We start from the raw sequence: 567,865 nt of genomic DNA, 5'->3' as shown, positions 1-567,865 counted from the left end.
AACCAAAGAACACATTACCACAAAACCTGGTGGATGGGTGCGATACAGGTGAAGGAAGAACCCATTAGAATTGTGATGCTGTTTCGGATCAGGAGGCGGTTCCATTAGTTATAAAGTTTCTTTTACATTGTGAGAGGCATTTTCAACATTACAGGATGAAAAAAAACATCAGGTATGTTTAGGGGACTGATATTTATGAGCGTGAAATTTGGTGCAGATTCAAATAAACTAGTAAATTTTAATATGGCTCCATCACGGGTCTGGTATGTGCTCTATGTGCCAGTCTAGTTAATGTATTGACAAGGACCTCTATGGATTCAGTGGTGGTTGAGGCTAAAGAGTAGATTGACATGATATAAAGCACTGCTAAGTCCCCTGTGGTTGTTCTGGTGATAAAGCAAGAATGAGCTTCAAAAACTCAACAAACATATAAACTTGTGTTTGTTTCTGTTTATTTACAGTAAGTCATATATAGTGTATAAAGCTGTGTATTGTATTGTCTGTGGTATTTACTCTATATAGGACCGTTCATTCTTTATTACCTTGTTGCCAGTAGTCCCCATATACCTCAGAAGATGAAAGACAAAAGATGAAAACCTCAGGTGAGAGTCACCAGTGATGTTTGTACTAAAGTGAACAAATGTTGTTTGTCATTTCCGAGCTGAATCTGTCGGATCATTTCAGCGCGGGTCATTCTTTTAGCAGCTAATGGGTTGTTATTAGCACTGCACCACCCAGTGGCTGAGTGGCCTCGGTCATACAGCATGAAGCAGCCTCGTTATCCAGCTCCGCTCTGTGATCACTGTGTTGTCTGTCTCGTAAACAACTCTCATATCGGTAAAAAAAAATCACTTAAAAAGATTTTTCTGACAATCCAGTAATTTCCTCATTTACATTCAGCTCCGTGTTTAAGCCACTGCAGTGTCTTTTAAACCCTGACATTTCTCCCAGTGAATCACTGATTTTAGGTCCTGTGGTGTTGTTTCCATTAGCTGGGTTCATCTGCATACGGTTAATAAATTGCCTTCCTCGCTGCCCCCTGACTTTTGGAAAAACTTTGCATTCAACAAAGGTTCTTTCTTCTTAAAGTACACTTTTTCCTTTTTTTAAACATTTCATTACCCATATTCAATTTGTCTGTGTTGATGTGTGGGACAAAAACACAAACCCACACATCAACACATGTACCATCGTTTTCAAATCTGCTCTGTGGATTTAGAATTTGGATAATTCATCCCTTTCTCCAAAGCCCTCTCTTTCTTTTCTTCTCTTTCTTTTCACAGACGGAAAATCATCCGGCACAGTAAAGTCGTCTGTAAAGGAGACTGACAGCTAACAATTGATGTGCCAGTCTCATCTAGGCAGCAGCAGTTCGTCCAATTATGTCGGAAATACAAACACGATCGCAACAACAATGGTGGGATTACCAACACCATAAAGAGGAGAGGAAGAAGTGGAGGGAGACAAGTGATGAGGATGAAGCTGACAAAGGAAGATAGATGGAGACGAGCCGGGACTGTGGAAGACATGACGTTATCAACAAATACAAACAAACCTATAGGCTCTTGTGAGATGAAGGCTTCTGACTGAGGTAAAGGAAATGTCATTTCACACACACACACACACACACACACACACACACACACAAACACACACACACTTAATTTGCTGGTGCTGCTCGATGGACTCAGAACCCTGAGCTGCAACTGGAATTAAGTTAGCTCAAGATTAATCCTCGATCAACATTATGACCATCTTTTGACAATTACTACAACACTGCTACAACTACTACTACTACTATTGCAATGATACAACAGCCTGCTATTCTTATGACCCTGCCACAGCTTTATAAGAGACTTCTTATATTTGGACTTTTTGAGGGACTTTTTTGGTTTACATTTGGTGTCATTGTTGGATTTTGCTGCATCTCTGACTGTCTGCACCGGCCCTCATGTGTCACACCTGAGTTCGGTGATCCCTGCCTCTCTGGCTGTGTGTATTGTCTCTGTCCTGCCAACTCTCCTGTCAATTGAACATCTCTAGATTTTAGATTCTCTCTTTTTCCCTGGCTTTCTTCTTTTCCTAGGTTTTGCTGGTTTGACTTTCAGACTCTACATTTACATTGCTGTTCTGCTTGCTTTATTAAATTCCCTTTGTTATTCCTCCCTTGTCGTGTGGCATCTGCATTTGGTTCCTAGCCTGGTTGTGGATGTGACAGCTGAGCGTCCTCAGCCTGGTTTGTATTGTCGCTCTGTAGTGCTTAATTTTTTAACAAAAAACACTTTAATCCAATATTATTTTACAAGTGGAATTGAAGTCCAAGCTATGAGAGCTCTTCCCACCACACCAAAGGGAACCAATGGAAATATCTAAAACATTGCATTAAATCATATCAGATGAACCTGAATTTTGGATTTCCAACAGTCAAAGATACATTGAACCAGCAGACAGGCAGGGAAGAAAATATTATTCCCATCTGATTTTACTCAAAACAAATCGGGAGTAAAAATGAGTAGAAATACCAATATGCACTATTTACAGCTGAAAGCATTTGTTGTTAAAGCTCTAATTCTGATTTGGTTTCTTTATTTCACACATGTTCTCATGAAAGAAACCCACCTGTGCTGAGTTGGCTCACATGTTCGAGATATCTTTCCATTCTGCTGTCTTTTACATTCATTTAATAATCCGTGCCCTTTAGAAATCGCAGAAGAAATAATAAAATATAGATTTTTCATCTGACATTCTGTGATGCAATTAAACTCCACTCTGGACGAAAAATGTAAGAATGCAGCCTGTGACATCCAGTGGTTTTGTGGAGGTTTTATTTGTTGTGGTGGGGGGGAAATAAAAGATTCTGACGCAATGTCTGATGACCAGCTCCACAAACAGACAGGCTGCCAGACAGCTAAAGATGTGGACACATCTACCTCCTAGAGACGGTTCGCTCTGGCTCACTCTAGTGTCCAGTTCTACTGCTCAGATGTGTGACTGTTTGTTATGTCCTCAGTTTCTTCATCCACTGTCTTATTTGCTTTCCCCCTCTGATGTGTTGATTTGAAGCTAATGGGAGACATCTGTCCTCTATTTGTCTTATTGGGCCCAAAATGTAGGTCAACTTGTAAGCATGTCCCCTGAGGTTGTGTTGCCAGGTGTTCATTTCCTTTGTATTGCAGTAATCGGTGGTGGATCCAGGGGTCGGTGAAAAAAATAAGCTACCGACAAACAAAACCAACAATAAATATTTTTTATTTCTAAGCCTTTCTGGAATACACAATGTGATTGAACAAAGAACAGTTATTGCATCAGGGATTGTGCATGACTGTTGGACATATAATTGTCCAACAATTGTGTAAATTGTGGCCCCCTCAAAAAAAAATGTCTACATCAGCTCCTGCCATAAATCTGGTGTTCTTTACTGTACACCACACGATTGACTGACACCTAAAAACCTCCACCTCAGTTCAGTTTGCTGAAGTTTTTGACGAACAAATCTTCGAAACATTTTGTTGACAAGGACCAGGATGTTCTAACTGTTGTGTCTTATATATAACAGCTTTCTCGTCTGAAAAATCAAAGCATCCAATCTTATATTGTTTAACTACACAAAGAGTAGCTCAGCGCCATTGAATCTGTCTTTGGCTCCCTTCTTTTCAGTGGGTAATTTTTACTTTATAAGCACACTTAGTTTAAATTTGCAAAGACTTGGGAAGCTTTTATCCCACTGATGCTAAAACCTTTTTTTGTGTTATGTGCCGGATGAGGTTGGATTCTTTCTGAAGCGATGCCCCTCACAGTCAGAGAGACCTCAACTCTATTTTAGTTTTGTGGTGCTAGTGTTATCACACAGCCAGATATCAGACAGAACTCCCCAGGTTGAAATTACAGAAAAAGGAGAAAAGTTGGCTAAACAATGTATTTACTTTCACAACCAAGTTATAAATGCTGGATGTTGTCAAAGGGAAATCTTGTTATAGCAAACTAATCTTCAATTAAAGTTAACGATATGCTTCAAAAACATTGATCATTATTTCAGAATGTTCTGCTTCAGTGTTCAAATGGGTTCATCTTTCTCTTAATAATTGGCATTAATTTATGATATTAATTAGGTGAAACTGTTGTGAAAGTTGTGTGTCAAATTTTGGAACAAAGTCAAAAGAGCTGATGACAAAGACTCAGTGTTCAGTCACTACATTAATACGATCTGATTTTGATATGCTACTCCTTATTAATTAACTGCAACATATTTTTTACTCAAAAAATGAAGAAGGCTGCAGCACAAGGGTAAAGGCATTAGAATTTTAGAAAGATCTGCATGCCAATAAAGTCTTTCTGCATTTTAATTAGGACGGGATCATTAATGAGTCATCTGAAACTACATGCTCTGAATGAACAACTCTTTTTTAAAATGTGGCACCGGCTGCCTCTGAGGCCAGTGTGCTAATAGAAAAGTTAATTACATCAGAGGCATTCATGTTAATGTATGTACTTTGACAGAAGCAATATAATAAAAGGTTAGAGGAATGTGTTCAAGTCCCCTGAGAGCAGACACACTTAATTGCTTTGTCTTGATTTCCACAGTCAGTCATTTTGACAGTGTTGTAAAATACAGTTGTATATTAATCATTAAGGGCTTGTTTAGCTTTGGTGAGAAATCAAGTAGAGTTTTGATAGACTTCATATGATAATTTGAGCAGAATTTCCCATGTGTATGAATCAAATTGTGTGTGTGTGTGTGTGTGTGTGTGTGTGTGGCCCAGGTATTACTCATGTGTGGGGACAAAAAAGTCCCAAGAAAGTATAATTTAATATTTAAGACAATATTGATTCGGTTTAGTAAGTGTAAATCATGGGGATGTGACTGTGTGGGTGGGCATGTATGTGTGTGAGTGCAAAGTAGAACTGTGGGCTTGAGGCTGCGGTAACTGTGACTGCATATTTAGGAGATATAATTTTAGGAAATCATGATTTATTGTAAAACTAAAAAATGATGTCACCAATTAAAAAATGTGGCCGTTCAGAGGCCATCTAGGTCCAAATTAATTCACAAAGATTTGCAGTCTTGAAACCTTTCGATGTGGGGAAAAAAGTAACTTGATGGAGTATATCATCTGAACTGTCTCACTTATAACTGTGCTTGAATAACACTCCAATGTTCCACTGTAATGTGATGTTTCCCAGTATGTGCAAATTATAATAAAACATATAAAGCAGTGTTAGGCAAAGAAATACAAGAATGCCATCTAACCTCTATCAGGGTTCTAAGTAATTTCCATCAGGACATGAATTGAATATAACTTTGTGTTTGACTCAATATGTACTCGATATGCTTTGTACTTGATTTCTCTCAAATTCTTTCCAGTTCAGTGTATTTTTTAGTCTGTAGCCGAGTAAAATAAAGAATTTAGTTGTTGAATGGGTTGTGGTTTGTTAGTAAAAAGAAACATGTGAAATATGTGTAAACACCATTAAAAAACAAAGATGAAAGAACACCAACTGGAAGATGAGGGATAGTGCAGCTGCAGGCGGAGCAGAGAGAAGTCCCTGACCACGGCACTACCACCCAGAGCTGTTTTTGGATTGGAGGGGCGAGCTTCAAAGAGAGGAGCTTCCCAGATGATGATCCTGCAGCTGGCCTGAAGGCACTTGCGATGCCATCGGTGCGACAAGGAGCAGTGTCAATAGGCTGTGTGTTCTGCTCCGGAGATCCGCATGGCAGATGGTTTAGGCAAAGCACTGTTGTTTATTTTTTTCCCTTGCTTTACTGAAATGAATAAAACAGCCTCCACTGTGAAATTATGTGATGGTAAATGTAGAGACGTGACCCACGCCATCGATAAATCCATGAAAGCAAGGTCAGGAGTGGGTTGGATGACTGCGCTGACCCTTTCACACTCATGGTAAATATGGATTTAGTGAGTGAGAGTAAAGTGATGGCTATCTCTAATAACCCCAAGCTTGAATGCAACCGGTGGTAGATTTGGTGCTCTGTGTGTTTTTGGGGTATTATCAGCTGTTTCCCAATTATATTTGGGTAAGTCACTGTTTCAGTAGTGCGTAGGTTATTATGTATCACATTATTTTAATGTTACACTCCTGTTACTTCTGTTTTGCTTCTGTCTGTCTCCATTTATGCTGCTAAACTCTCCTGTTGCCTTGCTTACCTGAAGGCTACGGTTGTCCTGTTGTTCATATCTGTTTTTAATTATATCTTTTCTTCCATGACATCTGTTTTTGTGAAGCTGTTCTGTAATTTAAATTGTATACAACTGTATATAACTGTTGATTCTTTGTTGAACTTAATATTTGTTTTGCCTATGTCTCTGTTAGGCTTGTTTTTGTAATTAACATGTTTTGCTCAGTGATTACTGATTTAAACTTGTTTTTGATTTTAATTAACATTTGTAGGAAGAAAGGTGGTTTGCCTAATTCTCGTATATTTGCAGTTATGTTATTATTAATGTTCACTGTCCCTGAGAAATAAACAAATACAACTAGAATGCCACTTAGTACCTCCACCAAGGCACCACAGTCCCCTTTTGAAACCACATTTATATTCACTAGATTTATTTGGATCTGCACCACATTGCAAACACTAAATATAAATATCAGTCCCCTAAACATGCCTGATTTCATGTGTGTGGGGGAGAGAGAGTAATCGTCTCAGTGAGGCACAGAGACATACACCAGGTTTGCATTGTTCAGCACCATGGAGAGAGACCACAGTTGGTAAGAGTGATGCAAGCACCAAAGTGAACTGATATAATTTGCATGATTGGTTTTGCAAAATCTCAGCTTTCTCAGCATTTTTCTCCTAATTGTGTGAGTTTTTTAAAACATATATTTACTCTCCACCATAATATATTAGTGAAGTGCTAAATTTGGCATTCACTGCAAGTTTTGATACCTGACCTTAAAGATTGTTGATTTATGAGATCATCTTGCATGGTCTGGAAATGTTATTACTTTTCTCCAATCTTTCTTTGTATCACTGTGTAGTTTTATTGTTGATAATTTTTTTTATCTATTGTTATATATAACTTTCATCAGTGGGTAGAGCTCCAGTCTCGCTTACAACTTTTATGTATTGTTGTGGTGCATCTTGAGATGTCAATTAATACTCATAATATTAATTGAAAACAGTATTTCTCTATAAAATCTCTAGACGATGTCACAGTGTGACAGTATCTCTTGGAGGATAGAAGGAGAGGACAACAGATGGATGGTTACATTGGACAGACAGAGGGACATACACCAGATTAATCATCTCATCATGTGTGATTAATTTGGAACCGAGCACCATTGGCAGGAGAACACAAAGAACGAGACACCCCATTGACAGGTCAATATGTTTACACTGATGGATTTGCTCTCATACATGTGCACATGCAAACACACACACACATACACACAAACACACACACATTATAGACAGGACCTAATTGTTCTAATTTTAAAGTAAAGTCAAACAGCTGACTTAAATAAATGATAGTTTGGCAATAACTAATGATTTTTTGTTTTAATTATTTTTGTTAAAGCAGGACAATGCTCGGTTGGAGGTCAAGCAGCGTCTGATCCGGATGATTTTAACCCCTGTGCTAAGGGAAGTGAAAAAAGTAATGTAATTAACGTAAAATATATATTTTATTCCACATGAGTTTAAAGACTAAACTATCATCTAATGCTCCTGGGCAAGGTCACCCAGCTACATTTTTTTGTGCCTTTGTCTATAAAATTTCATTAAAAAGTAAGAATCAGATAAATCGAAAAAATAATTTTCCCCATTGAATCTAATACATGTGTGTGGTTACAAGTTGATGTTTAAGCTAATGTTATGGTGGACTACTCAGAAATTATATAACATGTATACAAAGTGCAATACAATGAAGGCCACAGGGAGAGTGTGTCCCTGAGTTTTAATCATAGTTAAAAACCTTGTCATGCCAGGATTTCTATTTTGAATACAAACTGCAGCAAATCTCAAGGATGAAAGATAATGACGTTGACATTTTGGGGTGTGCTCACCGTGTTTTATATTTGTTGAAAATGTGCCTGTTGGAGCTCGATGTTGTTGCAAATTGTTTCTATTGCTTTGCAGCATCTGTCACAAAGACCTCATCTAATAATGAGGCTATAATTTTGGCAAAAGAGACAAAATCTAATTCAGCGAGATAATAACCTTTCTTTGCTCCTGGTTCGACCCAAAAATGAATGTAAAATGAAATCAAAAGAATAAAGACAACAAATTTAACAAGATGTAAATGTCTGAACCATAATTCATTCCCCTCCTGGAGTTCAGACAAGATCTCCATAGATACCAAATGCACACACATCACGGAAAAGTTTACTTGTATGAAGGACAGCACATCAGTGCCTTTCACAGTAGAGTGATGACCAGCTCAGTATCTAATGGCCTTTCTCATATCGTACTTCAATGAGCCCAGCCCGACTTTGGCAAGAATCAAAATGCACAGGGGAGGAATACAGGCACAGACAATGGTGTGTCACCTCATGGCTGCAGAATAAAGAAGAGAGATGCTTTGTGTTGCTCTCTTTTTCAAACGCACAGGTGTTCTGGCAAACAACCCAAAGAGGGTGTGTGTGTGTGTGTGTGTGTGTGTGTGTGCACTTACCCATTCACCTTTACTGTCCTCTTCTGAACTGACCTTGATCACTGAATCGTACTGCATCATCAAAAACACAGACACATCAAAACAAGGAGTGTTTGCAAAGTTGTGAGAAACGCTCTCTGGGGATCGGGCGACTTTTGTATTGTTCAGGGTCCTGTGGAAAAAAGGGAGAGAGATGGCATGCGTGCTCCATTGTCAGTCTCAAGGAGATAAAGGGAAGACTCTACCACAGGAATTCACTGAGGCTGCTCACGCATTACAGCAGCCTGCATTCAAGTATTCTTTTCTAAAATCAGTATACAGTATAGATATTGTATGCATGATTTTATCTCCATTAAAAGACTTTTGCAAAAAGGTGAAATTTGAACAGACGTTAATGTTCCCATCAGGATGAATTATAACAACATGGTACATTGGTTTTTGAACCAATTAGGTACAAAAGTAATAACATTCCCACCAGCCTCCAGGCTTCTTTATGCTGATTGTTAGAGGCCAGAAATGCTAACACAATAAACTAAACAAACAGAGCTGTCAAACCTACATCAGGTTAGAGGCCGATGTTTACAATGGTGCAGGCATTTGGGGTAATTCTTTGGTAATTGTTAGATATTAGCAATATTGGATATTAGCAAAGCTAAAACAATACACTGAACAACCATAAAAATACCTGTTTATATATATGTATATATATATTTATTAACCCTTGTCTTAAAAAATGTATTTTAATGTTTTGCAAACAAAAAAGCCCAAGCAAGCAACAATAATTATAAATAATAATACTAGAGAAAGTTGACCCATTGAGAACAAGTATAATAAAGTATATTAATATAAAGTAAGAGAAACTCTTGTGCTGGGAAAACTCTGAAGATCCTGACTCAAGTCATTATTTCCTAAAGGAAACAACCTTTTGATTTCCTCAACAACAGATGCCATCCATCAGGTTAAAGGGATTTTACTTGTTCCATTTCTTGTTCGTATAGTATAGACACTTATACATTGGTTACTTTACTGCATCGGTCAAACTAATGATGCTGCATGTTTGACATTAAATGATGGAGATGAGCCAGGTAACCTCCAGCTGCTAAAGGCAACTGTAGCCTCAAAGCATTACTTGACCTAAACAGCTACCAGGTGAGGTGTCAGCCCACCTGCACAAATACAATACAAATAAACAATAGTAGTTTAAAAACATATCAATAACATTACATTGTTAAATCAAAGTTTTTGATTTATTAAGGCTCTAAATATTATTATTCACAAGTGCAGATCATAACCTTGAACATACGTATACAACACCAGTTACCAGTGATTGTCTTATGATTATAATTATGGTAAACAACTTTAATATCATAAGTACATTCACCTTGTATGTCCTCTCAGTGGTTACCACATGGGTTTGAATATTGATCAATTTACTCCAAATGTTTTCATTGTTCGAAAATGACATAATTACCTCAAAATGTCAGTTTACTGATGAGTTCACTGTGCTATTTTTCAAGCGGTGCAGAGTCCATCATATATTGGTACTCTCGGCACTGAGCTTTAAACTAAAAGCAAACAACAAACGTAGAGTAAAATTCATGAGGCCTTTTCTGTGAATATAAACCTCTTTTTTCAGAGCTTCTGTAATTTCCATGTCAATAGAATGCCTCTTAGCAAGGTGAGCCATCACACAGAGTAAAGAGCTCTGGAGTGTTTCAAGGTTGATGCTGAATTGAAACGTATATTGCATTGCCATAAAAGTCACTTACATAAATGGTGCATCCCCATGGATGCTCTAAAACAGTGTGAGTTCTTTAAAGATAAAACACACTTCAGAAGGATTTGGGACATTTAGCACTGGGTGTATATACATTAGCATACTCTCTCTGACCACATGACATCCATCCAATTTAATGTGAGATGGGATGAATATGAGAAGTGGGAGTTTACTGTGGTACTTCGATCTCTTCTTGAATCATGGCTTGAGTCAGTAACAGTTAAGATCAATAGAAGAAAAAATCTTTTGGTGCACTTTTAGAAAAAAAGTGTCTGTAGAGAGCAATAAAGGCAGATGCTGAGCTAATTAGCAATATAGTTTAAAGCTATGTTGAATGTTGTGTTTCTGATGAGGGATGTATGAAAATTCTAGTCAGTGTAGAATTTTGATTAATTCAAAACCAGCTATGACTCCCTAAGTGGCACAAACAATGTGTTTTCTCTATTTGGAGAAGCCACGGATAGGACACATACACTTGTTTCACTTTTTACACTTTAAATCTTTTACTAAATATGACAGATACATATAAGATACATTTGTATCCTATCTTCTCTCATTTTTGAGAACAAGCTGCATGGTGTCCCCCGACCCTTCATTTCTTACAAGGCATGTCATTAATATCTCACTCTGCTTTCTCCATTATTTCTGTTACAACACTACTCCTGCATGCGTGTTTATCTTGTCAGTGAGTGTAGTACTGCAGGGCACAGCTCACCACCCAGGGAAATAAATAAGCCATTAGTTCAAGTGATGCTAAACCGGTCTCTGTGAATATGATCTGGTCCCAGAGACATTTGCTTCAGTATTGTGCGTGTGTGCGGGCTTGTGACCATGTATATATGTGTTTGTGTGTGGCTGATCTGATGATTTGGAGGGCAACCCAAAAAGACAGGGATGGCATTTGTTGCATAAGAGGGGGGTTGTACTGTTTGTCAGTGTCTCACACACACACACACACAGTATGAAACTACATTGCCTGCAGGTTTTCAGTTGCCCCCCCGGTCCCTTCCTGTCCATCTGTGGTGACAGAATGACCACTCTGCCCCCCACAACTCGAGCGGGGCCTTGTAGAACCACACACATCCAGGAACACCAGAGCAGAAGCTCTACAGAAACCTGCCACTTCCCTGCAGAAAAGCAGCATGAATCATGTTTGTCTAATTGATCACATTCCAGCCAAGCAAACAAACAAGCCTTGTTGCAGTGAACTCAGTTACACATTTGGCCAAACACTTAACACCTATGTCCTTCTGTATTGCTGATGTGGGGACATACAAAGTGAACTTTTTGACAACAAGCTTTGATATTTGATAGTCTCTTGATTTTCACTGAGCTTCCAGCAGCAGATGGACTCATGAAAAACTGTCCAATAAAATCTGCACAATATGGTATTTTAATAGAGATGCAAGATGTTGTGTTAAAACTTTAGATCATGGATGGAAAATCTCCAGCCTCAGGTATATTGCCTGCAAAACAATTTGATCAGGCCCGCGAGACAATCCATGAATAAAAAAGCAGCAACTCAGAGACACACACACACACACCAAAGAAATCTCATGACAGTAATAAAAGAAAATAGCATAAAATAATAGCTAACATACTCTCCAGAGCTTTTCATGTCATGGTCAGGGTGACTGAAACACGTTAGCTGATGGTTATCACAGTGACTGACGAGACCCAAGAGAAATAGAAATGGTGAAGTTAGAGATAAGACAGTTTGCCAACATACACTTAGATAACAACAGTTGCAAAAACAAATGAGCTCAATAATGTTCAAGCTCTTACATGAAGACAGAGAGCACAAAAATTCAGCTTTCACAAAAAAACAAGGTCTGACAGAAACCTGACTTAACATCTTCATCAGTACTATCTGGCATCAGACGCTGAAGAGAAGAGTTTCCAGTCATCACATTAGAGTGGTAAGTACGTAAGCATGTCTAGTGAAGGATGCTATAACAATTTTAATCAAATGAAAATATTATACAATACATACATACAATTATATGCACACAAATTTAATACAATTGAATGTGGATCTGACTTCATACCATCCAAGTTAATATCAGAAATTCAAAAAATGCAGTTCGCTCACTAAAAATACCTGGACATGTATTAAACATCTTACATTTTTAAATCAAATTAGTTTTAATACAAAGTTAATGCCAATGGAACCCAAAGCTTTTATTTTATATCACTTCACCTGAGGCAGAATCGAGGTCGAGCTTCACATTCACCTATTGAGTGGCTCTAATAGGTTTTTTGAGCACAAAGGTTTAATGGAAAGTTTGCATGTGTACGTGACAAAAAAATAGGAAAACATCAAAAATAAATAAGAAATCAGGCTCCATTCAGCACACACACCAAACCAACATAAAAATCATGGCTATCTTCTGGCTTTTACCTACCTGTCTCATGGGTATTTCCATTTTTCTGGAGCATTCAGCCGTCAGTGCCCTGCACATGTACAATCTGCATAATGGTCTCTGCCGACCCTCACTGACACGGGCCGGTGACAACAGTTATCGCAAGCAGACTGAAGCGAATCCCTGTGGATACAAGGACGCAGAAAGTATGAACTGGCCTTTGGTCCTGTCACAAAGCAGTTTGTTATCTGCTCTTTGGAGGCAGATGTTCAGACTGCATTACACAGGGATCAATTTAAAATGAAATGATACTGAGGACAGGCAGCTTGGCAAAGGTGTTCGTTTGCAACAAATTGACTGATCAAACTGAAATCTAAAAACACGTTTCGAAACACTGCAATATACATGAGGATAAATTATTTATGCTGCTGTACAGCTTCAATCAAGGATATGAGATGAGCAAAGCCCTGATCATTACGGGGATGGCTTACATCAAAGCCTCATAATGTGTGAGTGTGTGTGTTTGTGTGTGTCTTTGCAAATTCACACTCACAGTCTTTGTACGTGATTGACCTCGAGATTACTGCAAAGAAAATGATATGCTGAAGCCCAGGATAATAGAGGTGAAAGTATGTGTGTGTGTGTGTGTGTGTGTGTGTGTGTGTGTCTGCCAAGCCAAAGAAGTGTTTGCTTTGTTCTGGAAAATGAAAATCTTTATTAACACCATTGTTAGGGCAGCGTCATTGTGACTCATTTGAGACTGGATGTGATGAAAGCTAATTGTACACCATAACAGAACATTTAAACTGCTGGAAACCCTGACCTGTCTTCTTTATATTTTCTTGTCTCACAGTATATCTGGTGAAACATTTTGCAGATTCACGGTGGTCGATACCACACAGGTCTGATGCCACTCGTAATAAATTGCTGTTCGACTGTAACCTTCAGACAAATGATTCCATTGAATTCAATGGCACTAAAGAGCAGCAGGTTTTAGCACTAACCCTTCACCCTGTGCACAAGCCTGTGGACCTGAATCTCATCACATTCAAAATGTTTTGCTACGTTTCAAATGACACACAAAGCATGTTCTGTTCTGGCATTTGAGTTTAAATCATATGTAAGTTTAAGACGTTTAAACTGTCTTACAAAGATAGGAGCATTTTCTGATCAGACACTATGGTCAAGGTTTGGTGAGAAAATAAATGAGGTTTCTATGTTCTCTTCTGCTGTTAATAGGGTTTTTTGGGTATTTTTTCCTTACTCCTGTTGAGGGTTAAGAACAGAGGATGTCGCACCCAATTGTGATTTACGAATATGGGCCCTACAGATACAATTTTATAGATTCATATCTAAAGTGCATGATTGTGCAGAATAAAGATTTTGGTTTTTGTCCTGTTTGTCTTTAACAGTGTAGTGGTGCCAGGTTGGGATTGATTCAGTCACAGCATGGCATGCGGGCACTACATTGAAAAATCCATACTTATGCTTTAATCAGTTTTCGTTGCAGATGCTTTTCATGTACACCTCATGGATCTAAACTTCCATTTGTATGTGTTTAAACTCCCAGTTACTCACCCAGTATTCCCACCAGTAATAATGACCTGTCTGGCCACAGCCTCTCACCTTCTCCCTGATATCCAAACATGATGGGAGCACTATGTGAAATGCTATAGGCGACTGCTCGAGACCTGTCCCTGCTCCACTGGTGCACACACCAGGTCATTACATGTTGAGAGAGAGAGACTCAACCAAAGAGAGCCACAGGCTTGACTCCTCACAAATATCAGCAGGATTTTCAGAAACATTCGGAGCTGTTGGCACATGAGGAGAATAGATCTGTTATTGGGCCTCAGAGTCAGAGTCAGCTGTTTCCACCTGAGAGCCGCTAAATCTATCCTTTCTGCCACTTTCACTGGAAATAAGGTCATGCTCTTTTTGAATCTCTTCCAGGATTGGTGTTCACTGTTTTCCTGACACCTGATCTAATTGGAGTGCTCTAGAAACATTTCGCTTCTGCTGTGTCGCAGGATGTTTCACAGTGTATCAAAGGGTTGAAACTTAATATCGCACTTTGTTATAGAGGGCAGGAGTATTTTCTCACTTATTTTACAGAAGACATATGCTGACAATATACACATGTATGGACTGATTGCAGAACATTCCCAGAGGCAATAGGTTCAGCTGTTACTTCACTTCTTCTGCTGATGTCTTCATTATCCAACTCTGAGATTAAGATGTAATATTATAATGTTAATTTTTTTCCAGTTATGACTTTTTCTTTTTTTAACTGTGTGAGATTTGAAACCTATGAATAAAAAATATTTTCTGATTCCTCACTGCTCAACCAACTGCCACTGTCGGGCTGTAGCTGGTCAACAATGTGTAATACAGTTTGAAGCTTAGCGTTGCCACATCATAGTCGAGTTTCCCCCCATATCCCAATCTGTCACTCGTAATAACATTTTACAGAAAACGCTCAAACCTGGCAACTCATTTTTCACATGGTCATAAATCCCACCAGTAAAGGAGGTTAAAATGGCAGGATCGATAGAGATCAGTAAAAATATTGATAGGGACATTTCAGCAACACCTTGTCCTTGTTAGGTACATGTCCCTTGTGTCCATTCACACATCTACTATTCTTGTCAAGTATAGAAAAAAGCAGGGAAGGACTTTTCAAGCAAAAGGTATTTATCAGTACTTTATTCTTTTTATCCTTTAGGTTTTATGACCCTTAATGAAATGTGCAGGCAAACCAAATGACACAGTTTCTTTTGTTCTTCTCTTCTCACAAAGTCTTTTAAAGTGCTTTCTACTCTCATCCCTTTTTATTAGATGTCTCGATATCTGTCCTCCTCAGCCGTGTGATGAGTCACATTAAATATAAATAGAGAGGAATGATGGGAAGAGAAATCTAATTGTTTATACACCATATTGAATATCAGAGGTCTCTACTGAATAAATAGGTTGTGATTTCATTGTTAAAAATTCATGATGAGATTGTGAGGATGTTTTTTTTTTTTATTCTGAAGCACAGCGATGCATACGATATTTAACTCTTCAACAAGTGCTCTTAAAAGCTGATTGAAATAATGTAGTGCAGGGGGTAATAAAAAGTAATCCAGACAATCAGCAGAACTTTAAAGCAGTACTTTGATGCTGCCAACACCCAAGCTCTGCACATACATAAAAAATGACTATGTTATCAGTGAACACACATGCCATCTCCGTGCAAGTACACAAACACAAACACACATTCTTACTGACGGAGTCAGGGAGACTTGTACCCTTTCTTCTATCGCTTTAGGAAAGGATTGCAGGCAGCAGTTCCTATTTATCAGACTGCCAGCCATCTGAAATCAAATTTCCCCTGAAGACACCATGAAATTACAGATATTTTCTCTCCCAGTCCACCTTCCTGCCAAAGCCCACAGGATAAATATCACAACTCTAAGCCTTTCAAGCTGCTATAAGCTGGCACGTTGATGACATTTTGACCAGGCCTGTGTTTCTCCCCAAAGCCTCACTCTAAGCCACACATTCACACACATACAGGCACTGTGTCCGGAGTTTCTCCTTCCTCTTTTTCCCTCTAGCCCCTCTCCCAGTGACAGACTTAGCAGTGCAGTGATCCATGCAACTAGCCGCCTGTTTATCCAGGCTAAGTGCTCTTTGCTCTGCTACTCTACTTTTCTCTGTTGTCTCAGACCTATTTGATTGATAAATATTGCAGCCGGCAGGCAGAGCCAGCCTCTGACCTTAAGATAATGGAAATAGTTTGGACAAAAGGCAAACTGCGAAAACCTCCTCACCATCATGCTCAGTGTGTTTAAGAGCAGATATGACAGGTAAGATTGATGGAATTAGGCAAAGTCACAGTTGAGCCTGGTCCATGCTGTGTGCACAATGCCTTAAAGGCTCACAGTAACTTAATGGTCATTTACTGAAAACATTTGTGTACACATTGTTATTTACTTTACACTTTGACATACATGTATATTTGTGTAAAGTAAATCCATCTGAATCATCACCATCAGAATTCCCAGAAAAAAAAATGCATGTTGGAGTTTTAGCTTATCAGTCTTGAGAAATCTGGGGAAAATGGTCGGGACCTCAACTGTCTGCCACATGGCACGAAATACAGGGTTGTTAATGAGACAAAGGAAGTGCATCTGCCATTCTGCAAACAAAAAGGGGAGATTAGCACTTGGACAGACACTGCTGTAATTACCTTCCAAAGATTTGTGACAAACCAGCAGGAATGCTGAGTCATTAGTGGATGATATTAGTTTCCAGTTGGTTTCCTCAGAGATGTCTGTCCTAGAAAATCCACCAAACCCCGGTACACCCTGCCATTCTATAAGAGATGGACACCTGAGATTCATCAGGGTGTAAAGGTGAAAATGTTTTCTGTGGAGAAGTCGTGCAGATCATGACATACAGTACCTAGAGTTCTCCAAGAAAGCAGCATGAAGACCAGGGAGGACAATGTTCTGTCTGGTCTATTGATGCAACAACTTTCAGAACATTGATCATTAGATTGTGCCAGAAACAGAAGGGAAATAGCATTCACTCAATATGTTACTGATAATCAGAGCTGGAGCTGATACCTGTGGCTGCTGCCCAGAGATGAATGCTGATTGTACTCTGTCCCAGTGAAACCAGATGTCAGTGGGAGTGACTGGGTTTGTTGTGTGGTGTGATAAGGGGCTATATTGATGGCCTCTTCAGTCCTAATTCACATCAGCTGTCCTTTTTATCCAAAACATTATGCTAGCATCAAAACAATGTTCTTTAATTGGTAGTAATAGGGAAATTACAGTGTCTTGACTTGAGGCCTTCTTGAGTTAAATCACATTTCTTTCCATTTATTTCTGTTCACTGATATCTGAGCCTGTGCTGTCCTCGCTGCTACTTGATGGCTTTTCTTGTGTTTGGTTGTGTGGTCTCTTGGAGGGACCAGTCTCTGTCTCGTGTTGCGTGTTTGCTGTCAGACATACAAAAAGCCATTCATGTACCCTACATGTACCCTTCATGCTTTGTGTGTGAGACATCCTGAAAGATGCAAAGGAGGATCTAAGTTGATGGAACCTGGAGTGACACAGCAGGAACCTGCAGTTACACACTGAGTGATGGAAAGATGTTGGATGCTTCCCAGCTATCTCTGCAGCTGGAGAACTTCACTCTGCCATCTGAAGAGTCAGGGCTTGTGGAGTTTACTGGAAGTGACAAATCAAGAGAAGTCACAGGGGAAATGTTCACAACAAATGTTGTTAATGTGAAATATCATAAAATGGAATACAAAAAAGCATTATTAGTAAGAGATTACCATGTTTTTGTAACATACAGTGTTCAAAAATATATTGAAGAACATTACTGACAACTGTAAAGTTAAGGTGTACACAAGTGTTATTACCATGCACTTCAACTTCAGGCTAAACAGTACATGTGGAATGAAAAGATGGTAAAGGCAACTATAAGCAGGCACAAATGAAAGAATAAAAGTTATCTCCATCACAGCTTACCAGTAAAGTTTAGCATTCCACTTAACATAAAATCCAGGATGCCTTAAGCTCTTGATAAAACATTTTGCAGTGCAGTGCGTTGATGAACACTTTATTATTGGAAAGTTTAATGATTTGTTCTTCTCAACATAAAAAAAGGTGGTAGTCTTTGGCTTGAGGGGAAGAGCAGGGTGATGGCTTAATCCCTGGCTCCCCAGAACCCAGGTTGCACCAGTAGGGGAAACTGATAAAAAATGAAAAGCCAAATCATTGTGGCAACCCCTCATGGGAGCAGCTGAAACACAATAAAGATACAGATACAAATGTCTTGTAGTTACTTTCTATTATCTTCTATTGAAACTGAATCAGTTCAGATTAAATTAAATTAGTATTTGTTCTACAAAACATTTCAGTCCTCGGGAATGAAGTCCAACCCTTCGTCCAACTGTTTTAAATGAAAGTTTTTTATTATACTCCAGTGATACACTTGGAACTGTGGTACAAGAACATGTGTAAAAGTATTAACTTACAGGATAATGAAAAAAGACAACACAGAGTTAACCTGTGTATGTGACACAACTTGCAGTTGCTGCTGCAGCATTTTGGTGGTGTCATTGGTGCTCACTCCTTTGGTCTGTCATAAACTACCTACTGCGGCACCAATCCACCGCTGGGCTCTGGGTGCCCATGTTTCCCATGGAGAAGTTATTATTGTCACCCCCTAATTGCTGTAGTGCTGAGCTTGGCATATCCCTGTCGGACGTGATAAGGACATTGGTGAAAGTATGTTTTCAACAACCCATTTTTAAAATGTTTTTCAAACTATATAGGAACATTTATTTTACACAGGAACAACTCATATTAAAATAAATATACTTTTCATACACTTGGAAGAAATAATATCACTTTAACTAGATTTCTGCTTTAACAAACTATGTCGGCACAGCCACATAATGTTAAAAATGGAACACTGAACATATCCATCTGTGTATTTCAGTCTCTAGTTCTTCCTGAGTCATCAAAATAACTACTGAAATAAGTTCACAAAGTGAAGGTAGAAAGGTGAACCTGTTCAATCACACTTCCTCCACAGGAGAGATGGGCCTGACTTCCAGTTTCATTGGACACATTTGATCAGCAATCTCATCCCATATTCTGTTATATAATATCTGTGAGACACACACCAAGCGTCAGCTCAGGAACTGCTTCTTCTGCTCTCCAGTCTCTTGTCCATTTATTTCACTGTCTCCTTTCTTCCAGCTGAGCTCACGGGGGGCAGTGACCTCATCTAGACCCAAACTCTGTGACCGCTGGGCTTCCTGTGTGTCTGCGAGGAGATGAGAGTGCCAGACACCTCTCTTATTAAACTTCTGTTTGGCTATCAAGCCAGGGGGCTACGAGACAGAGACGTGTGGGCAGGACCAAACTGAATCTCTTTTGTCATCTTCAACATTACACTCTAATTGGCTCCCACAGGTCCCCAGCCTGCTGAAAAAAAGAATTTGCACACACAGGCACATAAACACGCACATGCACACTAATGATTTCAAGATGTTCAAATCTACAAAAATACTTAATTTGAGTGATAACAGTTTCTGTCTTTGGAGTGTGTTTAATAAGGGTATGTTGAATATTAATACTAGAAGCTCATGAGGTTACGTTTCCACCTCGTTTTCTTGTTAAAATACATAAAAATTAAGTTGAGTGTAACACAATCTACCACTGTTTTACTTTTTTGTTGCCCATGTATCATATATTGTGACAAACTTCCCTGTATTCTCCTGCCAGGTGTCCAGTAAGCAATCTACATGCATTTACACTTCCAGGAACCTTCGGACATTCTCCGGGGGGGCAGCTTGTGAAAACTAAAATGTCCGATCGAGAGCCTACGGACTGTCTGTGGAATTTCTACAGCCAGTTCCTGAGTGAAAATTCTGCAGAATGTCCGAATGAGTCGATGTGAGCACACAGCAGAAGATCCTCCAGAAGATTCATCGTGAGGGAATGGGGTGTTGAGGAAATTTGTAACATGCCCCACACTTAAAGAAACAAAAACCAATGTAATCTTCTGCTGCGTTGTTAGTGTGTGAAAGGTTAACACAGGAGAAAGTCCAGACCCAATTCTGTGGACATACTCTGGAGTTTCTGTCTGAAAACGGCTTTATTATATTTGTGAAATTAAAAAGTGTAGATTTGTAGATTTGTTAGGCAAGTTTTTGTGGTACTAGAAAGAAATTTCATCAAGCTCTAATGTAGGCACTTTTTAAAGAAGGGGGTGCACTGTAGACTTTTATTAGATAGATGTAATAGAAAGAAAGCAGGGGTGAGAGAGACGTCTTCGGTCAGTCTCAACACCAAAGTCATGGGGGTGCACAGCAATGCACATTCCTGCTGATACTTTCACACCGTCCCAGTGATTAACAGCGGCTGGGTCTGAGGAATAAAATGCAACCCAGTTGTTGTACATTTTTGCTGAGATGAACTGAATGTTAATATCACAGTGTTAATTAAACACCATGTTTCCCAGCAGGATCCGGCACTGTGAGGCAATTAGTTAAAATTACCGTGCCACCAGTTACCTGCTGCTAATCTTAATTGAGCTGCTTTATGTAATTTTTCTCAACGTTAAACAGGTTTACATTTTGCAAGTCTGTCTTGAAACATGACTCACATGTCGTCATGTGTGTCGTCTTGTCCATACTTACCAGGAAGGGATCTTTGATTCTGTACCTGGAGATAAAATCCACAGTCCTGAGATCTGTGCACACATGCGTCATAAAGCTAAAGAAATGCTAATGTGAGGCAGTTCACAGTTGATTGACAGGACTTTATTTTTATGATTCGGCCAGAGCCAAACCCCGTTATAAAAAAGAGGCATCTATCGATCTGTGTTCTCACTAAGCATGCAGAGCTTCACATGTTATTTTTGGCAGACACGTAAAAACAGAAGATGAAGTGCACAGTCGTTTCCCAGGTTACCCTGTGTTTGGGATTGACAGGGGGATGCAGAGAGGGATGAAGAAAGGAATGGAGAAAGGGATGGATGGCTCCGAGCTATTGACAGAGAGAAAAGTTTTCGTGGATCAAAATGTTTCATGAGAGCGTGCAAACAGTCTTTAGTGTGACACTATCTACTACGCCTGTTGATTTGCTGTAGAATCTGTAGCGTAATTAATCAAAGTGACAAGTTTGAAGTCTACTGCTGATCATACACAAGTAAACCAGTGGAATTGGTGTACAGCATTGTGGCGTGTGGATCCTGTTGGAGACTTGAGATAGAACAGAAATCTGTACAGATGCCTGATTCTGGTCGACTGTCGAAAAATGTAAAGTAAAAGTGGAGAGCAGCAGCTGTGTAATTTCAGGGAGGTTTAAACAAGCATGATTATACCAAATAAGTGTGATAACAAGTGTGCTGGCACTCGTCCTGCTCTGAGCAGGCAGGCAACAAATAAAAGGTACTCGTTCTTGGCACTCTCCAGTGTGCCGCAGGATTTGTGTTCCCACACTCGCTCTTGCCACTTGAGAATACAACAGTTCACCAGTGCACGACTGTGCTTTGCCCCATGTGCATAGAAGAAAATAGAGCACTGTTTGTGTTTGTGTTGTAGCTCAACAACTAAACACTGGTCTGAGTAAAAAAGTGGAAATTTTGCATTGTAACATTGAAAGATTTCCTCTTTATTACTCACTCACATCACCTTATGTCTGGGCCACACTTGGTATGTGCAGTGTTTCTGGTATGACCACTGTATTTCCTTTAGTAAAAGCAGGCCTGTGTGCTATGTAGCCCTTTCCTTTTAAAACAACATTTGAAAAATGCTTATGGTGTGAAAATGGTGGAGTATAATGTTATGGCTTTCAATTATTTAACAACAAAGTTAAGAAATATATAATTATTATATAATTGTTATAGTGCCGTGCACTATAGTTGACATAACTCCACAGATTTGTCACAGCGTAAATGCAGTGGCTCTGAAATGCCTGCAGCCATGACCGTGTGTTCACTTTCTTCTTTGTGACTTTCCTCATTGCATGAAAGTCACAGTCATCCCTGAAAAATAAATACAGTGGCATCCTTTAGGAGCCTTGCAAATTATACTCTGCTCAACGTCGACAAAGTCACATGGTTTTTATGTGACCATCCTCATCAGCTAAATCATCTTCTCTCAAACACAGCCTGCCGTCAACCACATCCTGATGGCACATTCACAGCCTATAGATGGATTCACTTTCCCATATAACAATGTTTAATTACACAGCCTTCAGACCAGCACCATCAGAGGCAGAGATTTCTATGCGTTTGTCTGCAGATATGAAGTCTATATAACAGTATGCTGTCATATTCATCACCCAAATAGATGAAACAGGGTTTAATTCCTCCCTCTGTTAGGATGTAATTACAGAGGTTTACTGAGATGAAGAAGAATTCTGACACAAAAACACACACTTGCACCCAGAATGACACATTGTACACACACTGTGAAATTACACACATACACACATTTACACTCAGGAGAACTTTGCTCTCTGTTGTGCTGTTTTCATGCACCTTTCTTCAGCCAAAAATACGTGACCAAAATAAGTTCAACTCACTTGCACACACCCATAGGAATAAATTCTTGTAATTGTGATTAGGGAAACAGAGATTTGTATCTTGCTAATCCTATTTACATCCCCGCAAGTCTTTTTCTCTGACTATTTTGAGCACACGTGTCAGATTAGTGCAAATATACATCTCATATAAATGGAAATGGTTCCCCCACAAGCACTCTTAAAGGAAATTATTATTGCCGTCAGTACTTTTCTTGCTGCTGCCAATCTTTAATGACCATCTGAACTCTTGGTTGTGTTTGAGCGCTTTCTTCTGCAGCTCTGGCTTTTTTTTCAGACTTGCTTAATTGGTGTAAGTGTTGCCATTGACTGTAGATGAGAGGCTGCTGCTTATATCAGACACAAAGGAGAAGCCAGGCGACTGCAATTGGTGAGGCCAAAAAAGGGTGTAGAGCCGAGACAGAGCTGATGGAGAGAAACAGGGATGTTCGTTTATTTGTTTTTTGTATTTCTCTCTCTCTCTCTCTCTCTCTCTCTCTCTCTCTCTAGCAAGTTCTCCCTCTGTGTGTGTTTGAGAGTGTGTGTGTGTGTGTGTGTTGCATGGGTCAGCAGGGATGTGAGTGAACAGTCAGTCATGCCATACTTCTGACTTATTGTCAAGTGAGCAGCTACACCCCCTCCCCACCCACTCCACCACCACCAAGCTGTCACAGCTATCAGTTACGTTTTTTATGTCTATCAGTCACCTGCTCTCCTCATGCCAATCACTCCACATCTGTCGACAGATGTCTGTCAATTTCTTTTAAACTCGACCTTTCTGATCGCCTCCTTTTTTCCCTCATGAATCCAGCAGTGGGCCTTCGTCTGGACCCATAATGTCCCATCTCAGTCCCGTGAATGAATCAATGAATGATATGTTTTGTGTTTCTTTCTTCCTGGGTTTTGCAAATATTTATGTTGAGACATATTCAACAGAGAGACATTGAAACTATTAGAACAGCAGTGCTGCAATAACCACTGGCTCCAAAGTTTCCTTCACTTTCTACATCTTCTCAAGCTCCTCTTTCACCCCACGGTATTGTTTGAGCTTGTTGTCACTTGTAGCTACACCACAACTGCCTTCCTCTGCTGAGTGTTGACCACCATGATGTCCGGTTGGTTAGATCAGCTGGGATTTTATAGGTCTTTAATAAAATTATATGTAAATTGTTACAATGTAAATAGATCCTGTTTTTTACAGTAGTTTTCAGTTTTTAAATAAATGTATAGAAATAAATGTAGCTCATTATTTAAAGGTTTATTACCATACCAACAATATCATACTTTCTTCCTAAATTTAAAGGTAAAAGTTTCCTCCTCATTTGCTTAAAGAAATGAAGAAAGAAATTAATATTTATGGAACATGAATTAAGAAATTCAGGAACAAGCTAATTGTTTTACTGGAGTAAAATGATTTGTTCACATCCCTCCTGTGCATCACTGTTCTCCAGCTCATCTGTTTGTTTGAGCTCCTCCTCAAGTGTCCATGTTTCAGCAGGTCAACCTGGTCCTTTAGAGCTTCATTTTCCTCTTTGAGTAACTGCCCCTTTCCGCTTCACATTTCCTCACTGTGCTTCAGTTGCTTCTCAATTTGAAACAGTCGACGCTGGCTTTTGTGTGTGCATTCTCTCTTTTGAGTAGCTCATCTGTTCGTTTGAGCTCCTCCTCGAGCTGGCTCTCTTCCCTTTTTTGGAGGTCAGCCTGCTCATTCAGAGCCCTATTGCCCTGTTTGAGAGACGTAATCTCAGTTTTTGCACAGGTTGTCTCTGAGGTCCTTCACAATGTCCTGGAGCTTCATGTACTGAGAGGCACTAAATAGGATTCTTCCATATGCCTGAAAAATATAAGGCATGATTCAAATTCTACTTCCACATTAACACAACCTTAACATTTACTTTACATTTACATCAGTTTAATCCAATTTAGGGAGAGGACAGGACTCCATGAAACACTCTTCAATAGAGTGTTCCATGTAATCACAGCTTGCAACTCAGATTCATACTAATCCTATGAAAACAAAACCACAGTATAATAAAAGTTTTGGGCTCCACATTTGTTTTCAGATTCAATTTGTTTGATATTAAGATTGGTTAACTGTAAATTATTTTGGTGAAACTAATCATTTCTTACAAACATACTTGGTTATTTATGTGACAATGCAAATTATTGTGACAGAACATTAAATAGATAACAGGGAAAAGCCGGCTGACCAAGAGCATGAAGAAAAGTCAAATGAGGAAATCTTAGAAATTGGATTGTTAACAAAATGGTCCAACTTCATATCTAGCACTTACGTAAGACCCATTTCTGATATGATCAAGGGAGGTTTGTTCCTCACACTAGGTCTGAGAAAGTGCGGCCGCCCCTGAGTTTCCACTGAGCCTGAGGGGCGACCAGCAGTGACTGGTCAGAGGACCTGAGGGACCTTGGTGGATTATAGGGAATTAAAAGATCGGACTATTTATAAGTAAATAGTAAAATTTTTAAAATGAACTTGAGTCAGGGGAGATATGCTCACGTTTTCAGGAGCCAGTCGGGAAACATTGCAGCAGCTTTCTGCACATTGCAGGCGTGACAGGGAAGACGGACTGACTAGTCCAGGCGAGCAGTTATAAAAGCATGTATTACTTTGCTGCAGCAATGCACACAGTGAGGAAAGTGAGCTATTTCCAAACATTGGACATAATGTGTGTCATTTAAAGGCAGGCCCTATAAGGTGGAACAGGCTCACCATGATTATCTAAGTATGTGTATGCAAAATGTTGCCGCACTCATTTTCAAAGATAAGCAGCTGTGCCCATGGAGCCCTGTTGGAGGGTGAAGCCTGTGTGAATGGAACTCTTCTTCTGCCAATTATTTGCAATTTCTGCCAAAAGTGATTGGCTTGTGTAAATGTGTCAGTGTGCACACAGGGAGGTAGAATGAGGGAGCTTTGGCTGAGTCTGGAGTGAGGAAGTGGATTTTCATTTGTTTTCGGAGAGCTTATTCATATGTGAATGTGTATGTGTGGGGGAGGGGGGGCTTATAGGTGATTGGTGGAGAACTGGAAAGTTTAAAGCATTCATCAGTTTTCTAGTGAGGCAGTGCCAGCACAACTACAGGTTTAAGTATCCAAGAAAGAGCAGTGTTGTGTTTCTCTGCTGATGCACCAAACGAGTTCGTTCTAATAGGTTTGTGTGGTTTTTCATAAGAGATAGGTGTCGGAGGAGTTAATTCATTAGTGGATTCTGTGAATATCTAATTTTAAGTGCTTTATTAGAAATAACCCAATGGTGTTAGCTAACCTGTGATCAAACTGCTAGCCGGGCCATTCAATACCATGCACGTAAATAATAAATTAGCCCTTTAAAACAATCCTTGTTAAGTGGTGATGAACCTTTAGCACCCACATACCCCAGAGAGTGCCTTTATATATCGTTTCGGGCTACACAGCAAAATCACTGCCACATCCTTTCCTCATAATCTCCAGTTGGCTGAAACCAGCATAACCCCATAATATCTGGCACAGGATACATGACCTTCCAGTTGAAACTCAAGGAAAAGCCTCCTGTGCCCAGATTCAGTATGTGTCAGGAAGCTGCCTGACAAAGGCAATTTTAAATGTAAAACATTAGAGCGTAAAAATGATTTCAAATCATTCATTTTAATGTTGCATCTTTAGTTTTGACTCCAATCTCAAATAGCTTAATTGGATATATTGTGCAATTTCTGATCAATTCGACATCTGCACCATTCTCTTTATGTAACTTTGAGGCGAGGTTTGGAAAGACTCCCTCTCCACAGAAATAGAAACTTGGCAGAGCTGACAGGGTGCATTGTCTGTGCCTCTCTCTGCCTGGTGGAAAGAGCCACTAACTGCAAATGTCGCAGTTCTCTCACGAGAACCATTTAATTGATTTGTATTGGAAGGCACCTTTGTAGTGTCTGTCGAAAAGGGCAAGAAGAAGTGTGCTGTCTGTTTTTGTTAAATCCAATGCACCAGCAAAAGAATGAGAGAAAAGACAGTTACAAATTTTTAACCATGGCAATTTCTTCTAATTAGTTGGTGCTATTTGAACACTTTTAACCTACCAATGCACATCCACACAATCTGATGCCAATGTGTGGTGTGCACAGTTTTTTTTATTTATTTTGCTTTAAAGGTATACTCTCTAGGATCAATGTTGGTTTGTTCACCTGGTGAATTATTAATTGCTTGCTAGGCGAGTGAGGTATTCTTTGAAGCTGAGCTATCCAACCTTGCAGATTCCCCCTAATGATACAAGTCCCAGTATTTTCCATATGGTTATAAGCCAAACAAGCTAGACTTGTTTGTGATGTGGTCTAATAACATTACACATTTTAAAACTGAGAGGGGTGAACATCTCCTGGAAAAGAAAGTTGCTGCTTTTGTTCTTTCAGACATTGCATCCAGCTAACAGTTCTTATACCTGTGCAATTCACTGATGAGCCGTGCGTTGAATAATAGAAGAACAATCCTTGGATGAATTCTGCTCCATGCATAGTTTTTCTGTAGAAATCAATATTTATCTCTATTGTTTCTCTTAAAGCAAAGATAAGTTACCTCTGCCTCGCATATCTAGCATTGTGCACCAGCATTGAGAGGCAGAAAGAGTGAATATGATTGAAAGCAGGACCAATATTGTATTAGTGAATCTCAGGGGAGAGCGGTTGTGGTGATTGTAATTATACAAAAGACAGGAAAACAACTATACCCTTGTTATTAGCTATTTGAAAACTATTAATGTCCTCAGGTCAGTCTCCAGTTTTGCACATGAATGAAACATGGGGGTGACATCTGATGGTAGACTGAGTATCGGGTTATCCTGTTCAAATTTACACCTTGCATCCATTATAATCTGTGTGTACATAAACACACACATACACAAGTTCAAATGTCCATGTCTGTCATCTTGTCATGGAGTGGAATGGCACAGTTACCCAGAGGAGAGAATTAGTTTTGCCTCAATATTCCTGTTACTGCAGGATAATGGGTTTTAAATTCATCTGAAAATCACCCTGGAATATTTACTCAGACTAGAGAAAATCAGGCATGTGTCTATGTGTGTGAATAGCAGACACAACCTCAAAATTGTAAACATCATTATGCAACACAAGGTTACATGACAAAAACTAAAGTTATAGAAATGAAAGGATAAATAGTCAAGTCATAGAAATGAAACGCTTTTTGTGTTGGAGTGTGAAGGATGAATTCAGTAGAAAATCAAAAAATGCTCTGGAGTCTGGTGGCATCGCAGCGCAAACTTCTCGAGAACTACTATAACTAGTCAGTGTTGAATATTAACTTTAAATAGGCTTTAAACAGTACAAAGTAATGTTCCTGTGGTGTGATGAACTGCTGTGAGTGTCCCGATGGGTTGTTCAAACTAACATACAACAGCAAGATTATTTAGAAACATTAATTGACTCACAAACATATGTGACAGAAAAAACATAGACCCCATTGTGCAACCTTATGGTTATGGTGACACATATGGTATGGGCGTTACCATTAATCATAAAATCATTGCAATACAACATAACTTTGACTTAATTACATACTTTGTATGTGAATATATGTTTTTTTTTATCGTGTTAAGCACTGACTTTGTGTCAGAGCAAAGCTTCTCTAATCTTCAAAAAACTGCACGACGTCATTTTCTCTACAAAACTGACAACCCAGGCTGACATCCAGCATGTTGAACTCATAATGACTATGATGGCTGTGCAGGCATTTTCCTGTGGAAAAACGTATGCAAGTCATGATTTCATAAAAACAAAATACCCCAAAAAATGAGCTGTGAACAGGGAGGAGAAGGTGCCTTGATGGCTTAAATACAATCATTTATGAGCTTCATTCACTCAGATGATACGATTATTTGTGTGGAAATAATGAGCGTAATTATCATTGTCAATGAAAAGGATTTTTATCTGTAATTTATGTTAATGAATCATTTAGTTGTGAAAGAAGCTAAATGGTCTTATCAACAGACCCCCACCGCCTCTGACACTAAATAATTGTTTACTGGCTGTAAGGTTTATTGCAGAATGCAGCAAGACCTATCACTTCATTGCAAAATGGGAGATAATAAGGAAAAAGACTGATGGCGGAATATCCCTTTTGGCATCTGGACAAGTGGCCATTTTGAATTGTTTGAAGTGAGGGGGGGTGTCTGTGTTTTTTTTCACTGTAAACCTTATAAAAATTAATCATCTTCCATGTTTCATTCTGCACATTTGTCTTATTTTCTAGTAAATTATTAGAAAAACTGGGGGGGGGAAATTGCTTTTCACATCTGTCCAGTGGACAGTCACAGACCTCATTAATATCATAAATTATTTTTCTAAAGCCTGTTTTTGCTGCACTTTTGTCATATTTTGATTTTTATCAGCAAAGCTTTTTTGGGGCTTTTTTGTTGTATTTTTGATGTGAAGTGTCTTTGAGCATTGTGTGCTATACAAATGAAATATATCATATTGTCATTATTATCATTATTACATGATCACACTTTTCTTTAAATAAAAGTTAGCCTTATGATGTATGGTCCTCATATCTCAATTCCTTTACTTTATAAAACAACCAATAAAATAAAAACAAACACCAGAGAAACAATATTGAATGCATTTTATTTATAAACTATATTTGCATGTTAGAAATATTGAGGTTTACATATTGAGTATAACATGTATGGATTTTTAAAAGGGCAACACAAATTGCACTTTTGTTTTAAATGTACTTAGTATTTCCTCTATATCCTATTTAAAAATGCAATTCATGAATACTGTATTTACAATCCGCATTTAAATTTAAAGTGCTCCCTGAACCCACCCACCCACACAGCACCACCTACCATGACCTCTGACCTATTGATGGTACAACTGAGCATATGAATAATTATTAGGGCAACTCAGAATAATTCAGAGTAAATCTCTACTTAAGAGACAACATAACTCTCATAGTTATTCATGAGGGAATCTGTCTGGATAAGGAAGATCAGACCACGGCCTGAGCTATTCCCATTATGCCCTCATCTCAAGTTTGGGGGCACATAATTAACCACATGCATCTGCAGAGCTCTCTACTTGGTGTTTTCTACTTCACGAATGTCCTAAAGCTTAACCAACTACGTGTTCCACTGTCTTTGCTGTAACATTAAATCACCAAATAGCTGTTGTTATTACATTTTGGGAGCTGAATCTTCAGAGATGAGCTCCTGAGGATGTTGGCAGAATTGAGTCTTGACTTTTTGTGTAGTCCCCGCTCAGATGCGTTCACAACAACACATGTGACATCGCTTTTTCATAGATATTTGGATTGGTTGGCTCACAAGCCTTTTTACTAGGGAGCTCATCGAGCTGCAGAAAGTCTGCAGAAAGTCCGGAGGCTCTTGCTCACACATTCCCGTTCACCTGTCAGGAGAATATTCAGAGTTAAGTGGATGTCTGAAAGTCGCTTAATTATATGCATCCCTCAAGACACTGCCTCTTTGACCAGTGCATTTTACATGCAATGAAATGTTCTTGCCTCTATAAGCTGAAAAAGGGGTAAATTGAGAAAAAGAGAAAGCTGAGGAGGGTAGCATCTTCTTTGAGGCATGTGAATAAATACTGGTGGGCTAGAAGGGGTTAATTAATATTTATTAGGGCATTTAGGCTCTTCTAACCAGTGGGGTGGCTCCTGTCAGAATTGCTCTCGCTGTGTGCAAATGCATGTCAAGAGTAGTGGGGAGACGTGTGTAGGATGTGTGTGTGATTGTGTTTGCATGTGTGTTTAGTGTACATAAGTTGTAATTATGTGAAAATGCTGCTCTTCACATTGAGCTTAAGAGGCCTGTGAGGTTCTAAATCCCTCTCGGCTCCTGAACAACACTTGAGGGGCCAAGATCATATGATTGTAAACTCTTGTGCAGCTAACCGTTAATCAAGACGCTGTCCTTCCCTTTTAAACCCCTCGTATTTGATCACATAAATATTATTATGTCTCCTTCACCTCTGCCATTTCAGCAAACTCTTGAGTGTGTGTGTGCAACTGTGAAACATTCCTGAATGAAGGATATAAGTTTACTTTGCAACCCAGACCCATTGTAATTCCATATCTGTTACTACAGGGTGGAAAATTACATATCTATCTATCTATCTATCTATCTATCTATCTATCTATCTATCTATCTCATATTTTTGTTGCAATCTACCCACTCTACTTCCAGCGAACCCCTTTCAAAGGCATGCACACACACACATGCACACACATGCATGCACACACCCACGCATACACACTGAAACAAAGTATGGACACAGTCACATTATTTTACTAATTAGATAAATAACCTTCGTGAAATTTAATTAGTGCCGACTTGCAGTACAGTAACAATAATAACTTTGCTGCTTGCAGCTGGGAAAAGGATTGTTGAGAGAAAAAAAAAATCTGGCCTTCAGTAGTGAATATATCACATTTGCACATTCACCACAAAACGCTGAAGTAGGTTTGTCTTGAAACTTGTAAAACACTCGCTGTAACAATTAATACAATGAAACAAAAACAAGGGGGGTGGCAGTCCCAAAAACAAGGGGGGTGGCAGTCCCAAAAACAAACCAATTAATCTTAATAAAACTCCCACTTTTATAATACACCATGTAAAACCCACATTTTGCCCTCTGATTCTGTTCCTCTATCTACGGCAGATGGCCATAGACTGGCCAACAGTCTATATATATAGATATATATATATAGACTGGCCAACAGTCTATATATATATAGATATATATATATAGACTTATATATAGACATATATATAGACTGGCCAACAGTCTATATATATATGGTTACATCTATTTCAATATCTTCTAGTCTTGCACAAATATTTACATCCTTGTGCAATCATCATGTGCCACTGCACTTTACTCAAGAGTATTTTGATGCAAACAATATTTTTATATTGAAAGGTTTGTATTTCAATGTTTTCTCTTTATTCTATTGCCTTTTTTACTGTCTTTGTGAATATCTGCTGCTGTAAATCCCAGTGTGGGATCAGTAAAGTATTATCTTATCTCTTATTGGTCAGAGTGTTCATTTATTCTCATTAATGAGAATCATATTTAACATTTTCACTCACCATTCAACGGTTCTCCCTGCAGAGTCAGAGACCACACAGATGAGTAGCTGTAATCACGTCTTTACTGAGTTGGTGCCACTGACTGTAATTGTCAGACAGCCTGCTCACCACAGTGTAAGACTTGATCCCTGTAACCAGCAGATCTGACTTAGATAGTTAAAACACTGGCATTATACAGCTCCTGCAGAACTGTGGAAATACAAAGGTGACACCATGTTACCTCTTAGATCCACACTGAAACCATTTTAACAGCAGTATCACATTAACATATCATTGTGCTGTTGTAGAAGAAATCGAAAGCTTTTTAAAGCACCCCAACCCAGGAAACTGACTCCATGCTGTGTGTGTCTTATAACTTGCCCTTAACTCCTAATACAAGTTTTGAGGAAAACATTAAGCAACATACTCAGTTAATCTCCCGGCTCCTAATATAATTCTGCTATTATTTCGTTTCAATCATAATGTAACTTGCACCATGTTATAGCATTTATTACCTCTACAGAAGATGTTATATTTTTCAGTATGAATGTTTGTTAGTTTATTTGTTTGTGAGCAAGATTACGCTAAGACTACTGGACGGATTACCGGGGATCAGGGGAGAAACCATTACATTTTATGTGCGGGATTGCAACATGGTGTTTTTGACATTTTATCTTATTTCACAGAGAATAATTCATGGATTTTGATGAATAAAATCTGATATATTTTAAGGGACTGATACTTGGTGCAGCTTGATTGTATTTAGGGGGACATTCCGGCCTTGGTGGAGGTATACACTCTACTGAATGCCATTCTAGTTCAAGCTGAACTGTTGCGCTCTTACAACTTTTAACATCTTTTACAAGTGTGGACAATTTTGAATGTCAACCTGCTCCTCTGCTCTCAGTCTCCGTCAGGTTATTGGGGAACCATTTATGTAAACCTGATATTTACACAGGAAGTTTACTGGCCTGTTAAACATTCTCCAACACCACAGTCTACAAACTGATGCAGCATAACAATTGAGAGACATTTACCAGTTGTGCCCTGCAAGTACCTTATAAATAATTGTGTGATTATTTTGAGTGTATTTTGAGTGCATGTGGAAAACTAAGATAAGGTTTGGTTCCCCCATCAAATTGTTATTAATAACAACTACACTATTTTAATGCAATCCCGAACGTTGTGCACATTTGTCGCCTGCATGCAAAGTTGCACAAATAAGTCTCCTATTTAATATCATTGTTTATCCATGATAAATATGTATGAAAGTTCCTGATCCATTTTTGTAAAGCTGCCTGTCTAAAGCTGCTTCTCTCCCTGCCCCTGGCTTGCTTTTTATGCCTTTGGCGCGCTGAAGAAGATGGCAAGATTAATGCCCCATGTTTCGTTTAATTTCCTACTCTGTAAAAACAAGTTGAAAATATTTGGTAAATGCACTCTTTCACCTCTATGCGTTTCACACAGTGGTTTAAATCTGCTTGGATATTTAACTTTGGATTTCAAGACAAGGCAGAAAGGCCCATTGGAAAACTGCCTCAATGCAGTCAACACCAATGATTATATGGGCTTTGGTGTCAATTTGATCATTTTGTAAACAACAACATGGAAAAATAGGTAAACCAATTTACAGTTACATCTGCCCTAAAGCAGGATGTTATCAATATCTTTACACCAATAATGTATTCCAAACATCACTGACCAAGAGTTGCTCATAGAGATGTATCAACAGGAAGTAATTACTCGTTTGCAACAGGCAGTAGTTTTTATGAAACACCAGAGCCTCAGAGCGGGTACAGTTAGTGACTAGCTGGTTTCAACAGTTAGCAAGATTTCACACTAAAAATTGTCAAATGCTTTATGTGTAACTTTGTGAAGGGGTGGGGCATGATCCCATAAAGAAGCCATTACATTTTGGTGTGGATCCAGGAATTTTCTTGTCTCTATCTTAAAGGTCCAGTGTGTAAGATTTAGGTGAAAGGGATCTATTGGCAAAAATTTAATGTAGAATAATCCTCATGATGTTTTCACTAGTTTGTTTCATCTAAATTGTTTGAATTGTAGTTTTCTTTACCCCAGAAAAGGCCCTTTATATTTAAATACTTTATATTTACATCGAGGGGATCCTCTCTATGGAGGCCGCCATGTTTTTTACAGTAGTCCAGACTGGACAAACTAAACACCTTTTCAGTTTTTATGACAACTGAAGACACTATATATCACTAAATTCTACACACTGTACCTTTAACATCGTGAGATAAAGTGTTTTTCAACGTTTTAATTGATTAAATTCATGGATCTTGATTTCAAAATTTCAGGAATATTGAGGGAACTGATATCAATGAGTGTCTGTGATTTGGTACTGATTCAAATAACAATCGGGATGAAGTGAATTTAAATCTGGTTTCTTAAAGGGACTGTTGGGCTTTGACAGAGGTATGCACTCGATTTAGAGCTGTAATATAAATTCTATTAACTTTGTGATAATATTCCAATTTAATCTATGAACAGAAGTGACAACCACCACTACAAACTCCAAATTTGCAAGTACTGGCAAGTGTTGTTGGTGGGGAAGAGGAGAGAGCTGCCTGCAGGTGGAAAACCAGCTTGGCTCGTTTTATAGTCAGCTGTCATTAGCCCTGGCAAGGACTGAGCCAATCACCAGTTGGTGGCAGGAACCTTCAGACCAATCGCCTCCTTGTTTTTTCTTGCCAATCATTTGCCACATCACAGCCTAAATTCATTCGCTCTTGTACCAAAGGTGCACACAACACAATAAAGCCACAGCCATAACACAGGTTAAATCAAGGACAGCTCATAATCAGTGAGGAGATAAGTAAACAGAAGAAAACAAATCCGGTTTTCAGTCTGACATGACAGAATGTGCTACGTGTGAGTGTGTCCTGTGTGCACGAGCATTCAATGGAAAAGCAGGTATGACCGATTGTGTTTCAAGGCACCTCAACAGTCATGTAATAATCAGTGTAAATAATTTGCAACCTTTTACAGCTGATCATATTTGATCCGTGTGTGGGGGTGCATGTGTGTGGGTGTGTGTGTGTGTGTGTGTGTTCAATTTCAAGGTAAGCTCTCACGCTTCTGCGAATTTAATCCAAAATTGATCTCAACTCATTGGGCTCTATCAGAATGAAATTTGAAAGTGTCACAAGGGGAAAATCATAAATAAAACAATCGGGAAGTGAGAAAAATGAGATGAGAACCACAAGGTGTTAGATGATTATTTTCAAATTATATAAAATTATTCACATTATATGATCATTTACTTTATATTTTATTTATACGTTCCAAACAAGTGTGCTTTTTGCTTGGCAATCCAGCAATTAAATTATGATCAAAAGCAGATCCTCCACAGAGGATACCCAGAGGAAAACCGATGTTCCTCTGGTGTATGTGATTGCGTGCATGTGAATATCCATCTATCCATCCATCCATAATCTATACGTCCCACCTGATATTTGGCGAGAGGCTGTTTTCACCCTGGAAACGTCACCAGTGAATCACAGAGACAAACAACCACCCACACTCACATTCACTCCCACAGCTCATTTAGTGACTGTGGTAGGAAGAGGGAGCTCCTGTAGATAATCCATGCAAATATGGGGAGAACATACAAACTCCACATACGGACCCCGACCAGGAACCTTCTTGCCGTGGGGCCACAGTCACAACACTATTGTGCCATCCTGAGTGAATAGAAATTTGAAGGCAACTGAAAGAGTTGGCGGCATGATGGGGAGGGAGAGTGACAAAATAAAGTGAAGCTGTATTTGATTTATTTCATAGAGGGTTCTTGCAGAAGTAGAGGGATCTACCTTGCTGCACAGGTAACTCTCTTCCAGGTGCTTTAGGTATTGGTCTGATCCTTTTCTATTCCTATTTCCAAGAAAATCAACCCCCTCCTTTGGATTGTAAAGAATTATAATTTTATGTTTTTTACCAAAGCCTGAAAAGGCAATTCGTTTATTGAAATAACCTGTGATTTTGAAGTTGACAAGGGCAACTTGAACTTATGACCCTGTTGTAAAATATTGAAAGTTCTTATATAGATAAACATAGTTGTGCTACTTTCTAGACTCTATCCATACAGCAGAATCAACATGAAACTGAATGGTATGGAAAACAGCCACTGCATGTTCAACTACACATTTTCCCAGGTAAACAAAAGTATTATAAGCCCAGATAATTCATAATAACTGCAATTATTTGATTCAGATGTGACAACTGTCCACTCTAAATTAATTTTAGTCCAAACTACCATATCAAAACATCCACAGAAAATCTTTCCAGTAACATAATCCACCTCTGCACTGTTGATTCAAAAACTCATGAAGACTAATGTCAGGGTGTGGCATCGATAACAGAGCAGCTGCCAGCAAGGATACAGCTAACATTATTTCACCCGTGTGCCAATGAAAGCAACAATCGGCTAAGGAGAAGCCCGTAAACATGACTTTAATGTGAACTGAAATTTGTACCTGATAATGGTGCTTGATGAAAAGTCAGGGAAACACCACAGTCATCATAAATCATTCTGTGGGGAACATGAACAACTGCACCAGATTCAATGGCAGTCCTTCCAGTATTTGTCAGGACATTTCAATCCAGAAATGTCAACCTGCTGCTGGCACTAAATGAAGAGTCATGGGGTCACTAAAATCAGTGGGACACGAGCAGAGATGTCCACATGGATATCTAGAGGCTGCAACCAGGGGGAGGAAACAGCCAGTCAGGGGAACGGCCCTCCTGGAGAAAAAGGTCAAACGTGATGACCTATGGTTGATTATAATACCACTGTGACATCATAAACACTGATCTCAGTTAGTTACTGTATATTTTAATAGGTTTGGCTACATCTTTTTTAACTTGTAGTGACCTAGAGTGGCACTGAGCAGGCTCAAATATATCAGTTCCTTTAACATGCCTGATTTTTTTCATTAATTAACAAAAAATATGGACACACCCCCTGCTTTGCAATGTTGAAGAAAGTGAAGGAGATAAAACCCCGGATCCACCCCCTGATCTGGATTCTCACCTAACTTTAGTGGGTTCTTTCTTTGGTAATGCCTCATCACTCCACATCATTTCATGAACATTGTCTGAGTACCTTTGTGTAATCCTGAAACAAACAAATGCAGATGATAGCGCCTCCTAAAGGAGAATTCAAATGAACAATCACCTTGTGGCACAAAGCAGGATAAACTATGAATGGATAAACTACAGTGTAACCTATGATGTGGAAAAACGTTGCTATTTTGCATTACGCTGGAAGTTCCATTGCGTTGTGTTTGAAATAAGATGTGGAGCATCCGACATTGCAACCAAATATTGTTCCAGAGGATTTTTACAATAGCAAAGTCACTCTTAACTCAATAACCTGCCCCCAGATTTGCTGAAAAATAGATAATATCCATGACATCAAGAATGAAGTCAGTACTTCCTCCTGTCCTCCTCCCTCTGCTGCTGCTGTGATTCACTGTCTGCGGGCAGCTCTGGTAGATACATTTGTACAAATTAGCCAGATTTGTGGCAAAGTGAGGTCAATATTGAGATTACAGACCTGATTTTTGTTTTTGCCTCTCCAAAACAATTCGCTGTTTGCTTAATTAGCATGCTGTGGTTGTGTATCATGCCACCAGGAGACCGCGGACAAAACTGTTGAACATTTTCTCCCTACATGTTTCCTGAAAAGGTTGTTATTGGCCTTTTATCGTTTTATTACGAGGGGGGGGGGGGGGGGGGGGGCTGCTAAATCTGTTTAAGCAGTCACATTATGGGGACTTGTCTTTGTTATGATGACAAAAACAAGTCCTCATAACATAAATCAATTAATTTTACCTTGAAGACTTTAAAGGTGTGTGTGTGTATTATGCACTGCAGCTCCTCCCCTAGCAGAGAGCAGAGGACAAATAGGACTTTGTATTAAATTATGGTCGATTATACTTATCAAACACAGCATTTGAAATGAAGGCCTCTCTCTAATTCAATCCTGACTTGAATAAAGGCCTGTCACCTCCTGCAGTTGAGATAAATAAATGCCTTAGTCACTATTGGAGAAAATATGATGCTAATGGAAAGCTCTTGTACAAAGTTGAAGTATTGTATGTCTGCTAAATCGTTCTTCCACCCCTTGTGGTAGATGTGGCAGTATTTTATGGGATAACTGAAGCACTATTAAACCTCTGGGGACCTTGATTATCTATATCACATTTCACAGCAATCTATCAGAGTTGTCAAGACTTTTCATAAAATAAACTTCAATGTCAGCATCATGGTGGTGTGAGGGGCAATGTGAAGTGATCACCAAAATTGTTAAGGTTTATTTTTAGGGACCATGAATGTCTGTGCAGTTCTTACAGCAATCCATCCAGTATTGATTGAAGTTCGGACCAAAGTGAAGGATGAAAGAAACAATTTTGTAGTTTCCTTGAGCCTCGTTGTCCGACTGGACAAAAGTTCCTACTTCCCTTATCGTCTGTGTTCTATGCTAATTTGTTTTTTCTCATGGAGAAACATGTTTTCATGGTTTGTATTTCATAGTACCATCCAACAATAAAAGTCTGCTGAATACATGCTCACTCTAGTTTGACAAATACAATAAGAATGCTGCAATCAATCAACCTACCAACCAAATAATCTACAACACCAACCAATTGTATTGACAATACCTACTGCAACATATGACTTGAAAGACTGTGATAAGGAGATTCTGACCAATGTATGCAGACAATAAACAAAGTGTTTGGCAAGCCAGTGGAGGACAGTGTGGAGTTGGCTGTTGATTTACAGAAGCAGCTTGCTGTTGACCTTTCCACACTGGATGAGAAGTTGTGTAACACTGACTGAATACTGAGTAGTAGGACTTGTGAAATTAGAATCCATTTTCTAAGAAGTGCTTTCGATATTAGGCTCCAGAAAAATAATTAACATATAATAATTATTTCGGCGATAATCTTTTTGATGAGTTATTTCTGCAGCAGCACAGCAGATACACCCTTGTGCACTTCCACTTTTGTGTTAGAGTAAGGGTAATTTCACCTAAATCATCCAGGTATATATCTTGATAATTCAAACCAGGGTTTCCTTGATCAGCTTTAGTTAAACCAAAGTAAACATATATTAGTAATACTCAACAGTCACTTTTAACCTTTTCACAAGAGAAATTACATCAACTCCTATTGGGTTAGTGTCAGAATCTTAGCAGTTGATTTTGGTAAAACCAAAACGTTGCATGGCTAGATACATTATTCATTTCAATGTGTTTGTTTATTTGTTTCTGTTATTTTTCTTTGCCAGGATTTTAGGTGTTTGTGTAGACGACTAATCAGGCAAACAGTGGAGGATCTACTGCTTCCAGTTTGATTCTGTGCAATCTTAGAATCTCGATCATGTATTTGAACTGTGCAGTTATGACCTTTCAATTCCACCTACAACTGCACCGTCTGTCTTGCAGGACCATGACTTAGAGGAGAGCTGCTGAGATAAAAAATCATGGGACAGCCACCCCATATCCCAGTGCAGACAGATGATGACACACCAAAGGTCACCATGATGAGGTTTCATTGCACATTCAAAGCATGCACGGCTGAAAGTGCTGCTTGGAGCAGGGGCTTTGTGATTTTCCAAGAGGCACCTTTGTCTTAGGGAGGGGATGCAGACGCCTGAGTGCTATTGTTTCATATGGTGAGCAAAAGACTTCCAATTAAAATTACCGTGCTAAAAGAAAATCTGAACAACCCGAAGATGATTAGATGTCCTCTCTCAGCAGCTGCAGTGTGCTCATCAGGTGAAGCAGATAAAACTGTCGACTCTTATTTTCATTGAAATCAGACGTGGACTTGCCCTCATGTTTCTCATGTTTTTCTCCTTTTCATTTCTTCCTCAAACATGTCACCGTTTTTTCACACAGAGGCTTTCAAAGCCGTCCGATTTCTTTCCCATTGACCCTGTCTTTCTGCATGAATAATTACCCCATTAAATCTGCAGTGACAGTTGAACTAAATCACAGCTAGGCTTTAAGGAAGCCATTGAAAAGGAAGCAAGCTAAGACCTGACAATTTTCTGGGGTCAGATGGGGCTGTGAGGGTGTGATGCACTTAAGAAGCTAAACATGGTACCCTTTACCTTTTACAGCATTTAAAGTGGTCTTTTTCAGAACCTTTCAAATGTACTCCGCCAGTCTTTTATTGGTGGTAGGATCTCTATGAAAAAGACAGGATTAAGAGAAACGATACTCAACAAACGCTTCCTCTTTGGCTGAATGTCCTTTTAACATTTCAAGTCAACCGTATTGTAAGGACAACACAATTTTTCTGATGCGTACCCTGACCTTTTTTCACTGACTGCTTGAATAGCAGTTTACAGTCTCAGTTAGCAGTTTACAAACCACACATTGCAAGCTCTCGTAACTTTGAGGTTCTGGATATCTAAACCAAGGTTCACTGAAGAATGGATGGATGGATTTCTGATTGAACTTTTTAATTAAATTACAGATTGTCTTTATTTATAATAATGATCTTATCAGGTAACACCTACTGAACAAAAGAAAAACACTTATCTATATATGAACATGTAGTGAGCAATATTTCACTTGCACTACCACTTTACTGAACTTTGTGTATGATCTACATATTGAAAACATCATTTTGTCGAAATTGAATTTGATATTTTGACTCCAATGACTCCAATTATTGTCCTCAAACACAACACAACAACAACAATGAATGGATATGGGAATTTAGTCCCATTATTTTTGTACTTTAGATAGATGTGTGAGCGTGATCAGTTGGATTATTACTATTATTTATCAGGTAAAGGTATCAAGTCAATTGGATACTGGTCAATGTGATTTTCCAGACTGAATCTACCATGGTCTCTGACTAATCCATTTCTCAGCCTTTAGATCCACTTATGTCATTCTGATCATCTGATCATATACATGCATCACCTAAGGCCACAGATGATAAAATATACTCTGCATATATGACGCACACACATACTGGCCTACATGCCTGAACTGTGATGTAAGTGGGGGAGGTAAATTTTGTGTGTGTGTGTGTATGTGTGTGTGCGCAGTGTTTGTCAAGGCTGCACTCCTACTCCATAACAGCAGGAGGTCCATAGCTTCAACTCCACATTAATAAGGGTCACGGCATGCAGACCTGCTCTGCATGCACAGTTGGTATAGTGGGGTGTTCAAGTTGTGTATGTATGTATGCATTTGTGAGTGTATGGATGTGTGTATGAAATGAATGTTGGTTTGCAAGTTTGAGACACAGCAGTGAAATTGGTATAAGTGGCACCACTGGGCTCTGAGGCTTTTAAGAATAATTAGCTGTGTGAGTGTTCCATGGACTAAACCATATAACAGTGATATAAAGATACAGATACAGTAAAATTTATAGTTTAGTCTTGCTAAGATCCTAATTCTAAAACCATTACAACACTAGTATCTTCTAAAAACATCAAAATGTCTCCCTGACGCCATCAAATTTGGCTTAATGAAGTATATTGTTTATTATGTGACTACGCTGCAGACACTATTATTTGTTCAGTGATGCTATTTGGAGCTTTGCACAGAAACTTTAATCAATCCATCTCATTGAATTTTGTGTCGTGCAAAATGAAATATAAGGTTATGTTTTCAACCCTGTCCGTTTGTTTGTTTGTTGGTTTGTTCATTAAAAGTACTGAACAGATTAATTGATGGAAGGATGTGATACGGGTCAGTGAAGAACCCATTAAATTTTGATTTGGATCCGGATCAAGGAGCAGATCAAAGAATTAATTTCTTCTAAATTGTGAGACAGAGCATTTTTCAACATTTGTGTTGATTTCTCAGAGAATAATTCATAGATCTTTGATTTAAAAAATCAGGCAAGTTGAAGAGACTGACATTTATGAGTATGCATTTATGAGGTGTTTTATAGATAAAATGGCCTCACCCTATTTGATGATGAAATCTGAAAAGCCAGTTATACACTTAAAATCAGCTTTTGGAGTATCTAGTTACATAATATGTACATTCAAATGTCCATTAAACAAAATTTTGCAACATTTACAACTGATGTACCTCCAAGCTTGTAAAGTACAAAATGTAAACCTGAACATCAAGCAACATTACGTAATACAATTGATAAGGAACCTCTAGGATCCAGTTAGAAAGTTGGATATAAGTTCAGACTGTGATGACTCCATAGTGAATTTGCCACTAGAAGACTTTATATAATATGTGTAATCTTGTGTTGTTTCTCTATGTCTGTCCCCTTAATCTTGCTGCACCACTGTGTGATAGTGTCTGAGGGTGATACAGCTGTATAACATCTTTATATACTTTTTCTTTAAAAAGGAATAGGAAGCCACATTATTTTCAAAAAGAGAATACACTGTGTACACTGAGATGCCAAGAACCAAAGGAAGGTGACTGTGTTTCAGATATGATTTCTTTAAAAAACATGATTTGGGGAAAATTGTCACAACCCTAGTTTTAGAAAGATGGTCTTAATCTACAAAAGAAATATGGGAAGGCGTTTGATTGAAGTTAATTAATGATAATGTGGCTTGTAATTGGGGTCAGACGAAGGTTTTGACATAAATGCTCCTGTCACAGCACTAATATCTTCATGTCATGGCTGATAATTAATAGGTGGTGGCAATTTAGGCCAGGCCACATATCACCAGGTTCTATTTCATTGCTTTGATACAGATTATGAGTTGAATCCCTCTTTTCTATTGTGCAGAGTAAATTTGTTTTTCGGGCCATGTTCAAACAAGTAAGGGCATATTTATAAATTCTGATATCAGATATGTGCTAATCAGGCACATGCACAGACATTTTTGATGGCAGGTGCTCAAGCCAAAAAAATCGCCCAAAAAATTAAGAAAAAACACAGTAGGATATATTTAACTTATATATTCATTTTTGATAACACAATCAACACAGTCTAATCAAATAGGGTAACTCAAATTATCAAATTGAATAAATAAATGAATAACAGGCAAAAAATAATCATAAAAATATTCTAACTTAAAAACTAAATGAAATAAAAATAAAGCATTCAATATATTCCATAAAATACAACTACAAAGGAGGTGAAGGGAGCAGGATCACTCAGCTACTTCACAGGAGCATCCTCCTTGGGGCCATCTCTTGGAAGATTTTTATGACGTCACTCACTATTTGTATGTCTTGCTCAATGGCAAGCAGGAGAAGGTCAGAGAGACTTTCTTCTCCACAGAGACTCCTAATTTGTAAAACAGTAAAACTGTCTTTAAATTCTCTGTCTGTCTGTCTGTCTGCTGCAGCTGTCTGTATCCCTCTCCCCCTCTCTCTTCATTAAACATGACAAACGTCAGTAAACAGCCGGACAAGGCTTTGAAATGTGGGATTTCATTGGTACAAAACTAGTAGGCTATGCATGCATGGATGCTCTTTGTATGAAGAGGCAAGTGTTTTCAGCGGGTGCTAATCATAAGTATTGGGACAGTATCACAATTACTGTCAACAGCTGTGGCTGCACAGAGTCAGGAATACTCTCCAGGATGTGTGCGTTCATGTTTCCTTGCCAATGATCAAGAGAAGACTTCATGACCAGAACATCAGCCTCAAAAACAGAAAGGTCAGGCTGCAGTTCGCGAAAACCTCTAAAGAGATAACGGTTGAGTTCAATAACAAAGTTCTGTGGGCTGATGATGAGAAAAATCTGCCTCTTGTGAAAATGATGGCACGAGGAAAGTGTGGAGAAAGGAAGGAGCAGCTCATGACCTAAAGCCACCTGTGAAACCTGGCGGAGGTTCTGTTGTGGCTCAGGCATGTACTTTTGCCAGAAGAACTGGCACCGTGGTATTTACTGATGATTTCACTGCTGACTTAAGAGTGAGTGCAGAGATACACAGGAGCAGTCAGATTCAGCAAGATGCATCAAAAACCTCAAAAGTTCAACAATCATAAACATACAACCAAAGCAATCACAGGGATTTTCTAGGTGATTATGTAGAATAAATACATAATTACAAAATATCCTTCTAAGCAGCAGTCCATGGTGAAGATCAGTTTTTTACGACAGAGGTCCCTGAATGAATAGGAGCTGAACACGGCTGCAGTGAGCATCACAAGGGAAGACGCATCTGGTGATGTTACGGGTCAAAGACTTAAATATTAAATATGATGATTTAGTTTGACTTCTCTGTCTAACTATGTTTTAATCTTTTAAAGCTTTGAACTGTTTCTTTAAGGCGCTGAATAGTTTTCTGAGTATAGCATACATTTTTGGTAGTCCCTGGAAACTGCTGTTGTTTTGTAATTAATTTCCATCATGTTCTGTGAAGGAATGTAACATTTACTGGTTTCGTGTTAACTACACGGTTGTGTGGTGGTTTGCGCTGTCACCTCACAAGACAGTTCCTGGTTTGAGTCCCAGAAAAGGTCATCCTGTGAGAAGTTAGCCAAAACATGCAGATTTAGATTAATTGGAGACTCAAAACGGACCATATGTGTGAATGCTAAGGTGAATGGTGGCTTGTCTCTGTGTTGGTATGTTGGTACCCTGACTTTCACCCAATGTCAGCTGAGATTGGCTCTGGCTCCCCCTGCAACCCTCAAAGGATTAGCGGTATAGATAATTGATGGATGGATGGATGGAGGTTACACAAGGGAAAACTCCTGATGGTTGGTTTTACCAAATTTGAATTATCATTAAACCTTCATTGCATTAAATAAACAATGTCCACCATCAACCAAAGTTTGGACTGTTTCCTGGATGCAGGTGTGCAGCTGCAGTTTGTTTTGGATCAGTGGAAACATGAATACGTTTACATATCCTTCTACAATTATGGTTTATGGATATGGATGTGTGTGTGTGTGTGTGTGTGTGTGTGTGTGTGTGTGTTTGTGTCAGAGAATGAAAGGAGACCAAAAAACAGACCCAGTGAAAATATGACAACATGTGAACATGTGTGTTATTTCAAGCTTCTTAAGAGTCATCATCTCTCACCTCAAGTCATCCTGTGACATGATGGTGAGGGAGTCAGTGTGTGTTTGTGTGTTTTATTTACGCACTGTCAGCACAAGTCTACCCTACCTGCCATCGGGGAGCTGATGCTATGCTTTTCTTCAGCTTCACCTCAACATGGTCCCTCATGAATGTGAAATTTATGTATTTCTAACTTTTAAAGAAAGTTCTCCACAGTCAAATAAGTCACATACAGCTACTCATAAGTCACATAAACTATTTAAAAATAGAAGGGAGTAAAATATTTATGCCTTTAAGCTCATTTAAACCCAATCCTTTGATTGCGCTGTCTAGGATGTCTTCTTCACCGTTTTATTTCCCTTCTTCCACACTCACACACTCGGACACACACACACACATACACAAAATTAAACTGTTCATCTCATTCATGGCTCCTCTCATTTAAAGACATCAGAATCGCCTTCCTCTGAATTTTGACATGTTGACGAATGTGTAAAAAATAAGTAATTATTAGAGGATGAAATGCATGACAGGATTGTCTTCTCCAGCTCATCAAAACACATCTGGATTACAGTAACGTCATCTGATTTATTGATATTGATGAAGACGTTACAGAGAGAAGGACATCCCTGCTCTGACACAATTTTTCACCGTGTCTCATTTGTGTCAGGAATCCATTCCGCTCGGTGTTCTTCCTCTCCCATGCCTTAACAAGCCTGTCAAGGTATGTTAGCAACACGTCAATCCGTACGACAAATAGCGGGTAATTTGTTGGCAGAGACTGAGCATCGGGTGGCCGAACTGATTGTCAGGTTCCCTAAATGCCTTTTAGCGAGGGCTGTGGTTATTTGGAGAATATTTTTAAATAAAAATATGCCTTCCTCCTGTGGAGAAAGGGGTGAATTCAGGTATGGTGAAGTTTGAAGGCTATCCCCATAGCAGACGTGTCTAACAGGAAGATGTGTGCGTCCGACTGCCAAGCAGAGAGCAATGTGGAGGTAAATGGCAGAACAGAGGTGGGCTGGTTTGCCACAGTGTAGGCTGGTGCTGAATGAATGCAGAAGCAGTCACTCCCCAACGCTGTGATCACTCTTCTTCCTCCTCTACCCCACAGTAGTCTTATTAAATTCGGCCTCAACCTATTTCCGGAATCCATTATCAGTTTTACTCCATTCATCTTCCACCTTGCGGGGTGAATCTTCCATTTTTACCATCTTCATAGGCTGATCCTCAAAGTTTTTAATCAGTTGGGCTCCTAATATGAGTAATTGCATGTATATATATATATGTATGGTGATTTTATTCATTTACTTGTTAATGTATGTGAGTTTAAGAACCCACTTTTGTTTTCTGGTGACCATCTGTGGCCACTGTCACCCAGCACATATTGGCAGTAAGTTAAGAAGATGCACACGTCGCCCACAATACATTTCTTTTCTAAAAATGGTATTTTCAGTGTGAGGGCTGGCAGCAGACTTCACACTTCCTTCAGTAGCCTATACTGCCTGAGCCCATGTTGAAAGTCTCTTTTTCATTGTTAGTGTTAGAAATGTTGTGTTGTTTTGTACTTTTTACCATATTGTTACTATAAGAGGCATGACTCTCACTCCGTTTAATCCACCATTAAAGCCTACATATATTTTTTTCAGTTTTCCACAGTTTGTTGTATAGAAAGATTAAAGAAATAATAATATAAATCAAAATCAGTGTATCATTGAAAAATACAAAGTTATGCAAAATACAGTAAACATCGCTCAAGGTGCCTTTACAACAGACTTGCTTCAGCTCACAGGCTCTCTTTAGTATTCCCCTCCTCAGCCTGTGTTTTTGATAAAGCACATTGCCATTCAGGGGTCCTGTCTCAGGGGCTTGTTTCTACACGCAACTTTAATGGGTTGGAAGGGGAAAAAAACAGCATAATGATATTTAGAATGTGAATTTGAATAAGATGGAACAAGCCAATTAAAGATGTGGTTTGTCTTAGTGAGCATACATAAGTGGCTCTGACTGAATGAAAAAGAGTGATGATGAAGAAAAGGATTGCAGGTTTCTCCTGTTCACTTTTCATTAAAGCTTTAAATACAGTTGCTCAGCGGCATGTCTGCAGTGGTGCTGTCTGGTAGAAGTACAGGTAAAGGTCTATTGTATTCATGAGATCTAAGATTTAATTAAAATGCAAAGAAGTTCATCATAAATTATTTAAACCTTGAAATTTATATTGAATGTTTGTTAGGGATAGATGCTTCAACCCTTTAAACAGGATGTGAGCAGTCAGTCTGGGAGAATGGAAGAGCAACAATGACACCAGATGTCCAAGAACGTGGTTCAGAGCTCTGGGTCTACTTTCTCACAAGATAAAGAAACACGGCATCGATACACAACAACTCGCAGACAGATAGAAGAGTCCCCAGCCCACAGACAAATTACCAAATGCCTCACACACTAGCTTTAAATATGTTTAGGTAAAACCATCCCTTAAATAGAAAAGGCAAAAATTAAAAACTATTAAAGCAAACAAGAATATTAATATAGTGTCTTTAAACTAATACATTACAGAGTACAATAACTCTACAACTAATGATAAAGGCAAGAGTTAATATTACTTAAGGCTAGAAGAGAAAGAAAATACAAAAGAAAATCAATTGCTCCCTCCCCCCATTCCTCATCTCTACATGGTTTAGTCCACATTGAAACCACCTGGTGGAGATGTAACATTCAGGTGCGCTTGTTCATGAGAACCCTAACCAGGACGTGAACCTCAAAGAAAACAAGGATTAGAAATCAAGGCAAACCATCAACAATTAAACAAATGCATTGATCCACTAAAGTGGATCCAAATTTAGCTGACAACACACACAGAGAAACAAATATTCTTAACAGAGACCAAATATTCCTCACAATGTTACATTATGTTTTCCCATTTATGTTGTGCTGCCAAAAGCATGGTCAGTGTCATGGTCAGTGGCAACATAGTTTTGAATTAGTTAGATATTTTATTCATGTGCTCACTGAGGTTGTGGAAGTGGATGTAGAACCGTAGGGTTTGGTTATAGGGAGCAAAAGCATTTTGATTGAATATTTTATTAAATCATAGTAAGCACACTGTGTTTTCTATGCGAACTTCCCCTAACCACAAAGAAGTGATGTGAAAGCCTGTTGAACTCCAACAAATTATATTTTGTATGAAAAAGAATAAAATAAAAACATTTTACTGTCAACATTTTCAGTTTAAATCATAATCAAGTGCCTCCAAAAGTATTCATATAAACTTGTAGGAGACAATGTTGTTTATTGTCTTAGTTTTGGCCCTACATCATTCCCATTGGCAATAATCACATTGTGCTCAGTGGGAACATGACAACATGTTTCTCGCCCCTTCAGACTTTGTTTTAATTCTTGTTGCAGTCTTCTCACATCTTCAGATTTAATACATTTGGTGAAATCTAGTGTAAAAATATAAATGTAATAATAAAGTAGAATTACCCTTTAAGTCAGTGATGTGTTGTATCAAGTTAAACTGTAAACCATGTCACAGCGAGTGGTAACCAAACAAGTGGAGTAGGAATACTGTGCAGCCAAAATATTGTACTTGTCAGTTCATGTATTTATTGAGTGTGTGTACAGTGTGTGAGTGTGGGGGGTGGGTCATTTGGGTCCCCTCTGGCTTCTTTAACTAGAAAAGCCTCCAGCTTATTAGTGTCAAACAAGAGAAGTGGGGGAAGATGGGATATGGCTCACCAAAGAGGAACCGGCTGAGAGATAGAGGTGTGGGTGCATGTCATTTTCATTTTCAGCTGTTACATATTCAGGGAGGGCGAGCAGGGCAGGGCAGGAGCAGGGCACTCTACTCGGTGTGGATAATGAAATAAAATGAGGGTGTTGGTTACAAGCTTTAATGCAGAATAGAGGGGCCGCAGGATAATCCACTTATACTCCATGTTAGTCAAATTTGTTTATCATCACAATGATTACACCTCTTGAGCCAGTTGAGGAAGCATGTGGATCGACAGAGCAGTAACACAGAGAGACAGTTGGCGTTTATGGTGAGAAAGTGAGAGCATAGTGATGGCACAGTGACAAACATGCAGGGATGGGCAAGGAGAGAGATAGAGATGAAAGAGAGGTACAATCCTCACACCTGCTATTGGTTTGTCCCTTTTCTCCTGCCCCTCCTGCTCAACTTCAGGCCCATTAAATTCACTTTAACGTGTGCTACATCTGTAATGTGGCATCTCAGTACCCCTTCCACCCTCCCCTGGGACGCCAGGATAATCTCTGCTAAGCCTTCAGGAGAGAGGGATTTTATCCCTCCACTGACAGATAGAGAGAGACAGAAAAAGGGAGAGAGGGGGAAAGAGCCGGCTACCGAAGGATAACGACATACATAATGAGTTAGCTGTCAAAATGTTTTTTTTTTCCTCTTCTTCCTCTCGTCACAGTTTCTCAACTTGCCCAGCTGCTTAATCATTTGAGAGTTGCTTTTGCTCTTGCTCAATATCGCATTAAATGGACTGTACTACAGTATGTGTGCTTGTAAGTGATTTCCTCAGACCAGATATTTACTTTATTACATATGTAAATATTGTAGGGTGGGTCGGGTAAATACACTTTTCTGTATCTATCTAATCAAGGCCTTTTTCCCTATACACTATTCACTATTTTACAGTTTACAATCATCACATAACAAACTGCCAATGAATAAAATGAAATGTGTCTCAAATACTCCAGCACCAACTAACATCATAATCCGATCCATCAGGTCTAATATATCCACCTGAAGGAAATTCACTGATGGTTGCCCACAAAGCAACGTCTGCGTCTGCACCTATCGGCTCTAATTCAAACTCACCATTTGAACATTGTGTCCAGACTGCTTTCGTTTTTTGGTTCCCTGATGGCAGAATGATCAACAAACAAGCAGCTATCAGAACAGGGGCACCCCTTACATCTTCAAGAACCTCTCAAAGACTCATCTCCTCTGAGAGCAACTCCTCTCCTAACATCTGTAACACCACAACAAACCAACACTTTCACTGTGGGCTCATTTGAGCAATCGAAGCCCATGGTCTAAGCCCCATGGAGCAGGTGCATTTAGGGCGTGTTTGGATCCACTTTTGCCAGTTTAACATTTGCACTTTGGTGGATTACTATTATAATGGTTGATTTGCCAGGTAAAATAACAGTTAAATACTATGCCACTGACTTCACATCAGGTTTCTGCTTTCTGCTGCCACAACTGACCAGACTTCATTTTAGGACTAACATGCCTAAGGGTGCTCAGATGAGTTGCCTATGATGAGTACATTTACAATAAAGCTACTCAAGGTGAAGACAAAACATCTTGATCATCTCTTGGTGGCAGTATAGGTCCTAAAAATAATAATAATATATAATAATAACTTTATATCTAAAGCACTTATCTGAACAAGGTTACAAAGTACTTTAAAAAAGTCCATCTCAAAAAAATAAATGAACTAAAATAAAAGGTATTCAATTCAGTTCAATTCAAAGCACCAAAGAATAACATAATAAGGTCAAGACCTTGAAATTTATAGAGAAACCCAACAGTTCCCACAATGAGCAGCACAGCATGGCGACTGTGGAGAGAAAAAACTCCCTCATCAACTAAAAAAGAATTAAGTAACAGCTGAGTGTGGGCGGCCATCTGCCTTGACAGGTTGGGGTGAGCGGAGAAAATGGGGGAGAGGTGGGTGAGAAAGAGGGGAGGGGGGGACAGGGACCAGGCATCACATTTAAGATCTGTCAGACTGGTTGTTATAATGAAAATAATATTAATCTGCCTCCTCCATGTTATCAGATGAGACATCGACCAAACTGAAAGATCAAAGTTTGAAATTTTTCAAAGGTGGTTTGTGTCATTTTAGTTTGGTTTGTGCGATTTGTCAAGCATGTGTATTCACTGAACACTGATACTGCAGCGCCACTGTCAATGTAGACTCTACTGACTTCGACAACGCAAGATGGCAGCGCCCATATCTGGGATATTTTGGCTTTTATTTTGAACAGTAAGTACTCTTGTAAAACAATACAGATGGGTGTGTTGTGTGCATTCACACCTGAACAGCCCTTTTGCCAAATACATATATGAATAAACAATTACACAAGCACATTCTGAATAGGACAACTTTGTGAAAGAGGAGTTATGTTATTGTTCTGTAAAACTATTTTACTGCAACTCTTGAGAGAGCAATTACAGACTGAAGTTGCCTGCTCTGCATATCAGCCCGTTCTGGGCCATTCCAAAGCATTTCCCATAAAGTTCAGAATATGGGTGCACTCTGACTTTATGGGCTGCTGACTTGACAGGGCTTTGTGAGTAATTATATGACATCTTCATTGTTTATCTGTTCTCTTGTGTTTACACAGAGCACTGTGAGTTCTACAGCAACCTACTTTTATGTCAGCTCGCATTTTTTTTCAAAGCGCAATCTCTCCCGTTTGCTCTCGTCTGTACCCCAGAGCTCTGTCGTGTACAATACAGAAAATGTCATGTGCAAAGGCACAGTTCAGAGATCTGTCTGTTCATTTTTGATGTTGTCTTTGTCCCTCAAGGAATTTGCGACACCATCAAGTGTATTCATTTTAAAAAGAGCATGCATGTCTCAACAACACAATGGACCTCAAACTCTTTTAAAGCCAGCATTCATGAACTTATGATTATGACAATAAGAAGTTCAAGACTAAACAAAGAGAAGAATCGAAAAACAAGAACAATTAGTGCATTCGGCAGACTTTAACATGAGTGTGCACGTTTATTTCAAAAGAATAATATAGTCAGGTTAATGTCAGGTCAGCACTGCAGCTGTTTGATGTTGACAAGCCTGACAGAAATGTACCTCTTACTACGACTGAGCGATGTCATAAGAGAAGACCGAGCAAAACCCTTCAGTGCCAAGGAGACAGACATGCTGGGACAAGGGCCCTCTGCAGCCGGACTGACAGGAGAAAGCAGATGATAATACCAGCAGTGGAAGCCAGTGTGACAGGTGGGGGTGTATTTTGACCAATTAAAAGGGTGTGTGCAGGGAGCAACGGGCATGAGGAAGACGCACATTTTGCACATCCCTATCCCCAGCGTTATGGGAATCGTTGTCAAAAATATGAACAGGAAAAAACGTATCTTTGAATTGCAAGGTAGATCCACCAGGGACATTGGTGGTGGAAGATATGCTCCCTAACAATGGATCAGCTGTGTTACAGAGCGTAGAAGTCCCAACTGATGAGATCAGTTATTTTTTCCTTCGCTTACATCCTTGTTTATGTGCTTACACTGCATCGTCTTATCAACTTATCAAGTGACTGGAGACTTTCAGAACACACTGCAGACCAAAAGCAAGTTGGTGAACATAGATAGTGCACATTCATTATTGTTTGGGAAAAACACAACGTTTGAGGACAGCTACTTCTCCCAGGCTGAGACAGAAAACACTGCTGCCCCATCAGATGACATTCATAAAGATGTTTCTGTCTGGCCACTCTATGGACATTTCTAATTCTTGAGCACACTACACAGTGTTGGATACGAAGGCCAGCAGAACAGTTTTATGAATTGGTGACTCGATAGATGAAGGTGACGAGATGGTACTAGCTGTAGCCTCAATAGAACAAAAGAAGTGAAACAAAGCAAAGAGTTAACACTGATGATGATCTCGCTGGAGACAGCACTTCGCCTGTTCCACCAAGCTAAAAGAATTTTGTCTCACTTGGAAAGATTAAAAAATCCACCATAATACAAGAACCTCATAATATTCATCCTTAAAGTAGAAAAAAGACTCAACACCTTCTCACAGATGGCACAAGAATATAATGTCCAGTACAGAAATATAGAATAAATAAATGTTTTAGACTGCTTCTCTTCTTTGGATCGCTCTGAGCTGACAGTTCCCTCCATCAACCTCAACCTGTCTTATACACCCTATTCCACCAATGCTGTTCACGTTTCAATTTATTGTGATGTACCACAGCTTTTTAAAGTAAAACCTTTACACAGGCCATGTCCAGCATTAGAGGTTCGCAGGCATATCCTTGTCGGCCAATAGAGTCAGTATAGCTTATGAGTTCAGCCTACAGGAGATGGAAATGGTGAGATGGTGACTTTATTAGAATTCACAACAACCAGTGTGTGTAAGATAGAATTTCTCTGACCTCATTTAGGAGCAGGGTTTTCCATTAGTCAAGTGTTGTTGCTGCTTGCTTAACCAAGGGGAAAATGGGTTTTTAAAACTGCCACTCCTGAATATGTTCCATGTGTGTGTGTGTGTGTGTGTGTGTGTGTGTACGTGCGTGCTTGCATCTCTGAGATGACTGCAGTGTGAGTTTGTGAGTACAGGTATGGGCTGTATGGCAGCGCACAGTGCAGTGGGGCTTTGTCTATTGGATTTAATGCTGACGGTAGGGTTCAGCGGAAGGATTTGACAGTCATCACATCCTCAGTTCAAGGTATAGAGATGGTTCTGTGTGGGAAAGTTAGAATTATTTTCATAGTCTGAGGTAGTGCCTGTCGTTTGAAGAAAGTCTGAGTCAATGAAATCACTGTCTGGGCGAGTTTTGGATACCCTAAGAATTTCAAGATTCTGATGACAGATGTCAAAGAGGTTTAACTTTGTTGTGTATGACTGTCCGTCACCAGGGTGCATCACAACCTGCACAACTACATTTGCCTCCTTACAGCCCAGGCATCTAAAACATGTGGACATTCTTTAGCAAAGGAGAACATAAGTACTCATTATTCCTTCGCCTGTTAAAAGGACACATTCTCGCAATGGACAACACAAACTAATGAAGAAGAAGTGTACTGTATACACATGGTGGCTGTGGCTGAATGTGCAAACCAGAACAAAGGATTACAGCCAGAATGAGACAAGTGAATGGCTGTCGGAAGGGGGGGGGGGGGGGGGGGGGGCAAGTATCATTTTGAGTCTCAGTCTCACTGGAACAATTAGAGTGTAAGGGAAGGCTGAGCTCCTGTCAGCACGTCATCTCTGAAGATTAATTAATTCTACTTAAGTCTGCGAGGACTGCAGCACCAAAATAAGCAGGGCTGTAAATGAGAGAGAAAATGAATTTGTCAAAACTTTAAAACAACTTTAATCAAATGTTTTTGGGTCAATGCAGTGTGCATGGCACTTTAGTTCAATCACATGAGGTTTCACATTGCCCCACCAATATTTGCATTAATAATTACAAACATTTCTAGAAATCTACAATAAGAGACACAATTTTGTGAACCTCAGTCAAGTTTGGTTTAAATTTAAACAAGTTTTTAAAACATCTCGATATAAAGTCTATAGTTTTATCAATGTTTTTTTTTTGTGTGTACGCATTTATGTTGTTGGTTTGAAATCTTTTTTCCACACATACTTTCAAAACTTGAAATTCAATTGTGTAGTGGGTCTATGTACTGTTGTATGTTTTCGCTGGCGTTAGCTAGTTAACCCTGACACTATGGTAACTGTTTCCCTTCGTTATTATGTATGAAAATAAAAACATTGATATTTTGTTTCAATTTAACACATTTAATGAGGAACAATCTTTTAGTGCAATTCCCCAGCTTGTTGTTATCTGCTTAGAAGATATGGTTCTGTTCATTGTGTTTATAACATTGTCTCACCCTCACACCTTGTAGCTACTAATTCATATTTGTGAGATAGCAGAGTTTGTCATGGTGAACAATGTGTGTTAAGGGGCCAGACTCAGTTAATGCGTGTTTACATTCTGGATTAATGCAAAAGTAGCATACAACAGTGAGTATATGTAATCACCCCCCACCCCCATCACCACCTTGCTTTAATCCCTGTACATGACTTTCAAAGCACATGCACTGTACAAATAAATAGGTATTTCATTTAGTTCTACCACAGCAGGAGAAGTATAATTTCCAATCTATCCGTATGTGAAAAGTTCACTTGCTGAAGCTTATGCAATTCAGTTTTTCTTTTTTTTTTTTCTCTTTTGCCTTAGGCTTTCAGCAAAGTTTGCTCAACTTTTTTCTTCTGCCTCTGTCTTTGTATCTGAAATGAAAGCAAGCATGGACTTGGGTTTTTCTCAGAGTATCCTGGGATCGTCTGTGCAAGTCTTTTGTACTTTTCAAGCACTCCTCATCGTATCCAACTCTCTCCCCTATCAAAACCCCTTGTGCCTTGTGTTCAGACTGTAGTACAGTAGTGCGTGTGTGTGTGTGTGTGTGTGTGTGTGTTTGTGTGTGTGTTTGTGTGTGCCCATGTATAAATACATGGGATTTTCAGTGAGTGCGCACCATGTGAATGAAATCTTGCATTAAATATAAAGAGCACACAGGCTCATAAATGACAAATGAATATTTTCTCTCTGGGATTTCCTCCACATGTCTTTCAGCCCACAACCTACTGTGTAAGGACCTTTAACATATCTCAACATTAAATTGTCACACATTTATTTTTAAACTGACACATCCCAACAATACATGTATTACTGTCTGCTAATGCTTAATTACTGTCACTCACAGTGGACTATACATAGGAACTTCTTCACTGTAACGTTTGCTTCACATTGAGGTTAATATGATTTCATAATCACAATAAGTCCCTGCAGTAATTTTTAGAGCTCAACTCATTAGTATTTTTGGCGGCCAATGCCAGAACCAATAATAGGGAGTAAAAATGTTCTTATACAGATATATTGAATGGTATGACTGGTGGTCTCTGCCATTAAGAAGATGAGTTCAGTTTAAATGATTTATTCCTGTAATAAAAACATATAAATTTCTGCTTATGTAAGACAACTTAATTCCACAGAGTATGTGTTCTCATATTCTCATTTAGTACACACACACACACACACACACACACACACACACAGACATTTGTGAATCCACACAAATAGCCAACACACAATTCCCCACATGATTTAAACTTTACATTTCCTCATCAAGACAAGTATCATCAATCTTGCCATAGAAACACTTTTACTCAAGCTCAACATTCAATTAGATCAGAATTTGGTGTGTGGGTGTATGCTGAGCCCTATGTAGTTATATGTATGTATTAAGCAGGTAGTATACATGTCAGATCCAGGAGAAGTTTAAAGACATTTGAAACTGATTTTGTATGACCACACTAACAACACAAAAGGTAAACGTGAAAAGCAAAAGTATAGGGAATGAAAAGTAAAGGTTTATGATCTCCCCAGAGGTCACATTTACTAAAGTCAGGAGGAAGAGGCTGTTGTCTGGGTTACAGGACAGGGGCTGAATAATGAAGGGAGAACAGAGAGGAGGAACTTGACATTTAACGACAGAGAAAGATTGGACATTGGATGATGAAGTAGTGTGCCAGCAGGTCAACAATGTATAAAGTTGTGCTTTAGAGTCCGTCAGAGTCGCAGGAAATAAATGAGACTTTCAAGCTGTTCGCTGCAGTTGAAGGTGATAACCTGCAACTGGTAAGTCATAATCTAGCATGCATGCTGAATAGCTTTGCTGCGTGGTGGCAGAGTCGTCTGGAGACTACACAGGAATAACATGAAACATCAAGTGACACTATTTGAATGTGGTAAATTTTTTTCATGCATGACCCTAACCCTAACCCTGGTCTGTTAAGCCACCAAGACAAATAGCAAAGATCTGACCGTTCATTGAAAATAAAAATGGTTTGGTAATTTTTAAAGTTTTCAAAATATTAGGTTAGTTGAAGCTTAGTGAAAACCACATGTATTGTTCTGTAAATGCTCAAAGATCTTGGCATAGACAATGATGCTTCAAACTGAAGAAAGCATGGTGTTTGTGAGAAATACTAAGGCTACATTCACAGTAATATGTGTTCAAGCAACTGCTCGCTGTTTCAGTTTGATGAACTTGAGATCGCTGTTTAGCCTTTATGGAGAGAAACTAAGAATTGAGCAACAATGGCGCAGACACCCAACCTAGCTACTGATGGGTTATTGTCAGTCACAATGTATCCTTCCCTAATTCGTCAAATTCCTATCACAGGCACTTACATTGAAAAAAAAGAATTGGAGCCAAGCTTGCAGCAAGTTCAGGCAGCTACCTTGAACTGCTCCAATCACGTGATATGTCTCATTATCACACACCCTCCCAATCCATCCACAAGGTGTATGTATAAAATGTTTGTCTGCACTAAATCCTAACCCATAAATTAAACATTCCTCCTTATTGTATAAGCATTATAAGAGAGTTGCTATGAACACTCTTTGCCAAACAGGACCATAAACCCTGAAATAACTTGAATTCTGTGTCAGGGTGGACCTCTTTCATATTTAATTGTTTTTATCACTGCCAACGCTCTTCTTTGTTTGAACATTTCTGAACTTGTCACTTGAGAACAAAGACATCTATTGCTCAAGACGAGCGGGAGACAGAAGAGAGATACACAAAGACACTGGCGGTCAGCAAAACAGACAGCTTCCCACTCTGTGTCTATATGCACATCTGTGTGTTTAGTACCTAATGTTGTCAGGTTGTTGCCTTGGGCGAATTATTAAGCAGCAATCCTGGTGCCTCAGGCCACAGTAAGACCTTTACTGCCTACCAATGCAGCCAGGGGACTGTGTGAGTGTTTGTGTTTGTGTGTGTGTGTGTGTGTGTGTGTGTGTGTGTGTGTGTGTGTGTGTGTGTGTGTGTGTGTGTGTGTGTGTGTGTGTGTGTGTGTGTCCTTGCCTTTCTATAGTTATGAGGGCCAATTTTGTCTCAAAACCACAAATTCAAAGGGATGTTTGAGGGTTAAGACTTGGTTTGAGGGTCAGGGTTAGAATTAGGTTTAGGGTAGGGTAAGGCATTTAGTTGTGATGGTTAAGATTAGGGTTAGGGGCTGGGGAATGCATTATGTCTATGAGTGTGCTCACAACTAACGAGAGACAACTGTGTGTGTATGTGTGTGTAGATCTTAATAAATATGAAATGTGGCATCTTTTCATTTGTGTAGGTTTGGTATATTGATGAATAGGCACACAATGCCAAAATATTATATATTTTGGGGGTGGGGGGGCATGGATGAAGAAACATGTGGTTGTGGGTACACAGAGTATTTTCTAGAGACAGCCTTAGGGGTTTTTCACACTCACCTTGTTCGGTCTAAACTTTTGGACTTTTCAGGTTAGTCCGAACCAAATAACAGGAATGAAAACCAAATTTTGTTTAACCAAAAGTGCCGATCTTGGTCTGGATGAAACAAACCATGGTTCAAATTGCAAATGAAAACATGTTTTGAGGATAGGTCAGACTTTGGGACCAGTTGCAGGAAGTTGAGACAACAGTAGATGAATAGAAGACAAAAATGATGCAGAAGCAGGTCAAAGGCTGGCTTGCAGGCTTTGCTTCTGATGATATAATGTTTGAACAACGACGATGTTCATTTTGCTGGTAGTTATAATGATATTACAGTAGCAAATGCAATTTATTTTATGCACTTTATTTTTTAAAAGGTATTGAATACAACAGCTTAACTGACGATGCAGCAAAGTCAGATGCACGTCTGTCTGCAAAGTCAATTGATGTCAAGCATCAGTGACAAACAAATGTCTTTGGTCCACTTCCTATGTTACAATATTAAACTAAAACCTATTGGATCAATTGTTTACAATGTAACAACTACAGGAGCCATGGTCCAGATTTTCAGGTTAGAAAACGTCCTTAGCCTTGCTCTCGATGTGGGTGTGTCCTCATGAGGTGGGTAATACATTGTGGTTTTACTCACCTCACTTGAAAGTTTGTTTAAATTTGTACCTGTTTTTTGGAAGTAACTATAAATCTCCTCCACCACAATATCTCAGCAATGTGCACATTGGGTGCCAGTCTGCTGTTGGCACATTCAACCTATTCTAGGGCCCTAAAGCTACGTTAACAAGATTTCAGAGCAACTATGAGTGGATGGGCTTCAGGGTGGATACATGTGTGGTTGAACTGAAGGTGTGGTACATTCATGCCTGTGCAAGTGTGTGTGTGTGTGTGTGTATGTGTGTGTGTGTGTGTGTGTGTGTGTTTTCCACTTGCCTGCAGTAAAGGCTGTGAAATTGTTCAGGTCAGAACTATTTACTAGGCCGCTGTGCATGTGTGTGCGTGTGTGTGCATGTGTGTGTGCCCTCCACAAACCATTTCATACCTAAATGTTATTGCTCAAGCCAGAGATTACACTCTTTATATCCCTATTACCAGCTGCTTCCTCACTTTCTCTGCCTCTGCTTCTGCCTCATATTCATTTTCATCTCTCCATCCTCCGTCTGCTCTCATACGTCTCCCTCTTTCACGATGTATCGCTCCCTTTTAATTCTCTGCTTCTCTTGGGAAGCACTGGAGTCAGGGAAGGGCTCGAACATCAGGGGAAATGGGGTGATATTGCATTTTGACACGCTTCATATTATTTCCCCTTCAATTTCACTGCTTGGCGAGGAATGTGGGACTTTCTTCCCCCTCAGCATCTCCTCTTCTTGCCCTTTCTCCTTATCCTCTTGTCATAATGTGTTGCATGTGTGAAGGCATTGTGGCTGGACAGATTGCACTATGCCTTCCATTTTCCTCATTTTTTTTATTCATTTATAGACTGACCTCTGTACAACAGACCTGAACTACAACTGCATAAAGGCACGGGAGAAAAAAAGGGGGGACCAGGAGTCAGTGAGAGATTATTCATGACTAACTGATGTTGCATTGCTCGGCCAATGAGAAAAGGGTCAATTTTCCGAGTTAAAATTCTGCTCACTTTCACGTTAGCCCGAGCTCTAAATCAATTTACTGGCTATTGATCATTTGGCTTCCCCCAGTCTGGGAAGCACATGTGCACTTATATTCCAGTAAAATAAAGCAGCTTTGACACTGGAGCTTCAGGACCTGGACAGATTAGCTGTTTCTGATTTTAAAAACAGCAGCAGTTACTTTCTTGGAGGATTTAAATGGCAGTTGCTTCTGAGTCTGTTAAACAATGACTTGGAAACCTCGGTGTGATTTTCTTTTGTCTGCATCTATCTAGAATTATCAAGTTAAAAACACACAGCTTCCATTATTACACTGCATAGGAACAGGGCATTTTAACTTTCAAACACCGAGATCACTGAACTATCCTGACAAACTGATGCCTGTTGACAAACCTGTTGTATTGACATTGAACTTGTCACCTGAACTCCACCATGTAGTAAATCATCTGCATATTGCTGCAACCAGACATGTTTCCTGTTCTTAATCAATTTGGAATCTAGGGTTTATTCACCACAGCCCACTTACATACTCTGCAAACACAGTAAACACAAAGTAACATTAGATTCTAGAATGGCACTCAGCAGAGCACATATACCTCCTCCAAGGCCCAACTTTCCCCTTGTGAAATCATATAAATTCACTAGATCTGTATTTTCATTTGAATCTGCACCAAATTGCACACACTTATAAATACCAGTCCACTTAACCATGCCTGATTTTTTTTCATCAAAAAAATGTGTTTCTGTGTTGTTTGTACTTTCAGTTTCCTGGTAGAGGCAGACAACGTGCTGTCAGATTGATGATTACTTTATTTGTTTTCTTAAGTTACAATGTGTTTGCATTTTGTCACATTCAGCCCCTCTGTTCCCCTCGTGCCCTCTCTCCAGTCCCCTCATCTCCTCTGGCCTGTCCCTCTCTAGCTGTCCTTCCCCTCCTCCCCTCATCACCTGTCTGCTGCACCCATCACCCTCTATTTCCACCTCTCCTCAGCCCTGCAGTCACATGAGCTCTCTCCACCTGCACCTCATTCCCCAGTCACCCTTGCTCTACTTAAAGCACATCTCACTTTCTTCCCTCTCAGGTTGTTTGCATTTCCTCCTGCTTGTGCTCCAGCTTCAGGTCCCTCATGTCTTCCTTGTGTTCCTGCTGCAGTTTGTAGTTTTTTTTCTGTTGCCTCTGACTCTCTGTGTTCCCGTCTGTCTGCTTGTCATCTCATCTCCTTGTAAGCCTGATTTTTTTTCATATTTATATTAAAAAACACCATCATCCCATCAGCTGTCTTGTGTTGCTGCATTTGTGTGCCTCCCTGCCTGTGCTGTTACTACTTTTACAAGATTAGAGGAGACATTTTAATGCAAACTAATCTCCTCTAAGGTCCGGTTTAGGCTTGTTGCGCCTGCTGAAGCTTCTGAGGTGTGTGTGCAGATCAGCTCAAAAGCTGTGCCCTTGTGAATAAAATCACTCATGCAATATTATTATCATAGACTGTAAATAAAGAAGGGCGACACATCTCCACCTCCTCCCATTGTAGAAAAACAAAGCTAAAGTATCTTGGGTACCGGCACCGCCATTTGGAGCCAGTGTCTAGTAGGGATTGAGGTGTGGAGCTGTGGTATCAAGGTCCTGCTGATACAATAGCGAGTCTGTCTGAGCTGGTTTTGACATCAGCTCAGGGCATCTCTGTCTTGCTATGTCGGTCATTCACCTGCCATGCTAATAGCACTGTTGGTTAATGAGTGACAGCAACTGCTTTAAAAACAAAATAATTCACATAATTATCAACATGGGATGTGTGAGATTAGGTTTATTCGGTGACACTTGTATTAACCTAGTGTGGAATAATGTTGGCATAAGCAACATATATGCAAATTATTCCTCCTTTCAAACCATCTTCCCCGTTCTTAACCACAGAGACTTAACCGTAAGTTGATTGATGACTAAACATCACATCATTAACAGCAGATTAAATACCTCCCTCTCTCTGCTGCTCTGTGTCTTTGCCTCCCTTGACGCTCTGACAGGCAGATGTTTGGTCTATGAGGTGAGGAGGTGACTCCACTGGGACTCCTCTCCCCAGTAATTGGCTGTCACAGCTTCCCAAAGTTGGAAAATCCGATTTTTGGCATCCGTGACCGTGTGGAGGGTGGGAGGGGAGTTAAGGCCAGGGATAATGTGGCAGGGTGAAGGCTTTAACTGCAGGTGTTAGTGTGTGTGCTTAACCTCTTACAGGCACTCTCTGTGCCTTTCCTCACTTATCCACCTCTTCGCCTGTCTTTCTTTCACTCTTACTGTAACCTTCTCCTGATCTGCTACTCAGTCTCGCTGTGTACAAAGCCTTGTTGTTGCTCAGTCTCCTCCAGTGTTCACTTTGACGTCGTCGACGAGCAGCTCATAAATCCTCTTCCTTGGCTCCTCCGTCATTTTTTCAATGCACTTGTTTTAAGCACTACACTCACTGCAGATCTCTCCCCTGGGATATAATAAATTACTCAAAGGGAAATATTTGATCACGTTAAAATAACATTGATTGTCAAGCCTTAGGTTGTTATTGATAATCTCACATTAAAATGATTCCTAAATTTAAAAAAATAGCAACCAAAGCAGTATGATTGGAAAGTATGAAAGGCACCCAAGTAATAATCTGACCAGTATAAAGGTCCAGATAAAGGATATCTGCATAATGTGATTTGCCTAAACAGCAGGACAACAAATAAAGAAAAGCTACAATAAATAATTTGTGCACAAAACAGATTAAACAATATTAATTAAAAATAACTAACACAGAACTGCCACTTCTGTCCTGTGGAACCAGCTGCAGTGGTCCATAGGGACAAAATACACATAAGATTGGATGCACAAACATTAAGGTTACTGCAGAAATAAATACATAAACACACGACACAAGACTTCCTGCATCGGGGGCACGAGTGGGAGTGATAGGCTTGATTTGGATAAACAGCGACGGTACAGACAGTTATTTCTCAACAGATTGAGGGACTGTGGTAAACAACATCTCCGTTCATCTTATCATCTACTTCTGTTTATTCTTGTTTTATTTTTATCGATATGTGATTATTTATCTGTTAGAACTGCAGAAGCAGCGCTGTCGTTAAACCGTCCAATAAAACATGTTCTCATGAATTCAGCTCTACTTTCAGACAGAATGGTGGTAATAAATAAAAAACAAAAGGAATTACACTTTATCTCAAAGTGAGTCAGAGGTAGATTAACAAAGAGTTTGCTGTTATAACACAATTTTCTCTCTCAATATAGAATGCCATGCACTCATCGTTTACGCTCTTTTCTGTCTTGTATGTGTCTTCAGGGGCCACCACAGCCACCAATGCCAGAATTTATCCTCCACCTCTCTACTGGTAGGATTTACTCAGTCACTGTTGGCACACAACCATCACTGGTGGGACAGGTGGTATCTCAGAATAAGATTTGTGTTTTCTATCATCCAGCAAAAATAACGTCCTGCCTCCTGGACTGCACCCACACACCAACACAGCACAGCACTGTTTTCTCAGATAGTAAATGTGTTCCCGAACATTAAAAAGATGTAAAGATGCAACACACCTTCTCAACCACATTGTTGTGGAAGCGTTCTCTGTAGTTGGAGGTAACTGCAAGAGGTGATCATTTGACAGGACACAGAGGTGGAAGGGTTACAAAAAAAACAGTGTACTCAAGTGAACACTAATCAGGCACAACATCCAGTAACCAGTTTTACAGTTAGCCTGTGGCAGGGTGGTGAATACTGTTTCTTTTGAGGAAGCCTCTCTGACCTGATCATCCAACCCTGCAGCTGACCTTACCACGGGTTAAACTGCTGCTGTGTAGGTCAGTAAGTAGCCTGATCCCTCACCCTTGTTTCTTCTTCCAACATATTTTTATCTCCTCTGAAAGTGGCCTCTCTTGACCTTTCGGATGCCGAGGGGTTATTCGGTAATTTCATCCAAACTGTACGATACTAATCTGCAACAAGCTCAAATCAGCTCTTAGCAGCAACTGGACAGTTCACAGCTGCTGCCTGAAGCCTGTTTGTTGGAACTGAAAAAGAAAAAGAGGAGTGGACGAGAATACTTCTGACCGTTAATTATGACAGCATCTAATGAATACTTTTGTTGATTTTGTGTGCTGAAATGAATGTGGAAGTATATTATTGTATTTATTGGTAGCATCACATGAACAGTATGTTGCATACTTGCAGCATCTGTCTGTCTAATAATTCCAGAAATCTGTCTGTCCAGCTTCACATTTGGCTTGTTTATTGTTAAGGACCAAAGGATGTGCAGCGTTGAACTTATTTTTGACACCCAATATGTTTAATGTTGATAAACTTTGAATAAACTTGCAACTTACACTCTGTAGCAGGGGCAGCTGGGACTTCTCATGACATTGGCAAATATTCTCCAGTCCTGGGTTCTGCGGATTTAGTCAAACTTCACAGAACTTTGAATACACAAGTGAAAAATCTTAAAAAAGCATCACCACAGGCCAACAAACAGCCCATTCCAAACGGGCAGGTTTACAACTGGGCTCTAGTCGGATGTACTGATTCTGAACAATGCATGAAGTACATACAAATACTTGAGAAAAAGCATTACTGACCCAATAAAGGCTCAAGAGATCAGAGCAGTGTTGTCATCTAACCTAAAAGACAAAGTTAATAAAGTCGCTGAGGCTGAGCCATGACTGTGAAAAGCGTCAAGAATCCCTCTTAGGTTCTTGTCCTGTCTTGTGCTCCTTGGAGATAAAGAATCTCAATAATTACATATTGCTTGCCTGAGGCTTCGCTCCAACAGCAAGAATCTGTTTAATTATTAGCGTCCTGTTAGTCATGTTTGTGATTCAGTTAATTAGTGATGACCCAGGGCTATCAGAGAATAAGAATATCTATTGAATATATATATATAAACACATGTCACCAGTTTGTGTGTGGATTCTCTGTTCATCCCTTTATGTATAATGAGGGCACTTTACATTAAATAAACAGGAGAGACAGGAAACAGTAAGGGAGTGACATGCAGTTAGTAATCCGCCTGAAAGGGAGTCAAACCAGGTCGTCCCATCACATCTTTGTTTAGGCAACTAAAACATGTGGGTCAAGGTAACCTGTTGATCATGCATTAAACTACAGCTGGATCACATCATCATATTACTACATAGAATCCGACATTTAAATTCAAATGGTGCCACTTCCTCTGCCAACGTCATCCATCTACCATGACCCCTGGAGAGACAAAGTTGGATCAGAAAATAGCTCCACGAAAAATAAGCCCAATCATCTTGATCGCCCTGTGGTGGCTGGCTGCAGTGTAGGTGATAAACCCTCCCTCCTATGTTGGTGGATCGGGCATGAACCAATTAAAAGGTCAAAGAACATGTTAAATAAATATTTCTCATAGTATTCGGTAAGATAGTATTCAGTAGTTCTTACCACACTAATGTATGTTCAAGTGTTATTTTTTGTTACGCTCTGGATGTGTTTTAGAATCCCAGCGCTGAGACAGAACAGGGGGCATTCAAGGGTGTTTATTCTCTCCAAAACACTGGATCCGAGATGTTGTATCTGAGGGAGAATATATCTCTGGGAGGTCGTCAGTGAGGAGGGAAGGCAGGAGGATCGACAGGTGAATCCTGGAGGAGACGAGGAGAGAACATCGTGAGAACAGTGTATCAACGACAGGAGAAAGTAACTCTGAGGGCCGAGGACGAATCACTACCACGGTAGTGATGAGGACAAACTGGCGATGACTGGGAGCACGATCAGGGTAAATATCCTGTAGCTGATCAGCAGATAAGCTGCAAGTGCGGTGGTGAGCTGTCCCTGGCCATGCCTCCGCCAAGTCATCAGGGGAAGATGGCACACGTCTGCATAGGGGGGGAGACAAGGGAAGGGGGAGAGAAACTGGGGGGCACAGAGGAGCTGTGATATTTTTAACCAGTGAATTTTGTTTAATTATTTATTTGATGCTATAGAAACAGGGAGAAATGTCCTGATTGACAGCTGAGACTGACTTGAGATTGGTTGATACTACATCTCCACCACAGTCACTACTGTGCATACTCAGGCACCAAATTATGTCAAAAGCAGATGATGGCGGGACCAGAATCCAGGATATTTTAGTCGTTTTTGGTAAAACAGGAGGACATGAAGATGTGTCGTACATCTTTGTATACAGTCAATGGTATAACAATATAATTCTTATGTCATTTCAACTTATGATCATTTCTGACTGACATGATAACAAATGGTAAGAGGTTGGTAACTGTTAGCGCTTCAGGTTGCTATAATCCTTTGATTACATATCTGTTAGGAATTGTTAAAAGTCAGCGCTTCCTGAATTTTTATCCGTCTCCTGGTTTCAAATCAAATTTCTGCTCAGATGATAAACATTTATATTTACCATTCTAAAACTAGAGGTTATTGCCGTCTCATTGCAAGCAAACCAGGGTTGCTAAGATCCCTCGTAGATCCACAAGAGTTGTGGGACTTCCATATGCAACGGGAAGCCAGCTGCTGTTGGTTGTGATTGGATTTCATGCATTCTGTTGTGTTGAATTTTCTCAGCAAAAGCCTCTCTCTTCCAAACCTCGGTGTCGAGACAGGATGAGAGTAAAATCTCTTTAGATTTTCACACGGCTCCTGTGTCCAGAGCAGCAGGCTGTCTGCTGCTCCAGGGCTGCAGAAATACAGTTTCATGGATAAAGACTAAAGATGATTAAAGGCTGTGTCAATGGCACGGTGCGACCAAAAAAATCTGAAAAGGTTGTGAAATATGTCTCAGTGGCTTTCAGAAACACATACACTTATCACTTCCCAAGGACAAGAAAGGAAGGACCTTTATTTACTTGGCCTGGTAACACCCATTAAATCCCATTGAGATTTCTTTTTTGTAGTGTCAGGTAGTAATAGAGAGAGACCTGACAGGACTTATTACAATTTAACACATACAGGAACATGGAATTTATTATAGCTGTCATAGTCGGGCTGACCAATTAAACAATATAGCTCATTTTCACAATATAATTTACATCACTATTACAAGAGTCCAATATATCCATATAATGATTATGCATTGTGCAAACAAAGTGAAGGGATATAACACATTACAGATCTACCTCCGATTTGTAAAATGTTTTGCTGTCACACATAAGGACGAGTTTAAAACCACAACCTTATATCAGGAGCAAAAATTATTCTTATTCTCGATAATAAATGACTTTTTTATTTTTTGGCCATATTGCCAAGATCTAGGTCAGAGTGAAATTGTAATACTTACAATTTAACTTTATTATTTAATTGTGAAGGAGATTGTGAGGATGAAAACCTGTCTTGTAAAACCAGAACAAACAATTGTAAAACCTGAGCCGGTAAATAAATCAGAAAGCTCTAGAGAATGAACTGTCAGCTTTTCCAATCTACCCATCTTTTCTCTGTGGAGGAGTTTCAGAGTTTACATTTTGAAAACATCACAAGTTCAGCTGTTAGTTTTTTTTGGTAAAGGTGACGGCACAGGCACCCCTGAGGCCTGTTGATATTTTCTGCTGAGAGCGGAAAACACTGTACATCATTTCAGTGGAGGAAGTCAGACGTTGTATGTCTGCAGAGATCATCTGCCGGAGCCACAGACTTTTAAAATCTGTGTTTCTGGTTTTTAAGATGTTTATTGCTCAGGACTAAATATTAAAAAGCCTCATAATTGGTAAAAATAATTCTTAAGCATCATATGGCCCCATTTCAAATCAAACCAGTCTGCTATTAAAATGTTTTATACAATCAAGTGGAACTAAATACCAGCAAAGTTCTATTTAGAGTTTTGACCAATCTGTTCTGTTTGGCGTCTTTTTTTAATGCAGCATTCTTTCATTTGTATGTGGTGTTGAGCTGCATTCTCTTCTTCTTCTTCCTCTTTGTTCAGTTTATTGGCGGGTGGCAACCAACGTCTTATATGTCGAGATGAAAGGAAGAAAGTTAAACTGGTTTGATACCAAAGGAGCCACTAGAAGACTGTCAATACGGGAAAACTTTACCCTGAGGCTGTTCTGGGAAACTGGCTGCACGGTAGATCAGATAACCTGATGCAACTTAGCCCATTTTGCTCTGTGCTCTGCCTCAGGTGTCCACTTGATTTCACAACCTCGAGATTTAACATTTCACCAGAAATGAGAATCGTGTTTCCCAGTCTCACACCATTTTTAGATGTTTTAATTTTTTTAACTTTTCGTCTGGGTAAAGAGAGTTTTGTATTCGCTTTTTTTTTCTTCAGTTTTACGTCTTTGGAAAAGTCATTAACATGCTAGCTCGCTCGCTGAGAATTTCTTGGACATTTTCCTGCTGTATTCGCACTTGGGCTCACTATGGACCTTTTATGGACATTTACAGGAAAAGTTCTGGAAAACGTCCACAGCATCTGACTGCAGATATTTGCATTTTCACATATACAACCCCTCTGGAAAGGTTTCTGAAAAATGTTCGGACTTGTGTATTTCCAAAAGCAGCTTGAATGAGTGAAACGGTCAGAGGAGAAATAATCAAGGTCAGGTGTGACCAGAGAGTGAGAGGGGGGATGAGGACCACAGGGAAAAGGAAAAGAGGAATTTGAGATAAAGAGATGGAATGAAAGCAATGAGAGAAATGTAACAACATCTTAAGTCCTGGGATGTTTTCTGATGATAACTAGATGTGAACGTATGGATCTTGAATTATGGGTAAATGAATGCATGTGCTCACACAGAAACATTCACCGAGGCATATATTCACTAAAACATTTATTAGCTGAATAAATAAACGACTTTACCTGTGTACCATTTTCCACAGAGTGTACCTGTATGTGTGTGAGCTCACTCAATGATATGTAAATCTGTTCACAGTAGAGATTTGACTTTATATCCCTGCTACTAGACTAAACCTTAAAATGCAATGGATTCACGAGTTAATTATTAATGGGAGTTATGTGAAGGTGATGGTGCTTCTAACTCAAACCGTGGGTGAGCGTGAGGAGAGCCAGGAGAGGGAGACTGCATGCAGCTTCTAACGTGAAACTGTCGAGCACCGAGGCTCCTGGGAATTGTGACTCTGCCTGAGACTGATATAAACCCTTCTTTTTCTATCATCTCTCGGTAAAAGAACATCAACCTCAGCACTTGTTCTGGGTCTGGGGGAGTTGGTCTCAACGTATATTAAATTCTGCGGTCTTCTCTCAGTTGTTGCAAAGGAAAAAAGATAGGGAGAGTGTGGTTTCAGGAGTCAGCTGATGTTGACAGTAGATGTTTATTGTGGGTCCATTGTCTCTGGTTTACAATTGTTATTCATTTTAATCACGTCTCTTCCTTCTATTATCTCTATAAACAGATTCTATTTGTAAATACGTGGAACTTGTAGGTGAGGGACAAAGTTTTGGTTTTGATTTTTGTAGTTTGACCAATCACGTTTGAGGTGCACCTAAAAAAGCTGTTTGTGTTTTGTGTAGAGAAAAGTTTGACTTGTGATTGATTAACCTTTAAATTGACTTTGGGACGAGAAGGTTTGATCAAAAATATATCTCAACAAGCGCCATGGAGAAGAAATGTGAAAAGTGACAAAGTATGAGAGTATGTGCTCGACCTGATTCAGAATATCCATCCATACCTAAGTGGCTGCAGCCAAGTGAGCAATGACTTCCATAATTCATTTCATGAATCATCCATCCAACATGTGCTGCTGTGTTATGCATGTCCTGTCTATGTATTTATTCTTTCTATGTTTAAAATAACAGATACAGGGATGTCTACAGTAAGTAGATGCTCCATGAAATCCTTTTTTGCAAAAATATTGGTGTGGTTGAGCATCATCCTCATGTTTACCAAAAGACAAGCTGGATTTTGAAGGGATGATGCTGCAATGGTCGATTCATTTAAGGTGAAAAATCTATGATAGGGATCAAATAAAAAACAAAAAAAGAAACCAACGTCACACAGCTGAAATGTAAAGCTTCAACCCAGGAGCTGTTGTTTGTTTTTTAGAAAGATTACACAGAAACTACTGGATCACCATGATACTTGGTGGATGGATGCACTATGGTTCAGAGAAGAATTCATTCAATTTTGGTGCCGATGGATCAGAGGGCAGATCCAGGATTTCTTTTAAGCTTGTGATAAGATAACTTGGGATCTCATGAATGGTTGAGCCAGAAGTGTGCACTTTACTGAGTGCCATTCTTGTGTTCAATTAATTTGAATTGGAACCAGTAATTATTATTTGGACTTTATGAAAATTTATATTTTCTCCACATCTTAATCCTAATCATGAGCAAGTTGTTTTTGTGGGAGAAAATAGTTTGTGACTAAAGACGAAAGACAGCTGACAGATGATCTCCTGCTGACACTCAAATTTCCATAAGAGAGATATTTCCCTCCCTTCTTTGTCTGTTGGGAATACCAGCTACCTCCCTGCTTCGATCCACTCTGTCACTTCTGCTTTCCCACGCACAATCCCTCTCATTAATCTCTGGCATCATCATATCTAGCCCATGATATGGTGATATCTGCTCCGCATACCTCCATCCCTCAGGGGCTGTTTTTTTTTTTATCGCCACTGCATTTCTGTCATTCTGTCTTTCAAATCTTCGATTGTGCACCCGCCACCTTCCCATCACCACCTCCCTCAGGATCCAACAGGCTCCATCTTCCACCTGCTGGTTTCACTTCACCACCACCTGCGTCTGGTTCTGTCTGAAGAACGCTGCCTATCTCCTGCCTTCATGGGCCCATGCTTATCAAAAATGCATCACATCAATGGGGTCTCACCAAATAACCATCTCTGTTTGTTGTCTGTATGTTGCCGGGACATGGGTGGAGCAGCAGACCAGAGTCAGCTGCCTCATGATTGATACATTCACCCATAAATTCATTCATTTTTAAGTATATTTACACGGTATTCACTGGCAAGATTCTCTCTAATCAAACCAAAGTGACATCATCCACTCTGACCTTCTTGAAAATACACTGACGCCAAGTGCTCAGTCTGATTCAGTGGGCAGACGTTGAGGGTGTGTGTGAAAATGTTCATCTTCATCATGTAACTCTCAGTAGACTCTCAGCGTTGCACCAGAGGGTAAAATCGCTGTGTTGCATCATCTAAAGAAGCAGCAACAGCTTACTAATTGCCTGTGGGCCAGGTATTGGGCAAGTCTGTGGGGGGAAAGTGAAGTAAATTATTAAGTGTTTTGTGAAAAAAACCAAATTCATCATTCCAAGGTGTTTTTCCGTCACTCCTGCTTTTGGCTAAGGGTTTGTCTGAGAGTGCTGTAAATCAAAGTAAAAAAGGAGTAGAAGTAAAACCTGACGTAGAGCCATCCATCTCAAAAGCTACACACGGATCACTTGTTATTCATCACGTGCCTTATTTCTACTGGGAGATTAAATTGTGTGAACTGTGATCAGTTATAATGGAGAAAATAAGACAGGCGGAACTGGTCTACGTCATTTGTCGGCAGAAGAAGGACCTATTCTTAAAAATATATATAATTGACTTTTGTATTTTTGTTTTTAAAATTTTGCTTATGTTATCTTCAACTTTCGTTTTGTCACGTTTTGTTTTGTGCTGTTTTTTTCCCATGTATTTTACAAAAAACTGTGTAAACTTGTTTAGAGTGCAATACAAAAGGATTCTATGTGATCTCTCAGATTTTTTTTTTATCTTAACTTATACAGCTGTTGACCTTTACTATATGCTATCAGATCCTCAGTGGGAAATGTATTTTTGTCCAAAATCATTGTTTGCACTGTTATCATAACCACTGACATCTTTAAAATTAAAAAAAATCCAATCTCAGTGCATCTCATCTATTTTTTAAATCCTGTGAATCAGAAGATTGCCACCCATCAAGATATTATCAACACACAAAACAGTTTAAAATGAAATCTAACACATCAGTGATAAACATCTGAGTATTGTATCATCGGTCAGGCTTTAACAACTGCTGCTGGAAATCTGAGAAATATTCAAGGACGCAGACTGAGCAGGGGAATCAGAACATCTTTCTACGCTCACCATGTTGCACTGATGTGCGACAATCAGAGAGAACTGTTAAAGACAGACATTTTTATGCTTGTGTGGTAAGCTTTCAAACGCAAGTCTGGGAAATACAAGAAATCAAACAGCAGCTGAAGAATAAACAGGGAAGGCAGGCTGAGGGGAAACTGGAAACATCAGAAACTAATTTCAACACATTTTGTGGAAGGCAGCAAACAAAATAGAGTACAGTATATCTTTATTATATCATTTAATGACACAGGCTGCCAACTATAAATGGAGGAATGTCTTTTTTGATTTTCAAGATTCCAAGGAGGTGCAGAGTTTACTGAAGTATTGTGGATGAGCGGTTTTCAAACATTGCATCTGTGTTACATGTTACATAACGGGAGGAAAATGGCAGAGACAGATAGCAGTCCCCTTAATGTGCTTGGATGGTTAAAATGATAGAAAATCGTTAATGATAAAGAAAGAAAAGAACTTCTGGATCCATCCCTGTAATTTGGATCAACACCAAAATGTACTGGGTTCTTCCCTGACCTCTGCCACATCCTTTCACCAAGTTTCATGGAAATCAGCTCTGTTGATTGTGTGTAATCTTGCTTACACACAAACAATCCACGCAACAAACAAATGGACAAGGGTGAAACCTCCTTGGTGGAGGTAACTATCTATCCACAGCAAAAGCTCAGTATTGTTGCCATGTGACAAATATGATCCTCGCAAAACACTTCACACTAAAAGAGTGATTTGCTAAGACTTCTGCAAGCAGTGTTGCTTAGTAATACAGAGCTTTTTGTTTCCAGGGTGGAATATTTTCATTGGTGTGAGGTTAAATTTCTCAAGCTGTCAATTCAGTTCTGAGTGTTTTGGAAAATCTGATATTTGGATGTTCCCCAAACTTGATGAAAAATCATGTTTTTATGTTTTTTTGAGTGTGTATGATGTAATTGTTGTGATCTGTGTGACTTTAACACGCGAGGAACAAATGGGTGAAGGTACAAATGGGGCTGATGGGTAAGTGTATAGAGAGGTTGATGGATGAAGCGTTAACCTTTATGAATGTCAGCTCCCATAGTCAAAGCCTGTAATCCCAGCTCCCATCGCGGACCTTGATTATGGAGACACTCCTTCTGAGTGTTTTCCTTTCAGGGGTTGTAAAGTATTGACTTTTACGTAGCCCAACTTCAAACTGTGACTCCGTTCTTTTCAATGTAAAGGCTCAGTAAAGGTACTGGATAGTACACCTTCATCTTCTTGATACAGCTATATACACTGTTTATAATGGATATTACTGCTTTTAACAGACGGTAGACATAAAGGCTCATTTTATCTTTAGTCATATGTATATTTAATGTATCTCGGTGTCTACATGTAAACAGGATGCACGCTGAATAATTAAGATGCAGAGTGTGTATAGGCTGTAATATTTAAATCTCCAACGAACACTCTGTTTATTGTATTTTAGGATATACTTTGCCATAGCATTGCACACGTCACATCAACATGTGCTTCCTCACTTCCACTAATGGCCCTGCCACATATTGGTCTCCATTGAGATTAGAGAGGAGAACAGACATGTTTACAGTCTCTACCGTGTGTGAGATAAATGCTTATCTGTTGTGTACAGCGAAACACATGACACTCGCTTAACTGTAATAACTGCCAAATTTGGGATTTCATTGTGCATTTTAGAGAGTGGACCCGCTTCTATACAACAATCCAAAGCCTTTTCATTTTTCGCCTTTTCACTCGAATAATGATTTGCACTACATGCAGGTCAGAGCAACTGCGATGCACATTAAGAGTCACAGATTTGTGTAATATATTTTAAAAAGAGCAGTGTCAGTTTTGCAGACAATTTCAGTTAATAAGCAGCCAATTTGCCCAGTGTCTCCATGTTTCTCACCTGGTGATAAGTCTGTTATCTGTGCCTCCCCTGCTCTGCCACTGGCCCACTCTCCTCAATACTTTGCCCAACCAATCAGACTGGCAGTCACCTCATGCACAGCTAGCCAGGGACTCAGGGAGCTGTGCCGAGGGGACAGAGTGACTGTCACTTCAAATCATTAAGTGAATAGGAACATTCTATATATATTTTTTACTTGGTTGTTTTTTTATTTTTTTATTTTTTGTGGTAGAAGCTTTTGGTAAAAAATAAATAATGCTTTCCATGCTGTGTGCAGAATGAAGGGCAGGTTCAGCCAATTAAATGGTCCACTCTGCACCCACATAGCAGCTATGGTAACATTTAAAATGTGTGAGTGAAGTGAGTCTCGATACCCTCTCATTAAGTTAATTAATGCATCAGAAAGACTAACGAATGGAGACTAATAGAAACAAATGAGACATTACCAAACTAATGAATTCCCCTCCCCTTTTTTCATTCATATATTTATGTATTGGTCATGGCATTGTTGGTTATAGAAAAAGTGTTTTTCTACAGAGAAATGAATGCAACAAGCACCATTTAACACCATTTTTACAGAGAAAAAATTTGTTTTAACAAATTATTCATTTTTCATTTATTTTTTATATTTAATGGCATTATTTTTGTGTTTTCAGCTTTATATGTACTTTTACTTTGGCTGTAAGAATACATAAAGAATACATCCTGAATGTGCATGTAGAACAGCCATTACCTTCAAGCTTTAGTCTGTCACCGGTGTATAATGCTGACACAGCCACAGTTAGTGCTGACCTGAGTGGCTGAGTCTTGTTTCTCCATGTTGACCAATATAATGAGTACACAAACAGCAGATTAGGGTGTTGTATGCTTTACCGCTTCTAAAAGGCAGCGAGGCAGTGAATGATAAAACGCTTTGTCCAGAAATGATTTACTTGGTGTTTCCGTGTTGACAACACTGAGGGAAGACCCGCTCTGTTTCTCTTCCAAGTCCAAATATGTTAACAAGGTACCGGACTCCAAAACTCTGGGACATTTTCCAAACTGTTCTTGGTGTCTATCCAATGCTTGGCTGCATAGGTACTGTATATGATTGCCTGGGCTTGCAGGTGGCAGAGAGGAGACAGATGTCATACTTTTGTTTCCACCTTTTTAAATGTGTCTCCAGAGAACATTTTTCTCCCTTCACTGGGCCATACTAAGTCTCCACTGCCACTCACTTTCACTCACTTCTCTTTCTGTCTAACTTTCTAATCTTCTTGTCTCCCAGTGTTGTCTTCACACAATGGGTCAAGTGTGTGAGCACAGACAGACATGAGTCCTCTAATCAGATCAATAACAAAAAATGACCAATGACACAAGCAGCCTCATTACAATATTCTTCCTTAATGCTTAGTTCAAAAAGTAGTGCAACATTTCCGGATATGTTTGTCCATCCATTGTTCCACTTATCCATGCTCGAGTTAGGGTGTAACCAAGTAATTAAGGTATTCCAAACGACTGTCTCTCCAGCTACGCTTTCCACCTCTTCCTGTGGGATCCAGAGGTGTTCCTAAACCAGATAGGATATGTAGCACCCTTCTGCAAGTTCTGAGTTTACCCTGGCATCTCCTCCGGTTTGGACTTGCTCTGTAATCTTCCAACAGAAAGCGCCCAGGAGGAATCCAGACTAGATGCCTGAAGTATACCTCAACTGCCCTCTCTCTAATTGAAGCTACCTCCAGATGTCTTAAGAGTTTGAAATCAAATATTTGAAGATCTTTGATTTGATATGAGATGTAATTGTGTACAAGAAAACAAAATGCATAGTGTACTTTCCAAGCAATATTTAGGTGAAGCTCAGAGCAGTCATGGTTGACGGCACACACATCTTAGTTTCTCCTGTGTCTCCTTCTATTTTAACCTTAACTTTTTCCCCTCAGGCTCTTCTTTTTTTTATCCTTCAACAAACCTTGCTGTCTCCCTTGCGCCTAATTTTCTCCAAACTCTAACCTAACTTCACGCCTGCTTTACATTCTTTCTCTTGCAGCCACATAATACCGTCTCGTCTTGGTGTTCTCCCTGCAGCCTGACTGATGATGCTGTTCGACTGACTGAAAATTGCTGCAGGGCTGAAACACGTCGTCTTTGGAGCACCAAGGAAGACAAACAAACTCGGATTTTTCCCAGGTATGTCTGTTCCTGTATATCCAGGTTGTCCAGCTATGATGTTTTAATTAGGACAACATCCCGGCTCTCTGCCCTTGCTGTCCATATCTGCTTCTCTGAAAACTCTGAGTCATGAGTTTGGATTGTTTAATAGCCTTTGCACTTCTCCCACAAGAATCTAAAATGTTTTCTTCTCTCCTCCCCACCTCCAACTTTCTTAAAATCGTACATGCTCTCATCCAAACTCTTTGAAATTCTGAAGCCCACGTTGATACAGCCATTTCCTCAAGCAACACAATTGCCACCTACGAGAACGTCACCATCAATCTCTTACCGTAATGCATCACGGATGTGGGTGAGCAGTTGTCAGTGTACATATTGAAGATGGGGAAAACAGAAATTCTTCACACAGCATTTCTACTTTATTGAATATCATTATGTGAGGAGTGAAAGGAAATATACAAACTTATGATAAGTAAAGTGCTACAGGATTTTTTACAGTATTTTGTCACAAAACTCATTTAGCTATAACTGATAGATCAATCAATCAAACTTTATTTGTACAGCGCCTTCCACAGGTTAGTGCAGTTTACAAAAGTGTTTTACGATTGACTGATGAGCCATGCAAGAATAGATAAAACAAATTAAAATGCTGATATTGAGATACCATATAATATATTCTATTTGCTATAGCAACAATAAAAACAAATTTTTATAAAGTACAACAAAGTGAAGAAATAAAAGTCAATAAAATTGGATATAAACCACAGTGACTGACAATTAATATTGAATAATATGGAAAACATAGATGTTAATCTAGATGCTAATCAAAAGCTAGGCTACATCGAACCAAGACTGTGTCACTGCTTGTAAACAGACAGAAGAGAAATTTATTTGAACAAGTTAAATTCTGAACCAGAATTACAACATTGCACCAGATTAGATGGTGTATCACCATGGAAATGGCTCTTCAGTCATTGTCTGGCTGTAGATCTAACTCTATGTTTTAATTGATTTTGCTTGTAAACAGATACTCTACAGAAAACTGCATCTTGCAAAAACAAACCTATTGAGAGCTGCGCAAGCAACTACGGCATCAAAATTGCTGATGCCATATTTTTGCATCTCAGCAAGGCAATAGATTCAAAGGGATTCTCAGGGAAGACACTGCACATGGCCTCTTATGCCTTAAGGGCTCTCGCTAGTCGAGGGCTGTTGGTCCCAAATTGAAGCAACTGATTCATTAATTTTGTCCAGAAGGTAATTTGGATCCATTACTGTAAACTGGATTTATTAGAGTCGAGCTGAATGTCCTATAAAAGGAAGAAGTGTCTTGTTAAATCAGTCAGGGCCGATGCTTTAAAGTGTAAGAATGGCGGCCATTATCGTGCTGAAAGTTGCACAGTAATGACTGCAGTTCCAGAGCCAGGATATATAATAAGAATAAACACATGAAAAATAAATCAAAGGTAAATTTATTTATTTTTAAATTCTTTGCTCAGCACAAAATTAAATTAGAACGATTCTGCTTATGGCAAACTTACAAAGTTGTTCTCCCTTTCTCTCAACAAGGTTATAGTCACATATTGCAAGTCAATATCTGTCACAATACAGGTTTCACATGATTTGGATGAGACTGCACAAGTGTGAAGTTAATACATTATCAAATGTATCAAACACCAGGAGTGTTCAGACAACATTTTTCAATCACCACTAGAGCTCCGAGAGGAAAAAACAGTAGTGTATTGTGTGTATTGGGTTATGGAAAAAGAATTTGAGAGGGGAAAGAGGCTTTTTGAGGCTTCAAACTCAAACTTAAATGTCCAAGTTCACAGTGTGTTGAACTGGTCTTCTGAGTCCATGAAGCTGTGTTTAATGCTTGCAGGACACATCTCAGGATTTGGAGCAACAGCCTGACAGAGCAGGTGAGAGATAGTCCTGCCCTGAATCCCAGCCTCCATTTTATTCATGTGTTCTTTCCAAAGACGTGAAATCCCCTTGAACTTCTCTGTTCTGTGTCCCGCTGCACTCTAGCCACTTTGTGTTCCTCCAAAGGATCAATAAAGCATCACCTTGTTTGCACATTGTTTTGCAGGAGACAGAGGCTACTGGAATATTCTTGATCTGATATAATAGGAGAATAGAGAATTGTGGAAGCCAAAGAAACCATTTCAGTACAGCAGAAAAGAGACGTGGATTTGAACTCAGAGCTGTGTAGAGTGCACTCAAGTCTCTGGTGAGGTTAGCTGGAGGACACAAGTTTCAAAATCTCGCCTGGAGAGACAGAAGTGAGAGGAGAATAATCAGTGAGGTTCGAAAAGTTTGTGGGAGAGTGGAAGAGGATGGTGGTTGGGAATAATTGCTTGGAATGTCATCAACATTCTCTTCAATCTATATATGGACCTGACATGGTTAGGCTGCTGAAATATGATTGCCACTGTTGATTAGAGTAGAGGGGAGGAGACGAGCTCCATCTTGTCTCTTTTTAAACTAACACTATATTCTATCCAGGTTAATTCACATACCCAATTAACTTTGCTCTTACCCAGCACAATGTCTACAACAGCAAGCACCAGGTACGTGTCTAAGTAATACACATTCAGGATTGCTATTTGCAGACTGCCCTGAAACTTCAGAATCTTACAGGAACTCTTAAGCTAACAGTCATTTGATAGGAAAACGCAAAGTAACTCATCTGTAAATTAAACATTTAGAAGATCCATCTTGATACAAGCTTTTCATTTTCTTCTTCCTATAGGCAGACCATACGACACATGAGGGTCATCAAGTTGTACAACATCCCCTCACAGTCACATATTTTAGGATTACCTCAAAGACACTTTGTAAATGATTTTATCAATGAAAATGCCCTCACATTTAAGTGAATTTGAATAGTTTGGTGATGCAAATTAATTGTGTAAAAGGACAGTGATGTTATGATGTGATGTTAAATACTAGGGCATTTTTCTAAATCTTATAGACACATCATAGTGGAGGAGGGACATTTCTCCTTCTCATTACTGTGCACAAATGTTACACCATTTTCTTTAAGGCCCCTAGAGACCTTCTGGTGCAGAGAGATACACAAAAATAAATTATGAAAATAAAAAATATGCAAACATGATGTGAGACTGTAACACACATACCTGCCTCTTCACCAACAACTTGTTCGGCACCATCAATGAGCCGTGAGCTTGTTTTAAAGAAGTGGCTAGGTTTGGCACATTTGACCCATGAGCTTGTGAATCTTTTCTTTTAAATTCCAAGCTTCTCCAGTTCCCTCCTTTCTCTCTCAATTCTCCATCTTGTCTTTTAAATGTGTACAGCTAGTCTCTCATCTAAATAATGAGTAATGCTTTAATTGATCATGCTTGAGCTCAGGGGTCATGCGGCACATGCGGTCAAGCAGAAATTGTCTGGGTAAAGTCCGCCTTCAGCTAAAAAGTTGTTGTGTTATCATACATTCATAGAGTCATTTTTTTGTCAAACCTGTCACTAGCTCTTGAGGCCCAACAGGAATCTCCCCAGACTTCTTGATTAGCCTCTCTAGCCTCAGTCTGCACGGTGAATAGAGAAGTGATTTACAGTTTCCTCACCTGGCAGCTATCTTTTTTTTCTGTTGGTACTTTGGCACATGGCTAAGCTGCAGCCTGTAGTTCGATTCACCAAAACACAGTTCTGAGAGGTTCATGGACTGTCCTGAGGGGCTCTCCAACAAGGAAAGGTGAGAGGGTAGCTAGCTGACTGCATTGACACTATGGGGCTGATGGCAGGACTAAAACCGCTCGCTCACTCCTGACACACACACACACACACAAAAGAGAAGGGGCTGAAAGGAGGACAAAGCCTGAAGCTCTCAGTGGGGAATCCATCCCTGGAAAGATGGATTTCAGAGCGGCGGCACCTCGCTCTCTCTACCTTTCTCTCCCTTATCTCCACGTCTTTCTTCATCCCTCTCTCGGCAATGCAAGGTGAAAGAATGACTGGCTGCAATCAGGAAAAATGTCTTCTATATTCTGGAACACATTCTAAATGCCAAACGTAGATACATTTTCTTTTTTGGTAACTTCTCTACCCAGGGCCCCACTATCCAGTTCATGTCTTTAATCAGGGATAACTGCAAAGCCAGAATCTTTAACAGCATCATCCTGGTAAAACGCATGCAAGAAATGTGAGGAAAAAACTTGCATCCCTCTAGCACAGCATATGAAAGGCGAAGTAGAAAGGTTGTACAAGAGAGAACCAAAAAAACACAAACAGGGTCATTGACACTGACATGGCAGAGGCAAAAACACACATTCCTTACATTTATGTGAGAGAATCCTAATTATAGCCTTTAACAACAATGCTCACAGCTCTCTAATTGCCAATTAACTCAGGGTCACTGCTGTTATGACTCAATCTCCCCAGCATCCCCGCTTTGCCCCCTACTCTTCCTCCAGGAGAAAAGAGAGCTTTTCTGCTTCCTTTTGCTCGTTTCCCCTCGTTTGTGCAGCCCCAAACCGAGGCTGTTTAATTCGTTGTATTTCCTTTTGAAACGCTTGCAATAGCACAGTGACATGACAAAAACTAAATGGTTATCATTTTGTGTCACAACTGCCCAATTGTCTGAGCTCCTGCTTGCCCTGGCCGGTCTGCAATTCTGCCTGACTGCCACTAAATCACCTTAACCCTCTCCCAAGAACAAACACACACTGCAGCTCATTACGTGCAGACACACACACACACACACACACACACACACAAAGTGAGCCACTAAATCACACAGAGCAAATGTGACAGGATAGCTAATCTAACTGTAAACACATTTGCAGTTAATCCTGAAACAGTAAAGGTCCTTAGAAAATACACAACAGTAATGGGAATATAAAAACAAATGAATCTCTGGAGAGACAGAGAGCTTGAGGTAAGAGATAGATGTTCAGTTTAATTTGAAAAAAGCCAAACTCAAACATTTTCGCACAACACATACACACACAAAAAACACTCAGCTGTGTGTTCAGTTTGTAACTCTGTCCCCTTATCACCACCTCACTAATCCAGTTGCTATAGATAGATACAGAGTTGTCAATGAAGGTGCACACAGAGTTATACAGTAGGTACAAAGCTGATAAAATCAAGGTTAACTCCAATCCACATTTTTATTTAGACCATCTAAAATCTTCCATAGGTGTAAATAAGAATTGGACAGATCTATCCTAGAACAAAACACTACAAGGTAACAGTGAGTTTGGTTTTGGATTGGTGCTGATATATGTGTGGTTGTTTATATACTGTATATACAACAGTAACATTTGTTTTCATGCATTCACATGGAAAAATGTTGGGTTATATTTTTATTTTGTCTTTTCAAATGTGGGTTTGAGCCTGTTATTTATTGGGAGTTGCTGGTGGAGCAGTTGGAGAAGTACATCGTCATCATGCTACATCATATACCTCTTTTACACCAACATTAGCAGGAAAATGCAGGTTTTGAAAGTCTGGTACACTCTCTAAAATGGACTCCTTTCCGTTTGCCAGTAGAGGAGTTGCATCATGTTCAACATCTCAAATGCATTAAAAACTGAGACTCTTTCTCACCTCGCTGTCCTGCCAAATTAGCACGTTCACATTTAAATGTCAATTGAATCCATTCCCATTTCAGACTAAAGTCTTAAAGATGTTAGCTTGTATTAGTGGGCCAGTGGAAACAGGGCTTTAGAGAGATGCGCACTTCCTCCTCCAAATTGATGTATCCAACCATCCACCGTGTCCACTCTGCACTCTTCTTATCTGGGTAATTTAACAGACTTTTTGATAAAATTATCTTTTAAAACTTGGAACATGTTTTTTTTGTTTGTTTATTGCATGTATGATTTGCATCACTAAATCTTGTATGTATGTGTGGCTCAGTTTTCCATTAATTAGAGGGACGTTGTTTGATCCCTGTCTCTTTCACTCTGCGTGCAGAAGTGTCATTGGGCAAGACAGCAAACCCCAGATTGTTCTTAGCAGCTGTGGATGATGTGTGATCTGCAAATATTTTTCATTAGAATAAAAAATGAACATAATAATAACCTATTTAGAAATAGAACAAATCTAACATTCAAGTTAATATGGACCAACAATAATCATTAAATGAGAAAATGTTCCAATAGCTACTCAGTAACACAACATTTGTTCTGGTGTTAGCGTTAACATGCCAAGCCTGATTGTGTGTGTGTGTTCAAGAGTAAGAAATAGAATAGCGATAAATCCGTCACTAGTCATCATGCAGGAGTAGAAAACGTCTTAAGGACCCGGTCTAAGGAACAAAAAGGTAACCGTGCCAAAGTATTTCTCTTTTTAAAGAGGCTGCTTAGTATTTCAGAGGAGTTCTTTCAAATGTCTCTCTGAGAAAAGATTGGCTATAGGAACAGGTGGTGGGAGGGATGGGGGAGACAGAGCGAGGAAGGTGGAGGATTGGAGGGGACAGGAAGAAGGAGTTATTATAGGCAGATATAATGAAATCGCATGCTCTCAACCTGTTTCCTTTTAGATGCATAAGCACATGGTCTTTCCCTTTAATCAATATCATTTGCCAGAGATAGGAAAGGTTAAAAGGATCAGTTGTTTTTTGTAGCATGACGTCTCCTTTCCATTACATAGGCTGCATTTACTATTAACCTGACAGGACAAATCAGAGCAAATGCCAAAGCTGTACTGACAAGGTTTATAAACCCTGTATTCACATACTATCAAAGTCATATTTCTAGATCACTATCTGCGACCAGGCTGCCTGACCTTCAAATCAAGTCCAGAGTGAATAAAACAATTCCCACATTTGCATTTTTATTTAACCATACACACAGTAGAAAAACTCTGAGGAAACACTTGAATATTCAGCCGGTAAATACTGACTACAAGTTCTTACATTTAAAATGATTAATAACAAGTAAAAGATATGTGAATTGTGTTATATTGTACGGTAAATAGTATTGTACTTTTATGTCATAGCAAGAAAAAAATCTTATGAGGTAGCTGTTCATTCTCAAATTTATTATGTCGTCAGAAACAATTTTTATTTCTTCTCCAATTGCTGCAGACGAACGACATCTCCTCACAGGGTCCAAGGACAGTCCCCCAGTCCTCTGTGCGATGAGAACTTTCACTGTAATTAACTCAAAGCTCATTTACTATCTCACACTAATTTAGTTGTAGCTTCACTAACAACATGCACACAAACAATATACAGTTACATCATATTGAAGGCTCTATGAAAAAATTGCTTGCGTAAATACGTGGTGATTACATTGAATTGCAACAGTGTTAAAAAATACACAAACCTTCACACACTATTTTGCCGTTGTGTCATGTCCTCAAACTCCATTTCAACTTCAGGACTTATTTACTCTCAGGCAACATCAACCAATTTCACAAGGCTGCATCTGCTTTATGATGTTATGTTTATTACGATGATATTATTTTGTATATCCGATTCCAGTCTTCCTCATCTATACCCAAGTGACCTTGGGCATACTGAATCCCGAATGGCACCTCATAGAAAAAAGTGCTGCCCATAGACGTGTGAATGGGTGAATGGTAAAACTGTACTGTAAAGCTTTGAGTTCTCATCAAGACTAGAACAGCATTATACGGATCATTTACCATTTAATAACACTGACATTTATCTTATGTCTAATGTAACAGATTTACAATAAACTGCTAAATTTCTAAAATGAAATGGGTTATAGACATACAGTATATACACATTTATTTTTTTGCTTTATTTCTTCAAGTACAAATGTAATGTTAGACTCGACCACAACAGTATTTTATTTGTCAGCACCAGCTTCACCAGCTGTCTCCTCGTCCTTCCACCGACATTGTTTCTTAAGATCACTCTGGTGTTTCATCAAGATTTCAGTCATATTTGCACAATGTAGACAAGGATGTATGAGTTATAAGGTTCATGTTTATTTATGGATATTATGAGAAATATAAGAAGATAAGGCATCACTCACAGGAATTGTGATCACAATACTGGAAAATGTATCTTCTTCGTTTCTTCACTTTCAGGTGCTGGCTCAGTAAAAGCTTTTGAAATATATAAAAAAGAAAATAGTACTTATATGTCCTCCTTTTAATGTAGAAATAAGTAATTTATGGAACTGTTTCAAGCCTTTTATGATGCTCTAACACTTACTATCCATTTTTATTTAGATATGTGTAATTGAACAGACCTGAAGCAATTTTACCATTTTGTCTTTCTTCCATGGAAGTAATTCACCTTGATTTAAGCTGATGTGCAGAATGACCATAATGAACACTCGAGGAAATGTGAACCAACTGTGAAAGATGTCTGAATCACACTCACTTTAAGAAATCATTTACATATCACAGTTGTGGGAGGAAAACTGTGTTTATACTTCCATCACTAACACCCTGCACAGCCATTATGTCCAATTTCCGGGAATTAAGTCAAACAACATGTTTGTTGAGAAAGCAAATCTTATCACAAAGTCCATTTAAACACAGCTGATCTTTCATTCGTTCCACATGATCTTAATCAGACACTGGAGTTTGTTGAATTGTAAAGATGTATAAGGTCAATGTGACAAATAAATCATTAAAAACAGACTTTATTAATTTGGCAAACCGTAAATTCATTCATGGGGTCATGAACCTCTCAGTGTACATTTCACAATAAGGAGTCTTCAGTCAATTGTAACCCACATTTACAGTATGATTATGTAGGTGTTTATAAATGAGTATATTTGGTTTGGTGGGCGCGTGTTATGGTAAATCGACACAAGTAAGCTACAGTACAGGTAACATCTATCTTAATGGTTTCACCAGCTCTAACGCACTGAAGTTTAAAGGGATAGTTCTGAAATTTGAATTTGATTGTTCTTACAGACACTTGGATGACACCACAGGAGCAGCATGGGGGCATTTATTTTGTTTTTATTCGTTTGAAGAAGTGGTCACCATTTACTTCCATTGTATTGGATTTGGCTGCAACACTGTTTACCCCTGAAACTCCAAAAATGTTTAGTGCACTCAAACACTTCACCCGCCCCTCCATCTGCATAGTGATAATGAGTGAATTTTCATTGTTTTGGGTGAAATATCCAAATCAGATAAACTCTTGAGAATGTACGAATATGGTTCTAAGACCGAACGAGCTGATTCAGTTTGAATGTCTTTAGGAGAATGAGTCATGTTGCTGTCAGTGTAAGGACGTATCAAAGTATAGCCTTGAGGGCTGCATTGACAATGAGTGAGGCTGTGATTTTGTGAGCACACTCCACATACACTGTCTAAACTTTGCTCCACTGTAGGTCGCACTGGTTCTTTTATTGTCTCTGTGGCTGGTTGTTGAAAGCTGAATAGTTAATCAATGAAACAAACTATCTAACTCAAGCTAATGTTAAGATTATGTTTGCCAATCTCTGCAAGTTTACTATGTTAAATCCAACACTGCACACGTTTTCTGGTTAAACATATTTTAGTGTCCTCACTTTTGTTGAAAGAACTCTCTGTCTTTGAATTGTGCACAGATCTAATCCTGGTTCCACTTATTGTCTCATATGCTCAGGAAAAAGTATAAAATGGCTTCTTACCCTGCTTCTGATTTGGCCTGTGCTTTTAATCTGCATGTTAAGATATTAGAAATGATTTATTTCTAATGTGCAGGTGCATGTTTGTCTTAGTGTATATTTTTTGCAAATTCACCTTATATTTATTGGGGAATCAGTGGGTGTGGTTATACTGTAGGTGTGGGAGAGATAAAGTTTGAATATGTATGACTTCCTGTTTTTTGAAATCCCTCGAAAACAAGATGAGTCCTCCTTAGAGCTTTATCCTAATAAACTGGGAGGGAGGTTGAATTCAGACATGTGAGATAGATTCTTTGCAGTTGAAAGAACTTTAATGGCAGCATTGGTTTGAAACAGTTTCTATATGCAGCGAGAGCGGAGAGACAGAGCAACGCATACACAAAGTATTTAATCCATGCCATGGATGTGGTAAGAATATAACTTGGAACATATAAGGGCATACAGCATCAAGGAGGGATTAAATTCTCCCAGCACAGCTACATGTTATCAGTGACCTTGACCTCTACACTTCAATCATCTTGCATGACGCAAAGGCATATCATGTGATGTATGTGAACCTGAACATGAATGGTTCCAGCAAAATCTTTCTTATAGTCTGAAAGAAAAACACAACAACTTTGAACACATGCCGTCACACACCTTCTCATTTCTTAATTTGGTCATTTTGACAGATCTAAAGCGATTGACTGAGCTCCCCAACCTTTAGATCACTGTGCTGTCGGACTTGCTTCTCAGTAACGCCTCCGGTAACACTACTAACAGACTAAATCAATTAGATGGACCAGATACTTGTTCCCTCCAGCCTGGATCCAGAAGGGCCCAGCGGGGTTTCCATCTCTTCATCTAGGTGACACACGGACATGCACATACAGTGGCCCACATAAGCACTGACGTACTCTGAAGTCAGTGGATGTTACTGTGTACAATGTTTGACTAACAAGAGATCCAGAGGGAGTTAAATCCCATGTTTAAGTCCCACAGTTTTTCATTCGATCACAGTGTAGAGGCCTGACACGAAAGCTAATCCCCAGAATTGTTTATCAACTGTGTTCTAATGAACTACAAACCAGCAGGGGTAAATGAACACCAAATATCTCAAACCCTGCCTGGCATACATGCAGATGTGACGGTCATTCATTTAGATATGCAAATGCTGGAACAAACATAGCAACAATAGGCCGCGGATAATGGAGATGTGTTCAAAGCCCTGTCGATATTTTGTTCATAGATTTAATTTGTTATTCCTGTTTCTGATTTATTAATTGCTGCATTCTGTGCGCGTGAAGCCTTTGTTATTGTTGTTGTCCTTTGACTGTTTGTCTGCACCAATTATGGTTGATCCTCCCGGGAGTAGACTGGACTCTTCAGATGTCTGTTTATAATCTATTGATTCTTTTCATGTCTGCTTGCTGTTGCTGTGTGTAAATGTGTATATGTGTGTGTGTGTGTGCGTGTATGTGTGTGTGTGTGTGTACTAGGGCGACTTTGTCAAAGACAGATGGGGGTGGGTGGTTGTGTCTATGTGTTGGAAATGAGTCGATCTCATTTACACTGGTCTCCTCACCCGGCAGGGTAGGGAGGGCGCCTCGCTTGTGCATTTGTTGCTTCTCTGTTTCCTTCCTCTTTCCTTCTCTCCTTGTTTTTCTCACATATGCTCACTGAATCCTGTCCTTATCGTTCTCCATCTGATTTGTCTCTTTTTCTCCCTATATCTTCCTTCGCTCCCTATACTTGCATTGTAACATGTTTTTCTGAGTCAGTCGATCTTCTGCCATCTACTCATTCACTCTCAATTTCTATCTTTGGCTGTTTTCTATTATTCTGTCTATTTCTATTCCACAATCATTCACTCAGAATCCTTTTCAATCTCTTATTCGTTCACTCTTTCTGCTCCATCTCCATCGTTTCTTGTTTCTCTCACTGTCTTTCAGGTAGTGTTAATTCAAAATTACACTTGCCAAAATAGCACCTTGTGCAATAGGGTAACGGTTGGGTGTTAATGCTCACTATTATTGCCATGTCTAATAAGAAGCAGGTTGACTGTTTTGAGCAACAGCAGTGCTGCTCCAGTACTAATAAAATTACTGGAAATGTGAATTAGCGTCCATGCTCATATACAAACATCATCGTAAAGGCTTTGTTGATTTGTAGCAATAAAGGTCGGCCATAAAATAAGAGGAAAGATGCAGTTTTGTGAGTCTGAACAGATCTGGATACAGCTGAAATGTCATAAGATGTTATATATTCAGTACTGAATATTAACATTTATTTTGTAGCATCCTGCCATATTGACAGATAGTAAAGCTATTGTTCATCACATTGGAATGATACAACGGAACATAAACATTTCCCTTACCTCTTTTTAACAGCAGATACTGATTCCACCTTTACACATAGTATATATCTTTTAAATATGCTGTCCTAAACATGTTATATTGGAAAAGGCATTTTTGAGGACAACGTTTTTTACTGATGGATTTGGGAATTTTCTGTCTTTCTTCTGTGAAGGTTCTCTCGAGCTCTGTCCGGTTGGACATGGACTATCAGTGGACAGATATTTCTGTCTTTCTAGGGATGTTCAAAAAGGTTCAAGTCAAGGCTGTTGCTGGGCCACCAATGGACATTCACAGAGTTGTCCCCTCCAATTGGTTGTGTGCCAGGGTCACTGTCCTTTAGCCTAATCTGAGCTCCTGAGTTTTCTGGATGGGGTTTCATCAAGCAAATCCCTGCAAGATGCTCTTTCTAGCTTTCCCTTAACCCTGAGACTTTCCTTATTTAGACATTAAGCACCATTCCAAATCTTGATTGTGTTCAATCAATGGAATTGATTGACAAATGGACTCTAATAAAGAAGATGTTTCTACAATGGAAGCACCAGAGCTGAATTTAAGGTGTCATATCAGAGAGTCAGAATACTTACGACAATGTTCATTTTCCAATTTCCCTTCTGAATAAATTTGGAGAAAATTCCAAAATTCAGTTTCCAGTCATTATTCGGGATTGAGTGAAGATCAATGAGGGGAAATGAATTCAAATTATGTAACGAAAAATGTGAAAAAGGTGAAAGGGTCTGAATACTTTCTGAATTCACTTACACATACAAACATGGGCAGATGTACTATTGATAATCTCTCTCTTTCTCTTTTTGTCTCGGCCTCTCTCTCTCCCTCCTGTCTCCATCACTGTGGGCAGTTTTGATGAAAGTGGATGTATTTTGCTCCGGCAGTGGATGATATGACTTGAAGCGATAAGCTCCTAGAGCGCTGTCTGGTCTCTTTACCATAATCATGATCCCATCACCTCACACTCATTACACAATTTACAGCAGCCGTTTCGATCAATCACCACCCATTGTAGCTTCACTGTAGCAACCTTGAGGCTTTCTTAGCCCTGGGACCTAAATAACTGCCTCACAGCGAGAGAGAATAGAAGCACAATGATTCTGTCAAACATTTTCCCTCCACTCCCTCACTTTCAGTCCTTGTGTGGCCTGGTTTATTCTTTGGATAAAGGTAAACTGAGCAGAGATCATTTGTATCTGTATGTGTGGTTATATTCATCCATGTGTAGAAGCCTAGACTGAATAGAGAGATATATGATGCGTCTTCACGTTCTCCCACTATCCATAAATAAATATAAATATAATATAAATATCCCAGAATCAGGAGTCAGTCTCATTTGTCAATAGGTTTCACCCTGTTTTTATAGCATCAATTAACCAATCAAAACCAAACAAAACCAGATCCCAATCCCACATACATCAGGGTGATAAGAACTAAAATCACTGAAAAATGTATTGATGTTTACTTTGACTTTTTTGCTTGGTCCATGACCCATCCTGCAACATTAAGGAAGTAACCTTTATGAACTATACTGCAGCCAGCCACCAGGGGAAAATCAAGACTTCTTTGCTTCACTTTTGGTGAGCATTCATGTCCACCATCTTTATATATAGTCTGTGTTTGGAATCGGTTGCATCAGTGTGTGCGTGTGTGTTTTGTATGAATCATGACAGCTAACAGCATCTCTGTGTTTTATATTTTGTGTAACAACCTGGTGAGATACAACATATTGAATTACATGTTTCCTGTACCTTTCCTTTAGTTTTGACCTCAACCTTTTGCGTTCCTACTTCGAATAGAGTTTCTATAAGATGTTGTTTAGATTCCATATAAACTGCATTATCGGTAGTGTTGGTTCACAAAATGTTCCCAGGTGGACCCGAGCTCAGACACACAGGCAGGTGCAATGAGGAAACAATGAAGTGATGAGCACGGAGGCATGAGCAGCACATGGTAAAACACACACAGACACATTGGCAAACGATCTGACAACTGACTGGGGACAAGCCGGCTGTGGTATAAATGAGGAAATGAGTAACGGTTGTAAAGGTGGGCGGAGACGTTTCAGTGATTGGCAATGGAAAATAGGTGAGCAGGTGGATCTGGAAACAAGAGGAAAGTCTGGGGACATCTGGTGGGTGGGTGGAGTATGACAGGAGGCCAAAAAACTGAGGTGAGACACAAATCATGACAAGAGTTGGCTTCAAATCAAGAGGGGGTTTTAATGGAAAGCTTAAAGAGACAGAGAGTCAGACACCTCGGGGCACAACATGCTTCCTCAGCAGTAACAGTAGAAAGGCTTTGTGTCAGAGCAAAGCAACGTTTCAGATGTTAATTATTGAGGCTATATTCACTGAACACTGCTCACACCATGTGTTACTGCATGAGTGGGAATGCTCTCCTCCATCTTAAGAGACACAACAGACACCCTTGATTCTGCCCTTACTCTTGTTTGTTTTGTATGGGCATGAATGTTCATTGTGTACACACAGTTCCTGTGCTTGTCAACATATGGTTTTGTATTTTTCTGAACAATTCATGAAACTAGGATGGCACAATTTCTATTGAGGTGAGTTCGACTGACACCAATAAGGAAAGATGTAGAGCGAAGGTCAATGATGATAATGCTGTTGTAGATAATGACATGGGACTTCAAGCAACATCCAACGTCACATATCAGAAATGTTGCCTCATGAGGCCATAACAGTGAGTACAGAATACAATAACCTCTATCAATAAACCCTCATCTAGATAACCCACAATAGAATAGATGTGAGCAACAACAAAGGTAGTGAAGCCTTCATAACTCAGACAATATAACTCCACACTCAACTTGCTGAGTTCATCTCTTCCTGAATCTTATCTCCAGTTTCTCTGCTGCGTCATCTAATGACAACCAAAACTTTACCCATGAGGAGTAGGAGGTAGGAGAAAAACAGAAGTATGCAATAGAAGAGTTGCAAAGTTTCCAAACACATTGTTGAATATATGTCAAGAGATGGCAGACCTTGAGGGGCAGATGCACCCAGAAAGTCTCTGTTCAATAAGGTCAGGTTCACTGCTAAATACTTTCCTGAACATGCAACAGGGAGAAGCACCATGGTGGCACAAATTTGGATCAGGACAAAGTCAGTTACTTCTATGAATTGACGTATCCTCTGGGTCTTCTTTTGGTACTCACTCGAAGATAACATTTTGAGCAGAGGAAGAAGGAGCATTAGTCCCTCGACAGATAGCGTTACTCTGACACAAGATGTGAAGTCCAAGTAGACCATGGGTGCTCATAAGCCCAAACCCGAAGAGGCTGATCCCATCTGTGAGTCTGGGCTCTCTGCCTGTTAACTGACACCCCATTCAGTCAATTACCATGCCAGTTGGATTGGACGAGAATCCACCCCCAGTAACCAAAAGGTCTCAGCTGCCAGAAGGAATAAACCTCACTACTCCGAGCTCCAGACTGGGGTGTAGAGGGCTGTCTGTTGTCACCAGAGATGCAGCTATAATGCTCAGTACAGGGGGCTAGTCCTATAAAGTGTGGTCTCCAAGGACCCACTCAACTTCTGACACTTCTGCTTCTCCAGCGCAGCCTGCTCGGACAGTATAAGATGGTCACAGACTATAGTTTGAGTGTGTTAAATTTCCCTTAGTAACTCAAACCGAGTGTTTACTCCTTTTTTCCATTCTTCGTTTGCCTAACAAATGTGCCTTTAGCTCATTGTATCCTATTTTTCTTTGCCATGGACTTGCTATGTCATGATCAGTGCAATGAACAGATGCCACATATAAGGGTTTGTGGGAGGGCCAGGCTCATTTAAATTCCAGTTTCCTAACATCAAAAAAAGATTCTGTTGACTTAAACAATGTTGTGGTAGATGTAAAAAATGCCATATGGCACCATGTTGTAGCATATGCCATAACACTTAGCATATTATTCTCAACTAAAATAATTCGGTGACCATAAAACTGAGCTGCACACTCTGATGATAGGCACAGTAAGTGTGACTGCAACTAAAAGCAATTGTATTCAACATTTTCTAAATATCCTGTAAAATCTTCTCAAAAGTGTATATTTAGAATTTTGATTTTGATTCACTGTGTGATATGGTAACATCCTATAAATAACATTAATATTTGCAATAGCAATTTCAACCAAGTGGTTAATGCGATTATGTTATATTATGAATTGGCATATTTGATAAGTTTCAAACAACATTTTGTTTTTCTGTCAATCATAACATCTGAACTTGTTTTCATAGCCCTAGCTGCCAATCAAAAAAGAAGAAACTACATTTGAGAAAATAGATTTGCCCTCTTCTGTGATTTTTTAGTTTGGCTCATACCCCATCTGCTTACATGGAGGAGAGATTTCATGACCTATACTGCAGCCAGCCACCAGGGGGGCAATCAAGATGTTTTGGGCTTCCCTTATGGGAGATGTCATCCATCTTCAAGTCAAATGTAAAAAAAATCTAGTGTATTCTGGACCATGTATGAACATGAATTTGACTGTTAGTTTTTTTTTTTGTCATACTGACAGAAAATTGTCATCTTGTCACAACTTGGCTATGAAAGTCGACGGAGGAGGAGTGTATGAAATTCTACCTAACGGAGGAATGTTTTTCCCGCTGAGCTGCTGACAGCGTTGTCTGTGTGCATTAACTCGGCATAACTTTAGCCGCACGTTTCCACAGTGGGCATGCAGTTCTCTGCAGGCACACAGAACTCTGCAAACACTGTAGACGAGAGTCGGGCATCGGCCAACAGACACAAGTCGCACTCCCTGGAGACATAACAGAATTTGTTCATTTTGAGAGAGCAAAGGCCTACTGGAAATGTTCAACACTGGGCTGAGCAATGACTCTACTCTGTCACTCACTCAGTCATGGACATTAAAATTGTGTAAATGCAAATAATTAAATTTTTAAAAACAGTTGGATTTGTTGAATATGTCACAGGATTCAAGCAGCTCAAGTGTGTGTGTGTGTGTGTGTGTGTGTGTGCGTGTGTGTGTGCGCGTGTTTAAATTCTTGCACATTGTCACATCTCTACTTCCATCAGCGTCTTCTCCCTTATTCCCCCCCAATCCCTTCTACTTTTTTTTTCCAAGGCTTTTCCTCTGATTGTTGTCTTTGATAGTTCCTCCTCTTCTCTGTGATTCGGTCGCTCACTCCATCCCTCCCTCCTCCATCTTAAGACAGCCTGGGCTGAGAACAACTCTGCTGTGGGATAACTTCATTACAAAGCAGCTGAGGGAATCGAGGGAAGGTTGAAAGAGAGGAAGAGGGGGAGGAGGAGGAGAGATGGGAGAGATAAGCAGCAGTGTTGTTATAAGGCTGTCTACCTTTTATGCCTTCATCTCTCCTTGCGGCTCTTGTCCTGCGCTAATAAAGAGATGGTCTGCATTAAATGAACAGACACTCATCTTTACTTCAATAACAGAAATCTCAGCGCACTGCTTTTAAACAATGGTGTTTGCGTTAATGCAGAGAAGCGACGTACAAATGTGATTCATATTTTTGGATGAATCCTTGTAGGTTCAGTTGAATCCTTGTTAGGGTTTATCAGGCTGGAAAGGTATGCTAATGCTGTGGCAGGGACTGTAACAGTATCACTGAGATGATACTTGACGGTACAGTAGTCAGAGCTGTTTAATTGTAGTGTGTATTCACAGGATATGTGTTTGCTTTTGATGTTTTAACTTCAGTAGTTTTATCACAGTGGCAGCCTCAGATGCTCATAATGCAACCAACCAACAATCAGATGCTTACTTCAAGTGTTTGTTTTTATTCATGAGCTTATTATAATCTCTCTCTCACACACACACACACACACATTTTCTGTTCCCTGTCTATCTCCCCCCCCCCCCCCCCCCCCCCCCCTCCACACACACACACACACACCACACTCAAAGCAATGTGTTTTGAATGAAATATAATAAGAAAGAAGAGGGATGTGCATGTGTGAAATGGAGGCCACAAGGCTATGAAGTAGTCCTCCCAGTATGATTTAAGTTTCTAGTTTCTGTAATTAAATCCTTACAGGCAGAAACAAGTCTGTGAATTGTGTGTGTATGTTTTTCTGTGTGTGTGTGTGTGTGTGTGTGTGTGTCCATGCATGTCGCTCTCTGTGCTGTAGCTGTAGTGTAATATCCTCCCTTGATTAAAAGACATTTCTCTGCCCATAAAAACAAGGTTTTGTAAACAACAGGAACTTAAAGACTCTTTGCCCCAAGGCAGCAAGTCTGCCGTGTCACTCACACGCACACTCGTTTTTTGGGGCGGAGGATCACAGCGTTCGGAGTGACAGAGATGGAGTGGTAGAAAGTTAGTGTGATCAGCTCTTCATGCAGAGAGGGTGTATTAGATTCAAATTAATATTCTTGTTAAACCGTCTTCTCCCTGCGCCACATTAAAATGACTTCTCCTGATTTTATCTACATCCAGACAAGTGGTGTAAAACTGTTCATTGTGATTAGTCTCCACATGAATTAGAGGCAGGATGACATAATGAATAGTGCTCCATCACTCTCATATCGCTGGAGCTGATTCAGAGTGTGATTCTTCAATGACAGGATAAAACTAATTGATTTAGTGTCCATGGAAACGATTACAACAACCAGAGAACATATTTTTTTCACTAATGTGGAGCTAAGTCATGTCTGCCAACTTAGGAGGGAGCATAAAGCAGTTGAAAAGGAAATAGTCAGATCATTGAGTGGACTTTGTGTTTGTGTTTTCCAACCATCAACTCAAGTCTTTCTTTAAGGATTACAGACTTTTGGTTAATCCTGTCTTTCTCCCTGGTCTTTGGACGGTTGGTGTGTGTTTTCCCTGTCCCTGCTCGGTTCTCCTCCAACTGATGTGTGTTCTGCTGGCTGGGCGTGACCAACGGTTCCTGCTCCTGCTACCAATTCTCCCACCTACCAGCTGAATTTAAGGACCGGTCTGATCACCACTACTCTGATAGAATGTGTAACAATGCCAGTTATGCAGCAGTATTATGTGTCACAGAATCCAATGAATCCAACGCTGTGATCCTCGTATTTACATTTGTACGAAAGATCGGGCTGTTCCTGCTGTCCTCTCTCCTCTCGACTCTCTGTCTTGCTCACTTAGTGACCATCGGTTGTGCACTATTTTTCATGATGCAGTACGGGAAACAATATATACTATATAGGGTATTTAAACAAAATCAATAAACATTAGCAAAATTGCGAAATCACTATATAGTGGACAATACAGTGATTAATGAGTTTGATTATTGATTTCAGACACAGCCTGTGTCTCCTCCTTCTCATCTTCCCTTTCTATAGTTGTACTTCTTCTGAGAGGGGCTTCTCATGAAGAAACTGGAGGATATTTTTGTCACTTGGTTTACCAATAAACGTAGATTGCGTCCAAAGACCTTCATGGTCTGGTCTTTCCATCAATTAAATCACAACACAGACTTTGTTAGACTCCACCAGTTAAACAAGCAAGTGTCCTCACTCTTGTTTCGTCCTGTTTCTTTCAGGATCAGCAGCTCAGTCAGTCACACTCCAGCTACTCCCTGGATTCCCCTCGGACAAACACTCTAATCTGCACTCTGGCCCCTTCCCTGGACACATTTTCCCCCACATTAGCTCCACACTTATGTTTGGTAGTTTGTTCTGTTGTCAGCTTATCATGTGTTGCACATTTTCTGATTCAGTGTCACTTTTCATATTTATGTTTAAACTTTTTGTGCTCAAACCATCCTGTATCTCAGAATCTGTCTTCTGCAAATTGAGTCCTAAGTTCCTGTGAATGGTAACAATTGTGATGATGTTGTTTTTTTTTGTTCCTTACATCTATAAGATGATGCATATAAAATGCCTCACAGGCTAATTTGTTAGAGTTATATATAGAAGTGATTCCCAAAAGGCACTGAAAGTTCTTTATTTGCATTTGCAGGTGTATAAATGTACTCAACTATTCAATGTCTAATGATGCCTATCTTTGTAACATGGTCACAAGAAAACATTCCACCTTAATCAAATTCCTGATTTTAATTATGATATTTGGCTTCCACAGATTATGATAATCAAGACAATTAAGATAAAACAATTATTCCATTTCACAGTGCCGCTGTGATTTTGTCTCATCATAAATCCAGCTCTGCCCGGCTGTGGCATGTTTAGCTCGAGCCGCTGGTCAATGAGAAAGGTAAAGACAATTCAGCTGTTTGGAGACACTTTGGTTTCAGGGAGTCTGACGAGGAACAACAACAACAAATGCTGTGCAAGATTTATGATGGTGTTGACTGCACCACGAGGCAGTGCAACCAATTTGTTTAATCATCTGAAATCCAATCACAAAGTGGTGTGAGCCAACAACAAGGGAACAAAAAACTGGGAAAAGGAAAGCCCCCTATCTGCTTCACAAGTCATCGACAATGTATAACACAATCACATTTAACCCTCGAAGACATAAAGCAATAACTGATACTATTACAGTCTTCGTAGCAGAAGACATACGCAATCAGCACTGCATGCCACTTTTATGTTAAGACCCAGCTCCAAAGGGGTAAGGGAAGTCAAATAAGGTCAAATACTTACATAAGTAAAATAATCAAAATTATCTTTTGTGATAAAATAAAAAATCAACTAAAAGAGGGGGCGCTGTGCTGAGCTCTTCAGGTATTTCAGTCTCAGGTTCATCTTGATTGGAGAGCCAGGACTGGGAGCCGCTCCAATCAGGATTCAGCAGGAAGCAGGTGGACAGGAAACTGGCTGGAACCAATTACACAAGAGTGTCGGAAAATATGTTGGCAGAATTCCTGTGTTGTTTGTCGTATCAGGTGAGTTGCAAAAAACTTGTGGTTAGTATCTCAAGGGCAGGGGTGTTATGGGATGTTTTCTGTGTTTCCCCCTGTCAAACCTGCTCTGATATGGAAACTTATCACTTCAGTGGCTCAAGACTTGAGAGGGTGACCTTCATGATGCTGTATCACTGGGACGACAAGTAGGTTACACAGGTACAGTGGAGTCTTTCGTTGTAAGACGCATGTGCAACAGAACTGCTGTCATACTACAAGACACAAGGAGACGAAAGGGGAATAGCAGTTAAACACAGAAGACATGAATACAGAGTATGAACATTTCATTAAAGCTTGTGTACTTTTTCAGAATCCTCTATTCCTTGTTGTGTTGTTTCAATCTCCCAGCTGTCACTTTTGTGCTGCACATGCACTCACCAAATGGCACATGGCTGCTCAACAAGTACAAACCAGAATAGCCTCTGTCTCCCTCAGACTTTTCATCAGGTGCAAAAATTCACACGAGCAAGCACAGGCTGTATGAAATGACTTTAACAACTGCAATGCTCACAGCAGATTTCTTTTCCTGCACCTTGCTCCAAGCTCCCTGAGAGTTACTGCGCTAGGAGAAGCAGGATAAGAGCGGTGGTAATCAAATGCGGGTAATAATGGATAATTGAGGTCTTTCAGCAATGAAAAAATCCTTCTTCCTTTCTCATTTAGCCCCAAAATCTTTCTTATTCACACTCTCAACTCCTTCAAGTCCAAAAGAAGGACACATTTGGAGAAAGATCTCAGCCATGACAGCTATTTTCTTTTCTTTCCAAGGCATTATCCAGCATCAGTTCTTCACTTTGTTGGCCTCAGGCGAAAGGTACACATGATACTGGACCATCAAACCAATCTTCAAACAATTATTACTTTTATCATCTATATTTTGAGCAAAGTGCATACTATGCATACAAATGAATAATAGTAAAGTAGTCATAATTAATTGCAGACCCCTGCCACCATCCCAGGCACATCATACACACACATTTATACCTATTTCACACCAACATTAGGTATATGCTTGTTTTTTAAATGCAGATAAAGCTATTTAATATAGGCAATTGACTCTTTCCACTTTGCCAGTTTAGGAGTTTTCCTTCTGTTCATCCTTTTTTCCATGATGCGTCTTGTTCGACATGACCAACGCATCGGAAACTGAGGCGCTCTCTCACCCCGCCGTCTTGGCAAATTAGCCTGTTCACCTGTGTGCCATGTTTCCATCAGAGCCAGAGCCGATTAAAACCTGAGTCTATTGCAGAGTCATTTGACCTGCAATGAATGCTGATTGTATCTATTCCTATTGCAGATAAGAGTCAGATGTTAACAGGGGAAAGTGTTCTTTTTTTAACCAGAAGAAAAAGGGACTTTAGACGTTCTAGTCTTCAACCAAAACTTTTGCATTTGGCAGAAAGCGAGTGGCATAAACATGGTGTTTTTGCCGACTCCTGTACATCATTGATTGTAGAATTTTAGGGAGTTTTCACAAAATAATGTTGCATGGGCTAATGCATTCAGCCATTTTCGGAGAATTGCCTGGTTTGCCTGCAGCCTGTTGCGATGCCCCGTCCTTCGTCGGAGGAAACTGGAAATATACACAAATATTTAAAGACAGAGACAAAAATAGTGGAATTGTTTTTTTTGATTAAGCTTTTTTCCGCCTCTCTGTTTTTTATTGCTGTGCCAGAACCGTGTAAACTCATCAAGGGTAGAGGAATATGGGTTTGACAAGAATGTGTTTGAAGAAACATCAATTTAAAATGAAATGTTCCTTCTTTAGCCAAACAAAGATGTGACTACCAGTAGTACCTTGTTAAAATCAGAATAAGATGCTTCCCATGATTTTTTTCCATAAATCTGTGTCAATGTCCTCCATTTCATCTAATGAAATCTGAAGACATTGTTTTGCATTTACATTTGCATTTCTGAAGCGATAGAAGGTGTTGAAGTGTGATTTCTTTGTTTTGCTTTAAAATCTCTGCCCAGCATGCCTCAGAAGTCCTGGGGTTTAAGTGCTGCTCTCATGTGGTCATACTGAGACTGTTGAAACGTTCTTGCACTTGAAAAACAGACAGGACCGCTAGGTGCTTTCATTGTCTCCACAACTGTTATTTGTGTTACATTTAACCCCCCCTTCTTCTTCATGCCTGCACTTTTTATTTCCAAACAGCACTACGGAGGAACAATTAGGCTGGTGATCCATTGAACAATAGGCTGCATCTGCTCCCGTCCCTGTTCCTTTATTTATGTTAAGTTGCTTTTGAATGTCTGAAGCAAGTATATGAGGTTACCATGGAGATAAAAAAGCAACAAGAGCTGCATCTTCATCATCCATATGTGCTCTAATCATAACGGTGTGTAGCAGCATATGTGGCATTGCTGCCTTGCTTATATAAGAACACCTTGTTAGGGAGGTACTTTGTTTCCCCCACTCATCCATTTCATTCTTCTTTCCTCATCTCATTTTTATCTGGACTAATTCTGCCCCCTACTGGGTCTGGCTTTATTATTTTACTTGTTTTTTTGCGTTATTCAAATTTCTAACTTTACAGCACAATAAGCAGCTGGTAAATATAGCTTTCAATATGCAACCTTGTCTTGAACAAGATTTCATGTCCCCATCCAGGGAAGCGTGGCTGCAGAATGTGCTGCTCATGTTCATCGTGTCCTTCCCTGTGTCATATTCAGCGAGGACGGAGCAGATAGTAGCCATCTGTTGTGACTTCACATGCGATTTCACAGGCTGCTTTTACTGCCTCAAACTATCCCGGCCTCCTCAGCCTGTCTTTATGAGATGCACCAAGGACAACCAGCGAGCAGAGTGTGTTTGTGAATATAAACGTGTGTGTGTGTGTGTGTCAGGGAGAGAGAGTGGCCACCATGCCCTGTAACAAAGGCTGATGTTGTTAAATCGTCCAGCTGAATACTCATCAACACTGAAATGCATCGTTTGCAGAGGTAGGCAGAGACGTGGCACCATTACTCCGTTCCAGCCACTTGACCAGGTTTTTCAAATATTTGTCCTCTAAATAGCCTGATTGGTCTGTTGGTCGTGCTTATTGAGGTACATATGGAAATTGAACTCTTTACAGTGTGTAAAAATGTTTCCCGTTTTCTAATTCAATTGGTTTGAATTTGGTGTGGTAATATTTTCTAGACACATACAATACACTGTAAATAATTTGTTCTCAAACAATTTAAAATGATAAAAGAAATGCAGGGAGCAACTTTATTAATCCCCAGAGACAAAAAAAACTAAAAAGGCACTCTTTACTGAAAGAGGTACGTCAGTGCCCAGGAGTTATGAAGCTGATTACAGCCTAAAAATCCCATTAAGAACTCAACTCAATGGAATTTACGAGACCTGGCACAAGACGGGCTTCTGCGTTGACATCTTCACTCTGGTGTTAATATCGTGTTCACGTCATATTGAATTTGCCATAAATACGAGCAGCCAACTGGGAAAAATGGGCCTGTCAGCCTCCTCGTGCTAATTACAAGGAGGATGTGAGGGAATTGTCGTTGGCTCCGATTTTTCCCACTTGGCGTCACAAAATGCAAAAAGCTTGTCAGCTGGCAAACACTGAAACAAAACCCACTAATGTCAGTAGTCTGAGGTAGTACAAATTAAAATGATCAGTCATAATCACTCTAATATCATCAACTCCACTTTCAAAAAGGCAGTAATGCATGTTTGGGGGAAATTTAGTCAATGCAAAGTGGCCCCACTAGTGGCCCCACTATATGACCAGAAATATCTGATTGCCTGCCAGAATTAAAAATATGAGACAGATGTTCGTTGGGTATTAGCTACTGGTTTGCATTGAATTTACTGCTTGGTGAAATCTCCTGCCAAAGTTGTTCCAATTCCAGAAATGCTACTTGCTTATCAGGTCAAACTAGTGCCCACAAACACAGAGATCTGAATTCGCACACTTGGCCGAAATGACAAGTTGGCTTTACCTGGCTGTCGCTGTTACACTGAGCTCCTTACCTCAAGTAACACTCGCACCTGACACCACATATCTTTTAAACAGCCCCCTGACAAACCTACGCTCTCACTGAGATAGATCGCTCACACCTGTTTTTCTTTTATAACTTGACAAAGATGCACCGAGCGTTATTTCCTTTCCAGCTCTCAGTAAAACAAACATATAACTCCACTACAGTTACTTACCTTCACCCTTCAGATCATGCAGTATATCAGCAGATTGGCTCTGGACACAGTTTCAATGGCCACTTACAGTGCTGCGTCTCTGCAGCAGCTAAACAAAGACAGATCCAGACTCAGCTCCCTGGACATGATGGAGACAGTTGTTCTGAAAGTATCCTATATGGGTTGTTTCCATGAAATTAGACAGTTCTACTATTCTCCCTGTGCTTTCACCCACTAAGGATTTGTTTGTAAGGAGGATTACAGAAAAACAAGTGAACAGATTCCAACAATATTGACTGGACGGATGCGGTATGGGTCAGGCAAGAACCTTTTAAATTCCTCAGGGTCCAATCCAAGAATCTTTTTTTCACATTTTTAAACATTGCAAGTTTTTCAACATTTTCACAGGTTTCCCAGGGAATAATTCATTCGGTCGTGATGAAAAAAATCTGGCACATTTTTAGGGAACTGATATCTTTGGGTTTGTGAAATTTGTTGCAGCAGAATTTAAGAGGACTGGTCGACCATGGCAGAAATTTCTCATAATCTAGTGAGAGGTGTTTGCTACCCCCTAACTTTAACCCTAAAACAACATACTTCACCACCAATGTTTCAGCCCTGGTGACGAACCAACACAACCAAACAGGTAGAGAAGAACTGATTGAGGAAAGAAGCTGCAGAAAATAAATAGAAATGAATATGTCTTTCAATAGCAACATTTTTCTTTCATAATTAAAATATGAGGATTCATTAATCCCACCATGTGTTTTCCACATGTTTTCTATTTAAGCAAGACATGATAAAATACTTTTACTTCATGAATATTTTTGCCATGACATGCAGTGAGAACTAAAGGCGTCAATTAGTAACAAATTGTCCTGCATCCTGGAACACACTCTCTCCCATGCTGTGGTCAGAGACGTTTTCATATCCTTTATTTCATTTTCTGTGTTCTTCATTTATGGATGTGAAGAGTTTTATTTGTTTCCTCACCACAGTCCTGTGGTGTTTTAAAGTCATTATATAGCTCACGGAAGGAGAGGAGTCATGCTGGAGCTGTTGTGACAGGAAGACGTGACGACAATGGAAAGATAACAGTTGACTTTACTTCACCGTGAGTCAACTCGACATATGCTGCAATGGTCAACTGCAGATTCCAGCAAACACTTGAAAACCCGATCAACTAATTCTAGAAAGTGACAAAAATTATTGTGATTGGCCAAATTTTGGGGTTAAGGGAAACCAGCTCCCAACACTGTAAACAAATTGACATGTACTGTGTTGTTTAACTATATTAATTTTATGTATTTTGGAAATATAGTGTTAATTCTTAAATTGTTTATTGGTCTTGAATGTTAAATTAGATTGAATTTAAATCCTATTGCTCTTTGTATTTGTTTTTGTATATTTAAAAAAGATCTCTTTTACACAACCAAATGTTTTAATTCAATGGTATTTGGTAACTTTTGCAGCCAGACTTTTACTGTATTAACAGTGTAGGCAGCTTTTTCAACATCCTATAGGTTCCTTACATCCCTTTGCCATTTCACTAATTGGTAAACAACTGTATCATTTGAATCGTGTGATTGTCAGTGTGGGTAGGTAATTTATAAGCAGGACAATTAAGGTCCACATACACTTTCCTGAGCCTCGTCAGGGGAACTGAAAGTAAACATATTGACTGGCTCTATGTTGGATTCAAACCAGATCCATTTCCCACCCTTGACATCCTGCACCCCACAAGCCTCTTCAAAAAACACTACACACTCTGTTTATATTACTATATACAGAGACTATATTAATTAATTAAATCTATATTACTATATATATTCACACATATTTGAGTAGATATACAGTTGTAGAATTATGTTAAAAAACTATTCAGTAACGTATTTAAGTGAATGCTTTGTTGTCAACTGTGGTTCAAAGTGTTAAGTTCACAAATACATCATTTATTTGTAATGCTCAACTGCTGATATAGATTTAATCAGCACTGAAGAAAATAATGACCCTGATAATAAAATTCCTCATTATATAAATTGGCAGTACTTGTAATGAACTGTAGTGAATTATAGGAAGATTATTAAGAATTTAAGAAGCGTAATCATCATAATTAACTCGCAAAGTTATAAAAAAATATATATATCGTCCAGATAAACATTAGAAATTTTCATTTAATAAGACGTTGGCCTCTAATTAACCATGTAATTGCCTCATATGAACTCCACACATTAATTGTTATTCATGAAACAGGATAGATTGCAAAAGCAAGTTGTGGTGAGGTCATTTCATTGAAATCAGCATTTAAACAGCATCAGCCTTCTGCATCATTTCAACACATCACACATTCGCCAGGAGGGGAAGGCTACCTGGGCTGCGTGTGTGTGTGTGAGACAGAGAGACATGAAAGTATTTATGTTTCTACTTCCACCTTTCATCGCTTACAAAAGCAAAGACTTGTGTCTGCTTCTGCTTTGTATTTGTGTGTCTGATCTGTCTGACTCACTTGAGTGAAAAAGTTTTTCAGGAAGGGTGTCTGCACTGAGGTCTTAAACACACATTACCCAAAAATCTCCCTTTTACACATTCCTTTTGTTGGTCTCTGTAAATATGTGACCTTGATGGTGAACTCTCAAGTGCTGGCGGAGATTTGTAAATGGCTGTGAAAGTAAAAGAGAATCAAAAAGCAGCATATTATGAGCTAAACACAAATTAACATCAACAGGTGAAGAAATCTAGTTCACATAAGACAAAAAGTGTTTGTCAACAGGACATCAACATGAACGCCACAGTATTTTTATTAAATTGTGTCCATTTGTGATTCCGACAACTGCAAGTGATGCTGGCAAGATGTTGCCATAGATACAGTAGCTACTAAAATTATAAAAAGAATCATAAAGGCTAGCACTTAGCCAGCTCTTCTTTAAGAGGCAAAGAGCATTTTTAGATAAAACCAACACAGTGACACAAACATGTACTGATGGCAAAGAAAAATGTGCTTTTTCTATTCCAGTGTGCACCAAGTTTAAGATTGTACAATCTCAGACGGCAATGGCCAACATACATATCCTGGACAGGAAATCACTGTACACTATTTACAATTGGAAAGGTCCACAAGAATTAAAAGTTCCTCAACACGAAACACAAACAGTGATACTTTTTGAAGATTGAGATGACATTTTGGTTAATCCATATTGACAGATATCTGCATATATTAATGCAGATCAATTAAAAAGCAGATGTGTTTTGGTCAATGTTCTCCAGTTCCAAATCTTTAACAGATTCTGCATATTCACAAGATCTGTTTATAGAGATTGATTGATTATTATTTGTTGCTGCTATCATTGCTGCTGTTATTACTAGTAACATTATTACATCTGCCCTATAAGTATTATTGTTATTATTGTCATCAAAGCCAACAGTTCGATGCAAAACGTTTCCTGGTTCTCTCCACTGTCACCAAATGTTACTCAGAGTGGGAACTGTACTTTTCTCTCTATAATACTCGGAGTTCTCAACCTTTAAGCACTTTGAGGTAATCTGTGTTGGGATTTTGTGCCATACAAATAATGCTAAACTGAATTGTTTCTGTTGGGAGGAAAAATGGACTTTGGTTGCAAGAGTGACACCAGCCAACAAAAAAGTTAGCCCCCAAAAGTGTTCCAGACATTGCTGCAGAAAGTTTGAAGCATTTCAAAGACGTTTAAAAGTAAAGAAGATTTTCAGATTTTTATTCAGAGCTCCTGAATCAAAGAGGACAAGAGAAAGAAATGAATCACATTGGCAGTGAGTGTTCTTTTGCTTTATCATTAGCAAGTTAATGAATGTGCTTATTTGTGTGACTTTAGTCTTTTATAGTTGTTTCTCTGCCAATCGTTATTTCGCTCACTCTCTCTGACACACATAAACACACACACACACACACAAACATGCACACACACACACACACTCACAGCTGTCTCTGAATCCCTGGAGACCAATTTGCTCCTGCAGCTGGCATACTGTAGGTGGTACAGGCCATGGGGCATTTACCCATTTACCAAAGTAATGAGGCTTACTACTATTCATGGGTCTCTTACTCCTCTGCTTTAAAAAAGTGGAACACTCCATTTTCTCCCACACACAGCGAAGTAAAGTTTTTTTGTTGACTTTGGGTCAACCTTAGTCAAAAAACTGTAGCACAAAATCAAACTAGACTGAGCTGCAATTTAGCACTCTTCTCAGGAACAATGAGCCCTCCAGGAACAGTTCATCAAACAGTGCTGTTGTGGAGCAAAAGCAACAACATCGGCACACAAAGCACACAAGCCCATCTGTGTGAAGCAAACATCCCCTCAAAGAAGTCGTAGAACAAATACATTACCTGAGGGAAGCAACAGTGTATGCCAAAGAAGATTCCCATGTCGCACAGACGTATTACCTAAAAGAGCAAAGTAATTCTAGATTCATTATTGGACAATGGTTTACCTTCGTGCCAAAACTTCAGCCACATGCTGAAATATCCACAATGCTTTGCAATGTTTTAACCTGGCAGAAACTGATGGTAAACAGAAATCTGTTACTGTTGGGACTGATAACAATAAACGACAACTGTTTGCATCTACTCTGCAGAGGCCGCCTCCTGTGGAACTATTGACATAAGTGGAGGTGGCGACAAACTTCAGCAACACACCGACTTGTAAACTAACTTTTAAACTAATACACTTGACAGAAAAGCTTTGGCACAGAACGCATTAGAAATGGATTCATGCCTTGTCTACATTACTGGAGATATTTCTTTGATCCTAATTGTAGTGATTTAAAAAGTCTTTTTCATTTGGAGGGGAGGCCAAAACACAGGGGGAAATGTTTGTTTTGCTAAATTTCTGCATTATTGTGGACAGGGTGTAAGAGGTGAAGCCCATGCGTCATTAAGGTTATTCCATGTAATGGTTCCCCTCCCTGAACTTTGGCTAAAAGCTTTTCTATCATAGAGAAAGTTGTAGGTTCACAATCATTTTTGCCCAAGAGGGTGATTTGAAACAGAAAATAAAAAAGGAGCACACATGTGGCACATTAAAACCATGATGTAAAAACACAATGCAAAGGAAGATATCATGTAAAAATCCTTTCACAATGACTGTGACCGAGGACATCACATCCATCAACTCGCCTCTTCATGATTGGAGACCAAAAGGCATCAACATTATGGCCATTAGTCAAAATAGGGGACAGTATGAAACAGGAACCGGTGGTTAGACTCAAAACTTGTGCTGAATTCATCATTAGGAAGATGTGTGTTCAGACAGCTGAGGGAGAACAGGGGTGAGAGGATTCAAGCAGACAAATGAAAGCAACTTGCAGTCCCACCAGAGAGTGTCAGCAGGAGTCTGAGGTCTGAATCTGAATTACAGTCCAACAGTCGGACGTCTGTTTACTTGCTAGAACCCACTCTGGTATGAGAGGAATGGCAGATGAAGGCAGAGTATACCCTTTGTGGATTTGAAAGGCACATGCATATCATATTTTGTGTGTGTGATTTCTTCTTTTGATACTTTCCAATATCAATGTGGGCACAGTCTAGATATGCTAAAAATGGATTTTGATGAAAGATCTGGCTTTTGAAACACATTGATGCTCTTCTAGTTATAGCTTCTTTCTATATGGACAGTGAAAGTCATGAAAGTATGTTTGTAGGTGTGTTTTCTCCTTTGGAACTGCCGTATCAAGTTGCAGCTCATGAAAATACCCATTGCCTTAAAAATAATCCAGTATCCTACATAGGCAGTATATGAAGATAGGCGACATGTATCCACTTCCTTCCACTTTCCAGAAAATAAGCCAAAATATCCTTGATACAAACCCTGCCATCTTGAGTATTTTAGCCAAGAGTCTGTGCAGTGGCGATGGGGGATGGAAGTGAGGTATCCCGCTGATACACGTGTTAGAGTCAGTTGTCAATCATGAATTTAAACTCTATTTATAGCATCAAATACCTAATTAAAACTAAATGTACTTGAAAATATGCACTTGAGCTAAAATCAGTGTAATAAGAACTACCTAAGAAAAATGTATGTGACATGTACTTGATAGGTTGGTCCATGTCGCAACCATTAATATAAAGGAGACAAGTTTTATGACCTATCCTGCTTCCAGGCACCAGTTGGCAATTAAGTGCTTTGACGTCACTTTTGAGGAGTTTTCATGTCGTCTTTGTAAAATGGTCTATGGTATCCTAACGCTGTGTTTTACAGTCTGCATCATATGACCATACGCTGTAAGCGATATAAACAAATATTACATGTAATTGCATGCATATGTAAGTTTTCTCCAAATTTTCATCAACTCGTCTCATCCAACTCCCAACCACGCAATGCAGGATTGCTCCTATCCCACGGCAATCTGATTGGTCCTGTGGGAGTCTGATTAATGTCAGCCTCTGCTTTAGATGATTATGAGTCTGATCAGCGTTGATGGCGGGTGTTAAGAAGTGGGGCTCTTGTCTCTTGGAATTTGCGTGGGCTATGCTTGAATAAAAAAGGAAAACAAAAATATTGCAGATTAAAGTGAGAGGAAGGTACAAACTTGATCAGACCAATGACAACACAAAGTCCCAGCTCTCATGTATCAACCCATCTCCACTCATGAAACAAAGTTTGCTCCTTGGTCACTTGTCCTTAATACCATAACAGATGGTTACATCAGATCCTGAGCACTGATAAATTGTCATTGGTATTCTTCTTCTCTACTCTGTGCATGTTGCTCAAATGGCTGGACGTGAAATTTAAGCAGCATAAATTTTTCTCGACCAAGTAAAGTTCAAGGGAGAGCTGTGGGACTCGCACTTGTTTTTTCAGATTTACATTTGTGAGAATTTGTTGGGCTTTTTTTTTTATATTCATGTAATTAATCCGTGAGATTTATCCAAAAGTAAAAATTTCTCATGAGGAATAATTTACAGAAAAAGATAAAAAGGATTGCACATTATTGGCATCGAGAAGTGAGCAGTCTTGCCTTTAATTTGGCTCTTGCCCTCCCCCTGCCCTTGGATAAAATATACTGTGACTTTAATAGAAGCACAGAGGAGTCAAAGTGGGCTGAAAGTGAAGTCATGTGTAGCAACAATGATATATGTATACAGTATATGAACATGTATTAATTATAGATGAAGTCATGTTCTCGTTTTTAATGTCATCTCCCCTGATCAGAGGCGACAGTATGTGAGCTTCAGACAGCATTTTTGTCCACCCTAAGGTACTTACCTGACTGCAGCATGGCATGTTATATTACCCTATTAGAAAAGTACCACACATCTCTGTTACACTTTTATTATCAGTATCAGTAAAAACTTGTGTTATGAGCCGCAGAGCGAGGCCTTGTGTCCAGAGCCTCGTAAGAGGTCCTCGCAGGTTGTGTGTGCATAAATTGTGTTTGTCTGTGAGCAATCAATCAATTTTATGTAATTCTATCACTTTAAGATTATTCTTTGACTCCCTGTAATGAAAGGAAATTACTCTCAAAGAAGGGGAATTATATGTGTGACAGATTTTTTTAAACCATTAGTAGTGCATGGCTTTTAGTATAAAAGGAAACCAACTCCTTTTCCAAACATTCAGCAATGTCCTTGTCTTAACCGTAAGTGTTTCCATACGAGACTCACATGACGCCACATTGTGCCTCCCCTGTTTCATTAACTGAGTTTACTTGTGCATGTACTCACGTTATCTGGTTTTGATCATATTCGGAAGATGTAACATTGAGAAATCTCATTCATATCCCTGCATATTATAAATAAATATCCCAGTTACTTTTCGCTGTTTGTGCAGGCGCTTGGGATGTTGAGCATTACCATTGTTACGACAACACAGCCTACCGGCAATTTAGATTCCTGTATGGTAGCTATTGAAAATGAGGCAGTTTTAGATTATAGTGGCCTTAGCTCTATTACATGCAAATATTGCGTTGTGGATTTGACTTATCCAACTTTTTGCCAGCGATGGGAGACGAGAGCGACAGCAAATATTAAACACTTTGGCTGTTGTGCTGTCACTGCCACAGCACATAACCAAGGCGACTGATGGGATCAGGTTGTTATGATGGAGTTCAGTGACACAGAATGGAGAGAAAAGTTTCATATGAGAAGTGCATCCTTTTATTGGCTGTGGTGAGACTGGAGGAAACAAGATTATGAGCCCCAGTTGCTTTACCGATGGGAGCGGCCATAATGTCGGACAAACTGGGCAGTTGTGGTACTTTAAGCCACGCCCGCATCAGCAATGGTCAGAAACGAAATAGGGTATCCGTGCATCGGTATCCCAGTGACTTACAAAGTACTCCAGCTAGTAAAATTGGCCTCTGTATGTGTATATATTCTGTTCTGTAGTGTTCTTGTTGTCTTCTAATTTATTACAATGATACATTCACGCACATTATTCCTGCTGATCACTGAAGCCATAGTTAGGCAGCTGTCAGTACAACACTCTGGATGTGTGAGTATCATCATCTTCATCGACCTCATGGCCGAGCTAGAAGCTACTCTCCGAGCTGAGCTGGGGACAGAATTTTTTACTTGGCTCCTGCTGCCATCGCCACTAACTCTTGTCTCACCTCACTCTTTGACAGCCTCATTTTTGGTCAGTACTTTTGTAACAACTACAGTATGTAGAAGTTACATCTTTTTATTGTGCTGCAGTTTTTTTGAATTAAAAGCAAACTTTTGAAGCTGTATTAGACATTTGCTTGAGTTGCTTATTGTTGAGAAATTGATGAAAGCAATAAATGAAATTTGTCAAATATGCAATTGATGCGTTGGTGTTACCCTCCACATGGGGGTAAAAACCCTTTGCAACCTCTAAACTTCATGTAAACTGGAATGTAAACTCAATAGCCTATTCCTATGGTATTGTGATGTTATGTTTTTAATCCACATAATGTAATAAACATTAACTCTGTGTAAGTAATACAGCTTCATGCTCCCTGTCAGAATTTTAAAATCTGAATCTACAAAATCTGAATCTACAAGTGAGACTGTTCAATTGTCTATGTTACTACATGGTTTTCAATTTGAATAAATGAATTCCACATTTGTCTGCTTTCACCTCAGTCAAGGACGAGTCTGTCCATCATTATTCAAATGTTTTACCTGCGAGTATATGCAGGTTTTTTAAATACTGGTAAACTCAAAGAGAAGGCGATTGACTCATTTCCCTTTGTCTGAAGAGGAATATTTTCCACTGGTGAGTCAGTCAGCGTTGCACATTGTTCCCAAGATGAAATAAACAATATGTACAGAAACGTTCATAGCTATTTACGCACCAATACCCAGAAGTTTAATGCCCATCATAACATTATGGTGGGAAAATGCAGTGTCAGCATCTCGACCACCAAAACGAAGAAGAAGAAATTAGTGCATGTACACTCATGTTAGTGGGTTTTTGCCCTGTGGAAAAAGGCCTGTACTGAACCGGGTTTCATGAATTTTTGTGCAGGGAATTACCCTAGGAGGAATCCATACAATTTTGGAGCAGATCCAGATACAAAGGGGAACCAGGTTTTGGTTTTTTTTCACTTTATAAGATACGCTCTCTGAATTCTAGTTTCTAGTTTTCAGTAGTGACTGATTGCATCCGTTACAACTATAGAGTAACTGATTTATATAACCATTTTTAATCACTACTGTTCTGGGTATACAGCACTAAACACACTATCTTTGTGCATGCAGGCTGCACTGTATACATGAAGCTCCCACTAAAAATGAGTCAGTCCACAACCCACCTCCCTTCCTCCTCATAGTCCTCATTCTCCATCTCATAGCAGGATGATTATGTATCCTGAATAAAGAGATGGAGAGCGTTGTGTCTTCTCATTATGTGTCTGCTCTCAGATGGAAGAAAGCATGACTGGATGCACATTATTAGTCAAAAATATTTTCCAGTCATCCTTTGATAAATAGGATGATTCTTCCCAGTCCTCACACACCCCCTTCTCTTCATCCTCTCCTCATCTATCTCTTCTCCGGCTCTCAAGCTGCCTGTTGTCCACCACCAGCACCACCAGCACCAGCAGCAGCAGTAACAGCCTCAGCAGCAGCGGCAGATTGTGTTGCCCCAAACAGAGAGCGAGCAGGAGAAACCCACCATGACAGGCAGATAACAATGCTGCAACACCACACTAATTGGCCTGGGGCTTACAGCGAGAGTCTAGTGTTCAGCAGCCTGGTATTTTGGGATGTGAGAGCAGAAGATGGGTAGGTGGGAAGGCGAGGAGGAGGGCAGGCGGAAGGCAAAGAGTGTCAGTTCTGATTATGGATGAGATGTGAGATAAGTTGAGCTAGGATATGTTTTTTTGTGAGGTCGAACGAATGCTCTGAGTGTGTGTGTGTGTGCATATTCATGCGTGTGTTATTGTGTGCACGTCTGCCACACAAAGTCCTAATCAGAGGAGATGGATGATGTTTAAGTTCTGTTTCTTTTGTTATGAGCGATCAAAGAGGGTACTTATAAAGTATGCTTATGCAGCCACATTTTACCACTGCATGCATCCCATCAACAGACACACAGCCGTCTTTGATGCTCTTTCTATAAAACCCTCATGTTAAAACCTGGCTTTTATGTTTTATCAGGATTGTCAACCAAGGAATTTACAAATGTTTTTGTGTTTGATACCTGCAGAAGCCTCAAAAAACAGCCACTACTCTCACCCTCCTACATCACACCCTCAAAACTGCAATATAACAAAACATGTGTATAGTTTTATACCTGCAGTGCTTCACATAATATAATCCAATACTTTCCAGCTTTCTTGATGTTGTTAGCTGCTCAGAAAATAAATGGCAACATTAATCATCGGCTAAAGACAAGGCTGACCTTTTTGACTTAAAGCGCTCGACTCTCCAGCTCAAAAATCAAGCTCTATAAGAACTGCTGCTTTAATAATGTACTGTAGCACAATAATAAACAAGAACTGGGACTTGCGTCTGAGGTCTACATACTGAGAGTACCTCTGTGGTCTGGGACTTGCGTCAAAAGGCTGCTCGGGTCTCTGAAAGATTTCTCACATTTGTCATTCAGAGTCTTTTATATATTGCTCTGTTCTCAAGCCTCTTCTTCTTCTTTTGTGCTTCTTTTCTCACCAGAACCACTGGGACTCCACCTGACAGCATGTCAGGATTCAGAGAGTGTGAGTGGACATGACAGTGGGTACTTAAAGTTGTGCAGCGAGAGGAAAAAGATATAAACACAGCATTAATATTTACTGTCTAGTTATGACAACCTGAGAAGTTGCTATTAAAAAACCACCCTTTTACTTTTAATGGCTTTTCCTTTGGGCTCACTGGTAAAGTGGTTAGCAATGTCCCCTCACAGCAAGAAGGTTCCCAGCTCGAATCCCAAACAGCTGGAATGTTTTCGACCAACTCCATTACCCAATGTGTGCTGGGATTGGCTCCAGTGCCTTAGCAACGCTCAAAAGGATGAGCAGTATATAAATATATATAAGCAGGATGGATATATTTTTCTTTTTCTGCTGATCAGCTTTTCCACTGTTTTCCCTTTACATCATGAAATATCATATACTTTTAAGTAGTGGCAGATCAAGGATTTCTGTAAATCAGGGGTCATGAAGGGCCCACATTTTACACAGAGGGGCCCCTGGATCCCCCCAGCTGCTAGACACAAACTTACATCTTTGAAAACTTCTCACTTCATATTTCTTGTTATTATAATGTTAAACCCACAATTTAAAAAGAGAGTAGATGTTTTTCAGTCTCAGCTTGAAATCTGAGGATAAAAGAGGTCAGAGCTATGATTTTATTAGAGAGTTTGTAGGCTCCTCACAGGCTCCATATATCCATATTTTCTTATTCATCTTCCAAAACCTAGAAATTTTAAATGTTTTCATTTTTTCTAATCTCACAAAAACACAAAGACGAATGGAGACACACACACACACACACACACACACATATCCATAATGACATTGTATTCAGATTAATTGAAAGATGCCAGAAGGAAAATTGATTTGTGAAAACTGAGTGGAAACTGCAGGAAAAGGTAGTAATAGAATTTTAATGGACTCACAGCATGTACGGAGTCAAGTAAAGGTCATTAAATGTTTGAGCTTGTGAAATTATGTTCACAAATAATTTCACACCCTGCAGTTGTGTATCCACTTTTTAGTTTTTTCTCACACATTCAGGCTTGTAAATGTGTGATAAAGTTTTGCAGCTGTAGAAATGTTTTGTGCATATGTGAAAAGGGTTTGTGTACAGTAGCTCTAGGAATGTTTTGTGTAAATGTAATTGAAATTTGTGCAGGAACACACAAATCTCCTATCTGTTCATATGATAAAGTAAAGCATAGTAAGATGGAAAGAACAGTATCACATCGTGAAGCAGGTTTCTAAAGCAGTAAATTAATATTACATAATTCAATAAATGTGCATGAATAATAATTATCTGCTGACAAATATATCTGGTAAATATTTCATATTTTTAATCCTGGATGTCAGTGGAAAGAGTAAATAATCTTTCACCAGAGGATAGAAACCAAATCTGTCTACACATGAACATTGTCAGTTTGTTTGAAATGATGGATGGCAAGTTTGTAAAAGATGGATCTGATGCTGTGTGCAGCGGCAAATGTGTTATATTAGAGCAGTGTTGTAGATAACCTTATCAGCGATGAGTAACCTACACAAAGTATTTTTAATTAATCTAATTAATATTTAATTAAAGTTGAACAATAGAAATTAAGGCCCGAACGATGCTGGAAATGATGAGATTTCATGACAAAGATAATCAAGTAATAACTGGTAATAAGTGAATGGCAATTAGAGGGGAGCGATATCTTAACTTTATTCAATAGCAGTTAAAGGTACAGCATCTATTGGTAAAGTTGCATATTGGAACCAGATGAATACACCTCGCCACACCATGGCTATTAAAATGCAATAGCCATTTTTACAGTCATTGTTTGGTTTGTCTGTTGTGGGATACTGTCAAAACATGGAGGTCTAACATGGCGGACTCAGTGCAAGAGGACTCATCAACATAAATGATGTTATCCATCATGACAACATCAACGACAGCTGATTCTCCAGTTCAGGGTTCTTTGTACTGAGTTGAGCTTCACTGAACTTTGACTAAACAGTAAACAGCTCTGTGTGCAGCAGTGGTGGTGCAGCTTCAGGGTTCTGTAGTCCTGCAGCAGGTCTTCACTTGCTGCAGGTCACTTTTACAAAGCTGCAACCAGCACCACGGGCCAAACAAATAGTCCATCCCAAACAAAGCAGTTTAGGACAGGCACTGCACTAGTTTATCAAAATGGACAAAGTTTCTCTCATCTCCACACAGGATCTCTGGAACAGCGAGTAAGAATCAGAGTTCTCTGCCATCTGATACCGAAGTGTACATACAATGTCAGTTCTTAATTTGTGTTAATTCCATTGATCTACACTTTTCTGTCTCGAATGCTATCAAGTTTTGAAACAATGTCAAGTACTGAGAGGAAAGAGGGAGAAGAGTTGAAGAAGAGTTGCTTGAACGAGTAGCATCCGCTCCTCCCTTTAAAAGTGTGCCAGGGTCCTTTTGGGTTTGAGTCAATCAATAACCTGTCAGGTAGAAAGCCTTTTCACTTTTTTGGTCTGTCCACCCGCTGCCGCTCAACTCAACTCAATCTCTGTTCTTGTTTTCAGTCTATTGAGTGGCTGTGCTGGCTCAAAGAAACATTGTCTCCTCTTGTGCTGCTCAGTCTCTTAATAAAAGAAGGGTCAGAAATGCTCAGGTGGAAAAAAACACATATTACAGAGCATGAAGTCATTCCTGTAAGACCGAACCTTTACTCTGCCTCTTTTAAGTGATGCCACTTGCCAGTGACTTTTACTGCGCTGCTGCCTGCGGATCCTGAGAACTGAAGATGTTTTGTCACTTTAAAATTGATTGTCTGAGCTCTAAAAAGAACTGACAGTGTTCACGGTAATAAAAATGTGTTTAGGTGTACTTTTGAGAAAACTGAAGTAACATCTGAAAATGTAGGAAAAATAATGATGAAATAGATTATTTCTATATTTATACCTGTATAGATCTACCTTTTCTATTATTTTCTGCAAAGTTTTGATTGCCACCAAGGTTCTTCTTTTATAAGCTCTGTATTCATGATAATATTCATTAGTGATTGGATGCAGCCTGTGTTATTAAACTTCAGAGCTGAAATCGGAAGTAGATCTACTGTGAACATTGTGCAGGGCCAGTTGGTTTTGTCCAAATCACATGCACACAGATTTTGAAGTGAATAGAAAGTACCTCATCATGCAGAACTATTGCTGCTCTTATCTCTTCAAATTGCATGTGGATTTTCAGAGTTGGGAACTTTAAAATAATGTAGTTTTGCAATGGTTTAGAATGCTTTTCTAATGTACGCATGGTTAGCTAGAATAGCACTCAGTAGCATGCATACCTCTGCCAAGACCCAGCAGTCCCTTTAAATCCTGATTCTTTTATTTAGATCTGCACCAAATTGCACACACTCATGGATGTCAGTCATCCAGAGCCATGAAATATTCTCTTGAGAAATGTCTCAAATATAGCAATATTTAAGAAAACTTCCTGGATCCACCTCTTTGTCCAGATCTGCATCAAAATGTAATGGGTTCTTGCACATGTCCCCTCCTTCACCAGGTTTGGTGGAAATTCATTCAGTATTTTTGTTTAATCCTGCAGACAAACTAACAAACAGACAAGGGTGAGAACATAATGTCCCTGGCGGAGGTTAATAATGTGATCTGATAAAAGCCTGATATGTTGCTGTTTCCCACTGTACGTCTCATCAAGTGGTCATCACATGATCATTTTGACAGCTGATTTTGATTTATTTAGTGTAAATTTATGTTTTCCTCTCCGTCCCTCTCCAGTCATCCGGTGAACCAAGCAGGTAAAAGCCCCAGAGAGGTTCACCCTCCGGACCAGAAACACCCCTCAGCTCAGATAATCATCACATGTCAATCATCCATCACTCTCAGTCTGTCACTGCACGCTCGTGGTATCACATCATTTAGATGATTGATGACCACTTGGATTTAAAAAAAAATACTAGTCTTACAATATTTTTCTATAAGTACTGCAGATTTCCACATATCCATTAATGCACACTTGCCACATACACATTCATGCATGAATGAAAATAAACTACTGAAGATGTATCATTCAATTACAGACCACTGCAACACAATCAAGGACTATTTAAATGTCCATAACATCATTCACAGGCCATATTCAATTATTGAACATCTATTTCTTCATTTGTTTCTTGTGATTTCATCTGTTTCTTTTTATTGTAACCTTTTCTATTTGATGTAAAATCTCTTCATTATAACATTATGAAGCCTACCAGATGGTGAACATATATTAACACAACTTTTGATATTATTATATTACATTTATACATTTCCATCCCAAATTATCCTGGATATATCACCATGGCATAATGCACTCAGAACCTATTTACTATGGGTAAATGAATCCAATATTATAGAAATATTACTACATTATCATCTACGAATGATAAAATATTTTGTATGAAAAGCTACATTTTTAATGTAACCCAGCATTCTGTATCATATACACATCTGACATTTGTAGCAAACCACACAGTTGAGTTATGAAAATGTTTATTGAGGATAGACCTCCTACCTTACACGTGCTTTAGAAGACGTGGCTGTATGTGGCCGGGATGGATTCAAGATTCAGAGGACCAAACCAACCTTTCAAAAAATAAAAAACGCTGCATATACAATTAGCACGAGGGCTTTCAGTTTCACAATGTAAAACTCTATAGTTATAATGAGGGGGACAATCCCAGGATGGGGGGGGTCCGGACCGCCCTGCCCCCCTCAGTGAAATCAGCCCCTGTCACCGCCCAATGACAAACACTCTGGTGATACAGAGTCAGTTTCACCTCGCACTGCCCAGCCTTTTTATGTATGTCCTGATTTGAAGTTAATTGCTTAACTGTAACATGCACTTCACCTGGATTTATGTCTTTCCACTTGTTTATTCAGGTTTTTCCTTTAATTTGTTGCCCCTTCTTTATTAGACAGAAAACACACTCACATATCCCTATAAAAGGTGAGTGTTAAGCCAGGCACGCTCCTTCATCGACCCACGCAAAATGCCTGAGAGCAAATTGACCGTGGTAGCCTGGTGGGACCGCAGAGTCAATATAAACCAACAGGAGTGATTGATTGATCCCCTGCTACCCAACTCTCCTCCATCTCATCATGCACACCTTCTGGTTCCCTGTCCATGCACTCTCTGTAGATTTGTTCAGACTGAGCATTTATCCCAACTGGATCAAGATCCTGTCGACATTTATTGCAGTTCACACCTCACATTAGAATGCATCTCAGAACACATTCACACTAAGCCGGTTAAACCTGAACACATATTTTTTTTCATGTTTTTTGGTTTTCAAACCACACTACAAGCCTGTATTTCACAAAGGGATCTTTTTAAAAACACAGAATGGAACTAAACGACCTCACACCTTCAGTACGAGTGGTGAAAGATTTCTGAAATGATGTGAGAAAACAAAGTGTTGTGCTGTAATCTGACCTCGAAGAATTTGATTATTGTGTCAGTGCAGCACTGCAAAAACGAAATGTATATTCAATTTAATTTTATTTATAAAATGTAAAATTCCAACGTACATCATCTCAAAGCACCTTACATGGTGAGGCCAAGACCTCGGAGTAGTGGACTGTTGGCCTCAAACATGTAAATTACAATAATGAACTGGTTAGTTCCTTTTGAAACATAATTGCATGTGGTAAGGATTCACTTGTTATATTATATATTTAAAGTTTTCTCACAATATTCAAAGAAGATGTACATTTGGAGTTTTACTTTTTAGATTCTAGGATATTAAAAGTAAACGAATCATAATGGATAGGCATAATATATATCGGTTCTGACTTTAGGTTGTATTTTATGTGTAGAAAAGGTTATTTCATTCAGGGAAATCAGTCACTTTGAAAGAGAGCATCCAGGCACATTTATCTCAGTTAAGCTGTAAAGCAGAACTGCATACGTTTAAGCCTTGACTAGCTAGATCAGATATTTTGCAGCAACAATGGTATACATTTTTATAGAGTGATTGGACAACACACAGGTATCAAAGGGAGTAAAACAGATTTCTGTGGTTAATTGATTCTTCATCTGACACCAACTTCACAAATTATGAGATATTTGAGAGGTTTTTTTCTGCAAAGTTCAGTCCAGCTTTTTTTCTTTGAGGTCAGGGAGGCATTTTCTTTCACACTACATGTCCGTGACCTCCTTGAATATTGATCAATTGGTCTGGTCCCTGTGATTCCACAATAAGCTTTGCTTTTACAGCCACTTGGATGATGTCGAGTGGCTGTAAATGAGAGGTTTTATTGCCAGGTGTCTACAAGGCCAATTTTAAATGCCTGACTCATTGCCGACCAGGGAGCAACAGCAACAGAACGATCCCATCCTTATTTATAGATTATTGATGAAATAGCAAATAAGTGAAGGTGGGGATTATTGAACGTTGAGGACTAATGACTCGTGTGCAGTTCTCAGCCGGTTATTTATTATTTTGTCATTGGGGGAGAAAATTAGATGTACATGTTTGAGTGGGACTGAGGTAGGTATCACGGTGAACCTCCATCTAGACCTTTTTATTTCGGGGTACATAAAACGGCTAATCATGATGAGCCGAACACAGGAAGAGAGACAGGAGGCAAGGTCAACTTTAAATACCGTGATTAACAGTTCAAAGAGAACAACTGGGGTTTCATCTTCCTCTCCTCCTCTCGGCCGTCCCTCCCCTCACACTCAGTTCCTCTCATCTTCAAATAAAGCAGGTGGAGGGTGGAGGGTGGAGGGTGAGGGGCGGCCTCTCCTGGGTATATCCATGGGGAACATCGATGGCAGGGGGATGGAAGGCTGGAGGGCAGCTTTGTTGCCTGCTTGGCCTCTCTCCTTGCTGGGCAGTGATTAAATCAAGGCCCTGGTGTGAGGCCTTCTGCCGGGGCAGCAGTGGGCTCCTGCCCCCGGTGAGCTTGGATGTGTCCCTCAGAGGAGATGTTACAAAGTCAAAGCCTGTTTGTTTTTTTAATTCATTGCAATTGCTCACAGTCCTCTATTTTTTTCCCCTAGCATGGGCCAAATACATCACTCAGAGACGTCCCGTACCTGCCCTGAATCTCAAGTTGTTATTGTTAACGTGCTGGGTATCAAACATAAGATCAGGCTGGATTTTGATGCTCTTCACTGATATACTTCACATAGCCCTTGGCCTTCAAGAACAAAAGGTTCTCTGGAAAGGTGACAGGAATCACAAAAAGGCTACCTCAAGACAAAGGAGTGGCATGAAAACCCCTCGCTTAATATTCAGCTGTTCGCACACAGACCAGATCTGATAAGAAAATGTAACCTCACTTTTCTCCCGTCCTCAGAACTTGCAATTATTATGAGAAAAGTTCAAACTTAGTGTTCGAGACTTGAACACAGGATTGAAACTGAGGAGCAGGTGAGAAAATCTGGGTCAGGTGTAAATGAGCTGTCCCACTATAGCCATTACTGAAGTAACTATTGAGGAATCCCCAGTTGTTCCAGTGAAGTTGCTCAGTGGCAAACAGCTGAATGCGGTTGCCCTTGGCAACTCCCTGGTGGGAATCTATATCAATGTATGAATGTGACACAGTATGGTGCTGAAAAGCAGGCATGCTCAACCAAAGCTGCTCAACCCCTGTATAGGTAAAGATTCAAAAAGTTAAACGCTTAGAAAAAATGGAACATGTAAACTTTTGGAGGATGGTAAATGCCTCTTGCAGAGCAGCAGCAGCAAGTGATTGCTGTGCCCCAGGTCCTGTTCCTGTCAGCCTGACAGAAAGAAGAGGGGAATGCACCCAGGGAGAGTTATTCTTATATAATTACTCTGAAATCAAGGCAGAGGGGGAAGAAAAGTCTTTTTGTCTCTACGTGTAAACTTTTGGGAGATTCAAACTCCCTCCTGCAGAGTAGTAGTGAGTGATTGCTGTGCCTCGGGTCGTGTTCCTGATGGGTTGACAGAAGAGGAGAAGTGCATTCAGGGAGAGTCATCATTTATCCTTATATAATTACTCTGAAATCAAGGTGCTGAAATATCTGGTACTCAGGCGGGCCGAAGAGAGAAGCCCCCGAAGGACTGTCTGAAGCACACACTGCCTAGGAAATGAAGCGATGGAGAGAGGAGGCAAATTGGAGAAAGAGACGAGAAATGAAGAGACGAGGGGAGGAGAGAGAAAAAGTCAATACAAGGTCAAGTAGTTTTAAAAGAGATGGTCTAATGAGCAGTCAGATACAATGATTAATCAGCAGACACTGATGAAGAATGGAGAGGAGACGTATAAAAAATCAGTTGAAGTCGAACAGTTATTCTTAACCGTCAGATTTACTGCACCAGGATGATCTGTGACATTTCATCTACAGTAGATTGTTGAACACAGAACAATGAACTAAACTGAACTTAAATATATTTCAGTGTAATTATCCAGACTGCAGAGCACTATGAGAGCAGGAACATGCTCAGACTGTCTTTGTTTGTGATTGTGTACAATGACGTACTTACTGGTTCAGCTTAAACTAAATGTTATTGAAATTCCTTTCGGAATTAGTTCCCCTTTCATCTTCTAAACACCCGCACTGAAAACTCTCTTCGTTTTTTTCTTTTCCTGCAGTAATTCTCCCAAACAAGTGTCTCCTCACCCTCCCGTTCTGCCAAATGAGAAGTTTAGTTAACACATCCAACACTAATCTCAGTGCCATTATGAGCATTGCTGGGATGAAAGAACAGTAAAGGAGCGGATGAAAAGCAGGGAGGGCTCTCGCGTCTGTTGTCCGCTGATGAGGGAGTTTTTGAGGATTTTTTGAGTCGATCATTAGAAGGAAAATAAATCCTAAACTCTCTTCTTCTCTCGCACTTGAAGACAGCGGCGTCTCTCAGCACACACATTTTCCAAAGTCAATGTGCATCACTTTGAAAACACACGCGCTGACTCTTCTGAGCTCTATACATGCACTCAAGCGTGTGTAACTATGGCAGGAAATGAATATTTAAGCACAGAGCCGCAGGTGTAGGAGCTGCAGCCATTTCTCCCGTTTTCTTGAGCACATCATTTATTTACCAGTTTCAAGCTTCAAAGTGGGTTTAAACATCATCATTTTCTCTGCCTGTTCTCTTTAATCAGGCACATCATCGCCTTCATCCCCTTCCTCAACTTTAGCCTCTGCCTGCTGTGCTCTCAGGTGCTCTCTGAAATGGTGCTTCTGTTCCTCCACTGTGAGGGGCTACAGATCAGGGTGTGCTGCTCTTGAATCCTCAATACGAGTGCAGTGCGTACTTACAAGCCCACCCGGGTGGGAGATGTTGTCAGAGGAGGTACACGCTTTAAACGTGAGCTGAAGTCCTGATGGAGTTCCTGAACATGGACAGGATATATGACACTTTTACAATAGCTCTGGTTCAAGAAGTACATTTCCCATTCATTTTCTCCATTTACGTTTCAGAAAATTCTTATAAATAGAGTTTTATCCCTTGAACGTCTTCCAATATATTCTTTGCCCCAAAAGTTAAAGATACAGGACTGCATAATCAATCAAGAGTGAAGAAGATTCTTTTCCTCATCTCTAAAACACTGCAGCATGTTAGAAAGTGAAATCATGCTTGTTATGTGGTAAGCATGATGTTACAATGAACCATCCAATCGTAGCTGGCATGATTTTCACAGTTGTGGGAAACATTTCCATGGAAACAGCAAGCTCCAGCAATTACAGATGTCACTGTGACACCTGAGGATTGTGGGTAGTGTAATACTTCTCCTACATCGCAAATAAAACAAGTTTTTCATAAAACATATCATACCAACCTCTGGTCTAGAGGAGCATAAACCATTGTTTTCGCAATCTCGTAGCTTTTGGGGAATCTACGTTGGATGGTCTATTCAGAAAATGAATGTTTTTTCTGCCTCCCAAACCACGCTGCTTCGCTCTATAGCCAGGTCTCCCAGCGACCAGGCTTTGTTGTTATCTTGAGCGACAAGAGAGTTGGTTTAGAGTATAGGTGATGCTGCTGACGCAGTAGTTTGGGACAGCTTTCTTCCTCATACTTTTTCTGTCTTAAACAAAAAAAAGTATTTTGTCACTTTTCCCCCTGCGCTCTTGGCAGAGAAAACAACAGCTTTGCTCGGTAGGTGGGACGAGGGGAGGCAGCCTGGGGGAGCAGTGGAGCTGAAAAGGAGGTGTGAGACAGGTAACATCAAATGTGTTTCTAATGCATGACGGAGGCAGATGGAGGTCACTGCTGTGTTCACGAGGATAACGCCGGAGACAAACACATACCTGCTGCACCCATAATCAATTCAGATCGCCACCATGTATCGGGAGCTCTGTGACAGGAGCAGCAGAAGGCAGAGGAGAATAATGCAGAAATTCACTGAAGTTCCTCCAAGATACATTATAACAGAAAGGGTGGCACTGTTCATTGATTAACTCTGTCTCTCTGTGTGAGGATTCAAGAGTCCAAATGTGTCTGTGTTCTTGTTTTTCTAAGCTTTTAGGTCCATTTGTGTTCAAATAGCTTGTGTCCGTGGTAACAGAAGCAGTTACTTACTTGATTTCATCTCAGTGATTGATGGTGAGAATGGCCACTAGGAGGAATAAAGCACCATAGCACAAAGGGCCTAAACAGAAATTACCTTGGTGAATCCCGAGCCCCCGTTAGAGATAAATATAATTAGTTATCCACATTAGTCCGGCTCTGCAGCTTTGTATGTGTGCTTGTATCGCAGGATTATTATTCTGTGTTGAAAGGGTGCTATTACCTGAGAGCACCGGGACATATGAAGAGCTCTAAAATTAGATAGATGTCTTTAAACAAAGCTGACAGTCTGCAATGTGAAACATAACTGTGTTCATTTAGGATTTCTGTGCAATTTCTGTTTTAAATGACAATTAATTTGGGGTCTTAATATACAAAGCCTTGCATTAAGTGGTCAATAAGAGGTGGAGGGTGCAGATCCTCTTGTTGCTTCATTACTGCGCCTCTTGTTTTATTCTCATTTCGTCTTCATTACCTCCCGACGTGCACGCCGTGTATTTAATAAGACGAGTTATTCAACCCTGATGTTTGTTCCATCAGTGCAAATGAAACCTTGGCTTCTATAACTTTTGTTCTATAGTCACTGCAACAGCAGCAGCAATTTAAAATGGCATCACTCCTGTTTCACTACATAAGAAAAAAACAAGACAGACTCCCTTGCTTTCCTTTCACTACAGACCCCTGCACGTAAACAACGAAACAAATAATGACACACAAAACAGATTGATTTGCTTTTACAAATAATCACACACATCAACAGCTTCCTCTGTGTGATGAGAGGAGTGATTTGATGAGCCTTATGAACTTTTGAGTAGCAGTATTGATGTCATCTATATTCATGCTGGCTTGTTCCAGATACATTCACTGGATCAGGAAATGTCATTGTATTTCATTAGCATTCATACACAAGTGAACCCTGAGCAGCACCTTGGCCACACATAAGACGCAGCGTTTCTGTTGCGAGGGTCTGCAGTGCCCCCAAGAGGATTTTTGATTCATCTCCTCCACGGTGGAAGCGCTGAAGAACAATCGATCCACGTTTGTGTGTCTCATTTAAAATCCCCTGTGGTGCAGAGAGTCTCTCGACTCTACAACCTGGTTCCAGCTAATGAGGCTGACCACAACGTTAAACACTATCACATCAAAACAGGTAAGTATGGATTCTGAATATGAGAATTAGGATATGACAGCACTTACAAATTGTTCCCTGGAACAACATATTCATTTCCATGTCAATAACACAATACACATACACACACACACACACACACACACACACACACACACACACACACACACACACACTGATAGGTTGGTTAGTGTGCAGTATAAATATCCAAGGTTCTCCTACTGCACTGAATTGTACTAAAAATTTACAATTTGAAATAAATAACCTGAATTATCAAGAGCCAGCAAGCAAAGTATTTACATTATGCTCACACTTTTTTGTCATTTTGTCCTATTATACAGGTCAGTATACAGTGTATACAGGAAAGCTCACCTCCGCACAATATTAAATATGAGATTGATAGGAATTAATATACTTGATAAATATAAATAATGTAAATATAAATGCTACATTTCCAAAACGTTGCACATTTTACATCCATTGACACTAATACTAGTACTACTACTAATAATAATAATAATAATAATAATCTTTGCTGCATTTAAACATGTTTTTGAGGTAGGAATTCAAAATACTATTAACTTGATTTATGATACATGATTATGTAACTAAGTCAGTCATCCATACAAAATCAGAAAGCCTTTATTGTCGTTGTAAGCTCTGCATGTAATGAAATTAGAAGGGCTGCAAAAAAAACATATAAATAAATTACATAAGACAAACAATATGTTAAAAAATATATATATGACACTGAAGTATGAGCCTAAATACACTGTGATATGGAAATAACCACACTGCTTTGGGGTTCCAGGATAGTTTTCACTGCATCACAATAGGACTAGAATACGTCTTCTGCTCTGTTAACTCTGCTCCTCAGCAAAGTATTGTTATGGGAGGAAAAATGGCTCTGGGACTTTAAAACTGGAATGCTGCCATTAACGGGAAGATATTTATCTCCAATTATCGCTTTAATGGCAAAGGGTCATCTTGACATTAATTAATCACAACATATCACTCTGGCCTCATCAGCGGTGACACTTTAATTTCGGCAGTTATTATCACTACCACAGCGTCGACTACACTGTGTCAAATAATGGCTCTGTAATGACCCTCACTAACTGCAGCTCACATGTCTGGCATTTATTAAGGAGCTGAGTGAGCTGGAAGTGCAGAATACATATTATCTGTTCCTATTGGTGGAGACATATGCTCCGGCTCTCATCGCATGTTTAACACGCAGACACTAGAGCAGGAGGGTGCCGTTTCAGAGGTGTGCATCTGGATCTTTCATGTCTGAACTTTTTACAAAAACCATGTGAAGGACGGAGCCCAGAGATAATGGGGTGAATGAAAGTAAGCTAGAGTGAGATGAGATGGTTTTTGAGAGGAGGGAGAAAAGAGGTGTGAGAGTGTCTGTATGTGTGATTATTTTAAATTGTCTTTCATTCTTTTTGTGCCTGTCTTCAGATGTAATGGGGGGTTTTGAGGACAGAAGAAGGAATATGAGAAATCACAAGGCACAGGGCTGATATAGAATTTAAGGAATTCTGTTAAATATCCTTCGGGATCAATAAAGTATCTATCGATCTAGATATATCTGTCTATCTATCTATCTATTTAGATATCCATCTGTCTATCTATCTAGCCATCTATCTATCTATCTAGATATCTGTCTGTTTATCTATCTATCCAGATATCTATCTATCTAGATATCTATCTATCTATATATCCGTCTGTCCAACTATCTAGCCATCTATCTATCTATCTAGACATCCGTGTGTCTATCTATCTATCCAGATATCTGTCTGTCTAACTATCTAGATATCTAGATATCCGTGTGTCTATCTATCTATCCAGATATCTGTCTGTCTATCTATCTATCTATCTATCTAGATATATGTCTGTCTGTCTATCTATCTAACTATCTATCCAGATATCCGTCTGTCTATCTATCTATCTATCTATCTATCTATCTATCTATCTATCTATCTATCTATCTATCTATCTATCTATCTATCTATCTATCTATCTATCTATCTATCTAAATGACATGATGTTACACACTCTTGTACAGTAGGTGGCGGTATGCACGTTAAATTGTTTGCGATCCGCCAGAAAATCGAGAGAAGAAGAAGAAAAACGTCTAAAGGAAAATGGCTGCCGGTCAGTGTGTGGATGGTTTCTTTTGGCTCCAACTGTAGTTTTTGAGGTGTTCGGGCATGTGCTGTTGCGTTTAACGGGGGAGCACGATGTTTAAAAAGGCGAAACGAGCGAATTTCCGTCGGAGAAATGAGTCGGACGAGGACGAGCAGGAGGAGGGCCAGCAGCCCCCGCTGGCGCCCACATCGTTCGGGCCTTTTGTGGAGGAAATCCCGTTCATGGAGACTTCCAGCAGCAGCAGCAGCTTCACCGCAGCCCCCAGCAGCGCAGACAGCTTCCACAGCAACGGCTTCCTGTCAAACCTCAACAGCGTGAGAGCTGTCAAGAGGGAGAAGAAAGTGAAAGATGTCGTCGCTGTGGTGCCAGGACCCACCAAAGCCAGTTTGCTGAGTTTCCACGATGATGAAGGTAACGTGCTAAAGCAATGCTAAGTCAGCTAGCTAGGTGATCTTAGCTGGAGAAAACGTGTTGTCCTCACCGGGCAGCGTATGTTCCCTCTGTTTCTGCTGATACGGAAATCGTATTAATAATTGCATTAACTGCCTCAGCACTTTTCTTGGGATTCAACCACTTAACCCGGGTTGGGCTGCATGATGCACTGCACTCACTCACACTGTCTCGTATGTAAACAGATGGATCCGAGGTGTTCAGAGTGAAGAAATCCTACCACAGCAAGAAGATCGCGAAACAGCTGAAGAAAGAATACAAGGAGGATTTGGAGAGGTCTGGATGTGTCAAGCAGGAAATCAAATCAGGTGGGAGTAGTAGCTCACTGTTCATGTCATTTATCTCTTGTCATCTCTACTGTCACATTACTGACCAATAAAGAAACCTGCCCAGCTGAACATCCAGCTGCAGCCTGTGTCACCAAATACCAGGCAACAGGATGTTGGTTCTGATTAAAAGTAGTTTAAACTTTGACAATGTGCACATATTAAAATTTAAAAAAAAACATTTGGTGTCATATGAGTCTCTGCAGAGATCGATTCACATTTGGCGAAAGGGATATATCGGCATGAAGTGAATATAAAGTAATCCTAGTGAATTTTGAACAAGTGTGTGATCAATCATTATATTTTAATACTTTATATTTACATCAGGAGCGGGTCCTCTCAACGGAGGCCGCCATGTTTTCTACAGTAGCCCAGACTGGACAAAGTAAACACCCTTTGAGTTTTTATGACAACTGAAGGCTACCATGGGTTCTCTTTCATGTTTGAAAGGGGAGGGTGAGGTGAGGGGTAGTCAGCTGCAACATGCAACTTCACCATTAGATATCACTACATTCTACATGCTGAACCTTTAATAGAAGATTTCATATCCGAAATATTGATTGCCATTTTTATCTGCTACCCTCTTGACTCATGTGTTTTTGTATCCTGTTTTCCTAGATGCAACACTTCAGCTTCCTGTTGCCATCAAAGAAGAGGTTACTAGTGCTGCAGGTAGTGAGCATGGGGAAGAAGAGATGGAGGTGGACAGTACAGAGGAGCAGGAGGAAGAGGCAAAGAGTCAAGGCAGCCAGGCACATAGTCAAGTGGCCAAGAGCAACAACACCGGATCATCTTTCAACACACTTTCCTCCCTCGGCAGCCTAAGACCAGGTATCATACACGTGCTTGTTCGGTGTTTTGACTTTAATCACTGGCACATTTATGAAGGTGAAGGCTGTGTCCATGCTTCTTTATCTGCTTCTACCACATTTTTTTAAAGAAAAAGATGTGAAGCTGCACTTTAGTGTGGTAGTGACTTTAAAAGTGCTGTGGCACCATTTTTGTGAAAGACGGTGTCATGCTTAAGTTTGTCAAGACAGTTTTGCATTTATTTACTCTTATCCTAAGACGATAGAAATATTCTATTCAAGTAGTATTGCTTCTTTTAACCTCATTTTGTTCTGCATATTTTTACTTTTTCTTTGTCCAAGAGATGGAGGGATGATTGTAGTGGGAGCACTGGGGTGTAGGAATAGAAAGTGGTTTGCATGGCTCACAGTTAGAGGGCTCATTAGCAGAATTTTGCACCAGTCCTTAACCCCCCACAAAAGAACTTCAGGATCAAAACCAATTTTTCTTTTATTTTAGGTGAGATCCCTGACGCAGCATTCATCCATGCTGCCAGAAAGCGGCGGCAAATGGCTAGAGAACTGGGGGGTGAAGCTCCACTGGTAGACACAGAGACCCCCAAGAAGCGTCTGGTACGAGAAGACCAAGACGCCAGTGACGATGAAGACGAAGAGGAGAAGAGGATCCGCTTTAGCGGAGTCAAGAACAAAAGCCAGAGACAAAAGATTGCGGAGGAGATAGGTACTGTTATAGTTACAGTCTGCCAACAAGCCATTAATTTGTACCGTACAGTTGTAAATCAGATTGTTTCTAAGACATTAACCACTCCTTACCACATTCAGGTATCGAGGGCAGTGATGATGAGGCGTTAGATACAGGTCAGGATGAGGAGGTGAGCCGCTGGGAGCAGGAGCAGATTAGAAAAGGAATCAGTATACCCCAGGTAAGCTTTACTATGTCTGTTAACAGCTGTAAAATACTTTTCATTTCTCTAAGACTGACAATGAATCATGAAGAATTTTGACAACTGATAAACTAATTATTTGTCAAGCAATAATGTCTGAGGTTTGAAGCAATTTGAAGATGTCACTTTCAGTCCCAACATTTAATGGAATAAATAAGTGTAAATAACTGTTAATTGCAACTCTAATGTATTGTGATTAGAAGCAGCATGGCTGTAAGTTGCAGTGGTAAAATTGTATATGCCTTGTTTCTAGGTCCAGGTCCAGAGCAGCCAGCCAGAGGACAACACAGTCTACTACCAGAACAGCTATGAGAGCCAGCCCTATGGCTCCTCCTACAGCATCCCTTTCACCTACAGCACTGTAGCCCCACAGACTGGCAAGCCAACTGGTCGAGCAGACAACGGCTCTGTTCACTACGGGGCTCCTATTAGTGATCTAACCCCAGTAACCATTGATCTGGTAAAGAAGCGCCTGCAGGATAGGTAGGTTCAGTGGAAGACTGCTGCAACATCTAATATGAGTTGTCAGCTCAGCTGCTGCCAACTCTTTGTGCTGTGGTCCTGAAAACCCAGCAGAGCAGTCCACAGATCTAAGGGCCAGAGACTCGTGTTCAGCCAACATCATTCTAGCACATTGTCGCCTGTTAATTTGTTATCATGATTTGTTTAATTGATGGATGCACTCTGCAAACTGTCACCATTTAAAACTAGATTAGCTCTGTATTTCATCAGCCTGGTCTAAGTCATCCTTTCTTACTGTCTTCCCTGTATGTCATGTGTCTGTAGACTCTGCCAAATGCATGCAGGCCACAATGCAAACTCCAAGCGCTACAAACAGATCGAAGAAGACCTAGCTGCCTCTGAGAGCACCATACAGCAGCTGGAGGGCTCGTCCAGTGATAATGCAGAGCAATATAAATTCTTGCAAGAGATGCGAGGGTATGTTGGAGACTTGCTTGAGTGTTTCAATGAAAAGGTAAGGGAGAATTTGTCTGCTGTCTGATTAGCTGTTTTGTGTCTGTGTGATCTCTGACCACTTGATGTGGATTTTAAAGAGATAGAATGTAATACAAACTGTTGCGGAGAGTGAATTAAGAATCATGAAAAGCCATAGTTATATTTCGTAGCAGTACTAACAAACCAGTGTGACTGAAGATTAGTTGTTTGGAGCACTGTGTGTTTTCCAGTTGCTTCACAACAGCTCATTTTAGTCTGAAATATAACTTTGACCTGTTATCTCATTAACAAACTTTTATAAATAGTTTTTCTGTAGAAGCAAATTTATCTCAGGCTGTTTAATGTTTTCAATGTCTTGAACAGAATTCCTTTATTTTTCATTGTTACTCATACAGTGAGTAAACAAAGTTATAAGATGAGTTGGTGCTTTATGACAACCCATCTTAGTGATATACACACAGGATCTGTAATCTGTGTGTTGGATCTGTTTAAAGAGGAAGAGTCCAATTTGGTAAAACGTGATAAAATAGCGCCTCTGGCACAAACTATGTTTTTACTCCCGTAGCTGCTAAATAAATGCATGTCTAAACACAATAACTAAACCTTGATCCTGCAGCAGCAGGGTCGGAACTAGACGGAATGGCCTGTCAGCTGATGATATTTCCTCATCTTCACTAATGTCTGTTTTAATTCTGTCAGGTGACTCTGAGTGCACAGAACATTGTGACGGAAACGGGACACTAACCATCCATTATCAGCATGACTTAGTATGGAGTCCATTATATCAGCGTAAACATCATGACTGGAACTGTATGTTGTCAGTGTTGGGTAGAAACCTTCTAAGACTAATTTAGTGGTTATAATGCATTCGTTTCACAAGGTATCTATCTAGGCCTATAATTGGGTTTGGCTGTTTGAAAGTTGATAGTTATTTCTGAGGGGAAACGGATATTTTATAGAAACTCAGTTTTCACTCGACACTACAATATTTGGTTTCCAGTATTTTATTGTCCATCATGTTCCAGCAAGACATCCCCATGACTCGGAGTCCCGCTTTTGTTTGGATCAGAGGTCACAGAAGGCAATATATCTTTCAGGTGCCTGCTGTCCTGGAGCTGGAGGCTGCCATGCACCAGTTACTAAGGCAACGGGCCTCACGACTTGTCCAGAGAAGACAGGATGATATTAAAGATGAATCGTCGGAGTTTGCAAGCCTTTCAAGTCAGTCCATCTTGAAGGTTTTTATGATTTATTTGAACGGCCTCGTTAGTTCTCTGTATGTGAGTGTGTATGTATGTATGTGTGTGTGTTATTCACATTCTTGTTTCCCACTACCCCCTTTATGTTTCCCTCATTACTGTGCTTAAGGGTGATTGTGATGTGATTTTGAGTGAGTGAGCTTGCACTTGCAATAGAGATGTTTTACTGGAGGAGTTGCTTTGGCTTCTCATAAGTGGCTGAGTCTCACAGTCAGCTGGGTGCCTGTAACTCAGCGCAAGCAATCAGTCACTAAGTAATGATGAGAAAAACATTAGTGACTTGTCATCTGTCACTTTCGCTGTAACATGTAGGAAGTTGCAGACAGGTAAGTGACTAGAACATGAATGATATCAAAATTATTTGGAACAGATATGATTTTGTATTGCTGGTGGTACATTTAGCAAAATGTTTGAGCTAATTTAAAATGGTTTAAAACAGTCCTTGTGCCTTTCTGATCTCAGAATATCTTAATATTGAGTGTCCATACTAAAACTAGATTGTGGGTTGTCTCTGCTTTTCATAACTGGTTCTAAAATGACTCCTGTCTCTTGCAGATAAAGCTGTCATGGCTCCTAATTTAGACTCATTTGGTCGTGACCGCGCAGCATACCAAGAGCACAGTCGTCAGAGGAGGATAGCAGAAAGAGAAGCTCGACGGTACGAGGTTCATTGGCACTTCAAGAATTTTTCCAAGATTCCATGTTTCAGACTAAGAAATGCCAAAAACTCATATCTGACTATCGCCCTCTGTTCTTTATTCATTTAAAAGGCAGTCTTGATTATTGCTTGGTTTGCCTGGTCACAGGTAATTAAATACAAAACATTCTGACCTTGGTTTTAACATCTTCCTTTGTGCTTGTGGATGAGTGCAGAACTCGACGGCGACAAGCTCGAGAGCAGAATGGAAAGAGGGCCGAACACAATGAAGGCTTATCGTCTGATGATGAGGAAACGTCTACCGACATCACCAGCTTCACCATGGAGAAAGGTTTGTCATGAAGTTGCTGCAGAAATACAGTATCAACCATTGATAGTAGATTAGATGTGATGTAACACAAACACACATCAGACATTATGTTGGTCATCACTTATTGAAGCCTTTTGTCTCATCCAGATCGTATCAGCAGGGAATGTAAGAAAGTATTTGAGGACGTGGTGGACGATTTTCATTCTCTTGACTGCATCAAGTCCCATTTTGAAGTGTGGAGGAGAGAATACGCAGACTGCTACAGGGATGCTTACATTGGCCTCTGTCTGCCCAAACTCTTCAACCCGTTAGTCCGCCTGCAGCTGATTACATGGAGCCCACTCGAGGTGAGATGAGATAACTCTTCATTGATCTCCAGGTTAGAAATATAGCAGCAGCAGAAAGACAAATGAAAAAAAGAAAACTAATATCTCTTAATAATATCTCTTAATAACTAATATCTCCTCCTGACTTCCTCCAGAGGTCATGTCTAAAAACATCTTCCCTGATGGCTCTGCTGTAAAAAGCTGCTCACATAGTTTTGAAGCAGAGGATAGCGGTCATAACATAAGCCCACATTGCCAATCGCTATTTGTTAATGAGTACTATATTATTATATTCAAAAATCAACATAACAAAGCAGCCAGCTGAAGTTTGTAGTCAGCTGTTTGGCTAGCAGCCAGGCACAGAATTCTCTGAGAGGGGCAGCAGCTGGTGTGTTTGTGTGTGGGGGGGGGTTGTCAAGAAATGGGTTTAGTTTATTTGCACACCCCTGCTTCCATCCACAGACGGACCAATTTTTTTTCATGTGCAGGGCCAGAGACCCATCCCACTCCTACATGCCCTCTAGCTTCTCCCCTTAGCCATTCTGGGCCTTCTTTCTCATATTGTTACAGAAACAGGGAACAACAGAACTGAATATATTCTGAGTGGTCTCAAAGACCAGGTTCCAGTCTGTGGTCTCTCCCAGTAATGCAGGACCTTCTCATCTTCTTTAGACCGCACCTTCACTTGCACATTGTGTATCAGGTTGTAGTCTGTACTACCGAGGAGGCAGTGGAGCTGTATGCCTCCTTCATGTTGGCGCACAGCAAGTCCAAATATGTGTGTTTTCAACATTTTCTTTCTCTGAAAGGGTTGTATGAAGTTCTGAAATATATTTTGTGTCTTGTCTTTCTTGCAGGCACAGTGTGCAAACTTCGAGTACATGCTCTGGTTTGAGTCGCTATTGTTTTACGGCTTTGAGGAGAACGGCACGTTGCAGAAAGGAGATGGAGACGCCAGTTTGCTGCCTGCTATCGTAGAGAAGGTCATCCTCTCCAAACTGACAGGTAGGGGAACCAGCGCAGCACCTACTGTAGTATCCTGTGAAAGATTACCCTGGCCTAAAAGTGCAGGCCAGTAAAACAATGTCATATGTGTTCATGTTTGGGTTTTGATGTTTGTGTCAGTGTTGACGGAGCAAGTGTGGGACCCGCTATCCAGCAGTCAAACAGCCAAGCTGGTGGGCTTCATTCACAGACTCATGAAAGGTTACCCCACTGTGCTGCATGGGGACAATCGCTACACTGAGGTACTGTCCACTCTCATACTCTGTACATACACATGTACTTCATCTGTAAAGTAATAGACTACCTTGGCTCATGTGGTAGAAAATATTGTCATCTTGATTTCTTCTTTCTATCAGGAACTTTTGAAATCTATTGTCTTGAGGACCAGACGGACTCTGGATGAAGACGTTTTCCTTCCACTCTATCCCAAAAGGTATGTTACAAAATGTTCATATTACACGTAGTCAAGATGTTTTTTCTGCGTCTGTATGTCATTTGATTACTGAGTGAAAGTGTGTTTTGCTTCTTTTCAGTGTGTTGGAGAACAAGAACTCTGGTCCCTACTTATTCTACCACAGGCAGTTTTGGTCCTGTGTGAAGGTTTGTGGACACACTCATTGTTCTCGTCTGAATCTCAACTGACTGATTTAAAGAGGAGACTTAAGATTGGTCACCGGATGTAATATAGATGTGTTTTATTTCTTGAGTTAGCCCATGTGAGAATACCTCATAGTAGACAGCGAGTGAGTGATTGTGTTGATGATGTTTCTAGAACTTGACAGACACGAGTATGTGAAAGGCAAACTCTGGAAAATGTCTGGACCCAATTTTTCAGACATTTTCCAGAGTTCACGTCTGAAAACTGCTTTCATCTGTGTGCATGCAGGTCATTGATTTGCACAGTAAGCACTGATTGCAACATTTACAGCAAACAACTACTGTGACGATAACATTTTGAGCTGTGATGCTCTTGTTCCAACTTTGTGCAGCTGCTGGGCAACATCCTGCAGTGGGAAGGCATCTTATCCATTTCCTGCCTGAAGGACCTGGCGTTGGATAGCACAGTCAACAGATACATCCTCTCTGCACTGCAGACCACAGAAACAGTGGAAGACAATGTTGAGAAGTGCCAGAAGGTGGGAGATGCATGCCATCTTCTTACCATTTCATGCATGTTTAAACATACTGAATTGTGCATGTAGCCAGATACACGATTTGTTTTGAAGCAATCATTTGAATCAGTTTTTCTGTCAGTGAATAACTTATTTTTAAATTAAGGTGGGGGGGAGGGGAATCTAAGAAGGGGTTGCTTGTTTTATGTTTTAAAATAAATACAATGATTTCATAGATATTAAGGGGAAATTAGTTACTGCTGCTTGTTTCCACACACTTTGAAAAGGTCAACATATACAAGGTTTCATTGGTCTTCATGGATTTGTATACAAGTTAGTTTGGTATATTTCAGTCAGTAGAATGGGATGGGGTGACTTTCCACTCTGTCTATCCTGTTACATACCGTTCTCAACATAAAATATGACCTACTGCATAACTTTTTTACAATGACTGTGACAGCTCCATGGTCATGTCTACATCTCCATTTACATATTTACAATAATATGAATTCCATGCATCTAGTTCAGTGATAATACGCTGATGAAAGAAGTCTCCATTATAACTAGTAGGCTCAGAGGGAACGTGCAACCAGACAGAAGGATCTCCTTTCTCAGATGTTTTGACTTCATGGTCAAGTACAGAACTAGAAAATGATGATATGATTTCCTGCTCTACCACTTAAACAAATTCGCTCCCTTATGTCAGTCCCAAACTTGCAGAGTGAAAATTGATGCTAACTTGTTTTATTAACTATAAATCTGTAATTTGTATAAAAACTTTGCTTTCAGATTTCCATACCCTAATTTTTATATATTCTTAACGGTTTCAAACTGATTTCAGAGACTTACTGTGTTTAATAGACACCATGTCTAAATATAGATACTATCTTCTTAGCCTCTTGAGCAATGGAAACCGATTCCTGTCCTGGAGCCGACAGTTTGAGAAGAGTTAGTCTTTTATAGTCATATTCTCTCAGCCCAGGTCAATGAGAGCGTCTGGTCTTCACGTCTGTACCTTCTTTTTTTTTACTGCCAGCAGCTGACAAATGCACCTGCTCTGCTGCTCGGATTTATGACTCACTAGACAGGGTCCCACAGTTTGCATTTAACTCTTCCTTGTACCTTTCTCAGGTGGTGGAGTGTTTGCCCGTGCATTGGTTCTCTGGGCTGAAGGGCCAGCAGACGTTGCCTCAATTGGAGCCATTCTGTCGGTACCTCACCCACCTGGCAAGCACACTGCACCGCGGCACTGTTGGCTTGTCTGATGTGGAGCGGCGCACTGCCAAGTAAGACCCTCTGCTTGGTTCTGTATATACAGCTTTAGAGTGTTTGTCAGTTCAGGGATGAAGGATTCATTTTTAGCTCTATGTGCTGGAATAATACTATTTTAAGTGCATGAAGTAGGATTAAAATACTCAAAAAGAACAATTTACATAAATGACTCTTTAGATCAGTATCTTAAAGTTGTGTTGTAATTCTTTGGATATGTGCTCACACTTATTCTAATAAAACAGGGATCAAGTCAGAGAGGTTGTGAAGATGTTGGCCCGCATGAACGCCCTGGACCACATCGTCGCTGTGGCAGCAGAGCACGGCATTAAAGACATCAAACCATTTCTGGAGGCCATGTCATAGAAGACGTCTGAACAGCAACCGCTCATTTATCTCCTGGTATTTTCAGCCCATCTTAAGCCATGAGATCGGAACAACGTGTGAGAGACTTGACTGAAAATACTTGTAAATATTGTGAATAATGTACAGAAAGGTGTCCGGGCACACCTATCAGCACATGACTGATGCTGAAATCAGGCCTTTTGTTGTCAGCTCGAAACAGCAGCAATGTTTTAAATGCATAATTTATTAGTAGTAAACATTTGTTGATATGGATTACTGTTCAGAAAAATCACTTCTCACTATATTCAGCCTCCTTCCCTCACATACTTTTCCGTATGTGCCAAAAGAATGTTTGTAGGTGGTAGAACCTACCAGAGAGACAACTTGTCTCTAGAGCAGCTCTCCCCTGCACCCAACAGACTGTCCTCATGACCCTGCCAGAGCTGAAAGCTTTGTGATTACATTTGTAAGACTTTATGTTTTAGTATTCTGTTTGCCTGTGAATAAAATATTCATTTGAAAGATTGATGTAGACTTTTGATTTTGCATTTCAGGTGAGAACTGGGGTTGTTGAGACTGAAGTCCACTTTTACTTCCTCCACCAAGGAGGTTGTTTTTGTCTGTGTCTGTTAGCAAGATTACACAAAAAAGGACGAATTTCCAAGAAACTTGCTGGAAGGATGAAGTATGTGTCGGGAAAGAATCTGTTAAATGCAGGTCTGGATCCAGTTTGAGAGAGTTTTTCAACATTCTCAGAGATTTCTTGGGGAATTATTCATGGATCTTGATGCAAAAAACCTGTGATCTTAAATGTGCTTTCATCAAGGGACTGTATACAGTGCATTTCTAGTGAGCTTCAATTTATGAATGAGCATTTTAATTCTCTTCTCTGCAGACTGAAATAGGATCACTCACTGATTTGAAAGATTTCTTTTATAGAAAGTGAGCTGAGATGTTATTTAAAGTTCTCCCTACTTGACTGATGATCAAACCAGACATCAAGGTGAAATCACAGCCCTGACTTCTCTCCTCCAGTCGCCACTTGGGGTAGTTGTGGTCTCTAGCTACAGCTCATGGCTGCTCGACAACTGTAATAGCAATGAGTAGGCGGGGCTCCCGGTGTACCCTCTCCCTCTCCATTTACACTCGCTAAACACGCCAACCCGAAAACTTAAAATCCTCCAAACCACCTGTAGAGAAACACACAGCAGCTCGTCCACCATCAGCGTCGACACAGTTAGTTTTCCTCCACTTTTTAAAACCTCTGAGGGAAGCTCGCGGTCTTGGATCACTGCTCCATGCTCTCCTGCAAGATCTCCAAGGTAAAGAACTACTTATGCAGCCACATGCGTTTGGTTTAACGGTGTGTGATGACTAACTTCGAGTATCAGTCTGTTGGTCGGATTGTTTTCGGCATGTGGGCATCGCTTGGAAAGCTTTGAGGCAATGCGTGTCCGTGCGTCCACGCTGAAAACCACATGTTCCCTTCGCTCGAAGCGGAATCTGATCGCTTTCTAACGAGCAGCTCATGGATGTGTTTGATTCAGTTGGGTGCACAGTCGATCTCTGCTGAAACACGCTCCTCAGATCCTCACTGCTAAGTTTGGATGCGTCCACGTGAAGGGGCTGCTGGAGTGCATTGTCTGTGAGTGACCACAGTGTAATATGAGAGGGGGTCCTGGGATGCGCTCCCCTCCTGCAGGGTTTGGCATTAAAATAAAACAGCTGGAATAAAGTAGAGCTGGTCTGAGCTGTGGCCAATATCTGAACTGGCAAATCTTCTGGAGTCCTTTCCAAAACTAAATTGAGAAAATGTCAGTTCTTGAAATGTAATTTTCTCTAAATCTGTCATAAAGACTGTGGTTTCTATATTGACCTTTTAGATCCTGGGCACAGTTCAGGTTGGTCTAACTATAGCTGGACTGAAAGTGGGTCACCAGCAGGGAAGTTGCCAAGTGCAGGATTGGATGTAGCCTATACAAATGCACAGGCGTGTGTGTGCGTGTGCGTGTGTGTGCGTGCGTGTGTGTGGGGGGGGGGTTGGTTGGATACATACTCAGTAACTGCTGCACATCCTATGTTTCCAAGAATTCAGACAAACTGCACAATAACACATCCTGTTTTGTGATCTTTATGTTGCACATTTAGAAAAACTGCGGAAGCTCAACAAAGGTACATCTTATCTTAACATCATCACACACCTGTATTTTTGCAGCCTCTGAGGCTTTTGCTTAAACTTACAGTTAATATTAATTTGTAGTGTTGCATGATACTGCCAAAAATTATATATAGATTAAAACATTTATCAGTTTTTCTACAATTAAATACAATAAATGTTAAAAGTTTAACAGCAAATATATATTGTGTTATTCTTCGGCCCTAACTAGTTGCATTCAGTGGTTTTTGACTTTGACATCTCAAAGCAGAGCTCAAACTGGCTCACTGAGTGACTGTGGCTGTAGTAAACAGACACATTGTGTACAAAACATGGCTCAGGGGTAATAGTAGTACACACATTCACACACACAAACACACATAATGCGAATTTCTGGCAACAGAAGGGATTATTCGCTGGAATAGAAATAGATTGAGATTATGAAAATGAACTTTGTACTCAGTGGTGCCCAGAAACAATTACTGAACAGAACAATACAATCCAGAATCTGAATTTACATACATTCTTTATGTTGAAATAAACCATTGCTATTTCACGTAATATTTCTTTGTTAAATAGTATGTCAATATAGTACAGGTTCAAACTGATAAGAACTCAAATATTCTCTTGTAAATATCCTGGATGACCTCGATGACTCAACTGATGCTGACCATCCTCTCACATTATCACTAACTAACCAGCAGAGACACTTCAGTGTCTTCCACATTCTTGTAGATCCTCAAATTTCTTGCCTCCAGTGTTTGGCATCATTGTTTTATCTTTGTCTAAAAACTGTTTAAATGTTTTGGTTCCTGAAAGCGTACAAGCTTTACTTGAACTGAAAGAAGGTAAAGGGTCAATCTTTTGTTTTGTTGATTATCTGGTCAGTGTCCTCCCCAGGTGAAGGGAACTGTCCATTTTCCCCAAGTTAGACTATTAATAGTTATTTTTTATGGTCACAACTTGACCGTAAACTGACAATCAGCTTTCTTGGTTTGTGGACATTATTTAATTTAGAAAGTTGTGTCCTGTCGCGTTTGTTGGTGCCACAACACTACTCCTGTGTGTTGTGGCTTTTGATCCACAGAGGTGGTGAAGAGTCTATGACTCTGCTCCTGACACACTGACCGACCTTTTGTCGCTGACACACATTGAAATTCACAAACAAGGCAAGTTAAAGGTGACCCAGAGGGTTTGCTGGAAACTGCCACTCTAACAGTGCAGGTTGCAGTGCAGTGCAGAGTCGTCAACAAATAACTGAGGTAACTGAGGTTACGTGATCTTCTGAATTTGAAAAAAAGAGTTCTCCTCATCTCAGGGTGAACAAACTTTTAAAGTTTTCCTGAAAAACCACTTTGTGGAACAGGGCCCCAGGGCAATATGGCTGACAGAAATAATCAGGGAGCAGCGATATTGACTGTTCATAGGCCAATCAGGCTTCAATAAAGTTGTGTTTACCGAGCAGAGTTGGATGGCATCCTGTGTACACAAAGTGTGTGGGATAGGAACAGACGGAAAATGTCAACGAGCAGCAGACAACACTCCACTCATTATAGTGAGTGTGTACATGTGGGCAGTTGTATATAGCTGAACTGAACAACCCACAAGTTGACAACTAAAACATAGAACCACATGCGTTTCATTTGTCTGTGGTGTTGCTTGTGTACATTATAATCAGTGGTGTGTAGGGAGTACAGATAGGCAAGCAGAGCTGTAGACTTATCCTGCTGTCACAGTTGTATCTGACAGCAACAGTGTTGATGGTGGAGCATAATATGTGAGAACAATATATATATATATATATATATATATATATGGTATACATTCATAATGTAATAATTTTGCTAAATTTTTTAATGAAACTTTGCAATTATGTTAGCCAGGTAGTCACATTTATTTATTATATTAAGCCGTTTTTGAAATTTGAAATATATATTTGTATTAACTTTAAAGGCTGAAGACAGTGGAGGCACTCAATTTGGCCTTTAAAACTGTGTTGTAGCACTGAAAAGGTCTCTAACTGTAAATGCCAAGCGGTGTCATATTCATAGACCTCATTCATTGGTTCTAAAGGATCACACCCCCTTTCCTGTTCACAGCCCACCACTGATGGGTGCCGCCTCTTCTGTCTTCACATCAAATCTGCTTTTCTCACCAAAGCAGTTTTTAAATCTCTAATAGCCTTTGTATTGGGTCAGTGTGCGTTCACCATGATAAGAAGAGAACACTTTCAAAAGCGTGCATTAACAAATTGATGCAAAGGCACGCCTGGGTGACACCAAACCAAAGGCTTCTCTGGATGCAGCCACCAGTTTGCAGGCACATGTTAGAACATGCTGTGGGTTCTTTAAAACATGGCTACTTTGAGGGTTTGCCTCTGTGCAACTGTAGCTCAGTGACTTCATTAGAATTCAAGCGCATCCAGACGTACTAATGTAAGACTTTAATCATTAAGGCCATCCAGCTACTGCTTCTGTGTGCATTCGTGTGCAAGTGTATGCTGCTTGGAATAGCCAAGCCATGTGATTCCTCCAGATTCTATTTCAGATAGGCGAGGCCTCGTTGAACGCTCTGCACTCTTCACAGCAGCTTGAAAGATACGTAGTACAGTACAGTTTAATCCCCGTATCTGTCCTCATTCTGTAGAGACCAAACCAACAGGTGAAGCGTATCCGTAGGCCACGTGGAAACAAGTCATTTCCATTTCGACATTGATCTGCAGCTCTGACATTTCACACAACATTAACAAAGTTTATATCAAGATGCCTCATGTTTCTGGAAGTTCTTTTGTATAACCTGTGTTCACAGGCCACTGATCTCATATAGGCTTCTTTCTTTTGCGCTTACGTGCATGTTCACGTGCGTCTTCGTGCCTCTAAGTGCTTCATGATTATCGTTGGCAATTCAAATGGTATTTTCCCTCTAAGCTTTTATTTAAGAACTTCCTGGATTTTACAAAAATGTGGCACATGTGACGTTGTGATAATCAGCTACTTCTTTATCTGGGTGGAATAATAGTAAGAATGGGCTCAGCGGTCTTACTGCAGCTGCTTCAGTCCAGTTTTTTAATGGATTATTTAATGCTCCTAATGATGGGCGGTAGCACAATGGTAAATAGTAAGGGAGCTCAACATGTAAGTGGATTTCCTCTTTTCAGTAGTTTTGTCCCTACCAAGTAAATCATTTCAGTTGGATTCAGTTGTTAAAACATCTGTAAACATTGTATTTTCTCCAAAAGAGATGGATGGATGATATCGAAGCTCTGGACTTGGTATCAAATGAAGAATATCATGTGTATGATGACATCTGATGCTTCAAAAGACACTGGTTATTCAGAAGGCCTTCAGTCAGTTTAATAGTTGCAGACGTTTTTTTATATTTAAGTGTTAGAAAACATCTCCACATGGCTTCGTTGCTTCTTGTTCTTGTAGGAGCAAACCGCCTGATAAAATAAGCTTCATTATCGGTTTAATTTTTTTTTAGATGATTTAAAAAATATCTTTTTTTATTCAACAAATTTCAAGGTGACTTCGTGAAATGTCTTCTTTTGCACAGACATTAGTCCAAACACCAAAGACATAACAATTATAGATTCAATATTTATTATCATTTATGTTAAAGAGCCTCAAATATTATCAGTTAAGAAGCTTGAAACAGGAATTATTATTTGCATAATAATTGTGACTAAATCACCCGTATGTCCAATTTGGATTATAAATTTAGTTTTTTGTTGTATTTATTGATTTTATTTTAATCTTCTTTTTCTATTCGTTTTTTCCTGAAGTAAAGAGGCCATCTCAGGAGGTGAGGGGAAGTGAAATGCTATAAACGTTCCTGATGGCTTTTAGGAAAACTGAAACAGGAGATTTTTCCCTCTACAAATGTAAGCTTTTTTATATGAGTATATGTATAACTCCCTTTTCTTATTTGGCCTAATAGTCTGGATCTAGTTTGTAAAGTTGCACTGTATTTGAACCCAGTTGTTTTTTTTGCAAAGGAATAAAAGGCAGTCACCTCAGCTTACCCTTATGTGGAAGTTTCCACAGGGTATGACACAACTGTTGCACTGTCCACACAACCTTTTATAGATTTGTGTCCTCATGTCCATGAGCTCTGGATAATAGCCATTACCTAGAAATGGGTCATGGAGTTATTCTCCTTCATGACAGTCCCTCAAGTCCCAGTGTTTCTTCCATGGAACATACCACAGCACTTCTACCAGACATTTACCTACTTGTTTACGCACACACTACCCTCCCCACTCTTTTCCAGCTGCTCTCCATGTTTTTTTTCTCCCTTCCAATTATCAAGTATTACCTCTCAGTTTATTTGAGCCCAGCACTGAGGAATATGTAGTGATACTGACCCAGAGAAGCGTCTCAGCAGACAGTTATGGAGTCCTACAGCTGCATTGAGCCTCCAGAGACAGTTGCTCATATCTTGTGAGTCTGTGTGTAGTAGTGTCAGATAGTAATACGCCTCCATAAATAAACATGTTGTGTGAGTTGCATCTTGGGAAATGTAGGATCCAGCAGTTTTGGAGCTTGACACATACAAGGGACTAAAAGTCAGATAGTCTCAGCATCTGTTTTTATTCATTTGACTATTCTTTATTAGAATTTGAGAAAAAGAGCGAGTGCTCTTTACATTTCAGATTCTTCTTCCACCAAGTTTCTTCCATGAGGTTTTTTTTATCTGCTTATGCTTTGAAATACTGATTCCAACACAGATATAGTATTTGTCTTGGTACGTTTTGTTTCTTCTGCTATGTGCAGCAGCAACTCAATATAATGAGCCTCCACGGTGTCATTGGAGAAAGTGTTTTTGTGTCATGAGTTATGATTCCCTTTGTGTTGAAACGATCTGTTCACAGCTCTGCCTCTTCTCCCGTGAGTTTTGTTGCATCGCATATTATGTGTCAGAAACATACCCAGCAATGAGATGGATTATCCCTATAGGTCCTCAGTTTTTTGGCTCACGGTCACACATTGTGGATTTGGGTTGTATTATGCAACACTCAAGGAAACCGTGTTCTGCCTACAAGTTTGTCATGCTCGGGTGAACGCCTTTACCTGTTCTTCAACGTTTGGTGTTTTATGGGATTGCAAGTGTCGCTTTTACAGAAATGCATGGCATGCTGCTGTACCAGTGGCTCAAACAGGATTCTATCAGTTACAGACTTAAGCTCTTCTTTTAACTGAGAGTGTGGAAACTTGTTTATATACTGTCCCTCTGTCCTTCGCCTCCCATTAGGGTACGTGACCTCTCCAACGCTCCCCTGTGACCTCTGAATCCCAGCCAACCTTCTACCACTCCCCCATAGGCCGGACTGTCATCCATGGCGCTGGAGAAGCTCCTGCATTTCGGGAAGCAGTTGCTGCGGGTGAAGGTGGTGAACTGTAACACAGAGGACTCCCGCCTGTCGCGATGTCTTAACACTTTTGACCTGGTGGCACTGGGTGTGGGCAGCACGCTGGGCGCCGGCGTCTATGTGCTAGCCGGGGCTGTTGCACGAGAGAATTCAGGTAAGTTAACATCACGGTAAACTAGTAAAAGGTGTCCTCTGAGGAAGATCTTCTAATCCTGTGATCCCCCCTTGAATCCCAGGTCCTGCTATTGTGCTGTCTTTCCTGATAGCAGCCTTGGCCTCAGTGTTGGCCGGTCTATGCTATGCTGAGTTTGGAGCCCGTGTTCCAAAGACAGGTTCAGCTTATCTGTACTCCTATGTGACAGTAGGGGAGCTCTGGGCGTTCATCACGGGATGGAACCTCATCCTCTCCTATATCATCGGTAAACAACACAGCATTTCCTTCTATTTTGTCTCCTTTTTGTCACTTTGTAATAAGAGGTGATTACCTAAATTGGATTTATTGGGGATTTGAAGAACACCAGGTGCTGTAGCTCAGCGACAAATCGAGAAAAGACACTTTCCTAATCTCTCCATCCCAGGTACCTCCAGTGTGGCCCGTGCATGGAGCGCCACCTTCGACGAGTTGGTAGGGAAGCGCATAGAGCAGTTCTGCAGAGAATACATGTCTATGAAGGCTCCGGGTATATTGGCAGAATACCCCGACATGTTTGCTGTTGTCATCATATGCACCCTCACAGGTTGGGAAACCCCTCTTTCTGTATGTCTTTCTCTCGTGTCGTCACTTATGTTTTACACTGAGCCAGTGTCTATGATTTTTTTTTTTAATCAGGGGCAATAAAGGGGCCACAATTTACACACAGGGGCCAATTATATGTCTACTATCTGTGCATAATTCCTGATTTAGTAAAGTGCACATGTAAGTCATTCCTTGTTTATAGCTCTATAGCCTTCGGCAAAGACACAGAATATGATTTTAAAATAGTTTCTTGCTCAAGCACATTAAATAAAAATATTTGACAAATAAACATATTTATTGTTAGCAAGTGACCACTTTATTCAGGTGGGGGCCCTTCTGGGGCATATCAGATTCCAGCTGGGGTCAGTGCCCCCCTGGTCCCACCCCTGGATCTGCCCCTGCATTGAGCATCTTTCATATTTACTTATAAGAAGTGCGTCATCATTGAACACTTGACATCTACTGCTGATATTCATAGAAAAACAAATCTTAAAAAGTTCTTATTCCGTCCTATGTCTTCTCGGTTTCCAAGGTCTTCTGGCATTTGGGGTAAAAGAGTCAGCGATGGTGAACAAAGTTTTTACATGTATCAACGTCCTGGTCCTGTTGTTCATGGTGATCTCTGGGCTGGTCAAGGGTACTATGAAGAATTGGCAGCTCGACCCTGATGAGATCCTTCATGCCAATTCCACCAACTCCAGTCTCAAGTAAGAAAATAGATATGTTTCACATATTGAAGATGTTCTGAGAAACATTCCGTGTCATAATGTAAATCACATTTTTCACTATTAAAGGTCTCATTCACATTCTCCAAAGTTTGTAATTTTGGTGAACTGAACCTTTAAAAGAATACTTTTAAGGTGGTATTTTGCTGGTTTTATTTATTCTGTACTCTTCCTATCAAGTCTGACAGTTGTCCTGCCAACCAAAGAGAGTTTAGGAGTGGGCGGCTTCATGCCATTCGGTTTCACAGGCGTCCTCTCAGGAGCTGCTACCTGTTTCTACGCCTTTGTCGGATTCGACTGCATCGCCACCACAGGTCAGTGCAGCATGAAACCACGAGAAAAAACACACACTCAATTTTGTTGGCCCTGTTCTCTTCTTGTTCCACTTCTCAAATCCTTTCCACTGCCTCATGGGTATGTTTCACTTCTGGGGGGGGGGGGGGTGTAACTGGATCTGAGTTGGGACCATTTCAATCCTCAACTTGTCTAAACATCCAGGGGATTGCATAAGAGGGTGTAAAAGAAAAGATGCAGTTTAGTGAGTTGGGTCCTGCACCGTGACGGAGCTTAGCGACATAAATCAAGATATGAGTTTTGGGGCGAGGACGTTGCTCAAGTGGGTTTTCTGTGCAGATCCACACCGGTGTGTCTTAATGTGTGTAGTTCTTAAACGCTTCAAGGCCCCCGAGTTGTAAAAAAGGGAGTTTCTTTCAGCTTGTCCTCTCTCCAGGCCCTGACTTTACCCACCCCTCTTTTTCCTCAATTCTAATTGGCTGGTGTGAAGTTAACCCTGAATACTGGAGTGTAGCTTATGGGCATGTCAGTCACACTCAGGCACCTTTATGCCATTAGTGTGTGTGTGTGTGTGTGTGTGTGTGTGTGTGTGTGTGTGTGTGTGTGTGTGTGTGTGTGTGTGTGTGTGTGTGTGTGTGTGTGTGTGTGTGTGTGTGTGTGTGTGTGTGTGTGTGTGTGTGTGTGTGTGTGTGTGTGTTACATCCACACAACTGTAACCTCTGTTATCCTTGTGACCCCTGACCTTCCAGCAATCTGGGTTAAATCAGTATCTGTCATTCATCATGAATAGTGGTGCAGGACACGCTCCATCATCGCAATGTGATTTCACTGCAGAACAAGACCTGAGTGTTCGCATTCGGAGCGCTGTTGCATAATCGCCTGCTACGTCCGAATAGTTGTGTGTTTTAGTCTTCTGGGTGCACAGGGAGAAAATAAGCTCCTTGTTCAAATGTGTTGCAAAATACCACACGGAATGTTTCTTGAATATATCTCTGTTTCGACAGTTTTCCGTGTTTTCAAGAATGCTGCCACCACAGCCAAGGAGTGGATACTGTGCATTGTTCTGAGCTGCATCCTTGTATTGAAAATGTAAATAGTTAGTTATTAAAAAAACTATCTGACATAGCAGCTAATGGAGGGATGCTAATTATGTCTCCTCCAAAATAAATGACCTATTCCATTTAAACTAGTTATGGAGTAATTTGACAGCTTAATGTACAATTAAGAAAATGTTATTGCCAATGTAACAAAAGCAATTTTACTAAGCTGGGATGCTGGAAACAGCTTATGGAGGTGATCTAGTTTATTATGATATGGAGTATCTGGAGAAACCCACACAAACACTGGGAGAACATGCAAACTCCACACAGAAAGAACCAGGAACCTTTTTGCACAGCACTGCCACTGCCCTTTTCTTCAAAATAAAATAGTTTTGAAGACAAATGTTTGCACCTGGTGGAATAAAAAGTGAGTAAAAATTGTATTTATTGCCACTTTCATTGTTTTTCCACGTCCTAGGTGAAGAGGTGAAGAACCCGCAGAGAGCCATCCCTATCGGCATCGTGTCCTCGCTGCTCATCTGCTTCGTCGCGTACTTCGGTGTATCCGCTGCCCTCACCCTCATGATGCCGTACTACCTGCTGGACAGCAACAGCCCTCTGCCTGTAGCTTTTAAATATGTGGGCTGGGGAGGAGCTAAATACGCTGTAGCTGTAGGCTCTCTGTGTGCTCTGTCGACCAGGTGAGCAGTTACACACACCCGCACTGCAAAATGCATCTTCTGGTTCTGTCTCTCGTTCAGCTAAACGCGCAGACACACGTTTAGTTGTGTGTGCACGTGTCTGTGTGTGCATGTGACTATGTGAGTGTATATTTAGCTTCATAGGGCATTTGATCCCTTGAACTGAAAATAAAATTCCAGTATGTTATTTTGTAACCGTGCCGCAAGTCACAAGCGCTCATCACAAGCTGCATTTTCACTAATAACCAGCTGTTAAGCGTTTTATTAAAATGGTCTTACCATATGCACATATTTAATTTTGTATGTGTAATTTGCTTCTTTTTTTTAAATAATGCATGATTGAATTATTCTTCGTTTGAAAGAGTGTGTACAGTATATTGAGGTCAGGTTGATAGGTGTGAACAGATGTTTGCTTGGGTATTAAACATTCCATTATTACTCTTACCCTATATGTCATGCACAGTATGAATAAGGTTGTGTAAATTTAATGTGTATATATACTATTTATGTGCTTTGTCTTTGTGAGCTTGTGTCTATGTTGATGTATGTTACACGGCCTTTTCATGTCTGTAAGTGTGGATACTATATATCCTGGTCTTCCCCCCTGGTAGCCTGCTGGGTGCTATGTTCCCTATGCCCCGTGTGATCTGGGCTATGGCCGACGATGGGCTGCTTTTCAAGTTCATGGCCGAGATCAGCCCCCGCACCAAAACCCCGTTAATTGCAACCCTCACCTCGGGCATAGGGGCAGGTGAGATACTAACACGCATGTTTTTAAACTGCATCCAATCACACAGAGACGTCTTTTCACGCTACAGCGCGAACAGTGTGTATTTAGGTTAGTGTGTCTCTGCTTGCATGGTCCAGTGACTTTGTCATGTTTTATTGAATCTTCGGCGACTTAAGGGATATTTTCTACCCATGTCTTAGTGATGTAAGGAGGAATATGAATACAGAACTAAACTGCATGGTGAAGTAACCTAGGGTTTTACATTGGAATGGAGAGTAGCAGCATGTAGAGCACAATATTTGGTTTTTAAGGGAGATACTTTTGGCATGCTGACATCAGAATGCACTTGGACCACCATCATGCCCCTGATGCTCTGCAGTGCACCCACTCGAGTATCCCGTTGCACATCCTCCCACCTTGAATCCCCCTAACCGCTGTCTTACCGACATTACTCACTGTCTTACTGACATTACTCACTGTCTTACCGACATTACTCACTGTCTTACTGACATTACTCACTGTCTTACCGACATTACTCACTGTCTTACTGACATTACTCGCTGTCTTACTGACATTACTCACTGTCTTACCAACAACACCTCCCCTGTTTCTCCTATTGAAACCTTCAATCGTTCCTTCCTTCGTGTTCCTCTGCTCTACACCTACAAATGTCATCCCAATCTGATGTTTTCTTCCCCCACTCCACCCCAGTCTATTGGGTTCCATGTTCCCCCTACCCCGTATCATCTTTGCCATGGCTAGAGATGGCCTGCTCTTCTCCTTCTTGGCCCACGTCAGTGAGAGGAAGTCCCCCATAACGTCCACTATGGTTGCTGGGGTTATGTCTGGTAAGATGAAAACGGGTTTCAGAGATCAGTGTCGATCTAAAGGGGGTAAACAAGGCTGCAGGTGAAACCTTATATACAGCTGGACGGTGCATGGTCAGCAGTCAGTTCGAATCATGTCTGAGAGGTTTGATTAGTCATTGGCCAGTGAGCATGCAGCAAGCTCTCGTGCCCAACTCCATTGCAAACCTGCCTGCCAAGGATGGTAAAAACATGTTTTTTAAAGATCCACCAGTCATCGGGATTTCTCTGTGCTCATCTAGTTGCGTTAAAGATCTCTTATGGAAGACACAATTAAACCGGGCCAGCTGAGTCTAGATAATTAACGGAAAACACTGTCATGGTCACTCAGTCAAAAAAAGTGAATGGATGTGGGTTGTGGCACTGTACAAGCCAGGGGGCGATGTAAAGCCTTCTTATAGAGTTTAGCACCTATCAAGGTAAACAAACACTAAAGGACTCAAACCAAATTGTATTTGTAGCCTTTGGGTTTATAGCTCCACCCTTTATCAGGTGCTTCTGCCTTTTTTACATAAAAACTTTGGGAAGTGATGTTAGAGCTTATTCCTGCTGACAAAAAAGTCTTCCACTAATTTTACTCAGCTACTGTATTAGATTGATAGTAGAGTCATAATTTGTGATTCAGTATGTGTGCACATGTTACAACCACTAGCTTCTACTTTAGATTAAGCAAGCATGATGATAGAGAAATGTGCCCATCTTTTGTATCAGTCCTGCACGTTTGTGATCACACGCTCAGCTGAGAGGTCGTGTCCTGCTGGAGACTCATCTCATGTGTTTGACAAATACCAAACAGTGTAATCACCATGTAATTAAGAGAGGGTTACAGGGTGACATAGTGATGAAGAAGTGGAGGATGCATGAGATGATGTTTATATTTAATTTAAAGTCAGGAGAATAATTTTATGTCATCTTGCGGCTTTCCTGTTGTAATGGCTGGTAGAGACAACGTTTGGCTTTTCAATGACATGCAACACTTTTAAATAGCGGTTTATCACACATCAGTCAGTGGCCTAACTTGAAAATGTTCTCACACTCAAGCAAATATCTTTATCGCTCTCTCTTTCTTCTCTTTCCTGCTCATTTGAAGCTATCATGGCCTTTCTGTTTGACCTGAAGGACCTGGTGGACCTGATGTCAATAGGGACGCTGCTGGCCTACACATTAGTGGCGGCCTGTGTCTTGGTGCTGAGGTCAGTGTTGGGGACATCAGTGTATACAACCTAGTGTGGGACACCAGGAGAATATCTCCCTTGTTGAATGTGCCTTGTTGATCCTATTTTCAGGCGGAAGCACTTGAGGAAACACATTTGAGTTTGAATCAGCTTAATGTGTGTGTTTGATTGCGTCAGGTACCAGCCGGAGCAGCCCAGTATGGCGTATGAGATGACCAACACCCAGGAGGAGGTGGAGCTAAGCGACGGCATCAGCATCCCTAGTATAGGCATCCTGCCTGGTGTGGAGGAACGGTTTAGCTTCAAGGCGCTGCTATTCCCAGACAACCCAGAGCCATCCATGTTGTCGGGCTTCTCCGTCAATGTCTGTGCTTCTCTCATGGGTAGGTGATTCAGACTAACTGTGTTTCAGCAACAAAAGAGAAGTATATCAACTTACTGGTGAGATTTGTGCAGAGTTAAACATTAAATACTATAAAAATGTGTGCCTTTCAGGGACGTTGATCCTGGTGTTCAGTGTACTGGCTGTGCAGGGAGGCTTCGCTGTGTGGAACTTGGTAGCCCTCAGCATCATCTTTATGGTGTGTCTCTTCCTCACTTTCATCATCTGGAGACAACCTGAGAGCAAGACAAAACTATCTTTCAAGGTTTGATTCCAGGAACTCCCTCTGTAGAATAATGACACTTCATCATCACCTCCTGAACCGTATGCTTCACTCAGGTTCATGTTTTCTTTCTCTGAAATTCCCTCCTTAGGTTCCAATGCTGCCCTTCATCCCAGTGATCAGCATGTTTGTGAATGTCTACCTGATGATGCAGCTGGACAGAGGCACTTGGATACGATTTTCAGTCTGGATGGCCATAGGTAGTGATGCTCTGTTGCTATCCATCTTACCCTTGATATTGACACACATGTTGCAGAATTTAAACTGAAATTGACTTTTAATGGGACACGTTTCACTTGAGAGTCTCTAATCAATGGATGGTTGGTTTTTCTCAGACTAAATGCACAAAACTGCCTCTTCCCTTCTTTTCTACCTTGAAACTGCTGTCCAATAAAGTGACCACTCTGTCAGGTTTATTTTCATCATTTTGAAGGTTGCAAATGTACACATTGTGACACATTAAGTAAAGAATCCGAGGTCAGACACAACAACAGACATTAAGTTTCACAAAGCCACTAAAACCATATTTTAATTCAAATGACTATATCACAGACACTGATGATATTTCTTGCTCTGCTTTTACAGGATTCGTGATCTACTTCTGCTATGGCATTCATCACAGCGCTGAGGCCGCAATGGCCCGCTCATCTCCAGACACGGAGATGACCATCTCCAAGCACAGTCACGATTCGGAGACCGTGTCGCAAGAGAAGGAGGCCTTCCTTCACAACGGAATCGGTGGGGAGGAGCTTGACGATGGGGATTTGTAGGAAGCATCGGAACATGCTGCGTATATGTCAACCTGCCCTGACGCCCAGCCTGTCTGTGTAAGAGTATTTCTGAAAGGACAACTCCCAGCCCCTCAGTGGCGGTTCTCCTTGTTGGGGAAAGTAATGATAAAATAAAGGTTTGGCCTAAAATTCCCAGATGTGTAACGTTCCCCCTTCAACTGCCGGGTAGAGCGCAGGCGGCTGGTGATAATCTTATCATCCTAAAACAGAACATTTATAAACATGACTTGTATTATTTCAGTTTTGTGAGACAGGCTTGTCACTCCCTTGTGCTTGGCCTTGAGGTTCAGCTGCTGTCTGAAGGGGGGAGGGCTTCATGTTGGAGACAGGAAACATGTTTCAGGGAGGGTCAGAGATACTGGGAACCATAATATTTTATTGTCTTCATGTTAGGGTTGTAACTTGTTCAGAGAGTGTCTGGGTTACATTTCTGGCAGCAGGACCATGTGCACATGAAATTACAGCTGTGGTCTTGTTGCCAGAAAGTTCTGCGGTGATGCATAAATCAGTGCTGTAATCAATAATAATTATGTACAGCTACTGCACCTTATTTACATGGACCTGAAAATCTGATAACACATCAGTACTGAATACAGATTTATACCAATAACGCTTAAACCCGATAAACTCTTATGTAACTGATGTTGAAATGCTCCCAACGGTCCCCTCTGACGGGCGGCAGCTTGCACAACAGGCCCTGCAGCACACTCTGCTTGTCGGTGATGTAATTACCCTCGTTCAGCAGCAGAACTGGAACTGCAGGAAGCTGTAACTCACACTTTCCATGTGTCCGACTTAAAGTCTGAATGATTACGTTGATATGACCTGAGGCCCGAGGGTTGTGCTTGCAGACACTGGCAGTGTGTCGTGGTTACACACTGTGGTTTTAATTCATGCAAGAAGCAGTCGAGAACATGGACGTCACCGCACATTATGATGCAGGATTTGTGTTTAAAGAAAATATTCTTCTGGTCGGTTTCCCATGCAGATACAGTCAGAGGAAATGATCCGGTCTAAAGCGGAACAGAAATATTTTACATTTTCAACAGATATCTGATTTAAATGCAATTCACAGTGATAGTTTTTTAAATACCCTCTTATTTGTAAAATCGAATACTCTGGGTGAAAGTATGGGATCTGAGTTGTGAATCCTGGAACATGTTGAACATCAGGCGCAGACATTGCTGAATGCCAGTTAATTTCAAGAATCACTAGATCATAGTGGGTTTTCACAGTGCTGGCTGCTGTGTCTTTTAGCATCTGTAGCTTATTGAAAAAAACAGGCTGCCTTTTTGAAAATGTTTTATTTGGATTGATGTGTATTTGTTCTCAATTTTATTTCAAAGCTTTTCTCATGTTTATTAATGTCTTTTTGTTACCCACGTTCTAAAACATATCATTTCCAGTGTTTTTCAAATTATGAATCTGACTCAACTTCATTTTTCAGTAAAAGCCTATGAAGAATTTGATCAGGTAGAATTTCATCACCCATGTTTACGTTTATTTCCATTTTTTTAGTTGCTTTATACAACTTTTTTGTGCTGTACTACTCCCCAAGACCTGTGAACCGATTTTAACATGTAGTTCCCCTTTGAGAAAATATTCATTAATCATTTAAATGCTGTGATATTCATTGATCAACACTTATTATCAACATATCATCAATAGTCATCATTTGTTTCAACCTTTCAGAGCGTTAACTATTTTGTTCTGTGTTTTGGGAGTCCCTCACAAAGTTGTACATGTGTATTCATCATAATCATGTGTATATAGAATGCTGTGTATATTTCTTGCAGTAAATTATTTGTAAATTGGGGAAAGGATGTATTTTGATGACTTATTGTCATTTTTATTTGTCTTTAGGTTATTTTTGGCTTTGTTGCTTTGCTTGTATCAAACACTGTGTTTGCATTATCAGTGCAACTAAAACTGTATCGTCAGAGTTGGTCAAATAAATCACAGTCTTGATTTTCTTATGATCCGTGTCTAACATAAGCAGAATTGTCATTTTAATGAAAGTTATCAAGTCTTCACCGCTGTCTGCGGTATATGGACGGATTATTACATATGACTGTGAAATTTTGGTGCAGCTTGGTGGAGGTATGTTCTCTACTGAGTGTCAAAGAAATTAACTCTTCATAGTACAACTTGTTACAACATGAAACTTCATCACATTTACACTCAACGGACAATAACAGCTTAAAGTGTGTGTGTGTGTGCGTGCGTGCGTGTGTCAGACAGTTCAGAGGGAGTCATGTGCATCTTTGGTGAACTTGTTGGTACATGTCGTGCCAAACCTCAGTGTTTACCTCGGACAGAAATACTCAGTGTACATACATATACTCTATAAATAGATGAAGGGAAGGGACTTCTTTCCGCCTCCTGTGATGCTGCTTTTAAACTCTGACCTTAGCTCTCCCCTTTCGTAACGTGTGTCGGTGACCAGCTGCTTCCTGTTTGTCATGTGGTTATAATGAAATTATTTTCTCTGACTTTTTCTTTTTTGTTGCCTCTTTTGTAGATGTGTTAGAAATTGTTAATATTGTTGAAAAATCACAAAAGCAGTCTGGCTACTGGGGTCACATCGGTGCATTTATCGTTGTTGTTTCTCAGTTATTCATTGTCTGTTCTGTTTTCCTTCTACTCAACTTGGCCTCACTGACGGAGGACGGGATCTTCCTCCTGCTGCATTAATGGCAACATGGTTGACGAGACACGTGCCTTGTGATAAACACGAAAGGTTTGTCATGGCTTTTTGTGGATCCTTCAAGTCATTACACAGCAGTGGAGAAGTGGAAACATAGAAACTTCAATATCAGTATCAACATGTAGCCATTTACTCTTACAAGTTACGTTTTTGTTTTTGCTTGTCACAATGTCTGTTTCTTCTTGTTAAAGTTTGTATGTTTCATGCACATCTCCCTGTAAATAAAACGAGGTGTTAAAAATCCACATGATCTCTTCCCAGGGGCTCGTGTTTTCATCTGCTACAGGACTCAAAGGTTCACTAAACATCAGTAAATATAGTAAAAAGCTCTCAGGTCAAATCTAAAAAACAGCTTGCATGATGAAATAAACTCACACCACTGCAAAAACTGCATTCAAACATTTTATGTTTTGAATGCTATGACCTTACTATAGAACCCTGTTGTGATTTGACGCTTTACAAATACAATTGAACTGAATGGATTTCTCACATGATCCAGCAGAGGACGCAAACGTGTTGCAAGCGCCTGAGCAGAATGATGCTCTGCGAGGTGTCGGCTGCAGCATCAGCACCGCTCGTCCTCCTCCTCCTCCTCCTCCTGTCCGCAGCATGACTCTCTCTCTCTCTCTCTCTCTCTCTCTCTCTCTCTCTCTCTCCCTCTCCCTCTCTCCCTCTCCACTCAGAGAAGTGGGAGAGGAAGAGGAAAGACGTGCTCGTGTTTTGTTTTTGCAACTCCTGCGTCTCGCCGACATTCTTCAATGAGCCAGAGGAAGCCGAAGGTGAGTCGCACATGTGGAAAACACCTTTTGCGGGTTTCATTTTTACGCAGTGACGCCGCTGAGCCCAGCATCGGGTTCGGTGCGTAATTTCGTATAGAATCTGCGTCTTTGCTGCTGACTCGGTTCGGTTCAGCAGCCAAACGTGGATCTGATCGTGTTGTTTTGAATTATATGGTTTCATGAGGGAAGGTGTGAAATTTCTCAGAGAAAATGACTGTAATATGGAAGTTGAGCCAAGCACGCAGGTGGTAAGTGGAGCAGGAGACTGTAGCTGCATGTGAGGGAGAGAGAGAGAGAGAGTGAGGTAAGAACCAGCAGGTTGGTGATGGATGAAGCAGATCAGGTCTCTGTGGATGATGCTATTGATCACCCATAGATTATGTGGGATTTAGACCAATGATCCACTGCACTGAGAGGGGACAGCGAGGAGAATCTGACGGACTTTATATTTATTTTTGTGAGGTTTTTTTTTGTCCCATCAGACCATACGTAAATTTTGACCTTACAATCAAAAATAAAAAATTGGACAAAATAAAGGACCATGCTCCCATCCTTAATAATTTATTACAATAAAATGCCAGAAATAGTTTTACAATTATTCTATTGTTTTGCCATTTTATTTACCCAGATGTAAACCATTGAATGAAGGCAGCACATGTGAGGTTGAAATAAAGATTTACTTTGATCGTTGTCTGATCAAACCCTTGAGGGAACCTTTTTCACATCTAACAGCATGCTTTCATTTTGTGAATGAGACTCTCACGCTCTCTTGCAGCTGACCTCACTTCATCTTTAGTATCTTATTCTGTACAGAGCCTGAGCAGCCTCATGCACATCAAAAGATATTAGGAGGATTTTTTACTTTTGCAACAATTCCCGTGTCCTCGTCGTCACCTTTAGGTTAATGAAAGCTGTGAGAGATCAGAGCGACGACAGGATGGATCAAATAAAGGTGCAGACGGAGGGCATGTCTTTTACACTCAGCTGTCTCTGACCCTGATTGATTGGCGTCTGATCCTTCAGACCTGGGTTGGCTGTATAGTGTGAAACTGTTGTTTTGTTGTCTGATTATATTATTGTATTAATTCCCAGTATTTTCAGCTTTGAAACTCCATCAGAGTTGACTTTGTTCGGCATTTGGCTGCACTGGTTTTAATTGTTTATTGGAAATGTCTTCCAGCTATTTTTGATCCCAAAACCAGGCACGTCCTTCACCTGTGGATCTTCCAGTATATTTTTTCTAAAACCTACCAATCCCTCCCTGTCATTGTTAATGTGCAGGTTGTCAGTGCATGCTGTGCCAGAGCCTGTGGCCTTGGCTTGTAGCGGCACGCTGTCTGTGCTGTAGCTGCTGTTTTAGATGCGGATGCATACGTGATTGATTCATTACATCTGACCTCTGCAATGTCTGAACAGCAGATCAATTCAGCAGATCGCTGACAGGAAAACCACTCGCAGCAGTGCAAGTGCAAGCGAGTATGTGTTTTGTAGAAGTGCTTGCGGCTCAGGTGCCTGTGTACTAGTGTGTGTGTGTGTTTCTGCAGGTAAGACAGTTTGTCACAAGGCCCAGGAGAGTAGCACACCGGTGCGACCTTCAAGGTCATTTTATAGGACAGCAGAGAGGAGGAGGGGGGGAGGAATGAAGGGAGAAAATGGAAGTGGTAAGTAAAGTGAAGGAGAGAGGGAAGGAAAGTGTGCCATCTCTTAATTATATTTTGTGTTTGCAAGGTTTCCTTAATTCTCAAACCGGTTTTTCATTTTTCTTTGGATTAAAGTGTTTTGCAATGGATATGGTTGTTATGTTCAAGAACATTAATACATATGTGAATGTTGAGAAAGATGTTAAATAAAGAGAGAATGACAGAAAGAGGAAACAGTAGTAGCCATGATAATAATGATTGTTGTGATCACCCATCGATACACAATTAGGCTCCGCTCTGTTTGGTGTGAGGATGATGTGCAAGCTTGTGCAAGCTCGCGTGCACACGCGTGTGTTCAGTGTGAATGAAGTGTCAACACACGTGCAAACGCACACTCTCAAATTCACGCTGCCTTTGTCTCGGAAAGGTGGCAATGAGCCTGTCGTAGCTCCTCCCCTGCAGTCACAGGCAGGACATCACAGGGTGAAGGGGAAGGCACGCCTCCACTGATGGCACACAAACACATACACAGACACACATATACACACTGACACAAACACAAACTTCCCTGTCCCGAAATACCTTTTTCCACTTGTGTGTGTGTATCCATTTGATGAATGTGTGTAGTCACCTTAACGGCAATGCTACAGATTTTTCTATGTGTTTTTTTATTTTTGTGTGCAAGGTCATATTAGTTATATCAGCGAGTTACAAACCAAATGAATGCAACTCTATGAATGAGCTCAAACCGTGCGAGTCTTAGCAGCAGTGTTTTTACGAGGGCAGCACTGTGAGAGCCACAGTTAGCTTGACTGTAAAAAGCCACCGAAACATTCAGTCCATGCCATTCATTTTTCATGACACATCTCCAGACTGTAGCCTGTATCCATATTCTCTTAGAGGCTTGTACCAAAAATAAACTTCAAATGTCAGCAGCAGTATGTTTGAATCCCTGAACGGGATCCTTAAAAGTCCTCCTTGATTTCCCAAAGGAGTTCTTCCCCTCATTGTGTCCCTCCTCATCCTCTTTCACCCAGTGTATGAAAACAATCCTTTTTACAGCCACTTCAAATTATTATTTTTTTCATTTGAACATCATCACCACCCAAAACCCTGAGCTCACTATTCTTCGCTCACCTCTCGCTGATCCTCCGCCAGCTCTCCCTCCCCCATGCCCCTGTGGTTCATCACTTGCACATTACACATGCATACACTCACTCACACATTACAATGCAAACTACAATCCCCCCCTCACACATCCCCAATTCCTTTTCACCGCCCCGGCACCCCCACTTTTCTTCTTCTACAGCATCATTAAATCATTATAGTCTCCTAAAATAAACAGTAGTGACTCAGCCACTCTGAGTTGCTTTTCAGCATCTCTTTGTTTGGGCTGTCTCACCTTGCCAGCTTTATGTCTGACTGTGTGTGTGTGTGTGTGTGTGTGTGTGTGTGTGTGTGTGTGTGTGTGTGTGTGTGTGTGTGTGTGTGTGTGTGTGTGTGTGTGTGTCTGTGTGTGTGTGTGTGTGAGCATGTGGCAACTTCCTCTTAGTCCCACCGATTCCCCTCCATCCTTTCCTTCTTTGTCTGCTTTGTATTTGAAGTGAGCAGCTCTCTCTCCTCCTCCTTACCTCTTTGTTCCCCTCATTACATTTCGCCCACCAGCCATGCAAGAGTTAACGTTTTTCTCTGCGACAGGAGTGAGGGTAGTGGGCGGAGGGGCTTTGCTAATAACAATGCGGTGCTACCAGCAACCAGCATGGCCAGACAACCTATTTCTCCCCTCCACCGTGCATGCCAGCACCCCCATCTGGATCTATGTTAGTGTGTGTTTCCAGGGCACGATGAACCAAATAAACACTAGGCTCACGTCTTCTTATTCTCTCCTCCAGACTGTACTTGTCAGTTTATTTCTGATCATGCTAATCTCCCCAAATTGCTCTTTGTTTTCTGCTCCCAACTCATCAGATTTCTGTGCCAATGCTCGCTTCCTTTCCTGTACATTTGTCCCCCCTCCGACCATCTCACCTACGATCCATCCTCACAGGCTGCACAGCAGAGCCGAACCAGACAGTGAAGCAGGACCCTGTCTGATTTAGTGGAGATGCAGTCCCTGTACTAACAATTAACTAAATGGTTAATTGCATCCTTAAGTGTTTTGTGCAACAGACCTCAAGTTTGTTAGCCACATTCCCCTTTCTCTTTGTCTCTGCTCCTGCGATAGTCCCTGTAGTTGTGTGTGTGTGTTTGTGGGTGGTACTTATCTTTCTTTGCATGTAACTTTGCATGTTCATGTGTAAATAGGTGCATGCATGGTCATATAGGATGTTTGTGGATGTTTTAGTGATCTTCCGTTTGCTTATCTTAGCGCAGTATGTCATCATTTCAGCTGCAACAAAGACACAAGGCTTGTGAGTGAACATGTGTTGATGGATGGACAAGTGTGTGTGTGTGTGTGTGTGTGTGTGTGTGTGTGTGTGTGTGTGTGAGTGCATTGGCAATTTTTCATTTTGCTTCGACAGATAAATCCCATTATTGGCATATTGCGATTATCCGGCGATTTCAAACAACGCCTGCCCGTGCGCAAATAAGGAAATAAATCAGCTTTTATTGCAGATGATCTGATTGTCTTATCCCTCTTATTCAGTTTGGTATGACCACACACCCTGACCTGAGATCCTGCAGAAATCCTGTTACAGTTCCCCATGAAATAGAGTATGAGTCCCCCTGAGAGGCATTCGAATGTGTGTATGTGGGAGTGAGAGTAAGAAAGAGGGAGGCAGAGGGGGAGAGAGAAGAAGAGATTATTCGGGCAGATGTAGTCTGCTGTGCTGGTGTGTCTTCTAAGGATGAAAATGGGACTGATCACCTCACTCAGCCCTCATTAACTCCTTATTATTGAGGTGAGAATGGAGGGAGGAAGAGGAGGATGAGACAAAGACAGGCATAAAATGATTTTTATTGCGAGCAGGACCTGGTCTGTTTTGTTTTGTTTTTTGATGCATAAAATCAGTGCAGATCAACAATCGGCAAAGTGAAGGATACTATTTCTGGATTTGTCTCTGTTCTCCTTCATCATTCTGTGAGACAACATGCTCTCTGGTGTGCACAGCGAGTTATTGCTCGGTTCACACATACAAACACTGAGGAACTGTTTCGTGAATCATCACTTGTGAATTCTTGTCTACAGGGTGCTCATTGTGTCTCCTGTGAAAAAATGGAGCATTAAGCTTATTTCACGTTCTGTCTGTGTTGTGTTGCTAACAGAGATGGGAGGAGAAGGCGTGGATGACTGGAGGCTTAGCTTTTTTTCTCTGAAAAGACTTTCTCTCTAAGCTTCATCCTGCTGGATCATTGTATGTGAACAGAATAAAAAAAGTACTTTTTCATTTTTTTCCTGGATGGATGCAGTTTATTTTTGAATATCCAAAAGTCTGAAATGCATTCACATGTCTTCAGAGAGTATAGATGTTCACAAATTCACACATTTCTGCCACAATCCAGCCTTGGGAAAAGTGGACGTGGACGTGCAAGGATGGTGTCATAAGAGATTAATTACATGCATGCTAAGACACAGTATGTCTTGTATTAGAGGAATGGATTTTCATCTTTGAGGATAACTGCTAGGCTTCATTTTCCTGCGCTAAATCTAATTATGTTATATGGCAACACTCAGGAATCATACATTGTTATGCACATGTTGGCGTTCTGTCCATATGCGTTCCCACTGTCGCTTTTGCTTCTACTTCAGTGTGTGGGAATTCACATCTGTGTAGAAATGTGAGGATGAAAGGGAGATGGGGGAACCTGTGTGTGTGTGTGTGTGTGTGTGTGTGTGTGTGTGTGTGTGTGTGTGTGTGTGTGTGTGTGTGTGTGTGTGTGTGTGTGTGTGTTGTTTGGGTTCCCCAGGGACCACGGAGCTATAAAACCTGTCTGCTCTTCTGTGGGGGAGGAGAGGAGCAAAGCCAGAGTGCCAAAGACAAATGGCATCTGTAATAGCCACATGTGCTGCTGGAGCGACAACAAAGACGCTGAAGGACGGCATGTGTTGATGTGTGTGTGTGTGGGTGTGTGTGTGTGTGTGTGTCTGTGCAGGTGAGCGTCTTTGTGCTGTCACATGTGTACATATGTTACTGGAAATGTAAAGCTGTGAGCTCTGTGGCAGTTTCTTTTGAATTAGCATTTCTTTTCACAGCAATAACATTCTGTACAACACCCTCTCCTTTACTTTGTGCCTGAAAATACTATTGGCGGCGATTTCATACAGCTTAGCGTTGAATATTAAATCAAAGCTATCCTTTTTGTGGCATAAACTATTGAACATGTTAAACTTAACCTCTAATGGAAGAAGGAATCTTGAGTGGGAAAAATACAAACCCGCCCGCTGACCCCATCTCCTCCTCATATCTTCACTACGAGCCCTAAGAGGGAAACATGGATACCTCTTATGGAAATATATATGATCCCAGCTTCCTCAATGGGAGCAATTTAGCCCTCATTAGCAGTATATTATGGGAAAAGAGTCTCAATAATTAAAAACCATTCCGCTCTATTAGACTCATATAACAGAGTCACTTCAGAAATCTCCATAGGTCTAACTTGTACCATAGAGTCTGTGTTCCCCAGCATCAAGCTAATTAGAATTCCTGCTGACAATAAGAGGATCTCAGAAGGATGGAGAAGGCCTCTCTCTACTTTCCGGTTCTACTACTCACATTTAAATTTTTCCCCCTCATTTCCGCACCTTGTGAGAAGAGCTTTTATGATCGGTTAGCAGCCCGGTGCAGCCACAAAACCAAGTCCTTGACAGGATTTGATGACTATTCTGATGTCGTCTCATCCTGCTCCATGCTCTCATCATTTCAGCAATGCGTCCATCTACCCACTCGCAGGGATGTGATTGCCTCAGTATGAGTCACATGTGTCTGGTGGGGAGAAGAACCCTTGTCTTTCACTCTGATATTTCATCTCATTGTTGGGGGGGGGCAATAAACACATTTTTTTGGTTCACCTTTTTTTGCACCAGTTGTGCATCATCTTTGAAAACTTCAAAACGCTCAATTTTGAGTCTATAATTAGCACAAGTGCTTTTCACGCCGACTTATTAAAACTATATTAGTTCGATAATGAGGGCGACAACTTTCAGCTATTCCCAAAATGGGGGGGTCCACACCCCCTATCCCCCCAGGTAAAATCTGCCCCTGACTCCACTTTTTTTAGAACTGCGTGTGTGCATTGCGTGTTTTGTTCGGCCACATGTATCTTTAACCATGAGCATCTTTGTGATCTCATATGTGAAATGCACCGCAGAATGTATGCATGAGCTGTCAGAGTAAAAGCATGAAGCTGACCTTCAGACTAGACTCTGTCTTTCTAATGCTGACCTTTTTTCCCTGATGAAAGATGCAGGGGTCAACACGTACTGCATATTCTCCATTTCCCAGTAATATGGCATTGCCATGACAACAGGAACCGGACTGTTGAAAAGTCTTCTCAGGTTTTGCCTCCTGGTGTTTTCCCGGAGGAGTTCAGACTGAGTACTTCAAGTGATGGGTCGCTGAAGCAAAGCCTGCATCATTAGATATTCCTGCATCATCAGATATTCCTGCCATGATAACCTCAACATGAGGAATAATACTGATCTTGTCCTCTCTTGGAAAAGACTAAAAATCAGCACAAACTAACCAATGGGTCGGTGGTTCAATCCTAAATTCCTCCAGTCTGCCTTCCCAAGTGTCCTTGGGCAAGATACTGAGCCCCAAATTGCCCCTGACAGCTGTACTGACAGTATATGAATGGTGTGTGATAGAGAAAGTGCTGCATATAGAAGTTCTGTATGTGCATGAATGAGTAAATGACAATTGTAATGTATAGCACTGAGTGATCAATACGACTGTAAAAGTATAACTTAAATATCTTCTTATTATCATTTGTTGTTCCAAAAAATATAAATGAACTATGGTATTTGCTCCATTCAGCTTTCAATCCCTCTCATGAAAACAAACGTGATCCCTGTGTTTCCTCCCCATCAAATATATTTTTCCACATTTGTTTCCACATTGTACAAAGAGTAACCTCTTTGTACAATTCATACTTCAATCAAAGGAAACATGAACTCAGCTCCTCACCAACACTTCTTCATCCATCCCCTCTCCAGCACGTTCTCCTCTGTACTCTTAACACAAGTCTCCTGAGGATGCACCTCATTTTTTGTATTTGATCTCTCCACATTGAGTCTTTTTACTCAAACAGTTCTTGAGCTTTGTTACGTTCTCACGTCTGGCCTGTGCCAGATTGGTTTTGTCCGCCTCTCACCATGGGGCGATGCTGTGCTCATTCTGGTTCAGCCACTGTGACGGAGCTCAGCGCTCAGCCTCCCCAAGACTGCTGCCATCAGCACAAGCTCTGGCACTACATCAGTGCTGTAATCGATCTGCCACCATGTCCTCTCAGACAATTCTCTCACTCTCTAATATTCACTCTCTGTCTCTTTCCCTCCCGTTCTCATCCCTCCCCTTCCCCCACCTCTCTGAAATGTGTTTTGTAATTAGCTAGTTATCTGATTGTGTGAACCAATTCAGTGTAAATATTAGCAGTGCACACAAAGGCAGAGCGCAGCAGATGATGTGTGGTTTATCCTATGTGTTGTTTGTATACCACAATGAATGGATGAATAAATTAATCTTCCCTTTCTTCTCTACAATCTTGATCCAAAGCACAATTTGACCAGTGCTTGTGCAGTGCATATTCTAGACATGCATGTTAGGAATGGGCCGGTTGCTTGTTCTGTGGGGGTGCTGGTTGCACTATTTTTTCTGAAACTGCAGAAGTGACCAGCAGTAATTGAGCCACTGCAACTGAAAACCTGTTGCAGGATTCAGCCCTGAAGCTGCAGCACCGCTGCTGCACAAAGAGCTGTTCACATGTTTATCCAAAGTTCGGTGAAGCTCGACCCAGTACACAAAACCCTGAACTGGAGAATCAGGTGTCACTAACATTGATGGTCGATGGTCACGGGTTTATTCTAATTTCATTGATATTGAATGTCTCATTTGTAAGTTTGAAGCTGATAAGGTGAATGGTTTTGGAGACATGCGTTCACAGACAGAGAGAAGAAGATTTCTGGAATTAGTAGATACATAGTGAAGAACTTGATATGTTAGTCAGGATCTGAATATATGATCAAAGTATTAATATTTGGATTTGAATTTTATTGTGATTTAATGAAATAACCTTTTTAAATATTCAGCTTAGAGTTCCCCTATTCTTTTCAGGAAACTATGATAATGTCTCCAAAATATGTTTAGGCTGACATTCAGGAATGCTAATCGTATCCTTGAGTGTCTCATCTCCTGGTTCATTTGGACAAACTGTAGCGCTACACTTGCAGCATCAGATGAGACACAGGCAGTGGATGCTGCCGTCTTTGTGCATCTCAGAGTTCACTGGTATCACTGCCAGAGGACACACGGAGCAGGCACCTGCTAATGAGAATAAACTCCCCCGCTGCACGTTTAATTAGAAGGTGGGTTATATTTGAACTGTGGAAACTACTCAAATATTCAGTGTGATGGTTGGAAGACACATATTTGACTACATAATGACCAGTTCATTCTAAACATACAATATTCACTGTGTACATGAACCTGACCACTGTGATAGAAAGTCCAGTTATCAAATAAACAAAAAAAGATTCTCCTTTCTTGGAAAATTGAAAGTTGATTTGGTTTTAAAGTTGTTGAAGACAGAAGAAGTCCTCATAGAGCTTTTGCATATTATGGAGGGATTGAAATTTAAAAAGACACTGGAATTTTTTTGTCTGAGCAAAATCATTAGTCTTAAAACCGCTCTGGGTTGGCAACGTGGCGTGACAAAACCTCTCAGACATTTGCCTGCCCTGTCATCTCCTCAATGTGTGTCAGGGACCAAGCAGCAAGCACAGGATTTCAAGAATGAAAAACAAGCAAATTAAGTAGAAAACTGGGGATCCCATTAAAAGGGATCAGTCAGAACTATACTCTGACAAAGCATTACATTAACTCTCACAAATGATTCATAAATGAGACAAGACGGAGACATATAAGCTGGCTGATCAATTCATTTGGAAATGATGGGGGGGAAACAATGAAAACCCCATTCCCCCAATGCTGATTCAGCACTTGGTCTTGTCCAATTACTGGGTGTGTGTATTTAAACAGGCTCCACCCTCTGCTTCCTCTTGTCCAAACCAGGAAGAGCTGAACTGAAGCTGCAGGTAACTCAAGACAAAGAAAATGAATCAATATGACTTATAAGGACAAAACATTGTAAACCAAATGTGCGTTCCTCATTTAGAAAACAACCAAGTGTCAGAAATGTCACAATCAAACAAAAACATGTTGGAAATTATAACGTGAGTGTGCATAACCTCAGAGTGGATTTTCCATTATCACGTGTCGCTGTGGATATGGCCAACACAGTGTGTTGGTAGCACCACATGCAACCAGTTAAGATAGCCTCATGTACTGAGTACTCAGTGATCTGAGGCTTGGTTTTCTGTGCATCCTGCAGAATGTCGCTTTCAAATGAATCAGCATGTGCTGCTGTGTGCGATCAAATTGTGGCTTTGGCTTAAGCAGCCATATGGCATGTTGGAAAAGGCCTGTTGAGAGAGAGGAGTGTGTACTCCCCTGCAGTGATTAGACATACAGTATGGATTTCTCCCTTCAGAGCTGGTGTTTCTACTCCTCACCTATAAAAACACCCACACATAATTATCAGGTTTTTTTATTTTCGATACATGCACACACTCAAGCACACTGTTTGCTTGTGTTATGCTGTAAAGCTGAAATGGTTGGAACATTGCTGATGTTTTAATCTTATCTTCATCTTGCATTCTACTTTCCAATGTCTCTAGAGGAAAAAAGCTCATTGCAAAACACTTCACACCCTTCCCTCTCTTCCTCCCTGTCATCATCAGCCATTCCCATGGCGATTCCTTCACTTACATCCTGTCTCCTCTCCTATCACTTACCTCTTTTCTTCATGCATCATTTGATCATTTAATTCCTATTGTTGATATTGCACCTCTTTATTAATGTTTTTTTCAATCCAGCAGTTGCTTGTTAAAAAATGCAAATCGAAAAATGCATTTAAAGTGGAAACAAGATCCTGTCATCTTGTGTGTTTTTGTCTCATGGACTGCCTGTTCCATTCAGTTTCAAATGACCATCCATTGATATTGATTTAGTCTCAAAAGACTGTAAGCTATACACTGCTAATGTCCAAAATTGCTGCAACACAAACCAGACTAAATATAAAACAACTAAATTGGCTCTGTGGGGGGAAAACTGAATGGCTTATACTGAAGTGGCTGGAATTCAGGCATAATAGTTGCTCTTGCTTACAGTTTCTTTTGTCATTTTTATTCAGGTCGAACAAACCACCATCTCCCTGAAGAGCTATCGAAGGCGGCTTTGTTTCCACACAGTAAATACAACATAAGCCCGGAGTTGAGGTGGAAAAGATTTCATGAGATGAAATTTTGTCCCTGGAACACACTGAGGGGCCATCATCACGCAGACCCTTTAGAGGAGAGGCCGGTCATAGAAATATTTGTAACTCCATTAATGGCCCCAGCAACCTGCATGTGTCTTTCGTGAATAAGTCAAAATAATCAGTTCGACATGAGTATCCCAACAAGTTTCCAGGGACTGAGGGTCAGTGTGGACAGAGGAGATAAGATCGGAAACAAAACCCAGATCCAGTTCGCCCAGTCTGGGGATGATAATGCCAATCGATTATCTTCCATTGGTGATCTAGAAGGAAGGAGACTGACAAAGGATACAAGATACGGCACAAGTTCAATTCCTCCTTTGGTGTCTCAGAGTGAATCCCCTGACAAGTTGGTGATCTGGGGCGCAGAGCAGCAATGCCTGGAGCCGGAGCTCAGAGAGTTTGAGCTTGTAGAGTGTCAGGAGATACATACGTTTTTGAGAAACAGGGATCAGGATGAGGAGGACAACGAGGAGGAAGACGACGGAGGAAGTATGAGGGATGGACGAGATGAGGGCCCCATGTCCATATCGTCCAGTTCAACTGCCAGTTCCGCTTCAGTCGGCATGAAGCGAAATGACAATGACAGCAACAAAGTGGAGAGGAGAATGCAGAGGGACAAAGGGGGGCAGAAAAGGATTGCCTGTCATAGCACTGAAGAGTTAGACACATGTGTGACAGGCTCAATAGGAAGGGGGAAGGGAGGTATGAAGGAGTCCAAGTCTGAGACAAATGTGTTTGTCTCCAGTTTGTCAGCCATTGCCCTCAGTGGGAGCTTGTCCAGTGCTCTAGACAGTACCGGAGAAGCACCGTCTCCTATCTCTCTTTCCAACCCCAAATCCTACCCTTACCCAAATGCCAACAATGCTACCTCAGCCTACACCAGGAGAAGGGCATTCCCTGCAGATGCCAACCAGAACTCGGCATCATTGCATCCTCAGGAGAAACATGACTATCCTCAATTCTGCAGCCAGGATCAGAGACAGAAGGAGGGAAGCCATCACAGAAATGGAGTGTCCTCTAATGTGGGCCTGGGCCAAAGGAGGAGGGCTGGATTTGATGAGAGGGTTCTGCCACCCCGACAGCAACAGCTTGTCAGACCTCTCTGTCAGACTGAAATGGGGAGAGCGAGGAGCTTTGCAGAGCCCAATTCGCATCGAGATGACACAGTCCAACCCAGTTCTCCCAGCCACAATCCAGATTCATACAGTAATGAGTCAAACACAAAGTTTACAAAAACTTCTCTACGTGAACCATCTGATTTCTCCCATCTCTACAACACAGCTTTATTCTACCAGTCCAGGCAGCCCAGCCAGGCAGCCCAGAGGGAGGCTGCGCCTGTAGAAAAACCGCCAGCTGCAGTAACACGGCTTAGTTCCAGTCCTCCCAACCCTCCCACCTTAGAGAAGAGACCACAGACTCAATTCACATACAGAAGGAATTGCTCCAGTCCCAACAGAACAGGAATTGAATCCAGGTCATCCACTCCTCCTCACTCCCCTCATATGACACCCCAGGGCTCACCACGCAGGCAACCCTCTGTGTACCATGTTTCCAGGAATGTCTCTGGAGTGGTTAGACATATCCCGTCAGGATGCAACCCTGCTGTACCGACGTCAGCTCAGGGCTATGGCAACAGTTGCTTGAGAGCACCAGTCAAAACTAATATAAGCACAAGCGGAATCCCCAAAGCGCCTCTTAACAACCAGCAGAGCTCGCCCCACTCTAACTACAACCCCAGCCCCAAAGAGAGCTCCCCATCACCAAAACTTAAGCCCAAGGGAGTTCGCCCTAAAATCATCACTTATGTCCGAAAAAATCCTCAGATTAAGCCCCAAGCTGCTGACGGACCATATCAGGTATCCTCTCTGCCATCCAGGCTCTCAACTTACTCACACGGCCAAACATCCAATTCTTTCAAAGGCAATGCTAAAGACCCCTCCAAGTCTGGCACAGAACTCAGAGGAGCCCCAGTGCTAATGGCCTCAAATCTGCTTTATGACAAATACCGGCAAGACATGCAGACAAACATCTTCCCATCAAGTGTGCTGAGCAGGAGTATCAGGCCCCCTGGACACGCAAACACTGTCCCCCCTGCACACACACATGCCACTCCGCATGTGCACCCTCACAGCCACACAGCACCACCCAAACTGGGCAGTAAAGCAGACAACTTCTATGGGGCATCATCAGAGGTGAGTATTTTGTACTTTGTACTCGAAGTGCAGTGTATAATTTGAGTAGATTTTGTATTTGATGTCTGTTGTAGTTTGGCTTAGTGCTCATTGTTATTCAGAGGATTTTTTTGTCAATTGAGTCCGACTCATGTTTGGTGGCCGATGCTGTGATCTATATCTGATACCAATAAATCGGCTGACGTGTTCTTAAGAATTGGCAGTGATAAAGCAATGTAATTGAGGCTTAAACATAAACTAATAAGCATAAATATAAGAAAACACAAATACAATTATATATAACTTGAATTAAGAAAATAAACATATATGTTCCTTCATAATTTCATATCAACATGTCTGTAAAAGGAACGTATTGGACAGATTTTATCAGCCAACCAACCATTAATTAGCAGCGGATAATTACTGACTTACAGTATGTCATATACACTAATGCTGCATTCTTGTGTTCTTTGAGGTCCAGTTTCCTGATTATTCTCACACCACACGAATATGAAGTCCAAAGACAAACTTCATATAATTTTTCTTGATTCCACATATCAATGTCCCCAGATATTCCATATTTTCTATCCCACAGTAACTATGTATAATTCATCACAGATATTCTGAATTTTATCCCCACTAAAGCTCTCACAAGAGCTTTATTGCTTTAAAGTCATTCCTTATTGATTCTGATTAAATAGCTTTATAAGGCATTCATATTCCTACAGCATCAAGCACCAACATGTGGAAATAAATAGTTAATGCATGCTCAAGTACAAGGCCCATAGGGACATTTCAATTCTCAAGGCTTCATACAACACTGGATGAGAGTTCCATACATTGAGCAAACTCCATTAAGAAATTACACTCCCAAATTATGCTGGTGATGTTAAACACGCTACTTACAGCAGATAAAACTAGATGTGTAGCACATGATCAGTCATATCATATTTGTTTTGTTCAAACAGAATTTTTGATAACAGATTTGAGTCTATGTCTGTGGATACATTCAAAGCTGTAGAATATAATTGTGGCATCTGCTATTAGATTGCATGGTGCATCAAAGCTTTGTTTCTCTGTGTCCACAGGCAAAATACACAAAAGCAATCATGTGTTGGCAGGAAGATGTAGATCAGTAAACACATTAGCTTATTTCCTTACTGTAAGGAGGATATACAAACATGATGAAAGTCTACAAAATTATGTTTACGCTACAGACCTCTAAATAGGTTATAAGATAATTATTTAATAGTAATTTTGATCAATTGCATTCATTCCCTAGGTGGGAAGATCTGCCAGTTTTAAGGGGAGTTCTGCTGAGGACACGCTGCAGCCCCGGACGGCCGCTCAGGCTGGAGGCAGCAGCAGTCTCCTGCGCTCTGGCCGAGGTCTGCGTCTGGGCCTGGGAGCTGTCAACAGGGCGGCTACAGGTGCAGCCAAGGGCAGAGGACCTGGTCAAGGTCAGAGGTCGGTGTTGGTTTTCAGCCAGCCAGTCCAACCTGTCAGCCCTGCAACCAGTCAGAGAAGCCAAGATAACACAGGTACATAAAACCTTCCCTCACAGCATGTTTTTTTTTGCCTCATGTTTCCTCACAGAAAACAGCTGGATTGCCAGATGGGGACCGTCTCTGTGGAGCTACAGTACGCATCCGAGTATATTCCAGCAATCCAAAATTTGACACACTAGAGAGCTACCTTATCTTTCGTCTACTTTGCAGAAGCGAAGAGTTGTGGGACTTTTTTCTTCTTCCTAAAATTGGCCTGAGATGAAGGCAGCTCATTAAAATGCATTCTCTGAGATTAATTTTGGCTGATGTGATTGGAGGGTTTTTAGAAATACTGAGGGGAGCAATTCTGCTCCAGGAGGATGCCATCTACAAAACAAAATAAATAAATACGCTTGCTCACACTCTTTTTTCATGCAGCAAATTTCTAATACAGATGCCTCCGATAGCACTTCTGACTGCTGAAGTGAGATTTGCATTACAGCTCACGAATGTCGCCGGAATATGAAATTTGTTCATCGCTCGGCACTCTGCTGGAAAGCTGTGGCATTTATCATTCACATGCATATTTGATCTGCTCTTTCCCTGAGTGTCATAACCTGGACACACAGTAAAAATACACATGTACATTCATTCCCACATAACCCAAAGCTGCACGTATAGAATTGATCAGCACAGGGTTATGATGTGCCAGGCATCCTTATCATAATCCCTATTAATACATATGTATGGTGTCCCGGAGCTGCTACTCGGCCCTCTGGGATATAGTCTTTGAAGTGAAAAGCAATTAACGGTTAAATAACGTCAGTATCTTTCTGCCTGAATCATCTCTCATCACTGTTGTACCCTGGCCTACACACACTGCATTTATAAACACCAGTGCAAATATACTGAATATATTGGTCAGCATTATGTGTATCTGTCATTTTGTTGTTTTTTCACCCATGTTCTGGAGAGATTTGAGCTTTAACCTTCTTTTCTTTTCTTCATCACTGTATTTTACAACTTTTTAGCCTTTTGTGAATTATAATCTCTTTTACACAATTTCACTAATGGTACTAAATAGCTGTAGTATACCGTTTTAAATTACTCTACTTGTGTAATTATGCAGCAGGTTTTAAACTCCGATGAGGATCATACCCCAGGACATTTGCGTTGAAGCTGTACTTCTGCATGTAGGGGGCGCTCACCCTCCCTCCCTCACAGCAGCGGAGCGCTTTGAGGGAGGGAGGGTCGATTTGCTTCGGTCGAGCTGCAGAGATTGCGGTGCACCCAAGTATCACATTTAATAACATGCAATTTAACGCTTTGTGGAGGAAATCTGTGCAGGTTGTTGCAACTCACCTTGGGCTCTAATTAAAATCGGTCGGTCATTATAATGCTTATCCCGACTGTCTGTCCCATTGACTTTTCTAAGCCGTATTTACATAATTCACCTCAAGTTTGGGTCCTTCTTTCAGTGAGAGCCTGTGGATGGATGTGTTGCTTTTCTGTTTTGTTGTTGAGAAACTGGAGGTAGTGTTTCAGACCTGAGGGCAAAGTACATTTATTTTATTCAAATCTGTTGCGTGGCTGCAGGGACAAACTGCAAGCCCAGGAAAACACCCTGCAGGCTTTTATGATTTATAGTGTGTGTCCTAAATTCACATTTGCATGAATTTTAGTCCTATTTTTGTTTCTTTGGAGAACCACTTTTTCAGGCCGGGTGTGTTTGCAGGTGGGATTTGTTGCATTAGAAAGAGAGAGAGGGAAGAAAGAAGGAAAGAAGGAAGGAAAGAAAGAAAATGACAATGAAAATGACAGGGAAGGAAGGAAGGAACAAACAAACAAATGAAGGAAAGAAGTCAGAGTAAAAAAAGTTATTCTTCAAGATTTTCCTTTTAGGTATAGATCAGAATAATGTGTGTTCTCATTGAACAGGAACATTGGTCCATCATATCCATCCTAAAGTGGATATTTCTCCCCCTCACTTCTCTTCCTCATCTCCTAAATGGCTTAATTGGAGTGGAGGGGTTGCAGGAGGGAAATCAGGGCATTTATCTTTAATGATCCTGACCTTCTCACTCAAGAGGGGCGTCCTATTTTGTCTCTCTCCTCCACCAACTGTCTCTCTTGTCCTGTAGAGTGCTGTGGAGAGGAGTGGGGGGGGGGGGGGGGGGGGGGGGGGGGGGGCACGTTATCTTTGCAGCCAGCAGAGGATGCTTTTCTTCTGCAGGATCTAGACCCTTTACTGCGAGCTGGGGCAGCCAAAATGGGGCTTCTATTCCAAGGCCTGGGGTTTTTTGCCCAATGTGTGTGTGTACATGTGTGTGTATATGTGTGTGTGCCATGGTCAGTCATGCCTGCACATTTCATCTGTTTTGCTGTTGGAAATCATAGATTACCAAGAGGGAGGATTTCTCCCCATTGCTCACTAACAAAAGCCGCCACCATGGAGCTGTGATTACTTTTTTATCCTCTCTTTGATTCCCTGTCCTTTTACAATGGTGCCCTGCATTTACAGTGGAGTAAAATGTCTTAAAAAAGGGATAAGATATCCACATCAAGAAAAACGAGCATTCTTCAACTGAAACTTTAACAAAAACTTGAACTGTTCTAAGGTCAAAAAACGATCTAGCCTAATTGAGTCCTGAAGTTTATTCCAACTCTGAGGAGAGTGGTATCTGAATGCAACATTCAGAATAATTTCCTGTTTGAACGACAAAGCTTTGCATGCAGCGCATTCCAAACAGGCAGGTCTAGAATGGGTATTGCACTAATAAAAGAAGGATTCCTCACAACTCTTCATTTTGTGTTTTTCTAACAGATGAGGTGTTCACCCAGCATATTCCTCCTGCGGCTCCAGCAATGGCCGCAGCCCAGCCCCAGTCCGCCGCCGCCAGGTCCCTGCTGCCCAAAGCGAGCCAGTCGGGCCTGCGCCCCCCAGGCTTCAGCTCCAGCCGTCTCCCCGCAGGCCGCCTGGCAGCGTTCGGCTTCGTCAGGAGCTCCAGTGTGTCGTCCGTCTCCTCGGCTCACTCCGCTGACAGCACACAGAGTGACCCCTGCAGGACAGCTCACCGTGAGTGCGCTCATTACAAATCTGTTGATGCAGGGGAATTTGAGAGCTGATCCCTGCTGTGCGTTTAGATTTTGCTGCATCGTGTGGTTTGTCGTTTTCACAACATACTGGTATTTATCAGTTAACTTAATGGCTCATTCAAACACACCCACTTTATCATCATCATGAGTACACTATTATTATCACCATACTGCTTTTATTGCCTCCTTCTATGTATTCCCCTCATGAATATAGTTTGCATAAACAGCCCCCCCCCACATTCATTATGGTGTAGTCTGCTTTCTCTTCCTGAGCTCCGCCTCACTAACAATGTGTTCTCTAATCTGTGTGTAATACACAAGCTGCATACAATTAGAAATAAAGCTGCACAATAAAGCACATTTTTTATAACACAAGAAGACACTATATAAAGTATGCAGCTATTTACAGTATAAATGTGTTATTGTTAATAGAGGGGTATTTTGACATCTAACGTATAAAACTATCCCTTTGTTTGTTCATTCGTCTCATATGATTGACCCAATCAGCCGCCCTATTATGAGTCATTTAAAATCATTATCATATTATCATACTAGAGGTCAGAGCATTGTCATATTTTCACTAATTAATTTGCTCCAGGATGATTTTCCGTGCATGTAGCAAAGCTGGTGTGATATCGCAGACAACTAGATGACTTGACTTTAGAGAAGTTAAAAAACATGTACATTTTCCCAGTTTACCACAGCAATAGTGATATTTTGTTTATTCCCATACTAAAAAATAAACTTTGAGTCATTAAATATTCCCATTTGACAGCTTAGCTTTTATGCATCTTGAATGTATGTGAAAATAACAGAGCACAACATGTCAGTCCCAGGATTCATCAGTAATTTAACAGCCACGTAACTGGGTCTGTGCTGCACATTCAGTCAGCATTCTCTGTTGAGAGATCAGTTTGCTGACCGAACTGTGAGGAAATAGTTTTTATTATCACAGTCAGCTGCACGTGGACATGCAAGTTGTGATTTCAGTGCTGCCTCTCTGGCTGGTTGGGTAGTTGTGTGTGTGTGTGTGTGTGTGTGTGTGTGTGTGTGTGTGTGTGTGTGTGTGTGTGTGTGTGTGTGTGTGTGTGTGTGTGTGTGTGTGTGTGTGTGTGTGTGTGTGTGTGTGTGTGTGTGTGTGTGTGTGTGTGTAATGTGACCTACATAGGGAACACTTGCTCTTCCTCTCCCAGTTACAGATGACGTACAGCATCTGCACCCTCACGCACATCAGCTCCCCTCTTATGTCATCACTCCTTTCCCTCATTCCCTCCTTTTGTACTTTATACTTTTTTTATCCTTTTCTCTCTCTCCAATTGGTTGAATATGAGAACAAACTGTGCGAGCAATGTGGGGGAGGCACCTCTTCAGCTGCTGTGAAGCAGGGAGATGAGGAGTCCCTCAGGTATTTGGAGAAGAACCTGATAATTGAAAGAAAGTGTAAATGTGGAGGTTGTCATTTTTTAACAAGCCTGTCAGAAGGCATTGATGTTAAGTTTATCATTCTTTTTAATCTCTGAATGTTTTTTGTTTCATGTTTGGGCAAAACCAGTGTGAGACTGTGTGCGTGCGTGTGCGTCCGTCCTTCCTCATCTTTCTTGTATTCTTATTATTTTTCTATTCTCTCCTTTTTCTTTTTATACTTAAATTTCTATGCATGAATTGAATCCGCTGAACATGGGGACAAGAGTTTCCACCACACTGAAAGCTCCATGTTGGATTTTCTGAAAATGAAATGTTCTTTTAAACCTCCAACTCTCTGTACATCTGTGAAGTTGTGGCAGTTCTGTTATCAGTTACTCAAAGTGATCTTGCCTTTAGCCTCTACATTCTTTTAAGTCCATGTGTAAAAAGATCACTGTGTAACAGAATAGTAATAATTTTATTTTTTTTGGACACCCCCCGCCACTTTCAACTATATCATTTAATTTCATCATATTTTGGTTTGTTGTCTGAGACAAACATGCAACATAAACAACAGTATTGAACCCCCCTCTCTTTCTAGCTAACAGCTTCATTTGTATTGTACTTAATAAATTACCCTGCAAATATCAATATCATGAATCAATGAAATGAGATCCAGGCCTGAGAGAAGCCTGTGCTGCATCATTCTGGCCAAAGATCACAAGTTCATCCCCGGCTACGTAAATCAGACCTAATGTGACTCTTTATGTTACAGGAACAAGTGCTTCCACTAAATCCTAAAGATAAATTACAGACAACATAACAGTGACCTAATCGCTTGCTGGTTAACGTATTGTCTGTTTAAGCAGCTGCTGGTTTAAAATGTGCAGATTTATGCTGCACATTCATCACCTACATGTAGTTCAAAACTGCAAAGACATAGTAGACATGATGGCTTTATAAATATTGTTCATGCACACAGACGTGCACTAACAGCGTAGGAACACCTGCCAGCCGAGCATGAAAGAGCAGAAGTTTTGAAAGGTGTTGCCTACAGCAAACTCTTCCTCTCCCCGCTGCCACTCTGAGCTCAGTGAGACCAAACTGGAATCGAACATGAGAGGCAGAAGATTAATAAGCTTTGATGTTCATTTCCCTGCGTGTGCCCGTTTGCGCGTGTGACACCTCGAGAAAGGCAGGACGGGAACGTTTACTTCCACTTTTGACTCTGCGTGATGCTTGTGACCTTTCGCTGCGAGGCATCTGAACTCCCCGCTCTGTTTGAACCTTCCGGATTAAAATGCGCTCGACTTTAGATCCTATACTCCGTCTATTTCTCTGTGGGTGCACTTGTTGAGCTTTAACCAAAGAGTCGTCTGATGCATCTGTGCGTCTAACCTGTCTTTGGGATGTTGGATATTAGGAGTTGTTCTGTGTCTTGTCTTTTCTGCAGCCTGGATTCAGTTGTCATGTTGATTTTCATCTTTTTTTATCCTTTGGGCATTTTTAAAAGGCAGAAAATAGGGTTGACATTTGTTAAACTCTGATTTGAATTGGAGATTTCACTAAAACACAATTTAAGTTTGAGTCCTTATGAAGCCCAAAGCAGTTTGTGAAAACTTGAGTATGATTTTTAGTGACTGCAAAGATCCAAACAATAAATTGCAGTCACTAGAGTTCATGAGAATCTTTCGTTTCTAATTTCCAGGGGCTCTCACGCTGTTGAACCTGTTTTCATTTGTGCATGTGTGCATGTACAGTAGGTTTGCAAGGACAGGAAATATGTTTGCAGGACTTGTTTTTCCTTTTCCACTCAGGGATCTTTGCCTCCTCTAGCTGCACCCCCAGTTGCAAAGAACAGACAGATTGACAGATGAGTTCTCACACATCTTTCCATCGAGGATACCAAGGGAGCAGAGGCAAGCCGTTACTTCCTTCAGTACCAGAGAAGAAAGGCTCAGTGGCTTGTTTTCCCCATTGATTGGCGAGTAAAGCGGAGTCCATTAGGGCTCTGGGTGATACCAACAGGAGAAATCATTAAGGAATAGAGTGATGGGGAGGGAAGGGATTGCAGCACTCTGATAAAGTGGGTTAGAGGAGGATCCCTGGAGTTTGAATTCCCCACTGTTGTAGCTCAGTCAACCTCTGATCAAATGTGGACATGTGCCTTGACTGTCCGAGAAGAAGCAAAAGACTTGAGGGGATATGTCATATCTTCATCTCTAATTTTCATGATGTTGAAGATATATTGGGTTTATCTTCCCAGATTTTCAAACTAGTTTCAAATCTGGCAGACAAGGACATTTCTTAGGACACAACTGCCTTTTTTTTTCTTCGTCTGACTCAACTGGTCCATAAAACAGGAGATTGTCCCTTTTTGTTTGTTCTTATTTACACCTACCTGGTAGCAAGAGTTGTATTGTAAGTGGCTTCAGTTTGTATGTCACAGCAATAACTTGAGCTGTTTTAACCTTAGTTGAAACATCAGGACCATCGACTGATGAGATGGACGATACAAGATCTTTACATCCTTCTATTGTACAAACATGAAGCTAAAATATCCAGAGTCTGTGCATACATACGATCCAATCACAAGTCAGGGCCAGGGTCTTTATGCCATCACAAATACAACAAGAGACAGTTTAACGTGCGCACACACACTAAGGAAATCAAGGTGACATTGAGCCAAGCTGTTATGGCCTTGATTGATTCTTATGGCCCTTTTGCTTATATGCATATATTCAAGTATTTGACTCACATCGGGGGGGCTTTAGGCTTCTCTATATAACATTGATTAGCCATTAACCTGCCAAGTCTTTGACATTCCCTAAGGGTGTGTGTGTGTGTGTGTGTGTGTGTGTGTGTGTGTGTGTGTGTGTGTGTGTGTGTGTGTGTGTGTGTGTGTGTGTGTGTGTGTGCGTGTGTGTGTGTGTGTGTGTGTGTGTGTGTGTTCATCTTTCTTGTATTCTTATTATTTTTCTTTTTTTCTCCTTTTTCTTTTTATACTTAAATTTCTATGCATGAACTGAATCAGCTGAACATGGGGACAAGAATTTCCACCACACTGAAAGCTCCATGTTGGATTTTCTGAAAATGAAATGTTCTTTTAAACCTCCAACTCTCTGTACATCTGTGAAGTTGTGGCAGTTCTGTTATCAGTTACTCAAAGTGATCTTGCCTTTAGCCTCTACAGTCTTTTAAGTCCATGTGTAAAAAGATCACTGTGTAACAGAATAGTAATAATTTATTTTTGTGTGTGTGTGTTGCCTGGTTTACTCCATGGTGACTGACAGACTCTATTACATAGTTAAATGCCGACTCCAGCAGCAGGACGCTGATGAAGCCAGTGCCTCTGAGCCGCGCTGACTCCTGGATGGAAACTCAATCGCCAAAACAAACCACGATAACAAGGAGTATTATCACCTCGATCCATCTACTCTTTAGGTGGTAATGACATAATGGTGAAAATCAAATAAACGAAAGAGTGAGCTGAGCAGAGACAGCTGAGGGGAGAAAAAAGAGGTGGAGGAAGATGCAGCAATAAAAGAAAATTCAATGAGTCAAAATGAGAAGAGGGGAGAGAGGAAATGGAGCATGTGAAAGAAAGATGAGCGGAAAGAGAAGCATGGAGAGGCTGGTGCAGGGAGGAGAGAGGATGTCATACCCCAGATGCAATGGCTCAGATCTGCTCTGTGAGTCATGCTAGCTCAATGTGAACAGATGGTTTCTATGGTGCACACAGATAGACACAAACGTGTATACACACAGAGAGATGCACACACTGGTACTGCAGCACATTAGATGGGCCAATTAGATATGGCTGCCATTCTGTGGCTGATGAGAGGAAAACCAACATGGCAGCGAGTTTCTGAAGCAGCAGAGCTGTGACGGCGAGGATGGGCTCAATGGGCCTTTTCATTAACTGATAACCTCTCAGCGTTTTACATCCAACTCCATATTAATCATTGTTTATGGCTTTCACTGATGGTCCTGTGCGACAAAAACACAGAGGACATGGAAACAGGAGCATCAGGATCAGCTAAACCTTAATGCGTATGAATGTAATTCTGAAAGCTTTAGTCATCTATTTTTTCCCCAATAATTTAGGGAATCCCTGCTCCTCATCCTCTCCCTCATTACCTCAACTATTTAAAATACCATTTGACAGTAAAGCACTTAGAAAGGAGCGTAACTCTCTTGTTGTCCATCGTTAAAAGAATCCATGTCCTCCTGGTGGGACGGAGCATTTGATTTAATCTCCTGGTGTCTGGGTCCTGGCAGAGGAGAGGAACCCTTTTGGTGCTGCTGTCAGCTCCACAGATATCACCTAATCTATCTGTCAGTCCACAACCCAGATCTTATCTCTGCAGGACCATTAGAGTGTGTGCTATATGTATGCAGCTTTAACCTTGACTGTCACAGATGTCAATGCAGTTGCACAGTTGAGTACTTATAATTGTGCCGATTCGACAAAAAGTCTGTAAATGCAGTGTTTGACAGCTGCTATAAAGTTTAGTTAGTTAAAATGAAATGTAAGGATGTAATATATATATATATATATATATATATATATATAAAAAAATACATCAGCCTGTATTTTATGACTGATCGATGAAGAGCATCAGACATTTTAAACCAGCTTTAAACAAATGACAGGAAGCAACGATTAATGAGCAGAACAAATTATAGACTCTTCAGGCTTAATTACACACACTGTCGTCTGTACTGAAAAGTGTTAAATGAAGCTGACGTCTGTCTGTGAGAACATGTACTCCAATCAAACAGGCTGAATTAAGGTTAGACTTAAAACTAACTCAAATCAGAACTAACCAAAATTCTTCATGTGGTATAAATTATTCATGCAGGCGAGGGTGTCCAATTGTATGTTTAAAAACTGTATCCTTGGTTGCTTTCTCTGTGTTTTGCCGAACTATCCATTTTAATACAATATATGTAAGAATGCATGAATCTTTTTTGTGTGAATGGACTGTAGCTTAAAAGCTTGTGCAAGCACAAGCACGTGCAACTGGATGCTAACTGCAGTTGCACTAAACGTAGAGTCAGCACTATTCTCCTGGCATTAGTTTTGCTTTGAGGGGCGAGCTGCTCCAATAACTCGGCCTCCCACTGAGCTGGGAAAACTGCTCTTTTGTTCTCGCTCTCCTTGTGCTCATTGTCCCTTTTTTAATATCTTTGGTATTTGCCATACATCTTCTTAATATGCGAAGTTTTCTGACGGCTTCTCTGCTGCACCATCCTTTTATTCCCCATCCTGGCTCTCTATGTCCTCATGTCTGCTTCCTCCTGATCTCACGCAGCCACCCTCTTCCTTCCTTGCTCGGATATTCATCATTGGCTGACATTTTGCCAATCAGTGACGCACGTCAGCTTGCTCTCACCGTTAATGAAGTACATCTGTTTTCTTCTCTTTGTCTAAGCCACTGAATTTCCCTCTCTCATATTCTGTCATTATCATTTTCCTTCTTTCTGTCTCTGACTGGCTGACGTCCTCCCTCACTCTTCCTCTCTCTGATTTGCTCTCTTGGAGTTTGATCGTACTTGACCTATGACTAATGAACATGTATCTGTAACCAGTCAATTGCTCTGCATCAATCAGACAACTGAGCAAAGCATTTGAGGTTAATGCCAAATATTTCTATTTCCTCCATTTAAAGGTAAATATGTATGTTGAATCTGTGTAGTTGTTCATTTTAGCAGCAGTAGATTCAGAGCTCAGTCACAGCAGTGCAGTGCTGTGTCCTAGATCACATCTGAAGAGTGGACACTCTGCACATGCCCTTGACTGGTTAATGAGGAGGAGGCAGAGTAAACAGCCTCACTGATCAGCACCTCGAGGTGCTGTGGGACGACTAATGAAGCCTTGAGAATGGTACAGGCATCAAAAGTACGGTGATGTAGCAGCGTGGGCAGAACATGTAGACATGGAGGGAACATAGCCACTGGCATCGTTGTTTATGCTAGAAGGCATTTTTATCTATGTAGATTTTAGTTTGTAACAATGTATGATTTTATATTTAGGATTATCTGGAGTAAATTACGAACCTTCGGATCAAGACCCACACCCTGGGTTGAATAGTGACTAGTACTGTAGATGTAGTACATTGTTGTCGTTGCAGTGTGGTTGTGTGCATTGCCTGAGGTGAAAGAACAAATCATCCACTGGCTGCAGGGTTAGTAGCTCGACACTTGCCTCCCCCTGTTCATATGTTTTCAAGCGACACAATGTTGTTTTTTTACCTTTAATTAACAGCTACAACATTTTGATGGTACATAAACTTGCAATAGGAAGAAGCCGTCATTGCCACAGTCCACCTGAGGCACCTGGTATTGCTATGTAACTCTGGTGCACTAAACATGTCACCCACCAACAGCCAGAGTTAGCAGTTTGCTATAAGAAATAGCTATATTGTTATTCTTAGTATGGACTACATGGCAGCACCAGAGAACAAACTGAGGAAGGCATTGTCTGAGGAACAGAAAAATAATCGAGGAAGGCATTCCATATCGAATAGAGTGTGTATGCATTAATCCGTAGTGTTGGTGGTACTGTGAGGTGGTGAAGGGCAGGCAAACTTTTGTTTCATCACTGCTTGGGGATTGGATAGATAAGCAGGGTTTACTCTGTCTGAGAGAGTACATAAACCATCCATCAGTCAAGTGTTAGAGAACATTACAGGCCAGGGTGAGAGACTGTCATAAATGACTGTAATGTTGCTTATGTGGCTCATACCGTCTCTTCACAGTTTTTGATTTGAATCCTGGTGCAGCCAGAATCTTTCTGTCTGTAGTTTGCATGTCCTCCCTGCTTCTGTGTGGGTTTTCTGCTGGTTCTCCTTTTTCCTCCCACGGTCTAAAGACATGCAGATTGAGGTTAATATGAGACTCTAAATTGTCTATAGGTGTTAATGTGAGAATGAATAGTTTTTTGTCTGTACTGTATATGTCAGCCCTGCAGTACACTGGCAACCTGTCCAGGATGTACCCCGCCTCTTTCCTAATATCAGGTTTGGCTTCAGCTCCCCCTGTGACCCTCAAAGGATAAGTGGTATAGATAATAGATGGATGGATGTGCTCATGTGGAAGCATTGGAATGTTTCTGTAGTGTGTGTGTGTGTGTGTGTATATGTCTGTGTGCGTGTGTGCAGGTTAACAGAAAGAAGATTGGGAGCAGCAGCAGTTAGACCCAGAGGTTACAAACCATTTCTCAGTCCAGTGAACCTAAATTCAGACATAACACACCCTATCAGATCGTACAAAAACCAATATGTGATCAAAAGAGGGAGAAAAGAGATGGCAATTATGTGATCCTAACAACCTGTATCTATGGTAACTGATCATTTCTTAATGAAGGACAGGTAATTAAAATTCTTCATCTTGTTCTGTGTGTTTTAGGTCTGAGTGTGAGTGAGGAGCCTCCTCTTCACAGAGTGACCACCAGCCCTCCGTCAGCAGATCACCAGAGAGGGGCGCCGTGCCGCAGCAACAGTCTCCAGCCACCCTCCACCCCGGCTCTGCCCCGTCGCTACCTGCCTCCCCAGCCTCGAAGCTCCCCTGGAGGTCAGCAGAGATCTTTGCTTTGACAAGGGAAACAATTTGTTTATGAAAAATATAAAAAATATGTTTTTGTTATAATTTTGCTCAGCATCATTGTTATGCGGACAAATTCAAAAAGTCTGAATCAGTATTTTCAGGAACAATATTTACATGCAAATTTGAGTTCTGTGAATGTGGAAGAGAAACTTGAGAGAGATTTCTCTGCAGATTGTGCCACATTGTCACATGCTGGTGTCTGCAGTGCACTTCATTAGGTAAAACTTGAGGATTTCATTAGTATTTCATTAAATCTACTGTGTAAACCTGGAGCCACGCAACAAAGTCATTAACTCCAGCACTTTTACTTTTCCACTATTTTCTTCCTCCTAATGCAGTATAGCATCTAATTAAGCACAACTCTTGCTCTCTGGAGTGGTTCAAAGTCTTTTGGGGAAATGAACACTCCCATAAGTTCTAGTAAGCACTGAACTACTTAAGAGATATCTAATATATTAGAATCTCTCTTTATATAATTTATATTATTCCAGTACACCCCTGTTCATTATGACTGTAACATGATGTTAAAATGCCATTTTAGCTTTTAATGCTACAAGTAAACCATTAAACACAAACACCACACATTTAATATCTGTCCTGCAGCTAAAAAATGCTGATGAAATTGTGAGGTCACACTGTCCGGGGTGACGGTGGTGATACTGTCTTTTCAGAGGAAGATCACTGTCAGTGATGCTTTTCACACACAGTTGTGTTTTCACACATTGAGGTTGACACCAGAAGAAACCCTGTAGTATCACACCTCACTCACTCACACTTAACACCTGTCTTTAAACCTGTACAGTAACTGATAATAAACTAGCTAGGATCTTGTTATTTTTTAAAAATCCTGTTATTTTTAAAAATCCTGTTATTTTTAAAAATCCTGTTATTTTTTAAAATAAGACTTACACAAGTTACACATTTTAAACTGTGTGTGTGTGTGTGTGTGTGTGTGTGTGTGTGTAACATAAACCATCGTTATCAATCAGTATTTATCGTGTACTGATTTTTTTGTGTGGTCCATGTCCCACCCACTAACATAGAGGAGGGTTTATGACCTATACTATAGCCAGCCACCAGGGGACAATTAAGATGATTTGGCTTCACTTGTATAGTGAGCTGTCATGTCGTCCATCTTTACTACGGTTCATGGTTCGTCAGTCAGACCACTGCAAAAGTGTCAAAGGGCTGCTCTGCCGGTACATCCTCACAGAGCTGCTAGCATCCCTGCACACCCACTATCTTGTGCAGCAACACCTGAGCAGCGAACGCACACCCTGAGAAACACACTCGCACACAGTGTTGGTGCAGGCCTGAACTCTCTCTCCAGGGTTATACTGGGATTTGTTCGGGATCAGAGGCTTCGCTCCCAAAACAGGTCTAATTAGTTTCCTTTCAAGGCCTCTCTCCTCCTCTCCTCCCTGCTTCACAACAGATTCCCCTCTAAGCTCCCCAAATCCACTTCTTCATTCACTATCATCTGTTTAGTCCTCCCCACTTCTCATCATTCCTCATGTATAATGTCTCAAACCCAGCTATTTTTCCTCTACGCCCACACACCTCACCACACGTCTGCGGCAGATTAATCGTGACACATGAGAAGACGGGAGAGCTCAGAAATGATATTAAAAAAATACTCAGAGTTTAGGATTCTTGTCTGTCTTTTCTTTAAAGTGTGACACAGGTGGTAAGTAGGAGATGGGCACATTTGCTACAGTATACGCTCGGCTTCTCTTTGACCCATGGGACATAGTTATATTACGCAGCAGGGGGGGAGAGAGCTGGAGATGAAAGCAGGAGGGTATAACAGAAAGATTGAAAAATTTGTGCAAAGAAATGATAAAAGAGAGAGCGAGGGGTGGACGGGGACGGATCGTTGGTTTGATGCGTGTGTGAGCACGCTCCACTGAATGTTATGTTAAGTTCAGACACCTGCATGTGCTTTGTCAGTCAGATGTCACTGTGTGCTTCTCCTGATTTAACAATGTCACATAACACACATTGATTGGTCGTATCTTCACTCTCTGACAGTTGGCAGGAAGGAGTTTCAGCGGAGTTCAGAGGTCACACGTTCTCTCCCGTCCTCCCCAAAGAGGCTCGCAGTGGTTCCTCCCAAACCTCAGTCCCCAGGTGAGTTCATCTTTAGTTTGTATCTTGCTGCTTTCAGACATGCACCGAACCCCAGGCATTCTCCTGAACTTATCCTGAGTGGCTGCACGTGAGAACGCAGACATCTGAGTCTGTTTGTCCCCTCTCTGTGATTCCTACCTCTCCTTTACAATCCCCTCCACCCAAATCTTTCCAAAAACAAATCCTTCATATTTGTGATGAGCTGTTCTCACTCTCAAACACCTAGAAGTGGTTTGCATCCATCTTAGAAATATGTGGTGCTGGGCCGTACAGAGCTTCAAGGAGAAATTTGTGATGCTTAGCACTTTCTTCTATGCTGTGATTTGATCTCTTCAGTCTGAACTTTCCTTCCTTCAGGCCCTGTACTGGTAAAAACCTTTTCTTATACGATTGCAGAGGGTCTCCCATCTTCCCTCGCAGAGTTGACAAACATCTCCTCAGGATACACCTCTTCTTTTGCTTACTTTATACTCGTTACTGTTCAACCCTTCTCCTTACTTTGTCTTTGTGGGTCCTCGTCTCCTCCCACACACAGTCATAAGATAAAAACATGTGTCTCACCATGTAGCTTCTCTCTTGTTTACTGTGATTCACAGTTCACTAGGACCAACCCCCAACAAATGAGATTTAACGTTTCAAATGGAAATTGATGCATTTGATGTTGAGAAAAAATCAATGGCCATTGAGTGAAGAGGTTCAGGTGACGGAGAGAGAGATGGAGGGTGTGGTCTGTCTTAGGCAACATTCCACCCAAACAGTACCTAGAATGAGACATACAAGACATATGCACCCAACTGAATAAAGAGGGATGAGGGAGGAAGGGATGAGAGGATGAAAGAATGATGGTAGGGAAGAGGGAGGAGGATGAAGGGAAGAGGGGAGGAGGGTGTAGAAATGATGGTAGGGATGAGGGAAGGAGGGTGAAAGGATGAGGGAAGGAGGGTGAAGGAATGGAGGGTAGTGATTAAGGAAAAAGGAGGAATGAGGTAGAGGGGTGACAGGATGAAGGAAAAGGGTGGGTTGAAGAGTCGAAGACAAACGATGCGTGATGTGTTGACCGGGTCTGTGTCGGCCTGACGGGTGATTAGAGGTGCGGCCCTGCTCCTGAACCTAATTTAACCAGTTAACTTCAAATGTTGACGTCTAGAAGCTGCTCTGGACAGAGTGTCAGCAAAATGACAGCGTGTTGACATGAAACTAAAATTCACCTCAGCCTAAAAATACACACAGACACACACTAGTCTCTGCACTCCACAGGGTCTGCCATCACCTCTTCTCATTGTTTCTCACATCGTTATTCTGCTCAGGTAGAGTGTACTGATTTCAAAGTGTATGTGTGTGTGCGTGCGTGCATGCGTGCGTGCGTACGTACGCGCCCGCAGAAGAGCTAGACGTCCTTTACTAAAGATTTTCTGGCAGTCGCTTTCAAAGATGGGGAATCCTGATGAAGACATTTGCACTTTCAAGTGTAGTTCTTTCATTTTCTCTCGGCGCAGAGAGGACATCCCCTTGTTTCAGGTTTTATTTACACACACACTTCATAGCATCAGCTCCATCACCATTATCATCATTCAGCACCCCTCAGGTGTCCTCGCCTCCCCCCACACTGGATCTGTCTTCTCCGCACTCTCTTCTCTCATTTACCCCATGACCCCAAACCACTCCCCTCCTCCCATTTTATCCCACCCCCTATCACCGATCTCACTCATTACTTTGGACCCTGCACCCCAAGCCTTGCCTCCCGTTGTCATGGAAACCGCTGCCGCCTGTGCTTCACTAAGCCAGCGAGACGGCGAGGCAGGTGACGCGAGGCTGCAGCGATTTTCTTTATCATGTGCTAAGACAACCACGCTGTCATGTTGTCTCTCTTGTGCGTCTGTGTTTACATAAAAACGATTTAAAGAATTGGGTCTATTCGAATGAAGCAGTGGTGATGTTGTGTGTATCACCACGGGCTCATACGTGTTCAAACTACATGACAAGGTGACTCACATAGAGGTTAATCGGCCTGCCTGTATGTCAACTGCAGCATAATAGTCTTTTCCCCCCCTCCCCTCCAAAGAAATGGCCTCCACGTGTTCATGTGTGCCTGGCCTTTGAATCAAAGCCATCATTAATACATTAAGCATTATTTAAATGTTTTTGCAGAACGCAGTGTAAACAATAAACCCAGACATGCATATGTGCACATGCTGCAGCTCAGTCATTACTTGAGAGATGAGATCGTCCATCATGACAAACAGCAGACTGGGAATTACCCCGAGGCTTCCTCTGAAGAAAGATTCAATTAACTTACTATCGTTTGTCATGTGAACACAGTCATTAGCAATAGGTCAGGTCAAATCTCCTCTGATTTAATAATCATCAATTCCGTTATTATAGATGGATACAGCTTGGCCTAGTTCGATTTCAGAATTAGCACCCAGCTAATTAATGAGATAATTATTAATATTTTTTATATCTATTTACATGGCTTTTCCTTGTAAAACACATGCTCATGCAGGATAATTGTGCTTGTTTATGATGTCCTTTGTTTGTTTTTTCACTCCCTACAGTCCAGTCTGGGCAGCGGCCCGCAGCAGCCGTGCGAGGGTCTGCTCCCCCGGGGTCCCCTCGCAGCGTGGCCCCCCTGAGGCTGCAGCAGGAACAGCAGGAAAGCCTGCAGAGGGAGAAAGAGGAGGCTCAACAGAAAGAGAAGGAAAGACAGACAGAGGAGAGGGACAAAGAGGAGCAGAGGGAGGAGGTGAGTCATTGAGAAAATCTGCAGCTTCGCTTGGGAGCTTTATTTTGTCCTTTTCTGTTTGATTCTTTTCCTATTTTATTTTGATTCTGTGTCACTCAGGTTCAGAGGCTGCAGGGACGCTGCGAACAGCAGGAGAGGCAGCTGAGAGCTCTGAGAGAGGAACTGAAGAAGACTTCCTTAGGTCTAGAAGCCTTCATCATCACCACTCAGCATTACTGCCTCAAGGTAGCTGACTATAATGATCCAGTGTGTAATCGATTACATTGTTATTGTCTTATACTAAAATAGCAGTGACATCTTGATCTAAAGCTCCAGATATACAACTGATTTTATTTTTATTATTTAAATTCTTAAATGATTTTATTAATCTTTATATAAATATATTATTTGTAATAAATGAAGTTTTACCTGAAATGGTATATTGTACAACCTATCATCATCATCATCATCATCATTAAGGGTATATCCTCTACAATGCAACTTCTTGGGATGATGTATAGGGAGGGTTGTCTTGGATCCCATGTGAAGATAAGATAAGATAAGGTAAGATGAGATAGACTCTATCAATGCCAAAGGGAAATACTTGTGTCAGCTTCCTCCAAAATCACAGTAACAATACAATACACAACAGAGTCCAATAGAATAAAACAAAAGAGCGTTAAGTATAAAGAATACAAGTGAAAATAAAAATGTGTAAATGCAGAACCAGTTCCTTATAGAAATAAAATAAGTTGCATGAGACGGTAAACTAATGCTAGTCTAAAGTGGCAGTAGAAAGTAGTAATGACAATGATGATAGGGGTGAGTAATATGTAACAATACAGTGCCTCAACCTTGCCATTTACTGAGCTTGGCTTGTACGACACACACACACACACACACACACACACACACACACACACACACACACACACACACACACACACACACACACACACACACACAGGAACTCATGCAGTTTTTAACACCATGAGGTGAGCATGGTCAGTGAGCAGCACGATGCGTGAGAGTGATTGCAACTGTGAGGGGTTCTCCAGAGTTCAGTGTGTCACAGAGCAGTTCTCTGTGCCCAGTAATTCAGCCCCTGTAATACTGCTCCCAGACTGCTGAGGGACTGTCTGTCTTGTTTATGGTTATTGCCACTGTCTGACCGCTGCAGTCGCTCGACCACAGTGCAGATGGAAGAGATGGTTGTAATGGAGGCCCATGTGAGAAGGTGTGAGCTCCCTCTACTGGCCTCAGTCACAGCAACAGTACAGCCGGTGGACATGATGTGAAGTTAAAAACAATTCAGGATCTGGTCTTCTGAGGACTAGATATAATCTCTACACATAATTATATGCAAACATATAATTATACTCTGGTTTCTAATCTTTCTTTAAATGTGTCCCTTTTTTTAAAGCAACATGTGGTGATTAAATCTGTTGGACTTTGTGTCCAAGCAATTAAGTGATTTTCACGTGGAGATAAAACTAGGCTTGTCATTGTGTTGAATGTTGAACTGAAACACAACTGAATGGTGGATATTACCCATGACCCCCAGCCTCCTGAACCACTGGTTCATGGAGCAAGTACAGATGTTCAGGGTGAGACGTGGGACTGAATGTTGCACCATTCTTCCTGCTCCAAGGGAGTTAACCATTAAAACTAATTTTGAAGCTGCTATAGCTTAAGGCTAAGAGTGTTTATTGTTTTATACAGTTGTAGAGTTTTTAGGGACTGAACAAGAATAGAAACAGGCTTTGTTTGTCCCACTGGCATATCCATGGTCTGTTTTTGGCCACATGGCTCCAAAAGTCAATTTCTTTTTTCAACGAACAAAAAACTATCTTACTGCATTACAAATACCCATTTCACCATTTTCATCTATACTATATGTATATGTACTATATTTATACTGTTTGTATGAGTGGTACTCAGATCCTGCACTATGCACTATACAAAATGCTGTTTTATTCCAAATTTTCAGAATAAAACCACAGAGGAAAATGAAAGGAAACTGTCCATGGAAATTCAAAAGATCAAAGAGGAAATGGGTGAGTCAGAGCCAACATTTCATCAATGAAAACTCAAAATCCTTCAAATCAGGTAACGGCAGACAATTTGATTGTCGTGGTAGAAAAAGCACTGACAACATGAACAGCGGCTCTGTTGTATTTAAGTGTCCCAGTGAACTGTGACAGTTAGGCGGTATGCACAATAAAAGTACTCTGAAATGTAAGCAGCTGAATTTTTTTATGCACGTTTTGAGTTAAAGTGAGTTAGTTAAAACAGATGTGAACTTATCATGACAATATCATATTATCATAAGACTCATTCAACTTCGTCCACAGCATCTAACTCAGTGCGATGGGAGAGGCTCCAGTGGGAGAAGACGTCGTTGGAGGTGGCGTTTGAGCGAGAGCTGCAGGAGCTGCAGCTGCAGCAGGAGGCGGAGCTGGCTGCTGTGGAGGAGGGTCTCCGAAAGGGTCACTCAGCAGAGGCTGAGCACCTGAAGGCCGAGCATCGCTCAGAGATGGAGGAGCTCAGGACTCATCAACAGGAGCAAGTGAGAGAGAGGCATCATGGGAGATGGGTCTGTTTCATGAGATCTGATTTTTTCACATGAAATCTGAGCAGTTATTAAAGGTGCGTGCATGTGTTTGGTGTGTGTCAGGTGGAGGAAATGACAGTCCATCACCAGGCCACTGTTCAGGAACTCAGAGACATGCATAACATCACCATGGCAACACTGCATGAGGAGCACGCTCGTACCATGAGAGGTAAGATTTTAGATGTCATTTAAATAACACAATGTGACACCAGCACTGCTAGAAACAACCTCACCTCTCTTTTATTCTGTTTTTCTGAATCTGTGTTCAGACTTGAGGAAAGCTCACGACCAACAGAAGATGCTTCTCGAGGAGGATTTTGAGAAACTCAGGCTTTCTCTGCAGGTATGATTTAACAAAAAACATAACTTCATTTTTTATTTTTTAACAGTACACACTTATCTTTAGTGTGTGTGTGTGTGTGTGTGTGTGTGTGTGTGTGTGTGTGTGTGTGTGTGTGTGTGTGTGTGTGTGTGTGTGTGTGTGTGTGTGTGTGTGTGTGTTCAGGATCAAGTGGATACTCTCACGTTTCAAAATCAGAGTCTGAGGGACAAAGCCAAACGTTTTGAAGAGGCTTTGAGGAGGAGTACGGATGAACAGATCATTGTGAGTTTATCTATAACACAAACACAATAGAATACATCTAGTAGTATTATAAGGGAGAGATGTAAGAAAAAAATGAGAGGAGGAACAAAACAAAAACAATAAAGTCAAAGGAAGAGGAGCCACTGACTGCTATGTGCATATGAACATACAATCCTGCCCATGTCTTTTAAAACCCCACTCATGCTCAGTTTGCCCTTTCTGTTTCTGTATCAGGATGCTTTAGCTCCATACCAGCACATTGAGAAAGATCTGAAGAGCTTGAAGGAGATTGTAGAAATGAAGAACCAGCAGATACATAAGCAGGAGAAGAAGATCTCTGACCTGGAGAAAGTGGTAAGCTCAAATAAGCCATCTCAACATACAGTAAAACACACATGCATTATACACTGGACTGGATGCATCGTGGTGAATGTGCCTGGTGAAGGAAATATTGCGTTGTGGTTGTGTGTTATATTTGAGCAGGCCCAGAAGAACGTGTTCCTTGAAGAGAAGGTCCAGGTTCTGCAGCAGCAGAATGAAGATATGAAGACTCGTATTGATATGAACCTGGTCCTGTCCAGGTAAGGTGCACGCAGTCATTATCACGATCATTACTAAGGAGGGTGAGTTTTCACCCCTGTCCGTTGGTTGGGTGGGTGTTTGGTTGGTTGGGTGTGTAGGTGATTGGTTTGTTGGTTGGTTGGATCGTTCATTGCGTGGTTGCTTGGTTGTCTGATTGGTTGGTTGATTAGATGGGTGAGTGGGTGATAGGGTGGTTGCTTGGTTGCCTGATTGGTTGGTTGGCTGTGTGGTAAAACTACTAAGTGTCATTCTACTTAACGCTATTATCACCATCATTGATAATTTAATATGCTAACATTAGCTTCCACTTTGCTGTCTTCTCTGCAGGCAACTATCAGAGGACAACGCCAACCTCCAGGAGTCTGTCGAGAAGGAGAGCACTGAGAAGAAGCGTCTGAGCATGAACAACGAGGAGCTCCTGTGGCGCCTCCAGACCAGTCCCCTCATGACCCCTGCCTCCTCCCCACTGCACCGCTCCTTCTCTACTTCCCCTGTCCCCTCATCCCCATTCTTTTCCTCCTCACCTGTAGCAGGGTGCGACTCCCCCACCCACTGTCACGGCTGTCCCCAGCAAGTTCAGTACTCCTCCCCTTCCCACAGATCCGCCACTAATCAAAATCTCTCCCCGGGACCAGCCACACCCACTCACAGGGCAGCAAGCAATCAAAATTACTCCCCTGGCCCAGCCACGCCCACACACAGAGGGTCGGCCAACCGCTGCAACTTAGCTGCAAGATAAGCTCCCGTGTTTCTCCTCTTTCATTTCTTTTATTCTCCTCATTTCTTTCTGAATGTGAATGGAGTTTTAGTACATGTTGGACAAAAAGACAGAATGTGATCCCCATGCTTTACAGGTTAAACTGGACAGATTGTACAGGCAGCGTCAATCTATCAGGCATCAATGTTATACACAGAGAACATGAATAATGCTGTTCATAAGAAAAATGATGCCAATAACAGCAGCTCGGTCCTTTGTCCCAACATGTATTAACACAGAGTCTTGGAGTTTAGACTGTATATACTGTATGATAGTGATGCAAATAGTGTTTAAGGATAGTAATGATTCCCACATAGACAGAAACAGATGGAAAGTAGCACACTCTTAAGACCTTAACACAATTGTCCATGGTGTTAGAAACACGGTCTCATCCTTTGTAAGAGATTTATTCTCTCTTTTTAGGATTAGTTTCTCAGAGTCAGTTCTGTTTTGAATGATGAATTGTAATTCTGCGTCACAAACTTTTTTTCTCATTTGGAAAAATCCCCAACAAAGCGCCTTATACTTGGTCCTGCCGTCTCACCAGCAGAGAACAACCAACATTTTACTTCATGAAGGACTTTAATGTAAAGAATTGGTTTGTAAATCTGAGTGGATAATTTCTCTCAGCCTTCCCGACGTGTACTTAACATTTTGTAATTATTAATTTCAGTGCTGATATTTTACACGTGCGGGACTCACACTCCCTGGAACCGTTTTACCTGCAAAATTCACACAACTTGCATTCAAAGTCTCTTTAAACCTTGTCAGGTCTTCCTTCATGAGCTACTCTTTACTTTTCATGATCCCTCAGGTCAACTTGCAAAAATGATACACCTGCCATTTTATATTTACCTCTAAGGGAATGTGCAGTCTGAACAACAACAACAACACAGGTACTGAAGAGCTCGAAGCAAACGGGGAACCCATAGGAAAGACAAATTTAAAGCTTGTTGTGGATTTCTTTATAATGTGGTGTTTATATCTTATTTATTTTTTACATGTATTTTGCTACTTTAAGCAAGCATGTCCTGTGAAAGTCTTCCAGTCTTAACGTGAACTTTATTATTGCTGTGAGCTGTCTATTTATTAAGCTTGAGGCGTGAAGGAAATGAATGGTGTTTGTACCTCTGAAGATATCACCTATGAGAGATATGACAGATTTTCTACAAGTGATGTTCAGGGGACTATGTTGTGATATGTTATGACTCTATAAGCTATGTAAATTTTTAAAAAACTTCACGTTAACCCTCTGTTTACCTCTGTGACGTACTAGAATAGCGTAGCCCTTTCTGAACCTTTACTAACTTCCTCATAACCCATGGTTAACCTGTCCTGCATTGTTAATTAATCTTGGATTGTTATGTTCTAAACTTTTGCAAACTGCAGTGAATTCTCATAGTGCAAGAATATATCATTCAGGGAATTATTTTCTAAATTTAGATTAGAAATACTTTCAATTATTTTCTTTTGTATAGCTTCCCTACAGAACATTATACTCAAGACGTTTCCTGAGAGGATGTTCCACAACAGAGAAACCAACCTTTGGTGTATAAAAAATGAGAATAATTTTATAGCATACAGTATGTGATAGCTGTCTCCTTGTACTATAATCTATAGACTAACTTACCCTCAGGGTTCTAATCTCTCATCTAGCTTTGAAGAAGTCAACTCTGACAACGACAGTATTATATTATATTGTAACGTGTGAGCTCAGTGATTTACTCACATGTTAGCACGCAAGTCTAAAGCTGTTGGGACGACATGAAAATGAGCTGCTGTAAATAAACACGGCCAATAAGGAGGGAGGAGGGTAAGTCTGTTGAAAAAAATCCTAATGGGAGCATGGGTTACTGTTACTGACTAATGTAATATTGTTAAGTAGATGCATGGGGGGGGGGGGCAATATGAAGGCCTGCCCAAGGGCCTTGAAACTCCTTGCAGCCCCCCTGGTCACTTTTTCTGTTCAGTTACAGGTTGAGTAAATGTAGTTTACTCAACCTGTAACTGACCTGTAAGCTTTACCAGCATGTAAAGGAATTTTTCTGGGTTGACAGAATTTTCAGTTTTTTAAGTTGATCTTGCTTATACCAGCACTTTTGATGGTCATGAAAATGTAAAACTAAAATGTTCTTTTCATCGATCTTCGAGATTTTTTGTACGATACATACGCAGGGTTCAAACGCTCTTAAATAAAAGAATGTCTAGGACAGCGAATGATTTGAGAAACGCATCTCAATTCTCTCTGACTTTGTACCGACACTGACGATTTTGAGAATGTCTTTGTGTAACGAGCAGCTGTAAGAATCTACCAGTCAGAAAGTCACCGTGGTGTCCGATCGTTTGGATTGTAGTTCACCTAAAAGGTCACTTCAGGTCAAAAAACAATAGAAACACAGTCTACAAGGATGCAACAAAACTACTGTTTACAAATGACAGCATTAAAAATATTGATTCATTTCAGATTAATATTTCACCTTTGAATGGACTTAGATTTTCGAACCGTGCACTGGTATTGTAATGACCAATGTCAATGTGTCCTGTGGACATCTGCGTCTCACTCTGAATGTCAGCAATGTAATAACTGCATTTTATACAAGTCACTCGTCTGATTTTGTTTCATGAAGCAGGGCCTCTCGTCTGACCACTATGTAGCATTTAATATGTAGCACTTGGTTGAGCCTCCCCTCAAGAATCATGGGTAATTTATCCAACCTCTCAGCACCCATATTGATATATATATATTTATGCTGTTTTAGCAAATGTTTCGAAGGATTGTCAACTTTCAGCACCAAGTAAACTATATACAATAACCCCCTTCTGGATTACGACAACGTATGCTGAATCTGTTCAGGCACTGATTGTATTGTTTGAATGTAAATACATTTACAACATGATTTGCGTCTTAGTGCACCAACAAAGTAATAGAAGCATGTTTCTTCTGTCTTCACTGTTTCTCGCCCTCCCTCTCTCTTCTTTTACCTCTCTGCATTTGTGATGGTCGACATGTTAAAAATGTAGCGTGCGGTAGGAGGAGCTGCGGACGAGGAATGAGATAGTTTGACATGTAATGTACTCACAGTATGTTGGTGAATTTATTTGTACTTTCTGGGGGAGAACACAGTATTAAAACTATTTAAGAAAATGAATGTGATGTTCATGTATCATTTAAGGACGAGTCCTGCCCTCCATTCTCTTGTTCAGGTGTGTTTGTCTGCAACATGTATTCTTAAGTGTGGGGGCAGCAGTTCATACAGAACACCAGAATGGTGAATTATTCATTTTATTTCCATGATTAAATTTTGCAAGTGATCAACATCACATCATACTGTATAATATAGAGACAGTGTTTATTATAAAATTTAATTACATATAATGCTAATTTCATTTAAAGTAAAGACATACTATGCTGACAGCTTCTTTGTAATCCACATTGGTTAGCAGGCTTGGCCTCGTCACAGCTTGACTATAAAGAACCATCAATGTATTTGTAGGATCAGTTTGAAATAACATTTGACCATTTGATAACAGTTTTATCTCTGCAGTTACTACTCGCAGCTGCAGAAAGCGACTCAATGAATATTGAGGACCAGCAGATTGAATCATCTTGGAGAAATCACTTCCGCATGAAGTGAGAAATGACATCCATGGGCAGAGGGAAGATGATGGTGGAGTTCTTCTCTGCTGCGATGGTGTTGAGAGTCTGCAGGTAGCGAAGCTGCAGCGCTGACGGAGACTCTGCGATCACGAGGGACGCTTCCTTCAGGGCACGTGATGCATTCATCTCACCCTCTGCTGCAATCACCTGTACGTAGAGCAAGGAAGAGACAGTAGGATGAAATGTTTCTTTACATAATTTCAATTAGGAAGGCCCATTGTTTGTTTTGTTGTTATTTTCTGATACAGCACATGTTTGTGAAACTGTGTGGACTGCATGTGTCATGACACATGTCCTGACCTTGGCTCTGGCCTCTCGGGAAGCCTCTGCCTCAGCAGCCATGGCTCTCTGCAGCTGAACTGGCAGCTTCACATCTTTGATCTCCACACGCTCCACCTTGATGCCCCAGGGGTCTGTGGCTTCATCCAGGCTGGACTGGAAAAAGAGAGACAGAGGTTATACCTGGAGATTAACATAGCTTCCTATCTTGAAGCAGGTCTTGTTATCTGTACCTGCATGCTGTGAGCGATGCCTTCCCGGTCTGACAAGAGCTCTGCCAGGTTTTTCGTCCCCAGAACATTTCTGAGGGTGGTCTGTGCCAGCAGACGGGTGGAAAAGTCAGCGTTCGACACGTTGGCCACGGAGGCGATGGGGTCACTGACCCGGAAGTACACAACTCCATCCACGCATACTGTAACTGAGTCCTTGGTCAAGATCTGGAATAGAAAACAGACAGTTTCTTTGTGTGTTAACCCTGAGGTCATACTTTCACCATGGAGGTTATGTTGTCATGTGCATTTGTTTGTTAGTTAGTGTGAAGGTACATTTAGATCATCCTTCTTTATGTTTGAGTTTGGCATTTGTTCCCATTTGATGTAATTGTTGAGCTTTTACTCAAATAGACTGAGAGTTGTTTGCCTTGCTTGATGTGTGAGACCTGTCATGCTGAATTTGCACTGTGTTCATATCCGTTGCATTGAACAGCTTTTGTCGTCTCCCCTCTTAAAGATGTCCTACTGTTTTTATTACGATCAAACAGGGGGGTGAATGAATGAATGAATTTTGCAAGAGGACTGTCGAGGCCTTGGAAGAGGTGTGCACTTCCTTAGAGCTTAAAGTTTCCGTCCCCACACAGTTTTGTGTTGATGTGGATTGCACCAGCCCTACCTCTTGTGGTGGGATGTCAAATGAAATTGTTCGTAGATCCACCTTCACAAAGGAATCAGTGCACGGCAAAACAAAGAAGATACCTGTGGAAAACATGAATTATTATTAATGCTGTTTGCTGCGTATCACTAATCGTATTAACGGTGATAGAAATCACCACTGTTTCTATACCTGGTCCTTTAGCCTTCCTGTCCGTGATGCGTCCCAGCCTGAAGATGACGGAACGTTCATACTCCTGAACGATCTGTGACATGGACCACAACACAACACAAGCTCAGTTAACATTCACATTCAACCACTGATTTGCAGTCTTTGACCAACTGTAGAGATTTACTGAGTTCACTTACCTTCAGACAAAACCAGATGGTGAAGGGGAAGAGAAGCATGGTGAAGATGCCCGAGAGGATGACAATGAACCAACCAATGCATCCCAGGGAGCCAGTCCGCTCAGCTGGAGGAGGAGAGAAAGGGAGAGAGGGAGAGTGACCAGAAATGAGTTTTAATCAACTGGATGTGTAATGTGACGTATGTTATGACAACACCGGAACACACACACACACACACACACACACACACACACACACACACACACACACACACACACAGACAGTGTAAACACAAAGAAGCTCACAGAGACTCACACGCAGAGCAAACAGTCAAATGTTTACTCATGCAGCCTGATCCTTAGAGTCCTTTTTTTCCACTTTGGTAATAAAAGGAGTCATTAGCTGAGGGAAAGGTTTGTGAATTACTGTGAATCAGTTTTTCCTCTTCACACTCACATTTGATTTCACCTGAGTACCCGGCCATATTACACTGCCAGTACAGGCCTCAGCTTCGCATTTGATCTACTGTGGTTATCATTTCCTTTATTGTCATTTCCTTTGCCCTATGTATTCTGTCCTGTCTGTTTCTTTTTTGTCCAAACCACAAGAACCATTTCCTTTTAACAAACTAAATAATTTAACAGTTCCACTGAACTGAAAGGAAACAGTGTTGCACTTTGTTGCCTTGCAAATGCACATCCACTTATCCATTTAGTGGCACAGATTGGGAGAAGAGAATGGGGAGTTAATGAGAATGATTGTTCCGACCTTCATTACATCTGTCTATACCAATCAGGTTTTATGCGCCTTTTTAAAATTTGAAATAACACATTTTAAAAAGGCACCAAAACTTGATTGGTCAGATGGAAAAATTTAATTCATTTTAACAAATAATAATTTTTATAATCTGTTCACCATCTGTATATATTGTGTCACCTGATTGAAAGCACATGCATGTAAATGATGTGTGCACAGCTGTGCAACACGATCCTGTCCGACAGGTTGATCATAACAAAGACGGAAAAACCATTAGATGGGGAAAAAAAACCTCATATGAAAACAAACACTTATCAGCAAACAAATTAAGGGACATTTACACACAAGCCTCAGTCCTCCTTTTTCTTTTGACTTCACAGAGCATAGACCCACACCAATGACGGGAGATACACACACACAGAAATGACAGAAGACAAACACACTCTCAGTGTCACATGCTTATGAGACTCCTTATCTGGGTGACATGTGATTACTGTCTCTATGACGATGCAGGTTTACTCTGCTCCTGTTGCTCTGGCTGCTTTCCAGCTACACAGGTGAGCTTCCACAACCTATGGCGGCTTATGTAAAACATTCAATTTGAATGACTGTGCTTGTTCAACATGGAGCTCAAAGTTGAACAAACAGATGATCTAAGCCTTTAAAAGCCTGGTTTTTGATATTATTTCACTTTTAAACAACATTTTTACCATTCGACACAAAGTTCAATGTAAAGTTAAAGCTCAGGGAAAAAAAAGTATTTTTTCTTACAGATCAAGTCATCTTTGCTAATTCCTCTTCTCTTCTGGCTTTCTATCTGGTCCTCCATTTCCATGAGTTGTTGGGAAACTGAGTGGTGAAGTGTTTATGCAGAGCATTTGCTGAAGTGCCTCTAATGAGGAAGGAGTCACCCTGCCTTTTAAAGCTGCAATGCTGCAATATAATGTCCTTCAGAGAAAAGCAAATGGGTGTGGCTGTCAACTCTGAGTTGATCATCGACAAAGTACAATCATATTGTTGTAAGCAGGTCACTGGTTAACCTTAGAGTTTCCGGTGTGAATCATGGAAAATCTAAATAAAACCTAATCACCTGTTTAAAACACTGTATAACACATATGATAATATAATAATATTAATGAATCCCAATGGCAAGTATGCATAAAGGCCTTTAATGGTTTTAATCCAATTAATTTTCCAATCATGTTAGTTATTGTACTTTCCCTCATTTCACTTCCTGTTAAAATTAGGAACTTTAAATTTAATTAAACTTTCAAATTAAATTTTACAATTTTTGTAACAGTAAAAATGTTATATGTACTACAGTTGTTAATTTCATTGGTTTAGAATTCATTGTATCTCTATCATGGAAAAATTGGAAAATGAGATCTCATGACTCATTGGCACATGACTGATGGCATCACCAGTGCGTTAGTTGTCAAGGACCCTAAAGATAAGCAGCACAAAGAGCACACAGTGCAGTGTAGTTATTTTGTGGAGAGATGTTTTGATTTTTTTATGTTGATCTCCCTCTTAAAAAACACAAAAGGGTATATACATATATATAGATATACACTTCTGTATTATGGTACACAAACATGTATTCATATTGCCATGTTTCATGCACCCTATATTACACCTTCATTTTTTATTATATGCTCTACACAGTCTGGTGCAGTTTTTTGTGAATCATGTTTTGTCTTGTACAAGCTGATTTCACACAACATAAATAAAACAAGTGTTTGTACTCAAGCCAATAACATAGATGTATACTTTCAATGCAAGCTTATGTAAATATCGATATCTTGCATGGCAGCATTTTACGTGGAGGCCAACTGTTCCTTCTGTTATTGGTCGTATGTCTCTTGCTGTGCACCTCCTGACCACTGCTGCAACTGTGTGTCAGTTATTGTTCAGTAGCCTGACTGGTTTCTCTTCATGTTGCGTGAGACACAGATCAAATCTGAGGAAGCTGTGGTTTCACACGTTATTTTCAAACCGTGTTCATGCAGTGAAGTTTCACTGGAAATCAGAGGTGTGGTAAGTTTTGTTGCAGCACAGTTGTCCTTATTTCCATCTAACATGTTTGTGTTAATCATACATGAGATTTAATGTGCTACACTTCAACTATATTTTATCATAGGATGGTACATTTTGAGTCAATCAACCATTTAGTGATGTTGCAGTCTTGTAGTATACTGTACACATATTAACAGTATGGACAAGATGTATGGTGTTGTCGACCTGAAAAGTCTTTTCCATTTCAATGCTGCCTGCTACTATCAAGTTAAATCTCTGACCGCAAACCTGGATGCTTTCTTTGCTTAAGAACCATTATATGTCCATTATGCTATTTGTTTACGATAATGACCCTTTATTACATTGATATGCAGGTTTTATCTGCACGACTCTGACTTTTTAGATGTGTCTAAGTCACATTTAACTTATATGAGCCTGACATCTATGAAGGTTTATGGCATTACATAGAACAGAGAGACAACAACTACAGCAACCAGCAGTTTACTGACAAATTAATAAAAACAGGAAACACAAAGAGAAAACAAAACAACAGAATGTAACAAACAACCAAAAATATCATTTTTTGTTTGAACCTCGGTGAGTTTGAGGTGTACAGTAAATTAAAAAATTACAGTATTCATTTGCACAGCATTACAGTTAATGCAGTCAGTATACTGTATTATCAGTTCCACATATCATTCAACAAATACTTTAAGATGTTTTCAGTAATCTCTGGATACAGCATGTCTGGTCATATCCTGTAACAACAGCACTATTACTGTCGGATCCGTCAAAAGAAAAACTTTGTAAACATATTAAAAAATCATTCACAGTAAACTGCGGAAAGCCACGAGTGAGTGTTCACTGAAAATAGCACATGAGCTGAGCTGCCAATTGCAGGTTTTGTACACAATACTTCAGCTTTGACACAAAACAAGGGTTTCAAATATGTATGGTGTTCCCGATTTCAAATGTGACTGAAGTCAGCAAAACAGTTAATGTCATAATACAATATTCAATTCAGGGTTCTCAATATCAGTATCATATGGTATCTCTACTGAGAATGAACCTAAAATAATACATGTGAAGTCATTGCATATCATGTACAATTTTCATTTATTCCTAGAATTCATTATTCACTAATAAAAGGTGATAATCATCATTAAAAACAGTCAAGCTAACGTTAAAACCAGTCACAGTCTACATGTAAAAACCTAAAAAACAACTTTGGCAACTGATATTTACAACTGTTCACTATGAATAAAGTAACAAATAAACCCTCTCTCCCCTGTCTCCTCACTATTTCAACTGATTTCAAAGTAGTGTTCCTGGTCGTAGTAAATCATTCTGGCTCCGACACACAGTATCGAAACACTCTTTATCTCATCTACTGCTCTGAAGGGTTCAAGGCCAAAACATAAAACATGGTAGGTCAGTATGTAAGTCTAATCAAGAGTTCCAAAGTGAGTGGTGGGTTTCACTTATTGTGATGGGTTTCACTGCCAGCCCAGCTGGTGGTGCAGACCTGGCTGGAGGGGGAAGGGGTTTCCTGGGCCTGGAGGGTAGTTGGGGAAACTGTTGGGCTGAGGAGGATAGCTCTCTAAACCAGATGAAGGATGAGCCTAGAACAAGAACAATGAAGACAAGACCTTTTGTAAGAGTGAAGCTTTATCAAACTGACATTCAAATACTTAATCTGACAGAGTAGGGTTAGGGGGTGCGTGTATGTGTTTGTGCACCCGTATGGCGACACACTGCTACACAGTCTGAGTTTAAACAATTGGAGTGTGAAAATATTGGGAAAGTGACATTTTTGGTGGTTCCTCCTGACATTTTCAGGAGAGGCTGTATGTTCATATTGTATGTGCAAAACAGTTGGTTTCAGACATTGAGCCAAATTGTGTCAAATGTCTTTTCTTTCTAACACTCAAAGATTCACAACTCTCAATCTCCTGCTGCGTTCTTCATATGTGAAAGACAAAATCAAGGTCTATGTAATGTATCTAAAAGTGACCTGTGATGCCATGTGCATGTTTACCTGCAACAGGGCCGACTGCATGGCCTGGTTGTGGAGGCCACCGAGCGTAGCAGGGGAGGCAGAGGGAGAGAAGCCTGGTACACCAGGGAAGGACAACAGGCTAGGGAATCCACTGCTTCCCGGAGGCTGGAGTCCACTGCCTAACCTAGAATGCACACAAAAACTTATTTTATAACGTGTTCACATCTGTTACTAAGATCCGTCTTGAGTCATCTAATCGCAAATGGACATATCTGGGACACACAGACTGGCTATAGTTTACTGATATATATACATATATATATATATAAAATGAACCATGAGTCAATTATTTTGTTATTCCTTTTTGCAAATATGTTTTATCTTTGCTGCCACCACCTCTTTAGTCTCTGCTTATGGTTTAAGTATAACATACAATCTATAATTATCTATGTTTATATACAATATTTACAGTATACAATATAATATCTGTACTATCTGTGTTTATTTAATATAAATTGATTGTCTGAGAGTAGATACCACTTCCTGTATTTTACAACAGAAGCTGCAACATAATAACATTTAGGTGCATTATGTTGGTATGTCAATTATCCTATGTGTGTTTATATGATTTTATATTTTATATTCATTATTATTATTTTTGCTTTACTTTAAGCTTTGGGGCTCCTTACAAATTAACATTAGCACCCGTTAATTGAATAGCTCTTCAGAGGAAGACAGTGCCTGAGTTGATGAAATGGCAACATAATGTGAGTCTTGAGCCTGAAACACTTGATCATTAACAAGAAAACTAGACAAATACATCGCTGACAGTTATCACCTGATCAAATGGACATCAACTCTTCAAGACAACACAAGCCAAAGTCTAACCCTAACATTGCACAACGGGAGAACATGTGGACTTCACACTTCACAGGTGCAGTCTTCCCACTTATCAAATACAACCCAAAGTGGAAAAATCACCTGATTTATGATGCTCTTTGGAAAAATCAGTGTCACATGCTATGATGAGCACAGACCCTATTCTAACTTTGACCTATTGTGATCTAACATTACAAGTGAAGGTATGGCAAAATAGGCTTTAGGTCATGGCTAACTGGCATTAAAGGACACATTTTAAATTCTGCTGGAAGTGAATTGAGTAGAAATTTAATGGAATCATGATTGCTCATTTTAAATTATCCATATGACATGGTTCTGTATAGACAGAACTCTCTGTAACTGCCCATCAAAAGAACTTGACATACCCAGGCTGGAAATTGGAGCTGAAGGCTGATGCGAAACCAGGTAAAACTGGTGATGACGATGGAACCCCAGCTGCTACTGCCGCCGCTGCTGCTGCTGCTGCCTGTAGTGGTGCCACTGATGCTACTGAAGATGGTGTGGCGCCTGGAAGTCCCATGAATGAAGACAATACGGGACTCCCAGCACCATGCCCCCCTGACACACCCAGTCCAGGGTAGGCAGCGGGGCCTGGGAATATAGAAGTGGCAGAGGTGAGGCCTAGACCAAAAGGGGAGGCTACACTGGGGGCAGCGTTGGTAACCAAGCCGGGGAAGATGGAGGTTTGTGGGTGATTAGAAATACTATTGGGGGGCATTGCAGACATAGAGGAAGGGATGGTGGAAGGAGGGAGAGAGGAAGAAAGGGAGGGGAAAGGTGACAGGCCTGGGAAATGAGAGGCAGCTGGACTGGAGGACAGAGCTTGGAGGCCCGTGATAGCAACAGGACTAGGGAGAGAGACTTGAGGGGAACCTGACGGGTGTGACAGACCTAAGGAACGTGCCAGTGCAGCCTGTGCAGAACCTGGGACCACCAAAGAGCTAATAGACGGCGTGCCAGAACGAGAGGTGCCTTTGAAAGCAGAGGGCACAGGGCTGTTACTGCCACTGCTGCTACCCCCAGGGTGTCTGTTCAGGGTTCCAGCCATAGCCATGGCAGCCTGAGCCTGTGCAGAATGAGCTGGAGAGGGTTTGGGGTTGGGGCCTGGAGTGGAACAGCTTGGAATTACAGGAGTGGATGATCCATGAGTAAGAGATTGTGGTCCAGAGGGGGTGTAACTTCTTATCACTGACCCAGATGGGTTACCTGTTTGTGGCTGTATGCCAGAGAAGGTAAGTCCTGACTGGTGATCTGTGGACTGATGAAAAATCTTGTGCTGAGTTGAACCCATCGAGTTCGTCTGAGTCAGGGGGTCTGGGCCGCCACGGGAGTTGGCAGGGGTGCCTGGTCGAGAAAGAGCATGGAAGGGGGAAGAAGAGAAGTGGACAGGAGTTCCACAAGGAGTGCCAGACGGGGTGTGAGCCTTAATGACAGATGAGGGTGTGGGTGTAGTGTGACCACTGGGTGTCTGTGGCCCTGCTCTGATGACGGATGGGGATGGAGAAGGGGAGGGAGAGGGGGCATTGGGGTTGTGAGAGGGAACCATGCCAGGGAAAACTGGTGTGATGGGAGTTGTAGGAGGCTGCTGAGCAGGAGAGGCCTGGGGTGGGACTGGTGTAGAAGGTGTGGACCCATGAGGGATGAGGAGGGGTCCACTGTTGACTCCAGGTGTGGTGTGCTGCGGATTACCAGGTTTGGCATAACCTGGAAGTAGATGGAGGTCAGAGATGGTTACAAAGATAATCTAAAATAGTGACTACGATTATCTGAATATGAGATTCAACTGAGAAAATAGAACACAATTTAAAAAGTTGAATAATAAATTTACTAATACTATATTTCTGATCAGAAGTGGTGTTGTTAAATGAAAAAAAACATTCCAATACAGTGGCAGAAAAAGTTAAAGCCCAACAAACTATTGCAGAAGAAGCATATAAAAAATGAAAGAAGAAACAGAGCAAAGATGAATGGCCAGAGAGCATCCCTGCGTGCAATTTATTACATGTAATTCCAACAGTTTTCAACAATGGAATAGTTCTTCTTTTACCTTTGGGGAAATGTTCAAATACTTTATATATTTAACGTCAAATTATCTTTCATCACATTTCACACTGGACATCTGGCTTTTCTCAGTTTAATGAAACTACAGTCACTGTCGAGCTTATGACCGGACGTCTCCCCAAAGGCCCTAAAAGATGTATTTCAATTGTGAAAACTGACAAAGCGCTGCATTGAAAGTGAGTTATCCAAAGCGATGCATGATTCCAGGAAAGAAAAAAAGATTAATGAAATTAGTTTGAAGCCAATCCCAATCCAGGGAACCAAAGACCCATCCTCACAAATCACCCAAGACATACCTCTACACTGACTGACCAGAAAACAGATAATCTGCAAGATATACAACAGCCTTGTTTTTGTAGTAACTACTATTTTAGACATCTATGTGTTGACTCCATTTTATGACACATTTTGAAGCTGTAATTTGCAGTTGTGTTGTTTTGGATGGTAAATGTCCTATTCTCCAGCTCAACTACAAAAGGAAGGACAAAGTATACAGTGCATATTAAATATAACAGAAATGCAGGTGCATTGGATATACAGTATATAGCGCAATCTAATCCAACATTACCCAACTCAAAAATTACCCTTAGATTAAATCAACATATCTCCAACAGCTCTGAAGCCGATTCACAGGTAGTTGTATTGAACAGCCTAACAATATAGGGGGCTGTATTTTTCTGGTCACTCAATGTAACTCCAACATAAGTGAGAAGCACATTCTTCACCTGGTAAAGGCGGTAAACTGGAGAAGTGCAGGTAAGCAGCATGCCAGGCAGTTAGGCAGCAAGCTTCAGGGGTTGCCTATTTGCAGTCTCACACAGGCGCGCGCACACACTCACTTCCATCAAATCATACCTGCTACTTTGTGGGTGAAGTTGTAGGGGGGAGGGGCCACGTTGGCTGTTATAACCCCTCCCACAGACACAAGGCCTGCGTTGTTGTACACACCTGAGTAGCAATTGTAAATATTAACAGTGTCCACCGCACACACACACTCACACAGACACACATACGCAAATGTGAGGATCAAACACAACTCGCCCAAGTACCTACTACACCTCAACCAATCCCAGACAGCAGTGATAAAACATGCCTGACAATTTAAGGCCACTCAAAGCGGAATTATGAATCCTCTGTTAGCTTAGGGCTTAGTATCTTTTAGGTTTGTATTTTCTATTATTGACCGGTTATAAAGAGAAGAGGAAGGCAAGGCAGTGTGTGGAAGTGGGTTTCTTACTAGGTGCGATGGTAGCATGGGGTCGGCACGGTGGTATAGGGTAGGGCACAGGCCGATGAGGGTTGTAGGTTGAAGGAAACTAAAAAAGGAAAGAGATTAAGATATAAAACAATTCACTCATCAGCAAATTCTGTTTAATCATGATATGTATTGTTTCTCAAAGTATGTCAGTAACTAATGCTATAGTTGCAGTGACTATATTAAAGGCAGTAGTTGAGACATTTCTACCATTTGAAAGAGATTCATAGAAATAAGATATTTAATTCCTGAAAACACAAAATTTGAAAGGATATAAGATCTGTAAATATTCCTTTTTCATGTTTCATACCGAGATGTGAAAGGAGAACATTAATATTAATGTCTTCCTATTCATATCAAATTACTGCTGTACAGAATCTATGTGTTTCCATTATGCTCTTTACACCCACTGATGCACAGCCTTAACTCAAGTCCATTAAGCACTTTAACTGTGGTCTATCAGAAGCTTATATAAGGAGGCTTGATATGTAGTTTAAAGTCTTTATCATTTATAAGTAATGTAGTCATGTGATGTCATGTCACTCAGTCATGAGACTTCTCTAGGGCATCATGACACTATTACATTGTCCCCGTGCATGACTCCCTTTCAAGTACTTACAGGCTTGAAAGGTCCAATTATCCGAGAAGCAATTCCTTTCCCATCTATACTGTTGGAGGAATCATCTTTCTTTTCTCCTTCTTTTTTTGCCGGAGGGATTCCCTGTGACCAAAAACAAAACCAACATTTTTAATCGTCAGGCTGGAACAGTTGCATTAAAAAAACAACAACTTTGCTTTCAACTTAGGGCCGACATACCAAAAACATAATAGAATCTACATCTGTTGTGAGTTGCTGATGCTTAGCTTATATCTAATGTGTATAAAATCCTAATGCTCAGGAGTAGGATGCATTCAGGAAACCTTTGTTAAGCTCTACATATACTTACAGGGAATGTGCCAGTGACCAGGCTGGGTCTGCCTTTAGGGTATGGATTCCCAGGTATCATACCACAGGAGGAGATCATGGCTACAGGAGCCTTACAGCCAACCTTACACACCTAATGAGACAGATGTATTATTTTCTGAATAATGTATAAAGTCACAAGAGGCATCATAACTATTAAAATGTCAAAAATCATTTATAACATAGACACATCATACTAACAAGTTTCATTTTATTTTGTATTATTTTTTAATCGGGTCAATTGGTTACACATACATGAAAACATACACTTGAGATTAGCAAAAAGGCTTTCAGTGCAAACCTTCGTAGAAAACTTTCTGTGAATTACTTTAGAATGGTGAACTTACTTGCTCCAATATCCTGCGAGCTCGTTTCTTCTCAGACAGGTGTATGCGAAACAAATCCTCCACAGGACGATAATTCTGAGCATCTGAAATATTCCTTTAAAGGAACAGAGACCCCAAAATTTTCAATTAATCAATGAATGAACCAAACTGGACGAAATGTGTAAAAAAGGTTATTGTGCATATATCCTCCCAAATCTACTCACAAAGCTATGAGTTCCAGTACAATCAGTCTGTCCTTTGAGAAGGTGAAGCAATTCAGGATATTTGCAACTTTGGTTGTAGGGATTGCAACCATTTTCTAAAAGTAAAAGAAGGAGAAACATGCTCAACTAACACTTTTAGACATTCCAGTAACAGTGAGCGATGACAATTTCACATGTAGAAGGTTTACTTTTTAAATTTCAGCACAATATAAATACAAAGGATTTACTGGTGCAAAAAAACTATAATTTAAATCACATTACTTACATGCTGCAGGGCTTTAACTGCTTTGATCTGAGGTTCGGCCCATGAGAAGTACTTCAGTATCTCCATCACCTGCAATGTTTTAGACAGTGTTGTGACGTACAATAATACCGGAGATGCATTGCTTTTACAACAATATAAAATATGGGAGAGACTTGATATCCATTACAGATGCTCTGACCCAACTTTCCTCTTTAAAGTTGGAACTAGCAGGAAACAAGAACTGCTAATACATGTTTGCCATCAGTTTACATTAAACATTCTAACACAGTTGGAAGATTATAACTGATACACACAGGGTCAAACATCATACCCAGTGGGATCAATTTACTGAGAATTACATTTGAAAATCTACCCATATGCAGCATTGATAATAATTTAAGTCAACAACTAAGTGTTGTATTACCAAAGATTAAGTTTGAAAATATATTTTCATTAGATATTCATACACGACCTGTATGACACAGCTTTTGTGAATGGTTTTAGAAGTTACAGTGGGAACCTTGTCTATCTAGTGTTGAAATAACAGGTGAACGTGACAGTGTCGCTGCAGTTACCTGCTCGCTGGAGAAATACCCGTGCACCTGCTCTATGGCCTTAATGCGCTGATCCGTCAGGACGCACTGAAACACAAGATGGAGATTAATCAAAGCCTGTTGAGTTGAAACCGTTTCAAACCTTAAATCGAGCATATCGTGTAGGATGACTATGTTTTACCTTTTTTATCTCATCCAAGACGATGTCAAACGACTTTTTATCCATGTTTGTTAACTTAAACAAAAACTTGCCTCTTTGACTACGAACACTTATTATACCACGCGCTTGGTAAATATACTTTTTACAACACAATAGATACAGTAATGGAAGATAAAATGTATCCGGGAGACTTCCAGTCTAAACACGTTGTGATCGATCCAGTGATACTGATCAATTCATAATGCATTAAAACAGTAAGTGAACACAATAAATATTCGATCTACACGATTTGCACCATAACAAAGCTGCATGATCTTCCCACTTCCTTTCCGAAGAACTTTTCTGCCAGTGAACAATGACTTCCAAACCAGAGGAGCAGTCTGCAGCGAATCTGGCCGCAGCTAACAACAAGCTAACAACTAGCTGCAGCTACCGCGGTTCCGAACAGCGCTCAACAAAACTACACGAGACACTGTGAATGAATTAAATATCCGCACATCTTTTTACCCGAGCTTATTTTAAACCTAAAGTCGGAAATAGTAACAACAGAGACGGGAAAATGTAAAAAATTCATTCAAATCTAAAGGAGAAATCGCTAGCAAAGATAGCACTGCTGCTAGCTTCACTGACAGCTGGCGCTAGTAACGTCAACACCGAGAAGGACCCACTCTGAGGTAGCTTGTCAGAAAACACGCTGTGTAGCATTTTTTGTAAAAGTAAAATATTTCGGTTACACTGTGTGATATCATTAGAAAGAAAGAGGCGATTCATGGTTTTAAAAATTATTAATTTGTTTGATACTGGCTGACATTATTTTTTAAAGTATATGTCAGTGTTTCTATTCAGGCAGCGTCAGGCCAGCTTTGGACAGGATACCAGAAGTAAACATAAAATGAGTCTCGGCGGCGCAGTGGAATAAGGAAAACATTGTTCAGGGAGATAACATGGACCGCTTTTCTTGGTCAAATGGGCTTTTGGAAATAAACGAAACGTTAGTGATCCAACAACGAGGTGTGAGACTGTATGACGGCGACGATAAGGTACAGGGTTCCTCTCTGTTAGCAAAGTTTGGGGCTTGACACAACGACACGGCAGCTAAAGTAAAAGCTAAAACAGAGAGTTGAATAGTTCAGCAGTAATGACTGGTGAAGTTGGGTGCTTTAATTTGTAGTGTGCGGTGATGATAATACAACACGTGGCTTTAATCAAACTTTATTCAAGCGAATAATCACGTCATGTCTTTTCTCTGTCATTGTTCCAGGCGAAGCTGGACGTTGGAGTTGCCTTGTTGAGCACCCACCGGTTGATCTGGAGGGATGTTAAAAATCATGTAAGGCTGCAGCAAACAGAATAATTCACAATATCTACTGCAGTGATCGTGTGAGATCAAGTGTTCACAGGTTTGTGTTAGGTTGTGTTTGTGACTCTCATGTATTTCTGTATTTCCCTCAGGATTGCTGCATAGCCATGCCCCTTTCACAGATCATCTTCTTCGAGGAGCAGGCTGCAGGAATAGGGAAGAGGTCAGTGTCAGTCATCAAGGTTCACTTAAAGGTTCAGTGTGTAGAATTAAGTGACACCTAGTGGTGATGTTGCATGTTGCAGCTGAATACCCCTCATCTCCCCCTCCCCCTTTCAAACATGAACCTGTGGTAGCCTTTAGTTGTCATAAAAACTCAAAAGATGTTTAATTTGTCCAGTCTGGACTGGACAAAAAAAACATGGCAACGTCCATAGAGAGGACCCACTCCTGATGTAAATATAAAGTGTTTAAATATAAAGGGCCAATTCTAGGGTAAAGAAAAATACAATTTGTGTAATTATATTAAATACACTTGTGTAAAAATATGAAGAAATGCAAAAGTTTGGCTACCCAGTGAAGTCAGTACTTGGAAATCATCACTTAAAAACATTTGTTTGTTTAAGCTGTCTCAAATGCATAGCATGTGAATGTCAGGGAAAGTGAGGGTCTGTCCATAATGTTCAGTGTGTGTTCATGGTGAATTTTGAGTTTGGATCACTGTCTTGTTACAGAAGGCTTTCTCTTTCCTTCCCAGTGTGTTGAGTGGCTGCAGGACGTTTGAATCCATAATCTTATAATATATTTGGTAGAATCAATACTTCCCTCTATCCATGTTTCCTGCGCCATCGTCTGCCACAAAACCCCATAGCTGAATATTTTAACCTGCAATTAACACAAAGATTTCGTTCTATCAAATGCCACTCCTATTTTGCTCTAAACACACATTTGAGAGCTAAGTTGTCACTTCACCTGTCCACAGAACTTCCTGATGAGTATTCTGAGCAGCTGGTTTGCACTTTGATTATTTTTCATGCCTGCCATGTTTTGTAGCCAAAAATTAGCTTCATTTTTCAGTTCCTCAGTCAGTTGCTTGGGAGTCCACGGTTGTTGTGTTACCACAAGGTCTGAAGTGTCAGAGGAATTAACAGCTCTGGGATTGTCATCAGCCAACAATTCTCAGGGGCAGTTGTTCACCTGCCTTACAAGTGCTAACAAGTCAATTAAGGCCTAACAATTTAATGAAGGACTGTGTGTTTACAAGTACCGTTTTCTGCAGGCTTCTGTCTTTACTTTTTTTCACTTCAAAAATAAACAGCATGTGTAAAAGATGCTCAAATATTTGCATACAATTGTATTATTATGTACATGTGGAACTTTGGTTGTGCGTTATGTACGTGATGTGAGGAGCGGAGACGGTGAGATGTGGTCAGATGCTCCAAAAAGATGATATGTGGAGTTTTTTGTTTAAGTTCAGCAGTGTATGTTCACTTGTGATTATAACAATAGCAACAAAAAATTATTCTTCAAGAAGACGATAACTTTACTGTTGGTTTTATTTATTCTGCAGTGCAAAAATAGTTATTCACCTGCATCCAACACCTGCCAACAAGGAGCCAGGTCTCTACCAACACAGCAAGTATTCCTTCATCAAGCTGTCCTTCAAAGAACATGGGCAGATTGAGGTAATCCTGTTCACACAAGTAGCATAAATAGCTTTTTGTTTTCATTTTCTTCTTTTGTATCAATTCTTAAGCATAGACCACGTGATTTGTTATTTTTTTACCTGGAAACGACAATGTGGTGTATTTTGCTTGTAGTTTTACAGGAGGCTAACAGAAGAGATGACTCAGAAGAGATGGGAGAATACCCCAGTGTCACAACCCATCCCCACAGGAACGGGACCTCAGGTTGGAAGCTGAATAGACAAACCTCCTCGTCTGTCAGAAACTTATTTTTCCCACTGGTTTATACTCCAGCTGATTTTTATATTCAGACACCACCAGGTGGTGTGAATAATTTCATACCACAGGAGGACTATAACTCTACCAACCAAACTGCCACTGAACTGACTGAAGTAAATTCAAATGATAATCCACAGGGTGGCAGTGTTGTCCCTTTTTTTTAGGTTTTGCAATGTGATTACATTTTTAGGAATTTTCTAATTGAATGTAAAACGATGTTTAGCATCCCTTATTAGTTGGACTGTGCCTTACAGAATCAAATAAAGCCTTTGTTGAAGATGCTTGCTTGCATTAGGTCCTGAATCTCTAAATGAGATTACATTAATCTTATTTTTTTGATTAAAATGCCACAAAATCAAAGTTACCTAAACTGATTTATTTCCTGCAACAACAGTTGACCACAATATTTTCCCTCCTACCTGTTTGTCTTTGCTTGTCCTTTGTGGCTCGTTTCCAACTTATCAGTTCCCTGTGTGTTTTTCTTTCCTTTGTGGTCATGTAGGCAGGAAAGACACGTGCGGTGGGGATTGTTGGCATCGAGAGGAAGATAGAGGAGAAGAGGAAAGAAACAGACAAAAACATTTCAGAGGTACTATGGACCAAAAATACTGAAATACTAACATTGTCTGCCTTTACAAAATGTCACCATTGGATATTAGCTGAGACACTCATTAGGCAACCATGAAGCTATGTGTTGATACACCCGCTGTGTATGTTAGGTTTATGAACAAATTAAATCAAAATTGCATATATTTATTTTCATAAAATGTATAAACAAATTGGTCTCGTGAACTAGGAAGAATGTTCAGTTTTATCTTCAGTCAGTGTAGGGGTGTGGTTGCTTTGGAATGATATTTACATTTTATCTGCAGCCATGAAGTTTTGTGGTTTATCTAACTGAGGATAATTTGGAGCCATATTACTCATTTGGTCTCTGTTTTCCAGGCCTTTGAGGACCTCAGTAAGCTGATGGTGAAGGTAAAGAGTGCTTTTCTCTGCATGTCCTCATTTCCCTGTAATTTGTGTTTTATGAAATAATTATTAATGTCTTACAATTTTATCCAGTGACACTTTTTCTTTAACCATTGTAACTATGGATATCAAACCAGTGGGATGTGCTGAATGATTGTCTGTTCTTAACTAACAGGCCAAAGAGATGGTGGAGTTGTCCAGGTCTATAGCCAACAAGATTAAAGACAAGCAGGGAGACATAACAGAAGATGAGGTAAGAACTTGACCAGTATGATGAGAAGCAGAAACACGGGGACAGTAGACATCATTCCAAACTACTCTGTATGGTTACTAATCATAATGCTTTTTATTAATAGTCTTGAATTTCAGTGGGTCATCACACACAACTCGTCTAATCAGAGCTCTGACAAACAAATAGTGACAAACCCCCCGTAACCCGCTGGTGAACCGTTTTGAAGCCTTGTTTTTGGAGGAGCGGGGGGGTGGGTCTGACTCGAGGGTTTGAAGACGCTGAATTCCCACCCACACCTGCAAGCTGCACAATGCATATAATCAAAATGTATATGTAAAGCCCATATTTACAAATCACAATTTTATTTCTGGACCCAGAGTCTATGATCCAAAACAGTGCGATCACATCGTGCTGTACCACCATACAGTCTTCACACTTAAATACCCACAGTTTGGTTTCCTTTTTATTAATGGATATGTTTTGCTTTACAGACAATCCGGTTTAAGTCTTACCTTCTCAGCATGGGTATAGCTGACCCTGTCACCAGGGAAACACATGGATCGGGCACACATTACCACCTGCAGCTGGCTAAGCAACTGGGAGATATGCTACAAGCCCCTCTAGAGGTAGGTGTGAATCTTTTTGTGTTGTGCAGTTTACATGAACACAGGCTGAGATCTTACGCTACTTCTGAATAATTTCCTTACTTTCTTCATTTTATCTTGATCTCTTTCTTAATCTCTTTTCTCTCCCTGCTCTGTCAGGAGCGTGGGGGGATGATGGCTCTCACTGAAGTGTACTGTCTGGTTAACCGTGCTAGAGGGATGGAGGTAACACTCACACACACACACACACACAACATCAAATGATTTAATGGATTATGCTTGAGTGTGCGTGTCCCAGCATGTTGGTTATAGCTGAACTGAATGACACAACTGTGGTGTCCATAGATTCATGGTACACAAAAATGTCTGTCAGACACTGAGGTTGTTTTCCACCTTTCCGTAGCTTTTATCTCCAGAGGATTTGGTCAACGCCTGCAAGATGTTTGAGTCGTTGAAGCTCCCTCTGAGGTGAGTTTGAGTTGTGTTTGTCTTTGTACTATATTCCCTTGTGGTTGTATAGACAAGGCTATGTGTTTAACTGTTTAATAAAGGAATATGGGGCAGGGAAGACGCCCACTTTACACAGACCAGGCTCTTCCTGCCTGGCTTCCTGTTGTTGGAAGTGGTGTCCAGCCCTCTGCAGCTGTCATTTCCTGTCACTTCCTAGGGTTTCAAAAAGAAACACTGGACTGTTTCCCTGCTATCTATCTACTAGCGCCCTGGTTGTATTTTAGTTTAATTAAAGATCACATTAAAACAGTTGAACTTCTCTCTACCCTTGCTCTCCCCTTTATCTCTCTCTCTAACACACACACATAACACATTTCCCTTCATCCATCTTCTCTGTTAGGCTGCGTGTGTTTGACAGTGGTGTGATGGTGGTCCAGCTGCAGTCTCACAGCGAAGAGGAGATGATCGCCTCTGCACTGGACAACGTAAGCTTTTACTGTTATAAACATTAAACTGACGACAACCCAGTCACACCTTACATATCCATATGTGTATGAATGTATATATGTGTGTAAGTTTTCTCCTCTCTTGCTCTTCTACAGGTGTCAGATAAAGGTTCGTTGACAGCGGAGGAGTTTGCTAAACTCTTGGGTCTCTCTGTTCTTCTATCTAAGGAACGGTACGTTATCTCCTATTATTGATTTATTTTATTGCTTGAATTGTATTTTAGCGTCTTACTCTTTGTGTCCTCCTCTTTACTCCCTCATCTCCAGGTTGCTGCTGGCTGAGAAGATGGGTCACCTGTGTAGAGACGACTCTGTCGAGGGGTTGAGATTCTACCCAAACCTCTTTTGACCTGTTGACAGTCATTGTTGAGATAGAGGAAAAATAGCTGAAACTGAGCTGCACTGTCTCTACAGACTGACTCTGACCTCTGTATGTTGTACAGCAATAGAGTGCTCCTCTGTCTTATCATGATTATTGAACAGTTGGTGTTCTGGTAGTGGTGAAAATCCAGGTACCACCAGCTATTTTCTACTTAGACTTAAAACAAAGGGTCTCTCTTTTACATTAATTTAAAAACAGCCAATACTGTATATGCAGCAGCAACGTGTCCCCAGATGTCCCCTTAGTGTGTCTTTGGTAATAAATGGGTTTGGGAAAGTTGATTTAATGGAATTGTTTTTTATAAATTTTGTTTTAACATTTCTTGTGTCGCACATCATAAATATTTATAGTGCTCTTGTATTAAAAAGCCATAGTCACAATCACATTTGCCAAAGTTAAACATACATTTATTGAATAAATATTTAATTAACAAAGCTTGTCCTGCTGTCATAGCTTCAGAGGAAGGGGAGAACATGCCCAAATGTCCATGTTTCAAACGATTTATCATATTTTGGTCTCACCATCAAACTGTAACTCTAGTCCCTAAAATTGCATTTGTCAGAGATACGTTCAAGATAAGATCAACAGGAATAAAATACCTGCTCTTCCTTCAGTTTGGTTCTCAGAGTATAGAATAAAGGGCACATTGCCAAATGTCATTCTCCAGGTAATGAATCTCTTCAGTGTAGAGGTCATGTTAAAGAAATTCCAGTTGTGACTCTTTTGAAGCCAAACTGAAAGGTGAGCAGTCTTATTAATTGGCTCAGTGAAGCTTTCAAAGCAAGCACTTTTAAACTCTTATCACTTTAACTTATCTATTAACAGTTTATCATATGAGCTTATTGAGAGCAGCTGGTCTATGTAGCATATCTTATGATTTATTTGTATTTTTCATCCCTGTTGGTCTTTTCATACACAGAATAGAGCACGTCTTTGTTCCTATTGTGAACTGAGCTGAACAGTAAACGGGGTTCTGCACAGCAGCTTCCTGTTTTCTGCTGCCTCGCTCTCGAAGGTCTGCAGAGCTATACAACTGATTAGATTATTATGTCATGTGCTTCACTGATTGTTCTTGAACTCAATTTGTCCAGGAGATCACGAGAGCTGAACTCATGCAGGTATTAGCCTAATAATTGGGGGGTTCATGCACAGTATTAAACTTTTAGGTGAACATGAGCGGTGGTGTTGATTTCAGGTTGTCCATACATACGTCACTTTGTCATGAATGTGATACCTCAGGAAAACCCTGAGGGATTGTTTACATTAAACTAAAATTCACTTGATCTTAAAGATGAACTGAATAGATATTGGTATGGAAAGGTTAAAGTTGACTCACGTCACATCACGTAATAAATTAAATTTTGGCCTCAACTGAAGAATTAATATGCTAAATAATGACACAATTGACAAATTTAAACTTATGAGGAGAGATTGTTACCTTGTATCTCTTCATTTGACTGAATAATAATACAATTCTCACTTTTTTTTGTACTTGTGTCCTGTTCTTGTTTACTTAGATTCTCTGATAACTTAACCATTCTCTGTCAAAATCTTAATAAAGTTTGTTTTCATTGCTGGGGGAAGAATGAAATGTAATTTCTATTGGAGCAAGATTTGATCTGATTATGAGTAGTCGTGCAGTTTACTCATGTGACGTAAAAACATCACTTTAAAATGATTTACGAGTGATTGCCTGTCCAAAGATTGAATTATCGATCTATCTCTTCCATCTCACATATTCCCACGTGCACTCACTCTCCTCAGGCACATGCCTGTGCTCAGTGCCATCTGAGGGCCTGGGTGCCTGTTGTTCAAACTAACCTGCTGAATGGTGCATTTGATGGGATGCATTAACTGAACTGACAGAAGAGTGAAGGGTCCTTCAATATGCTTCAATACTACAGTGCAGTTTAACTTGCAATATAAATGAATATCTTAAATATTAAATATATAGCTGTGTATAGTGTTATAGTATATTATATATATATACATACACATATCTGTATGTCTATCTGTATGTCTGTCTGCCTGTCTGTCTGTCCATCTATCTATCTGTCTATCTTTCCACACTTTCCTTTTTTCTCTATTTTTTTTATTTAATATCGTCAAGCACCACTTTTTTTTATTATTTGTCTGTCTGTCTGTCAATCCATACTTTTATTTATTTATTTCTCTAATATCTCACACACACACACACACACACACACGCTCTTCACTGCGCCCCCTGGTGGTGACCGTGACGTGCCTGTGCAGTGGATCCCTCTCACGCGCTTCCTACACCAGCACGCGCTGTCTCACTAAGCTCGGGCTCCTGTTTCCCGCGCGGACCTTCAGTGGTGACAGCCTGGAGGAGTGTGGCCCCGGAGCACCGAGGGGCCCCCGGTACCTGCCCTCATGCGGTGGGACAGCTCAACGATGCTGAGTGGAGTCAGCGAGAGATGTGAGTAGAAAGTGATTTATGTTAGACTTCTGTCAGAGGACCGAGCTCTGCACTTGCTTCTCTGCTGCTCTTCTGTTAGTTTCAGACTTCAGCTGGACCCTACGACCCGAAACCACAGCTGAACAGGGTCCATGTTGATATTCATCATGTTATTGTTCCTTTTGTTTATTGATGTGATGGGGACGATGCTCGTTATTCAACTGACAAACACTGTGAATGAGCCAGAGATTCTATATAAACTTATTTCCACCTGTTGTCCAAACTGAAGTAAAATAAAATGACCTATATTATATATGATAACAAATATCTATGGATACTTCATGTGCATTATACATACCATCCAAACTATCTGTGCGGAAATCCATGACTGAAAACAAGTGGCTAATGATTCTTTTCTGATTTCTGCTCCTGAAGGTTGTATTTTTAAACTCAGAGAAGGATAAACACTTAATGAACAGCAGAACATTGTACAAATCTGAGGTTTATAGATCGATTATGTGTTATACATCCTCATGGTGTTTATACAATATTTAAGGAACACATTGATATATATTGGACATTTCTTAAATTGCTGAAAATTATACTGCAATAGCACAAACTTAGTTACTGATGCATTACACTCAAATGTCACACACTTTAACTTCTAATAGCTGAGCAGATCGGATTCATCACATAAAAACAAATATGGACTCTTTATTTAAAATATGTCTCGTATCTAAACACAAATTGATTGTGAAGAAACAAAACAGAAACATGAACTCCTCCTTCAGGGAAACAGTCGCAGTGACCAAACAACACACAATGAAATCATTAAACTGTATAGCGTGTTCCAAACAGAAGACAAAACAAATAAAAGGTCAGGAAAAAACTGTAAAAGTTATAATAATATTAATAATGTTAGGTAAAATAGAATAAAATTAAAGTATCTACAAACCATTTTTAATTAAAAGCAATAACATGGCTCTGCCTTATAATTACTTGTTGTGAACAAAGCCCTCCTGTTGCTGCCGCACTTGTGTGATGACGGCAGCTCTACGAACCCATTGTGAAGATGGAAGGAAGAGGAAGACGCCACTGTAAATCCACAAATCTCATGCTCTCAGCTTCACGCTCTTCAGTCTTCCTGTTTTTCTTACCTCGGATGAGTGCATTGCTTCTTCCATTCCTTCTCCTGACTCAAAACCTCTCCAAGTGGTTGCCAGCTGCTTTCTTGAGGATTACTTTTTGTTTATTTTTGTGATTTGCCTCTGATTTGTAGAGGTCAGGGATGGTGGCAGACGCCGGTCATGAGGAGTAGAAGGAAACAGAGGCACAGACTTTCGGAATGCCACGGGCTGTCAATCTTCTGCCTGTCCTGCTGGCGCTCACGGGATACGGTGAGGGTCACTATAACAGTCTTAATAACATAACTAAATATTAGAAAAGCCTGGCAGGATCTTTGACTTTTGATTTTAAACACATTTATTTAAATGGGATGTAATGTGTGTTTTCATTCAAATGGGACAGTGAACTGGAGGAAAATGTAGAGGAGGGAATTGGGCAATGGAGGATCAGCCTTTTCCTCTTCCCACACCCTCTTTGCTTTGTGAGGATGTGAGGTTTGAACAATACACAGCACAATAGAGCTCAAAATAATATGCTGCCAATGCTACTGATTTACTCTTTCCCTCAGCACTGATACACTCAATTAGATCTGAGCAGTTACTATGAGCATAACATCTGTAGTTTACTATGAGTGCATGTCAGTAGAAAACTGAGCTTATTATTTAGTTGTACTGAGCAGATTCCATCATGTGTGGCTGTGTGGTTATTCAAACTGAAGTTGGTGCCACTTGGACAGAGAAAATAAATGAATAGGCCTATATATAAAATATTTCCATATAATTGTGCATGTGATTTATGATGCTCAATTATGTCGTCAACATTACATAGCAATTAAGTCACATTTCTCCCAGACTGACATTTAAAATGTGAGAATGACAACTAAGTGACAGTTCCCATTTGACTTCCACGTTCAGTCCTAAACAACAACTTTACATAAACTTGTCCACACCTTAACGGGTACAAGGATAAATCTGTTCAAGAGGATGTCATGTTTTTGAATTACTGCAGATTGATTCACTCACACCATTGTGTCACAAGCTGCAGATGATCATTCACGCCTTTATTTAATCCCATTTAGACTTCTGCAATTTCCCTTTTACCTTCCTTAAATAATCATCTCTGGACCACCTTCAAGTGGTCACTTATGTCCACTGGTCAGAGATTTTTTCAAAAACATCACCATGATTTCAAAGTTGTGTCCCCAACATTACTTCCAACAGATTTATGTTCTACAGTATTGGCTGAAGCCTAACAACCTAAACCCCATTCATTCACACTGACTCACTGTGTGCATTGATAGCAGATAAACATAAAGAAGGTTTAAAAATACCCAATAAAACAATATCGACAAAATCTTTTCGACCATTTTATATCCATAGTGGACATTTTTTGAGATTTTTGTATATCATTCAAGATCATAGCTAAACGTTCTTTCCGTTTGTCTCTCTTCTCCTCATCCTTTTCTGTAGCGTTCGCAGGGCTGAGTATCTGGCCCTCCCTCCACGTTGCCCTGAGCAACGCCAGTGTATTTGTAGACTTCATCACAAAATCCAACATCAGCACCGTCCGCAACACAAGCCTCTCACTTGTCAACATGGAAACCAACACCACCATTCACACCAGGACTCTCCCCAGCAACCAATGGGCGGGCAGGGTGGAGTTGGACTGCTCCTGCTTCCTGTCTGCAGGAACTTTCAGGTTCCTGCTCAGGCAGACCAGCCACACTGTTGTTTCTCATGGTAACAGCACAGATGTGAGTAGCAAGGAGAGCACCTCCTGGTGGTGGAGTTCAGAGCTGCAGGTGCAGTGGCCTACCTTTCACATTGCAGTGGAGAGGGCTGGAAACCACTCAGGATCTTTTCAGGTAAGAAAAATACTTAACACACTCCGCTGGTTTATTGTGCTGCAGAATGATTTTCATACTTCTCTTCTTCTGTCCCTCACCAGGTTGGAATATCCACTAATGAACATTTTCAGGCTTGTTCCAGTGGCCTCGACTCCGCTCTCTTCCTGGAGGTCAGCTACATGGAATACAACCAGATTGGGCGCAACAGCATTGACAAGGTCCGAGCCCGCACGCGACACCCAATCAAACCTCTCCGTTCCCAGAGCGTTGAGCTGTCCTGCGCCTTCCCGTTCACAGAGAGAGACTTCATACAAGTGGCTTTGAGGTCTCCTCATACAGCGCAGGAAGTGAAGAGCTCTGGGCCGCTTTATCTCTCACGCATCTTCTCCTATAAACTGCTGGTGGAAAACGCCAACGCTTACAAGAGCGGCTGTAAAGGGACAATAACTGTTAGACTCATAAGCCCACCGTGTGTTCACATCAGTGGGAAAGTGTTGCTGTATAATATGATGGGGCTCGGTCCAGAGGAGCCCTCCTCTCCTATACTGGCCTATAACTGGCTGACGCAGGGAGAGAATGAGACAGAGTTCAACTGCTCTGTGTTCGAACCAGGAAGGAATAAATACTGCTTCCGCTTTGTTTTCAACTTCAGCCACTCCCCTAGTCCAGCACAGACCTGCTTGGTGGTGCACAGGACTGCAGGTGAGATCGGACACATTCACATATGGCAGCTGCTAAGAATGAATTTACGCTCCACTTGTTCCTCTGCTTTAGTCATCCAGATTTTCCAAGATTGATAAAGTTCAGTGGTGGAAAACAAAACAAGAGATAATCTAAATGGAAATCCATTAAATAAGGTGTTTTGATGGCCTTGATGTCTGTTATATTCAAACACAGTAGCAGCACAAATATTAATCAAGGCTTGTAAATGGAACTTTTTTTATATGATTATTTCTTCACTGCAGAGTCATGGGGACCCTGGCAGCCATGGAGTGTGTGCAGTGCGAGCTGTGGAGAGGGGGTGAGGGAAAGAGTGCGAGAGTGTTTGCTGCCCTCACGTGTGGGAACGATGCAGTGCACCGGCATGGTGAAGGAACAGTCCCTTTGCTCACTGGAGGACTGTGTTGGTCAGTCATTTGGCATTTTATCTCCCCATCTTGTTCAGACGAGAAGATAAATTCAAAGTTCTAGATGCGCATTCTAACATAATTGTCTCAATTTCCTCCACAGCTTTGCCCGCTCCTTCTCCATCCCTCCCCACTAAACCTGTTGGATTTGCAACCTTTGGTGGTAACATGGTCGTTGTGGCTGGTATCTCCCTCTGCCTGGCTGTGATTATCACTACCATTGTGGTGACGGTCTGGAGAAAGCTTTGCCACACCCCTCAGTGCAGCTCTGTCCGCAGTGGCTCCATGCATTCCCCTGGGGGCCGCAAGCTGTCGGATGAGGCCTCCATCTGTGGACACAGCCTCCAAAGACCCAGCCTCACTGAGGGCCACGGCCCACAAGGGAGAATGGGTGTGGGTGCAGCCCAGAAAGAGAGGCCTTTCTTGGGAAGTGCACCTCTGTCACAGACCCAGGTGATAGCGTTCTCACAGGACCCAGAAAGACTGTCTCCCACAGGTCAAAAGGTGTTGCCACCAGTATTTGGGTATGTCATCACACATACAATGTTATTCTCAAACATATTCTGTCAATGGTTTCAGAATGTAAACATTTTATGAACTCTCAAGGTACCGCTTGGCTCAGCAGCAGCTGAAAGAAATGAAAAAGAAGGGGCTGAAGGAGGCTACCCAGCTGTACCATGTCTCTTCAAGCCCAGTCCATGACACCTTGGTGGAGACATCTGCTTCACCCACCAACTCCCCGATTCCTACACCAACTGAATTAGTTAATTCCGGCCTCCCATCAGGTCTCCAGGACAACGCCAACCACCACGGCTTTAGTATTGCTGCATCCTTCGCTGAGCCTCCGCCGCAGATTCCGAGGGTCACGCCTGACAGAATGAGCCCCAGAGTGGACCTAATCTTAGGTCCTGCTGGGTCTAGAAGTGGGGGCAGCTCAAAATGGCGTGACCGCACTGCCCACTGGGTGGAGATGGTGGAGAGAAGTGGGTTTGCAGGCCACAGAGGAGGAGGTGAAGATGCAGGAATGGGAAACTTCAATCACAAGAATCCAAATTTCCGCCGCACCGCCAGTTTCAATGACCCCAAACCCCAGACTCCGTCCTCGGGACAGTCCAGACACTTCAGAGAACGGAGCATGACCCAGGTAGGTGACCTATCGTGAACATTGTTGGTCAGATTTGCAAAGATCTGTTTAAAAAAGATTATACATTGTTCATTTCAGGTGGGATCTCGCACCCTGCCTGAAGGAAGTTGTTTGACCAAAGGAGGATGGGAGAGGCAGCCATACCACTCTTACCCCATTCCAGAGCATGGGACTCCAGACTGGACTAAACCTGGACCCCAGAGGAATGACCAGAGGAAGCCCTGGTTAGAGACAGCTGCTCCCTCTCGCAACAGTGAATTCAAACACACAGGGACCAACACAAACAGCATTTCAGCATCTGAGAAAGATAGTAGAGGAGGCGTCATTGGCCCTGCTGAGAGGCAAAGAAGTGGTGGGCCTGTAAGTGGAGGGAAAGAGGGATTGTCAGGGTTTGGGGGTCCGGCTGCCGGGCCTGCAGGTTCTAATGGAGTGAACCAGCTGAGTATAGAGCGGGCAGAGCTCAACTGGAACCGTCGTGGCCCATCGCCAATCCAGAGGAACATCCTGGCCCGTAAATTAAAGGAGGCTCAGTCCTGCTCAGGGATCAATGGTCGGCAGCGGAGCTCCACCTTTAGTGCACCGTCGTCCGAGCAGAGGATAGGTCGCTGCCACTCTCTGCAGATGTCTGGAGACTATAGCAGCAGTGGCGGGTCCCCCTACAGGCTGAGCGAAGCGGAGCAGAGGATGCTGGACCTTGATCTGTCATCATCGTTTGTAGGCAAGGAGGAGTAGATCACACTGGTTTATAGTGTGATACCATTTACATTTATTCTGTTACATCATTTCGACTAAGATAATTCCATGTGTTAAGAGATTCATGGCTTTTATCTATGAGAAGCAGAGATAAATATAAGATATTTAAGTTTGTTTATTACTAAAATGTTATTATTTATAATTTTGGTTGGCATTATAGATGAACAAATTTCTTAATTCACAGACTCACTGTTCAGATGTTCTCTCTAGACAAGACACTTGGTATACATTTTTGTTTTGTATCAACTACTGGTACAGGAGTATAGAAGGACCTTGTACCTCCATTAAAAAAAATGGTTTTATTGTTCTATACCACTGAATGTGATGTTTTCATTATGCTGTGAAATCAAGCTTGTTAACTGCTCTGGGACACACTGAAGCTCTTTTCAGTCATGAGTTTCACATATGAAGATCACAGCAGGAGAATGTCAGACATGTTCATAACAACAGGAAAATGTGTGGAACATTCAGGTGAGGGGTGACGTCTGCGTAGAGACATGATGTCTAAATTACGCCGCAGAGTTTATGTTTACAACACATCGACACTGGCGTCGACCCTTATCACCAAACGCGCTTGAATCTCGTTCTCTTTTCAAGTTGACATCTTTGTCTGCATCTTCATCAGTGTTCACCTCATACTGCTCCTCTGGAAAATGTCAGGAAAATGATTGACTTCAGCACATTTCTAAAAGCAGCTTTTAGAAATGTGCTGAAGTTGAAGCAGTGTCAAGCAGTTTTCATGTGTTTTCTGCAAAGTGCACAAGTAAGAGCAATAGTATCCAGTTGTGACAAATCAAATATGAACATCCACTGGGCAGCATGGCTGAAATGCTGTTAGTTTTATTTCTGGAGTAATATCATACACTTTATAGAAAGGGAGTGCCCACTATAAAACAGTCAATAATGTACTATTGACATCGACAAAGGGAGAAATTACAATACATAGAATTTAAACATGAAATCATTCTTTGCTCTTAATTGTTTTCACTTGATTCTCTCTCTTAAATATCCCCTGCTCCGCTGCCGTCGACGTCCAAGAAAACCACAGGCCGCACCTTCATGGTTGTGTGACGAAGGGAATACCAAAGACCTTTCCATGTCCCCCACACCACGCCATTGTCATGCTGGTTCTTGTACTTCCCGGAGCGGTAGAACTTCCCATTTAGGTTGGCTGCATGACATCTGTGGGTGTAATAGTACTACATGTCAACATCTTACAAAAGACAAATTGAAGTGATTCAATCTCTATGTATTTGATTTAAAGCTTCTGCAGTTTCTAGCAGCTTCATCAGTATGATTCCCTACTTCCCTCATCCATAGACAGTATATAAAGATGGACAACTTGACAGCTCCCTAAAAGTGAGGTCATCTTCATTACCCCCTAGTGGCCAGCTACAGTATAGCAGATTGGACTTGGGTCAAATTTGAGAGTCAAACATTGAAGTTTGGTTTTAATTAATTACTTGGTTGTGTGTCAGCGGGACCTCGTTACCACGGCTCCATATCACGATCACTACTGCAAGATTCCGGCTCAAAAGCACAAGGTGGAATTAACTTCACTTTTATACAAAGGTAGGAAGTGGAGCCATGTTGTCCATGTTTATTTATTCATGGATTCAACAGGCAAAAGAGCTTTGTACAAAAACTTCCCAACAGTTTGAGTGTTTGTGCGACAAACAGAAAGGAGAAGGTCTCACCTGTTAAACCACCATCCTGCCTTGTTCTCCTGGGCACAGCTCCCCTGAAGGTAGCGATCATTGTCCTGTCAATCAGCATCACCACAGTCATCATCTCTACATTTTCAGTACCAAGCAGACCAGTCTTACAGCTATTAAAAAGCACCACTGATGGGTAACAGGGAAGTGATAACGAACCTGATCCCTGGTACTGAACTGCATACCACTGAGACAAGCAGACCACTGCTCCACCACCCCACCACCACCAGTCAGAGCGTCTCCAGCTTGGCCACTGTACTGCTCATAATGGAGGCGATACTTATCCTGTAATGGACAATAGAGCAATTAATGTTTGTTGGGTGTTTCATCTGAGATCAACAAACAGAAATGTAAAATAGTTTTTCTTACAGCCTCATCGCTGATCCTGAAGTTCTCGTAAAATGCATAACTTCTCTGTCCTTCCCAGTCCATGAGATCTATCTTCACCAGGTTCTTACCTTCAGCACAAATAGATACAGACAATCATTGAGAAATAAGCTGCTGATGTGACAGAAGATGAGACTATTCATGTGAATCATAAACAGGAAGAGTTGATCGCACTGTATTCGGGTTCTATACTGTCTTTTGGTGGATTTTAATACTTGCTGACCGTCTGAGAGCAGAGAGTACATGTGCTCGTTCCCCAACCAAAACTCATCATTCCACAGTTTGAAGTCACCAAAGCCGTCTTTGTAGTCCACCCAGTCTCTGAAATGACAATTAGGCAGGTGAATCAGATCCAGTCAAACAGTAAAGTTCTATCTGCACATAGTTTAATTTCACATATGGTGCAAGAGACAGTTTCTCTATTAAATACCTGTTGAAGTCAACTCTTCCATGCCGGCGTCTCTGAAACACTGTCCATCCTCCTCCGTCCTCCATGTCACAGTAAACCAGAAAAGGCTCCTGGTGTGACTTGGGTCTGATTCGGTAGAAACCACTGGGGGGTCTCAGTCTGTCAAACAGCTCAGAACAATCTAGGAGGAAAACATTGCCTTCAAGTTTACTCATTACCATCAGTACCGCTTTAACTTTCACTCTGAACGATGACTGATCACATACTTAAAGTTAACACCCAAACACTGGGATGCTGTGATGTGAGGTTTGCTCACCCTTGTCGTGTACGATGATGTTGCCTGCTGGAGGAGGTGGTTTCATCAGTGTCGTATCAGAGCTGTTGAGCGTCGCACTGCCATTGTGGTTTGCACCAGAGGCTGTGTCAGTTTCAGCTCCAGCATCAGGCACCGCAGGTTGAAATGGACGGAAATATTTGTGCATCTGCAAATGCTCAACCTGCCAAGTCCGAATCAAGAGGCTATTCTCCAGCCTTTTTATGCTGCGTTTAAGAGCTGCAGCCTCCGGCCCACATGAGTCTCGAGTCTTAAATGAGAAGGAAAGAGAAATTTCAAGTTATGCATGATGTTTCAAACCATGTTTTCAAAAGGGAGCTGCAAATGCGTAGGTCTGCCCCTGCAGCAGGGTTTATCCATGTCTGCCTTTCTAGGAATGACGGTTCTATAACAGCACAACCTTAAAACCTAGATTCTCAGTTTTCAGTTTCAATGTATAACAAAAAGAGAAACATGCACCTGAAGCCCTTCAAGAGAAGAACAATTTAAATTTACTCACTGTTAAATGGGTAGAAGAGGCCGTGTTCAACACCAGAGCCAACAACAGCAATGCTGACATGACTCCTCAGAAGAAGTAACCTCCAGCAATATCACACTGAAATCATAAATACAAAATATATACTAAATAAGCTGCAGTACTTCAAACTAAATCTCTGCATCACAAGCCGTACCTTTATTTCCCAACGCTTCTGTTTTCTCCAGGTTCACTGTTCTCTTCCTCTAAAGATTTGTCAGTGTTATTTATAGGCTGGGTCAGTTTTTCATGGTCCACATCACAGGATCCAGATTTCGCCAGCATTGCCAAACTCTGAACTCAATCCAGCTTCCCCCTTCTTGAGAAAGTGTAGCTGATCCCAGAGCTGCAAATGGCCTCATGGACAGAACGTGCAAAGAAGACTTCATTCCTCACATACCAGAAGAGGGTTTTTTTTCTTTCTTTTTTTAATATCTTCTTGTTTTGAGGAAAGAATCTGATAAAATATAGAACATCTTGTATTTTCATTTTAAGTTCTGGTCATGCTATTATTTGTTTGGTGTTGAGTCATAAACTGGAATTTCCTCCATATTTTGTTATTGGTTTACAAGTGGCCCACACCAGCAGCCTGGGAGGAAAGTAACAGTCTAAGATGGGAACATTTAAAGTTGTCGGCGTCATAGTACACAGAAGATTGACAATGAAGCAGATTAAAAGAGTTAGGCTCTAAAGCAACATAAATCTTGGGAACTATGTCCCCCAACAAGTTAAAATTGTCATAAGAACAAAAGATAATCAGTAATCACAAGTGTGTAAAACAGAGAAAAGCAGTAGGTTCTTTTTGAAGGAGAAGCCAGGGTGTAGTGTAGAAGAGCTCTCTCTTGTGTTACTTGTTGGCTATTACAATATTGGAACTAAATAAAATGCTACGTAACTATTCTTATTTTTAATTGAATATTTTTATTGCATGCTATAAATAAGACATTTAAAAAGTTGTTTATATTTATTTATTTATTCAACCAATCTATGCTTGTGGCTTTATATTTCAAGCAATTAAATACTTTTTTTGTGAACACAAATACATGAACATGGTACATCTTATATTTTATCCATTCCTGTGCTGCCTGCCTTCTTTATGATTGTAAATCACTTTGGCTCAACTCCTTTTGTTTTTAATTAGCTATTTTTATAAATCTGACTTGAATAATTTAATTTAACAAATATTATATAATGTTCCAATTTCCCAAGAAATGCTTTTGATAACTTTTGACAAACTTTGACTTTTTACACCTTTAGCTGACTAACTAATGTTCTATGACTGTTTTTTTTTTTTACTAATTTTATTTCTAACATTGTACATCTTATCTTTCAGTGATTATTGTGTTGCCGTCAAATCAAGGATTGTAAAGCACTTTAAATATTTAAATAAATAAGTAATTTCCCAATTTCCTAAGAAATTCTTTTGATAATTTTTGACAAACTTTGACTTTTTACACCTTTAGCTGACTAATTAATCTTCTATGACTTTCACTGTTTCTCTTTCTTTTTGTTTTACAAATGTTATCTCCAACATTGTACATCTTATCTGTTATCCATGTTGCCTTCCAAACAATGATTGTAAAACACTTTTCAATAAAAAAAATTAAAAATACATAAATAAGGTCCCAATTTCGGGGAAATGTTTACATTTGATAAAATTCTATCAAATGTGAGATAGTTGTCATAGTTTGGAGTACTTGGAGTATATGGAGTACTTGGAGTATTTGGAGTATTTGGAGTACTTGGAGTACTTGGAGTACTTGGAGTATTTGGAGTACTTGGAGTACTTGGAGTGCTGGGGAATGCACAGTAGTGAATTAAATCCAGATGTTGGAGACAGGAGGGGGGGGGGCAGCAGCAGCCTGATGACTAAGTTATATTTATTATTAGTTCAAGTGAAATATGTGTGTGGACAGGAAGGCTTGTGTTGTGTTCAGGGTCAGTCAGTGTTTCTGTGGAGGAGGAAAGATGAGTGAGAGAGAAACGACGAAGAGGAAACCAGGGCCGAGCCAAGTTTTCTACTGAAGTCCAGGAAGTCTCAAACCGCTACGTCCGCAGAAAAAGACACGATGAGGAGGAACATGTTAGTGGATGGATAGGAGGAGAAAAAAAGTGACCGGTTAACCTTTGAGCCTTCTTCCTTTGTCCTCACGAGAAGTCACAAGACAAACTCTCGTATAATTTCACGACTGACGGAGCTGGACTCACCGTGAGAGGACGCTTTGTTTCTCGGGGACTAGTTTGTTGTGAGCGCACAAACACTCCGAGGACTGAGGGAAGGAGCCTTCACCCAGATGAGCTGAAGAAAAGCAGCTGGTTTGTCTTGTTAAATCCTCCTGTTCATTCACAGTGTTCACTGAGGTAATAACACTCCATGCAAACCTCACTTTCTCCTGTCTTGCTCGCAGGCTTTGCACAAACATCTTGTATTGTACTTGTGTTTATAGGAGGGTTGATAAAAATGTGGCAGGATGTTTGATATGAGCAGAGAAACTATTTCAGGACATGGCAGGAAGCTTTTATCCTCATGTCCTCTCTGTTTTATTGTGATTAAATGTGCAGCAACGTGCAGAACAGAGGAGTTTTAAGTTAGGGCTGGATGATGTGGGCTCAAATCACATCAAGATTTGAAATATGATAAATGTCATATTATTATTTGTTTAAGTTTAAAGACACATTTTTGCTCCAAAATGTGAAGGTTGTGGCTTTAAACTTAAAAAAAGCCAAATATATAACACATCTAATGTAGATCACTGTGCTAACACAATATAATATATTCATGTTTATGGAGCACCTTTTAAAACATATGTTACAAAGTGCTTTACAAAGGCAGCAAGTTAGAAACAGACAGGTCATAAAACACCAGGTTTAGAAGAAAGAAGGTGAAATAAATGATTGTATAAATACCAGTGCTGTGTAAAATGCTCAATAAAATCAATTAAAAGACAGTTAAGACTCAGGTGAAATCAGGAAAGGCTCTCAGATAAAGTATGTTTTAAGAAGAGACTTAAAACAGTACAATGCATAAGCAATTTTGTGATATATCGAACAAATTCATAGTCTGATAATTATTGATATTGTTTTATTATCCTAGTTTTAATCTTTTCACATTTTCTTTTTCTGATTTCAGAGACAACACGATCAGAGCAAAGCCAGAGGGAAGACACACAACAACACAAACACACACACACACACACGCGTCATGACCTCTGTCCATTTCAGTCCAGGCTCAGATTCAGGTGTAAATGGGTGAGAAACGCCGATTTTCCATGACAATATTAACCTTTATTCACTTTCTATGGACCATGCAATGTTTGAGATGTAGCTGTTGCTTTGTATGTGAGTGTAACGATTTGCATGGTTTGTTTGATATTAGTCTTGTCCTTGTTATCTATTAGAAACGTTGCAAAGATGGAGGATGCTAAAGTTGAGATTGACGACGGGAAGGACGAGAGTGCGGTGCCAGACACGATGTACCAGTAAGTTAATGCAGCAGAAAGCTTTACACACAAGCCTTGACTCAAAAGCACATTTCACCTGCACTGACAAGCTTCACAATCTTTCCCTCTGCGCAGCAACATCCGTAAGAAGATTGCACCTTTCGTTATGTCCTTTGGATTTCGGTGAGTGTGTTTCGGGATCTCTCTTGCAGAGATAGTGGGCAATCTAGAGCAGAGGTTTTCAATCCCCCCCTTCAAATAGACAATATTCCTTGAGACATCCTTATGTATCTCACTTTACTTTACATCATATGAAAGAACAACACAAGATAAATGTCTTAGAAAGATGTCCACACAGAATACCCAAATTTCACGATCATTGTAATGGATTAATCTGACCCCCCCTTCCAGAACCACTGTACTACAAGTGAAATTGTTAATGATGGTTTGTAGTGTTTATGACAATAATGGTTATATTATCTTTCCCCTCAGTATATTTGGAGTCATACTGATCATAGTGGACATTGTGCTGGTGATTGTGGATTTTTCCCTGCCGGCTAAGAGCAGAGAGGTTGGAGATGCCTTGGAGGCCGTGTCCCTCACCATCTCCTTCTTCTTTCTCGCTGACGTTCTCCTGCGGGTCTATGTGGAAGGGTGAGTTCAGAATCCCAGGCCTTGTATACTGTAGTATATAGATAATTCAACCACTACATTTACGACCCCTCCAGATATATTTTCTGTTTATTTTAATACACCTACAGCAGGAACATGTGTTATTTACTCCCTGCAGCCTGGCATTAAATCTTACCTCTGTTAAGCTGTTGTAATGTCTCTTGTGTTAGGCGGTGGTTAATTCTTGCACTTGTTTTTGTAAGAGGGACTGAGTGATGAAAACATTCCTGTGTCAGCAGAAACAGAGAGTGATTCGCTGTTAAACAGGAAGTTGCAAAGGGGAAGCTGAACAGGAAATGTAGGGCTTGTATTGGGCTGGTCCTTGGGAAGCATGATGGCTAAGAGAGCTAAATCCAATAAATCGGTTGATTCAACTTGTCGCATGATTCGGTCAGTTCTCTCAGCAGTATGTTCAAGTGTGTCACGCCACCTTTCAGCTTCAAAGTCTACTTCAGCTCCAAGCTGAACATCATAGACGCCTGCGTTGTGGTCATCACGCTGGTGGTCACCATGATCTACACCTTCTCTGACCTGTCAGGAGCCAGTCTCATCCCCAGGTACATGCTTCACCCTTCTGTTAGGGTGGTGCAGTTTATACCACAGTCCTTGGTATTAGACCACAGTTTGGTGATAGCTTGTTATTTCCAGCAGAGCTCTGCCTAGATTCAGTCTGGCTGTAGATCTAATCAGTGATCAACGATTGATCAGGGCTTCAATTTAAAAAAATATATAAAGCCCAGATGAAGAATCCTGCTGTTTGGAATAATAGAAAACACTGCACCCCTTTTCTATGGGAGCTTCATTTACTTTAATTATCCTGCAAGGTCTCTGCAATAATAATGTAGTGCTTAGTATTTTATATTTATTATATAATTTTTATATTTATTACTTTATACTTTTATTCAGTATTGATAAAGTGATACACATTGCCTTTGGCTAAACATTTTATATTACGCAAACCAAAACATTATATTGTAACTGTATTATATTATGTTTATCCTGAGACTGAATAATAATCGGTACAGTGAAAATAAAAATATATGTAACATTTTGCATCTATAAGCCATGTTGAGAATATACTGGTATTTAAACAGTAATATAGATTTCTACCATTCTATCTAATCCTGATATAATATTCTTAAAAAAATAAAATGTTAAGTTTTTTATACTTAACACCATTAATATATTGGCCATTGTTTAATGAATAAAAGGAGTCATTTGTTTTTCCTCAGGGTGGTGACGTTTCTCCGTTTCCTGAGAATAATAATCCTGGTGAGACTTTTCAGACTGGCAGCGCAGAAGAAGGAGCTTGAGAAAGTCACCAGGAGGATGGTGAGGTCACACCACAGAAGCACAGGAAACAAACCATGAATATATGAAGCATTAAAATCTGTTTGAGAGAATCACGGTTGGAAATTAGAGAGAAGATGTCCGCTAATCCCTGATCTTTGACTTGTGTTCGTCATGTCAGGTTTCTGAGAACAAGCGGCGTTATCAGAAGGATGGATTTGACCTTGACCTTACCTACGTGACAGGTGGGAGTTACATGGTGTATGGAACACAAAAATGCATGTCAGACAATGCATCTAAAAGAAATTGCTAAAGGTTAGACCTTTTTAAAAAAAGATTTCTATCTTTTCCCACCTCTCTAGATCGTGTCATCGCCATGTCTTTCCCCTCCTCTGGGAAACAGTCCTTCTACAGGAATCCGATTGGTGTAAGTCTGACTGGATATCGTGCATAAACATGATAAAAATTCCCTCCTCACTTTTTAGATATAATTACACACACTAATATCTAGATGAATTCACACAGCCTTTCCCAGCTGCTTTAAACTGTTCCTCCTCTCTCTCTGCAGGAGGTAGCCAGGTTCCTGGACGCTAAACATGAAGACCACTATAAAGTTTACAACCTGTGCAGTAAGTGTGCACCACCTCTCATCACATGCACTCTATTGCCTTTGGAACTCCACAGACGGTATCATTTTTGTTTCCAGGTGAGAAAGGTTACGACCCCCAGTTCTTCCACTACAAAGTTGAGCGTGTGTTCATCGACGACCACAACGTCCCCTCCCTGGAGTGAGTTAACCGTTTCTGTTGTGATGTGTGTTTTTCTGTTGCACCGCTTCCTTCTGCTTGTGATCATATTGAAGCACTGTAGATTAGAGCTTGTTAAAATAATGCATTGTGATGACACAAAACAGTACAAACCAAATGTCAGTTTCTTTATCACCGTGTGTTTTTACCGTCTGTCTCAGGGACATGCTGAAATACACAGCCAGTGTGAGGGAGTGGATGTCAGCCGATCCCAAAAACATCATCGCAATCCACTGTAAAGGAGGGAAAGGTGAAGCCACAGATCTGCATTTGTTTCATTGTGGTTTAGTGAAGAATTTGAGTTGAATTTTATAGTTTTGCTGTTGAAAAAGTGTAACCTTTGTTCTTGTACCCTGCTCTAGTCTAGCTAAAAGCCACACTTGATCAGATCATGTCTCTGCTCTCTTTGACAGGACGCACAGGTACTCTGGTGTGCACCTGGCTTATCGATAGTGACCAGTTTGAGAGTGCACAAGTACGTCTTTTCTACTCTGAAACCTGTTCAAACAAGGGTTAAAGAAATTGCAGCTGCAGACTTAGATTCATTTCTGTTTGTCCTCCAGGACAGTCTGGAATATTTTGGTGAGAGGAGGACAGATAAGAGTCGCAGCTCCAAGTTTCAGGGAGTGGAGACTCCGTCTCAGGTAAGAATCAGACACTCAGGAGACATACTGATAAATACTTCTGGAGAAAGAAGAAAGCTATTCTGACTGTTTTAGATAACACTGCTGACTAGCACCTTCTTGTGGTTGAAAAACAAATTAGAAAGGTACTTGGAGAGTGCATATCTCTGCCAAGATTAGCACCCTATGTCGCCATATTTAAGAGAAAAAAGAATCCCTGGATCTGGGTTTTTTCCAAATGTGCTCCAAAATGTAATGGGTACTTCTTTGGGTCATGTGCCACAAACTCTTATGGAAATCTGTTGAGTAGTTTTGGAGTAATCCTGCGGACTGACAAACAAACAATAAACAACATAACCTCATAACCCTCAGCAGCGGTAATGATTAGTGGGAGACTACAGGCATCACACAGAGGACACATTTTCTTCAAATTTTTCTTGACTTACAATGTTTATTCCGTCAGAATGACACGATTGTCCAGAGCCTTTTGTCCAGATCTGTGCCCAATCTGTCAGTAATATGTGAATTTCCTCATAAAGCCTTATACACTGATTAAATAATAGTTGTTTTTTTTAATTCTGTACCTGTGTGGTCCACAGAGCCGGTACGTGGGGTACTATGAGATCATGAAAACAAAGTTCAACAGGCAGCTGCCTCCACCCAAACCCCTCCGCATCAAGAGCATCCGCATACACTCTATAGCAGGTGAAACCCTGCAAGCCTGCAGAGCATTCAAACTGTCCACTTCATCATAATAATAAGAGGAAGTTAATATCTGTTGTATGGGCTTTTTCCCAGGTGTGGGTAAAGGGGATGGCAGCGATCTTAAGGTGAAGATAATTGTCAAGAAAGAGCTGGTGTTTCAATGTGTGTGCGCCAAACAGGAGAACTGCACAGTGAGTCTCAAACCTCATTAGGTCACAGTGATTCATTTGTTGATGTGATGGTTAATTTATTTCCTGTGTTTTTGAAGGTGTTTCCTGACGTGGGCAATAACGCAGCAGTCATCAGTCTACATAACGGGCCTGAGGTGGAAGGAGACGTGAAGGTCATGTTTGAATCAAGTGCTGTGAGTTCTTCACTTTACTTTGTCCTATGATCCTGTTTATCTTTTGTTTTTATTCATTCACTTTAAATGAAATTATTATTAAGTGTCTTTAACTAAGCTATTTAAAAAAATTGAATGGCATGTCACCATTTTATTTTTAGTTGATTATTTCACACATCTATTTCATTTGTATTATTTTACTCGTTAACTTTTTTTGTAATATTTATTTCTTTTACCTCTTTTATTCTACTCTTTTTAATTTATTTTAAATTGATTTAATTAAGTCTGTGTTATTTTTAATGTCTCTCACATTTAGGGTCTTCCAAAAGGATACGAAGATGTTCCGTTCTACTTCTGGTTCAATACGTCCTTCACAGAGAACAACAAGTATGTTTCTGTTGCTGTGATAAAATAATTTCCATTGCTCTTGACTCAAGTGTCTGTTTCTGACTTTAAACTTTGAATTCCGACAGATTGTTTCTACCCAGGGATGAACTGGACAACCCCCACAAACCCAAGACCTGGGACCTGTACAAGGAGGATTTTGGTGTCTCCATGTTCTTCTCAGAACCATAATAATAAAGGGATAATGGCTTGTTACAGGACACTGCCGGATGAGACACTAATGAATAAAAACTGAAATTAAAAAAGAGGCATGAAATTCAATTTAATTAATGATATGAGGAAGCACCATGAAATATTATGTAATGTATTCCAGTAAATGAGATGCTATTTGTATGTGTGGTGACTTGAATATTATTAAATAAGAATTAAAAAATGATTGCACTTGAAATAAAATTATAAAGCTTAATTCTTATTACAAAATAAAACTATGCACTTCTTTTGCTTTTGTATTGCTACAAAATAAACTACCTGTGAATTTGTAATCACAAGGTTTCAACAAGTCAATTTAAGATTTAGTGTTAACATTTGATGTAACATTAAATAGTATAATTTGGCAGAAATTCATCACATATTCACAGCATGAGTTCTTAAATTATTTGACTTTATCCATAATTAATCACTTTGTTTTGATTTATCTTATTTATAACATATTATAATAAATGAACTGTAAAACCAGTCAGATATGAAGAAGTATCAGAGACCCAGATTGACAGACACTTCCCCATAATTTAAGATAAGGGGGAGTAGCCGAGTAGAACACAACCCTCGATACAGCCACTCATCATAAACTACAGGCCCAGACAGTAGGCATCCATAATCTCTCACAGCAAAGCAGAGTGCACCAAGATAAACGCTGACTGAGGTATCTGTAGGTTATCAGTTCCATGTTGATCTTGTTTGTAGTTTCATTACAGAATGCACACAGACATTACTCAAACTAATTTTAAAGTGGGACAGAAATAGCATTACGTGAACAAAATTAAGAGAAACCCAAACATATTTAAATTTAAGATGTTTTAAGATGCTTCAGAAACACTAAATCAGAATTTTTCCAACAAAGCAAACAAGTGGGCAAGAATTTAATATTTCATCTTTTATTCATATAATCTTTAAATTATTGCTTTCTATATCCATCGTCATGCTCATGTTACACAACAGGACACATAGATCAAGACCTGACAACCTTCCCAAGCTCACACCGCTGAAAGTCTATCAAACTTGTTCTCCATTACACCTGGAAGTTAAACCAGCAAACAAAAGAACTAAAGTGCAGACACAAGTAAAACTCAGTGAGGAATACTGACGCTTACCTAGACAAGAAGACGTCTTTGCTAAGGCAGATGGTGCTGTGCATTGAGGTAATGTACATTAACAGACCTAAATCTTCATAAATGGTTCAGATAAAGAACTTTAAAAATGAAGATCCTTTACGCAGCTTTATGACTCAGCAAAACTAACCCTACATAATCACTGAGATTCATTAATCTGCCAGATGTGGTGAACTAAAGCATTGTGGGACAGGTCAAAAGTGAGAAGGTGATACATTTAAAGCAAACTTTCCACTTTGTCCCAATTAACAAGGCAGCATTTGAAGAAATTTCATGCATGAGCAATGAAATCTGAGCAAAAACTTGATCAATGTTATCACACAGCAACATTTCAGGATTGCTGTCCAGGATGGATTCAAATTATTTTCCCTGAAAAAAGGCACCCAGTACAGGACTGAAAATCACGATGTCAAACAAACCCCTGTTCTGTACTTTTCAAGTAAATAACATTATGAAAACTTTCAATCAGTCATCACACAACTGCACAAGGCAAACACTGACAAATCCTCACTCTTCACAGTTTATGAAATCCACAAACTGTTAGTGATCTTTGTCGACCCACCAGCATCAAGAAAAAAAAATGTGACTCAATTTCCTTATTTGGTCCAACTCCTCTTTTCTCTATTCAACCATCCAGTCCAAACTTCCTCAGATCAGCAGAGAGTTGTTCTGGCAGCCTTCGCCAAGTTTCCTCCAAAACCATTGAGCAGGTCGCACTGCTCCAGCTCATCGGCGCGCCCACTCCGCAGAGAGCAGAGCACTGAGGTTTTGCATGTCTCCTTGCACGGCACAGATACGTGTCCTTTATGCCTGAAGTACCAGAACCTTTGGAAGACTCTGTCATCCTTGATGAAGGCCTGCATCAGCTCGTTGTAATCAGACGGGAACAGGGTGGAAAGACCGTATGCCTCAGTGGCGCGGTACAGCAGTGTCCACTTCGGGTTTTGTTCTGGGCTGAGTGGAGCCCCCGGACTGTGGTTCACCTCTGTGAGGTTGAGGATGTAGGTTTCATGGTCGAGCACGAGCCAAGAGCTGCCGGTGTAGTTACCATCAACATAGTAGACACGGTATCCTGGAGAGAGTTAAAGAACTGAATCTTTATTGCTTGTTCCTTATGAAATGTTCAATCACTCATCTAGTTTATGAACTCACCTGGGTTCAGATTGATATAGGTAGTGACACTAGGAGCGATGAATGCCACTCCCAGCGGGCGGCTCATGGTGTCCTCATCATAAAACATTTCAAACTCGTCTGTGTGTGTATGACCAAAAAACTGCCCAGTAATTGTACTTTCATATCTGGGAAGAAAAAGCAGGACGTAAGACAGGGAACAGAAAACTTTATAACCTGTCCCATCCTTCAGGTTGTCGACAGTTGCGCTACAACATGCAGCAACTGTAACCACAGTAGAACCCTTATGAGTCTAATGGTATTTTAGCCATTTCAGACATTATTATTGAAGAATTGGACAGTAAAACAAATACAAAGGTCCAGATTCGGTCCAGTCCAGAAAATGGATGATGGGATTATGAGACGTGCAATGTAACCACATTTCCAAGGGTTCCAGAGTATGGATAAAAGATTGCAGATAAAATATACAAGTATCATGTGATGCTGTGAAAATGTGTGTTTCATGTTACATTCTCAACGGTAACTTAGCAGTGACTTCATACTGTATATTCACAAGAAACAACTGCTGAGTGTACGGAACAAAATGTCCTCCTCTCCCTCCCTTACATGATCAGTGTAGCTACCTGTTGACAATGTGATAGTAGTTCCAGCTCCAGCTGCCAAGACACAGGCCAGGTGGGATGTGACCTATGATATGTACCTGAGTAAAGTGGAAGATGACACCATATACAGGAGGATTATAGTACTAATAAAAACAGGTTGTATTGCAATCTCATGCTCAGTTCCAGTTGCTTGAGGGAAAGGGACATGAAAAAGACTGTAAGTCATTACCCAGATCTAACATGAAGTAGGTGGCCAAAGAGGGACATTAAACACCCCCAGTCCTCTTTCAGTTGAACATTTTGTTTTTGTTGCTCCACTCACCTTCTCTCCCTTGTCCTCACTGGTCTGGAGTATATGGACCAGCCACTGCAGCTGGTTAGCCGGGTCAGTGGAGTTCACCATCAGCCAGAAGTTTTCTCGAGCACAGAAGTTCATGTTGAGAGAGACCACCCTGAGACCAGGCCGAACCTTTGCCGTGTAGAATCCTCCATATCTAAAAAATGACATACACAGACAAGAGTTGAAGGGAGTTCCCCACTGGACACAAGTTTTACAGATCAGAAAGTGAGAAAAGACTCTCGAAAGCAGGTCGATGAGCTCCTCTCATGTTCAGACCTTTGTAAAAGGGAATTATGAAATGCGATCACTTCTCTGTACAAACAGTGGGAAGTGAGGCGATGTAAACAGTGACACAACAAGTGACATGTGACATAAAGAAAGTACCTAATAAATGATATAAAACCATTTACTGATAGATCATTTATCTAGGAACTAGAGGGTTATCAGTTGGCCGATAATATAAATGAGCCTTTCACAGGTCACAGGTGCAGTTTGTGACATATTGTGACCACTGAAATCTAATCAGTTCATCTTTGAGTCCCAGTGAACGTTTGTACGAAATTGGAAAGGATTCCTTAAAAATGATCTGGAGATGTTTTGTTCACAAGGCAAAAAATGTGTTTGGTGAGGTCACAGTGACCTTTGACTTCAAAAATGTAATCACTTCAGCCTCGAGTCCATCTGAGCATTTGTACCAAATTTTAAGAAATGTCCTCAAAACGTTCTTGAGATATGTTCACAAGAATGAGACGGAGGGACAACGCAAAAACATAACGCCTCCAGTTACTGGCTGTCTCAGAGGCATAAAAGAAACAGCATCTATATCTTGTTGACCTGCATGTCAATGCCATAGCACAACTTTACTTTCAAATAAAATGAGCAAATGAATAATAAGGACCTAAGAGTCTTCAAAGCTTCCTCTGGTAACCATGCGGACCATTCCTCTGCCATCGTATTGTAGAGCCAGGACGACGATCTGTTACCATGAACAAAGGGCGGAGGGAAGCTGTTCACTGGCGTACTCTCATGATTCCCTACAGCAGGATAAACTGACACGCTAGGTCCCAGGTGTCTGCACAGAAGACAGGAGGGAAGAGGTCAAAGTCAATAGACGTTTGGATCAGTTCCAGGTGACACAAGACAAACAGCCGAAGCAAAAAATATCCTGAAGGATAAACAAACTGAGTATCAAGAGTATAAGGGCATCTAAGGTTTGAGCAAGGACATTATCCAGCAGCTGCGAATCAACAGCAACATGGCTGAAAGGTTTGACATTTCAACACCATGTTTCATCACTTATTCTATTAAAAACTACTCTGACAGCTAAGTGGCTGCTGGTAAATGTATCTTCAGTAGTAGCTTAACTACACATTCCACTAAACGGCAGTTATGTAAATCTTATATCAAAACACTCAAAGCTGATCTTGAAAAAGAAATTACTTTTGGATGAGCCTGGAGATGACAGTAAGCTCTGACAGCTGCTGTTTCCTGGTCTGAGACCAAACATTGTGCGCTGGTATATCTCCGGTCCAGTACACCCAGTCCCAGGGTCCGGCTCTGGCTGCATTTTCCAGGAAGTTCTCCACCGTGTGCAGAGGCAGGTCACACTTACTGTAGGTTCCCCAGTACCCAGCCTCTCGCCGCTTCCAGCTGGGAGAGCCAGAGTCTTCACGGCAGCACAGAGGGTCCTTGCAGTCTGCGGCGCTGCCTGCTTTGTACTCCTGTCAACCATTTTTAAAGATGCACTTGATGTCAAAACAATGTCATGTCACTAAAAAGCATGCCATCAATTTTAGTTTAATTGTTCCAGATTTCTTGGGCAAATCTATATCAAACTGCATTTAATGCCCATGCACTTTCTGACTGACTTTACTCTAAGATGCAACAAAAACCTGCTATGTTACAAAGAGAGGGGTATAACCACATTTTCCAGAATCAAACAATTGTACTTTGGGGAATCTCTCAGCAGCACACGCTCACCTTGTCCCAGTGGATGTCAGTTATAAACAGGACCCTGCTCTGTGGAGAACCAGGTTTAGGAGGAGAGGGTGGTTTCACAGGAGGCTTGGGGACCTTTGGCAAGGTGATGTTCCAGGCTGCGTAGATATCAAACTTGCCGCAGGAGGGGCCGATCAGCATGGCACACGCCTCAGAGGGCCCCAGCAGGGACTGCTGCAGAGCCCGGATGAAGTCGTCCCTGAACAGTTCGGTTATTTGTCGACACACCTGCTCATCGGCCAGATGGAGACGGATACATGCCTCCCCAAATGCACGTGCTATGCGCTCCTCGTTTGAATCAGTCTACGGGAGGTAACAAAAAGCCATAACAAGGTCCAAGAAATGGTGTGAGAAACTATATGCTTCACTGACAATTCAATCAATTATTCATCTTGAACACACAATTTTCAAATGTACAGAAGTTATACAGCATTGCATTTGTATTTTAATGACATTGCTCTTATTGCTGAGCCGATCTGTTCTCATCCATCACATTTCATTTGACCCTGTGTTCATTTAAATACCAAGAATTAAACTTGGAACTGAACTAATGAAAGTACGTGGAATCTAACCACACCAGTCTGTCAAATATTTTCTTTTGTATAAATACTTACTGAATATTGATTCACCTCTGCATCTATGTAAACTGGTTTGTTGCTGTGCTCTATTACGTGTGACATCTATTGCTCTTCTGTCCCTCCTCGGAGACGGATCCCTCACTTCCTATAGTAAAAGGATATTTTGGTAGTTTGTCCTCGCTCTTGTTGAGGGTTAAGAGCAGAGGACGTCAACTTGTGATTTGCAAATATCAACTATATAAATAAAATTCAATTGATTTTTCTTCGATTCTCCCAATGAACATTTGAACTTTTCTGACTTCCTGGACTCAGCTATATTGCGGATTTGCTGCTAATCTACGAGCCGCAGCACAGCCTCAGATCCTCAGACAGGGCTTCACTTGCTGTTCCCAGAGTCTGATCACCTCAGAGACTTGAGGTGATCAGGATTTTACAGGCAGGGCCCATCAGCTCTGGAAATCACTGCCAGAGGATCTGAAACTTGCAGAATCAATGACATCTTTTAAAATCACTATATTGCAGCACAATATTTGAGTGCAAACATGTCTTATTTATGTTACTATTATTTATTTTAATTGCCTGAAATTGTCTGCCTTAGTCCTGAAATGTCCTTATCCTTGTTTACTCATGTGCTGCATATATAAAGTTAATCAGAATGACCTTTTCTCAGTTTAATTCTAAAGTATTTCAGTGATCATTGCTCAGACCCACAGGTGAAGTCAGGCTGTGTAAAGCATCTTAAAATCATCATTAGTAAGAGATCTGATCACATTACCAGCAGGGCGATATCAAGGATGATGAAGACAGCTTTACACATGGGACAGGTGATATTTTTCCAGTTGAATCCGACCCTGAGCTGCTCCACGAACACCAGGTCCTTCCCCGGGGTGTGCGCGGGGTGACCGGACGCCAACAGCGGCAGCAACAGCACGAGGCAGCCGGCGAGGAGCCCGCAGGAGGGGGGCACAGCGGGGCGCCTCATGGTCCTGACGACAGGTCTCCTCCGAGAGGTCCGCAGCCTCTGTGAACAACAAACCAGGAAGTCACATCAAGAACCAGTCATGTAACTCACCACAAACAGAAGAGCAAAGCTAGGAGTGGTAAGACGCTAGCTTAGCTTCTCACTCTCCCTCTGCACCTCTAAAGATGAGTCCCGGGCCGAGGAGGGTGGAAGTCGTCGGCGTGTCTCCTGGCTTTGAAGGCCGGGGAAGCAGTGGACACAAGTCGGTGAGAAAGCAGGTCGGTGAGCTCCTCTCGTGCTCTCTCAGCTGCACGCTCCCGGGTGTGATGATCACAGCCTCTCTGCTCGCTCTTGTGAAAGCCACAGAGTCAGCTGACCCGTCATGTGACCATTCATCAGCTGCTCCCCCCCCTCCTCCCTGCCTCCAACTCTGTTTGTTTTACTCTCCACTTCCACAAACAGAAACTATAAACCCAAGTTCCCTCTGCTGTATTTACATGAACAAGAATAGAAGTGAGAAGAGCACATGCAGTACCTCAATCCAGTCCAAACAACACTTCACATGATTGTCTGGTTCTTGTGGTAGAAATATAAAATAACTAGAATAACCACCCTGCTGCAGCTTCCCTCTGCCAATCCGTAAAGTTTCATTCTTATTACTTAAAGGGATAGTTTACCTAAAGGTGATTGTTATTTATCATATGAAGGTGACTCTTACCCTGCATCATAACAGACTTGTCACATGCCAAAAGCATGAGAACTGAGTTTAGAGGTTCACTGTGACCTTAAAAAGTTGTATTTCTCAAGTAGTTTGAAAATTATCATACCACCATCTTGTGACCTTCTTCACAGGATCACTCAGAAGCAAAAAAAAAGCAAGAAATAATATCTTTCCAGCAGGCTAACATTGTTCGGAGGAGGATGATATCTTCAAATAAAACGACAAGGGTTTGTCATAAATATAAAATATTTATTGCATTGGCATTTGTTGATGTGTATAAAAGCAGTGTTCCTATACACTTTCTTTGGATCAGTCTCTAAGCAATTGTGCCTGACACATCGCTGAATATTTTCCACACTGGACTTAACAGCTTCCAGCATTTCAATTCTTGATATAATAAAAGAGCTCATAGATACGCTAAAGAACATTTATACCTCAATTTTAAATTATACAGAAAAAGCAGATTTGAATTGTGTGGCTGAAGTGGTCACTGACATTATTTACAGCAGCTTAGCGGATACATGGTGATGATAACAGTGGTTTGATGATAAAAAAAAAACATAATAGCAGGAGAGTACATGCTGCAGCTGATGCCTTCACTTGTCTTGCATCTTCTCTAGGATGGGGACGATCATGTCGAACTTGGGTCTCTTGGCTGGGTCTTCGTTCATGCAGAGCCTCATAAGTTTACAGATGTGAGGTGAAATCCCTGGAGGAATAGTGGGCCGAAGACCCTCGAGAGCCACCTGGGAAATGGGAAGAGGGCGGAAGTCAAAATCTTTGGAAACACATGGACAAGGATGTACGTCTGTGGGTGGATAAACACTGCACCCATTTACCTTCATGCCAATCTCCATGTGTGAGAGGTCAGCGAAGGGCACCTCCCTGGTGACCAGCTCCCATAGCAACACCGCAAAGCTCCACATGTCGGCGGATCTCCTGTTGATGTCTTCAGGCCTTTTCTGCAGCGCTGAAGACAAAACAAAGAGGGACGTGGAAAACCAGGAATATAACTGGACAACTCGCAGGGTTTATTTTTATTCTGTAACCCAGGCGACTCCCCATATGGACAGCATGGCTACCACTCAAGAGAGAACAAATTATAGACTTCAGGATTTTTTTACATGAATGACTCAGAATGGGAACAGGAAGAGAGAAAAAAAAAAGAGAATACCTTCAGGGGCCATCCACGCTGGAGAGTACATACGACCCGGACACTGGAAGGAGAACTTTGCATCTGCCATGCTTAACCTGGCTGTCATGTCCTCATCAATCTGCAGGTCAATCACATCAGCTTCACAGTGGGTAGTGGCACTAATAGACTAAACTCTTATAGGCCCTGTTCAGACCTGGTATCAACATCCGTCCTGAGAGATCCGATCACAAGTGGTCAGTAATAATCATTATGTTTTGGTCGGTGTTAATATTGTTGATGGTGACCACACACAAATCAACGTAGGTCACTGGGAGTCATAAAAAGATGGTTCATTAAATTCATTGTGAAACTGCAGCGGGTGGGGGGACACAGCGCAAAGAATGTGGCTACATGGGTCTAACATCACCTCCCAATGTGGTCTGAGTGATCGGATCGCAGGACGGATGTTAAGAGCAGGTCTGAACGAGGTCTGAGTGGTCAAAGACAGTACTCACCATGATATGCTTACTGTTGAGGTAAAGCCGGGAAACCATTGGTTCTAAGGTGTGGAGGAAAGCCATGCCGCTGGCGATGTCCAATGCAAACTTCACTGCTTGGTTCTGGTCGACCACCAGAGCTGAGGAAGAGGAGGAGGATACAATGAAGCCAGAGGACAAAGTAGACAGTATGGTGGGTTTCAGATCCATTTCATGCTGGAATGACTTACTGGTGCCCTGGTGGAGGATGTTGTAGAGGGATCCATATGGCATGTAGTGGGTAATGATGATGGGGTGAGGAGATGGAGGTGACTGACAGGCCCCGAGAACAGGCAGAATGTTCGGATGAGAAAAGATCCTATGGAGACGCGACAGACAGAAAGTGTGTGTGATGTTAAAAAAAGAAGAAACAAGTTGGTATTTATATCTTCTGCCAAAAGGAAAGTCTCTCTCAGCTGATAAGAAAAGAAGAGGAAACCCATTTAAAAAAAAAGACGAGTAATGTCCTAGAAGCTTTTTCTGCATGAAGGAAACTCTCTCTCTCTCCCACCTCTGTATCATCTGCAGGCCTGAAAGACTAATTTAGAATCTTGAATTGAATCTTAACTAACTAAGCAGTAGTTTTTTTATTTATCTGCAGCTCTATGCTGCTGAATTTTTCAGGATGCTCAGAATGCTTTATGACCTAAAGCCAACATCACACTGCCAAGCTCCTACAGTTGCACACTCCTCTGCACTCACTGGGGGAGAATCATTCTTTGACTTGGCCCGTTCTGAAGTGTCTCTCTCCCTTTCCTTTTAAGGTTTTGTTTCAAGGTTTCTTCTCACTTTCTTCTCTTTTTTTCAGGATAGCTCAAAAACTACACACTTAACGGATTTCCAAGAATTTTCCTGGATGGGAAGCTGATCTGGATAAATGGGCAGATTTGGGAATTATTTTTCAACATGGTGAAATAGGCCGTCAGACTGAGCAGAGGAATGCGCCAATATGCACTCATATTAAACCATATATTTAACTAATAATAATGTTGGGAAGATATTTAATTATGTATTTTAGAATAATTTATTTTCTGAATTCAAGTTCTATTTATTTGAACTGTAACATATCAAGCCTCAATTACATTTTTTTGGGGGGGGGGGTTTGAGGGTTAGATAACGACTTCATAAGATTCATTGCCAATTGTTTTTTGTATGTATCTGCCAATATACCTTTTTTAATCCCTAAGTATCAGCAGCAGCCCAGAAAGATTCATATCGGCCTGATTCTACCTTTGGGTGATAATTTCAGGTAAAAGTTGTCACAAGAATATCAACGTGGGTCATTGCAACAATGACAAACATGATTCAAAATAAGATTCCATTTGAACTATGATGAATTTAATTTCATGTCATGCCGGCCCTCATGTTAACTAACAATGAGGATGTTTGTGGGATTTGATTTCCACAGCCAAGCGGAACACATGACACAGCAAAAAGTAATTCTTCACCACTTCACCAACCACAACCAATTCTTTTGACCTTTGACAATTAAAAACTCCTCCGCTCATTGCACAAGATCCCACATTCTCAGACCTCAATCACCACCAATCAGTCAAATCCAACCTCATTAGTACTGTGTTTATACCCGGACATGAAGAGAGAGGAGACTCCTGCTGAGCCAAATGCATTAGCCTCAGTTTCTGCAAGCAAACAGATTGAGAGGTACTTTACCCCCATTATGCCCGTAAAGGAATCCTGACGTGTCTATTCAGGAAATACTGTTAAAGCCAGAAACCTGAGTTTGGGATGCTCCTCATTGAAGTCTCTGCTCTTCCTGGTGGTCCAGTCTCTCACCTGCAGCACCTTCACGACGATCTCGTCCCCCTGCCACCGACCCTGCCATAACTGCAGACACAGCAGGCAGTGTGGTCAACAACACAGGAGCTGAAAGAATTCTAAAAAAGACTGACACACTCACAGCAGAGTGCCACTGACCTCTCCAGACTGGTTTTCATTGATCTTTGCCAGGAGAGAGAGCTGCTTATAATCAATACCAGCCTGCTTGTTGAGGGTGCCATTACCTGAAAGAGCGAAAACACGAATAATTCATGAAATGTCTTGATTGGACACGTTGATTAATTCCTTTTTTATGAAATGCCTGCTACTCACGAGGTCGTGTTCGCATTGTGCCCTTCCAAAACGTCTCCTTATAGGGGACTTTGGTCATACTCTGGCCCATTTTCTCTGCCTTTTCTAAAAAAAAACACAAAAGAAGAAATTTAAAAAAATAAAATGCAACTTTTTCGCCTGTCAATTTGTTAAAATGCAGACAAATGACCTCTGACCTTGAAGCAGCTGTCTGAGGTGAGGCTTGGCCTTATCCAGAGGTGTCTGTCCATACCTGTTACACATACACACCTGGCCACCGCTGGCCACCAAGTCCTAGAATAGAAAGAGGGGTTCAACTACGCTGTGTACAGATTAGATTATATCATAGTGTTTAAAACAAATACACAAGGTGTTTAACAAAAACAACACTGTAATGGACATTTCTGCCCACAAGAGGGCCTTTTTTTAGCCAACAGATTGTGTGTCTGTGTTGGTGTGTGTTTTGCATCGCACCTCTGCAACCTCGTCCTGACCCCAAAAGCAGGCGTAGTGGAGCGGTGTGTTTCCATGTTCGTTGACCGTATTTGGATCTGCTTTGCACTGAATCAGCTGCCACACACAGGTTATAATGTTAGAAACCTGACCAACAAAGTTGACAATGTTTTCTCCACACAGATGTAGGGTGCAGCTGAACCCACACTAAACATCTGACTTGTGCATACCTTAGCCACGATGTCTCTGTGTCCGTGGCTGGAGGCGAGATGCAACGGTGTGTCATCTCCACGGTTCATTACGTTTATGCGAGCGCCTCTCATGATGAGCATGTCAACAACGCCGCTCCTCCCTTCCCTGCATGCCCAGTGCAGGGGGCTGAAGCCGTGGTCGTCACTAAAACACAAGACGCACAGAGAGAAGGGCAAGTAAGGATGGACAAATCCAAAAAATAGTTGCTCACCAATCTAAGCCTGACTTGGATTATAACACTTTAAGGGGATACTTCACCCAAGAATGAAAATTCGCTCATTATCTACTCACAACTATGCCGATGGAGGGGTGGGTGAAGTGTTTGAGTCCACAAAACACTTTAGGAGTTTCAGGGGCAAATAAAATTGCAGACAAATCAATTGAAGTTAATGGTGACCACTAACTTCAATTGAAGTGGTCACCATTTACTTCAATTGTATTGGATTTGTCTGCAACGTTATTTACCCCTGAAAGTCAAAAGTGTTTTATGGACTCAAACACTTCAGCCACCCCCCCATCGGTGAGTAGGTAATGCCTGAATTTTCATTTTTGGTTGAATTATCCCGACGACATGTTGCTTTGAGGCGTAAGTTAGTGAGACCCTAAACAAGTATCAGCTGACAAAATACTATATGTGTGGATCACCCTGACACAGGTTGTCACACCCACTACCTACCAGTCTTTATTTAGACTTTTAGTGCATGCTTCCTCTCCCTGCCTGCAGCCTGTACCCATCTGACGACTGGCTCGGTGATATATATGTCTGTACAAGCTGGAATGCCGGCTAACATATGCAAAGACACCAACACACAGACGGCGTACACTGCTCTGCCGCAGTCCAAATGGAGCCAAACCATCACCTATGTGCGACCGGCCCCTTCACCCAGCTGAGGGCTTTACATGAGATGACCCCCACAAGGCAGCTGCCGTGGCCTCTTGCAACTCCCCGCAAAGCCACAAAGTCTACACTGCATTAACAATAAAACTCAACAGGGCTGTGGGGAAAAGCTGCAGCACCAGCTCACACTGAAGTGAAACAGCGGTTAGTCACATTCTCTGGAGATTCTGGTCCACAGACAATTCACAGTCTGTGTGCTATAAAAAGCAACAAAAAAAAATGCTCAGGAATGACAGAGGAGAAAATACTCTTCAGTTTAATGTTTTTTATGTGTCTTCCTGTGTTGTTTGCTCCTTGAGGGGATCTGGAATTTCAGTTCCTACTCAGCCACATTTATTTTCCTATATAAAACATATAATTGGTTACTCTGAGAGACAGAAAAAAGTGGCCGGTTAACACAGTTGAGCCGCCTCAGTCAAAGCAGGCCTCCCTCCAGCGTAATGACTGGTCTCTCAGATGTTTATGTGGGACTGCAGCTCTGTCAGCGAGGGCCTGGCCCTGTATGGAAGTTGAAGAGAGGAAATGGTCTTGGCTGCTGCGTGGTTGGCCAGCAGCTTCGTAGCCCTCAGAGTCAACGTCAACAAACTGCACATATATGGTCTGGCCCAAGAATGAGATAACCAAGTCATGTGGTCTTCTAGCTCCTCTGCAGTGAGGAAATTGTGGAAACAGGCATGAAAAAAGCTGTATACCCTTAACAATTAAATGAAAATTCATTCTATTTGTCAATTTAGAATAATTAATTGTGTTTGTTGTCACATTCTGAATTTAAAAAAAAATGTTGTTGACAAAAAACAGGCCAACAACATTTAAGTGGTTATTTTTAGTCTGACCAACAGTATAAAACAGTTATTTAATATAAAACAATTATTCTATTATCAAATGTGCTATTGGTTAATTTTCTGCCAACCGAATTAAAGAAGCACTTTAATGTGAAGTCTCTCAGTGGAGTGTAGGACGAGCTTTTGGTTGTATTTTCTCGTCTGTGTCACTTACGTCATCGCACAACCTCCATAAATCACCCACTGCTTTTATACACACACACACACACACACGTTTTTTGGGTATGACATCATATGGAGAGAAATCCAAAAAGAAAGGGGGAAAAAAGTACAAACTGGACTGGAATTACCAAAGCTGGGTGATGTTCAGCAGTAAGTGGAGTGGCTGGGAGAGCACAATATGGAAACTATTTGAAGCAGGGATCAAACACACACACACACACACACACACACACACACACACACCAGCACAGAATCCCTCACCTACCATACCAAATGTGGTACGTCTGCTCCTCCGATCATTAGAAACTTCACTCCAGGCTGTTATTGCTCACACTGACATCACTACACTGCAAGACCCTCACGTCCACGAGGAGACAGAGGCAGCTGCTGCTGCTGCTGCTGCAGTCAAGGCTTTGTATAACATCTGAGTGAGGTGTGTGCAGGTATATATCCTCTTACCCCAAGTTGAGGTCATTCTCTGTGTTGTCCAACCACAGGCGAACAGCCACTGAGTTCCCCTCCCGACACTGCGTGAAGATGTCATCCATGGTTATGCAGCCGGGGCCTGATCTTGACTCTTTGCTCTTTTAATCTCTGTCAGGATCAGGAGATGTCGCCTGCAAAAAAAGAGTTCAAAGAATCTTATTATAGTTTGTTGCAGATACATTTTTTTGTCGTGCACTGTTTATCTTCCAGGGGGCTGATAAAGTTAGGCAAACAGACAAATATTTCTCAGTGTCTCGTGAGCCTTATTGGCTAACTTCATGTCCATGAAGTGAAATGAATGTGTGATAAAAATAAAAGTACATGATAATTATGATAATAAGTAGAAGGAGAAGAAGAAGAAGTATTAACTATTTTAAGCATTAGTTCTCTTGTTGTGCAGCACTTCGTTCTTTGTGTTTAAAGGAATCTATAAATGAAGTTACAAGTTATTAGGAACATTAATAATACTAAGAAGAACAAGAAGGAGAATATTACCCTTTAAACAATATTAACCATTTTAACCACTTGTTTTCTTGTTGTGCAGCACTTTGTTTAAAAGTGCTCTATAAATAAAGTCATTGTTAAAAGTTATTAAGAACATTCATACAATAAGAAGAATAAGAATGATAAGAATAAGAGTAATTAAACAAAAATGAGAGAAAGAAACAACATCAGTTACAACCAGTTAAAACCATTATCAGTCAGGCTGTAGGTTATTGGTTCATTCCCATACATTCATCCTCATCCTATTTTTTTTTTAAAGTTGAACGCTGACTCCAACTTTGAGAAACCATGAAGCCTGAATATCAGCCTGAAGAACTGAAATAGTTTCCCATCCCATGTTTCCTCTCGGACTCGGATGGGCTGGCCTGTTCAAGGATCACTTTGAAATCTATTGTTAGAAAAGTCAAAGTGAAGTTCACCCAGAACCGAACCTGCTGCTCACAGAGAACTCAAATCTCTAGCCTCCAGATAAAAGTGCTCTGAATGATCTTACCAGCTGCAGCACGGTCGACTTCTTCTCCTCACTTTCTTTTTTCCCACCGTCGCTCGTCTCCTCAGATTTAAGGGAATGGTCGCTGAGTCCACGCCCCGATCGTCTCTGTTGATGTGGGCTACTGCTGAGGAGCTACTGTCCCGGGACGCCCACACAACAGCGCCCCCTGCTGGAGACAATGCGGTGACGCTGAACCCATGGGGCATGGGAGAAGATACTGAGCTCAGGTGAGACAAGTAGATTGTCTCCATGGAGATTGGACAGAGAACAGTTTCTTCCGTTTCTTCTTCATCATCATCATCAACTTCTTCCTTTTCTTCTTCTCCTTCAACACCTTCTTCCCTTTCTTCTTCATCATCATCATCTTTAACATCTTCCTTTACTTCTTCAACATCTGCTTGCTTTTCTTCATCCTCTTCTGCATCATCATAATCATCTTCTTCAACTTCTTCCTTTTTTCCTTTTCATCTTCCTCATTTTCTTCTTCTCATTACTGTTATTATTAGTATTATGGAACAATTCCATACATGTAAATTAACTGGCAGGAAACTGGGCTTTGTTGCATTTGCTACATTTCATACTGATGTAATTTGATGCTGATGTTAAAAACTGAGAGTAGACCTTTGTTCATTTGAATAATTACTCCTCTGCATTTCCCACTGACATGTTGAAATGTCTTCTAGACAAAAGACAAACTGAAATGGCACTAACTCCATGTGTCACTGAAAATACCAAATCGTCTTTCTCCTACTAGTTAGCTCCTGAAAGGGGCAATAAATCTCATTGGTTTTTGATTATGGTGCAACTATATTATCAAAACAATGGTTTGAATGAACCACGTTCGTAGTGAACTACCGTCTCCTTTTACATTCCTTTACTGTCAGTTATCATCCTACACATCACCACACTTTGTGGTGGATGAATGGAGCCAGTAGGAATGCTTTAAGATCGCTTATCGTGGTTCTGCTGCTTGATTACAGAGGACATAACGTGCACAGTGCAGAGGCAGGAAATGAGGTTCATGGACTGAATTCACACCCACAGCACAGAGAGTACACGCTGCAGCCCACTGCTGCATTAGGACGCCCAGCAGTGCGAAGCAGCCTTTTATTTTTGCAAACAAATACATGTTGATAGTGGAGCATTTAAATGAAGAAAACATGAATGAAACCTTTTTCTTTTATTATAATCATTCATGCTGTTGTCATCCAACTACACACCAATTGTCTGAGTCTAGGGAATAATTAGACTGTGCTATGCAGGCTTTTGAAAGTCCAGTTTAATTTAACCAGGCCTCCGCAATCCATGACTGCAGACTGGGGACTGATCACTGCCACTGACACAATTGAATGCATTATTGTTATTGCTTTTTATAAAACAACATAGTATTATAATACCTAGGATTTCACCTGTCACACATTGCCAGAGTCTATATTGAGGTTTTTTAAAATAGTTTTGTGAAAAAACACATTTTTAAAATATGATGTGAAAACACAGAAAAGAAGCTAATTGTCGCATCGGAAAGAAAAGAAGAGATTGTATGACATGATTATATGATACAAGTTGTTTTAGAATTTATCTTAATCTATGTATCACTATTCCTTTCAGCAGTACAGAGAACAATGTGACATTTGGGACGATCAGTGATGAGTTGCCTGGCAGATTTGGGTTGTTTGTGGTGGGAGTTGGGACTCCACCCAGACCTGGCATCATCACTGGCCTGACGGAGGAGGAGCCTCTGGCGCTCTCTCTTGGCTTGACACAGTAGGTGCAGAGACTGTTGACACAGGCATGTCTTCTGATAGTGAGGATGTTGTAGATGGCATTAACACAGACACTGAGCTCTTTAAGTCTGTTGGGACACCAGCTATGGGCGGCTGTGGAAAGACTTCTGTAAAAGACGGTCCACTGGCAGCTTCATTAAGTACTGGAAGATTTATAGCTTCATTGGCAGGTGTGAACGCAGTGGCTGCTGAGAAACTGACTTCTGTGGCTGCAGTGGATCTGGATAAAGCAGCATCCAGCTCAACAGGAATCTCTAAACCTGCTGGCTTTAAAACTGAGCCTTGTGCCTCTAGTCCAACATCAGTCGCTAAAGGGGGTAACAGTGCAGGTGTTTGTGGGGGTAGAGATGCATCGACAGGGATTTGAGATGCTGATGAGGCCTCTGCAGCAGGAGGCTCCAGAGATGCAGCAGCAGCTGCCTCTGCGGCTTTGGCGTTCTCCGCAGCCTTGCTTTCCATCTCGTCCATCCGGCGCTGCACCATCCGAGGCATCAGCTGCACGTAGGCGCCCATTATGCGGTGGTTGGAGCGAATCAGCTTCCCTGCACAGCTGTCCACGCAGCGCTCCTGAACAGACAACATCAGGTCATGAGTCCACATCAACAGTGTTTCAAAGGAGCATTTTTGAAAACCTGCACCCACTGAGCTCCCCACCAGACCCAACCTGTTACCATCTATTCATATTAAGGACACCACTCGTTAATCTTGTCTTTTTTAAGTGATCAATTTTTATGTTCCTTCTGTCAGTCATTTCAGGTCATTGCTTTTTTGAGTCCCCTGGAAACATTTCCAGTGTCATTTTAGCAAATTGCAGCACATTTCTGTATCTGCATGTGTTTGCAGCAAGATGTAGTCTGAGTTTGCACGTGTTTTCTTAATCTGCAGTGGGCTGAGCTCTCTCGGCCACTGTAACATAGACTTGAGGTGCTGCTCATGTGTCCATATACTTCTGGCCACGTATTGAATAAGTAGAGAAACAGGAAGTAAACACAGCAAAGCAAAAACAACGAGTCTGACACATATATCTGTGGCGGTGCTGGTACCTCGTCCATGGTGAGGTTCCTGTAGTTGAAGTTGCTGGTGCAACGCTGGAAGCAGATTTCGGTCATCCGGTTGTAAACCATCAGGAAATCCCGCAGCTATAAGAGACAAAGTCGCTCAAACTCAACATTCAACAGGTTCTCGAACAGATAAACTCGATGTATTTACCAGTGTAAGAAAACGCGACTCACGTTTCTCAGCTGCTGATCCAGTTCCATCGCTAGTCCCGTCTGGTTAGCTGGTTAGCTAGAATGCTAATGTGACAGCGGTGCAGCTACAGAGTTGTGTTGTTTCTGGTTCTTACGTGTCTGCGGTGAATGAAGTCACAATCCCGCAACATGAAGTTCACGTGTCAGCCTTCACGCACAGATTATAAACACACATGAAGACATCCAGGCGGTGGATTGACATGGCATGACATTCACATGCTGGTCGCCATGTTTGAAACGAAGATCGTCTACGCTCGGAAAGATGAATGACTACTATGAAAAAAAGAACCCTTTCCGGTTTGTAAAACTACAGTGTTAGCTTGCGTCGGTATTGAGTTGTAACCTAACTGACAATTCTGTAAAAGTGAAAACATATTTGTCATTGAAATTATATATATGTTATACAATTGTAATATAATTTACACATTGCCAACATTTGTATTTAATTCAGACAAACAACAACAACAGTTAGAGTACTTCAGTATATTGATCTCATTTTCAATAAATATTGTCATTCCTTATCTCTTTATACTGCAGTCTCTCTATATAAAAGGCATTGTAATTGTTAAGTGATAACACAAAATGTTGTTTATGTTATTATCTATTATGATTTATTAATATGAGGATGTAAAGTGTAATCAAATACCTCTACAGATACTTGATGGATTACCATGGTGCAGTATAGTATTTGTGGTTTGCACGTGTGCATGTGCTTAATGCATTAGATCCCAGCTTATCATGCACCAAAAAGCAGTAACATGTGAAAGCGAAAGGCAGAAAGAAGGACGCTACTGAGTAAAAATTAATTTTAACAATGCACATTTAAAAAAAATTTAATATAATATTTTTGGCTATATTTTCTTCAATTATACTTAAAAGGTTCAGCTCCATCACTGATAAAACATCATGTTTGATTGAACACACTTCAAACTTGTGTGGTAAAAGACACAGAATCAGCGTATGACTGTGTTTAAACGTTTGTTTTGCTAATGAATCTATCACATAGCCACATGAAACTAAAGAAACAGAAAATAAACATGGAGACACATGCACTTTTGTCCTGTTTCTGCAGCGTCTTTTGAGAACAGCATGTACTCAGTCCCTGCAGAGCCTGAATAACTGACTGTGTCCTCTGTCCTGCTCACAGTCACAGATTATGCTGCTTGTCTGGGAGGAAAACAAAGCTCAGAGACCAAAGATGAAGTCAGAGAAGGAGGCTCCTTCGAAAGCAAAAATAATTTCCAAAATCGTACTGCTTGCGTCTATTGGTCTCTTCAATTCAGGTATGTCGCATTTCCTAATTTAGAATTTGGTACATAGTTGTATTAAAATTTGCTGCTGTTATTCTAAATCGATCTCATTGTTTTCCCTCACAATAGTGTGATGTTTCACTTTTCACTTGCATGTTAATGAAATCACAGTTTATAATGTAACAGAAAAGCAACAACTAAGGATGATGTTTTGAAATGTGGTTGCCATTTCATTTTGTTTATTTTGTTTTTAGCATGAGGAAATCATGAAATTGCAGTTAGTAAATATAACTTTTTAACTACAGATTTTCAGTACCGGGATACCTCATCATATTACTAGCGAGTATTTGAAGAAATTGCAACCAAAAAGACGTAACAGAATTGTGTTTGTTAAAGTTGCATACTTGATATAAATACAAGTTGATTTTTGCAGGGTTTGACACAATAGAGGTTTGTGCTAATATCTTCGTTGTTATGTGTAATATGCAACAATGATTGATAGCATGAGAAAAATAGTTTGATCTGCAACTCTTTGAAAACTGCACATTATAGACATAACAAAGGTAGTATTTGTTACTGGGGTATTTGGTTACATCAGACTATGTGGGCGTTTTTGTATCCAGCCTGTGCAAGTATCACAGTAATCGTGCCTTCATGCTGTTAGACAAGCAGTTTTCAGATGTCCAGTTATTTTCAGCTGTGGCTGTGATTAATCCCTGTGCTGCTATTGTTGTGGCACCAGAGTCACTGAGCTGCTCTGTTTCTGCAAAGCTAGCATGACATCTGGATTGCTCGCAGAGCTCTTTTCATGAACTGCCAGGGAGGAAATTTGAACAAACAATCCTCACTTTTGTTGGCTCATGCTTGCCCATCCCATGGACTGATGGCTGTTACGGCTGTAATGTGGATGTGCCATGAAAACTGGCTCCAGTAAACAGCAGCGATGGGGCGTGATGAACACACAAGATATAACTCCATTACCCGCTGTAATTGAAAAAACAACAACACTGATATGCACATTGATGACCATTACCATCTTGCAACTGTTAATAATGATTGTGCTATTGCAGTTAACAGCCTGCTATATTTACCAGGTTGTTAAATTATATGCTGATAGGTCTTTCTATAATGTTGTCGACCCCATATACAGTATATCAATGAGTCTATAGGACTAAAGAGAGTACACACCTATTTGATTGTGTTTCCAGACTCACTAGTGTTTTTGAAGTATTTTTATTTTTTGCACATGTAAACAACAAATCCCAGTTTCAAAGACCCGATAAGTCCTTATCCATATCTTCCTTTCAATAAACCTGGATATACAACCTGGACTACCCTAATAGAAATCAGAATTTCATTGCCTGTCAACATGTTATCCAGGTTTAAAAAAGATTCAATGGTGGTTAAGATTCGTGAGAAATGAAGGTCCACTTGCGGGAACACAAGTCTACATACTGTTATGATCATGTATACAGGTGTATGGAAAATCAGGAAGCCATATCCTGAATATTATCAAAAACAGGAAAAGGGTCAAAAGCAGGATACTAACACATGTATAGACACTCTTTATATAATGCTATACAATGCTACTGGTACCACAAACTAGATTACCACAATAGTTACAGTTCTGCCTTTGTATGGCAGAGTTCAGTAGACAAGTGATTTGTCATGAGTCATGTGTCAATCTCTATTACATTAGTTGAGCTATATTGAAATTGTGTGGATATGAAAATCTAACACAGGAACCTCTCTTCTCTCCAGGTGAGGTGTTGGCAGTGAACATGACGATCCCCAACTCTCTGATCAGAGGTTCAGTAGGAGGAGAGGCTGTCCTCTCCGTCTGCTACAGTAGTTTCAGCCTTGACCTGCCAGTAATCAAGTGGCAGCTCAAGAGGGAAAAGTCTATCACTGTTGTCCAGTCAATCGGAACCGACATCATCGGAACCCTCAGACCTGAATATCGCGACCGTATCCTTGTATTTGAGAATGGGACTCTGCTTCTCCACAACCTCAGACTCTCTGATGATGGGAAATATGACGTGGAGATCTCTATCACAGATGATACTTTCACAGGAGAAGGTAGCATCACACTCTCTGTGGATGGTAGGAGGACAATTTCTTTGTTCATTTCTGTGAGGGTAATGTCAGGCTACAATCACATCTCCTTGATGTGCACCTGTGTGTTAGCAAACATCTATCTGATTTAGTTTAAAGATTGTTGACTCAACTATATGTGACAATATGTAACTGCGCTCTGGCCGAAGCATTTATAATGAAAATAAAACAAGGCCTAAGATGGAGCCTTGGTGCACATCACATTATTCATGTTCCAGGTTTTAGAGCTAGGTTTAGGTTTTGAAATAAAAGCTTAATGACATCATGCTTGAAGAAAGATAGGACTGTGGATTAGTGGTCATAATTATTTGCATTAGTAAGAAATCAGTTATTAGTGTTGTGTTTCCATCGTATTTCTGCAAAATAGCCCAAATGGTTAGAACTATGAATTCAAAATAACAACAGTATTAGATACAAATATCCACAGTCTTTTTCTGATATTTTTCTGTTTGATGTGATGTATTTTAGATCTTGACATTCATCAAATGGAGAACAGCATGTTTGCTTTTCTTTTTTGTCCATTCACATGTTAAAAACCATTTGTATCTACTGTCACCTGTACTCAGAACCTATATCAAGGCCCTACATCCACATGGAGTCTTCATCAGTCCTGGAGCTCAGTGAAAATGTCGTCCTCAACTGCTCCCATGACAACGGAACCAGGACTACGTACAGGTGGTTCAAAGGCGGAAAGCCACAGACCAATGAGACAAGATTCATCTTGTCACCTGACCAGAAGCTCTTGACCATAACAAGGGTATTGATGGTGGATGACGACATCTATAGCTGCACAGTGGAAAATCCTGTGGGGAATGGAACTAGCCTACCGATCAGACTGACTGTCTACAGTATGTGATACTGTCATGGTTATCAGTTACAGTGTGTTGCATATAGTATATACATTTTATGATCAGAACCCTTATAGAGCCAAACTGCTACTATAGCTGAATCTAGCTTTAACTCCAGATTTGTAAATATACTTCAACAATCATATAATGTAAAACTATTTCTTGCATGTTTCCATGTTGTTGTGTTCATTATTAATATTCAGTAGCTGTGATCTTGAATATGCAAACAGGAAGAAGTTCCCTTTATATCATTCTCTCCACTGGAGGCATCTTCCTGCTCATCACCTTGGTAACAGTATGTGCCTGCTGGACGCCTTCCAAAAAGTAAGAATTGCTACTCAGCACACAAATCACGCCTAAGTAGCGTCACTCTGATTTTAGAAAAACATGTCTGGAGTGCAAATAAACTAAATTATGACTTATGCATTGGTAACATTTTGTCTTTGTTAGGCCAAGACACCCACCTACAAAGCCTCTCAGCTTGTATGACCTCTCTCATCGCCCAACAATCAAAAAGAGAGGTACGGTATTGTTGTAATAGATGAACTTGCCACTGGGCTAAAAATTAATGAAAAAGTGAAATAAAAAAATCTGGCGACGCACGTGAATGACTGCTCAATATTTTGTGCTTTGCCACAGATGATGTGCTTCCAAAATCGACACAGCATAATGGAAATGGAATTCATGCAGTAACGTCACTTTACATCCTGCAGCAAAAGGTAACTGGTTTTTATTAGATTCACTGACTTACAATATCAATAGTGGAAGTTTGGCTTTTTGCCCCCAGGTAATGACCAATGATAGTAGTTGTTAGTAACAACTACTATCATTAACAACTTGTTACAATGCATAGTTTCACAAACGTCTGGGCACAATGTAGAGAACCAAAGGTGAGATGTTTATTGTGAAACTTCCAACAGGATATTGAATGTGGACAGAGAGGGCTCATGAATCTAGAAGCAATAAATACTCTTATACTGAATGAAATCTGCTCAGCTGCATGTGAAGAATTCACCCTGTTTTTTGAAGGATCCCTCGATGGATGACTCATCCAGCAACAGTATTGGCTCTCCTGAACATGACGACCCACCACGTTACATCAGTTACCCCAAGCACACCAGTTCACCTAACCACTAGCCTGGCTCCCCCGCCCGCTCCTCCCCTCTTCAGGTCATAGCAACTCAGAGGTCAGACTGTCTATCAGATACTTCCACCTATGGCGAAGATCTCAAAACCATCAACAAGGGTTTTACAATATCATTCCTGCCTGATGATATGAAATTATGTTGTAACTTAAGTAGCAGTTGCTGGATTAGAAGCACAGCCCATATAGGGGAATGTGGTGTGAAATGACTCAAGGTTTTAAATAGCATCAAAGTCTGTTTTTTGGTTTACCACATTATACCATAATTTACCAGATCTACAAAATCCAAACTTTGGCAAACAGCATGAAGTCTTCATGGAGCTAACATTGGGTTTGTTGTTTGTAAAGATCAAATTTATATGAAAACACCTTGAGAAATACTATTCTGTTATAGTGTCGAGTGTGATATTCTGTGTTCAGTGAAGTTAAGCAGTAGCCTTGTAATATTGTGTGATCACTGTTTGGTTTTACTAGATGACTTAATACCATTGTGAGGAAAGACAAAAGCACATTAAAGCAAGTGAGGTGGTATTCAAATTTTCTATGAATTTTAATAAAATGTGAAATTCTCAAAATAAAGAATGATGAGAATGTTTATTTGCAAAGTCTCCTGTCATCTCTATGTTTATCCTCGGCAGTGCTTTTGTGAATGTGATTTGCATTAGTTCAGGTTGGATAGATGAAGAGAAAAGTGTTCAGTTATGCAATTTGAAAGAACGTTTGAATATTTCACTTGAATCATACAATGTGACCTTCGATAGCTCAGCTGGCAGAGCGGAGGACTGTAGGTTCATAAAAGCAGGAATCCTTAGGTCGCTGGTTCAACTCCGGCTCGAAGGAAATACTTTCTCTTTATGTGTTCAGAATACACACAAGTGACGTCAGACAAAAAAAAAATTGTCCTCACATTGGCAGGTTCATAAATAGTTAATGCCAACGATGTCAGGCAGCAAATGTACCTTCGATAGCTCAGCTGGTAGAGCGGAGGACTGTAGGTTCACAAGAACAGGAATCCTTAGGTCGCTGGTTCAACTCCGGCTCGAAGGAAGGGCTTTTCATTTCTATGAGTCTGCTCATCTTACATGGATGCAAGAACAGGAAACTAAGGCTACAATTTGTACAGCCTCACCAAAATTGGAAAATAGAAGATTGGAAAAAGGTTTCCTGGTCTGATGAGTCTCGATTTCAGCTGCGACATTCAGATGTTAGGGTCGGAATTTAGCGTAAACACATGAAAGCATGGATCCATCCTGACTTGTATCAACGGTTCAGGCTGGTAGTGTAATGGTGTGAGGGATATTTTCTTGGCACACTTTGGGCCCCTTAGTACCAATTGAGCATCGTTTGAATGCCACGGCCTACCTTAGTATTGTTGCTGACCATGTCCATCCCTTTATAACCAGTGTTCCCATCATCTGATGGCTACTTCACTTCATGGAAACGATATCCAGCAATATCTGAACCTTCGATAGCTCAGCTGGTAGAGCGGAGGACTGTAGGTTCACAAGAACAGGAATCCTTAGGTCGCTGGTTCAACTCCGGCTCGAAGGAAGAGCTTTTCATTTCTGAGTCTGCTCAGTTTACATCAATATAATCATTTATTGTATGCCAGGACCAAGAGAGCAAGTTGTCCAACCAGTAACTACTGCTGTGGCCTTTCGATAGCTCAGCTGGTAGAGCAGAGGACTGTAGGTCCATAGAAGCAGAAATCTTAATGTCTCTGGTTCAACTCCGGCTCAAAGGAAGTTTTTTCTCTTTATGTGTTCAGGAAACATATAAGTGACGTCAGACAAAAATAAATTGTCCTCGCATTGGCAGGTTCATCAATAGTTAATACCAACGATGTCAAGCAGTAAATGTACCTTCGATAGCTCAGCTGGTAGAGCGGAGGACTGTAGGTTCACAAGAACAGGAATCCTTAGGTCGCTGGTTCAACTCCGGCTCGAAGGAAGTGCTTTTCATTTCTATGAGTCTGCTCATCTTACATGGATGCAAGAACAGGAAACTAAGGCTACAATTTGTACAGCCTCACCAAAATTGGACAATAGAAGATTGGAAAAAGGTTTCCTGGTCTGATGAGTCTCGATTTCAGCTGCGACATTCAGATGTTAGGGTCAGAATTTAGCGTAAACAACATGAAAGCATGGATCCATCCTGACTTGTATCAACGGTTCAGGCTGGTGGTGTAATGGTGTGGGGGATATTTTCTTGGCACACTTTGGGCCCCTTAGTACCAATTGAGCGTCGTTTGAACACCACGGCCTACCTCAGTATTGTTGCTGACCATGTCCATCCCTTTATAACCACACTGTTCCCATCTTCTGATGGCTACTTCACTTCATGGAAACGATATCCAGCAATATCTGAACCTTCGATAGCTCAGCTGGTAGAGCGGAGGACTGTAGGTACACAAGAACAGGAATCCTTAGGTCGCTGGTTCAACTCCGGCTCGAAGGAAGTTTTTTATCTTTATGTGTTCAGAATACATACAAGTGAAGTTGTCAGATGAAAAAAATTGTCCTCACATTGGCAGGTTCATCCATAGTTAATGCCAACAATGTTATGCAGTAAATGAACCTCTGATAGCTCAGCTGGTAGAGCGGAGGACTGTAGGGTCACAAGAACAGGAATCCTTAGGTCGCTGGTTCAGGGAGGCTGATGAGTTTGTGGGAGTAAAAGCAAGATTTGCCTCCATGCCCCAGTGAATTCACTAAACATGTACACATGCTTCTAACTTTAGTGTAGTGGTTATGATGGTGTGACATGGAGCCTGATGATTTGCTCGTGTCAGGGTAAATACAAAATGATCCATTGAGTTTGACAGTTTATTGACATTAGATGTGGTAATGTGACAATAATCATTTACAACAGGGTTACATCAATGAATGGGAACAATATTCAATTTCATAAGATTCTACAATAACTCTCTCCATACATTCTGTATTGCTGGAAACAGTTTTGGATATAATTCTATTTGTGGGAGTTCTATAGAGACAATAGTGTTGTAATAAAACAAGATCCAAGAGACGTAATCATTTTTTTTTTTTTAAATGAAGCAAACCCACATCCTAAATGAAAAGATAAAATGGACAGTGAGCTCATGCAGGTACATAAACATATTATTTTTATATTATTAGGTATGAAAATAGCGCCACCAACACAACTGATTTTCAGAATAAAAGACTTTCTGTTGAATAGATAGAGGCGAGGCTTAATTTCATTTTCATGGAAATACCAAAACATTAAAATTGATCATCTACATTACCTACACCATCACTGGACTACACTGCACTTGGGCAACTAGGTCTTAGTTTGTATGCACTTTAAGGTTCTATAGCCCACAAACTGCTGATATTCGAAAATTATACTAAGACTAGGGAAGTAAAACATGAACTTGGCATTTTAACTTGCATGAATGCTTGGTCCAGTAAGACTGGTTTGGCCGACTCGCCACAGGTATAGACTGGCTTGACAACAGAAAGATAACAAACAACCCTGGCATCAAAAGAAACAATGAAAACATTTAAAGCACATTACAGATCTGAAGCAACTGCAACATTAACGCAGAGGTAGATGCACAATAAATAGGAATGACAATATAGGTGTATAAAGCCGTGTACAACTATGTGGTTGCAGTAAACAGGGCTCTTACAAAAAAGAAAATATATTTGAACATAATGCGCAAATGTTCTTAAAATGGAGTGGCATTGGTGTGTGATCAAATAATCAATAGCTGATGTGGTTTGCGTAGTGGTTCCTTACTAGTAAGCGAAGACGTACATGATGAAAATAACGGCAATCGAGCAATTTTGTCCAGGAATTTAAACGAACAAATTTAATGTTTGCTACTTTTTAGTCTGTTCTACAGCCTGCAGATACACTCACTATCCTGAATGTATTAAATATTTTCAAACATGACTTCTTCATGCAGTTTAAAACTTGTGTTTTAGAGAGGTTTCAGGATAGATGGAGATGGACAGAGAGCTTTGTGATTAAGACCTCTGTGAACCTGCCTGTGAACCTGCTTCTGTTTTACCACCTGCAACACTACCTGCCCCCACTCTGCCAGATTAACCACAAAACATCACTGTTAATAGATGAATGATACATATTCATGTGAACAACACAGAGTAATTCACAGGTGGGAAGCAGCAGTAAAGTGCTTGGCTAAGTACGTAATCTATGGTCTGAATTAGGGCTGCAGGATATATCGAAAATGTATCATGATATCAACGTGTGCGATATACATATCGCAAAAGACGGCAAAAACGTATAGAAAGATCTCAAATGATCAATGTGTGTGGACTCAGTGGAGCTAAATGTTAAAATGTTTTAATTGAAATGCTGCAAAAACTGCAAGTAATTTCATTACCTACATGTAGCTGTGTTGAGGTGATGACAGGAGAAACTGCAATACAAATGCTGCTCAATGTTAATGTATAATAAGTAATTGATTATTACTGGTCTCAGACCTTGCACATTAAAGGCAAGAGGGAAAGAAATCAACACTGATATTAATATGTGAGCACAACTGAAGCAAAGCCAGTATCAAAAATAAATCAAAAGCAAAAGAAGCTGCAGCAAACAAGGTAAAATCAAAACATTGGCTTTGTGGAAACGGGAGATTTTTTTTTCACCATCAGTCACAACATTAAGACACTAAGTTAAGGATGGAATGGTCGTCAAATTTTCCACTGTGAGGTAAAAACTGAAATGGGGAGTTGATCTAAGAGAATTCATTAATGATTTCAGCTGCCAAAATAAGGGAAACAACAGTATGATTAACCTCAGTTCATTATACAGAACCACAGCATGGGGAAATTTGCCTTGTTGAGTGTCTCAAAGGAAAATATTCCAAATGTACATGTCATTATCTGTTTGGCTTCCCTTGTTTTGGCAGTTAGCTGCAGGTGAGAAAATATGATAAAACACTGCTGTTTACTGTCAGGAGGAAGCAGAGTGGCTAAATGATGGAGCTGGTCAATTCTTCAGCACAGAGTCATACATCTGGTAGACGTACTGAGAAACCTCGGGTGCCCGACACTTGAGAGACAGCTGTGAAAGACAGGGAGATAAAAACAGTGTGATGATGGGAGATTCCCTCATATGTTCTCTTTGAAAGAGGCTGTGGAAAACGAGGATGGGAAACTTCTTTTGATGTTTCATTGCTTTTGAATTAATGATGATAAAAAATAAAGTTGGAGCCTGAAAAGCAATAAATTCTGGTTGTTATTCTGTCTTTTTTTTTTTTACCATGTTGATATTTTATATTTTTTCACAGATCCTGTTTGACAAAGATCAAGACTTTTTTTGTTTATAAATTGAATTAAAAGTAAACTGAATTAACTTTACAATAAAGATATAAACAACTGTATCCAAACAGATGGATTGCATATGCTGAAACATTTATTTTACAGAATAAACAATGCCAAACAGATTTGCATTAGTTTCTATTTTATGTAAAATGTGTTTATTTTATTAATTACAGTTCTTTATATTTTATTGTAATTGTTTTCTTTTTATTTATTGATTTATTTAGAACAAAGTTAATAGTTAAACTCTAAAGTATTAAACCTAATTTAACCTTACATATTTTTGTTACAAGTGTTACAAGCTGCTCCCAAAAATCAAATCCATCAGGCACTACTTATATGTAGTCTTTGATTGATAGTTATTATGTACAAATCCTTGGAAAATGAACATCCATGAAGAAAAGCCTAATGGCAAATAATATAATAATATAATATTTACCGTGTAGTTGGGGTTTCCAGGCTGAATGCGGAGCTCAGCCAGGATCCAGATGCCATTGGTCAGCTTGAGGGACTGGTACAGCATGTCCTGGCCTTCTACGTTTCTCTTGGCAATGGTGTAGATGTTGTTGTTCTGCAGTTTCCCTGACACTGTGTCTACAAGACCAGAATCAAGGTTACATCAGGAAATGAAAACACCTCATTTGGTGCAACAATCTATTTACTGAGCAATCACATGAAACACACTAGAGGCTGTAGTCACTACAGGTGCAAGTACTGATATATAAAATAGCTAGTACAAACTAATACAGGCAAAAGGTTTTAAGGGAATTAAAGGTTAATTAGCTCTAAGAGGATTTTAATAAATTATGACTGGAAACCTTGTGACTTCAGTAAACCTGACCAGGTGTACTACAACACTGGGCCCTGCTAGGAAGAGCCACTATGGGCGTTAGCCATCCTGCTGACAGGTTATAATGGAACAATTATGGGCAGCTCATAAAACAAAAGATGTTGATGGTGTCCTTCAGGTACAGAGAGGAGGAAATGTGGAAGCATCCCAAGACAGGCATGTGGTTGAGGAAAGAACAAAAAGAGAGAAGTGTGAGGTCTTTGGCTAAACTGTAGTAGGCAAAACACTTTGGAGCTTTTAGTCCAGACGTGGGTTTCCAACATTGCACTTGAGGAACGCGGAGAGATCACACGAGGGCAGTTGAGTACAAACGAACCAATGTTAATCCTTTTGTTCTGTGCAACAAAAACGTACATAATTCATGTTCTATGAGCAAGGAACATTGAATCAATTCTTGTTTTCTCCTGTTGTCATTAATATGTAAATTAATTCATCAAGATCATCCAAAGTCTAATCCGATCACCAAGTCCACGTAGAGGACCTGTGGTGTAAGTATGAATTCTCTGACAGAAAATACAAATTGATGTGAAGCTGAAAGCTAATTTCCCTACCTGCATTTAGGTGACAATCCTTTATCTGATATTGTAGCTCATTCTCATTAGGGATGTCTTTCCAGGTAGCAAGGAACACCTGTCGCTCTGAAGAAGAAAAAAATAAAAATAAAAGGAGTGAAGTTGATGAACAAGAATAAACAATTTCACATCTAGTGTGACAATAACACAAATTAACATTTTCAAATAAATGTTTGGTTGTAGATAATATGAACCGCTGGCGTGAGGGTGTGATAGTGGTGTTGTGACCAGAGACGTGATTCTATTTTAGAAAGTGGGGAAAATAAATACCCATTTTTCCATCCTCCACAAAGAACACGTAGAGAGGGATGAGTACACTGAAGTAGAAGACATCTATGTTGTTCTTCACAGCCACCTGTGTACAAGAAAACAAATAGGGAACATGAGTCTAATAACTGGATCAGTTCTAAAGTGAGATGTAAGCCAGTGACACCTGCTTTAAAAATACAACCAAGAACAAAAATACAAGCTGATTAGCAATTGTTACTGTAAAGTATATGGTAGAAACTAGTGCGTCATAGTAATTAAAGAAAAAAACAATGCTCTGGATTTGGTGGACGGTCGGTTCACTGTCTCCCTCAGCTTCAAAGCTTTTTCTCACCATCTATCTCTATTCAGATTCAACAGGGTCAGTTATCTTTAAAACTCCTCATTACAAAAGTACAAGTGTTGCAGTGTTGTTTAAATTAATATGTTGCAGGTGAGTGATTGCTTCTGTACCTGCAGATTATTGAGTGGGTCCATCTTCATGACTGGTCCGATGGTATTAAGAGGCAAAGAGACCTCAATGCTCTGGCTGGGCATCAGAGGAGTGTGGACGGCAAGAGGAGTGGTGGGGATGACGCCAAAACTACATGTAGAAAAGCGGAAAAAAAGGTTTGACTTTCGAAGCATTAATAAAGCTACAGTTTAAACACTCCACTGCTCGTTTCTGAGGTACGCCAACCTGAAACTAAAGTAGCCAACATAAAAGCTCTGATGTTTTAGAGAAGTGTTGATGTTTGAGTAAAAGTGATATTATAGTTCGAGCTTTTTGACTTTGATCCCACTGACCTGTTCTTGTTGAACTGGACAGCGAAGTCGGTCATGTGTTGCAGGGCCTTGTTTGTGAAGGTCATGTCCATGTACATGTGGCCCTGGCGGCGAGAGAAGGTTCCAGAGATCTCCAGTCCCTTGGCTTTCACTGCAGGCAGCCACACCTGGATTAAAAGTACCAATATACCCAATGAGATGTAATGCAGATAAACAACAAAGAGGTTCTGTTTAAGTGGAATTCTTCAGTGAGATACTGCCTCCAATGTTGGCAAAGCATCTGTAATTGTCTGAATGTATATTAGAGTGGAGTTGTGTACACTTACTGCTTTTGCAGCAATGTGGCCACCGGTGGTGTTGGCCATGCCTGTGGAAAGCTCAAACAAGTCATTGAGGCCGCTGCTGACGGCTGGGGGTGCTGGTGTAGGTGAAGGAGCAAAAGTGCTGGGGACAGACGAGGGGATGAAGTTCTGTCCCACCTATAGAAATCACAAAACGCAAACACACACAAACACACAATCTGAATAACCAAAACAACTTAAGACTGTATGACGGGAAACTTGACAATCTACAAAAAGAATTGCACTGAAAATCCTAAGTCACAAGAAAGAAGGAACCAATTAACTGTTGAGTGATTGTGAGGGAAAATGAAAATTTCCACCATGTCAAGATTATATGATTAGCAAAAAACCTTTATGGCAGAGAAACTGTGAGTAAGATCAATTCAATTGTGTGAGTCAAAGAAGCCAGGTTTTAAAACGTGATGAAGCGTTAAATTCAGGAAGCATGCAGCATGCAGACAGGCCGGCTGCCGAACAGAAGGGCTTGACTTACTGCTGGACTTCCCCCAACACCTCCGCCCAGGTCTCCCCCCAGCTACAGGAGAGAAGAGAGGCCCCCAAAGACAGCATCCAAACATCACACAGATAGACCAAACACACAAACAAAGACAGAGACATCCTTAGCAACCGCAACCCATCAAGAGGAGCCCTCAATTTCTGGGAAAATGTCTAACTCCACGTGGTATTTCAAGATATTAAAATAAAACCTAAATCTGCATCAAGATTATCAAGAAATCCAGTTAGTTCAGCATTTTGGAGAAGTGGAAAATGGCTATTAGCAGAGTTTAAATACAACAGGACTTAACGAATAATAATGAACCAAAATTATTCCTTATTTTAAACAATTCAAAACATTTTAGTGTGCTTTTGTGTTTTGTTATATTAAGTATAAAATACAGCAAAAATAGGAAAATGATTAATTAGATATACAGGCATACTTAAGTGAACATTATATCTCAAAGACATGGGGAGACAATGGGCTGTTATTATCTTCAACAGTAAGAATCAGAGGAGGAAGCAGAGACAAACAAAGGGAACCTTAGGGCATATTCCTCTTTATTCCAGAATGAGGAACAACTTTTACCAAAATGCTGATTTACACATTTTCAAAAACCAAATTACAAAATAATGTCTCTTCCTTTATTATTTATTTATTAGGCAGCCTGCAAGTGAAAAAACACAAGAAAAGTGTGTTCCCAAACCATAACGCAATCTTGTCAGCTTGTGAAGTCTCACTATAATCAGCTATAATAAATTATGCCCAGGAGTAAGAGTTTAAAATTTCCAAAAAATAGAAGACAAAGTATTGGTCGATCCATTAGATTTTATAAACAAGACTGTTGTTACTCTATAAGTGTGTTTTAAAATGAAATACCATTCAAATAGTAAACTGTTAAATATGTCTGTCTCTCTTCTAACAACCCCCACTTGTTTGTGGCATTCGATTCCAAAGCACAGGGGTTATATCCGTCCAGCATGATGTCACAGTGACCTTTGACCTATTCGATATTGAATGTCATCACTCAATCCAATTAGTTTTCTGAAATATTTCCATTTATTAGCACATCAATTAACGAGATGGCCAGAAATGTGTGTGTGTTTGTGTGTGTGTTGGAGATCAAGCTCACCAAGCTGTCCAGGCCTCCTCCCAGAAGGTCCACTGCACCCATTTGCATGGAGGACACTTGGGGCACATTGACTGGAGGGCCCAGGTCCAGGTTGAGCAGGTCACCCAGCAGGTCACCCTGGCTGGGGATCACATGTGGCTGGTCCATGGCGGCTGCCGGGCCACCACTCACTGGGCTCTCACCTGTGTCAATGCTGTCATAAGAAAGAACAGTACACTGGTAAAGGACGGTCATTCATTCATTCATTCAATTAAAGTGTGTCCAAGTGCCAGACCTGCTGTGCTGGACAGGAAGGTGTTTCCGGTGGATTCCGTGGCTGCCCTCCACAAAGGCGCTGGGTGGTTTGTGATAGACAGATGCCAGAGAGCCGATGTGGCAGATGAGCTCATCCAGCAGGGTGGGCTCAATCAGGTCTGTCTCCTCAGAGATCAGGGGCTTTTCTGACAATACTACCTCCTTAGCGGTCACGGGATCAGTGGACAGAAGGCGCCAATAAATGTAGCCCCTGTCGCGCAGGTCAGGGTTGTCAGAGTCCTGTAGAAGAGAAACCCACATACTTACATGGCTGTGTAAGATCAGATAATAACAGGTAACATTATCCAGAAGTGAATAAATAAATAAACCTTCTTTAGAATAAAAGATGTAACCTACCTGAGTAGCCAGACTGAGGACCTGCTGCACCAACTCCTGGGTCTCTGACGGCTTCTTAAGGAACAGCTTCACAATGGCAGTCAGCAGAGTGAGCTGGACCTGGCAATTGAATCACCCAGTGTTAGTATTTTGGTCATTTTCAGTGTACAGTGCTTCTCAAACCACAACTCCTGGTCCTTGCTAAATACAATGGCTACAGGAAACACTATTCATGTTCCAATGGGCTCCAGATGAAGACATATTGATTAAATCATTTGTACCTTTAGTTTGACTTCCTGTTGTTTACCATTAAACGTTTAACTTTCTAAAAAACAACTTTCATGTTTAACTTTGACATACCATAATTCCTGTACACCTCGGTTTACTCCCTGTATAATCCTCTCATGTGCTTTTAGGAAGAACCCACCTGAGTGCTCTCGTCATGGAAACCCTCGAGGAAGCTCTCTAGCAACTCGTCAGCGTTGTCGATCCTCTCTGCATACTCGCCAACGATCCAGATCATGGCAGCACGAGCGTCAGGCTCGTCCAGAGAATCCAGGTTCTCACAAAGTGTAGCAATGATGCTTTCATACCTGAAGAGCACCAAAATCTCAGCTGTCAGATGGAAACTTTACAACACCTTAGTGCTTGAATGTATATTAAAAGCTAGTTGGAACATAAAGATGAGAATAACTAATAATGATGAGACAAAATTGAAATACTGACTAGTTATAAGGTGAATAATGACAGGACATGTGCCAGTACTAGTTAGTTAATTGTTTTGTTTTAGATTGAGTTGTCAGGGTTTCAGTGGGAAACTCACTTGTTGGGGTACTTGCGAAAGATGTCTCTGATGACCACAATCGCCTCCTGAACCACGTAGTTGACTTTGGTCTGGATCAGGTCGAGCAGGGTGCTGACACAGCGCTCCGCTGATTGCTGGAGACAAAACAAAACAGAGGCACTGTGTACATCATGATTTTTCTATAACCCCAATGCTCTGGTGACAAGACTGAAGTGAAATATGTTTCTTGTGCTCAAATGCACTTGAGATATCTTCAGTGTACAGATCAGTGATGGTGGCATTTCTTACCTCTACTTTGATGGCACAGCGTCCGATGGCTCTTACAGCCTTGCGCACAAAGTCAACATCCACTTCTGTGGCGTATTCCTTCAGTTCAGCCAGAACCTGAAAGTGACAGGTAACAGCTGTAACACTCAATTCTACTTTTTTTATTCCGGTTTGATACCTTAAAATTCGACATTTTCTATAAACCATTTTTGGCAAAGAGAAAAAAATAACCTGGGTACAAAGTTACTATTTAGTTGTGTTTCATGTATGGTACCTGGGCGATGTTGGCCTGAGAGGCCAAGCGGATCATGATGTCCAGTTTCTCCAGTTTCACATAGATAGGGTCGTTGTATTTGACAAAGAACACCTTTATCTCCTGCTTCAGGATCTCAGGCCTGCACACATTAACACTTTACACGTTAGACTGTGGAAAGACCTGATCCAAAACAAACAAGCCACTGAACAAATTGGGCGTGATTGTGCTCAAGAAGACTTTACTCTGGCTTCTATCTACAATACATTTTCTTTATCAATACAACATTTAAATTAGTTTGAGTCATATTCTATCAAAACCAGCTCTGACTGATGTATTATGGATTATTTACAGCCCTCATACTGCTAGACTTGCACATTTCTACCCGTGCGTGTGATTAGTGTTTACTAAACAAATTCATACTAAAAGAATATCATGGTGGAGGATAGTGAGCCCAAAACAACACTGTCAGATTTTCTAGATTGTAACACTGACATTTTCTTGACTGTACTTTACTTATTTGTGAACAAAGTATTTGAAATATGATTAATTTATTTTTGATGGCAATAGTTTCTGGTGTTTGTAATTACACACCTTTTCTGGACAATGAGGTTGATGTTCCTCAGAGCCACATACTGGACCTCCGGCTCTCCGGAGAGCAAGGTGACCAGTGGTGGGGACAGCTTCTTCAGCAAGGTGTTGTAGTAGTCGGAGTCCTTGGGCAGCAGCTCTAAGAATTTCATCAGCACCTTGACAGCTGACAGCACCACGGCTGAGTTTGCGTGAGACAGTCGGGGAGTTACACGCTCACAGATGCTGTTAGACAGGAAACGGGATGGTGATAGTCATTAAAGAAAAATGTACAACTTGCATTAAAAAGCATCTTGTATATTTGATTAATTGCTACCTTTGGGCCTCACGCTCATCCTTGGGGTTATAGTTGGACAGGCAGTCCAGGATGAAGATCTGTCCCCACTCTGTGCATTCATTGAGGGCCGTCAAGAGCTTGTTGATGTTCTGGGGATTGAGATCCAGCAGGTTGCTGTTGGGGTGAGACTCACTGATCTCTGACAGGGCAGCAACTGCGTTGGCCACAACCTAAAAGACACAGAGGTCTCACTGAACACTGCTCACCACAAAAATCCAAATGAAACTTGGGAAAACACAAACAAGTCAAAACATGTTTTGAAACAAAATGATTCAGCTCGCAGGTGACAATAAAAGGGTGATAAACTGTTAATTATCATTATGCATTGACTTTGCAGTAATAAAACGAGGAGCATGTTGTAAAGTTGAGGAATATAATCTTTTGAAGGATATACAGTTGTTATACATTGTCACAGGTGGAAGGAATAAAACAGAAACTGACAAAATTAGACTTAGGCTGAAAAAGAATTGCCTTTCACCAGCCTGGAACTTACCATGGGATTTGAGTCAGCAATGAGATCTCTCAGAGAGTCGAGGAAGCCCTGGTCCTCCACCATCTGGGCATTGATGTCATGAAGTTTTGCCACACACACAGCTGCCGTCTTCCTCACATAAGGGTCCTCGTCCTTCAAGCATTTCCTCAGAGGCTCACACAGGTACTCAGTGATTTTATCCACCCGGATGCAGCCCATGGTGCGGACGGCCAGAGCTCGGATGAGAGGGTTGGGGTCCTCGCAGTCCTGGAGAACAGGGAAAGCAAGGCATTTCTGTTTTTAAACTGAACAATTTCACTGGGGAAATTTCCTATTGTGAACCAAAAGTGAAATTCCATGTTAGTGACATCTCAAAACTGCATGATAATCTTAACTTCCTGTGGGACTCACAGTCATGCAAACATTACAAACTTAAGTAATGTTTAGACTTGCCTTGACAAAGCTGTTGACAGCCATGATGGCCATGTCAGGTTGACTCTTGGCATAGTTCATTAAGTAGAGGTAAACCAACTTCTTGAGCTCCAGGTTGTCAGTCTGCATGCAGTTCACCACATCTGGAAACAAGGAACTGAAGAAAGCCAAAGAACTTGGTCAAGATTTACAGTTTGAGGTTTATATCAGGAGCAATGTGATAAAGAAGTCATTCTATAGGTCTATTTACACTCTAAGAAGTCTTGTTTCACAATATGTAAGTGGTAATAATCTCAACCTACAATTGAATGTCACAGTTAATGTCAGAGTTTAATTTCATACTTTACCTGACATCCTTGCCAACAGTCATGGCTGCAATGACCTTCTTCACTGCCTCTTTTCTCTTCTCCTTCTTCTCATTGTTCAGCTCTGCCTTCAGTTCAAAGATCTCCCCTGAAAAAGGAAAGATAACACGTCCAACCTTTAAGGCACTTAAAGTGAAAATTATAGGTAACTGAATGCTTAAGGATTAGATGCATCCATGATAAATGACAACTAAGTCTAACGATCTGCCTTCCATACTCACCTTTTTTGTTCGTTGTGAAATATTTGGAGTCCGTCATGGTTGTGGTCCTTTAAGTCTGTACTGAAGATATAATCAGATTTATCTCATCAGCAAAATGTGTATGAATGTTTCCCGTAACCCATCCCAATATGCATTTTGTCATTCACAATTGTATCATTAGAAATGAAGACATAAAATTTCAAAATGGATTTCAGTACTAAATTGAGAGAGGACAGCAATACTTGTATTTTAGATTACATTGGAGATCTGTCTTTTCTAATTAGTCTATAGATCTCTAGATTACTGGCTTCTTCTATGAAAACATAAAAAATACACAAACAACCAATATTTCTGCTGGGTATTCTAGCTTTTCTAGAAACTCCATCATAACTGCGAGGGAAATACAGTATCTAAGAGTAAGTGGACACACATTTTGTGGTGGGTTCGGGTTCCTTTTCTTCTAATTTAAACATACAGCCAAATCATCTGCAGAGGAATAGATGGCATTCAGCGGTTTTCGATGTGCCACTGTCAAAGGATGCCATCTTTCCCATATGCATGCATATGTGTCATTGCTGCACATCACAAAGATCAGCATTGGGATGAAGCTATTCCTGAACTCCAGGGGCCTGCTGTCATCACATCCGTCATTTCTGATAGAAATAGCAGGTTCATATCCTGACAGGAGGGTCAATGCTGCCCTGGCTAATTTAATTAATGCTAACTAGATACACAATCAGAGCCACAGTAGTAGACACCAATCCCTGCTGGGATCACAGACAGCAGCTCAAGCTATAGTCGGTTCCCTCCAAGAGTGTGTGTGTGTGTGTGTGTGTGTGTTTCCAACTTAGAGAACATCTCAGATCCAGATCTTATCATCCAACTTCATGTAGTTTATGTCAATATCAGAAAGTTAATATTCTGCACATCGTCCACACACGTTAACAATGAATACTCCAACACTGTGAAGTAAAATAATAAACAATCATGTTTAATATGGAAGACAAACTCGCTCTCTTACAGTAAGACTATGTTTGCTTCAATATTGAAGATAATGTTTTAGGGTTTAACTTAATTATATACGTTAGCTAGCTTTCTTTACGTAGCTACCGAACCGGTGACGTCTTAAACATGAACTCTTTAACCTTGTGTTAGGTAGATTTCTTCAATCCCCTCGTTCAACCATCGACAGACTTCAATTAGAAGTTGAACCTGCTCTTCAACATCACATCAACCACCACTGTCCACAGCAGTTTGACTCTGCTCACGTTAGCTAGCCTGTTTCATGCTAAGGGAATCAGTTTAAACGATCACTGCTAACGCTGCCCCCACCAAGACTAGCAATGCTAACAAGCTAACAGCGACAAACCACAAACTCTACCGACGGTGAGTTGGCCACAACCAGCAAGCGTCAGTGTTTTCTCTGTTAGTCGGATGCGACTTGTAGCGTTACGACATGAAATCTGACATCAGAACAGAGAAGTGACCAGCGGCCCAGTCTCCATTGCCTCTGACAGGAGCTATGTTAATGAAGGTGCCGAGCCGCCCAGCAAACTGGCCCACATGAAAAACTACACGCGAATGAGGATGAATACACAATACAGAGTGTAGTAAAGTATCTCATGTACCTGGTGGAGTGTATTTGAGCCGGGAATGTGAAGTTGCAGCGGCTGGAAGACGCAGGTTGGTCCCTTTGCCCAGTTGGAGGAAGATGGAGAATCTGGATTGTGGCGCTGCGTTCAAAGACACCGGATATAACACGACTTCTCTCTTGAGCCCCGGCAGTGGTGGTTGTGCACGTCGGTAAATGTTGGGATCACGTAAACATTCGACTAACGCGATGCTTCATAAACGGCTATTGTTGGATTCCATATTATTTTGACCCATGAGTAGTGAAATTGCACTATATGTTTATGCACGCAGAGGACTGGTGAGACAACAAGGCCAGGGATCCCAGACAGAAGGTAGTTGATGTATACAAATTGATTTAGTCCACTGTTATTTAGGTGCACGTGTAATATCAATCAGTTCAAGCATTGTATCTACATTTATATTTACATGTGTAGCCAATTGCAATGGATTTCGGGCGTGACCTGTAACAGTTGTATACTTTCCCATGCGTTTGAATGTAGCACGAGAGGGACGCTTTGACTGACAGTGGAAACCAGAGGAACAAAAAAATCAGGAATATTCATCTCACAATATCAAAAGTAACTGATTTCATAATATCCTGCAACTACAGTATTATATTATAACTAATGCATTAACAAGTAATCAAACATCTATTTGTTGAAGGTCAAATATTGAATATTGAATTTATGTATTCTCAGGCAGTTTTATGCATTTCATTATATAAATTGATTGCACAGTAAGTGTTGTATGTAAAGTCAAAATCTACAAAGCAAACCTGCAGCTTTTCCTTGGTTTCTGCAGGTTTAACTGAAGTGGATGTGTCAGTATGTCATTGCTTTTAGTGGCATACATGTGTGAATCAATTACAGCCACAACATACAATGCATACATTGAAACATTTAATCCCATGGTGCATTTTGTGTCGTGTCTTATGCATCGCAAAAACATGTCTTGGTCCTTTGCAGTTCACACTTTGTATTGTATGTGCTGTGGGAGACATCAAGTCTCAGTGCCTCTCTGTCAAGCTTTTCCGTTTGAATTATAGCTTTTCTGCTGAATAGTATTTTAAACCAAGAACTTCCTGGTAGCTCTGGCAGTATTTTGACTCCAAACATATAGTGTAATGTAAAGTAATGTGTGTATAACCCCCTCTCAAGTAACTGCAACATGTTCCAGTCTACACAAAATCTCTGACCCACAATCAGCCTTATTCACTCAAAATGTCATTCTTACCACACACCCGTTGAGGTAAGGTAGTGTACAAAACATATACGACACTTACCTACATTATACAAAAGATATAGTCTTAGTATAAGTATGTATGAAATATGAATGACAGTGGAAAAAACAGTAGTTACAGTTCATATAAAAAGTTTGTATTAAATCAAATGTGATGCTTGTTCCATGTTCAAAATAAACTATGAAAAAAATACAGATCAAATCTAAAAAATATATTTATTGTCAGTTACATCAATTTCACAGTGTCTGTACAAAGAATAGCATGTGTGATGATTTAATGGCTTTTCTCCTTCACCACAAAATCACCATGTAAATCTATATTATACCCCAATTATTACCCCCTCCCTCCATGTTAGCAGTCTTTACAAAGAATAAATAACTGTTACAATTGTTTTTTCTCTGGCTTGTTACAGTACATCAGTATTTTGTGTTATCGGCAAAAAACTGAAGCTGTGCAACATTTGCATTGCTGATAAATGCTTGCTGCTTATTTCACCACAATACTAAACCTCTGATCGGTATGTTTACACCATTTGGGCACTTTTTGTTATTTATTTGACAGAGTGACAGTGCTACAGTATTTTTCACACCTATGTAGAAGAATCGATTTGGAGCTGGGAAGTGGCGTTGATAAGGTCTCTGGGAAGGCTTTCTCTGGCCTCTTGCATCTTTCTTCTGGCTCTGTGGAAGGCCTCTGACAGAGGCAAATATATACTTAAGAAACAATATATATTTACAACAAGTTGATCTAACAATTCAAACTGATATTTAAAATGTAAAATCTCTAGAACTTGAGCTATATGAAGTATTGAGTAATTATCATGAGTGAATGTCTTTACCCAGGATGGTGCAGACAGCTCCTTGCTGACTAAATCCTCCCAACTGGTCATAAACCTTCTGTCTCCTCTTCTTCAACATGGCCGCATCAACAAATGACCTGAAAAAACACAATATGGATATAATAAACCACACATTCAGCTACAGTACAGAAACTGAAATCATTTAAATGTATGATAAATTATGATAATAAATAGAGCATTTAACTTAAATACTGCACACAAACAAATACTGAGGTTTGTAATGATGTGGCTTCTGAAATTGATATCTTGCACCCGGGGAAAAATTATATAAGTGTATATTGTTTTGGTCATTTCAGATAACCTTAATCAGATGAATCTCTTCTCTAGAAATTCTGTGTAGCTGGAGACTTTGTGATTTTGTAGATTCACTGTTGTGGTGGAATATAGGTGTAAAAATCAGTCACAATAACCCAGGTTCCTTTACCGGGCTTGCTGGATGCAGTGCAGATTAAAGGTGACACTTCCGGTCGTTTCTGTGGAAAAGCCAATGCGACTCAGCCTCTCTCCCTACAGATGCACATGGAGGTATTAAAATCAAAAAGATATGGAGAATGGACAGATTAAGTTCCAAAATATTCACAAAATAATGGAAGTTGCACTCCATCAGGATGCATGTGTAGATCAAAAAAGGGAATATAACCAGAAATGTGTTATTTACAGGAAATTTCCATAAGGAGTTACCTCAAACAATAGAAAATGTTGAATTACATGTATGCTTCCACAGAGAGCTTCCACAGAGGTTAGAACTTACCTTGAAAGTCCCTGGTATTCGGACATAGCTGTGGTCTTCAAGCTCTGGAGAACCTCCAATAAAGAAGCGCCTCAGAGCAGACACTGTCCCCGTCTGAAGGGGTCTCCATGTATGGCATGTTACTTTGTGATTACCTGGCACATAGGAAATTACACACACACAAACATGTTTGAAATAATATAAAAATCCAAATTTTGAAAGAGAGAAAATTATTCTTTTAAATGACAATTTCAGCCAAAATTGTTCCCTGCAGCCCTACATTTAAATCCACAGCTTTTTAATAAACATAACATACCAGGTATGGCTGGAAATAGCACATATCCATAGCCTTCAGTTCGATAGCGCTGCCAGGAGTCCAGAGAAAGAACCTTGAAGTAGAGCACTGGCCACTGTGGAACTGGTTCTAAAAAAGAAAAAGAAAGATTCAGCCTTTGAAATGAAGTTAAAGTAAAATCCATTCAAATCAGTTAGTATCAACAAAATAACTAATAATTTAAACTAACCTTCACTTTCTTTTTCACTCATGTAGAAAGCCTCAAAGCTGAAGGGGTGACTGAAGAAAGCTACATTTTCCTGTGGGCAGACAGAATGTTTGACAAATCTCAGTAATTCACTGTGAGGTTGTTCCCCAGTTTATTTTACAGTATACTCACCTTCCCTTGTGTTTTAGTTCGGCAGGTCTGAGTGACCCCGGAGAGAGAGTGGAAAGGCAAGCTGGACCAGTCTTAAACAAACAAGAGTGGTACAATTTGAACACAATTCAATTCAATTTAATCAAACTACTAAAAAATTTAAAAAGGTGTCCACAACAGCTACAGTAAGTTCCACCATGCACACAGTGCTATATACATACAATGTTACTCACTGTTGGGCAGCTCCATGAAGAAGTGGATGTATAAGTTATCATATTCAAAACCTTGAGCTGAGACTGGGTAGAAATAAGTAGGAGACTTGATTGACAAAGAAAATTCATTGTTTTAAATGTGAGCTATGACCACATTCTTCCTACTCACCTATTTCTCCATTCATAAAGTAACGCAGAATACCTACAGGAGGCTGGAGGAGAGACCAAATATGGACCAGCATTATAAGTGTTAAACAGCTAATTCAAAATTTTGATTTGTGTTAATACTTGATTTTTAATTGCAGCTTCTCAAAGGTGAGGATTTGCAGTGATATATAATGGGCATTTCCATTACTTACCATTTCAAAGTCCTGTCCAACAAGGCTAGTGAGGTAATCCTTGTGCCTTACATACAGCTAGAAACAGAGAAAAGTGGATGTATCCATGTCACAATAATGTTATTTGACCCCACAATCAATAATTCTACTCTGGTCCTGAAGAAAGGGAGATTTAAATGAACTCACATCTTTGTACATGTTCTGCTCCCGGTCCTTTTCCTCTGGTTTCATGGCTGTGGACACATTCTCCACAGTGAGTCGCCAAACTTCTCTTCTTTCCCCCTCTGTTACAATCCTGCTCAAAAGCACACACACCATATTGTTTTTAACCAGAGTAACCATATATTCCTTTATCTTAGTGAAAAAGAGTTTTATTTTCTTTGTTTTAAAACATGTTACTATGACAGTATATCAGTTCATGCTGGACCTCCTATGACATTTTGAACTTGCCTGTATGGCTCTCTGCCTTTGTTGAAGTCAGGTTTTACGACGACTGTTCCACTGCCATCTGTTTTTATTGTACAGAGCAAATATTCATTCTCTTTGCGACCCAGTCTGAAAAAGCAAACACAGAGAAAAATCAGAACAGACCCACATATGAAAAACAGCTAGATTTTCACTTAAGCTATCAGAGAACCCTGCTAACAGTACATTTTCAACATCTCATAATGTATATTGCTTTTGGTTCCCAAATTGTATCGATCTGAATATTTCGTCCACATCTGGAGGTGGTCTTGTTTTTGCACTGTGGTCAGATTTCTGCCTGGTGTTAATTACATCAGTACTGTGCGACAGCATCCAGATTCCCCAAAGTGTCTGCTATCTCATAGTGCTATGGAACTAGTTAATAGAAAATATGTGATGCAAAATGTTATTTTTTTTACAAAAGACAGACATTTTATCATCTACAATACACATCCACATACAGCACATGTTAATACCAGGTGGAAACTGACACTAATGAATAGGTTACTCAGTTTTTGTCATACTGCAAGGCAAACTTTTAGGATCTTACCTTCCAGGGGGGCCCAGGTCTCCCATGACGTGCATGGTCTGCATAGCATTATTCACCACATGACTGTTCTTCACAAACTCCTCTGTGGGCTCCCAGTTGATGATTTTTGACTTGGGGATACTAGAGTCCCTGCAAAATACACCAGACCATCCTATCACATGACTGATTGAGAATAAAAGTTTCATAATGAATTTTGATCCTAATGTCATTGCATTTACACAGTGTAAGGCACTATAGTGTTATCAGTCCATTTAACGTACATGGTGCGTCTGTCCTGCCATCTGTGTCTTATGCTGGCCATCCTTTCTGCCAGGAAAGTGGGGCTGGATTTGGTTGTGGTCAATACGTCACTGGATTGCTGCTTTCAGGATCAAAAACAAAAAGCAATTCAAAAACACAGTTGCAGACAACAATTGTAGAATTTGAGCTTTTAACATTCAAATGCAATACAACAGGAGACAGGCTGTTACCTCTTAAAGTTACGACACTTATGCTGGGGGGTGTGGAAGTCTGGTTCACATATAGTACCAAAGTCTCAAAGAAGATAAACTTATGTGCCATAAACCTGATCATAGTGATCACAAATGACATAACACTCAACAGAATAAATGTAATTACTCTGTTTGGCAGTGCCTTTAGGGAATGTTTCTTATCTTGGGAGTAGCAATTAGGTGGAAAATGTGGTTTTGGATTTAGATACCACGAAAAGATGAGGTTGACAAGAAAAGAATTGTGTTACTTTGTTATAATGCATCGTACTTGGACTTAATTTATTAGAATATAGGATGCAGCATACCAGCTGGTGGAATGGAAGACAGTTGGTGTAGCGGTCATGGTCCGTGTATGTGAAGAGCCTGTGATTTCGTCTGCCCTTAGCCCTCTTCACGGCCTTGACTTCTGTGTGGTACTGCCGGTCCAGAGGAGTCTGACATGCTGCCTCGTTCTGGAACAGTTCCATCTCATACTGGAGCCACAGAGAGACACAATAGAACATTGGCAAGGAAATGGAAAAGGTGGTGAATAAAGTATTTGAAAGGAAAAGTTAATTATAATTGATCAAAATCATTTTAAGATATCTAATCTTAACTCCATAATTTGAATATGCTGGGGGATGAAGATACTAAGTGTTCTACCTCACTGAAGAGTTTCTCCTGCCAGCCCACCTCCAGTTCCTCCTCATTATCACCTGATGACACAGGAAAAGGGTCAAAGATAATCTTTACTGAAGTTCAACTGATGAAGGCAAATTGGTGTGAGTGGTGCAACACACGAGTACAGTACATAACAAAGTAATCTGTGGATTATGTTCAGAGAAAACTAAAGTGGAAGATTGTCCAGCAGTATTTTTGATAATGATACCTGTCTGGCTCTGTGAGGTGAGGGTTTCCAGTTCAATGGCTCCTCTGTCTTGCTGGGACAGAACTTCCTGCTGGAGGTGCTGGGAGAGGGCTGCTGTGGAGGTCACCCTCTCTATACGCACCCTGAGTCAGGGAATTAAACAGCGCGTTGAAATAACGTATCCTGAGCAAAGAGTTGTATGGCTAGGCTAATGCTAACGTCACCTTCAGTCACTTACTTTACTCTCAAGTTTTTGACAGCATCCCGGGATCGATACACAGCTTCTCCGGTATCCGTGTTCCAAAAGTCCGCCATTAACATTTACCACGTAAACATACAAACGCTGTTGGCTTTAGGTGAGCTAGCCTTAGCACACGGCTAGTTTCATACGTTTTGTGTTTGGTGCTTTCACAACGACTTGAAAATTGTTAGCTACCCACTCACGGCGTTTAGAAACGTAACCGGAAAGAATGTCGGCGAAAAGTTAATAATAATGTTGTAGGTTAAAGCTACAATGAGAAGCTAACAAGCTAAGAGCAAAGCTAAAAGGACAGCAAGCGGATAGTTGTCGTTGCCATAGAGATTGGTAGTTCTTCTTCCTTAGTTTTCTTAAGAGCATTACTGGCTCCTACTGGGCTGGAGGGTGCAGTGTTTTTATAAAGTCACTAACCAAATAATACACACACAGTAATGTTACAAATGTAATTTCATTATTTACAACGATCTTAAAGACGTAAACAAATGGAAAAACACACAAAGTGCATGGATACTCGTATTTTAAGGTTGCAACACTACATATTTTATGTGGGTGTTATCTTGTTCAAAAATGCCAGAAAAAACAGGAGATGTTTTTAGGAAAATAAATTTGTTTACAAAAATACTTTGCTGTGATGATTCAGTTATTGACTACCCTCCCTTGTTGCCATGTACTTTCCTATTTATTCACTTTGGATTCTCTTTGGATCACGACCATAGACTGTATATAAAGAGATCACGACGGACCTGTGCCTAAAGCCCTTTGTTATACATTCTCCTAACGTTAGAGGGGGGTAATGATGGAGTCTGGTAGCAACTTGTCCTCTGTTTAAATCAAACGAAGAAGAGGGCCGTGGGAGGCGGGTCCAGTGGATATCTCGGGACCAATCAGAGCAGCTGGCGGGTGTTGGGTTGTTGTGGCACGGAGGGTCTACAGTCTATGGCTGTCACACTTGTTTTAAACGTGTCAAACATTATAACGTTACTTCACCATGGCGTCGTTTGTGACCGAAGTACTCGCCAGCTCCGGCAAACTGGAGAAAGAGGACCTGTCCGGCAAAATAAGCAAAATGTCGCGCAAGGTGGAGGATACGAAGGTAACCCGCTAGCTGACGTAGCATTAGCTTCGCTGGACAAAGTTTGAATTAGCTTTAGCCGTTAGCGCTAACAGCGACAGATGTGAAACTTAACTCATCCTCTGACTAACTTGCGGCAAGATGTTCACTGGAATAACACTTAGCCGCGAATAAACAGTGGGGACATCGTTTACTTATGAAAGTGCACCATTGAGCTAACTTAATACGAGTTTAGTACATTTTCTTTAGCAGTACTGTTAGCTAGCCACAGTGTATGTGATGCCATCCAACGAGCTACGTGGCTCACTAGCAAACTCAACACATTTGAAACCTCAGGACAATGACTCGGATGTGCGTCCTGTAGTATAAACATCAGTCTTTCTACTTAGACGCATGATCGTCAAGGTCAGCTTGACTAAACTTGTTCATCCTTCCAGTCATTAGACAGAGGACACTTCACTCCAAAAACACCTACAACTAATTTAGTACACTAGCCGAACAAACAGGTAAAGAAGCTCTAGATCAGTTAGAGTATTTATCTGACTACTATTTAACTTTGTAAAATTCATTTTGTTATGAGAAAAACGTGTGTAATTTTATTAAGTGTCCAACTCAGTTTTAGATTTAGACTGATCCACTCAATACATTTATTTTAATAATCGATCAAGGAAAAAGGCAACTGTTCTCCAGTCCCTTTAGATGTGAAGAGTTTTTGGATTGAATGCACTTTGTCAGTTGCCATGATACAGCAGTTGTGTTCTCTGTGTAAGCCCGGTTGTTTACTGAATCAAACATAATTTGCTTCTGTCCGGGTCATTGGATGGATGAAAAGATAGGTTCGCCAAAAATGACTGGTTATTGTGGATACCCACTGGGAATTTCGTTATATAACTTGTCATTTGTATAGTGGTTGTGTGTACAAGCTTTTGTAATTAACAGGAACCATTATATATATATATTACTAAGTAGATGAATATAATTAAATACATTTGCAAACAAGCTTTCTATTAATTCCTTTTGCTTCATTTTTTTCTCAGGAAGAAGTATGTGACATGATAAATAAGAGATATGGTGACTTCCTACCCAGTCTCCAAGGATCTGAGGAGCTAATGGTGCAGGTGGAGGAGGTCGCCAAAGAAATGGATGTCCTTAAAAATTGCATTGAGAATGAGGTATGCTTGAAACTGTTTATAAATGTGATGAAAGAGCAGAACAGACTGGGATACATTGTTTAGCACTGCCATTAAACTGTGTGTGTGTGTGTGTAACACAGGTACAACAAAACATCCATGTGGCTGTGGCGGAGTATGCAAAACTGAAGCAGCAGTTGGAGAAAAATACCATCATCATAAAAATGCTAGGATACATCAAAGAGGTAAATCAACCATGTATTTTATTAAGTTAAATGTTTTACGTAGTTGTATTTAAATAGTGTCAAAATGCTCAGAGTGTGAACATATAATTTACAGATTGATTGAGTTTACACATTTCAGTTTTAAAATCACAAGGACAAAAAAATATATTTTTATAATTTTATATTTCTTACTGGAACTAGCTGTTATTAAGAGTTGCTTTCTGCATTGTCCTGAAAAATAGATACAAATGTGTGGATTGGGGTTAGCCGTACATTAAATAAAAATCTAGCAGAGAAAACGATGAATTTTGATGATCTGTAATTTCTGTTGGTGTCATTCCGTCTGTTTGGCTCAGTTTCACAATGCAATGGAGGAGTTTAGCAAAGCTTTACAAGAGAAGAAGTATGTTGATGCAGCCAACCAGCTGGAAAGGGTAAGAGCTATTAACATCATGTCCATACAAACTTACCATTACTCTGAAGTAGACCTGAGCAATTGTTTGAAAACTAATGAAAACATGGCTAATATAAAATATTCTCTATTTAAAGTTCATTTCTTTAGACAGACTTTTAACTGCCCTATAATATACTTGAATAAATGTAACAAGAAAAAAATGGCATAGCGATGTGTTTAAGTTTAGGCTTGATTTGGCTTCAGTGAAGAGAGAACACAGAACAAGCTTAAAGGTTCAGTGTGGAAGATTTAGGTGAAAGGGATCCTCGTGATGTTTTCACTTCTGTGTTTTATCTGCATTGTATGAGTTGTTGTTTTCTTTCTTACCCTTTATATTTAAATACTTTATATTTACTTTAGGAGGGGTTCCTCTCTATGGAGGCAACCATGTTTTTTTTTACAGTAGTCCAGACTGGACAAACTAAACACCTTTTAGTTTTTAAGGCAACTGAAGGCTGCCACAGGTTCTCTTTCATGTTTGGTAGGGGAGGGTGAGGTGAGGGGTATTAATTTGCAACTTGACCACTAGATGTCACTAAACTCTACACACTGAACCTTTAATGTAAATACTGGTCAAGGAAAAGTGAGAAGGTTGCTGCTACATGTAAGCATATTTATAGTATTTACAATAAACTATTTTCTTAAGTGCATCCCAACATTGATTCATGGTTAATATTTTTTTCTAGGCAAGAGCCAGTGTGGATTCATTGAAGGCTTGGAAGACTTCCCAGCTGCCTCTGCTCAGTACTCTCAGCTCGGAGCTGACAGTGCAGAGAGAAAACTTAATTTACCACATGGGAGATGAATGGAAACGCCTCGTCATCTGGAGATTGCCATCCTCAAAGGGTGAGACGTCCTCTGGTAGAACATTCTTACTATGTTAGTCAGATGTAGATCATATACCAGTGACTCACCTTTCACCCAAAAACACTTCCAGAATTCCAGTCATAATTTCAATTTCGTACATTTTGGACAAAATAGATGCATTTATAAGCTGGTCTTAGACTTGTTAGCATTTCATGTTCTTTGTATTTCAAAAACAAAATGATAAATCTACCTGAACACGTTGCATTAACATTGGCTTTGGATTCTTACCATTAGAGCCTGCAGGTCTGAAGTCCTTCCTGAAGGTTGAGCTGAAGCTGAGCCATCCCTGCAGTAAAGAGGTTGAACCCAAACCCCCTGCTTTGTTGTGCTCTGTCCTGCAGGCTCTGGCCATCCAAGGAGACCTTCAGCACAAGATCAAACTCTTCAGTAAGAACAACAGAAACGGATCTCTGAATATGCAGTCCTTTATACAGACATCATGGGTAAAGCACATTTCTGTCCTTTCTGTCGTTCAGGTCAAGTACTGTTGAAGAACATGTTGAAGCCGTTGGTGGTGTACCCGTCACTGTCAGTGAAGGTAACAGAGCAGCAGGGTGAGGGAACTTTCCTGGCTTTAGAGTGTTTGGAGGAGAGCCGAGATGAGCGATCCACACCGTCACAGGTCTACAGGAAACTGCTCCTGGTGCTCAAGACACTGCACTCACACCTGCTAGGTAAAGTATGGCTGGGCCCATGTAGAAATATAACATCATGCTTTAAGATTGCTCAGTGTTGCTGTGTTTAACATCTTTATCACAACTTCATGATTCATAAGGCGCATTTGTAACGAAAAAGTGACCAAATAAACAGCGATGATCTTACGTGTTAGCCATGCTTATCTCAAACTTTCTGTTCTTGATATGTTGTATGATGAGCTTGAGAAAGGCAAGTCACGTGTGTTGTTTTTCAGACGTGTCCATTGGTGCTAAAAAGCTCTCAACTATCTTGGGGGAGCTGATTTGGGAGGAACTTTCCCAGTGCATCATCAACGAGTGTCTGCTCTATTCCATCCCCACCAACAGCAGCCAGCTAGAGAAATATAAAAGTGTATGGACCTAACATATATAATTATATATATGATATATTTATAATATAATTATAAAGTTACACCTACAGAAAATATACAAATGGTATTGTTAACTACATACTGAAAAGAAACATGTCTTTGTCTTGCTATTGTAAGAGGTTATTGTGGTCTGTAACATTTTTTATATATATTTTTTTTTACATACTCAAGGTGATCAAGGAAACAGAGGAGTTTGAAAAGTCCCTGAAAGAGATGGAATTTCTGCAGGGCGACTCCACAGACTTGCTCAAATATGCCAGAGACGTCAACTGTCACTTTGCCAGCAAGAAGTGCAAGGATGTCATTGTAGCCGCCCGCAAACTCATGACCTCCAAGATGCACAACACTGTCAAGGCATGTGGGCATGTGAACTTTTGAATGAATTCACTTTTTGCCACCACGTTGGAGTGAATGTTCAAATTTCAAATGAAAAGTAAACAGCCCTAGCATACATAAGTCAAGCTGGTTTTCAGTAATTATGTTTGACTAACAAACGTTTTCTGGATATGCTGGTTGAGACAATCTTTCACTTTAGGTCTAATGTTAAAGCGGAATGTAAATCCTACCTTTGTGCAGCTAATACTTAAGAATTCAAGTGAATTGAATTGAAGATACTTGCAGCATTAAACCCTCAAACAACCAGTAATGTAGTTTAAAGAGAAAAGTGTGGTTGAGAAAATGTGAATGTCCTGAAGTGTTATACAATCCTCTCTTTTCCAACATACTCTCCTGGAAAAAACATCTCATGCTGGTCTCTCACAGTAAATATTTTATATATAACCATAATCCCTTTTTTAAAATCTCCCTCCATTAGATTACACCAGACTCCAAGCTGCGTCTCCCCAAGCTCCCTGCTCCAAGTTCAGAGCTGAAGGTGAAGCAGGAGGCCACAAAGGAGGAGATCACGATGGAGAACACAAAGCAGCTGTCAGCGTGGAGTCTGTGTCTACCAGCCTGTCGCATCAGTGAGTCAGTGCAGCAGCTGATGGAGCTGACACTCAACACTCTATGTGAGGCTGTCGGAAGCTCCACACAATGGTATGTTACAGTGCTCAAAGACCTACTGTGTGTTGTTATGAGGTACATATGATGTCATTGTGACTGGCAGCACAATGTAATAGTTCCATGGAACAACATTACTTCCTGAAAGTAATCATTTAGGACTATGTACAGTATCATTATTCATTTTTATATTTTTAATTTTGTTGTAGAGAGTCTTTGGCTCACAACACTGGTTTGCTACTGTCATTACAAAACACTGAGGCTAGTCAAGTCAGTACAGCTACAGTCCACAGTGTGGAGGAGATTGACCAAAATGTTTTTTTCTCAGACCACCACACTTCATCAGTAAAAATGTGTTTTCAAAATCTCTGTTCTTTTCAGTGCTTTACAACTCTTCTTCACTGTGAGAAACATTTTCCAGCTGTTCTATGATGTTGTGCCAACATATCACAAGTAAGAATGTTTTCATTACATAACGCACAGCCGACCAGACCAACACATTTCCACTGAAGGTGTAAAAACTTTGCCCTCTGCTCCTTCATCCAGGGAGAACCTGCTCAAGTTCCCTCACCTGGCTGCCATTCAACACAACAACTGCATGTACCTGGCCCACCACCTGCTCACTCTGGGGCACCATTTCAGAGCTCATCTGCCCCAGCCCCTCAGCGAGGGAGTTGCAACATTTGTGGACATGGTGCCCGGTTTCAGGAAACTGGGTAAACATTCATTTCTATGAACTAATATGGTGCCGAAAGGATGATTCCTCATAATTTCAGTCACCAACACTACTGTCAATAATAAGGCATCACTAGAACGACTGGCTTGGTTTCATTAACATTTCATGAGGAGATTTATGGTCTGCACTATTTCCTGTAGGTGCCCAGTGCTTCTTAGCTCAGATGAATGTGCAGAGAGCTGAACTGTTGGAGAGACTTTCCACTGCTCACAACTTCTGCAATCTGGATGACGAAGATAATTACATTGCAGCGAGCAAAGCTGTGAGACAGGTGAGAGGAAAGGCTTTCAAAATAAGAATGTAAATGAGTTGTAACAATGAGTGTGTCAGAAAAATATGATGGAACTGTATATTTTATGTCGTAATGAAATAAAACTGATAATACCACTAACATTAGCCGTGCCATGGTTTTACTATTCATTCTTTCACTTTTCATCTGTTTGTGTGCAGGTGATTCATCAGTTGAAACAGTTGGGTACAGTATGGCAGGACGTCCTGCCCGTTAGCATCTATTGTAAAGCCATGGGCAACCTCCTCAACACTGCCATCACTGAAGTCATTGCCAAAATCATGATGCTAGAGGTTTGTCTTGTTTTCCATCACGCAGGACCATATAAACAATTATACCAACAAGTCTGGAACCAAACTAGGGGCAGAATTGTTGGTGCCAGCTGGTGAAAGAATCATAATGTAAAGTCTACAATAATAGCTGGATTTCAAATAATGGTAGAGTCAATGTACAGCACAAAAAGTAAATGTTGGTTCCTGTTAAATTCCTGTTGTGAAAAAATTGAGTAGAATGGAATTATATCTACTATAATGACCTCAATGATAAGTTCATATCATCAATAAGTGCAGATTCCTACAGCTGGTTTCATTTATGGTGCAGTACTGGGTTGATAAAATGTCCAAATATGTGAAAATGTTATCACTATCATACATCTCTTGAAAAAACCTCAACATAAAAGTGATATTATCTTGATATGGTATGAAGATGATCTTCTGTAAACTCGTGGCTGATGATCAATAAGGATTTTATTTCTCTGTCCATATCTGTTTACAGGATATTTCCTCTGAGGATGGGGAGCACCTGCACACTCTGTGCCAAACCATCATCGAGGAAGGTCCGCTCGTCTTCATCCCTTTGGCTGAGGAAAAGAAGAACAAGAAATATCAGGAGGAAGTGCCGCTCTATGTGAAGAAGTGGAGCACCTTCAAGGAGCTGGTCATCGTGCTGCGGGCCAACCTGCAGGAGATTGTTGACAGGTAAGATGGAAACTGGACCAAACACTAGATGCTTAATTTCAAACTCCATACCTCTAGTTTGAAGCTCCAACATTTATGAATGTGTACTCTCCAAACCTACACTAAGTTATTGGGTTATTTAGCCACAGAAAACCTTAAATTACTGTTTTCAGATATTTATTAGTACTTCTCATGACAAGTCCAATTGATTCACTGAACCTCTGATAACATGATTTTTATTGCCCCTCCACAGGTGGGCTGATGGTAAAGGTCCTTTGGCGTTGGAGTTCTCCAGTTCAGAGGTGAAGAATCTGATCCGAGCCTTGTTTCAGAACACAGAGAGGAGAGCTGTGGCTCTGACCAAAATCAAATGAACACTTGGAGCTAACGACCAACAAGACGATACTGCAGCACTTCTTCCTCTGTGGAAAACAGGATTTGTGTATTAAATCATATCCATTCTTTGCTATGTACATTAAATATATTACTACTCTATTCCTTTAAGTAAACCACATGGTGATATTAATTAATACTGAGACTTACAGCAGCAGCAGATAAAGGATGTGATGCCATTAAACACAACATAACTGTCAAGTACATTTTCTGTCTGCTAACACAGACACGTCCATGTATGGAGTTGGAACTGTTTGATTGTCTCTGGGATTATAAACTGATTGTAATCAATCTGTGGGATATTATTCTTCTGCTCATCAGACTGTAATCAGTCCCACAGAGATTACACAAAGGCGTCTTTACATCCGCCTGCAGACTCAGTCGTATAGCTTTGCTTCAGGGGGGGGTTTAACCATGACAGAGCCAACTGAGGTTGTGTAACCGGCGGCTTGCCATCTGTTGACATGTGATGTGGCATCAAGGGTTCATTTTGTTGGTCAAACTTCATCTGTGTTGCAGTGAGCTTGTGTCGGAGGTCTCTGTTGTTCTGTGCTGGTGTCATTTCAGGAGAAAGAGTTTGCTGAGTTGGTTCAGATCTCAACGCCTCTAAATGAACTTATGGCTCTAACGAAGATTTCCCGAAACTTGCATCTCATAAAAAATCTCCTTGTAAAAGCAGTGAAACTGAACTTGTCTATAATGTATTTATTGTATCTCAAAATAAACCAAAAGATGCAACTTTTTACAACCTTTTGAGAACCGTTTGTTTTTAATGAATATGATGTTGGTGTCAGTACATGATGCTTAATTTTACAAATAAAATGGGGCAGTTGTGATAGCGGGTAGAAAGTGTCATCCACAAATCAGAAGGTCAGTTATTCTTTCCCAATGTCCTCCGGTTCTGATGGATCTAAAGATGCTGAAGCACTGTATGGATGGGAGAATTTGACTTCTACTTAAAGTGCCTTTAAAGGTCAATAAGGCTGGAGAAGTGATATTTATGAATATAGTCAAATTCACAATCCCTGCTACATCTTGGGGTGCAGAGTCACCTTGGCATAATTTTAAATATGTATAATTATGTATATATGTATGTATCGGAGTGGTTTTCTAATTAAACACTTAGAAAGCAGAATGAATTTAAAAACGACCTGACCTGATGTACAGTAGTGACACTGGAGGAGGTGATCTATTCAGTGTTTTGGGCTGATTGTTGTCAGAAGTTGCTGTGTGAGTGATTGGAGGGGAGGAGACAAACAGCTGGACAGCAACAGTCACACAGCAGCTCGTCCGTCACTCATCGTCTTTCTTCATCTGATCAAACCTGATGACTTCAACAAGGAAGTTCAACTCTGGCAGCAGCCGTGTTCTTCTTCAGCTATGCTCCACAGAGGTATGTGACCATTTACCCTTTTTATAATGACCTTTTCAGTAGATGTGTTAGAATCAGATGTGGCAATCAGAAAAGACTGACAGGTTTGAGTATTAATTTTATAAATAAAATGAACCCAAGTTTCATTCAAATGAATTATTTTTCAATTATTTGACTCATTGTTTGGTATATAAAATCACTGTTTCCCAGAGCTCAAAGAGACATCATGTTCTTTGTTATGACTAACTGACTGTACAAAAATTCAAAAATAGCAGTTGACTATAATTCTCTAAACGTGGGAGAAGCAACATTCTCACATAGAAGAAAAACTGAAAGAAAGAACTGACAATACATTGATTATAGAATCTGTTTGTGGACATTCTGTCAATCAACTCATTGATAAACTAACAAATCGTCGCAGCTCAAACTAATTTAATTTGCAAGAAATTTCCTGTAAATAAATTATTTGGTACAAACTATGAGAAGAGACAGGTGGAGCATTTAAATTAAAACCCATTCAGACTCAAAATAGACTCTGTATAAAAAGATGTTTATATTGGAACTGACTGCAGTTCGTTATCACCGGATTCTTTTAGTATCGTTTTTTGTCCATTTAGAAGAAGAGGACCGATTCCCACAGTAAAAATCTGTCCGTCTCATTGGCTCTGCACAGACCGGTCGTGGTCAGGATTCAGAAACGTGTCACATTTTGTGTCACAACACTGTTTAAAAAATAAGACAGAAGTTCATTTGGCCACATCTGGACAATACTATCTCTAAGCCTCTCTGTCCAAACACAGTCGATAATCTTTTCAAATCCATCATGTTCTTTGGTGTTTCTCAGATTAATTTTGAGGATTAGTGATAATCCCTTCATGTGCGCCTGAGACACTGATCAGCCCACTTCAGACAGATGAAACTTCATGTTGGGCAGATGAAGAAGGAAAGCATCATCGTCATCATCATCGTCATCATCATCGTCATCATCATCATCACAGCTGCACAGGCCTACAGACAGATCTCAAAGAAATTGTTCTCCTGGAAGAGCAGCTGAATATAAACAGGACACTGAGTTGTCTACATGATGAAAATGGAAAATTGAAAATGTGTCACTGAGTGAAAACAGGTGCCTCCATCAATGGTTACTAAGTGATGTTTTCACAAACTCTTACTGAAACCAGAATTAGCTCTCAGTAGACAGAGACCTCCACCAAGGCCCAGCAGTTTAGCTGCACCCCATTCCTAACAATCATAGATATCAGTTGCCTAAATATCCCAGATGTTTTAAAATCAAGATCTATGAATTATATCCTGGGAGATAAGTAAAAACAAATGATATATTGCAATGTCAAAGAAAGTGATTAAAAGTAGTTCCTGGATCTGACCCTTGTCCAGATCCATGAAATATTTTACAGGTTCTTTCTTGGCCTATGTCCCATCCCTCCCTGGAGTTTCACTAAAATAAATTCAGTAGCTTTTGTATAAAACAAATAAACGAACAAATGTAGCAGGGTGAAAACATTATCTCCTTGGTGAGGGTAATAAGCTTTGAAGCAGCACTAACAGGGGACATGGTAATGTCCCTCTCTAGCTGCCTTTGTAATTCCAATTTGATGTTGTTGCCCACACAGAGGCCAGACGTGAGGAGAAATCAACATCTTGAAGAAGACCTCAGCGATGAGCTCCACTGTGATGTGCAATAGAGACACTCTGCAGAACGTCAGGATCGAGCCTCGCAGGAACTCCATCCCCCCCACGCAGACCGTCACTGCTAAACATCTGCTGGCTTACCTGCCGCGGCCACAACCAGAATCTATACGTTACACTCCTTACACCTACAAGGTACAGCTGTCTGTATTAATCACTGAGCTGCATCTTAATTTAATACCAAGGAGAAAAAATGCCAAGCTTTATAGTTTGTAGAACAACTCATATTATATATCTTATTATCATTGCATGTATTTAAATGAAAATACACTGGAATCCATGAATCCTTATCTTTTGTCTGTATTATAATTATTACTGTGTTAGTCTGACTTCCCTGCCTTATCTGTGCCCAAACCCCAGCTACTTTTTAATGTTAAAAACATGTTACAAATATGTAGTTTGGTCTTTTGTTCTACTTCTCACAATCTTGTAAAACACAGTTTATGAAGCTACTTGTCAATGATTTCACGATCATGCATTTTATGATTTTATGATCTTTCATTTCAGGGTGCAGCTAAATCCACTGTTGCTTCCATGATGATTGCAAAAAGAGCCTCTCTCATCCACAACAACTTTAACTACACCATCTGCTCATCACTCCCATCGTCCCAGGAGGCCTCTCCCTCCCAAACCCACAGTCCCTGCCCTCCGTCCAGTCAGGCTCTGACTTTAACCAAGCAGGATCCCCTTCAGCAGCAAACCATCCGAGCAGCTCCTCCGCCTCCAGCAGAGGAGACCCCGGTGCCTCAACCTTTGCATCGCAGCAGACACCTCAAGCGCTTCAGCTCCAGGTGGCAGTCGAGAGGCTCCACCAGTAGCAACAACGTCCCAGTGTCTGTACTCGATAAACAGCACAGTGCAAAGAGTCACAAGAAGCGTTGCAAGCTGCTAGGTGATGAGCCCTCTTCGCATGTCACTGCCAGCAATCTGCGCCAGCGTTACATCACCAAGGATGGCAAGTGCAGGGTCAATCTGGGGCCTATCAAAGACAAGAGTCGCTTCATCTCAGATATCTTCACTACAATAGTGGACCTGCAGTATCGCTGGTTCCTTCTCGTCTTCACTATGTGCTACATCCTCACATGGGTGACATTTGGTGGTATCTATTTTCTAGGTGCCTGGTTGCGTGATGACATTGCTCATGTCCATGACCCACAATGGAAGGCGTGCTTCCAGAATGTAGACAGTTTCCTATCAGCCCTGTTGCTGTCATTAGAAAGCCAGAGAACCATTGGGTATGGCTCCAGGATGGTGACAGCTCACTGCTACGAGGGTACGGTGCTCCTGATGGTCCAGTCCATCCTTGGCTCCATCATCGACGCTCTGATGGTGGGCTGCATGTTTGTTAAAATCTCCCGGCCCCAGCAGAGAGCTCAGACGCTGATCTTCAGCAAGCACTGTGTCATATGTGAGCGTGACGAGAAGCTGTGCATGCTCTTCCGCATCGGTGATCTCCGAGAGAGCCACATGGTGGACGCCAAGATCCGGGCCAAGCTGATCAAGTCCCGGCAGACCAAGGAGGGCGAGTTCATCCCGCTGGAGCAGTCGGAGATCAACCTGGGCTACGACACCGGAGGAGACAGGCTGCTCCTGGTGGAGCCCCAGACCATCACCCACGTCATAGGTGAAAGCAGCCCCTTCTGGGAGGTCGGGGCCGAGCGTCTGAAGAGGGAAACCTTTGAGATCATTGTCATCCTTGAGGGCATCGTGGAGACATCAGGTTTGGAGAAGTATTTGTAACTCTGCTGCTGTTCCAAAGCTAAGATCATCTTCATAGTAATGCAGCTGTATTCAAAAACATAACATTTTCAGATGGTGCATGGTTGGAAACACCACTTCTCTTAAAGATCACTTGTTTTGACTGTCAGCAACGCCAAAGACACAACAAAGCTGTTGTCCTTGACACATCTTTGTTTCGGCACAACTTTAAGGTTATGATTTGATTACAGGTTTTCATGGTTTTTTTGACTGTGTCTTGTGCACAGAAGGGGTTATAGCTTTGATGTAATGAGATCTGAACCTCTGTAGCTGTGCCTCTTTTATATGTGTATTCTAACAATCACTGGGAAATCTGCTCTCAAAATGTGTCTCTGCTGCTAAGCAGTAAGTAAACTGTCTAAAACAACTGAGGGGATTCCATAAACTCCACTGTTTCCAATGTATAAATATATTTAAAGTGTGGATCAGTGTAAGCAGGAGCCAGTTTTACGATTACTAGTATTTACTTCAACCTCATCCCATACAGAACACACTACTACTCGCCAGGGTGTAGAGACAGACAACCATTCACACCTATGACCAATCTTAAATCTCCAATTAACCTAACCCCAGTCTGCTTGCCTTGGACTGAAGTCGACGGAAGGCCCGGCCAAGTTGGGATTCAAACCAAGAACCTTGCTGAGATGTAACAGTGTTAGGCTACAACCTGCTGTGGCAAATGGTGCATGTAGTGTGTCAGATGGTAATGTTCAGATGCAGAACACTAATGCTGCTGAGCAACAGACACAAAAAGTACCAGAATGCTAAATGTATTTGTTTGCCCTTTTTTTCCTAAGGAAAGTGCCATTTACCATTTCTCCTTTTGACTTTGTGCTGCAGGTATGACATGCCAGGCGAGGACTTCCTACACAGAGGATGAGGTCCTTTGGGGCCACAGATTTGAGTCCTGTATTTCCTTGGAGAAAGGAGCGTTCCGTGTGGACTACAGTGCATTTGACAAAATCTTTGAGGTTCAAATGTCCCGACTCAGTGCGAAGGACAGTAGCTCAGCAAAAGAACAAGATGCTTTGTTTTAGAAAAACTTTGCTAAACCAACACTCCATTTGTACAATAATACTGCATATAATGAATAAATGTAATATTTCCTGATACCTGATAACTTTAACACTCATACTTAAATATTCATCTCAGGGTGGCTGAAACTGCTGTTTTCGTCTGTATGTTCTAAGGTTTGCTTTATGTTTTTGTTATAATTATCCATTTAATTCATGTTACAGTATGAAAGAGTTTTATGTTCTATTTAAATATTTTTCTAAAATTGTAATAAAAATCCTTCTACACCCAGTTGTCTGTAGTCTTGCCATTGAAAAATAATGATCCAACTCAGTGTCACCAAAGAGTGATTTCCGCTTTATCTTTCTCATGTGGTTTCATTTAAATAACTCTTTGAAGGCCAAACTGGATTTTTTTTCCGATGACGAATCATTTATCTTCTTCTGTTCAGCCTTCATTAATCATCGCCTCAGCTTTAGAGTGTAACCTATTGTTACTCACTGCACTGAACTATTTCACTGAATATAAAGTTGGTGAAACTTGACCCTCATTCTAGGGTCAAGTTTAGATGAAACACACTAGTGAAAACATCACTAGAACTATTTTAGATTAGCTTCACCTGAATCTTACACACTGAGCCTTTAAATGTCATGTGAGAGGGTTGAGATCAGTGTCTCCTCACTGTAACACAGATTCCCGTCCGGCAGGTGGCGCTGATGCAGGAAAGCCCAAACACCAAGAGAAGAAGAAGCCGTGTCAGAAGCGCAGCATGATGGGATATGAGAGTCCTCCGGCGGCGCGTTGCCGCCATGTCACCTAGAGAGAAACGCTTAGTGCTTCTCTCTTTTTTAGGCGTAGTTAGTCTCGCTCTTTATTATTTCCCTACATTTCTTTACGCGACTTTAATTATCGCAGTTTGTTGTATTGTGTGTTACTATCGCAGCGGAGGACCGCTTCCCGCCAGGCTAGGCCTGAATCCGCGGGCTGGACTGAACGTGCCAGGTGTGATCCGGCGCTGGTTGCTGGGTTGGGGGGTGACCGGCGTGTCGGTGGCCGCGCGGGGGAGGACGAGGAGCAGCGGCGACAGAGCCGAGTTCCGGGAACCAGCGGGACATTTCAGACAAAGGACCAGCGAGAGCGGGATTTACCGAGGGGAAGCTTTGGCAAGTGACTCGTTTCTGTTCAGTCCCCGGGATTTCCTCATGGGCAGTTACATCGGAAAACCCGAAAGTCCCACCGCTGAGCCCGGGAGGCCGAGGGCTGGGAGAAACCCCCGAGAGCAGCTGCGGGAGAAGCTCTCCAAACCCAACCATGCCGTCTATACCCCCAACAGGAGGCTGTCATTTGCTGGGTATGTTTATGGTCAAATCTCGTTATAACGTCCTGAGCCATTAGGAGGCAGTAACTGTCTGTGGCGTTCAGACTACGACGCTGTAGCTTGTTGGCGGGTTTTATTTACTAACTGTTAAACAACGGTCAACACCTGCATGTTGATGTGATGACCACAGTTTAGGATCATTCATAATATGCAGCACAAGAAATAACGTGCAGCACATTTGTGATTTGTAAACATCTCACCTTCACATGCTCATGACTTAATGATATAAATGAAGATGCACTATATTGGAACAATGGTCCTCTGAGACTCCTTTGAGTGGGGAATGGAGGCACACCTCATTACTTCAGCATACTTGTAAGACTATATTTCCTGAAGGTGAAGCATCATGTAGCTCCATCATTGACCTCAGTGCTGCTCTGCATGTTACTCTGTGGTATGGTCTTAAATCCTAATCTACACAAACCTAAAGAGTTGGTGTAGTGCTGGAATCACTTAGTAATATATGGATGGCCGAGGTCACAACTTGGCCTCTACGTGGTCTTGGTGTGTTGTTAAAGAACACAGACACCTTGGTTGTATACTTTTTGTGTATCAACCCCTTCATCATACCGTTTTCTTTGTTTCCGCAGGGAGCCACTTGGCAAAGTGGGCAGGTTCAACATTACCCCCCAGCGTCACTACCCACTGCAGCAGCCTGGTGCCTCATCAGTGGGCATCCTACCTCCTGTCGGGTGGGACGGCTTCAGAAAGAAAAACATCCTCAGCCCAAGAAACTCCCCGGCCGCCCTCAGTCCTGTCACTGTGAAGATTGCCAGGCCCAACCACAGCACCCCCAGGTCTGTACATTGATGCAAGCTGTGTTTCTATTGTTTTGTCCATTATCTAATAATAAAACACATGTATGTTTGTATGTGACCTTAATCTGATCCATTGTCAAATGTTGGGTCAGATCAGATAATCCATCATGCCTTGCGGAATTGTTATCAGTTGCATTATTATTTTCTATTATTTTAAATTGACTCTGTGTTTCAAAGTGTTTGTTACACAGACAGAGCAATCTGAGTTTTGATATGCATTGACTAAATTATTCATTTATTCTTCAGCAGTAATGCTATCTGAAAGTTAACATTGATAGAAGCTCAACCATGTCCCGTTTTATTTTTAGTTTGGAGCATCTAAGTTGTGCCAGGCTTCCCATGGCCCCTGCGGACCCTTGCTCCAGAGAAAGTGTCCTCAGGGTGTTGAAGGAAAGTCGCAAGAGAGAAGTGGAGGATGACGACAGGAGCTTCACAACTGAACAGAAAAGCAAAAGAAGGTACCAAGCTGAAACAGTGGACACATTGTGTTTGTTTAAGAAGATTCACTTTGATCACTGTTCTGTGTTCTTACCTCTGACTCAAGTAACAGTTTACATAAAGTATACAGAAGCCAAAATCCATCACTCATTCAGTTTTTGGTCAGTGTTTTTTGGCTTTTGCTATCTCAGCATTATTGTCCATTAGAGCACATAAAGGTCAGTTTGCTCCATTAATTTAAATCTTATTCAAGCGAGAATGCCATCTTTGTCATGGCAGGTTTGGACAGCTTCTTGTCGACCTTATTTCCACCAGTTTTTTGCATGCACAGCTTCTGAATGAGGAAAAGCATTGTTGCATGTGTAAATGTGTATGTAGCAATGTGGGCTAAGCTGGACCAAATCAAGGAATCGGATATAACGAATACCACAGAATTACAGTAAAGAGGGAAAAGCATCAAAAATAGATTGAGGTTGAAACATTCACAGTGGGGCTTATAGAATATTTATAGAGATTCTTAGATGCTGAGATATGTCATTGTTGCTTTCTGCTTTAGGCTTAACATTGTTTAGCACTGTTTTCACAAATCAAGTGTATATAACAAATTATTTTGTATGTTTGTTTTCCATATTTATTTTCGCAGACGTAATGACAGTGGAGGAAGTGCACACTCTGCTTTTGAGCCTCTTTTACCCAATGGGACACTGTCACAGTTGGTCCCTAAGTGAGTTAAAAGTTCTAATATTGTCTTTGATAGTCACTGATAGCAATCCCCAAAGTATAGTGTGGCTGTCTGTGGGCTGATATACTTCTCCTTTGCCTCCTCCAGGCCAGGAAGCCTGAAAAGAGGGATGTCCTCACTGGCGGAGGAGTCCATCATGAAGAGGTCTCGCACCTCCTCCATCAGCTCTGGCAGTGGGGCCCATGCCCCTAGAGGGACCCCAGGCACCAGGAGAAACCCCATTCACAGCTCCTACAGTTCATCGCAAGGCCTTAGCCAGGTAAGACTTGCCTGCAGCATTATAGTGCATGTGGCCCTGCAGAGATTAAGTGGAGTTGTTAAGGCTTTATCTCCATCTTTACATGAACAGTGGAAGAAACCGTCAACACCCAGCTCCCCTCTGTCCAGCCCTGGATCGTCTCGCTGTCAGACTCCAGAGGGAGTCGCCAAAAGAGCAAGGTATGTGTCTGCTGATTTCCTGCTGGGTTCAGTCATTCACATTTAATATTATATTACATTTGCTTAAACTTGTCATTTCATTATCAGAGAGGATGACAGACAGTCCCCCAGTGCAGCATCCTCTGTGAGGTCAGAGCAGACGGCCTCCGACAAGGCTCCTGTTACTTGTAAGTCATGTATGGAAGTCATGTATTGCACAGACATAGACATGAATTTGTTATTTAGTGAGATTAAAGTTCAAAGATTTAAATGTATCATTATGTGATGATGTTGCAGCCAAACGGACCCCAGTCCCCAAGGTCCCCGTCACTACCTCAATAGACTCTACTGGTAGTGGTGGGAAGAGAAAAAGGAAGATCCAGTTGGTGTCCAGCCACCGTGACGATCAGATCTCACTGGTAATAACTGATATATTGCCAAACTACAAGCTTCCTTAAACCCATGCTTATATTGTGATGTACTAGATTGATCCGAATAAACCTATTTCACTCTCTGTGCTCGTTGAATGGCAGCCCCCGCCTCCAGAGCTTGGCTACAGCATCACTGTGAAAGACTTGGATGAAGAGAAAAAGGCTGCCCTCAGCAAGATCCAGAAAGTCCTGGAGACACCTGGTGAGTAAACGCAACCACAGAAATACAAATGCTGGAGGAGTGACAGATTAATTTACTGAACTTTGAAATACTATCGTGCTGCTGACCCAGCCTTGTTAGACCTGACCAGTCTTGTTAGGCTGTTGACTATATACGCCCTGAGTCCCTCCTTTGATTTGTCCTTATTTAGCTCCAGAGCCAGAGAAGTCTGTCTCTCCCCCGACCACCACTTCCAGCCAGATGACCGCCTCCTCTACCAGCTCTACCGCCGCCACCACCCTGAGCAGCCTTCTCGCAACTCCTCTGCCTACAGCCTCCAGCACTGCCATCCCAGTCATCAACCTGGATCCCAGTCCAGGCATCAGTGTCAGTACGGCACCTGCAGCTTCCAGCCCGCTGCTGGAGGCGCTGAAGATGAAGGCCGGCACTCCTGCTAGCTCCACGCCTGCTGCCAGCACAACCCTAGGTACGATCACGTCGCTGAGGGGAAGTTCTAAAGTCATCTTGACAATATTGTTCATTTTTAAAAATCTTCAGTCTCTTTGAGAAGTTTCCCATTGTGATTATAATAATTTATTTTTACTACAAATAATATTTCTTAAAATACAATTTAACCTTTTTTTTTGTAATTAGCATCTCCTGTGAGCTGATATTCACTGTTTAACCCAAATATTAAGCTCAAAAATACACATAGAAGTCTTGTTTTAATATCATACTGAAGTTGGGGGGAAAAAATCCCCAAATATATTGATTGAAAATGGGTCCATTATTAATATAATGTTCCACTTACATTTTTTCTGTTCGTATTTTCAAGTTGTGGTATACTTTCTTACTATCCGATATCCAAAGCATCTCCTATATTTCTTGACCTTTTGATTATTGTCATATGATTGATGGATTCCATCATGTTTTTCCCCTCCCTATTTGTTATCATTGTCTGTAGTGTCCGTGTTAACCACACCAGTGCAACCCAGTGGCTTAAACTTGAAGGTAACAACTGCAGTGGATTCCCCACGGCCTCCCCCGGCATACCCGTCTCAGTCCTCCACTGCTGGTGTGGAGCAGCCCTCTGCCTTCACTCAGGTCCTGAGTCAGGTCATGAAGTCTTCCAGCAGCACCCCACCTGTAGTAGGACCAACACTTTTCGGACTGCCCAGCCAGAGCAGCACGCTCTCTGCTCCTACAGCCTCTAACCCGATCACTGCTGCCCCCGCCCTAGCCAGCAGCTCTGAGTCAGTGAGTAACACAAACCCTCTGCTGGCTTCAGGGTTCAAGCCCATTTTCGCTGTCACTACCACCACATCCTCGTCGTCAGCTACATCAGCTCCAGAGAGCAAACCTCCTGTCCAAAGTTTCAAGCCCATCTTCGGAGGTGCCACTGCAGTCACTGGCTTTGGACAGCCTGCCACCCTCACAACCACCAACCCAGTCTCTGCAGCAACTGGTACATCCTCAATATTTGGTGCATCAACAAGCAGCACCACAGCTGCCTCATCTGTTTTTCCTGGCTTGACCAACCCCCTCACGGGAACAGTTTCCACCAGCGCCATCAACACCACAACACAACCTGCTACCAAACCAAGTGTGAAGTCCCTCTTTGGTAACTGGTCCACACCATCTACAACAAGTAACAGCTCAGCCACAGTGCAGGCCCCTAATACAGGGAGCTCATTTCAGTTTGGAACTGCTACCACCACTACTGCAGCTGCCCCTGCCCCAGCTGCTGCTGCTACCACAACCTCCAGCAATGGAGCCTTCACATTTGGTGTCACACAGGCGGACCCTCAAGCTGCCAAGCAGAAGGCATTTGCCTTTGGTCAGCCAGCGCCCAGCCAAAACTCAACCACTGCTTCATTTGGAGGCTTTGCTATGGCCAATGCTGCAGCCACCACTGCTACTGCCCCCACCCAGTCCACTTTCCCCTTTGGGAAGTCGTCATTTGAACCGCCAGCAATGCAGTCAAACTTTGGCTCCTCAGCAGCACAACCAAAACCGTTCCCCTTTGGAAGCAACCCAGCATCATCCACGCCTGCTCCTAATCCCGCCCAAGCTCCTTTCAATTTCGGGTCTGCTGCTGCCACCACAGGAACTACATTTGGGACCCCAGCTAAACCAGCATTTGGAGCTGGTTCCACTGGTTTTGCTTTTGGTGGAACCACTGCTCCACCGGCTGCACCCACTGCTGCTCCGAGCTTCGGTGCAGCAACCCAGACTCAGAGCTCCTCCTCAGCCACATTCACATTTGGTAGTGCTGCTCCTCAGCCAGCTGCCTCTGGTCCATCTCAGCCGGCACCCAGTGGATTCAACTTTGGTGGTGCTGGTATACCGTGCCCTCAGTTTGGAACACCAGTTGCCAATAATCCTGCACCACAAATGGGAGGCTTCAACTTTGGGGCTGCTGCTACTGACAAATCAGCTTTTGGTAAGGAGTAATGACAATGCACTGTATGTTTTGCTTGTTTAAGTGGGTTCTACAGTGGGATTCAAAAATATTATCTTGTGGTGTGTTTCATAACTAACTGTCATTTGTTTGTATCCAAGCTGAATTGTTTTTTCGGCCCCAGTTATTCATGTTTAATCAAGTTTTGTGGTGCTTTCTCTGCAGGAACATCTACCCCATCATTTGGCCAGAGTGCTGCTGCAGGTCCAATTCCCTTTGGAAGTCCTGGAACTCCTGTCCAAGGCTTCAATGCTGTTCCTTTTGGTACGTCTTTAATGCTGTGACTTCCCTGGTATCATTTGCTGTTTACTATCCAGTTTGATCACTACCTTTTTTTCAGGAGTCTCGCAGTAGAGATGCTCCTCAAAACTTATGACCATTGTGCATTTTTAGAGAACATTCCAAAATATAACTAATGAAAAGACCAAAATTATTAGATGAAAATTCACAAAATTCAGGTGCTAGTTAACGTAGTCAACTAGCAATGAATGTTCATGGTTAGTAGTAGAAAGAATAAGAAATACATTTTATTGTTCCTTAGAAATGACATGCCCCGTGTTTTTTTCATTTTAAAAATTAGGGTCTCCAGCGGCTCCCTCCTTCTCTATTGGAGCTGGATCTAAGACATCTGGAGCACGTCAGAGGCTGCAGGCGCGGAGACAACACAACAGGAAGAAATAGCCTGTTACTTGTGTCGATCACTGCTTTCAGGGGACTTCTGCTGCTGCTGCTATTATGGCTAACCTGGCTAACATTGCTCTGTTCTAAGCTCAACAAACCCCAACCAGGCCGTCATCATCCACTCTGCCTCCTACACCTCCTCCAGTGGGATTGTGCTGGCCCTAAACATTGTTTGCAGAGGAGTTAGAATGAGCACACCAGCTTGCTGAGTTCAGGCTGCCTGAATGACTACATGACCCAGTGAGGGAACGTAGCAGTGAAGAGATAGAACCCAGAACAATGTACATTACTTGAAGAGGAAGAAAAGACAATTGAATAGTTTGATTCTGAACAAAAAGCATATCCAAAGTTATTTTTCCTTTAACAGTATGTGGACACTCCAATTGGTTCGTCTTAAGGAGAAAGTGGAGTCACACAAAGACACAGAGCCTCAGCTCAAACATTTATTTTTTTACGTGAAGCGCTCGCTGGTTTGTATGTCTCTGAATATTTGAGTACATTCTCTGAATGAGTCTGATTTGGATGAAATGCACAGTTGATTCAGATATGGTACACAACGCTGCAGTGTAAATGTAAAGTTATGAGTCGTGTGCATTATAAATTATTTTTTTAATTGGATCTCTGACCCTGTAAATGAGTGATGTGTTTCTGCACTTAAGGGCAACTTAGTTAATGTCTTAATGTAGTTAGTGAAGACCCTTGTGTTTTTGTTTCATACTTTGTCATTACAAGCATTCCCAGAGTCCTCATGTGGGCAGCCTTGTTGTGGTAGCGATGCCAACACGGATGTAATTACGGAGTCAGTATATGATTAGGATGACTACTCTTAATTTGTGCTGTCGAACCAAAGCCAATTCTTCAACTTCATGCCTGTGAAAACAACCTGTGATCTGTATCTCATCTTTACATCCTGAGACGTGTTTGTTTGTGCCAGACTACCTCTTTACCTCCCAGGCTCTAAAGTCTTGTTAGTTCACAAAAAAATAACAAACCATACAGCATTGGCTCGATTCATAAAATTTTACCTTTAACTACTGTTAATACAGATGTACTTTAATAAATATGGTGAAGTTTTTTTTTCCTTTCAAACGTCTGTGGAACAACATTTTCTCCCCACTTCTGAAATATCACAGTTCCAATAAATTACACTACATTGAGGTTTTATCACATCTTTTGAATTGGAGCCCTTATCTACAGGTAATTCTCACTGATGATGCAGGGATCTTTGTCATATCTTATGACTTATTTGCACAATAAGGTGAAGAATTTTGTCAAGCAAACATGGTGGTTAACTGATTGATGTCAACTATTGAATGAGTTATTTATTTTCCCTTCTGAGTAAAATTCTCCCCTTGTAGAAAGTGGATAGTATCTGATGCAGTTTTTGATGGATAGATTTTGAAACAATAAAAACTGAATTTTGAACATGGATGATCCAACAAGAACACACTGGTGGTGGAAACCTTTCAAGGTCCTATATTGTTATCCTCCAATGTGACCAATGGAAAAGGCTCCAGACCAAGGTCTGATGCTTGTGTAGCTGTTTTATTCATATTCAGTCTTTTTAAACAGGCTGACAATCCATCTGAAAACATTAGTACTCCACAATTTTCTGTCATTTTTAGTGTACACATTTTTATTTACATCCACATTTTACTTTAACGGATATTTATGAGTTTGTGCAATTTGGTGCAGATCCAAATACATACAAAAATGATGAGCCATGGAGGTACAAGTGGCATTTTAGTTTTCATTGCATCTAAAAATTAGTTAAGCCAAAGGTTTAACCTCAAAACACCTTTTCATGATCCAGTCCTGTAGGGGGCGGTCATCTCTGTGTTACTGCAGAAGGAAATAAAACGAAGAAGCTGTGTGCGCATGCGCCTTCGTGTGTCACAGGCACTCAGTGGTTGGTAGCAGGGCTGAAGCTACCTTAGCTGATAGCGGTGAGAGGTACGTGGCAGAAGCTCTGGACATGGAGGTGTCTGCTCTGGTCGCCCTGACCTTGTTGCTGGGGGCTCTGGTGGTGCTGGTGGCGCTGGCGGTGGGCAAGCGGAAGGAGGAGATACGAGAGGAAGCGGAGCAGGCGGCGGAGTTTGCCGGTAAGACCCGCGATCGGACGGGCTAACGAAACTGTAGCTAGCCCCCGGAGCGGTGAGTCACTGACCCGCTCACCATCACTGCCCGGCGCTCCCGCACGTTTCTGCGGCTGCAGTCACTCACAAGCACCGTGGACGGACAGTCAGTGATGGGAGTGTGTCTGTGATTCATTCACAAAGCGACACACACCACCAACGAAAAGCAAAAGCAACTTTGGAGACTGTCAAGTGTCGTCCAGTGAACACATGTTGCACCGACTGACCAATGGGGTGACAGCTTTATGGCCATTCATTGTCTACTGATTGTGTTAATAAGGAGAAACCTGAACTAAATACAAAACCAAACTACAGAACAAGACAAGGAGCAAAGAACGAGGAGAAGAAACCAGAGAAAGTTCAACTATTTTTATCGGTGCACATTTTGTCCGCTGTACGTGTTTGGTATCAATTACAGACACACATAAATCAGTGGGTTAATTTTAATGATTAAGATGTCATACTTTATACTTTATATTATATTTTATGAAAAGAAAAAGGTAGAAAGCAAAATTGTGTAATTCTAAATCAGAACTTTGCCCCTTTGACAGATAGCCAGAGGTGTCCGCGAGCTGTGAGATCTCTTGCAGTTGAGATACAAAAATCCTTGCCAAGTGAAGGGTCCAAAGTTTTTACATGCTACAATAACAGTATTTCTTCCTGATTTTTAACTTGGAATATAAATGGTGAAAGGAACACAAGTTTCAACCCATACTTCTGGATTAGCAGTAAAATGTGAAGCTTTGTTTGTTTTCCGTCAGTTTCCATGGTCATCTGGTATCATGAATGACTGTGTTCATCAGTACCTTGTTTGTCTTTCAGCTGAAGCCAGTGTTGTGAAAGGCGCTGCACCCAAGAAACAGAAGCAGGAGAAGCAGCAGCGTAGTCGTAAGGATAAAGCCACACAGCACACTTTCAGCCATCCGCTGTTGGCTTCCTCACTGAAGGTAAACTGCATCTCTCACTGATACACACACTACACACATACACACACACACACTGTAAGAGCCTTTGAGGACAATAACAACACGACAGAGATCCAAAAGGTTCCTGTTTTCTATTGTGTTTTGTCATTGACATAAATGGGGTAGACACAATTTTAGAAATATCAAACACTTTAATCAAAATAGGGCTGCACAGGGCTTCACCAGTGTTATCGAGATGGACTCAATTAACTGGCAACTAAGTGTATGGGTGATGGTGACGGTGACCCATTTTTTTGCATCTTTATCTTTCTTCATCTTTGAGCATATGTGTGTTTGTCCCTTTCTTTTCAGGCCCACAGTGGGAATGTGACGTGCCTTGATTTCAGCAGTAATGGCAAATATCTGGCTTCCTGCGCTGATGACCGAACTGTGCGGATTTGGAGCACCAAAGACTTCCTGGACCGGGAACACAAGTGTCTGAGAGCCAATGTGGAGCTGGATCATGCCACACTGGTCCGCTTCAGCCCGGACTCCAGGTCTCACTCTCTGAATAAACCCGTTGATGTAGATTTCCAGAGTATAATTCTGCCATCGGTTCATCTGGAGGTAATGTTAGGATACAGGCACATGATTAACTCCACTCCCTCTGACAATGTAGAGCGTTCATCACCTGGTTGGCCAATGGAGATGCAATTAGAATCTTCAAAATGATCAAGAAGGATGACGGCACTTTAAGTTTCAAAGCTGCGCCTGAGGACTTCCCACAGAAACACAAGGCCCCCATCCTCAACATTGGCATCGCAGAGACAGGTACAGAACACATCAAATGTCCCGCATGAGTTTGTAGTTTTTCTTTTTGCATATTATTTCTGCTTTAAGCCAGTAATGAACAAAGATACCAAGGGCATTTCTGTTTTGTTTTTAGTGTAGACACTCTTTGCCCAGATGAATCTGCCAGGCGACATGTAAACATTACTCTGTGCAGGCAAGTTCATTATGAGCGCTTCCACTGACACCAGCATCCACATCTGGGACCTGAAAGGAGAGGTACTGGCCTCTATCAACACTAACCAGATAACCAATTCCTATGCTGCCATCTCCCCATGTGGCAGGTAAGTCCCACCCCCCTCCATCACCTCAAACCTTCCACTCAAAGATCCATTAGGGAGCTATAGAGTATGACACTTATTCACCCACAACAAGAGAAAAACCCTGTATGTGACTTTGGCAGAGATGTGATTGTTTGTGTCATTCATCTCTGTGCTCAGGTTTGTTGCATCATGTGGCTTCACCCCTGACGTGAAGGTGTGGGAGGTTTGCTTCGGGAAAGGAGGAGAGTTCAAAGAGGTGGCTCGAGCCTTCGACCTGAAGGGTCACTCTGCCGGAGTTCACGCTTTTGCCTTTTCCAATGACTCACACAGGTAAGAAAAGCTTTTTGATTGAAACTAAGTCACATCCACTACTATGCTGCTGCAATTTGTACACTTGCTGCTTGCTACTTTAGAGTTATCAAGCCCCTGAAATAAAGAGAACTTTGAAAAAGACATTGTTGGACGGGCAGAAACTAAAACTTTGAGAAACAATGACACTGTCACCTGGATTTGTTGCTTAATTGGGTCTCATCACTCTCATTACTCTTGACTGCAAATCATCAGTAACAGTCAACCTTGTCTCAGAAATAATTTCATGGTCTTTTAACTATTGCTGTTTCCAGTTCAACTTAGCAACCAACTGTCTATTCTTTTTAAAATGCAGTGTCACCAATTTTGCCTTTCTTTATCATTTCTTTTAATCAGAATGGTGACTGTCTCTAAAGACGGCACATGGAAGCTGTGGAACACAAATGTGGAGTACAAAAAGCAGCAGGATCCCTACCTCCTGAAGACGGTCTCCTGTGTGTCATCTGAAGGGAGCCTTGCGGCCTTGTCTCCAGACGGCCGGGTTGTGGCTATCAGTGACGGCTGTAACTTGGCATTGTACGACGCTGCCAGCGGCAAGTTGGAGGAGGAAATGCAGGGCGTCCACAGCGTGCCGATCAACGACCTTAGATTTGACATTAACGGACGCTTCTTGGTGTGCAGCGGCGACAAGGCCATCCGAGTGTTTCACAACGCCCCGGGTTACCGGGCGGCCATCAGAGACATGCAGGACATGCTGAAGAAAGCCCAGAATGAAGCCATGAAGCAGAGACTACAGCAACAGATAAAGGAGGCTCAGAGTGCGCTGGACACTGTGCTGGCTGCTCCTGTCGAGTGAAAGATCCTAAACAAACCACACTCTGAAACTTTCTGAATCGGACTGCTGATTTATTTTTGTTGATTATTTTTATTTTGCTGCAGCTCTAATTCCCCCTGATCTGTTCTGGGAATAAAGGAATGTGCATGCAGTTTTGATAAAGAATATCTTTTTAAGGAAAAATAAAATGGTTTGAGTTATTTTTCTTTGCTCTTTAATGTTTTGTGTTATGATTTCTCTTTAGAAAAGTCCCCCTACACTCCAATTTCTTAATATTAAACCTCAATTTGTGACATGCATGTACAAGATGATTCATTTTACTTAACACAGCCTCAACCACACCTCACATATTGTACCAAAAGTTCATGTTCATGGAACATTAGGAAATCCTTTCTGTGAACGAATGTTTACATACCCTTCAGTTAGTTTGCTTGGTATTCACATTTGAGAAGCTGCAACCAGAGATTTTAGACAAAGCTCAACTAAATTAATTAGTCATCATTTAATAATTGTTTAAATTTTAATTTGGTTTCTTCTTCATTGTAAGGAAAATAACATTTATGAATAGTAAAACTATTTATGGATTATTATTATACACCATAAATTATATTATATAATAATTATTATGTTATATCAGCCTTTATATCTAAGTGTAGAACTTATATTTGAATGTTTCATTAAAGTTTTTGATGGCTGTAAAAAAAAAAAACCCGGAAGGGGATGGTGTTGAACCGGAAGCAGTAGCTACCCAGTCAGGCACGTGGTTCCTGCTGCAGCAGCATGAGCTGGTAGTGGTGTTGACTGAGCTGATGTCTGCAGAGATGGTGGAGCTCTCCGTGAAATCCGCGGAGCCGGTCCGAGTTGCCGGGATCCTGCAGCAGAACCGGGTCTTCCTCGACTTCTTCTGGGACCTGGCCAAACCGGATCAGGAGGTGCGGCTGAAGGCGGTGGAAAACCTGATCCAGTACCTGAAGACCAACAACAAGGTGAAGCAGAGCTGATCACTGTCACTGTTCAAAACCCAGCGTGGCTCTGCCGCTGGACCACTGCTGCTGAATCACTGGGAGAGAAGCAGGACTGTTTGTTATCACAGTAATCATGTCAGATAGTATTCGTTATGTGAAAATAACACAATACCTCAAAGACACTCTATCAAGTGAATATCCTGTTTTCAAGCAAACGTGCATAAGAAGTAAAAGTACTCCTCAGTATGAGGCCGTTTGGTCAATACTACATTATTATACTATGATTCATTAAAAGAATGTGGTGTCTGGTTGAGATGGAGCTCATTTTTACAGCCTTATAAGTTGTCACAGCAGTTGATCATGGAGTGGTGCTCTGTGTTTCCTACAGGCTGATGAATTGGAATACACCTTCAAACGGCTGGTGGATGGACTGGGGCACACACGAGAGACTGCAAGACCTGGATTCAGCCTGGCTCTGGGACATGTGAGTGGAGACCAGCACTAGTTTCACCTAACTGTCCATGTGGGACATTATAATACAACTCAAAGGTCAATTTGCAAGTTTTTCAAGAGCTCTCAAATAACGTTTCCGTTTGTCTTGACCACAGCTGAACGAGAGCTGTTCAAAACTGAAGTGGATCTTCAGTTGAGATTACTTTGACTGTCACTCATGCTTTTCTAATACTGATAAATATTAGATATAAATATAGTCAGTGACACAAGTCAACCGTGAGAATGAAACTTCAGCTCCATATTCATCGCATAGACATAAGTGTTATCAGTTTCTGATCATTTATAAGCATTTAACCAAAGATGTTCAACCAACTTTTCTAGTTTCCTTTCAAAAATTGTATTTTTAGATGAGTGCGTTACTTTAGTTTGACATAAGTTTGTGTTTTTCAGGTCTTGAGTGCGTTTGAGGACGTCTCTCTGCAGAGTGTCCTCGACAGAGTCAAAGAAAAGCACAATTTGCAGACAGTGAAGAAGGTGAGTGTTCTGTGTTTTCTCCTTCAGCTGCGGCAGATTCGCAAGTGAGATCTTTGCCTTTCAACGTTTTCTTGTGTTTTTCAGAAACTTGTCAGAAATGCTATGTTTGGAAACTTGTTTGGCGTCCTCGCCCTTCATCAGTCCAGTCGCCTCTCTAAAGTAAGTAGTGTCACCAACACAAATGTGTCTTTATTGTTCAATGGTGAGGTGCGACAGCTAAACTCAGAACATAGTTGATGTTTTAAATTGTAAAAAATGATGATGGCCAATGTGAGCAAGTTGAATTGTGGGTAAAGTAGGCTCAAGTCAAATGTGTGTCTCTGCAGGAGCCGCAGGTGGTGCTGGGTTGTGTTCAGCTCCTCCAGAGCCTCAGTCAGCACAGACAACACTTGAAGGACCTGCCCAATAAAACCATGATGGACATCCTCAATGAGGTGACTCATCCAAGTTACACTCTCATTCATACAGGGGCCATATAACACATATCCACACATAATGCATGAGGAGTTTTAACACTGAGCATCACTTTGAAACATGTGACAGATTGCTTTGTTTCTAAAAGCCTGTGTGATCCTGTCTGTCAGATCCCAGAGGAGGTTTTTGAGGAGGTCCTGTTGAGCACTCTGCAAACTGACCTGGCCTCAGCCTTCAGCACCCCGGAGCAGATGCAGCTGCTGCTGGTGGCGCTGCAGCGCTTCCCACAAACACTCAAACCCAAGAAACTCAAGAAGCTGCTGGGCTCGTCGACCATCATCAACGCTGCCAACATCCCAAAGTAAGAGCACTGTCATCAGCTTAACCTGGTCTCTTTTTAGGTTGCTGTTCCCTGCCCCTCTGTCACACACACCCACCCACAATTATTCTAAACATCTAAGCAGTATGTGATGTTCTCTGGCAGGCTGACAGAGGTGTTAAAGACGGCGGCCCGCTCGGTGAAGAAGGAGTGCATCCTCCCAGGAGTGGTCCTGGACCTCCTGAAGCTCTCACTGAAGGAGGACAGCTTCCAGCTCTTCTGGAGTAAAGCCATCGTCGAGGGCATGTTGAAGGAGCAGCAGCAGGGACCGACTCAGTGAGTCCTCACAGGAAGAAATGCGATCAGAGAGGGAAAGCAACAGGAGGGGAAAAAATCTTAATTTTAACAGAACTAATTCTGTTACCAAAAGAAATCTAGTAATTCAGGTTCAACATGGCAGGATCTTAAAATATCTTACAAGGCACTGACATTAGTTTGATTGTGGTGGTTGAGAAAACTAACGCATCACTCCAAAATCCCCTGTCAGTGTCCTACTGCCTTTAAAGCATCAGTTCCATTTTAATTTGCTTTCTATTTCATCCAGTCCTCATTCCTGTGAACAACGTTCTGCTAACTTGTGTTCCTGGTGTCGTCCTCTTTGTTACCTCCAGTTACCTGAGCTTCCGTCTGCTGGGCAGCGCTCTGCCTCTTCTGTCTATGGACCAGCTGAAGGAAGTGTTGTCCGGAGAGGTGATGATGCACTATGGAGAACACGTGGTGTCTGCTCAGGTCAGTGGACATGTCTCATTGATTTCATTTAACAGGTTACGCTCTTCAAAACTATATCACTTTAGAAAATACTTTGGGTACAACCGATTTATATAAAACACTGGAACATATAGTGATGTCACTCGAAACATGTAAAAATCAATTTTTGTTATTTGAAAATTAAAGCCATGCCTTGCAGGTTATTCATTGATTGAAGTTTCTATCCATGGAATAGATGTGTTGAATATGACACCTTTATTTTATTTAGCATTTTATTTATTTAGGTTTTGTGGTTATTGGACAAATTCACACCCTCAACTCTCAGTCTTGTTATTTTGATTATATTTCAGTACTATATTAACTTGATATGTACTTTTTTAAATTGGTTATTGTCCTGTTGCAGATTGTTCAGTGTTATCTTTGCTCTCTATATAGGCATTAAGAAGTGATTGTTAAGGTACTTAAGCTGGAGTACCTGCACATTAACATTTGACCAATAGAAATCTCTTTTTTTTGTAATTTCTCAGAAACCCGACCGCTTCAAACTGGCTCCAGAGATGGACGCCTACGTGTCGGACTTCTTGCAGGGCTGTCAGGACTCGGACAAACAGCTGGTGGTGATGGTGGCCTTCTCCTCGCTGACCAACCAGGGTTACCCCGTGGTGCCGTCAGTGTGGAAGGTGGTGCAGCACCTCCAGCCTGCAGCTCTGCAGAGTTATGTGGACTGGCTGAAGAACATGTTCATACAGCCTCAGCTTGACAAGCTGCTGGACTTCAGCACTCGCAAGCAGAAAGACAACAAGGAAGCACGGGAACAGTGAGTGTCTATGACAGTTTTAAAATCTGTACATGTCAAGTCTGGTGATGGAGATGGAGGCATAAAACCAGGAAGTAACTGTTCATTTTTCCTCCTCAGGAAAGAGGAGCCCATAGTCCGCCTGAGGAAGTGGATTGTTTCTCGACTCACCTCCATTATTGACAACCACCATGTGAAGAAGCAGGAGGATCTCATCATGGATGTGGCCAGGTGAGACATGCTTCTAATGGAGAAATGTGAACGTTTCTGTGCTTGATGAATAATCATTTTCTTAATGTTGTGGTTATTTTCTTCCAGGTTCGTCTTCTTCCACGCATTCTTCAGCACCAAGAAAGCTACAGCTGACGTCGCAGAGACGAAGATGAAGCTCTCCGTACCAGTTGATGACAAAACCAGAGCGGTGCTCGTCAGTTCTTTCTTTGGGTGAGACAAGAAATCATCTCTGCTGCTCTGAGGAAGCTGTCTCTTTATTCCTCTGTCTTTGTTAAAGAAGAGGTGTGGCAGATATTGGGGGGGGGGGGGTCCAGCTGTCACAAGAGGATACAACACGTAGTTAACGTTTTACTTTATTGAAAGCGCAATGGTTTCAAATTCAGAATGTAGAAAAACAGGAAATAAGTCCATTGTCCAAAGACCACAATGCTGTTCATGTCATGACCTCTCACCTCTGTGCATCACTATTTTTCTGTCCGTCCACCATCCAGTCTTCTCCTGTCCATGCACCACCTGCCACTCGCTGACGACTCAGCCGAAGGCGCGGCCGTCAACCAAAAGCGAGCGCTGGGTGTGACAGCTGATGGCACCATGTGGATCTACCACCTGGTGCAGTACGCCCAAGTCCTGCTTAGCCTGCCAAAATCCATTCAGAGCAGCAAACCTTTCAGCCCTGAGCAGAGACAGGCCTGGGACAGGTAGGATGAGAAAATCTCCTCGGATCCTGTTGTACTCTGTGATCCAACAGCAGCACTTCACCAAGATAATGATACAGTTTAACTCTTCTCTTCTTCTACACGTCTTCTTTCAGCATGCTGGAGTCAGTGGCGACCCTGAAGAAGAAAGCAAAGAAAGGCCAATCAACCGAGAGCCGCGCCTTCCAGCAGCTCTTCCTATTGGTCGGCATGCACCTTTTCAAGGTACAACATCCAGTCACAGCCAGGATACATTCATGATGTTGTTTTTGGGTTATTGCACCTTGTTGTTTCCTTAAAAAATACTGCTGTTTAATTCCATTTTGCTGACACAAAATCTGAGCATTGTTGGTAAATTAGAGGAATAAGGGAAAAATATTCATCTTGACTCTAAACACTAAATATATTTCCTCTGAAGGCGCCTGAGGAGCTGCTGGACATCATGAAGGACCTGCAGAGCTGCGTGGACAAAGCCCAGGAGAAGAAATCCAAGAAGAAAAAGAAGAAACAAGGTGAAGCCTCAACTCATACCATTATTTAATTTCCCACATGGAAGCAATGGTTCAATATTTACATATATACAGTTTATCGCTTTCGTGCAAAGAGTTAAATTAGAAGATGTGACACCACTCATGTGTTTGCATGTTTAACATGATTTTGGTATAAAGACTTAAAACAGCAGGAAACAGAAAGCAGGGATTTGCTAAATATATAGATATACAGTGCAGACTTACGCTGTATCTGCAGGATGTGCAACTGTCAAATACATTTTGCCTCATCAACTGTTTAAGATGTTTATATGTCAGATCTTGTTTTTACGGCTTGTTCTTCTGAACCCAAGTGGTCAAAGAAATCTGTTAATGCTTCTTTAACGTGTTAACCTTCCCTGCTGCAGCCACAGAGGAGGAGCAGGAGCCTGAATGGGTGGAGGTGATGGTGGACATCTTGTTGTCCCTGCTGTCCCAGCCGAGCCGCCACATCAGACAGGTCTGCAAAACCGTCTTCACCTCCATCTGCCCCCACGTTAACGCAGCAGCCCTCACTGCCATCTTAGACGTAAGTAACGCGCACACGGTCTTTCAATGTCAAATGGTGAAGAAAGAAGAAAGTTGTCTATAGATCAGTGACGGCTGACATCTTTGGTTGCCATGGAGATGGTTTTGTTGCTATCGTGTCACTGGCAGCTTTGTGTTTGATTGTATTTTTGGGCTTTGTGTAGGTTTTAGACCCAGAGAAGGAGGAGGAGGACGGTGCTGTGGTTGTCACTGATGACAACACCAAAACCCAGAAGAAGAAACCAGATGAGGAAGATGAGGAGGAAGAGGAGGAAGAAATGGAGGTCAGTTCTACTCTCATGTGATTAATAAAATAATCTTATCATCGCATGTCAACTTTTCTAAAATGCGTTGTTATTACTGTGCCAGGACGAGTCATCAGAAGAAGATGATGATGAATCTGACAAGGATGATGAAGCAATGGAGGAAGAGGAGGAGGAGGAGGAAGAAGAGGAGGAAATGGAAGCAGAGGTGGACCAAAATTTCCGTTTGGAGTTGATGAAGGTGTTGCAGCAGCAGAACGCTCTGGTGGGTTCACAGGCTTTCATCATGATTGTTTTTGAATATATTTTGACTTAAAGGAAATGGGTTTTATGACCGATAGCGCAGCCAACCACCAGGGGGCAAAAAAAGTTTGGCTTAACTATTGGGGAGCTGCCATGTTGTCCATCTTTACATACAGTCTTTGAGCTGGAGACCTTTATTTATTTATGTCCGTGTCTCTAGAGACATTTAAAATGAGGAAAACAGTGATCAAACCACTTCAGACTCGACAGCAGAGCTGGTTTGTAACCTCGTGTCTGTTCAGGCCACAGAGGAGGACGCCAGCAGTGACGAAGACCTGGATGATGACGCCATGATGAAGCTGGATAAAGGCCTGGCAGCGCTGTTCTCAGAGCAGAAGAAGAAGGCCCAGGCCAAGAAGGATGAAAAGACAAAACTGCACAAAGAGAAGATGCTGGTCCGGGACTTTAAGATCAAGGTACGTTATCCTCAGTGTGGGGTCTTTTCAAATATTTTGAAAATCTAATAGTAATCTAATAATCTGAATCTCATAAAATACACTTTCCACCAACCTCAAATCTTTGTCCTTTTGTTTTTATGGTGCAGGTGTTGGACCTCATTGAGGTTTTCGTGGCGCGGCAGGCCGGCAGTCCTCTGGTGTTGGGTTTGGTGGAGCCTCTGCTCACCCTCATCGACAGAGGGATGAGCTCCGACAGCAACCAGCAGGAGCAGGACTTCCTGCGCCGAGCTGCAGACATCTTCAGGTAACGCTCTCTGACGGTGGACACAGCCTTACATTGGGTTTTAAAATAATCATATCTCTCTTTATGATGTATGACCAAAAAAATACAATGGAGAGGGAACATGTGAAGAAATTGTTGTTTTCCAACATGACCAAGCTGTTGCCCCTTTAAAGTGCAGATTTAAAGTTGTTTAGTAATTTTCGTGTTTTAACGTACAAAGCAACAAGATCTGGTTCTGTCGGACTCAGTTACAGGTTGTGTATCATTTATTGATTCTTACTTTTAATGAATGTATTCAGTTGTTGTTGACCTGTTAGTGTGATTGTTTTCTTCTTGCAGGAACCAGCTGTGTAGGTCCAAGGTTTACTGCAGGACTGCTACTGACAGACAGGGGGAGCTCCATGACCTGCTGGACAAACTGATGACAAAATCCCAGAAACTGTCCGACTCCTCAGTTTGTCTCTACTACTTCAGGTACGAGGAACAATTTCATTTCTAATGAGTAGAGAAGAAAAAAAGGCTACGTTGATAGATAAGATATTAATAATGTTCGTACATGTGCCACATTTAAGCCACTACAGAATTGAAATCAACGATCTCAACTCAACCGTTCCACTCCACACACTTTCTCACTGCTGCGTTCTGAGCTTCTGACTCTGTCACACAGTCGTCATGAGCAGATTGAGTTCATTTATTAGTTGTAGACTTGTTGGAGTTCAGACTTTCCTTAATTCTGTGACATTTATTTGGACTCCAAAGTCTGTTTTCAAGGTCAGGAAAGAAATATCAGTCTGTTGTAAATCCTGTGTCATATTGTGTTGGTGAACTGTGTTTGCAGTGCGTCTCTGTACGTGGTGAAGGTGCTGCGAGGAGCTCCTCCTACTGCTGAGACAGAGCAGCAGACGGATGAGAAGTCTGCGGAAAGCGAAGTACGTTCACCACAAACTAATTCATGTGTCAGTGTGTTTTCCTCCGACCTCAGAATCAGACAAAATGTACAACAATTAGTCAGCGACGTGGAAACTACATTTAAAATGTCAACCTTTGCTTTTAGATCACAACTTAGGTTAGTAGACAGATGGTGTTTAAATATTTCCATGGGAGGCAGTTCAGATTGCAGTTTTATCTATTGTATTATATCCAGCTTTGTTGTTCCTTTACCTCACTGGGTCATTAAGTGGGTTGGTCCTGGATAACTTGCTTTGATTTCAGCTCCTTAAACATGAGTATTTTTGGGATTTTCTCCTTCTGTGGTATTATACTGAGGAAATTTAGGTCTGTGACTGTTGGTGAGACAAAATAGGGAATCTGAGGACGTCACATTGGGGGGGTCTGAAAAGTTGTAATGAAAATGTTTTATGTATTTTATTGATTGAAGTAATCAACTGATTACTTGTTATTCTTATTGTTTTTCCATATAATTTACACAGAATAAGCTCTAGTGTGCAGCTGTCTCCATACATTTCTTAAGTTGGTGCACTCCACTATACAGTTCCAGCAGGATGCCGTTTTTTACAATTTGACGTTAGAAGATGAAGTGGTTTCACAAATAGTTCCAGTTACATAAATGGAAAATTCAATTCATGATTTTAAAAAACACATCTACTTTATGTTTTGTTTTGATTTTGACACATTTCTGAGGTTTCAGCTTCCACCCAGATACAATGGAGGTGAATGGAGATTCTATTTTCCAGAAATACTGCTGTTTAAAACCTCTATTGAATGACGGAGGTGTAACTGAAAGTAATACGACTTTTTTTACAGCAGACATTTTGACTTGTCACCACAGGGAAAGCAACAGTGCCATTGATTAATGGCGAGTCACTCACCAGAACACTGTGATTCATTAAAATCTGCTTCCATTGCACTTTGTTGCATTTTGCTTTTGTCAATACTCTGACTTCTCCAACTCAGTCAAACACAAAATCTTATTTGCAACTTTTTTAAGGCGACATGGAATTCAGACATCATTCATTTCATTATTTACACATTTTCTTTTCCCACTGTAACATGTCAAGAAGACTGCTGTTCCTTTTCGGGACGCTCCGTTCTCACATTTATATTGACATTCATTCATTGCAGCTGAGGTTCATGGGTAACTTGGATGTGGATCGTGTCTCAACCGTCTTCAGGGAAGCTCTGACCTCCTTCATGGGCCGGAGGAAGAGCCCTCTGACAGCTCAGATGTTCACAGACTTGTTCAACAGATTCCCCGTGAGTACAGCGACATGCGTCATTCAGAGAGCAGAATTAAGGTCAGGACACCACGGACACGGAGAGTCTCCGCTCACAGTTACTGATGCAGCTTGTGTGTGGTTTTCAGGTTTTGTGTGTGAATCTGTTGGATACAGCTGTGCAGCACATCACATCTGGAGTCAGACAACATCAGCAGGTAAAGATTTCACTCTTTTCTACAGCAGGAACAGTTGTGTTCTAAAACTCTGAATAGGGAAGAAAGAGTAAGAAAAGCATTTGTCTCATGGTTATATAACATATAAAGTTTACTAGTTGATTGTCAGGGATTTCACTGGCTGGTTGGGCAGAAAAGGAAGCAGGAATAAAGTCTTACGATTATCACTGTTTAGCACAAAGACGTCTTATCTGAAACAAATAATTACAGCATGTAGACTCTGCAGCCTGTAGAGAAAAGGGTTTTCAATGTGTTGAGCAGATGTCAGACTGCGCCGTCCAGCTCACTGAACTGAAACACGACTGCACAGTGGATATTACACATGATCCCCAGCTTCCTGACCCAGAAGAGCGGCTGCTATAACAAATACATCAAAAACTGCTCTGAATCCTTTATAATTTATAAGTTTCCTCGCTGGATATTGGAGAAACAAATGGATTTGAATTACTTCAAATCCTTTTAGTCTTATAGTTTAAACTGATCTACAATTCAACGTTACTATTGAACTCGCTGGACCCGATTCTGACAATTACCGCTGCGACTATCAGTCAGTTCCACACTTCTCACAGGAGATCGAACACGCTCACTAGAGTTAAGTAGAGCAAGAACAGACTTTCAGGGTAAGGAGCGGGAATGAAAGTGGTACCATTCTCTCTACTCCAAGTCAGTGAACCAGCAGATTATTTCGGAAGATGCTATTTTAGGATAAAACATTTGCATAGTGTTGCTTTAAAGTGTAATATTGCTGATGGTCTGTATTTATCATATTGTCCTATTGTTTATGTTTTAATTGTTCTACTTTCCAACTTCTCCAACCTCCTGGAGATATTGGTCTTTTTTTAGCCACTTACTTGCAAAGAGGAGAGAAGTGTACATTTGTTAGATTATTTTTGTCTGCAGATTAATACAGATTTGGTGTTGTAGTATTTACAGCATCAGTACGGTGCATGTGTGATTGAGCCAGAATAGAATTCTGACAAACACATAGGACAACCTCCTCCCTCCACCTCAGCTGATAAATGTATATTCTACGGTTAAATCCTCGCGTGTGTTAGACGTTGTGTTTATGGACGTTGTTTTGTGTGTTTGTGTGTTTTAAGGGCCAGGCTTGTGTGCTGGTTTTGCGGGCGTTGCAGAGCAGGGAGGTGCAGAAGCTTCTGAGCGGAGCTTCACGGACAGAGCTCTGTGTGAAGATTACAGGTCAGCTGGCAGCGGTAAGTCAACACAGCTCCACATCACAGTCATAGACGTACATCACAGGGGTAACAGAGCTGCAGCCAAACACAGGAAGTCTGGAAATAGCATCTACTGTTAAAGATTTTCTGAATTTTCCAGAAGGTTTTAGCAACTCATTGAATGAGGTGGTTTTTAGTCCTATTGTAGTGGAAATAACCTGTAAATACCAAACCTCTGTTAAAGAACATGAACATATTACAACAGATTATAAAAGTACATACATTATACAATTGCCACGTTTCACCTGTCACACAATTTGTTCAAATATATTTAAATAGTTCAAGCTGGTAGTGAGCGCCCTCTGCTGAATATCAAGGCAAACTGCTTCAGCCAGTCTGATCCGCTTCTAGACTGTATATTGAATTTGAGCTTTTCATGACAGTGTGAATATGAACTGTTCACCCCACATTCAAATGAAAAGTGAGAGAACATTGTAAGAACATTACAGTCGTGATTGTTGGGGGGGTGCACTGACCTGGTATCATTAGACTCTGGTTCCACATTATGTCTGTCCATATCTGCCTGATTAAATGTATATCTGTGTGAACATGAGGCTGTATATACCCATCTGTTCAGCAGCTCATACACCAACACCCTTTAGGCTTGCGGGGATTTTAATTATATTGTTTTCAGGCTTTATGAGTTTGCCTCATACAGTGATAAACGATGATTAGAGTCAATACTGCACTGAGTGTCCTCTGTGTGTCCTTGGGACAGAGGAGAGTAAAGCTTAGCATAATTACATGCTTTTGCAATCCTTCACTAAACCAATTCTTCTCTGTGTCGCCTGTGTTCTTTTCCTCCTTGACAAAAAAAAACGGAGCCATCAAAACAGCAGCATTATTTTTCTTTCCAGGGGCTTTTTTCTTTTTCTTTATGTGATGAAAAACATTTTAGTTTTGTGTGACAAAAATACTGGGGTTACACAGTGTTTGTTGTTGTATTTATCAACCACACACCTTGTGGGCAACTAAGGTGGATTAATAAACCAATGCTGAATGATACTAAAGCTAAACTAAGATAAGCTGAGATCACATGTATGACTGAAAGCCTGAACAGCTGCAGAAAATGTCTAGATCAGGCTTAGACTCAATACACGTACATCTTTAGTCACGTTTGCCAAAATGAATGTCAAAATCGTTCTGTCTCTCTTTAAAGGCTAAGCACTGCCTTCCAGTTTAAATGCCTTTTTTATTGTTGAGTGTCCTGTTGGCCGAGGGCTCTAAGATGCTGACGATTTAATTACTGCAACCATCCAAGAGTCCAGCTTGGGACCATTGTTGCATATCATCTCCTCTTTTTCCTCTCTCTTCCTGTCAAATCTCCATTATCTTCTAAATATAAAGTCAGCCATAAAATGGATTTAGTTAGAGGAACATGGAGCAAGTGATATTTTAGTATCAGCAGTAATGAAAACAGAAATAAAAGCGCATAGGTAACTCACTTACAAAGTTAATTAAGTCTAAAAATACAACATCTAATAATATTGAGTCAAGCTGTATAATATCTATAAACTCACAGTGACTGTATCAGTAGTAGGTTCAACATGGATATCAGTCTTACACCAGTGTCGTCCTCTTCTCCCAGAGTCTTCAGCAGCTTGGTCAGACTGAGAGCAAAGTGGTGAGGGAGAAGGTGTTGAAAACCCTGGAGCTCTGTCAGTTCCTCGTCAAGAACGTTCACCAGCAGGTAGGTTGGGCTCCGAGTGTATTCATGACATCACAAGAGAGGGACGTGATCATGTGGTCTGAGTTTCTGCCTCTCCTGCCTGCTCTGTGTAGAAGCTGTCCGTGGACCTGGAGCCCCTTCAAACGGTCCTGCAGGGCCTGACCAGCGCCATCACGTTTAACAAGACCGGCAAGATGGAGGACACCTACTGGGCCGTGATGAAACACTTTGGAGTCATGTGAGTTAATGGAGTTTACGATGGGCGAAACAAAACATTGGACAAAGTGAAAAATCAGTTTTCTTTTATTTGTCTGTGTGCATCAGACTGTTTGGACTAATGGTGCAGTGAGAGGCTTCAGCTCCTGTCAGACTTTGAATTGACTCATTTTGAAAACAAGGATGCATCGATGCTTGTATTGAACGTTCCTCCATCATGTCATCGTGCTTCTTGTCTGCTTTGTCCTGCACACGCTCACTTGTAAAAAGCCAATGAGACACACATGGACAAGAAATGAACATTCTCTGAGAAATCTAGCTTTGGAAATCAGGGGCTTGTTCAATCTCAAAATGTTTTGCACAGTTTGAAACCTTGTGCAATGGGCTTGGAGGTATGTTAGTTAATAATGTTTCAGTGTGTTGTAGTTCTTTCTCAACAATCCAGATATCAGCACACTGTGATAAAACTACAAGTGAGACCAACAGGGAACTGTAGTCTAAAATACATGTCAGAATGATCTCTTTGCACTCACTTGGCTTTTCGAGGGTTATTTTCCACTCATCTACTTCACCTTACCTTTAATTATATCAGTCGTACTTAACGTAGGTCTTACATTTTCATTTATGTTCATGTAAACTTTTGCAGGAAACCCAAAGTGGAAAAAACAAAGCCTGATAAGGAGGCCGACCAACAGCCACTTTCCAAGAAGAAGAAGGGCTTTCTACCTGAAAGTAAAAAGCGTAAAAAGCGCACAGTGCCTGTTTTAGAGCCTGCAGCGGCAGCAGCAGCAGACCAATCAACCCCCGCAGACAAACCAGGGGCAAACAAAGGACAAGCCAAAAAGAAACGCGCCAAGAAAACAAAGCAGAAACGACCAGCCGAAGGAGCAGCGGCGTCTGAGTCCAACCCGGCCAAGAAGAGCAAGACACAGTCAGAGAACAAGATGGCGAAGAAGAAGAAGAAGCCCAAACAGAAGAAAGGGGGAGGAGGGCAACAGTGAAGTGGACACTGTTATTTTTATGGACACAAATTCGTTTTTTGAGAATTTCCTTTATGGCCGTGTCTTCTGTAATTTGTCTGCTGTACACACAGTAATGTCAGCTGCCGCTCTTTGTCCGGCAATATGTAGTTATGTTGCTGTAGGAGATACTGAAAAGTTTTGACATGTGGGAAGTGAATTAGGAAAGTATTATTTTTCTAATGTGTGGCTTTTGATTAAAAATATATATACAACATGTAATTCATTTCTCTTCCCAGAAATCATTCTTGTGCCTCTGCACCAACAGCAGCCAGTGACTGGAGGCTTTATGTTTTTGCATTTTCTCTCAGTAGCATTGTTGTGAACTTGATATCTCAAGAACACCTTGAGGGAATTCTTCAAAATTGGTAGGATGTTCATTTGGAGGTCAAAGGTCAAGGTGACCTCACAAAACCTCGTGAATGTGTGTAATCATAAAAATTCCTTGCAAATTATTTTAAATTAGGCACAAATGTTTACTTAGACGCACGGACTGACTGATTAGATTTGGATGGTTAAAGGACCATGTCAGTGTGAGAACATTGGCTGCTTGAACGTGATATCTCAAGTCGGACTTTAGGGAATCGAGCTGGGCAAACAGCCACTTGGTTATAATTCTAGTTTAAGTTGAAAAGACCAATTGAAGTAAATACTGTGAAAATATTATAGGCACCAAAACTTAAGTGAGGATGCTTCCAAAAATACATCCAGGAATAGTTTATCAGTGAAGTTAATACAAAGAGAAGAGAAAAAGAAAAAAATCGAATCAGTATTTGATGTGACCACCCTCTGCCTTGAAAACAGCACCACTTCTCCTTAACCCTGCACTGTTCTCCACAGTAGTTGGAGACTGACTCACTCCATGTTGTTGAGATCAAGGCTCTGTGGGAGCGGTACCGTCTGTTGCAGGACTCAATGTCCTCCTTGTGGCTGAAGATAACTTCTTAATGACTCAGGCTGCAGAATTAATTTGTGACTGTTCAGAATCCAAACCTCTAAAGTCCCTAAAACTTTTACATAGCACTGTATATTTTGTCTACAACTACTAACCCCATGTGGAGTACAAAGCAAACTTTGAAATTGTCTCTTCTTGTTTGCTTTTGTTTGTCCTCTTGTTTCATTTTTTACTGACAAAGCATCTTGAAAATGTGTTTTGAAAGGTGCTATATAAAGTTAAGTTTATCACAAACTGTTTTCAGATGCATATTAATACACATTTGGTCTAATGTGCAGGACAGTTTATGTGAGGGTACAGTCGCCCAGTCTGAAATGAACATGACATCCAGTATGAGACTCATCGATGTGTTTTCAATGATTTGTGGACATGACTCAATGTGATGTACCTTTATTGATCCTCTGTAGGAGGAATTCAAATTTGAAACAGCAGCACAAGATCGTAGCAGCATAAGGATAAAATGTAATGAGAAATAAAATAAGGTAAGAAACACAATAAGATAAACATGAAATACTATCAGTGTGTACAATTAAAAGTAAGCTTTTCTTGTCATGTGAAATATAAATAGTATGTGATTACACAGATTGTCAATTTAATTCTATTGTCGTACAATACGTTCAAAGCAGACTTTCTGTAGATTTATATTTTTAGACCGTGGGTGTCGTGGCATTGTGCTGGCTGATGCCCCCCCCCCCCCCTCCAAGGAAGATGAGTAAGATCTATCAGGTACCGAGACTTGTTTGTAAGTGTTGGGGTGTGGATTGTAACAAAAATATCGAATATAGCCCAACTTCTCCTCTTCGTGGATGAAACTAAAATATCAGTTGTCAGTGAAGCTGGACCCTTGAACCATTTCTGAAAAATTTCAGGCAAGGAAATATGTACATGAACGAACTGACAGAACTGCAGCGCCATTATATGAAAGTGTAAAATGTCCCAGGCCTCTGCAGAGGATGTGAAGTTGCTTTTGTGCTGTAAACCAAGGTGAGCAATCACAACACAACTCTAATACAACTGTCACAAAAATGATGCAGTGTCCCACAAATGGATTACTGTACGGAACATGAAGCCGTGCAGCTATAAATCTACTACAGTGTCAGGCAAGGCAGCAGCCCCATCTATCAGGAATCTCATCCTGAAGCCCCTCTTCACTGCAGGAACCTTCAGTGGTGGGTGTCAACAGGAACCATCTTACAAGCATGACACATGAAATTTGATGATTGGTCTTGTGTTACGACCAAGAAATTGCAACGGGTGTGTATTTGTCCTAATGATCATAGTATATAAATCTTGCTCGACACATTATCATGAAGTAGAAATGACACTTAAAAAATTTTACACTTTAATAACGTTGATTGTGGGTTTGATTTACTGTGATTTAGGGGTTTAGTGGCAGTGTACGGTCTCCTATAGTACCTAAATGAATGAATAAATAAATAAATGAAAATACTATGACTTAAATGAATTACCCACTGGCGACAAATACAGTTGTTTTGAATTTGAATTGAATTAAAGATCCTCAAATGCTCTTAAATGGAAAAACTATGTGGTGAATGAACATAGTGGTGCAATTACTTACCTCAACTTTTCAATTGGGACTTGGTGGAGACTAATGACAGTGCAAAATAAAAGTGAATATTAGCCTTCAATTCACAGGAATGCTGATGACGATTCAGATCTGCTGCTATCATCCTTAAACCTGAGGTCACGGACCCAGAAAGATGAGAACTCTTCCTTGGGCTGAATGAAACGTGTGGAAAGTCTAAATTCAAAAAGTTTGTTTTGCATAATCAAGCTTATCAGCTTTCCTTCCAACATGGGAGAGGAATTGCAAGTGGCATTTAGAAAGGGAGGTCATGTGCAGGTGACAGCAAACATTGTCAAAGTGTTCATGCTCTGAACACCACGAATGCTCGTGCAAAATTCCATCATAATCGATCCAATAGTTGTTGAGATATTTAATCTTGATCTAATTGAAGAAACGCAGACGTAAAGACACGGCTGCTAGAAATGGATAAAATACTGGAAAATGAAGCAATGTTTTATTTCTGTCACATTTGTACTCCCGAAGTTCTGTTTGAGTGACTGTTTGACCTTAATTTAAATCACTAACTTCCCTACAAATAAATTCATTTGTTGGTGATTTATATAATTACTTGTGTCAGTAATGGTTCTGTTCAAAATTATGAATGACAGGAGAATAAGGGCAGAGCAACTGCATGTGTATATCATGTGGTGTAGAACAAAGCACCCAGCTCCAACAAGGAATTTAAAAGTTAAACTTTCACCACAGAAAAATGATGCAGCCTTCAGACAAGTGTGATTTGTTATTCCTTCTTCGGCTGACAGAGCCACGGTGGTACTTGGTAACCTCACAGCCACAGCTTCAACCTGCTGTAATGAAGCATATAAACAGACACTGTTGGTGACAAATCATCCACCTCGAACCGTGACAGCAGGGGTGAGAACAGGAGCAGCGAGATGAGATATAGAGCGTGGAGCCAATCTGCTAATACAGCTCAGTGGAATAATCAGACTGAGCTGTAAAGTCGAGGGCGAAGCCTCATAAATATGTGGAGGCTGTAACCGAACGCAGGCCCGATCCATCCCTTTACCTTATGAAATATTTCACTTCCTATGCAATCACGCTGTAAAATGTACTCTGTGAATTTTTCTAATCTATAATGCAGTGGACTGTGGAGTGTTTATCATTACAGTTTTTTTGTCTTCACCGATTTTGCTTTTGTTAAAAAGCAATGGCCCTTTGTATTCTGATGCTCTACAGAAGGCAGTTTGGCAGGCCTGCTGGCAGGGTGTTAGTTTTATATCGAGTGCAACCAGAAACCCATTAATTAGTGTACCCAGTACTTTCCTTGCCAGGCCTTGTAGGAACAATCAGAGTCGTTCCACCACTACTTGGAGGAGGCCGGAATCCGCACGCATCACAACACACTCTGGTTCTCCTGTTAAATACTGCTCTGCTGAAATCTCTCTGTTCCTGCAGTAATAATTTATAGGACCATACCAATTTTCTTCCATGCTTCTTGTCACTGTCTACAAAACTCATGCTGCATAATTTATAATAATGCCGACCTTCTCCAAAAGCAAGCAAGAGGTAAAACTCTGTGTGTGTGTTCAAACCAAACCAATGACCGCCAACTCGTGCAAGTCCCTGGTGCCTGCAAGTTGATCTTCATACGTTACAGAAATGAAAGAAAATCAATGATTGTCTGGAAACACACACAAAAGAGAGGGGGAAAATGCAATGAATACTGTACGTGGTCAACAGATTAGATTAAAAAATGATTTAGTGAGACAGTCCGAGCCATGTCTCAAAATCCAAGGTTACTCAAACAATTCAATAACAAAACCAAGAAAGCAAGATAAAAACGTAAAGGGTTCTTTTCCAGGCTCGTGACCTTATTCCTCCAGTTTGGTGAAAATCAGGTTGTGTAATCCTATTGACAAATAAACAAACATACCAAAAGACACGGGTGCAAACATAACCTTCTTGGTGGAGGAACTCAAACTTCAGAGCTTTCCTGAAAGCTCTGTTGGTGGATGCACTCTTCTGAGGTTTACCAATAATGGGGCTAAAAATGTAGACCAGGATATGTAATAAATACAATTTTAAGAAAGTAAGTCAAACTTTTACAGCACTTTTCTAAACCAAGAATTTACTCAGCCAGGAGCACGTCTTTTATGATTATATGATCCTACTAAAATGTTTTAAATTGTACTAATCCACACACAACCAACACCCTTGTAAAGTCTTTGTGCAGCTCAGACGAGCCGATCCCCTGAGAAAACAAAACCCTGAAAACTGGCCTCATTACTTCTAAATTAGGCTGAACACAATAACTGGGCTATTCCCTGAGCAAACTTAAGCCACACAAAAATAACTCACCCTGTGTCTCTCTTTAATGCAACTCTGTAACCCTGACAGTAAATAACCACAGTCAATCATTTATTATGAGAATCACTCCTGTCATCTAATTCATTCCCAACCAGTGACCTCTGACCTCTAACCATCAGTTCCTAACCAGTGACCTTCAGCCATCACTTTAACGACTGAAATCAATTTATCCCTAGTCCCTGACCTCCGTCTATTCATGCCCTCTGACCTTCACCCATTCCCAGCCATTGTTCTCCATCCATTCCTGGCTACTGACCCCCACTGACCTCCACTGTTCTCCATCCATTCCTGGCTACTGACCCCCACTGACCTCCACTGTTCTCCATCCATTCCTGGCCACTGACCCCCACTGACCTTCACCCATTCCCAGTCACTGAACTCCATCCATACCTGGCCACTGACCTTCATCTATTCTGATAGTGACTGACATCCACAGACAATCATCAATTCCTATGGTGATCGACCGCAACTGACCATCATCCATTCCTAACCACTTGCCTCAATCTACTATAGCCACCGACCTACACTGTTTCCTATAGACTGACCTTCATAGGCACTTTTTAGCCACTGACCTCCATCCATCTCTGACTGTTATTGACCATCCATTAATTCGCCAATTTTCTTCTTTCCTTGGTCTCACCTCCTCCTGTTTTTTGCCACTAAACAAATAAACAGAATTCAGCCCTGTCTTTAGCAGATGGAAAAGTGTCACACTGTCACATCAAACTGGGAGATGTGCGATGGGTAAAGACATGGAGATTTTATCTGGTCATGACTTCATCAGTACAACATGAAAACATGTTGTGGATCCCATTCTGTAAACTGTCCTGACGGAAACATATGTTTAGATGTAGAAAGCATTAGTCATCTTCAATTGACTTACTTCCAATTTGGCTGCCAAGATAAATGGTTTCATTTTGTTTCACTTATGCCGGTGAGATAAGATAGGCAGACAGTCTATCAGTGCATCTTCCAGATCTGGAGCCTTGCCAAAGACTGCTTCATATCCCCAGTCCTTTTTTGCAGGGGACAATTAGGAACATTGTCTCCTGGTACCCAGCCAACCCACTGACTGATGCTGATTCACTTCCACTGACCTCCAGTGAGACATGCCATGGCGCCATCACAGGCTATGAGGCTGTGGAGATTAAGAGCTGTACTTCTGTGGATAACCTTCATGTCAATAGGTCACTGAAAGATTGATGGTGTATAAACAGAAGACAATATGTTCTATATGCAGTGGATCAGATTCTGTGTCTGACAGACATTGTTCTACACAAGTTCACATGTATAAGAATTGATTATGCAGCGACATGGTCCTTTAGATATAAGACCACAAGTCTACAGATCTGCCCTGGTGAGGTAATTTACATATGTCTAGGGAAATGGGTGCTGGAATTAAATATTCATATTATCTCACATCACCTGTACTGTTTTATATAGGGAAAATGATTGGAATTAGCAGTCAGTTCAATATACTGTGAAGCTGCACATTTAGGTCATAACATTCAGATTTGAAGATGACTGACACATTCAAAGAGTTAACATAATGTAAGTATTTATTTATAAACTTTGAATAGTACATATTTTCCTTGGATAAGGCAGATTATATGAACTCCAGAAAGATGATGTTACTGTAAAACATTCCAGCTCTCGTAATGGCATACATTTACAGTGAATTCATATCATGAATGACACAGAATTTCTATTAGGCCCACTATTATGCAATATGAAGGATCATAAATGAAAGAAAAGATCGGCTTCAACAGAAACCCTCTACTGGAAGGATTCTCAATTTATTACATTTCAGAGAATACATTAAAAATACTCCAAATAAAAAGAGAAAATACTCTATTAGCGCAAAAACTTACTATCTGACACATCAAAGAAAAATATCTTATGTGCATTACTACAGCAAAAAAGTCTTGCATCCTGTCAGGCTAACTAGAGCTACCTACAGATGTCTAACAGACATTGGAGGACAGTACTTTATGCAAATATGCTAAGTCACTTAATTGAAGGAAAAAATACTACGCAAACAAATAAGCTATTTCTATAGCCTATGTGCAGTTTTTTCACTGCCTAACAGCACCACAACATCCACTATAGTCTAACTACATACTGGTAGTGTGTCAGAGGACATGCCAAGGCAGATCAGCGAGCCATTATGCTCCGTGTTGTGTCATCAACTCTTAATAATTCAACACAACAGTGTGTTACATCCCGGGGAGGATTTAAAGTTTAAACATCTTTGAGGTTCAAACAATGTTTTTCGGCTTGGAAGGAGAAGGAGGTCCAAAAGTCAAAGCAGGCAAATACTTTATTACAGTCCCATAAGGAGTTGTCGTTTGGCTAAATATACGAGTGGAAGAGGAAGGAGTGTGGCCACATGTCTAACCAGCAGATGGGTGACAGATTAAAGGGATATCCAATATGAAGTGGCTTCGTCAGGTGTTGGGCAACCATGTGCTCCCAGAAACCCTTTGACGTGTCTTGGCATTTGATTCTACAAATCTCTGGACTCTACCGGAGAGATAAGCACCATTCTTCCAAAACATATTCCCCTCATTTGGTGTTTTGATGGCAGTGGTGTAGAGCTCTATCTAACACAATCAAAATCTCCAAATTGTGTCCCAACTTGTTTTACATCTGGCAACTGCAATGGCCTTAGCATACGACTCACATCATTTTCCTACTCATCAAACTCCTCATTGACCCTGCATCCCCTATGGATGGGGACATTGTCATCTCAGAAGAGACCACTCCTCATCAAGATTGAAATGTTTAACCATAAGATAAAATCATGATCATTCAGAACAACTTGGTATTGATTTCTAGTGACCTTTCCACACCGAGAGGACAAGTGGACCTACACCATACCAGCAAAACGCCCACTCAGCACAACAAAGCCAGTGGTTCCACTCAGTGAAGAGGCCTGCATCATTCTCATGTCTACTCATGACATTTCTTATTTGATCATATCACTTTTCCCCCCACATCTCACATTGCTGACCTCCAGACTCTGAATTCATCTCTGTAATGCAGGGGGTTTTATGCACTGCAACCTAACTACAACCCTCTCTGTGTAATTGTTAGCAGACTGTCCTTGTTGTCACAGTCTGCTCACGTCCCTGCTTTGACATTCTCGGTCACCCGAAGAAGTTGCTCCTCTGTTTTTCGTATTAAACTAATGCGCCAGCGAATGTGCACTGTCAACTACAATTTCCAACCTTAAACACTGACATCTTTCGAATGGATGTAAATGCAGATGTCACTTTAGTCATTGTCCTGCCATCAGTGCCCCCCCCCCAAAAAAATCATTCAAAGTCCCTCAGATCTCTTCTTGTCATCTTAAATCAACAGAAGAATCAAATAGGCCAGATCACTATTTTCAAACTCAGAGCATGATAGGGTGTTAATTGATTAATTGATTATGCAGTTCACTTGTGTGGAAGCATCTGCATTCTTTTGGGTTTCTCTTCTCACTCATTCCGGTTTTCCCTTTAACCTGTCACCCATCTGTATGTGCCACTGTAGTGTAGGCCAACTACTCTGCTCAGTATTCTGCATTTATCTGTTTCCTGCTGATTCTAAGTCATCTACAAGCAGCAGAGGTGGATGTGGGAGTTCTTTGTGCCTTATTGCTTTTCCTGTTAATTCCACAGTCTCGTTCCCTGAAGTTGCGCTGAGTTAACAGTCCAGAGGAACCGTCTCGTGCAGCGCGCGCTCGTCCTCCCCCGGTGCTCCGGTGACGTCCACGCCGCCCTCGCTCCGGCACGCGGGCTGATCCACCCCGCATCGCACCGGCCTCACGATGACGCACGGCCTCGCGGGATCCCCGCTCGCCCCGGCGCGCGCGGGGCTGCGACTGTCGCGCTCGTATTCCTCCTGCGCGCGCTGGATCTTCCTGTTCCGGAGCTTCCTCTTGTGGAAGTGGAACGTTGCCAGGGAAACGAGGACGACCCCCGCGAGCACGGCCACCAGCACGAGGAGCGCGAGGGTGGAGGAGAACGGCGGAAAGAGGCCGAGCTGCTCCGCGCAGGTTCCGTTGTTGTTGATGGCCTGGAGCGCCCCGTGGCAGCGGCGCAGCGGCTCCGGCAGCCGCGGGGCCTCGGAGGTTCTGTCCGTCATCAGGTCCAACTTCCCCCGGCCACTCTCTGTGTCTCTGACCCGAGTCTACCCCCTGCGTGCTCTCCGGGCTCAGCGCGGTGACACCGGCCCGCACATGTGGTTACCTGCACCGAAGAGAAGACACATGAGACCCTCGCTCATCCAGAGGAGGCTGCCCGTCAGAACCATCAGAAACACGCCCACACACCCCCATTAACTGGCCCAGGCCACTTTAATAGGCGCACACCAATCTGGAACAATTAACATGGGAAATACGCACTAAATCACAACCCTGTCGTGGAGCCCATCAGCTTTATGCTGCTGATCAGTTTATAACGGGACCAGATGAGGCTGAGAGGACAATGGGCTTCATCATCTATTGTATCCTGCAGGCCTTACAACATCCTCCTCACAGGAGCATCCTCTCCTGCGCTCCACGCAGCAGCCTCTCAGGACAGGAATGTCATCTTTACGCAGAGGATAATGTCTGTATCTGTTCCACATCAACACAAACAGCCTGTTTAGATTCAAAGAAGAAAATCCTCCATTCTTACCTGATCAAAGAGTCCGGGGGAACAGTCCGTGAGTAGAGAGCCGATTTGTGTAAATGGGGGAAACTGGATGGCGGTGACGTTATTTCACACAATTTGCTGCTGCTGCTGAGCTCCGATCACCCAGGACGCTTAAGACTGCCGCAATCCGCTCGGTCCTGGACTCCGCTAAAACGCTCCGAGCAGGCTGGAAGGAGGGAGGAATAAAACCCCTCAGTGTGCACCGAAGTGGGTTTTAGAAAATGCGATTAGAACAGAGCCGTGATCTGCCTCCTCTCCTCCTCCTCCTCCGGTCATCCGCTGCTCCACTCAGCATCTGTATGAAGAGCTGCAGCTGCATTAAAGGTCCCGTCTATACCAGTCAGCTGCCAGGGCTGGTTTCTTTTTTCCCCTCCTTCTCCAGATATAGTCAGTGCCCACGTTTCCATCTAATGACTGTATATACTCATTAGTTCTCAAACAATGAATAAACACAGAGGGAAATTTGTTTCGATATTATACTCTGATCTATAACCACGGGCATTCCTGAGGGTGTGGTCGGTTAAATGCTGCAAACTTACATGATTTGAAGTATTTCAGCCTGATTATGAGAGTTAGATAATGTCCAGTTGTTATGTATGTGGGTCCAACTAAGAGTAATTATCAGTCTTTTCCCAGAATCAGACAAGTTGCTATTGTAGACATCAAATCTGCACCTCTAGCTTCAGAAGCAAGAATATGTTAACACCAATGTATATTTATCACAAATTTACGGGAAAAAAATGCTTAAACTTTAAACCAAAACATAAAGTAGAGCAATCTGATCATGAGACACCTTAGAAAATTATACTTGCAAGTTTTCAAAATAATTTAAGCGACATCAAGGCTGACTTCTCGGATTCTCAAATCTTTCTAAGAAATTAGGACTTTTGAATGGTGTTCAATATGAAGGTTGAGCTTTGACAAAGGTTGACACAGTGTCAGTTGATCTAAATTTACATCAGTGTGACATAAAACATTGTTATTTTATTGAAAGTTTGTCGACCTTTGTAAAATCTTTATTGAACCCCAGTTCCAAGTCAGAACTTGACTTAAGTCTGAAAGCCTAATGTTTTCTGCATCCTCATACTCGGGCTGCCTTCCACAGCAAACCTGAGTGTTCCGATTCAGTCATGATGAGTGATGAACTGGAAGTTGGAAATATCACAATATTCAGTATCCTCTCTTTTACCTTTGGTGAAGAACATAACTCTTTTGCAAAATGATATGACACTCAGTAGAACTCATACCTCAGCCAAAGCCCAGCAGTCTCCTAAAATTCAATCAAGCTGTATCAAATTTCACACATGCACTTATAGACATCAGTTCCCTGAATGTGTCTGTTTTTTTATTCCCTGGGAAATCAATTGAAATTGTTATGCCATAAGAATGTGAAAAAAAAGAATCTTGGATCCTCCCTCTGATCCGGATCTGTGCCAAAATGTAATAGGCTCTTCTCTGACCCGTACTGCATCCTTACCAAGTTTTGTGGAAATCTGTTTAGCAAACAAACGTACAGGGGAAAAACAACCTTTTTGGAAAGTTTGAATGCCACTGATTTAGATCATCACCAAACTGAGCTCAGCTCCTCTCTGACTATAAGATTACCGCAGGCAGTGTGACACACTCCAAATATAGAAGTTTGGGTGAAGGAGAACACAGTGAGGAGGTGTTTCTAAAATGAGGCCGTACCTTGACCTACTGAGGCTTTCAAACAACTGAAACCACTTTTTAGCAGAGGATCATTTTCCATGTTGTGTTTCAGTGACTAATTTTGCCTGGGGTAGATTCCATGTTACTTGCTTATTCTAAGCAGACTTAATTATGTAGCGTGTTCCAACTTAAAACGTGTGACTTTTTCATGTGCTATTATTGGAATATATGATGCATTGTACAAAGCAACTACAGGGCATGTTCATAACTGTAAAACATGAAAACTAAATGTTGGATTGAGGTGAAGCAGCTTAAGATAAGATGAGGTAGTTAACAAATAATTGTACATCCTCTCAAAACACACAGCCCCCTGAATTGGACCACTTCATCCCCAATATAATTTTAACATACTGCTTAAAGATTGTTTCATAACATCAACACCTTATTTCTGCTCTTTACTGGTCATCACACTGAAAGATAGAATGGTTGTTGCTATGACAATGATATCAGTGCTTTCTTACTGGTATCTGAGGCAACACAGCTCCATCAACACACCTCTTTGTCTTTTTAATGCAGGGCGAGAAGAAAACCAGCAGAAGTCCTCCTCTTGGGATGACTGGGGAAAATCAGTACAAATGTCATGGCTGTCATTCCAAAAAAGGAATCTGTTGAGATATTGTAACAGACTGATGGCCACAGTCAGGAAGGGTCACTTGTGTCTTCCAGAGGTCAGTGGTGTCAGCACCAGAGAATCAAGCTGCACATCGCTCCCTGTGGACAGAGCCAGCTATATATGTCCTGTTGTTGATGGAGGTCACCGTGCTACACATTCAAAGTTACTGCTACCTGTCAGTGTTGATGGAACTTCATAAAGCATTAAACTACAGCAATTTCTAGCATGTTTTCTGTATTTGCAGGTGTTGTGACTTTTTGCAGTGCATGTGTCTTCAAATTTATGAGGATGTTTCCTTAATTTGCACGTGTTTGTCAATTTGCATGTGTTTTTTTAATTTGCAGAGGGTTGAGCTCTCTCGGCCACTGTACATTGCAGCATAGAACAAGACACTGACCACCAACAAATGATCGATCACCTGACAAGAATGTCAATATTCAATTATCCTAAAGAATCCTGCATTAAGCTCAACTTTCATGTTTTTCTTTGTCCAATATCTGCAGCGATGTTAGCTGCGATACCACAAATACACATTTGTCAGCCAATAGAATAATAGATCTGCAGCATGTGAACAATAAGAGCAGGATGTGGTTGGCTCTGAGCCTTATACAGTGCATGATTGTTCTTATGTACCAGCCGCAGGCCTGGTTATTGTCCAAATGGACTTCCATGTTTCAGTTGCCGGCCATCTCTAAATTCTATGACGTCTAATACACTCTGCATATCAATGGAGGTGTGTAGTAAAAACAGATCAAGCAAAGAGGAACATTAAAACAGATAGAGGTCTCTCTGCTACTTTGCATTCGCGCCGCAAAGCGTCTGAGATTCTCACAGTAATTCCCCAGCTCTACTCGTGGACATGCTCCATCACCAGCGGGGCTCCATGAAAAATGAATGGCCTTGGAGGAAGTCAGGGTCCCTGGATGATAAACTCACTGTAGGTGAGTGCATGCTGAAAGATTTATACAACTATTCATGCACAGTTTAAAGTGTGGCATATGTTTGGGGGCTGTTAAATGGAGAGTGATTATAGCACTTATTTTAAAATTCATACAGGTCGTCTCTGCGGTCCAGGTCAAGCTGCCCCACATTAGACTGGGGAGGGAAAAAAACCTAACCCACAGAGAAGCCAATGATAATCATATGCATAGCCCTCAAATAAATGTAGAATTCTCAAGCCAACAACCTTTTAGGGCCCAGAGGGTCAATATAAACTCAAGAAAGATTTAGAAAAACATACCACAGAACACAATAAGAACATGAATTGCACTCAGTAGAGCATATACCTCCACTAAGGCCCAATAATCCCCTTAAATTAAATCAAGATGCACCAAGGTACACATACTTACAGATATTATTCCCTTAAATATACCTTTTCTTAAAGATCCATGAATTACTCATTGGGGGAAATCAATACAAATATTAAACAAACATCCCTACTCCACATTGTTAAAGAAAGGGAAGAAAATTCCAGAATCACTCCTGATCAGGATTTAATGGGAAAGTATCTTGTGTAATCCTGCAAACTATCAAACAAATTTACTGACATTGATGAAAATATAACCTTCTTGGCACAGTTAATAATTCAGAGCATCAGATGCAAGTGATATGTACATTTGTGTTTAAACTGTGCAGTTAAATAATTTGGCTGAATGGAAGCCTGTAAGATGAAAAAGTGGGTTAAACCTAGTATTGAACCCTGTGGGACACCATAGGAAATGTAGCTTTTAAAACCATTATCGAAAATGAGAGGATGTAAGGACAGTATAGAGATGATCGTGCACAATTTAAGACTTGTAAGTCTCTATGTAAAGGCTTTTCACAGTGTTACACCCAAAGAGCGATGGACTAGCTGTGTGACGAATAAAGAAAAAAACAGCTTGAGAATTTTCAACCCCATCCAATTTCACACCTCCACACACTGTACATTACCTGCCCAGCACCAAGCAGCTGTTGGTTTATCAGTGCTTGTTCTCTGCCTGCTGGGGCTGGAAACCAGGTCGATGAAGGAGTGAACCACAGCAGTGCGGTTGTAGACCATAAAACCAAAAACAAATAGTTGAAAACACTCACTAGAGCTGAGAGGAACTGCACAGTCAAGTGGTAACCCTCTGCGAGTTTGCCACAATGAGTGACAATCATTACATTACACAGTCACTTGATTGATTGGTGATAAAAAAATATTGATTATAGCAGCTTTAAACGTCCTTGTGGCTCTCGATGGGATTCCTTGAAAGTTGAAAAGATTTTTTTATAGTTAGGATGATTAACAGCTTCATTATAAACCCAAACTATGACTGAAAGCTGAAAGACCATTTTTCTCTTCCTTAATGACACTTTGCATTGTGTCTGCCCATTACCGAGCCAAGCTGACTGCAGCTTGTGTTAATCAGGATTATTAACTGTAATGAGAAAGGTTTGTGGGCCTAAATGCTAATGGTGGGGAAGGAGAGAAAGCGGGGGGGGGGGGGGGGGGGGGGGGGGGGGGGTCCTAAATGCATCTTCATATGAAGGAGCTGATATCTTTAGAGCTGCAGGCCATCACCGAGCAGGAGCAGTCCTCTTGATATTCCCTCCACGCACACACCACTGCTCTCACCGCAAGTCTCTGTCAGCAGAATTTATAATGAATTGCACAAAAGCTGGTTTGCCATGCATGCACTCATGCATGCACACACACACACACACACACAGACACACACACACACAAACAGACACAGCCTAACTTTCCCTTTGTGCACAGCAGAAATAGCTTTAGGAAAGAATGAATGAGGCTGTTGCGCGCGCAGAGAGAAAATGTCTTCCACAAATTGACTTTTCTCTGTGCTCGACGATTACCCTGTCCCCAAGCATTAGTGTGTGACAAAGCGTGTGCATTTGTAAAAAGGATCTCACATTTCTGCATTCTAAATGAAGATGTACAGGACAGCATATCATGGTTTTGTAAAGGAGAGTTAGCTACTTGAAAGGAAGTGATGATGACTATTTAGTTTTTTAACATTATCATCATTATTTTTGGCTTTATTTGACAGTAGTGACAGTATGAGTAATGACAGAAGAGGAAGGGGTCAGAAACATGTGGAGGACGTGAGGGTTATTCAGGGTGTAGGGCATGATTTTGTCCTTCATTTCTACTCTAAAAATCTCTTCACAGCTAGTGTTGACCGAAGAAGCGATTACAAGTTGAACATACATATGGCCATGAATATCCTTTAAATAGCTGTTGACACTGTTTCTGATGCCTTTTTTCCCCCAGGACGGTGACGGTGCGGAACTAATTCAGGATCGTGTTGAGAATTGGCCCACATTTTGACAGGTTTGGCTCCAGCCCCCCTACAATACTCAAAGGGTAAATTGGTGGCGGTAATGCACCAATTCATTGTTTATCGACTGCCAAAAAAAAAACTCAACAAAAGAACAAGATTATGTCACAAAAGTTGGGGTAAGAAAATCATGGCTGGCAGAATGCAATAGTTTTTCTTGCTTAGTTGTATAGATTTACTCTCAAATCTTTTCTTTTTACATTTACATCTTCAGCTTCAAGTTCTTGTCTACGTCCAATCCTTGACAATCCTCTGAAGATGTGTCCATGTATCTGACAGTCTCTGATAATTATTTTATGAACTCAAAAATAGGATGTAAAAGCACAGGTAACTGTTTCTGCTTCCACACTTTTCAGAACAAAGAATATATATCAGTCAGGTGTTTTGGAGCTAATAAACTATCAAATTGGGACTGTACTTTGAGGGAAAATTATACACTTTTATTCAGTAAGTCCTTTAAAATTGAAATTTTAAAAAAGTATGATCTGTCAGTCTACAAACATCCCTGTTGTAAATGTTTCTCTCTGACATCATATTGATGTCTTCTTCAGCTGGTGGATGGCACATCAGCAGCGTTTCACCTTTTCCACCCACCTCATGTCACTGTGAGCATTATCACAGCCCCATTCCATTTACACAAAAGCTCAAATGAATAAAACCCACACCTTGCTCAGAAACGATCACACCCACAGTTGGGGAACAATTCTGTTCCTAAGCAACTGATCCTCTCCGTGTGGGGTTTGCATGTTCGCTGTGTGTCTGCGTGGGATTCCTCCAGGCACTTCACTTTCCTCCCACAACCCACAATCGTGCAGCCGAGCTGGAGTGCACATTTTAAATTGCCCCTGCGTGTAGATGTGACTGTTTGTAGGTGGTCTGATAAAATGGGTGCATGGTGGAGGTGTTGTGTGAAAAGCTGAAACTATAAATATAGAAACAAATGTGTGGACTGATGAACACTCAGTGGTCTCGTGTAGCATTTTCTTAACAACCCCTGGGCTGCTTTAAACAGGCGTCATGCACCTTTTGAACCCCTACACAAAATCGTATGAAAATAACACCTACTGAAGTGTATTGCAGTATTAATGATTCATTTATGTAATGCTGTATGGTAAAACATATGCTTTCCTTTCATTTTAAGGGAAGCATAAGTTGATGAAAAAATATAAAAATAAATACAACTTCAAAATAATGTTGTAGAGTTATTCAAGAAATGATTATCACAAACGAAATGATTAGAAACCTTCTGAGCTCATCAATAGCAACTGAGTGCTAATAAGCCTAGATTAAAAACAATGTAGAACAAAAAAATGTTTTGTGTATGTTTTTTGTTGTTGTTAGTTCTCTTATCTCTAAGTTCAGTATGTCAAAAAAGATTAAAATCTCATCTATTCTCAAATTTAAAATGCAGGAATCCCCATTTTGTGTCCTTTCATTTTAGATGATTATATATTGAATTATATTATTATAATTTGTGCACATTATTCAACTATAGATTGTGGATGAGATATGGCGGCGAGAAGCCAAAATGTGTTGATCGCTCCGTGTCGCCAACTGCAGTATAAGTCATGAACTCCATGTTAGTGGATGGGAGATGGACCAAACTAAAAAAGTTTAAAAGTCACTGTGGAGGTGAAGGACCTCCACAGTCACATTTTTCTAAAAACTGTTTTCTGTCATTATATGTAATAATGGGGTGAAAAGTCGCGATTGACAGCTGAGACTGACAAACAATAGGTCAAATGCCTCCGTCGGCAGGATCTCGACACTGTGGCTCGATTCCCAAATCACCACTGTGCATACTCGGGCTTGTAATGTGCAGTAGAAGGCGGGATCTGCTGCTCTTGACCAAATTGTCAGACAAACAACTGTCACCATCCTCAGCCAAACAAAGACTTGTCCTGTGACAATCCGGTCCTCTTCCTTTTTTTATGGTCAGTTGCCATTGTGGCATTCCCAGTAGTTTGTCCTGCTGTTGACGCTCCACTCTTGTTGTCTTGAACCTAGAGGCTTTCCCTCCCCACTCTCCCTCCACTCCATCAATTATATTAACAGTGGCCCGAAGCTTCCTCCTAGCATGATTCTCCATTTTGTGACAGGAAACCTTTCTTTTTTTACTTTATGGCCTCCTGCTACATTATTGCACTGTGCTGGTAATAGAGCTTACTCTCTATTCCACTCCAGGCTTTGCGCCGCAATCCAATTTGTCTTTCCAACACCAGGCATTTTCTGGTGACAATGAAGTATGTTTATGGCCGTGCTGATGTCATCACATTTCTGTTTGTCCCTCATCTCCCAGGGCACAGCTTACAGGAAAATGAATTATACAACACAATGGAAAGGATGGATGTTCTGCAGTCAACTTGAAGCCAATTTGCTCTAACATGACTTGGCTTTTGTTTCCAGATAGATATACAGCTGGAGATGATCTGCCAGCGTCCTGTAGAAACCCTGCTTTCCTGCTTCGTTGCAATCTTGTAAATTATGTATCACCAGTAAGACGCTGGTGGAGGTTTATTCTTGATTGGCACACGGCACAAAAATAGCATATCAAACATCCCTACACTAATCGTTAGTCATATTCAAGCCCCTATATATTGTATAACTATGCAACAATGTGGATCCACTGGAGAGTCTTGGCTTTAAATCATTCATAGATTTAAGTGAACAGCTCAGGCAGAAATATGTTGGACAGGCAGTACTCATGCATGCAGCCCTGGCTTTGAGCTTCCCACTGGGACAATGTGAAGCCACTGGTGTTGCATGTATACATTGTATTTGAGCTGATGTGTGTCTGTGCATTTGAAATATTTTGTCACATCTTATCTTTTGAGATAAATATAGTGGTGCTAAAGGACATGTTTGTTTTCAATTCTATCATATGCACGTTGAAATAATTATCATTACTCTCTGAAATAATTATCATTACTCTCTGTAATAATTCTCCCAGGCCCTGAAAAGGTTTTGTCCAAGTAGAATTCAAATACAAATGATGGAGGAGAAAATCTGTGTGAAAATGCATTTTAAGTTTAGCAGCAGATAACGTGAGGTTCCAGCCAATTTAGTTAATCAAATCATGTCGGTATCTTCTAAACTTAGTCCCTTTTTTTGTACAAAATTCTCTGAGTGTTTTTCTAGATGGTGTTTTGTGCTGAGCTGAAGTGCAGCTTGAAACATGAACAGGGAATTTCATGCTGAAGGACCACAGGGATTATAGGAGCACTGTTGACAAGAGGAACATTTGCAATGACTGAAAACTCTTCCCACCAACATGTGGTGATGTGAGTCTTGTTTTCAGACAGGCTTGAACGTATTCTTTTTATATTAAATGATGCATGATGAAGCCATATTGTTTTTTATTTCACTAGAGGATATTTCAAGATGCATCTCTAAAACCTTTGACCAGGTACCTTATTTTAAAATGTATTTTAAAAGATGTGTGAATAAATCAATATCTTTCTCCCAGTGGGGCACATGAATATTTTTCTATACACACATAACTCCTCCATGTTTAATAAAATGTTTTCTTTCTCTGTTTCTATTATCACTCTTTTCCTTTCATTCTTTCTTCCTTACTACCTTCCCTACCTCGTTCTTTCTTCCCCACTTCCTTCCTTCCCTCTTTCTTTCTTTTTTCCTTGGTTCATTTCTTTCTTTTTTTACTCACTTCCTTTCTTCCTTGATTCATTCCTTCCTTTATTTCTCTCTTTTTTTCTGTCTTTCTTTGTTTCCTTCTTCCCTTCCTTAATTCCTTCCTACATTTCTTCCTTTCTTTCTTTCTTTCTTCCTTCTTTCTTTTCTTTCCATCTCCCCAACCCCTTGTCTCATAGGGTTGAGTAAACTATGCTTTTATTCTGAAGTATTCCGGGGTTTTTACTCTGAAGGGGCGTCGCTGCGGGCGGAAGTGGCGCTCGTCTGTCATGGCTGCGAGTGTGCATCTGAATCACTAGGCAAACTTTCGGTTTCTTCTGGGAACGCAGTGAGCATGGCGACGTTTTTCGGCGAGGTGCTGTCGGTGTATTCTCGGGCTGTGGAGGAAGACGAAGAGGAGCTTGAGGAGAACGAGGAGGACGAACAAATCCGCAGAGAGCTGGAGGAAAAGAGGTGGATAACGTTAGCCTGCTAGCACACACACGGGAAGTGACAAGTCAGAAAGCATGGAGATCATTCAGACAGCTACACATGTAAACTATCTATTAGTTTAGTTTATGAGTGGCTCCCATTCTTCTATGCTGATTAGCTAACGTGACAGTATGGTGCTTAGCTGTGATTAGCAGTAATAACACTATCACGGTGGGGGTCTACTTTATGTCTCAGGGTCTGCACTGGAGAGATGAGTCACAGCGATGGTGGTGTTTTGATGATGGAGGTGCAGAGCTCTGTCTAACATTTCAGGACAATAGCAAGTCAAAGCACATGATGATCATTCATACTCGTTAAACTATTCATTGACCTCTTGAGGCCTGTCATCCTGTTGCTTCACTCCTTTTTTAGATTGTTCTCTTAATATGTACCATGTGTGTGTGTTCAGTTGTATATACTGGTCATTTTGTGCCACAGCCCTGCTGCTGAAGTTTTTTCTTAAACTGTCCCTACTTCTCCGACCCCGTCTCTCTTCATCAGGGAGGTTCATCTGCACTGGAGCCCTGAAGTCTCAGATTCACTCAAGTCTGGAAACAAGTTGCCGTGTTCTGAGTTCATCCTCGCTGTGGGACACAACGCTGCCAGTAAGTAGCTCGAGCTGAGTGCTACTTTACCTGTGATGAGTCCTTTTAATACCACATAATAATAATAATACAATAATATCATACAACAGACATGGTTCTGCTTTCGCTTTTAAAGATGATAATTTGTGAACATAGATATGCACATAATTTGTTTATCACAATCTATTGTCTAGAGGGCAACATCTTTTACCTTAAAGGATCAGTGTGTAAGATTTAGGTGAAAGTAATTTTTGGCAGAAATTGTATATAAAATAATCCGAGTGATGTTTTCACTGGTGTGTTTCATCTAAATCGTATGAATTGTTTTTTTCTTGACCATATTTACATGGAGGGGGGTCCTCTTAGTGGAGGCCGCCATGTTATTTACTGTCGTCCAAACTGGACAAACTAAAGCCTTTTGAGTTTTCATGACAACTGAACTTCCCCACAGGTTCTCTTTCATGTTTGGAAGGGGAAGGTGACATGAGGAGTATTCAGCTGCAACATGCATCTTCACCTCTAGATGTCACTGAATTCTACACACTGAACCTTTAAGTTAAACAATACAAACAGAATTAATATGATTAAATGCTAAGATTTTACACCTTTAACATTTATGATTAACTATGGATCATATAAATTGGGTGAAATACTCCATGTGAAAGGTGTCGCTCATAGTGAGAAACCCCCACATATGCGTTTTAGCACCTTTCAGTTTATTTTTCTACTTTATGGCCCGCAGCTTTACTGCTTTGGTTCATGAACCTATTTTGTGCAATGGTTGCTTTTTTAAACATTTCCCATTGTCTGTCCGCTGTGAGAAAAATGTAATGTAGTTCTCTGCGTCTTCATATTATATTTGAGTGCATGTCAGACACAGAAAATAAACTAAGGGTCTAAAACAATCAAACAAATTCCCATGTGAGCCATTGTTAAGTATTGAGAGGCTCTGTCTTCACAGGGTTTCTGTCAGTGTACGTTCTCACCTCTGCAAACTGGGACACAGTGGGTCATGCATCAGTGTGGAACGAGAGGAGCCAAGCTGGACAAACCAGCAAGGATTCAGCATGTGTTTTCTACAGACACAAGGAGAACCCATCAGTGAGTGACAAACTAGCTGAGAACATCACTTCAGAATGTGTCTGTTGTTTCATTATTCCCACAAAAGGCACCAGGCTGCTGCAAACTCAAGGATCATTCAGTTAAATGAGATGGTCCTGATCTCCTGATTAGCCGAACTCGTATATATTTAGAGAATATTACTTTGGCTGTGTCCAGGTAATTGCTAGATATGAGAGAAAAATGAATACATTGGTGGGTAAATGTAAGAATTGCGGAATGACAAATGAAACAAATTAAAAAAACAATATGTTTGTGAAGCCATTTAAATGTTAGCACATACTGCAATCTCCAGTGTACTGTGTCCTATTTTATATATGATCACATCATATGTTACTTATGTGATCCTGTAGCGTTTGCACTGTAACGTATATTGAGAAAAGAAATGGAGCCCCACTTCAGATGTAAAAGTTGGAAAGTAGGCCACGGCACACAGGATTAATGAGCCCTCGCTATCCACAGCTCAGAGTTATAACCAATCGCTCTGATGCGTGCAGCGGTGGATGTAGTTTCTCTCAGCCCGATGTCTTTCGCACACGGTTTAAGCAAGATAAACATAGTCAGCAGCCATGTGTGATAGCACTGTGCTTCTGAGGAGCCTTCAGATTTATCACACATTTCTGCTCCTGCTGCTTTAAATTGCTGCAAAGATTTAATGAGCGGAAGGAAGAGAGCCTTTATACAGTCTGATGCAGCTGTGGACCACAGATATGTGACAGTCTATCATTGATCTGTAGATTTCTCAATAACTTAAATAGTTTTGTGCCTGTTTTTGCATTTATTGACCATGGACAGTAAATAACTGATAAAAAATGAAGGTTAAATGACGTGCAACAAGCAGGATTGCTTGGATAAGAGTATGTTTGTTAAGGAACAAAAATATTTTTTAAATAGAAAAATGATTTGGCAATTATTTTGACAATCTAATCTAATCATCATAATTTGAAATCATTGCCTTGTGCTCTAGGATATTGCTATTGATTTTTCAAAGAGAAACTAGTTAATTGGATCATCAAGAATATAATCTGCTCATTAAATCAATAACGAAAATAATTATTCCGTAATTGTGGTGCAAGTGTTTCGTTTTCTTTTGTTGGCAAACAATCACTAGATTTCCCACTGAGTGAATTTGCTCCAGACGTCTACTTCATCCTCTTTACAGCTTCCACGTGTTTGTGTTTCTCCTCCTGCTTTGGGAGTTGCACTGCGCCACATTAAAATATCACAGAAATGCAAAGTGGAGAAAAACCCAAACCGCCTGTGACCCTGATGAAAATGGCTCTATTAGGGACTTGTTCATTTGTTTTGACATTTATTAGGGTATCAGTATTTCCTGGCTTTGATTCACACCACACAGACACCAGTATGAGTTTGATCCACAAATGTCTCACGTTCTTTTCCTTGAAGGTTTTGATATGCCAAGTGACTTCCTACATCGCAGAAGACCAGCTTTTTCAGTGGACAGAAAAGGTGGGATATGTTTATACAATAATACTCAGAATTATTGTTCTGTAAATTGTAATTGTTATTATCGCTTAGACACACATAAAACTAAATGAGCTACTCTGCTGTAAATAATCAAATTCTTTGTCATTACTTATAAACTCAGTGGCAACTTAATTAGGTTTGCCTTTTTACCCAGTAACTAGACAGTCACATAGCAGCACGTCAGTGTCTAAAAGCGTGGTTACTTATTGTTGAACTACAATAGTCAATAGTCAAACATGCAGGAATTCTTCAGGTTGATTACCACTGTAAAAATGATGTTGTGTTGTACTGACTGTGTTTCTTTGTCTCATCCAGGTTTTTGATTGTCTTGAGCACAGAGAGCTGAACGTGACAGTGTTATCAGATAGCTCTGTGGCTGATTACAAGACAGCAGACTATCTGTGCACCAGCTCCGCTCCCTTCCTGCGCTCTCTCCACACCGGTACATTCAGTGGTCAGCCGGTCTGCCAATCACTGGAGCAGCCCAACATAATAACTGGGCTTCCAGCTGCAGGTACCAACTTCTCTCATTGCCTGGGCTCCAATCTCTTTTCCTCTGTCACACTTGCAAACACTCAGAAAACCGTATTAACACTTTAAAGATGCGCAGCTCATTGGTCATAATGCTCTGCTTGTTTAAAAAAGTAATACTAGAGAATTGCACTCACACCCATGTCCACTTCTCTGGAGTATCTTATTGCTCTAGGTGGGCATTTCTTTCTTTTAGGCTTATAAAAGGACATTGTTGTGTCAGTTGTGTTGTGGTAATAAGTTGTGCGGATTGGCATCACTTTCTTAAATAAAAAATGTAAAGTTGCAATGTGTGTATTTGGGATCTACAAATGAAATGGCTTATATAACAAAGACTGATCCAACATATCTGGTTGAATAGAATAATCAATCAAACTTCCTTTTGAAGTGTCCTTGAGTGAGACACCAAACCCAGATTTGTCTTGTCTTAATGGCCGAAGTATCTTTGAACAAAAAAGTACCTGCCAAGTGAATGAAATGTGGCACCATTAGGCTCCTCTCCACTCACTCAGAACACAGTCTTGCATCCTGATTTGGTGATTTTAGTCTTGGTGCACCCAAGACATTGATAGTTGAAAGAACATGTGTAAAGAGCTCTAGTCTTGGTCACTGAGGACTGAGGAGAGTTTGCCCTCCTCATGTCAAACAGTCTAGTCTTCATCCATTCAGATTTTTAAATTCTTCTGCTTTATGCTGTTTCATCAGTACTGAACCACAGCCAGGTCCACCGCATCGCCACTGTCGTTTACCAGTGTTACAGTGACGTCATCGGCCCTGACTCTGTCACCATGGAGACCTACAAGCCTGCACTAACCAAGCTTGGGAAGTCCATACAGGTGAGCTTCTAATCTTTTTCATCTCTGAGTGATCTGTTGGAAGGCCAGGGGTCAGTCATTTTCAGAGAGAATGAAACCAATGTGGATTGGCTCCTTTTTCTATGCAGAAGTAGCCAGTTTGAGTGGCACTCAGTGCAGTAGCAAATTCAAATTTTGTTTATCTACTGATCCATGGTCATGGAAATGCTCCATGTTCAGGGGTTAGTAGTGCAGCATGCCTCCATCTCATGAAATGAGTTGTACTTGTATCAGTGTACTTCAGTGAACGTCCTTTGGCATGGTGATGTGGACGTGATCATGGCCTCATTAAATCACCATTAAAACATAACAGAGATCTCTTGTTATTCTGACTTCACATTTTAATCCGCTGAATCTCTTTCTCTTCAAAGTTGGACTCGTCTCCGAATACAGATGTCCTCCGCAAGTTTATCAAAACCACTGACATTCAGAGTAATCTCTATATCTGAAAATGTTGCACACTGAGTGGTGCAATTAAAGTATGTTTTCCTCTGATAAAATACTGTCATTTTCTAAAATAAAGAAAAAATAAATACTGGTGTCATTCCATTAATAAGAGATCCCATTAGTTTGTAAAGAGAGGGGAATTATAATTGTCATTCACCATTCTGCTGTTCATGTTTATGATTTATTGAACAGCGCTACCAACAGGTAGTATTTGGTCGTAAGCCAAAGTTTGAGCTTTGGATCAACGACATCCTCAGGCTTTTAGTCTTATTTTGCTAAATATAAAAGTGACATGGGACTGACTCCTCTAACTGTCAACATATTCATGTAAAAACCAAAACTAACAATAAAAGGATCCTGCTAACATCTGTGTCATCGAAGACGTAATGTATCTCATTCCTCTGTGCTTTAGAACTCCATTGTCGCCCGCAAACTTTTAAAAACTCATTAATGAGACACACCATTTCCTTCAGTCACATAAGTTTTAAGTAAATCCCACAAACCATTTTAGCTGCTTCAAAAACTTACTGAAGCATAAAATGTGTCTCATTCTGTAGCTGAAAGTAGTCTCAGAAAAAATCATTATTGAAGCTTCATTTAACACCATCTGCTGCTGTGAGCGATATCTGATCATTGTCAATAGTCAATATGTTTTATTTATTTAAACACAAAGCATACAACAGCAGTGTGCTAGTTCTAGTCGTCCTTGTTGTTGTCCATATGTAGCTCCCAGAACACTGTTATTATGTGCATGTCGACAGGGAGCCACTACAACCCAGAGTTACAATCCAATTCCAAACTTGTCCATAAAAGCTGATCAGAGCATAATGATCCTCACAATGTGTCATCCTGGCCTCACGGGGGCAGCAATGAGCCAGTGAGCAGTTTGAGAAACAACAGAAGGTGAAAGAAGACGAAGTGAGCGAAAGTCAAACCGACCTGTTGATGTTTGCAGAACAAAAACAAACGACAGCTGATTTCTACCTTTTATTTCCCACCTGTCGTTGAACCACTTCACGATCCACCTGCATCAAACAGTCGACCGAGCCGAGAGGCTGTTTTAGCCGTGAATTAGAAGCACTTTACATTAGCCTGGTTAGCAAGGCTAGCTATGAGTGCTAGCCGGGTCATAGCCTCCACCAACGGCCGGAACAAAGCTCCAGTCAACCGCAGAAAGGAGCACCGAGCCCCCAGAGCTAACAGGGTGCTGGCGGAGAGGAACCCGGCTGTGGTGGCGGTGGGAGCCTGGGTGGAAGACGGAGAAGACTTCCAGGAACACCCGTCTGTAAGTGTGGGACTTAACCGCTAATGACCAAATAGTTTCCCCCTGGTTGACACGGACACTTCCCTTCAGAGGCTGAGGAGGAGCAGACAGTCTGCAGACATGTATTAAGTTGTGTTGTTGACAAGGCTTTTCTTTGTGCCACAGCTGTATATATATATATATATATATATATATGTTAAATGTATTGAACTAAAACATACAATATGAAGAAGACATTTAAGTCACATGAATTGAGAGTAGTGGTTGTTGCTTTTGTAGTACAGACAGTTCTCTCCTGTCTTGGTTTAGACTCTTGCTTTGATAACTGAGGAGCTTCAGGCTGAGAAGAGGAGGGAGAACGAAGAGAGCCTTCGACGATTTCAAGATGAAGTGCGCCACCGAGTGGCACAGCAAGCCCAAGTCTTCAGGAAGAGACAGCAGCCTCAAACTGAGCTAATGGTAAAGATGACTGATAATGAAGTGTGATGAAATCACATTAACTCCTAAAAATCAACCAAGGGCTGAGGTGACTGTGACTTTTATTTGGATTACCTTATTAAACATTTGTTCTGTTAAGTGTCAGAAAATAGTGAAAATGCTCATCACTCCAATCTCTTTCAAGTCCTTTATCCAAAAACCACCCAAAACATAAAGGTGTTCAATTCATATTGATTTGAAACAGAGAAATAGAGCAAGCCTTCATATAAAAATCATTGTGCAGTCAGTTTGTCCAGATTCGTGTTGAACCAGATAAACAAGAACCACATTGCATGCAATTTTATGTCCAGGTTAAACCTAATAGGAGAATCCCACAACAACAATATCGAGTGTGGACCCAGCATGTGTCTGCTGGTGAGAAGGTGATGTCTGCAGGAGCTGCTATACGACAGAGGGTAATGGAGAGGAGCTCTCAGGAGGTGAGAGGGTATTGCATAACATTACCACAATAGAGCATGAATGAATAATTGAAGTTTAAGCAAAGTAATCACATTTTTATTTTCCTGTGTGATGTGTGTCTTCCAGAAAACTACTGAAGATATTTGATTTTATCTGGTTGATACTTTTTTTATACAATATATTTTTATTGTAAATTGTGTCCCCCACACATTCATATTATAAAAAAATGTATGGCAAAGACAAATATGGCCTAATTCGATATCATAGAGAAAATGGCCTAAAGCGCATTCCCACATGCCACTTTGTACTTTTACCTTTGAGGCTGTAGCTTTGGGAAGCCCCTTTGTCAATATAACAGTTCCCCTGTTCACAAAGTCAGGCCCTTAAGGAAATGTTTGTCCTAGCTTGATGCGAACAAACTTGACTTGCCAGCTCAAAGCTCTGACCTCAACCTCACCCAGCTCCTCTGGGATGAACTAAAGTGCTGACTGTTGACCAGGCCTTATCACTCAACATAACTCTTTGACCTCACTGCTTTTGTGTCTGACTGAGAGCAAATCTTTACAGCAAGGTTCAAGATTGTATGGCAGACATACGGAGACCAAAAGACTGGAAGCTTTTACATCAGTTTAAGGCCCAAGGTTTTAGAAAGAAATGTTTAACTATCACATACAAGAGTGATTTTTGTCAGAAAAATATTACTCACTATTAAAAATAAAGAAATGAAGAAATTGCAGCTCAGATAATATATATAAATTTGAGACAATTGCAAAAGTTTATGTTGCAAAACATTTTCCATCATAGTACAGTTTCATCAATTTGTTTCTGGTATGATTTTTTTTTTTTAAATAACTAAAACTAGCTTTACTATTATTACACCAACAATTCAAGTATGTTTTCTATCATCCTCTTGTAATGATTCAGTCAGCCGTATGTGTCCTATTTCCTTCACTACAGAGTATCTTGTTGGGAGTGAGAATTATTACACTGTTTCCTTCTGTGAGTAAGAAAATAATGTGACAGTGATTAATTCAGTGGATTATTTATTTCCATGATTTTCCAGTCTTGTGAAGGCATGAGGCAGGTCAGACTCAGACTGGCCTCCTGTCAGATGAGCCCTCATGGAGGAACAAAGTCAGACCTTCCTGGAGGCAAATGGAACATCTCTCCAACCAGACATGTGAGCATCACACTTCTTCCTCTTTTAAAAAACGTATAGTTGCTCATTGCACACACAGGGTATAATGGATACCTTTTCCTCTGTTCCCAAAAGAAAGCTGAATATTCCATGCAAAGACCAGAGCAGGAAGAGGACGAGGAGGAGGAGTATGTTCAGAGAGAGGAAGAGGGAGAGGATCACTTCTTCACCAGTCAACATGATTGTCCCCTTGTTCAGCAGAAGGTTAATGAATTCCAGGGGTGCAGCAGCTTTTCATCATGGCTTACTCTGTATTCCATGTTGATGGCTTTTCTGTTTTTCTGTAGACGTTCTTTAAAAATGATTTTAGATGGATTTAAAGGTAATTTATTCATATTCATTACAAGAATCAATTATTTGAATATATATATAGAAAATGTAGTCGGATGAACAGATTAAAAAAAATGTTAATATTTACATAGTAATACGGATTTTTGTCTTCAGCAGTGAGTAGTCACAGAGACAGTTTGCTTGAAACACACACACACACACACACACACACACACACACACACACACACACACACACACACACACACACACCATCTTCTCAGCGTCTGAGTTCATAGTTTTGTCAAATAGATTTGTCAAAATATAAATAAACATAGACTAAAACACACAGATGTAGGAAATATTACGTTTGATATTCATTTCTTTGATAATGTTCCTAAGTAACTTCTGAAATGACTCAGGTGTTTCATTTTAACGGTACTGAAACTGATGCTTTGAACATTTTTTTTTATGTGATAGTTGATGGGAAACTAATAACGTGAGTTAATGAATGTCTTAAAAGTTTGAAAAGTTGTGTAGGAGTACTGTGTTCCAGTGCTATACTAAACATAGAGTTTAGTAAAGCTTTTGTAAAAACTCTCTCTCTTGTGAACTCAGAAATCCAAATTGCTCAAACTTTATGACTTTGATATCGCCTTTAAACTGCAGAGTATAATTACGTTAAGTGTGAAAATGAGTCAAGTTCAGTTGTATCAAAGTTTACAGCACAAGTTGTAACTGATAATGACATAATGGAACTAAACAAGGTTAATGATAAATATATCCTCATAATTTCCATTTCCCTCTAACATCATGTGATTCACCACAGGTTCAGGCTACTAACAGGGAGCAACAGCAGTCAACAGTGCAGTTTAATCCTGGCCTCTTTTATTCACACTCTAACCCAGACGCAAATGGTTGATGAATGTTGCTGTGGAGATTTTGTGTTGAATAGTCTTACAAATCTATCGTTTGATCAAATAGCAGATGCTGCTGCTCCACCTGTGATATATTGTGCCTCCTTTGCAAGCATTGTCAGATCTCAACCGAACATTAACTTAAAGACGCTGACTGTGTGACTTAGCCCCAAGTCTGTGGGTTTTTATTACAGGTATAAAATCTGAAAACACAAAATATAGTTTCTTCAGCAATAAAGTAATAAGGCATAGTCATTTCTTACATTTAAACAGAGCTAACATTCTTACTGATAAAGTGAGGACGATTAAGATGTAAAAATAATAACTGGATATTGGCAGCCCGGTGCATTCATACTAACTAGAACTGGTCAGCAGTCAAAACCTACTGAACCTGTTTTGACTGTGTGTATGTTTCAGGTCAGTGGACATGTGTTGTGGGACACAGACAAATCACAGCCTGATCCTGGTTCCCAGTCCAGCCTCAGAGAAACACAGGTCCTGTGGCCTCTGACTGAGCAGGAGGAACTGAGAAGACAGGTAGACACCAGACAATGTCATGAACCTTTGACTTAACTTGTGCAAACTCTGTCAAAGCAAATGTCACAGATAGCTTGCTTCTCTGTGTGCAGCGTCAGTCTCAGTTCCTGTTGCAGCGCCGCCACTTCATGAGCACTGAGAGGGAGCAAGTGAAGGAGAACAATCAGTACAGGAAACACCTGAAGAGAACCGCAAGGTGACCACTTCTCTAATTTTGGATATTTAAAGTGATTTAATGCCCAAACTATCAGAATATGAAATAACAACCCTCTGTAGCTCTGAAAGATGGCTGTAGAATGTTTTTATGAAGAACAGCAGCATGAATTCAGCTCAGTTTGAGTCTTTTATCATAGAATACAGTGGTGATGAATATTACTTATTATTATTATTGTATTATTATTATTTTGCTCAAATATGACCCTATACTATGTTTCTGTGTGATGATGACTTTGTTGAAGATCTACCTTAAGTAGTGTATTAAACCATATTTAAGCTACAGAAGTGTTTAGAACATATTTACATTTCCATTCTAAAATACTGGTACATTAATACGAATTGATGAAGTCGTTCAGCCTCAGTAAGACTTTCCTTTCAAATGTGTCTGTCCTCAATGAAGGATCAAAGCAGAGAAAGAACAGATTCGTCTGGAGGAAGAGAGAAAGTTGGAGAGAGCTCGGCAGCTCGTGGAGGCCCGACAGAAGCTGGAGGAGAGAGAGCTGCTGATTGTGGAACGACTGAGGCTTGAGGAGGAAGAGAGAGCTGTGGAGCTGCAGAGGAGAAAAAAGGAAAAACACAAAGTAGCTACAAGGTAATTCATGGAGATTACACTTGTGAGTTACTGCTATTACGTATATGCAAAATATGATCAGACAGAATCTAAACAGGTAGAAGTTTTTATAGTTTTCAAAATAATACGGTTAATATTGAATTTGATTTGTAACATCTCTCTGAAAGATGTGATACAAAGTAAAACCATCCAATGATTTACAGACCTATCAGTCCATTAGTTTTGTTTGTAAAGTCAGTATGAACACAAACCAGGTCAGAACTAAAATGAATGTTTGTTTGTTTTCCATGTCCAGAACCAAACAAACCAAAACTATATGTACAGCCTAAGATTTTAATGGCTTCTTGAAGTTGACGCTGTTCTGAAAAATGGACTGATTGTAACTCTGCAGGTTCATTGACGCCCTGAAAGCTCAGATGAAGGAGAGACTGTCGCAGGAGAAACTGGAGCCCCCTCCTCTCTGCTGCTGTGCCTCCTCTTTCTGGGACTCTCACCCCGACACCTGTGCTAACAACTGTGTCTTCCACAACAATCCCAAAGGTACACACAGCGCACACACCATCACCGGCTTCGCCATTCCCTACATTATAACATTGAGCTTCAGTGGAAATATACATGAAATTTATAAAACACTTGAGTCACATTTGTCTCTTCCACAGCATATGCCCAGGCGTTACATTCAACAATGCTGAGTTTGGATTCACGGTAAAGGAAGCTGCTGAACTGCAGTGGAAAATGCTCTCAAAGAAAACAGGTCCTTGTTGTTTGAGTCTGTCTGTTTGTAAAGACCATTTTGGAAAATGCAGTCAAAGTCAAACTCAGAGTCAGACTAGACGAAGTTGATACATGCGTAAACTTGAAAATGTACTTTTCAGGATTTGCTTTGTTTAAGGAATTTTATAAGAATGTGATATGTGTCATGTTAATTTATAATTCTTTGATAAACTCAAATCTGTTAACTGTTTTATTTATTCTTTATATGACAGTGTTGCAGTGTTTCCTGTATGCAGGCCGCCACCGCTGTAAAATGAATGTAGTGGAAACCCTGGTATTGTCCTGTTAAGACTTACTATATTATAATAAATTGTATGTAGTTGTATCGGCCTGTCCCTGTGTTATACTGTTAAAATAATTTTGATGGAACAATCACAAATTTTAAAATGAATGAATTTCTTTAGCTTTATTAGGCACAAAAAAACATTAAACTCAGTAAAAATATTAATAACCTTAGAGGAGATGCTCTGAATGTTTTTTTCCCTGTGGGTGTTTAACAACAAAGAAATACGCTCTGAATAAACTGGAACTGAATATGAATAACTTAAAGGTTATCTCACGCTCTGACAAGCCAGTATGCCTGAGTACACCAACGTTTATTTTAATCAGGCAGAATTAGTTAGGTGTATATAACTGGCATCATTGCCAATATACATACAAAAAAATAATTTAATTAAACTGAAATGCTGATCATAGAATGTGTGTTTATTTGAAACATGATAAGAAGTTATGGGCTGAAATGGTCTGGGATTCATATCAGTTTGATTAGCCATAGGAAAATTGAAAGATCAATTTTAAATCATAGAAAATTGGACAAGGGTTACACGGACAGTCAACAAAATATTAATTCTGTCTTTTCCATGACTCTGCTCTAACTAGCAAGTGTCCTTCCTTCACAGACACAACCAAGACTTTCGCATTAATTTTTTTCAATCTTTATTACTCAAGGCAGAGATAACCTGTTATAGTTTTTATTCCTGTTTTGTTTTGTAGTCATGTTGAATCGAATCAGTTTGGAGCCAGTGAATTAACATTAATAGGGAGATGTGTGAATGCTCCCTCATAAGGATGACAGTGATGAATCGTGTCATCAGGGTAGGTGTCTCTCTGAGACTCAAACCTCAGGATCACACCAGAAAATAGAGCAACACGTGTTCCTGCTGTGTGAGCGGTGGCTCCGGCTCCAGCGGCTCCTGCGGCTCCTCACCGGGCTTTGCTTTCACCGCTCCGCTCCTCAGCTGTTTCCGGTCCGTGGTCGGGGAAAAGAAGAGGGGGAGGTCACGTGTCTACCGGGGGGCTCCGTGTGGAAAACAGTTTGGATGAAACACGTTTCGGTCTAATAATAATAGAATTTACGTTTCTATTCTTACCGGACGCGTGCTACCGGCGCATGGAGGGAGGCCGGCTGTCTGCTGAGAGGAGGGTATAAAGCAGCCGGACACAATGGAGCCCTGCTGGATGTCCACGGACTGTATCGCCCCGCACGAAGCTAAACGACTGCTGCTCTATTCTTTCAGCACATAGCCTCTGCTTTTTAACCCCAGTGTCGTTTATCCAAATTAAACCTAAAGGTCCGCGTCTGTTTTTAACATATATTTATATGATTCACTGTTATAACCAGTGAATAAGCAGCTGGTTGCCTCCTGTGGTCAGTGTTAGCGACATCTTCACCTCGGGGGACATGTCTGGAATCAAGTTGTGAGTCTTCCTGTTTTTTAAACTACGGACCCCCGCTCTCAGCCAACATGAGATCTCCCCTGGCTCCTGGTATACGCATCATCACGTCGTTTTCTCGGGACAGTTGGTAAGTTTCTATTATCACCGTCCATTCCCACTGTTCTGTCCCCAACAGCCGGTTCACGACACCGTCATTACCCGAGGGCAGCCTGTGTGTGTTATCTCCCTGCGTCAATGTTTAGCCAGAACCACGTCGATAAAGCGTGTGGATCTGTGGTGGGGCTGTCTATTCTTTATTCATTACATCATGTCACTGTCTCGTTATTGCTGCTTGTTTTTTCCCCCGGACCTGCTCCAACTGTGAGGACCAAACTCCAGTGGTTTTTAAAGTCTCATCCAGAGCTTCCTCCCTCATCGACACATTTGATCTCTGCAGAATCAATGTGCTCATCAATACATTAAGTATTTAAGGAATCTACCAAGACACGAGGCACTTTATTTTAATAACATCTCAACCTGTAATATTGGTTTTCACTGTCACCAGGAAAAAGCATGAATAGATAAGAAATTAGATCGTTACGTCAATTTTTTTTTTTTACCAATTTATAATCGTCCAAATGAAAAGTGTTAATATTAAGACAGTGACCTGGGCCACACCTAATAACTCCTAATTATTACCTGCAGGTGGCGATCAATTTTAAAATGAGTTTTGCTTTATAAAGCAGTGGAAAACAGTGAGTCTTCCTTTACATTCATTTGTTTTGTCCAACCAACAATCAGAATCCAATGATTTAATACAACAATGCATCAAATCTACACAGTTGACAATCTGGATAGTTGCAGAAGGAACTTTTTGTCACTAAATTACAGACATTTACTTTTCTTAAAATTAACAGCAGTTTTTTTCTCTCTAACTTAACAGATAACATATTAACATAGACTCTTGTTATTCCTTCCATTGTTGTAAATTCCCTTCAAGTATGCTTGGTACACAAGCTCACTTCAGAATAATAGAATAGCTTGATTGAAATGCTGTCATGAGGCTGCGTGATACAAAAAGCTTGTTTATTACCATTAGTAAAATGTTATTACACACAAGTGCCACCGCCTCACGCTGCAGAGATCAGGCGTGTGATTTAGGGACGTACATTGTACCAGTATTCATTAAGATAAAATTTTTACTTTGATCCATGTATTAGTATTAATATTCAATCGTCCATAATGCCCAGTACACACACAGCAGTTACGTTTATATTGATGTCAATGTTGTCAATTTTATACCAGCAGTCATTTTATATTCACCTAAAGGCTCTTGTTCCATGGCACGTCTTTATTTTGATCTTTCTTTTGCAGGTATCGCACTTTTATTCTTTTCCTCACCTTCCTCTTCTACACCGCCTACCATCTGTCACGGAAACCTATCAGCATTGTTAAGGTGACAATCAATTTTGAAAGGATAACCATAAACTAACCCATAAGAAAATGCACAATAATGTACATTTAACAAAGCATCATCAACCACTGACTATGACAATAACTACATTTGTCACTTTACATTCCACTGTTGTTTTGTTTGCTGTGTTTCACCAGTTTCTTTCAATGTTTTTCTCTCTGATACTCAGAGCGAGTTGCACAGAAATTGTTCCACAGTCATTCGCCCTGCAGACCTTAACATAACCAACAATGCTACCTGGTGTGACTGGGCTCCTTTTGGTGAGTCCTTAAGTTGTTGTCATCTAGTCATCAAATGCTAGATAAAACCTCCAGCACCAGCTAAACCCTTCACTACATATAGATTATCGTATATTTTAATTTCCGTTTATGAGTATCAGTATCAGACCTGAGGATTCTGTCACCATCTATGTAAGGTATCAGACGTGAATGTTGTTTATTCAGGAACCGGCTCCACATCACTGCAGACACCTTGGTTTTAATTCCTGGTTTGATTCCATAGCTTAACACTGCATTTCATTTGCCATAGTTTTTTGTGTTGTTGGATGAGGAGTTAAAGAGAGATAATCTTTTTATCTGTGCCATCTGTCTAGACCAAGACAACTATCAGACACTGTTTGGGGTCTTGGATAATTGTTTCCTGGTTACCTACGCCATCGGCATGTTTTTCAGGTTTGTATGTGATGTTGTTGGAACTCCTGGTTTGTTGTTTTTGTCTGAGAGTGTTGAGTTGTAATCATTGTCTTGTGTTAACAGTGGAATATTTGGAGAGCGGCTGCCTCTGCGGTATTACCTGAGTGTCGGGATGCTGTTGAGTGGATTGTTCACGTGTCTGTTTGGCCTTGGTTTCTACTGGAACATCCACTCATTATGGTACTACGCCTTCATCCAGGTAAACATACAACATCACAGAGACGTACTGTCTTTTATTCCCTTGTTGGTTGTAAACAAAGGGCGCAACTTGTGGATGGGTTGGTCTCATATATTATGTACAGTGTGATAGGCCCAGTTCAGACCTGGTATAAACATCCATCCTGAGAAATCCGATCACAAGTGGTCAGTTGATCTGTTCACACGTGGCATTAAAATACAATGACTGCGTCTCCTGTGTCAACTTGTGATCAGATCGCTCAGGTTGTTAGTTCCAGGTCTGAACAGGGTCGTTGAGTTGTGTATCTGTTTATTGCTATATCATAACCAAATGTTCAGCCACACCCACAAGCACACTAACCAGGTTTCGTTGGCCACTCGATTATATAGTAAATGAAAGTTGCTCCTTGTGTGTATGCACACTCAGTGGCTTAGTACAAATAAATACATTTAGTGCTGCATTCTAATTGATGCAGCGCTGTGCAGCGCTGAGTTTACATGACGCATGCTGGTTAGAATTTAGAGATTGCGGTAGCAAGCCAGCTGCAGTCAAAAACTCTGGGATTTCCTAAACATCCATTTCATCTGAACAAAAAAACAAAACCTGTGACATCAGTCGTGATGCTACGAGAAGTAGAAAGTTTCTGACTTGATGTCATTGTTTTATTGCTCTATCCCTCCACCTGATCAAGACAGACACAGTCAGTCAGACCAAGTCCATCTTGAACGTGCCTATTGTCAGAAGAGTTTTGTTTCACTTAGGTTTTTGTGTATTGTTCTTTGACCAGTAATAACCACACCCATGCACTGAGATTCACAGTTAGCCTCATGGTGGGAAACATGCTCAGACTTGTCACCTTGCACAATCAGATTTTAATTGTATAAGTGCTAGATTACCTCAGACAACAAGGTAAAAGTGAAATAAATGCAATGCTTCTCTATAGCTCTGAAGTGTTAGATGATCTTCACTTGACCCATCCCTGTCCACAAGTGAAACTGCAACCTATGGGAAACTGTTAAGATAAATATCTCTTGTTCCTCATAGAATCATTAATCACACTTACACCCGTCAGAGCCAGAAGGAAAGAAAGAAATCGCTAGTTGACATAAGAGAGATCAAAATCCAATATGTGAAAAGAGTACAGTCCTTATTCATTATCTTTTCCCTTCAAAAAATGTAGAGATCTCATGGTGGCTTAGTCAGGCTTTACTCACATATCACATGACTCACAGCTGCATCATATGACCGCACGTGTCTGGGCTTATAATGTTTTGGCGAGAGAATACTTACACTGGTCCCCCCAGTGTATACCCTCCTACCCCCTCCTGTATAGAGTTAGAGAGTTTGTATTAGCGTTATGATGCTTTGGTTCTGTAAGTTTACACTGGCCTGTCTCTACTTCTGTTTGCTTCCCTTTGCAGGTTATGAACGGGCTGGTGCAGACTACCGGTTGGCCGGCAGTGGTGGCCTGTGTCGGCAACTGGTTTGGAAAGGGGAAGTGAGTACAGGGGGAGCAGACCCGCTGACTAAACAATATTCAATACCTTTTTTTTTTTGCTGCTGACTGACAAACACGTGCTTGTTGGTCACAGTCTCATTTTGAAAACAGAGTGAAACCTTGCTGTGATAAAACTCAGGTCACTCAAACTGGTTTAACTGCTTCTTGACAAAAGTAGAACCTCAAGCATAGTTAAAAAAAAACATCAGCATGAGAACACGTGAGTGTGGATCCCAGCCTTTTCAGTTTCTGGTCTGTAGCTATAGATTGTGTTTACTTGCACAAAATAAACCTTGTTACACAGAGAGAACAGACATGTTTACATGAGCTGTAATAACCTGGTTATTGTGATATCTGTGTTCACATGAAGCTGATCAATACGATATAAAATTCTATGTTCTGAGATTCATTTGACCCAAGTTTGTGGTCATCATTTCTTCAGGCTTAAATAGTCAGTCGGTTGTTGATCATTAAAGAATTGATTTTGAAATCCACTTACCTTGAGTGTAATGAGAAGATTGTTATCAACCTCATATCTGCGTGTGAAGTATGGGCCTGAAGTCGGGAAGCGCTCAGTTTGGATTAGCATTAAGTCTGGAAACAAAGGAACCTCATTGTGTCCTAAGGTCACCGATATCTACACCCACCTAAAAGCTTTGTAACAAACCCATTATATCTTGTCAACAGCTTGCTCTATATGCAAATAAAATTATGAGTTATGTGCTCAAACTTGATGATTAAGGCTGATTTCACACAGACACTTGTTCCTCTGCCTGATAGATTCAGCTTCTTTCCTTTAGAGGATGTTACAGTAGAACACAAACGGGATTAAAAGTCTATTTAAGTTTTTTTTTTTGAGAAAACAAAATCATCGCAACCCCTTTCCAATCGTATACATCTTCTTTGTGTGCTTGTTTTGATCCTGTTTTGTTTTGTGCTCATCAGGCGTGGCTTCATCATGGGTGTTTGGAACTCTCACACCTCAGTGGGAAACATCTTGGGCTCCCTAATCGCTGGAGTCTTCGTCTCGTCAACGTGGGGAATGTCCTTTATTGTCCCAGGGCTCATCATCGCCTCCACTGGGATCCTGTGCTTCTTCTTCCTGGTTGAGAGTCAGTTACACACAAACCCACACACAATCACAGACCCACATCCACTAATTGCAGGCTCATGATAAATGGTGTATATTTCTAATGCCAGCATTTCAAAGCTGCTGTAAAAAGACATTTCTGATCCCCATCTTTACTTCTTCTGTTCAGAACCTGAAGACATTAACTGCACTCCTCCTCAGCACCATGTGAGTTCTATCAGAAACATTAATTTTCAGTTAATGAATGAGTGAATAATAATTAACAATGAAACAGCTTGAACCCGTGCATGCATGTTTATGTGTGCTTTAGAGTGATCAGGACAGCGGTGAAGTGGAACCTCTCTTGCAGAACTCGCCCCGAACCGTCAACGGGTCCATCTCCAACGAGCCTCCAGGGGTTGTCGAGGATCACACCGAGGCTATAAGCTTCTGTGGAGCTCTCAGTATACCTGTGAGTCAAAACAACTATTTTTAACCATGGAAATGTTTGGTTTGTTAGACCTGGTGGGATGAATTTGAAACGGGTGGTTCTGAATAATTTTTTTACTACTATATTCGATACTTAAAACGTTCTAAACTAATAAAGGTCATGAATTCAATATTTTGAATTTGTTTACAGTTTGAAAGATAAAGAGCCTAACAACTATGTGAAGGATTTGAAAATGTTAACTTTATCACCCTCTGATGGTGGTAATGGAAACTACACAGTGACACAGATCTGATCAACTTTTTTACTGATTTAAAAATAAAGATTTATAGAAATTCAGCTTTTGAGACTCATTTTAAAATCATTCACTTAGAATTTTTTGACATTTTATTTCAACATATTGGTAATCATCTGGCAGGATCTGTGGCTCAGCTCCGTATGTAGCAAAACATCACACATCTGCTTTCTTTATGTACTTGGCTCTAGTTAATCAGAGCAGACTCTCTTCCTAACGCATGTTTAGTGTAAGAGACATGGGAAAGATTCCAGAGGTTTTCATTCTGTCATTGTGTCTCACACAGGGAGTGATGGAGTTTTCTCTTTGTCTGTTGTTCGCCAAACTGGTCAGCTACACTTTCCTGTACTGGCTTCCTCTGTACATCTCAAACATTGGTCAGTGTTTACCCACTTTTTTCCAATTATAAAATTTTTTATTTTTCATACGATATACTTTCATCCCCATCATCTTAAAATGAACATAGATTTTGTTTTTCATTCTCAGCACATTTCGAAGCAAAAGAGGCAGGAGACATGTCCACGCTGTTTGATGTTGGAGGAATTGTGGGTAGGTGTTGATCAGACGTATCCAATAATCTGAAAAGTTTTCCAACATGTTTCACGCCAGGAAGATATAATGTGTCTGAATATGTTTTGAATGTCCAGGAGGCATCATGGCAGGTGTTGTGTCTGACTACACCGGTGGAAGAGCTACAACCTGCTGTGTGATGTTGCTTGCTGCCGCCCCCATGGTCGGTGTCACCACAGGAAATAAATAATGACAATAACATTAGTGATTATTCACATCTAGCATGGATCGTAAAAGCGTTGTTTGTTCATGTTTCAGCTTTTCCTCTATAATTACATTGGACAAAGGAACCTCGGTACTACAATTGGTAAGTTTCTATTTTAATACTCCTTCTAGCATCTTATTGTTAATTCAGCTATTTGATAGATTGCTCTTACAATAAAGATTCAGTTCAAAGACAAAGCTGGATATGAGAGATAATTTTTTTATGGTCATGTCGAATCATAGTCAAACAGAATTAAAGCTCCATAAAAACACACTCCAGCATATCGTCTTCATATTTTAACTATTTTTCTAAAGTCTATCCTCACTTTGGTTTAAAATATTCCCCTGAGACAGAAAATATTACACTGTTATGAAATATTCATTTACAGGGAGAAGGAGCGGAGTCATAACAAAAATGAGTTCAAGTACAAGTACATGCGGAAGTTGGTTTATTTTGTCCTGACAAGTTTTTAGCCATTTTATGTGAAGCTGTTTTTCCATATGTAGCTATGCTGCTGGTGTGTGGAGGCCTGGTGAACGGACCGTACGCACTCATCACTACTGCTGTATCTGCAGACCTGGTAAGAACTTATGCATCTAATGCTCTGTTATATAATCCCACTGACATGTAGTGGACATAAGTGAAAACACCGTTTGCATTGACCTGATGTGTTTGTTACAACAGGGAACACATGAGAGTCTGAGAGGGAACTCCAGGGCCTTGTCAACAGTCACAGCTATTATAGACGGAACTGGTTCAGTGGGTACGTGAACATCAGCATCTCACTGTTGATTCTGTATTTTCAAGTAGTTATTGGTAATATAAACAATGGATCAAATCAATATTTTAACATACTGTAGTTCCTCACTGGTGTGTTACATGCTGAGAATCAGACATTGACACAGACACGGTTGAGTTGTCTGAGTGTATGTTTCTTATTGCTGTTCCACAAGTTGAATTCACCTTCATTGTATTTGTTAAATAGAGAGATAGATCAAATGGTGTCTACAAATCTAAATGATGATTTGGGTGAAGGAATTGGAGGGGAAATAAATGAACCTGTGAAGCACTGAAACATATATCACCAAACATATACAGATACTTATTTCATTGATGATAATGATGCATAATGAAATTCATTCCATGCAAAATGATAGACATATATTTTCAATACCCTAACCTCTAATCTACGATGCCTTAGTTTTCCCAAGTCATTCGATATGTAACCTCCATGTCGATCTGGTGATGCCGTTACTGCAAATAAAAATGCATTTAAAGTAAAACAGAAAATTCCACATGATAATCCACTTAACTCTCGGACAACGGTTGTATCCTGAACACAGGCGCTTTGTTCCTAATGATTTCTCTGAAGGCTGTTAACTCCGTTCATACCTGACATATTTTATACTTTTTCACTTTTGTATTTGTCTTTTCAAAGTTGATGTTTTCGAGTCCTTTCTTTTGCATTTAAAAGTCTGAAAGGTTGAAAAAAAGGTTTTGCTGTTGGTGTGTTTTCTGCAGGAGCTGCTCTGGGTCCTCTGTTAGCCGGTCTGATCTCCCCCACTGGCTGGAACAACGTCTTCTACATGCTCATCTCTGCCGATGTCTTGGCCTGCCTGGTCAGAAACCCCTCATCTCCTCTCTCACATTGCTCTTTTATCAGGCTCAGAATTTTCTTATCATTACTGCTTATTCATGTTTTAGATGTTTTAATCGTCTTCAATATATTCCTGTAGCTGTGTAACAACACCCCAAATAAAACGTTGTTTTTTTTCTTCAGTTTTTATCCAGGCTTGTTTATAAAGAAGCTCAGGGCTGGTGTGGACGTGCTCCCAGAGTCAGAGGGTCAGTATCAACAATGGCTCCACAACATAAAGAAACTTGGAAAAACCTGTATTTATATTCATGTCAGAAAGTCCCCTGCGATCATTTTATACCTAATCTTCAACTGCACCCTGGTCAGGTTATGAAAGCTTGACAAAATCATTGAGATCATGTTTAAAAACATCATGTGTAGGAAATCATCGTGTATTTATGTATGTACACAGTGTAACAAAACAGGAATGTTATTTGGGTTATGAAAACATCGTCCGACCATTTTATCATCAGCTGCTTAGAGGGCGTATTATAACCGCTTGTTTTGCAAATACAATGATGATTGGTGATGACTGCCTGCTCACGACAAGAAGCCACATTCAAGAAGCCACATTCAGCAACAGAGAAAACTTACATATAGCACTCAAATAATATATATATATATATATATATAAAATGTCAGATTTCATTTTATCTCTTCATACTCAAAGTAATTGTACATTTGATTATTTCAACCTTTTAATTACAGGTTCAAAGAAATCTGAACTACGTGCACAAACAAACCAGGAACCAAACACACAAAGACGGAAACAAAGCTTCTGCTGATCTGATGCAGTGGACAAACCTCTTTCCATTGAAGAAGTCATCAGTGGAAGATTCGAGGCACTAAACAGACGATTGAGGCCTTCTTCTTATTGTGTCTTTATAGAGACAGGGATTTTTTATGACTAATCTACTCATTCTGACTTGTTTGTTTTCATATTCTTTTATCATTAAAGTGTATATACTGTGCCTTTTCTTAATTTTGTCGTTTTCTGTCTTCTTGGTTACTGCATCCTCACAGTACACATTATTTCACATGACAGATGACGGTATGGAATATTTTGCAGGCTGCTGTCGATAGATTTTATATTTTATACGTTATTCAGTCATTATTAAAGGGTGTTGATCTTCAGTACCGCTCCCCATCTGTGGAGCAATCAGACCAAACCTGGTACCACTTACACCAACGCACTGAAATCAATATCAAGCACAACGAGTCCCAAAGAGCATGTGAGTTAAAACAAGGAAACATCTGTATCTGTATCATCTGTATTTATTAAAAAGGTTGTGAAATCTTTCATGCCTCTTTAAAATCCACAAGGTAACTCTTTACTTTGACCACCTCCTTTTAGTACTAATCAGCTGCATGTTGACATTTAATTTATGTAACACACTTAAGTCTAGTAATAAGAAAATAAAAGTGTTTATTACTGTAGTTTTGATTATTTACAGGTAGAGGCTGGTGTTTAAACATATAATGGATAATAGTATAGTAAAATACAGTTGTAGTGACATTTCATAAGTTTTAGTTATTGACAAGATATCTATGTTCGCAAACACAATGTACTTATAGCAGCCTACAGTGAAAATATGTTGCGTCAATATATGATAATAATATGTTCTTATACAAAATAAGACTGTAAAAATAATACTATTTTATCAAGTTGCAAGAGACCTTTTCTGAACTGTAATGACTTTCACTTTTAATTTTTAAAGTACATTTACCTGAATATATGTACATAATTTATATATTATATATATATTTACTAAAGTAACAACTTCATGACAAAACTTTTTCTGTTAATATGTGGTGTTCAAACTTTTATTGCAGTAAAGGTTTTCTTTTAAAACATAGTTATACAACAAAATCTGGAGCCTGTTCAGAAAGTTCAGAGAAAAGTTTTCAACAAGACTTTTTTGTATTATTTTGTTGAATATAATCTCTCCATGTTGAAGTAAACATGTTTGTCATGTAGCCCTCGGCACAGAAAGCAACAGTTTGATTTTAATTATTTGCATCGTTTCAAAGAAAGAACGTCAAACCCAGGACACACACTAATGAAAGTGAATACAAGTTTACTATGGTCCCTGGAATTAAGAGTCAGACACAGATGATTCCTTGAGACTCAGAGTGAGACACTTACATCAGTAACAACATAACATTATATAACATTAGAATTATAGTGGTTTTATTGGATTAATACATTTCACAAGTCTCTCAGCTCAGCGTTTCATATCACTGCAAAACGTTTCTCTAAAATAAAATGAAATATACAATAGACACACAGAACAAAACATTATTTAACAAACGTAAATAAACAATTAAACAAAAAAGAGCTGTCAAACCTGAACGTACTGTCTGACAAACAGTTGTATGAGTTTCTGTGTTAAACAGATCGAAAGAGAAGCCTCCAACAGAAGCTCTGGGTTGGACCAGCAGAGGTCAACAGGAGACGTCTGTGATCGTAGTCAATGGTTTTCTTATAGTCAATAAATCACATGAAAACAACAAACCCAATAAAATGAACTGATACTACTTGCAAGTATCGTCTGTGTAGAAGAAGCCAGATACCTCTGTTCATTACTATAAAAATGGCCTTAGACCTTTATTTTCTAGCCAGTCCCACATCCAACATACAGCCAGAAATACTCACTAAAATTCTCATCCACAGCTGAAAAGTCCCCAACAAAGGTTTGCTCCTGTTTCAGAGTTGTCTGCTTTGAGCAACAGTGATCGACTGTTATAGGAAATAACAGTTTTTCATGAGATTTCTTGACAATAGTGAAAATATGTAACATTAGAAGCCTTTAACCTGGAGACTTGCAGGTAACGAAGAGCAAAGCTGATGTTTTCTACGCTAAGATGCAGACTCACACTGATGAGGGACCTGAGTGAAATCTACGGAGTACGGAGCCCCCGAAGTCTTTTTTAAAATCTTGTGCACAAGTTATTATCTTGTGGGAACAAGAGACACAATCAGACAAGTTGTAAACAAAATCTTCAGGTTAGACAAATGTATTTGGCAGAAAAAAAAAATAACGATAAAATAAATAAATAAAATTGCGACAGTTGTAAACATCTAGATTCAATGTAGAGACTGACTTCCTGGTTCAGCTGTAACATACTGTGCACACACAGTTTTCTTATCTGATCACGTTTCTTGCCCCCACTGTTATGCAATGCCACCATTTTCTCTGATTGGAACAATTACTTTGGTAAGTACAGTGTTATTACATCTGCTGGAACCTGAGGCTAAAAGACAAAGTTTTAATAAATTAGAGTAATTGGTTTTAGAATTCAATTGTCCAGATCAAAAAAAACAAATACACATTATAACATTGAAGTAATACACCATCAATAAGTATTACATCAATCAAATATCTTTTTACATATATTATAAACAGATGAAAAATCTGTTTAATCCTTTTGTTTTGATATTATTGCATATTTATATTTTTTTTAACAGAGGACGGCAGTACGCAGTAAAGGATTGCATCATATTCGCTAACACACCACTACAACACAAACATAAAAACACCATATAACATTAACAAGAGCAATCATTGTAGGAACCTAAGGAGCATATTGACACAGAGGCTGCTTTCACACATGCCCTGAACTCTGGACTTGAATCCTTCAACATTCAAACAGATTAATTGACAGTTGCAAATTTAAGCCATAAACCTTTAGACCTGAAAGAGATAATTCCCACCGACATTCGCATTCTGTGCTTTTCTGTGTTTTCTTCATCTTTGTGGCTGCTCTGAGCAGAACACAGAGTCACATGAACACACATCAAACAGCTGGAGGCTTTCAGAACAAGCTTAAGTGTGGTGTTGTTGCTGCACTTCTCTTGTCTTACGTGTCCATCCAAAGTTTGAGCCTGTAGCTGTAACCCTGTTCAGAACGGGGATACTGTGCTACTCCGTCAAATCTTCAGCCCCCTCTCTCTTGACAAAACAAAACGAAACAAATACAAATCTTGAAAAGCTTCATGTGATTCAGTTCGTGTTTTTCAGTGATGATACGCAGCATGATTCCAGGAGCGGTACCAGGAGCTGAAAGGCCAGAGGGAGGGTGAGAGGATTATTGACTTAAACAAATAGAAGTGGCACAAAACTTAATTGAGCCATTAAACCTTGAACATTCAAGAGAGTCCAACATGTTAGGAAACAGGCTTACACCAGAGTTTATACAGATATGTTATGCAGATCTTTTTGGAAAGCAGCAGGTTAAAGTTGTTTCCTGTTTCGGTGTCTGTGGGCTAAGATAAGCTAACCAGATAACGACCACAGCACAATATTCAACATTCATGTAAAAAACATAGTTTGTTGTAAAATCTATTTTGAAATGCCAAACAAAAAAACTTGAACAGCAATTCAAGTCTGGTCTGCATTACAGGGTTGAAAGGGAATAATCAGCCATGTTACCTAAAGATTGATACTCTGCTATAAAAGCCAACCCTACCCTGCATAATTACACATTTAAATAAATATTCACACACGTGATGAGGAGAATGAAACGTCTCTCATCTCACTTTTAGAAAGAAAACAACAAAATTAATTTAACAAAATATTGAATTATTTCTTTAAACACTTCAGGACGAAGTTGAAACAAGTTGCAAGTTAAAAGCTTTCATTCTCCAGCGTCTGCTGTGTTCAGGTGACTGTCTCTTACCCTGGTGTGCTGTAGGAAGCCGGGTTCACCTGAGACGATAAAGATCCTGAGACTGTGGACAGGCCGTTGGGAGAAGCTTCACGACTTAAACTGTTTGGAGACGAATTTGATGAAACTGGAAGGAAAAGTTCAAAACGATACTGTCAGTGAACACATACACCTTTTCCCATATATTTTAGAATAATGTGCAAATAAACTCTGGATGAGAGGATAAGAGATAAAAATGTTTCCACGGTCAAGATTAAACTTTCACACGATGATGTTGTGATAGAGGAACATCCATGTATTAGTACACAAGGTAACCCCCCCAGTGTCAGTCACGATGAAGTAATTCATTATCAAGAAACAGAACTTACCACCACCTGAAGTCAGAGGGCTGTAGGATCTGGATGCCGAGGTCTAAAACAGAGTGGAAATGTTTGAGATCAATCCTGCCACACATCAGGACTATAAAATATAATAACCTGTTCATCAACTATTTCCATATTTATATATCACAATATCTAAGAAACAGGATGCCAGTAATTCACAGAGTGAAGGGTGTATAGGATAGGATACTATTATTTCTTTAAATATTTGTAGATTTATTTAGCCCTTATCCATATTTTAATTTAAAAAAAAGATACAATAAACTGTTTTAGAGACTGACTTGAAATTGAACTTTTATTTTGCTTTGTTTTTTTAGAAGAAAAAAATCCATATCAGTATATGAAGCTGGTGACTTCAGCCTATTTACTGGGCTTCTGTGAAAATAGGTCTAATGAATAAACCAGATATTTTAAGATAATATCCAATCTATGTTTTCAACTCATTTTACTGTTAAAGAAGAAAGTGAAAGTGAATTTACCAGATTAAAACTATTATAAAATATGATTCTTATTGTTGAAAGCTTCGAGTCTGTGTCACCAGTTTAAACTTTGCATATGAGCATATTAAAGTAAACACTGAATTATGCTGACTGTTACTAGAGACTGAAGATAGTACAATAAGTCTCAGGTGTGGTGGTCTCATTGGTGTTCTAGTCGACTAACCATTCTGGAGTTGTAGTTGTGTGATTTGACAGGTAAACTGGTCACTGGGCAGTAGATCCTCTTCTCCTTCTGACGACGATTACAGAACCAAACTCGAACCACTTCTTTCTCCATGGCCAGCTGCTCTGAGATCAGGGTTATCTCCTCAGAGTTGGGCTTAGGGTTCTGAAGAACAAAAAGGTTCATTATTTCCTCCTTTAAAATGCGAGAGGTAAAGGTAAGATTAAAATAATAATATTTCATATAATAATAATAATAATTTAGTTATATTAAGATAGTGATATTTTAACATAGTTCTATCATTCTGGTAATGAATGACATAGAAAAACAAATTGTATCAACCCATTCAGACCTGAGGTGCCGAACAAAAACTACACAACTTATTAATTCCGTAAATTAGAAAAAATGAGCAGTAGCACCATAAGATTAATTATTGATTGAACTCACATCAAGGAAACGTTTCTCCAGAGTCAGCTTGATGTTCGTTTCAATGCTTGTCCTCTTTTTCCGTTTGCGGCCGTAGCCCTCCATCAAGGGGGGCAGAGAGGTGGGGCTACTCATCGAGTCAGAGGGGGAGTTCTCTGATGTACAAACAAATATAACGTAGATATTCATAATTTTAACCATCAAGCTAGAATCACCAGAGGTTCTGGATTAAAAACAATGAAAATAAAAATGTTCATCACTGTGTTGTACCTGCGTCACTCAGCCATTTCTCGAGCAGCGGTTTGAGCTTGCACATGTTCTTGAAACTCAGGTTTAGAGCCTCGAAGCGAGAGATTGTGGTTTGGCTGAAATCGTTGCCGTACAGTTTCCCCATAGCAAGGCCCACATCTCCCTGTAATCAAGAACATACACACATTAACTATTATCAGTCAAGTAGTCAAAGTCTACCAGTCATCATCAGTGGAGGGAATTTGACTGAAGTAGAGAAACTAGTGAAACATCTGTTTTCAGGATCAGCACCAGTCTAATGTGAGGGTTGAAAATATAAAACGATTTAATTATTTGCCTTCATGTAACCTAAAATGTCTTTGAGTGCTTGCCCTCATTCACAATGCTGTTAAATATAACTTTAATGACTTAAAAACATTTTAAATAATAAATGATACAAGTGGTACAATGAAGGGAAAGTATAGGTAAACACAAATAATTAAAAATACAAGATAGGGATACAAAATACACATCTGAATGAGACATGAGACACAATCAGAAAGGCTGAAAACAACAGTTCAAGTTAAACACATATGAAATGTTAATATTCCCTCATCCCACTGAAAAAAAAAAACTGTGTACAAGCAAAAATACAGTACGCACAGTCAGTAATGAATATGAAAATAACATTGTGAATTTTGAAAGTAGATTCTTATTGATTTAAGAATTTCTGTCGAAACAATCTTGAATCTTAAAAAGAAAACTAACAGATTGTTGTATCATTAAAGGGTAGTGTACAACTTACTGGACTAAAGTCACCATCTGGGAAGAATTTAAGGACACTTTCATACTTTTACATCTTTTTAAATATAATTATACTATCATTTCATTACCATGTTGTAATTTACTGTAGAGAATTACCCTGAGAACTGAGAAGAGTTACGGTTACAAAATAAATTCTCAGACCAGGTATCAGACTTTATACTCAAACAATACATATGACCTGAGGGAGACATCTGAGACTAAAGACTAAATCTCCATAAAGCTGCTGGGAACTTCTTGTCATGTCTTCTCAGAAACATCACAATTTGTTGGATTAAAAAGCAACTCAAATATATAAAAGTGTCACATGAAACTACCCAAACTGTTCTGAAAATGGTGTGTTGAAGTAGAACCCTAGAGCCCACAGGAAGCTGATAGAGCATCTTTTGGGGGGTTTCTTTCTCTTTCTCACCTGAGTGAAGCCCAGTTTGATGCGTCTTTGCTTGAATGCTTTCGCAAACTGTTCCAGTTCCTCCAGATCACTGGGTTCCTCCTGCAGTGGTACTGACAAGTGTTTAGGCATCTGCAGGTGAGACATGTCCATGTGGTGCTCCATGGACGGTCCTGCCAGACCAGAGCGAGTCATGGCCTGGATCAGACAAACATCACAGGGGGAAAAAACGTTAAGATCCCAGGTGTAACAGAGGCGATGAACAAGGTTACCTGCTGATACTAGTGTGTGACTGCAGTAAAGTAAAGTAAAGTTGTGGGATATGAAACCACATACAAGTCATCATGTGATAGAAATATTGATTACAGCATCTTTGCACAGCACATGTCTCATGGAAGTGGTCTGGATTTACCTGTGGAGTAAGAGCTAGTCCAGGTTGGTGCTGAAGAAGACCACTTTGATTATGGCTGGGAAGTGACAGCAGGTTCGGCTGCAGAACAGCTGCAAAGGAAAACAGGTATTCGATGAATTATATGTTTGCTGCAACAAGACTCCTGCAAACTGTGGTTTTTATTATGAAGAAATTAAGTTTCTGGGTGGATGGATAAACTGCTGTCGGTGGTATTTAAGAGGATAAAACCATCATGTATTTCAGGCTTAAGTCACAGAAAATAATTCATGCAGCTGATTTGCGGAGTTGACTCATTGGAGGTTTTGAAGACTGCACCTTGGTGGTTGGTGGGACCCTGGGAGAGCAGGAAGGAGGAGGGAGATGGCAGGTGGGAAGGCGGCATCAGAACCAGCCCCTGCATTGTGTGGAGAGATGTGAGCTCCTGGAGAAAAACAAGATACAGAAACAGAAGAATTAATCTTAACTCAGCTAAGCTTTGGCATTGAGTGGTTCTGCAGTTCTGCAGGGGTAAAGAATACTTTGAGAAAAGAACTTTATTTGACACCAATTGTGACGTATTTGTATAATATTTGTTTTTATGCTTTATCATTTCTTTATATTTCTGCTCCACTATATTTCAGAAGGAAATTATCGATTACATGTCTGATGCCTTTAGTTAGTTACTACGCTGGTAAAGGTTTTTAGTATGAAACATATAATCACATTAAACATAATGATGAGATATTAAACATCCTCATTTGTGACTCCCTCAAATGTCTTGTTGTCGGACCACCAGTCCAAATATCAGAAATATTCAATTTAAGAAACAAACTACACAAACTGATGCACCAAAGATTGAGATGTATAATTGTTTTATATTATAGTTTCCCATTCAGTAAGATTTAAAATGCACAACTTTTACTTTTAGCAGTGTACTTGTATCTTGTTGTATTGCTACTTTTACTTGATTAAATCAGACCAGTTCTCCCATTACTGCCACCCTGTGAAAACCGATCCCTGATGATACGCTCATATACTGTAAGATGATGTGCTTAGAAGTACTCAGAACGATTGAATGATTCAGGCCCTGTTCAGACCAGGTATAAACATGTTGTGTTTGCAAAGACCAGCATTTTTGGTTTTACCCAGTGTGAAGAAAACAAAATGTCTTTGTCAATGTGTTTGTGTGTGTTTTGTTCTAAGAGATCAGATCTGGAGACATTCAGGGCGTTGGGGTGTGTTCAGACCTGTATTTAACTGACCACTTGTGATGTGAACTGAGTCTCAGTGTCTGTGTCTTACCCCAGGCAGTTGACCTCCAGGCATCGGAGAGCCCTGTGTCAGGTGACATGTCTTCAGTGAGCCTAGATGGTGTGAGTCGTTGATGTTCTCTGTCTTTATCTAAAGTGTTGAAAGCAGAAAAGATCCGTTTGAAACAATATGTTTTTGTACAGTTGAGAGAACTAGACTTTTAGTCTGTCTCCAGGACCAGTTTGGTCACTGAACATTACACAAAGAGTGATGGAGAGTCTTTCCCTCCCCTCCGGCAAGCCAGTATGCAAATACCCCACCACCCAACCACCCCACCCCTGAAAACCATGGCACTTCCTGAAAACATGAGCACTGAGAGAAGCGCTCTGCGCTGCCAAAAAGTCTGTTTGGAGAAGTATCCAAATAGCTTCAAACTATTTGAGGTGCTTGTGAAGAGGTGGCATCCATTATTGACATCTGTGCTGAGAGCAGGTAGTTTATCCTGAGGATGTTAGACATCCAAAAGTCAATTCAACGTTACGTCTCGGATCAAGGTACACTTGGTGCCCTTCACTTGGCTCCGGGCTGTTTATATTCCAACTGAGCTGCGTTGTTGAGTCTGCCAAATAATACTGACCTACATGAAGTTTTTTGATCCTCTATATTTTTCTTACCAACAAACCTCAATAAAAGTTCAAAACTAACATTGAATTGATCCCGTCCATGAGTTAGAAGGTCTGAAGTTTAATGTTCCTTTGTACAACGGCTCCATTGTTGCTCAGAAACTGTTAAAACACATCACTGAGCCACACAGTTGCACTGGGTAACATGTTCCTTCGTTACGATGAACACAGCCCCGGTAGTTTATTTACAATCATTCCCACTGTTGTTGGAAACAGTACCCACCTGTGGCAGGACATTACTGAGCCATTATTTAAAATGAAATCATACCTTTGCTGGACAATTTTAAAACTTTAGACCCTAAAAACTGTTCCAATTTATAAATACAATATTTGTTTAAACTGCGAACAACTTGCTTAAAAAAATCCCTTTCCTTGAGCTGAAAGTAGTTCCCCAACAAATACATTATTTCCCTCTGAATATCATTTGCTAAAAGCCACAGTGCAAGTATCTATGGGTCACTAACAAACTAAATCCTGCTGATTAAAACCCAAGAAGTGATGATGAACTCTGTTACTCACATGTCGATGGAAGTTGATTCCATGTTGGTCTAAATGTAAAAAAGAACGAAAGAGATTATTATAATTGGGCTAAAATCAAATCATATAGACATATAACAGTCTGTTAGCATTCAGTGTTAGCGACGTGTGTGAACACTGTTTTTATTCTCATCTCATCTCATTTTAAATCATCAGTATTTTGAGCATTAACATAACTATTGGATTCATTATAGTTTTAGATACTAATATAAATATATATATGTCAGTGTTGGAACATTTATTTCTAACATGATTTCTAACAAATTGAAATTTTAAAACACAGACATAAAACATGTAACATTAAAATCAGACCTAAATACAACAAAACAGATCAATCTAAATGTAAAAATGTTCACATGAAACGATAATTAATCATGGAGTAGTACTTCTCATTATTTGAGTTAAGTTTTATAAAGCTGACAATCATTTGATTAATCAGAGAAAATATTAACCAGGTGGAGTGAGTGATCTAATATCATCAACGTCACAGAAGTTGTACTTTTGATTTTGATACTTTAAATGAATTCTGCTGAATAAACTTCAGTAGCTTTTTACTTCCACCTGTATGGATTATTTTACAGTAATATGTGGTATTAGTACTTTCACTAAGGTGAATTATTTCTTCCTCCACTCATGCTAAATGTCTCGCAGCATACAAAAGAAAAGCAGATTACTAGGAAGTATTTTTATATACATATATATATATATAAAGAATACACATCGCTCTGTGTAGAGTGTGTGCCCAGCAGACAGGGAGGGAGCGGATGGAGGGTAGAAAGTTCATGAAGCTGGATAAAGCTTCATCATTTGAATGTCAAATAGGGTGCCTGGGACTGTGTGTGTGTGTGTGTGTGTGAGAGAGAGAGCGAGAGAGAGAGAGAGAAAGGTATTGGAGAGAGAGCTACTAGAGACACAATGCAAATACCCCTGACCCCACCTGGAGTCTCTCCCTCTCTCTCTCTCTGTACACCCCCCCACCCCCTCCCCCCCACCCTCCTCCTCTACTAACCCCCCAACACAACCATCTTCATGGACAAAACTCCAGTATGGAAATGACTAAGACATGCAAATCAGCCCTGAGTGCATGAAGGCTTTATCTCTCACACACACGCACACACACACACACACACAAGGTTAGCAGACACCCATTTAAAGGGATTCTTCTGTTAGTCTTCAGGGAAAATATCATATTGAAACGATATACTAACACCACAAACCATATACACACTACAGTGTATCCCGCCCAATGTCGGGTGGGATTGGCTCCACCCCCCTAGTGATCCTCAAAGAGTGGAGTTATTACACAAAACGAAATAACCCTATATTTCTGTTTTGACAGTAAATTAAGGAATATGCTGATGCAGGCCGGAGTTTGTCTGTACTTTTTGTTATTGTTGACAAATTCAATAAAAAGACCAAAACCAACAGTGACTCTGTGGCACTCAGGTCGGTTATTTCCGAATCAACGCAAAACATGAGTCACAAATATGCTTTCATTAAAAGCATGGTCATTTCTTCAAGTAGTTGGGCCTTGTAGTTTTTAGTTTTGTGGTTTTAAACATGACTTTAAACTACACTGTGTGTGTTCAGTATCAAAATTGTTCATATAAACTTTAATTGTTCGCACTTTTATCAGGATTTGCTTTTGATTATTAGGATCATGTCATTGCTGGTTTTGGTCTTTGCAGGGGATTCAATGAAAAGAAGTGTGGAGGTGTAAAGCGAGAGTGATGAGTCTTTTTTAACCATCAGTTCTATTTGGTTTATTTGACGTGAGATCTTTCTCACGTCAAATCTCAAAGATTTTTTTGAAAAGAGAAACTTAACGCTAAACTGATTCATGATTTCTTTTTTCAACAATAAAGCCAGTTCACTTTTTGAATAAAAATATATTTAAAGTCACAAAAATACTGAAACTATCAACAAATGCTTGACGTTGCTTTGCACCACACAGCTCAACAGCCACCTCAACATTTAGTGTAATTGATTTTGTACCTTTTGCAGTCTGAACTCATTACTCAAAGCCTGCACACAGTTAGAATAGCGTATGTGGCAGTCACTGAATTACAGCAGTCCTCCAATACACGATTTATGAAGGTTTAAAAGTTCAGTTGATGTGTTTACATTATTCAAACTGTTTTTACTGTTTTAAACTCTTATGATAACGAATTTGAAAGAAGAGGCTAACTGTTACATTCCACTGTGCTCATATTAATTAATGTGCACTGTCCGTTTGAAAGAGACTTGAATACTGTGTGTACAGGATCAGGTTGTCATCTTGATGTGGAGCAGCATTTGAATTTCAATAATTTTTGTTGAATATTTGTGGAGTTAAATCCTAGAAATTACTTTTAAATCCCATTAATTTTGCAACAGCAACTTTTGAGAGAAACTTAATGCTAAACTGATTCATGATTTCTTTTTTCAGCAATAAAGCCAGTTAACTTTTTGAATAAAAATATATTTAAAGTCACAAAAATACTGAAACTATCAACAAATGCTTGATGTTGCTTTGCACCACACAGCTCCTGACGAGTAAAGGAAATAATTTTGATGCTCAACATCCACATTGAACACAACACTCCTTTTCTCACACTGTTTGTGATATCTCTCCGTGTATGTAGAATGTTTTGCTTTCGTTTGTTTGCGTTTGTCTCTGAGATTTCTGCCTGCACAGATGTTCTGATGGGCTGAATTTAGTCTGTGATCCTCACAGCACTGAAACAAAAATGGACTTTTAGAGAAAAATGTCCTAGTTATTGTGAATAATCAAACACGTGTCAACAGTCTTTAAACAGCATAAGAAGGTCTGTTAACAGTGGACGGACACATTGCGGTTGGCTCTCTGGCTAACATTTGTTTATGCTTTTACCACCTTATACGTCATTCACCTCAACTGTAGAACCTAAAATAAAAATAACATAATAATGCATTGCTGCCTGAAAATGGACCATGACCACTGATAAGAGCTGCAAGTAACTGCAACTGTGGTACTGAGGACACCTAATAACATGCAAGCAAAATGTCCCTCCAAGATCATACACTGACAAAAACAGGGACATTCAGCACAGACCTTCACTTCTGTCACATGACCATTGTTTCAATAAAGGTTCCACATTTTCTTTTGCTTGTTCCTGGTTTTATTTTATGACTTGTTGCTGTCCTCAGCCGCTGGGCAGCAAGAATTTTCAGCAAACAGCCTCAGGTGCATCCTGGTACAGCAACCAACTGCCACCATATCCAACTCTGTCTCTCTCTATCTCTATCTCTGTCTCTCTCTCTCTCTCTCTCTCTCACACACACACACACACACACACACACACACACACACACACACACACACATACACACACACACACACACACATACATATGGCTCCCTGTGGTGAAATCTAAATGCTGCTGTTTTCCTGTAGTTGTACCACACCAGACATCATATGGACCATTATATGAGGAATGATTTGTTAAGTTTTTGTAAAAACGTGTTACTCGAACACAGTGGGAAAGTTTTTTTATAAATCCTTGTGTAAAGTACACTAGTGAACTGACATAAGTGATTAAACCTAGAGACCAAAAAGTCAGTGTTTACTGAAATGCTGTGGACACACTTGAGCTAAAAAAAACATCCACTCAGATAATCCAGACACTGGAATAGTACATAAATAATGACAAATAACATAAATAATTAATAATACATAAATAATAATACAATTAACTGTATAATAAAATACATAATAGTACATCACTCGTCTAATTTTTCCTTTAAAATATTATTCAACACACAAGTAAGAACCTGTTATATACTCTTCATTTAGAAGCAGATACAAAGTTACTCTCTAATGTAAAAAAAAAGTTTAAATTCAGCTTTTTCAAATGTAAAAGACAATAAACCAACTTGTGCATCACTATCAGTGACCGAATAAACACAGCAGAGCACTACCACACTTCTCCTGGGTCCACTCAAGTTATCTGTATGTTCAGAGGATGCAGCGGCGTGAGAACGGTGAAGTATCCTTACCTGCCTGTTCACCTGGAGCCTCCGTCTGTGGCACCGTGTCTGCGCTCATCTTAATATCTGTAATGATAAATACAGCTGATTTTCCTACTGGATAGTAACTTCACCAGGACAATGAAGCACTCAGGCCACCCAGGAAAATGCTCTTGACTTTATTCTAATGCGCCCTCCCCTCCACACCAGCGAACACACGCTGCACACCCTCCTGTGTGATCCCCAATTATAATATTCATAAGCGAGGCAGCACCATAAAGCATTGCCACTCTCATTTAAACTGTCATTAAAGCTCAGCTCATGTGTGTGAGAGACATGAGGCAGTGCGGAGGTTTTAAAAGCCACTGAAGAGTCTGTATTGGAGGAGGGACCCACCTCAGGTAAACAGTTTGTGCTGCTCCGGCTCCTGTCGGTTATTCCTGATGATTCAAAGAGAAGCTTGTGTGAGAATAAAAAGTTTTGGAAATTCACGGGTACTCATCTGCATTTTTCTAAGTGGAGGAACGTTCATCTCTGCAGTGCACCATACACTGGCCGAAGGGCTGATTTGCATATGTGTCTGAGTGTCCTATCCAGCTCCAGACGGTTTGCATAAAGCAACAATGGGGGCTATACGGCAATTTACAGTGTGTGTGTGAGTGTGTGTGTGTGTGTGTGTCTGTCTGTCTGTAATAAAAGGCTGAACAGAGTCCTTTGAATGACATAACAAAAACATGTTGGTTTAAACCTTGATGCACCTTCAGCTCATTGTCTTTAGTGAAGAGGAGAACCAGGTATCAACTGATTTTGAAGTCAAAAGACAAACATTGTACCAATAATCTTAGGACATTAGGTGAAAATGTCGATTTTTGAATAAAGAAAATTAATATTAGGAGGTAAACATATGAACAAATTGTAAAAAAAAAACAACATCTGCACAGAAAATGGGTTCTTCTTCCTGGATCCTTGAAGCTTAATATCAGAAATTTAACCAACTTCCTTATAGAACGACATAGAAACAAAAGCAAAGTGCAGCCTGAAGCCAAAGCAGGGGCAGATAAAGAAGCCTTAGTGCTGTGTTAACTGCTGGATACTGCCCCACACTTAATTCTTCCAGGGAACCTTCAGCACCACCCACCACATGTGAAACCTTATGATGAATATTATATTATTATTATTATTATGATAGTTATAATGCTGTAGCTGGCTGAAGTGGAGCTACTTTTACTACATTGTATTTTATGATAATTATAAGTTTTTAAACTGAATCAAATTAAGTAAAACTAAAGTCAATAAACATGTATGATGGCAAATAAAAGCATGAAAGTCAGTGGTTATTAATTTTCACCTCTGAAATGTAGTTGAGTGAGTACAAGTATTAAAAGTTAATCATTAAAATACAGTTATGGAGTGTGAGTAAAAGTCATATTTACTTTCTAACAGCCTCATAGAAGAATTGCCCAAGGTATGTGTGTATATATTTATACATATATATATATATATACACATCTAACTATGAATAAATGAATATTTTTACATCAGGAAATATTTAACCCTTTGTTCATGCAGCGGCTTCTATTTTTTCTCTCCAAATACCTCAGGCAAGTTAGTCCAGCAGTTATTTTCATTATCAGTACATCTGACAATTATTTGCTTCAATAACCGATGAACTCCTCCCTGAAGTCAAAGTTGGCATATTCTCCATGTTTGAGCTAACAGTCAAAATAAGTGATGTGAGGGAAAGAATAAAAATTCAGCTTTTAGACGATGGGAGCAGTTATTCTAAAGTTGTTCTTTTCTAATTTTTTAATTTTTGCAAATGCCTGATATTGTTAATCGTCTATTAAAGTCGTCCCCGATTAATTTCCTGCTGATGAACTAATCCATCATCGTCAGGTATATATTATATACAGCCTCATACTATACATAGCCTCGCTGGCGGATTGCTCTGCTGCTGCCGCAACACATGGTGGCGCCAAATCCCCTTTATGTGTCTGACAGACGCGGAGGATGAAAGCGAAGAAGAAGAAGCGGCGGCGTGTGATTGGTTATTGCTAGGGGACAGACAGCTTCAGAGCAGCCGCTACATCCTCAGTTCAGTGCGATCTACCTCGATTTGTCCACAGTTAATCACAGCTCTGTCTCCACACAACTTTATTTAAGTGCTTCAATGTAGATAAACCAGCAGAGGAGACGCTGCTGTGCGCTAACATTCTTAGAACATAGAATGTAGCCCCCCTGTTCCTCCTCAGGTGTGGCAGACGAGTCTGAGAAGGTGAGTGAGCCACCTAGCTAATGCCAGTTAGCTAGCTAGCTATTCCATATACATGTTCACTTAATGTCTGTGTCTGTAAATAAGAAGAATACCCGCACACGTGTGAGGCCCTGTGCTGACAGGTTGTGTGTTCGTGTGCCAGCTGATGCTGGGCCTCTTCCTGTTCACTGACCACACAAGCTAGCGCCGATGTTAACATCCTCAGCCCGTGAAATCTGTGTTTCAGTGATATCTGTATTTTACAGCACGGAGCATGTCAATATTGTAGTTTTCAAAGCAACACGTCCACTTCACTTTGCTGTCAGTTCATTTATTTATAATGTATGAACATGTAGAGACTCAGTCTCAATCTGATTTGTGTAGGTTTTTGTATCAACATATAATGATACAAAAGTGAGAATTTCAGAGCTAAAGCAGTTTATCGGTGTATTGTTTAGTTGGTCTGCACCTGTTTTGGTCATTTTTAAGTATTATCAAACCAAGCTAATGCTAAATATAGGTGTGATTTCCATTTTAAAATGCTCACTGCTAAAACACTGAGGGCAGATTCTGTTGTTTTGCCTCTGTATCATCTGTAACCCATGACAGGAGATACAATCTAAATATTAGGTCTGTCAATGAGTGTGCATCCTGGAATAATAAAGATCAATGCACCATTAAAAGTAGTCTCACTAATAATGCCTTTCCTCTTAGACCACTGGCTACAGCTTCTTAGTTTTTTCCCGAGATCAAGAAACTTCAAACTGGCAGAAATGGATGAACAAAGTGTTGAGGTAAGTGTCACACACATCGGGTCCTGCAGCTGCCGCTCCTACATTTGCACTGCTTGAATGTTTAACACTAACGCTTGGCCAGCAGCCCATCTGGTAAAAGTGGGAAGGCTGGACAGTACTGGGCTGGTTGAGCAGGCTATTAGCTGGAACCTGATAGTCCTGCTGCCATTTAATACAAACATACTTTATGACGTATGATAACAAACATACTTTAAACATTGATGTGAAATATTTAGTTCGCCTGATGGCAAAATTAGGAGTGAGAACATTAAATTATGGTGGATTGCCACACTCTAGGTATTGAATGTGAAACACTGCATTTTCTGTCCGTGCGCAGAGCATTGCTGAGGTGTTTCGCTGCTTCATCTGCATGGAGAAACTGAGAGATGCTCGTCTCTGCCCACATTGCTCCAAACTCTGCTGCTTCAGCTGCATACGAGTAAGTCACAATACCACTCAGAGAGTAGATGTTTTCATCACCACCCCACTCTGTGTTCTTCTGTTAGTAGTAAACTCTGGTATTAATATTAATTATTGGTTGAGCTGCATTTCTTGTCTGTTAATAACAGACATACAAGCTTGTAGACAATTTGCAGACTACTTCACTCAAAGGTTCAGTGACTAGAATGTAGTTACATCTAGTGGTGAAGTGTCATGTTGCAGCTGAACACCCCTCACCTAGCCCCCCCCTTCCAAACCTTTAATAGAACCTGTGGCAGCCTTCAGTTGTCATAAAAGTCAAAAGGTGTTTAGCCTCTGTAGGGAAGACCCGCTCCTGATGTAAAATATTAAGTATTTAAATATAAAGGGCTCATTCTAAAGTAAAGAAAACATCAATTTGTACAATTTAGATGAAACACACTAGGATTATTTTTATTCAATTCCTGCCACCAGACTCCTTTCACCTAAATCTTACACACTGCACCTTTAAGAGTAATCCAGTGCTTTGATGTTTCACCTCACTGAATTGGAGGGATTCACAAGAGACAGATTTATAAAAAGATCGAGGAGAAAAAAGAAATGGATTAGCCAGAAATATTCTGACTGTGGCCTACATATCCCACAATGCATTTAAATAGCTTCTTTCCATAAGACCCTCACTGCCTGGTGAATGCCCACCTCTTTTAAACATCACTTGAACACAGTAAATGGTGCATTCATTAGGGGATAGTATTTTTATGACTGAAAATATACTATTTGTGTTGATTGTAACGAAGGAGTGTGTCACACAGTGCATTATTTGGTCATTGGATGACAGTTGAGTTCTGTTGAGGAACAGGATATCTCTCTTTGACTGCACATATAATTATGTTAATAAACTGTTGGTTTTTGTCTCATGGAATGAAGATTAGGATTTTAAGATGATAACATATTGTCAGTTTATCCAAGTGCTAAAAACAGGTCAACTGGACTTGTTTGAGTTTCTTGAAGACGTTACACCTCTCATCCAAGAGGCTTTTTCAGTTCTAACTGACTGCTGGGTTACCTGAGAGGCTGGACCCACCCTGCTGTTTGTTTCATTGGGTGCCGTTTGCTGAAACTGATCCATCCCCACACCCAGACATAAGCATAGCAATGAAGTATATGCAGTTGAATGTAGTAAGGATTTATTGCACAGACCTGTACATTGGGAAAACTAAATAACCCCTTCATAAACTCATGGGAAAGCAGGAGACCCAGCGCCTCAGGTCAAGACAGAGCAGTCCACCTACATCTAAAGGACAAGGTCCATTCAAGACAACAATGTCCATATTTTGGCCAGGGAAGACATGGTTTGAAAGAAGAGTGAAGGAAGCCATCTACGTCAAACTAGAGAAACCATCTCTGAACAGATGAGGAGGTTTAACACACTACCTATCAGCCACATATAATACAGTCCTAATTTCCATCCCCCAGGAAGCAATTCACACCTTGGGACACATGACTCACAGGGTCGGGTGGGTCAACGACAGGTTAAATACCCAGGACTCTCGGCGACAGGTTACGACAGGTTAAATACCCGGGACTCTCGGCAGTCAGTCAGAACTGACTTCACGAAACTCAACAAAGTCCAGTAGACCTGTTTTTAAATTTTTACATTACATATCATTTAGCTGACCCTTTTATCCGAGGTGAGTTACAATAAGTACATTCAACCATGAGGGTACAAACCCAAAACAGCAAGAATCATGTAAGTGACACACTTGGATATACCATGACCGGGATGACAGAATCTCCACAGACAGAATCATGTTCATTTACCATTGTAGCACTTTTGCATTGATTGTATTTTGATAAAAAGTATTTTCTTCTTTCAAAGCGATGGTTGACAGAGCAGAGAGCCCAGTGTCCACACTGTCGGTAAGCCCCTGCTAACACTCATCTGCAACCCTACACACTGTCAATGTTGAACAGAAAATGTTACAGATATGTTTTCACTATTACCAATGTTAACAATATTTATTTAACAACATTTTTTATGGACTTGATGTCTCAGATCAATAGAGAAAATATTAGTAAACTGCACACACACACATCCACCAGCATTAAAATGGAAGATGCAGCCAGTGTTTTGAAAACTAATCATGAGTCTTTTGATAATTGTTCTCCACACAGTGCTCCGCTCCAGCTGAGGGAGCTGGTCAACTGTCGCTGGGCAGAGGAGGTCACCCAGCAGCTAGACACCCTGCAGCTCTGCAGCCTCACCAAGCATGAAGACAACGACAAGGACAAGTGAGCGCCTCCTACTGCTCTTTCACTGCCTGTCCTGCCTCATATTTTTATAAGGATTCAAGGATTACTTTCTATGATTTTTCAATTATTACGTCCTGACCATATATCACCTTTCTAGGGATCTCATTCCATAAAATATTGTTTAATCAAACTAACTTGCGGTAGTTTTTCTTTTGTGTAAATAGTTCTCTGTGTTATTAGAAAAACTTTTACTTTTAATGTCACTCCATTTGAAAAACATCCTCTGTTGAAAATACAGAAATCCCAGCGGCTCTAATGGAGCTCCGGATTCATCTGGGAACGGTCACAGTGAATTAGAACTAGCAGACATTTAGAGTGTTGACAATTTAAGTTTCCAAAACAGCCTTTCTTTCTGTCTGATGATACTGTTGTTGGATTCCTGCAGATGTGAGAACCACCATGAGAAGCTAAGTGTCTTCTGTTGGACCTGTAAGAAATGCATCTGTCACCAGTGTGCTCTGTGGGGAGGCATGGTAACGTTTCACAGATTTGTTTTTGGATTAGAGTTTGGATGAACAAGTCACAAGCACATAATAATCACCATCATTATTTACAATAATCAATTTTCCAGGGAGTAAAAGTAAAGCTGCATTTTCTATAGTCTGCTGAATATTTTTTAATCAATCAATTAATGGTTTGATCAATAAAATGTCAGAAAATAATAATCTTACATAGCTTTCTTCATCTGAGCAGCAGTCAATTTAGAACCATTGAAGACAGAAATTGAAGTAGAAAATCATCACATTAAAACATGAATCCAAAATGAAGTCTTATTTTTGTTTTACCCAGCATGGTGGCCACACCTTCAAGCCTCTGGTGGAGATCTACGAGCAGCATGTGACCAAAGTGAAGGAGGAGGTTGCCAAACTCCGTCGTCGCCTCATGGAGCTTATCAGTCTGGTGCAGGAAGTGGTGAGGACTGCTCTGTTTTCACATGAAATGTCAAAATCTAAAAGATCAATGGCCATGGGATTTAATGGGTATATTAACCCTCCTCTGAGGAAGAAAATCTGTCTCTTCTGGACACAGCTTTTGCTTTCCTGTAGCGCCACCCTCTGACACAATAGAACCCACGCCAGAAAATGTCTCTATTCTTATCCAAGAACTCTTTTACTTTCTACAGTAAGATTTAGTGGTGTGTCATCAGGCTGATGGTCACCAAGGCTGTTATATGAGTAGCGCGACTACCAATTCTTTTAGGGTGGCATCGAAAGACAGTGCATTTTTTAAAATGTGTTATTAATAAGTAACACTTCAGGAATTCAAAGTTGAGAATAGATATCTGTTAAATACAGTTGCACGCATATGTGCGTTTCAGGAGAGGAACGTAGAGGCTGTCAGGGGAGCAAAGGATGAGAGAGTGAGAGAAATCCGAAATGCGGTGGAAATGATGATCGCTCGTCTGGACAACCAGCTGAAGAACAAACTCATCACCCTCATGGGTAAGTCTCCAGGACACACCACTATTGATTCTGGGTTTACAAGATGACAAATGAGGCTTGTAGTTAGATTTAAACCAAGCTACAAATCAGTTTTGTGATGAAACCATAGCAAAAGAGCTAAAAACTAAAATTTGTCCAACCACAGTAATAAAAGCCACCACTTTAACATATAGATGAAACCATGAATGTTTATATCTCATGTCTGAAAGTAGCTCTTGTTGGTGTAAGACACCATAACTGGCAATACAGTGTGTAAAGGTGGAGACCTGACCTAACATAGTATGGAGTCTCCCTGTTGGGCACAGCGCCTTTTATAGCTCTGGGTAATGTCCATATGAAATATTTATCTGTACTGAGTGGATGCAAGCACTCAGTGCTCACACACACAACCTGTACACTCACCCACCCACTCACACTCACCAGCCTCCATCAGGGCCGACATTCAACACAAGTAGACTGAAAATAGAAATGTGCTCCTCCCCACCAGGCCAGAAGACGTCCTTGACCCAGGAGACAGAGCTGCTGGAGTCTTTGCTGCAGGAGGTGGAGCATCAGGTTGGTTGTCTGCAGCAGCTCAAAGACCCTATTCATTTAGCTGCACTGCATGTTGTTACTGTGTGTGTTGTGTGATGATAAACTCATTTTAGCTTTCTTGATGCTGAAAAGATGACAGCTCTGTCACAACATAACCAAATCTTCTTACTGGCCTCTCTGAAGCTAGCTTACACATGTTATCATGTTTGTTTAATCCATGCTAATACTGAAAAGTGTGCCTATTTCTAGAAACACTGTGCCATTAGCTGCGTGTCAGTGGCTACAACATCATATTTGTGCGGTTTTTATTTTTGTGTTGAACAGCTTCACTCCTGCAGCAAAAGTGAACTCATCTCCAAGAGCCCAGAGATCCTGCTCATGTTCCAGCAGGTCCATCGTAAACCCATGCAGTCCTTCGTCACCACACCGGTCCCTCCAGACTTCACCAGGTGATGTGCTCAGCTGTAGGGAAGGGTGTCGCAACTTATCATGACCATGATTGCATTTAATTCATATTATCATCAACAATTTATCTCATGTTTATTTTTCTGTCGTGTGTAATTGTCCGTCCTCTGTGTGCTTTCAGCGAGCTGGTTCCTGCCTATGACTCCAGCACTTTTGTTCTCATCAACTTCAGGTAAATTCTCTCCTAGGCTGTATTTAGACATAGCTGCAACAATAGTATAAATATAAATAAGAGCTGCATTTACACTTTTTTCAGTCATGTATGTAGTAATCAATAATGTAAGAACTTATTCAGACAGCTCCTTTAATCTTCAAACAACATTTTTAGTCTGATTCAGACAGATATTGATGCAGCATCTTTGTCTACACTTGTTCTACATCATTTCACTATAGGAGACCCATTTGTTTCATGTAGTGTATGTCTGGTTTTTGGGTTTAAACTCCTTCTTTGTTAAGGGCTGGTGTATCTGAAATGAATAAAGTTCATGGAAAATGGTTTAAAAATAGCTAAACAAGTCAGTAGTGTGCAGCAGTTTGATTATGAGGATGAGAAGTACTCTGAAGTGGTTCTACCCACCGCTGTATCTGTTAGAAGAACTTGTTAAACATGGAGGACTCCAGCAGAACCCCTGTTGGTCATGAATAAAAAAAGTGGAGGAAAATGTAACTGCCAATACTTAATTTAATTATAACTAATCAACAGCTTAAAAACAGGAATCAGTTTGAATGATTTGTGTGTTTTTGTATGTTTGTAGCACCCTGAGGCAGCGGGCGGACCCAGTGTACAGCCCACCTCTACAGATATCTGGACTCTGCTGGAGACTCAAAGTCTACCCAGTGAGTGTGAAACAGTTTCCTCTGTTCAGTATTTTTCCCTTATAAAGAAATGCAGAAAAGAAAAGTATATTTTCCCAAAGTTGAATCACATTTGTGAAATACAGTTATCCAGCTTCTGGTGGAGAATTTAAATGTGAAGGTCAATACCACCCTTACATCTGTCCATTAAATACAATGCTACAGCCAGCAGCATGTTAGCTAAACATAAAGACTGGGAACAGGGAAACAGCCTGGTTTTCGCAGTAACAAAATTAACCTACCATAACCTAGACAGCTTAATTATTCACTTGTTATAGTTTGTTAGTAACTCCCTGATGTTACTGTAAATCAATGCATGTGTCTCTGTTAGTAACTATTAGTATGTGTTTCCTCAGGATGGTAATGGTGTGGTCCGTGGAAACTACCTGTCAGTATTCTTGGAACTGTCTGCTGGACTCCCTGAAACATCAAAGTATAAATTATTTTTTATAAAATACATTCTCTATTTTCTTTCTCTCTATCCTCATGTTCCTCAGCAAAATTCTCTGTATATTTGTAATCTTTCTTTAAGGTTAAATCTGTGGTTACATTATCATAGTTAGAAAGCATTTACAACAATCAGAGAGGAAATTAGACGCCTAAATTACGAAGTATTAATGCTGCAATATTCATTAGATGTTGGCAACAGAAATAAGGAATTTTTAAGGTTTCTTTTGAATGAAATCACTGTCTGAACACATCTCAGGTCCTGAGGGCATCTAGAGGCTTTAAAACCTAGGTGATATATACCGAATTTTATATGAACTGATCCCTTCTGCATTGTTTTACTTTTCCTTTGTAAGGCAGAAGCTGTGCTGTTTCTTTTCTTATTTTCAAATGGCACAATTGTTGTGCAATTGAGTCTGTCAGTGGCCCAACTGCATCTGAAATCCTGTCTCACGTCTCCTGTTGTGTATTTTTATCTTGGTTCTGTGCAGGTATGAGTACCGGGTGGAGATGGTCCATCAGGCCTCCAACGACCCAACCAAAAACATAATCCGGGAGTTTGCCTCAGACTTTGAGGTTGGTGAATGCTGGGGCTACAACCGCTTCTTCAGACTGGACCTTCTGGCCAGCGAGGGCTACCTGAATATGCAGACGGACACACTGGTCCTCTGGTGCGCTCACACACAAACACTCACATTGTCATCATTCTACAGCTCATGCTCACCTGCACCAACACTCAGATATTACCACAGGATAACAGAATGTGATCATTTTTTATCTGTGTGCTGCCCAGCTACCAGGTCCGATCACCGACCTTCTTCCAGAAGTGCAGAGATCAGTACTGGTACATCAGCCAACTGGAGTCGGCCCAGAATGGCTATATACAGCAGATCAACAACCTCAAAGAGGTACTGTTGTGTTTTGTTGTGTTTGTATTTGTGTTGAAAATCAGTCAAGGTTGTAAATTTCCAAGTAACAGCAGTTTTGAAGTTAGGGCTAAGTTTCCAAATATGTTGCTTTACACTTGAGATGCATATGAAATGATGCACAGACAAACTTTCTGTTTGATGCATGGAGCTGATGAAGTTTCATTCAGTAGAAACATAAGAGAACTTAATTGAAAACCTTTAAAAAGATGCTACCTGATGTAAATGATTTTGTCAGACTCTGTGGAGCATGAGATTTTCCCTCCAAGACAATTAATTTGGTAATTAAAGATAATTGTGTCACTATTTATCACTAATTCTCAGGATTCCAAAGCTAGTTGATTTGGTGCTACGAAAATTGCCATAAACCAAAGTATGAAACTTTTCCATTAGTGCCCAAACTGTGCATGCACCTGTTTGTTTTTGTAAACCAGTATTTCACTACTCTATCACTCATCCAGTCTGATTCATTATCTGATTTCAGAGGCTGGCCATCGAGCTGTTTCGCCGTCAAACATCACGCAGCTCGTCACCCCCTGACATGAGGCTGGCTACAGGTACCACAACCTCTGAAAAAGACCCTCGCTCAGTGAAGAGCGACGATGATATCCAGACCATGTTGTCCAACGCAAAAAAATGTGAAGAGGAGGAGAGGACGCAGCAGGATGATTCTAATGTAAGGATGCAATATAAACTTATTTGACTGAGGGAAAGACTTTGTTTTGCTCACCCACCTCCTGTGTTTTAACTGGGAACATCCCTGTTAAATTAAATTGTTGACATTTAAATTATGTCCATGGTAATTTTGGAAGAAATGAAAAACATAAACATTTGAAAGGAAGTTACTCTTGAACAAATGAGGATAACTCTGTCGCACAAGCCCTGAGCTCGGTGTAATCACGGTGTAACTGTGTTGCTTAGGAGCTGTCGGACGGTGACTTGGAGGTGGACTGTCTGACGGAGGAGGAGGTGAACCCGCTGGATGGCAGCAGCACCTCAGGGAGCTCCACAGCCACCAGCAACACTGAGGAGAATGACATAGATGAGGAGACCATGTGAGTAGAATTTCTTTCACTCCCTTGAACTAACATTTATATTTTGTCGTATGCTTCATTACAGATGGTTACAGCTTTAACAGATTTGTATTGTAGTTTAATGATGCTATTACTTTCCTTAAAATGTAATTTGTGAAGTCATGTGTAGTAAAATTTTTCATATTTGCATAATTACTGAACACGTTTTTATTTTTGTATGTTTGCACAGGTCTGGAGAGAATGATGTGGACTTCATTGGGAACCTGGAAACAGAAGAAGGAGAACTTCCTGATGACTTGGCTGGAGCCACAGGTAAATTCAGTATGTAAATCCCACACTTCAGTTTTACTTTTCTTTTGTAGGAATATGTTTCTTTGTTTAACTCTGCAAAGGAGATCTGAGATCTATCTGTTTGTTAGCAGATATTGTGTCTGACTCACAACATAATTCAATAAAACTTGGTTTAAAGTTTGCTCACCATCTTGTTGCAAAGCTCTAAGCATGTATGACCACATTGTGACTGCACATGTGTAGTAAGCAGATCTTCTTTTGTATCCACTGTCCTTAATTGTCCCTCTTGGAGTACCGTGTTAAAAAAAAAAATAGAAGTGATTTGTTTAGCACCACCACATGTGACTGCAGAATGGTTTTTGAAGCATCCAAAAGACAAAGTTGTCTGTCCACTTACATTTAGTCTCAAATCATCCAGTATAGCAATGAATGGAACTCTCATGTAAATACAGACAATATTGTTTTACATTTATTCTTTATTTTGGTTAAACTTGAAATTTCTAAAATATGAATACAAATAAAACCTTGAAGGAATAATGCATTATTTCTAGTGTGTGTTTTAACAGTGAACAACAGGGATGCTCCTACAAAGACGTTGTTTAGTCTTCAGTTTAGGTAAAAGCCACAGTGACTATTTGTCACTCGAATCTATTTGTGTTGTCTGACAACTGCATAACCAGCAAATAGTGATAGTTGTGCGTCAGAGCAGCTCCTTCACTGTGTTTGACTCTGTTGGTGTTGAAAGACATGAAGAGGATGAGTCATTGTTGGAGCACTGGGCCCCTCGCACTGTGCTGATATAGAAACACTAGGTGTGTGTGTCTGTGTGTTTGAGGGGAGGTTGATGTTTCTGTGAGAAATGAGGCTTGAGCTCAGAAAAATTCTGCTGCACATTCATTGCACAAAGTAATTTATTATTTATATATTTTACTTTTAATTGGAAAACAGCAGAAAGACCAACCTAAATCTGTTAATTCATTCTATGATGCAGAAGTTTCTACATCAGCAAAGATGAATTATGACTTAATTTGGACTCTATTTGGGAGTAATATAGATTACAAGATAATCTATGAATAGTTAGATAGTACTTATGACCTTGATTTTAAGACAAATCAAATGTACCATATATTTAAAGACAGGATGGATGAGTGGATAACAACAGTTTGCTCAATAACTTGTAAGAGACAAGTAAATATTCTCCAGGCTTTGAAGGAGAAAGGACAACAACAGCAAATCATTATCTATGGATACCACGTGTGAGGAAGTTTTTCGTGAAACTTGAATTTTAACTTTCACTAGACATTTACTGACTACTTTTGACTTTCATTACTTCCTTAGTCCTGGATTTTTAAGTTTGTAAATTCAGTTTGTTCAAAGTCAAAGAAAAGCATTTGTCCATATGAACCATGTGAAAAACATAAACTCTTGTCTACAGGTGGATCCAGCTCTAGTGCACCTTCCTTACACCGCAGTGCTGCAGCTGGTCGTAGCGGCAGCGGGGCTGCTGCTTGTGGTGCCGTTGGGCCAGGCAGCAATAGCCTCCTGGAGATTGACCCGGTCATCCTGATCCAGCTGCTGGATCTGAAGGAGCGCAGCAGCGTGGAGTCTCTGTGGGGGCTTCAGCCTCGGCCTCCTGTGTCTCTCCTACACAGCCAAGGTCTGTAAACACAGCTCGCAGCTCACTAACAACAGATCAGACGAGCTAAACAAAGAATCAATACGCACAATCACACACAAGGTCCCTTTGGATATTTCACAGCAATTATAGTTGAATGAGGTTAAGGGACAGGTTGACATTGCTTTTCCTGCTCTACCCAAAACATTTGAGAAAACGCTAATACATTTACATTCGTATTGATTGAGACCATGCCAGGTATTTAGATACCTTGCGGTTTCTCTTATGTCGATGATGCCTTGTTTAAACACCTTGTTTCTCTTTTTATTCAGTGAGAGACAAACTGTTTAAAGTGCCCTAGTTAAGGCCAATTGGGTCAGTTGAAGTTTTGTATTCACATAGGTAAGATCAAGCCAGTGTAACAGATTCAAAGTTGTTTGCTGTGAAGTGATATTTTTGTGGTTTATTGTTTTTAGAATAGTGCTCCAGTGTCTCTCCCTGGTGGATGATTACACTAATTATATCTACTTTTTACTATTTTTAGACTATTTATTTTTGGGCGGATTTTATCTTCCTAATAGCAAACACGGAATAAAGAGCTCAATGTTTCAAGAATGAGTTATGGACCAAATTTGTAATGAGCAATAAACATTGATAAAATGCTGGATAGTATGTGGGTGGTAGAAGATAACGGTGAGGAGCGTTGCCCTGTGCAGCGCCAGCAGCAGCTTGGCTTCTCAAATAGTCTTATACATTATATACTGGTGTGAGTCTTGATTTTATGACATTGGATTTTCTTTATACATATTTTAAAACCCACATTTTAATGAGCAGAAAACTGACATATTATTGTCGTTTCTGTCTCTTCCAGCTCATACTCACTCCAGGAAAGAACGAGAGAGGCGACCTCAGGTGGTGCGACGATCAGCTCCAGACTCGGGGGTCCTGATCCGCCTCAAGGCTCAGATGGCAGAGGTCCGCAGCAAGATGTCAGTCAAGAGTCAAGCACTGGAGGCTCGGGGGGCCACGGAGCCCAGGCCTGGCCCATCAGGGGCCTTCAGTGTGGAGGAGGTTCCCTCTCACCACGCTGACTCAGAGTTGTCAGCTTGTCGTAAGACCAGTGAGCTGGACCTCCTGGGGAGGGCAGCTGCTCGGGCCAGGCCCTGCCGCCCTGGTGAGTACTGCCACGCTGCTAATGGTAATGATGCTAAGCTACTACTACACCAAGAGTGTACAACAATAGCAAGCTGTATTTCTGTGAAGTATTTGCTGGTTTAAACATTCAACACGATGAACCATTGACCTTCAGTCAATATCAAATAATAAATGTACCATGTGACTCCACAGTTAGTGGGTCAGGAGCACTAAGATGACATGTTATTACATGTTTGTGTACACGTGTTTCTTTTTTCTGTGCGCAGCCAGGAAATCTCTCTCTCCTGTCCTGGACAGCAGTGGCTCTCTGGTTGTGAAGAGGAGGAGTCCAGAGGAGCTGGAGAAGGAGCTGAGAGGAGCAGAAGCAGCTACAGAGCATAGCCTGCCTCCTAAAGAGGGACTGGCAGCTGCAGACGGTCAGTCATTTATTAACTTGTCTTATTAAATGTTTTCTTTTTTTGGTTACATATAGACAACTTAGATATAATATGATTTGGTGAGCCACACCACGATTATTAATTGAGGATAATATGATCTTAATCTGTAATAAATATTGTAACCTCCTTGATAATAGACTGAGTTCATTTTGCTGTATTCATTAAGGAGGGAACAAAACTTAATTTGAAACCATTTAAGCTGTTCAAGTTTTCCTTAGAAATATTATAGAGGAAGAAGCAGTGATCGTGTGAATTGACGCGGGTAAAACAATTTGTTTCAGCACATTCCCTGCAGATTACCTCGTAGTGTAAATGCTGTCTTTCTACTGATTTATTACAAAATATTCCCAGCCATAAAAACTTTGTTAGAGCTTAATCTTTCTACCGTGTTGTGTCTTGTTCTCTGTAAGCCTGCACACTCATGGGTCTATGGTATTACTCAAACTAAACTTTTTGACTTGCTCATAACAAATGCCACACCAACACAGCATTCCTTACATTTGTTAAAATGCTCTGTTTTCTAAGACTTTGCTTCTGTCTCTCTTCCAGGAGTGCTGAAGGCTGATGGCACCCAGGGCCCCCTCTTGTCTCAGGGCTGCTCCTCATCAGAGCAGGCCTCCACCTCCAAGCAGCAGTACTCAGTAGAGCCACAGCTGTATGGGAACTCTGGGCCAAAAGATGACATCTTCTCCTTGGGAGGACCAAGCTACTTAACTGCCAGCAAGAGCTGTGGCAGCAGGACCCTGGGGTGCGTCTCAGGGACTCATCATTCACATGAAAAATATCCCTATTTAGCTGCAGCAGATAGTCGTTTTACTAAAACTGCAGCAGAGAATGCCTATTGTATTACAATGCTTCTATTTTCTCCCACCACAGGGCAGCAATGTTGGACTGTGAATCAGAGAGCTCAGGAAATCAGTCTCTGCTGGAGGGACCATCTGCACAGCCACAGTCAAAGGAAGGTCTGTTCACCCTCTACCAACCCCAGGAACTAATATATTTTTATTTGGGGTTTTTTTTAAGCATGTGCCGTAACAAAAGTTTTGGTTAACTTAACTGCTCAATAATGATCACTGAAATAATAATAGACAGGTTTGGTGGTCTCATCCTCTCTCGTCCTGTTTGTAGATCAGTCTCCCTCTGTCCTGGTGGCAGCAACAAGCAGTGACAGTGACAGTGAGGAAGAGGCGCTGCAAAGCAACAACTCAAGCTACGACAACCAGACTCCTCCCTGCACAGGTGACACACACACTCACATGATAATACATTCTGCTTGTTTTTGGGTTGTCTCAGATGATAAATGTGGTAAAATCTTTATTCATATATCAAAGATCACACTGGTGGACACATCCAAAGATGGGCACTTTTGTGTTTTGGTCCCAAAAATGGAGCATCTAGTGCAGCTACAGTGCTGATGCAATCTGTCCACAGACGTATAAACACCTGCCACTGTCCACAAAAGCAAAGTGACAGTTCCTTATACAGTGTCATGATGACTCACTCAAACACAGAGGCTGAAAACAGCCCAGGTGTTGCAGCTGGTAAATATCCAACATTGTATCTGCTGCTCTAACATGTGGTTAAAAACCAGTCTATAAGACTTTAATATCAAAATGTCCTTTTTTTGTGTTCTCCCTGAGCTGTGACCAGCTGACTAGTTTCTCTTCAGTGAATATTAGAAGTTGTTTGTTAAGATAATGGAGCAACTTCTCCAGTGGGTTCATATTAAAACACTGTGGAGGTAGAGGCTTAGACACACATATCTCAAAGGGGATAAAATGATGTGGAATATGTAATGAAAATATTGAATTTAATTCAATACATGAAACAGTTCTCAGTTTCATGTATTGAAAAGGAGACGGTCTCAGATCTGATCTGATGTTTTCATCTGCAGCAGTTTTTCGTCTCTCAAGAAGAACAAAAGCTTCAGTGGATGAGTAATTAACTACGTCTGCTTCCATTTATTTTTGTCACATTTTCTTTTCTAGTTTCACATTTCCACCTTGACCAAGGGCTCAAATCTTTAGTTGATCTTTTAACTTTTTTATGATTTTATACTTCTCAGGTGGGTGAAGTTAAAGCTCTCACTGAGCGAACAGATGTTTCAAAGCTCCACAGAGTGGCTGATACTTCACTGTAGGTTCATTGCTTTGCTATTTCTCCTTCTCCTTCCTCCAGGAGAGCAGCTTATGTCAGATGACATGAGTCTTCCTGCTGACAGGTGATTCCCTCTGAGTCTGTCAGACCTGGCAACCCACTGCTTTATCCTCAGGCCACACAGTCATGCAACAACGGCCGCGGACGACACACATGCTTGTTACACAGATTTGTAGAGTAGAGAAGCTGCTTGTTATGCATGAACTCAAAATTCATGACAATTCAACAATGGTATTGTTTGATCATCTGTTCGTCCAGAAAGAGTGGATTTGGTGGTAAAGACGGACAGTTGATTAACTTCATATGATCGAATAATATCAATGTCACTAATACAGTGTGAATACAATGAAACTACACTTAAACACAAAAATTGAGAGGAACCGAACTTCGCAATTTTGCCACTTAGAATAATTATATTTCTCTCTTCACTGCTCAGCATTTCTTGGTCGTCAACTTTCAAGGACCTACACGCTTTCACTTCTTTCATTGTAACTTCAGTAAGTGCATCTGAGGAAAACATGCCCAGCCAATGACTGAATTTCTTCACTAAAAAAAGTTAGAAGGTACAAAACCTCCTGGTGTATCTTAATACATTTATTTTGCAAACCTGGACTACAGGGCATTTAGACACTTTTATTAACTGTAAGTACAAATCTGTCACTTTTTTTGTGTATAAATGCTTTTGTAAATCTAATTCTATAACATATTTACAAGAATCTGAGGTTTAAGTGTGTTATCTGAAGCCTGTCAATAAGAAATGTAAACTTTTATACCAGTGTGCTGTTGAGTTCAGTCTGCTCTTCAGTCTCAACTTCCTGCACCTCTCTGTGTTGGTGCTTCTCAAACAGTCTTAGTGACGCTGTAGTTTGTTGATGCATAAATACAGAACTTCCCTGACTCATGTAAACCTTTAATTTCCCCTTTCTGGTTATTTATGTAAATGTACTCACTCTGAATAGCAGTTGCAGCAGCACCAGGGACGTCTGTCTCTGTTTGACATTTGAAAAGGCTAAATGATCACAGTGTGGATTTTAAAACACCTGCTGCACTGCTTTCTTTTCTTGCCTGAAATTATGAATTATACTACAGAAGCCATAACCATGTGCTGGCAGATGTTTGGTTCAATCTATATCTGCTCAGACTGTAGATTAACCTAAGCGGTACTGTTCTGTGCAGGTGGAATCTTTGTCACAGTTGTTTGCAAAAGCTGAAACACCTTGAACAGGACTCTTTCACAGCAGGTGTGTGTGTGTCTGGAAATGTTTCTGTGCTGTGAGCAACACAACTCAAATTCTATTTAGTTTTATAGTATAGCTGGAGAGGCGGACATTTCTGATAGACATATTAAAACCTTGGCAAATTAGACAACAACGACCTGCACAATGGGATACCTATAGAGAAAATAATTCTTTTTCAAATTTGGTTATTCATATTTATTTGGAAAATAAATAATCTGCTCTTAAAGATGAATCTACGGTTTTGTAATTCTCTGAACTTGAAAGCAAAGATTTAAAAATGTAAATATTTAACACTTGCTCTACACTGATAACTCCCACTTACACTGGTTTTTCTTAATTGTTAAACACTCAGTAAAAAGAGCAAACAAATTTGAAGTTGAAGGCTACTGCCAACAGTGAACACTATCTGGAGAAAACATGGTGTCAAAGTAGGAGAACGTAACAGAAGTTTAACAGACGTATGTGCACTTTGTTGATTTACTCTGAAGTTCTGAAGTGGACACTTTGATCTTCATTTTTGGATCAAAGAGATGACATTACATATTGTGCAGTCAATCGTTTACATTGTAAATATCTTGCCTGCTGTACAACGTGCATGGCTTTATTGGCTGGGTTGAGAGAAGAAGGTCATAACAGCGAAGCTGATGTTTCAACTTATTCACTTCTACAGTTCGAGTCCAGTGATTTCAGGATGCGATTTCCTCTTTTCCTCCGTCACTGCTGCTGCTCATGAATTTGATGGAGGCGTGGGAAACGGCAGCCACGTTAACATGTTTTGTTTGTTCAGATTTTCTCTTTTATTTGTGCTTGTTGTGTCAAACCCCTGCTCTTGTTTCGAATGTTCACAGGATGTACTGTGCATTATTCAATCTGTACATTTCCCTTTTTGTTTAATAAATAAAATGTTTTACCATCCTGAAAATGACCATTTAGCCTTTTCTTCTGTTTCACAACACTTTGCACGTGGATCACAGATGACGTGAGCTTGTGACAGTGATGTCGAATGTTTAAATTCTGATTTAGAATTGTGCTTAAGCAATTTCTTTGCTTAGTTTGCCCAAGATGAAAGTTAAACTGGTTTATCCTGAGATATTTGGGTCGTCACTTCCATGGTTAAATAATCAATTTGAAGCAGAGTGACTGTGACCTGTCAGTGATGGATGATGGTTGTTTACAGCAGACTGTGGTAATAATGTTTGTCTTTCCTGCGGGTTTGTTTCTGATCATGTGACTGCTCGTGTTTCCTGCAGTGGTGTAAGAAGAACTCAGATCAATACGAACATTAGAAATATAGTTATACTGGAAAAAATGTCCTACATTCAAGTTTTTACTGAGGTAAAATGTGAAAGTATTAGTATAAAAATGTACTTTCAGTACAAGAGTGAAAGTAGTCACTCACACAATCAGCCATTTCAGAATTGTTTTTGTTGTATTATTAGATTATAATTGTTTATGTATTATGAGCGTCTCATGTTGTGCTAATGTGGATCTAAACGTTTCCTCAGGGGACTGGATGTCACTCAGCATCCACAAGAAGTAGGTCATCTTTTTTGTTTTCTTATTCATGTCTAATGGCAAAATGATTATTTTTTTAATAAATGAAAAGACACTGATAATTTTGGAGGAAACTAGAGATTGAGACCTACACTTAAATCAACTAAATCAAATGCAAAGCATCCAAAAGGGACTTGAATCTACTAAAAATAGACACAAAACAACTATAAATAGACACAAAATGATGGGACAGAGATACAAAACAACTAACAAATGATGCAACACGACCAGAGAGAAAAGCAGTGTCATTACCAGGTGTTTTTCTTTAATTTTTTTTTATAGTCAGGCGGCCTGAGACCTGTTGTCTTTTACTCGGTTCATGACTGTATACAAGTGATGCTGATTTACAAACTTAGTAGAACACTATTACAATAAAGTAGAATATTCATTTAGCATCAGTTTATCACACTGATATAATCAATGTAACTATAATTGGAGTCCTGACCCTTTGTTAGTTGTATTACATGCACCCTTGTTTCTATACTTGAAGACAAACCCTCAAGTTTTTTCCTGTGTCTCTGAATTTCATCGCCCTGTTTTCGTCAAAGCCAAAAACCACTGGGATAGAGAGAATAAAGCCAGATTACGAGTGGGGTGAAATGATGGGTCTTTTTATAGAAAGAATGTGGAGGACTGCTCACTTTTGTAAAGCTGTTTATGTAACGTCAGACAGCACTGTTCCACATGAAAAGCCTTGTTACAGCATCACAGTGCTTCTCACAGCTCCTGGCTCTTTACTCTGCTATCAAAACAAAGTGCTCAGGTTTCCCATCATTCACCTGCAGCAAAACCAAACAGATCTTAACTTCCTGTGAATCCTGCTGTGTTATGTCCAGAGACTGTCTGACCCGTCTGCGACTCAGAGGAGTCACAAGATGAATCTTCAGGAAGTTGTGAGATAGTTTAAGACAGATGAAAGAAATAGTTCCACTACACAAACCGGTCATGGGTTTTGATGGAACAGCTGACTTCTCAGTGTTTTTTATGATCCCAAGAATATTCTGAAAATAATCTGGTCAAGTATTTCAGCTACCACCAGTTTCAGTTCCTTCAAGAATGAGTCAGTCATTTAGTGCAGAGATGCCTAAAAACCATAATAGTTGTGTTTTGATGTAAATGAGTGAAAAACAGCATTGTCCATATACATGTCATTACAAGATGACATATAGTACGTTAAGTATTTTGGAAAGTTAATTTTTTTGTTCTTGAGGCGCTGAGCATGAGCACATCAATTTCAATTTAAAGTAATGGATACTGCATAAAAGTACCTCAGCTTTATTTGAGTAGATTCAGGAGTTCCAGTGTGATGCTGCGCCGTTGGATTGTGATCAGGTGACTGACTTGAAATTCCTCCGTTTCACCCTGAAAAACTCTGTGCTTGCTTTGGTCGATGTAGAATCATGATCCTGCTGAATTCTGAAATATTATTCGATGAGGCCTTTTTCAGGATCTGAGCACAAGCAGCTCCTCTCAGGTGTATACACAGACATGCCTGAAACCACAACAGAACCACTGCCATGTTTGACAGGGTTTAGGTCATGAGCTGCTCCTTTGTTTCTTCACTTTCCTCTTCCCATCATTTTGATAGGTTGAGTTTTCTTTCATCAGTCCACAGAACCTTTCAACGGAGCTACACCAGGTTCTCTTTGTATGCTGCAGCCTGACCTTTCTGTTTTTGAGTTTCACCAGTAGTTTGTATCTTTTTGCTGAGTTAATGTTAACCAAGTCTTCTCTTGATCAATTGGCAAGGAAACATTTGCGCCTACATCATGGGGAGCATTTTTGTCTCGCAGATGTAATGCTAATGGTTTTCCGGTCATCCTCGTGACTTGTCCTACTTCATGGGTTGTTTACTATTTCCTTGTTTCCCTGTGTAAACGTATCGATGGATTGATTTTGGCAAAATTACCTTTGATACCTCTGACAGCGCTAACACCACCCCCTCAGGCTCCAGTTGTCCCAATTAACATGAAGTGAAAAAAAAAACTGACAAAGGAAAAAAAGGCATCAGCCGAAGACTTGTTCTAATCTTTATATACATGATAATTAGTCACCAGTTACAATACACATATTTATATACTACAGGAACACAGATAATACAGGTACTCAACGTGGTTTTTACTGTTTTTTTTTTAAACCTATCCTGCATGTTGAATAATAGCCAATCATGGGGTTTGTCTTCACGTCTGGAGGACAAATGGGAGCGGATTGTTGACTTGAATCAATCACAGCCCTCATCGGTCACATCGCCTCTTCAGACCTACATTCGAAACGATTGCACGGGTCCAAAACCTCCAATCAATCGTTTCAAATGTACACAAACGTCCAAACTGTAGAGGAATCTCAATACAACTGAATTTTCCTGCCTTATGCACCACGAAGAAAACTTCATATTCATTTTTTCCCACAAACATGCAGATTAAGTTTATATCTCAGTGACGTCATATTTCACCAGGAGGTGAAATCAGGCTGACTGACAACTTCTTGCAGGAGGTGTAGGAGTGTGTGAAGCAGCAGATTGTGACTCATACTCCTATCCTCTATGGGAAAAATGAATAGGAATTTGACTTCAGGAACTCAGCGTTTATGCTCTGTGACCTTTCGAGTATGGCTGACAGAACTACATCTTACTGCATCCTTCAGCAGAAGACAAACCCTCAGAGAGCCTTTTAATGCAACGTCATTATTGCTTACAGAGAAATAGAAAAAGCTTTTTTGTGTACATAGACACACAGTGCAGATTCATGGAGGGCCCTATACTTAGACAGAGATTACGGGAGGGCAGAGCCGAACTTCTGCTCGCTTTTATCATCAGGGGAAGGAAACATCCGACTCAGAGGATCTTTTAGTGCAGGCAGCAGAGCATGAGTGAGTGAGGGGTTTCTTGAGCTTAGGTAGAGGATTTACCACAAGTAAAGATGGTGAACGTCTTTATTGCTCATACAGTGACGACTTCTAGTAATTTTTAATATGATGAGTAACAGTGCACTATAACTAATTCACAGGGTTTTGGTGACTGCAACCCATGCATTCTTGTCACTGAGCGCTGCTGTGGTACTCATCCTCAGCGCTGCACTTTCTGAGCTCTGGAAGACCAGCTGTGAAACCGTCAGGGATTTGAACAAAGTCAACAGTGAATCACAGGGAATGGAAAACTACTGCTGCACTGCACAGCTGCTCAGAGGCATAGCCACAAGTACAACATGCCCCAACGTATCGGTCCATACAGAGCAGCACAGAAATACCACCAGTTACAAAACTAATACAATTGTAATTTGTTATAATCATAATAATTTTCACATCTCTAAAATCTTGTAATAATGTCAGAAGACCACGTTTCTTGTTAACATGACGAAGTATCTCAAGTGGTCAATCACAACAAAAGAAGCGGCCACCTTAGCATTGTCAATTTTCTAGAAAATGGTGCAGACATTCATATTCTCTTCAGGACATTGATTGTGAAATGCCATCATCAGGTCAACATGTTTATTTGACCATTACTTGGCTTATACCTGATATACCAGTCTCAACTCTACCTTGCACAAGTGCTAATTAGCAAATGTTAGCATCCTAGCACTCCTAACTAAGATGGTAAACACTATACCTGCTTGTTAGCATTGGCACTACGCCCGGTTTATCTTCATTGTGCAACTTTTTTTCTTTTATCTACAGGATTACATGCACGTATTTTCAAGACAAATGTGTTGTGATTTTAATGAATAAAAACAACGTCAAACTACATTAGCCTTTGCTTCTCTGGGACAATAGCCGTTATTCACACGACCACAAGAGGCCGCTAGTCTAGAAAAACAGCAAGATAAGTTGTTTTAAGTGTCTGAATGAAAACTGATATTTTTTTGGTGAGGAAAGAAAGAGAAGGTGGCGAATCTTTGAATTCATCAGCACATATGTGACCTAACTCACATATGTGCAAAACGTGTTTTAACCTATTTCTTTAGATTCCATTCTCAAATTGGACTACAACTGTTAAAGATTTTGGGGGGAATTGAACTCTTCCTCCATTTATTCTTGGAATCATGAGAATAAGGCAAAGGTAACTACTCTTTCTATTTAGAAGAACATGTAGAGACTCCTAATGTCACTTTGAATGGAAATCGTTGTCATTATAACAAGATCCTGAGACAATGTTTTGTCTCCTGGTGGCATCTCTCTTTCTTTGGGGTTTACTGCCCTGTGTGGTCCATGTAAAAGATCCCATCTGTGATGTAGATGACAAGAAAGTGAGGCCCCAACTCCACAGCAGCTCAGTTTTCTTATGTGTTCCTCATCTAATAACTTAATCAACACCTTACTCGTCATCTAACACCTGCAGAGTTGGAATAAAAACCTACAAACTACTGATATAATCTGATTGGCAAGATGCTTTTTTAAGGCTGATACTGATGATAAAAAAAAAAAGAACTCAAAGCTGAAGATTGGAGACACAGTATTTTAAGCCAATAATAAACATCTTTAGATATGTTCTCCCAAGATTTTAGGGTGAAATAGCAGCTAGGCCATTATAGGACACAAAAACTCTCCAGTCAATGCCAGACCAGTCCGACGCCTTTATATACCTTAGTAGCTTTTGAAGGCTGAGTTCAGAGACTGATGCCCCTCAGACTGTTCAACAACATCACATCATCACTTCCACCTCAGTGTGGTGGTTGGAGATTTTTACAGTCCAATGTCCAACTGTTTAAAGTCAATATCTGAGCGACGTGTGGAGCATGGATTAAAACCACTGATTTACAATACATAATTATTATATACACTCTTCCAGCACTTGCTCAACTCATAATTAGTACTCATAATATACATACACATTCATGCCCAAGTGACTTAGTTGAAATTACTGTGATTTCCATTGTTTTCTGGTACTTCTCCCATTTTCTCTGCATGTCAACCAATGCCTCTAGAGACGACTGTATCACTTCCACTAAGGGATCCAGTGGCTTTAGTGTGTTGAGTGTCTTGACAGTACATTCCTCATAGATGCCCCAAAAAGAAGAACCACCCCCCCAAAAAGAATATACCACCTCATGTCGACCCACTTAACAGAGTCTTTGAGAATGTTCTGGGTCATGAGGTACATTCTGCCCCATTGACAGTCCACAGGATGGTTAGAGGAAACTCAGAGGTGAGTCTCCATCTACCAGCAAGACTGATAATGGCAGGTTATAGCCACATTCGTCAGGGATGACGAGCCAGTACCACTTGTTGGATAAATCACTTTTTTTAATGTCACACCTTCTGAGTGTTTCATCAGCCAGTAACATGGGCCAGGAAAGTGGAGGCACAAATTACAGATCCTGTTTATCACTAGCATCCTGACATTTGGAAATTCACTGCATCAATCAAAGAAAATGGGGAATGACAGTGTTAGGTAATGTGTGGGAATAATTAGTAAACCTCACCCCTGAACAGCTATTGTCTAATCACAGCTAAGCAACCGCAACTAGGCACAGCATGGCACGTCACATCATGTTGACCATGTCTTTGTTAGCCTTTCCCAAACCAAATACACAAGCAAAAAGTTAAAGGAAATTATTGAAGTGTGTCTGGCATCTTTAACCATCTGAATCACGTCTTATGGACCGTTAGCAGCTTCAGCAACACCAGCTAAATCTTTACGTGAGATAGCATTTCATTTGCCAAACTGAAATGAGGTGATACTTCATGGGGGACAGCTGAGACTGACTCACTGTTGCTCGAGCCCATGTATCGGCAGGACTTTGTTCCTGCGGCTCTGTGGTGTCACTAGGAAATAACATTCTGATTTTCCATTTTCCTTTGTCATCATTTTGAGTAACGATGGCTTTTGCGCTCTCTGCCCTCAGTTACTGATCCTTCACATCCATGTCCTATACATTGTTTTTCAGCTGCTGTGGACTTGTAGCTTTAGCCTCGGTCTTATAGCATAATTTCATGTATGAGGAATATTTAAGACACTGTAACAGTTGTGAAGACAAGAAGAAGCTAGCTACCTAATATGCTAACGTGGAAGTCTTAGCCAGATGTGAAGCCGTTTTTTTCAAAGATTAGCATGATCTTTGGAACTGTAAATCAGTTAGTCAGCATTAGGGTGAGGTGTGCTATGCAGCAAGGAAAAGCCAGACAGGTGTAGCAATGGTAAGTAAGGGGGGTGGGGCTTAGAGAACATCAGGTGATCCAACAACAAATATCGCAATAAGAGGGAATAAAAGTGTGTTAAGGGTAATGTTCTTTAAAAGTGACTGGCCATCCGAGTTATGTACTTAATGTGGGCACAGGCTTTGTCTGCGATATTGTTAATAGCAGTTTTCATAGTAGATTTGTGGGATAGTTAGTCTAGTTATTCATGGTTAGATACAGTAATACTATATTGTGTATCTGAAGAAAATGTACACGTTTGATGCAAAGTGACAGACATCTTTCCATAGATTAGTCTCACCAAGTTAACTGGATATGGGGCTTAGCTTTAGCAGTAAGGGTTCATATGAAACCTTTTATAATAGTATCATCATATAGATCAAGAGGAGGGTTATTATTTGATGATTACATACGTGTTTGTTAATTATGTTATCATATTATGGATGGACTACCTACCATATCTGGTGTTAGATATATTAAAACCAATGAATATCAGCAGAGACCGGTTTTCTATGTCTCAGTCAGGTGAGAGCAGTCTTAACAATGGTGGCATAAAGACCAAGTTTGCTAGGACTTGCTAACATAGGTGAAGTGCAGGCCTGTCAGCAGCATGTTCGACAGCACAGAGGGGGGCACTCCGTTGTAGGATCTAGATCAGATCTGAGGAAAATCCAATTATAGAGACACTGTGGGGCCATGGGAGCCGGCCTCAGTGGACTACTCTGACAGAGGGATCTATCTTGGAGTTTGTGATGACTGAGATGTTTGCTGCGTGTACTATTGTAACTGTGAAGCTGTTAACACCACAACTATATTTACAGATAGAAAACTCTTGTTCTCTTGTCTCAGGCTAATGAGGACCCCGAAAAGGGGCAGATTCTCTTCATGTTTTCCAGAGGACTATAGCGCTAGAAATAATAATCAACATTTTGGCAAATACACTTATTCACTTGCTTGATGAAAGGATGAATACCGCTCTCATATCTGTACGCTAAATAAGAAGCTTCAGTCTGTATATGATTACTTTCGCTTGGCATTAATCTTCAATAAAGTGATTAAGCATGTTTTCCACAATGTCGAACAATTCCTTTGAATGCACAAGCCAGACTTGTCTTCAACTGTGATATTAATATAAATTCTAATTGATAATAAATAATTAGTGAGCTTATGTGTATGGAGAGTAGGCTTTAGTAACACATATGGAAGGCACGTGTTCTGCAGCTATCCCATTCCAACGTTAAACAGTTGTGCATTCATCAAGCCTGCTGGAAAACGCCTGCTTCTGTTCACCAGGTTTTGTGTGAAGGTCAATACACTTGAAATACTTGCAATAACTATGTGGCCCAACAGCAACTATATAACAAAAATATATTTTTAAATACTCCTTCCACTCCCTCAAAAAAACATTATCCCAGGGTTATATCCCCATCTGGAATACTGCACAACATTAAGCCTTTATTCAGGTAAGTGACTGATAATCTTTTATAATCAGGTGTTAAGTGCTTTTATCTGTAGACAAAATGTGGCTTGATAATGGCTGGGTCAGTGACTTTATGAGAGGGGGCAGAACAGCGTGTGCTTCCAGTCTCAGAAACCAGGAGCAGCAGTTGTTCCGTCCTCCTCCATGAACTTTATTTAACTGTGAGGGAAGAATCGCGGAGAGGACAAAGAGGGAAGCTGGGCAAGTGCCTAATATAATGCTAGGTCGTGGACATTCTCGACAGTTGTCTTAAGACAAATGATGAAAAGACAATGTGCTGCCTCATCCTGCATTTATACCCCACTGACAGAAAATAAAATATTAAAGCTGGGTGATCGTACAATCAACCTATAATACGGCTAAAAGGCTCAGAAAAATGTGTGTGAAAGGGTCAATTAAGTGATAGTAAACAAAAGTATTTTTGTACTTTTTGTTTCAAAGTGTTTTTCAAGGTTTAGTCTCAGCCCTTTGGCTCCACTGGGGGGAAAACTCATTGTTACTGTGCTAATATTAGGCAAGGTCCTTTCAACTATATGGTAACAGTTTAGTAAAGGATCATTACTTTTTCAACTAAACTAGAGCTGAACTAGACAGATTCATCAGCATGGCCAATATCTTTGGCTCATAATAGCTTAGTAATTATAACAGGGCAATGGTGTGTAGTAGTTTGGAGCACTGACAAGTTTTTCAACTGTAAAATTCTGTCATTCAGTAAATATATTTCTTTTATTTCTTTAATAACCAAATTCAAAGGCTCCTTATGAAATTGTGTACTTTAATTTTGTGTAAATTAAGAACCTATCATTGCTTCTGTATAGTAGAATATTAATATCAGTGCTACCTTTGTTAACTGCAGTTAGCGCTACTTTTACCTGACATCACTAAACATGGCTAAATGATCTTGGTTCCAAACTCTGGAAGAAATCCTTTAAAGAAGAGTGGAAGGTCCTATAACACAACAACAATCATGCAGTGACATATTCAGCTATAACACAGATAGGGGTGCAAAGTTCGTGTTCACATAGTGTTGGCCATGTGGTGGATACTCTACCCTCTGCGGGCTAAGTGGTGAGATAATATTTTCTTGTTTTAAACTGACATAATGTCTGTCTTAACACTGTCAAGAGTGGAGCGACCAAGCATTAGAATTTGAACTACTGTTCAGACTGAAAAGAAGTGAACCTTTGCCTAAACTAGCCCTGAGGAGCTCCAGCAAGCTAACAACATGCACTGAAAGTACATTTCCCATGACAACTCAGAGTTCAAGGTTAACCTGTAGCTCAGGTTTGTTCTTGTCATATGAGACTAAACTTTCTCATTCATCACAGTTCAAAAAGAGTCACACAGTTTGCCCAAGTTGAAATGTTTTCAAATCTTAATTGGCACTGCCTACCTTTTACTGTTTGTTCTTATCTGTTACAGTGTTTTGTGCCGCTTCTAAGATTCCTTTCATATTCAGTCTGAACACATCTAATTAACCTGTATTTCCAGCTCAGGCTTCATTTTTGACTGATCAGTGGTCACAATGGAGTGGATGTAGTTTTGCACTTTACCTACAGCATTAAAGAGCAGGGCCTGTGCTCAGTGGGCCAGCTTACATTTGGTAACATTTTGGCTGAGGACACTGAGCACCACTCTTCTGACAGACTCAATAATCACATAATAACTGCAGGAGCCACAACTATCTACTTTCAAAGAAAGATGTGGTGTTGAAGGCAGTGGTGGGTGGGTGGGCTGAGGGGCAGGGAGCAGGACTGAATAAATGAAGGAGATGGTTTGGTTTGGGTCATCTCTTCAGATGATAGCATCATGGGGCAGGTGAGGCACTGCCACTCCAGGCCTCCAGTTGGAGTAGCGCTGCATGTGGGGTGGCAAGTGACCAGATGGTAATAGGCCTAACTGCTCCCTAGATCTGCCTGGCCACCTCCGGCCCCATTGGCGACTACCATAACCTAGCCTGTGGCTTTTCCTCACTGCCTGGCCTAAAAGCATGGCTGTCTGGGGCCAGAGTGGGTCCGTAAAGCTAGAGATGCTAGACCCCTGAAAAGGAATACAAGACCTGCGCCTCACTGGGCGTTCTACTTGGTAGATGTGGGAGGCTGTGAAGAGGTCAGGGCTAAAGCCAGAGCAGGGCTCCCGTGAGCCCCCTGTCAAGGAGATACGGCCCTCAAGTGATGGCCCGAGTAGGCTGAGGCTAGTTCTGTCTGTCAACGAGTCCGTTCGGTCTTCATAGCTGAGGTCAGCAGGTGCCGAGCACTGCTGTAGGGGCCATCCTCCACGACTCTTCCCCCCAATGTCTGCAGTGCTCCCTCCTTCACCGCTGCGCTCTACCCTGGCTGTCTCATCTTCCTCCTCCTCTTCCTGTTCCTCCTCCTCCACCTCCGCTACTTCCTCTTCCTCCACCTGCCCCTCTACAACCCCCTCCTCCTCGTCTTCTGTGCTGGTGGGTGGCAGGGAGCGCGGGTCCCGCAAAAAGACCACTATGACAGTGATATTATCACTTGAGCCCGCATCACGAGCAGAGGCCACTAGCTTGTGGGCTACCATGGTCGTGTCTCCAGAGTTCTCCTGGAGGTGGTCGCTGACCACCCGCACTGCCTCATCTGAATTCACTGTGTCCCAGAATCCATCACAGGCCAGAATCAGGTAGTCTTCAGAACCATCTAGTGGGAAGATACCATGGTCTGCATCACCACAGATGTAGGGTTTGTGCTCTGAGTCCCCTGTCAACATAGGTAACAGGTTAGATCCTTCTCATAACAACATTTATGACAGCAAAATTTACAATTTTAGTGGAATGAGTGGACTGTCAGACAGAGACAGACATCTTAGTTTTTTATGTCAACATCAATTGTCAAAGTGACTACCTTCACATGCTACTGTAAATATTTATAATTCTTTATGATTGAACTTCTGAAATATTTCCATGAAATGTTTGGGAGCAAAAATGTGATAAAAGGCATTAAAAAACAAATATCGCAGTCAAGTGTATTAATATACTACATGTGGTACAGAGTATTTGAATGTAGTAATCCTTTACCTATTGCTCTGGATACAGACAGACTGCCATTAACCCTCCATGTGCCAAACCAGATCACACAGCCTCCCAGAGCCTCGATCCTCTGCTTCTCATCCTGCAGAGAGACACAAAGCACAACTGGCTTTAGTGGTCATAATGGTGATGACTGTCACATGGTGCATCCTTCTATTTCCTGGAGCAAATGAATGGTGCTTTACCTCTTGTAAATGGTGCTTGTGGACTTAAAGTAATAGTCTACCCAATCACACTCTAAAAACAATAAACTACCACATATGGTGATTTTTGACTGAATATGTACAATAAACAAATATTCAAAAAGGCAGAAAGAACCCTGGAACAAAACGATGAATGATGTTCTCAGTTTGCAGTAGAAAAACATATCATACTGTTTTATTGTTTACTGAATAATTCTTGATTCAAGAACTATGGGCTTTGGTTCTTCATCTCAATCAAGTGGAAATTATAGATTTGTGAAGATAAGTGTGCAGGTGTAAATGGCTACCTCTCTGTCTGGTTTATGTGGTTTCATCAGCTCCACGGCCTGTCCTTTCCTGACCAGAATGACCTGGGAGTCTCCCAGCCAGGCCACATACAAGGTCTGACCCCTCAGGAACGTCACTACGCCTGTCGTGCCACAGCGCAAGTTCTGCCAAACAAAGACATGTTTCTTACAGTGTTCAAGTCGAAAGCTGTAAATTTGTGTGATTGCTGGATGAAGGAAAAGATGGAGAGAGGGGATGATTAGGAGGAATGGAATGTCCAATTTGAACCTGAGCGGTGCTTTGTTGTTGAACTACTGCACTAGTAATCGATTGGCCACAACATAAACCATGTTTGTGCAGATGTGGGCGCCTCTCATGCATGTGTGAGAGTGGGGTGGCCATGGAGCAGGACTTTCAGTTGGCCTCAAGGAAGTTCTGGCGAACCATCAAATGACTCAGGAAGGGAAAGCAGGATTTAGCCCCGGCTATGTATAGCAGCAGACTGGGATTAGTGGTTTATTAACTGACTTTGAACAGTTTGAGGGACTTCTGAATCTGACAAACATGCCCTCTAAAGATGAGGCAGGCTTTGATGACTTGGAGCAAGCCTGACTCTAGTCTAGTGGTCAAGAAGCTCATCAGTGGCAAGGCAGTAGGTGTGGATGAGATTCTCTGTAAGATGCTTAAGTGTTGGGCTGTCTTGGCAGACATGCCTTACAATGTCGCATGAAGGTCAGGGACAGTGCCTGTGGAGTGGCAGACTCGGGTGGTAGTTTCCAAAATTAAAACGTGAGGCTGGAAAGTGTGCTCTAATTATCGGGGTATCACACTGCTCAGCCTCCCTGGGAAAGCATTTGCCAAAGTGCTGGAAAGGAGGCTCTGACCGATTTTCAAACTTCAGATCCAGAAGGAGAAATACAGATTTTGACCTGTTCATGGAAAAAACTCTTTATCCTTGCTGTAGGGTAAAGAGTTGCTGTTGGTTACAGTCGGGGTTGTTGGAGTTTACACATTCAGTCTACATGTGAGAGGGAATAAGCTTAAGACCAAGTCCCCCTTTTATGCCCCAAGAGAAGGAGTTTTTAACTATCTCTATCTAATGATTGAGGGTAAAATGTGTGAGTGAGATTGACAAGTGAATTTATGCAGCATCAGTATTAATGCAGATGGTGTACCAGACCATTGTTGGTAAGAGGGAGCTGAACCAGAAGGCAAAGCTTTCAATGAATCAATCAAACCCTGACCTGTGGTCATTGGCGGCTCAGAGATCGGATAAGGAGCTCAGACAGGGACATCTAACTGGCAGGAGACTATAAGGTTGAGTCAGAACAGGCTAAACAGATTATTTATCTCATCTGGCCCGGGTAAACCTCCGGATTCTTAAACCTTGAATAACCTCCTGCCATCAAGACCCAACTCCAAATAAGTGGCAGAAAATGGATGGATGAATGTAATACGGCATAGCACTACTAGAAGTCTCAGTAACAATATCAGTACAAGAGAAAGCAGTTGCAGCAATAGTGGGATTACTAGTTGTAGTTAACTTTTTTGGATCATCAACAGGTTTACACTGGTCACTACTCTGTTGTTTAAAAAAAGTTTTGATTACCTCTCTTGACGCCTTCTTTACAAAGCGTTCGTCAGTGACTTTGAAGGCTTTGCAGAGCGCCTCGATGGGGTCGTGGCTGAAGGATTCCTGATGAACTAAGTTGACATGGAGGTGATTGGCAGCATAAATGGCAGCATCCACACCACCGTGACCGTCAAACACAGCAAAGAAAGCCTGTTCTTCCTGATCCTGAGAGACAATACATGGCAGTCAGTGGGAAGACATAGTGGGATCATGTGTTGTAAGAATAACCAGAGATCCTTGTTAATTGTAAAAAAAAGAAAAAAAAGAATGATCTTCATTTTGCAAAACCGTAAAAACTGTTTATAATTGTTAAGAGATTAATACTAGAAAGTTGAATAAATTACTTTAGAGGTGAGTGTGGTACATGTTCAGAGGAATGTGAACAATTGGTGTTTACCTGAACATTGAAGAGTGTGTTGAAGTCAGGGATGATGACATGCTTGTCCTCCATCTTGCGCCTCATGTTCTTGATGGCGTGAATGGAAGTTTCGTAGTATGGCTGTGGACGGCGGCGGAAGGGCAGCTCCTTCAGCCAGAGGCAGCACATCTCAAACAGTCTATTAAACACCAGCCGGGCCAGCTTCACAGCCTCAATCACTGACGCGCGCGCGCGCGCACACACACACACACACACACACACACACACACACACACACACACACACACACACACACACACACACACACACACACACACATGTTTATTGTACACATGCATCTTATTTGAATATATGAAAACTAATGGGTGTGAATGATCAATAGAGGGCACATGCTCTTTCTGCCAGCATGAGCTGGATTCAGAGTTTAAGTTTTGAGAGTTTGTGAGTTTATAGGGTTAATCCGGCAAGAATCTACCTCAAATTTTAAAACCCCCCTCCTAGATTTACTTATAAGAACAATGCACATTTCTGAGAATGTGCCAATGTTAGCTAGGTGGGTAATTAAATAATTTTTCATCACTGTAGGATACTTTATTTTATGTTATTTTACTACAAGGTAAAAAAATGAAAACGGAACATTTTAAAATACAAATTTCATGCTTGTGCTTTCTTGTTTTTTCTCAAAGTAGAACACAGGCCCTAGTTTACTGGGCAGGTATATGTATGTGTATGTGTAGCAATCCATAACATGCAATAATTTCACTTGCCAAGAGTTGAACAAAAAACTGTTTTTATTTGTTCTGCTGTGTCAGAAATGTAATTGTGAAAAATCTCTTTTCCCAGTGTAAATTGTGCCGTTATGATGCACAAAGCTCAAAGGATGATTAACTTTTTCAGAAAGGCAGATGAAAGAAAACCATAATTGAGATATAGCACAGAGTTATACAGCCATGAGTGGGACAGATATGAGCCCAGAGCTCCTTCAGTAATAACCAAGACACAGACAGAGAGTACCTGGGCTTGACCTACTAATGTTAGCTGCAGGTATAATAGTCTACTCTCTCTGTGCTGTTGTCTGCTATCACAAATTTGATTTCAGTGAGACAGATGGTAAGAAATACACATGGATAAAGTGTCTAGCTTCTTTCACCCCTGCACCTTCTAAAAGTACATATATTTAAAACACATCCCAATACTGAACTTCTCTCTCTTCAGCTTCTCCCCACTCATGCTCCACATGGAGGTGTTTCAGCAATGCATCTGAAATCAAGGACTATCCATAACACCTTGCAAAGAGTCGAGGAAAAGACACAACAACAATAAGACAGAAGAGTGGGATGAGGCAACATCAAACAGGATGTGATCGGCTGTTATGCAACACCAGAAGTTCTTTGAGAAAGCACACACAGCGAGGTGTGGAACAGTTTGAGCTGTGAGTTTGAGGCCATCAAAATTCAAACGTGTCACACAATGAAAGTCTTGATAAGATGGTGAATAAAACAAAGTGTACTGGCAAAGACTTGTTAGATAATATTCATCCAAGAGTTGAGGGTTTTAATTTTGATATGACGAGAGAAAAACAGCAAACATGGCTCTTCACATAAGTATTCAAACTTTTTACTTAGAACTTAGTTGAAGCACCTTTGGTAGTGATTACAGACTCAAGTACTCTTGTGTATGGTATGACGAGAATGTCCTTGTGTTAAAAATTACAGGATGGGTCCTTAGAAGCTTATTATAACTCATAATAATGTAAGTAAACCTCTAGCAGCCATGTTAATTATGCCAGGAGCAAATAAGGAGGAAGTTAGAAGGAGGGTTGTGGTAGACATATGGTTCAACAAACATGATTTTAGGATGACATTGTACACCTTGTTTATGGGATTTTCTAGCATTCAGATCCTAGCAAGCTCTGTCAGGATAGGTACCATCACTGGAAAGCCATTTTAAGCTCTTTCTAGAGATATTCAATTGGGTTCAACTTGTGCATTTACAGATCTGTCTCTATGTCCTCTGTTGTCTTGGCTGTGGGATTTGGGTCGATGTCGTGTTGGACCCAGACTGAGGTCCTGAGTGTTCTGGATGAGGTTTTCATCAAGCATATCTCTGTGCTTTGCATCCTTCTGTTTTTCCTCAACCCTGACTATTCTCCCACTCCCTGCCGCTAAAAAACACCCCCACAGCAAGAGGCTGCCATCACCATGCTTCACAGTTGAGATGGTATTTGGCAGGTGATAAGCAGAGCCTGGTTTTCCTCCAGACATGATGCATAGAATTGAGGCCAAACTTTGAGAAGAAGCTTCTGTCTAGCCACTCAGCCTTAAAGCCTGCATCTGTGAAGTTGTGTATTGACGGTTGTCTACATGGGGGTGTCTCTGTCTCCTCCAGTTGTTCAGTTTGGTTGGGTGAACAGCTGTAGGAGGAGTCACCATTGTTCCAAACAACTGTTTGATTGAGGCATTATGGAGGTCACTGCGCTTGAGAACCTTCAATGCATCAGAAACCTTTTTTGTAGTCTAGACGGACAGTCCCTTCACCCTCATGACTTGTTTTTTCTCTCCAATATCTGAGCTAAATATCAAACGTCATAGTGAAGGATCTGAATACTTATGTTGATGTGATATTTAATTTTTTTCTTTCAAATGAATTGGCTATTAAAGTAAGCAATTCAATGGATGTAGAAAAATTCTACTTCAATGATGTGGATGTTATGGATTACTCATGAAGAGGTGGCGTATGGTGGATGTAGTATATCTGTGACAATACAGTCAATTTCATGCCCTCTAGTGGTCAAATACCACTTATTGCAGTTTTTCTGGGGAGAACTGGGACAAAGCCCTGGAGGTTACATGCCTGTGTACGTGTACAGGATGACGTGAGAGAGTGAGACCTAATTTGTCTGTACCTGTGTGTGTGTGGGTGTGTGTGTGGGTGTGGAACCCCCCGAGGACTCACATGGTAGTGGGTCAGCTCCATCTTCAGCAGTCTTATTGAGGTGGTGGATGGAGAGGTCAGTCTGTAGGAGGCTGTCTGCTGTGGCTCTGGCCAGGGCTGCAGCCAGGGAGCATGGACAGTTACTGTGGAGAGGAGAGACGACACAGTTATGAATGGGGCCAGAATTATCTGATGTGGAGTGCAAAAGTGTCTTCTTATATGTGACCAGTTTAATCGTAGAATAAAAGAAACAAAGAATAACAGCAAATATATTATCAGTTTCTTAAACAGATGCATTTTTCTTGGCACATATTAAATAATAGAACAGTTCTATTTGAGTGCAGCGCTCGATCAACACATCTGGCCAAAGCTGTGTGTGCATCTGTGTCAGAGGAGATCTGTCTCCTCTAAAGGTTAAGGTGCGTCAGGGAGGAAGAGGAGGGGGAGGAGACAGAGGAGGAGGATGAAGAAGGGGTCGTTTGAAGGACTGAAGGCCTGTTGTATGTGAGTCTGTAAGACAACTATGTCACCTTCAGATGCAGGTAACCATGGTAACCCAACTTCTGGATGCTGTTAAATGAAATAAAACCGGAACTGATATAGTTTGATGGCTTTTTTATTCAAGAGACAGGAACAAAGTTTACTTTGGAGCAATGGGAGATATGAATATAATTAGGTATAATCAAAATAAATACCAACATTTTTATTCTGTTATGTCCTGGACAAAATTGATGCCAGGCCAATTGAAAGCCAGGCTCATGTTCAATGCTACAAAATGTGTCCATTAAACCCAATATGATGTTCCTGAAATGTGTTATTGATTATATTATATTATATTATACTATACTATACTATGTAACCCTATACTGAAATGTACAGAGCAACAGTAGCTTGCTAGATAATATCCTGAACACCAGAAACTATCATAACACTGTTTAATTTAGCCAAATTAATGAACTGAAGTACAACACAGGGAAATGTTCTACAATTAAATAGTGTGAAAGCACCACTGTGGCTCCTTTGTTAAATTACATGGGTTTAATCAATGAGCAGTCAAGCAGATTTTAATGTATGACCCAAAGGCTGGTTCATTTTTTAAAATGAAAATAACAAACTTGGATCTAAGGGGTCTACGTCTTTGAGCATTATGTTGTATAATGGACAAGAGCATAAAGGTGAGGTCTTGTGAAACATTGACAGAACCTCTGCTGAATAAAGCCTTAATGTGTTGCCAGAGAAAAATCGTGAACATAAACAAAAGTACAAATTCATAGAATAAAATAGTCACTTCAACAATATAAAAACATGACCATTACTTTTCTTTAGAGAAGCATAGAAAATTATATATATAAACATATTTACTAGACAACATGCACACAACACAGACTAAAAACATGAATTTTCCACACGCATATAACTTTAGTGTTTTTTTTTAATGTTGTTCCCCTTTATACATGAAATCATAATTTGCCTCTCTCCTTTTTCTCTGCTGGCACAATATGTTGTAGTGTTCGAAAAAGTTAATACACAACAGGAAGTACTGCTCTCACCATGGCAACCAAAGCAACTAGAAATAACTTCAGTGACGATAGTTTGACTGAAATAGTTAAATGAAGAACTAATTTCCATCCGGACATGACAGAATATTTACAGACACTGTTAACTACTTGACATTAAAAAAAAAAGGTTTAAACGTATATAACCTTGTATTCTACTAAATGTATACTAATGAAACAATAAGATAAAAGAGAGTACGATTTTGCAAAATTGTAATAAATTATTTACCCCTGAGTTGTTTTGTATTTGAGCAAGATGAAAACAATGGACCATGCAGCTGCACTAATGTCAAGAGATCAACACAGTCTTGGTGGGTGGCACTGGGCTGCTGGTTCGATTAATTATTGACTGGCCTCCTGTCACTTCTCCACCGTTTGAGTCCATATGTGTAATGAGGAGGATAAATAAGCTTCTTCAGCCAATTAGAGTCAAAGTAAAACTGAGGTTCCACCACAGCTTCACAGAAACAACTGCACCTCCCATCTTTCTTCAATGACTACAGACCAGTTCCCCTCAGACCTCACCCAACTCTCTGGACTCCCTGCAGTGCGGTTATTACCCTCAGGTTGGAGTCAACAATCAATCACAAGTCTTTAATTTATCATGTGTATTTGGTACATTTCAGTCCATCCTGCTGTGAGATGAAGGCTTGTTCTTCCAGAACCTCCTGGATTACTGACACGCAGACAGGCCACAGTTTGTGAGGCTGCTGGGATTTGTGTCAGTAATCCAGGAGGTTCTGGAGATATTTAAGCAGCACAGGAAAATAAAAAAGATACCTTTCCTCTTCACACTGTACACCTCTGACTTTGTCCTGTCATCTGCAGAGGTTTTCAGAATCCTGAAGGACCACTATGTGCTGTCATAGAATTATGATGAAGTTTAGTCATTCAGTGGATCAATAACAACCTGCTCTACAATGTGGACAAGACAAAAGAGATTGTTGTGGATCTTTGAAGGACCAGGACTAAATTAAACAAGCAAGAGGAGTGACACAGATAAGCTGAAGTCCACTTTGATGACAGACTTGACTGGAAATGCAACACAGAAGCTGTTTGCTAGAAGGAAAAGAGAAGAATCTGCTCTAAAAAATGGTTGAGAAGCTTGAGAATATACTTTTACGTAAACAAATTTGAAACATCCTGTCAATTTGTTCCATGACTCAATTGTGATATTTCACAAATCAAACACTTAATATTTAAACAATCTGCATCTTCTACGTGTGAATCCTTGTTTAAAGGACCCGTTCACCTTGTGAGATTGTCCCTTCTCTTTCTCTGACTCATTTTGTGGACTTTTTCATGTGATGAAGTGGTTGGAAGAAAAATATCAGTTCGAAAAACAGGAATGGTCCAAATGCTCTCTAGCAGTATATAAAGGCTGCGGCACCTAATCGAAGTACCTTAAATAAATGTACATTTTTTAAAGTACACCCACTGATAACTTTTTGGGTAAGAATCATACTTAAGAGTTACCTGGTCCAGCATTATGTGTATCGATGTTGTAATCCCTCTTCTCTGTCAGGAACGACTTTCTAGTCAGGTCCTTGATTTTATTCTCAAACTGGGTCAAGGGCTAGAAGCATGAGGAGCAGAGTCGTTAAAGCATGGCTCCATATAGCACTAACCATAGCAACCTTCTGGGCAAACCTCTCCTTGAAAACATGGCGGCTGTGATAGTCAAATATCTTGTTCTACTTCTTGAAGGGCTGAAGACAAATTATATAACGGATCTAATTGTGAAGTCATTGTATGAATTGAATCAGCACATTGCAGAACGACCCTGTGACCCCCTGTGTGCCCTCTGTGTGTCAATCATGAGGATTCACCATCAAATAACTAATTAAAACCAAAAATTTAAAATTACAGAAAGCATCTTCGAGTAAAATTAATTTAAGGTGTATTTAGCTTTTTTTAGTTTGGCCTACGTCCCATATGCTGACATGTCAGGTTTGGTGACCTATGACCTATACTGCAGCCAGCCCCCAGGGGACCATTAAGATGATTTGGCTTCACTTAGGGAACTGTCATATCATCCATCTCTCTACAGTTTCAATCAGGACTCCACTGGATACATTTAAGCGCGTTTATTCGTATCTTGGCCTGCACTTTCTGCCCCTGTTTACTACCACTGTTTACTATTATAAAACATGCCATGAACATGACAGAATACTGTATATGGAGCACCTGAGAGTACACGACAGATACAGAAGAAATACCAACGGAAACAGGAGAATGAGGAGAGGAGAGGTGGGCAGGGTCTGTATGTCAGTGTTTGAGTTTGATCATCAGCAGTGTCCTCTCCTCCATGTTTCCATTCATAGAAACTCTCTACATTTCCCCCTCTCTCTCTCTCTCTCTCTCTGTCTCTCCTCTCCTCACTCGTTCCACCACTGGCAGCCCGTTGGGGGTGGATGCTGAGCCGCAGAGCTCTGATTGGCTGCAGGTAACACAGGAGAACGAGCGGCGCACCAATGACAGCTCCCGGTGGCTTGTGCATCACAGCGAGGTCATGTGCAGCAGAGGAGGATTAAAGGAAAGCTTAATCTCGGTTCACACCATCACACTGCAACAACACGACTCACCAGATAAATGACCAGCGCCAGTTTAACTGGTTGGACTGGATGTCAGTCATTGATTCATGATGAAGAGAGTCTTGGCTTGTCTTCTTTTTCTTTCACACAGCATCCAGTCTATATGTGCAGTACATGCATTACTCTTTTATTTCTGTGGCTTTTCTTCTGTCGACGTCTTAATCTTGATGAATACTGCATCATTTCAATGGGGACATTTGAAAGTAGCGTATATGGTACTCACTCACATATAGAGCCCAGATAATCCAGCACAAGAGAAGAGACACTAACATAAAGGGAGGGAGCTCATCTCTGGTAGTGTCAATAACCACTTTCCTATTGACCTTAAGGCCTCTGCTTTGCATTTTGACATTTAGCCTTTCTTTGGTGTTTTAGATTCTGTGAGATTTTACATTCTTGTTTGGTTTCATGGTTTTGTGAGGATCCAAAGAAGATGAGTGATTTAACTGATGAATAAGTTGATTTGTGTTTCCTCTCACCTTAACCTGAGCCTCAACATGTCCCGAACCTCAACCGGTTGCTTCTGTTACGATAACCAAAACTACACCCAGACACCAATAACAAGGTGGACGCAACAGAAACCACAATTTGAATGTAAAGGAACCACCAACAACTGTGGAAGGTCAGTGCAGATAAACAGAAAGCTCATTTTCTACATGTAGGAAGTGACTTTATAGATGATTTATTTATTGGCTCAGATAATAACATTCCGGTTTGATTGACACTGTCAGAGAGGTCCAAGTTAAACTGGCCAACGTTTTTATTATGGCGGTTGTAATTAGTGGAGGTGTTGTACTAGACTGTAGTACTTATGCTTCGAATATTCTCCCACCCTTTTGTGTATAAAAGCAGTAGAAACTGAGTATGACCTGAGTATAAAACGTACTACAGCTGAGACAGTGGATAAAGTTCGGAGTAGAATGTATCTGCATGTTTGAGTCAGTGGTGATTACTGCCTGCTCCCATGGTCCTTATCACAGTCTGGTGGTGCTTTTGTTCTCTGCCGTGCTCTGTGCTGTGGCTGTGTTTAGCTACAATCACGCAGGGAGCTTTGACAGGCTGCTCGCCGGGATAAAACCGGAGAGCTCTGAGTGTATGTGTGAGCAGATGACTCATGCATGCAGCCATGATTTTTTTTTTTTTTTTTTTTTTTTTTTTTTAAACCATTGCTTTTCTACAAGCTCGTTCTTTTCCTACAGAATTAGCCCCGGTGTTGAACAACAAGGTTGTTTCCATAGCAACACAGAAGCAAGTGACTGACAGTCAATAGTGTCAGTCGTCCTGTTGCCAAACCCACAGAACGAGCTCCCACTTCATTATGCTAAATATTGAACCTTTTCCGTGCCAAGCTGAGGTGAGGGTATAGATCCACTGGAACTCAAACAGCTCTTTTGATATGTTCCGCCTCAGGCCCCCGTCCCTTGTACCAGGCATTCCTCAAATTAAACCTGGAACGCAGCTCTGCCTTTTTCTGGGAACAGAGAGAAATTCCTCAGGTGACTCCCAGCCTCACACTGGGTACTTGTTTTATCAAATTTTCCAAAAGAAATTTAGAGTTGGTGCGTTTGAAACACAGACTGTTACATGAACACAGTATTCTCGAGAGGCTGTAACAGGATTACATAATACAAGTAGTGCTAGTAACCCTTACATCCTTAAAACATGGCATCGCGGCTTCTCCCTTGAGATGGCTTTCAAATGACTTTGATGAATTAATTTGTCTCCTCAGTCCACACACACCATGTGGCGCTTTAGTCTGTTGCCGGGCTTTCTGGCAGCCAATTGTGAGTGGCAGGAATTCACTGATGCTGTATCTGAAATGCTGGAAATGAAAGCAAAACTCTGTTACAAATGTATAATTACATTTCACTACAAACTGTCATTCTGTTTAGTTCTCCTTGCTACATAATACATTAATATTGTCCATTTACAATATTATAGATTGAACTGAATTTGTTAACTTATTATTAAAAACCCTTCATCTAAGTCTTTGAAATGCTTCATATTTTTTTTAAAACAGCTGGGCACTAAGGTTTTACTTAAATAGGAGCAAATGCTGTATTTGTCTGGGACTATTTTCAGCTATGGATTAAGAAACATTTGTTTTTCCAGTATTTACAGAGCAGAGACCAGATCTATTTGCGATGCATAAATCATTTCCCACATGTAAACTGGTGTTAAAAAAAAAAAAAGTGTGGTGAGAATGTGTGAGTGTCAGACCAGCTTACACACATTTACACTCAGAGTCACTACTAGCAGTTTGCCTGAGGACCCGAGAACAGCTGAAAATGTTGATATGTTTAAACGGAGCCTTAAATCTTTGGCCTCAATTTTCTGTTATGGCCATAATTTCCACCCATCTCTCCTCTCCTCCCCATTTTTATCTGCTCACCCCAACTGGTCGAGGCAGATGACCGCCCACATTGAGCCTGGTTCTAGAGGTTTCTCCCTGTTAATGAGTTTTTCCTCTCCACAGTCACCAAAGTGCTGCTTATTGTGGAAAGTGTTGGGTTTCTCTATATGAAACAAGATGTTAAGGTCCTGACCTTCTATGTAAAGTGCCTTGAGATTATAATTTGGCGCTATACAAATAAAACTGAATTGAATTGAATTAATTGTATTATTTAGACTTAGTTTATTTTCCCTTACATATATTTTAATTGTTTTTGTGTCGATTGAGTTGGATTTATTTTATTAATCTTAATTATTTACATATTTATTTAAAAATTGTCTTGCTAGTCTTGTTATTACATTCAAAAATAATTATTTATTTTGTGTATTAATCTCCTATTGTTTTACTGTTTACAGGTGCCACCCTATTGTTTATTTTTCTTCAAAAGGTGTCATACAAATGTTTCATTGATTGATGATCAGTGCGATTGATTTTTCTAAAGCGATCATAGGTTCATATGGACTGGGTCCATGTTTTTGGACCTGATTCCCAATCAGCACAGCAATACAATTCAGACTGTGGTATTTTCTTCAGCTCACTGTGTTGGTCAAAGTCACAATGTGCTTGTTACTGCTCCTGAAGTTAATAAAACAACCACTGCAACTACAGGTGTCACAGACTGTCAAGTACCAGTGGATGTTTTTCCTTCAGATGGCTACAGGGGGAAACAAAATTTGACAAGTGACGTGAAGTTGAGTGTTTTTCAGTTTTGATGTTGCAGGACGGTCTCGGATACTGCGAATGAGACATTGCAATCAAAGCTTGTGAATCCAGTGTGACAATGAAACAGATTTATGAAGATGTGTACACAGAGTTTTATGCATCTGGCAATAGCAGGACAGTGTGTATAGGATTGACTCCAAATAAATTACTGTGTGTGTTTGTGGTGAGGAAACATGTTATCCACTGCATCAGTGTATCTCTCTGACGTGTTCTTAGACAACAAAAGATCTCTGTGGCACAGAGGACTCAGGCTTGTTGGCACTTGTTGGTAGCAACCATTCATTGTTGGTTTTGTTCTTCTTTTATTGGATTTGTGGGCCAGGAAAAAAAATTGGATTGTCGACTTTCTCATAGACTTTCTTTTATATCAACACCACCTGAGATGTTTTCATAGAGAATCTACTATAGACTCAGGAGCACTGCAGTTGTTGATACTCACAAAATGACTTTTTTCATGCAAACACAACGTCTGTGTATGTAATGCAAGGTTGCATAATAAGAACAGGCCTGCACAGATGTGTTGTTTCATCCCCAGGACCATCTACAGTGAGAAGGTGAACTATGAAAACCAGCAGAAACATGTGCAGTGTTGTGCCCTCTCAGCGATTCTACCTTAAGTGCACCTCTGGAGGTTTTCTGAGCTCCGCTGATGTAACACTGCACTTCAAACAGTGTGGAAGTGATGGGGCGAACTGCGTTTGCAGACGTCACAGAGTGCTGCTCTATGCATTTGCAATGCCGTGTTCCACTTACGATGAAATGCACAATGTTGGCTGCAGAGAGGCGTGTCTAATCTGTCATAAAATTAGAAAAACCTCCACAGCCACAAAACTCCTGTAACGGCCCACAGTGCCTCTGAGACTGTTGTGTAGGCAGTGGATCTACTATTTCAGCAAGACATGTCGGTAACAGGAGACTTCAAGGTGACACGCTGAAGGGGGAGTGAGCCGTAAACCGCTGCATGTGTCATGTATATGAAAAGGCTGTGGATCTGTTGAAGTGCAGTCAGTTTCCAGATAAGCCTCCAGCCTCTGCTCAGCCTCCACAGATACACTGGGGAACTTGTATGCAATTCCCTCTGAGGTTTTTGAGCAGGCCCAGCGCTGCTCTGCAGAAAGGCTTGAGGCGGTATTATGTAATGTACCAGCTGGATCATTGGTGGACTGGTGAGAGCCTATAGGGGAGCAACATCGTGTCCTGACCCAAACTATCCCTAGAATCACCTCTAATTGAACAAATTTCACAGAAACGACAGTGTTGTCTGTGTGAAGTGAAATGTCAGCGCTGCTACGTCTTAAGCAGAAAGTGTCATCACTGATTCAGCAACACTGCAGTACTGACTGCTTCAAGCTATTGCTCAACACAAAGTCAAATGAACCGATGATAGTCTGTGAATACTCAATTTATAAAATATAGTTTTTCAAGCTTATTACGTTGTCTGCCTTAAGGGCTTATTCAGAGCTTGGAGGCAATGACCTTAGCTTAGCATAATGAATGGGAGAAAGGGAAACAGTTAGCCCATAATATGCAAACCAACTCCTCTGAAGCTCATTGGGTATAACTTTGTTTACCAGCTAACTGGTAGCTTTGTCCAACTGTCTGGTGATGGATGTTGTACACTGGGTTTTACAGTGAAAACTAAAATGGAATGGAGTGCATGTCTCTGCCAACAGTTCCCTTACACTCAATCAAACCACACCAATTTTCTCACACATACTGTTCCCTAAATGTCCCTGTTTTCTAAATTAAGATCCATGAATTATTATTTCCCTCTGTTAATATTTCTGATGTTGTAGCAATTGATAATGTAGCCACTATGGTCACCATGTTTTAATAATTTCAACTTGCGTCATCATTTAATCGTACTGTAGCTTTGAATTCATCCAAAACTGATCCAGAAGGTAGTTGATTTAAGATGGAGATTGTGTTTATACATCTATATCCCAGCCAAATTTCAAGCTTGTTCCAGTTGTGAATTGGCACTAATGGGAAAACGAATGGGACTTTTGTGTCATGTACCAGCTCCGCTACAGCAGTTTTTATCAGGATGAAATTGTGGTTTTGTTGGGGACTATTTGCTGCTGGGGACATGGTGTTCTATTGAGTATTTATGACACCAGAATGGCACAGTATGTACAAAACAGGAATCCATTCATTGTTGGTATTTGTTTTCTTTGTTGTGGGAAATAAAAAGATAGAATATCACCAGCTTTACGTTTTGAAGACTTTTTTCATTCAAGTGAATACCTCTACTTTCCTGCCCCGTCGCTGGAACATCTTCTCTGCAATTGAATCATTTATCATTTATCATATTCTATCACAAAGCCTAGCAAAGCAAGGTCAAATTATTTAAGGCTGTCAAAAGGAAAAGGCCTCAACATGCTGACTTTATCCCGACCATCTGTTTTAACAGAGTATTAAAGTGCTTATAGGATGAAATGCTGGTGATTGCGAACCGCTCCCTGCACACTTAGCGTGGCACTGCGGCGCTGAAAGCAACCTAAACCCTATAATACTTGACAACTTGAATTGAATCTTAAATCCTTACTTTGTAAGTAAAATCAAAGAAATCAGCTCATTTTTACATAATCTTTTCAGTGTTTTCAAATCTGGTGTTAATGCTCGGCACAGCACTGAACCAGCTTGTTATACATTTATTCAAAATACAAATGCATATCAAGACACTGCATTTTACAAATCTTAGTCTTTGACCAGTGTTACGAGCTGGATATTGATGGGTTTCTTGGTCTTACATGACAGCAAATTCAATAATTTTCAGTTTTGGACAAATGGTGGAACCAAACAAGACAAATTAAAAAAACCTCACCGTGTTGTTAGGATATTGTGATGATGTGTGATGATTACCCTGATATGCTTGTCTTTGGACTGTGGGAGGAAGCCAGAGTACAAAACCCAGGCAGACATGGAGATAACATGCAAACCCCACATAGACCTGGTCAGCCGTCAGGTTCAAACCCTTCTTGCGGTGACAATGGCCACAGTGCTGACCACTGTACCACCTTGCCGCAACCTTTATTGTAAAACCAAACAGTTTCACTTGTACTTATAGGGAAATAATCAGTATGTTGTAAATTTTGTCATCAAAAATAAATGTATAACTTTATTTACACAAGATATAATTGTGTTTCAACTGAGCCATTTTATTTTGATAGAACTGTTCACACAGTAATTTAGCTCCACCTTTATTTATGACATCATCATTATTCCTTAGGTAACCTTACATTTACATTCCACTTAACTAATCATCACAAACATGTAATCAGGATGAAAGTACAGTGTAATCACACTTTTTAACGTTGGTGTGTGCTTTTCTCCAGGTGCTCACTCACATTGACATAATTTAATCACTTTATGCGTGGCTCCTCCACAGTCATGTAACCGACAACCTGCCTCACTCTCCTCTGTTCAGTGGCTTTCCAACACATTTTCCAAGGTCACACATGTTGGGATTCTAGACTATGAACTGCTTTGCATTCAGCTCATCTACCACAGACATATGACTCATCATTTGAATTATGGGCACAGAAGACGCCCGCTACAGTGGAGCAGCAGCAGACCAGAAAAAGCTTCTGCAAAGTGTCCATAATGCTGTGAGAGGGAAAGGAGGACACTGCACACTTTTGAAGGTCGCTGCACTTCCAAAAATGGGGCCTCTCCAGAGCTAAAATTAATTAAGGCGCCTGTTTTAGAGACGTCAATGTGAGCCATGCACGGCTGGAAAGACCAGTGATTCTCCATTTTTTTACAGTCTAGTCTGCAACAACAGATTGATTTTACTGTTGGCATCTGATCTACATGCAACGTATTATCTTCACTGTTCTAACTTTTAAGAAAATAAATAAATATAATAACAATTATTTATGCCACATCGAAGGCAACATATTAGCTCAGGAGTCAAATACTTAAACCTGTATCGACGGCTTGATTTTCATGAGAGCTGTAGTTTTATTTGTGCTCACATAGTAATTGTTCAAAGTTTCAATTTCACATCATAATGTAAAGTGAATACTGTGGTAAATCCCTAGAACAGACTAGAAATGTTGAATGACAGTTTGCATAGGAAGATGGCTGTAGTTGTAAGTCCTGGTCCCATCTGTGTGGAGTTTGCATATTATCTCTGTGTTTGCATGGTTTGCCTCGGGGAGCTCAGCTTTCCTCCCATGGCTCTGGTGAACAGGAGAATCAAAAGAACTATTGCCTGGGAGTTTTTCTCAGCACTGTAATGGACTGTCCTCAGTGTTTCCCTAGCCTCAGGTGCATGCTGGGTACAGTCACAACTCCCCAGTCATAGGAGGGTACGACGTATTACTAAACACCTTAACGTTCATCCACACAGTACAATTCCATCTGCTTCTGAGATGAATGAGCAGTGTAACTGATGTGAGCAGCTTTAACAGCCCAGGAAGGTTTACTGTTATGATACAAATGTCTCCCAGTTTATATAGTTAAATTTGCATGTGAGCATATTGACAATGACAAGGATAACATTTAGCTAATATATATATATATATATATATATATATATATAGCTAATATACAGCTAATTTACTATATTAACCATCTTAGTTTAGCATGTTTGCATGCTAATATTTGCTAAATCCAAAGTAAAGACGAAGGTAATTGCAATTTCATTAGTTTCAATGATATTCTGTCAAAGACTTAAAATGTTGATGATGATGATAGCGCTACTTTAAAAACAACAAATGTGCCAAAAAGACAGAATTAGCATTGCACCCCTTTGTCAGGCTCATGACAGAAACTGGCACCTACAATACCCACAATGCAGTTCAAACACCAACAGTTGGGTTATTGGTCATTTATTTATTTTTCCATACCTGCCTCTCCTGCCTCTATTTAGATTGAGGAGAGAGACGATTGGTTAGGGTAAGGCAAGAATGTAGGGTTTACCAATCAGAGGGAGTGGCAGGTCTTCAAGTAAAAAGCGAGTTATAGATATACAAGGTTAATTTTCTGTTGTCTAATTGTTGCAGCTCTACAACTGATATGAAGAAATGAAGAACTGTATTTTTTATATAAAATCTACTGTGGTACAATTAGAGAGAGAGTTAGATTTATGATCTATCAATCAACAACATCATCAAACATCAAGAGACTTTCTTTATAAAAAAAAACTACTAAGTCCTTGCTGGCACAAGGCAAAGTGTTACACTGTGGTAAGGTTACATTAGTATACTGCCGGCTCAATTGCCAGCGGTGGCGGAGGGCAGTGCTGCGGCTGCCCTCTGTGGTAATCCCTGCGAGACACTGTGATTAAAGGATTACTCCTGCAACTAATTTCAAAGGGATAGACCAGACGAGAACGAGGAGGCGTAGAGGAGAGGAAGTCATACGGATTGACAGAGAAATAAAAACTGGCAAACCGAGGATGAGGCTGGATGGATGGAAAACACCCCAGCATGTTGACGATAAGCACTGTCACAGCGTTCCCGACGCTGACTTACATTTATAGGCATTATCAGGCCTGTGTGTTTTTCTAAGACAAGATGCCTGAAAAGTCATAGAAAAAAAAGTTTTAGGAGAAACCAAGCAGACAAATCCCCAAACAGCTTTAGTTTTCAGAGGTGCTCTAGAAAGCCACAAGGCAGTTAGTTCCCAGAAGCCTCAGAGGATGTATATCTCCAGGGGGATCAAATCTCCTGGCTTCATATTGCTCTGATTAAACAGTGAAAAGCCAGTGGACAGACAGATGGTAGCATGAAAAACTAGGAATAAACTAGAAAATTCCATTCAAACGCACTTTCTGTGCTGTTGACTTTCATTTACAGCTCAGCCTGTTCAGCAGTAAAGCTTCCTCGTGGGGAGAGGCAGCTACCACAGGGGCAGCGGAGGCATCAGATGTTGTTTTATATACATTGAATGTGATGAGATCTGTATCCATTTTCTTTTAAACTAGTTCAGCCCAAAAGGAGGTCGCTTCATTCTGAGACAGTGCATGTGGGACTTCAGAGAGATGGTCTGATTAATGGTTTTCCTGTCTTTATTCAAGAGCATGGTCTCTTTCAGTTTGACAGAGGATGTCGATCAATCAATTTATTTTTATTTGGATTGCCCATATTCACAAATCACAGTTTGCCTCATAGGACTTAATGATTTCCCATTTAGATTTTATAAAGCTTGCACTCAAACAACCCTTGCTTGTGCTTACATTTGCTCCGCTTGTCCTCAACTTTACTTCTTTAAAAGTCCTGTATGGGAACTTACTTCAACTGAGTTTATGCAATGCCGCTTATAACGCCGTTTTCCCATCGACAGTAACGCTAACAGATCCATGAGGGTGGGAAATTTTCATTTTCCAACATAATTCCTGCAATCATTGGTTGTTGTTTTTTTACAGACTTGTTGCACAAACAAAATCCAAGTAATTTCCAAAATGCAGAGGGCAGAGGAGAAATTTGAGAACCAGATGTTTCAAGTGCGCACAGAAGCGGTGTTCAAGTTCAAAGTTTAAAGTATATTGTGATCAAGTGCAAGGTTTGAGCACAAGGTTTTCAGTGAAAGCATTACAAAAGTTGAAATCAATAAATCCTGTTCTCAAACTGAAAGACCACGCACTTAAATAAAGACAAGAAAAAAAACAGACTGATTTGTCTACTGTAAAGTGACAAAAAGCTCTTCAACATTTCCTCAGAGATAGAATTCCTTTTGAGCTGCGGATTATTGCTGTAGAAAGACACCCTATGACATAACAGTACCTTGATACTAAAGCGTCTGCTGTGGGTCTGACCTCTGATGTTCTAATTAAAGCAGAGAGAGGAACATATTGTCAGACATGCTCGAGAGGCTGCTCCGTGAATACAGCTTCATCCTGCTCATTGAAGGCTAATGTACCTCTTTAATGAAATGAAAAGCTTGCAGTGCCCTACTACGCACCACAAGGTTACCGCTGTGGCATGTCCCTCCCCATCTGTCTATTCCTTAATTTTCTCTCTCTCTCTCTAATAAAGGCATAAAATGTCTCAGAAAATGTTTAGGAAAAGAAAAGCTTCATAGATTCACCATCATCCAGGTTTACACGATCACTCTCTCAGATTCCCACCCTTCAGGCAAAACTTGACTGAACAGGAATGTTAATATAAATTTCAACAAAATCCACCATTAGTGGAGAGTTAGATGAGAAGATTGATACCACACTCACTCCTCCCATTAATAATGAAGCTACAGTTGGGAACAGCTAGCTTCGCTCTGTTCAAATGTAATAAAACACTTTAAAGCTTTTATCTTAATCAATACAATAGCCCAAGGGTAAAAATGGCAAAATGCAATTTTCAGGGCGTTATGATGTATTTCAGGTCTGCGATCAGTAAATACCTGGTGTCTCCGCTGGGTTTCTGGAAACTGCTCAGGAACAAAGAATACAGTCGCATAACCTCCAAGAAAACAGTAAATTGTCTTTTTCATACCTTGTTCGTACAGAGTCGACAAATGAGATACAATATTGTATATATATGTACATGTTGACTGGTTGGCTACTAGTGCTGGTGAGTCGATTTTGTTTCCCTTACGACTGGGTCACCTAGATGTATTACTGTTATTTGTCTTTGTGCTAAACCATCAGTTTATTGTTGCCTGATATATAACGGACAAAAATGACAGGAATCGTTCCTCTCAACCAACTCGACCACCAGGCAAATTCCCCAACCCGATGTTGGGCTTTGAGTTTGAGATATACTCCTACACTGTCCTACTGGTGTGGACAGCAGGGCGGACAGTGGGTGTCACAGTTCCTCATGCACCTAAATTGATGTCTGCATAAGTAGATGTTTTTCACACGTGTAATTGGTGCCCGTGTCAGCACCACATAGTCCTAAATTGCCGGCTGCGAGCTGATGTCTGTACAGAGCCTCGTGTTAGAAGTCTTCACAGTTCTCACAGTTCTAAGGAACCAAGAGGGGACCTGAGATGGACCAGGTCCATATTATAAACTGTCTAATTTGATTGTGCAATCTTTTGTTTTATGGCCACAAGTCTCAGGTCTGACAATACTTATAATTCTAGAGATCATCGCATTGGAGATATTTCAAAAATTATAATGTATTTCATCATTAATCAGCATTAGCTTTATGTTTTCAATTGTCATCTTCCAAAATAAAATGTATTGCTCAATAAACCTGTCTTATTTCTGTGCAGGTTTCTCTGGTTTACTACCACTGAAGAGGTCACTTGAGATTCGCCAGTTCTGTGTGGAAACAGCCCCTGGAGAGTGGGAGTGATGAGAGTGTGTGGGCAGGTGGACATTACTGCTGCTGTACACTTCAGTATTGGCAGTTCCTCTCTCCTGTGCAGCATCCTACTTCTGCTGGATGGCCTGAGGGGAGCCCTCATTAATAAAGCCAGAGAGGGGCTCGCTTGTTCCAAACAAAGCCAGTTTGTCCTTGAACCAGAGGACATGAATAATAATGGTTAAGGTTTGCCCAGACAGAAAGGGTGTGTCAATCACTGGATGTTGACAGCAGTGAATAGAACAGTATAAAAAGTAGGTGACTGTCAGTGCAGACAGTGTACTGAACAGTTTTTAAGAGAAATCCACTCATTTTGCAGGCACACATCTGTGTCATGGTGATTTTAAAATCTATTGCCATCAACACTTATCTTCTATTGTTAAATTAATTACTAAGAAATGACTTTTTATTAACGGAGGTATTTCTTTAATGGTCACACACACGTCATTCTGTGAGCGGACAGAACAGACTGTTTGAGTGACAGCAAAGCTGGCACAGGAAGGAGTTTGAATGTACACACATTCAAATTTATATCTAAAAGTGGGACTTACAAATCACTTTGTTGATTTAAATCACAAAGACTATGCAACTTGTTCACTTTTATCCTTCGTTGAAAAGGCATTCCAATACATCAAAATTGACAAATCACATAGAATAACGCTCAACGCAAGTTTAAACAGTCTTTATTTTAGTATTATGTTCAGAGTTAGCGGATTATGATCGTTTCTGTGGTCTAACAAGCTTTGAATGAGAAAGTAATGGAGTGTGATTCACAGTAGAGCTGACAATGATGCTGCCTGTCTCCAGCGAGTGCAGCTTCACTTCTAAAAGCTACTGATTCGATCAGTGGTGATGGAGATTCAGAGTCAGTTCTCTCTGACAGTTCCTGCAGCTTACAGGCCGAGCACAGACAAAGGTTTGTCAGCAGTGGCTATGAAAAATGAAGACATGTGTCCATGCGTCTTGATAAGATGGATACGGTGTGCAGAAAGATAATGTGGGTGATATAATTTTAAGGCAAGGCAAGTTTGTTTGTAAAGCACATTTCAACAAGGCAATTCAAAGTGCATTACATAAGTCTAATCATGATTTCAGAGGCAGCGTGACTGCATTAGAAATCAACTGATGCAGGAAAAGAATTTATTCTGTGGTGATATAGTTTGATGCTGGTGTACCAAGAACTACACTTGACACCTGTGTAATATAGTGATAAAAGGGCAGCCTCTAATTATTCTATTCTTAATTACTTTATTAATTACCTTTTAAGATCTTGACCGTCTATGTAAAGTGCCTTGAGATAATGTATATTATGATTTGGCGCTTTACAAATAAAACTGACTTGAATTGAATTAATTCGTTGATTGATTATCATTTGAAATTAATAAAAATTACAAATAAATCTTTGACCACAGCCAAGGTGGTGTCTTCAAAGTCCTTATTTCTCCTTTACATTAGGAAAGACGGCAGCAACACCTCACACACACAAAGCTTAAACTGGAGATTGTTTGGTATTGTTGCCAAAACTGATCAAAAGAGATGCCAATGAATAACCTGGTGATTGACTCATCGATTAAATAACTAGGCCTAGATATTTGTATTCATAATCTACTTATAGTTGGTTGCAGCCCTTGTCACGTAGGTGCAGTCAGTCCAAACAAATGAAGGGGATAAAATAATAATAGAAGACGGTTGTCACACTGCACATGTCCCCAGCAGCTCCAGCAGCTCAACAACACTGATGTCACAAATGATCCTAATGTCCTTTAATAAACCTGTCACCACCAGCTCCTCTAACACCACCTACTCCTACTGTGTGTGTGTGTGTGTGTGTGTGTGTGTGTGTGTGTGTGTGTGTGTGTGTGTGTGTGTGTGTGTGTGTGCGCGCGCGCGGGCGTGTGCATCACGTGTGCTGGAGGAAGCCGGATCTACCCCCTAGTTCTTTACAGCTGTTGGAGACATTTCTGTATAATGAGGTCTAGAAAGGCTCTCCCCTCAATTACAATCTATCAGTTCTTAGTGTGTGTGTGTGTGTGTGTGTGTGTGTGTGTGTGTGTGTGTGTGTTTGTGTGTAGGGTCATTCAACTCCCCCTCGCCCTCCTCTTCAACTCATCATCACTTCCTTGCTAGTCAGTAAGCAGAGGGTATATCACACTTCTGCAGAGTTTTCCTTTTTTCATTTAAAGGGAATCTAATACAGATCGTACCACTGAGACGAGGCTACAGCTGCAGCAATCCATCTGGCTTCATAACCGTAACGCAGCCCCACGCTTGTCATATCAGGAGTCCCAGTGTGCTCTGTTAATTCGCTGATACCTCCACAAATAAAAGGGCTAGAGAGATATATAAAGTTAAATTGATCACAGAATGATTCCTCATCATATGACGTCAAAAGGTGAGTGACATCATGAAGGAGAAACAATGATGACGTCATTAAGACATTACTACAATTACCTGATTGCTGTATATTGGGTATATAAAGTAAATGCAGTGTAACCATAATTCTTAATAAAATAGAAACTACAGGATCGTTGTGACAGGTTTGCTGATTAATAATGAATAATTACTTCTAAATGCCTCCTGAGCATTTGTGGTGTTAAGAAAATCTGAAATGACCTTCATCACTCTTGTATCACTACAAGGCAAACAAGAATATGTTGAAAGGAAAATAAAGATTTCCAGAAAAACTAACATAAAATATCAAATTCCAAAATACTCCTAAACCGCTTTAAAGCTCCATGGCAAAATTCTCCCAGGCTCTGAACTTTATTGGAGGGATGAAATTCATACTGCTGCTTTTTTTTGAGGGTTGCATGGGGCCTGGAGCCCATACCAGCTGACACTGGGTGAGAGGCGGGGTACACCCTTGACACGTCGCCTGCAAACAGAGACAAATTCACACTCACAATCACACCTACGGTCAATCTAGAGTCTCCATTTACCCTAACCTAAACTGCATGCCTTTAGACTGTGGCAGGAAGCCATACTTTCCGACACAAACACAGAAATGCCCGGGCGAGACCTGGATTGGAAAAGAGAACCTTGCTACTGTGAGGTGACCGTGCTCATCACTACCTGGAATGAAGTACTACTCTATGTTGCCAAAGGATGAAAAGAAAATATTCTTACAAAATATGTTTTTCTATTGTGGTTGCTTGATGAAATTTCAGGGCGCTGCTGTCTGATTCCAAAACCTCACATAGGCGTTCAATTTAGTTGACATCCTTTGGCTGTGAAGGTCACATCCTTTCAGCACTCATCACTTGCACAGACACCTCCTCATTCCTCGTGTTCCTCCACTCACTTATAACGACTCTTGCTTTTGTCGCCTGTCAGCGAGGACAAACCTGAGAGATAAAGTGAACACATTTACAGAGCGGAGATGTCTGAGTAAGTCAAGATAAAGTCCCTTATGACAGAGGAAGGTAGTCTGTGTGAATGTGGAAGCACTAGTTTGAAGTTGGGAAAAAAAGAAAATTAACATACTACCTCTGTACAATGTCCAAAGTGTGGATGTGAAAGTCCTGAGTGGAGAAGCGAATTAAACCCAGCAGGAGTTACTGGATTATGATTTAAATGATCAAAACCTACTCGCTTTGAAATCAGAGGAAGGCGGCTCATCTACTTCTCCCTACAACCCAGATGCATGTATGTGTCTGCTTGTTTTATTCACACAGAATCGTCATTTATAATTTATTCTTTATAATAATTTTAAGTCATAGAGTACTTCAGAGTAAACCCTCCGAGGATAAAACTGTACTGTGTTAATGGGGAGTAGATTGCATCCTGTTGTTTTAAGATGTGACTCCCAGCTGCCTGGAGGAAAATGGATTAAAACCCAACTGGCATCATTTTTACGCACACACACTGTCCACACACCCAAACTCGTTCTAAAACACCAAGTGCTTCACCCATCCCCTATTAACATACACTCGCACACAGAGGGGATCTCTCTCCTAGCAGAAGTCTATTATTAGCTGTTCAACCCAGAGACAAACTAATGACACGTTGGGATGAATCACCAGCGCTGCTGCCTCCGACTATCATTAAACTCACGGCTAAAGCTACAGTAGACAACCATGTAGGATTCTGTCCACCATGCACACGCACTCACACACACACTCATACCATCAACCGTCTGTTTCGTCTGTTGCAAGAACTGCAGGAAAAGTTCTCATCCATGAGCCACTAAGACGCTTGTGTCTGCAGGTTTTCACAGCATCATGTTTGGAATCTTAAACTGGTGTCCAGAGATCAATGTTTTAATTGGCACTGGTTATTTATCCCAAACAAATGTCGCCATGGTACCTAGTATCGAAGAACTGTCATGTCTGGTTATATTGATAATCTTGTTAACTCATTATTTTAATTGGTAAGTGATTAAAAGCTATACAAATCCTTATTTTCCAGAGTTTGTCTTTCACATTCAAAGAACGACAAGGAAAGGTTTTTGTCACTGGTGTAGACTAGTTGACGTCTTCCTCTGTGTCTTCTACATGTGTGGCTCCTCTTTTTCATCCTGAGATATTTGGATTCTTCCAGTTTTGCATCTGTCCCATGCAGGATCCTGAATCATTTTTACCAGCACAACATTTCCTAGTCTGCTTACCTTGGATAGCAATTTCCCCAGTGTATCCCAGGCTGTGACGTTTACAGAATTTCCCTTGGGGAAAAACAATGATCACATTAGTTCTCTTTATCGGCAGATACTCCGGGTAGATGTATTGGAACTAGGAAAGAAAAACATAATTTCCAGATACAGCAGGCAGCTTTTCACAGAGACAAAAGCTCTAAAAACCCATTGTACACTAACTGTGAGAAACTAGTGCAGCTTCAACAGCTCAGAGTGTGACGGAGCTAAAAGAGGGTGAATGTTGTACTTACAATAATCATGTGGACAGAAACATGACTCGAATGAATTTTAATATTGCTCTGTATCTCCCTTGCTGGCCTGGGGGTCAGAGCCACGAGCTTTCTAGCCTCATAAATCTCATAGTTTGGGTTTTCCAGCTGGATAAATTAGTTTTGTTCATTCTCACCTCTCGAGGCATCGGTTGCAGTCACAGCCAAACCTTATTTAGGTTTAACTGCACGACATAATCTATTTTTACCTATTAATTCCCTGAGTACTAAAATCAGTGCTGAAATTCTGATAGCACATATGCATCAGTTTGCTAATTTATCAATATGTTGATCGAAATAACAATTTTGATTACAAATTAATGTCAAACCGAAGTTACTTTGGTCTAGGTTCCTATATGTGAGGATGTTTTGCTGGAAGAAATGATGATTTTGATGGAAAATAAGTGAGAATTTTGCCTTTTTTTCTCTTATAATTTAATATTGAATATCATTGTGTATTCAGCAAAACATCTAAAGACATTATTTCATATACCAAACTTTTATTTGCATTAATCAATAATGAAGATAATTTATACTTACAGGTCACATTTGCAAATTCAAAACATATCTTATGACACTCAGCCCTGTGTTTGACAGACCTATTACCATAATGTCCTTTTCATTGATTTTCCAAACAAGATGAAAACATTAAAGAGAGCGGTTTTATTTATTGAGAGTAAGAAAGAAGCAAAATAACAGTGACTGCAAAGCACCCAGTGTTCTGCCTGCATTGGTTCTGGAGTTATCTAAAGCACAGTTATCAACCTGACACATATAAAGGATTCTGTCAGAAACGTGGCTGCTGCTGCTGCTGCTGTGTTCACGCCGACTACAGAACACCATTATTACATAGTGCAAGGACTCCTGGGTTGTTACTATAGCAACTGATGTATACAATGTAAAGATGTGTCAAAAAAGACACAGATCAGACCTCGTCGTGTGCACAGTTTCACACATGAACAGAGAGCACAGCTTTCACTGGCAACAGGCAAAGTTAATGTAAGAATAAATTATACATTAGATCGTGTTTCAGCTCTGAGAGAAAGTTGATACCTGATCTGTGTTCCCACTTTCTCCTCGACCAGAGAAGGAGTCTGCGCGTTTGGCTCCATTCAAATACTGAAGCAGCTCATACACAACAAACCTCACACGCACAGAAATGTGTGAGATCAGCTGCTAAAGGAAAAGCTGATGAGTTGTGTAATAGATGTTGGTCATTGCATTTGTTCATTAAATATTAGTCAAGTTACCAACAGGAAATGTTCCAACAAGTCCTCCATATTAAAAACCAAAAATGTATTATTGGTTCCGACCTTCAGAACTATATATAGTGTTTTCAGATGTGACGTGACAAGGATGCAGAAAGATGCCCGTTCCTATGACGATTCTCTGTAGGTTACAATTAAAAGCACTGGGTGATGTCATCCAGGGCTCACATGATGTGAGCCCAGCGTCGTGATTGCTGCCACCCACACACAAACACACAGTATCTGCTATCATTGATATGACTTTGCACCGACTTCCAATCACTGAGAACAGCCTAACCAAAACGCACAGGACTCAAAAATGTATTAGGACCAGGCTTCAGTCCCCATAAGATCACCTGGTCCCAACAAGGTCAGTGTTTATGCAGTAAAATGTCCTACAGAAGTAACAGAAACAAGTACAGAAACTAACACACATTTGCTTATAACAAACAAGACTCAGGTATACTACAGCTTTGTCATATGAACATAGACCTTTTTGAACATTTTAGTTTTTTGACTCTGGACAACCGACTGAGCTTATTCATGTATGTTTAAACTCTACCAGCCTAAAAACTGAAACAATATTTATGTCGCTGTTGACCTTGTGAGCAGCTGAACGAGTGAGTTACTGGTCGGTACAGTCCAGATGAACTGCCACACAGTGATGAGCCAACAAGTGATACAAGTCAAATAAGTCACTACCTCGGCCAGAAAAGAGAGACAGAGGGATGTGATAGAAAGCAGGCTTAGGCTATTTTAGTAAGTTTGGCCGTTTCACAAAGCCAAACTAGACTGACTCCATTCAACTGACTGGGGTAACTCTGGCTTTCAGCATCATAAGCAGGACATCACACACCAGTTTGGAGAGATGTCCCCTAAAATAACCAGTCGTTATGCAATCAACTGTTCGCAATGTTTGAGGATTGAAGACATGTAGTTGCCCCAAATCCCAGAAGTTGGACTCCACCTCCACACACCGATATAGATCATATCATCTGTGGCTTTGAATCAAAGCCAAGGTTTTTCACAAAATAGTGAACTACTACCTAAACCTTAAAGATTATTTTCTAACACTATTTGAGAACATCCTCACTCAAATGAAAATTTTGACATTTTGGGAAATATTTTCAGTTTCTTTCTGAGAGTCTTTTCAGAGAGTTAGATGAGGCAGTTTAAACTGCTTTGTTATACAAATTACACAAATAGGATTTAAGTTGATAATCAGTGCCTGTAGAACTTGAAGTAAACCCTTCCCTTCAGCTATGAGACTGGCTCAAGTGTCTGGTCCTACCTGCCACCGACACATGCGCTCTCCATCACTGCTGGAGTGCATCCTGACCCTCTATCAAGTGCCATACACTGTACATGTTTGCCTATCAGGTCGGGTAAAGTCCTTTTCATGCAAGCAGCAGTCCCCTTGCCACTTTTCAGTGCCCTAGATGAGTCCTTCCACCCTGTTCTCCCCAGCACAGTTTCTGCACCTATTTTGGATTTAAAACCAGGCCAGGCAGCTGAGCTCAGGGCAGAGCTCTCTTTCTGCAGCAGCAGAATCAGATCTCAGTGCAACTGCGTCTGCAAAGTTTGCCCCTGTCTTAAACGCTGGATTCTAAAGAATGTATTTCAGTGACCTTTCTCTGTCTGATGTATGAACATGGTTGTTAACATGCATCCTGTGTTCAGTCTTTCCTTTGCAGCCCTTTAAAATTAGCACACTGTGTGATCTAGATGTAAAACATGTCATGTGCAGGTTTGAGTCATCCTGTGACATATTTTCAGGTGGCAACACTTTAAAATCTGTGACAATTCATTGTGTGTCTTGGATTTCACGGTGTAACGATCAGTCTAACGATGGAGGCTAATAACGTAACCGGGGATGGTTATTTATAGCCCGCTTGAAGATGCGCTCAGCAGTGATGGCGATGGCTTCCTCCCCCTCCTACACCAAGATGACGTCGAGCTGTTACGCAAAACCAGGGGTTCACCTTTTGTAGATCTACAGCTCCGTCAGCGATGGCGTCAATTTATATAAATAAAACATAAAACAGATGCAATGCACTGGTAGACTTTATATTATAATGCAACATAACACGGCCGTGCTGTTAGTAGCAGAACTGATGCGCTTTTAACTTCTGCTTTATATTTCATTTCCCATTTACAGCAAAGACACTTGTGTAAACCTGGTGTGGGACCATTGACTGTTAATAAAAAGGCTGGACACACCCAGCGGGGCATTTGGCAGGTACCCGGGCGACCAGGCGAGCATCCCGGCATATCTGACCCAGCCGGGCTCGCAGCCCGCTCACCTCCACACACACCTCCATCAAACACAACACGACAACTTCACTGCTCTGTGTCGAGGATTTCACGTTGGAAACACAACAACAACAACTACAACATGCCGTGAGAGAAAGTGCACACTTAACTATTTGTAGAGGTGCTGGAGACACAGGTCGAGACATTCCCCCTCCACCTCGTCCTCAGACACCAGGTCCGACAAAGGGCGCATCGGCACCGGGTCGCTCTCCTGCAGCGGCATCCTCATCTCCCGGAGAAAGAGCTCCAGGAACCGTCGGAAGGTTTTCTCCTCTGCTGAAGAGCCGGCCATCATTTCTCATTCCTGGACAGACAGAGACAGCTCCGTCCGTGAGTATGGATCCACTAACTTACCGGACTGAGAAGACACGAGTCGGTGCACTAACCCAACTACAGGAGAGTCAGTGCCACACTACCACAGTGAACGTGCTCTGTACCGGAGGAGCTGTGCCGTGGACTGCCGGTGTGTCTGGGAGCAGCGGACCGGACTGTACGGGCAGGACCGATGTGTCTGAGGCTTCACCGCCGAGGAGGAGCTGTCACAAGCCGGACCCAGTCCCCATTCACAGCCAAGCGGGGGCGCGCGTCGCGTTATCGGGGATTTCGCACGATCACAGGGCAGTGACGTCAGAGAGAGCTCAACGGCGCGCACGCAGCCTCTAGTCGTCAGACGTCCGAGACCTTCTGGAGAGGGTTTGAAGGTGGTTTCATTAATGAGTCTGTGACAGAAAGCTTTTAGTTTGACTTTCAAGAGTGATTTACACCTTTTATTTGTTATAATATTATTTCTTAACATTGTTAAATGTGTGTAATGCTAGAGTAAGTAAATGTAGAGCATGATGAGCTAAATCAGGATTCACTCTTATATAACTGTGGTGGCTCCGCAGAAAATCACGACATACAACAACACAATAAGAGAACAACAACGAACCACAGCAGCACTGTCTACGTGTTTTGTGATTTGCTGTCATGTTGTTGTTTTTGGGAATTGTGTTTTTGTGTGTTGTGATTTCTCGTGTGTTCTAATTTGCTGTTGTGATAAACATAATATAATATATTAATATGATATGTAAAATTAGCTCAATCAGTTGAAGCTGTTATACATGAAATATTTGTAATAACAGTCATGCCATGTAACAGTCACATGGGTCATTCGGTTGTGAGTACTTTTAATTTTGATACTGTACATATGCTATTATAAAACTTTAAAGATGATAATACTTACCTACTCTATTTGATTTAATCATGTTGTATTTTTAAATACAAAACAAATCGTTCTCCAATGTATCCGATAGAAACTCCACTCAGTGTTTATAATGTTATAATCTATTGTTATAATGCAACCAACAGAGGAGCGGAACACATAAGTTGCATCTACTCGGACATTTTAGCGTCACGAACCCGGAAGTGGCTGCGTCGTTGTTTTTATTCCCCGCGCTGTTTCCCAACATGAGAGAGGCCAACATGGCTGATCCTGTGAGTATCGGGGCTCTGCTCCAGTCTGAGCTCGTCGAGGACGCTTTGTACCGGGAGGAAGGCTTGTGTGTTGTCGGTATTTTCGGCAAAAGCAACATGCAGTCGGGGCCGCTGAAGGAGTCTCTGGTCAACACTCTGGCGGATAAACACCTCTTTGCGCTGTTCGGCGGCCCGGAGGACGGCGGCACCGCGGACAGCCACATCCAGGCTTTCTACAACCAGGAGAACCGGGTTCTGTACCTGATGCTCTCCTCCGTCTGCGACAGCCGCCAGCTGCTGCGGGCCTGTCAGACTCTCAGTGCCGGCGCCGGCCACTCGGACGCCCATGACTTCTGGAAAGGCCTGGACAGACAGCACTGCCTCCACCTGCTCTACATGTTCTCCGTGTGCCACGTCCTCCTGCTCGTCCATCCCAACCAGACCTTCGACGTGACCTACGACCGGTTCTTCCGAGCCCTGGACGCCCTGCGACAGAAGGTGCTGCCTCTGATCAGAGCTGCCATCAAAGACTGTCCGGTGTCCAAGGAGTGGAAGGTGAACTGTCGGCCCTGCCCTCCGCGCCTGCTCTTCGTCTTCCAGATGAACGGCACCCTAAAGGTCTTATAGTTTATTTCTATTATTAGTTTCAATCATCAGTGTATCTTTCTCTTTACTGTTACAGTGACTTACAAAACTTAGAGTCAAGGTGTGGGGCTTCAGTGTTAAAAACTTTTAGAGTGGGGGGGTCTGCAAGTCTTACAAATTGAGTCTCCTAATGTAAGTACCAATGTTTTTAACTGCAGGTTGTTATTGTATGTTATTTAATTTTATACTCTTTATCCAGGCTGAGGTCACTTTAATTTAATCCATTGTATCATTAGGAATTATTGTAATACACTGTAGAGTAAATAGATATTGCACTATAGGAACTCTCGATGGATTCTTGGGCCGTATATTTTCAGTTTGATTATGTTTTTATGTATGTTTGTATTACGGGTTTAATTGACACATCCTTGTTTTTCCAAAGGTTTCTTCCAATGGTTCAGAGTCTGGAGGAAATCCAGACAAACCCAAAAAGCACTCTCCCCGGAGGAGGCTGCAGCATGCTCTGGAGGACCAGATTTATCGCATCTTTCGTAAAAGCAGAGTCCTGACCAACCAAAGTAGCAACTGTTTGTTCACCGTGCCCGCCAACCAAGCATTTGTGTATGTGATACCAGCAACGGATGAGGACCCCGTGGGAGCATTGCTTTCTCAGCTGCGGTCAAACTGCACCTTGTGTGAGCAGGACTCCACCACGCTGGTGTCAGGGCCGAGGCGTTATCAGCAGATGCGACGTTCGGCTCGACAGTCCAGCTGCAGCACAGACTCAGGCATTGCGCCGATGGGCGGTCAGCTGCTGGACTGTAGCTTGAAGGAGTTCCTCTGGCAGCATGTAGAGCTCGTGCTGACTAAGAAAGGCTTTGATGACAGTGTCGGGCGCAACCCACAGCCTTCGCACTTTGAGCTGCCGACCTACTCCAAGTGGGTCCAGGTGGCCTCCAGACTCCACCATGTCCTTATTAGCACCACAGAAGAAGAAATGGCTGAGCTAGCTACAAAAGTGCAAAGCCAGCTGAAGGTTTTGGAGGGTTTTCTTGAAGCTGACACAAAGTTTTCTGAGAACAGGTGTCAGAAAGCTCTGCCACTGGCTCACAGCGCTTACCAGTCCAACCTTCCCCATAATTACACCACTACAGTGCACAAAAACCAGTTGGCACAGGCTCTGCGTGTGTACAGCCAGCATGCTCGTGGCGTGGCCTTTCAGCGCTACGCTCTGCAGCTTCACGAGGACTGCTACAAGTTCTGGAGCAACGGGCACCAGCTGTGTGAGGAGCGAAGCCTGACTGACCAGCACTGTGTTCACAAGTTCCACTTACTGCCTCAGCCAGGTGAACATGCCTCTCTACTTTTCTTGCCTCTGCTACACAGCATTGGAGCTAATGAGGTCAGAAACTGGTAAAGGAAATAGACAGGGCGTATAATAGATGTTATGTATCTGCGCTCTGGGATCTCCCATGTAGTTTATAATAACAGTCAACTGTTTCAGTAAATTTCTTCAAAAAGACAGAGTGTGATCATGGAATCATCCACAAAAATATATGTAAAGTTCTTTATGTGTTAATGTAAAGGCATGTTTTTATATGTCAAACTCTTGATGAGGCTAATATCAGATGCATGAAATCTAACGTTCATTTCTGCAGGAGAGAAGCCGGATATGGATCGCAACCCACCCATACTGAACCACAACAGCAGGGGGCGCTCCACAAGCTCCTGCAACTGTGGTAGGAAGCAGGCTCCTCGTGAGGATCCGTTTGACGTCCAGGCTGCCAATTATGACTTCTACCAGGTTAGGAATCACACTGTGCTCTCTGAGGGTCGGAGGATCGCGGTTGTCACATATCATACACACGGCTCTGATGGTGCTAATACTGTGGTGTTTTTGTCACTGCACTTCCTGGAGAAGTTGTCAGTAAACACATTGACTCGATGGAAGATTTCAGCATCTTAATTTCTGAGTTGATACTTAAATCTGTCGATGCAGAAATCATGTGAATTCCAAAGGGAGTTCTTGTTGAAGAATATAAGATAATTCTTTATTAGTCCTACAATCATTGGAAATCAGCTGTTTTACAGCAGCAGCAAGGGTACTAAAAATAAGAAGCATTTAAAAGAAGTAATAATTTATAAACATGCAATGTTAATGTAAACAGGATTGAGAGATTGAAAGATTGAAAGCTTTTTCATTTTTATCTATTCATCCATCATTGTAATTATTGCTTCTATTTTTGTGGTCACAAAAAGATCCTGTCCTAAACCGATTTCAGTTTGAATGATGGGGCTCTTTGTTCTGTGCAAAAAAATTATTTCCTCAGCTGAGCTTTGGTTAATATTTGGTTTCAGCTGTCTGAGTTTGTCAAATTAGTCAGTGACAGTTCTTCTAGTGTCATTTGCCCTTTTTGTTTCAATATACAGTGGATGTTGCTGAGCCAAATTATAGGGATATTGAAAAAATGTTGTTGGATGAGCGGACTGTACCTTTTAGCGATACCGTCTTTATTTGTGTTACTCAGTCTGACAAAGCCTCATGAGTTCTCTATCAGGAACAGGCCGGTGGATTTGTTTGCCGTCACTTATATTGTAATTGATTTGAGAAGGGATCTCTCTGGGGCCAGTACAGATGGGGAATAACTATAATAATCTATTCTCTAACTCTGATCTTCCTGAATAGATGCTGGAGGAGAAATGCTGTGGGAAGCTGGAGAGGATCGAGTTTCCAGTTTTCCAGCCCAGCACTCCTGACCCAGCCCCCGCCTCAAACCAGGCTCCGCGACCCCAATCTGAGGCCTCGGGGTCTGGTGAGGCTGAGAGGCTGAAGGAGCCGAGCACTGCACAGAGTCACACACCCGGAGACACCAGCCTCAGCCTGGCCCTCAGTCTCGGCCAGTCCACGGACAGTCTGGGCACCTATGGTGACGGAGATGGAACCGAAACCCAAGTTCAGCAGAAGAGGCCGAGCCTGGTAGATCGACAGCCCTCCACTGTGGAGTACCTCCCTGGTATGATGCACTCGGGCTGCTCGAAGGGTCTGCTACCTAAGTTCTCCAGCTGGTCACTGGTCAAACTGGGAACAGCAAAGTCCTACAACTGCCACACTGGTCTGGAACAGCCAGGCTTCCTCCCCGGCTCCTCCTTCCTCTTGCCATGGGACTTGGTCATTCGCTCCCGGTCGGAGGAGGATACAGGACTGACTGAGCCTTTGGATGGAGGCACCTCTTCGTGGCCAGCCCCTAACAAGACCCTGGTGGGAAAGCGAGGGAGCACTGGAGGGCTGGGTAGGAGTCGCAGGAGGGATGACATGGCTCGAGCGTTCGTGGGGTTTGAGTATGAGGACAGCAGGGGAAGACGCTTCATTAGCTCCGGGCCTGATAAAATAGTGAAGGTGCTGGGGCCAGGGGGTGCCAAGGATCCCGCTACCAGGGTGCTTAACACAGACATGCCGTTGTACATCCCTTCACCTTCCCAGGGCCGCGGCCTGAAGCCTCACTACGCCCAGCTGGCTCGCCTTTTTATTGTTGTGCCTGATGCTCCACTGGAGGTTACACTCAACCCACAGGTAAACAACCAAACACAGTTGGTCCACTCCAAGCATCACTTAAAGCCTTTAGCTACAACTCTGGGCCTCAGTTTTACCACACTGATATTGTGCTTTGTGCTTTTGGAGTCTCGCTCTAGGTGGGCGCCCATTTCTATGGAGACTAGCCACAGTAAAACAAATCGTCCCTATTCAAAGATATTTTGTCAAACTGCACATGAATATCTAAACTCTTCGAGATGACTTTGTGACCCTCTCCGGCTTCATGCAAATCCACACATCCTCTGAGATCAGTTTTCATGTTTTGTGCTTCTTGTGAACAGTAAAATCCAAATGTTTCTGTTATGTTGTTTCTATCCCAAACCTCTAATCTGCTTTCATTGATCCAACTCCAGGTTTAACAAACCTGCGACTCAAATTTGCTGTTGTTCGTGTCATTAGCCTCAGGCTTCACATACTTTCTCCATCCTACGCTGTGAATTATTAAATCATGTATTCACTGTGGACAAGAACAAAAGAATGAAAATCCGATTACATTTTTAGACAAAAATAAGACATAATGACATATTTTCATATTTTAAAGGGTTGACTTACTTTTTTATTTATTTTTTTTACCTCTGCCAAGAAGGTTATGTTTTTGTCAATGTTTGTTTGTTAATTAGCAGGAGTTTGCAAAAACTACCAGATGGATCACCACGAAACTTGTTGGAAGGATGCAGCTTTGAGAGATAATGTTTTTTTCAACATTTTCGTTGATTCCTCATAGAATAATTAATGAATCTAGATGGAAAAAATCAGGCATATTCAGGGGACTGATATTCATGTGTGTGCAATTTAGTGCAGATTTAAATAGAAATCTGGATCTAGTGAATTTAAATGTGGTTCATTCACATATCTGGTAGCAAAATACTTATTTATATTTTGTTTTATAAGATTTATTTTAATATCAATGTCACATTAATCCTTTTATTGCTGTGTTTTCAGGTACAGCCTGGTCTCCCTCCCTGCCCAGTTTTCCATCCAGAGCAGACAGAGTTAGTGTTGCCCGCCGATGGTCTTTGGGTGCTGCGCTTCCCTTATTCCTACGCAACCGATCACGGTCCCTGCTACCCACCCAAAGAAAGCCAACCTCTCAACAACTACAAGGTGCTGCGAGGCATCCTAAAGGCCACCACTGCTAACCCGCCACCACAGTAACCTGAAGGACTTCACCTTTCTGGACCCTGTCTTCATGAATTTACAGCTGCTTACACAGGTTAAGACATTTTAATTGTATCGTCTCCCTGCTCATGGCAGGGTCAGTTTGTGACACCACCTAGTGAGATCTTCTGTTTTTCTCCATCATTAGATAAACATCTCCCCAAGGGTCTCGTAAACGAATTCCTGTATTCTCATTAAAGGGGCTGTGGACGTTTACAGCCTCCACAGATTTATATTGATTTTGAGAACCTCATGACCAACAGTTTTACTGAACTCTTGGCACTTATATGACCATGTTATAATTGTGATTCTCTCATTTGGGGCAGCTCAATCCCCAGTGTTTGTAAACCAGCCCGGGTTTGTATCTTGTGTCGCAGAACTTTGCTTATGTCGCAGTTTACAGGGTCAGGTCTGATGAGCAAAGGTCAGCAGCAGAAAACTGAGAAGCCATTAAGGCTGAGGCTGAAGTGCTTTCTGCTTCACGTGCAGTATCTGAATAGTTCCACAACGCATCTCAAAAACTGTTATTGATCAGTATTTAGAGCGCTGGAAACTGGAGTGGAACATGTCGGTTTATTTTTTTGTAAATAAAAATTAACTGGAGGTCAATCTGTGTCAGTTGCTATCATCACCAAGGAGATTGTTTTCATCTGCGTTTGTTTGGTTTAAAGCTAGAAAGATTGCACAAAAACTACAGGAAAGATTTCCACGAAACTTGTTGGAAGGATGCGGTATGGGTCAGGGAAGAATTTAATACATTTTTGTGCGGAACCAGTTAATTTAAACATTTCAAGATATGGAGTTTTATCCAACATTTTATTTTATTTCTCAGAAATTTCAATTCATAGATGTTAATGAAAAACAACAGGAGTGTGTACAATTTGGTGCAGATCCCCCCCAAGAAAATCTGGAACTAGCGAATTTAAATGCGGTTTCATAAGGGGACTTTTGGACCTTAGTGCAGGTACATAGTCTACTAAGTGACATTATTGTTATGTGATATCTTCTCAGTGAAGAAAGTATAAACTCTAGATCTAATTTGTAATACTTTCACTCAATCATCATTTTTATTGACTTGAATCAGCTAATGAAACCAGACACTCAGGTCAGTACTTGAAGTAGATCAAAATCGGCCTAAAAGAGTACGAGGCCTCAGGTATTGGCCTGCATTCAACGTTTTGTACACTAGGTGGGGTTTTGTTCCTTCATCATGGTTAAATCTAGTCATCTTCCCTTGATGGAGACAAAGGGCCCTTTTAAATCTAAGGACCGAGGCTTCACAACAGAGAGATGGGTCATGAGGGACTTCTGTATAATCTTTCAGTCCGCATGAGAAAGTGACACATAACATGTTTGCAGTTCAGTACAATTCATAATTGTTTGTCACATAATCCCAAAGACATATTTCCAGTATTATCCTTGTGCTGGCTTGATGTCAAAATTGAGACTGAATCAAAAAAATCCTTCTTATTAATTATTAAGTTTCATACTAATGCAACATAAGTTATTTGGAATAACTTGGGGAGGCTCACTCCAGAGCCACGTAAGAAATAAAAACTGCTGAAAAGAAATCATTAGAGTTTACATTAGTCTCATCTGTTGTCTTTCTCTCCTTTCAGTATTAGAAGATAATTTATTGATGAAGTAACCACTAAATAAACAAAACTCAGGTTCAATTAGTTAATGTTTTTCATAATGTACCTTTATTTCACCCACCAGGCAGCAAAATTACCACTTACTGTGGAGCTTTTAGCAAATTCACCATAGTCTGTTCTCTGTCAGATATTTTGCAGAGGTTAATATAATAAAGTGGGAAATTCATCCATATTTTTAAAACTCTCCTTCCCTTGTAGTTCCGTCTTTCTGGCATGATGTGAATGTAGAGTGTCACGTTTTCTGTCTGTCTCTCCCTGTTATTAGCTTTTTGCCATCATTGTAAACACTGTTTTGAAGGAACAAGGAAATCAACTGGTAATCTCATACACTACCAACACACGCACACACACGCACACACACGCACACACCTAGCCTTCAGGAATGTGGGTAATAACTTTAAGGTTAATAATAAATCTAAGGTGCGTGATTCAAGGTCATAGAGTCAAACAAGCAGTGGTCAAAACATTGATCGTATGTTGTGTTAGAACAGTTAAACAGTTTGAATCACCACTCTCTTCTCTCACCTTGATTCATGCTGATTTTCTGGTTTGAACTGAATTTTCCACCTTCACATGAATTCACTCTTCAGATGGTTTTAGTGACAGTTAATCTGCTGTCAGCTCTTTGACTTCATCCAACATTTTCAGCTGTAACACCTCACGTGACACTTCAGCTACTTTCAATTGCACTATTTTCACATTTTATTGATGATAATTTATTATTGTCATTTATTTGATCATTTATTGATTTTCATCATGGGTCCAGAAATGAGAAAGCTGCCAAAATCCAGCTCTTATTGTATCATGACAAAATACAAAGTTTTAGTTGTGTAGCAGGATCAGCAAAATGATCTGACATTGATCAGGAGAAACTAATTTCCCCAACAATGATTAATTAATAAAAAACAACTCTTCCAGCTCTTCAGCTTCCTTCAGCTCCTACATATTTATTTAATACATGTTCAGCAAATAGAAATCCAAAAAGCTCCACGTCTATTTATACACACACACAGATTTCTTCTTCAGGCTAGAGTTTAGTCAGACCACCATTTATTTGTAGTGACACCAAAAAAGTGACCCCAGAAATGAAAATGCCCTTTAGAGAAGTGTTGGGCAGCGGCAGCAGTAAATCTGGGTGTGTGTGTCAAACAACAACAACCATAAAAGGAGCAAAACAAAGTTCCAAGTGTTCAGGTTGTTGCTCCTACCTGTGTACAGGAGGAGGAGGCGGAGGAATAAACGCCAGCCCCCATGTGGATTAGAGTTTACAGCTCGGCTTTGTGTCTCATCTCTGTTTTACCACTGTGCCAAAGTTCACTTTCACAACCCGGGACAATAGGAGAAAGAAGACACTGAACTCGATGTTCTGTGGCAGCTTCGTCTTACAGATGAATCGTGTGTGACCCTGAGACAACTGAACGCAAACACCTGTAACTCTACAGACAGCACGACGGGATGTGAGTATGATACACGTCAGATTTATCGGGTGATCAATGATAATTATAAGTTACAGCAGGTGTCCTGCAGGCTCCTGCAGGCTCCTGCAATGGTTTACTACAAGGTTAACTTTCTACTTAACTGTGAGCGTTACCGGAACAATGCTACGCAGACATAATTCCATATATTGAATTTAGTTAAATATTAAATCAGTTTATTTTAAATCATCATATGTTATTTTTTTGTGTTGAGCACAATGCTGAACTTTTTGTCTGCTTCAGAGGACAAATCTTGATCAAGTTTAAAGCAACATACCAGTTTTTCCATGTTTTAAACTTATGGGAACAATTGAGAATGTATTGTAAGACGTATTAATTACAGGTGTTGGTAGGTGGACTTTTTTAGTCAGGACACATATGAGAGTGGTATTGATCTTCTCATCTAACTCTGAGAAGAAGTTTGTTTCCAATAGCGATGAGCACGTCCTTAAAATTTGCCGCTCATGACCTGTTATATTGGTGCAGAACACAGCTGTGGGGTTTTAGATGAGAGCTTCTCAGTGGTTATTAGAATAATGGAGATTATTTTTTCATCTCTGTTGGGGTTAGGGAGGTCAATTTACCATTGACTTACTTGTGGTGGTATGTAGTCACTAGTGATTTAAAATCTACATTTGAAAATCCTTCAGAAAGCGTCTCCATCACATCAAGAAGACGCAGTGAGAACAGTTTACTCTACTGGTACAAGGACGTTTTACAGTAAAGTGCAGACAGTGCGGCCTGTGGTTTATCCAGAGTAACCATGACACCGCAACTAGAAAGACAAGTTGAACGCCAGGGCCACATATTAAATTTCATCCACGTCCATTGTACTGAGGCATAGGCAGAAAGGTAAGGCCTGGTTCTGACTGCCAGTCTAAATCCATGCTTTAGATTTTCCAGATCGATTTCAGAAAGTCTCAGGGTTAAAAAAACGTGATAATGTGATTTTTGCAAATCAGATCTAAGCCACATTCACAGGTGGTTTGAAATACGACTCCAGTCAAATTTCAACAAATTTCATCAAACAGATCTCAAAGTGTCTTCACAGTAACTTGCAAAGCAACACTTTGACAGTAGATGTGTAGTTACTGAGTGATTAGGTTGATCATGTCTGGAAAAGAAATCCAATCTTGCAAGTAACAGTAAAAGGAAACCTGAGATCTGATTTGAGAACCAAACAAAACTATGAACAAAACCTCAGAGACGGATGAATAAAATGACAACAAACTAACTACTAGATAACACCAGAGAAAATATTTTTGGGTTTTGTAACGAGATTACACTTTGAATTACTTATTAAATGTGTAAATAAATATAACTAGGATGTTGTATGTGAAAATAATGAGGCTACAGATGAAATCATATGTTTTCTGGTGTTTTGTCAGTCCTTTCCTTGGCGATGCAACAATAAACCCTCAGAAGACACCATCAGATGGAATCGACCCAGAGCAACATGAACAACAGGAGAGCAGCGGTCCAGCGGAGGATTGTGGACAAGGACGGCCACAATAAAGTGCGGATTGACAATGTGGAGGGCATGGTCAAGCTTTACCTGCACGACATCTGGACCACTGTGGTGGACATGAAGTGGCGCTACAAAATCACCCTGTTTGCTTCCACCTTCGTTATGACTTGGTTCATCTTTGGGGTCATCTTCTACTTCATTGGAATGGGCAACGGAGACCTGGAGGGGAATTTGAATTCCAACCACACGCCCTGCGTGATGAACGTGGAGACGCTGACCGGAGCCTTCCTCTTCTCGCTGGAATCACAGACCACCATCGGCTATGGTTTTCGTTACATCTCGGAGGAATGTCCCCTGGCCATCTTCACTCTGGTTGCTCAGCTCGTCATCACTGGCCTGGCTGAGATCTTCGTCACCGGCGCCTTTCTAGCCAAACTGGCTCGGCCTAAGAAGCGAGCGGAGACCATCAAGTTCAGCCAGTTGGCGGTGATCTGCCAGCACCAAGGAAAGCTGTGTCTGATGGTGAGAGTGGCCAACATGAGGAAGAGCCTCCTGATCCAGTGTCACCTGACAGGAAAGCTCCTCCACTCAAATGTGACAGAGGAGGGTGAGAAGACGCAGGTCTACCAGACCGCTGTTGACTTCCACATGGACTCCAGTGGGGAGTGCCCTTTCCTCATCCTCCCTCTTACTTTCTACCACATTCTGGACGAGCACAGTCCGCTGGCAGGACTGAACGCAGAAAACCTCTACACTCGACCGTTTGAGCTGCTGATCACCCTCAATGCGACAATGGAGTCGACGGCAGCCACGTGTCAGAGTCGCACCTCCTACGTTGCCCAGGAGATCCTCTGGGGCTACGAGTTCAAGCCGGTGCTGTTCGGCACCACAGGCGGACGCTACGTGGCAGATTTCAACTTTTTTGACAAGGTACAAGTGAGCAATGACCCATGCTTCCTCAAAAACAACTCAGAGAAGCTGAAGCTTGAGGAGGACTACAAAAAAGAATAGATGGTGGATGAAAAGGAAAAATGTGTTACAACATATATAAGCTGATTTAAGTCCCTTTTACTTGTAACATGACTATAATACCTGACATTGAAATTATTGGTTTTGTTTTGTAAATAAATGTTTCTTCATTCAATAAAATAAAAGTGTCCTGTTCATTTATAAAAACAGAATTAAATGTCTTTTAGTGCAAGTGATTAAGTACAATTTTCAGGTATTCCACTTTATGCAGCTTCTCCTTGCACTAAATGCAGACACAAGTTTATACTTGTTAATTCATAATCACAGCTAATATAGTTACAAGTACTTCAGGTTTATTAACATAAAACATATATGATTTTGCTCTGAAATATAATTTGTTATAGACTCAAAGGTCCTACAGCATATTGCTCAAAGGACTCACTCATTCTGCTTCGGCTTGATCATCTCACTTGTCAGCTCTTGTTGTGGCAACACTGAAGCTTGAGTTGACTGTTGGTGATTGTATATGGTCAAAACAACGGTCAGAGTCAGAGCAGTGACATTTTAATCAGGTACTATAGGCTAATTTATCCCCCAGAAAATTAGCTTGGCGAGAAATATCTAAAAGCTGCACTCCTGATAGTTAGATCATCTTATATAAATTAATTGAAATGACACGTTTGTAAAATATCAAGAAACAAATGTTATGACAGTAAACACAACAACTTCTCTCCGTCCTGGGAGAGGGATCCCTCACATGCGGCTCTCTCTGAGGTTTCGATGTTTTTTTCTCCTGTTAATAGGTTGGTTTTTTTTGTAGTTTTTTGTGATTTCTGAGTATGGGCTGTTCAAATATAATTTGATGGATTAATTGATTGAACAGCTTCAGGATTTCACCACTACTCTACAATTTCTATCCATTGAGAAGGTTCTGCAGTGGACATCTCATGCTTTCACTGCATTAAAATAAGCTTTTAAAGGTTCCGTGTGTAGAAGTTGGTGACATCTAGTGGTGAAGTTGCATGTTGCAGCTAAATACCCCCTCACCTCACCCTCTCCTTCCAGACATGAACGAGAATCTGTGGAAGACTTCAGTTGTCACACAAACTCAAAAGGTGTTTAGTTTGTCCAGTTTGGACGAATGTAAAAAACATGGCGGCCTTGTAGAGAGGACCCCCTCCCAATGTAAATATAAAGTATTTCAATATAAAGGTCCATTCCAGGGTAAAGAAAACAACAATTTGTACCATTTAGATGAAACACAATATATATTTTAAAAAAAGGTTGGTTTGCCCTCAGCTCCTTAAGATTGGTTTTAATTACGCTTTTACTTTGATGTAGTTGAGCCGGAAGCGTTTTCGAGGAACAAATGATTTCGCTTTTATTCTGAAAGACTCAGACCGGAAGTCATGTTGATACTGCTTCCGGTTATAAACAAACCAGAGTCGTGTGTGAAAACATTTAGCACCGGTTAGTTTGTTGAACATATTAAACATCACATCAAATATAAGCTCGAGCAGGTGTTCTTAAACTGTGAGGTTTGAGCGTCAGACATGAGCGTCACTTTGGACATAAGACTGAAAAGAGCGAACAAAGTTTATCTTGAAGGGGTAAGTACGTAAACACAGCGAGCTAATGCTAACTGCTGCTTCATCCAGCATTAGCTCCAACCTTTCAATCTGGAGTTTAAGTGTCGCCGTCAGAGGAAGATGCTGTTCTTTAAATTCACCAACTATCAGTCTCACTAACTGAATAACTAACTCCGAGGTGTTGTCTGAGCACATGACAAACAGCTGATGAGGATGCAGACCTGAACGCTGCCAGCTTCCTGTTTCTCTCAGTGGAGACAACTCAGAGAATGGGACATATAGAGTGACGTAGAGTAAAACTGCGGTCAAGTGAGCAGACGTTCGTCTTTTCCTGATTTCAAGTGCGCCCGTATTACAGAATGTATGGCTAATGCAGGTAGTCCACGATACGGAGCGAGCCAATCTTTAACTCGACTGTAAAATCCCTTTATTCCATCATTTCTGACAAAGATTGATACACTTGATCTCAGGACCATCCTGTCTGTTCACTCACTCAGTATCAAGCATTTACTGTGTCATTTTGGAGAAATTCAGCCTCAAAGTTCATTATTTTGAATTGAAAAAGGCATTATGTGCAATATTTACTCTACTGTAAAATCTCCAGTCACCATCCCTGACTGTGCTTATCTTTATTTAATTTACATTGTTTATATCTCTTGTTTTAGTTTCTAAGCTTTATTCTTGCTCTGTTTTCACCTTTAAAAAAAAACAAACTTCCCTCTGCTGCACCATTATTTACAGACTATGTTCATGTGTCTAATGCTCTACTTTGTTTAGCATCATGTATTTATATTTGTTATATTTGTACCCAGGCTCAGTTACTTGTTAACGCACTCGACATCTCTAACCTCAAATTTCCATTCATCTATACTTACTCAATTGTCAATATCCCCATCAGCAGATACGTATTCACTGTGACAGCTTTATAGTAGTTGTGGTTGATAACTTTCATCTCACTGCAGATTAAGTTTACTGATTCTTGACTTGTGTTTGACTGTTTTGTGTGACACTGGAAGCCTACGTTTCCCTCGAGATCAGTTATCTATCTATCTATCTATCTATCTACCTTTCTATCTTTCTATCTATCTATCTACCTTTCTATCTTTCTATCTATCTACCTTTCTATCTATCTATCTATCTACCTTTCTATCTATCTATCTATCTATCTATCTATCTATCTATCTATCTATCTACCTATCTACCTACCTATCTACCTTTCTATCTGTCTATCTATCTATCTATACCTGATGAAGGTTGTGCACACTGAAACATTGTAAATTAGTATTATCATCATGGTGAATTGCATCGTCAGTCTTGATCAAAATGAAGCATGGAGAAAGGATTCATCAGTTTAGTCGAATATGGTGTAAGAGTGTAAATCATGACTGATCCTCGGACATGTTCAGAGCTCTTACAGCAGAACCTGAGCTGTGTGTGTGTGTGTGTGTGTGTGTGTGTGTGTGTGTGTGTGTGTGTGTGTGTGTGTGTGTGTGTGTGTGTGTGTGTGTCCAGGAAGCGGTGGCTGGTGTCATCGTGTTGGTGTGTAAGGAGCCGCTGCAGCACCATGGCATCTCTCTGAGCATGGAGGGAGTGGTGAACCTGCAGCTCAGCTCCAAGAGTGTCGGCGTCTTCGAGGCTTTCTACAACTCTGTCAAGGTGAACTACGAGGTTTAACTCGGAGGACGTCTGGAGTCCATAACAGATGGGTCTCTTGTGATTTTACAAACCTCACGATCCTCACAGATATTCATCAGCATTTAAAAGAAATTACGCTAAAATGGTTGATACTCAGGAGGGCTGAAGTAGTTTATCCGTTAGTCTTTCTATTTTTATTTTAATCATTTTGAAATGATTATCATGAGTTTTGATCTTTTTGCATATAGGATAAAAATGCTAACCAACTTAATGTTCCATTTTGATAGTCAAGGCTACAACAGACAACCTGACAACATGCTGTTGAAATCTAAAGTGTCTACACACAATATAGATAATTAAACAATGCTGATATTAATCCGACCTTCCTGTCACATGCTGCAGCCCATCCAGCTGATCAGCAGTAACATCGAGGTGGCCAAGGCAGGAAAGATCCCAGGCGGCAAGACTGAGATCCCCTTTGAGTTTCCTCTGCTCACAAAAGGCAACAAAGTTCTTTACGAGACCTACCACGGTGTCTTCGTCAACATTCAGGTATGATGCATGCCCAACACACCTCAAGTTGAATTCCATTTCACTCCCTGATGTCTTAGGAAATATTCCTGCATGCAACCGAGAGATCAAGTTCTTGACAGTTCGCAATCAACAAATGGATTTGATAGCTCTGCTTTTTAATTCATGCAACATAACACATCACGCATGCTCGTAAAATCCTCTGGTTTTCTCTTTTGCTTTCACATCACATATAAACCTCAGTAGGATTCACTTGAACAAGTTTCCAATCTGGTTGTTAAATCCACTTCAGAATTCAGTTTACAGCTTTCATGCAAACACAAGTTATTAATTAGAAAATTAGAAACATTTCTTTAAGTACTTTGTTTGTATGTTAAAATATACAATTATTATAAGAGATATGAGATGTACACAAAGACACTCACTGATGTTCTGACGCTTTTACCTGCATGTACTCGGATAAATGAACCAGCTTTAGGAGAAAATCTCAATAATTCTCAACTAATTAATTTAAAGTAAAATTTTTTCTGTGTGTGTTGTTTGTGTCTTCTCCTCAGTACACGCTCCGCTGTGACATGAGGCGCCCCCTGCTGGCCAAAGACCTGAGCAGGAACTGTGAGTTCATCGTACACTGTCAGGTGAGTGAAACTGGGATATGGGAATAAGACAGTTTAAAGTCTTGTGACATTTTTTTGTCGTTTTTTCTCTGTTGCGTTGGTGGAGCTTCAGATTAAAAGCTTTGATCAAGGTTCACACCAGACGATCCCAGGATTTTAATGCAGTAATGCAATTCAGATTTATTGTTTTTTATTCTATTTTTCTTTGCTTTATTGTTGGTATTTAATCAACTTTATTTGGATGAGGTCCTTTGATTTCTGTACATTTAACTTTACCTTCTTTACAAATGAGAATCCTCATATCTTGTGTAAACCCCACCTAGTTGTAATTTTTAAAAACTCAGATGAGATGTTGGTCATGTTGAATTCTTCTTTTTCTTTAAAATTTTCAGCCACTGAAAGCTAAAATGGGCCCCAACCCAGTTAACTTCACCATCACTCCCGACACCTTAGAGAACATCAGAGAGGTGAGAAACCCTCGTCACTTCTTCAGTTATTTTTATTGCTTCACTTTGTTTAATTCAAAGATGAGAGAATAAACTTCCCATCTGTCCTCAGAGGAGTTCACTGCCAAAGTTCCTGATCAGAGGCCATCTAGACGCCACCAGCTGTGTGATCAGCCAGCCGCTGACTGGAGAGGTGGTGGTGGAGAACTCAGACGTCCCCATCAAGAGTATTGAGCTGCAACTTGTACGAGTAGAGACCTGCGGTGAGTTCATGATGACATTTTCTTTTTTAAGAAGCTGAGCTGCTGTTTTTTTTTAAATCTTACTGCCTGCTGTGTTCAGGTTGTGCTGAAGGCTACGCCAGAGATGCCACAGAGATTCAGAACATCCAGATAGCTGAAGGTGACGTCTGCCACGGCCTCTCTATTCCCATCTACATGGTGTTTCCCAGGCTGTTCACCTGCCCCACGCTGGAGACCACCAACTTCAAAGTCGGTCAGTAAAGCCTCCCACTCTGCTTCAAGTTCTTCAGTCATGTATCATTCTCTTATTTTACAGTAAATCCCAGCAGCTATTTGTTTAATTTATTGGATGGGATATAAAATCTAAACAGGTCTTAAAAAGTCCAAAATGCAATCATTACATTTGAGGCCTTTCTCATGCCCTTTGTTTCTGTCCTTCAGAGTTTGAAGTGAACGTCGTCATTGTGTTACACGACGATCATCTGATCACTGAGAACTTCCCCCTGAAGCTGTGCAGAGTCTGAAACCGCCGTCAGGTAACTTCCCTGAAACTCTGCTGCTGCCACTCTTCATACAAACAACCAGCACAGACGACAACGAAATCTGAACTGGTGCTCTTCATATAGTAACAGCTCCTCTACAGCTGGAAAAAGAAGTAATGCTAAGTAAGAGTGGCTCAACTGATGAATTCAGAACGTTCCCTCATAAACATAAGTGGGATCAAATCTGTGAGTGATTTTTTATATTCCAATGTTATAAACGTCACATTCATGGAGACAGTGATGATCAGTCAAGTTAAAACTCTGTACAGGCATTTTCCCACGATTTGTTCCTATTTGGTCGATTTGGTCCTAAAAGAGAGCAGCGTAAAAAATCTTAATTTTCAAACTTGACCATTTGAAATATCAGAGATGAACAAACGAAAAAGACGAGATTGAACACAAGACAGTTTTATTTCGCTAAACATACAAAAAAACCTCTAAAGGTGTGTTTATATTTTGATGACTAAAATGTAAAAAAAAACCTCAACATTAAAAGCAGACTTTTAGGAAGTGAAGCGGGTACATGTTATGGAGCTGGGCGTCTCCGGCCCAGCAGCGCAGGGAAATCTTCAGGCAGCAGGCTGTGGTTCCTGCAGGTCGGACATGTGCTATGCTCCTTCAGCCACGACCTAATGCACTGAACACACAGAACAAGTCAAATATTAAACCCAGCAGCAGTCACCGTCCCCACACAGATTTATTATCCAAACCCTTTTGTTAGCAACTGAAACAATGTGAAAAATAGGTTCCATTAATATGTTTTCTGTGTCTGTGTTCGGAGTCTGGGCTTCAGGGCAGTTGTTTTAAAAAGCTGTGCTGTGGAGCTGCTGACCACCAGAGTTATGTTTTTATATCATGCATGTGCTCAGTAACATACATGTGTCTGTGACGGGTCACACATTCCTGCACATACACATTCCACATTTGATTCTTGTTTCATTAACATCACATAAATATTCCAATGCTGCATTAAGCACTTGGAAACATCTTCTATGTTCATCAAATGACCAACAGTAATATTTCCTTTGATATGAAAATGGATAATTGCATAATTTATTAAAATACTTAACACATAAATAAGCCTGGATAAAATTCACACCTGGTACTAAAATAAGTCCTGAATGTTTCTCTAAATTAAGTTGTTGCCCTGTGTGACTTTACAGACTCTTCTGACAATGTTAGTGTGTGTTGCTCTGTGCTCTGAGCGTGACATCATGAACGAACTGATCGATATCAAAGAAAAGCTGACAGAAGATTTTTTAAATAATCTTTACTTCTGTGTCTTTTTTTTGCACTTCAGCTTCATGTCAGCAAAAATAAAATCCCTTAAAATATTCTTTTTGTTGGGTGTTTATTAATTTCTGAAGAAACTGAACATGTGACCTTCAGGTGGAGATGAGGTTTTTCTGCCTGCTCGTTTCACTCAGCTCTAACTTTAATAAAAACTGAAGGGAGGTGAATTAAATCCTCCTCAGCTGCTCATGTTCAAACACTCACCTCTTTATGAAAGCTGTGTCTGCACCCCAGCACGCACGTGCTGTCTGGACTCATGTCATCGTGACAGATGATGCAGGGATCCTCCATGTTGAGCTGTTGTCAAGACACAGACACACACTTCATTAATCACTGTGGGGAGTTTTTAGTCGCAGCACGGCTCCACAGACATCAGTGTGTGGGGAGGGTGAGACCATTGTTGTTAAATCGGGTGCTGACATTCTTGTTCGCCACAGGATGAAATGTAATAACTTGCTGAGTTTTCTACGAGCGCCACCATCAGGTCAAAGCGTATTTGTACATTTCCTTCAAAGATAATGAAATTCCCATCATGCTAATTTGAGACAATCTTTTCTAAATCACTTTTTTGCTTATACTGACTCTAAACTTATATTGAAGATTTGTCTTTTATCTGTATTTCATCTTTCTTTGTCATACATCACTGCTCTCTTAATAAAATGTGACATTAATGAGCTGCGGCTGTGATGAATTATAATGGGAAATGCTTATTGTTGGGAATTTGTTACTGATTTTGGACTTACTGCATTAGAATGTGTGGATCTTTGGGATACAACCGGCTGCCAGACAGGAGCTGGGGTCACCAATGGGGGAGTAGCACTCTGAGCTGGCCTCCCAGGTCCCATAATGTTGGATCTCACTGAATTAAGCTCCTTAGAAACAGACAAAAAGGTAACACAGTTATTTACAGATGACAAATGACTGGACGATCACTACCAAACCCTACTAATGTCAACTTGACATGTTTCTGGAGTTTTTCTATAAATCTGTTTCTGGAAAGGTCCAAATATTTACAAAGGTGAAAATAATGAAAAACAAGACCTACCTGATGGTCCAGGATCAGCTGAGTCACTCCGCTGACCAAATCCTGCAGCGCCATGTTGCTCAGGCTTCCACCGCTGGAGGAACGCAGCTCCTGAACAAACCTCATCAACTCTGACCTGAATGCACACGCAGATCATATGAACAAAACCAATACTGGATGTTTCAGGTCATCTGATATGAATAAGCGGCATTCTAAGCATGACTTAATGACAAGTATTTTATTACATATAAACAATGTTGATAAAGATTGCTTAGATTTTTTTGAAGAATGATACCAATGTTGAAAACTGAGAAGAGCAGTTAAAAAATAAACATTTCATTGCTTTTGGAAGATCAACTGTGATACATGAGCATTTTAGTTTCTTATTTATTGGCTAATATTGACTGATTTATCGTTACATTATGCATCAGTGTGTTACCTTGTGTAGACAGGGAAAATGATGGACAGGCCCTCAATGACTTTGTCAAACTTGGTGTGTGGGGGCTCCAGTGTCCTCGCTGGAGGTTTGTGCTGCGTTGGAGGTGGAGCAGCTGGAGCCTCAGCTGCTGACGGAGCTGCGGGTTGCTGGACGAGCGGTGGAGAGCCGGCTGCTCCAAAAATCTGCAATATATTTTTATACTGTTACACTGTACTTTTACTGTAAATTACTTTCAATAATTGATTTTTCATTCACAGATTTTAAAAAAGGTCTTGATTTAAAATAGAGAAATTAAAGTCTTACTATATGTACTGGGGCGTCCGATGGGTTGTTTATGTTGCTTATGAGCAACTCACTGACTTTTCTCCCACTCTTCACTTGATCAACCTGCTCCTGGTACTGTGTCTGTGGACCACACAGAGACAAGTTGGTTAACTGCTTTAACCCTTTATCCCTGGCATTCAGTTATTGTAGAGAAGGGTCGTATCTCTTAAATCTGATAACTTGAAATTTGTGCAAAATAAAACTGCAGTGTAGCTGGAGCCTCTGATTTAAGCAGCCATCTTCCTACTTTTTTTTTTTTTAGTTATTTTTGATTATTTTAGTGAATTCATTACCTCAGCAATGGAGATTTTCTTTTCAATTTCTTGGACATTGGACCTCCAGGTGTTTCTAATAGTTTCCATGTCTTGGTTTGGGAATCTGGAAAGATAAAGGATATGACTAATAAATGTCAAACCAGTCCATCCTGTTAGCACAGCCGTGATTTCACTCCCCTTACCTGTGAACTGCTTCATCCAATTTGGTAAGAAAAACCTTGGCGTCTGCCTGCTCTTTGTAGAGGCTACACAAAACCTGCTCCCGGCTGCTCTCCACTACTGACAACTGCAGAAGCAAATCAAGCAGTTAAAGGAATGCTTCAATATGTTTAGGTTTGTCTCAAAACCATGAGGGAGGCACTGATTGATTCTACAGCAGGACAACAACCCCAAACAGCCAGAGTCATAAAGAACTTTCCAGGAGAACTGAAGCTTTTAAAGGTGAAGAGTGATAACCCCAAATAATGATTTTATTACCTCTACCAAGGAGGTTATGTTTTCACCCTTGTTTGTTGTAAGCAAGTTTAACACTTGGTGGAAGGTTGTGATCACTAAAACTTTGATATCAGGTGTTTTTCAACATTTTCACTGTTTTCCAAAGAAATAATTTATAGATCTTCATGGAAAATATATCTCTGAGTGTTTGTAATTTACTGCAGCTTGATTGAGTTTAAGAGGACTGATGTGCCTTCATTGTAAGTGAAGGGGAAAATGTCCTCATTATACATTATAAAATATGTTATGTTTAAATGCTAGTGTAGAAAGAAAGAACATTTTCAATGACCGACCAAGAAAATACTGATTCATTAATTGTGCCTGTTCAGGGTCGAGCTGCAGGACCTACCTGAGCTGTGTGAGACCTCTTGGTTGCCAAAGTAACCAAAACTTTGCGGCGTTTGATCTCATCCTCCAGACTCAACTTCTCTGCTTCTGACTGATTGCTGAAGAGACAAAGAAGAAATTGAACAAAAGAAAATCTGGCAGGATTTAAACTTATGCTTCACCATTGACTCTCTCATCTCTTACCCCAGCTCTATGAAATCTCTTAATTTTGTTTCATAGCAGGCGTTCTTTCCTCGGATGTTTCGGGCCAGACTACACGTGAAAAAAAGATCACACAAATAAAACATAGAGTGACCTGCTGACACTGTAACTGATTATGAGCATGATGTTGTTGTATGTTGTATACACTATACAACTGGGAACAATCAACAGTTAAAAAAAAAATGCTGTTTCCCCTAGGACAGAGTTGTAGCGTTGTAAATTAGTTGTAAAGTGGAGTGAGTGTGAGATTTGACATTTTTACCAATTCCCCAAGGAATAATTTATGGATCTTGAAGACAAAACATTTCATATTTAGGGGAGTGATATCTGAGTGTGTGCAATTTGGTACATCATGTTACAATATACAAGTGGTTATTTGATCTATGTTCATGCTGAGGTGCTTGAATAAACAGAAACAGGAAACGAATATAAAAGCTAACCAGGGGATGGACACTCATTGCCCTCTGTCTTACCTTCCCTGTTCCTCCACCAACTCTTCTGTCTCCAGCTTAAGAGACTTCAGTACTTCCTGGTTGGCCTTCTTCTCTTTCTGGTCCTTTCTAATCTCCTCTTCCAGCTTCTGCTGGAACAGTGTCAGCTCCTTATTGGTCACCTTGACAAGAGAAAAGAACGATTTATTACATCATCAGCTATTCGGTTTCATCTTTATACTTGTGCATTGTACCTATAAAAACTGGGTATGGACCTACTTGTATTTTGGCATTGATCTTCTTTATGTCTTCCTCGTGGGCGGTGATGTCGTCTTTGTGCTTTTGGTTGACTCTGTTATTTGCCATTTCCTTGATCTGCTGCTCCAACTTCTTGTTGCTTTTCTCTTTTTTGTTGATGTCGCCCTGGACATGTGAAAAGGGCCAGAAAGGTCAACATCAAAATTGATAAACAGTCAGACCGACATTTGTGGAGCATGAAGCTGCTGCACTCACCTGGCAGCTCTCAAAACGCTCATGAAGCTCTGTATTCACTGCGACACTGCTCATGGTCTCTGGACATGTCTAACAGAACAAAAAAAAGAGAAATTCAAACTGACTAACAATTCAGCATTCAGGTATTTCATCTGGCTTTATTCAAACATCTGAGTAAAATCTTGACATTAACCTGAACTGCTGCATGTTTCCTCCAAAAGTTTTCCTTAGTTGTCAAAGAAGCAACTTGACCTGGAGATGGATCAATATCCAAAACTCCCACATCAGATTCACTGACATGATCCAACTCACTTCTGTCATTTATGGAAAAGTGAGGGGATGGCTGTTGACTGTCCCTGCTACTCCAGCGATAGAAGCTGTCCTCATATGGTGCAACTTCACAAGCTGACTGGGAGGCAAATGCATAAGGATTTGGGAGGACGGGATGTACTTGAGTCTGTGCAGATGAAAAATTGCTCGCATATCTTGGGAAAACAGGTTCATGCAAATCAGTAGATACATTGTTTGTCTCAGGATCCACTATGATGTCCAGGTCATCCAGGATGGCTCCATGTCCGGCCTGCTGCAAGCCAACAGCATGCTTAGCCAGGCCGATACACCTCCCCATTTTTATGAAGCGAAGGGACTCCAGGAGGAAGGACTCGAAGCTGCTCGCTTCTTGGATCTTCTGCTGAGCCACAGAAGGAAAATATTTCAGTTCACCAACCAGCAGGGGGTCCTCAGCCACCAGCGGACCGTGCTCCTCCAAGATCTGGGCAAAGTAGCTGCAGCAACACAAAGAAAACCCAAATAATCCAATCAAAATGAGAAGACAAGAATGGAGACAAAGTATAAAAGGCAGATTGACGATTTAGTGTAAAGACACTGAGAAATACCAACCTGCTGGTCTAGAAATATATGTTATAATGTACAAATTTAATATGTATTTGCTAAAGATATTAAAAGTCAGGCAGAAAGAGAATTGCATTACTACCAGCAATAATGATAATTTATGTCTCTGATTTTTAAAACATTTAAAAAGATGTTATAAAGATCCACTTCGAAACTGTTGCATCTTTTCTAACTTGGCTAAAATGATCAGTAACGCTGCATTCACACCGATGCAAGTTTCTGCGCCATAAATGTGAGTAAACACGATAACTGAAGTGACTACAGTTGCTGCATTGTACATGTTGTGCAAATCACCGGAGGAAGCTAGCGGAAAAGAGAAGCCATTTGCTTCGCCCGGGATGAGAGATGCAGATTTTGGGTCTTTGCATTGACTCTGTACGAAACCTTGATGCAAAACATTTGTGTTGCATTAATTGTGAACCTACCATAACAGATGATGTATGCATCTATGGAAGTGAGGCCCACACTTACTCATACAAACTCTCTTTTGTTGGGTCAGGGTTGTTGTCCAAAATGCTTTTATAGTGACTTCTGTGTGTGGTGCCGTTGTACTGGTCCTCAAAATCAGCCACTTGCTCTCGGAGGTGACTGGGTACAGTGAATGGATCAGCCGGTTGAAGGAATGATCTGTTGACACAAAGCTCCATGTTTTTAAAGTTAAAATGACAGTTACAACACAAGTCCTGTCTGTGAGGAGGATGAAACTTACAAAGAGTCGTCTTCAAATAAGTCTTCCTCCCACTCATCTCTTGGAGTTACACTTCTCATCCCAGACAAAACAATAACACCCTGAGAGAGAAGAGGACACACATCAGTGATGCTACAACAAACATTTTAAGCTTCAAGCAACTACCGATCAAGTTCTGACCTTTGGCTCTCTCTGTTTCTTTTTCCGGCCTCGACTCTTAGTTTTCATAGGGGAATTCTGAAATTAAGATAAAGTGAATGACAATTAACCTTTTCGTTTGTACTGCACTGTTGGCTCCACGCTGTGTCAATTTTACACTTGGGTTTTTGAACAGATAAAAGAGATACAAGAGATACGTTATTTGTTAGCTTTAGAGGTGCTTAATAAATGTAACAAGTAAAAAGACATTTAAACCAAATAAGCAACTTTCTCAAAAGTATTCCATTACATTTAGTTTGAGTGGTACCGTCATTTCACCGAGAAAAACCAAATGCTACAAGGTTTCTAAAAACTTACATTTAGATTTTCATCAGACTTTTTTAAGATCGAAAAATGTCCATCTGTAAAACAAAGAATTGAAAGATAAATCATGAAGTCAGGGCAGAAAATAACCATGTCTTCAAATCAAATATGCATACCCATCATATCAAAATAGTCATCCAGAATAGTGTGGCAGGTCAGGTACTCCTCCCTATGCTCCTCCAGAGTCCAGATAAAGAGTCTCATGTCCTGTGGTGAGGCCTGTTTTAGGTATTCAGTCACAGTCAAGCCACTACTTGAAAAAAGCTCTGGCCTAGTCCCGAGCTTCGCTATAATCATCTCCTGTAATGGGTCAAAGGTGAGCAGAAGAGCGAGGTCCAGCTGCTCCAAGTCTTCTGCGTTGGACTGAATGAAGGATTTGGCAGCGTTCAGGCCTAAAGAGACGAGAAAGAATTTGGTCAAAGTCCCAACCTAAACTCATTCACAATTCCCAACAAATCCATCTAAACAGACTTAACACCTGAGTACTTCCACGTCACACATGTTACACGTGTGATACAAAACATTAAGTCATACCTACAAAAACATGGCGAATGCTGACCTGCGTTGTTGAGCTGACATGCCCAGTTGTTGAGTTTGTGATTTACATCCAGAGAGCTATTGAGCATTTCGATCAGGACACGAGCCCACACCCGATTCTTCCTCTCCAACAGGAGCTCAACAGCCTGACCAAACGTCTCCAGTGGCTCCTGCTGCCAGTTCAGCATCCTCTCAGCAAGCTTGTTCCCCCTCTTCAAGTCCAGCTCCAGCCAGGGCTTCAGGCTGATCATCAGGGCCGACACATGGAGGCTCTTCTCCTCTCTCAGCCACTCCATGTTCTGGCTGATCTGCAGTAGAACCCGATCCCTGTACAGCAACCAGGCTGACAACAACGAGCAAACGTGACATTAAAAAGATTACCAAGATGTTTCTCTAATCTGTTGTAAAATACAATGAAAATTTAATAACTAAGATCATCACAACATATTGTGAATTTAAAAAAACATTAAATTAAATCACGAGAACAATAAAAAGTTGTCAGTTCTCCTGAATGTGAGCACACGTCTCGAGAAAAAGTGCTGTCAGAAAAGTGACAAACAAACTCCAGAACCTTTCTGTTCAGTCTGAGTTGCAGAGTCGTCTTTCTGCTGCAGGATCTCGTCGCTGATTTTTTCTTGAAATGACACTTCACACGGCTTCTTCTTGAGCCGGTGCTCAACCTTTAGTTTTGACTTCTTCAGACTAAAACATACAGAGAGAAATGCAATTCAAAAACAAGTACTGGTTTACAGTAAAAAGGCATATTAATGGGTCAGACATATGATATGATAATTGAGAGTGACCAGACGCAGCATTTCAACTAATTCAAAGTTAAGAAAAGCCTGTGACCTGAACACCCAGGGCAAAAAGATCATCAAGCACTTAAATCTCCTTATGATGCTTATTGCTATGAGCTCATGGTAACACTGATGTTTGACTGCAGCCTCACCTTGTACATTTCTGATTCGCTTTTGGCTTCTTAAGAGTCTGTGGTTTGGGGATGGCAGCTTTAAACTGAAAAAAGAAACAAATCGGTTCAGCACTAATCATGTTGTTCACGAGCACATTGACTCTGAACGTTCACCTCACCTGAAGAGAACTATCTTACCTCGCATTTCACCAGGCCCGTCGGCCCAATGATTTTGATGCTACAGATTTGGCCGAAACAGTCTGGAGTCAAACATACTTCTTGCAAGAAATCCTGCAACATAAGATGAACAGCAGGAGTTAACAGCTACCTGTCTCTGTGCACAGTAAAAAAAATAAACATTGAGATTGGCCCATGATGAAATCTCACTTTACCTTTTCATTCTTTTCAGAGAAGGTTGATGTCTTTAGTGTCTTCCAACAGGCGATGTGGTATTCAACAGTACAGCTCTGACAGCAACATAACTGAATGAAGCCCTTTGGGTAGAGAAGCGTAGAGTTAAAATCATCCATCCTTTCAATGTTTGAATGAAAAACACCACATGGCTGTGTTTCACTGCTGTTTACCTTAAAATCTGGGTCAGTCAGGTAGATTTCAGCTTTCACAGAGCTATGGCAGTTGTCAAGTCGACATACAGCATCAGGGAGGGGAGGAAATTTACACAGCTGTATAGCACTTTCCAGAATGTCCTACAAAGAGAAAATACATGTTATCCAAGGCAAAAATACTGAAGTGTAATGCTAAACATAAAATGCATTTAGTTATTTACTTGTTGAGACAGTGACATTAAGTATTCTTTTCCATAAAAACATTGGAATGAAAGTTCAATTTACTTTTTTGAACCACATTTTATGACACTGATCAATAGAGAAGACAAGTTTTTGATGCACGGCCAAAAAAAGGAAAAACATCTTTAACATGTATTTTTATCATTCATGTTGAGAATACATAATGAGTCTTCCTGAAGTTGAAATACAGACCAAACAGGAACTTAAAGCCCACCTGATAATTCAGCTATCCTGAATATCATGATTCAAGATGACTGAACCAGCTAAAACACTTAAAGTAACAGTTGTTCTGAGTATTATAATACACACGTTCACATTTTGGATGCAGAAATAGGATGTATTGTGCGAGAAAAAATATTTTAATATATTTAATTAATTTGATATCACCCAAAATTCAGTGAATAGACTAACACTACTGGCTGCACTAGTAATGTTTCTGGTGACTTCTTATATTTAGGTCAATTTGTTGAGATTTCTTCACAATCTTCTGGTGATTTTACTGTTAACCAGTTTAAAATAAATATTATTACAAAGGCACTGCATGTTGTTTTAAACAATTTTCAAGTCAGATTTTGTATAGAAATCAACAAGAACTACATTCATAACTTACCTTGAAATAATCTGTTTGTGTCTCTTTGACAATGTCTTTAGTTAGGGGCCAGGTGAGTTTACCAGGAGTGATTTGATTCTTCACCATCTGCTGTGAATCTGAGAACTGCTCCAGGGCAACTGCAAACCTGAAGAGACGCAAATATTTTACATTTTGAAAGCACAACATGTGTAAACGGTGACATTAAACTGTTATGACTACAGACGTCTGTACCTGTTCTCTTTGAGATACACCCTGCCAGTGGCATAGAACACCAGACACTGAAACGTCCGCTCCTCAAACGACTTCATCTTCTCCGTAAGTTTTTGTGCTTTGGTGAGTTCCTGTGTTCCACAAAGCAACCACACGTTATGACATTAGCACAGGATATTCTCATATCGGTACATTTTTAATATTGTATGTAATTAAAATGCTCAAATTATCCTGGCCTTGAAAAACCAAATATGGAACTGGAAAAAACAGAAACCTAGAGACATGAATATAGAGTTTATAGCTCAGTTTCAGCCTGATTCAAAGATTCAATTCAATTTTATTTGTATAGCGCCAAATCATAACATACAAGATTACATAAAAACGCTGCATATACACAGTACTAATGGAACTGGACTGGGTCAAAGACTATTGATTGGGCCATCCCTTGTTTTTGGTTTTACAGCTGCAGTTTTAAAGAGTTAAATGGACCACAAACACAAATAAAGTGACTGAGTTCAGTGCAGCATATATGGAGATGCAGTGTGCCGCTGCTATCAAGGTCTAACAAGCTGAACTATCAGTTACCTCAGGCTGACCGATTTCTGTCAGGGCAGATGCGTGGCCATACAGCAGCAACAGTACATCGACTGAGGAAAGTCCAAGTTCCTGAGAAAGTAAAAGAAAAACAAATAATTTGTGTGTTTTTTGGCTCATTCGGAGGACAACAGCAATAAACTTTAACCTTGTAATTAAAAACTAACTCATTTGAGACGATGCGTGGAAGTGTAGATACACAATTGGACAACTGAAGAGAACAGGATCCTGGCTTTATTGCAAAATTATTCACAGCCAAAATACAGTCAAGTTTTTCACAACGTCTGAGACATCTTTTGCTTGTATTCTATGTCATCTGCACATGTTTCCCTGAATCTGTTCATGTAATGTTAGGAATTTTGGCATTAAGTGCTACAACCTCTGCACTGGTTTACATATAAGTTTGATTAAAATTACCTTGGGTGTGTTAGTTTCCAGTATTTCCAGTGCCTGGCTGAAGGCCTGCTCTGCATTGCGGCTGCGGAGGTCGGCCAGAGCGGTGTGGGCGTCATGCACCACAGACCTCAACTCTTTACACACAGCTGCTTTACTGTCGGACACTTTCTGGTTCTAAACAGAGCACACACATCATATCAGGTCGGCCATTTCATTCAATTTTATAGTTACAACATAAAAGTTCAAGTTCAATCATTATGATTTTAAAAGATATGTGATGCTGTTAAAGGAAAGCTAACAACACATTATATAACCAAGCTGTGGCTACATTAATGTTGCAAGCATGTGAGAGAAACACACCCTGAGATTAACTCTGATGGTATGCAAGACTAACAACAGCCACAGTGAGACAATGCTCCAGGCTTTGTTAAGACATTTTATGGTATGCTGCATTTCTATTTATAAGTCTAAACACTACTTGTGATTCATGATAGATGGGAACATGAATAATTACCTCCACCAAGGAAGTCATGTTTTCGTCAGTGTTTGCTTGCTTGTTAGTTAGCAGGATTATGCAAAATATACTGTAAGTGGTAAAGGTCAGGAAATAGCCCATTAAATCATGGTATGGATCTGATTTGCAGGACTTTTTTCCCTTTCTTTAAATTGTGAAATTTCCCAGAAAATAATTCATGGATCTTGATGAAAATAATCAAACATGTTTAGGGGACTGAAACTGAGTGTGTGTCAATGGCTGTAGTAAAATTAAATACGGTTTCATTAGGGGAGTATTGGCCCCTTCTAGTTTGGGTTCCAGGCTTACCTCAGATTCAGACGGATAACTTTTGTTCTTTGATTTCTTCTTTGCTGTCGTGCTTGACTCCATTTGTTCACTGTTTGAAGTAATCTCACTGGAAGCACAGAGTTTTCAATCAGCGAAACAGTCTGATACATGGCCAACTTGTACTCCAAGCTATTCTCAAAATGAAAAAGTGGCAGTTTCTTTATGTAGTTAAAACCAAAACATCAGTCCTGTAAATACACTCCTGCTGGCCTTGGTTTGACTTGACTGTGTGATCTTATCAATGAAACAAAACTGTTGTAGTTGTAGTAACTGTTGTCAGGCAGGCAGTTTATGCAAAGCTGCACATCACACAGTGGCCAGAAAATGGTGGGTTCCTTTTAGGATCACAATACTTAAATCTTAAAGCAGGGACATGGTTAATATAAACACTGATTATAGCATTGTACTTCCACTAACCTTTTTGTGGGTTTAGGGTCTTTAGTACTGCCATTCTTCTGTGCAATCACCGTTTTTTTCCCTGGGGAGAGAACATGAATAGTTTGAGTGTTACTGTGAGAACAACCTAGTGAACTGATGAAGCTGTGATGAAAGAGGTTTCAGGATAACTAAGGGTCTTAAGCAGAAGCATCTTTTGAAGCACAGTGTACCAACTTACACAGAACTCACCACTACAAGTAAACACTGTGTTACTGCATTCTGAAGATCTTCATCCCCGCTGGGCACATTTAAAGCAAACCACACATATGTAAAGATTCTATTAGGTACTATGAGATAAGCATGGTCCTGCATTAAAACACATTGTATTGTTTATCATCTTCTCATCAAGGAGAGGTTGTGTGCCTTGTGACCCTGAAGTGGCCCCTGCATTGTGCTATTTACTTCTACCCCTTCAGAGACTGAGTTGGAACTGTTGAATGTTTGGTATGTTTTGCGAGATATAGTGACTCAAAGCATTATTCGTTATAGTTCCTTTGCTTTTTTGTTTCCTCCTTTTAATTTTCTATCAATCAACTAATCGGTTAATTGTTTCTGCAACAAAAATATTAAGAGAAAACCAATGAGGAAAGCAATGGATCAGGTTATACATCTTTACTCAGAACTTGCTGTTGCTGTTTCACAAAATGTACAGTTGAAACAGGTTGGAATATGGACTTGTTTGGGATACCAAACTGTTTAAACAGACTCACCTGGTGGTTTGTCCATTTTAACTTTGTCCGTTTTAACCTCGGAGACCTGTTAACACACAGTTATTTATTAATAATGAATTACACTAAACATGCATTAAATGTCCATACAGGTTCAGGGAGGTTAACTGTCCTGGACCAGACATGTGGACCACAGTAATGTTCACCCTATGATTTACATTCCAAAGAAGAGTCTGGTCATTTGGAGAAATAAGGAAAACCTCACTCTGCTCTACCATTTAAAGCATAATACACGTATTCGATGAACTCACTTTTATTGCAGTCCATAACTAATTAAACACACTTAAAATAAACATTTCCTATATTGTGTCAAACATGACTGCTACCTAGAAATAAAGAGTCACTGACCTTGCTCTGTACAGATATGCCTGTTGGCAAACCAAGCTTCGCTGAGTCTACTCTGTTTGTGTTGTCCGGTCTGGAAAAAAAAGAAAATCACAAAAATACAAAAATACAAAAGGAGCTTTCATATGTTTGTCAGGATTTATTAATCATGTCTGCAGTATATTGTGTATGAGGGAGCGCGCACACACACCTTCTGTTCTTATACTTTGGTCGGCCACCTGAAAACGAAGCAAGCAAAGAGGTGTTTCAGTTTTGAGGAAAAACAAACCAGGGGGGATGATTTTATCAGATAAGCAATAAACTAGTTATTCTGCTCTCCATGACAATAACATGCAATAACCTAAAATTATTTTCCCCCCCATCTCAATTTTCCTGTTAGATTTTTGCACTGTGTTTAACTGAGAAGATGTGGACATAGAAACTGCTTACTGACCCCTTTGTTAATCTGTATAATAAACACAGTGCATTACAGGTGGATTTCTAGCTCATCTATATAATCCTTTATAAATTACATTTTTAATTTACATGGAAGTTGATTTTCGGTGCTTCTGTGAACGTACATGCAGGGAAAATACCTTTGAGTTCTGTCATTTCAGTGATGAATTTGATTTGTTGTTGTTCCAACTCTTTGAATCCTTCATGGTCATTCTTACAGAGTCTCTGAGCTGAAGTGTTGGCTTCAATAGCTCGTTTGAATTCTCCCAAAAAGAACAAAGCTTCACAGTAGCGGTAGTGACCCTGCAAGAAAAACACATGCATCAACTTCTAAATTATAACTATCTTATTCTAATCTAAACTTATCAGTGAAGGACATGAATGACATGTGGATTCAAGTACAGTAACAGACAGTACAGTTTACATTTCAAGCACATAAATACTGCTCGAAACATGAATCAGCAGCAAAAAGACCATATTGTAGAAGTTCTGTGCAATAAATGTCAGATCAGTCTATGTTGCACTGTAGCCAGATAATAAAATAGATCAGTACCTTTGCCCAGAGTGGATTTATCAGTGTAGCCCGTTTTCCATCTCCGACGGCCTTTCTGTAAAATCAGAATATCATGTTAGGGACGGTTTACCTTTCTTAAGTCTTGTACTTTTAATGACCGAGAAAATTAAAATCAAATCAAAATTCACGCCTTCTCTGACTCATCTGCTGCCTGTATTTTCAAAGATTTACTAAAAGTCATGTTTTTAGTAACACACCTACTAAAAATATTAAGGTTTACTCACAAGAGTAAGTGTGGTATTTTATGAGGCACAACATAGAAATTGTTATTATGCATTGCAATTTTTTCGTTAGAGTTGCATTTTTTTGTAGTTTTGTGGGTGTACAAATGCAATTGTAAGTAATTTGCAAGCATTGTTATGGTTGCAGAACTATGATGCCAAAGTTACCATGCCTTCTTCTGGAAAAGTGCCGTGCGATATGACACTATATAAAATCACACATATGAATGGTGCTCCAGTATGAGTGGTACTTACAGATACTTCTTACATCGGATATAGCATTGGGCTCTGTTTCCATAAAAAATGTGGTTATCAGGGCTGGATGGAGAGAAAATACATTTCAGTTTTAAAAAGTAAAGATATTTTCCAGTTTATTGCAATTATGAAATCTAAAAACCCTGCAGTGACTCTTTTCATTGTGAATCTTAAATTAAGAACACATTATCAACCAGGCCTTAGATTAGCTCTACTGTCATTTCTGTTTAAGATAGTTTTGTAATATATGAAGAGTTGCAATACAATACATTGAATAAAAAGTGTCAACAAAACTAAAACAACTAACCTTCATAAATACAGGGATTCATTGCAGGAACTTTTTTATATTATACTGTATTATTGTGCATGTATAACAAATAAGAAGAAACATTCCAACCCTTTCTAACATAGTTAGCAATAGTTATCAAGTTTAATGTCTGGGATTCAACATTAACAACAAAAATGCTACTTACTAATACTTGATGGCTTTGGAATAAAACTTCAAAGCATCTTCATAGAGATTTTTCTTATAGTTCTCGTTTCCTTTCTGCTTCATCACTTCGCTTCTCTGAAAAAAACAAAACAGACAAATGATTATGCTTAGAAGAGTTTAGAGCTGCCTTTTTTTTTTATTTGATGAGGAAGTCAGAAAATTATTATTTGTACAATGGCTAATGGGGATCTGCAGTGAATAACACCATATAATTACCAAAGAAGCTCCATGTCTTCATTTTTAGACTACATACAGGTACTATCAATTATTGCTCTTAACACATTAAAGCAAATAAATGTATGTTACAGTCTGTAGTTCATATTGTTGTGTCTTACCTCAACAAAATGGTCAGGTGGTCGAGCCATTAGTGACCTCATTGTCCTCTCCAGGTTGCTACACATGGCCTGAATATAGTTAGCATCTGAATGAAAGCAAAATAGGAGTGTGTTAGTACACTGAAAACGAATCACCTGAAAACAATGCTCCTAGAACTTCTACAGGCTTCGGTTTTCGCACAAATCATTAAATAAGGTTTATTAGATAGTTATTTTTAAAAGCTATAAAATAAATTTGACACTTTGATCTAATAACTGCTCAAATGTTTAGGGTTTTCTCTTTACAAGAATTACCAGAAATTTCTTGTGGTAATGATGTCAGAGGTACGTTACAGAGTGGCTTTGTGTGAACTGTAGCTTAATTGTGTCTTACACTCAGTGAAGATATGGTGCAGGGCCATGTAGCATGTGCGAGCGTGGCCGAGCTCCAAGACGCGTCGGCGAATAGCTGGTTCTCCAGTTCGCTCCAACCAGTGAAGTGCATCCTCCAAAACCTCTGGGGAACTTGGATTCTACAAGGTCAAATACATCAAGATGCGGAACAGAGAGACAATCAAATACCTCTTTCACAAAGGCAACATCAAACCACATAATTCATAATAATTGAGGCAACTATTCAACTGTATATTTTTGATGGCCAAATTCGGATGCATTGGCAAAAGTATTTTCATCATTTTTGCCAAAAATAATTTTACAGATTGTGAAAATTGGAAATTTCTTTGGATGCCCCAATTAGAAGTTTTCATATTCCCCATTGTGTTCCACAGGGTTCAGTACTTGGGTCAGTCCTTTTTTCATCATACATGTTTCCACTCGGCCAAATTATATGGAAACAAAGTGTAAACACATACCACAAACACAGAATAATAAAGATTTAATGTGTAACAACTATTTCAAGTTTCTGTTTTAGTTTCTCTTGATGTGTAACACCTTTCTACTTATTTCTCAAAATGTTTTTATAAACATACAATTTAGTTTGAAGCCCTTCGAGCTGCATTATGTGCATGAAAGGTGATCAACATTAACTACACAAGCTAGAAGTCATGCCTCTGCCACTGTTTGAAGAGCATTAACACTTATTAGGTCATAGTCCCTTACATAATCAATATAAACTATGCCTTTTTTTTTCAGACTTACCAAGTTAAACATGTTGCTTATCATGAAAATGTGCTTTGTTTGGTTCCTTTTCAACTGAAACAGAGAACAAGTCATTGAGATCAAAAGCAAGTTTGAACATCATTAAACACTAATGACAACTGTCAATCAATCTACTCCTTTTCTCTAAAATAATGTGTGTGTTTTAGACCATCTCAAACAACATGTACCTGTAATATTATACCTATTCTATGCTCTGTCTCAAACATAATGTTTAGCAAGTTGGGTTTCATGCTTACTGGTGGGATGATGAACTATAAGTATTGCTAATAGATACAACCGAAACCTTTCATCCAAGTATTAAGCAAAATGGGAAACACAAAAGGAAATCTCTAAATAAAAACAAAGTCTCTGTTGCTAGGGTTTCCAAACCATGCTGCTTTTAACACATGTGACAATGTTAACAAAAAATGCACAAAAATTATTAATTTCTGAAAATCTACAAACACCAACACACGTTATCTGTGCAGTTCCACCAATAAAAAAACCCTATAGCCTGAAACTAACTATTGGGGATAAAGCGTCAACAATCACAGAAGTTACCACACTGCAATTTCATAGTTTGCTCTTAAAAGTGTTTTTAACAATTCTATTGTACTTACACTTCCTTTCTCCAAGGCTCTGAGAACTGCTTCCACTATTTCGATCCTGTGCAGGTGTTTCAAACTTATATCTTCACTTTCCCTATAAGGAGACAATTAAAAATTCTTCAATAGTCCTAACACTGATGATGGTTAGTTTTATTAATTGGCAACTAAAATGTATCCAGATCAAAGTCACAATCATACATACACAGCATCAATTAAGCCTATATGCATAGCCCAGGAAACATTGAAGCCGGATTCTTCACGCTGCAGCAGAATGGGAAGCCAGAGGGTACAAATTTTCATCCGCTGTCCAGCTTCTTGTTTGATATCGACAGTTATACGGTCCCATCGATCATAATCACCCTCTAAAAAAACACAAATGCAGAAAATTGGTTTTACCCAGCTGAGAGCCTCATATAGAAGTTATTCTAAAAGCAATGTCACACGTTGAGCAACAGCAAAGACAGACTCCAGAGAAGGGGCTAAGTACTTTAACACACTTCTATTTATCAATAAGTAAAAGGATGTAGATGAAAGAATTTCCTGGCATTCATCTATGATTTTTGTATTAAAATTGAGGTAAACCCTGATTACTGAAGTCTGATCAAATATTACACAATTAATATTGAATCTGATCAAAACATTCTAGATTTTTCATGAACACAGAAATTGATCAACTTATGTAACTCTATAAATAATAGCAAAATACAAGTTATCGACTGGAACATAGAGGTTTTTTGACATGTGTAAAACCGGAACGAATCCAACAGTGGCCTCAGTGTAATCTGTCAAGTGCATAGACCATTTCCTCTGTGATCATGTGGAGATAGAAGTTATTGTTCACTCACTCATATTCACTTTCTGATTAATTCATTTAATACTCTAGTGTATACCATAGTAACTTTGCAATGGGATGGCATTGAAGCCCTGGATTTTAATTTGAAGAGGGTAATTTAGGACATAAATGTTCATTACCTGATGGACGGAGGGCCATGACTTCATCACTTGTTTGAACCTACAAAAGAGAAAAAGACAGTTTTGGGTGACAAACAAAAAACTCTGAGCTGACTACATACTAATTTTGATTATTAGTTAGTAACTCACCACTTTCCCCCGTTGTCTGAAGTCTTCCCATTCAACAAAATCAGAATCGGATTCTGAATCTGACATGTTCTCCAACTCTGTCAGAAAAATTTATAATTTTATTATTATTTAAATGTGTTGGGTTTTTTTTTTTATCAGCTGCAAAAAGTAAAACCATAATGCATGAAAACATAATTTTGGGTCCAGAATCACTGTAATGGGACACATTTTTACTTTTTAAAAATCTTATACAAACAAAACAATTGGCAAATTAATCAATTATTAAAAGTTATTGACGTATTGATAATACAATAAATGACTACAAAGCAGTTTGCATTACTATGAAGGAGTGATGTTGTAGCATTGAAGAGCAGAAATGCAGCCATCATGTTTCATAGCAGCAATAGACCATGAGCCAATTTCCACTGCTGTGCATCACAATGGTCTCATTGAAACTAACCTGGCTGTGTGTGATTTTATTACACACAGCCATGATTTCTATTTGAACACAGCACAAAGGCAACCAAGTCCATCTCCACTCTCAACCACACTGTTGTATACCACAGGAACTGCGCTCATCAGACCATGGACAAAGTGCATCATGTAGCACATGATGGTGCAGTGGTTTGACTAAAAGACGTACGTACAGCTAAAAGAAACATACTCAATGTCTACCTCAGCATGTACAGTATTATAAAGAAGCTGAATGTGATATGGGAAACTCTCTTCCATCCATCCTTTAAGTTATCTTACGTTACTTCATATTGTTGCTCTCTTGGCCAGGGCTCCCTCCAAACACTGATCTTGTAATCTCAATGGAACTCGTCTGGCTGAATAAAGCTTTAATGATAATAGTATCTCATGTGTCTTGTTTGTTAAGTGATGTATAATACTTCTTCCTCAATATTTGGGAGGTGGGTGGTCGGTGTTGTCGCTCCCTCAATAACTAGAACTGGGTGACATAGCTTAAAATGATACCAAAATAAAAAAGTCAGCTGATATTGAAATTTATCACAACAAATTCAAATAAATTAAATCGTTATTTCCAAAAACATTTTTTGCAACCAAGTGAAGGTTAAGGTTTTAAATCGTCCTTATAAACACGGAATGACGTTTTGTAAATCTGAGGTAGACGTATTATGTGTCATATATCGAACCTTTGTTATATGTAGTTACTGGTAGTATTTTTGTCGAGGCCTACTCATAACTACTCATAACACACCCTGACTGTGTTCCCCACTGCTTCACTTTTAATATGACGTACAGTAACTTGACTGGGACCAGTTCTCGTTCAGTAACTTGACTGGGACCAGTTCTCGTTCAGTAACTTGACTGGGACCAGATCTTGGACTAGTTTCGCTTCATCACAAACATTACTCATGCTTACAGAAGAAGAGGGTGGGGTGAAGGATAACATAACACGTCATGTAGTCGAGACGCATCCTGATACTTTCACATGATACCAAGTGAAACACTGACTGAGCAGCACGTCGACCTCAACATTATTCAGCCGTTGATGCTTATTTCGCTGAACTGTCGCTACTGTTCCGGGCAGTTGTGTTGAACCTACATCCCTCTGTTACTGGCTGTGACTCCTTTACGTTAGCATTTGTAGCATGATAGCAAATATAGCTACTTTTACAAACGCATATTGTGTCAGCCAATTGAGGACTTCATTAACAGGTTAATGAAGGAACTTTATCTTCGCCATTTTCCCCACGATGGTTAAAACCAACGACCCCCACACTTCAGTTATTTTGTTTTGGCGCGACGCAACTGGCGACGGAGCGAAGCTGGAAGACAGCTCAGCTCCTCGACGCTTCCGGGTTTAAACGGTGGTTTTAATAAGTAAATACATGAATAGATACTCACGCTTGGTTCAAGTGAACAGTGGTTACTGACTGACAGTGGCGTCCGCTCGTCCTGCTCATACCAGTGTACGGAAGTGGAGACAAACACACGAAGCAGCAGCACGTCGTCAGTAGAGTCAGGGGGGCGGGTTCTTCTTCGTCATGTTATGTTTGTGCTTTAGCGCCCCCAACTAGTGTGGAGTCACACTGGAAATCTAATACATGTACACTAACATTACTATTACTACTAATATTGATATCAGCAATTTAATTTATTAATATATCTGGTGGGCTCTCTTAATGACGTAACTTGAACTTGCTTGTGATGAATTTGCGTCTGAGCAAACTGCTCTCTGAAGTTCTGATTATCAAATCTATCTTATGTGCTTGTTCTTTGACAGTTTTTTAAGAAAGCGTCTGAGCAGTTGACAGAAATGGTTTGAATTACTCATTTTTTTATATTGGTTTGGACGCTACATGAGTGAGAAAATGTAAAATGTGGGGTAGTAAAACGTCTATGCCTGTTTGCCTGTTTCTTCTCCTGTTTGTGTTGCGTCCTGATTGGTGTTGAAGACTTTACCCCTTCCTGTTTTTATTGCAGACAACCATCTGCTTGAGTCTGGTTCCCCCTTTCTTCTTTCCATTTTCATCATAAACGCCTTCTGCTAACTTTTGAAGTTCTGTGAATGTCAATCACAACGTCTGTACTGTTTCATCATGAGTTTTGCATTACAACAAGACTAATTTGGTAAAATCTCATTTTCAAGGCAGCCTGGGCATGTTTTTTAAGTTAATATAGTTTATTATATTTTACAGTGTCTGGAAAGAATTACAATGAATTATAGCAGTGAAGTAAGAAATGGTGACAACAACATACAAATCTCTGGTAATGTAAATGCAGAACATTTAAGATCTGTCATTAATGTAATTTATTAGTATTACAATTTTTAGTATTAGGATATGTCACATCTCTGCTAAGTTAAAGGGGACTGACAACCACTTTAATGCAGACTAAGAATAAAAATAAAAAAGGTGAGAGATAGTGTCCTAAAGATAAGAGCACAATGTTTAATTTGAGAGACTGTAACTCCACACTATTCAGACCAGTCTAACTTGTCTTTAACTCAAGGTCATTCCTCTGCCTGCACAAGTTGCGGAGAATGTTCTCAGGGAACAGGAAAACATTTCCATTTCGCTCCAGGTCCTGAGCATTTATAACACGAGTCACCAAAGCTTGTTGTATTGCTGGAGACTCACAGGGGTGATGCTGGACATTGTGACTCACATTCCTTCCTGGTTCAATGACTAACAGGCCCAGCATGCCTGCTTCCTCATCCCTGTTATATTCAGTCATATTGTTGAGTGTCTTATTGTCTCCCATACTTACAGGAGTTTCATTGCTTCCTTTTGACACACTGACTCCAAACTCTTCTCTGGATCCATGTGTTTCACAGCTTCTGCTACTGTCAGCAGATGAATTAGGTGCAGTCGTCTCATTGAATCCAGTGGAGATACTTGTACTAACCTGGCTAACATTAAAAAGGTGATTACCAGAGCAGGCCATATTGGTTATGTTCAATGTCTTGGTTTGTCTTGGTCGACCGGTTGTCCCAGTTGAGGGTTTTTGTGAACCAGGAGCTGTTTCCTGGATGTTTCTGCGTAGATAGGCTGTGTAGCCCTGAACCAGGCGACCTATCCCCGACTTATAAGACAGACGCAGTGACTCTGCTGATCCTAATGGCACAGAGCGCAGTCGCACCTGTTGGAATAGAATCAAGGTGAGTACAGGGCTGATATAAACAACATGTAAACACAGACATTACATAAACTTTTAGTTTTGTACGCCAAAGTAATTAGCAAACAGCTTATCTAAATATCGGAAAGTTACAGGGCAAACAATGCCATTCATTTAGAGTTGGGATTGTGACCTCCCAATGAATCCAGGTCCAATATGCACTTTCTTTCTGATCCGTTTTTGGTCTCCACCCATTTCTGAGGGGAATTTGTGGCTCTTTAGCTGCTAGCTGCTAGAATGTCCACCAGCCAGTTGCTTTTTTGTTGAAAATAGCTGGTGCAGCCAAAGCAGTGGCAGTGAACTGAAACAGAGAAGTTGTGCATTGGACAGTAAAGCTCTCTCACCTAAGTTTGCATGGTTTTGCAGAGCACCACTGCACATGTGAAAAAAAGTTGTGCAAATTCCCTTAAGTGATGTCACTTGAGTCAACTTGGGTTGAATCTTGAGACTTCAAGTTTAATAATGAAATAAATCTTGCGGAGTGGAAACAAAACTTTCCAGACCTTTGTAGCATGCACCTTATTTCTGCTTGAGACTAGCAACTTAAGGCTCCACACACCTGATAGTGTTTGAATGGCATTGTGGGTACTGTAAGCACTGAGTTTTGATAAAGGCATTGTGTAAAAGGACACTATCCCTGGTACATGTACAAAGCAGATAATGAGAGTATGCATTTTAGCTTGAGTCTTTCTCAGTCTCCTGACCTGGTGTATTCTCATGTGCAGATGAAATGCAGCTCCTGTCAGCCACTGCTGCATGGACACTGAACTCATCCTCTTTTTAGTGGTCATCCTCTCATAATGGTCGATTAGCTCAAGTTTCAGCCAGCTGTCATAGAGCTCTGTGGTCTCAGCCATCTTCTCCGCATTGTTAGCAAGGCCAGGGATCAGGCGCAGGTAGCTATAGATAATCCTGCCAATTCTTGAAGAGCTGCTGATGCCAAAAATATCCTTTTGGGGTCTCTGAGTTGACAGGTCTCCCTTGGTTGATCCTTGTGTTCGGACCTGGAGAGATATCGGAAAAGAAAGTGGTGATAGAAGAAAAATCATGGGATTACTAAAGACAGTAGAAACTTGATTTCACAAAACTGCATGCTCCGAGACCGGTATTCAATAATGACATACAAGCTAGATAAAACAGAAAAGGTTTCACCAACTTGTTGAGCAATCTGGTCAAAAAGCAGAGACAGAGCTAGAGCAACAACCCCAACTCCTCCATAGGTGACCCCGCTGCTGCCTCCCAGCTCTCTGGTCAGGCTCATGCTGAATTGAGCCTGCTGCTCCCTGCTCATGCTCCGCTGTAGGAAGACATGTTGATGCAGCAGTGCTGCAGGGGAGTCCAGTGACAGGAAGGTGGTGAGGACCGGGTCCAAGGAGATATCAGGAACGATGCTGGCATCTCGAGCCACAGAAAACAGTTCCTGAACAGTGCCTGGAGAAGGAAGACACAAACTGCGACCTGTCAGGATCATGGCTTTCGTCTAACCAGTGTGTGTTGGCATGTGTTATCTGTCGGTGTGTGTTTGGGTGTTTACTTACCACAGTCAGAATGGTGTTATCAGCATGACCAGGCCAGTGAAGAACTCATGCACATGAATATGCACAACTCATTCACTGTGCCAAATTCGTCTGTCTGTGCAATAATATTGCACATTTCCGCATTGCAGGACTAATAAAGGACTTCTTCTTCTTATTATTATTAGCTTAAATGAAAAAATACGTCATTCAAACATTTCTAGTAGTCATGTGAGAATCAACAAAGTTTTTCATGCTGGGACAAAGCCAGTGGCAGTGAGACCATATTGTATTGCAGTGTTCAACAGTAAAGGATTGATTATAATAATGGTTTTGGTTGCCAGGTTGTGGAGAATCCTCCATCATATCACTACTAGGCTACTTAACTTCAAGTCTCAGGGAGATGTATCCAATGGACTTTTGGTTGCAAAGTCTGTTTGTTTACCTCACCTTAAAACATCTGGACCACGATTTGTTAAATAAACATAATCCATTTCTCTTATCTTATCCATTCATCCCTTCTAAGAAAGAGATCGCAGGTGTCCAAGTCTGTTCGAAAACCTCTAGTCTGTCATTGAGGACATGTCCTATTTTTTTCCAAGTAGAGGGTATCAGTCAGCGTTGTTATCCAGTGTTTGAAAGTGTGTACGTCCTTAGTCTTCCAGTGTTGGGGAATAATTTTACAGTTCTCAGAGACACAGTATAATCAAGAGTGGCTCTAATTCTATTGTAGTTTCGAACACCCTGGGGAAAAAGTATTCTGAAACAGAAGTCCTGTATTTTTGAGTATGTGACATAGCTGTGGACTTGATGTAAAATGTTGTATCATTATTGTTACTGTATCAAACAGTATCTGGCATTGATGGAACATTTCCAAATGCCCTTCATTATTTCAAACCCCAATTCTTTTCCCCATTCTTTCTTTATAGTATTTGAATTTACTGTGCATAGATTTTGTAAAATATTATATATATATAGGAGAAATCGCCTGTCTTTCCACTATACAATCTGTCAAACATTGATCTTACTTATCTGACCCCGCTGTTTCAGCACTTTTTGTAATCAAATCGGTATTTTAGACTGAGATACAACCTCTGAACATTAACCTTAATGTCAATAAGCAAGCAGTCAATGCACTGTGAAGGACACACACTCCTTCTTCAGTGAATCTGATATGAGACCAGGAATTAGTCAATAATATGTGGTGTCCAGAAGTAACGCTGAAGACTAGAATGAAGTGAGAATCAATGTGACCATGTTCAAAAGTGTAAATACCCAATTTACTTTTACATTGAAAACAGCACTTTAGACAACACACTTACTTCTTGTACTGAATGTTATATCATAATAGTATTACTTTGATAATAGTAGCAAAACATTTTATGCTAGATTATATAATTATAGATAGATAGATAGATAGATAGATAGATAGATAGATAGAAAGAAAGATAGAGGGAGAGAGAGAGAGAGATAGATAGATAGATAGATAGATAGATAGATAGATTATCTGTTCAACAGCAATGTTGCTCCAAACTCACTCGGTCACATGACCATCGCTCCGCAGGTTGCAGCCATAGACTGTATATAAAGGTATAAGGTTGCAGCCTTGCAGCGTGACGTCATTGACCACTCCTCGAAATGTAGCCCTCGACCCTGAAGTAAATAAATCCTCTCGCGGATATTTTTGATCCCTTTAATCAAAACCCATTGGATGAAACCAAAAACTGTGAGATCGCAAACCGAATAGAAAACAAACAAATGAACAAATGAAACCAACAACAGGTTGTCGCGTTGCCGTCGCCATGACGTCAGTGGCATGACCTCGCCTGATTGGTCGTCACCACGCAGCGGAGGTTCCTGCTTCCTGTTTCAGATCGGATCGGGGACAACAGAGCAGGTGAGCAGAAAAACACAACACATACATGACATGAGACACACAGCGATCAGACCCTGAGCGGGACGATCTGAGTGGATGACCGCTTTGTCATCGCCGCGTAAAACACGACTACATGTTTCTAGCTAGCAGAGCTTACATGCTATGGGAGATGTTGCTGTCACCATCACCACGGTCAAAACACACAGAAGAGAATGAGTGATTATCTGTATCGGTCCCACCAAACATAAAAAGCATAAAAAGCAATCCCTCCATTTTCTATACCACTTATCCTATTTTTGGGGGTAGCAGGGGGAGGAGGAGTCAATCCCAGCTGACAGTGGGTGAGAGGCGGTGTACACCCTGCACAGGTCACCAGCGTTTCATAGGGCAACATATAGAGACCTAAGGACCATTTAAAGTCTCCAATTAATCTAACCCCAATCTCAGTGTGCTTGGACTGTGAGAGGAAGCTGAAGTACAAGGAAAAAAACAATATGCAAAGTTAATATGAAAATATTATTCCGACACAGAGTCTGACTTAAACATTGAAAGATCAACAGAAAGTTTCAAGCTTAGACCTTTCTGCTGAGAAGTATAATTAACAAATAAATGTTATAAGTTTATAATCAATAATGTATGAATGTAACATAGAAGACAAGAATGTAAAATAAAGAGAGCAAGGAAGATGCTCAGATCCGTCTAAATATTAGTGAAGGAAGAACTCGCTCACACTCACCCCATAATGGAAATCCTGCATTACAGGAAATGCAGTTTTTGGAAAGGGACTAAACTGATGATAAACTTGGGTAAACTTTGAGATTTGAGTATCAGGCTCAGAGCATATAAACTGTGTAATAGTCTGAGAGCAGCAGCAGGTAGCAGCATCAAGATCAGTCTGTTCAGCAGCGCATACAAATACACTAATAAATCAGATGCTGATTTTTTAATTCCAGATCGTACGGCATTATGAGTCAGCGGACAGAGCGCCGGGGGATACATGTGGACCAATCAGACCTGCTGTGCAAAAAGGGATGTGGTTACTACGGCAACGCAGCATGGCAGGGTCTGTGCTCCAAGTGCTGGAGGGAGGAGTATCAGCGGGTACGGCAGAAGCAGATCCAGGACGACTGGGCCTTAGCAGAAAAGTAAGGCTCTTACTTGTCAATGACACTGTATTCATTTGACAATATACAATAACATTATTTGCCAGTTTGGCTGTGTAAAATTGATTACTAACATTTTCTCCGTCCTAGGTTGCAACGGGAGGAGGAGGCAGCGTATGCCAGCAGTCAAGGGGTGCAGTCCCAGCCCCACGCCCAGTCCACAGCATCACACCCAGGACACGTCTCCCTAGGTCCCTTTTCCAAGTTTGAGGAGAAGAAAACCAATGAGAAGACTCGAAAAGTGACCACCGTTAAGAAGTTCTTCAGCCCTTCATCACGCACCGCCTCCAAGAAAGGTATAAAGTTACAGAATGGTGTTGTAACAATTAGTTTTACTGAGAATTATTCAGAAGATTCATGACTCACTTTCTGTCCAGGTTATTTGAGTTATTTAAGTAGACATAGACTGTGGTTTTCCTCCTCAGAAGCACAAGAGGGCAAATCACCCAGCCCGTCAATTAGCCGCCAAGCCAGCTTCGATACAGACCAAGTGTCCAAGGACTTTGTGGACTTTTTGAAGAATCTCCAAAAGACCGGCAGGGAGATCCATAAGCAGTGTCGAGCCTTCATAGTCAACATGTCGAGCAAGAAGGTTTGTTGTGTTCAGAAATCAGTCAGTGACTTGAAATCTAGTCGCGTGATAATTAACTGTTAAATGTTTTTCATGACTGAGGCCTCATTTCCCAAAAAGCACCTTTAGTTTAAGTTGATCATAAAAATTGATTTACGAAATTTCCTAAGGTTAATAAGGTTTTTCCCAAAACGTTTTGTCTTGACAGGATCTCGGTGCCGATGAACTTTCAGAGTGCGTTCAGGATTTCTACCAGAACATGGCTGACCGCTTGATGAGTCACTTTAAAGGTTTGACGAGACAATTATGTTTAGAAAACATTGACGAATTTCCCATTTGGCTGTTAGTTCCACAGCATCTTATTGTAGGATTATATTGTAATATGATGTTTATATAATGTTACCCAAAGTGAACCAGACTAAACGTATGTGACCTCTTAAATCAGGCTTTTCCATTTGACTACATGCTGTGTGGACTCAATGTGTCGTGCCCACTAGGTGGCAGCACAGGCAGGATTTTCCACTCTAGTGTTAAAAATGTGACTGGTCCGATTTATGTGTTGTTCACCAGGCTCTTCAGATTCTGTGGAGCAGGTGATGGACCAAGTGGAAAAGTACATAATGACTCGATTGTATAAGAGCGTGTTCTGTCCAGAAACCACTGATGACGAGAAGAAGGATCTGGCCACACAGAACAGGATAAGGTGGGCACCCCTTATTTCCATGATAAAAATACAGTATTAATAAAGGGAAGTGAAAGAACACACAACACACATATTCAGACTGGATACATTTTGTCTGAGAGTTTTAGTGCACAAAGCTTCTCAGTCTTTAAAAACTTCATTCTGAGTGTATTTGTGCACTTGATAGCCAGTTCTTCAGGTTTTTCTTGCATGTGAATGCACAGTAGCAACTGACAATAAATATTGTGTATGGTTACGTCATATTCCCCCAAAACAGCTTTAGGAGCGCTCCAATGTTTATTATGTTGTTCCTTTATGTTGCAGGGCTTTACACTGGGTGACCATACAGATGCTCTGTGTGTCCATGGATGAAGAAATCCCTGAAGTCTCTGAGAATGTGGTCAACGCAATAACAGGTCAAAGAGAATGCCCAAGTTCCAGTGTGACTGCAGTCAGTCAAAGAGATATTTTTTACCACATATACATATCATATGTGGACCAGGATGTATTTGCGTTGACACAGTGAAAAGAATGTGGCCATATGCGTCCCAGACCACCTCTGATTGTGGTCTGAGTGATCGGGTCTCAGGATGTATTTGGGTGTGTTCAGACCTGTACTTACAGCTGTCCACTTGTGATTGGATCACTCAGGATGGAAGTAAATACCAATGTCTGGATGAGGTCTAATAGTTTCAGCTCTAGAAATGAGAAATAAGTATATTTTTAGTCATTTGGGTGAGCTGACCCTTTATTGTTGTTGTTTTTTAGGAAACTGAAGATACATAAATCTCTGACCTATACTGCGTGTATTTATCTCTGACTCTTGCAGATGTCATCGAGATGGACTCGAAGAGGGTTCCTCGGGACAAACTTGCGTGCATTACACGCTGCAGTAAACACATCTTCAGCGCCATTAGGATCACCAAGAATGAGCCGGCCTCCGCTGATGACTTTCTCCCTGCGCTCATTTACATCGTGCTCAAGGCGAACCCTCCGCGACTTCAGTCCAACATCCAGTACATCACTCGCTTCTGTAACCCCAGCAGGCTGATGACCGGAGAGGATGGATATTACTTCACCAACTTGGTCAGTTTTTCTTTTGTCCTCTTCTTCTACTTCAGTTCTTGTCAGAGCCGGTTTGAGCTGGAGGCCTCTTGTTTCACAGTGGTGCTGTTTGTGCAAACCCATGGCTGATGGGACAGGGAAAAGTTCCTATTGTGCTACTATAGTTTAGTATCATCTGTAAAATTTAAATCTATTAAAATCATTCATAGTCCCTGTAGCTGGTGAAAGAAAACCTGAGGCAGAAAACTCACATCATCAGCATAAAATCAATATTTTACCAAAGTTTAAACAATTTTAGTGTTTAAATTTACAAAACTTTGCAGGTTAAAGCTTTTAAATTGTGAGGATTTGCTGTTTTCTTAGTCTTATAGTTGGCTGAATATTTTTGGAGTGATTCAAACAAGCTATTTGAATACATAACATACATAAGGTTTAAGGAAATTATTATTTTTACTAAGACAAGCCGACAAATCAATTACTCCAACAGAGCTTTGCTAGCTGTTTCATTTTGTCATTACCATTATTTTCAGTTGGCATGACTTTTTGTTTTAGTGCTGTGCAGCGGCCTTCATCGAGAAGTTGGACGCTCAGTCTCTCAACCTCTCCCCAGAGGAATTTGAGCGCTACATGTCAGGCCAAACTTCACCACGATTCAGCACCTCAGACGGCGACTGGCCCCACGCTGGCTCAGCACCTAACGTGACCGCCACCAACCCCGCCCTGGCTCAGCTCAATCACAATCTGGAGCTGCTGTCGGGCCTCAGCAGCAAGCAGGAGAAGCTGATGGAGGCCGCTCAGAGCCTGCAGGCCGACCTCCTCGCCTGGCCCGAGAGCGTGCAACGCGAGGTGCACGGCATCCTGGAGAAATACCCTCTGGAGATTCTGTCTTGCACAGTTTCTGCCATCGATGCCAACAACTTGGACAATGAGAACCTGCCACCACCGCTCACACCCCAGGTGTTTGCTGGGTAGTGGAGTCTCCAGAGGGAGGAAGGTACTCTTGCTAAAGTCAGCTAACTACCTGTGTTTTGAGTTTGATGGTAACATCCCACATGCAACCATCTCCAGTGTAGTTTGCAGCTGAGTTGCTTCTGCACCTTAAAGGCCCAGTGTCGTAAATCACTCCTTATATCATTTATGGTACGCTCTTTTTATTTTAATATTTCCACTATATATTGCCCTTATACAATGCAAAGGTAGTATAAGTAGCGTATTCTGCAACTGTAATTGAGTGCCTAATATATATGGAGTAGTGGATGAATGACTGATTTCAGACAGAGCCTCAGTCACACCAGCATTATAAACAGTAACATTTCACACTATATATTTCAATATAATCACAGTGGTCAGTGGATATCCTCAAAAGGAAAAGTTGATTTGCACCGGTGTTACCAGATGTACGCTAATTACCGTATTTGTATGATCACTTTTTCCTTCGTACGATCAATAATGCACAATGTACGATAATTTATATTGGACTTGGACATGCAGTTAAACAAAAGCAGTCTGTGCTAATTAAGCTAAATAGGAAAATCACACTCTACTTCTTTAATTCTCCTGTCGGAGTTTAAAGTCACTCAAGAAATACGTGAGGTTGTTAATTACTTGACTGAGCTATTGTGACAGTTAGCAAGCTAGCTAGCTAAAAGTGATGATAGTTGCTCAGTAAAACTTGGGCTTTCTTGAACTTGTATTTGACTCAAAATCTGTGACGGTAACACTAACAATCCTGTTTGCTTCCACACCTTTGTGTCACCTCACAGTTGGACTGGTTTGAGCATTTATATATTGATATATTTATACATATATTACATAGGTTTGGGCATTAATAGCAACCCAATCCTCTAACAAGCTGCTCCTTTCATCACATCTGCCAAAGGTCACCGTTTTCACTTTTTGTGTTTCTAACGTGTCATTATAGGAACGTTACTCCTTTTCTTGCTGTGTTTAATATTTTTATGTTGCAACTGAAATCCAGCTGTACAAGAAATAGAGGAAACACAGAATAAGTCTGTCAACTTGTTGAAGTGAAATATCAAATGAACCTAAAAAGCTCCTTCAGTTTTATTTTTATGTTTCAACATTGTTCTGAGTTTTTAAAAATGTAGTGCATTTGGTTAGGGTTTCATTACTTTTGTTTCTAAAGTGAGTCTGTGTTATAAGTCAGAAAGCATCTTATACTCTAAGTCCTGCTTTTAAGATATTCATTTTGTTGTTTTGTGATGTTCAGTGTAATATTGAATGTAACAGCATGCTGTTGTTGTCGTCTGACTGCTGCCCTATCACTGTCAAAATGTATAATGTCACTATTAATTCTAGTGAAGGGACAACTGAACTTTCAAGTTAGGTTACAGTTAATCACCATACTCAACTGCAAAGAGAACTAAAGCTCTGTGTGATCACATCATGTGAGTTTTAACAAATCCAGACACTGGCAGGATGATATTTCCTTTAGCTAAGTAGGTTTTTAACGTGGATTTATGTTTTCTCCCTTTTTAAATCTAAAATAAAATATCTGAAAGTGCAGCACACTCTTTATTTATAAAAGGGAAACTGAGTAGAGTAAAAACTATGAGTACCATACCATATATATGAATGTTTTATTTATAAGTTGAGGAGACATAAAGAATGAGGCTGATGATGTTAAAAATGAACAATTAATTGATCCTAATGATGTGTATTTTGTACTTTGTAGCCAGAGCTTGATATATATAATTCCTCTGTGCCATTGATTGACAACTATTTGTCATTTCTGAGGCTGAAAACTGTCCCCAAAGCCCATTTACTCCTGTTTGAGGGACATCTGCTAAAAACTACAATGCCCATCTGTTAAAGAAAAACAATGAGCCTTTCTTTTGAAACTGAATTTATATTTGTGACCTGTTTTTATAGATTTACAACTTCCATAGAAATCATGTGAGCTAATCTGGGCTGGGTTATGGCAAACAGGGGACTAATGGACTAACAAATTCTTGGTTTTGGTCTTTTCATTTGATTTGTTGACAAGAAAATCTAGAATAATGTCAGTCTTATCTTTCAAAAAATATTGTGAAATACAAATCTACCAAAATCTCAAACATTTCATGGATATGATAAAAAAGTTAACACTACCTGAATCCACTGGAAAACTATTGCATTTTCATGACTGAAACAAAGAAGAGAGTGAAATTAAACAAATGACTATAGTCTCTGTGGCAGGTTAACTGTAGAAATACAGTATATACATACAATATACAATACGTTATACTGTGTCTCTTTTGTTTGGTAAATGTAACAGAGACATATTTCCTATAATATGATTAACTGTATAATAATAATAACCTCTTTGGTAAATATGGACCATTTTCTTAACTGTATTTGTCATCAGCTCACATTTGTCTAACAACAGGATACAATTCAGATAAGTTAATTTTACTAATGAAACCACTGTACTTTTACTGAAGTAGGAGTTTGACTTCTGAAGTGTGGCACAAGTAAAGCATCTCAGTGCTTTTTCCGACACTGAAAACCATATACCACATCTGAGAGCCGTGATAATCACATTAACAAGGTTGGTTTATAAAGAAAAAAGCTTCATCATCATAATAAGCAGTTTACTGTTTATTCATGTTTCATACTGCTGGGTGACGTGAGGGATTTCAGGAGACTGGAATAGTGACTAACATTCTCCACTAGAGGCCTCCGATGTGCAAATGTGACTAAATGCAATTTTAAAGGGCCATTGTCTGAAGTCACAATGCTGTAAACAGCGAGTCATGGCTTCCGAGGAATAGTATCATAGTCATGTGGCACTACCTTAAGCTAACACCTATCATTTGGGGAAGAATATTTCATTGGTTTAAACTAGAGTTTGCATCCATTGAGATGTGAGTTTTTCTTACAACATTATCGTCTTACAGTATATATACAATACAAGATAAATTAACTGCAGATAATGTTTATACATGCTTATATATATATATATATATTTGAAAAAAACAAATAATGAAAGCTTTATACATACAGTAAGGCATAGAATATATACAGAACTATCCTAAAGGAATTAGTATCAAACATTTGTCAAATATTCACACCGCAACAAAACAAAGAATTCAAAACATTTGATAGTATATACAAAAATACTTATACAAATGCCCCTAGGAATATTTTAATAGAAAAAATAATAGGAATCTCATCAGGAGGACATCACATTATATTTGAAACATGCACTTGCCGCGAAGGGGTTTCAGTTCAGCGGTGGGCCACATGTCAAGATGTTTAGTTGTTTTTGGGGTAAATGAATCACTGAGATAAAGCGGATCTTGGTGCAGGATACTTGGTCTACTGTGCTCATTGGTCCTCAGATTCTCACCAGTGCTCTACAAGCTTGTGTGGTCATCCCAAACGGGAGGCGTAGAATACAGTCTTATAATCTCATATGGACTTCAAACTTGCCATCTTTCCCTCCTCTGTCACATCGGCTACACTTTGGACTCGCTCTCTATGTTGGCAATGTCCCCGTTTCGCTCAGTCTGCTGGCTCTTACCCTCGCTGTCCGGGCTGGTCTTGGTCTCCTGACCCTCCTGCTCGGACTCCTGCAGCCCCTGCTGACTCAGCTTGCTGGCCAGTGACCAGGTCAGTGGCAGGCGGGTGCGGTTTGTCATGTCAGCAAGCTCTCTGGCACTGCAGGTGGGTGTGTTGGTCTCGTAGATGTCGTGGAAGCTGTTGTAGTCCACCTCGTAGAAGCCGTCCTCTAATGTCAGGACTGGTGTGAAGCGGTAGCCCCACTTGATCTCTCTGCTGACGTATGAGCTCCTCGCCTGGCACGTCATGCCTGGAAACACAGCACAACAATTTATGGGAAAAATCTAGTTTGGGCCAACTCATAGTTTGGGGGTTTTTTTGTCCAGATTTTGTCTCTCAGCTTTCTACCTCTGTCCAAGTACACTGGTTTGCCTGGAATTTAATTTGTTGTGCTCACCCAGTCTGTCAACATGATGAAGTATAATAATGTTCCTAATGGATTCATTGAGCTATGCTGCTACAGTGTTTATGCCTTTATTGATTCATGTCTTGCCCCTTTAGCACCATTACCAGTATGTAGAATCAGCTGTTAGAAGTTTCTCTGTACATTATACTGCACAACTATCAATGAATCACTTTGATACTGAAGAAAACTTAAAATGAAACATATATGGTTAATATTTTTATGTGATGTTCTCTGTAAGTGTAATCCTCACTGAATCTAGGAATATGTGTGACTGAAAGGGAGCAACCTACAAAATGTTTATCACTCATTAATGGTCTGTGTGGGTTCACCAGCAGACCACACTACAATAACTGTACTTCCTGTTATTTCAGAACATCTCTACACACATTCCTTTTCTTCCAGTGTCAAGATTTTAAGCTGCCGGTTTTACAGAAATCACAGCACATTGCTGTTTCAAGCATTTCTCTGCAAAATGGCGACAGTTTTGTTTCCTCAATATCCGGAAATGAAGCCAAAATATCATGGACACGAATGCCACCATCTGTTTGTCGTACAGCTCAGCTTTGAATGTTAACAGTTATTGGACGGATTGAAATCTAAACTAAGCTGTGAATGACTGTGCATTTTGACATAAATGTCCCCCTCAGAATGTAGTACAATATTTTCAAATGATGTAAAGTAGAAGTAGCATGGAATGAAAATAGGGTAGTACAAGTGCCTCAAATATACACTTAAATACATTATTTGAGTAAATATACCTAGTTTCATTTGAGCACTGCTTCATGTTTAGATGTGTATCATTGTGTGCTCTGGCTCAGCTGTCTGCAGGAGTCCTCTATGGTTCTCGAGCATCGGCTTCTAAACACGCCACCCAGGCATTATGTAATTGGTTCATTTTTTTATGGCTGACACAAATGATTACATACCAGTTCCTTGTAGATATGCACCACAATCTTATCTAAAATACCAGCATATATTTTAATTTAGGCTAAATTATTTGGTTAATACAAAGCACACAACTAAAATAAAACACAAAACTAAGTTATTATAGTTAATCAGATAAACCAAATTTCATCACAATCTATTTAATATTTGTCAAAACTCCTAATGCTGTATATTCTGTAATATGGTTAAATAGGCTGCTAAAGTCATTTGATTAAAGTGTAGAAAAAATATCAAAGCTATTAAATTACAATTTAACAATATGAATCTGTAATTATCACAAATAAGTGAATGACTGTACAAATGCCAGTCACCCAGTAGCTTTTGAGATATGTCTCAGGATAAGTGAGGGGGTCAGCACAGTCAATATGATTCATCCTCAGAGAACCATGAATGTCTGTGTAAAATTATACAGCTATCTATCAAATACTTGTTGAGACATTTTTCATTCTGGTCCAAGAGAGTCAGACACTAAAATTATTGCAACTGAAATCATCAGTTAAAACAAGAACACTACGTTATCCTACTTATTGACAGGGATGTAGGTCTGTGCTCACCAAAAATTAGTTAGTAAGGTATAGTAACAATATATATTTCCCTGTCCAAAATTTAATAACATTTGCTGTACCATTGCAATCTATGTATTATAACGCCACAAATATAATACCTAGCCAGAAAGTGTCTGACTATATGAATATGAATTACTCACCTGTGGCCTCTACCATCCCCTCCAGAATCACCACTATCTCCAGGTCCTCTTTGGACAGGTGGGCTTGTGAGATATCCCAGAAGGGGCTGTTCTGGTTTATCTCGTGGCAGATGATGAGCGGTGACACCAGGAAAAGCCTGTCGTCCCCTGTGTTGTAACCCACATTCATGTCCGTCTGGTTCAAAGGGATGAACTCCCCTTCCTTGGTCTGCTTAGACTTGATAAGCTTGGCCCTGATTGACGCCTCCACGATGTGCGAGTTTCGGAGGTCTCCGACTCTGAACATCAGGCACAGTCGTCCATCTCTCATTGAGATGACCGCATTGGTAGAAAACACTAGAGTCTCAGCTCGCTTCTTGGGCTGAGAGATCTTGACAAACATGCAACCCACCATGAAGGCATTCACGATAGATCCCAGCACCGACTGAATTAAAAGCAGAAGTATCCCCTCAGGGCATTTGTCTGTGATGACTCTATACCCATAACCAATGGTGGTCTCTGTCTCAATGGAGAAGAGAAAAGCTGTTACAAACCCGTTGAGGTTATTGACACATGGAGTCCACTGATTGTCTGCTATATGGTCCAGATCACCCCGGAGGTAAGCAATAAGCCACCACATGAAGCCAAAGAAGAGCCATGTCACTGTGTACACCAACACGAAGATGAAGAGGTTGAGCCCCCATTTGAGGTCTACGAGCGTGGTGAAAATGTCCGTCAGATACCGGTATGTCTCTCGAACATTACCCTGGTGGACGTTGCACTTCCCGTCTTTCTGGACGTAGCGCTGAATCTTCTTTGCCCTGTCCATGTCTGCCAGCTGTTTAGGCAGGTTCTCACGGGCCTGCTTTGGCAACTTGGGCTGTTTGATGATGGCTGGGCTCTCCACATCCTGCTCCATGGGGTTTCTCGGTTGATTCAGGCCTGTGAGAGAGGAAACATTTGTATTAGTTAGCAAGTGCTGATGATGGAGAATTACAGAGACTGTAGGCAAGGAAAGAAAGTTACTAGATATATGAAATCAAGTACTACTTAAGAACAAACTTGAACTTTGTCTGAGTATTTTGAGTATGTATATATTTCTATCTTAATGAACTGTTTTCTATTACACAATAAAACCATATTGTTAAAACAATGTTAATTTCAAAGATTCAATAACCAAATCAACTATATAAAAAAAGTCACTTGGCTCAGACTGCTACTCTGGGGGAAAAAAAGTGTTTTTACACCAAAATTGAGTCAACATTATTGCTTCAGATTGTTTTTATAGAAACTTGTCCATAGTGAAACATGTACATGTTCTGTTTCTGTTGTAAGAGAACTGCACAAGTATGAAACAATGATTTCAGAAACACTACATAATAAGCAGCACTCATTCCCAAGCTGCTGCTTGTTCTAATGAAATCGTTATTTCAGAATCCCAACATTGTTTGATAGAGTAATCATAGATTCAGTTGAATGACAACAGCTACATTGACATTTAAAGTGAACAATCACAGAGAAAGTTACAGAAGTTGGGTAATCTTTAAAGCCACACAGCCTCTGATCTGTTACTGAGAGGCTTTCACCATCACCCTGAAAAGCTCAGTTTAGATCATGCACTCTCAAACACCCAAAGTGTTATTATCAGATTTAGACACTATAGAGGCCATTTTGGAAACGCTCCATTTTAGTTTGGCCTGGGAGCTGAAACTGAGAAAAAAAGTTTAACATCTTGATGTGGCTGTACTGTCAGAATGAGTGGCAGCTGCACAAACAAGGCATACAAGCACATAATATCAGAAACAATAGACCTCCTACTCCGCCATTGTTTCCACTATCACCACCACGTCCCGTGTGCAGATACTTTTCCACTAGTAGTACTACATAGCTTCAGCATGAAACTGTGCAGCTACAGTGAAAACATGTCACCATCCACACAGCCAGAGGCAAGCAACACTCATCAGCGCCCACGGGGAAATCATACTGTGAAGTAAGCACATCTGAAGAATACGATAATTGTCCACTAGAGAGAAGTAAGATATCTAAGGTTCCTTACAGTGAAAGAAACACATCATTTTGTGTCACATTGTAATAACGTTCGCCATCTGACCTGACAAACACACAGTAGGTTTGAAAGTGAGGCTGTCACACCCAGTTTAACAAACCCACCCAACAACTGGGCCTTTGTATCCTTTTTTATAAGCTTTCCTGGTACAGTTTCCTGTGATATTTTGAGTGGTATTCATTCATATTCTGTCTCTCTGAACATTGCAGGAGAGAAATTATAACAATAACATTATAAATTGCTTTATGTTGCTCTGAATCAAACAATAACAATAAAAGACCTAGTTAAATGATATTGGATCATGGGAGCTGTCTTCACCACCGAAAATTTATCTGACGATTCTCAGGCGCAAATCTTGTTCATAGATGAGGTAATGTATTAAAGTTTCATTGATGTTAGATTTAGTCAAGTTACTTAATTTAAATGGAATATCGACAGATAACTTTGATTTGCCCTGGAAGTCATAGAAAAGCCTTGTGAGTGACATGCAACAAGGTCCCCGGCTGGAATCAAACTGGGACATTGTGGTTATTTTGTCGGTATGTTTCATTGACAGGGTTTGTCAGATGGTTGCACCATTCACAAGCTGCAATTGTCTCTAACAATTTCAGACAATCTGACATTCACACCCACAACATGCTGTGATTAGCCAGCTGTGTGGAGGTGACAAACTAGGTTTGAACTCTCTCTACAGCTCATTTTCCATTCATTACATTACTTTGAGTTTAAACCCATTTTTGAATCATACTAATTCTCCTCCTTTCTATATCAGAAGACTTTTTAGTCTCCAAGTGTGGACATTCAGAAGAGCTACAAACATCCTGGATTTCTGTTGTGGTCGTCATTTGAAGAACGTCTTTTTGTGCATTAGTCACCACACTGGGAATAGACCCCAAAACATTATTATTATACCTCACATTCAGCAGCAGCTTATTTGAATATTTGTCAGTGTTTTTATAATCCTACAGATTTCCCACAGAAACTGCAGTACAATCTATCTAAATGGAGGAATCTAATCTATCAAAAAAATTGCTTGTCTGATTGAATTTGTGTGTTTCACATCTTTCGTTGTGTAACTTTATATTTGCTGTGTTTTTCACCAACAAATCATTTGAGTATAGATCTGAGGGCATGTACTATGAATCCAAGAGCATGTCTTATAAACACAGCACACAGATTTCTACACACAGCCTACATATTTACACATTGGTATTTTTCCACTTGCTGGCCCCAGGGAGAATAGATCTCCATACATTCAGTATTTTTCTGTAACGGGTAATTTTGCATGCTGAATCTGGACTAGCTTCATTCAGTGGTGGCTATTGGACCGTCACACTATGCAACATTGGTGGTGTGTTGCCCTGAAAGGCTGGACATTCAAAATTAATGAAGGCACATTTCAAACAGGAAATGCACTGGTATTTCTAAAGTCAGTGCTGCTCTGCCCTGGTTTTAGTTCCTGCTGTAAAGTACACTACATCCTACATCCATTACAACTGAAGCAGAGGCTGACACAGTCTGCTGAATTATTGAATATATTGAGTTTAACATTTGAAGTACACTGGTGATTGATGCACCAGTATGGAAGATTTAAAATGTCTAAATTAAATTCACATTGGAACATAATACACAGTATTAATATGTATTTGCTAAATTAATGCAATTAATTGAAAAACATATGCTGAAAGGACCATTATTGAACCTATTGTTTTTTCTTCCTGATAACATTATCACCTTTCTCTTTATATTTTTACAATATTACTTTTACTTAAGGAAGGAATTTGTCGGAAACCAGTAGAATACAAATAAATCCATTCAGTAGTAACGTGAATCCTCTGATGTGGCTGTCAGAGTTTTATTGTTGTGTTTTTTTACTGCTGTGCTGCGTGCACTGTCCTGAGGTCAGGACAGATTTCTCTGAGGACAAGGCCTAAACCACCATCAGTGTTTTTACCACTGGAACAAATGGCTGTGTTGAAGCTACTCTGCTCTCCATTCACAGGGGAATATTATGAGCTACGGCAGCGCTGGTTTCTATGGCAACTCACAGCTCAGTCTACCAAGTGCTCACAATATATCAGAAATGTAGTGGATGAGGCCGTTGGATAGCGTTTGTCTGTTTCATCTGGTTTCAGAAGGCCTGACGACGAACAGGTACAGACACTTAAAAGCTGATACTATCAACAAAAGTTTTTTAATTGTTAATAGTATATTTCAACAACTTTACTGTTTTCATTCCTCATCACTCGAATTTTTTTGTTCAACTGCAACAAGCTGCACTTTTCAGCAATAAATCTGTAAAAGACAACACTTTAAAAAAAGACTTCCTGCAGTTAAGGAATCTGAACACAAACATGACACTTTGATAACTGGGAAAAACAGTCATTTACTACTTCACTTCAGTAACTTTTAAAACAAATAATAAGCCAGCAGTGGGGTTTGACTGGCATAGCTAGCTTGCTTATTAATGCTAATTCAATGAGCTGGTTGCAACTTTCCAGGAACTCAAGTATCCATTTGTCCCTAAACATGAACATGATGGTCAAGTGTAAGATATTGGATGTATTCGTATTTTAAATACTTTTCACTTGGGAATTAGGCCTGGGGTAATTCACTAGAAATGGAGTATAAAATTGTGCAAACCCATTAAAGCGCAGGACGCCACTAATGTTAAAGGTTCAGTGTGTAAGATTTAAGTGAAAGGGATTTTTAGGCAGAAATTGAATATAGAATAATCCTAGTGATGTTATCTAATATATGTGCAGAATGTCATTTTGTCGATAGTATTTTTTTTGTGCTAGAGTTTATTGATTAGGACATGAAGTCTCCAATAATCAGCAAGAAGCACAAGAACACTTGGGTTGTAAACATGGAAATCATTCCCAATCATTCCCTCCCACTTGATGTGAATGTGGCATAGGCTTGTTCATTGGAAGTGATGAAATGTACTTTTATAACTGCAATTAAATCCTAATATCTATGTACACAGACTTGTACCTTCTTCTAATGCAGTTCCTAATCTTCTGCACTCATGATTTAACCAGATGAGTTTCATGTCCCTGCAAACTATAGACTGTCTAAAGGAAATATTAATGGGGCTTTCACTTCCGGATCCCAAAATAGCTCCTTCTGGGAATCAGAAGCCACCATGAATGGCACTAAATTGAATCACTGGAGGTTACTGCAAAGAAGATAATCAGTTTCACTCATGGTTATAGAAGAGCATCAACTCTGTGCTTGGTCAGCAGGCTGTGGTGGATAGTGTGTCGGATTAGCGTCAATCTCTCTACATGGAATTAAAATGTGAAAACATGAGCATTTTATGATTCAGTTTCTAGCTTTCTTATTATCTGCTGTGTGGGGACGATTGTTGAACAGGTAGTAATCCAGATGTGGCCAAAAATTGAGCTGAGGCTGCAGAGGGATCTGCTATTTTTAGCTCAGCTGCTCAGTATAAACATTACATACAAATAATTTTCAGATCTCACCACAGTATTTCTTCATTCTGTAGAGCTCAGGTTAAAAAAGGAGTAAGTGGATGGAAACAAGTCTAATTTAACAACTGATTCTTACAACTGATATTTAAGTGAAACAAATGTGGGGATTAAGTATAAAAAAAGCTGATACTTTAATAACAACAGTGTGGGCACAAATGGAATTAATCAAAATTAATCGATCTCTCAAACATAACATGCCAGGAAGCCAAATGATAAGGGCCTGTTAAACCTAATTTCCCTTTTAAGTGTCAGGTCAGATATTGATCGTGGTTCTATAGTGTTTTTTGGTCAATAAGTTTCCTGTGAAAAAAAATAACCCACAAGTAACTACAGTAAGTGGCTGCCATTATTAACTGTTGGTCAAAGTCTGTAAAAATTAAGTAATGGTGCTTTGTTGCGTAATATTCAGCAGAATATTCTGGCTCCTCCGTTACTAAAGGAAAGGAGATGTCGTCACACAATTCCTTGCAGAGGCAACATTTATAGGGATGCACCTTGTTGTCGCAGATTCATGGAGAAACAGCAGTGCGCCTTTCTAATGCTTATGACATGATTCGATTTAAGAATATCGCGGCTATTTTTATAGTCTACGGGCTATTAGTACAACATGGATCGACTAACAATACAAGCCATGCCAACTAGCTAGCCACCATGCAGGCCCACTGAGAGTGTGCTGCACTCGTGTCTGCAAGAGTGAACACAGCCCTAAAATAAGCTTCACACACGAATGCTCCTACACTGACGGTACCACACAGCGGATCTAGTTTATCAGTCTGCAGATTTAGTTGTGCTTCAGCTTGTGTAATTATCAGCCACTTTCACTTGACTTCACAACATCCAAAGATATATTAAAAGATACATTAAACCTTGCTGAGAACAAAACATGGTGGAATTGTGGCTAAAGGGAAGTCGGTGATTTGGCCGATAAAAGCATTTCTTCTGTCTGAGATGCTGGTGCGACCTCTATAGGCAGTGTGAATTATATGTATGACCTTAAAAAAGGTTCTTCACTGCCATTACAATATGACGGGTAGAAACATAATGCAGTTTATCTGATGGTTCCTCAAAACAGGTCAGTGGTGTTAACAGCCTTGATACTGTGGTACTTCCTGGATCAGCCCTTCAAAGAATGAATAGAATAAACTACAGTGACAGTTTCTGCTTTCCTGTGGTTGAAGAGAAAGTGGCAGACAAAGCATCACCAACTAAAACAGTCAGAGGTGACAATAAATACATGCAACTAACTTCCTCAGTAGAAATTATTATTTGATTAAAAATGAAGGAATTGTTTTGGTAATGAACCAGGAAGCTTTTGTTACACTGGAACACATCTTATTCAAGAAAAGGCTTTACGTTTAGTTAAGATTGGGAATAACTGCCTTTACAAACAAGATTAAAACTAGTTTAAAAAATGACTTATTTCATTGTAATCATCGGTTTCATTAAAGATTAATTACATTCACTTGAGATTGCACGGTTCATATTAGCAATATTGATTTTCCATTATGTGGTTTTATTAGTGGTTACATAAATAATCCATAATTAACAGGATGTCACTAATAACAGCATGCAGAGCACATCAGATCGAGTTATCTCTTCCACATTAATTAGCAAGTATTATAGATGAAATCAAAACTAGCTGTTATCATTATGGGTAATTAATGCTTTCTGATGTGGAATTTTAATACCTCAGGATGTTCATTTATAAAGCTTCTTGACGTTCTTCTTATTACTCTGCATCTCTTCTCTTATTTAAATCTCATACCTGCAGTATACATGATCTTATTAAACTTTAGATATCAGTTATGTAAACAGGACACAAATCTTGCTTTTGGCGTGTTATGAACCGTTAAGTGCTCATATTCTTTCTTAGCTTTATTATCTGCTGTTTATTGTGATTCTTGCTTTTGTTATTTTTCTGTTGATCATGGTTGTTGTTTTGCTTCTGTTTTACAAGTTGTAAATAGGCTACTAATTTATGAATGATCAACCCAGAATAATTTCACATATTCTGGGTTGATATAAGTGGAAAAAACTCTTCAGGGTTAGGGTTGGATGCAGACATCTCCAATGGACAGGCACGCTGGACATCTGGACTTATAAACTGCTTTTATTGAATAATAATAGCTGTGAATATTTTGTATATGGATTGGGGTACAGAGGTCCCCCCTTCAAGCAGGAGACCCCTTAAATCAGTCCATGTAAGGGGTCTCCCTGATGACCTGAAGTGCTTTGCTGGAGGATGAATTAAAAAAATACTAGGACCTTAAAAGTTGCTCTTGTAGTCTAAATGGCTTATAACTTATATACATCACATTAGTAAATAATAGTAGGCTATAATAACCCTTAATAAGTTAATTAATTGGGGCCTACAGCTGAACCTTAGCTAGTGCCGTATCATGAAATTGGAACCACTATAATTTCCATTAAGGTCACATAACAAACAGAAGCTATAGCTAAGATTTATGCACATATTTCAGATTTGGTCAAATCTACTCCTCTTGTCTTTAACTGGCTTTATCTTTTAGAGAGTAAACGTGGTTAGATGATAACTGGTTCCCCTCTTATTATCCTGTGGCCATTTCACTGAGATCACTACTGTTTTTAAAATCCAGAAAACTGCTTAAAGAACAAAAAAAGTCTTGATCAGCACAACAACATGGTTCTATCATGGAGCAGGCGGGGCTAAGTGGTTTTGTTGGGATCAGGTGCATCTGCAGGGACAGACTGGGAGATTCCCCGTTGTCATGGAGATGAAGGTGATCCCGATGATGATGATGATAAAAGCTAAGTTAAGTGTTACTTCATTTTCAGCCTTTAATAGCAGCAGTGTGTCTGTCTGAGTGTGTGTGTGTGTTGTGGAGTGAGGCCCGGGCCTGCAGGCACTCTCCGCCCGGAACATTTTCCTTCCAACACCTTCCAGTTTCTTCCATCTACCAGACTGCCTCGTGTCACAGCAGGAAATCAACTACAACCATTAACGATGCACATCCAGATGCGTCTTTCCCTGGATTCTGATTATTACCAATTAATCTGTGACTCGCACTGTTATGTAACCATCCGCCCCCTCCACCGCCCCCCCATGTAACAAATGATCCAATTTAACAAGCGATGATCGCCGCCAGGAGCGGCCGAGGAGGGGGGGGGGGCTTCTTACCTGCTGCAGCAGATCGACGATCACTCCCCGGCTCATCCTCACCCGCGTTGCTCCCATGAAAAGAAAATCTCCACCGAGGTCGTAGCTTGTGATCATCGAGACGCTGAGTGAGATCTGACCGAGGAACGAGCTTCTAGTTCCCCCTGTTCTCCATCCTGCTCTCCTCAGAAGAGGCATCAGCCGTCAGCCTCCACCCCTCACAATGGTAGAGAGACATGGAGGAACAACGAGGAGAGAGAGAGTGAGAGAGAGCGAGAGAGAGAGCGAGAGAGAGAGAGAGAGAGAGAGAGCGAGAGAGAGAGAGAGCGAGAGAGAGAGAGAGAGAGAACGAGAATGTCTGATGAAAGCTGGATTAGCAATTGGGAGAAGTGGATTATTGCCCAGGGGCCATCAGGGGCCCTTAAAATTTTGGGGGGAGCGAAACATGTTTTTCATCAATATTTCAAAAGTTAAACATCCATCTTTATATTATTATGCATTGTGCACAGTGAGGATGTTTAACACATTGTTATACCTCAGAGTAATGAAATGCTTTGCTGTTTATCAAGGTTGTCACCCTCTGCAATTCAATTCAATTCAATTTTTTTAAATAGCGCCAATTCATAATTTACATTATCTCAAGGCACTTTACATTTAAAGGTCAAGACCTTAAAACAATACTAACATAGAGAAACCCAACAGTTCCCACAATGAGCAAGCACAGGCGACTGTGGAGAGGAAAAACTCCCTCATTAACAGGGAGAAACCTCTGGCAGAACCAGGCTCAATAAGGACAAGTTTTTGACTGATGATATGATTTTTGGCCATATTATCCAGCCCTGAGAGGAACCCTGCAAAATCCAGCTGCAACTACCTAAAGCCTTTATGGGTCTTATTTAAATTAGCTCATTGTTTTTTATCTGCTTCCATTATTGTTACTGTCAACAATTATTTACACAGAGCAAAACTTGAATTAGTTTGTCAAGAGAACTGTTAAAACCATCAATTTGTTTCACTGACAGTTACATCTGATGACTGCTTTCTTTGATAATTGGTTAGTTGATTAATTATTTGGTTTTAAAACATCAGATAATAGTGAGATAATAATGCAGATAAACACAGATATTTGGATAACAGTGAAAACTAAATTATGTTCACTACTATACTGGGACACAAGAAAATATTTACCTGTGAAAAGCTGGTCCCAGGAAATGTTTTCCTAAAAATGACCAATACATTTCCTGTTAACTTGTCATTAATTATGTTTAATTAAGTTTAAATTTGAGCTTGTAACTAATTATATTCTTATGCAAGTATATTATTTTCATTTTTATTTCTACTGCACACAAGAATATTACAAAAATATAATGCTGTGATGGATTAAAATACAGTAACTGCTAATAAAGAGCTGACCATGGTGCTGAAGCTGGGAGCTATCCTCAATACTCACGTCTTATCATGTCACCAGTCAGTCAGTCAGTCAGTCATTCAGTCAGTCAGTCATTCAGTCAATTACAAAGCAGGCAAGAGGCAACACACTCGCAGTGGCAATGCTAACATGCTGAATTTAAGCAGGTTCAAGTTTTACTGTGGTCACCCTCACCAAGTACAGTTTTTTATGCATTTCATCCTAATGCGACGTATTTAATAAATAGTTCAAGTGACTGTATGTTGCTGTGTTCAGAGTTCACACAGACCAATGAGCTGATTATCACCAAACAGCTGCAAACAGTGAAATCTAGATGTTTCAGATTTCATGATTCATGTGCTGGACCTGCATAACAAATCGACTCTTATCCATTCAGTTATTATGTCTACCTGTTCTTGTCAATGCTTTTTTTCAAGCAGTATTTTCATAAATAGATGGGGACACATTCACCTTTTAACAGTAATTTTTAATTTTAGATAAATAAAAATCACACTTTGCTTTTTCACTACAAACTAACTGAACACATAGAGAACAATAGATCTATAGCTTCCTAGAAGCTAACAGAAAATATATGTTAGAACAATATAAAAAACATTCAAACCTAGTGCTCCAAACTGCATGTTCTTTCTTAGTGAAGAATAAATGAACTGATGTCGATGCTGTTCCACTCTACAGTTAATAACTACAGAGCGGTTTGAGGTAAACACAAAAACATCTCGGTGACAAACACAAGGTGCTCAGACTTCATCATCAAGTACGGTAGGAAATACCCATTTAACTTAACTTGTGTATGTAATGTTGCAAGCGGAAGTTGACATTAAATAACTACTTAAGTTGTTTGATTTAAGATTCTCGCTTGTATATTTCAGCTACAACTGCTTATTTTCATTAGTGTGCAACAAATTCAGCTTCCTTAAATTTGTCTTCCTTCAATCTCCAACTCTCTACAACTGAGTGATTCTACATAACCACGTCAAATGTGATGACTGTTCTGAGAAAAACAGACACCACCCAACCTCTTTTAAATCGTAAAAAAAAACACTCCTCAGGAGGTTGCATAAATAAAATATACTGTTTTTCCAAAAGGAACAGGTCCACAGTTACTCATCTGTATACTGAAACAAACATTAGTCCTAAAAATACTATACTTGACTTTATAATATTTACTGGAAATGTGTGATGCGACCACATATCAATCCACATCAGGGCAAAGCAACTGATAAATCAATTATGAATAAATGAAAGTGGGAGATGATAACGATACTAATTTTAACAATGGCAACAAGATAAACACATTTATGATTGGCTTTTAAAATAGGTCAATTATGTTACCTCCTGATGCGACAATCATCTCAGGATTTAGATTGTTTTTGCACATTCAGACTGTTACCTTGTTCACATTTGCTGCAAAGCAAGATGCCAGCGACAGCTTCGATTCTTCATCAGTGTCTACACTTATTTAGCCACAGCACTGCTCGACATTCAGTGTGGAAAACTATGGCACTTACAGTCAAACTTTTATATGATTTTTCTATTGTCAGACATGTGTTAGCACTAAGCCATTCTATGACTGGTTGGAAACATTTGAACTGTTTCTCGTCCCTGCAGTATGCACCAACACGATGGGCTTGATCCCATTTGGCCTTCGTAAAGCAGACATCTGGCACCTTGATACAGGTGCACGATATGTCATAAAACATGGCTTTAGGTGGTTTTAGGCTTATCCATACAGCAGCGTCTCTCTCACTTATGACATCTCTGGAGTAGACAGTTGTATTGATTTCAATAAAAGTAAATCTGGTACGTGAGATGCACAAAAAACTGTCAACATCTACATGTTTCGTGTTTTTTGACAAATTCACTTCAGTTTGAATCAACACAACTGTCTACAGAAGCTGAATAGTGATCCTCCTTTCATTCACACATACAGTAGCTGTGACTTGGGGGCGTATTTTTTGCCATTGGGTCGTCAGCTTGCATGTAACTACTGGGACTGTGCTAGGCTCCCTGCAATGCAAAAACATGTGCCTGAACTCGTCTAGTGCAGACTCGGGTGGAGGAAATCAAAATGCATACGTCAGCAACATCGGGATATTCAGTTTCAAGTAATAGTACTGTTTAGAATTGGCCTGGATCTCAGTGGAAGTGTTGGTATTTACATCCACTTAAATCAGTTTGGTTTTGTTGAAACTGTTTTAGTGAAGTTTTGATTCAATTAAATGAGAATTTTAGCGGCTGAAGGTTTGTGTTGCTCCATAAGTTTCAGCTACATGTTCCAACTTAACTGAACCATGTGTATTTCTTTTTTGCTTCATTGTGATTTAAACTTTGATGAGACAGAAATAAAAAATAAATTGGGGGGAAACTGAATATTTAAAAATTAGAATGTGATTTAAAGGGTCACATTTTAAAGACATCAGCAAAAAATATTGGCGCTTTGATACAAAAACCAATATCGGCCGAGTTATAGAAAGAAATGTAACATCCATTTTGGTTCAATCGGCCACGAGTGCCTCCCTCCTTCACCACCACGTGATCTTGAACTCATAGATGGGCCTCTTGCAGTAGTAGTGATTGATAAGGTGCTTGTCGCAGACACCGATGCACTGCTGCTCGGCAGTGATGCCCCGCTCGGCCAGGTCACTGACGATGCAATGCAGCAGGTCGTAAACGTCCGCCACTGCCTCCCATGGTCCGAAGGAGACATCCACCTCGCAGTGATGCTCAAAGAGCTTGGCCTCGCTGTCCGAGCGCTCAAAGCGCAGAGAGTTAAAAAGAGGACGCTCGTACGGCGTGATGGGCATCTCCTCCTTGTAGACACAGATCTTCAACTTGGCAAATCGTGCCTTTTTTTGCATGGCCCTCAGTTTGGCGATCTCTACAATGCGCTCCAGATTGTCTGAAATGAAAAGAATGACATTTATTAATGCAATTTTAGTTGCAGTTTTTCTCTTTTTATCCTGAATCGTCATGTATCAAAACAAAACAAAACAAAATCCACTGGATCGATTGCATGTGCTGTTAAATCCACGTCCCTGGGAAACTTACAAAGTGAACACTGTACTCAGCAGTAATCCCTTTGCAACGAGTAAGCCTATAATTTATATGAGAAATGTGCTGCAGTGTGGATTTTGAAATAATGCAGAGATTTTTTAAACACACAGGAGAGTTGAAGCGGGCGTCTGAGAGATAAGGAAAATATGCTGTGTGAGGGGAGAAGGATGCTGGTGCTCTAAAAACGACAGGAAGTCAGTTATTGTAAGGTTGACCAGCTGACTTGACCCTGGAATGAAGTTAAAGCAACAAAATGCGACTGCTGCAATTCTTTTATTTCAAGTTTTTTTTAAGAGCATTTTCTCTTTAGAGAATTAAGTATGAAATGGAGAAAGAGTGGGGAAGACATGCAGTAAAGGGTTAGAACCTGTGCAAAGGGTGCCTGCTAAAACAGGGGAGCTATACCTTATTCACATCAAAATTGTTCTTTCTCTGAACCATCAAATAGTAACACGCACACATGAAACACATACTTTAAATTGCGTTTTAAAGATATTAATACCACAGATGTCCATCATAAATGCACATCAATATATGCTCTTAGACAAAGACTCTACTTATAACAGCAGAACGAGCATCATCAGAAGTCAGTTTTCTATTGATCTATTGATGGAGCTGATATGAGCTAATTCTGTGTAGTTTCAATGGTGCCAGTTTGCCAATATGTGAACAAATATCAGCTAAAACAATTGGACTCAAGTTGTAAGCCACGATGTAGGTCACTTAATTTGTAGTTAATAGTGTTTGACTTTGAAAAACCCTAACCCTTAAAATACACAGATGAAGCTTTGATGCTCATTTTGTAATATTTCCCTGGACAACAGACTGAAACAATGACTCTTGTCTCAGTTACCTCTGTAATAGGGCATCAGATCGAGGAACGCTTGTCGAACCTTCTCTCCCGTGAGCGGCTGAATGTCCTCCAGGCTGTCCAGCAGCGGGCCGATGGAGTAGTACTGAGCTTCCCTGTGCACCGGTCGCACTCGGTTCCTGTGGGGAAGCTCGCCTTCTCGCAGGAAGTTCAGGATGTCCCTTTGGGTGGAAAACGGTAGGAGAAGAACATGTCCACACATGACTATAATCCCACCTGATGAATCCTTCTTTAAATAACACAGATGATGACAGTGCAGTGATTAGTTGAACTACACTGATCAATAAAAATAGTCAGGAAACAGATTTTAACAAAACTTACTTTTCAATCATTTCTAGTAATCACATAAACACAGAGGTGCCCTGATGGGGAGAGGAACCAGGTTAACAACACACAAAAACAAAAAATAAATTTAAAGCATCACACTGTCTTGGTTTCTCAGATATTTCATGTGCTGGATATTCGAGCCCCTTTACAGTTTCTAAATTTAGAAATGTATTTAATTCATCTATTTTCATGCCTATTATTTACCTGTACATACAAGCTACATGTCTAGTTCTAACTATCTTTATGTAGCTGTAACTCTATATTAGTCACTGCCTTTACTTCTGTGAGTAAGTTTATTTAGAGCTTCTGAGGATGGTTCTCATTTAACTTGTATGCATCAACATTCTTGGCCGATAAAGTAGATTTCGCTTCTGCTTCTGAGAAGCAGAACCTGCAGGGCTTGTGAACACTGAGGAAAAAATGAATGCAGAAAAATACAGAGAGGTCCTGGAGGAAAAGCTGCTGCAGTGTACACAACAGCAGCACGAAAGAAGATTCATTTTCCAGCAAGACAATAACCCCCCAGAGCACCAGGACTAATATCCCAAATTAAAGGCTCGTTCAGAATATTTGTACACCTGCAGTGGGCTGGCAGCCTCTGAGGGGTCTTAATATTTAGCTTTTTGTAGTTAACTGTGATTCTGTGAACTCCTTGTGTCTTAAATTGTACATCTTCTTATCTCATTCATATTTAAAAGTAATTTGCTTTTCCTTTTTAGCCTTGAAAGCGACGTGGCTCCAGGGATGATGAAGATGTCGGTCCGGTTTATATCTTATAAAAATCAGCACACACATTGTGGTCCCCTGAGGACGAATCCTTCCGCCTGCTTGTAAGGATGAAGTCACTATGGTGATTTCTCAACTTCTCATCCTCTGCCCTTTGGGAGGTGCTACAAATCCTCATCCACCAAAACAACCTGGTTCAAGAAAAGCTTTTATCTTAATCCTGCCTCTTAATTCCTTACATCTGGTATTGTGATACATTAAGGACTAGATTGTTGAGGAATATTGTGATTCATTTCTTTTTTCTGTGTATTTCACATATGGATCTTTACAATTTGTATTTAAGTCACAGCTTTATATTATTTTGTATGTTACTGTCCCTGTTTATGTAAATCAGTTTTTTCACAGATTGTATGTTTGTTATTTTGCACTAAATAAGAAAAAAACATACTCTGTAAAATATTATTAGTTTTGTCTGGACACTGATGGATCTCTATTGAAGAGGATTAGGGCCACATCTTTTTGGGGGGGGGGTTAAAGAAAAAAAAATTTATGAATACTTTTGCTGCTCACCCAAAATACGTTCCATCCCGATCAATGAAGTAGCGTCCCTCAGCATCACGTGGGATGTAGTGACGCCCGCTGAACATGGCAGCCAACATCGTGTCCTCGTATCGCCGTAGCGTGGACAGACGGGTGGTGAAGTACATGCCCCCAACGTTCAGAGAGATGACCTCTGGAAACTTGAGATGAGAATGGAACTAATTTCAGTGAACAAGACTAAAAGTCCACAGACATCAGACATAAACAACTTACTGAACAAAATTTAGAAAAATGAACAAAACGTGCCATCCTATTTAGTGCTGTTTCAGTCCTCAGACCATTATCAGGTAAAATGTACATAACTAAACAGCATCAGTGTAGTGTAGTACTACCGACTACTCTTATGTAACTACATTATAGTGGTTAAATGATATAACTCCCCCTCCCGCTGTACTTTAGCACTATGAACACATTTTCTTACATGAGTAAAGCAGCTAATTACCTCAGGTTATGTTTTCATCAGTGTTTGTTAATTAGCAGGATTATGCAAAAACTGCTGGAGCAATTCCCATGAAATGTTGTGGAGGGGTGGGGCATGACACAAACAAGAACCCATTACATTTTGGAGCGAATCTTGATAAACATGTGGATGCAGGAATACTTTTTCATGTTCTGTTACATTGTGAGACAGAGCATTAGCCTCCGCAGAGCATATGTGCAATCTTTAAGCATTGTGTTGTTGTATGTCACCAAAAGAAACCGAGTAAAAATGCTGCTCTGTTCGTACAGCTGTGTGTTCCTATGTGAGGAAGAACATGCCACTCCAAGCGTCTGGTCAGCTGTTACTTTGCAGTCACACACCAGAGTACCATAAGAGGATTATTCTGCTTTAGCCATGTTTAGGACACATCATATGTTGGCTCATTATCACGAGTCAGGTGACACAACTGTCAGCCAATCCTGACCTGAATCAGGGCCCAGCTGAATCACACCAACCACAAAACAGGTGACATATTTCAGAATCATCTGTGGACAATCTTTGAAGCACTCCTTGTACATATTGTTACCATACATCAGACTATGAAACTATGTGTGCAGCATCAATTAGAGGAGTGACCAGTATCCACATGCAGCAAATATTTTGAATAGAATAATCATTATTTCATCATTTAGGCTAGATATATGAGTTTCTTTCTTAAGCACTTTGTTTCATACAAATAAAGTTTCTTGTAGTTTACAATAAGGAGTGAAATAAAAGAATGGGAAGGTTATAGTTCTCATCAGGGGAAGATTCAGGTGATAGTGATCATATGACAAGCTGTCATAACACTATGTATTGGACACTGTGGTTGTGAGGACTGGTGTAACATGGAGACTGTGGAACTGCGTGTGTAGTACTTTTCTGGTGTCATGGATGACACATGTTATTATTCACTGGTAAATAGTAGGTTTACGTGGATACTTCCTTACTGTGTCGCTTTTCTATCTGCAGCTGGACATGATGTGAGTGTTGTTTTCAGACTGTTAGCTCGTGTGTGCTGTGTTCGCTTGTTCTTTGACGTGGTGCTGGTCCCCGTCCATCGGGTCCGTGGAGCGGCCTACCTCCTGCTCCTGTGCGCTCAGCGCGGGGCGCAGCGGCTTGCTCAGGCTGCGGCTCGGCGAAGGGGAGGCCGGCGGCTTCCGGAGCTCGTCCTCCGCAGAGTCCGAGCCGGACATGGCATCGCTGGGTTTGTCGGTGTCCCCCGCGGCCGAGAACACCACCATCACTCTGGGTAGAGGCAGCGTGCGTCTCTCCTGAATGAAGCGTCTCACCCGAGTCGTGGCGGAGGGCAGCGGGCTGAAGGACGGAGCCTGCTGCCGCTCCCTGCCGCCGCTGCCGCCGCCACCGAGACCGTCAGAGCCGCTGGAGCCGCCGGAGCCATTCTGATGCATGCGCGCGTCCAGGCACGAGACCGGGGCTGACAGCACGAGCCACAGCGCGCGACACTTACAAACAAAAACAACAACAAAAAGAAGATGTCGAGGAGAGGGAGCAGCGCGAGCCGCTGCAGGGACACACCCAGACTTTAACCCGGCACCGCAAACATGGAGGCAGCGCCTTCACCAACACACCGGGACAGTGGGGACACATCCCAGGCTGCGAGCGTGGTGACACGGACAATCCACAGCCGAGAGCACCGAGCCCGTCATGTCTGCTGTCAGACGTGGTGTGACGTGTCAGCGCCGTCATGACGTCAGGCAGCTCAGAGGAGAGGGTTCAGTGGAGAACCTGTGGTCTGGGAATCAAGATGGACGACGTGACAGCCCCCCCCCCAAAAGTGAAGCCAAAGAGCCTCCACCGCCCCCTGGTGGCTAGATGAAGGACCGGTCCCATGCTGTGTTCCAGACAATTCGAAAAAATGAAATGGAACGCCACTCAAATTTCAAATTCCAAACTCGGGGGAATTCATCTTCCAGCAGTTGTCTGATGTCACACAACAATGGCAGCGCTCATGGAGACGTAGACACTGTAGCACTGAGGCCCGTCTACCCTCAGTTGGACTCTTGTTTCCTGTATTGGAATGTGTTTCCAAGTATAAAAACACCATAAATAAACTGTATAATGGCGTCTATTGCCTCATGCATTGTTTTCCCACTGCACTGGTCCCAGTTGAATTGTCTCATCACGAGCCATCACTGTGCATTGGAGCGCTTGGAAGTCGGATCACGGAAATTTCAAGTCAGAATATCCGACAACCTGTAACAGACCCCGCCCACCTCTTCTATGACCCTGTTAAGACTCAGTATTTCTGTTTTACACCTGGGAGGTCAGCCGTTGGGATGACGTCACACCCAAACAACCAGTTCATACTAACGTGGCGTTTCACGTATACTCATACTCTAGTAAAGCATCCACAGACCTTAATTGGACAGCACTACATGTACAACACATTTAATGACAGAAGTGCTATAAACAGTAAAACTACTCTTGATATAAGGAGGGGCCATCTCGGATTTCGAACTCTGGGGTATGAGGTTCCTCCAGCTTGCCATGTCGAAATTCGGACTTGTGGGGGTTTCCCAGTTGCAGCTTCTGACATGGGGGTCAGAAATTACGAGCTCCAAAGTTTAATAGAATGCGGCATAACATTTTCTGGTAACTTTGATAATATTTCAGAGGTTTCTTCCACCTAATGAGGGAGTATTTCATTCCACAGTTCCAAGTGTTTGCTTATTATGGGAACTTTTTAGGATTCTTAATAATTTTGTAAGGTCCAAACCTTACTATGTAAAGTGCTTTAAGATGATGTATGTTGTGATTCGGGGCTATACAATTAAAATTGAGGACTATAGACCAGGTTTTCATTAAACACATCTCTTTACTTTGCTCAGCATTCCCTGAAAAATCTCCCTGTCCCTGCTGCTGAGAAACATCCCACAGCAGCATTCTTCTCCGATGGACTGGTATTGATCGGTTGATAATTATCGGTGCCTGGTTTTCTATGATGCTCGCGGTTCAGGCTAAACTGTTCAATTTTGGTTTCTCAGAGTCTGACTGGTTTTTGTGCAGACACCAGCTCACCTCAAGAGGCAGGACCACGGTAACAACAGTTTAATGCTGTTCTTTTATCTCATATCTCATAAAACGGAACAACAGCTACACAGGAAACTTGATCTCACCACTAAGGCTTTTTCTAAAGATCAGCCTCTGAGAAGTTAGCTGCAAACTAAACTACCGAATGCTAAATGCTGTGTTATAGATGTGTCCAGTTCAAACCACACGGAGATTGTAGATATGTGCTTCGGGGAGGTCTTCTCTCATTTGTCTTGAGAGAGGCGGATGTGGTGAGGTGTTGAAAGAGGAAGTACAGTCTGCTCTGCTTCATATGAAGAATGAAGGCAGCAGGACCACTGAAGGTAGTACGCCAACATTTCACACATCATAATGTTTGATTAATGTCTGTGCCTTTAAAATAGATTCACAATGTATTTAATATGTATGTGTGTTTGACCTGCAAATGATGTTCCTGATGGAGACACTAACATTTCTGTCAGGCCTATAAAAGCATCCACCCATCTGTCATCTATACTGTTTGACCTTCAAGGGTCACAGTGAGACTGGAGCTGAAATTGGACGAGAGGTGGGCTACACCCAGGACAGTTTGCCTTTAAACCCATGTGAAACGACTGCAGTTTGGGGACATGTCTGTGTCCCATCACAGACAAACAACTCACCACTTTCCCTCACATTAACCATACTGTTGTTGCCATTCACAGATATTATAGATTTGACATTTAAAAAATACTGTCAGTGAACAGAATAATTTTCACAGACTCGTTCAAGTGACAAGACGTCTTGTCTGCTGATTGAGTCATCAGGAGACGTATGGCAGCAGTCGATCAGAGACATAGTGTGCATGTATTGTAACATCAGACACCATTAGCTTTACAGCAGAGCGGCAAAGATAAACTAAAAACTAAAGACACGTGGGAGTGGATCAAACTTTCTGACCCTGTTGCATAACATAAATGCAGAGAATTAGGACGGCAATCAAGAATCAAGACTTTTACCAATAGTTTCCTTTAAGCCAGCGACCATTTCTGCTGATGTAGTCTCTCCTTTCTTATTTCTAATGTTTTAATGTTCATTGTTATTTTTACTTTGTTATTTTTTTTTTAGCTGATAAATGCAGAAGTACCTACACTGAAGATATGTAGTATTTTTTTAAAGTGTTTCCTCCGTCACTTTCGAAACAAAGCCCTGGGACTGAAATGGTGTAACAATTGTGTGTGAAGGTGAACATCTAACATTTGACATTTATCAGTCTTTGTACGACTCAATTTAATCCCAACCAAAAGCTTAACCGTACGAGACCTTTTTGAATTCCCTGCCTGTAGATAAAGCTGTATATAATTACTCTAAAGCTGTTTTAATGTTTCTGTACCACATTAATGATTTGAGGACTGGCAAGTAGGCGTTTGTCTTGTATATAAAACCTAAACTGTGTTTCAGTTTCAGTCGACCACTTCCTGTTCACTCGGTTTTATTAACAGTAAACAGCAACTACCTCAACCATGACAGAGAAGAGGAGAGTACACTCATTGACCAGCAGTGTTTTCAGTGATAAACTCTCAATAACCGCCTCACTAAATGAATAACACATCACTCCACTTCTGTGCTGGTTGATAGTTATTGAGCAGTGATGACAGTGGGTGCATGTAGGACAGTCGGTCATGTGTGTCTTTTGTGCGTCTTGTAGGTATGTTTGGAAACTCCAGTGTGTCGGGTGCAGTCCTGACTGGTGCGTCAGTGGTGTCACTGAGTCTCCTGTCTTTTCTGTGTCTGTGCTGTAAAAGGAAGACCAGTAAGTACAGCCGATAGATGAAAACAGCAGCCTCACTCACACATTGAATTTGTGCGTTGTTTTTTTGTTTTTCATCTTAAAAGAGATCCAGCTCATGCTCAGGCTCGCTGTTTTAATTTGAGTTATTACTTGAAAAGGTTTACTTCCTCTGATGTTCAGTAAACACATTATTTCCTCATGTTGCTGCTGCTCCTCCTTTCAGCCTCTGTCCAAGTGATCCTTGGTGGAAGGAAACCTGGGTCAGGAAGAACTCATCAGATTTATGTGCAGATCTGGATCAGGCGGCAGATCCGATTTTTTTTAACTTTGTGAGATAGGGTTTCGACATTTGTATCATTTCCTGGCGAGTAATTTATGGATCTTGATTAAAAAACAGACACATTTAGGGATCTTAGATCTACAAGTGAGTGTGATTTGGTGCAGTTTGATTTGAATTCAAGGAGACTTATCAGCCTTGGAGGTCTGTGCTCTTCTGAATATCATTCTAGTTCACTGTCTGCTTCCATTGCACAGAACATATTCAGTTTTTTAGAAACACACGAGCCTGAGTTCTTGTATGCAACTTAGTTTAAAGTGTTGAATACTGAGTTTTCACTGTGTTTTATTTGTTGCAGAGATCATACAGGAGGAGCATCACACATATGACCTGCAGACATTGTAAGAATCTAATATTCTGTCCACTTTCCTACAGCCACGTTACAGATTACTGTCATTTTTACAAATTTCTGTTGTTCAAGATTATATTAAACACATCAGTTTAATTGTTGTGATATAATTTAGTCAAAGATAAACTGTTCAAATAATTATCAAAACCTTCTATTTTGAAGCTATCACAGTGTAAAATTGATCCCTTTACGACATTACAGTACATTTTTCTATTACTGTATAAAAAGTTGACGTTAAAATACTCTTGTCTCAACAGCCAACGTGGGGGAAGTATTTTTGCGGTGATGCAGTCAAGACCAGGTAAAGTACAGTTCCAGCTTCAGACACCGTATCTGCTGATGACAAGTTATCAAAGATATTTCCCGCAGGGATTCCTATTTATTATTCACTTTTAATTTGCATATTTAACCAACTCTGATATATTTTCCCCCAGTCACCAGAACCAATCAGATAACTTCAACCACAGTGTATGTATATAACAATATATAAACTAATCTCATCTCTGTGTATTGCAGTTTGTATTTGTTTTTATGAACACAAGTTAAAAATAAACTAAACTCAAAGATTGGATGTTATAGTCTATGCAGAAAACCACTAATTCATGTATTTTTTCAGTGAAATTCAAGAGGAACTATCATTTAGTAAGCTTATCTTTTATTTTCGCAAGATTTAGCAGCCCTCATTTTACATAAACCTGCAGTGAGCTGAATTATCTGAAGATTTAATCCTTCACCCTGTTTTACAGACGAAGCTGATGAACAGTCAGATTATGAAAATGTCAAACAAGGTAACTTTCCATACACAACACGCACATAAAACACGGAATTACATTCATTTTCAAGTATTTGTGTTTTTGTTATTGTCTGACTGCATCATTGCTGTTCTGTATTAGTCTGCACTGCTGCACCTCACACAAGGAAACTGGAACATACATACGTGTAAGTACATCAGCTCTGCTCATTCCCTTATTCCAACAGTACTAAATCGAAACATACTTTATTTCAGCATCACGTTTTTTGAATATAGATTTTCCTAAAGATTTAATGGAATTTTTGTCTAAGAATTAAATAAAATTAAATAATTCATCTGAGTATGAAGTCTAGACCTTTTTAAAAATAAAAAAAAGGTTTCTTTAAATGTTATTTTTCATTTAAAACTTTGGTTTTCCAGATGCTTCAGAAGAATAAAAAAAAACATTCACCAAAACTACATAATTGTATTTAATGAGCTTTATTATTTTAGCTCGTATTTACATTGAATAACTCTGTGGAGTCAGTGTGAATCAAACTCCATGAGAAACATTTAAACATTTAGACTGAACTCTGTATGAAGTTCTTGATGTGGCTACGTGGCCATTCAAGTATAAATCTACTTACATACAGAACAGTGGGTTCACAAATGTCAGGTCTGTGTATTGTCTTTAGATCTCCACTCCCGGCCGCAGTGTATGGAAATGAACAGATCACAAAAGTTGAAGCTGGTGAGCATTTTTATTTGCTCCTCTTTTCTTTACCCTTTAAAACTGAAATGTGTTTGTCACCAGTTTCTCCAAATGACATATTTTATTCATTTCAACATTAATTACACATTGTTGTTGTTTGTTGTCTAGGTGCTGATCAACCATTCAGTGTTTATGAAAACTTTTTCCAATCATTGCCAATAAAAGATGGTATGTCCACTGTCCTCTGTATCAACATATCTAGTAGACAGACATTATTGCTCATGGGCTCCAGTGCCTTAAAGCTCTACTCATTCCAACAGATGCTGATGACTACGAAAACTCGGAATTCCTAGAGCAAACTCAGCAACAACAAGAAGATTGTGAGTAGAACAGTCAGTGTTGTTTTTTTAATGGAGTATTAATCTGTAATTTACATTAAATTACAAACTCTTTGTAGCCTGCCTGAGCTGAAGTAAACTCACAGGCAATTATTACAACTGTGATATATATTATAAATCACCTTTTAAGAAGAGAGGTCAAAGGTTTATCTGTATAATGATAGATAGAGATAGTGATAGAGAGAGGGAGAGAGATTCTTTTACATCATAGTTTAACGAATCACTGGTATTTCGTGTTTTCCTTGAATACAGTGTATTGGCCTTAAGGTATTTACTGGAAGTGATTGTGAAACTTTGAAATCAGAGTTGAAAAACAGATCCGAAAATTTTAAAGGTTTAAAAACGAGTTAGTACAGTAATAGTGAAACTGCTGCTTTTTCAAACATATTAAAGCTGTTTCTTCTCCTTCTAAAAATATTCAATATCGTAATGTAAGTACCAACTGGAACGACTGAGGTAGAAAAAGAGAGAACATATAACTGCACCAGTGCCTCAGCAGAGGCCTCATGTACAGTAGTTAATGTAGTTAAACCTGCTGCAGAAAATCGTACCTGAGTGAACTCTACAACAAAACACACATTGAACATTGAAATCATTCACCCGTCCTTAGCAATCACCCTGAATCACCCCGGCAACCACAAAATCAATCCTTTCAACTACCTAGAAACACCATAGAAACGGGGCCATGCACCAACCCTAACAACCAGCCAATCAGATTCCATCGTCCAAACTTTTCTTTAACAGCTTAACGTGAGCCAACAGTCAAACATCCAGCTGCTTATCCAGAGGGTTTTCTTCACAAATCCATTCATTTCTGTCGAGTGTTGCATAACATCTAAGGCCAGTTATAATACGCTTGTTAAAATGCTGATGAATGCCTCTGCTAGTCTTTTACAGTGATGACGACTCTGTCACGGAGTTTGTGCAGAGGTCATCAGCAGCGTTAAAACCTAGAAATCGAATCAAATGTTTTCCTATACTTCACAAAAAGACACACTTCATGACATTAACACTGCTGCCTGTGGAATAATAGAGATAATGTGTATTTGTACTTTTGTTAGATTTTTTTATACCCTAAAAATGTCTAAGAACACTTAACCCTTTTTACGTTGATTTTACATCTGACTCATACACAATGTAACACACAATAACTTTAGCATAAAACCCTTTATACTTTTTAGTGAATATATAGACATTCTGAAAGCTGCTAATTTGCCGTATTCACTTATTACACTGAATGTGAAATGTCTTTATTTCTGGAACAGCTGAGTCAGAGTCCGATTATGTGAATGAAAGCAAGGTCTGCACCTGACGAGGACCCTCATCAGAAACATCAGTGAATGATGCAGACAGCCTCTGTCCGTACCTGAAAGTACAAGTTGCTCAGTTTTATTGTGTCTCTGCTGTATGATGTGCAAATGATGTGGACAGCTGTGTGAATAAATACTCATGAACCCTCATTGTGTATTGTCTGTGAAAACAGAGGGCGCCATCTAGTGGTTAAACATACAATATATATAAAGTAATTAACTGCCATTTCCTATGAAAGACACGTTGTTGTTTATATTTGATGTTCTTGTGCGTTTTTTTTCCTGGGTATGAAAAATTGAGCACTACGTCTTAGAGTAGAGTTTATGAAACTGCAGGAACAGAATAGTGCTTTAAGATGGAGATGACTTTACATTTGATTCAGATATTTATAGACATAGTAAGTGTATTAAAAATGGAGGGAGCTGCGCATGTACTTCACAGACCGTACATAAAGATGGACGACATGACTCCTCCCTGAAAGTGAAACCAAAGTAGTATTGCATTCTAGGTCCTAAACCCTGCCTCCTCTATATTAGTGGATGGAACATGTTTCAAGCTAATAGGCCACGTCATACATTTTTCATTTCAGGTAGTTTCACACTGATTTCTGTCCAGTTTTGTTTCTAATTTGTTGATGCTATGAAAACAGTCATTATTGACATGAGACTCACACTCGATTGGTCCAGCCCCCGACTGCTGCTGTGCAAATTCTGGCTCGACATGACGTGATTGGTTCAAGATGGCAGCGCATATGCCAAGGATATTTTGGCTTCTTTTCTGAAAAGTGGGAGGAAATTCCAACACAACATCCAACTTTATACAGAGACAAGGAATTCTCATTGTACCTTAGCTGGTAGATAACTGTGTTGCAGGTGATAACACATCACAGAATACGCTGCACTGTGACAACATTACATCATGCAAAGCCCTTCAGAATAAAGAAACAGGTCGGACAGGAGTTTTACACAGAGACGGTTTTATTAACCTGAACAGATCAGCTGAGATCAACACATCTCAGTCTGACGCTGCTCAAACCAACAGCCAGAGAAGACGAGAACCGAGCCAACGTTAGTGTGAACAGACAGAAAGTATTACGTCAAGGTACACACACATTAACCATTTCTATATATATATACCGAATGTATACCACGTTGTCAAAGGAGGTGCATTGATGTTCTGGGGCAGCTATGGAAAAGTGACGCAGCAATACACACATTCATACACGCACATATACTCAAGAGCCAGTGTTTAAGTTCCTCAGGGGTGAACTGACGACTCCACTTATACAGCAGTAATCCAGATGAGTCAGAGAAGCTAAGCAGAACTCCGACACCGTGTGACGGTAACACTTTCGATGTTTCAGTCGTAGGTCAACAGGGAAATGTATCACCAGAGCAAAGAAACAACTTCCACCATAACAAGCCATTTGATCAGTTTTAGTCTTAATTCTGAGAAATAAGGCAGAGGGCTCTACTTGTTACAGCCATCATTGAAGGATTAGAGGCAAGGGACATGATTCCTCCGTGAACCACAGCTGACATTACTTTAAACACAAAGCCTGAATACAAGATGAAATGGCAGAGAAAGCAGGTGTTTTTTTGCAGGGTGGGGAAGGTTTCAGGAGTAAACAGGAACCTATCGACCTCTCACACATTCACTCAGCAACACCCACCCACACACACACACACACCAGTGGGCTGATGGAAAGTCTAAGCACTGCTGAGGGCATCCACGCCGGGCAGGACTTTACCTGAGGACACAAAGACAGTGAACACACCGTCAACATCATTGTTATGCTTCAGTACAACTCAGCACTGAAATGACTAAAAGACTAAGCTTTTACTTTTTCTTCATCCTGTGAGGGTTATAACTTTTTATTTGAAACTCAAGCATCCATAGAACCTGGGGGGAAAGTTCGAACTGTAATGATCTGTTTGAATTTAAAATACAGAGTCTAAAGAGACTCAGACTGTCCCAAGTAGTTTGCCTCAAGATCCAGCAGAGGGCGCTCACTATCAACTTGACTGATTTCATACCCTCTTCACTAGTAAAGTCATGTTGCGTTGTTCTGCTAAAAAAATGGAGGATGATATTCAAATATATTCAAACTTCTGAGTTGTAGGAAAAAGCATCTTTTAGTTTTTCTGTCACTCACCCTCCAGCAGCTCCAGGCTGGCTCCGCCTCCTGTGCTGACATGGCTGACCTTGTCCTCGGTGTTCCACTTGGCACAGCAGGTGGCAGTGTCGCCCCCACCTGGACACAAACAAACACACATCGTTCAGACATGATTTAAATGTTTATGTCTAAATTCTATAAGACTCTTGTAGGAAGTTAATTTACCTCAGGTTATATTTACTTTGAACAGCTCCGAAAACATACTTGAATTTGGTAAAATGTTGGCACTCTGACTCACCAACTGAATAACATGGCAACAAACATACAAACAGCATCTTTCGTCCACCTTCTTGTCTTTCTTACCGATTATTGTGACACACCCAGCTTTGGTCACCTCGACCACTTTGTCCATCATGCTCTTCGTCCCTTTGGCGAAGTTTTCCCACTCAAACACACCGACTGGGCCGTTCCACACGATCTGCTTGGCCCGGCCCACCACCTCTGCATTGGCCTTACAGCTCTCTGGTCCACAGTCCAAACCCTGCAGTGGAGAAAAAACAATATTATAACCAAAATAAGAACATATGAATTGAATTTGATAAAGATGAAAATAAATAATGATTTCTCACCATCCAGCCAGCGGGAATGCCTGCAGCAACGGTGGAGGTGCCAACGGTGGCTTTCTCATCAAACTTGTCAGCGGTGACAAAGTCAACGGGCAGCGTGATCTTGACGCCATTCTTCTTAGCTTTGGCCATCAGGTCTTTGACAATGCCAGCCCCCTCCTCATCGAACAAGGAGGTACCAATCTGACAAAGGCAGGAGGAAGTGAGGGAATGGGAGTGAAATATGAACCACAGACTAGTGTCGAGCTGCTGAGCTGGTTTGTGATATGTAGACAAATAAAGGACTGAGTCAGAAATATGTCACAACTGGCAACATATGAAAAGTTGAGTTGTGGATTATATCGTCTCTCTTTTGGAAAAATGAAGCTCAGAAAATTCTCACCTAATGAGTAACTTAGTTTTTGTTGTTACTAGGTAAAAAAAAACATGATTGAGAGGGAGGGCTCTAGTATTGATTCAATCTGTGACGACTTCCACCAGATAGAAGTCCTCAGGTTTAAAGGTCGCAGTTCTCATGGTTCTCCACTGACAGATAAAAGGTTCGATTAGAGAACTGTTAAAGCTGTAATGCAGCAAATCTGAAGTAGTGAACACTGCTGGTGCTCAAACAGACTTTAAAACTTTTCTTTTGTTCATGTCACAGCAGATAATAACATTCATGACAAAAATATGACCCCTGACCAAAACATTTTAAAAAAGCCAGACTTTTGTTTTAATCTGTTTTGGATTTCCAAAACATTGATGTACCCTTGCTGCGGATTTTCCTCACCTCCATGTTGTTGAGGACTTTGAGGAAGGTGAAGGCCATGCCTCCGCCAATGATCATCTCATCGACCTTATCCAACATGTTGTTGATCAGCTGGATCTTATCTTTCACCTTCGCTCTGAGAAACAAACAGCAGAGAGGCAGAACATGTCAGCATAGATAAGAAACAGAAGAGGTGGCCAACATGAGAGAAAGATGATAGTTACATATAGTACTAAACTAGTTTGAATCAGTTTCTGTAACAGTTATCACATCATCATAGTATTCTTGGCATCATGTATTTGGATGCATATGATTCTACCCTCACAACTACTTCAGACCTCATGATTTCTGTTTCACTACAGTCTGAACTGTGATTACACTCGTCCCCTCTGTTTGTGAACTGGAAGAATGTGATTGGCTGCACCGCTCAACGCTGAGCGGATGTGACAGTTGCACAGTGCACTCAAAAAATCACGGGTGGCCAATGGCAGCTTGGCTAAACAGAGTATTACAGCAGCTTTACACACTGTTTCCTCTTTATTCATTCACAACCTGGACTGAGAGAAAACAAGGACCATACAAATGTAAAACCACTTACAGAGAAATTGAAACACAGGAGGTTGAGCTACAACAGCTCATTATCACTCTGCTGCTTCTTATCATTGATTAGAACAATTAAAGACTCATAACTTAAGCAGTCATTGAACTGTAATGTCAGATGAAACAGGAGGATATTAGCCAATTTCCTCAGGGGACATCTGTCAGCTTGTGCAAATACAGAGTGATTATTGTGGTTCTACTTTAAACACATCTTATGTTCCTGTATTTATATCTTTGTAGCTTTAGAGGAAACTAAAATGTAATTTACTGACACAAACATGAGAAAACATTCAAAGTGACTTTTACATGCAACTATTGCATAATTTTAAATTATATCGTCCAACAAACACTGAAAATATTTTATATAAATGAAGAATTTAAATTAGAAATATACATTGAATGAGCTCTCATCTCCACACTAAGAGCTGAGCAGTGACCACTGTGTCTTGAAGAAAGCAGTGCACTGTGACACCACAGATTACATAATGAGCTTATAGTCTATTCCTGGATGGTCACCTGGGTGTTTTAACAAGAGGCTGCAGTGTGAACAGCAGGAGACGGAGATAACACTAAAAAGTCACACTGTCTTTTAAAATAAAATGGTACCTACTAAAATAACTGGTGTTGTCAGTTTTAGCTTTTAATCCCGGTTTGATGCAGGGGAACACAACCGTCCTTTTGATTTTTGCTGTAAGGCACTTCAGTAGCTTTGACTCAAAACCCAAACAGCTTGTGCACAATGTCAATCAAAGCGTATGACATTAAAAATGGTTTGGGAAAGGTTCCCATAAAAGATTTGGTATGCTCTATCACATTCTGGCTCTTTTTATTGCTCCGTTATCTCTATGTACTGGGTTGAAGTGTAAAATTCACATGGGAATGTATATAAAACCCTGATTTTGTAACAATTGACATGGTATATGTGTTTAAATGCTATATTTCAGTTACTGACTGTCTCAACACATTTAAATCAAAACCAGTTTAACTGTTTTGTAAATAGTGAGAGAGAGAGACACAAAGATGGGAGAGTCTGTGGTCATTTTCAGTTTCTGTTGTTAGATGTGGAACCAGAGAGATACATGGTCATGGCTCATAAACAGGCAACTACAGTTATTATTCAGGTGGGGGGCTGCAGATAAAAATGATTATTTCATTATTTATCATAAAATTAACAAAAGTAAAGCTGCTGTGCTGAGATCAGCTTTACTGAAGATGAAAACATGAATTCCACCCTATTAGAAATGTGGCTGATGAAGAACAAATATTTGGCTCCTGAAATGTTTCCGACAGACATCAAGTGAACTGGCAAAAAAAAAAGATTTACCTCCAGTTTACAAACTGTTGTGTGTTGTTTTGGTGTCTGATTAGCCTTTAATTGCATTAATCTCTTACTCCAAACAGACTTCCTAGATAATCTTTCATGTTTCACTTGTACCTTAGAATTACACTGCAAGCTACGCAGCCCCTCACATTTTATTTTAACAACTGGGTTGTTTTCAGTCCCATCACCCACGAACACGCTCAAACTTGATGAATGGTTGAAACAAATCATTCTCACCCTCCGAGGATGGCAAGGAAGGGCCTCTGAGGTTTCTCCAGAGCCATGGCAAAATATTCTAGCTCCTTCTTCATCAGGAAACCAGCGGCCTTCTGAGGCAGATTCACTCCCACCATGGAGCTGGGAGAGAAGGAGAGGATGATTTTTCATATTTTTGTTATGACAGCATTATCATATCCAGGGTTTCTGCACAGTTGAAGTTAAATTTAATGCCATATAGAATGCAACCTTTAAAATTCCTGCAAACTGAAGTTGAGGTATCTTTGCTATTGATCTCCATAATGACTGTACCCAGACATTCCGAATCCCACTCACCTGTGGGCTCTGTGAGCTGTGCCGAAGGCATCGTTAATGTAAACATCTCCCAGTTTGGACAGGGATGCTCTGAAGGAATCAATCTGCTCCTGGGTGGCCTTGGTCTGAGGGACATAAAAGATTAGAAAGGGTCACAGAAGAAGAACACAGAGGGAGAGAAGTAAAGACAATCAGTGGCTGACGTCTGAGTTTCTTTTCACGTCTCGATTTCACCCACAAATGATTTACAATTTGCCTAAAGACAAACACAACCGGATGAGCATCTGGATTCTAAGCAAGGCCTGTGTCTTCTCTCTCATTATATCCTACCACAAAGAAAATATAACATTGTTGTGCATAAGTCAGGCATTGTTTGATGTTTAAAAATGTAAACTGCTCCTGTTATTTTAGTTTAATATATCATACCAATGAGAAAAATGGTCCATGGCATTGAAAACAGCATTTTATTAATCAGCACGTGAATTAAAATCCTGCTTACTCCTGCTACTATGTGGCTCCAGCATATATGAACAAACTTTGAGCAGCAGTATTCAGTCATTGTGGATCAGGTTTGTGCTGCACTTTAACAGTCAGAGGTCATGACAGAGAGTGGAGTCCAGAAAAAGGTCAAAAGTGCTCTTCAGTGTCGTTCAAATGTCAGACGTGAGTACGGCCAAGTCACTGCTTTTCACCTTTCCCTCTTCAGTCCACATGACAGATTATATTTGTATTAAAGTATTACAGTGTCTCTTTCATAGTTTATAGTATTATCACATCATTATTCCTCTCCTTCATTCACCAAAGGGTTGAGAAACGGTGAAGTGATTTCAGTGTCTGGAGCAACTCTTTTGCTGAGCAATTATTTTATAATAAGATGAGTGTGATACAGTAGAGCGGTACAGTAGAAACCAAACCACACAGGCTACATACCAACCAGGCCTCTCAGGACAGGAAAAGCAACACATGCAGCCAGGACAGCCCACTGACCTTCAGCATAAATGTCAGCAGGACAAGGCTGCTGATCCACTGAGTGACCTGGGATCAGTTTTTATACAGCATAGATATCGAGCATCTTCATCTCATGAAGAGGAACAAGATTATGGTCATCACACAGATGTCAAAGTCTCTTCCTGGTTCCCCTCCAGAGGGAGTGAAGGAAAAGATGGCACATTAGGCGCTGTGATCTTAAATGTCTGTGTGACGAACAAACTTTAGATTCAAAAAGATGATGACGTGAGAGACTGAACTGAATCTTAGCAGTCACTGCAGAGCTCCCGACCATGACATCAATAGATGGTGACTCAGCTCTTTCCGAGCGACACTGCAGCTGGAGTGACTATGCATTTTCCACCAGGTGACCCAGCAGTGAGAATATGTGTCCTACAGCCACAGCTGTACACATCGCTCGACTCACCCCTACCAGTGATACAACCACTCCCTCATTTGAAACAACACTATCTTTGTCCCCTCTTCACACTAACGGATGATAGAGTGTGATGGTAACAGCGTTAATACTGAGTCAAATTAAAAATCTTAAATAATAATGTACTGATGTGAAACTGAATAAATGGTCATATTTAAGTTATATAAACTGTATTTGCAGATTCTCAATACTAACTTAATGTAAACCAAACATATTATGCAACAAATTCTGCCAAACATAAAACAAACAGTAATGTGTCCTCAATCAGAACAGGAACTGAGAGACTCACCTTGTTTCCTGAGGCATCCTTGCCTTTACCCTCTTCAGCGACGTGGAAGCGGAGATTCTCCAGCAGGATGACTGATCCAGTGGCGGGGTTGGCGCAGGCAGCTTCCACCTCTGCACCCACACAGTCCTTCAGGAAGGTGACATTCCTGCAGAGCCCCAGAGGACCAGTGAGGATGATTCATCTTTTCACAAACCCAATATTCTATGATCTTGACAGACCAAACTTAATTATAATTTGTTTAGTGAAAAAATATGAATATTCCAGTTATCAACTCATCTTATGCTCTAAGAAATAAACTGGATGTATAAAGAGGAGTGGGGGGGAAGTAGAAAGTCAGCGATTCAGTCTATAAACTCACTTTCCAAGCAGGGTCTTGAGCTCGGCAGCGACAGGCTCCAGGGAGTACTTCTCAGGCACGAAGTTCCCATCAGGGCGGCCCAGGTGGCTCATCAGCACAACGGACTTGGCCCCGTTGTCCAGGCAGTGTTGGATGGTGGGAACGGCCGCCTTGATTCTGAAAATCAAGGAATATTGACTTGATATTTTCCTCCTGCCACTCTCTCTCTTCTTCTTTTTACAATGTAAATCAGGAACTTACTATTTTTTTAACCGTGAGAACAAAAAGTTGTTGCAAAAAATAAAATGGGCTTTACCTCTGGTTGTTTGTGATCTTCTTGTCCTTCATGGGGACGTTGAAGTCGACCCTGGAAGAGAAAAAACATAATTACCTGGATTAAAGAGACTATTGACATGAGCAGTGCATCAGGGAGGTTTGTGTGATTTCCTGTGTTTCTAGTTAAATTTTAACCAGGGATGTTGCAGTTCATGGTCAGCATTTCCTCTCCCAAGCTAAAGGGACACCCCATGTCATATTATATGTTTTCACACAGTTCCATGCAGTGAAAGGCTTTCATCAACATGTCATTGGCAACCTTTATACTGCTGCTCTGCCCATTGAGCTCTGTGTACCTCCAGCCCTGCAGTGATACAGTTAATGAGAATATGCTGCATCCCTCATACTCCAGTTACATAAGCTCCTTCTTGTCTGAGGACCTGATGAACTGAGACACATGATCAGATTGCAAACACACACACACAAACACACACTGCCAGTGCCATTAAAGCAGCAATCCATTGTCTCATTCTAAAACCCAGCAGTCAGCAGTTCAGAGGCTCAACAGCTCCTGTACAGAGACAATGCTCGGCCAACTACCAACTGTAGTAGTTCTAAGCTGTTTAATAGTTCTTTCTGTTGTCATTAGCTTGGACATTCAAGCTGAGCTGCTCCACAGGCTGAAATAAGCTCAGTGGACGAGTTAAAACCTTGATGGGCTAAGACAAAGAAGTAAGTTAACTAATCAAGAAACCTCGGTGTGGCCAGACAGTTATTTTTACACCAATGGCAGGGAGCTAGTCAGTTGGAGTTTAGTCAGTTTTGTGTGGACAGGAAAAAGTTTTTCTTAGGCCCCATCGGTTCATATAAACTCAAACACTAAGACCAATGAAGATATCTGGCCTCTTCAGAATTTGGCTGCAGGCTACAGGTTATTGTCGGGCAAGGCCAGGTCTCTACAGCAACGTCCTGCCTTCCCTCTTTTTAATTCTGGACCAGCCACTCACACAAAGCCTCTCCTGCAATCTGTCTACAGCTGTAAGTTCATGAAACCCGTACAATCGGCATGCTATGACAGGCCCTGGGTGTGATATGAGGTAAGTCAGTGTAACACACTGTCAGTCCACACTGAGTCTAGTTCAACATGTATTTGACCTTTTAACACTGAGCAGTGCAGGCTGGGGGCGGCTGCTGCTGCCAGTGAACCTTGTCCTATGCCAACTGTTGTTACAGCACCAGACTGAGTGAACCAAAATGGCCCTCTGACATTTCCACACAGGTGTCAGTTTCAAGTGCAATCTGTACGCACTGATGTTAGATAGATGTAAGCCTGACTCTCACTGTCTGCAGTGATGTTAGTTTAATGTAAGCCTGACTCTCACTGTGTGCAGTGATGTTAGTTTAATGTAAGCCTGACTCTCACTGTCTGCAGTGATGTTAGTTTAATGTAAGCCTGACTCTCACTGTGTGCAGTGATGTTAGTTTAATGTAAGCCTGACTCTCACTGTCTGCAGTGATGTTAGTTTAATGTAAGCCTGACTCTCACTGTGTGCAGTGATGTTAGTTTAATGTAAGCCTGACTCACTGTGTGCAGTGATGTTAGTTTAATGTAAGCCTGACTCTCACTGTGTGCAGTGATGTTAGTTTAATGTAAGCCTGACTCTCACTGTCTGCAGTGATGTTAGTTTAATAGACAGTTTAATTAGACGGTTTGAGAAGCAGTGGTCTAACGTCACTGGTTTGATTCCCGCTGGATGCAGTGATGGTTGCATCCATGCAGCATCTCCTCACAGGCACGTAACATGGCTGGAAGACGTGACAACCCACAAGTTCACTTCCTGTTCTAGGTTGAATTGTCTGAACTGATCCGCACATCGTGGATCATCCGTGTAGGTTCTTCACCACAGATCTAGTTAGTTACTTCAGGTAGGAAACGTGTAGGCGGTGAAATATCACTCACATTATCCCATTAGCCGCGGCGGTAGCAGAAGCTAACAGACAGACCAGAGACGCTCACCTCATAATGACGCGCTTCCCCTTCACGTCCACCTTGTTCAGGGTGAGTTTGTTGGACAGAGACATGTTGTTGTTGCTGTAGTCGCTTGGTTCTTGCACCTTCCTCGCTGAGTCTCCTCCGCTTCCTTCGGCTGCTTGTGGGTAAAACACCGAATGACACCTCTGACCTTAGCGCAGCGCGGAGGGACACCGGCGGGGCGGGGCAGAGAACACTCCCCCGTAACGTGATTGGCTGCAGCGCAGGGAGGGCAGTACATTTGATTGGATTCAGTGGCTGTCTGTTATCTGACGTAGGCGGGTGTTCCGCTGCTGTCCCCACCCTCATTTTACATGGATGTGGAATTATTGGATCTTTGAACAGTTTAATTCAGTTTTATGCTGAATTATATTATTATAGTCATGTGTATCTTTAATCTATATTTTATTCTACATAACTGCAGCAAGGAAGTGGAAACACATTGACTGCAAATAAATCAAAATCAAATACACAAATCATGTAAATTGTTTTCTGGGATAGTTGCTAGTTATGCTGTTTGATTTTGGAGAAAATTAGTTAAGAATAAAAAATCTGAAAGGCTCTTAGCTAACACACTTCAACGAATTAAAGTACATTTTTCGGTTTTAGCTTGTAAATTGTGACAGATTCCAATATCTTGATCCCTGTAATATATGCATTTTAAATTGGTGGTTAAAGTATTCAAATCATTAAAATATTAATATCATAAGTTATTATCATGAACATGTTTAAGGAGTTTTCCCAAATTGATTATGGTCAAGTTGCTATTCTGTGCTTAAAAAATAAGGAACAATCAGTCAGTATAATCACATTTAATTTATTTGAACATAGTAACATGTTGGAATAAGCACAGCAGGCATTCACTGTCTGAACACAGATATTAATTATTCATCTGTACAACCAGAGGGTTTATTAGGTGACACAAAAATCAGTGGCTCGTTATTCCTCAGCCTCTCTCCATTCTTTGGGCATGACCTTTCCGACTGGTGACAGATTCCAGGTGATGCCAGTCTGAGTCAGCACCTGCACAAAAACAAGAAACACAGAAATGAATCAAAAACATAGCTTTTTTTTTTTTACTTTGATCAGTTTGCTGATAGATAACAGTATTGCTCACAAACTTAAAACTCTTGTTAATATAAAATTTAAGCCAAATATTTAAGAATCAGTATTTTTAAATGCTTACAAACTGAAACAATACACAGACAGACACATAAATATTTTCTCCAACATGCATCTTTGTTATATTAGGTCAAATGGGCTATGTAACATGACAATAAACAAGCTCAGATCGCCCTCCAGTGGTTATGACAGTTGGGTTTTTAATCAATTTATCAAAAACTACCAAAATAAGAACTCTATAAAACAACAGGGTAAAACAGATAAATGCACGGTCCACAGTTATTCAATTTAAATGCGACCTTCTGGTTAAACTTAACTTCACTAAGTATGACTCGAGCATTTATTTATCCTTTGTAAATGCAACCCCCATTTTACCTTCACTCAGGTTGCTCCATAAACCACTATGTGAGCAAGCTGTCAGTTAAGGTCATGCTTATATATATAAACCTGATGTGGACCTACACGACAGAACTACTTACATATGACCACACAGTCGTGCAGAAGACAGCTCCACCGAGCATCAGGCCATTGCCGTACTTGGAGTGGAAGTCCTGGCGGACGGTGGATCCATGTCTCACCTGTCGCACCGCCTGACCTGGATGACAACAAAACACAGCCTTCATGGTGATGACAAGCATATATACACTGCACTAGTACTAACTTAATATTATGAATTCAAACTTTCAAGTATATAAACACTTCCTTTATGAAGACTCTATACAACTATGGATTATATGAAGCTCAAAGGTGGAAAATAAAAGGAGCTGAAATAAATGATGCTGGATATTCTAATGAGGATGTCTGAACAGCTGAACTGATCAGTCAATAAATCAATTAGATGATTAACAGAAAAACAATCAGCCACGATAATCTAATTATTACTCAAATCTTTATTTGAACAAAAACTCCAACATGATCTCGTTCCAGTTTCTCGGAGAAAAGAATTTGCTGCCTTTCACAATATTGAAAATGGTATGTTTGGATTTAAGCCATTGGTTAGAACAGGATATCTGATGTCACGTTTGACCTTAAAAAGCTCGGATGGCCATTTTCTCAGTCATTTTCTTTCATTTCCAAAATTTTACAATTTCTAATCCATAGATTAATTTATTGTGAAACTCATCAGTTGCAGACATGTGTATCATCTTCTATTAACCAAATGTCAGATGAATTCAGGATGTATTATGATGACACAGCATGACCTTGCATTACCTTTTTTTTTACACTTAACCACTTGCATATCAACAGCAAATACATTTGTGGATGAATCAACAAAACAAATCTGGGTTGAGGAGTATGTCTTTAAAAGTCATACTTCCAATATCTTTGTGGACAATTTCAATAGAACATTAATCTAAACTGCAACTATAATGATAGCAGTTTTCAAAATAGTTTACTAAACTTTAGCACATTGCCTCTGTTTTAAATCGCTGTGAAGTGAAACCTGTGCACTGTCAGTCAATAAAACACATCTGAGGACGTCAAATTGGGTTTTGGAAATTTGTAAAAAATGTTTACAACTATCTGATATTTTATTAGATTGAAAGACAAACTGACACAATAATCAGGAAGTTAACAGGTAATGAAAATAATCCTCACATTGCTTTTCCATAAAATGTAAAGTCGACTCAGGGCAATAAACAACTGTATCATTTAAATTAACATATTAGATCTTTGTTTTTAATTACGATTATACTGCAGGATAAGAGTCATCGTGAGACCAAATCCCTTCAAAATAGCTTCTGGATTATTTACCAAACTGGGAATATTGTCCTTCCTTTATCTGACCCTCCTATTTCCCAGGCCTCACCTGAACTTCAGTAACAGTTAAAGCAGAGTCTACTACTCGAGAAGGAAAATATGAGCAACAACTTAGCTCATCATTAATATAAGTTGTACAGGTCAATGTCTCGGACAATGACATCTCGAAGATGAACATCAAAACAGAAAGACTAATTGAACATTAACACGTATCTTAAATGTGGGAGATAATTTACGTGATTTCATAACACAAATCTCTTTACTGGGACGTATAACGACTTCTAAAGGGGAGATGCTAACGTTAGCTGGCTAAGTTAGCAGTAGGTAGCACGCCGGCCGCGGTCACGGATCGAACAGAGATCGTTTAACCTTGCAGCAGAACAACAGTAATCTACCGCCTGACCTCCACACGTACACTCGGAATATATTTCTACAAAGCACCGCTTCACTCACCGGTAACGTTGACCGCAGCTTTAGTGAACCGGTACATGTTTGTCTCGCCTGGTGTCTTCAGATACCCTTGAAGAGCGGAAGTCCAATATGGCCGCCGCACGTACACACACACACAGCGGATGTGACGATTGCATTTACGCGTAAAAATGCGAGCGTGTGGGCGAGCTACACCGAAACGCAGGGCAGTAAAATACACACGCAGAAGAAGCAGTAATTATTTATATGTTGCGAATTATAATTAGTGTGTGTCATGGGATGTAGAGAGTGAAGCATAAGGAGCACTGACGCTCCCGAATTGAACGCCGTGTCAGGATGGCCGAGTGGTCTAAGGCGCCAGACTCAAGGATCATCTCCTTCCGCATAGACGGGACTTCTGGTCTCCGAATGGAGGCGTGGGTTCGAATCCCACTTCTGACACATCTTTTTTATTTTAGATTCCTCATGTTAAAGTAAAGATAAAACTCATCAATCAGTGCTTATCCAATTAATAATATATTATACTATTATATATATATATATATGGTACAGAGGTTATCAGTCTGTAACGATTCAAATAATATGTGTGAATTATTTCCACTGATTTACTTTACTTCATCTCTCTTCTTTTCGAATATGTAGATTAAATCATTTAGCGTCTCATATCTTTTTCCTCAACACTGTTTATAAATAATACTTAATACAAATAATATATTATTAGTAGTAATTTTTAGTAATAATACTATTATAATTATATATTTTTTATGTTTTTCCCCACTTGTTTGTATTATTTATTTTTATATTTACATGTTCAAAATCAATACAAATGAATAAATGCTTTGACAAACAGGTTACTTTTTTAAATCAAATATGTGTGTGACCACACACTTAAATTTTCAGTGATTCCAATCTGTTCATTGGATTTACAGAGGCACTGCTTAAATGTCATATTGACAAACATGTCATTTACATTTGCAATTTGCGATCTTTAACTAATACCACCAAACAAGTATTTCTGCTTGTTTTGTTACATTTCAGTTACTGTTTATTGTATTTTTTTTGACTACTTTCCAACAACTGTTGGGTCCAAGTGTAATGTGTCATTTGTCTGCAGTTGTTCAAGTTTTATATTATGGAAACACAAGCGTACTGCTACTTATTTTTCAAACTGTGCCTGAAAGAGTATTTCTACCGTGTAGTGTAATATTTGAATACATTATCTCAACATTTAAAATCTCTTTTTAAGGAAAGTCAAGATGCAACTTCAGATATAGTTTGTAATCCTTTGTCTGCTTTTAAACCAACTGTAATATCTTAACTCTTTCTGTTTGGACAGATTATTATGTGTGGATTCAGGAAGTCATTTGCATCAGAATCATTTTCAGTTGTAACAAAGTCAATAAAACTTTTGTAAAGCGCTTAAATAAACAGACAGGCTCGCCCTCCTTTTGTACTTTTCTTTATTAAACCAAAAACATCAGTCAGGATTATAACAGTCTGACAGTATAGTACTTTATGTATGTACATACATAGTGTAGATGTTCCCTCATTGAATTTGTTTGAATGGAAAGTGGCAACAGGCTGTTCTATTTTTTGCAGCCTTGAACTCCAGCTAGCACTTTAACATATTGCTGAAAAAAGATGTGATTATCGATAACAGTTTTATCTGTTATCTAATTATCTTCAGAAACTATCTTGTCACCTTACTGAAGCCAATTCTGTGGATGATTTTTATTTTGACAAAATCATTGCACGTTACTTTCATTGCCCAATGGGGAGTTCAAAATCCAAGACTAACAACCTGGGTTGTCACTGTGAGAAACACTAAACTCACAGAATGAAATGTCAGGTTTAGTTTAGAAATGTTCTCAACAGAAATCAGCGTTTGAAATTAATTCTGTGAAACAAAAGTTTATTCGGTAAGTTTTAAGGAGCTTGTGCTGCTTGATCTGATAAACTTTGTTTTCTGTATTTTTGTTTCAAATTTGTAATTCCCTATATCTCTACAGAAGTGGCAATGGCAAAGTTAGCATGACTATACTCAGATTAGACACAAATAGAGAATAAACCATAATATCTGCATTCATATTTGCCCTAATGTTGAATCAAAATACCTCCTGAGATCATTAATTTCCAAGCAAACTGAGCCAGATGAATGACAGGATGTAAGGAATGTGTACAAATTGCAACAAAACCGCAGCCATATTAAAGTGTACGCCAAAGCTGTGGATGTGGGATGATGAAACTGATGTGAAGGGCTGATATTGATGCGAGCCGAACAAAGCAGATCTCTTACTTGAGACTAACTAACTTCAACCTGCCAAACATTTAACCATCAGCAGCTTCATATTTACATTACCTAATCTGAGCTCTGACAGCGTGCTCATATCTTCATCAGAAAGCCGTATACTTAACCACTTATGCCATCAAACCTTCACATAACTTTACATGGAGATGAATGGAGCCGGCATATCAAATCCAGGATTGTCATGATCCATAAACACTAGAATGCATATCAAAGAAGATGGAGTTCTCTCTGAATGGCCCCAACAGGAAGCAACCAGCATTGAATTCAAACATTAAGGCATCTATCATCTTTCCCACTTGGTCACATTTTTTTGTTCTAGTCCGACTTCTTGTCTTTTCCTTCCTCGTCGTCTGTGTACTCTGAGGGGTCCTCTCCCGGTTTCAGAAGCTTGCCGATGTAGTCATACTTAACTGGAATGGTGAAGAATAAAGAAAATAAGCAAATATTAATCATAATAATCATTTATTCGATTGCACTATGAAGCGCTTCATAAGGCAGTTATATAAATTATATATCATATATATACACCATGATTTTTTTCGCTGGATTCACAGTGAGCGAGTTGGGGGGTTCATGACGCTTCTAACAAGCAACAGACGCAAAAGTGAAAAAAAAAACAAAAACGAAAAAAATATCTCCTGAACAAGCAGTGTCACACACATCTTACGTATGTGTGAAAAGCAAACTGCTGGTTAAGTCTTCCCCAAATTCTCAGAAGTCATCTGCATGTCGCTTCTGAAACTTGCTTATTTCTAATATGAAAATGTGAAGATCTCTACTCACATGTGAACTGAGCCTCCCACTCAGAGAGGCTCTCCTGCTGCATGGCGTTCAGATCAGATAGGTCGTCATGTTCATCCTTCAGGGCGTCCTTCTCCAGGCAGAATGTAGCCAGACCTCTGGAAGCATCTCTGCCAGCAAACACACCATACGGTCCCTCTGCAAGACACACAAGACAGTCAACGCCTGTTTGAACAACATATGCTTAGAACTACAGTGCCTCCCCCCAGCAAGCAGATGCAGCATTTCAGTGGGTGTGCAGTACACTGACAAATTTACAGGATTGTGAGCTATCATGTTGGTCAGAGGTCACGCATAACAGAGGTTACAAGCTGAGATAAGGTAGTAACAGAGAGGTCTAACTCTGTGTCTCTTTCCAGTGAACAGAAATGAAGCACGACAGAAAGGTTTGTTATTTCAGAGAACTTCTGACAGTGGAAAAATGGCAAAACCCCCCTGATTGATTAACTACTGGATGCAACACTGGCTTATTTTAAAAATGAAGAAAACTTAAAACCAGAGCATTCTGAGGCAAGCTCTAATATGTCTTTTCTTTTGTTTTCTAAGGAGGGAAACGCAGTTTTTTTAAATTGACACCAGAAACAATTCTATCTCAGTGGAATGTTAACATATGTTTCATGCCTGTGTCTTCAGATTTGCTGAGTCACGACTTTGAGAAGTATTACTATTTTTTGACCGCAGTACCTCTGCCTCATCCTCAACCTTCTGGACACCAAACTATTCATATCAAATAGGGTAGAACGGTAAGAAATACGGTTGATACCCAACATTGATCGTTTTTTCGAGAACACAGAAAACCTAGTCTACCACGTATAGAACATAACATAATGTTCTACATAAAGATGGATGATGCATCTGTACTTCCTCCCACTGCGTTGCCATCTCGGTGATGTCATGTGGAGCCAGAATCTGTAAAAGCGAAATAAAGGTCTCTCCCATTCACCCAAGTCAGTCTCTGATGATCAAGTTATCCGAGAAAAAATAGACTTCAAGACTTAAAAATACTGGATGTGTATGTAACTTTCTTAGTTTGGTCTGTGTCCCATCTGCTAACATTGAGGCTGTGTTTATGATCTACACTGCAGTCAGCCACCAGGGGGCAATCGAGATTTTGTGGCTTCACTTTTGGAAGCTGTCGTGTCACCTTTCTATACAGTTTCTGGTTCAGAGCGAATCACATCGCGATATTTCATGCACTTAAAAAATAGGCCACGACCATAGCTCACTTTCTGACTGCACCTTTGAAAACATGGCGACGGCTAAATTGTTATAATTTTCCCTTTCCTCCGGAGTGACCCATCCTCTCGCATAGACGATCTGCGGCTTCAAGGCTCCAGCGGTGCATGTGTTGTGAAACGCGATCTGCTGGAGGGGGGTGTGGCGTCAGCGTCCAGTCACAAAAGTCAACTAAAACACGTCTGATCGTATTCTCAATTAAGTCTCACGCAAAATGTCACGCAACAACCCCGCCTCCCGCGAGCTTGCCGTTGCGTAGGTCACCCCGGAAGAGCTGCTAACCTCTCACCTGGCCCGTAAAACTTCTTCCCCCGCGTCACGTCGAACACTTTTCCGTTGACGGCCATGAGGATCCTCGGGTCCTGCAGCCCATCGTAGGGCTTCAGCTCCGCCAGGGTGAAGTCCCTCTTCTTCAGCTTCGGCAGCGGCTGCTCCACCTCCCCGACATCCGGCGCTTTGTCCCCGCGGAAGATCTTGTAGAGCAGGAACAAGCAGAGGCTGAGCAGGGTCAGGTTCAGCGGGGAGGTGAAGATCTCCTGGAAAATGCCAGCTGAAGTTAGCTCGCTTCCCTCTGGTTCAGCCATTTTAGTTCCTCTGTGCAGCGGCGCCTCTGTGTGCACCGTGTGAGTGTCGGGGTGGATCTCACGGATCCTGCACCAATCCCCGCTGCAGCCTCAGGGCCAACGGTGAACTCTTTAGACCAATCAGGCTCTTCTCACTGCGAGCTAGTTACTGAAGTATTTATTAGAAAGTCTGTGATACTTATATATTCATATATTCACAACACTACATCTGTATTATGTCTATACTTCAGTGCTGCTCTTTTACAAGTGTCATTATTGTTTAATATGTCCATTATTATTATGGTTCACTGATTATGTGATTAGTCCAAGAATACAAATAACTGAAACAACTTAGACAATCATTTATTAAAATGTTTTCTTTTCTTTTTTTTGTTGATCGACTATTTCTTTTAGTGTGACTTTTAAATCACTTCTTAAAACCCATTTTTATCGACTTGCTTTCATGTGATGTTGTTCATTTATTTTCATTGTCATATTAATGCTTTTATGTGTTCAAGTTTTCATGTGACACAGCTCTACATTTATCCATGTAACTCTACCTTGTGGATGTGTGTGGAACTGTGGATTACTGTTCCCTTGTCACATTGCATCCTGTTCATTATTTCTCTTATATGTACTTTTCTTGCTTTAATATCAAAGCACTTTCTAAATTCTATATTTAAAAAGCGCTATATAAATAAAGTTAATTATTATTTGTTGTCAGTCGATTTGGAGCACCTAGATTAAACTAGTCTAACACAGCTTTCTTCTCTTTTTCATTTACATTTCTTTCTCCTTACTCATTTTCTAAATTCCTTCTCCCTTCTCATTCCTTTGCCTCTTACGCTTCATTTTTGTCTCCATCATTTCCTCCTTTTTATATGGTCGCTTGATCTTTGTTAGTTTACCAACAGGCAAGCCCCTTTAAAGACAGAGACCGCACATAGCCCAGTGTATACCTTTATATAGTCAATGGCATTTAGTCTTCTAAACAAACAATCCATTTGGCTGATCAACCACTTCTCCATCTTTTTGCTCTGAGTTTACAGCTTGTATCTTTTGCTGGCAACTCCAATCTGATATGATTCTCTAGAGAAGCATTCATCAAATACTTTGTGTAAGGGCCAAATAAGGTCAAGCATGTCAAGACAAGGGCTAAAACATCTTTCTTTCTTCCATTTTTGAAAGCAGACTTTTGCTTCCTCTACAATTGTAAGTTCTCTCTCACAACCTGGTGGTCTATCCATCTATCTATCTATCTATCTATCTATCTAGATAATACTGGATCTTTTCCTGGATTAAGTATTGAAACTATAACTGACTGCTTCCAACTGGTTGGGATTATGCCTGTATCACATGTTTTACTAAATATTCGTAACACTACATTAAGTGTGCTATCACTCTTCTGATCTAACATCCTGTAGCACACTTCATCTTTACCTCGAAAAGTCTGTCGAGCGTTAGAACTGTTTCTCTTCAATTGAAAAATATCCTGAATGATAAATCCAAGTCATCCCCTGTTGCAGCCCTCTCATGTGTACATCCTGGGGTTTGTGCTGTGAGTACTTTCTCTGCATCATTTCGATTTTTCTGAGCTGTGAACAAATGTTCTGTTCTCTCCCAGTCTTATTACAGTACTGCCTCCTGCATGTTTAACATAGTGATTAACTGTGTAAAGTAAACTCCAGTTATTCGAAGCCCCCTGTCCTGGTTATCTCATTCTGGTCTATGATCCTAACCTCTCTGATACCGACCAACGCGGCTATGTAACATCCGGTAATTGTGTCATTCAACTGGGACACTTCCTGTTCCTGGAAACCGCATCTCTCGCCTCTGTGGTTCCCACCCAAACAAACAAACAAAGCTCAGCTGGACATTGTGTCTCCTCAGAAACACTTAGCAGCTCTGTCTGCTGTCAGCCGGACACAGTTCCAGAAGATGGAGCCCCTGTAAACCACAGACGGTGTTTGGCGTCTCTGTCTGTCACCGTATCTAACTTGCTCTTGATTTCAACCATTGCTCAACTGTGTCGGTTGGGTTGAGCTCGCTGCCTCTGTACAGCCTGAGCCCGGACACACACACACACACACACACACACACACACACACACACACACACACACAGCAGCCCGGCTTTTATTTACTGTTTTAGCTGAGCTGGGCAGAGATGACGAGCGGGTCGGTGACAGTCTTCTCTTTAAAACAAGAGTGATAGTCACGGATGACTGATCCATTTTGTTCGGCTCCCGGTGCTGAGGATCCGTTGAGTCAAGCTAGCTACAAGGTGAGTTCCCAGTATTTGTGTACGCAGCTGAAGTTAGCTAGGCTAGCTCCCAGATCTCCTGCAGTGCTGCTGCTTGTGGCCGTGTCACGTTGAGCTAACTGAACGACTCGCGTTTTCATGTAATTTAATGAAACTTCACTTTTTGTTTCCATGGAGCTGATTCAGATTAAGGAGTTGAATAATCTGCAGAGAGCATAGAAACTTAAAAGCTTGTTTCTCGTGATATTATGAGTAGAAAATACAAAGGTACGAGGTGTACCATTGTGTGATAGATAGAACAAAACAGTGTTGTTAATTAAAGTCAAACAAAACTGATGAAAGACATTTTATTTGTCATCCTCCGTATAATTTACTTATTTATCAGCTGTAAACTCTGCTTATATAACTTTTACTACTCTTCTTATATTCATTTAAACGTCAGACATATCAATTCTAATTTATAAAGTGAATACTTCAGGAGTTTGAATCGTTACACAAATCCAGTGATGTAAACATGCTTTTGTTAACTTTAAGTAGGTATATGCAGTGGCAGCAATACGTTAAAGAATGGGACACTTGATCAGTTGTTTGTCATAGTTTGTAGGTTATGGACATTTCAAGGAAAAAAAAGATTTCCCTAGATTTCCTCTTTTTCTCTATAGCATTGCGAATTGAATATCATTAGGTTTTGGATTTTTGTTCAGACACAAGAAAATACCGTCATGGCCACTTTGCCACTATATAACATTTTGTAGACTTAATAAGTAATCACTTAATTATGAAGTGATTCTTGTGTAAAGTATGAAAATAGATTAGATATCTGCAGACAACAAATTGTCAGATTGACAAAGTTAGAGGAAGTCAAATATTTGTAAATAATACCAGAGAGGTTATTTCAAGCAGTTTTGCATTATGGAGTACACATCTGTCAAAATGTTTGGTTTTCAAATTATCATATGTTTCTAACTAAATGCAAATTATGTTAATGACTTTAATATTATTGTGATGTTGTGTATCCTGTCTTTTCATCACTCAGCACACTGACCAGCCCACCTAGACTCATAGGTTGACCGCCACTGGCTGTGGCCTCGTCTCACCTTTTCCAGACTCTGTTAATATGACTGCAATGCGCGTGGATGCCAAAGTAGTGATGCTAGGAAAGGAGAGCGTGGGGAAGACCAGCTTGGTGGAGAGATATGTTCATCATCGCTTCTTGGTCGGCCCCTATCAGAACGTGAGTGTCAGCTGCTCCGCTTCCATATCCATGTCTGCGCGTTGCTGATTCCCTCGCTAAATGACAAGCATTATTTTTATATTCCCCGTTCTCTCCTTTTCCTGACAGACTATTGGTGCAGCTTTTGTTGCCAAACCGATCCAGGTGGGAGAGAAAGTGGTTACCCTGGGAATATGGGTGAGTTAGAGGCTACGTTTTAAACGTGCCTATGATCTATATATATATATATACATATATATATATCATAAGACCTTGAGTCTTTGTACTGACGTCAGTGCCAGAATGTAGCCAAGTGAGATCTAAAAAAGTGACCCCGTAACACCCTTATAGCCAATAATATGTCAATGTAAAACCTAAATTTTATGCCTTTTATGCTGATATTATGCTCTTTGTTTGAAAAACACATTCACAAATAAATTCTGTTTTTGTCTTCTCTTGCACATTTGACTTCATCAGCTTGTTCTGTAAAACAATCTTTGATAAATATATTTTGAATCTATGATTCGCGGATGTTATTAAATCACGTCAATACTCTTTTAGCTATCTTAGTTAACGTTTAGTAGGAAAAGTTTAGCTGGTGTTTTTTCGTCAGTTTGATTTGAGATTATGTTATTGTATTCTTTATGTGTTATAAAAATCTCCAATACTAATATCTTAAATGCCTGACAAATATTTGTCAATGCCAAAACACAGCTTGTCTTAACTACTCAGGGTTCAGTCTTCTGCATTTTCAAAAATATCTCATTTGATGATGATGTTTAATAGTGTCTATCTAAACAAATGTGCAGTCACTCCAGTTTGTTTGGCAATATAATAATCTTCTGAACTTCCAATATTAATATACAGCATTACACATATTTTTAAGTAGTAGTTACACATAAACCTTATTGAAGATAACATTTATGACATTTTTCTATACTATATTGATTAAAAGATTGCATTCACATGCATTAGTCATATCAGTGTAAATGTGCACAACAACGCCCATCTCACTGTATTCATGTGAAATTTGTGAAGGAAATAAAAAAAGGCCAATTTTACTGTTGCATAACAGTCTCAGACGATTTAAATAATTAATGATGATTATGTTTTCCTCTTTTCTTTACCATGACTTGATAAAATCGAACATTTCTGAATCACAGTTTTGGGTCATTGCTCGACTTTGTAGTTGTGAGGGGAGATTTGCCCAGAAACACACATGACTACATTTAAGCTGTTAACATAGTTTAAAAGGAAGCAGGGGTTTCTCTCCTGGATCACATTACTTTTCCATTCAGATGAATGTCAGCTTCTTACATCCGTCCCTGTCCTCTTTATTTCTCTTCAGGACACAGCTGGATCAGAACGCTACGAAGCTATGAGCAGAATCTACTACAGAGGAGCCCGAGCGGCCCTAGTCTGCTATGGTAAATCTACTCTTCTGTTCAAAGGTCTTTCAAACTGGAAATCTTATCAGTAAATATGTAATAATACTGTAAATCTTGTTTTTTAAGACTGACTGGTAGACTCACTTGTCAATGGTTTTAAAGTCTGTGTTTTTTTCCATGTTGGGGAACTTTGCCTGTTAGAAAATAGCTGACGTCCATTACTCACACTGTTGTCATACATATAAATGCCCACTTCTTTACCTTCCGTCTTTTGTAAGTTTTATTTCACCAGTATTTGATTTCATCTGGGTTTTTTTTAACCACAACTGCACAAACTGATGATTGTGCCTGCTACTCAAGTTATTTAATGTTTGACTAGTCAATTATTAGACAGGTTGTGGATTCCAGTTAACTGATGCTGCACTCATTCTTTGCTGTTAGCAGGGTTTTGTTTATAGGCTGTACGTATCTTCTGGGCAATATAAAATACTTTATAGAACAATAAAAGTCTGCTGTTGGTGACTTATAGTTTAGTCATTTTTGATTTTTAGATTTGACTGACAGCAGCAGCTTCCAGCGAGTTCGGTTCTGGGTGAAAGAGCTGCAAAACTGTGAGGAGGTAAGATAGTTTTTCAGTCTAACTTCAGATTCTTCACATTGAAATGTAAAGGTCCAAGTCTCTTAAGAACATTGTTTTTGTTTTGTGTATTTTATCTCTGTGTGTACCTCAGCACTGTAAAATCTACTTGTGTGGCACTAAGAGTGATCTGATTGAAGGAGACCGGAGCTTGCGCCAAATAGACTACCACGATGCTCAGGACTTTGCTGAAGGTAACCAAGTCTCGACTAAGTTAGCCGCACTGTTAAAAACCTGCTGTCTTTGTTGCCTATTTTTCTTATATAAGGAACAGTGGACAGTGAGAAGTTTACTTGTTAATATAATCTATGGTTGATATGGTGGCCGGTCACTTCTATTCTTTTTCCAACCCAGTTTAGATGAAATCACTCCCATGTCCTTATGTTGAAAACATTGACAGGCCAGCTGAAGCCATTTTAATGACCAATAAGGAAATAAATGACTTACATTTAGTTTTAATAAATACAATTGTGATAAAAGACTAGGAAAATTAGCAGAAAAATGACATATTTGAAAACTGGAAAGAATTAATTTTTAGTATTGTTGTGTCAAAATGTATGTGAGTGAATAATTGACGAACTAACCTTAATGATTTTGTTGCTTACCCAGAGATCGGTGCACAACACTTTGAGACCTCCAGTAAAACAGGAAATAATGTGGGTGAGTCACAACTTCTGTCATCTGCAGACCACATTTAACACGGATGGTTAGATGCGTCATCAAGCTGTATTTATTCTTTTGTCTGTCTATTGAGGAAGTGGGTTTCCCTCACAATTGTAATATTGAAAACGAACAGTGTTAGCTCTTTATTCACAAGAACAATCCGTAATTAGAATATCTTTTTGAGGATGCATATTTTGGAGACTCTTTCACAATGTCAGCTAAAAATAGTGTAGTTGTTGTGTGCAGCACAGATTTACTGCCAACCAGATCTTTGGAATCTGAGTGGATCAGGTCATAATATGTAAATGAACTGATGGAAACTGAAAGGCCTTATTCTCCCTCTGCTTGTCAGATGAGTTATTCCAGAGGGTTGCTGAGGATTACAACAGTTCGGCCTTCCAGTACATGACAGGTGAGTAATTTATCTAGCTACACCTTTTTTGGGGGGATAAAATACTTAAAAAGTAATTTACAGTGGTTGGTCAAGCGGGTGTGGTGTCGATTTAGAGGCAGCAGAGAGGCCATGCAAAGATTGCAATTTAAATCGGCTATTTTTCCACTGAAGGCCAACATATGCTTGAAACAAGCACAATCACACAAGTGTTTATGGTCATCTCTCTAAAAATTGGTGTAACAGCTCATTGTCAGACAGCAGATTTGGAAAATTACTCTGGTAAACATTTCTGGCTACGCGATAGGAGCAAATCTAGGTCAGATCCAGGACCTCAGTGTATTATTTTACCTTTTTTGGAAATATAAAATGTTTTGAGATTGAGATGTTTAGAGAAATACACACTCACATCTCTAGATATGAAGCTACAGCCAGCATTCAGTTAGCTTAGCTTTGTGCAGAGACAGGAAATGGGGAAACAGCAAGCCTTACTCTTTCCAAATCCAAATCTGCACCTCTGAAGTTAACAGGTTAACATGCTGTGATCCAGTTGTTTAGGGTTTTAAACAATGAGTAATGTGTTCATAAAATGTGACTGTGTGATTGTCTGAGTGGGTTTTCTTCTACCTACCTGCTGAAAACAAAATGTCAACCGTGCTCTTTCTCTTCCTAAGCAGAAGAAACTGGCGTGGACTTGGGCCAAAAGAAAGACTCATATTTCTACACCTGTTGTCACAACAACTGATGTGGAGCAACATGAAGGAAACAGAAGTGGCCACCGTCTCTCAGCTGGAGTCAAACCTGGCTGGGTGTCGGATATCTCCGCTTTGGATCTGGAATCCAAATCACAGAAGAAAAAGAGGTCAAACAGTGCTGTTCTTTGTTAGATATGTTTATTTCTTTTGTGCCATAAGGACAAAAGGCTGCAAGACTATGGAGCAGGATTTGCTACAGCTGCGACTGTTTCTGGGTGGGGAGGGATTTTAAAAACCAACACTTCCACGTTTCACTCAGTTATGTCCTGTGTTATATCCCCACATCAGCTGGTCACTGTAGCTCTGAGCTGGACCGCACCATAGAAGTGAACATGAAGTTTTAGTGACCTGCAGTGGCGAGGAAGTTAAAACAGTGCTACAGGGTGGTGAATGGTTTGTTTACAGCAGTTCATTTTTGTTTACATCAAACTGTTATTAAGCTTGTAGTGGAAACCAATCTGTCAGGCCTGCACATCTTTAACAATGCCTACATGAATGGAGTGAAGATGAGGATAAATGACTCGAGTCCTACTTCACTGAAATGAACCTTTACGAAACATTTGCAAATCTGGTATAACTTATGAATGAAAGGATACCAGTGATCTTTATAAAGGCCTTTATATGCGTAGCAGAAATGACAGGACGATGCATGTGTCCAAAATGAGCTTTCTAGAGCTTTGGCTCGTTACTGTTTACCACAGCTTTTACCACGTGACAGTCATGGATGTAATAAGAGAGCTGACGCTGATCAGTCATGGAGCCTTCCTGTTAATTTCCCCCCTTTGGCTGCTTGTGACACTGGAATGAAAAAAAACCAGAGGGTTATTAAAGAGATGTCTGTCAAACTGTGGACAGGGCACCCACATCTGCAAACAAGTTCAGTTCAATCAAAGTCAAACGCTTCGTATTAAGACTTTTTAAACCACAAACCTTAGAAATATTTAAAAATCTTTAAAGCTGTTTGTGTGATGCCCTCACAATGTTACGTCTATGGGGTCAGGGAGACACACACTGATACTTGAGCACAGGGCCCAACAACACAGACACAAACCAGGAAGTTAAATTTTTCTCTAACAGAGTCCGGCTCTTATAATACATCCATGCTGACTGTATGTACGACACACACCTAAGTTATCTTTGGCAGCATAAGCTAAGCTGACCGGGACAGTTTTCTACATTCAAACGCTACATTTTCTATTTTGTACTTCTGAATTGATGGTACACATTTAGAAATATGACGATTAAATTCATTTCTGGTAGTGAAACGTTGCTTCAAAACTCCACCTCTACAGAAATGAAGATTATCAAAGCTCCCTCTGCTGTGATGAGAAACCACAGATTTAACCAACACAGGAAGAAGCCTTGTGGCTGAATGTTGTGATATTGTACAAACGGTCGTCTCTCAATGTTCTCAGAACAGCATCTACAGCTCTATTTAAGACTCAAGCTACTAATTTATTGCCTTTTTAAATTTGTGCTGCCAGATGTTGGAAAATAAACAGACATCATCTCAGTTTCCTCCATGTTGCTGCTTTGATGTGTTCATGTTCTGTGTGTTGATTTTTTTTTTTAATGCACAATATTTTTTATCAAAGGTTGTTAAAGAGACTGGTGTAAAATACAAATGTTCTGTAAAATTAAAAGGTTATTGAAAGAAAGTTGCTCTGATTGAATCTAAAGTTTTACAGTAATTGATCCCCAATTTATTTTATGCTAGTTTATCTGTTAATCAGCAGTTTCATGCATTTTTGTGATTAAAAAGGAAATATGTTTATTTATTAAAGGTAATAAAAAAATATTAGAGGTAATTTAAATAGGTCACAAAAAACAACTCTCAAACCAGCTCAACTGTCACTGGAACAAAACTAAATAAATAAGAATAACTTAGTCATCTTCCCCTCTAATTCAAAGTGATACAATATTACTCTATATAAGTAAGCTGAAGTGCAGTATAGTAGATTTTCTGTACAATTAAAAACAAACAGGTTAGATAGACTACATTGAAAGTACAGGGCCAAAGGAAAGATATGCAGCTGAGCCATATAACATAGTGCTGCAGTTGGACGCCTCAGCCAACCATTGAGTTTCTACGTATGTTTTACTTTCCTTTACCTTTGACCACTGAAATCTACTCAGTTAATGTTTGAGTCCAATTGACAACGGATCAGAAGCTGAAGATATTTCCCCAGGGCATTCTTGAGATCTAACTGATCTGTGTAGGAAGCATGAGACAAGGACAAAGTGCTTATTTTATAACTTCTTCTTCTTATATATTTATATAGCAGTTTAACAGGTCAATGGTTGAGATCTAACAGGTCATAATTACACTGGAATGAAACATTGCTTGTTGGGCAACTGTAAAAAGGCATTAGTAGGGGAACATGGCTCTCACAGGGGCCAAACCATTCTTTCAAAATAGCTCCAAAGAAAAACACTCTAAGGCATTGGCAGATAACACACAGACGATATTAGAAGCTTGAAGAGTGAAACACGTGGCAAGAACACATACAGAAGTGCAAGCATCATGGCAGCAGTCCGTCGTTTTTCGGTTTCTGTTGGGTCGTTTTTTTTTTTAGGGAGAGTGATTTGCGAGGGCACTGTCACCCACTCACCCTCTTTGTGCGTCACAGAATAGTTTATAAACTTTCTTCAGTCCACTCTGCCTCAGCCATGGAGCTGCTAAACAACATCCTGGTTTCTTTTACGTTACAGTTTAAATAATGTCTTTCCCACCCTGACATGAAGACTCAGTCTAACACTTTTTTTGGCATGACATTGTGTAGAGAATATTTCCTCCTCGTTCTGGCCACTGGCAGCTTCGATCCAAAACCTACAACTATCACATTTTCCTTGACGATCTGATGTTTAAGCACCATCTAATGATCTGAGACGTCCAGAGGAACTGGAGGTGAAGTGGAGACTCCTGCGTGAGGTGCTTTATTGTAGATTGAAGTCACTTGAGCCTGTATGTGTCCAATAAAACCCATATTTCACATCACTGAACTAAAAGTCCAACAACACATTTCAGTCCAGTCGAGGCTCGACACGTTTAATTTGGAGCGATGGTCGTGTCTGAAAGCACAAACAGACTGCAACTGGTTTATTTACGGACAAATCCATGCTTTTTTTCCCGTGCTGAGGAAAAGTCATTTACCAGATGGGGGCGCTGCTGTGACTCTGTCTGTGATCATCGTGTCTCAGGTTTCACGGGCTGTAGATTTTTGCTCCACCCCGACAGTGAAGTCTTTTCTTACACTAAAACACTGACACACCAGATACAACAACTTGTCTCCAACTACGTTAAGCTTTTGTGGGTCGACTCAGCTGACGTACAGTAAATGACACCTGAACTACTACTCAGAGGGAAACAAACCAGCAGGTAAAAGTTGGTAAAAAAAAAAAAAAAAAACGTGAGAAAACATCCGAGTGGAATATGTTCACAAACACCACGTTTTACGCTCCAGATAATTTTCTATATCGGATCTCACATGTGAAGGTGCAGCCAGTTTGTGCAAAGTCACTGTGTCAGGAACCATCTCTACAGCAGGTTACATGCACCAAAGTCAGCGAGCGTAGAGTGAGTCCCTTTCCTCCGTACACTCACCTGCTCTCCGGATTCAAACAGTGACAGACTGGGCTACTTTAGTAATGTGACTGATTGATCGCCATTTGTTTCCGTCTGCCTGCTCTGCCTCCATGTCCTGTGCAACTATAAATAATAATCCACTACATGTCATACATGTCACTCTTCCTCCTCCTCCTCCTCTTCCTCCTCCTCTTCCTCCTCCTCCTCCTCCTCGTCATCTTTGATTTCCAGGTATTCCTCCTCCTCCTCCTCGTCCATCACTGACTCTCCATCCTCTTCATTAGAATCTGATTTCTGCCTCCTCTCCTCAACCTCTTCCACTAACTCCTCCTCCACCTCTGCCAGTTCGTCCTCCTCGTCCTCCTCATCCTCCTCTTCCTCCTCCTCTTCCAAGACGTCCCTCTCCTCCTCATACGAAGAGATGGGCGAATAGTGCGGCAGGTCGAACACCTGTGGGCTGCTGGGAGCATCAGAGCTGCTCGGGTGAGGAGGTGAAGCGGCAGGAGCGGCGACGGGAATGGTGATGGGCACCGGGATGGAAAAGGCAGGAAATGACTCGGAAGCACACGTGTCAGCGCTGGTGCTGATCTCCTGGACCCTTCTGACAGCCGGGTTCAAAGTGGTGGTTGCGTTAGGAGCGGCAGAGGGGATGACGGCCATGCCCAGGCCTGAGGTCAGGGCTCTCGGTTCAGGCGTGTACTCCCGGATCTCTCCCGGTTCCAGCGGGTCAGGCCCACAGGGGTCGTGTTCGCTGCAGCACAGTTTACCATCCAGCTTGGAGATGAAGAGCAGACCGTCGCGGTGCTGGCTGCAGTAAGAACTAGGACACATCTCACAGAACGACGCTGCGTCTTTACCGCATATGTCGCACTGGTGCCATGGACATTCCCAGCGACCTGCAACGATGATATAGGCACAGACAAGAATGTAAAGGAGGGTACAATTTTAAATACAAAGATAAATGTAATAAAACATGATACAATTAATTAAAAACACACGAGTGCAGAGTCACTGACCTGCTGGCCTCTTGGTGAGGTTGAGGCAGTCAGCGTGGTAAACCTTTGGACATCCAGGTCTCTTACAGGAAACCATCTGTCCTCCATCTCCACAGCTGAAACACTCGTCCTCTCTTTCTTTGGCCACCACCACCTTCTTCTTCCTCTTGCCTCTTCTCTTCAGCTTCCGACCTTTGTCCTCAGACGGAGGGTTGTTCTGGTTGCAGAGGACAAAGGAGTTGATTAATAGCTGTACTTGTATTTTGATTTTTCTTTATAAGTCCAGAGAATTTTTTTATCTCTAATTCACATCTCACTACTGGGACATTTTTTTTTCCAATGAACTTCCACCACAATGAATTGTTAACCAATATATCACACTGAGTGGTATTTATTTTGTGTCATCGCCATCACCTTTGGCCTGACGCCCAGGAAGCCGCTGCAGTTTGGTGCTCCACACTTACAGACCGTCTTCCCGTTGCCCAAACACTCCAGGTTGTAGTTGAAGGTGAGTTCAGTGCCTGAACAGACACACACGAAGATTTGATTCTAGAGCCTCATAGTCGTTTCAGTTAGAAATACAATCAACTGCTTGCACAGCGATGGTTGAAAAGATAGGGTTGTGAAGTTTTTTGTGTGTACACACAATGAACATGACAAACCCCAAAAAACAATATTAATATTTCAAGAATAATGAAATTAAATATCTTTATGAACACCCACACATGAGGTTCCATCATTTTCTTGTTTTCTGAAATCAGAGGTTGTTTTTCTCAAAGTGGATTTAACAAGTGGAATGAGGAAGACTCCAGAGTTTTAACCTGTAGATACTCAGCGTTTATCTAATGTTTCTGAATCAAAAGCATCATCTCATTTCAATAGAATTAATTGGCAGCTGTTGATCAAACCACTTGTGAAAAGTGTTTGTGATGTAGATGAAGCAGCACGTACCTGCAGCTACATCGACAAGAGCGAACAGTCCCACCCTAGTGTCTCCGCTCACTGTCCACTTCTGGGTCTCACAGTTTGGCTGACAGCTGTGGTTCATGAAGCGAGCCTCATTCCCCTTCGGCCCGGCATCAATGATCCGGTCCTAATACAAACACACACATAAAAAAACCCACAAGTTTAACATGTTTGAAACAACTTTTCTTGTGAAACTCACACACAAACACACCGTACCTTGTCTAGAGTTAACATGTAGAAGTTACAGATGTCGTTCTCCTGCGCGTGTCTGATCCTCGACCTGCACTCCTCCTCATCAATCACCTCCCCGACGTACTCGCTCACAAAATGACCCTGAGAGAACAACATAGGACGCAGAACGTTCATTATTTAGCCTGAGTCAGTCCCACTGAACAGCAGTGGCTGAGCAGTACAACAGTAGAAGTATCAGTGTCAGTAATTAGAACCATTAGTAGTGGTACTACCATTAATGAGTGTTGTATTTACCTTCTTGATGTCATGGACGCAGCGGAGCCCCCAGCCTCGGGATAGTGTTCTGTAGATCTCCACCTGGCTGTACTGGCGCTTGGTGAACGCCTGGTTGAGGCAGCGTTCACCTGCCGGGCAAACCTGCAGGTTCAGAGGGTCGACATCCAACTGGAATTACCACCTTGTGGTTGTATGCCTCCATCGACCAGTGCAGTTTTCGGTCAACATAATTTTTTTTAAGTGACCTTTCACCTTTGGCAACTGAAATCGAATCATTTAATCTTTGAGTCCAAGTGACAACCGGTTAATTTAAAGAAATTCCCTAAAGACAAACCTGAGATATCATGTTCAAAAGGCCAAAAACAGGTTTGGTGAGGCTACCGTGACCTTTGACTATCAAACTCAAATCTGTGAGTCTGTGTGAACATATGTACCAAATTTGAAAGGATTTTCTAATTCTAATCGGTTCGTCCTTGAGTCCAAGTGGATGTTTGTGCCAGATGTACTGAAAGTTCCAACACATCGCACTGACAAGAATAATCGGACGGACAACCCAAAAACACAATATGAAGACAGAAGTAGCAGAGCACACAAAGAAGATCACAACAGTCTTTACCATGTTCTTACAATTTTACTTTACTGATGTGTTATGATTCTCTAGTTCTGAGACTTTGTGCTAATGTGATGGAAGTGTTTCTGTACCTGTGGGTGACATTCGTACAGCAGCATGCGGTTGATGCACTCTGAGTCCATGCCACACGGGCTCTCGTCTGACGCCTTACAGTTACAGCGCGGGATCTCTGATAGGTCTGCTGTGAAGATCTGGACCTTGCCTATTGGTCGATTCACCTGAATGAGTGAGGAAAGTAGAAGCAAACATGACGTTAGAATGAACACATTTAAGGCTCGCTACAGACGCTGAAAGCTAAAGGGAGGAATACAATTTAAGACAATTTAAAATTAAACTTTAAACTCAAACACTGCTTCACATTTGAGGAAACCCTGCACGTTGCAGCTTTTTCGAATAAAAAAAAAAAGTAGATCACACATCTCCTCCCTGACCTTAATATGTTTGTACGGAGGAGGTTTCCTGTCGTTCTTTCTGTCCTCTTGAAGCTGCCGAAGCTCCTTCTCAGCCTGCAGCTCTCGAAACCGCACTGCCGCCTCCTCCAAAGCTGGTGAGAGAAAAGTCATCATACCGAGTTAAAACAAACACGTGAAATAAGACACAAACTGTCACGATAAACTAAAGAGACCATGCTGAAGACACTGGATACCTTTCCTATAGGTGGCATCAACACCTTTCCCCATCTTCTCTTTGCTGTTGGCGTCCACGTCCATATAAGGGAAGACTCTGGCTTGGTACGTCCACAGGTAGTCGTTGGAGCCAAAGAAATGAACAGGGAACTCGCCGACATCGTGCCTCATCCGCTGGATGTTCTCTGGGATGCTTTTGGGATGGCTGACCTCTGCTGGCCACCACCTTTACAGAGGGACGGACAAAGACTAAATAAATAAACAGAACTGTACAACGAGAGTAGATTAAGAATTTAATGACAAGTATGCAGGAGTGACTCTGCATCTGTGTCTGTCAGACACCTCGTTGTTTGTAGCTTTTGATGGCTCATGCTGTACATCTCTATATTCTTTGAAAGCTACTATATAAAGCGATCTGTGTTGATTTTGTGTAATCCTAAAAAAGATTTGTTATGACGAGGAAAAGTTATATGTTGTCAGAAGAAAATAACTATTTAAACTGAATGATTTGGTATGTAGAGCAGAGCTGTGGTGATTATTTTCACTATCAATTACTTTTTTATTCAATTAGCTGAAAAATCGATCGAAATAAAAAACGGATGGAAATGTTGATGAAAGACCAAAATAATGTCTTCAGATGTCTTGTTTCCTCTGACCAGAGTCCAACAACCAAAAACATTCAGTTTACTATTGTAGGACTAATTAAACCATAAAGTTTTTAAGGTACATTTTCAATCAGTTAACTAATTGATCACTGTGCTTCAGAATATGGTCGTTTTTCAATGTTTTCTGATGTTACAAAGATCTAACAACAAGTTAATGAGCAGATGCAACCTGAAAACAGCATGAGCTGATAAACAAATCTTATACTTTGAGAAAAGACAGGAACATGATTTTGTTTAACAATGACAAAAAGCAAATATCAACAGTCAATCAACAAACAAGGTCACTGACCTGTACCGCCCAACTTTCACCCAGAGGATGTCCTTGAAGCGAGGTTTCTTCCCAGCCTTACAGTCGTTGCAGAACCAGCTGCCTTTAGGCATCTCGATCTTCAGACACTCCCGGTGGAAGGCAGCGGGACAGGACTCGCAGCAGAGCAGACTCCCCCCTGGAGCACAGGAGAAGGAAAACATCAAACAGCACTCCTTACCCTTATTCTAATCTAAGGATTCAGACTTTTAGCTGAAATGACTCCACTGTAAGTCGTACCCTCTGTGCAGACAAAGCACCAGCTGACGTTGACGTGTTCGTGGTTCTTGACGCCTCGTCTGGGGGTGAAGTGGTTGGGACAGATGATGCTGTTGTTTGAGAGGATGACGCTGCCTGCCGCCATGCAGAGGTCCGTAGCATGATATGCCACCGGGCAGCGTACGCACCGCACCAGACGACCTGCAGACAAAAACAAGAGGATAGGTGGATGGTGAGCACAAGGACAGTGCAGAGGGTGAAGGAGTCATCACATCGTATTCCTCTGTTTACCTTTAGAGATGGACAAGCTGTTTGGATTGGAGATAAAGCAGGTGAGACACACGTGGATGGAGCAGCGGAAGCCTCGGGTCACAGGCGCAGTTGGGGCAAAGCTGGCGATACACTCCCCATGGTAAAACTTCCCACACACAGGGATCATACAGCGCCGCACGTCCTCACCGCGCTTTTTACATACGAAGCAGGTGTGGACGCCTGGGAGAGAAAAAAGGATCATGAAGGTAGTTTAGTCCTTAAAAGTATAATTAACTGCATCAGTGCATGTTAACACCATATAATAAAGTTTTTATCATGCAGATTCATTTATTTGTATAACAGAACAATACTTCAGAAATCCAAAGGTTTCTTGAAATACTTCCTTTCCTTAAACCTTTCAATTAAATGTTCTGGAGCTCAAGAACTTTCAGGTGAGAAATTTGAATGATAAAATCATTATTTATATATTTTAAAAATTATACTTTGGTCCCACTGAAAAGGGGCCTTAATTAATGTATCTCTATATATGTTATTTAGTTGGGTTACTTTCATACTATGGATCATGTATTTTTTCAGGTAATAAAAGTTTAACTGTAAAATGTGTATAATAACACAGACAAACCTGATTTACACTCAGGACAGACAAACTTCCCTCTTGGTGCCTCGGCCAGAGAGATGCAGGCCAGGTGGAAGGCTCCACAGCACTGGCCCTCACAGAGCAGCAGCTCCCCCGTCTTTTCACACACCTGACATTAAAACACACAGCGTACTGTAAAGACAGGCCATAAAAACAGTGCTTCAGCGTAGCTAAGAAAGTGTTCTTGTGTGTTGGGTTTCATTTCCTGTGGTCTGACGGGTAAAGCATGGTATTATCTCTTCATTTTCACTGGGGATCCACAGACTGGTAAAATGTGTACTTAGGGTAAAGTCATTTAGAAACTGCTCTGTTAAAGAATGTGACCAAAATAAAAACTTTTCAACTTACAAAAGGAATCAAATTTCCTTTTCTAGGGAGGTCTCACTTTATTACACAACTTACCTATGGGGGTCAGTTGTGTTAAAACTGACATATGACATATGACACATGATATTATATTGTTTAGATGCTCAGGTGGAAAAGAAGCATCCACATATGTCTGCAGTGCTGCACAAGATCACAGTTTAGTTTCCATATGCAGGTCTGCTGAGGATCTTTCCAGTAAGTCATCATATTAAAAAAAAGTTTTCTCATGACATAAGAAGCTGCTTTATACTATAAAACTTCTCAATGCTGTTAAAGGATCTACAAATTCCCAAAACAGAAGACTGTAGCCTACATCACGAGAAAAAAATCACAATGCTTGACTTTTATGGTTTCATCATTTCCTCCTGGAGACATAATGCGTGGTCGTATCATAGAAATTAAACTGAAAAGATAACTGTGACCTACTGCTCTTTTATTTAACCAGTGCAGTTTAACACAGGTACTTTCTCAGTGTGTTTTAAAATAAATCCTGGGTCAACACTCTGCTGGTTAAATAAAAGACACAGTACAGAGTTACAAAGCAACATACATATCAGATAACAAGGTCCTAAGAAGAGCTGATTCAAACAAACAACAGTGTCCAGCTGTTCCAGAAGTTTGAAAGAAAGACAACTGAATGAGGAGAAGATCAGACTCAGAGGAAAGTTTCAATTTTTTGCAGAAAGTTTGAAGTAGAGGCAGCTCAGTGAATCGAACTCACCTGACATATGTTCTCCTTCATGGAAGCGGGGCCTCCTCGGTCCCCTATGATCTTCCTTGAGGGTAAATGTGGGTCGTCACACAGCAACAAGTCGTCCTTCGTGGAGGAGAAACTGTGATCCAAGCTGGACGTATCGCCCTTACGAGGATGTAAAATATTCATAAATGAAAAGGAAATGTGATGATGAGGAGAAATAATGCACTACTCAATTATCTGCCATTGGTACAGACACAAGGCAGAAAATAACAAAGGAAAACAGTGCATGCCTGAACTGAGCTGCATAGAATAACCCGAATCACACACATTTTGAACCATTGGTCTTATTCTTTGTTGATTTTTTTGGGCAACATATAAGCAAGGGAAACTATGTTTATTATAATAATAATAATAATAAGATAAAAAATACCTCTATAACACAGCGCTGCAACAATAATACATCACTAAAATGTTTAGTCTGAAAAAGGATCATCAGACCCAGTTTTACTGATATTTTTATCACCAATGCACAGATGACACCCGGCTTTGCTCTCATTAAAGGATAAGTCTGATCTAATTCTACATTCAATAACAAAAATTCATCAACAAATCCCATAAAAAGACGAAGATAATAATGAATTGATTCAGCTGGGAAGTTCTGTCTATGTAACTAAACTTGAGATACTGTATCCATGTTTTAAACTATTTAAAAACACTCTGATGAGTCACACTGATGCAGGCTGACATTCTGTAAACAAACACACACACCACAAATACGTGAATGAAATATTCCCAGACAAAGGCACTATTTTCTCTCTTTGTAAAAACCTACTTTACCCACATGTTTTACGAAATGATCATTTAGCTATTTTTTAATCATTATATCTTCAGCAGTTCCAAAAAATGTTGGCAGTTAAGTTAACAAACAAATCTTTGACAAAACTAAAGATGTCTGACCTCTGACTCTGCTGTGTCCCTTTTGACCTCCTGAGCCTCACAGTCCTCTGGCTGAGGAGCATCAACGTCTTCAGGTGCCACCTCCTCCCGGTCGGGTTCGGCTGGAGCTGATGCTGGAGTGGCGGGTGCAGGAGTGCTGGGAGTGAGAGAGGTCTGGATGGAGGGAGTGGACGTACAGGTGGGAACCTCTGGGGTGGTCGGTGTGGAGGTGGATGCTGTAATCTGCTTACTCTTTAATTTCAGAGATGGTGGTCCTGAATCTGGGAGGGAAATTGACATGTTAGAAACAGGTATCATGGACGAGACATATCGACTAATAAAGGTTCAAGAGATGTAAAAAGAAATAACTTTAATTGTTAAGAACTCCACCACAATATATATTGTTTTGAGATGATTTACAAACCTGATGGAGGGGCAGCAATTGAATTGTTCTTCAGTGTTTTGACCTGTGACAAGAGAAACATCAAAAATCAAAGATAGTCCACGAAAATCTGTTGGTCTGACAAAGAGAGAATACATTTAAATATCATTTAATAATAATTTATTAAATGTTTTTCCATCTTCATTGAATTAACTGTTTTAATGTTGAGGGTATAAACTGTGTTAGACAGGAGCTGATTTACCTCAATGTTCATTTGAAGGCTGCAGTTACTGTTGCTGTGAATAGTAAACAATTATACACAAGAAAGGTACAGGATATTCTAAACATCTATTTAAATCTTCATGTAAACAGGAATTATTGTAGAGCTACTGTATCTGACCTCACTGGATTGTACAGATGTGTGTACTGCGCTGGTCCCTCAGAGTATAATTACTCAGAGACAGATAAACCGCATGTGAATAATTATACACACAACACAGCCATGCTGTACCTTCTTCTTGGGGCCTGTTGAAGCCTCGGCCTCCAGACAGTACTCCAGGATCTTCTGAGTGGGTTTCCTCTTCCTCTTCTTCTCCAGCAGAGGAGCACTTCCTGTCAACCGAGCGTCACAGTCAGGTTAAGACTACACAAGAAGACGCTCATCCACATTTTCAAAACAATATGTCAAAACCTTTGACACATATTCCATTCGGCAAAAATCACGACTGGACTACAGCTGCAACAATTAGCAACTGAAAATGATCTGTCTTGATAACTGATTAATAATTTTCTTCATTACAAACATTTGCAGGTTAAAGCCTTTCAAAGTAGATGGTTTCCTGCTCTTCAGTCGTAGCTGTAAAAAAGACAACAATTGTACCTTACTCGTACGAGACACTTCAGTAGTGCTACTGAAGATAAACTGACATAAAAAACAAAATAAATTCTTGAGTTGTTGCCAATAGCATGACTTGTGAGGTCACAGTAACCTTGAACTTTGACCTCCAAATTCAAATCAGCACATCCTTGATTGTGCCAGATCCAGATTGTTCCTCCATCCTGATAAATACTGATCACAGCAACCTTGATTTGTGACATCACCAACATCGAATCTGATCATCTTTGAGTCCAAATAATTGTTTGTGCATAAGATCAAAAAATTCCTTCAAAACAACCTTGAGATAATATATTAAAAAGGTTGAAGATACGTGGGTTGTGAATTCAAAGTGACGTTGACCTTTAACTACCAAATTCTACTCAGTTAATCCGTGTGTCCAAAAGTAAATTTCTGAAAAATTTGCATGAATTCCCTCACTGTGTCTTCAGATATAGTATTTTAAAGAGTGGGATGGGCTGATGGAATGGTAGATGAACAACCTGAAAACACACTGCCCCCACCTACAGCTGTTGCCAATGTGTAGCCCCTCTGGCTGCCCTGTCCACATACATTTGGCCTTGTAGTGTGCACGCATTTACCAAGAAGACTTTCAGAAGGAAACACAAGCGCTGCCTCACCGCTGTCTTTGACGAGGCCTCCTGAGAGCGAGGGTTCAGCTTCAGGAGGAGGGGTTAGTGTGTCGATGGAAAGCACCGGTGCATCTTGGGGAGACGTGTCTTCAGTGCTGGGGATTTGTAGTTCACAGGGCGTTGTTGCAGCTATTTCCTCAGGAGGTGGCGTCTGTATTTCAGGAAGTAAGTTCAAGGATGGGTGGTCGTGTGCGTTCTTGTCTGATCCAGAGGTTTCAGACATGGAGGTAATGGGTTGAGTGACCTGAGAAAACAAATATGATTTTATTGTCAATCTGATCATTTTTACATGTCGTGATATTGGATGCTTAATGCCAATGCCAGCATTATGCAAATATAACGACAATGTAATAAGAAAGTTCAACACATCTACCTTTGTGTGATTTTTACCTTTCCAATTGACTGGAGAAGCTTTTTGGTTTTCTTCCTTGTGGAGAAAATCTGATCGTACTCTTCAGTCAATTCAATCAGCCGCTTGCTTGGTTTTCTTATTCGTTTATGTTCTGAAAAGGAAAAAAGAAAAGAGAGAAAGACACTTTTTTTTTTAACTTTGCGTTGTTGTTTTTAATTGTACAAAACATTATAAAAATGTGTATTTAATCTGAACAACATACGCCTTTATCAGCTTACTTGAATGCTGGATGACAATTGAATAGTCAATTTAATAAATGATAAAAAACAACAAGGGGTCAATTTCTTTTCTTTATCAGGACACTTGACAGTCAGCTGGTCTTCTGTATAAAACCATAGATAAGTGATTCCTTTGGTCTTCGTTCTTCTTTGAAAGCCAAGAGTCTCGTGAGGTGGATGATCTCAATATTTAATCATGCACGACTGAGGTATTAGGTTGCACAGCACATTGTGTGCAAAATCACTAGGTAACTGGGGAACACTGTTACATAGCTAAACAGATTAAACCAACATTTACCATTTCTCTAAGACATACAAAACCCTTTACCAAGAAGAGCAGAAGCAAGTCAAAGCCCATAGCGTGGGCTGAGGGCTTTGCCTGATTCTACTGGTTAGGGTAAACTTCTAAAGAACCATCCACTCTCCTCTGTTCAAACACTAAATTGTTTAAGTATTGTGCTGTGCACTGCTTTTGTTGTAACTCATATTGTGACCTACTTGTCTGCAACTTACGTGCCACTAACACCACCTCCATCTAACCTCTTGTAAACAGTGAGTTAGCTGTGGATTATAACTTTTGTTTACCATGAAATCAAACCAATCATATCAAATCTGACTGAACAGTCAAATTGTTGACTGGGCCCATACCTTCCTATTATCCCACTGGGTGGTGTGCATTTACTATGTTGTGAGCCGGTCTTTGTGCTTGTTTAGGTAGCAATCCTGCAAATTTGGGTCAGATTGTGCTTCAGCATTTTGGCCAACCCTACTAGACTTACCTGTTGTAGCCTTGTCGCTTCCTCCAGCGTTGTGCATGAAGCTTGTGTTAGTCTTGGTGCAACCTGTGACAAAGCCATTTGGCTGTCCCAGACGTAGCGTTGTGTCAGATCCCTGCTGCTCCAAAGGCACCATGTTCTGTAGATTAACCATGCTCCACCTCTCCTCTGCCTCATCTTGAACCACTCCTTCACTGCCTCCAGGGTGCCTCTCCCAACTGCTGGCCTGCATGCCCAACAGGGACTGGACTCGTGATAAGCAGTCCATGCGTGATGAAGAGTCAGCTGTTGGTAAGGATGCCATTCTTGACGAGGACTCCAGTCCTGGGAAACCAGGTCCAGACCTGGCAGGACGACAAGGCACTTTGCGGTTGGATCTCTTTTTCATTCTAGTGCAGTTGCTCCTTCTGTTATAGGGCCGCTTCCAAGTCTGACTTTTGCTGTCTACACTGTGTGTGATGAGAATTTTGTCTGAATTCGAAATTGTACCAAGATGTTTAAATTGCTGATCTTGCCCTGCTGGCTTAGCCTCCCCAGGCATCACTGAGGGCTCCTCCTTGACATGTGCACTTGGGGGCCCAATGTCCAGTTCTAAAGGGGTCCCTTCTCGCTCTCTAGTGTCATGCAAGTCCTTCAACATCATGAGAAAAGTGCTAAACTTGTAGTTTGTATCAGGTTTGAAAGAAACAGGTTTACCATTACCCTCACTTGTCACAGACTGGAAGGATACCTCTTCCACGTTTTTAAAGGCATTCATGAAAGAGAAGGGTGAAGAGGGTGAGGATGAGGAGCATAAGGCAGAGGAATGATCTTCATTCTTTTCCTTCACCTTGGAAGTGAGGGGGATGAAGTCCATTGGTGGGGTTGAGGATATTGAGTGGTCTTCTGCTTCACTTTTTACATCAGCTTCAATGTCAGTTGAATCAGAAGACCTTGCAGGGGGGCTGCTACGGCTAGAAAACGTATCCTGATTATGCTTACCATTGTCTTTAGATTTAAAAGATTTTATTTTAGTGCTAATTTTCAGTTTGGTCTTTGGACCACGAGACGAGTTACGTGCTGAATGAGAGACAGAGTGTTCTACTTCCCTAAGTGCATCTAAGAGTTCTTTGTGCTCAGCCTGCTTTTGAGCTTTTTCCTGCTTCTTCTGCTCCACCTCCTGCATGGCTTTTAGGGCTCTAGTCAGCAGTCGACTGCTGGCTGGGAGGTGGGCAGGCTGCTCAAGTATGTCTTTATTCACTTCATCTGGAACCTGCTTTGACTTCTGGACAACTTTCTTGGATTTCTCAGATGATAGGACTTTGGAAACAGAAGCATTCCCAGATACCGAATTTCCTTGAGAAGCAGAACTTGCATTGGAAGATGTATTAGTGACAGAAGTTATTGTTTGTGCTGAGCTACCTGACAGGTCAGAAGACATGCTTGTTGCATTGGAGGAGGGAATCTTTTGACTTTCGGACTGGTCTGATTGATTAGAGGATGAAAACGTCACATTGCTTGGGCTAATATTTATTAATGATTTCCTCTCTGCTTTTGGGCTACCTAACTCATCAGCAGACACACTTGACACATTGGAGACTGCATTAGTTTTTTGTTGTGATGATTCTGATGAGAGTTGAAGCATACTGTTCCCTCCACTTGTTTTTAACCTCACAACTGAGACATTAATGGTTTCTGAACTGGATGTCGTATCCATGGAGACACTTCTCTTATCATCCACCAAGTCTGACTTTTTAGAGGGGATTTTTGTCTCTTTGTTGTCTCTGGTCTTTTTCCTCTTTGTGGATCCAGGTTGGTCAGCTGGACTAATGGTTACACTGGAGTTTTGAAACTTCTTACCCTCTATTTCCTTGCGAACTAATTTGACAAAAGGCAGCCTACATTTAGAGACAAGACTTGTTTGCTTTTCCAGAATTTCAAGTGGGTCAGTGGTGTCAAGACTTAAAGTGGATAGCTTTGGAGTTTTGTTTCTCTCTTTTGCTTCTGCTTGATCAGAAATCCTATCAATTACATGGATTATATTACTTTCCATCTTGTCAGGGTGTTCAGTTTGACTGACACGCTTGAGACATTCTGAAAACCTGGATTGGTCATTGACTTTCATACTGTGCTCTTGGCACTTTTTATCATCTGAGCTACCAAACTTGTCAGACAACATGCCAATAACAGTGTCAGTTATATTACTGGGTGTCTGTATGAACTTTGAGTATCCACACTTGTCATTGGGCACACCAGCCTCAATAGAGACCGGGGACTTCTGTTTATCTGACAGTCCTGAGTGGTCAGCCAGTCTGCCAGTTGCACCAAATGGTCTATTGGAAACAGGAGTGTTTTTACACTTTAACTGTTCTGACTGGCCAGCAGGCAGATTTGCTTCAGCAGGTATCAGAGTTTTCTGCTTGTCTGACATCCCTGACTGGTCACTGATGCCACCACTAGAGGAGACACATGTAACCAGCATCTTTTTACTAACAGCAGGTAGGCTCTTTTTCTTACAGGATGCCTTACTAAAGAGAGTGCGGTCTGGCATCGGACTGGTTGTTTTAGGTCGCCTGTCTTTGCCTGATTTACTGAACCAAAGACCACTCTGAATCTCTGGCTGCTTCTTCACCTCTTTGACAACTGTAACAGCCGGCTGAGTCTGAACTAGCTTAGACTGACGTTCAAGTGCTTTAGGACACAAAATCTTAGGCACTGACTCAAGGTCAGAATATGGACACTCTCCATTGTCTCTCTCTGATTGGTCAGGGCTATTCCGCAACAATCCCTTAGAGTGATTACTCTTCTTGTCCTTTGATGATTTACTTGGTTTCTTCTTGCCAGAAGACTTCCTTAAAGTGCTTGACTTTGCTGGAGTTGTTATTGGGGATGAAATAACAGGGGATGAAAGGGGTCCATTGATCACGTGTAGTGTTTCAGGCAGGGTGGAGACAGGTGAAGGGGATGGAGAAGAGGTTGGATGGGCCTTGCTCTCCCTTTCCAGTGTGGAACTGTTGTGGGAGCCATCATCAATGGACACAGAAATGGAAGAACACATTTTGGGTCTCTCTGGAAGAATAGATTCAGCTTCTGCCACACTGGATTTCCAGGATTCCTGAAAACGCTTTGCGATCTGCAGACAGGCAAAGAATAACACTGCAGATGTATCAGCTTGAAGAAGACAAAAAACACATTTGGTTTTGGTATGCATGCTTTCTACTGTTGAACATTTATTAGGATTTTCACTAACATTTTATTCTAGTATGCCAGTTGCAATTCGTTAATAGTAAAATAATAATTACAGTATATTTAGAGTTCTTCTCCCTTTGCTTCCCCCTCCGGCGCAGTAGGAGGAGCTGTTCAAATTCAAAGCCTCCATGGAAAGTGTGTGTTGATTTTTCCTCCACCCAGACGTGCTCCACTGGTTCACCAAAGGTCCTGATGTGGTACAGCCAACAGGGACGTTCACTGGGCTCTAGGACAACAACAAAACTTCAGCCTCATGAGATGCAAGTTAACACCACACCATCCTGCACAGGAAGTACATGATTGCATCGACAAAGCACAGGGAGCTTTAAAATGCAACAACTCAATATAATAAATATAACACAATATAAATGCTGCTACATGGACACAATATGATTATCAGAAAAATATTGCTGTGCATTTGTTCTTGTAATGTAATATCTACATCTTTGATTAAATGACAAAAATAATCCATAGGACATATCACACACCTTAAAGCAACCAACATACAAGTCTAGGCGATAACAGTCAGCAATAAGTAATAACAGTATGTAAACAATGCTCCAGGCTCACCTTTCACTCTATGGTAGACTCCCTGTAGGGGGTCAATGATCACCTCACATGGCCACCAAGGTCTTCGGCTGAACTTTGCCCAAATTATCTCGCCCTCTAAAAACTTCACAGGCGGCAAAGACTTTTTCTTCACACTGTTCTGCTGACGACAACATGGAAAACAATAAGAACTGTGAAAATGTATTTTCACGCAATGTGTTGAGTCAGAGCTACAAGTGTTTTGGCCAAACATGTTGTAACCATCTCAAAGACAGTACATGTTATGTTGCAGCAGATCTAATGTATGATCTAAAATCTAATGACTCAATAATGGTGTAGCTTTTGTTAAAGGAATCACTATTGTCTGTAAAAACAAGACAATAGTTTTTATGAGTAACAGACCAACAGTATGTCACGTCTGTATTTACAATAACTAATATTCTGTTATAACAGGTCTAAAGCAGTGAGATGTTCCATGTTATGGAACAGGATTAGTGTGAAAAAAGTTATGCGATCATCAAAACATGTTCTGCTGACAAAGGGCAATATTGAAATTTGACTATGTTGTGTCTCTCTGCACCAGACAAAGAGCTGTACATCTGTAGGAGTCAAACTTGCCATTGAATGTTTTGAGGGACTATCCATAAACAGGAGCAGATCAGTGTCGCTGTCCCACTCATCATCTGAGCCATCCCAGTATCTCCTGCGTTGACCTGAGGACTGGGACCGGGTGACGACCTTGGCTGACAAAAGGGTGGCATCCTTGGAGTTCAGATTTACATCTCCAGGAGTTGACTGAGGAGTATTCCCTGCCCTCTCATTTTTTTCTTGCAAGACTTCAATGGGTGACACCGTCTCTCGCACCTGATTGGTTTCGTCATCCTCGAATAGAGAGGATTCAAAATGGAGGAAGCCATTCGCGAAGGGGCTGTTGCTATCGAGTGAGAAGGCCGGGCTAGGTGGACCCGAGAAACAACTGTCTGTCTTTTTCTCTGAAGTCACAGGATCGCTCTGATTGGCTGTTGGCGTATCCCTACTTCCACTCTGGACCTCAGGTTGTTTTCGTCCAGCAGAGAAGTGACCAAAGCTCTCCTCCCTGCTTGTGCTCTGGGTTACAGAATAATCCCTGCTGGTGCAATCAGCCCAGGAGTCCATCTCCATCTCCTTCCCCCTCTCCTTCTTATGTGTCCCCCACTCCCAGCTCCTCTCTGGCTCCCTTACTGGCAGCACCAGGTCAGGCTGGCTCACCATGGAGGTGAGATGCTGCAGCCTCCTCAGAGGACTGTAGGAGGAAGAAGAAGAGGAGGAGGAGGAGGGGTGGTCCCTTTGTGCAAACCCATAGAGGGATGCGTGCTTGAGGGAAGAGGCGGCTGCAGACATGGTTAGGCCGAACCTGTGGTCATGGTGTCTGGAGGAGTGAGAGTGGGTGGAGAGGTCACGGCCTGGGGTCAAAGGGCAGATGGACTGATGGGCGTCTCTTCCAGGGCCTGCATGAGGCCCACTCATGCTGGCATGGTTCCTTCCTGAAAAGTGAACAGAGGTTGTCAGTGTGATGCTGACGTTCCTGGTACCAGGAAGACATCGGTTTGGATGAATCTAAAACGTAAACATGGTTCTTCTTGCACCAAACTTATTATTATTCAGGGTCTTCCACTATAATCATATCTGGTAATCAGTTGTGATTTTAGGTTGTAGCTCCCATCAGAGGGCAAAGCATGTTTCTACAGTCCGTCTTTCTCTCAATCATATGTGAAGCAGCTGGGAATAAAAAGTGACAGCAGAGATGCACAGCTCAGACAGAAGTAAAGACAATGTACCGTGATACCATGTCAAAATAAAAGCGCAAACACACTTACTGACCAGCTGATCGGCCTAATGTGACATTTTTGGAGAGATTCTGCGGCAGCACCGCAGCCCCGCTGGAAAAAAGAGCATTCCCAGGACGAAAATACCGCGATATGATGAAAATGACATCAACCCCGATTAAGGTCAGCAGCCTGTAAACTCACAGTATCCGCAACGTTTCCTGCAGGAGGATTGTTATCATCTTTATTATGGCGCGTCATGTGAAAAGTCAACCCGATGTTGAAAAACAGCCGGCGACCTGGAAATAAAATGGACCCGCTCGTGCGCGTGCGTGTGTCTGACGCGCGTGTGCCAAGGTGTGCGTGATGCGTGAGTGTAGGTGTGTGTGTGTCCGGGCGTCGTTCGCGTGTTGCAGCGGTTTCACGATTGCACAAACACAAACGTCACATAACATGCAAACACGACGACGCACAAGTTCACGCACACACACTGACACGGACACACACTCCTCTACAGGCTCCCCTCCGACAGATGCAGGCGATGTGTGTGTGTGTGTGTGTCAAACAAACAACACAAAAATCACGCAGAAAACGCCACATGACGCGAGATCCGTCGCGGGAATCTTACCATTCCGGTGTCGCCCGCCGCAGAACCGGGCCTCAACCCGCACATTTTGGCGTCTAAATGCGCCAAATTGCCAAAATTTGAAAGCGGATGAGGAGAGTCCCGGCGGCAATACTACTAGGCCTGGATCCTGTGAAACGTACTCACTCTCCCTCCCTCCTCCTCACTCCCTCACCCTCCTCCTCACCCCCCTCCTCCTCTCTACATGCGCTAAAGCCTGGTCCAGCGGCCCCTGGAATAGAAAATCAAGAGTGTTGCGCTTCTTTCCAACGACACTCCCCCTTGTTACTGCTCAGTGATGATGCCCATAACTTTATAATCCACCGCCTGTGGATGTTTGCTCTGCTGAGAAGCTGTTCGCCTGTCCCCCCAGGAAAGTCACTCTTTTCCTCTGCTGTGCGCACCGTCACCACCGTCTCCCTCCCACAGCGTGGATCTCAGAGGAAGGGGCCGTAAATCTCTCCACAAGACAAAATAAATTCAAACTGCTTAAAAAAGGCACAGAACACGACACCTCCAAATGAAAAAATCGCCCCGCCCTTTCCCCTAATTACCAGCATCAATAATTAACCTTCACCAGGCTGCCATCACCAAGACATGTCACATGCCCAAACTTGTGCCAACAACTGGCACCATCCTCCTCATCCACCCCGACGCGCACTTGGAGATGAGATGAAAACACACATAAATGAAGTGATGCAAGATTAACAAATAAAAAAATGTCCACCACCACTATCACCACCAACATCTGAGGAGCAGTGAAATGGTGCTGCAGGCTTGTACCCGGAAAAACAAGATGACTTTCCTTCCCCCTCAGACGACTTGCTGTGTTAGTGCTCAGGCTGCTCACCCGGTCCCTTCAAAATGGAGTCCTCCAGTCTTTTAGAGGAGGAAGAAAAAAACACAGAAGAACAGGCCACAAAGTGTTAATGCATGCCTCGATATAAAGTTCACCCAGCCACGGAGGAGCTGAGCCCACAAAGCGGCACCACTCCTGCGCCCCGGAGGTGTCAGATGAGGCTGTCAGGGTCTTGGATGAGTCCTGGCCACGACAGGAACATGTAGTTTCTACATGTTGTGCCTGCTGAAGGCTCATGTGCGCTCCTGACACACGACTGAGGGAGACTGAGGCACAAGCACTACTCTGCTGTGTGTGTGTGAGCGTGCGTGTGCCAAACGCACGTCTGACAGTTTGAACCACGACACTTGGTGCCACTTAAAAACGTCGATTGTGTTAATTTTGTGTCTCCTTTTAATGCCCATGAAGGGAAACGAGTGGTTTTCAGAGAGGAAGCCAGAGAGCAACTGCAGGCAGCCCTCCTCGGCTGGAGACACTGAGCTGATCAATGCGAGATTTCTGCGTTGGTGTGTTTGGTTTTCTTGGGGCAGGATTTCTCCACATTTGTTAGTGTGGACACGATATGCAAGCGAGAGCATGCGGGGCGAGCAGGGGCATGTTTCAGGTGTAAAAATACCCCCCTGCTCCCTCTCAGTCCAGCCCTGTCACCGGGTGTCGATGTGGGAACAAGCTGCGGTTCATGATCGACGCGGCCGCAGCGCACAGACCCTCCTCTGCTCAGGGAAACTCAGAGGAAACATGAGAGTGACGTGGAGTGAAAGTAGCTCAAAGCTCCACTGGATGATTGTGGAGGAAAAGACGAGTCCCTGCAAGAGTATAATAAGGGTATTTGTGACGTTTCCTGCGGCCATACACGGTGAAAAACATCAGCATCCACCTCTTCCCCCTCCTGTTTGGTTTTTACTCGGCTGAGGCGGAAACACGCGTGATCTGCGTGAGCTACGTTTGGATTCACAGCCACGGTCTTTTTTTTTTACAGGAAAGGTTTGATTAGAAAGAGAAAGGGGGAGACACGTCGAGACAGACAGGGGAGAGAAGAGAGAGAGACAGGCAGACAGGACGGGGCCTGCTGCGGGATTGCGCAGCACAGAAACAGCGCCGCGCCTCGGCAGCTACGCGCATCGCCCCTTGATGCGCCGTCATTATTCCAGTGGACGCGGATTTAATCTGATTTAGACCATGGATGTATAAAAAAAACCTTATAAGAGTTTATAATCTAATACTGCTTTAATTCAACTGCCCCATAAGACCAGGTTTCTCTTAACAAATGCTGATTTATACATCAACATTTAAATAAATACATTCTGATAATATGCTTCATCTGTAATAGGTTGTACCTAAGAAATAACTTTGATAATCACATTTAATAAATATTACTTTTATTAAATGTAAGATGTCCGTCCATATATCAGTGATGTAAAAATAACACAACATGAATCTGAAACATTGCATCAAAGGTTTTTCAGATATTTAGTCTGCCCTGATGGGTTGGGTACAATATTGGAAACACCTCAGTTTAACAGCACTGTAAGTTAGAGTCTCCAAAAGGATGATAAATGAACCTTAAACCTCCGTAAAACAGGGCAAATAAAAAACTAAGCTTTTCTAACCTTTTTCAAGGTTGTAATTACAGCTTCAAAAATGAAAACATGATGAAACCAACACTTCTGTAAAACAAATAAAATACAATAATAACCTTCATTACAGAATAATGTTATGAACTATTGAGGTGAGGGGGACCCCACTCTTTTCCAACTTTTTGCCCCAGATCTTTTTCTAATTTGCTTCTTGTGGCCTCAAGTGACATAAGTTTTATACTTTGCACTGGTTGTTATGGAGACACAAAACGGTACACTTTGTTTCTTACACAGCCGCCCTACTTCCCTAGATCTGTGAAACATTCAAACAACCTGTAAACACACTAAAAATCTGTGAAATTCCCCCTGAAATTGTTTGTAACACTTGTAAGACTTTCTGTTTTAACAACTAGTTTTTGGTAGCAACAGGGTACAAAGTAAACACTAAGTAACATGTTACAGTAAAGTAAAGACAACTTTTTTCAGTAATGATAGTGTCGGGGATTATAAATGCAGTAGTTACATTACAGCTATGATTCCAGTAACCCTCTCTTTAACCTCTGAGAGCCAACTTGTTACTGAGAGTCTGATGGATGGAGGGTTGGTCACTTTCTGTGACTGGTATGAGTTATGGTTGAGGTGAGGAGTGGGTGGTAACTTCTACCAAAAGAACAGGAATCCGACCCCAGGTAAATCCAAATTTGACTGGTTTAAATTCTGTTTGGTCTTCTTGGCTGATGTTGGTCACAGGTACTATGTGTCAGTGACCCCCTGAGGTTGGACTTGTGGAGAACTGCGCGTAGTCAGCGAGGCTGTTTCAGCTGGATGGTCGGAAAATGCATGAGTCACATGTGCAAAAGATGTGACATATCATCTCAAGTTTCAAAAACTCAACTCAGTCTGGACTAAGTAAAAAAACACAGTGGCCTCCATAGAGAGGCCCTACTCCCCATGTGAATATAAAGTATTTTCATTTAAAGAGCCATTTCTAAGGTAAAGACAACAATCAGTACAATTTAGATGCAACAGAGTGTAAACATCACCAGGATTATTTAATATTCAGTTTCTGCCAGTAGAGCCCTTTCACCAAAATTTTACACACTGAACCTTTAAAGGCACCTTTAACGGTTTCACCATAAAACAAAGACTAGTGTAATACATGCTGACCCCTACATTAGGAACCACTGGACTAATGACACTTACATGACCAGCTACAACAGTAAACTGCTGCTTACACATTGCATCAGATGCATCAGTAATCACAATCAATAATAGTCGACTATAAAAATCAGGCAAAGTGGATATTTTTCTGCAGAACCAATATTTTACAATGATACTCTGATTACATTTCACTAATGATACTTTTTATTTTATAAAAGTAGAATTTTGAATGCAGGACCTGGAAGAATGTGAGTATTTTAATATGTAGCTGATTCACAGTTGGTTGGGTCTGTGACATTGAGATTCAACAAAGAGACTTTGAGGTTCACTGAATCAGGCATAATTAAACTAGTAGTCTTCTGTTATTATCACTTCAGAATAACCACATCTTTTGTTATTTGATGAAAGCCTCACATTTCTTTATTCAATCGATTAAAACAATTTGTAATGACTCCACGTGTCCACTGAAGGGCAGCAAAGCACACAATATAAAGTGGAATCTTGAGCGAGAGCACATCTCTGGGATTCACTGAGTCTCAACCTGAATAAAGCAGTGGACACAAATGTTTTACTGATGAATAAAAAGAATGTTGGAGATTTCATGTTATAAATACATAAAGTTTTACAGTGACTGAACAACGTAACAATCCCAGCAGGTGACACCATCACTGATGTGAACTATTATAACTTCTGCACATTTCTTTTTCAAAACAAGGTCTCACCTCTCTGTGTAGGTTTTACATTTACTACATATTTCTTTCCATACCATGTCAGCTCATATAAATATGTTTTAACTTTATTAGCAATTCAAGAAAAAAGCCTGCACATTACTGCAGGCAACTTGGCAGAAGAAACCACATACATCTCTCAGTGATGGATTTCAGACATTGAAGTGTGGGAATGTATTTATGATTTTCCTCTCATGTGGTTCTGTAGTGAAGTGGTTATCATGGTCCTCAGTAATCCCCAATGAAACCATGATTTTGTAGTTATGGAACATGACTTAAATAGATAGCATGCAACTGGAAGACAAAAAGTGAAATCAGGAATACAACCTTTTTTTGCATGTTAATTGCTCGTCATTGAAAAACCTGAAGTAATTTGATGAAACACAAAAAATAAGCTCTTTAAAAACTACACAGTTCCTCGTTAAGGCGAGGCCACAAGGTGGAAGATGGAGGACAGAGTTAATGTTCTACTTCAGTGGTGCAAATTTGTATTTAATCAAATTATGTAGAGTCTAAATGATATGGAGACAACCGGGGGCTCCTGGGGTAATTCAGCCTGACACACACACACACACACACACACGCACACAGACACACACACACACACACACACACACACACACACACACACAGTGAAGGCTCCTGTGGGAGGGGGTGTTCAGTCCACACGCTGATGAATTTTTAGTCCGAGAGAGAGTGTGTTCCAGAGGCCTACGCTCATCTCCTGTGTGTGGTTGTGTGTGTGTGTGTGTGTGTCTGTGTCTTCCTGTTGTTTTAGATTCCACTTCACTCCCCCACTGCTGCCAATCCATGACCTCTGACCTCCTCTGAACCCAGCTGTCAGCTGTCCTGGCCTCATGGGACAACTCTCTCTCACTCTGTTTCCCTCTGTCCTTCTCGCTCTCTCCATTAACTCTATTCTTTTTCGTCTCAGTTTCACTCCTCTCCTCTCAGAGTTATCGCTCATGTCCCGAACAGAGGTGGAAATCATGCATCACTTTGTAGATTTGTTCAGTTGTACAGCGGTACCGTGTTTAAGTGTTAGGTTCTAAAACTGACATGAGGACGATTTCAGAAATACTTCCATGAGTAGTTTGATTTTATTAGATTTATTTAGATTCCTACAAATGGAAGTAAACAGAGAAACTCAAATAGAAATTTGGCTTGACCATGGTTGCATTTAAAACAACTCTTTTCTTCTCAGTACACATGTGCATACTTGTTCTAAATGTCACCAACCAGAATAGCCTGACACTATGCACACACACACACACACACACACACACACACACACACACACACACACACACACACACACACACACACACACACACACACACACACAGTCCCCTTATGAAACCACATTCAAATTCACTAGATCTGCATTATTATTTTGATCTGCACGAAGTTTCATACACTCATCAATCCCATATTCTCTAAAGTGCCCTATCTCACAATGTTAAAGAAAGTGACAACATTTATTGGGTTGTTCCTCGGTTTACATGCACCCCACCCGTCCACAAATTCCATGGAAATCCTTTGAGGAGGTTTTGCATAATCCTGCTAACAAACAAACTAATACAGATGAAGACATAACCTCCCTGACCGAGATAGAAATATACAATGTTCAGTATGAGGTCACATAAGGTCTGATTTCATTGAGACAGAAACTATCTGGTAATCCACGACTGTTTTCGTTGTGTGCATGAAACTATTGAGCATGTTTTAGATAATACTGATAAAAGTGATGCTGTTGTTAGTGGTCAAAAGCTAAAATTGTGTCCTTGTTACGCACCATCAGCTTTTTCTTAAGACGATTTCGCTGCATCTGTTAACTCTTCAGAAGGTGATGCAAGTTTTCGTGTAAGTATACCAGCCCAAAATGTGTTCTCTTGATGCATCTCTGTTTATCATCTGCAGATTGTCCTAAATTTGATCATGAACCTTTACTGCACATTTGTTTTTATTTCAGTGGGTCAGGTTAAATAAAACTGTTACAGCTTCATATAAAAACATCTCAGCAACCAAAATCCACAAACCCAGTGCTTCTACCAGCATGCTGCCAGGATATAAATAAGACCTCTCGCCTGTTTTTATTTTACACATACAGTATTATATGTTTTCTTTGTGCAGAACCAAAACAGCAGCTCAGCGAG

The 567,865-nt window shown here is 40.6% G+C and overlaps 41 protein-coding genes, 1 long non-coding RNA gene and 6 other non-coding genes across 82 annotated transcripts; 29 read left to right on the top strand and 19 right to left on the bottom strand.

The window, feature by feature from the left end:
- The first annotated feature begins 125,495 nt into the window (after positions 1-125,495).
- On the top strand, positions 125,496-135,834 carry paxbp1 (PAX3 and PAX7 binding protein 1). Its single transcript, XM_020086066.2, has 18 exons — positions 125,496-125,950; positions 126,175-126,297; positions 126,934-127,146; positions 127,624-127,845; positions 127,947-128,047; positions 128,322-128,551; positions 128,855-129,044; positions 130,123-130,246; positions 130,840-130,942; positions 131,158-131,273; positions 131,400-131,599; positions 132,436-132,583; positions 132,704-132,825; positions 132,940-133,016; positions 133,117-133,183; positions 133,573-133,719; positions 134,827-134,981; positions 135,210-135,834. The coding sequence occupies exons 1-18, from the start codon at positions 125,632-125,634 to the stop codon at positions 135,328-135,330; spliced, it is 2,778 nt and encodes a 925-aa protein (XP_019941625.1). The 5' UTR covers positions 125,496-125,631; the 3' UTR covers positions 135,331-135,834.
- Positions 135,835-136,437: 603 nt separating this feature from the next.
- On the top strand, positions 136,438-152,534 carry slc7a1a (solute carrier family 7 member 1a). Of its 2 annotated transcripts, none has more exons than XM_020085917.2 (13): positions 136,438-136,631; positions 142,718-142,989; positions 143,072-143,254; positions 143,414-143,572; positions 144,104-144,278; positions 144,477-144,610; positions 146,109-146,331; positions 147,773-147,909; positions 149,018-149,120; positions 149,280-149,485; positions 149,598-149,749; positions 149,859-149,967; positions 150,353-152,534. In XM_020085917.2, exons 2-13 carry the CDS (start codon positions 142,803-142,805, stop codon positions 150,535-150,537), a joined length of 1,953 nt encoding a protein of 650 aa, XP_019941476.2. In that variant the 5' UTR covers positions 136,438-136,631; positions 142,718-142,802; the 3' UTR covers positions 150,538-152,534. The 2 variants fall into 2 exon arrangements, with proteins under 2 accessions (XP_019941476.2, XP_019941475.2); XM_020085916.2 differs by lacking the exon at positions 147,773-147,909 and adding an exon at positions 146,943-147,082.
- Positions 152,535-153,911: 1,377 nt separating this feature from the next.
- On the top strand, positions 153,912-194,185 carry mtus2a (microtubule associated tumor suppressor candidate 2a). 3 transcript variants are annotated; one of them, XM_069539983.1, is made up of 16 exons: positions 153,912-154,044; positions 165,096-167,413; positions 168,675-168,933; positions 171,704-171,955; positions 180,793-180,957; positions 183,022-183,120; positions 185,676-185,863; positions 185,963-186,088; positions 187,833-187,899; positions 188,197-188,411; positions 188,520-188,625; positions 188,726-188,799; positions 188,962-189,060; positions 189,274-189,393; positions 189,523-189,620; positions 189,949-194,185. In XM_069539983.1, exons 2-16 carry the CDS (start codon positions 165,350-165,352, stop codon positions 190,358-190,360), a joined length of 4,344 nt encoding a protein of 1,447 aa, XP_069396084.1. In that variant the 5' UTR covers positions 153,912-154,044; positions 165,096-165,349; the 3' UTR covers positions 190,361-194,185. The 3 variants fall into 3 exon arrangements, with proteins under 3 accessions (XP_069396084.1, XP_019941731.2, XP_019941730.2); XM_020086172.2 differs by having other exon boundaries at positions 189,520-189,620; XM_020086171.2 differs by lacking the exon at positions 153,912-154,044 and adding an exon at positions 163,915-163,938 and having other exon boundaries at positions 189,520-189,620.
- stoml3b (stomatin (EPB72)-like 3b) lies at positions 193,646-197,358 on the bottom strand. Of its 2 annotated transcripts, XM_069539984.1 has the most exons (8): positions 197,057-197,137; positions 196,780-196,857; positions 195,551-195,654; positions 195,375-195,447; positions 195,204-195,286; positions 194,549-194,752; positions 194,337-194,471; positions 193,646-194,183 (listed from the first exon to the last, which is right to left on the bottom strand). In XM_069539984.1, exons 3-8 carry the CDS (start codon positions 195,587-195,589, stop codon positions 193,995-193,997), a joined length of 723 nt encoding a protein of 240 aa, XP_069396085.1. In that variant the 5' UTR covers positions 195,590-195,654; positions 196,780-196,857; positions 197,057-197,137; the 3' UTR covers positions 193,646-193,994. The 2 variants fall into 2 exon arrangements, with proteins under 2 accessions (XP_069396085.1, XP_019941098.1); XM_020085539.2 differs by lacking the exon at positions 196,780-196,857 and having other exon boundaries at positions 197,057-197,358.
- Positions 197,359-198,786: 1,428 nt separating this feature from the next.
- On the bottom strand, positions 198,787-207,646 carry proser1 (proline and serine rich 1). Of its 3 annotated transcripts, XM_069539982.1 has the most exons (13): positions 207,010-207,646; positions 206,850-206,915; positions 206,296-206,364; positions 206,031-206,125; positions 205,828-205,921; positions 205,464-205,574; positions 205,136-205,237; positions 204,499-204,577; positions 204,117-204,209; positions 202,407-202,904; positions 201,566-201,791; positions 200,340-200,484; positions 198,787-199,923 (listed from the first exon to the last, which is right to left on the bottom strand). In XM_069539982.1, exons 1-13 carry the CDS (start codon positions 207,052-207,054, stop codon positions 199,798-199,800), a joined length of 1,749 nt encoding a protein of 582 aa, XP_069396083.1. In that variant the 5' UTR covers positions 207,055-207,646; the 3' UTR covers positions 198,787-199,797. The 3 variants fall into 3 exon arrangements, with proteins under 3 accessions (XP_069396083.1, XP_019941454.1, XP_019941455.1); XM_020085895.2 differs by having other exon boundaries at positions 201,566-202,904; XM_020085896.2 differs by lacking the exon at positions 204,117-204,209 and having other exon boundaries at positions 201,566-202,904.
- Positions 207,647-207,840: 194 nt separating this feature from the next.
- vps36 (vacuolar protein sorting 36 homolog) lies at positions 207,841-213,833 on the top strand. Its single transcript, XM_020085897.2, has 14 exons — positions 207,841-208,028; positions 208,250-208,318; positions 208,441-208,511; positions 209,859-209,973; positions 210,109-210,198; positions 210,755-210,841; positions 211,198-211,230; positions 211,400-211,477; positions 211,948-212,082; positions 212,221-212,286; positions 212,465-212,529; positions 212,912-212,996; positions 213,114-213,190; positions 213,285-213,833. Exons 1-14 carry the CDS (start codon positions 207,933-207,935, stop codon positions 213,364-213,366), a joined length of 1,149 nt encoding a protein of 382 aa, XP_019941456.2. The 5' UTR covers positions 207,841-207,932; the 3' UTR covers positions 213,367-213,833.
- A 1,867-nt stretch (positions 213,834-215,700) lies between these two features.
- Positions 215,701-222,123, top strand: LOC109628471 (thrombospondin type-1 domain-containing protein 1). Of its 2 annotated transcripts, XM_020085573.2 has the most exons (8): positions 215,701-215,839; positions 217,098-217,215; positions 218,413-218,807; positions 218,891-219,491; positions 219,755-219,916; positions 220,020-220,440; positions 220,523-221,060; positions 221,139-222,123. In XM_020085573.2, the coding sequence occupies exons 2-8, from the start codon at positions 217,164-217,166 to the stop codon at positions 221,790-221,792; spliced, it is 2,823 nt and encodes a 940-aa protein (XP_019941132.1). In that variant the 5' UTR covers positions 215,701-215,839; positions 217,098-217,163; the 3' UTR covers positions 221,793-222,123. The 2 variants fall into 2 exon arrangements, with proteins under 2 accessions (XP_019941132.1, XP_019941133.1); XM_020085574.2 differs by lacking the exon at positions 215,701-215,839 and having other exon boundaries at positions 217,021-217,215.
- A 514-nt stretch (positions 222,124-222,637) lies between these two features.
- Positions 222,638-227,494, bottom strand: fgl1b (fibrinogen like 1B). Of its 2 annotated transcripts, none has more exons than XM_020085329.2 (9): positions 227,381-227,494; positions 225,158-225,253; positions 224,641-224,908; positions 224,346-224,505; positions 224,139-224,236; positions 223,898-223,986; positions 223,688-223,813; positions 223,511-223,575; positions 222,638-222,995 (listed from the first exon to the last, which is right to left on the bottom strand). In XM_020085329.2, exons 2-9 carry the CDS (start codon positions 225,215-225,217, stop codon positions 222,815-222,817), a joined length of 1,047 nt encoding a protein of 348 aa, XP_019940888.1. In that variant the 5' UTR covers positions 225,218-225,253; positions 227,381-227,494; the 3' UTR covers positions 222,638-222,814. The 2 variants fall into 2 exon arrangements, with proteins under 2 accessions (XP_019940888.1, XP_069396081.1); XM_069539980.1 differs by lacking the exon at positions 227,381-227,494 and adding an exon at positions 225,330-225,518.
- Positions 227,349-233,955, top strand: tpte (transmembrane phosphatase with tensin homology). 2 transcript variants are annotated; one of them, XM_020085324.2, is made up of 19 exons: positions 227,349-227,488; positions 228,303-228,421; positions 228,571-228,651; positions 228,748-228,795; positions 229,105-229,266; positions 229,722-229,841; positions 230,517-230,616; positions 230,756-230,819; positions 230,937-231,001; positions 231,143-231,203; positions 231,281-231,362; positions 231,542-231,630; positions 231,794-231,855; positions 231,944-232,024; positions 232,603-232,708; positions 232,802-232,899; positions 232,977-233,072; positions 233,368-233,438; positions 233,525-233,955. In XM_020085324.2, the coding sequence occupies exons 2-19, from the start codon at positions 228,375-228,377 to the stop codon at positions 233,625-233,627; spliced, it is 1,536 nt and encodes a 511-aa protein (XP_019940883.1). In that variant the 5' UTR covers positions 227,349-227,488; positions 228,303-228,374; the 3' UTR covers positions 233,628-233,955. The 2 variants fall into 2 exon arrangements, with proteins under 2 accessions (XP_019940883.1, XP_019940882.1); XM_020085323.2 differs by having other exon boundaries at positions 227,393-227,533.
- Positions 233,956-234,534: 579 nt separating this feature from the next.
- Positions 234,535-240,785, bottom strand: smpd1 (sphingomyelin phosphodiesterase 1). Its single transcript, XM_020086196.2, has 9 exons — positions 240,572-240,785; positions 240,209-240,454; positions 238,838-239,158; positions 238,298-238,578; positions 237,756-237,929; positions 236,840-237,011; positions 236,539-236,615; positions 235,937-236,082; positions 234,535-235,856 (listed from the first exon to the last, which is right to left on the bottom strand). Exons 2-9 carry the CDS (start codon positions 240,413-240,415, stop codon positions 235,438-235,440), a joined length of 1,797 nt encoding a protein of 598 aa, XP_019941755.2. The 5' UTR covers positions 240,416-240,454; positions 240,572-240,785; the 3' UTR covers positions 234,535-235,437.
- Positions 240,786-241,343: 558 nt separating this feature from the next.
- Positions 241,344-249,099, bottom strand: ilk (integrin-linked kinase). Its single transcript, XM_020085417.2, has 13 exons — positions 248,965-249,099; positions 247,941-248,098; positions 245,558-245,723; positions 245,349-245,444; positions 245,072-245,168; positions 244,896-244,979; positions 244,722-244,807; positions 244,522-244,631; positions 242,978-243,105; positions 242,766-242,887; positions 242,290-242,389; positions 241,955-242,085; positions 241,344-241,861 (listed from the first exon to the last, which is right to left on the bottom strand). Exons 2-13 carry the CDS (start codon positions 248,027-248,029, stop codon positions 241,712-241,714), a joined length of 1,359 nt encoding a protein of 452 aa, XP_019940976.1. The 5' UTR covers positions 248,030-248,098; positions 248,965-249,099; the 3' UTR covers positions 241,344-241,711.
- Positions 249,100-250,012: 913 nt separating this feature from the next.
- Positions 250,013-252,123, bottom strand: timm10b (translocase of inner mitochondrial membrane 10 homolog B (yeast)). Its single transcript, XM_020086251.2, has 3 exons — positions 251,981-252,123; positions 251,792-251,887; positions 250,013-251,315 (listed from the first exon to the last, which is right to left on the bottom strand). Exons 1-3 carry the CDS (start codon positions 252,005-252,007, stop codon positions 250,677-250,679), a joined length of 762 nt encoding a protein of 253 aa, XP_019941810.1. The 5' UTR covers positions 252,008-252,123; the 3' UTR covers positions 250,013-250,676.
- A 37-nt stretch (positions 252,124-252,160) lies between these two features.
- Positions 252,161-257,480, top strand: LOC109628835 (hepatic and glial cell adhesion molecule). Of its 2 annotated transcripts, XM_069539609.1 has the most exons (8): positions 252,161-252,295; positions 253,146-253,281; positions 255,010-255,351; positions 255,930-256,211; positions 256,418-256,535; positions 256,662-256,732; positions 256,851-256,930; positions 257,241-257,480. In XM_069539609.1, exons 2-8 carry the CDS (start codon positions 253,155-253,157, stop codon positions 257,346-257,348), a joined length of 1,128 nt encoding a protein of 375 aa, XP_069395710.1. In that variant the 5' UTR covers positions 252,161-252,295; positions 253,146-253,154; the 3' UTR covers positions 257,349-257,480. The 2 variants fall into 2 exon arrangements, with proteins under 2 accessions (XP_069395710.1, XP_069395709.1); XM_069539608.1 differs by lacking the exon at positions 252,161-252,295 and having other exon boundaries at positions 253,117-253,281.
- A 626-nt stretch (positions 257,481-258,106) lies between these two features.
- On the top strand, positions 258,107-258,195 carry trnay-gua (transfer RNA tyrosine (anticodon GUA)). Its single transcript is given in 2 exon segments — positions 258,107-258,143; positions 258,160-258,195. It is a non-coding gene; the product is annotated as a tRNA-Tyr (tRNA).
- A 118-nt stretch (positions 258,196-258,313) lies between these two features.
- trnay-gua (transfer RNA tyrosine (anticodon GUA)) lies at positions 258,314-258,402 on the top strand. Its single transcript is given in 2 exon segments — positions 258,314-258,350; positions 258,367-258,402. It is a non-coding gene; the product is annotated as a tRNA-Tyr (tRNA).
- A 415-nt stretch (positions 258,403-258,817) lies between these two features.
- On the top strand, positions 258,818-258,906 carry trnay-gua (transfer RNA tyrosine (anticodon GUA)). The gene is given in 2 exon segments: positions 258,818-258,854; positions 258,871-258,906. It is a non-coding gene; the product is annotated as a tRNA-Tyr (tRNA).
- Positions 258,907-259,216: 310 nt separating this feature from the next.
- Positions 259,217-259,305, top strand: trnay-gua (transfer RNA tyrosine (anticodon GUA)). Its single transcript is given in 2 exon segments — positions 259,217-259,253; positions 259,270-259,305. It is a non-coding gene; the product is annotated as a tRNA-Tyr (tRNA).
- A 418-nt stretch (positions 259,306-259,723) lies between these two features.
- On the top strand, positions 259,724-259,812 carry trnay-gua (transfer RNA tyrosine (anticodon GUA)). Its single transcript is given in 2 exon segments — positions 259,724-259,760; positions 259,777-259,812. It is a non-coding gene; the product is annotated as a tRNA-Tyr (tRNA).
- A 354-nt stretch (positions 259,813-260,166) lies between these two features.
- Positions 260,167-273,275, bottom strand: ap2b1 (adaptor related protein complex 2 subunit beta 1). Of its 4 annotated transcripts, none has more exons than XM_020085908.2 (22): positions 273,071-273,275; positions 271,464-271,523; positions 271,225-271,330; positions 270,899-271,034; positions 270,467-270,712; positions 269,953-270,143; positions 269,640-269,861; positions 269,067-269,187; positions 268,814-268,909; positions 268,544-268,659; positions 268,148-268,313; positions 267,742-267,840; positions 267,365-267,624; positions 267,091-267,283; positions 265,956-265,997; positions 265,448-265,600; positions 265,143-265,288; positions 264,810-264,939; positions 264,360-264,444; positions 264,069-264,155; positions 263,107-263,261; positions 260,167-262,410 (listed from the first exon to the last, which is right to left on the bottom strand). In XM_020085908.2, the coding sequence occupies exons 2-22, from the start codon at positions 271,498-271,500 to the stop codon at positions 262,336-262,338; spliced, it is 2,862 nt and encodes a 953-aa protein (XP_019941467.1). In that variant the 5' UTR covers positions 271,501-271,523; positions 273,071-273,275; the 3' UTR covers positions 260,167-262,335. The 4 variants fall into 4 exon arrangements, with proteins under 4 accessions (XP_019941467.1, XP_019941468.1, XP_069395707.1 ...); XM_020085909.2 differs by having other exon boundaries at positions 271,464-271,518; positions 273,071-273,179; XM_069539606.1 differs by lacking the exon at positions 265,956-265,997.
- Positions 273,276-274,510: 1,235 nt separating this feature from the next.
- Positions 274,511-280,044, bottom strand: mks1 (MKS transition zone complex subunit 1). Of its 2 annotated transcripts, none has more exons than XM_020085526.2 (18): positions 279,698-280,044; positions 279,481-279,602; positions 279,255-279,307; positions 278,918-279,085; positions 278,382-278,482; positions 278,122-278,250; positions 277,557-277,661; positions 277,293-277,401; positions 277,128-277,184; positions 276,938-276,980; positions 276,790-276,852; positions 276,578-276,648; positions 276,428-276,497; positions 276,220-276,327; positions 275,925-276,058; positions 275,598-275,680; positions 275,153-275,250; positions 274,511-275,007 (listed from the first exon to the last, which is right to left on the bottom strand). In XM_020085526.2, exons 1-18 carry the CDS (start codon positions 279,778-279,780, stop codon positions 274,904-274,906), a joined length of 1,701 nt encoding a protein of 566 aa, XP_019941085.2. In that variant the 5' UTR covers positions 279,781-280,044; the 3' UTR covers positions 274,511-274,903. The 2 variants fall into 2 exon arrangements, with proteins under 2 accessions (XP_019941085.2, XP_019941086.2); XM_020085527.2 differs by having other exon boundaries at positions 278,382-278,479; positions 279,698-279,922.
- Positions 280,045-280,590: 546 nt separating this feature from the next.
- Positions 280,591-288,655, top strand: zw10 (zw10 kinetochore protein). The gene is made up of 16 exons (XM_020086216.2): positions 280,591-280,811; positions 281,828-281,962; positions 282,064-282,165; positions 282,501-282,578; positions 283,285-283,444; positions 283,700-283,852; positions 283,942-284,139; positions 284,376-284,512; positions 284,703-284,885; positions 285,346-285,569; positions 285,915-285,986; positions 286,080-286,249; positions 286,410-286,540; positions 286,720-286,851; positions 287,333-287,535; positions 287,768-288,655. The coding sequence occupies exons 1-16, from the start codon at positions 280,707-280,709 to the stop codon at positions 287,886-287,888; spliced, it is 2,304 nt and encodes a 767-aa protein (XP_019941775.2). The 5' UTR covers positions 280,591-280,706; the 3' UTR covers positions 287,889-288,655.
- Positions 288,656-289,159: 504 nt separating this feature from the next.
- Positions 289,160-293,913, top strand: LOC109628380 (G protein-activated inward rectifier potassium channel 3-like). The gene is made up of 4 exons (XM_020085462.2): positions 289,160-289,300; positions 290,911-291,121; positions 291,494-292,706; positions 293,585-293,913. The coding sequence occupies exons 2-4, from the start codon at positions 290,957-290,959 to the stop codon at positions 293,779-293,781; spliced, it is 1,575 nt and encodes a 524-aa protein (XP_019941021.2). The 5' UTR covers positions 289,160-289,300; positions 290,911-290,956; the 3' UTR covers positions 293,782-293,913.
- A 597-nt stretch (positions 293,914-294,510) lies between these two features.
- On the top strand, positions 294,511-302,373 carry pom121 (POM121 transmembrane nucleoporin). Its single transcript, XM_069539646.1, has 13 exons — positions 294,511-295,109; positions 295,727-295,933; positions 296,263-296,412; positions 297,036-297,116; positions 297,222-297,393; positions 297,484-297,572; positions 297,660-297,739; positions 297,849-297,970; positions 298,085-298,184; positions 298,354-298,629; positions 299,107-300,585; positions 300,769-300,867; positions 301,184-302,373. The coding sequence occupies exons 1-13, from the start codon at positions 294,538-294,540 to the stop codon at positions 301,282-301,284; spliced, it is 3,528 nt and encodes a 1,175-aa protein (XP_069395747.1). The 5' UTR covers positions 294,511-294,537; the 3' UTR covers positions 301,285-302,373.
- Positions 302,374-303,110: 737 nt separating this feature from the next.
- On the top strand, positions 303,111-306,780 carry tbl2 (transducin beta like 2). Its single transcript, XM_020111733.2, has 7 exons — positions 303,111-303,386; positions 304,242-304,366; positions 304,697-304,881; positions 305,004-305,155; positions 305,331-305,457; positions 305,614-305,766; positions 306,142-306,780. The coding sequence occupies exons 1-7, from the start codon at positions 303,260-303,262 to the stop codon at positions 306,599-306,601; spliced, it is 1,329 nt and encodes a 442-aa protein (XP_019967292.2). The 5' UTR covers positions 303,111-303,259; the 3' UTR covers positions 306,602-306,780.
- A 542-nt stretch (positions 306,781-307,322) lies between these two features.
- Positions 307,323-320,831, top strand: mybbp1a (MYB binding protein (P160) 1a). The gene is made up of 27 exons (XM_020085983.2): positions 307,323-307,566; positions 307,934-308,029; positions 308,449-308,532; positions 308,617-308,691; positions 308,859-308,966; positions 309,117-309,307; positions 309,431-309,601; positions 309,937-310,054; positions 310,561-310,850; positions 310,950-311,060; positions 311,148-311,273; positions 311,555-311,761; positions 311,875-311,983; positions 312,177-312,270; positions 312,654-312,814; positions 312,978-313,097; positions 313,183-313,341; positions 313,622-313,795; positions 313,924-314,081; positions 314,400-314,534; positions 314,899-314,989; positions 316,143-316,274; positions 316,384-316,452; positions 317,571-317,684; positions 319,294-319,395; positions 319,488-319,612; positions 320,237-320,831. Exons 1-27 carry the CDS (start codon positions 307,390-307,392, stop codon positions 320,589-320,591), a joined length of 3,852 nt encoding a protein of 1,283 aa, XP_019941542.2. The 5' UTR covers positions 307,323-307,389; the 3' UTR covers positions 320,592-320,831.
- A 6,190-nt stretch (positions 320,832-327,021) lies between these two features.
- LOC109628320 (uncharacterized protein C11orf87 homolog) lies at positions 327,022-330,464 on the bottom strand. The gene is made up of 2 exons (XM_020085378.2): positions 330,145-330,464; positions 327,022-329,715 (listed from the first exon to the last, which is right to left on the bottom strand). The coding sequence occupies exon 2, from the start codon at positions 329,609-329,611 to the stop codon at positions 329,171-329,173; it is 441 nt and encodes a 146-aa protein (XP_019940937.1). The 5' UTR covers positions 329,612-329,715; positions 330,145-330,464; the 3' UTR covers positions 327,022-329,170.
- On the top strand, positions 330,347-332,595 carry LOC138404850 (uncharacterized). Its single transcript, XR_011238613.1, has 2 exons — positions 330,347-330,486; positions 332,389-332,595. It is a non-coding gene; the product is annotated as an uncharacterized lncRNA (long non-coding RNA).
- A 7,006-nt stretch (positions 332,596-339,601) lies between these two features.
- Positions 339,602-345,041, top strand: psmg1 (proteasome (prosome, macropain) assembly chaperone 1). Of its 2 annotated transcripts, none has more exons than XM_020085517.2 (7): positions 339,602-339,912; positions 340,432-340,535; positions 341,476-341,615; positions 343,041-343,103; positions 343,437-343,635; positions 344,358-344,488; positions 344,878-345,041. In XM_020085517.2, the coding sequence occupies exons 1-7, from the start codon at positions 339,794-339,796 to the stop codon at positions 344,953-344,955; spliced, it is 834 nt and encodes a 277-aa protein (XP_019941076.1). In that variant the 5' UTR covers positions 339,602-339,793; the 3' UTR covers positions 344,956-345,041. The 2 variants fall into 2 exon arrangements, with proteins under 2 accessions (XP_019941076.1, XP_069395746.1); XM_069539645.1 differs by having other exon boundaries at positions 339,690-339,912; positions 341,461-341,615.
- A 795-nt stretch (positions 345,042-345,836) lies between these two features.
- On the top strand, positions 345,837-351,921 carry ccdc15 (coiled-coil domain containing 15). 2 transcript variants are annotated; one of them, XM_020085428.2, is made up of 10 exons: positions 345,837-346,238; positions 346,527-346,676; positions 347,006-347,134; positions 348,178-348,294; positions 348,388-348,516; positions 349,916-350,035; positions 350,128-350,231; positions 350,652-350,843; positions 351,214-351,362; positions 351,482-351,921. In XM_020085428.2, the coding sequence occupies exons 1-10, from the start codon at positions 346,065-346,067 to the stop codon at positions 351,529-351,531; spliced, it is 1,314 nt and encodes a 437-aa protein (XP_019940987.2). In that variant the 5' UTR covers positions 345,837-346,064; the 3' UTR covers positions 351,532-351,921. The 2 variants fall into 2 exon arrangements, with proteins under 2 accessions (XP_019940987.2, XP_019940988.2); XM_020085429.2 differs by lacking the exon at positions 348,388-348,516 and having other exon boundaries at positions 345,855-346,238.
- An 809-nt stretch (positions 351,922-352,730) lies between these two features.
- On the top strand, positions 352,731-362,288 carry slc37a2 (solute carrier family 37 member 2). Of its 2 annotated transcripts, none has more exons than XM_069539641.1 (18): positions 352,731-353,400; positions 354,627-354,708; positions 354,896-354,986; positions 355,319-355,397; positions 355,482-355,617; positions 357,018-357,094; positions 358,040-358,206; positions 358,354-358,391; positions 358,495-358,635; positions 359,193-359,283; positions 359,393-359,455; positions 359,554-359,639; positions 359,735-359,783; positions 360,188-360,261; positions 360,366-360,444; positions 361,203-361,300; positions 361,462-361,526; positions 362,026-362,288. In XM_069539641.1, the coding sequence occupies exons 1-18, from the start codon at positions 353,342-353,344 to the stop codon at positions 362,039-362,041; spliced, it is 1,491 nt and encodes a 496-aa protein (XP_069395742.1). In that variant the 5' UTR covers positions 352,731-353,341; the 3' UTR covers positions 362,042-362,288. The 2 variants fall into 2 exon arrangements, with proteins under 2 accessions (XP_069395742.1, XP_069395743.1); XM_069539642.1 differs by having other exon boundaries at positions 352,826-353,400; positions 358,534-358,635.
- Positions 362,289-365,196: 2,908 nt separating this feature from the next.
- Positions 365,197-375,965, bottom strand: pou2f3 (POU class 2 homeobox 3). 2 transcript variants are annotated; one of them, XM_069539643.1, is made up of 12 exons: positions 375,775-375,965; positions 371,740-371,768; positions 370,589-370,687; positions 369,623-369,728; positions 369,308-369,396; positions 368,917-369,093; positions 367,725-367,866; positions 367,476-367,609; positions 367,029-367,193; positions 366,354-366,396; positions 365,998-366,112; positions 365,197-365,378 (listed from the first exon to the last, which is right to left on the bottom strand). In XM_069539643.1, the coding sequence occupies exons 1-12, from the start codon at positions 375,821-375,823 to the stop codon at positions 365,336-365,338; spliced, it is 1,191 nt and encodes a 396-aa protein (XP_069395744.1). In that variant the 5' UTR covers positions 375,824-375,965; the 3' UTR covers positions 365,197-365,335. The 2 variants fall into 2 exon arrangements, with proteins under 2 accessions (XP_069395744.1, XP_069395745.1); XM_069539644.1 differs by lacking the exon at positions 375,775-375,965 and adding an exon at positions 374,831-374,850.
- A 1,811-nt stretch (positions 375,966-377,776) lies between these two features.
- On the top strand, positions 377,777-395,043 carry trim37 (tripartite motif containing 37). 6 transcript variants are annotated; one of them, XM_020086043.2, is made up of 26 exons: positions 377,777-378,019; positions 378,713-378,792; positions 379,130-379,231; positions 381,092-381,132; positions 381,388-381,504; positions 381,911-381,998; positions 382,315-382,437; positions 382,844-382,967; positions 383,455-383,522; positions 383,826-383,950; positions 384,088-384,138; positions 384,722-384,803; positions 385,178-385,254; positions 385,760-385,939; positions 386,062-386,176; positions 386,679-386,870; positions 387,116-387,249; positions 387,458-387,540; positions 388,955-389,176; positions 390,006-390,308; positions 390,556-390,705; positions 391,276-391,474; positions 391,603-391,688; positions 391,855-391,965; positions 392,621-392,663; positions 392,905-393,071. In XM_020086043.2, exons 2-26 carry the CDS (start codon positions 378,772-378,774, stop codon positions 392,924-392,926), a joined length of 2,859 nt encoding a protein of 952 aa, XP_019941602.1. In that variant the 5' UTR covers positions 377,777-378,019; positions 378,713-378,771; the 3' UTR covers positions 392,927-393,071. The 6 variants fall into 6 exon arrangements, with proteins under 6 accessions (XP_019941602.1, XP_019941601.1, XP_019941600.1 ...); XM_020086042.2 differs by having other exon boundaries at positions 387,458-387,549; positions 392,624-392,663; XM_020086041.2 differs by having other exon boundaries at positions 387,458-387,549.
- Positions 395,044-405,001: 9,958 nt separating this feature from the next.
- On the bottom strand, positions 405,002-436,484 carry ppm1e (protein phosphatase, Mg2+/Mn2+ dependent, 1E). Of its 2 annotated transcripts, none has more exons than XM_069539676.1 (8): positions 436,187-436,484; positions 435,911-436,104; positions 411,777-411,898; positions 408,840-409,039; positions 408,419-408,607; positions 406,830-406,973; positions 406,328-406,421; positions 405,002-406,010 (listed from the first exon to the last, which is right to left on the bottom strand). In XM_069539676.1, the coding sequence occupies exons 2-8, from the start codon at positions 436,093-436,095 to the stop codon at positions 405,082-405,084; spliced, it is 1,863 nt and encodes a 620-aa protein (XP_069395777.1). In that variant the 5' UTR covers positions 436,096-436,104; positions 436,187-436,484; the 3' UTR covers positions 405,002-405,081. The 2 variants fall into 2 exon arrangements, with proteins under 2 accessions (XP_069395777.1, XP_019941179.1); XM_020085620.2 differs by having other exon boundaries at positions 436,238-436,376.
- Positions 436,485-437,180: 696 nt separating this feature from the next.
- On the top strand, positions 437,181-443,199 carry smg8 (SMG8 nonsense mediated mRNA decay factor). The gene is made up of 5 exons (XM_020085969.2): positions 437,181-437,873; positions 438,283-439,186; positions 439,499-439,644; positions 440,527-441,411; positions 442,375-443,199. The coding sequence occupies exons 1-5, from the start codon at positions 437,250-437,252 to the stop codon at positions 442,585-442,587; spliced, it is 2,772 nt and encodes a 923-aa protein (XP_019941528.2). The 5' UTR covers positions 437,181-437,249; the 3' UTR covers positions 442,588-443,199.
- Positions 443,200-445,433: 2,234 nt separating this feature from the next.
- kcnj15 (potassium inwardly rectifying channel subfamily J member 15) lies at positions 445,434-448,342 on the top strand. The gene is made up of 2 exons (XM_020085970.2): positions 445,434-445,702; positions 447,109-448,342. The coding sequence occupies exon 2, from the start codon at positions 447,156-447,158 to the stop codon at positions 448,197-448,199; it is 1,044 nt and encodes a 347-aa protein (XP_019941529.2). The 5' UTR covers positions 445,434-445,702; positions 447,109-447,155; the 3' UTR covers positions 448,200-448,342.
- Positions 448,343-449,548: 1,206 nt separating this feature from the next.
- On the top strand, positions 449,549-455,095 carry vps26c (VPS26 endosomal protein sorting factor C). The gene is made up of 8 exons (XM_020085846.2): positions 449,549-449,767; positions 451,259-451,402; positions 451,784-451,933; positions 452,470-452,550; positions 452,922-452,996; positions 453,088-453,238; positions 453,318-453,470; positions 453,659-455,095. The coding sequence occupies exons 1-8, from the start codon at positions 449,711-449,713 to the stop codon at positions 453,739-453,741; spliced, it is 894 nt and encodes a 297-aa protein (XP_019941405.1). The 5' UTR covers positions 449,549-449,710; the 3' UTR covers positions 453,742-455,095.
- ttc3 (tetratricopeptide repeat domain 3) lies at positions 454,152-474,798 on the bottom strand. Its single transcript, XM_020085844.2, has 46 exons — positions 474,614-474,798; positions 472,763-472,839; positions 472,634-472,673; positions 471,864-472,023; positions 471,674-471,755; positions 471,054-471,107; positions 470,290-470,428; positions 469,917-470,002; positions 469,562-469,656; positions 469,089-469,151; positions 468,592-468,646; positions 468,179-468,341; positions 467,794-467,821; positions 467,607-467,676; positions 467,241-467,286; positions 466,510-466,570; positions 466,072-466,159; positions 465,270-465,422; positions 464,844-464,924; positions 464,280-464,389; positions 464,067-464,193; positions 463,235-463,357; positions 463,043-463,144; positions 462,849-462,941; positions 462,690-462,754; positions 462,312-462,442; positions 461,763-462,083; positions 461,320-461,595; positions 461,198-461,241; positions 460,862-460,918; positions 460,703-460,782; positions 460,465-460,620; positions 459,275-459,866; positions 459,103-459,171; positions 458,869-459,012; positions 458,632-458,771; positions 458,141-458,209; positions 457,959-458,055; positions 457,297-457,400; positions 457,133-457,217; positions 456,819-456,920; positions 456,516-456,697; positions 456,098-456,212; positions 455,796-455,924; positions 455,257-455,349; positions 454,152-454,396 (listed from the first exon to the last, which is right to left on the bottom strand). Exons 2-46 carry the CDS (start codon positions 472,826-472,828, stop codon positions 454,286-454,288), a joined length of 5,247 nt encoding a protein of 1,748 aa, XP_019941403.2. The 5' UTR covers positions 472,829-472,839; positions 474,614-474,798; the 3' UTR covers positions 454,152-454,285.
- A 574-nt stretch (positions 474,799-475,372) lies between these two features.
- LOC109628803 (uncharacterized) lies at positions 475,373-479,670 on the bottom strand. 3 transcript variants are annotated; one of them, XM_069539677.1, is made up of 5 exons: positions 479,439-479,670; positions 477,925-478,088; positions 477,543-477,817; positions 477,091-477,390; positions 475,373-476,350 (listed from the first exon to the last, which is right to left on the bottom strand). In XM_069539677.1, the coding sequence occupies exons 3-5, from the start codon at positions 477,675-477,677 to the stop codon at positions 475,700-475,702; spliced, it is 1,086 nt and encodes a 361-aa protein (XP_069395778.1). In that variant the 5' UTR covers positions 477,678-477,817; positions 477,925-478,088; positions 479,439-479,670; the 3' UTR covers positions 475,373-475,699. The 3 variants fall into 3 exon arrangements, with proteins under 3 accessions (XP_069395778.1, XP_069395779.1, XP_019941748.2); XM_069539678.1 differs by lacking the exon at positions 477,925-478,088 and having other exon boundaries at positions 479,439-479,656; XM_020086189.2 differs by lacking the exon at positions 479,439-479,670 and having other exon boundaries at positions 477,543-478,162.
- Positions 479,671-479,683: 13 nt separating this feature from the next.
- On the top strand, positions 479,684-485,783 carry rabgef1 (RAB guanine nucleotide exchange factor (GEF) 1). The gene is made up of 9 exons (XM_020086188.2): positions 479,684-479,797; positions 480,730-480,921; positions 481,030-481,235; positions 481,365-481,531; positions 481,719-481,800; positions 482,081-482,213; positions 482,517-482,608; positions 483,022-483,278; positions 483,810-485,783. The coding sequence occupies exons 2-9, from the start codon at positions 480,743-480,745 to the stop codon at positions 484,227-484,229; spliced, it is 1,536 nt and encodes a 511-aa protein (XP_019941747.2). The 5' UTR covers positions 479,684-479,797; positions 480,730-480,742; the 3' UTR covers positions 484,230-485,783.
- Positions 485,784-487,585: 1,802 nt separating this feature from the next.
- kcnj6 (potassium inwardly rectifying channel subfamily J member 6) lies at positions 487,586-498,715 on the bottom strand. The gene is made up of 3 exons (XM_020085423.2): positions 498,576-498,715; positions 489,878-490,798; positions 487,586-488,070 (listed from the first exon to the last, which is right to left on the bottom strand). The coding sequence occupies exons 2-3, from the start codon at positions 490,773-490,775 to the stop codon at positions 487,718-487,720; spliced, it is 1,251 nt and encodes a 416-aa protein (XP_019940982.1). The 5' UTR covers positions 490,776-490,798; positions 498,576-498,715; the 3' UTR covers positions 487,586-487,717.
- Positions 498,716-500,428: 1,713 nt separating this feature from the next.
- On the bottom strand, positions 500,429-507,801 carry kctd7 (potassium channel tetramerization domain containing 7). Its single transcript, XM_020085333.2, has 4 exons — positions 507,104-507,801; positions 505,532-505,701; positions 503,891-504,069; positions 500,429-502,882 (listed from the first exon to the last, which is right to left on the bottom strand). The coding sequence occupies exons 1-4, from the start codon at positions 507,431-507,433 to the stop codon at positions 502,506-502,508; spliced, it is 1,056 nt and encodes a 351-aa protein (XP_019940892.1). The 5' UTR covers positions 507,434-507,801; the 3' UTR covers positions 500,429-502,505.
- Positions 507,802-509,150: 1,349 nt separating this feature from the next.
- Positions 509,151-514,811, top strand: LOC138413794 (uncharacterized). Its single transcript, XM_069539679.1, has 12 exons — positions 509,151-509,398; positions 510,742-510,846; positions 511,461-511,503; positions 511,769-511,812; positions 511,946-511,979; positions 512,128-512,153; positions 512,258-512,299; positions 512,405-512,450; positions 512,937-512,992; positions 513,122-513,181; positions 513,274-513,333; positions 514,617-514,811. Exons 1-12 carry the CDS (start codon positions 509,368-509,370, stop codon positions 514,661-514,663), a joined length of 594 nt encoding a protein of 197 aa, XP_069395780.1. The 5' UTR covers positions 509,151-509,367; the 3' UTR covers positions 514,664-514,811.
- An 810-nt stretch (positions 514,812-515,621) lies between these two features.
- pgk1 (phosphoglycerate kinase 1) lies at positions 515,622-525,168 on the bottom strand. Its single transcript, XM_020086075.2, has 11 exons — positions 524,947-525,168; positions 522,970-523,020; positions 522,675-522,830; positions 522,317-522,461; positions 520,626-520,729; positions 520,311-520,430; positions 518,174-518,288; positions 517,408-517,587; positions 517,142-517,319; positions 516,818-516,916; positions 515,622-516,412 (listed from the first exon to the last, which is right to left on the bottom strand). The coding sequence occupies exons 1-11, from the start codon at positions 525,009-525,011 to the stop codon at positions 516,372-516,374; spliced, it is 1,254 nt and encodes a 417-aa protein (XP_019941634.1). The 5' UTR covers positions 525,012-525,168; the 3' UTR covers positions 515,622-516,371.
- A 590-nt stretch (positions 525,169-525,758) lies between these two features.
- On the bottom strand, positions 525,759-528,655 carry cox7b (cytochrome c oxidase subunit 7B). Its single transcript, XM_020085566.2, has 3 exons — positions 528,298-528,655; positions 526,563-526,678; positions 525,759-525,984 (listed from the first exon to the last, which is right to left on the bottom strand). The coding sequence occupies exons 1-3, from the start codon at positions 528,332-528,334 to the stop codon at positions 525,901-525,903; spliced, it is 237 nt and encodes a 78-aa protein (XP_019941125.2). The 5' UTR covers positions 528,335-528,655; the 3' UTR covers positions 525,759-525,900.
- Positions 528,604-528,714, top strand: trnal-caa (transfer RNA leucine (anticodon CAA)). Its single transcript has 2 exons — positions 528,604-528,641; positions 528,669-528,714. It is a non-coding gene; the product is annotated as a tRNA-Leu (tRNA).
- Positions 528,715-529,716: 1,002 nt separating this feature from the next.
- Positions 529,717-534,947, bottom strand: pgrmc1 (progesterone receptor membrane component 1). Of its 2 annotated transcripts, XM_069539549.1 has the most exons (4): positions 534,622-534,947; positions 532,908-533,343; positions 531,365-531,520; positions 529,717-530,991 (listed from the first exon to the last, which is right to left on the bottom strand). In XM_069539549.1, the coding sequence occupies exons 2-4, from the start codon at positions 533,200-533,202 to the stop codon at positions 530,897-530,899; spliced, it is 546 nt and encodes a 181-aa protein (XP_069395650.1). In that variant the 5' UTR covers positions 533,203-533,343; positions 534,622-534,947; the 3' UTR covers positions 529,717-530,896. The 2 variants fall into 2 exon arrangements, with proteins under 2 accessions (XP_069395650.1, XP_019941369.1); XM_020085810.2 differs by lacking the exon at positions 534,622-534,947 and having other exon boundaries at positions 532,908-533,891.
- Positions 534,948-535,003: 56 nt separating this feature from the next.
- On the top strand, positions 535,004-542,040 carry rab24 (RAB24, member RAS oncogene family). Of its 2 annotated transcripts, none has more exons than XM_020085809.2 (9): positions 535,004-535,464; positions 536,480-536,677; positions 536,786-536,854; positions 538,005-538,083; positions 538,596-538,663; positions 538,776-538,875; positions 539,291-539,341; positions 539,697-539,756; positions 540,413-542,040. In XM_020085809.2, exons 2-9 carry the CDS (start codon positions 536,561-536,563, stop codon positions 540,478-540,480), a joined length of 612 nt encoding a protein of 203 aa, XP_019941368.1. In that variant the 5' UTR covers positions 535,004-535,464; positions 536,480-536,560; the 3' UTR covers positions 540,481-542,040. The 2 variants fall into 2 exon arrangements, with proteins under 2 accessions (XP_019941368.1, XP_019941367.1); XM_020085808.2 differs by having other exon boundaries at positions 535,030-535,464; positions 540,410-542,040.
- Positions 542,041-542,735: 695 nt separating this feature from the next.
- On the bottom strand, positions 542,736-562,515 carry nsd1b (nuclear receptor binding SET domain protein 1b). Of its 7 annotated transcripts, none has more exons than XM_020085818.2 (24): positions 562,168-562,515; positions 559,573-560,477; positions 558,976-559,114; positions 558,459-558,631; positions 555,181-558,289; positions 554,162-554,274; positions 553,760-554,015; positions 552,756-552,856; positions 552,287-552,329; positions 551,884-552,143; positions 550,951-551,088; positions 549,849-549,972; positions 549,245-549,445; positions 548,975-549,154; positions 548,717-548,873; positions 547,783-547,988; positions 547,568-547,680; positions 547,208-547,354; positions 546,524-546,646; positions 546,254-546,370; positions 546,023-546,164; positions 545,486-545,592; positions 545,093-545,288; positions 542,736-544,972 (listed from the first exon to the last, which is right to left on the bottom strand). In XM_020085818.2, exons 2-24 carry the CDS (start codon positions 560,458-560,460, stop codon positions 544,233-544,235), a joined length of 7,773 nt encoding a protein of 2,590 aa, XP_019941377.2. In that variant the 5' UTR covers positions 560,461-560,477; positions 562,168-562,515; the 3' UTR covers positions 542,736-544,232. The 7 variants fall into 7 exon arrangements, 6 of the variants coding, with proteins under 6 accessions (XP_019941377.2, XP_019941378.2, XP_019941376.2 ...); XM_020085819.2 differs by having other exon boundaries at positions 562,235-562,499; XM_020085817.2 differs by lacking the exon at positions 562,168-562,515 and adding an exon at positions 561,388-561,574.
- Positions 562,516-567,865: the final 5,350 nt, after the last annotated feature.

This window comes from Paralichthys olivaceus, chromosome 15 (assembly GCF_024713975.1).
Source record: "Paralichthys olivaceus isolate ysfri-2021 chromosome 15, ASM2471397v2, whole genome shotgun sequence".
NCBI classification, from domain to species: domain Eukaryota; kingdom Metazoa; phylum Chordata; class Actinopteri; order Pleuronectiformes; family Paralichthyidae; genus Paralichthys; species Paralichthys olivaceus.
Note: the sequence above shows the minus strand (reverse complement) of the source record. Positions and strands in the feature narration are given on the sequence as shown.

Bases quoted from the DNA above. Each gene is read 5' to 3' on its own strand.
- paxbp1 (XM_020086066.2), top strand. From the start codon at position 125,632: ATGTTTAAAAAGGCGAAACGAGCGAATTTCCGTCGGAGAAATGAGTCG. The intron at 127,846-127,946 runs GTACTGTTATAG...TACCACATTCAG, and splicing joins AAAGATTGCGGAGGAGATAG to GTATCGAGGGCAGTGATGAT. The intron at 133,720-134,826 runs GTGGGAGATGCA...TACCTTTCTCAG, and splicing joins ATGTTGAGAAGTGCCAGAAG to GTGGTGGAGTGTTTGCCCGT.
- slc7a1a (XM_020085916.2), top strand. From the start codon at position 142,803: ATGGCGCTGGAGAAGCTCCTGCATTTCGGGAAGCAGTTGCTGCGGGTG. The intron at 144,279-144,476 runs GTAAGAAAATAG...CTTCCTATCAAG, and splicing joins TCCACCAACTCCAGTCTCAA to TCTGACAGTTGTCCTGCCAA. The intron at 147,083-149,017 runs GTGAGATACTAA...GCTCATTTGAAG, and splicing joins CACCTCGGGCATAGGGGCAG to CTATCATGGCCTTTCTGTTT.
- mtus2a (XM_020086172.2), top strand. From the start codon at position 165,350: ATGAGTATCCCAACAAGTTTCCAGGGACTGAGGGTCAGTGTGGACAGA. The intron at 189,061-189,273 runs GTGAGTTTATCT...TTTCTGTATCAG, and splicing joins GTACGGATGAACAGATCATT to GATGCTTTAGCTCCATACCA. The intron at 189,394-189,519 runs GTAAGCTCAAAT...GTTATATTTGAG, and splicing joins TCTCTGACCTGGAGAAAGTG to CAGGCCCAGAAGAACGTGTT.
- stoml3b (XM_020085539.2), bottom strand. From the start codon at position 197,120: ATGGAAATGGAGGACCAGATAGAAAGCCAGAAGAGAAGAGGAATTAGC. The intron at 195,655-197,056 runs GTAAGAAAAAAT...CTCCTCCTCCAG, and splicing joins TAGCAAAGATGACTTGATCT to CTGAGCGGACTGGCTCCCTG. The intron at 195,448-195,550 runs GTAAGTGAACTC...TCCATGTCACAG, and splicing joins CCATCTGGTTTTGTCTGAAG to ATCGTTCAGGAGTATGAACG.
- proser1 (XM_020085895.2), bottom strand. From the start codon at position 207,054: ATGGATAAAAAGTCGTTTGACATCGTCTTGGATGAGATAAAAAAG. The intron at 206,365-206,849 runs GTAACTGCAGCG...AAAACATTGCAG, and splicing joins GGTATTTCTCCAGCGAGCAG to GTGATGGAGATACTGAAGTA. The intron at 200,485-201,565 runs GTATGTCAAGTT...TGTGCATTCTAG, and splicing joins AGCTCCAATTTCCAGCCTGG to GTTAGGCAGTGGACTCCAGC.
- vps36 (XM_020085897.2), top strand. From the start codon at position 207,933: ATGGACCGCTTTTCTTGGTCAAATGGGCTTTTGGAAATAAACGAAACG. The intron at 208,319-208,440 runs GTAAGGCTGCAG...TATTTCCCTCAG, and splicing joins GGAGGGATGTTAAAAATCAT to GATTGCTGCATAGCCATGCC. The intron at 212,083-212,220 runs GTAGGTGTGAAT...CTGCTCTGTCAG, and splicing joins TGCTACAAGCCCCTCTAGAG to GAGCGTGGGGGGATGATGGC.
- LOC109628471 (XM_020085573.2), top strand. From the start codon at position 217,164: ATGCCACGGGCTGTCAATCTTCTGCCTGTCCTGCTGGCGCTCACGGGA. The intron at 220,441-220,522 runs GTATGTCATCAC...TGAACTCTCAAG, and splicing joins GTGTTGCCACCAGTATTTGG to GTACCGCTTGGCTCAGCAGC. The intron at 221,061-221,138 runs GTAGGTGACCTA...TGTTCATTTCAG, and splicing joins GAGAACGGAGCATGACCCAG to GTGGGATCTCGCACCCTGCC.
- fgl1b (XM_020085329.2), bottom strand. From the start codon at position 225,217: ATGTCAGCATTGCTGTTGTTGGCTCTGGTGTTGAACACGGCCTCTTCT. The intron at 223,814-223,897 runs GTAAGAAAAACT...TGTCCATTACAG, and splicing joins TCAGGATCAGCGATGAGGCT to GATAAGTATCGCCTCCATTA. The intron at 222,996-223,510 runs GTGAGACCTTCT...TTACACCCACAG, and splicing joins GCAGGATGGTGGTTTAACAG to ATGTCATGCAGCCAACCTAA.
- tpte (XM_020085324.2), top strand. From the start codon at position 228,375: ATGACCTCTGTCCATTTCAGTCCAGGCTCAGATTCAGGTGTAAATGG. The intron at 231,204-231,280 runs GTAAGTGTGCAC...TTTTGTTTCCAG, and splicing joins TAAAGTTTACAACCTGTGCA to GTGAGAAAGGTTACGACCCC. The intron at 233,439-233,524 runs GTATGTTTCTGT...GAATTCCGACAG, and splicing joins TCCTTCACAGAGAACAACAA to ATTGTTTCTACCCAGGGATG.
- smpd1 (XM_020086196.2), bottom strand. From the start codon at position 240,415: ATGAGGCGCCCCGCTGTGCCCCCCTCCTGCGGGCTCCTCGCCGGCTGC. The intron at 239,159-240,208 runs GTAATGTGATCA...TACCTCCCGTAG, and splicing joins TCCTTGATATCGCCCTGCTG to ACTGATTCAAACGAGGAGCG. The intron at 236,616-236,839 runs GTGAGTGGAGCA...CACTTTACTCAG, and splicing joins GTGAGGACAAGGGAGAGAAG to GTACATATCATAGGTCACAT.
- ilk (XM_020085417.2), bottom strand. From the start codon at position 248,029: ATGGATGACATCTTCACGCAGTGTCGGGAGGGGAACTCAGTGGCTGTT. The intron at 245,445-245,557 runs GTATGCACAAGT...TGTGTGTGGCAG, and splicing joins ACAGAGACATCGTGGCTAAG to CTGATTCAGTGCAAAGCAGA. The intron at 244,632-244,721 runs GTCAGTGGCACT...CTGTGTCTGCAG, and splicing joins ATGAAAACCAGTCTGGAGAG to TTATGGCAGGGTCGGTGGCA.
- timm10b (XM_020086251.2), bottom strand. From the start codon at position 252,007: ATGGAACTGGATCAGCAGCTGAGAAAC. The intron at 251,888-251,980 runs GTGAGTCGCGTT...TGTCTCTTATAG, and splicing joins TGGATCAGCAGCTGAGAAAC to CTGCGGGATTTCCTGATGGT. The intron at 251,316-251,791 runs GTACCAGCACCG...TTGTCTGTTCAG, and splicing joins GGAACCTCACCATGGACGAG to GAGCGCTGCGTGGACAGCTG.
- LOC109628835 (XM_069539609.1), top strand. From the start codon at position 253,155: ATGCTGCTTGTCTGGGAGGAAAACAAAGCTCAGAGACCAAAGATGAAG. The intron at 255,352-255,929 runs GTAGGAGGACAA...ACCTGTACTCAG, and splicing joins CATCACACTCTCTGTGGATG to AACCTATATCAAGGCCCTAC. The intron at 256,931-257,240 runs GTAACTGGTTTT...TGTTTTTTGAAG, and splicing joins TTTACATCCTGCAGCAAAAG to GATCCCTCGATGGATGACTC.
- ap2b1 (XM_020085908.2), bottom strand. From the start codon at position 271,500: ATGACGGACTCCAAATATTTCACAACGAACAAAAAAG. The intron at 268,910-269,066 runs GTACCATACATG...TGTCACTTTCAG, and splicing joins CTCAGGCCAACATCGCCCAG to GTTCTGGCTGAACTGAAGGA. The intron at 268,314-268,543 runs GTGAGTTTCCCA...GGTGCTCTTCAG, and splicing joins TTTCGCAAGTACCCCAACAA to GTATGAAAGCATCATTGCTA.
- mks1 (XM_020085526.2), bottom strand. From the start codon at position 279,780: ATGTTAATGGCGGACTTTTGGAACACGGATACCGGAGAAGCTGTGTAT. The intron at 276,981-277,127 runs GTAAGTAATGGA...TCTCTCCTCCAG, and splicing joins TTGGACAGGACTTTGAAATG to CCTCCTGTAGGTATTCTGCG. The intron at 276,498-276,577 runs GTGAGTATACTG...GTCTGCCCACAG, and splicing joins GAACTAAAACACAAGGGAAG to GAAAATGTAGCTTTCTTCAG.
- zw10 (XM_020086216.2), top strand. From the start codon at position 280,707: ATGGCGTCGTTTGTGACCGAAGTACTCGCCAGCTCCGGCAAACTGGAG. The intron at 284,513-284,702 runs GTATGGACCTAA...TACATACTCAAG, and splicing joins AGCTAGAGAAATATAAAAGT to GTGATCAAGGAAACAGAGGA. The intron at 286,852-287,332 runs GTTTGTCTTGTT...ATCTGTTTACAG, and splicing joins CCAAAATCATGATGCTAGAG to GATATTTCCTCTGAGGATGG.
- LOC109628380 (XM_020085462.2), top strand. From the start codon at position 290,957: ATGAGCTCCACTGTGATGTGCAATAGAGACACTCTGCAGAACGTCAGG. The intron at 291,122-291,493 runs GTACAGCTGTCT...CTTTCATTTCAG, and splicing joins ACACTCCTTACACCTACAAG to GGTGCAGCTAAATCCACTGT. The intron at 292,707-293,584 runs GTTTGGAGAAGT...TTTGTGCTGCAG, and splicing joins GGGCATCGTGGAGACATCAG to GTATGACATGCCAGGCGAGG.
- pom121 (XM_069539646.1), top strand. From the start codon at position 294,538: ATGAGAGTCCTCCGGCGGCGCGTTGCCGCCATGTCACCTAGAGAGAAA. The intron at 296,413-297,035 runs GTACCAAGCTGA...TTATTTTCGCAG, and splicing joins GAACAGAAAAGCAAAAGAAG to ACGTAATGACAGTGGAGGAA. The intron at 298,630-299,106 runs GTACGATCACGT...CATTGTCTGTAG, and splicing joins TGCTGCCAGCACAACCCTAG to TGTCCGTGTTAACCACACCA.
- tbl2 (XM_020111733.2), top strand. From the start codon at position 303,260: ATGGAGGTGTCTGCTCTGGTCGCCCTGACCTTGTTGCTGGGGGCTCTG. The intron at 304,367-304,696 runs GTAAACTGCATC...CTTTCTTTTCAG, and splicing joins TGTTGGCTTCCTCACTGAAG to GCCCACAGTGGGAATGTGAC. The intron at 304,882-305,003 runs GTCTCACTCTCT...CTGACAATGTAG, and splicing joins CGCTTCAGCCCGGACTCCAG to AGCGTTCATCACCTGGTTGG.
- mybbp1a (XM_020085983.2), top strand. From the start codon at position 307,390: ATGTCTGCAGAGATGGTGGAGCTCTCCGTGAAATCCGCGGAGCCGGTC. The intron at 311,274-311,554 runs GTGAGACAAGAA...TCCACCATCCAG, and splicing joins CTCGTCAGTTCTTTCTTTGG to TCTTCTCCTGTCCATGCACC. The intron at 317,685-319,293 runs GTAAGTCAACAC...CTCTTCTCCCAG, and splicing joins TTACAGGTCAGCTGGCAGCG to AGTCTTCAGCAGCTTGGTCA.
- LOC109628320 (XM_020085378.2), bottom strand. From the start codon at position 329,611: ATGACGGACAGAACCTCCGAGGCCCCGCGGCTGCCGGAGCCGCTGCGC.
- psmg1 (XM_069539645.1), top strand. From the start codon at position 339,794: ATGGCGACGTTTTTCGGCGAGGTGCTGTCGGTGTATTCTCGGGCTGTG. The intron at 343,104-343,436 runs GTGGGATATGTT...TGTCTCATCCAG, and splicing joins TTTTTCAGTGGACAGAAAAG to GTTTTTGATTGTCTTGAGCA. The intron at 344,489-344,877 runs GTGAGCTTCTAA...TTCTCTTCAAAG, and splicing joins AGCTTGGGAAGTCCATACAG to TTGGACTCGTCTCCGAATAC.
- ccdc15 (XM_020085428.2), top strand. From the start codon at position 346,065: ATGAGTGCTAGCCGGGTCATAGCCTCCACCAACGGCCGGAACAAAGCT. The intron at 346,677-347,005 runs GTAAAGATGACT...TTTTATGTCCAG, and splicing joins AGCCTCAAACTGAGCTAATG to GTTAAACCTAATAGGAGAAT. The intron at 347,135-348,177 runs GTGAGAGGGTAT...ATGATTTTCCAG, and splicing joins TGGAGAGGAGCTCTCAGGAG to TCTTGTGAAGGCATGAGGCA.
- slc37a2 (XM_069539641.1), top strand. From the start codon at position 353,342: ATGAGATCTCCCCTGGCTCCTGGTATACGCATCATCACGTCGTTTTCT. The intron at 357,095-358,039 runs GTGAGTACAGGG...TGTGCTCATCAG, and splicing joins AACTGGTTTGGAAAGGGGAA to GCGTGGCTTCATCATGGGTG. The intron at 359,640-359,734 runs GTCGGTGTCACC...TTCATGTTTCAG, and splicing joins TGCTTGCTGCCGCCCCCATG to CTTTTCCTCTATAATTACAT.
- pou2f3 (XM_069539643.1), bottom strand. From the start codon at position 375,823: ATGAGCGCAGACACGGTGCCACAGACGGAGGCTCCAGGTGAACAGGCA. The intron at 366,113-366,353 runs GTAAGTTCTGTT...TTTTCCTTCCAG, and splicing joins CCCTCTGACTTCAGGTGGTG to TTTCATCAAATTCGTCTCCA. The intron at 365,379-365,997 runs GTAAGAGACAGT...CTGGCCTTTCAG, and splicing joins GCTTCCTACAGCACACCAGG to CTCCTGGTACCGCTCCTGGA.
- trim37 (XM_020086041.2), top strand. From the start codon at position 378,772: ATGGATGAACAAAGTGTTGAG. The intron at 389,177-390,005 runs GTCTGTAAACAC...TGTCTCTTCCAG, and splicing joins GTCTCTCCTACACAGCCAAG to CTCATACTCACTCCAGGAAA. The intron at 390,706-391,275 runs GTCAGTCATTTA...TCTCTCTTCCAG, and splicing joins GGGACTGGCAGCTGCAGACG to GAGTGCTGAAGGCTGATGGC.
- ppm1e (XM_069539676.1), bottom strand. From the start codon at position 436,095: ATGATGGCCGGCTCTTCAGCAGAGGAGAAAACCTTCCGACGGTTCCTG. The intron at 409,040-411,776 runs GTGAGTCCTCGG...CGCGCGCGTCAG, and splicing joins TGGAGCTGACCCACTACCAT to TGATTGAGGCTGTGAAGCTG. The intron at 406,011-406,327 runs GTAAAGGATTAC...CTATGTTGACAG, and splicing joins GTCTGTATCCAGAGCAATAG to GGGACTCAGAGCACAAACCC.
- smg8 (XM_020085969.2), top strand. From the start codon at position 437,250: ATGAGAGAGGCCAACATGGCTGATCCTGTGAGTATCGGGGCTCTGCTC. The intron at 439,187-439,498 runs GTGAACATGCCT...TCATTTCTGCAG, and splicing joins CCACTTACTGCCTCAGCCAG to GAGAGAAGCCGGATATGGAT. The intron at 439,645-440,526 runs GTTAGGAATCAC...CTTCCTGAATAG, and splicing joins CCAATTATGACTTCTACCAG to ATGCTGGAGGAGAAATGCTG.
- kcnj15 (XM_020085970.2), top strand. From the start codon at position 447,156: ATGGAATCGACCCAGAGCAACATGAACAACAGGAGAGCAGCGGTCCAG.
- vps26c (XM_020085846.2), top strand. From the start codon at position 449,711: ATGAGCGTCACTTTGGACATAAGACTGAAAAGAGCGAACAAAGTTTAT. The intron at 449,768-451,258 runs GTAAGTACGTAA...GTGTGTGTCCAG, and splicing joins ACAAAGTTTATCTTGAAGGG to GAAGCGGTGGCTGGTGTCAT. The intron at 451,934-452,469 runs GTATGATGCATG...TCTTCTCCTCAG, and splicing joins GTGTCTTCGTCAACATTCAG to TACACGCTCCGCTGTGACAT.
- ttc3 (XM_020085844.2), bottom strand. From the start codon at position 472,828: ATGTCAGATTCAGAATCCGATTCTGATTTTGTTGAATGGGAAGACTTC. The intron at 468,647-469,088 runs GTAAGTACCACT...CTGATTTTACAG, and splicing joins ATCCGATGTAAGAAGTATCT to AAAGGCCGTCGGAGATGGAA. The intron at 467,822-468,178 runs GTATTTTCCCTG...CTTCGTTTTCAG, and splicing joins TGAAATGACAGAACTCAAAG to GTGGCCGACCAAAGTATAAG.
- LOC109628803 (XM_020086189.2), bottom strand. From the start codon at position 477,857: ATGATCCTGACAGGTCGCAGTTTGTGTCTTCCTTCTCCAGGCACTGTT. The intron at 477,391-477,542 runs GTTGGTGAAACC...ATATCTCTCCAG, and splicing joins TTGACCAGATTGCTCAACAA to GTCCGAACACAAGGATCAAC. The intron at 476,351-477,090 runs GTCAGGAGACTG...CTATTCCAACAG, and splicing joins TGCACATGAGAATACACCAG to GTGCGACTGCGCTCTGTGCC.
- rabgef1 (XM_020086188.2), top strand. From the start codon at position 480,743: ATGAGTCAGCGGACAGAGCGCCGGGGGATACATGTGGACCAATCAGAC. The intron at 480,922-481,029 runs GTAAGGCTCTTA...TCTCCGTCCTAG, and splicing joins GACTGGGCCTTAGCAGAAAA to GTTGCAACGGGAGGAGGAGG. The intron at 481,801-482,080 runs GTTTGACGAGAC...GTTGTTCACCAG, and splicing joins CTTGATGAGTCACTTTAAAG to GCTCTTCAGATTCTGTGGAG.
- kcnj6 (XM_020085423.2), bottom strand. From the start codon at position 490,775: ATGGAGCAGGATGTGGAGAGCCCAGCCATCATCAAACAGCCCAAGTTG. The intron at 488,071-489,877 runs GTGAGTAATTCA...CTGTGTTTCCAG, and splicing joins GGGGATGGTAGAGGCCACAG to GCATGACGTGCCAGGCGAGG.
- kctd7 (XM_020085333.2), bottom strand. From the start codon at position 507,433: ATGCATCAGAATGGCTCCGGCGGCTCCAGCGGCTCTGACGGTCTCGGT. The intron at 505,702-507,103 runs GTAGGCCGCTCC...TCTCATCTCAAG, and splicing joins TGAGCGCACAGGAGCAGGAG to TTTCCAGAGGTCATCTCTCT. The intron at 504,070-505,531 runs GTGAGCAGCAAA...TTCCACCCAAAG, and splicing joins CGGGATGGAACGTATTTTGG to GGACATCCTGAACTTCCTGC.
- LOC138413794 (XM_069539679.1), top strand. From the start codon at position 509,368: ATGAAGAATGAAGGCAGCAGGACCACTGAAG. The intron at 510,847-511,460 runs GTAAGTACAGCC...TATTTGTTGCAG, and splicing joins GTGCTGTAAAAGGAAGACCA to AGATCATACAGGAGGAGCAT. The intron at 513,182-513,273 runs GTATGTCCACTG...TCATTCCAACAG, and splicing joins ATCATTGCCAATAAAAGATG to ATGCTGATGACTACGAAAAC.
- pgk1 (XM_020086075.2), bottom strand. From the start codon at position 525,011: ATGTCTCTGTCCAACAAACTCACCCTGAACAAGGTGGACGTGAAGGGG. The intron at 523,021-524,946 runs GTGAGCGTCTCT...TTTCTCTTCCAG, and splicing joins GGGAAGCGCGTCATTATGAG to GGTCGACTTCAACGTCCCCA. The intron at 518,289-520,310 runs GTGAGAATGATT...TTTGTTTCTCAG, and splicing joins TTCCTTGCCATCCTCGGAGG to AGCGAAGGTGAAAGATAAGA.
- cox7b (XM_020085566.2), bottom strand. From the start codon at position 528,334: ATGTACCGGTTCACTAAAGCTGCGGTCAACGTTACCG. The intron at 526,679-528,297 runs GTGAGTGAAGCG...GTTGTCATCCAG, and splicing joins AGCTGCGGTCAACGTTACCG to GTCAGGCGGTGCGACAGGTG. The intron at 525,985-526,562 runs GTAAGTAGTTCT...GTTTTTGTGCAG, and splicing joins GCACGACTGTGTGGTCATAT to GTGCTGACTCAGACTGGCAT.
- pgrmc1 (XM_069539549.1), bottom strand. From the start codon at position 533,202: ATGGCTGAACCAGAGGGAAGCGAGCTAACTTCAGCTGGCATTTTCCAG. The intron at 531,521-532,907 runs GTGAGAGGTTAG...TGTGTCTTGCAG, and splicing joins GAAGAAGTTTTACGGGCCAG to AGGGACCGTATGGTGTGTTT. The intron at 530,992-531,364 runs GTGAGTAGAGAT...TCACCATTCCAG, and splicing joins GTGGGAGGCTCAGTTCACAT to TTAAGTATGACTACATCGGC.
- rab24 (XM_020085808.2), top strand. From the start codon at position 536,561: ATGACTGCAATGCGCGTGGATGCCAAAGTAGTGATGCTAGGAAAGGAG. The intron at 536,678-536,785 runs GTGAGTGTCAGC...TTTTCCTGACAG, and splicing joins TGGTCGGCCCCTATCAGAAC to ACTATTGGTGCAGCTTTTGT. The intron at 538,876-539,290 runs GTAACCAAGTCT...TTGCTTACCCAG, and splicing joins TGCTCAGGACTTTGCTGAAG to AGATCGGTGCACAACACTTT.
- nsd1b (XM_020085818.2), bottom strand. From the start codon at position 560,460: ATGAGTGGGCCTCATGCAGGCCCTGGAAGAGACGCCCATCAGTCCATC. The intron at 549,155-549,244 runs GTAAACAGAGGA...TTTTGTCTGCAG, and splicing joins CAGCTTGTCCATCTCTAAAG to GTCGTCTGGTGCGGTGCGTA. The intron at 546,165-546,253 runs GTACGGTGTGTT...TGTTTGTATTAG, and splicing joins ACATGTTAACTCTAGACAAG to GACCGGATCATTGATGCCGG.